The 576,716-nt window shown below is 42.9% G+C and overlaps 15 protein-coding genes, 1 long non-coding RNA gene and 3 other non-coding genes across 25 annotated transcripts in view; 7 read left to right on the top strand and 12 right to left on the bottom strand.

The window, feature by feature from the left end:
- Nucleotides 1–4,884, bottom strand: part of larp7 (La ribonucleoprotein 7, transcriptional regulator) — a 5,585-nt gene extending 701 nt beyond the window's left edge. Inside the window, exons 1-12 of the mRNA XM_041965489.1 lie at nt 4,751–4,884; nt 4,047–4,261; nt 3,838–3,938; nt 3,605–3,688; nt 3,267–3,431; nt 3,058–3,160; nt 2,592–2,900; nt 2,259–2,412; nt 1,992–2,134; nt 1,161–1,273; nt 540–699; nt 165–256 (exon numbers count right to left, since the gene is read on the bottom strand). Of these exons, the coding sequence (XP_041821423.1) occupies nt 165–256; nt 540–699; nt 1,161–1,273; nt 1,992–2,134; nt 2,259–2,412; nt 2,592–2,900; nt 3,058–3,160; nt 3,267–3,431; nt 3,605–3,688; nt 3,838–3,938; nt 4,047–4,248 (1,626 nt within the window). The 5' untranslated portion in view covers nt 4,249–4,261; nt 4,751–4,884. The remainder of the gene's footprint in view (nt 1–164; nt 257–539; nt 700–1,160; nt 1,274–1,991; nt 2,135–2,258; nt 2,413–2,591; nt 2,901–3,057; nt 3,161–3,266; nt 3,432–3,604; nt 3,689–3,837; nt 3,939–4,046; nt 4,262–4,750) is intronic.
- A 166-nt stretch (nt 4,885–5,050) lies between these two features.
- Nucleotides 5,051–9,759, bottom strand: LOC121626944 (NLR family CARD domain-containing protein 3-like). Its single transcript, XM_041965699.1, has 6 exons — nt 9,447–9,759; nt 7,463–9,185; nt 7,164–7,247; nt 6,899–6,982; nt 6,323–6,400; nt 5,051–6,230 (listed from the first exon to the last, which is right to left on the bottom strand). Exons 1-6 carry the CDS (start codon nt 9,757–9,759, stop codon nt 5,918–5,920), a joined length of 2,595 nt encoding a protein of 864 aa, XP_041821633.1. The 3' UTR covers nt 5,051–5,917.
- On the top strand, nt 5,563–5,636 carry trnai-aau. The gene has a single exon. It is a non-coding gene; the product is annotated as a tRNA-Ile (tRNA).
- A 2,550-nt stretch (nt 9,760–12,309) lies between the features above and the next one.
- LOC121626446 (ADAMTS-like protein 1) lies at nt 12,310–105,260 on the bottom strand. 3 transcript variants are annotated; one of them, XM_041964956.1, is made up of 26 exons: nt 104,984–105,260; nt 70,936–71,052; nt 42,645–42,772; nt 35,556–35,601; nt 35,014–35,250; nt 33,539–33,665; nt 33,237–33,311; nt 32,005–32,162; nt 29,254–29,365; nt 29,015–29,153; nt 28,882–28,932; nt 28,587–28,791; nt 27,482–27,629; nt 27,283–27,367; nt 23,410–23,714; nt 22,166–22,295; nt 19,318–19,528; nt 19,019–19,198; nt 18,770–18,923; nt 17,556–18,558; nt 17,291–17,418; nt 15,485–15,605; nt 15,047–15,251; nt 14,617–14,726; nt 14,258–14,478; nt 12,310–14,169 (listed from the first exon to the last, which is right to left on the bottom strand). In XM_041964956.1, exons 1-26 carry the CDS (start codon nt 105,038–105,040, stop codon nt 14,060–14,062), a joined length of 4,563 nt encoding a protein of 1,520 aa, XP_041820890.1. In that variant the 5' UTR covers nt 105,041–105,260; the 3' UTR covers nt 12,310–14,059. The 3 variants fall into 3 exon arrangements, with proteins under 3 accessions (XP_041820890.1, XP_041820891.1, XP_041820892.1); XM_041964957.1 differs by having other exon boundaries at nt 12,310–14,166; XM_041964958.1 differs by lacking the exons at nt 12,310–14,169; nt 14,258–14,478; nt 14,617–14,726; ... (7 more) ...; nt 22,166–22,295; nt 23,410–23,714 and having other exon boundaries at nt 27,279–27,367.
- Nucleotides 105,261–117,088: 11,828 nt separating this feature from the next.
- Nucleotides 117,089–120,937, top strand: plin2 (perilipin 2). The gene is made up of 8 exons (XM_041965271.1): nt 117,089–117,136; nt 117,381–117,427; nt 117,682–117,877; nt 118,238–118,320; nt 118,693–118,978; nt 119,580–119,758; nt 119,972–120,088; nt 120,215–120,937. Exons 2-8 carry the CDS (start codon nt 117,398–117,400, stop codon nt 120,665–120,667), a joined length of 1,344 nt encoding a protein of 447 aa, XP_041821205.1. The 5' UTR covers nt 117,089–117,136; nt 117,381–117,397; the 3' UTR covers nt 120,668–120,937.
- Nucleotides 120,938–121,400: 463 nt separating this feature from the next.
- Nucleotides 121,401–125,460, bottom strand: cdca9 (cell division cycle associated 9). The gene is made up of 10 exons (XM_041964487.1): nt 125,302–125,460; nt 125,071–125,202; nt 124,942–124,982; nt 124,803–124,854; nt 124,650–124,717; nt 123,728–123,789; nt 123,563–123,646; nt 123,358–123,439; nt 121,827–121,913; nt 121,401–121,670 (listed from the first exon to the last, which is right to left on the bottom strand). The coding sequence occupies exons 1-10, from the start codon at nt 125,447–125,449 to the stop codon at nt 121,632–121,634; spliced, it is 795 nt and encodes a 264-aa protein (XP_041820421.1). The 5' UTR covers nt 125,450–125,460; the 3' UTR covers nt 121,401–121,631.
- A 788-nt stretch (nt 125,461–126,248) lies between these two features.
- Nucleotides 126,249–159,046, bottom strand: dennd4c (DENN/MADD domain containing 4C). Of its 3 annotated transcripts, none has more exons than XM_041964483.1 (34): nt 158,820–159,046; nt 146,098–146,408; nt 142,564–142,816; nt 142,406–142,475; nt 141,166–141,335; nt 140,792–141,033; nt 140,618–140,684; nt 140,450–140,508; nt 139,223–139,367; nt 137,518–137,693; nt 137,269–137,369; nt 135,635–135,859; nt 134,989–135,134; nt 134,725–134,763; nt 134,254–134,384; nt 134,025–134,157; nt 133,696–133,902; nt 133,401–133,529; nt 133,143–133,290; nt 132,895–133,044; nt 132,649–132,768; nt 132,389–132,520; nt 131,178–132,268; nt 130,851–131,040; nt 130,663–130,760; nt 130,378–130,553; nt 130,133–130,291; nt 129,805–130,003; nt 129,590–129,700; nt 129,329–129,466; nt 129,124–129,241; nt 128,460–128,616; nt 128,256–128,320; nt 126,249–128,132 (listed from the first exon to the last, which is right to left on the bottom strand). In XM_041964483.1, exons 2-34 carry the CDS (start codon nt 146,394–146,396, stop codon nt 127,996–127,998), a joined length of 5,781 nt encoding a protein of 1,926 aa, XP_041820417.1. In that variant the 5' UTR covers nt 146,397–146,408; nt 158,820–159,046; the 3' UTR covers nt 126,249–127,995. The 3 variants fall into 3 exon arrangements, with proteins under 3 accessions (XP_041820417.1, XP_041820419.1, XP_041820420.1); XM_041964485.1 differs by having other exon boundaries at nt 129,811–130,003; XM_041964486.1 differs by lacking the exon at nt 134,725–134,763.
- A 1,266-nt stretch (nt 159,047–160,312) lies between these two features.
- Nucleotides 160,313–167,815, bottom strand: haus6 (HAUS augmin-like complex, subunit 6). Of its 2 annotated transcripts, none has more exons than XM_041965313.1 (16): nt 167,389–167,815; nt 167,171–167,266; nt 167,013–167,091; nt 166,078–166,207; nt 165,762–165,906; nt 164,866–164,928; nt 164,720–164,777; nt 164,331–164,504; nt 163,808–164,004; nt 163,481–163,610; nt 163,179–163,281; nt 163,018–163,081; nt 162,234–162,375; nt 162,010–162,108; nt 161,703–161,838; nt 160,313–161,471 (listed from the first exon to the last, which is right to left on the bottom strand). In XM_041965313.1, exons 1-16 carry the CDS (start codon nt 167,520–167,522, stop codon nt 160,783–160,785), a joined length of 2,439 nt encoding a protein of 812 aa, XP_041821247.1. In that variant the 5' UTR covers nt 167,523–167,815; the 3' UTR covers nt 160,313–160,782. The 2 variants fall into 2 exon arrangements, with proteins under 2 accessions (XP_041821247.1, XP_041821248.1); XM_041965314.1 differs by having other exon boundaries at nt 162,249–162,375.
- LOC121627040 lies at nt 162,780–162,910 on the bottom strand. The gene has a single exon (XR_006008000.1).
- A 1,198-nt stretch (nt 167,816–169,013) lies between the features above and the next one.
- Nucleotides 169,014–171,640, top strand: LOC121626943 (poly(A) polymerase type 3-like). Its single transcript, XM_041965698.1, has 8 exons — nt 169,014–169,180; nt 169,481–169,547; nt 169,852–169,854; nt 170,011–170,040; nt 170,149–170,199; nt 170,291–170,401; nt 170,573–170,663; nt 171,498–171,640. The coding sequence occupies exons 1-8, from the start codon at nt 169,014–169,016 to the stop codon at nt 171,638–171,640; spliced, it is 663 nt and encodes a 220-aa protein (XP_041821632.1).
- A 150-nt stretch (nt 171,641–171,790) lies between these two features.
- On the top strand, nt 171,791–175,287 carry LOC121626734. The gene is made up of 6 exons (XR_006007969.1): nt 171,791–172,014; nt 172,296–173,006; nt 173,182–173,284; nt 173,375–174,280; nt 174,390–174,479; nt 175,113–175,287. It is a non-coding gene; the product is annotated as an uncharacterized LOC121626734 (long non-coding RNA).
- An 8,303-nt stretch (nt 175,288–183,590) lies between these two features.
- On the top strand, nt 183,591–189,355 carry slc3a2a (solute carrier family 3 member 2a). Its single transcript, XM_041965085.1, has 11 exons — nt 183,591–183,712; nt 184,637–184,845; nt 184,952–185,136; nt 185,984–186,157; nt 186,324–186,418; nt 186,559–186,695; nt 187,229–187,338; nt 187,744–187,943; nt 188,038–188,115; nt 188,231–188,450; nt 188,546–189,355. Exons 2-11 carry the CDS (start codon nt 184,652–184,654, stop codon nt 188,683–188,685), a joined length of 1,533 nt encoding a protein of 510 aa, XP_041821019.1. The 5' UTR covers nt 183,591–183,712; nt 184,637–184,651; the 3' UTR covers nt 188,686–189,355.
- A 4,623-nt stretch (nt 189,356–193,978) lies between these two features.
- LOC121626945 lies at nt 193,979–212,007 on the top strand. 2 transcript variants are annotated; one of them, XM_041965701.1, is made up of 11 exons: nt 193,979–194,043; nt 204,055–205,517; nt 206,156–206,385; nt 207,710–207,918; nt 208,188–208,348; nt 208,633–208,736; nt 209,032–209,092; nt 209,736–209,824; nt 210,581–210,703; nt 211,037–211,137; nt 211,276–212,007. In XM_041965701.1, the coding sequence occupies exons 2-11, from the start codon at nt 204,083–204,085 to the stop codon at nt 211,805–211,807; spliced, it is 3,045 nt and encodes a 1,014-aa protein (XP_041821635.1). In that variant the 5' UTR covers nt 193,979–194,043; nt 204,055–204,082; the 3' UTR covers nt 211,808–212,007. The 2 variants fall into 2 exon arrangements, with proteins under 2 accessions (XP_041821635.1, XP_041821634.1); XM_041965700.1 differs by lacking the exon at nt 193,979–194,043 and adding an exon at nt 202,406–202,999.
- A 4,349-nt stretch (nt 212,008–216,356) lies between these two features.
- LOC121626256 (pyruvate carboxylase, mitochondrial-like) lies at nt 216,357–484,808 on the top strand. The gene is made up of 27 exons (XM_041964640.1): nt 216,357–216,841; nt 228,499–228,635; nt 230,970–231,063; nt 231,679–231,769; nt 233,472–233,637; nt 234,204–234,349; nt 238,277–238,394; nt 239,739–239,806; nt 241,905–241,988; nt 270,593–270,711; nt 297,851–298,013; nt 343,302–343,484; nt 427,801–427,945; nt 429,040–429,129; nt 435,132–435,353; nt 441,637–441,793; nt 445,802–446,042; nt 447,647–447,814; nt 449,057–449,138; nt 454,973–455,130; nt 456,010–456,096; nt 465,346–465,525; nt 469,677–469,851; nt 470,756–470,829; nt 480,285–480,425; nt 480,786–480,887; nt 481,943–484,808. Coding segments are annotated over exons 1-27 (3,543 nt in total). The 5' UTR covers nt 216,357–216,839; the 3' UTR covers nt 482,093–484,808.
- LOC121626257 (leucine-rich repeat and fibronectin type-III domain-containing protein 4-like) lies at nt 372,291–390,606 on the bottom strand. Its single transcript, XM_041964641.1, has 6 exons — nt 390,021–390,606; nt 389,758–389,920; nt 387,401–387,571; nt 385,962–386,123; nt 384,463–385,197; nt 372,291–373,617 (listed from the first exon to the last, which is right to left on the bottom strand). The coding sequence occupies exons 1-6, from the start codon at nt 390,604–390,606 to the stop codon at nt 372,291–372,293; spliced, it is 3,144 nt and encodes a 1,047-aa protein (XP_041820575.1).
- Nucleotides 484,809–533,963: 49,155 nt separating the features above from the next.
- LOC121626801 (transmembrane protein 151A) lies at nt 533,964–547,305 on the bottom strand. Its single transcript, XM_041965484.1, has 7 exons — nt 547,196–547,305; nt 537,272–537,610; nt 536,273–536,407; nt 535,780–535,919; nt 535,659–535,698; nt 534,308–535,193; nt 533,964–534,268 (listed from the first exon to the last, which is right to left on the bottom strand). The coding sequence occupies exons 1-7, from the start codon at nt 547,262–547,264 to the stop codon at nt 533,964–533,966; spliced, it is 1,914 nt and encodes a 637-aa protein (XP_041821418.1). The 5' UTR covers nt 547,265–547,305.
- A 900-nt stretch (nt 547,306–548,205) lies between these two features.
- On the bottom strand, nt 548,206–566,908 carry spag17 (sperm associated antigen 17). Its single transcript, XM_041965697.1, is given in 49 exon segments — nt 548,206–548,234; nt 548,329–548,499; nt 548,658–548,805; nt 548,972–549,032; nt 549,266–549,444; nt 549,971–550,149; nt 550,377–550,441; nt 550,593–550,632; nt 550,848–550,959; nt 551,084–551,177; nt 551,453–551,503; nt 551,598–551,679; nt 552,173–552,224; nt 552,464–552,577; nt 553,101–553,289; nt 553,387–553,520; nt 553,616–553,746; nt 554,043–554,182; nt 554,295–554,480; nt 554,631–555,091; nt 555,222–555,366; nt 555,584–555,738; nt 555,853–555,967; nt 556,088–556,251; nt 556,665–556,755; nt 556,794–556,999; nt 557,208–557,318; nt 557,467–557,607; nt 557,960–558,074; nt 558,203–558,463; nt 558,969–559,039; nt 559,127–559,236; nt 559,477–559,631; nt 560,114–560,230; nt 560,345–560,382; nt 560,518–560,736; nt 560,961–561,107; nt 561,334–561,442; nt 562,408–562,608; nt 562,908–563,026; nt 563,157–563,232; nt 563,904–564,050; nt 564,295–564,423; nt 564,617–564,843; nt 565,032–565,193; nt 565,360–565,492; nt 565,679–565,738; nt 565,951–566,091; nt 566,804–566,908. Coding segments are annotated over 49 exon segments (6,588 nt in total).
- On the bottom strand, nt 562,229–562,299 carry trnag-gcc. The gene has a single exon. It is a non-coding gene; the product is annotated as a tRNA-Gly (tRNA).
- A 5,563-nt stretch (nt 566,909–572,471) lies between the features above and the next one.
- LOC121626782 (DNA damage-inducible transcript 4-like protein) lies at nt 572,472–575,077 on the bottom strand. The gene is made up of 3 exons (XM_041965457.1): nt 574,938–575,077; nt 574,487–574,636; nt 572,472–573,920 (listed from the first exon to the last, which is right to left on the bottom strand). Exons 2-3 carry the CDS (start codon nt 574,575–574,577, stop codon nt 573,430–573,432), a joined length of 582 nt encoding a protein of 193 aa, XP_041821391.1. The 5' UTR covers nt 574,578–574,636; nt 574,938–575,077; the 3' UTR covers nt 572,472–573,429.
- Between the last annotated feature and the right edge of the window lie 1,639 nt (nt 575,078–576,716).

Below are 576,716 nucleotides of genomic sequence, written 5' to 3'. Positions count from 1 at the left end.
CAGCTGAAGATTATATATCCCAAACACCACATGATTTGGATTTCTCCAAATAACAGCCTTGTTTCCACACTCAATATGGAATAGCTAATAAATAATATATTGCTGCGCACTGTAACATGTATGCGTATGTATTTTTTCATTAAAAATTGAAAAGGTGAGCTCACCTTCTCAGTTCCCCGCTTCTTTTCCCTTGGACGATTCAGCTTGACTTGGCGGTCCACTAGGATCTTCTGCCAGTACCTTTGCTCATGGTCACCTTTGAAAGGCATTGAATAGAGATTTATCACGTTATATCATGGCTCAAAATTCAATCAACAGTTGGTGGCAGTGATGAAATTCTTACTACAAAAGCCTTTTGAAAAACACAGAACTCGAGACAAGCTGATGGGCGCTATCCCAATGAATTATTTCCACAATCATCAATTATGAAAACGCCAGCTCGGTCACCCGCATCCTCTCCTCAACTGGAGGCGATTAGAGGTGCACACAGGCCACGCACAAATAATTCTACCTTGAAATGAGGAACGAATGATTCACACCTGAGAGAATCTCCAGCTTCCAGCTCTGCTCCTTCTGGAGCTCTGCTCGAGCATCGCTGACGGCTTTTGCTTCCTCTGGGGTGTGAAAGCGGATGTGACCCTCGGCATCTCCCTCTAAGATGTCGACGTACGCCACTGGAGATATTTTGCACAGAGCGTCCTACACACAATAATCCACAAACAAGTGATGGACATGAAGAATATGAAATGAGATTTACTTGTTTTGTGCACAGATCACTTGGTAATTGCCAAAAGCTGGAGGTGATCATAACTTTCTTACTGGTAATTTGCCACCTTTTATCTGTGATACGGGCCCAGCTGGCCAGTGCTGCGCGTACAGTGAATGGTACAAGATACAACAGACATCTTTTCTCATCCAAATTTTGGCGTTACAAAACCTGATCAACTATTTTGCTTGGAATCCAAAGGAGAGTCAAATTCCTTCATTCTTTGAAGTTTTGCTCTTAAACCATCACAGAAACTTCAACATCAAAACAGGATTTCAGAAAATTGTGTATCCAAACAGCTCCAATTAAGGGTGATGGCACTAGGAACTAAAAACAGCACTGACTTGAGTCTTCTAGTCATTTTTCATGATTTGATAACTGAGTTCTACTGTACTTTGATGAACTTCCTCGCTGGTAGCGGCTTGTTGTCTGTAATCTTCATGATGACACCACTGGTAAACTGAGGGCCTTGGGTCGTCGCTTTCTCGCTTTTGTCTCTCTTTTCCGCTAAAGAGAGGAAAAAAAACACAAACCAACATTATTGTATTAAGCAGAACAGAACCAATCTTGGGTCCTCGGTGGAGAGGTTGGCTGACTTTAGCGTACACATCACAGAGGGCCTGGCCTGGGCTCTGTATACTGACTCAATGGTGAGACAGGAAAGGCGGAGTTTCACCTTAGACGCTTGAGGAAATTCTGGGTACCCACTCAAATACCGAGGAATTTCTACTCCTGCACCATCAAAAGCGTCCTGAGGTTCGCCTAAGCCCACTCGGATCCTAAGTGAGGTCACGACCTACCATTCTATTACAGCTGACAGGATTACATTTCACTGTGGTTGTACCAGATATGATTACACGTGACAAATAAACTTGATTGATAAAAATGCTGCTGAGTCTTAATGTCATCTTCACTGATGTCACTGCGTGGAAAATGCAACAGTTTCTGCAACAGAAACACAGCAGATGTGTGATTTTATTTTATTCCCAACAAGAAACTGAAATTTTGCTAAAATTGTACTTGGAAGCTTGAAAATGTCAGCATCCACACTTAGGTTAATATCCTATCTTGTTGTTTTCAACACAGGGGAATTAAAAAATGGGTTTGTTGTGATGTGACTGACAGTAAAAGGTAAATCACTCCTTATGGCAGTGATCTACTGCATATGCAAATCTTCTGAGGACCACTAGTGTTTTTTACTGGGATTCGTGGAAGCAAAACTCACTGTTTCCATCTTGATGATCACTTTCCGTCTCCATTAGTCTCTTGCGCTCCTTGTGATCAATCTTATTGATGCACTTCTTCAGGGATGTCATGCTGCGCTTCTGCAAGGTCAGATACTCATCCTTCAGCTCAAGCCACTCTTTCCTTAACGTGGACAAAAGAGGAAGAAAGATGGGCATCGTAGTGTTGACGTTATTTTGGTTCTGAAGGGGTTTCCCGCCATTCATTCATTCTTGGTGATGCATGATGCAAAAGGGATGCATCTTACTTTGACAGAACTCGAAGGGGGATGACTTCCTCCCCGATTTTCAGCTTCTCCTTGTGTTTCTTTTTTCTCTTCCTCTTTGCTTTTACCATTGAATCATCTTTGTTTTCTTTTCCTTCCTCAACACCTCTCTCTATTTCGCTTTGAATCAGGGGCTCTAAAAAGGGGAATAACACAGCTCACACAACAAATAACTAGTAGTTTCATGGCATCATGTGGTTTTAGCTTGTGAAAATAAAAAGCACAGAGAGAAAATGATAAGATACTAGGCTCATTACTTTTTTCCCATTTTTCTCACTTAAAGCTTATGAACCATAAGATACTGTGATCACTTACTGGTCTTTGTTACATCTTTTTCTTTCTGTACACCTTCAGTTTCACTCGTCTTTCTTAGCTTCGATGGCACTTCGCTTTCGGATCCCTCTCCCGTCTGTGACCGTCGCCTTTTTTTCTCCGACACTTTTCCCGGTGTTTTCTGAGTGGCAGCCACCTCTGGTTCAAACTCCACCGCTGCCAAGCGCTTCCTCTTCTGCTCTGACGGCTCTGCTTCCATTGCCTGCTCCGCGGCTTCTTCGGCAGGAGCCTGAGCTGTGGCACCTTCCTTCTTTTTCTTCTTCTTTCGCTTTTTCTTCTCCTCTTCTTCACCTGTGGTACATGAACATCAAGACATGGGGCTCAACACAACAAATCGTACTTTTTCTTTATATCTTGACAAGAGATTTCTCGTGAGTCAGGGATTTTATGTCTGCAGGTGGTGGAGAGAAGCAGAGATGTGAAAGAAATGCATCTGAATTCATTGTACCCAACGGTGGATTGTCGCCTGGCAGAGGAATGGGCTTCCTGCTTTTTGTCTTGGGGAAAATCCCTGGCTTCCTGGGAGCATCTTCAGGGGGGTTGTCCAACATCTGTTTCAAAGATCACAATTTTCCATGAGTTTCCTCCCTGACAAAAATAAAAAGGACTGACCAAATTAGGTTTTCAGGCAGCAAAGAAATGTTCATGAGTCATCACCTCTATAGCTTTGTGTGCTTCTTCCTCTTTCTCAAACTCTACAAAGGCAAAACCCTTGGAGTCGCCAGAGGACTTGTATCTGGGGATGCTAACGTAAACCACATTCCCGCATTTTGTGAAGACTCTCTCTATCCAGCTGTGCGTCACATCCTTGGGCAAAAGTTCCTTATTAAAAAAAAGAAAGAAATGCATTATTTTTGTGGTCCAACAATTCTTCATTCTGGCAGGAATATATATGTCACAATACCCAACAATCAATCAAATCATTGCTTTCTGCAAATGTAGTCCAGACATTTCTGTGAAAACAAAACTAAAAAAGGACATAAAACTCTTTTTACCACATAGACTGTGCGGCTGTCGACATTATTTGGGATGTCTCCAATTGGAAGCTGACGACGTACTTTATTTCCCTCTAAGTTAACCTGAAACAAAATTAGAAGACATTTGTGGTCATTGCATTCATTTGACATTCGTTTGGAGCCACGTGCAACCGCTTTGGATTTTCAACACTGTTAGAGAATGACTGTTCTGATGTAAGCAAGTTTTTACAAAAAGATAAACGTCACAGTACCTCTACTACGGACGAATTTTTCAGCGCTCTAGCAATCAGCTTGGTATCAGTTGTCAGCCTTTTCATTCGATTGAAGTCCGCCAAAACAGATATATCAACATCTACGACGAAGACCACATTCAGTACAATGTTTACGACAAAATCCACTGCTGACGTGTCAAAATTTACGTGGATGTAGTGGTGTATTGTCAGCATTGTCAGCCCCTTACATCCATCGTCTGACTCATCGATGAGTTTTCTCAGAAAGCGGTCCTTGTGGAGGTTTACATCCCCGAACCAGAACTCCACTTGCTTCTTCACATCGCCCAGCAGCTGTTTGACACGGGACCTCTTCTTTTTCTCCATCTCCTTGCTGTTACTGCTGGGTTCTGCCTTACCAGCATCACTAGCTGCCCTCTCCGTGTCGATCATCCTGTGGGTGGGACTGCAACACACACATGCACGCTTATAAAACAGCACAGCAAATAAGCGTCTTCACTGTGTCCATTCACATGAACTTTTATATAAAGACCATGTTGATGGGCACACCGTGTGTAGTGGCGTTACTGGACTATAATTTACACAAAATTAAATTCACAGTTGTTATAAGCTCTATGAAAGAAACGCAGAGTAAGATAAGCAGAATCCACAAGTAAATGGTGAACACGCCCATGAATACCCTCAACAAAGAAATAAGACTAACGCTAGCTAGCAAAACAGCGTTAGCTTCACGTACAGCGACTCAATTAAATATCAGTGCATGCTAAGCTAGCCAACTACGTCTTAGCTAGCAACACCGTTAGCAAACTGTTGGTGAAGTTAGTGTGTCAATTCGCGGGTTATGTTAGTGACATTTTAAAAATGCTGCAGGCATGCCCAAATCCGTCGACACATCAATGCATATTCAACTGATATAATCATTTACAAAACTCACCAAATGTGAGACGAGAGGACAGACTGGTTTAACAAACTGCATCCATAAAAATAACAGAAAACAGATAGCTGGCTAACTTCTTACGAACGGCTTCTGCGCGAGATGTCGCAGATTAAAATCGTCATAACAGAATCAGAGAAAGCAGTTTAAACAACTTCCGGTCACTCTGTCGAAATAAAAGCCATAACTTGCTCTATGTGCTTTTTCGTACAGTCTGTGGCTGCATGCATGAAAGGTTCAACATTTTACTGGAAACTGTGCACAAGTTACAATACATCTGTTATAGTACGTTACATATTCAACAACAGCATTCAATGCTCTTCAGAGTAGATGAATGCGAAGAGTCGATGCATTGACATTCAAAATTAAAATAATAATAAAACAGTTCAATATCATAAATATCAAAAAGGAACCTCAATTTTTATTTTAAAACATTCCAAATAGGTAATTGGAAATTGTGTAAAATGTAAATACATTTTTCATTTTGCGTAATTAAATAGTTTCACTTGTGTTTGACATATATCGTGCTATTATTTGGAAGAGGAAAAACACAACATCCGAGTGTAAGGCAACCACCCTCTTGTTTAATTAGCCCTTTCCAGTAACGTTCAGGTTAGCCAACATATTCTGAGGTGTGTTTTCTTTTTTCAACCTAATCCTTTCTCTTATTATTTTTCATGATATGTGTTGGGGTGGAAGAGAGGAACCTAATTGTAGGTTATCATAAAAGACGTCTCTTAACAGTACGCAAAGAAAATATTGTGACGCGTAACCTTGATATCAGTAGATATTGTATTATCGTGATGTCACGTGGCCGGTTAGCTCAGTTGGTTAGAGCGTGGTGCTAATAACGCCAAGGTCGCGGGTTCGATCCCCGTACGGGCCATGAGTTCCTTTTTTAAAATACTGAATGATCATGATACTGGTTGTGGACATTTTAGTAATCGCTCAGTAAACTGTAGGGTGGCTTTAATTAAGATTAACTTGACAGTAAAACATGTTCTGTTTGTTTTTGAGGAAGTAATTGTTTTTGTGCATTAAGCATGAGGAAGACTACTTCTGCATTAACCAGGCTCTAACAATACAGTGTTTTTTCCCTTTCGTCCTCCACAATCAATTTGTTTCACATGAAGCGTATAACTTGAAGATGGTGTAGATATCCGTTTGTCAGAGGTTCAAAATGCTCTCAAACTTTTTGAGCTTCTTGCACGTATCGTCCTCGGTGCAGCTCTCAATCCTGCGCTTGATGAGCTGTGATAGTTTTTTGTAGAAGGTCTTCGCCCACTGGACTTCGAAGCAGTGGACAGATATGTTGCACACTTTGTGGAGTACAGTCACTAACTTCTCATTGCTGCTGACCTCACACCTTGTGAAGACCCATGCCCCCCATGCATCCCATGAATCGTCATCTGTGAAGTTCACAGTTACACTTTCTTTAGCACACAAGGACTCTGTGTCGGTCAGGTCATTCCATATGGCTCTGCATGTAAAGAGGATCAACAGAAGCTTCAGAAAAGTTAAATTGTTGAAATATGGATTAGGATTATTTGTTGAAAAAAGTTATTCACTCACACAACTTTTTTCAGAGGATCTGGGGTCAAATCGCTGAGTGACAGCAGACCTCTGTCGGTAACATGGTTTCCCTCCAACCTGTGAAAGCACACAAGTAACAGCACTGTAAAATGTCCTGAACAGTGTTTTAAAAATTTTTGTTTACTCAGGTTTTAGTGCCCCACTTTGTGCCTATCCATCAGGATATTTCCAATCTTTATCAACAGTTTGTCTCATATTAGGCTAAGGATGCTGCACTTTTCCAACGGACTCAATACAAACATGATTATAGATAAGACTTCCATTCATTTAAGTTCTTTAATATTTTAAGTATTTAACCGTCTAGTTAGCACTAAGGTAAAAGTGTCTTAAATTTGTAGCCATTATACTGAATTGCAGTGCAGTTGACCAAATAGTAATTTTACTGAAGTGGTGATTGCAATGATGCAAAACTAACAGAACAGGATATTCAACATCATATTATCCGTGCCAACTTTTAAAGTGACCCATGATTCAGACAGATCATCTGCCTGGAAAGACTTTCATTTCCCCAAAATAATGTGGCATATTGCAATACTCCTCTCACGAGCTTCTTACCACAATTCTTGAAGCTTTCTTTTCATCCGTATGGCACTAGAAAGAGCCTTTAGCTCATTATCACCAATGTTTGACCATCCAAGTCTGAAATGGGCAACAGAAAGTTTGAAACATAGTCTGGGTCATTCTTCGTAAGATTTTATTCTCTCAAGATTGCACTCTTTACATCTGCTTAGTGCTTGCAATCTTTTTTTTAAATACAAAAATACACATTTTTATTACTGTTATTATTATCACAATCTCGTAAAATCAATAGACATCTTACCCTAGATGGACTATACATTCTGACACTTGCAGTACATCAGCAATGACCTGAACTTTGTCCATACTGAGACTGTTTTCCCCAAGCCTGAAAAATGAAACAGTGGAGTTAGTGGATAAGCCCTGTTACACATACCTGCACCTGATGGTGCTGTCACTTCACAGTTGACACTGCATGCAGAGCAGTATGGGTTACCCACATGGAAACTCCAAGGTCAGACAATGTAACCTTACAAACCAAAGATAGAATAAAGAAAACTCCATGTCATTAACAATGCAAACTGAAATTTACCTGGGACTCACCAAAGACTCTCACATCTGAGCAGCAGGGGCTGAATATCTCGAAGTGCCTCGTAGTTTACTCCCGTCCCTGTCAGATCCAGCTCTGATATTTTGCCCTTTGTAAGGTTTAGGAAGTACTTGATGGTATGGTAATCCATTTGGGAGAGTGTTTCATCACTAACGTTAACTCGTAGTGTCCTTGGTTGTACAGCAAGGGCCAAAGAGGAGTCCTGTTGCTCAAACAGGCAGTGTAAATGGTTAAGGATATGGGCCCCATTTTCACAGAGCATTGTAAGTTCACTGATGATCCTCTGACGAAAGGTTTCCACTTTTTCTTTATGGCAACACAGCCCCACCTGCCTCGACAGAAGATTAGCATTACGTTCAGAAAGGATTCCAGACAGAAAACGGTTGAAAAGGTCCAAATGTCCATAGTTGGACCCCTCTGCAGGATTTGTGGTGTGTTGAAGTGCATCAGATAAGGGGTGATCTGTCACCGCACAATAAACTGCTGCAAAGAACTCCTGAACAGTCAGGTGCGCAAAGGAGTAAACCTCCTCTATGCACCCGGGCTCTTGTGCCACTGTCTTGTCTAGAAAGGTGCTGACAAGGCTGCATCCCTCTAACGCGGCGACATCGGGGTCGCTGCTGTAGAAAAGTGTTTGATGCTCCATCAGCTTTTGGAAGGCAAGTCGACCCAGCTTGAGCACAATGTCGGACAGCTGCTGGACGGGCCCTGCTCTTTGCTCTCGAACAAATGTTTCTGCTCTTGCTTGAGTGTGAGAACGAAGCAAGGCCACCAGATACTGCACATAAATGTCTGTCATGGTCTTGGGGCTCTCCCCACAGAGGTCCTTGCTGTCTTTGAGGATGCAGCACACAATGTGGCAAAAAGCAGGTATGTAGCAGAGCGTCAGCATTAGTTCGTTCTCTGATACCACGGCGAACATTCGGTCAGCAAGGGCACAGTCTTGGAAGTAACGCGAGAAGAAGTCTTGAACTTCAGCCAAGGAGAAGCCAGCAATGAGCACAAAGCGGTCGATGCAACCCACAGGGATGTGGTTGATAGCCACGGGTCGACTTGTGAGCATGACAGAAGCGTTGGGCAGCAGTTCACCTTGCATCAGACTCCCAAAGACCTCCACCACCTCTGCATCTTCATCTGGCTCAGTCACAAATATGTCTACATCACAGCTCCTGTAGTGTCTGAACTCATCAAAGCCATCCAAGATGATCAGCAGTTTGTTGTCATTGGCTAAAATGTTGTCCAGTTCCTTAGCCAGGTGCCTGTTTTTACGCAGCACCATCTCCCGGAGGTTTGTAGGTTTGTCGATCAGATTCAGGTCTCTAAATGTCATGTGGATGATGAAGTCAAATGCAAGATTGGCCCTGTTTCCCCCAAAGTCGAACAGCATCTTCTGCACCAGGATGGTTTTTCCGATACCAGCCACCCCCGTCACCAGAACTTTCTTGACTGGACGGTTTTCATTTATGCTTGCAAAGAGTTTGGATGGTGCAATTTTCCTGTGCTCCCCTGACTTCTGCTGCAAAGATAGTCGGTTTTGTCCGAACGCCAGAACCTCGTGTCTTTTCAGCTCCAGCCCCTGGTGTCCGTCGACCAGCAAGAGATTGACGTAATGTTCAGAAAAAAGGATTTTCTCCCCATGTCGAGTGTTGTAGAAGAGCATGCTCTCACTCCGGCGCCTGAGGACATCCTTGTGTTTTTGCCTGACTTTGACGTACTCTGCAAAAGAAAATACGATTAATTAATAATTTGTCTCTTACAAGGTTCAATCTTCCTTTATTTATCATTCAACACAGGGCTGTACACTTCCTCCTTAACATCAACTGTCAAATCTAACATGATCATTTGATAGTGCTTCATGAAACCTCATGTACTGTTTATAGGAACAGCACAACGCAGTTTCCATTATTTAACTCACAGCATTAGCGTCACTCCAAATATCATCTTAAATCTTTTCTCTCCGTCATTTGAATTGCATACCTGTGGACTCAGGCTGATCTGCGTCGCCTTCCTTGGAGTGCCTCTGCGCTTGTTGATGACGTTGATGAATAACTGAGAGAAAAGTCTTAGCTGCCTCCTCGCCTTTACACTCCAGGATATCCAGCACCTTTCTTACTCTTGCCCGGGGCCCCGGCTGACACAGCACCTCCTCACGGTCATCACGAGTGAACACCTCCCGACTTACTAAGATTTCCAGCACAGATGTGATCCGCCCTTCGAGTTCATCCACGAGGGAAACTCTCAGCACCCTGATTGCTGTCAAACAAGAATGACAGGCATCCTTTTCATCCATAACTGATCTGAAATGAACAGCAGTACAAGTCAGAAAAGTCCAGTTTTGATCTGCTGTTGGTGCCTGGTCTAATCAGACTGTCTAGATTAGACAAGCAATAAAGTAGAAAGTGAACTCTCTATTATAAATATAGAAAGAAGAAGTACTTACCACTTTGATCAGATGTGGTGAGACAAAGTTGAGTCATCATAACACAACAGGTTCATGGTAGAACCTCCCATTATACTAATATTCCCCTTTTATATTTGTGCTCAAGTTTGGACGAATTGCTTAGTTTAATGGTGTGGCATAAACTGCAGCAGCTTTACTCAAGTAACTGGTGACAAATAATGCAAATGAGTCATGTTCCTGTTTAAAACTGTACTTTTACGCTTTGCTCAAGTATTTTTGTAGCCAGTTATCTGCTTTTAACGTGGCAATATTTGCCATTTAAACTTTTGTTACAGCTGCTTTCTTATCTGCTATGCATTTTGCTCCATTAACTGCAGCTGAGCTGTGATCACCAAAATCACTTCACGCATCAGTGGTCTCCTGCTGGCTGAGCTACAACACTCAGCTTGATAAAAAGGCTTTTGCTTTGGCATAATTTGGGGGGATTTTTATTGGGAGAAATATTCAGTCACTTCACTCTTACACAGTGTGGTGTCACCAGAATGACTTTGCACATCAATGGTCTCCTGTTGGTTATCCTACAACACTTGTCTTTGTATTTATTGGTCTTGCTTCATTAATTTTAACCAGAATTAGCTTTAGAATTACCTATTTGGCACTGAAGACTTCCTATTTCCTTTCCACCAGTCAGAACATTGGTTTAGGCTGTACGTTCATGAATTGACATACAGACTCAAACAGACAATACATCTTAATTTACTCCACTGCTTCTTCTGAGAAACAAGACAGTTCGGTTTAGGCTCTTTGTAGAGGTCGGTAGTTAAGAAGTGGGTCCTAAAAAATAAAAATAATTTTCTCAAATTAACTTGTGAACTTCCATTTGTTTTAAGACGAATCAGTGGAAAGATTTTTGACAGGTGTTGCTCGATTTCCGATAGACAGAAGACATTTTCCAAACGTGTTTTAGTGCAATGGAAATTAGACTGTTCTGATCTGTTGTCTCCAATTTGCATCAGTTTCTATGTTTCATTGCAATGCCTGATGGTGAATTCATTAAATAGCATGACGCAGGTGAATCAGTCTTGGCTTTCACTCAGCAGCCTACGAGCTGATCCGTTTTGTCCTCACTCAGACCGTTACCACAGTCTTCACCTTGAACAATGTCATCATCTCCTTATCCTTCAAACCATAGTATCTCAATTAACAATTATTAACAATCCACTCTCACAATCACTCTGGTGCAGGTGCCTTGTTGTGTCTACAAGGATTGTTCAGAGTTTCTCCCTTTCTGTGTTTTACATGCATTTAAATAGCACAGGGTTACACTGCTTGTGTTGACCTCTTCTTTTCATTAAAAGCTGCTTCATTTGCTGCACCTGGTGCTCAGCAATTACTGCAGCTTGCAGCTCTGGGGAAGTGTCCCATGCTGTTTGTTTCATACTGTTTGTCTTCAGGAGGAAGTTGAGGAAAAGGTTTCGACATCATTGCTAAGCAACGTCTTCCTATATTAATTTGAGATGGGTTCACTTATGTGAGACGTGACAGCCTCAACATCTCTGGGTCCAGAGTAGGTGACGGCTAATCCACGCTGTCCAGTGAAAGAGTGTGATAAGACTGACCGACTAGTGAGGCGGACATACAAGGCAGCCACACGAGAAACCATCTAAATAGCAAGCCCGAGGAGAACAGCCAATCCAGAGGACCAGAACACTGGGAGCCTCATGGACTCTGCCCTTGTCACTCATTACAAGGCTCATTGGTGCAGCTGCGTCATTCACCATAATGTCATGAAGGCTGAGAGGGAGTGAGTTACAGGTCTGTAAGTGAGAAACATTTGACATGGAAGGCTGATCTCGCAGGTGTGTCTCTCTGGCCAAATGCCTCATTTTTGCCTAAAGTGGTAAACTCTCACATGTACCAAGGGGTTGCAATCAGCGAATTACAACTTCATCTGCCTCTCCGACACAGGGAAGTACACATACTTATTCTGTGACCACTGAGGGCGATAAACTGCACACACTCTGAAGTGCTCATACTTATTTGCCTGTTTCACTGATAAGAAATTGGGACTTCCTGTGTCTAAACAAATATGGGTGGATAAAACAGGGCTGTTGGGCTTTACACATGATGCACAGCTCCCCTTCTGTATATTGGCTTACCCTACTTCATTCAGCAATGATGTTATTGTCATGTTATTGCCACAATAAGTCTTTACATTGTTAAGATTATGCTCACAGATGGGGTGCGTGTGCTATTGGAGAAGGCAAATCATATGCATATGTGACTCCACCACTAGCTGCACCAAATGAAATAGAAAATCAAAACAGATTATGAAAGGAATGTATTTGGTTTTATTCAATGATTAACCAGGCACGAGCAGAGCGCAACACATCACGTCACCAGCAGAGGGTCCCCATTGCATGCACATCAAATACCAGAAAAAAAAAAAAAATGTGGGGAAATGAATACTTTAAACCCACCACTGTAATTATTTACAAAACTATGCACAAGAACACGCATGAAAATAAATAGTTAAAAGGACAAAACAAATATCTACATAACTTAAGAGCATAAGTAATATGTTAATGATGTTTTCCTCTCATAAAATCAAATAATCACACCTTAATGAAAGGCCAAGTAGTCTCCTGCTAAGGTATGTGTTGCACTTGTTGATGAAGAATCGAGGAACCCTGGACAAAATGTTAAAAGTGCAAACATTAATGACGATCTTTAAAAAGTTCCCAACTGTTCTAACCAAGATCCAAATATGACACAGAGGTCGTATTTATATACTTTAAGTTCAATTAACACTGAAATCTGTCTAAGGAAGAAGAATTACATCAGAAGTGTCAAACGTAACTCTGCTGTTTTTCTAAAATGTCACATTAAAGCAAAAATATTCGGTGGACAGAATAAAACCGTGACGCTCACCTCTCGTTGAAACATGCTGTCACGTTTACAAGTGGTTAAAGGGACATTTTGACAAACATCTTTCCAAGAAATACCGAACTCACAAAACAAAATATATAAACAATGTAACTTTACACAAAAAAAAAAAAAAACTCTACAAGCCATGTTTTTAACAGACTTGGATGAGTTGAGTGCAAAATAAGTGTCATTTTTCTTTTTCTTTTTTTTTTTTTTCCAAAAATTGACTTGCTTCAGTCACACACCTCCGTAGTGCAACCCATGCAAGATACATCTTAATCATGTCTTACCATTTATTCAGCCAAAAATGCACTTAAACACCTGCATTCCTAATTCCTTTCCTCTTTAAATGAGTTGACCAATCACTGCAGTCAACACATGCTAAAATGACCAAAACTGACGGCACAGATCGAGTTCCCAGGTGGCTTATACCAAATGTGTACCATTTCTCAAATAATAGGCTTTATTCATGTTAGCCATTTCCCATTTATATGCAGCATTGTGCTGTCTTTCAGTTTAAAACGAGAGTTTGCACATACCTCATTAATAAAAGCTTATTTAGCATCAAAACTATTTATCAGCACTGTTTTGGAGACCATTGAAAAAAAGGCAAACACACACCTATCCAGTGGTTATTAAAAGCTCAGGGGTCTTCCTAGTATCCCTGGGTATGAAGTCAATCAATTAAAAAAGAAGTTACATGTTTGTGTATTGTAAGCTAAACTGCATGATAATATGCACCCTAATTCAGACATGAAGTGACGGTGCTACAACAGAACGTGGTGGTGCAACACTGTTGTTCCACTTGTTTGAGGAAACCCCTGAAGCTACACCAGATACCAGTTTTATTGCCAGTCACCAGGATAATGCTTCTTTATGAGTTCCCCTTTATGAAACAAGGCAGTCACCACGAGTTTCTGTGACGAACAATGGAAATGTATCTTAGTCACTTTTGCATAATTCAGGAAAGCTGCTGGCGTGAGCTTCGGGAAGTAAAACTGAAGCCTTCATCAACAGACCTGCTCCTAAAATTTTCAAATTCAAACCCACTCATGGTGTCTTTGAGGAGAGCAGATCACAGCCACTCTAGGTATGACCATCCAAACATTCCTCCACACTCAGGTATCCCATCCAAGACTGATCAGTGGAGACAGTTGTGGATGGAAGGACGGGGCATAGAGGTTTCAAGTCTCTGTTGGCCGTCTGAGCGTCCCCCCTGACCTATTCAGGCTGTCCATGGCCCTCATCGTATGTCCCAGCCTCAGGTGTTTCTGCAGGAATGACAGCAGCGACTCTTAAACTGGGGCAGCGGGCAAAGCTCCAGCTGTCGAACCTTCTCACAGTACCTTGTGCTGTCTCGACACTCCCCTGCTGGAGAACAAACAGAGGCTACAGTTTACTACACGTACCCACTTCACCACTCGTCTCCACTTTGCCAATGGCTGGAACGTTTTCTCACCTCTGCCACAGGACAGAATATTGCATCGCTGCCAGCTGTGAGGGCGAGGCCTCCACATGCAGTGATGCTCGCGTGTGGCCTTTCCAGTCCGACGGTGCGCACAGGTCACCTGGCGTGACTGGAAACCGTGCCGCCCGCAGGTGGCCGTGCACTGCGTCCACGGGCCGATGCGCCAATGGAGGGCACAGGCCTCCGTGGAGCAGTTCTTCAGGGAGATGGGCCTACAATTACAAACACAGAAAGAAAAGGATCTGAAAGATGCCAGAAATACTCATGTGAGTGGCTTCTTCACAGAAACATCAACACTGGATATCATCTGCTGATATACAGTGTGCTCACGCCATGATATCTATATTTACCTCTGGATTCCACTGCACATCTTATAGGGGACTTTGGTGGCATTGGTGCCTTGGCAGTAAACATGGCGGTGCTGTGTGGCCAGACTGGGACCCACACATTGGCCGTGACACTAAAAGAGGAGATGTCATCAAAATTCCACACAAGTTCTGCTTTTAAATATAAAATATGCCTCAAAACAAAAGCAGAAAAAAAGGTCACTTCCCTATTTACAACAAAAATGTGTCTCCTAATAGAAAAGGGGGGATTAGCAGGGTGCTTCCCCCTTCAGTGATGTGGAAAACAAATAAAACAAACAAATGCTCCACAGTGCCTGTTATTCGACAGTTGAGAAACTACCTCAAATTAACTGAAGAGTTGGCACAGAGCAAAGCAAACAGCCTTGACGCAGTCCAGGTACACTTGCTGAGATGTGTTTGTGCTCAGACTCACCAGTCCCCAGTGGGCAGTGACCCATCTGGCACAGGGCAGTTGGTTGCACAGCCTGGTGTCAGAGGGTCTCCTCCCTGCGCCAAGGCAGTGCTGGCTCCCCGCCTCTCTTGATCTGCCCTCAGGACCCTTCATGCAGCGGACAGCCCTGGTCTGCGACCCACCTCCACAACTGGTTGAGCATGGTGACCAAGGATCCACTCGCCACCTAATCCAAACACAGAGGAAAAGTGGACTATAACTCGTCGAGTTTATACGATTATCAAAAAGCTTCTGGGATTTTTTGAGCCCAAAAGTACTTGGCGCCTTAGAAAAGATGAAACATGATTGAATCCCATGGTGAAATTTGGAATGCAAGTAAAGGAGACAGCAGGATCTGGTTTTATCAAACCAAATGCTCAGAGTATCCAACTGGACAGACATGTAGTAATAGCAAGGTACCTGAAGGGGCAGGCTTGTCCGTGGCACAGCTCAGCTGACTGGCTGCTGTTGCTCCTCTCAGAGCAAACAGGGCCGTTTGCTCCCACACCATTCGTCTGGACACAGTTTCTTCCTTTGCCTCCTGAAAACACAACAAAATATGATGCTGGATACTGCAAAAATCAAAAGAAGAGAGAACTGTCTTTTTAATCTAATCTATTATTGTTGATTGAGTGAGTGAGTAAGAGTAAGAGTGTCACGGCCTGTTATGTATAAGAGTGTATTGAATAAATTCACAGGACTTCATAAGCATTCATAAGATTTCTGAAGTGCATCTGTTAGACATGACCTTCAACTGAGTCTGAATTAAAAATAGAAGAAAATCCAGATTGGACATTTTTCAGCACTCTTAAATCCTTTTATCCTGTCCGTTTAGATTAGGCGAATGGGATGCAGCCACTAAATCTTCTTTGAAACACTGCCTGGAAACTCTAATTGATGTTGTATGGGGAGTAAACGCGAAGCATCAGGAAATCCAACGTGGCTGTGCTTTGATAAAAATGCACCTAGGTTGCGACTGATCGTGCTCCGAGGAGACAACGGACAGCGCAGCTCGGAGATGACCCGAGCTGTGGCACGCTCTGGACATTCCCCGTCACTGACTCAGCCAGATGAGCCACTGGGGCATGTTGAAGCTTACTGTATATCTGTGCCTGCGGTTATGCATGTGTGTGTGTTTCTCAGCTGAAAAGAATGCTTTCCCAGAATCTCTCAGCCTGGACCACAAAAGAACAACACATATTACTTTAAGATGGACTACATGACAGTGTATTATGGCAAACTCAGCTTGACATTAGGTTCATACTCACTGTCTTATTTGTATGTTTGATTACAAAAACACTTTACAGTATCTGCTCTTTACAAAACTTCATGAGGCTACATCACAGATAAAGTAAGCCCTAGAGGCAGTGGTGCACCGATTTCTTTTTTACGTCTGGACAGAGCCAGGCTCACTGTTGCCCCCTTTTTCCAGTCATGCTGTCTCCTGGCTCTAGCTTCATAATGTACAAAGTATGAGAGCACAGCATCAATCTTCTCATCTATCTCCTGGCAAGAAAGTAAATAAGCATATTTCCCATACTATTGAACTTAAATTAGGACAATATTTAGATCAAAGCTGTTATTTCTTAACTACCTGACCCTAACTGAAAGCTCTAGTAGTAGTTGTTGTCTTATTCTGCAGCTCCAACTTGCATGAGCTGGATTGAGCTACAAACAAGAAACACATCCCAGTAACTGGAAATTACAGTATGTACATGTGCTTCACAAAAAATATGAGCCCAATCGGACAGATGGTGGCACTGTAATAAAGGCCCAAAAATGCAACTTTGGAAAGGTCACATCCCTAACACCGTAAGTCCGATTGATCAAACACCAAAATTAGAATACAACATTGCAGAAGTGAGATAAACATGTCTTTTGTAATTGGCTGATTGAAAAACATGGCCGCTGCCATCAAAACCAAAAAAGCTACGCAAGAGGAGGAGCGACTTAGCAGGTCCAATCATCACAATCTGGGTACATATCTTCAGTCCGTGTTTGGCAATAGGCCTATGAAAGCCAACCCCATAGGGGTGCCACAAGAGCTCAAGATGCCTGTGAGCAATCCTAATTAAATTCACTGGAGACAACCTGCGCTAACTCCAGAACAAATGCACATTGCATCAATGCATCAACAAGTTGGAATATTGCCATAACCACAATATGATTTTAAAAAATAATTCAAATTACAGTTATTATTGCGAACAATGTCTTTGTGGCCCGTACCTGTAATTTGCAGCCAAGATGAAAGAGATGTAGAACCCAGACGATTCCTTGCGGTGCAGGTGTACAGACCCTCATCCACCTTGCTCGGAGACTGTATCCTGAGTGAGCCGCTAGGCAACAGGCCTACTCTGCCGACACAAAGACAACACAACCACTGAATCTATAACAATTCTGTCAAAGAACAGTCAGCTACTTCTGTACAACAAAATCTGAAGTTTTGTTAATGCTTTTTGCACAAAAAGTCACATTACAGGGCAGTTCTTACCTGCTGTTGTAGTGCAACTCTTTTCCATTCTTTGTCCATGTTAGGGATGGGTCAGGGTTCCCCAGTGCCTCACACCTCAGCTCCAAACTAGCAATGGGTTTCTGCAACAAAACCGGTGCTCCCACATGAACTGTCATGTCCGACGACGGCACCGCTGTGACCTTTCTGGACCGCTGGATTATCACAGGGCTTCTTGGCCTGGATGTGTGGGCTTTGATGTTCGGTTTGTAAAGGAGGGGCCCTTGCGTGGAGGATTCTGCGCCGTCCGGGGGATGAAGAGTCGACTCATTGGTTTCGTCTTGCGCCGCGGTGAGCTCGCTGAGCAATTGTGCTATTAGTTGTTCCCCCCCTGGTCCACCAAGGCCTTCAGAGAGGTTGTGCGTGATCTCGTCTAGCCTGTGGGTATCAGCAGTGAGTACGAGCAGGCCTGAAAGCTCTGAGCTCTCATCCTCCAGGGTCGACCTGTTCTTTTCACTGGAGTGTGGTTTATCACTAATGTCCTTTTCATCTTGGAGAGAGCCTTTAAATTCAAGCAAATGCTCAACAATGCTGTCATATTGGTTGAGGGAGATGGGTAGCTCCTGATATCTCTCTCCTGTTGAGGCCACATCTGATTGACCAACCTTTTGCTGGCCATCTGCAAGGAGCCATGACTCTGGAACAGAGAGCTTCTGCTTGCTGCCAATTATCTGCAGGATAAAATGCTCTTGTGCTGGACCTGCGACACACGTGTATATCCCTGCATCAGATGCACGAGCCTGCTGAATCTTCACATATCCAAGTGATGTTATGGAGAGGTGTGAAAGGCTGACCAAGGGTTTCCCGTCCTTCATCCATTGGATTTGGCCCTTGCGGAAGTGCCGGGTTGGGCAGCGAAGGACTACAGTTGTCCAGGGCAGAAGGTAGGCATAGCCTCCCACTACCAAGTGTAGCTTTTTGCCCTTCTTCCACTGGATATACACCTTCCTCTGGGCCAGTATGGTAGGATCGGGCTTGACAGAGTCTGTGATGAAATTAACAGGACAGGTAAATTGCTAAATTATTGTTATCTGTTATCTGCTATCTGTACTTCTGTGCATTTGTAATTGTCAAGCAAAGTCCATTTACACAAGCTTATGGAATGTATTTCTTGTTAACTCAGAGACCTTTCCACTAATTTCCACTCTCTTAGCAGTATGAATTGATGAAATAGAGCCAAACAGAGGGTTTCTTACTCTCACAGAGCCTGAGGGAGCACGGCCGGATTCTGTTGGGCCGTGCCATCTGGGAGCAGTTCTCAGGGTCTACGGTCCAATGCCCCCCGTCTTTACCGTGTTTTTTGCAGACTGCCTGTAGTCTCTGAATGCCATTACCACAGGTAACTGAACACTGGACAAATGAATTATATAGTAAGATATGAAATTGCATAAAATTTAGATTTTGACCACTTCAAAAGGTAGATTGGTGCCTTGAGGAGAGCCTACCTGGGACCAGTCAGTTGTGACCCACTGAGGTGGGCACTCTTGCTTGGCACAGTGCTGCTGGTTTGCAGGGCTCTTGGAAGGGCAAAAGGTGTCAGGCAGCTCCAGGATGCTGCCATCTGCCAACCGCTGTTTGCACAGGACCTGCCTCCTTTGAATTCCACCACCGCAGCTCCGGGAGCACTATGACAAGAAAAATACAGATGTGCCAAGGGTTATATTCGCAATATGTGCTAGATGCTTCGGTCTAATAGCTGGACCAGGAATTTATGGTGGTGAACTTCCTAGGTGAGATCCTCTACCTGTCCCCAGTCACGTGTATCCCACATAGGAGGGCAGTCGAATCGGTTGCAGGCTTGGACTGGACTGGGCTTGGGGTTCTGACAGTCTTCATCTCTCAAGACCTGAGTTCGGTTGCTGTCCCGAGAGGGCCGGTGCGTGCACACCACAGTCCGGGTCATCAGACCAACCCCACAGGTAGTAGAGCATGAACTCCACTCTCCTGTTTCCCACCTGTGAATACAATGTTAATCATCAAACTACTGTATGTCATGATTTTTCAACTCTGAACCTTTGTCGTTCCTGATTGACCACCATACATCTTCTGTGTACGTTCATATAGCCCCATTATCCAATCCATAAAGGACTGCAGTCAGGAAGAGTTCAGTCAGAGTGCTCGATGTTTTCACTTGATCCCATGAGAAGACACTCTTGCAGTCTTATGAATGTGTAAATTCATGAAAGTGAAATTCATGAAAGTGAATACGCGTGAAGACGAAAAGAGTTATTCACGGGACCTGGATTTAGAGACATTTGAGAAATCCCTAGGCATTACTTCTCCACCCGCATTTTCCCAATGACCTCCATGGACCAATATCAACTCTGTTGTCCAACACGCTTTCAAACAGGGTGATCAATCCAGCATCAAAGTTTGCTTTTATTCCAATCTTGAAAGTGATGTGGCATGTGTCTAACTCGTCACGATGCCTTGAAACACATCTGAAAGCTCTGGCTTTGACCAAGATGGCAGCAACTTTACATCTTGCTTGACAGATTAGGTGATATTTCAAAACTATTCATATTTACTCAAGGGTCCAGGGACTGAGGAGAATTGGGAATGAGGCTTGTTTCTGGACCAGTACTATACCCACAAGCCAAATTCTATGGCTGTTTCCCTTCAGAGGGAACAGTATCCAAAGAGTGTAGCTTAATATGGGAGGGTGAAGAGGCCTCAGGGAGGGAGCAAAGGGCCAAAGGAAACAAGCCCAATACAGCGTTTGTTGTGCCTGAAAACAAGACTCAAGGCCTGGAAAAACAGGCAAGGGCAGGCTGCAAGCCGCTGGCTTTTCTGACAAGAGTGTGAGTGGTGGAACAGCGACTTTCTGCACGGTGTTAACTTGAAACGTGTGGCCCACCGCAAAATCCACTCACCGTTTAGCCACGGCTCAGTTATATTAAACAACATGTCATTATACTGTTTAACCATTCAGGTATTTCATGTATTCAGTGAATTTTGTGTGCGCTGTTGACGAAAATTGTTTGCAATGTAACATTTGCAAGTCCAACATTGTTCATCCACTGTATTCCAGATTGGGGCCCAATGGGTAACAGTTAGTACACACTAAAAAAATGCAACCTACAGTACTTCTAATAAGACTAACATTATAGTTGTACAGCAACTTGAAATTTAGCAGGAATCTTCATCTTCCCCAGAGGATGATTACAATGATTTTAGTTTTCTCTGGACCCTTCTTTTGGACCAGATAGCTCCAAAACTAATGGCCAAGATTTCCATGAAATTTTATTGTTCCCAAAAGATAAATCCTGACGTTTCTCCATAAGAGTTCCTTTCAACAAGAAACAGCAACCTTTAACGGGCAGATGACCATAACATTTGTTGAGCACACGCCTGCTCCCCACAGGATAAATCCCTTTAATTTTCAACACCACTTAATGAGCTTTCCTTCAGAGTCAGCCCAAGGTCGGAGTGTCAACTTCATAGGTAGGATATTGAAAGGTAATAATAATGATGTTTTGAATGAAATCTTTCAAGGACATTCATGACACCCAGAGGAGGAATCCATCTGGGCTCCCATGGGCTTTCTAACAGCATCCCCTCAGGACAGATGTTATATTGTTAACCCCTCTGGTAAGGTGGCAAATTTGTCAGAATGACGTGTGTTCATTCCAAGTGGAGCCGTGGAGGCCTCCTGCATTCCCGTGCCGACATAACCACGGGGAAAAAAAGTTGTAAGTTCTTCCAAGGACAATGTGACAACTGAGCCGAGCAGGTAGCCCACTTTACACAGCTTGTTCAAGGTCGCCGTCATGTATAAAATGTGTAATCACAGAATGGGGGTGGGGTCATTGTTGTTCCACCTTTAATCCAGCGGCAGAGGTATTCTGCATACTCATCTGTGTGTGTGATCTGGAGCTACACGTCACACGCTGGCGTGCTATCTGAAATCACACAGCGGGGCAGCATTATGCCAGCTTTGCTTGGTTGGTTGTTTGGCGACGATGAATCCTCTTCTCAGCGGTATATCTGTGTCAAAGGGGCCACTGACATCTGATCTCTATTGTGTGTGATTCTGACCAGGTTCCACAAGCTATCCCACTGGCTCATTTCCTGCTCGCAGTGATACAACCATCCATCTCTGTCATTCTGCTTCAGTATCGCTTGGACTCAAATGGCCTAAATGGTGATTTAATTGGCCCAAGAGGTTTAAACTGAGAGGGATAACTAAGTGGATTATAAGGATTTCAATCTCTTTTATACACAACCAGTGATTAGTAGAGATTAATTGATTCAACTTGTGTGATGTGTGTTTTTTGATAGTCTGAACGTTAAGCAGTTCCAGCTGTAGAACCCAGGGATGCATCGGGACTCTAGGAAATGGTACATGAATGTCCCAGCTCTATATATTACATATTTTGCTGGGTTACAGTCTTGGAAAACTAATAAAGAGCAGAGCCAGATTTCAGTCCTGTTGTTAATTAATATTTTCTGCAGCCAAACCCTTTTTTCCAACAACACATTTCCTCCAAATTTTTACTGCATCCATCAATCAAATGTAGTTCATGCACAAACCATTTTAAACAAAGTCTAAATGATAATGATGTCAGTCTGATTTGTGGGTTTTACCGTACCGAGGTGGGCAGGGCTGAGTTTTGCAGTCCTGGAGGAGTTGCGGGGGCCGACGGGAGCTCACACACAGGCTCTGGTCTGCCGCCTCCCTGGTCTGCTTGTTCAGGCAGATGACAACAGCCTCCTGCACACCTGGGATCAGACAGCAGGCGGTCACAAGGGATGTCCCAAGAAAAATTAGGTGTGCAGCGCTCATAAGTGTGTTCAACTTTTTAAAATGTTAACATAAACATACTTACTGCACAGCATCTTCTAAGAATAAATTGCAAAAAAAATGCAAACACGTGCATACAGCTACCCGGATAAGGCCCCTCACTGAAATCAAGCAGTGGTTGTATCTAATGGGGCACACATACAGCTGCCTGCTTTAACTCTATCCCGAACTGTGGATAAACTTTAAGGGTGTGATGTCAGGTCATGTTAAAAGAAACGTAACATAAATCTCTGAGTCTGCTTCTAATGTTGGGGACAATAACAGTGAAACGGGCACTTCAAACGCCACAGTGGTGTGATGGTTCACAGGAGCGCAGCCCTGAGGGTGTGTATGTGACATCTGATACCAGTCTGTAATCATCCCCGAATGGGAGTTTGTTGGGTTTGGGCGAGTGCACACACACACACACACAGACGTTGACAAAGGCCGACGCCCATGTGCAGAAATTAAGTTCCACATGCACACTCGTGCAGACATTAACGCACAGACATACAGGCTTGAATGTGGAGGTGGGGAGATTAAAGTCGGCCTCAACGACCGTTGGCAGGATGTTTAGGAAAGCTGTCTCTGTCTGGCGCAGCATTCACTGCTGCTGTGAGAGTCAGCGATGCCTTTAAGGTTAAACTCGCTATTCCATCCATGATCATCTAATATCATGTAACTCATTTCTACTTCAAAGCCCGTATTGGCATGGCTTTAGTCATCCGCTGACATAAGTTCACCGGTTACTGCTGTGATGTTTCATTTTAATGCAGCAACTGGGACAAATGCAGTGACACTGACTGACTGGGGTTCGCCTTGACGATTCACAGTACATTCAAACTAAGGAATATAATGTACGTGCTGTATTTATACAAAAAAAACCTGATTCCGTCATGGGTTTAACATTACATCCCGCTGGCTATTGGTAACAATGTCTTTGGCTGTCTTTTGACCTCTTTTTAGGCTACTCCAGCAGCATGCAAAGTTAATAAGCAAAGATAAGCTTTTTCTTTACTTCCTCACATAAGAGAGGTCAATAATGATCCATACCTCCCCCACAACTCTCTGAGCACTCCGTAAACCCCTCATACTCCCAGTCGTGCAGCTCCTCTCTCTTGGGTGACTCCTCCTCTTCCTCTCCCTCCTTCTGGCTTTCTTTCCCTTTGCCCGAAACGCCAGAGCAGGGCGTTCGGTAGCAGGGCTGACTCGTGGCAGGTTTGACCCCCTCACACTCGTCATCAGGCAGATCAGCAACCGTCTGGGAGAAGGACAGCAACACCTGGCACTTGACGGTCCGTTGCTGGATCCCGGCGCCGCATGTCCTGCTGCAGGTCTGCCAGGGACCGGGGATGAAGCTGGGGAGGAGAGCCAGCAGGATAATTAATCACACACATAAAACGAGGAACAATATGCTGTTCATTTAGTTAGTAGCATTAGGACCAGGAATTCTTGGATAAATGGCTTTCATGCGCATCCTTCCTCATCTTAAAGACTGGATCAGAGAAGGAAATACTTGTAGATTATTGGCGTTCATGTCGAGGATGGGTGACAGTTAGGGCCCAGAGACTGAACTGTCACCCCTTTGACAGCTCTGGGAGAGAGTGAAAGAAATGATACATCTGGAAATGTGTAAGACAGAAAGGCGTGTGAATCCCTCTTGATCTTGTTTTTGAAGAATGGAGGGGAAATCTGCTTCATGCTGTGTTTTCCATAATGTTTCAGTGATGCTCAGATCAGGTGATGGGGGAGATCATGTTGCCTTTGGGTGCATTAAGTGCTCATGGAATTAAGCAGCAGTGGGAGGATTCTCATTATGAAATATGCAAATATTAAGACCAAAGGGCATTTGTAGTGCACCAGACACCCTGTAATAGACCCGTATTAAATGATCTTTTCTATAAAGATGAGAGCAGCCCTCAGTCCTAATACTCTTCCTAAAAATGAACACATCTGAATATTCAACCTGGGAGGGTAAAAGGGTTTAAAAGCAGTGCATCGGCCATTAAAGCCAGTTCTGCCCCTGATCATGGCTACAAAGCGGTTAGAGGAAGCCCAAATGTTTACAACATTCATCAGCTGCCCTGTCTCGGGCTGAGCTCACCACTGCTTCTTTTGGCAGATGCACGTTAAAGGGGTTTTCAAAACACCATAACAGAGTTGTTCAGCACATGCACACGAATCGTAAACACCGGATCCTCAAGCTGAAATAACTGCACTGAATCACCACTGTGCCTGGCTGAATCAGGAGTTGTTGTATTTGCACTGGAGCTCCCCTAAACTGACTAAAAGACCATGAAATCCACAGAAGCAATCATGGAGTGATACATCTGTTGCTGATAGCTGGTTGCTCAGCATTGCTTTATAAACAGTGCTTGCATAGGTCTAGTTTTGCACTTAACAGAACAGCGATACAGAAACTACTGCTGCCCTGCAGACAGTCAGATCAGCAGCAAATGTCACTGTGTTATAAACGGGGATGTAGTTGTTTAGCTTAGAAATAAAAGGGAATGACTACATACACAGTAACTACAAATCCATTGAACTGAAACAAATGAAACAAGTCATTTGTAATTTCCTTCTCTTACATCAAATAGAGTAACTTGGCTCTGCAGCTCACTTTGTAATTACGGTCAAGTCTCTTAAAAAAATAAAATAAAAATGGTATTTTCTTTTTGCTTTTTGGATTCCTTCAATCAAAGTGGAATATGATTGGTAGAAATATTGTTTCTTAACCCATGTTTGTGAAGTTTATTCAGCCCTGTGTTTCCAGTACATCGCTGCACTCCTCCGTTTACAACACGCGTTATCAGTGTCCATGTGTCTCACACAGATACCGACCAGCATGGCAGCCTGCACCAACGTGCAGCATTCTTCCTTGTTTGAGCAGTCCGACCACAACACAAGAACACCCTGCCGTTTTATAAGATGCCTCAATAAAGAGCTCATAATTACAGCTAAGTTGGCCCTTTATGAGTGCTCGAGGACTCGTTGCCGTTTGGACAAACAAATGAATCACCGGTAGTTAGACCTTGGAACACAAGCAACAAAGTCAACACGTGAGAAATGTTTATCTTCAAGCGCAGTTAAATCACATCTGTCGGCTCAAAAGCAATCTTGATTTCATTCGTGGAACGGAAACAACATATTTTTGCAGTGTCCGCCAAAGCCCCATGTTAATCATATCAATTAAATTTCCATCAATGGGAATATTTTATTTACTCTTGGCGGTGGTAAGGTTAAAAAAAAGCACTTTTGGCCGAGCTGTGGAACATATATGGGTTCAACTTTTTGAGCAGTTGCACAGCGGTGGCTCGGGGCAGGCATAAGGCCTGGCAATAGAGGTGCAATAAGTCTAACGCAGGAATTTCCTTCTCTTTCCCCTCACATCCGTAACCTGGCCCCATATGGTAGGCAGATATTGTTGTTGGCTTGTGAATGACTGCATATTATATGCAGATATTTATGTGCTTTTGGAGGAAGGACATGCTTTTTTTTTTTTTTGCATTAGAGCAAAATCATATGTTTTGGCGTTTGGCGCCCCCCCCTCTCTCGCTCCAAAGATAAGTCAAAGTAACAGATGTTTTCAGCTGGCAAACATGGTCGCTAATACGAGTCATGCAAGACGCTGGGTATAGTCCAAATATTGTCCATCTTCAGAGGACGGCCTTTATTATTCAATTGATGTGTGGGCCGAGAACATTTGGAACATCTGACGCTTGCTGAGGTAATGCTGGTGGACAGTGACTGAGCAGACCGCTGCTTTCCAAAAAGATGTTTTTTCTTTTTCACCTTCAGCTTCCCCTTCCACCTCACATAACCTCATACAGCATATTCACTGCTTAGATCTGACAACACCCCCGTACCTAACCCCCTAACCCCTAACCCTAATTCACTGAAGCAAAACAGCATTACACATTTAACTTCAGCGAAGGCGAAAAGTGAGCATTTTGACTCCAAGTGGTTGTAAATGGCTGTTGACATGAACAGAATCACGATGCGATGGTGGCTCCATGGCAGCGCTGCGCCCTGTCTGCTTCAGTTTCACCTCCAGGTAAATCCAAAGCTCCGGGTTGTGTAAACCATTCTTGAAACCGTGTATCTGGTATCTGACTTTAGCCCTACAGAGTGATTTAAAGAATTAAATTTCCCCTGATTTTTCCGGGTAATGAAGCTTGAGAGTCATTTATAGCTTTAGCAGTTGCATCCTCCTAACTCATTTGTGGTTTAAGGCCGCGACACCTGTGATGGTTTAAACAGAACGTTGACTCCCGGCAGTAAATTGCAGGTATATGGTTTTAGCGCAGAGTGCCAGTACAAGTAGAATAATATATTTTAAAGTTTTAATTGCAGCTCCTCCTGCAATAGAAGGAAGCAGCAAAAAGAGATGTTTTTAAAGCACCAAGGTTTAATGTAATTACCCCCATTAAGGGGTAATTACATATTTTTGGGTCTAAATGACTAAAATGTACAAAAAGATTTGGAATTGGTCCAGTAGCTCGCCTCAGCCGGCAGCCAGGAAAGAGGCTGCAAAGAATGTAATCCTTGGGGGCAACGTACGTCCACTGAAAGTACTTGTTTTTGTCACTGTCAGGCTCAGGTTGTTATTTTAAGAGTCTGACAACATTGTGGATAACACGATGGATCCCTACAGTGACAGACCCTTTCAGGCATCCTGACAAAAACAGTAATTTAACCTCAGAACTTGGGAGTTGCTGGTCTACCACTGCCACTGCCTATTGTATGACTTTAAAGCACCAAGTACTGCCAGCTGAGGCCATCTACTGGACCATTTCCAAAACTGTAATTGTAATTACCAGCCATTTAGACACCAGACTGTGTAAAAATAAGTTTAAAAATACCAGAATTACACTATAAAATCCTTCTTTGTACCCATGCACGCACATGTGGGTGTATGGTACTCACGTTGGTTCCTCCGTAACGATGATCTCCTCCTCCAACTCTATGGCTTGCTTATGCCACACAGGTTTTGCCTCAACTGGGAGGGTATCTGGAGCAAATCAGCCAGCAAAGACAAGGGTTGAACATCACACATCACAAATTTATTGTCGGAATAAGTACAAGTTTGGTGAAATATGCGCAAAAACAACACAATGTAACCCACCTATGGACTTATAACAGGGCACAGTCACCAGGCACTCCTCCTTGATGTGGGGTTTGGTGGTGGGGTTACAGCCTCCAGCATGTAGTCCCCTGTGATCAATGCATAACACCACCCTGTAGCGCAGACCCTGACCACAGGTCACTGTGCACTGGTGCGAGACAGGACAGGTCAGGAGATATTGTCAATTAACTACTGATCAACTTAAGTCTTGCTTCTATAGTTGCATCCCTTTGCTTGTGCTTGACACAAAGCCTCAGCCCTTGACTCAAGGGAAGTAAAGACCTTCCAAAATCCCTGCAGCTCTCTGCACAGGGGGGAACTTTGTGCAACCTCTGCCAAAACAAGCATTTAAAGGCAAGTTCACAAGGAAGAATGTGCTAGGTAAACAGCATCCAGGTTTTTAGAGGGCCACAGATTAGGCTCCCTGTCCCTCTGCTTGTGCCTGTGTAACTGGTGAGGTTGAAAAACCCCCACGAGGAAGCTGCATGGGACATTTCTGGTTAATGTAACAGCAACTATGCCAAACTAGTAAGCTAACAAGAATGTTAGATGATCCAGATGTGTTTGGCAAAGAAAGAGTTTAAGAATCCATATCTGCTGCTGACTCTGGGGCTTCAAATAAAGGCTGTATGTTTTGAATGGTGTGTTCAGGGGCACGGGTGGTGAACGGCACTCAAATTGATGTTAGCAGCGCTACTTTGAATCACATAGCAAGTTCGTGCTTCCTGTTGTGAGATGATAAATTCCAAGGTCAGGCTGTTGCGTGTTTTTGTTTCTCCCTGAGACAATTAATCACCCTTTTTTTTACCTCGTGGGCTAGTTAGGAGCCACTGTCGTGACTCGCAGACAAAAAAGACAAATGGCTCATTTACCAATATTCGACTTGCCAAGTGGTAACAGCTACAGAACACAAAAACATCTATTTACAATCGGTTTCTCAGCATTTTTTAACTGAACTTTCTCATCATTTCTAATTTTGCGAAGCAGCACCTCACAAAAGAGCAGCTTTAACCAATTAAGGCTCAATGTGGCCTTATATTTTCTCTATACTGTGTAGAAATAATAACCAGTAAGAACAGTAAAAAGAAGAAAAGAGGGCACCTACAGGCGACCACTCCTGTGCCAGCCAGGTGGGGCAGTCGAAGGTGTTGCAGGGCTGCAGGATAGCTGTCTTGGGGGAGTAGAGACACTTCCATTCCTCAGTGGGAGTGATGGTACCCTGCATGTCCTCCTCCACACAGGACACCGAGCGACTCTGGATGCCTCCGCCGCAGGAGGTGGAGCAGGCGGTCCAGGGACTGCTCTCCCATCTGACATTGTAAAAGATTAGTCATGCACATATGGATGGAGATGGAGTCCAAATTTGTCAGTAATGTCATCCCACAGTTGCGAGTACATACCGAGGCAGAGGGTGGTAGAGGTCATATGGCATTATTTGCTTGTAGCCATCACTAAAAGGCAGAATCAATTAAGGAAATTAGGGTTTAGGATTACATAAAGTGCTGTTGGCAGAGTTGGCGCTAAGTCTCTAACCTGGCCAGGCAGGGCTCCATGTTGCACTCCTGGAGCTTGGGTTTAGGTTTGATGTTCTCTGGGTAATAATGGCAATACTGATCCACAACCACCCGGCCGCTGCGAAGGTCAAAGCACTCTGCTGATGTTAGCTGGTACCCTACAGACAAAAAAAAGTCACTCATCTCAAAATATATTAGACAAAAACTGACACTTATCTATCAACACACACTTAACGGAGCAATGCAGCTCGATCTTACCTCCACCACACGTGACGGAGCAAGGGAAGAAGTCCGTCTCCCTCCAGCGGTGGATGATGGGCTGGTAGTAGATGTACTGAACCACACTGTCTGCTCCACCGGCAAACTGCACCTACAGAAACAGTGTTCATGGTGTGACCACTATGTTTGTTTCAGTTGAAGAAACCAAGCCAAAGCAAGGATCCCGGGATCCCGGGATCCCCAGATTTATATGGCACCAGGGGCGAAGTGTAGGAGTGGTGGGTGAAAAGAGCAAAACTAGCATGAGGCAAGCTACAAGGTCCAGATATTTGTTTAAGAGTAACTAAACTCAGCTAAAGAGGACTCTAACAGGGCTCCCATGCCATGGTTGGATGCAAGGATGGATGGAAGGATTTAAACCTGTGTTGTCTGGAACAAAACACTGCGGTCTTGTAAACCTCATGCTCCTCAGTCCTCAGAAGAAGTTTTAGTGATATGATCCTTGAAATGGAAAACCACAATGCTAAAACCAATTTCCTCAATTAACATTTTGCAAGGGTTGCAGCATTATCAATGGGAGTTCCCCTTCGTCCGGTTTAGCTGCCATCTGAACCGCAGCTAAGCTAGTCTGATGCTAAGTGATTATGATATTCTTTTGCATGAGTCTTTCTGCCCTCTAGTGGCCAATGCAGTAACCCCCTAATGAATAAAAGGTGCTGTTCTTACTCCAGTCGCTTAATATATAAGATATTCATGATTTCCAATAAAAGTTACTTTGGATATGCCATCAGCCCTCCTAACTTAGCTAAATGACGTTCCTCATTAGAAAACCTGGCCACATGGGCCAGGCGAGGGAAGGAATAGGTGACAGCAGTACAAGTTAGTGGGCCACAACTACAAAATATCATTTATGTGTTAAACTGGGTTTTTAAACTGGTATTTTCTGATCATTTCCTCAGATGACCCTTTTCTGTGCTTCGCTGGAAATGTGAAAACAATAAAAACTGTTGCAGTTTTGTTTGTTCTCTTTTCAGCTCACTGTTTTCAGAGCGACGACATGAGCCTGGAGGGGAAAAGGCTGACGCGGCTGAAATTATAGTAGCTTTGCTCACTGACAGCGCCAACAAATCACTGGAATCTATTTCAAGATTTTCACACACAAACATCGGAGGAACTTGACCCCGAGTAACCTGAAATGTCAGCTCCTGCACATTCAAAGGTTCAACACAGGTTCTGGTAGCATAAGTGTGTATCACAGGTAGTGATAAATAATTCACTGGAGGAGAGAAAACTATTTCTTAGTGCTTTGCTTAGATAAGATAAAGACTACTAGACCGGTCTAAAGAAATTAAGCCACATGGAGCAAATGTGTATGTGCCTCATTGGACATTTTGTCAGGTTTCATAAATATTTCAGCAAACATTTTCCTTCTAACCTCACACCTCAACCATAGTGAAGAAATGCCCAAAGCCAGATTATACCTACAACACGTATAAATCAGACACCACTGCCACTCATTCACAATCATGTGTTTGTGGAAAGACTGTCTGGCAACTCTTTAATAGGATTTTCCATTTGTCCAAGCCCTTTCCAGCACTGCGATATGAATTGGCTGCCTGCCTCGTAACAGATTAGAAAATTATGCATTTATGGCCTCTCAGATTTCTGTCTCCTGAATTTCTATTTATTGTCCGATCCTGACTCGTGTTTATGAGGGGGGAAGTTTTCACAGGCGTTTCCCAGTCCGTGGCCTGTATAATTTTTAATGTCCACTGACTGGCCCTAGCCTGAGAATGTGTGTGTGTGTGTGTGACAAAGCAGAAAAAGATGTTTGTGTTATGTTTCAACAAGCGACATTTATACCGTGGAGCAATATTAACTGCGGCAGCCAAAGGCATGAAATTGTTTGGCATCATTAAACCAAAACGAACCACTGGATTTGGCGCTACAAATGTGTGTGATACTACTGTTATCACTGTATGACACACTGTTTCAAAAACAACTGTTGTCCCTTAGAGAGCGCAAGTGGACCAAAAAGTCTTCTGCATTTCATATTGAAGCGGCTGACACATACGCTGATATCTTTCAATCTAAACACGCGAAATCAAATCTGTTGTGAACTGTGCATGACACGGGGAGTTCAGCAGGAGTTTGTGGAAGTAAGAAATTTATCCTAGCCCAGTTTGGCTCAGCTTTGCTCAGCTGCTGAAACTACAGTTATGAGTTGAGCTGCAGATAAGACAACAAAATGTCTGATCGGTAGAGTGAAGTTAAGTAGCTAAAGTAACCACTTTGCTCCTCAGAACTTTCCAGCTCACTCTATGTAAATCAGTATTAATTGTTAAGTCGTTTTGGCCAGTTTGGGGCAGTGGACAAGTTGTATTCACATCGCCAGCCATATAAAGTTGATATTTTGAACATGTTAGTGAACAGCTGAACCACATTCGTCGAGTTTCATGCAATACTCGCTCTCCTTTTAGCTCTGTTTTGGTCTCCACCAGCGACTGAGAGAAATATCTGGTTCTTTAGCAGCTTTGGTGCTGGACATTGGGTGTATCAGAGCATTTTCACCGAAAACTGCTGACTGGAGGTGGATGCTGATGAGAGTGGTGATTGTGAACCAAAGTAGTGACGCGGCGGGCTGGAAAACCAAAACAATGCTGGAAGATGCTAACTTGAAAAGCTGCACAGAGCTGAGGGAAACTCAAGAGTTCAGTGATGACTCTTTTGTCACTTTGAAAAGCTGATTTCACATTACACATAACAAACCGAGCCGCTGTTAGCTCTTACTTTGACTGTGAAATCAGCTCCGAGCGGGCCGGTGATCCTCAAAACCTCCTTATCTGAGAGTTTCTGGAAGTCCAAGGTGGTGTTCTCCAGGTGGTGCTGGCCTGATTTATCCAAGAGCAGTTCACCTTTAACCCCCTGCAGCGTCTTACTCTCCACATCTAAAGAAGAAACGAAGCAGATAGCTGGAGCACAATAGACACATCGGGCATCAGAAAACATACCAGAACAAGGAAACAGAAGCATGGGTATGCTCACTGACGACCACAAAACTCACCATAAACAGCAAGAACTCTGTGCCTCTTTGATAAATGATAAAACCACTATATTTTTCATCATTACTGAGTCACCACACTTTAAATACCCTTTGACCCCTTGAGACAGACCATTATCAGATCCAGTTACATAAAGAACACAGGCTGGTTGCTGTGTTTGCAGGCACCGAGACTCACTTTGGCACTACAAGGAGGTTCATGCGGGTCTGCTAGCGGGCCAGCGCCGCAGTAACCTCACTTTAGCCTTGGTCTAACAGGGTCTCGTGTGATTCCAGCACGGACATTTGAACAAAAACAACAGGGGCACACAGAAACAAGCAGCAACTAGCAGCAGTCATCGTCTGCGGACAGATGGTTACAATTTAAGTGCCCTCGGCCAAGAAGGACAGGGGAAAAAATCTGATGAAAAAATCTGTCCATTCAGAAAAAGACGTTCTCTTGGCCGGGTTCAGGAAGCAATCTGTAAACTAACCATTGCGCAGAAGGAAAGGTACAGACACGGAACATTTGTTATCGATTTGATCCATTGGGAAGCTCGGTGCCAGTACTTTGACATCACTGATATTTGCTGGAAGCCTCACGCCTTCTCAGAGCCAGAGCAAAGGGGGGAGAAATAAATACCTCGTCTGGTTATTCCGCTCCCAGCTACTTTAAAAATCTGTCTTTACGAGAGAAGCCCAAAATGTAATGTATTTTGGAAGAGGAAATAAAAGGTTAATCATTTGGTTGAGATATTCATTAGAAAGGTCAAGCAAATATAACACATAAAATGAAAACATAATATTCCTTTTGCATCACGAGTCATTCAAACATAACATGACCTGCAGTAAAACCCACAGAGCACATGCAGGATCCTTGTGTTTAATGTGCAGGTATTTGGCAATAAAAAGTGCTGCCAAATATAAATATAATGTTCAACTGTTTTGGATGGAAGGGCACCCTGGACCTACCAGGACTTACACAAGTGATCCGGGCCTTTCAGGACGAGACGTACGTGGCGACTCTTATAGGGGATGACGACAACTGTGTCCTCAGCTGGATGAGGCAAAGAGACAGAGGAAAAAAGCATGAATGATGCAGGCTTTACATTGGTGATGTACAAAAATGACCCTGATGACATCACTATGACATCACCAGGGGTTATTTTTCCCACGACTCCCCACGACAAAAGTACACCAATCCTAATGTGTTCAGCTTGAGTAATGAGTTTAAACTTAATGTGTTTCAATTCAACAAAAACTGCCCAAGTACAGATTATTTACTTTTTCCTGAAGCATGCTGGGACTTGTAGTGTCCTCGCACCAGTCTGCAGGATGAGCCGTCTCCATTGCAGACACCGCAGTTGTCCTCCTTTACCGTGCTCCCCAACTCATGATCACAACCTACAATCTATAAGAGAAGAGAGACAAAGCTACACAATAAAAAACACTGAACAAGATTTCTACCCTGATTTCTGATCTTCAGCTTTAAAATAAACTCGAAAGAGTTAAACTCGAAAAGAAAAGCAGGAAAAGTCCCAGTGAAAGCACTAAATGTTGGTTAATTTAGACCTTCAAAATGTATTTAATTACATAAAATTTCTTCTTTCATGCCATGTAAATGTTATAATCAGATAATCTAAACAACCCTCTGGTTTCTTCTTTCATATTCACACCAGATCTGTTATTTGTTGAAGATAACATGAAAGATCCCCTTTGAGTTGATTATGGGTTTTTCCAAAAACACACTGCACCGCTTTCTGTTACACATTTTCTGCAACCATCCGTGGTTGATTGATGGAGCTTTTCACAATTTCTGTTGGTGAGACAAAACCGACACCACAGTGTGATTCTAAGCATGGTAAGGGAGTGCGTTAAAAATCCCCGTGTGTCTCTGCACACACGGTGCCCTGGGACGTAATTTCATCCAACCGGGAAAAAATGCATTGTAAACTATTTCCTGGACTGTCAGTCAAAAGGCCAGTCTCATCAAAACATTACCCTCATTGGGTATTCATTTGTAAAGCAGATGGCATGATATTAGCATTTTGAGGGGGTGTAGCTTCTTTTAGATTTATTCACTTTTTAGTGCTTGCATCCAAACCCAGCTATTATGACACAGATGTGAACCAGCACATATACAATTGTGTTGAAAAAAATAGATAAACCAATTAAATGCATTCTGTTTTAGAAAGTATTTCCTTTTTACAGGCTTAATTTGTTGCAGTTTTTTTCTCAGATTGGAGATTTTGAGGCAGCACTTCCTGAGCTGAGGGTTACAGTTTTGCTGTCATTAGATTATTGTTTAAAATTTGTATTCTGTCTCATACTGTGAACACTTTTTCATAAAAATCTCAATATGTCATTATCTCAAGAAGAATTCTGGAAGGAAGATATCTGCTTGAATTAGGTGTTTCTGTGTTGCATTAAAAGCTTTCAGTCTGGCAAGCTGCAGAAATACTTCATTTGTCTCATTTGTCCTTCTGTTCTCCAAGACCGCTTCCGATTCAATCCAAGCCTGGGGCTGTTCGCAACACATTGTTATGAGATTGTACTCTGGAAGATACATTTTTCAGATTTTCTTAATCATAAAAATTGATCTAAATCGCATTTTTGGTTTCTGGGAAGTTTGTCTTGGGACCCCAAAACTGTGCAAATGTCCAAACACCGAAATGATTTCCACAATAGATAAATTAAAAGAAACAAATACGAGCTCCTCAGTGGTGAAAACAATAAAGCTCTTTGATTCCTTCTCCTACCTGGCAGACTCCACTGATGCACATGTCCAAGGACTCGGTGTAACAGCGTGTCCCATCCAGCACCTTGGGGGCCAGCTCCACCACAAGGCCCGAGCCCTTGGCTTTGCACTTGAGAGCGCAGGGGTTGTCCGGGTCGTTGTACACAGGCAGCCACTCGTGGTACTGACCCTGGAATCGCACGTCGGCATGAGCTGAACACTGCTGGGCACGGAAATCACCGGCGTCGGGAGGGCAATCCTGAGGGTAAAAATGTATTCAATAAAGTTTTAAAAGTAGTACAAAGGTGGTGGTGGAGGGATTGCTGAGACTGTGTGAAAGTGGTGGACATCATATTAAATGAAAGCAGAACTAGTTCCCCCACTTCCACAACTTCTCACTTTCTCTTAAACAACAAGGACCAAGATCACTAAATTAGACTCTTAAATATTTTCACAGTTCCTCAAGTTTCTCATTCACCATTTACTACTTCAGTTTATCTCAACAAAAGCCAGTTGAAAGCTCTGCTGACATCCATTACAAAGAGATGACTTTGCTGAACTTACCACATTACTGCATGTGCGATATTTGATATTCTGCCCTTCACAGGTCCTGAAGAAGACAAAATGAACATGTTGGTGAACTTCGGGGGCGAATGGTAAAACAAACCACAATGCACAGCAATCATCTTCGCCGAGGCAGACGGTTTTTCAACCGTTGACTCTTATCATTTTTTGAATTGCTGAGCAGAGTCTGGAATCCTGCAAATGATGATGTGGCAACCCACAACCATGGGGTCTGTGGCGCGTTTGCAAAGGTTTAACAGATTTCATTTAAGATTTAATTCACGCAGTGTGACTGTGCATTAATGAAGGCGTATGGTATGTTGGTATGTAAGTGTGGGACACAATTAAGTGTAGCAAATAACATATTATGATGAAGTCATGACAGATGCCATAATTTCCATAGCAATGGTGGTAAAACAAAAAAGGCAGAGATTCTGCAGCCATGCCTGCAGCTCTTGGTGGCTGCGCTGAGCACAGCATACACAGCAGTGCTTTGAGTTGTCACCATGCTAATCTGGACACAATGACAATGCTAACACCGTGATCATTAGCAGGTATGATGTTTACCATGGCCACTCTCTCATAAAGTTATGCCAACATTTGCCAAAAGTGACTGGGATATGCCTCCATTTTCAGTGGAAGTCAAGGCTTAAACAGGAAACTTTATACCTTCACAGATGAACTGGAGGGAAAAAAGTAAAAACAATAAAATGGAAAACAGGAGTCTGTAGGTACTGAGAATAAGAACACATGATACATGTCTTAGTGATCAGTCTTTGAATAAATCCTTGCTTTAGAAACCAACAGTACTGCACATGTGGTGGTAAAGCGGACACAGTATCGCCCTCCGAGCTGTGTCTGCTGAACAGATTGGAGCAGTTTGGATCACGACTCTCCGCATGACAGTCTGCAGCGCTTTTGCCCAAATCATGGAGCAAAGCACTTATTGGAAATTAGGATTCTTTTGTGCTTTGATGCTGAGCGATGATAAACCATTGATGGTGGCTATGATAGGCCAATCATCCAAGACCCCAGCAAAAGCTAATCAAAGGATATTCTTTGGAGTTTGGAAACTTGAGAGGAATTCCTGTGTCATCGGCCCTTAGCTAATCTGGAATCATGATTGGAGGCTACATTGCAGAGTTTGGACTCACAGATGAACGAGGGCTTTAGGGTTTTTATAATATTATTCCAGAGAGCGGAGGGAGTGGATGTGAAGTGTGTGGCATGGCAAGAACATTAGACCCTGTGACGAATCCAGACAGTCCCTTATGCCAAACCAAACAGCAGGTCATGGGGCTTGAACCCAAACAAGAGACTCTCAAAGACCGAGAGTTGAGAGACAGGTAGCAAAGATCTGGATCAGTGGGACAAGCAATATATAAACTAGACATTAAAAAAGGCAAAGGGAATAAAGTGAATTTCCCTTTTCATTTCCTCTTGACTTTGGAAGCCACAACGTGGAGGCTAAGCTGAAGTAGGCTCGGGACGAGGGATTCATCATGGCGTCATCATAGGTTAGGGAAAAACGACTTGGTTGAAATATCAGAATTCCTGGAGCACAAAAGCCATAACTCACAAGACTATGATCCTTCTTTCCTGCCAAATACACACAAAGCACACAACTACAGAGAGTTTGCTCATCAATTAAGTACACACAAGACTGCATAAAGTAAAACTACCATCTGGCATGCCAATAACTTCATCCTGAGACAAGAAATGAACTAAAATCTATTGTAACCATGAAAAATTTATTGTAATAACTTCTTATAATATTGGATATGCAGTTAAATTTGTCTGGCTCATAAAGCCCATATATATGTCATCAACTCTTCTTGCTAGATTGAAAGTAATTGCAACCAGGGCTCCACAACCTTTGCCATAATATTGATACACTTGAGGCAAATGGGCACATGAGTTTGTGATGCCTTCAAAACGCTCTTGCTGTGAGCGCTGCAACTGATCAGCTTAGGAAAGTTGAGAGCAGTCAGGCCATCTAACACCAGGGACACACACAGGAGGTGGAAGCGCTGCCCAGCTCCTTTCGGCGCCTGTGTTAACCAATTGGGGTGCTCAGACAGAGCGCGCCGCGGCATGCGGCTCTGCATCTGGTTTGAGATCTGCAGCGATAGCTTCGGCGTCTGTTTCACTTTCTCCACGTGTGGTGAGCGAATCTGGCAAGAAAACGCACTGATAGTCTATTATAAATGATATAAATACATTACATACAGTTCAGGCTCTCATATAGAGCATGATATAAATGACCTGATTCTGAGAGATAATGAAACATGCATGCCATGCTTTCCAAACCTTTGGATTTTCCCTTTTCCAGCTCTTCTCCCTGCTGTTTCAATCCTCCCAATTTCTTCCTCCCGTAGGATGAAATATCACAATATTTATTAGAATCACTGCTGTTTGTGATTGTTTGTTTGTGAAGTGACAGGTGCCCCCACTGATCCAGGAACAGATACAAAGCTTTGTCACAGAACAGGAGAGGAGTAGCATCACTTGTTGCCCAGCACAGAGAGCTGGCTCCTGGTGTGAACGGCCAGGCTCCACCTTGTGAGACAACCTATCGCGGCGCTTCTTTCTCTGTGTCCCCAGTGGTTGGCTTGTTTGGCAGCACCGTTATCTTCTTTGTTTACATGACGCACTTTTGTGGAATTTTGTGGAACAGTGCTCGTGCTAACCTTTCTAACAGGACTTTTTACATGTTTGCACATAAATGTACAGTTACACAGCAGCCTCAGCGTGTGCTACAGAGGTTACTGCTACATAATCCAAGACTCCCATAGCACAGACCCCACCTCAGGTTTTAGGGGAGACCTGGCAGGATCCCTAGCTGTAGGTAGCCTATCAGTAATAGCCTTTATCCAGGCTGACTGGCCAACATGGCTTTACAGTTCGTGTTATATTGTTGTCTGTTGGTTTGGCATGCTCTTGACAGCTCTACAATTGTGTTTTTAAATTTTCATATCATCAGAGACATGTGGACTAGGCAAGTAAGTCCAACACTTTGACACTCTTACAGCAAGATGACAACTATTGGCTCAGATTGTCAAAATTTGGAATAAATCTGATTTTATCCATGAGATATATGTTTCAAAAGTAATGGCTGAATTACAGTTGATTTTTTATTACACATTCGTGTTCCCCTAAGGATGAATCCTGATGTTTTTGTGACCCCCTAACCTTCTCTGTCAAGCAGCCAGTTTCCCCTTGCACACAAGACATATAAAAACCAAGTGGGAAGATTGCAATGAAATTTACTGTGCACATTCATGCTCCCTAAAGGTTGTAGATTTTCCAGTTTGGACCCTCAGTGACCACTCCTCTGGCAGCACTCTCAAGCCAAAATGTCAACTTTGCCTTGAAGATGTCTCATAATCTCATGGACAGACTGAGAGGAAAATTTCCAGAGCACATTCATGATCCCAAGGGGATAAACATTTCTGAAATCAGTGACCCCATGACCTTTTCTGTAGCACCTCCCGAACATGGCAGAGGCACAGCTCTAGGGATGGCAAATGCAGTCAGTTGGATAGTCACTTTGGTCCACATTGAAATATGTCAACACCTTTTGGACAGACTGCCATGATTATTTTGTACAGATGTTCATGGGCCTCAGAGGATGAAGCCTACATACCTTTGTAACCCCCTGATATCATTGTTTTTTCGTGAAATGCCTTGACAACTAGTGGATGGATTGAAATTGGAACAGATGTCCGTGGTGCCCAGAGGATGAATCCTAAGGACGATCTTGATCCCCTGACTTTTCATTTAGTGTCATCAGCAGGTCAAAGTTTTCACTTCTCCTGTGAAATATCTCCACATCTGGAGGCAGCAGATGGGATGCACTGACATTCTATCTGACGGCACCATGAGGTTTTGCTGAAATATCCATTGTTGGACGATTGAAACGGCTGAATGGATTGCAGTGAGATTTGGCACAAACATTCATCCCTTGAAAATGAATTTTAATAACTTTGATGATCAAAATCTAGATCTTTGAAATGAGTTTGGATTTTACATGATTTATACTTTACTGTGGTTCATCCTGGCACAACATGGGCTCAGTGGCATGAGAATGGAGGTGTTTTTAGCACTGCACAGGCCACTCGGAGGGTGGTCCTCCATACTGTCGAGTAGGAGACATAATCAAGGTGCCAGGCCCAAGTTAATTAGAGCAAGTTAATCAGCCATTGCCTTGGAAAATTCACTTTTAACAACCATACCACTTAAAGATTTAAACACAGCTGTGGTGTGCCTTTGGTGAAATTCCAAAACGCCACAGTTATTTAATGTCACTGCCAGGAATTTCTGCAAATCAGTGACTCAGTGAATGGTGAAAATGTCCTTATCAGCAATGAGAAGTTTCTTGAGAACTCTTAACTTGCTCCTTGTCCCTGCCCAGGACAGCTCGTCTTTATTTCCCGATGGTAGAAGGTTATCAGTGGGGTACGCGCCTCTTTGGATTATTTAGTCAAGTCAAAATGAAGTTGAGACTGGCCTCTTTTTATAAGAGAAAAGACAAGAGTTTGCCAACCCTGAGCCTCATAAATAATAGAGCAGCACTTTCTCCTTCCATGACACCCAATCCATATGTCCACACCCGCTTCAAACCAGCTATGCTGTTGTTAATAATGGAGATTGTGATCAAGTGAAGTGTGTTGTGCGGGTGGGACTAATGAGGGCCAGGCAATCTGTGTTTAGTCTATACTTTGCATGTGCCCTTCAGGGAAGTTGAATAACCGTTGTTTTTTTCTGCAGTAGCAGTCAGTCGTACATGTGTGTGTGTGTGTGTGTGTGTGTGTGTGTGTGTGTGTGTTTAAAGGTCAGAGAGTTGGAGTGGTATTGGTTTGGAGGGTGTTGCAGGCCCGTTTCCAGTCTCTCCATCCAAGGAGTCACACACACACACGCACACACACAAGGGGCCTTGTGCTGTGCTTTTTAATGACGCTGTTTGATCTGCCACCCGGTTCCAGGCTACTGCTCCCCTCATTCCCACGCAACAGCCGAGTGAGGTGGGATGAGGTGGGACGGAGGGTCGTGCTGTTTGCTCAAGAACCCCATACATTGCTGCTGCCGCCAAAGGACACACGAGTTTGTAAACAAACCCCCCCTGGACTCACATGAGCGTGTAACGTCTGCACATACACACACTGCCTACACACCACACGGAGCTCAAACCCCAAACACCTCTTAACACGTCAATTGCTTTTACAGCCAGTAGCGTTCTGAGGTTTGCCTGACCAAAAAATTCTGGGCAAGCACAGAGAAATGGCTGCTGCTGATATCATGAAATGAACTCCTCAAAAAGCGATTGACCTCAATGTTTGCAATGCATTACATGGGGGGTCTGGCACTTTAAGTTTGAGGTTTTGACAGCCTTATGCTTCTTATCCTGGCTTCGCATTAGCAGCGCAGACAGATTCATGGTTATGGCACACTGGAAGCACCTTATTGTACATCTGGGTTGTGACCTCAGGGATGATGTGCTCTCTTCTGTCTCAGGACAGTTGCATTGTTTTATGATCTCACTGGCTGCTCCTGTCACTGCTGGAGCTCCCCCTGAAGCCCCCAACAGCGAAACAGAGGTGACTTTGGCAGCAAGGCACGCTGGCTACTTTAAATGGGAGAGCGATACATTTGGGGAACTGTAAAAAAGAGGAATGCAGTGAAGTCACCCTGCAGCTATTTCCCAGCCTATAAATGTGACATTTCTATGGAAAACATACCCTCTCACTCCTTCTGTCTCCTTTTTTTTCACTTGTTCCTCAAATCCATTTGTAATTGGCCACTTTGCCCAGTACACTTGGCCTCGGGTTTTAATCCTGAAGCCCACTGGGTTAGCTTGAAGCCTAACCAACCGGGTGACTTTGGCATGAGGATGAAAGGGCCGAGAGGTCCAAAGTGCAAGTTCCAGTTCATCCGGAGATTTAAGCCGAGATGATGAGCAGTGGGAATCCAACCAATGTGGGTTCATTGCTTGCAGAGCCCAAACTCCATCACAGGAAGAGTTATTAACAGTGGACATTGATTGTTGTGCTCTGATTTGTGAAGAATCATGTTGGGCCATTTCTGAAAATCAGATCCCTCATGTCACTGATGAATTTGAGATTTCGGCACATGTGGCCATCTAGACAGTTTTAGTAGGTGGATGGGCAAGTGATCTCAGTGGACCCCGCAGGGCTATTTAACAGTCACATAACAGTTATATGTCTTTTGAGCACCCTCATTACAGCCCATGGGAATGAAGCGATTGGTGAGACTTACATTAGGGACGCTGTCTGGATTTATTTGGCAGAGCGGCTGTGAGCAACAGAAAGACCCTCCCCCTTACCCCTCGTCCTTCCCTCTCTCTTGAATCTTAAAGCCATGATATGGCACTTTAATGGAAACCATTCCAAGCCCAGTCAGGACTTGGCTCTTTAAAAGAGGAGATTACCTCGGATAGTGTTTGAACACACGCTTACAAATTGTCCGTGTGATGTTTCCATTTATCTGAAGGTCAGTGAGGTTGGAACTTATTGGAAATTATACATTCAGTTCACTGTATATCCTTCCCTCCTGTGGTGTAAGCATAGTTTAAAACAGAGACCTATGACAAAGCATCCTTCTGTGAGTACTGTACTTATAAATGTCAATGTGTTTACATCTCAGGTCCTAAAAATAGAAATATTGTTTCTTAGCAATTTTGAAAAAAAGTGATTTAAGAGAATTAGAAATTTACCAGCTGAGGAGAATCACTGTTATGATTTTAGGTGAGGTGTAGGTATCACATACTGTACGTAATAAGGGTCAAGAGGACTCTAAAACAGTAATAGGAAAAAGTGATGCCCTACAGGACACGCAGTTTCAGGCCAAATCCGATCAAAGCATCACAACAGGACTTGATCGGTTTAACTCATTAAACTGGTGACTTGGGCTTCAGATTCATTAAAGTCGGAAGGCATTAACACACACACAGCATGACACAAGTGAGCTCTCTTTCCTTTTGCCCCTGGTGTTGCCCTCTAGATTGTCACACCTGTTGCATCAAGTATGCATGAGGCTTTAGGGTGAGGAGTGGCTGAGAGGTGGCCTTACTTGGAACTGAGGCATCGTCTGAGGGAGTAGGAGGCGCCTCCTCCGCAGGTACGGGAGCACTCACTCCATGAGCCCCAGGCATCCCACAGAGTGTCTCTGTCCTCTTCTGATCGGGCCGTCCGCGAGCTCTGCACAACAGAAAAGAAGGAGTTTATACATGAGTATGTGCTGTCAATGACTTGAGTAGTCCATATTTGCAACATTATCACCTTTAACATGATGAAACCATGTTATGCTCTAATCTCCCTTTCCTAACTGAGGCAACCTTTATGCATATTCCTCCGCCACATGAGTCGTGGCTTCCTGCGTTTATTCTTTTGCAGAGCACACGAAACAGCCTGAGCTGCTAGCTGAGAGCCCAAACTAAATTCCAGGAGCTGCTGAAAATGAAACAGAAGTGCATGTGACAGGATGAGAGAGACTGCACGGGGAAGTAATCAAACTCTCTCGACTTTTGCCCTTTTGCATATTTCAAATGTCTGAGTCATCGTTTAGATTATGAAATGTTAGTCCTCTCTTAAACTTTAAGCCTCACTCGTGTGCCTCTCTGCTAATTGCATCATGCTGGATTTGGCAGTAGAGATGGGGATATTACTGCAGGATCCAAAATCAATATTATACGAAGATGAATTTTGCGAGGACAATGAGCATCTCAGACGTAGAGTGACAGCCAAAACATTAAGATCCTCTTCAAGCCATATTAGACTCTTTTAACTTCTCTTTGCCTTTCAAGGCCTTTTGTACCCAGCCGGACAGGCAGAAGATGTTTATTGTAAGGCTGGCACCATCATCTGATGTGGATCATCTACGGCTCCGCATGAGTCATGTTTCTTTCTCTTGGCCCTACTCGGCAGCCGTGCTCCTCTCTACGCCCTTTGCAGAACGGACTGAATGGAGCAAGAGGAAAATAGATTGCTTTTGCTATCAAGAACAAGGACAGCATAGCCCGGTGGTGGTATTCTGCTCTGCCAGCGAGACTGAGGCCAAGAAAAAACTGCTTCTATACCTGCTGAATGGATAAAAGCCTGAGTCATGAAAAAAAAATACTCTGAGGTTGGAACTAACACTGGGACAAATCATCCACCTCCTATGGCAGCAGGAATGTGGTTTAAAGGACTAGAGGTGCAAACACATTCAATAAAATAATCTGCCACTCAGCAGAGGTTTTAAGGCCATGAAAAGGAGTAGATGGATGGAAGAGAAAATTATTATTCCCCACAATAACCTGAAAACTTAGGCAGTCTTTCAGGTGTTGATGAGCCATGAAAGAACATTTTAAGATTGCAGAAATGCAGCTTTTGTGTGCTTTGGACAGCGTCCCACCACGGAGTCCTCACACCACAACAGTGCAGTCTGTTCATGCACGTCCAGCAGAGTTTTTGACAGGGCCTTCAAAATCCCAAATCCTGCAGATTAGGAATGAAATGTGCGGCACAACAAGCCCACTTACCCTGAGCATACTGAATAAAGGAGCGACTGTAGAAACTTTATGTGTAACACCTGCTCTTTAAAAGATTTATGCCTGCTGAGCTGACAAATAGTTTACAGTGAATGTCCGGCCTTGCGTTTGAGATACACAGCCTTGAGATTTTAGAGGAAAAACACAGGATACGCCAAGTTATTTTGACCTCTTTGGCCCCTTTTCCCAACAGCATGGCATTGTGCTTCATCTACAAAAATAAATGGATCTTGCAGAGAAAAGCAGATAGAAGGTAATAATAGTGCTTTGATTGTTTTCTTTGGGTCACAGTAGCAAAAACACCCATGCTCTACGCTGCAGAGCGGGATGGTGGGTTCACATTATTAGAAGTGTGTGGGGACTGATATAAATGGCTGTCAGCGCTGATGACGCCTGAGGAACAGCAGAAAGGAACGGCAAGACCTAAATACGCAGCCAGTGGCGCTTGCAGCCAAACATATCTGCAACTGCGTTACTTTCTGCACGGGCCAACTATTTCAATGTTTGGATCCACGGTAAATAAACACAGGCTGCGCTCTGGGCAGCCTGTTAGCACACCACCTTAATTCTCCTTTGAAAAGCAATCAGTGAATTTTTCAGTCAATTACGGTTGGGAGCCATGTGTTGTGAAGCCAAGAGAGCCGGAGGCATAACAAGGCTGGTGAGGAAAGAGGAGGGGAAGTAGATGAAGGGACGGAGGGACGGAGATGAGGAGGTTGTTTGGCCGACTGTGCTGCTATTGTTCTCAACGGAGGCGGAGGAACACAAGGCTCCGCTAGTCGGACGGCCGTCCTGCTGGGATTTAGATCCAATAATCACAAGGCTCAGATATCCACTTGGAGCCTTCCTAACCCTCCATCATTACACCTCCCACCTCTCCTGCTCCGAACCCTCCAGGGTTTTATCTGCGCCTTAGCGGTACCATTCACACAGCAGAACGCATGTGCATTTAAACATATTTACACTCTGGCTCTTTTATTATGAGAAAAACAGGACAAACATACGACCACACAGGCCCCTTGGCTGTCGCCCATCCGGTGTTTTCACAGCAAGTGGAAGAGAGGAAATGAGCATATGATAAAAGACCAGTGATCTGCGTATAATATGTTATTCTGATGGACAGATTCTATTTAAGTCACCTGTCAGCAGCTGAGACTAAGGACATTTTCCTTGAAGATGGAAAACTCCTCGACAGGGGAAAGAAACCCGACGCCGGTGCCTTTTTTGCAGACTGTGTCAATATACATACGATGGCCTTTTCAGTCGGCAAGACATACGATATTTGCACATCTGCTGAATCCCTTGTCGTCTGCTCCACGCTGCACGGCACTGTACTCGCCATCATGCCGCAAGCAAGGCAGTCACCGTATTGTAACAGGGAGCCCGAACCCCAGATAAAACGGCTTGCTGACCTGCATGACAAGTCTACTGTTGTGACTTTGAACAGAAACACAGAGGATGCACGGTGACTCTGCAGCAGCAGCAGACAGGACGCGTCAGGTCACACTAACTGCCCTGTTCAGGCTGCTGTTGAAAGGTCTCCAGCATCTGAAGAGTGCGTTTCTACTGCACAAAATCACATACTCATAAAACACAAACTGCAAATGCACACACACTTTTAGACAGTAATCTATAAAGACACACACTTTCTGAATGCATCACTTATTGTAAGGGGATAAATGACTATCACCAAACAGAAAGATTTTTTTTCCAGGATGAAAACTGAGGTGGAAGAAAGTAAAGATTACAGTACCAGGATGAGAAGAGCTGTCACCAGAAGCTTGCAAGCCAAGAAATCTCGCTCCATGCCTTTTCAAAGTGTGTGAGTCAATCACTTCCGTTCTGACTGTGTGTGTGTTTGTGTGTGAGCCCGGTGTGTGATGCCCTCGTCTCTGGGTCACTCTGTGTGTCCCGTCCGCCTGCCGTCTCCTCTCTGACTCGCTCCCGTTCTTCCTCAGGAGTAACTTGGGGAAGGGGCGGGAGGGAGGGAGCAAGGGAGAAGGACTGGGAGTGTGTGTGTGTGTGTTTTTGTGTGCAATGCATGTCAATGTGGGGGGAGTAATCGGGTCTGGGGGCGTGGGGGGGTCCGAGCCCCACGAGTCCTTCAGGTCTGGCACACTGGCCAATCAATAAATGGGCCTCAGTCAAGCGTGCTAGTTCAAACAAGGAGCTGGGCCAGCTGCAACTTCACAACTTCACACGTTTGTGTGTGTGTGTGTGTGAGACAGTCAAAGAGTAGGAATAATGGCAGACAGACAACAATTGTAAACCAATTTTCTTCCCCCTTTGATTCTTTCCATTTCTTCGCCTGATATCTCAAATTTCTCTCTCTCACTGTATATTCCATTTTTTTTCCTCCCTGCCTGCCTCGCTCTCATTTTAACGTTGCTCTCACTGTTCTGCTCATTTCTTTTCAGCTCTGTACGCCGTTGCTCTGCCGGATGCCAGCAAGCTGTTTTGGAAACGTCAAAAACTCTCAGTCACACAGAGCGAGCTAATCTGCTAGCATGTTTATTGCCGGTTGACCATGTTTGGATGCGGGTTTGCCAAAATGTCGTTTTGTGAGTATATTAGGGGGAAAAGCACAGACACACAAACTGGGACATATTCGGGGGCATGTCACTTCATGTGTGTCTCCTGACTGTGTTTTGCTTTACGTTGCATGTGAGAGCCCCATGGAAATCAGTTGACATAGCTTGGTCACTGAAGCTATCATGATAGACTTCTCAGCCACGGTGATTTTTTTTTTTTTCGATTTCTTTATGAGGTAAAGGTCTACTTCAATGGAGCCTTTCATAACATCTGGCAGTTTGAGCCAGTGAACATTTGCACTGTGGAGGTGGGGAACAAGCCAGGTGTCCCCTGGAGGGACAATTCCTCTGGTTATAGAGAAAAACAAGCAGCAAGATGGACAGCTCTTGGCACAGAGGGAATATACTATACACTGAGTAACTTTCCAGTTTTAAGGTTTGCAATGGCAAGACACGAAAACAAAAGCTGAAAGAGAAAGTTGAAAAAGAAATAGAGCAGGCAGAGTTAGCGCCGAGCCAGCGGTGCCCCTTGATGTGACTTGCGAGGTAGCAGGCTATCATTCAGGCATTTCAACCGTGCCGTTCCAAAGACAATAAAAACTCTGTGCCCTTCAAATCAAGACTTCAAATCCACCTCCCAATCAAACACCAAATCAAAAACCACATAATTGCTATCAATTAAGGCTGCGAGGAATGTGCTGCACTCCAGAGCAAATAGGCAGCAACCCTAATCACAACATCGGAGCGGATGTTTCAACCCTTAACCAGCACACACACACACACACACTTTTTATTCCTGACTTATACACAGCAAACCTGTCTTGAAGTCTTAACTTGCTGCTGACAGTAAGAGACTTCGCTTGTTTAATTTGGTCGTGGGTAGTGTCTGCACATTCTGCGAATTGGGGAATTATCTCACACACGCTCAGCTATCCACTTAACACCAGCGTATTTTGCGGTGCCAGCGGGAAGGGACGAGGACGTGTGCACTTTCACAGGCCTACAAAGAAATTATACCCCCTTGCACCCTTAATCCATAACCTTCTGATATTTGCTTTCAGAAGAAATCCTTCTCATATTTGCAAATGTATGACTACAGAAAATAAACCGTGGCATCGATGATGTGCCCAGAGTTTAAAACTAAACACCCGAGGAGGAAATTAAAGTGTTTGACTGACGCTGACTTGGAGCCAGTTCTCAACCACAACATTGCTGGAGGTGTCTCCTGACAGTTCAAACAATAATCCATGAAGACGATGAGGCGAGAAAAAATTAGATATCGCATTGTGATTTCACACAAGGGCAGGCTCGGATATTAGGTTGCATGAGGGAAGCATGTGAGATTAGGGCAGCTGACTGTCCACAGACAGACGCTCATCATCATTTTAATCGGTAATGATAACACTGTAGTCCCTGAAGTCAATGCTGAGATCTGGGAACACGGTGAACCAACCGACAATGAGTGAGCTGGTGAGCCAACAATTGCGTCAGGTTATCTAAATCGCCTTATTTGCACCCCAAATAATAGTAACCCTTCATTGCACAAAAAACTCTTAACTGACCTCTAGAAACCTGCTGGACAAGGGCCACATCACATATAAGGTTAGCCAAGGTAGCATGATTATCGCTGATTGCTGACTACTTTTGGTTGTGGGGTTAACAATGTTGTTTTATAGGTTTTATTCTGAAAAGTCACAAAAGATCTAAATTTAAATAGCAACGTATGATTGAAAATTGAGCTTTGTCCTCTTCACTATCATGTTCTCCAGCACACAGGTCCACTCATTAAAGAATTTGAGGGTAAATTCAGCAATAATACAACAGTGATACAGAAATCGGAAAGTAACTTGTTCCTGAAATCCTTATGTCAAACATGATGAAGGTTATGTCTGCCTGAACATTCATTAAAGGTGTCATATTTCAGCACAGTATCACGCAGATCCGCTAGAGGATAGCGTGTCAGTGTCTTGTTTCACCTCACCTAAGCTTGAAAAGTACAATGTGTGAGTGTGCAGTACCAGCAGGGGGCGATATTGACAGGAGGGAAGGATGAATGTAGCATAAAGAGCGCAGGGAGGAGGCCGGGGTGGAGGCATGGGTCAAACACAGGACCTTCACACAGGGGACTGGTGTCATTTCCCGAGTGAGTTTTGTCTTATGTAAGTAAGTTCATTTACAAAACATAACTTCGCATGCGTAAATAATGTACTTATTTGTTCCCAAACCACGAGCCTCTTGTAAACCTAACCACGTAGTTTCGGTGCCTAAGTCTAAACAAACTACGAACGCCACCTGAAATATTTTTCTGCAAGCTTTATTTTGAAAGCTGTCACACACTTAATAATATCAGGTTGCATATTTTGGAGGGGTTAGCTTGACACAGGCCTTCACTTAATTTGTGTTTTATAATCACCATTTTACATTTGAAAACTTTTGCATTGCTTCTGTTTGTATCACAGTGATGAGGTACTGTTTTGTTGTGTGACAGCACAAGCAGACAAGCTGGAAAGGCTCCTGAAAAGCAGCCTTCTGCTATCACCCTTATCTTGCAGTTTTTCGTGGTGGCTCGAGAGTCTCCCAACAACTGTAGGTCGAGGTTCAACCAGGTCTGTCTGTGAACGGATACAACCTCCCAGTTTGCCTTGCAAATATATTCAGCTTGTTTAAAACCTGCGTCATTGATTGACTCATGTTTATTGCCCTGTCAGACCCCTTTTTAGTCGCCATCTTCCCAAGATCACAGCAATCAGCTAGGCGATAACAAAGTCGCTTTTAAAAGAGGGAGAAAGGATCATGTCATTCCTGCGCAAAAGCTAAATGAGTGAAGAGGCGTCAAAAACTCTTCCCAGGCTCACTGTTGAGATGACTTGCTGAAACAGGAATGAGCTTGCTGTCCACAGCTCTAAGTTAACACAGTCACGTTGGCTTTTTTTCATTTTTCCCGAATAATATATTTTAGTGAAGCAATATAACTGTGGTACATTTAAATACATAGTGAGTACACATCACTGTATTTAACTCCAACAAAATGAGCTGCTGATCCTTAATCTGGGACTTTGGCTCGGTGCGCTCACTTTTTGGCACCCTGATGGAAAACCAACCAATTAATATCCATGAGAGTTTGAATATTGAGGCAAAACATACCAACAATGCTTCTCTAATTACTCACTGTGGGGTAAAATTATAAGAGAAAAGCTCTCTCATGCAAAATAGTCTGACAATGTTTCTAGGTCTTGTAAAAGGGTCATCATGTAGGCTTTCCAAGCGGCAGAAGTTTAACAGATCCTTTCCTCTTCTTCTCTTTGGAGGAATAAGGGTCATATTAAAAGACTGCCACATCATGGGGCGATGACCTGAGTTAACAGGCCCCGAGTTCTCAGAAAGAGACAAATGAAGCTAAAGTTACCAGGGACTGACATTAAGTTACACTCAAGAGCCCAAACCCTCGGCTCCCACGATTAGACTTAAATGGTTCAGGCGGGATAAATGGTAGCCTCCCACCACCCCCACAAACGATGTATGTGCTCCAGTCATGATTTACACCAAAGCCATTGTTTAAAAAGCTTTCTGGGCCACAGTACAAAATGTTTTACCAGGACAGGGATTTTACGACCTGCACCTGAAAATCAACCACACTTCCCAGTTCCCCAAAACCAGAGGATTAAAATAAAGATGTAATTCTTTAACAATCAGCTAAATCCAATTCAAGCCAGATGGGAGGTGAACTGCAGAGCAGAAATTCAAAGTAAGCCGTTTTAATAATAAAAGTGCTTTAAAACACTCCCATAATATTTCCTTTATCCGTCTTTATCTTTGATCATCAGCATTACATTATTTTTCCTTTTATAAACTACTTCATCATGATTATTTGCTATTACCTAATACTTAATACAGGGGGAGGTCAATTGAATTGTTGGGTCAACAAGTGATACAAGCAATATTTGGTTTCAGTATTTGGTGGTAATCTGAAGATGACAGATTTACAGAGCCATAAACACACCTTCTGAGGATACTGTATCATGGCTGAGGCGGGAGGAAGAACGGTGCTGCATGCAAGGCCATTTTAGGGATAAATAATGTGCACAAGGGAAAGACGAACGCCAACTTGGCCTTTAACGGACCCATCTCTGCTGGCTTGTAGTCCAGCAGACCTTCTGACTGTAACTCCCCACAGCTCTGCAGAGGAAGACATTTGTTCTGCCTGCATATTGGTCCCAGAACTTTTTACAACATGAGTGAAAGTAAAATGATTTGTTTCTCAGAAAAGCAGCTGCATAATAAGGTCTTGTCAGCTTGCACAGGCCCGTAACATCAGGTGGGGCCGCGCTGAATGGCTTCACAGTGGTACTTTCAACGTTTAAAATGGTGATTTCACATCTGCTTTATAGGCAGGACAAAGGTTAACTATAGCATCAGCATATTGTAAATCAATGAAATTAATCTATAAAATCTAGACATTTTTTTTTTTTGATAAGAAGGTTTGTATGACCTCAGACCCATCTGCTTACTTTATCAAGTTTAAGACTTTACAGCCAGTAGTGCTTTGAGCTAAATGCTAAAATCAGCATGTGACCATGATAACAATTGGAATGCTAACATGCTTATGTTTTAGAGTGTCGTTTACATGTTAGCATGCTAACATGTGCTAGTTATGGCAAAACACAAAGTACAGCCAAGGCTGATGGGAATTAAAAAACAGGCCAGAGAATAAACTGTTTAACACTGACATCAGGATATTGTAAATCACTGAAATCATTAATATATAAAGGAATTACTTCTTGATAAGGAAGAAGTTAATAGCAGCAAGAACACATCTGCTCACTTGAAAAAGCAACCTAAAATATACTCAAGACACAATATTTCCTAGTAATTTACTGTGCTCTTTATAGTGACATTTTGAATAAGCCAGTAACCACAATCTGATCCCGCCTGAGCAAACCTCTAAAACGCCACATGCAGCCCACAGCGTAGAGGAGGAACAGGGCACGTAATTAAGAATCAGCAGTGACATTTACTGCTTCCTGAAACTGCGCTCCAACGTTCAAGGCACTGAGCTTTTCCCATTCGCACATCCAGGAGAGTTCACGTGTTGTAGCTGATTCTGGTGATCGCACAGGCTAACTCCATGAGTGTCCCACTGCACCAAAACGCCCTTCCTCCCTAAATGCCTCACTCCTTCACCAACCGCTGCCACTGTGGCGTTTTAAAGAGGGTACGACAGAAGGGGATGGGTATAAATTAGCAGTGTAAAGCCGCCGGAGCTGGCGAAACGGGCCCACCAAGGTGGGCTAGCAGGAAACGGGGAGCGTGGGACCCACATCCAGATCTGGGCAGACGCTAAAGCGCTGCAGTTTATTTATGGACTCCTAGCCAGCATCAAGCTTAACTGATCCCTTGTGTTTCAAAATAGAGACCATATTGCCATATCATCTGGATTTTTGACCTTCTCTGAGCAGTTTACACACATTTTCTGACACTGTACTCTATTTTCTGAAAGCTCAAACTCAAACCAATAAAACTAGGTGACTTTAGGGCGGCTATAATTAATATGTTTATATTATATAAACAGCAGAGCACATGATGAATAGAAAATCATCAGCAGTCTGCAGTTTCCCTCTGCTCTACATATCATCTTAATATCTTTCAGCTAATTGTTTTGTTTCTGTTTTCGCCTCAAAACCCTCTGTACGTTACCTGCCTCACAACAGCAGGCAGCTAACGACAAGCTAGCGAAAGAAGGACGAGCATTAGCAGCTAAAGAGCAGAATATTTCAATTCAGGAGTTGGTGAAGACCAAAACAGAGCTTAAAAAAAAGGAAGTGAACCTTGAATTTGTGGGGTGGCAGGAAGCACAACTCCAAAATAAAAGCTATGGGTTTAAAAGGCAGCTGTTTGCTAACCTGTTAGCCATAACGACTTAACACCCAAACAGCTATGAGGTGATAGCATGTCAAAACTTTAGCTTGACTCAATTTTGAAAATATAAAATCCTAAAATTTACAAACATCATATTTTCCCTTTTTTTGTAATAATTACGCATACAAAAGTGCTGTATGTTTTTAAAATAGCGACGTAGCTCATAAGTTCAGTGATAGCAGTGCTAATGATTTATACATTAGTTAGTTAGTTAAAAGTGGACATTGTACATTGGTTATCATCCCTGTACTGCAAATGATTCAGTTTTGTCCCTCAACCAGATAATGAATAATGTGTTAAAGAATAACACATCACATGTAGTAACAGTGCAGTCCAGGGATAAGGTGAAAACATCACTTCCTCTCCACAGTGGACAGCAGTGTTTGATCAACATGTCCTTACATCCTCTCTGTCCTCATCCTGTGAAACTGAACATAAGGCATCACTGCTCCATCTGGAGCTGTTCACATTCAGCACGCAGCTTGGCCTGGTCACCCCCTTTCCCCCGAAACTCCTTCCTGTCTGAGCGGCTAATTTGTTTTGGTTTCCTCGTGCATTTCATAATAAATTACTCCAAATTCACAAGCACGCTTATGAACCGCTTCGGGGGATGAGAGGTAACGTTTCTTGTTCATAAAAAGATGAAGCCCAGACAGAGAACCGCTCCCTAATAAAGGCGCTTCTATCTGATGACATAGTGGCGGCGGCAGTTTAGACATGTGGGAGTTGTAATCATTGTAATCACTAAGCATCAGTAATTACCAGCTTGCTCTGCTCTTCTGATTCTGAAAAGCAGAGGGTGCTCGTCTTAGAGAGCGTCGTTTATCGCTTGGCGTCGTGCTGCGGTTCTTTCCAGATCAAACAAACACATCAAGGGAACAACAGCAGGCATTAACGTTCACTTTTAACAGATTCAAGAACGTACTAATACATTTGAGGAGCAGGAATTCTGCTGATTTTGACAACGACTAAAACTTGTCAAAGATTAGGCCGCACTTCTGAATGGTGGGGTTAATTATTGAATAGTTCAGCCACTGCGACGGCAATCAAAGGTTGGATTATGACCAAATCTGTCCTCTTAACAGCTCTTAACAAGGTAAGACAGCTCCCTGGCTCGACTGATCATGACTTTGTGTTTTTCTTTGTTAAGAGGTTTGATAACTTAATCTGCTGCTTTAAAAGAGGACCAAGTTTGCTTTGCTCCAGGGCAGTGACTCTTGATGAGTATGAACCCTGGACAGCTGCGTTATGATGAAAAAAATATTGCAGCCACTTGCAGTAATCAACACTGTGAAACCAAAGATTTTTGGCTGCAATCGGCTCCATCAGAATGCAGAACTGTAAATATGACATCTGCGGTTATGTCAGGATCCACAGCAGGAGAAAGAGGAAAAAGGATATATGTGCAGAAACACTCAAAAACAATGGAAATGTTGCATTATCCACTTCATCTACAAACAGCTCATTTCAGTTAATATCACAAGGCCAAGAGACACAGAGCCAACATCCTGACTAATTACTGAGAGTTAAGAGAAATGCAGTTCAAAGCCGCAAAACAGGTTTTTGAACTGCAGACATGAAACAGGCTCTCTTATTAACCTCGTCCATAATTGCAAAAGGAGACACAACAGTTCAACGGCAATTTTTTCAAGCAGAGACACCAAACAGCAACCCCAAATCAGAAAGGCACCTGGTTTGTCTCAGCAACTTCTAATTCATGATGTGCGAGGGTGGTGTATTTACATTCTAAGCGAGTTGAAGCTTTTCAAGCCGCAAAAAGACGTGTCTGATCTCCTGTATGCGCTACACACAGCTAGGGTTTCAGTTTTAACCCCAAAATTGAGTCACATCAGTAACATGTGTTTTCCATCATCCAAAATGTATTGTGTGTTGTCTTTGGCTCGGAGACGATCAGAGAAAGTGATAGTAATATGATAAAGGTGGTCAACGGAGCCTTTAACCCTTGGAGCGTCCTCTGAAATCTGACATTTTTTCACTTGGTAAAATAATGATGCAATAACGAGGACAGCAAAGGGCCGTGTGTGCCTCAGTTGCTTGCTGTGACCTGTGCCTGACCTACAAATATGGAAACCATTAAAGAAAAATGGATGACACCTCGAGCGCATTGTTCCAGTCCCCTTTGAGAAACACAGGAATTCACTGAATCTTTTATACGCATGCAATTAGGTTTTCAGCGCAACACTTCTCAAGCAATTGTTCATTTCCTGATGAAGCCGCGTCTCAAGCTCACATGCTGGCTTTCGTGATTATTATTGCTCTCATATGAACTAGTCAGTTCAGAAATTTTAAAAACTAGCTTGGACCTCAGTCATTTCTACCCCTCACTGCTCACCATCCTAATCACTGTCGATATTATACTGAGCTCAAAGTGCTTCACCCTTTGCAAACTTATGAAAATGTTATGTTTGTAGATGAAGGAAAGCGAGACAGTGTCAATAGAATCGGTGCACAAACTGCAACAACACGCAGCTACTTGACAGAATGGCTTTTGTGGACGTCCGTGTGCAGATTCAAAGCAGAAAATTGTGTGTGAAGCTAAACACTTACTGTGCACAAGTTTCACTGGCCCTGATTTTGGCTGTAAAAGCAGTGCCAAAAAACTAACCAGCAATAAAATATGTGCATAAATTTTACTTCGACATGCTCAAATCTTAAAAAGTATCTTCCAAGGTTTAAAAAAGATATAAAACAACAGCCTTTGAGATTATTTGTGCAAAATTTTATTCACCCTTATTTGATTCAATATCGGAGAGTTCTTATGCAACACGCCTCTCTGTCCGTTGCTTGCCATGGTGCTGGGAGTGCTGACAGCTCTTTCATGCAGCCACACTTCAACACATCAACTGCGCTTTGTCCTGCAGCACCCACATTCAGAGAGAGGAAACAATCCATCAGCCTGCCACAGCACTGCTCTGCAATCAGGCATTCCTCGCCCATATGCTTCTGTAATCAGCTGCGAGGCGCTGAGAAGATGCAACCAAACTGCGAAAAAAGGGAGGCAGAGGGAAGGATGATGACATTTATCCACCAGAATGTGTGAGGTTGGGATATATCATGAACTGATCATCTCTAATTTGGCTGACTTAAGGAGTTGTTGTTACTACAGCATGAACGGGAGAGACAAGGAAGTGAATGAGAGACAGTGAAAGACATCCTGAACAAGAGCGGCAGAGCAGGGTGGAAAAAGAGCACATGTAGTGACTCATTTGAGCCGCTTCATCTGTACTTTCTCTCTTTAAGCCTCTCTCTTTTTCAGACTGTCACTCCATCAAGTCGTCTTTTCTCTTTCCATCCCTCTTGTATAAAACGTGCTGGATAGCGTTTCAGCCAGGCCTGTCGAAACCCATCGAGCAGATCGCAGATCTATATGGAAAAGGAGCACTCACGCGCCCGCCATCCTGCCCGTTTTCTCCCAAAACCACTGGCATATCAAATACTGAGCGCTCACTCGTAGGTCAATGAGGAAATATGGCCCACGGGACACATATTATGGTTTTTCACCAAAGCCTCAAGATAAACATGATTCAAAAAAATACCCATCCTTGCCTCCAAATTTCCCCTAAGACTCCTGCCCAACGGCGAAGAGGAGCTTTACAGCTACTCTATGCTGTGGGAAAAAAAGCAGGACAGTAGGCTGTAGTAGCAACGTAATGCCAAGTCTGAAGAAGCTCAGAGTCCAAGAAGTGTTACCACAAGATACTGGCGAGAGAAACAGCTGACATCACTGCTCTGTATGGAACCAGAGGCGAAACACGAGAGGTATCCTCGCCAACTGAAGAGGCAGACCAATGGTGCCAACTGAATGCCGTGCTGAGAGCTGTGGGGAGAAATTATGAATCTGTCGAAGAGGTATTAGCTGTAAGTAGTGGCATGGCACACTTATCAAATTACTGACACCCTCTGTGTAATATCAGACCTGTCAGTGGTGTTGAAATAATCAGTTATTTTATAATCTGTCCACCACTTTAATCTTGACCAAAATACCTCAATCACTGGTGGATCGCCATGAAATTCTATACAGACTTCATGTTTCCCTGTGGATGAATCCTACTGAGGTTTGAATCCCCTGGTTTTTAGTGAGATGCCTCGACAACAACCGCCATGAAACTTGGTACACGCATTCATGCTCACCTCAGGATGAACTGCAGTTGTTCCCCTGATTTCTAATCGAGCACCACCATGAGGTCAAAATTTGAATTGGTCATTTATGACAAACTTTGAGTTTAGCGCCAATTAGCAAAGTTAGCATGCTAAACTAACCCCTAAATTCCACCTGGCATGTAACATCAGCGTCTTTTAGCTCATTCTTGTGGTTTTCCAGCCCCCAACCTTACGGTTTTGGTTCACTCTAAAGCGGTGTTTTTGGCTGCAGCTGCTTAAAACACACTGTGCGCTACCTGCCCAGCAATAAACAGCTGAACATCATGTTACACGTGCCAGCTAAAGAGCCACAAGTTTCCCTCAGGAGCTGGTGGAGACCAAAAACAGAATTAAAAGAAAATGTGCTGGATGTCTGCTTGATGTGTAAACAGACAACTGTTTGTAACACGTTCACCATATCTATTTAAACATGATAACGTTTCAGTTTTGTGTGCACTTCTTGCTTCTGCTGCACCCAGCTGAACAAAACATCAGTCAAATCAACTGATGCAGGCGTAAAAGTAATGGTCAGTGAGCAGTTTTAGGATGTGGCCGATGTCATGGGCGGCATCTGAAATTCTTTTCCCTCGCCTTAAAGTCTGAGGGTAATGACTGCGCGGGGAAGTGTCGAATTATCTGTGATATGGAGTTACAGGATTTGTGCAATGATGATAGGTTGTCGCTCGCCATGGATGCCTGTATCAATGCAGTCTGAGGGTATTGTGGGTAATGTGTTTGTGTGCATAAGGGTGAGAGCTCGAGGGACAGAGAACAAGAAAAAGAAGAAAGAGAGGAGGAACTGTGTGTGATATATAGACTGCACATGTTTGCATGCCAAGTAATGCATCATTCCCTTAAATACACTTTGAGAAAAGCCAGTTTATATTGCGCCACTCACACCTTGGGCTTTGTGCCTTTATAGCACTGTTAAAGTGTGGAAATCTCATCAAGTTCCTCTTTCACAGTTTACAAAACAAAATCACCGCGCGCACGCTCTTGAAAACAAAACCTCCCGAGTCCTCCGCTAAGGTTATAGCATCAAGTCAAAGCTTGCCCAGGTGATGGAGAGGGAGAGGAAACATTCGGATGCTTGACTGAGGAGTAACCGCACAGGAAGAGAGCTGCAATGGATCAGCGCACCCCCATCCCGTCCCGCTCCCACATTAAAACCCCTCTACCCTGTTTTCTCGGGAGCTTTTGGGCTTACAGCTGTCCAAATATGCTACTGTAGTGAACTCCCTACCAGTGAGGTGTTATACAGGCAGCGGCTGCTCAGGCAGTAAAAGCGAACAGCAGGAGAGGAGCCATAATAATGCCCAGCCTTACTTCTTTCCATCTTGACACCTAATTGAAAACTATTTTCCAGGGGCTACATTCTCTTTCTTATTTCTGTCATTTCAAAGTAGAAGAAATGAGCAGAAAAATGCTCTGCTGCACACATCTTACAAAATATGTGCAGATACACGTTCTCACAGAGCCTCCAAATCCATTTTGAGTGACAGCACTGTCGTGAGAGAAAGAGGAAGCGATCACCAAATTCTCAGCACCTGAAATATCTTCTGCCGCAGCTCAAGAGCAGCATCTTGTGTGTGAGAGACAAAACTACAAGTGCCTTTAAAGCTCATCTCTAAAGCTCTTCAACAGGCTGGAAAGACGCATGCTTTAACCTGAAAATTAGGATTATGTCGCGTGTGCTGTTCATTCTTCATCCGCATCCAAAGTGTCAGTGAGCAAGAGATCAAGCACATCTTGAATTTGACCTGTGGCCTTTACAGAGAGGTCAGAGTCACAGGAAAGAGAGAGAGATGAGACATTTCTGAGCAGGAGGGACCAATAAGATATTCATTAGTCTTGTATTGCAGGAGTAGGGTTTCTATAAAAACTCTAGAGAAAGCACAAATCTCTGCGGTCCAATGGTCAGCTTCAATTCCATGGAGCCTCGTACAAGACCCCTGGACACACACATACAGACCCTGGGAGGTGCAAAAGAAGGACAAACACTGACGAGACTTGTCTGGAGTGCTTGGGGTGGTCTGAGCCCTCTCGAGTGTGGAAGGGGTTTACATAAACCTGTAGCTTCTGGCATCAGACACAAAATGAGAGGGCGTTAAAATAAATCCCTCTCTCCCGCCCATAGGCCAAGCTGACACCTCCATCCATCACACATATGTACACATTTTAAATCATGAGCTGATACCTCGCTTTGCTAACATCACCAAATTCTTGCAAACACCGATAAGATAGATAGGACGTACACAAAACAAGATTGGAAAAGAAAAGCAGCCAGCGGGGGCCCGTGCTCGAGCGCTGGTGTATTTGAGCGTGCCAGATGGGAGCCGCAGCCTGAGCTCATCTAGGAGTGCTTCACTCTGCGCCCTCTAATTGCTGTCTGTTGCAGCGTGCCGCCATGCAATTGAGGGCGAAACAGCGCCAGGCCTTCAAACCTCTCCCTCATCCCTCGCAACCTCCGCCCCCCAACCCCCACATACACCTCCCACCCATCGCTCCATCGTCTACGGCAGCCCAGAGAGAGATGGAGTAGAAAGGAAGCTCCTCTGCCGTGCTTCATCCCCTATCATTATCCCACTGAGGTCATTCACAAAAAACTGATTGTGAGAAATGTTGCTCATTTGCTTGCGGTTCAACCTGTAAAACCCAAGGCGCCACAAATCATAAGCTAACGGCATACGCCACATTCTTAACTTTGAGGAAAGAAAACTCTGCTTAATATCGCAGGGGTCAGTAGGAATGAGCTGAAAAAGATGTTTTCTCTTTTTTTTTCCTAATTCTGTTCCAATATTTTTTCATTTCTAAGTGAATGGAGATGAGCTCTTGCTGCTTTCGGTGCAATATTAATGATTTCTTCAGTGATCAAGTGATTGATGGCTTTATATTGTTACCACAGACATTCACATTTGGCTCCGCAGTGATGCGAAGATTAATACCATAAATCACAGACAGACTATCTTTACAGACACGTTGTAGAACAACACAATGCAGGCTTTTCATCGGGGGACAATGTAACCCGAATAGTTGTCTTTAGTCAACTAACACCCTGGCTCCCGGCCTGAGGCCTCCAGACAATGTTTTCATCACGGGACCTTTATCTTGCGCTGGGGGCCTATAAATCTGGAAGCTTCGATGCTCCACTGGGTCACCTTTCATTGTGCTTTGGGTCAGGAATTAAAATTAGAAGAAAAAAAAGCAGGGGAAAAGGGATCCAGGAAGTTTGCATGCATGTTGTGGGAGGATACACATCCCCTAAAGCACCAGATGCTGCTCCATACAGGACTGAGTAGGGTGTTTCCTTTTGTTATTTTGTTGTAAAGGGTCCATTTATGTTTCTACTTTCGACTTCTGAATAGATCTCAGATTTGTTCTATTTCCAAGTAAGTATATTGAAACAGAAAAAAAACAAAGCTCAAAGCAATAAGTTTTACTGGTTCAGCAGCTTGTCCACATTTAGTGTCCGGTGCATGCATCTGGGAAACATTTCTGGAAGCTTCTGCTGTTTCTACGCATGTTCAAATGAGAGAACGGGCCGTGCTCACAATCAAAGAGCGTTTGTAAACCTCAAGCATCAGCACTTATGGGTGAGACCAATTAAGCCACAGCCTCACTGGAGCTGTTGTTCAATGGAGAGGGCAACATGCGAGATCTGTGGAAGACCACGAGGCCATGTCATCTTTGCTTATATAAGATGTTTCTAGTGGGAAAAAATGTATAATACAGGCATATTTCTGATGAGGAGACACTGAATATAATAACACACCATGTGCATTACTCATCTGTCCTGCTAGGAATTACTGTGCTACCGTACTGGTCATCATTACACCGTTTGCCCTAAACTTTTCCTTTGGATGCTTTCTTTGGCAGAGGGCTTTGTGTATTTTGGATCTGTTACAGCAGCTGTAGTTTTGCAATCAAAGAACACAAACCCAAGCTAATTAGCAGAAAATCATATCTTTTAAAAAAATCTTTTAAAGGCCTTCATCTGCTCTTGCGGTAAAGCCAAGTCATATTTGGCTAACCTGCCAGGTTTGCAAAATAAGACGTTTAGTCAATCATCAGATAAAGAGAAAATGTAAAATGCACTGATTCGTCTCCATTAAAACTGCATCAGAAGACTTCTCCAGGCGTCTCTCACTAATCTATGTGGCATATACATACATTAGCACACATAGGATACTCCTCATGCTCCCTGGCTGCACCATTTATGACATTAATTATCAGTAATATACAATAATATGACACCTATTATTGCTAGATTTTTAACTTTGCATATACAGGCTATACTAAATATTGAAAGAGTTCATTTGCTAAAACAGACAAAATCATTACCCAACATCATCCAGAACTAAAACACCACTGTCACCAGACTTCTGCAGAAATTTGTCTCATATCCACCTTCTATCTGCTACACCGAGTTGAATAAATAAAAAGTGCATGTGTGTGTACTGTGTGTGTGAGCGTGTATGCGCAAGTGTGTGTGTGTCCTTTCAATAAGCTGCCAAAGATGCAGGGTTAAGCCCCAACCTAGGACACAGAATTCTTAAAGAATACAATTTAGAGGCAAACCTGCAGAAGATTAGAGTGTGCACGTGTGCATCTATGTGGTGCGTGTGCACCGCACAGCGACTGCATGAGACACTCAAACGAATCTTTACATACGATGTAAAGAGATGCTTAAATTATGCTCATTTGAAGTCAGAGGCTTACTTCTGTGTTGTATAAAGATTTGGTGTAAGTATTCCTTCTTGTGTTGCAAGCGCTGTTCACTTTTCAGCTTGGAAGAGTGTCAGGGTCATTATTCAATTTTGTGGTTTGTGAACAGATTACTTTCTCTCCCAGGGCTCCCTTACAGCAAAAACTGTGTGTGTGTGTGTGTGTGTGTGTGTGTGTGTGCGTGTGTGTGTGTTTGGGCCTGCTGTAGGTCTCCACACATACACTTTCATGGTCTTGATTTTCTCATGTTTACGCTCACACCAGCTTACACCAGTTTGCAGTGATGCACCAGAGCGAGACCACCATGTTCTCACTGTGAAGATCAAAACCTTCTTTCAGTGTGCTGTCAGTCCTGCGCAACCAGAGATGTCGACTTAAGCGGCGGCCTGTAAAGGACCGTAAGCTCCAACTAGCAGACAGACAAGCTCCGCTGCTTTATGAGTTTAAATTACATTTTTGGAAACAACGCTCTCGCTGTCATCCAAAACAACTTAAACTGAGCTGAAGGACCCTGTTGTTGATTATAACGCTGCAAAAGCAGTGTAAAAGTAGAATTACAGCCTTCTTCATTTTACCTTTTGAGATACTTGTGCCACAATTGGCATGTTACTTCTTGAGTTGTGGTCAAAAATGTGTTTTGTGAGGTCATAGTGACCTTTGAACTTGTTGAACTTCAATATCTTTTGCATGTTTCTGTAGGCCTGGAGCATAGTGCTCATACCATCCTGCATTCACTCCTCTCACATGCTCACCCATAATGTCTTTGCTGTCATTGTCTGAGGCTGTCAATTAAGATATCAGCTGTTCTAATCAGCTGGTCACATCTGTCCACTAGGACAGCAACACACCGCCCAGCCTTTGCAGATTCTTCAGCTTCATCATTTCAGTCAGTCAACAGAGTCATCAGCCACCAGTGTCCGGACTTTCTCTCGCTGCTGCTCAGGGCAATGCCCTCTCATTGCAGAATCTCCCTGTGGAGTCTCAGCACCAAAGACTTTCTGATAAGACTTGACTATCACATAACATCTGTCATAACAAACAGCTATCTTGACTTCATTCACTTGTCTCTCCTGATTGAAAGGGGATAAACGGCAATCACAATTTCCCGGGGCCCAAAGCAATGCTTTAAATTGCTTCTGACAAACAGTTCAGAACGTCAAGATATTTCATTTCATGTGTGACAAATAAAAGCAGAAATCATTTCTGAAAATAGTTGGTGGTTAATTTTCTGTCTATCAATTCATTGACTAGTTGTTGCAGCTCTGAAAGAAACATGTGCCATCTTTGATGTTACATCTTTGACACATCTTTTTTTCAGACATATTTTCACTTCTTTAGAAACATCATACAATTTGACTTGAGGTGTCATGAACAAGTTCCATCAAAGTGGTTCCCATTTCCAGTACTGGACTCATCAGCATTTTTGAACTATGGTGGCGTTAATGGCCCCAGAAAAAAAGCACCTGGCGGTTCATTTGCCACCCCTGCTTCCAGTAAACCTCTCAGCTGTAGATAAAGAAAGCCAAATCTACAGGAAGTAAAACAGGACATGGCTTCCCAGGTAGGAAACCTGGGAGATGTGTTATGTTTGTCCTGCCACTGCGCGGTACATGCCCAACCACTACCACACAGAGCCGTTAGCACTCACTTTAAAGACAGGGGTCCGTTTTGGGTTGCAACTTCCTCACTGCTTAACCTAAATTCTGCTCGGCATGGGTGGCAGGGATCCTTCAGCAGCAGGTTATTACTGCTGTAACTCAGGATAACGCTGTTGCTTACACTGGATATTGGCAACATACTGCAGGCTGCCTGAGCCAAGGGCCCACTATGAACGCCTCACACAGAAGCATACATTGGAGTGCTACTGAAGTTATTTAAGTTAACAACTGCCACCCTTCAGATAGTGGCTTTATTTCAAGTCAAGAACCACAAGGTGAAAAACAACTTGTCCCAGACACATTTTTATGTCAAAGCAAAACCTCTGTTGACTTTTTAGAACCAGCTGTAAAGTCCAAGAGTTTGGGTGGGGAACCATGCAGAGCAAGAACTTGTTAGGTTGAGATGTTATTGTTTGGCTGCAATATTTATTTTCTCTTATTACCCTCTTATTCAACCAGCATGAAACCACATTCATGGCAAAGGCTTTGAATGATCTCGCCCACGTGCCCATGTGCAGCACCAAAAAATCAAATAAAATAAGAGGCTTAATGGTAACAATCGCCTGCACTTGGAGGCAATTAGTGCATGCAGTGCCAAAACCCAGAGCTAAGACATCCAAAAATTCCTGGATGAAACCTTTTGGCATCAACACATCCCCATTGTACAAGGGTGTCTTTGTTTGTGCCTGTGCATGCCTGCGTGAATGCATGCCGAACGTGGAGCAGAATACAAACATCTGCAACAGGGAGTGTGACCTGAAATGTAAACAATTAGAAATCAATCACTCGCCCAGAAAATGTGTGCGTGCCTTCACACGCCGAGGAGGAGCGGAGGGTGAGGAGAGAAGCGTGTGAGGATGATGGGGGAGGAGGTGGGGGAGGCAGGGATTTACCCATTAATCAGAGACACAGTTTTGGATGCTGTGGATGTGCAAGGTGACATGCGATACTGTTGACTGTTAAAGGAGCAGAAATCGTATACACATGGATTCCCGTATTGCACAACACATGCACATGTCAGCATGCAAATACAAACAACTGAGGGATTATATGAGGGAAAGAGTCTCTGCAGATGGGAGTGTTCGTGCAACGGTAGCCAGCAACAGACACACTGCTGGCTGCGTGCATTCACACACACCCACATTTGTTATGTGGGTGCTGTGGTGAAGCCTTGTCCCTGGTGGTATTACCTCAGCAACACCGCTCCAGCACCCACAGTGCGCTGGTGTGAGACCACATCAAGCAGGGGGGAGATATTCGATGTGGCACTGTGAGGGCCAAGGCTTTACTGAACACATATGTTGATGGAACAAACACAGGGGTGAGAGAAAGATCCCGGGTCCAAAGCCACGTGGCTTCACACCACATTCACCAGCACTCAGCACTTTCTTCAAGAGCACTGGGACCAAGCCTCCAAACAGCGCTTGCATGTGCCAAACACCAGTCAGCCAGCCAAAGCGCACAAGTCAGGAAGGCAAATGTCTCCTAATTCACTGCTCGCCTGCTCAGCCCCTTTCTTTTTCGTGTTTTAAAAGCACACTGGACATGAATTCTAGCTCCGAAGGAGTGTTGTCCCGGACTGTCTCGCTAACAAATTTCATAGCCAAGGTATCTTTCAGATAGCTGGCTTTGCGAAAAACAAACACTGGCGTTCATGGCTAACTGGCTTCGCAGAAGCAGTCATTAACTTGCTGTTTGGAGCCGAGGTTTTCCAATCCAACCGCGGCACGAGCAGCTTCACATGGAGACAGTGTTTCTAATAAACAACTGAGTCAACAGCATGCAACGTGGACAGATCCAGAGAAGTCGATTTCACTAAACAAAACAAGTCTGACAGTAAATAACTGTGAGCAAAAACAATGAGTTCACAAGACGGGGATGAGACGCGTTGTGCTTTCTGTTAATGGTGGGCAGAGAAGAGTGGGAACTGTGTGAAAATGCCAGTGAATGCTCCTCTGCTCCAGTATGTCTGTAGTGTTCCTGCATGTAATGTATTGATGCGATTAAGTCAATAAAAACACCCCCAATCAATGTCTGCACAGTTTTTCACTTGCCAAGAGTTTTCAATTCTTACTATCTGTGCACTGAAGTTCAAACGGGGGAATGATGACACCACTTTTTAGTTCGATTTTGAGGAAAGGAACATCTTATGTGCTTTATGTGATATCTTGAAATAAGCTCATCCGAGCATAAGTTTTGGGTAATCTGCTTATATGTTTGCTTGTTTTCTTGAAACAACCAGCCTGGCTTATTCAAAGACAACAAAATTTGCCGACCAGCACCTCTGGAGCTCACAATATCACACATTATACATTGAAAACCCAAAGCATAAAATTGACAGTTCGCCTTTGTGTGCAGGGTTATGTGCCAGACTATTTCCCGGCCTGGAGCGGTAACTTCCTGGAATTTGCGCTGGTTGCCAGGCAACTGGTCCCAGCCAATAGGTTGGCATCAATCTTTTGATCTCACTCTCGGTGTGTGTTCAAATGTCAAATGTCTCCTATAAAAACAGACTCGATGGTGATTGTGGTGATGTTTATAATTTGTTTAGATACTTTATTTCTCACCAGCACACATTGTGTGTATTCTTGCGGCCTCATAAATGTATTGATTGCATTTCCTTCCTCATTAAACTTTTCCAGAGCTCTTTGTTTTCAGGGAATTCCAAATGGTTCACAAACATATCCTTGACTTGCTAGTGGTCCATAAACGATCCATGTTAGCAGCCATCGTCTGCCTTGCCTTTGAGGGCACGTTGCTATATTTCCAACCATGTCAAGCCCACGAACTTTCAATCTGTGATGTAGTGTCAAAATACGGGCAGGACTGTGCATCCTTGTGCACGTGCAAGAGATACTAACAGAGCTGGGACCCACTTTTTAAAACTTCGCTCAACAGCACCTCTAGTGGTCAAAAAGTCCACAGGATACACAGGCTAAAAGTAAGCCAATTTCACGACATTAAAAGCTCAGAAATCCCCTAAAGCTTTAACTTGAAGTGGTGTTAACACCAGGGGGCACAGCCCATAGAGGAAAAAAACTTGAGCCTAAACATCCTCTCTGCCTGCCAAAACTAACATGCCCATCCTTTTAATGAAGACAAATGAAGTGTTTAATTGTGCAAGACTGTTGCCCTTTCCACCTGGCGCTGCATGGAAAACACAGCTGCCAAGGCAGCATGCAGCTGAGCGATGGGCCTCTCGCTCGACGAGCCGCCGCTGCCTCGGCCACTGAGCGCTCCCCCTGCTTGCCACCCCGACTGGCCCTTGGCCCCACTCGCCCAACCTCAATTACTCCAAACCCTGACACCCTGCCAAAAGGCAGAACTGTCTGGGCATCTATTCACCCTGAAGGTTTTTTTAAAAAAGGAAAAAAAAAAAGCCCCTGACTGTTACTGCCTGAGGCGCAATTGAGCATGTAAAAACATTAAGGCCCGGATTGCTTGGGCATGTGATGAAGTGAGAGAGGCAGAGGGCAGAGAGGAAGGGACGTCTAACAAAACACCTCACAGAAAGATGAGAGGGAGGAAAGGCGAGAAAATAAAACAACAGGGCATAAAGGACATAACCGCCATTCCATGAAACATGTGAAGACAGGCAAGGTGGAAGTGTCCTCACACCGGGCCTCAAGTCACTGCTGTAAAGCAGAGCTCTAATGACTGTCATTACCAAACACTGTCACAACCCATAATATCCTGGCCACTGTTGGTATGGACAACGCAACATGTGACCAGCAGCAGCAATCAGTGCAAACCAGCTATCATTGTAGCATAAGGTGGTTTACAGAGCAAAAGAAATTACTTATATGTACTCTTTTTCATTAAAGCGATGTAAATCAATAATGTTTTCATTAAACTGATCAACTGGCATACGCTTAATGCGCAAGGTTTTGCTCATAATGACATCCAGAGAGATTCACCAGAGTTTTTATTCACCTCTCTTAGCTATTGTTTAGGTTTCCTGGCCTGCGGATTCCTCTTTCATTGAACTCGATCCCAGCAGGCAGCTCTGATAAACCCACTGAACACTACCTGCCCTGCAATGAACCAATGAACAGATAAAGTGAGCAATCAGCTGGAGAACACAGGGGAACATTTAGCTGCTAAGAGCGAGATATCCCTCTCAAGAGTCGGTGGAGACCAAACCAGGAGATAGAGGGAGACTAAATATTGCACTCAGGGTTAGGGTCATTAAGTACTTGACCACGACTATGTTGGATGTTGTGTTTTCAGCTTATTCTGCTGCCCCCTAGTGGCCAAAAATTCAGTCAACGCAGCTTCAAACATGATCTGACATTACAGTTCAGCTTTGTGTTCTGATGTAGGATTTGTTCTTATGAGAAAGTAGAGAGATGAATCTGTTTCTTTGTAAAAGACTAAAATCTTTTGACAAGTCTGAAAAGTTGTATGTATGTCATGAACACAAAAGTGTGTTTAAAGCACACATGGAAAAGCCTACGTGCAGTGGGAAACTCGACAATCACACAATAGAAGTAGAAACTGAACTGAAACATGTATACACACACACTCATCTGGTAAATGTAGGATCACCTTTCAGTAACCCACTTTAAAGCTATCTGTTGACAGGACGATCATGTTTTGGCGTCTAGGCTTCAGCCAACTAAGGAGTAAAACCTTGTGGTGCATCACCCTTTCTTTTTCTCCAAAGGCTGTTTCTTCCTCTTTTATCCCAATGCTCAACTTCATGTTCTGACAACGATAAGAAGTTTGCAGCACTTGTTCCCTTGTCCTCCCTTTCTGTTCCTCTTTCTCCATCAATCAGGCCGAGGCTGAGTAGCAGCTGCCACCTGCTCATCGCCTTCGGAACAGAAACTTCTCAAGAGACTGAGTTTCAGGCTCCACTTTAACCTTTAAAATTTCATTTTGACAGTGATAATCGCTTACAGATTGGTTATCCCCCTGCAGTTAAATAAATCTGACAATTGAGCAAAACTTAACAAAGAGTTTGTCACCATTAAAACATGTTCTGCAGGTTTTCAGTTCGTTGCTGCTCTCAAAGCTGCAGCAGATCAAACTAATGCTGGAAAAATTCATTCATGGCCAAACAATGAGTAGGCATAGTCGGAGTGAGATTTATGACCGGCTTTTCTGTTTATCTTCACAGTCTTACTCATTCAGTCATGTTACAGAGGGGGAAAAAAAGACTTTCTCAGACTAAGCAGCCAACATTTCAGCCATCAGACCCCCCGCACACATCGATTCAGGAACTTCTCAACCCAATAAACTTACTTAATATTTGTTTATGAGTGCTGACATTGTTGAAGCTCTACAGTACATGTTTGCCATCACATAATAAATATGGGTTAATTTCCAAAGGTATGTTAGGCCTTAGCTGTTTAAGACAGCTATATTCCATCGAAGTAGCTCTTGCTGAGGCTGCCAGGAAAAACACTTTCCTTCAGAGAGAACAATTCATCTGTGGTCCCCTTGAGGGATAGGGTAAAGGGTGCTGGGGAGGTCAGTCTTATTGCCCACCAACCGACCCTGGCACATACTCATGAAAGTTAAACAAGAGAAAGAGAATACACTTTGGAGCCTGAGATCCGCCTCCTGGGTTGCTTGCTAATTAAGCTGCGTTTGTCTTGGCTTGGAATCAAGCTTAATATTGAACCAAGATCCAACGTAGAACAGCACTACAGGCGCGGAGAGACCGAAATCGACCGAGTGCTGACAGGAATCACAAGTGCGGCTCCTGGGAGTCTGCAGGCTCCCCATCTGAAGACATGCTAGCATCGTGCATGCAGCAAAGGGTGGCCTTTCCATTCAGGACACCATTTTTTAACCTGTCTTGTCATACAAATGAATGTGACATCAACCTTGCACTGGCTACATCTAGTTTCTGACCCTGAACAACCCATAAAATCATCCTAGATGCCGTCAGTCTCCTTCATCTTGTCTTTATAATCATGGCATCAAGGTCAAAGTGAAGCTTTCTGAGCAGCTTAGCTTAGCTTAGCATAAAGACTGAAGGCAAACAGCCAGCTTGGCTCTTTCCAAAATTCAACCCTCCTCTGAAGCTCATTAAAGTAAATTCACTTCCTGGCAGAGAGTTATATGACAGGAACGATTCCATTATGTCATTATATTTAATATAAAGCGACAACCAGCAGTCAATTAGCCTAGCTTAGCACAAGGAAACTAAAGTAAAAAAAATCGACAAAATAGATTGTGTGAATAGCTGGACAGAGGTTGTGTTCTCCCCTGCTTCCAGTCTTTATGCTAAGCTAGGCTAACTCTCTTCTGGCTCTTCCTTCATATTTAGCATACAGACATGAGAGCAGTATCACTCTCCTCATCCAACTCTTGGGCAGAAAACAAATAAAATCTGAACTGTTCATTTGAATTTAGAGTAAAGGGGAATGAGAATCACTTTACAAGGCACCTTATTTGCACCTGTGTGTCGATGGAAAAACAATGCAACCGAGTTCATTCTAATGAAACCCATACAGAGCAACGGAGACCTGGATGGCATGAATGCAGTATGTGGGAGTGGACATATAATACAGTTTGTGTGATGTTTGGTTTGAAAATCACTCGCTGTTACAAATTCAAAAATTTCCTTGAGGTCAGTGCATCATAAATCACACTGCTGCTTGGCTGCAACACGAAATCCAAGTGCTGCAAAGATAGCTGCTTGTGGTTTCTGACTGCAGTACTGTGAGCATGTACCACTTCCTTTACATTCTTCACTTCTAACAGGAATTTAAATGGCGCTTCCATTAAGTCTGCCTTTGGGATACAACAAAGCAGTAAAAAGCAATGATAGACCACAATACTGTCAAATATAAATCACTTTAAAATACTGGGTAGGGCACAGTTAACACGAATATTATCAGTGTCCGGAATGATCTCTGCTCCCCTCTTAAAACTGAAAATGACCTCTGCCCGCCGCCGATCTGTAAGGCAATCCTGCACATGTGAATGTTCAAATAAGCCCTTGTGATCCTGTGTGATGGCAAGTTCAAGCAGATCATCTGTTTCAAAAGACACGTCAGTGTGTGCATCAGTGTTCAAAGGGCGGAGAGGGCTGCAGAATATTCTATATGTTTAGGTCAAAGGGTCATTTAGTGGAGCGTGGAAGCATGTGAAAGGTGCATAGGAGGGACTTTTCACCTTTCACCTGATGGAGGAGGTCGTAAGTGTGGGTAAGTCCATATAAACCAGAAAAAAAAAACAGAGCATAGTCTGGTCAATTACATAATGTCTTCACAGCAAATTGAAGGATTCACCTCTAGATAGCACTCCTGTTAGTGATAATACCATTAAAAAACCTTTGATCAATTTTTCCAGACTCCTCTCAAATTGCGCCAGAACAAATCGCATCACAAAGGAATGATGAGATAGGCGAGCCGCATGTCGATTTCTGTGACAACAGCAGCTCAGGCCTCCCTCCCACTCAATTAGATAAAACATCTGGGTGAGAGACCGGCTTAAGAAAACTGCTACGGCCAGGACTCATGTCTCATCAAAGGTGATGACAGAGTGGGAGTAATGTGATGCAAAAGAGCCACCCCACCCTCCAACGTGTGTGAACGAGTGTGAAGTGTGTGTGTTTCACATCAATCCAGGTCAGGCCGCCCTCCACTCCCAGTGTCCCATGATCATCACTCATGTGGATTCATGACTGAGGTGGAATATGGCTGATTTTTCACTCCACTGTGTTACATCAACACTGCAACAGATTTATTGGCTGATTTAGTGTTATCTGACATTTCCATTTATTTCTTATCTCAGTTGTGAGGGGGAAAAAAAGGTGGAGGTTTTTGAAGTTTATGTTTGAAATTAAAAGCGATGAGCGCAGTGTTTTCCGATCAGGCACTCACGGGGTCTTCTGGTTTTTGGCCGACATCATGGAGAGGCTCTTCTGGAAGGTGGTCTCGGCGAATCAGAGTGAACTCCCTGATGAACACTGCTTCGCCATCATTGGCCCATACTGCAACCTGGAAAACAGAGATCCTATCAGAGGTGTCTCGTCGCCTTTGGATTACAAACACACAAAACAGCATTGAAACAAGTGTAAACGCTTTAATTTAACGTGGCTGGATCACACTTGCGCGATGCGGTTTGTTTCAAGAAAGCAAGGAAAAGCATTGAGCCACGTTTGAAACCATGCTATATAAACCTCAGTTTGAGCCATTACATTTTCTTAATTCATATTGACATTCATGGAAATAGCTTTAAAGATACCTTCAAAGATGAGAGCAGGGCTGTCGCTTACTTTACTTAATGCATGTTTGTTTTACATGTATTTCAGTGCCTTGCAAGTATTTGACGAGCACCTGAATGAGTAATGCCGCTATGCAGACGACTTCTACTTTTCCTGCACCTTCAAAAATGTTAGAAAACATGTAAATATTTCATAAATCTGGGAATTACAATGCTGTGGGATTAAATTAGGAATAATTACACAGATCTGAATGGGCAAATTGGATGATTACATGGGAAGAGGAGTGTTTCAAACATATAAAACCAAGCCATATTTTACAGTAAACATGAGCCCAGTGATGCAACAAGCTCTTTGTTATTCATATGACCAGACCGTGCTGTTTCACCACTCTACTCTGAAGCAGTGGTGATGGTGGGAATCTCTGGAGGAATTCACAGCAGCAGAGATCTGATATCCAAAAGAGGTAGCAACCCACCTCTTCAGGGAGACAGGCAAAGGGGGGGATGGCATCTTGGATAGGGCCCATTAGCAGCACAGCAGGGCCCGCATTCTCGAGGATGCACAAATGCACAGAGCGCGGGCCCTCAGCTGCTCTCCGTGGGTCATAAACACTGTGTAATGACTCGGGTCAACTGCCTGCCTCCCGGGCCTGTGCCATGGCAGAGCGAAGCAGAGCAGGGGATGTGGGTTTGGGGTACTTGAGGTTGTTTGCATTGTAGGGGGTTGCAGATTTTAAATAGAAAAAAAAGAAAGTGCTGCTAAGCAACTGCAGCAAAACTCACACCAGCTTTGTGTGGGAAAGAGCCACAGAGTGGACTCTTAAATAAGACAAATCAAATCTGGTCTAAAGCCCCACACTCAGCACCGCTTAGCTGCAGTCACTTAGCCTGGGGAGGCATCTGGAACAACACATAAGTCAGGGCAGTAAAATGTGGGCAAAAGCCTCCATGAACGATCATAATGTACAAGCACAGTTTTGTTGGGTACGGATCTGCACATGTGGCAGCTGTTGGGCCACAATCTAACATTTTGGTTTATGTTTCTTTAAAGATGAATAAAAGACAAAATTGCACTATTTATAATCAGCCACCTGCAAAGTGGCCGTGTGTGGTGTGAAAACACATCTTATACCTGTGAGAAACCGGTAAAAAATTTAAAAAAACGTTGGAAATTGGAGTGTTTTTTCTCAAATTGACTCAACAGTTTAAAGTCTTCTAAACTACAAACCCAAGAGTATACAGTAAATTACAGGCCTGTATTAGATGCCTGAACACAACATGAGATCTCTGCTGACATGAGCAACGTTGCACTCAAGCATGTCCTCTCTGCCACTGATGCTGAAAATTAAAATGTTGCACAACTACAAGGCAGGGGTAAAGCAAACATAAGTTGAGCATATGAATATAAAGAGAAGCTTTGCTGTTGTGTGTGTGTGTGTGTCAGCTAAGATGTACTGAAAACCACTTAAGTGACCAGATGTCCTTGCTCAAGGCTAAATGGAGGCCCGGCTGAGATGAACATACAGATTGTGTCTTTCTCGGGAGATTTTTTTCCCCCGTCCGCAGAAATTATTTTCTCACACACTTTCGGTGTCTTAACACCAGACAAATCTGACAGCCATTTCCTTGTCATTTTGACGTTTGCATCCATCCTCCTTATGAGACGTGCAATACGCTGGAATCAGACTGAGCCACGGGCTAATGGTGCATGACAGCTAAACTCTCCCTCACTGGAGTCTTAAAAGGGGGATCTATCAAACTTGTTTCCCTAAGCAAACAAGCTGCCTGTCCAGTGCCAATGTCAAGCATCCTGCATACCCCCCCTAGATGAAACCATTAGGATCTGGCAGAGGAATGAATATTTTAAAGGTCCAAGTCCTGGGTTATGCTGTCATGAAAAGAAAGATGGTTGATAACACTGACAAACATCCGTTGTTTGCAAATCCTATGAAATACAGGTAATTTGCTAGATTGCATTCACTGACAGCATATTATTACAGTAATTCTTGCACAGCAGAGAAAATGCAATGATGAGGTAAATAATAAAAAATATACTGGCTTTTGGTAAAATGCAGAAAAAGTCCATGTATCCTGCATCATGCTCCAAATGCTGGCTCTTCTTTGGTCCAAACTGAAGTATCAGCAACTCATCATGAACTTTTGTTCAGACATTCAGCGTCCCCAGAGGATGAGTCCTCACGACTTTGTTGATCCCCTGACTTTTCACCTAGCATCACATTGCGGTCAACATTTTTGGTGTAGATTTTGTTTGTTTAGTGCTCCTTGGCAAACTTCAGTCTGCCACCACGCTAAACTAGGGTGTTGAACATGGTAAACTTTAACAACTAATAAATGCTGTGTGCTACACTGTTCTGTAATCTAGCTAGCTGTGAGTGCTGCCTGTTGTATAGATGGGAAACCAAAGTAAAAGAGGGAGAGTCAGCTAAGAGGGGCTTTCGGTTGCGTCTTTGACTGTGTTGAACAGTCTCGGTGAACGATGAGCCGACCGCGCCAGTCGTCTGGAAGCAGAATGAGTCACTCGAGTCCCAAAAACAAGCCCCACACTTTTTGCCAACCCCCCAACCACTTCTAAAATAAATCTGGCACACTTGTCTTATTGTATTAACAATGAAGATTATGTATAACGTTAAAAGTGTCACTTGTTGTGACAAACCCAGATAATAATTACCCAAAGCGTTTTTAGCTAAATGTTTCAGCTTTATGGCAACTTTAATGTTTTGAGTGACTTTTACCACTGTCATAAACCTCGTTTCCAGTCGCACTGAGTGATAAACCCACTGCATGCTAACAACCCAGCACAGTGCAGCACATAGCTCGAAGACTAACTAGAAGACTTGGTATTAGACTTAAATCTCCAGGTAGTGAGGAACAAAACTGGGAAACTGTCATCACAATAGCAAGAACCACTTCCTAAGATAATAATATGTTGTGTTTACAGCGTGGTGCCAAAGTGGCAACAAGTACATCAGTGAATGCAGGTTTAAACATGTGCTCAAGCTGCCTAAACATACTAACTACAGCATTAATCATGTTTTATTTGCCACGAGCAAATACTGAAGGAGAAACAAATACTTGGAGATACATTCAAAAATCAACTTAATCTCATGTTTCCTATAAAAAAAATGTTGCATGATATGATTGTTATTTTTAGCAGACATGTTGTCCGGCTATTTGAAATCCTATGAACTCCAGGTTGGCGGTGGGAGCCCACTTCAACACCACTACATGGAGTCTCTTTCCTGGATGGGATCGAACGAGTGTGTTACATTCTGTAGGAGCATGCACAAACCCAGCCAGTGTTTGAGTTTATTTGAAATGAACATGACAGGGGTTAAAAAAACACACACACGTCTGGTTTGTGGGGTCACGCGTGATTGAAAGAACCAACTCCAACAGGCATCCCGATCTCCAGAGCTACACATGCGAGGCTCCGATCCGGTGCGTGTGAGCGTGTGTGTCAATGTGACAAAGGGTAAGGGTGAAAGCAAAACAGGGAGCCGGGCCGGCGATTCATTAACCTCCGAGGCGAGTTAGATTTCAAAGAGCCCGTCTCAACCAGGGAAGGGGAGAGGAAGTGAACTCAGGGGCAAGTCGGGTCTTCAAAAGCACATAATCAACAGTAATAACACCAACCTGATATTATAATTGAGCTTTCCTATAACGTGGTGCCAGCTTCCACTGTTTGGGTGGAAACTGTGAAAAGCGAGTGACTTTTGCCATGCTACACTAGGCCAAAACCTAGACTTATGTTTCGCGCACTGCTGCCTTTGATTAATAAGATTCCGTCCAGTGTTTAGATAAGGACACCCCTTTTTCAAGACTGGCTCCTGTCTGAATGAAACCTAAGAGGAAAAGATATTTTTGCTAATCCACTTTCAAGGGGATTCATGCGAGCTTTCACTTAACACATTTTGGAGGAGGAAACATTGCGGCCTTCGTTTCCTCTCCTTCTCTGCTCATCTTTCATAAGCTTTCATAAAAGAGCGGCCTTTTTCTCGTCCGAGCCCTTTCTGCCATTTCTGTCCTCGGCCCCCACACATCCATCCGTTGGAGAACTTTTTCCGCTGACCACGAAGGAACCCTGGGATTATGACGCACTTAGCTTCATATTTGCTCATCTCGGAGCAAAGTCCGCCGCTACCTCAGGATTTCGGCGCTGATAAAGGTTGAGTCATGAAGGCTGTGACAGAGTCTTGGCTCGCCTCAGGCAACAAGACACCCTTCGTCATGAAGGAGGAAGAAAACACTGATGGTTACAATTTTCACTTCAGGCGTCCACACAGCATACCTGCAATGCAAAAGCTCGTGAGTGAGTTCTACTTCTATAACACCGAAACACCGCTTTCATCACATTCTCTGATTCCTGATAGATTGTTTAGTTATCTTAATGCTCTTCCTCAGACCTCCTTTAAAGATGTACCTTCTTCAAAATGTCTCTGCTGGAGTTCTCTCGACTAGATTTTCATGCACTGTACCTGTCTCCCAGGTGGAAAGAGATCAACCTGTCTCCACCACTGCCCTCTTCAACTCCCACCACTTCTCATCTTGAACAGCACAAGGAATGAAGCCTCGGGCGGCGGGGGTATATCTACCATTGAAAGATGAAAAATTTTCCTGGCGCTGTCATTTCATCCCTTTGCGTTCACGCTCTGTTACTCCCATGTTTTAATGTCTCGTAACGGTACGTGGCACCTTCCTAATGATGCATGAGCGCTTCTTTGACACAGCCTTTAAAGTCCTCAAGAAGCAGCACGGTACTTGTTTCATCTGATATTATTTCTGCTGAAACAGGATACTGGTGCAGAACAAAGTACAGATCAGTTAAAAGGGTAAACCGGATGGAAGACAGGGCAGGTTTAACTGATGGGATTTTTATTCATGGTTATGCAGGGCACTGATCAAATTAACAGCAAACCCTTACTACATTTTGCTCCGAACACCAAACAAGACAAAGAGTTTATAGATAAGCCAGCAGGACTGTGAGGTACATCAAGGCTCAATGCTAACATGTTCACAATAACAAAGCTAACATTTTACGACAGAAACATTTGGCAGTTAGCACAAAGCCTGGACCGACCAATCAACAGACTTTAACAGACACACTTAAACTTCAACCTCATTTTCAAGTGCAGTTGAAGTTGGTGGAGACCAAAACAGAGCCAAAACCAGATTAAATAATGAGCTTACATTCATCAGGTGCCCCGGAAAAAAATTCCAAATGACACGGAGATAATGCTGCTCATTTAGGGCTGTCAGCTCACATGCAGACAGACAGACAGACAGACAGACAGACAGACAGACAGACAGACAGACAGACAGACAGAAAGACAGAAAGAAAGAAAGAAAGAAAGAAAGAAAGAAAGACAGAAAGAGGGCACTCCCAGGAAAGGTTGTCTATCACTGGCCTAATACATGTATATAGACAGATAATCATTCACACTCGCTTTCACACCTATGAGCAATGTAGAGCTGCCAGTTCACTAAACCTGAATGTATGGGAGGAAACTGAAGAGAATACAGATACAGACAACCTGCCTCACATTGTCAAACAGATCACACAAGTCAGACAGCAGGCTAGTGAGACCAAGAACTCAAAGTGGAGAGGTGCTTTGGTGCTTTAATGTTGTAATGTAACGTGTGCAGCATACAGTATGTACCATTAATAGTTGTGGTTGGGGAAAAAAGCTAATTGCATACAACATTTAAAAAACACTGAAAAGAAAACAGGCTTTCAGGAAATTCTTATTTCCCAGACAAAGTTGTTCCTGGCTGGACTTCAGCCTGCACACTTTAACACCAATCAACACTAGCAGAATCATTGTAAAAAACTGGACTCATTCATTCTAATGGTTTATGCGTCCCTCTTTTATCTTCTTCTCTGTGGTGTGTTGATCATGTGGTGAGAAGCAGTCAGCAAGACGTCAGCACCTCCCAGACTTACTGCCTGTCATTAATATGACATGACTGTTGCTCATTCAACATCAATGATATGATCTCAAGGCTTTGTAAATATGTATGACAGCTTTTACTACTCCATATTTAATAAATATACTTTCTAAATGGTATAAGGTATGCATGAATGGTATGATTGTTAATGTAATCTCTTTTATTGACATTCATTCGTGATGATACCAGCTGATAGATGAGAGATGAAATAAGACAGACACCACTCTCATGCATTAATAATGGTGCTGGAGGCGGTTAGCGTAGCATAAACACTGGAAACAATCGGAAGCGGGTAGCCTGTCTCTTTCAGGTCAAAATATGTTGACTTTACCAACACCTCCAAAGCTCACTATTCAACATGTTTTATCTCGTTTGTTTAACCTGTACACAAACAGCAAAGTAAAACGACCATTTGTGGTTTTCATGTATTTATGCTAAGCTAACTGCCTCCTAGCTTGCACAGACATGAGAGGTGGCATCTATCAACGCATCTAACTCTTGACAAGAAAGCAAAAAAGTGCATCTTCCTATCTTTAACTGTTTATTTTATATTCTTATTCTTATATTCTGAGTAGTGCATATATATATTCAGTTAAAAAGAAGGAACAGAATAGAAAACAAATAAAAACAGCCCCCTGATTTTGAGAGGTTGAGTCCGCTAACTATGTCTCATGGTTTTCTGTATAAGGAAACAGGGTAGCTCATCTAAAGAGGTCGTCATCGATCATTTTATACCATGGTTGTCACCAGCCATTTTTCCTCAGCTATGCACTGGCTTTTGTGAGGATCCTTTTCTGACCGCAGAATATCAGCCTGCAACACAAACAGAGACCAAATACTGTAATGCTCACAGCGGCTGTGCCCTTACAATAAATCACGATTCTTCACTCCCGAGCAGACCACAGGCTGCCTGCAACTTGAGTGCTTGACCAGTCCAAGTGCGCAGCATTAGCATGTAGCACATTTCCTGCTAAGTAGACAGGTTAGTCCACCTGCTGACCATGTGTGGGGCCACAAGGGCCCATCGTGGAGTTTCTGTTTTAGCGGGGAGCTAATTCTGTGGTGGGACACCTCAATGCCGTCTTCTCCTGACTCACAATACACACAGAGGGAGCTATGAAATCCAGCGCCGAAGCCTTGTATCCCATTAGCCAGCGGGAAGACATCTCAATGCAAAAATAGCTTCACCGCTAACATTAATCTCTGCACCAGACATAGTGTGGTTTCCCTGCTCAGGTAACGACTGCTATTATATTTAATGTGGGGGTTTTTAATGAGGCCCTCAAAAGAGTTCTGACAGCTCAAAGAGCAGCATGGAGGGTTGTGACAATGCCAGTACTGGAACATACTGCAAGACCGCAAACTCAGAAGTGTTTTTTTTTCTTAATACAATACATACTGTATACCACAGCCCCTGTGCTGATGATTCTGCATGATTCTCCCTCAGTGGTCTCACTGAAATGCTTGACTGGAAAGTGAATGGGATCATTCCCCAGAGCAGGAGCAGCACGGCGAAGGTGTTGATTTGATACAGAAAATAAGCAGCCTATGAAGATCCTGTTTGGCTCCCTTTGAGCTGGTGAAAGAAAACACACAAGCAAGGCAGCTGTGCAGAAAATGTCAGTCTGATTTAGCGGTTGCAGGCCTCCTTAGGAACCTGGAGAACAGCATGTACTGTGTCAGAGTCAACCTATATAATAAATGTGTTGAAAATGTTTATTTCATTGCTGGCTACTTTAACATTGTAATGAACCCTACTGGTGCTTTAATAATTATAACATGTGTAGCATACAGTATATGCCTATTAATGCTTATGCTTGGAAATAAATGTCAATTTAATGCAATGTTGTGCATTTAAAAAAAACAAATGCTACAAAAAGGAGGTGGAGAGGAGGTGCTGATGATGCAGGGGTGAGTTGCAGGGGTCCATTACTATTCTGTCATAGCAGAACAATTCAACATGGCCACCGTTATGTCAGCTTAATAAAAGGCTCTTCAAGATGCACACACGTTACACAGGATGCCTGACTGACGCCTGTAGTAAATGGTTTACAGGCAATAAAGTATCAAATGTGTGTGTTATCAAAAGCTTTTTGAGGAGTTCTGACCCTCAGAGGACAAAAAGATTCATTCATGCAGTTTTAAAATAAGACTATTGGACTGAGAAATAACAAGCCCAATAAGAAGAGGACAGAGGACGGACGGACACTCTTAACCCTTCGGGTCATACAGTATGTACAGAAACAGCAGCAGAAAAACACTGACAGACCAACATGGGTTCCCACGGTGATGGCAGTGAGGGCAGAGTGACGGAGCAGGGAGGAAACACCAGATCCGGACACATCACATGTCCTTTCCTGAAACATGTGAGTTCTTCCTGCAGCACGTTTCTGCACAATGCACAGACATAATTAAATGCTGAACAAAAAGCTCGTCAGTGAAGCGCTGTGGCTGAGAAGATGCATGCTCGAGGTGCTTTTTTCCAAACCAAAATCATTTTTAAAGTCAGCACATTGGTGCAGATGCAGAACATGCAGTAGCTCTGTGATTATATAAAAGAACTGAAAAGCACTGACACGGATTTTGGTCCTGAGTCATCAGATTCTTTTCACTATTCCCCTGTGGTCCAGCATCATTGGGCCAAGCTCTGTCTTGTCCAATGAGTGAAAGAAAAAGAAGCAGCTGAGAGAGCTCAGCTGGACTCAACATTGACATAATAGCTGCGCTTTAAGACATCCACCCAGTTTTCATCTTCCATCACACCCACTTAAAGACAAAAAAGACACTTGTTTCTCTGTCCACTACCTCTACTCATGATGGATGGCCTTGGCCCGTCATTATAGCCGATTCCAGCATGTAACGCAGCCGGGAAGGTTATGTAAGAGTGTGAAACTCAAGCAAGCGAGGGTGGACGATCACGACCAGATCACGTTTTCACAGAGTGAGACAGAGTGGGTCTCCTGAAATCATCCATCTTCTCCTCCTCAGTCTTACTAACCTTAGGCACAAAAGGAGATTAACCGAATCCATCATTTAGTTTCCCACCAAGAGACACTTCCAAATGTTATCAATTACAATGAGGGGGCAGAGAAAAGTGGTCTCAGGAAACCGTCTTGGCAGGTATAGGAGTTTTAAAGATGAAGAAAAATTTAGCAACCTTATGTGGGGAAATATGAGCAAAATAAATGCATCAGGATTATATTAAATACAGCTACTCTGTTAGTGGCCAATTCTCTGCACTGGTGCAACAAGTAAAAACTACACACACACATTTAACATCGCAGTTTTGTGATAAATGCAATCAACATAAGAAGCTTTGGGTGTGATCCATTTATTTTGGGAGGCTTTAGGAGTCAAAGCATTTTGCACGTGAAATATATTCAAGGAGAGGAGAGCCATGCTAGCAACACGACTCTAGGGACATCAGTGTCAGTCGGTCAATCAGTCAGTCCACCGCTTTGGTTCAGAGTTACATATCTCAACAACAATCACATGGATTGCCTTGAAATTTCAGAAAGACACTCATGGTCCGCAGAGGATGAAGCCCAATGATTCAGGGGCAACCAGCTGATCAAAATCTTATCCAGCAGAATGTCTCAATAACTATTTGATGGATTGCAATGAAATTTGGTATATCAGTCATGTCCCCATTAGGATGCCCTCTAATGTCTTTGGTGATCCTTTGACTGTTCATATAGCGCCATAATCAGGTTTTTACTTACTTACATACTTTGGTTTGTGACTAAATACATGCAAAATCAATGAGTTTTCCCCAAAAAAAATCCCCAAAACAGCAAATGTACGCTATTCTCTGCTAACAGTCCACAATGGAATGCATAGATGTGAAAATTAGTTGTGCGGCACTTCACCTGCCAATGACAATGATTCATGAGTGTCTGAAAGCTCAATTCACTGCTCACTGTGTGTTTGTGTTTGTTATATATTACAGGGAGTAGAGCTGCAACTAATAGTTATTTTCATTGTCATTTCATTTTCATTCATTTTCAGATTATTTTCACAATTTCCAATTTTGTCCAACTAACAGTCCAAAAAACAAAGACCTTTCATTTATTATCATGAATACAAAAAAAAAAAACCCCAGCAAATCTTTAAATTTAAGCAGCTGGAACCTGCAAATGTTTGACATTTTTACTTGAAAAATGACTGGAACAATGAATGAATTATCCAACTAGCTGAGAATTGATTTTCCCAGAATTGACCAATCGTTGCAGCTCTTATAGTGAGCAGTGAGTGAGAGAAAAAGGGAGTGATTTCAAACACAGCCTTTGTGAGCATGTTAGCATTCTGATAAGCCTTTAGCTCAAATCATCGCTGTGCCAGTGTCACAGAGGTGCTCGCATGATGTACAGTCTTAATACAGCTCGTTCATATCCGTCCGCCTAGTATATTATATATCTGGTGTTAATACGGCCATACACACCACTTTAACTCTGAAAACATCACTGAGAACCATCCCTGCTGCAGAGTGAGAGTGAACGCTGCATACTATCACATTAACACAACGCTGGCAACAGTCCAACCATCAGACATGGACAGAGTCTGCAGCAGCTGCGTGACAGCTCTCCCTCACAGCCTTTCATTAGCCCGATCGATTGATTGGCCCATCTGCAGCCTCCCTCCAGCGGTGTTAAGTAGCCATGGCCGCGACTTCTATCAGTAATTAAGCTGTGTGTGATGGCGACTGTGTGAACACAAGACCCCCCGCCCTGACAAAGGCAGCTACAAAGATGGATGGTGTCATGGTGCGTATGAGCCATAACTAAGCAGTGGATTTCAATTCAGAGTTTCAGCCATAACCATATACTGCACACACACACAGACACAAACATCTGTCCTCCTTCATCATATCAATTCGCAGAAGGATTAAAATTGACAGCTGGGTGGCACAATTACAGCACAATGTTCCACACGTAGCAGGCCAACGAGTTCACTGTTCAGTACATGTGCGCTGCTGCACGACTGATTCAGAACAGCAGGGTAATTTCACACATAGAGGTGGCTGTCACTTGATGATTGATGACAACAGTTTATATGGGGTTTTGCAGAGGCGCCCCAGAACTTCTCTTTTAACTTTCCATTCAGGTGTTAGTTATTTCATTCATTATCAAGGTGAAATTAAACATTTTCCACTCTTTTCCATTACATTCAAAACCGATTTACCGTTTACTATTTTTCATGTTGTGGTTTAATGTGACATTCAACATTAAACTCTAGTTAATAAGGATTGTTAACATTTTTGTGACCACACTGCATATTTAGTCTAGCAACAAACATCTCATCAAGGAGTTCAAGTCATTTGATGAAGTTCATGCTGACCTGGGAGCTCAAACTTACCATTTTACTGGATCAGACTTCAAAAATAAACACAAACATTATCTCAAAGAAAATATTTCTGAAGTGAACTGTTCACTGCTGAAACACATATTGGAATTTCCTTACTAGTTACATGTATAGTGTCTAAAATATCAATAAACATACAATAAAAGTAATTCAGTAATTTGGGATCCACTGCCAATATGTCAGAAAAGTGTGTGTTTAATAATATTTCTGAATATTGACCTGAGGTGTAGTATATTTTGGATTTTGGTGAGTCTGGCTGGTTTGGGCTATTTTGGGGGGTCAAAAATCAAGTCACACTCTTGAATCTGGTCATTTCTCCAATTTTATCCATTTATTCAACACAATGTGCCATTATAAGCCCATGCAGGACTGACAGTGGCAATGTCCCAAACATGGATCCCATGAAATACATGCAAAGCCCTCCATGCCAGACCTCCCAGTAGACCAATCCAGTAATCGATGTTTTCTTTGAAATAGACAAAGAGCACGCCTGGCGAGCTGCTGGCCTGAATCACAACCACACATCACCGACGGCCAGAGAGACTCAACCTTGGTGGTGTTCAGCAAGGTACTGCAAAAGGATTCGTTCACTAGTATGTGAGATGGAGAGAAAAGCTGCAATCTGTGAAGACCCCGTTCTCATGCCACAGCGAGGGCCAACGAATTTGCTCCGCAGATTTTCCTAAACTGTTTTCGCCGAAATCAACATGCGCCACGAAAGCCCCGGTCCTGTCCAGAGCGCCGTCTGCGGTTACCTCTGAATTGCTGCTGCATTCCTGCTCCCAAATTAAGCCCCTCATTTATGGAGTTGCCTGACCATCAAACAATCTTAATTTCCATATTCTGTGGCATTCTCGAGTCCTGATCTCATCTGGCTGGCAGCGAGGCAAATCATGAAATGCTGCCCTGCCTGTAGCGTGGCATCTTTAACTACCCAGCCCTCCGCTCCATAATCCACACTCCATTCTTCAATTGTTTTTGCATTGCTAGAAGCCAGCTGCACACAGGGCACAACGTGGAAAGAATCTTGGATGTTAACCAGTAAGTTTTCTGCCTGTTACTTAGACCTAAACTTACTTTCAATTGCTTTCTCTTTACAGCGTGTGCATGATAGTGGCCACATCCCTCAACACTCAGGAGCTGCAGCCATGTGTATCTCCTATTAACTGATTAAAATCAATGTTGTTGATTCAGCTCTGAAGCTTGTTTATACATTTTAGAACGCAAATCATCAAATTATGGCCCTGAGGGATTTTCATTGAGAATTTGTCTGGTGATCACATTTTTACGAGCCAACATCCTCTGTAGTCTCAGAATGATACAAGACCACTGTATTTAGGATGATAAACCTATAATTGAGCTTATTACGTTAGGTGTTGGCTTCTCTCGTTTATGTCATACCCACTGATGATTATAAATGAATCTATTGAATGAGGATGTTTTTTTCTTACAGTGCAGCCGCTGTAAAGTATCTTGTAGGCATTTATGTATGTATGTCATATTGTGATAAATCTAAAAAAAAAACTGATCCAACACAAAGACAAGGGGCCTAGCAGACGCCCCCAGACATCCCCACTTGACTCGACATTCTTCTGCAGCCAAATGAACCACATCATCATCTTCGCTCTGACAGACGAGTTGGGGAAACCCAGCGATTTGTCTAGGGTCCTCGAAACATGACAATCACCCCGAGGAGCTAGATCAGAGGCAACAATGTATTCCCCACAGGTCTACGATGACTCAGTCAACATAATGTGACAGCTTAATGCCGGCCATCCATTGTCTTTTCAATATGTAGAGATTCCAGAGGGTGCAATTATCCCAGAAGATTGACAGACAGCAACCTTTAAAGGTGCTCTAAAAGGAGCAGAAAAAAATCTCTCAGTGAAGGTCATTCTTCTATCAAGACGATCCTAAAAAAATGCATTTCAGCATGATCAACATGCAGAAACCGAGTGTCTTGCAGCTTGGTAGTCGACGCCAATGACGGAGGATGATTGCCAAGACTTGTGACAATGAGAGCACGTCGAGAAAAATAATTCAAACATCCCTGTCATGCTTGTGTAATTGCCGGCGAGAGGGAGCGGTTTGATGAATGACGTCCCTGACATCTGGGACGCAGCCAAAGTGGCATTTGAAGGGGAAGAGGGGGGTTGCTGGGTGGGTGAGGGGGTTGAGTTGGCACATTGCATCCTCCACATTCCCTTTGTATTAAAGAGACAGATCGGAGGCGCCATTTGAACTCTTAAACACGCCATGGGAGATTTATCTGACACCATGTGTGAGTCCACTATGGGGTTCCTGTTTGTCTAACTTTATGTCCTGTATGCGCCTGTGTGTCCTCGTCTGTCTGTGCAATTATGTGAGTCCACAGTAATATTCCTATGCAGTTTTGTTTGCATTCTAATTTTGTCACGTTTTCCTCAGAATTTGCTGCTTGCATTTACACATGTGTGCAAATTCCAGGAATTTCTGTATGTTTATTGTATTTGAAGCATGGCAGGTCACTCCCATACAGTGGGAGCGACAGCGAGAGACGGCGTATCACATGTTTGTTTTTGCATTAGGGCTCCCTGCGGGCCCGGCCGACAGGCGCTCTGTTATCTCAGGAAAATCATTTAGCTCCAAAGCAACAGCGGAGCCAAAAGTAGCTTCTCCTGCTGTCCTCCACAGTCAGTTTAAATATATTACGAGGACACACCGGTTCATCGGAAATGGAAAGATTCAGTTGTCAGGGTGTTACTGTGCTGATCTCATCCACACTATTGAAGAAATTCTTTCCCAAACAAACTATTGTTAGTTAAGATAACACTTAACTTGTCCCAACAGTGGTGCAGTCAGAGTGGCGGTTTCCAAATATGTGGGGAGAATTACTCAGCATTCTTGCATTAATGGTTGTTCCTCTGTGCATCCAACTTAGTCTGTCAGTTTGGCTAATTTTAAGGGTTTGGCCTTGAATGTAGTTTTACTGCAATGTGATTTGTACATGCAAAATATGTTGCCTTCTAGTACAAGGCACACTGCAGACACTGACTATTTAATGTGGTTTGTGTGTGTTTGTTGCTGGAGTCAGATACTTGTGGTGATATTCTCTACCCAACATTTAAGGAGAAAGTTAGACTAAGAATCAAGGTTGCAGCCATTAAAATGTCAGCGCATGTCTGCAGCATGAGCAGCCTCTCGTCTTGTCAAGCTGATGGCAACGTGATAGTCCTGCCCTTTCTTTGTCTGCTGCCTTTGTTCTCCTAGAACGAGGCAGGGAGCAGGCTTTTGTCTGCAGACGCTGGTAAACAGATCAAATGAACATCAGCTACACACAGAGAGACAAAGCTGGACACAATTGATCTCCCATTTAATGACTTCGTCAGGTGAGTGGGGTTGCAGCTTCCAAGCTTGTAAGTTCAGCTTGTGAGCCATTTCGAATGGGAATCTGTGCAATCTGTGCAAATTCAGTTTATAGCACCACTTCTTAACTTCCTAGTTTTGGCCATTGTTTCTGTTGGTCATGATAACAGTGTACTCACTAAAGTAATTTCTGACATCTGTGCAACTTTGCTACAAAGTAGACCAGACAAGCCAACAGTCAGATTACTTCAAGCTGCTCTAATCAGTGTATTTATATTGACAATGCATCAATTGAGTGTGTCAAAGGACTTGCTCATGAACCCACAGATGATTATCATCCAACTTTGTGGTTCCCCTCAGCTCCTTGGAGCATTTTAGCATCTTTTGGCTCACTGTTTTGGCTTTACCGCCAATAAACTTCACACTGAGACTCAGTCTCACAGCTCTCATGAGCATCGTTTAAAGCAGCAAAAAGCTCAGACAAACCCGCTTTTAGCTACCTGCTCGCCAGTGAGCATCGTGGAGCCATGTGAGAAATGCAACTCCAGATGAACGCTGGTGTTGCTAGATGAATGCTTGCTAAAATGTAAACATTAATAGGTGATAAAATGTTAATGTTTGCAAGTGAGTGCAGCCTTAATGTTGGTAATTAAGGCTCACCTTTGTTTAAAAATGGTCTGATCGTCTGACTTCTTCTGTTTCTTGTCCTTTTTTGCAATACGTTGCTGTGTACCTGAGCTGAACATAGTTGAATACACAGTAACTGACATGATGGAGAAATCTACACAAATAAGAACAGAATTGGAACAAAGCGGAATGATCCTTTATGGGATGACCTGAAGCACCACGGGTCATTGGAGGTAACATAACTGGCCGGGAGCTTATGTTCATATGGGCTGGACCCTCCTGACAAAAAACATTTTTTTGCCCACTGTCTGTGTCGACTGGCCGACGATCGAGTGGCTCGCATCCCCTCCTTGTTGACTTTGGTGGTTCTCCTTCAAACAAAACGGATACCGACTGTCACGCCAGAGGTTTGGGGTAGAAAAATGAGCAAGAGGCTGAGAAATTAAGCTGACAAGCAGGGGAATGTTCACACGAGGGAAATATAGAAGAGAGTGAAGCCACAGTGGTGCGTTTGTCAGCCTTGTTCAGCCTGGCAGCGCAGCTCATATGTGCCGAGGAAGGTGGCTGAATATGCGCTACTGAAATGAAACGAGAAAAAAAAAATCAAGGCAAGGAAAATAATTGGATTTGGCTCAGGCTGAACGTGAGTGTGTGCTCAGCAATGTGGCTGTGTTTGCACAGCTGGAGCGCGTGCCCAGGGTCATCTCAGCAGGGAGCAGGGTTTGGCACTCCCGGGCACATCGACAGTACAAGCCTGCTGAAGAATCACTGGGCGCCTCCCTCTCCCTGTCAGGCAGCAGGCTCACAGAGGAGCCTACTGACGAAACACCATTTCAGCTCTGGGGAGGCATTCTTATCGACTGTGGGGGCAGACTGACCTGGCTCTTGTGCTGTTCTGGCATAATCAAAATACATAAAACAGACAATTTTTGGTTGCTATCATGTCACACCATGTTACTAAGCCTGTTCCATTGGGCACAAATGAACTATGAGTCTTTCTTTTGAACAATGAGTGCAGACAGAAACAGCCTTGATGATATTACTGGATTTATACCCTCCCCTAAGAGCAACTATAGTTCCAATTCTCAATAGGACGAACTTGACAGGCTAGCTGGCTAAGGCAGGTAAACTTTGCCCTATGAGATGAGGGATCCATCTCTTAAAACTTGCTGGCTGCAGCTTCAGTTTGTATAAGAAATGTAATTCTTTCAGAGCGAAGAGCAAACCCCTGATGGCATGAAACCTAAGAGCGTCCAAGTGGTTGGAAGCTGTCTCTCAGCAGCGCTAAAGCCTACACAAGCTGAGGCACAGAACCGAGGTTTATTGTCAGGAGGAAACGGTATGACATGAGTGCGCGATGCATCTGCGCAAGCTGCGCCCTCCATTCTGCAAAAATACACGGTTCTGCAGAGATAGATCATGCTCCACTTACAGTGCTAACACACGCAAAGACGGGAGGATATCACATAAATCATTTAGTTTAGCTTGTGTTACCTACAGACAGTCAGAAGTCGAAAATCTCCGGTTAAATAGTACAGTATGAATGTGCACCAGGGAGATGCAGCTACCAGGGCCTAAAAACTGAAAATCAGCGGGTCCATTGAGTTTTGGACTGCACACAATGGCAGAACAGATAACAGTATCTCTAAAATGAATGGAATAGTGTTACATCCCACCATAACAACTCATCTACTTATGGAAATATAATACCATGCTTCTTATCAAAGACATTTAGGCCACCTAAATACCTGAAAAGCTTTGTTACAGACAACCTCAGAGTTACGGGCAGAGTACTTTAAATACTAGTGACATGTGAGATGCTAAAACCCAACAGTGGCATCCTCAACTCCATTGTGATAAAGATTGTCCGGCCATGAAAGGGTTTCTTTTTTTTCTTACATTGAGAAAGTGGCTTTCAAAAGGCACACACCCCTCTTAGAAATTCCTGACAGAATTGACTTGCTCTGGCATCTTGAGTTTCAATCTGATAGCTCCAAAATTGCTTCTGCAACCAAAACCTTCAAAATGTGGTCCAGGCAGCCCTTCCATTGTTGCTGGCGTGTGTAACAGAGATGGCTTCACATTCTGCGGGTTTCACGTCGGCCACAGATATCCAGGTGACACAGACAGATCCTGAGGGTATATCTCAAGTCAGGTGAAACCAATGAAAACTTCAAGTACAGCTTTATAGCAATCTGGTACTGCTACCAAACACCCATGTGTGCTTTGGAACAAGGGCATGACCTCTACAAAAACCTTCATTGCCACAAATCAGCATACAAGCCAGCCTTTTTGTTTGCTTCCTTGTCTCGAATTTTACCTTGATTATGGTTTGGACTTTTTTCCAAATGAAAAGACAATGCACAGCTTTTCAATAATGCCAAGAAATCATGGTATCCCAATAAGTTGCATTTGGCAAAGTAAATTGATATTGATACAGGTGGCCTCTTGAGCTGAACGATAGCAGTTCCAATAACACATCCCCTTGGCAACTGAACAGGCTGCCCTTGGCCCGGGCTCTCCATTTCTGTTTCCAAGGATTAGAAAACCAACTGGACCCCTGAGATTACCCTGGTGCCCGTAAATGTGATGCCTCTAGCAGGTGGACAGGTAGTGAGAACTCTGTTAATCTTTAAGAGTTAGGTGGGCAGGAAGAAGGGAATTATGGGTCAGGGAAAGGACAGAGAAGTGAAGACATGTGCTGGGCTGGTGGGGCGTCTTGTGAGTGACGGCAGCATTATCGGCTAAAGTGATGATGGTGGGGGAATGTGTTCCATCGCTTGTCCTACTTTGCTCTTCATGTTTTATTAATTTCTGAGACTGTTACAGAACTCAGAACTACACATTGTACTATGTAAATCTAACTTGTCATCAGTGTGAATTTTGACAGGAAACTGGACCAAAAAATGCTCAATGATTAACTTTTTGTCAAGAGTTAAACAGAACAAAATTAACTTTAAACACATTAAAACTTTGATGAAATGTAATAACATTTCCTATTAAATAATGAAAACAACATGAAAACGTTTAAGATGGCTGATGCTTGTCCTGTTTGGACTTTGAGCTAGCTAGCTAGCTAATGTTAGCAGGTCTTGGAAGAACAAAACAGCCCGAACAAACCTCAAAAACATTCAAGCCAGCCCGCCATCATTTATGAAAAGGTGAGCTAACATTAATGAACCATTAAGGGCTGTGTAATGTAATGCTATAGTGCTGCTTTCAGTTGGCGGTCTTACATGTGAATGAAAATAACATGAAAATGCAAAAGAAGAATGAATTTAGATGCTTGTCCTGTTTGAGATAGCTAGTTGGGTAACATTAGTCGGTCTTGGAAGAAAGGAGGTCACAGATTTACAGACTATACACATCCATATCCCACTACGAACTAAACAAGAGACGGCAAAAAAAAAACAACCCGGACAAACCACAAAAACATTCAAGCTAACATTGCTAGCATTTATGACAGCAAGGTTTGCTAACGTTAATGAGACATTGTCAAGAGTAATGGATGTAATGCTAGCGGTACTTTCAGTTGCTGGTCTTACATGCTAATAGGCTATTGAACTTGACAAAAGTTGGAGGAAGATCTCCTCGGTTTCGCTGATGATGGCTTCTACCTGAAGCACGTTCATTTTTTGCCCACAATAAATAAGACTAATTATCCGTGAGTACTCGCGTTCTGTTTGTTTTGATCCCGGTTTTTGTTGACTAAAACTAATTAAAAAGTTTAAAAGCTAGCTTTCATTATACATTTGTTCTCCATCAAATAGCCTAACTAGCACCTTGTAAAGTTAATGTAATGTTGTATGAGGTCTTGAGCGTCTGAGCTTGGTTTTAACTGGACTCGTCTTTTGCCTTTGCGGAAAAACAACCAAAACATTCAAATTTCCCAAAGCACGACTTGAGCTTTTGGTACCTTTTTAAAACGATTTTGCAGGTTATTTTCCTTCTAAATTTTAACATCGCTCTCTCCTCTTGTCCATTTCGATCAACAGCAGAAACAGTAATAAACCATTTATGGCGTGAAAACTCATTTAAAACACATATTCAGTGGTCACATTCTCTTGGATGAGGAGCTCAATAAATCTAAGAGTTATAAAATGTTTTCCATCCGATGAAAAAGAACACATTAATAAACTGGATTGAGTTTGGCACAACAAGATGGGATATTTTCAGGTTCTGGTTTCTGAATTTTTAAACATTATTAAGTGGGAAACCTGTTATTATTTCAGGACTGCACAACTGTGTGTGCTGCTTCATATACATATACATATGCTTTATACACACTTAACTTCCGATTTTAAGGCTGTGTGTTTCATATTGTTCATTGTTTCTGTTACACTTGTTGCCTGACCCCTGGTACCAGAGTAAATGTTACTTTAAGAGGGATAGAAGATAATTACTGCCACAGAGCAGTTGACCAAGTGTTGCTGATGAAGTAAGAGAGGATGGAAGCACAAACGGCCGTGCACACAGCAGCACCATGACAACAGCTGGGTGTGCCTGCTATTAATGAGACACAAGTGGTGGATCTGCCCTGATTCTCTTGCGTCATTCAGATAGCTGGGGCATGCAAGTTCAGTGTGGCTCCGGGAGCCAAGCTGCCTTCTTGGGTACAGTAAAAGCCCTTGACTTGCACAGCTGGATCCAACAGTCTGACCGACATAACCTTTGACATATCCGACACTGATTGGCAGTCACAAGGTCCAACCCACATGGGAGTTCTGCAGTCCTGTGCATGTGTGTATGTGATTAGTGGGTTCATTTGCACTGTTAAATCTGGGAAATAACTGGCCAAGCCTCAGCAACAACCTGGATTAGTGCAGCGGAAAGAAAAGCAATCCATCCACTGCTCTGGATCATCACACATCACAAGCAGGGAAATGTCCTTCCAAAGTTATCTCAACAGTTTGAAACACTGTCAGTAACTTGCTCAATGCAGAGAGGGGGTACAATCAGATCCTATGGTAAAATTAGGTTGCAAAGTTTGTTGAAGTGCACAAAAATGAGGCGTAAAATAAGCATGAACGCTCGTCACCCTCTTTGGAATAAAAAACACACTTGAGAATGTGCTTACCTCTGTGTGTCTTTTCCTCTCACTGTGGTGGAGGAAATCATCTTGCCCTCAGTGGCTCTGATTGACAACTTCACTCTGCGCCGCACTGCAGAGGAAGTGGCAACCTAGAGGGTGGCGTCCCTGCAGGGCGTGCACGCACACCTATGGCCTATGCACATTCACGCATTGGTCATCTGTCTCCCCCTTTCTCCCTTACGCTCTCTCTGAGTTTGACCTATGAGGAGCAGGAAGCCTGGGAGCTGAAGTAGGCCAGGAAAAGGGAGAGGCTGTGGATGAACCCCTGGACCCAGGAGCAGGGCTCAGCAGGAGCTAAGTGAGTCAGCCAGTGGGCATGCAAGGCCACACTGAGAAGCTAAGCCTACACTGCTATGCGTGTACAGGAAATGAAACAGGGCTTTATGATGTAAATATATCTTTACGCTGCTCGCTGGGCTTTCTTAATAAGCACAAACAAACTGAGACATAAATCAAATATGTCAAGAAGATAAAAATACAGACAATAAAATGAAAAGATAGACGCGTAAGCTCACACTTGCATATTTACTTTCAGAGCGAACCCAAAGATAGCGGCATGTAGGAGCAAGAATCACCTAAGGGTGCACTACACCCACACATGGATGCACGGATAAAAGTTTTGAAAAAAAGCTAAAAGTTGGAGACAAGCGAGACATTTTTGGCACACATTGTTGAACATGAACCTACATCCTCAGCTGCACCTTAAGGCAGTGTGTCTGCCTTACACACCTGCACACAGCAGCAGGTCAGGTTACTTAACAGCTGGCACTACATGCAAACAGTGACTTTATACCTCGGCTAAACACTCTTTGATTAGCACTTTTACTTTTTAAATCCCTAAAATGCAACAAAGAACAGCTCCACCCGACTGCATTGCAACACTTTGGTAGCTGTCTGTCAGTATCACAGTGGTCTGTAAACCTAAATGTTTAGTTAGCATTGCCCAATTCCACATCTGTTATATAAATTAGCGGCCTGCAAGCTCAGTCTGGTTTTAAGGAAAATATTCCCCTGCAAAAATATTTGTTGTCATCATAGATTAAGCCACCGCAATTACAACCACATATTGTAATATTAACACTGGGCAACTGAGCATCTTTCAATATGAGGCGAGAGACTGGCATTTTGTTAGCTTTGGGCAAACGCAATAAATTCCAGGCCTGTTATGCAAAAAAGGCCCGTTGCCAGCTACATTTAGGTGGAACTCTTAACACACTCAGACAAAATGCTGAGCTGATTGATCGACCAACTGTCGTGAAGTTGGCTTCTGATTAACATGTTGTGCGCTATGGGAAAATGAACAAGCCAATTTTTACAGATTTATTCCAGCTGCATTATCCAGTTTGTATTATAAAGGCTTTATGTCACCTCTTCTGGACACACGGTCATATTTGTCTTCTCTCTGCAGTCTGCAGAGCCTTTGAGGCAGTTCAAGTAAAACACAACGGGACTCAAACATGAAAGTAATCCAGGTCCAATTCACAGGTCCAATGTAGTGTGATAAATGTCAGCCTAGCATGCAAAACACTGCCAGGATTATTTTCAGAATCATTCATCACGTGTCTGACTAGACCGAACAGTCACGGAGGAGATGTACTGCAGTAAATGCAGCACAAAATGACTTCCATTTGGCCATTATCAAGTTTAATAAACATGCAGGAACTGTGTGTTTGAGGGACTCAGATCAATGGGCCATAAACCGAGTTCACCACTCCCTCTTCTTCTCCTTTCACATAATGTGTGTGAAGTTCGAGATCAGATAACATCAGGACATTAGTCATCACACTCTGTGGATAGATGTTTCACTCTTAGTAAAGATGTCTACTAACCATTTGTTTCTCTCTTACAGGACATTTGTTGTGCAACTTTACTGTAAAAAATGTTTTTAAGAATGCATCTTTGACATGTGAGGGTCTGTAAGGATGGCAGTATTGCTTTAAGACTAATGAGATCCCTCTGCGGTGTAAATCAAGCTTGCATTGACATTGATGAATAACCTACACCTTCAGATAACAGGTTAACACCACTGTATGGTGGCATCAGTGCGTTTCTAACGGCGTTCACTGCTTCCGCTACCTTCTACTACGCATTTTCTGCTGTCAGTTTGATAAACCGTTATTTCAAGTTGACGGTCTGTAAAATTGCGCTTCTTCTTCAACTGCTTCTTAAATGCTCTCGCCATTTCTCCACAAAACTGAACTAAAAGCTGACCCTTTTATACGCAAACCAGGCAACTGGGGGTGTGTTTGAAGCCATTTCTAGGAAACTGTGGGGATGGTCAGAAGGCTCGTGCACGTGCACACCATGCCAGGATGATTGAGATAAAATACGTAGTATTGTGGGGTTTTGTAAATCTGGCGAAAGGCTGCCTTTGCATCCTTCCTGTTTTGTGTGTGCACAGATTCTGCATCCGAGCTTAATACATGTGATCCCCTCATGTAGCCGTGACAACTTACTGGTGAGGATTACTACCTCCAAACTGATCCAACCATCCATCAAAACTAGCTAACCCCCTCATGTCAAACTAACAGCATTACTGGGTGTAGTAAATGTACATGGATTTACTAAAATCAACATTCTTTCGCTCTGATTATCATCTGTCTTTCCCTCCATCACTTCCTCAACATGCACCCCCCCTAAAAACAGAGAAAATCTTGCGGGCTGTGCATACTTGGCACAGACTTGGTTCCCTCTGATCATGTAATGATTTGCCCGTAACGATTACTCTCTCATGCGATGATGGAGCGGTTTGTACCTGTCCCGCGCAGAGCTGCAGCCAGACGCATTCCTGCTGCGCCCTCCTGCCAATCAACGTCTCGCGCTGACACACACGCATCTCTCACCAGCACGCAAATGGCTCCCGCTCGCTCTTTTGCGCTAATGCTCACAAACAGGGCCTGCGAGTCAGTCAAAACATCCCTGTTTTCCCTCCGTGTCACTCAAAACTCGGCGAGCCCCTCACTCATTCCATCCCGCATTAACAAAACAAGTCAGCATCAGACTGAACGTCTCTCAGCTCACCTCAGGCATTATGTCACCTTGCTGCGCATTCGGACGACATGGTTTCCTGAAGTTTGAGCAACATCCACTTGCGCTGCGTGATGTTAAAACGATGCGGCGTGCACCTGGAGATTTTACTGCATGAAATATTGAGTGTGACAGATGAAGAGACAGATGTTTCCCTGCAGGTTTATCAAATGAGATTTTATTCCTTGAAGTCAGGGGTAAGAATCACTGATTTCACTGATCTTCCACTCTGGGTGAAACTTTAGAGAGAATAATCTTTACTTATAAACTACTTTAACTAAGATAGAGTAACTAAGAGGTGAAAACCTCAGACAAATTACAGCTAGGATGAAAACACAAACCACCAAATCTGCTGAAAAGCTAAATACTCCGCAGTCTTGCTTCTGTTTAGTTCTGCTCAGCCAAACATATTAAACAAAGCTGTTTCACAATGACACACTTTTATCATAAATTTTTAAGTAAGTTTTGAAGAAAATGGTTTTCATTGGTTTCAGCTTCTCAAACTTTCCTGTTTTTCTCCTTTAAAAATGTAAGCTTTGCACTTTGTGCTGTCAGCCGGACACAACACGAGGTTGTCTTGTTGGTTTCTTTTGACATTTTCCAGACAAAATAAATAATCCATGAATAAAAAATAATCAATATGATGAAAATAATTAGGCACAGGCTAATCTGAGGGGTAACGAGTTTATTAACTGGGCAGGAAAAAGTAATTTTCTGTTACTCATATTTAGCTTTTACTTTTTCTAGTGAGGTACTAAATAGTTTCACCTCTTAGAATCATTATATTGCTCTTGAGAAGGAAAGATCTCAGAGGTTTACAGGTGAAAAGAATCATTTCAAGTCAAATGATGAGGGATGGAGCTACTTTTAACTATTTTTTACACTTTTATAGTTGAATCTACACAAATGCATTGTGTGTTATAAACTGATGGTAAAATCTGAATGACTAAAGTAGCCTGTCGCTAAATCTGTCAGCTAAATGTTTTTCAGTCGCACATTTCCCTCTTTAATTTTATTTTTAACGTATCTCTCTGTTCATTGGTGCATCATATTTTGACAGCTGTCATCTGTCAGGCTTCTCTCAGATTTAGGTGCAGAGTGTGTTGAGAGACCTTGGACCCTGGTTTCACCTGCCCTGCACCGTCCTCTCAGCTCGTCCACAGGCTGTCCACCTGTCTCTCTCTCTGTCAGTCCATCTGTCTCTCAGCAGTGAGCTGACATGATCTGAACACACAGTTCAGGAGCTCTCATGCTGAGTTGAGGATCCAGTATCTGTCATAGCATCTGTGTGGCTTCACAGGCCACCTGGTCACCACAATCCCAACTATTCCAGCTATGAAGCAAATCACGCTGAGATGAGAGAAGAAACTGCACCGGTAACACAAAAGGCCTCATTTAAAAGCGCATTACGTCGCGCTGATGTGAAGGCAGAGCGGGGAAAATGAAGGATGAGTGACGTGCTCAATGTCAAATGTGCACTTTTCCAGGTCGTGGTTGCCAAATACTTTTCAAGCTACATACCTGTCATCAGGGAGACAGCAGGAGAGGAGGGGAGGGGGAGCGCTGAGAGGATTCGGACGACGCAGATTCGCGACAGATTCAAACAGGCTGGGGGCATCAGAGACTTTTTTTTTTTTTTTTTGCATGCGGTGCACACCCGCCCCCCTCCCCGTGAGCTCGCAGCGAGGCACCAGTCTCGATGACGTCATCACACAGAGGTATGCTGGGACAGAATTTCACAGTGGCGCTCCAAATGCAACACCACTGCGAGACAAAGGCCATCAGCGAGCCAAGAGACAGAAAACAACTGTGACCTGCGGGTGCATTTTTCTCATAGGGGTAATTATTTTCAGAGGTCAAACATCAATCATTGCACAACATACGGAAAACAAGACTGCGCAGGCCTTTTGAGAGCATAAAAGCTTAAATAAAGGTCATTTAAAGTTTACGGTTAAGTTCACCCTTAGTTCAGATCTGCCTTGAGAGTCAAAACACTGCCTCTTCATGCAGGAGCTTCCTGGTTTGAGTAGATAACACATGCATGTTTATAATAACGATCAAACATATTTCAGATTTTTTTTCTGCCTGCACGATGACAGATCTCCTGCCATTACCGCTTATTTTAAAGTAATTTAAAGCTCCCTTTATTTCCCATGACCTCCCACCTACAACCTGACACTCGTACAAATAACACATAAACATGCTTAAGATAACACTTTATACTTTACACACACATGCTCCAAGACCACACAGATTTCCCAGGCAGGGGCTTCCTCAAAGGGCAGACCCAAGCCCCCTCACAGGGGCCAGTAGGTTTGTTCTGCGGCCACTCTACATCTGTGCTGTGTCACTGCTCACCCGCAAGAGTGTGTGAGAAAGAAGTGCACTTCATGGAGGGCACCGTGGTCTAGCTAATCCCCGTGAGCAGCCTGGGAATGGTCCAATGGTCACACACCACACTCAGCAGTCACAAGACTACAAACACACACTCACACACACCTTTGGCGGAAACTAACAAAGCACACTTACTCAAATAATTCACTCAAGTGCAATCGTGAAGAACTTGCACTCGAGTGTTTCCATTTTCTGCTACTTCTCCTGTGGATGCTGAAGGAATAGTTCAACATTTTTAGAAAAGAAATCTGTTCACTTTCTTGCTGTCACCTCGAGGTTGCCAGCAAAGACTCCAGGAAGTCACCGCTCCCAGCCAGGAAATAGTCCCACACATAATCCCTCATAAAACCACAACTTCACGTTCTGATGCAACACGTTAATTCATCAGCTTCAGAGTGGCTGGAAGGCGTTTTTTTTTTTAACCTTTCGACAGAACCAGGCTAGCTATATCTCCCTGTTTTCAGCCTTTATGCTAAGCTAAGCTAATTGACTGCTGGCTGTAGCCATACACAGTATTCAGCAGTGGCAGTGGTAGTGATCTTACTTTGAGCTATAATTTACAGCTGAGCATGTCCATAACCGTCACAATGTCATCCAACACAAGAACTGTGAGCTTTTATCCTCCACATGCACGCACAACATGTGCATACATTGCTCCTGAGAATCCCAGGTGCATACAGTGTTTGAACTCCATATGGAGAAGGCCATAAATAGTATTAACTCTGTCCAGACTCATGATATATGTAGTGAAAAGGAAGTTCTCACTATATTAACATGTATGATTGAGATGAGAAACATTCTGTCTTCACTTTTTCTTACAGAGGCCTGATCGTGAGCTTCATCACATGGTGCAACAACAATCACCAGCAGCTCAATATCAGCAGAACCGATGAGCGTGTGGTGGACTACAGAGCTACAAGTGGCTGTTGCTGCACCACCCAAGTCTACATGGACACATTTACTGGAAGATCCACACGCTATTCACACATCTACATGCGTGATCACGTGCTCATCGATCCACTCCCGTGGGCGTGCGCATAGTAATCCTGATAGCACATCATTTGTAAAGGGCTCTCCAGTGTTTAGTCGTGGCGGCCCAGCGTTTACTCAAAGCACATGTGGCCACGGGGGGAAACAGATGTGAGAACACCAGAGAGCATCATTAGCCTCGCAAACATTCAGCGCAGCCAGCCGCAGAGACCCTGTCAGACACCACCGCTGCAGACCCTCGTTCAATCATGTTTCCACTGGATTTAGCTGTCCATCCTTGCACATAACCTGTATGGCCCTCACATGTAGCCTCACTTTTCCAGAACGAGTGAGGTCAGCGAGAGAGATAGCAACTGGTCTTGCATTTGTTTTTCATGCCTGTCAACCAGTCAGTAGATCTGGACTCACTGCATCTCCACTTTCTCAAAGAAGCTACAGTTGAATATTTATGTTTCACCTTCCAACTTTGTGCTGGTGGCTTTGCTCCGCATTACTCCTGCTTGGCCTTTTGCAATCCGCACATGCCTCATGCAGCTCTTCCACTCTCACTCCATCAATATGACTCAGTTTTTTTTTTTCCATTTCAACAGACATGTCTGTGTCTGTGTGTGTCCCCTTCTCCTCTTGCTCTCGCCTGAAACCACATCAACATCACTCCATTAATATCCCACTATTCCTTTGTATCATCTAACGTGGCACTCACCGTCTATCGTTGCCTCTCCAGGTCTATGACGGTTTTGTTATGCTTTACTGTACTTTATTTAACCCTGGTCACTGACAAAGATGTTATTCAATTTCATTTGTTTTCACCTGCTACATCTGGCGAAAGTCTTGGCTTTGACCTGAATGTCACATTATTTTTAATATTAACACATCAATTCTTATGACCTCATTTTACTGGCAAAAATGCACGTCTTTCCTTTAGTCCTCTAACTTGACACCATTGCTAAAAGGGCTAAAGCATAATCACTTTCTCTTGTCCTGTGCCTCTCTTTCTCTTCCATTCTTGACCTTTTTCCCCTCTTCCTTCTTGCTTTCCTTCCCTCTGCAGTGTCCGATCTGGCTTCTTCCTCCCTCTTGACGATCCTCCCCGTTGCTGTTTCAACACACACACCTCCTACCTGACCTCCCCTCTAATTAGGCGTCACAAGAGGGGCCCGAGCGCTCCCTCTCCCCTCTCGTTAGCACCACTCCCCGGCACTCCCGCTGCAATCCCACCCTGGGACGGATCTGGGGTCAAGGCCGGGGCAGAGCAGAACAGACAGACCTGCGGCAGACGCATGTGCTCCAGGCGAGGAAGAGGAGCTCGACTGCAAGGTTGTGGGGCTTTTCGGATTGGCTGTGGGTGAAAAATGTGCAGGCCAGATGATGCACGGAGAGGCCCCGGCTGCTGCAAATGAAGTTCGAGCCGGTGTCCAGGAACACACAACAGGATAAAACAACAACGCTCAATCAGGCTGATGGAGGGGACGCGGGCAGATGGAGCCCAAGATGTTTCATCAGAGGAACAGGATGCCAGAGGCTCGGCTTTCAAGCTCGGCAATGACAAATAAACCTCAGAAGAAGGGGCAAATACATTCACAAGGGGCTCCAGAGGAAACAGAGAGGGGACGGAGGGCGGCCACCTGCAAAATCACAATAGAGCTGACAATCTGTGATGGGCGTGGGAGCTCCAGAGGCCACCGCTGCTGAACTGGACACAAAAAGTCCTTCTGCTGTAATGTTGCCATCTGCTGGCAGATCTTTATCAGTGCGTGACAGCAGCCTGATATAAAATCAGAGTTTGTCAGTGTGTGTGGCACAATGAGACATATACGATTTCTTCTGAGCCACACAAAACCACAAAAAACTCATTATGCTTTTTGATATTGCAGTCTGAACAACGTGCCCTCTCGCACACACTCCGGCATCACACTGCAACACGACTCCAGCGAGTTATGCCATTTACTGGCACGGGCCGCGTTGGGCAGTCAGTCACAGCGTGTTATTAGAACTTGGCATGAAGTGATTGAAAGGAAAACAACACTATCAAGTTCCAGGAGATTTTGAAGGGGAAACGGCAAAAGCCATATTCTCCGTTCCACATCTTTTCAATTTTCACATGGCCTGGATTGTTAATCAACTGCTGATGTTGCTGAAGCGGTTTGACATTTTGGGAGATAGCCTATTTTGCTTTCATGCTGAGAATTCGATGAGAGGATCGATACCACTCTTGTGTCTGTATGCTCAGTGTGAAGCTGGAGCCAGGAGACAGTTAGCTTAGCATAAAGAGTAAAAGCAGAGGGAAACAGCTAGCCTGGCTCTGTCCTATGGTAGGAAAAATCTGCCTAGCAGCACCTCAAAACATTGACTAATTAACTTGTGAAATTGCATTTGTTTAATCCATACCTGTTTCCTCCTGTAGCCTTTATGCTAAGCTAACCATCCCCTAGCTTCATATTTAGCCTACAGACATGAGACTGGGATCAATTTTCTCATCTAACTCTTTGCCAGAAATCAAATAAGCATATTTCCCAAGATGTCAAAATATTAATTTCACTAACAATGAGCTTCCAAAGCTCAAGACAAAAGCGCTCAGTCAGCGCTCGTTTATCTGCTGCTTCACTCGCAGCGTCTGTCATCACTGGGATTGTCAAAAAAAAGTGGAAACAGTCATCTTTAAAATACAATACCAGAGACAAGCTCACCATCCGGAACAGCTAGCCAGGTCTAATTTTATATATTCTTCTCAGGCCATGCCACGTTTGCCTGGGGATTCTGTATTTCTACAATGGCTTCTTTGAACTGAAGGATTCAGATTCAAATACAAATTGGACATGAGTGCTAGACTTGAGCCTAGCTATTGCTTTACTGTGAATACTATTGAAACTGAACTTTCTTTGGGACTCAACATCCAATAAGAGCTGCCATGTCTTGTTCTGTTCTGCAGGACTTTTCCTTCATTGGCCCACTGAGGATGGTGTGAAGCTACTTCCTTTTGGCCCGGCTCTACAGGGATGAATGCCTGCTCTCTTGATTTCCAGTACTGGAAGAGCAGCATCCCGGTACACCTGAGTAGGACACACAGGAAATAGTGCTACTGTGCCAGGAACACTGAGAGCACTGCACGCAAAGCGAAAACATTTTGCGGGTACCTTGGAAATTTATGCAAACATGAGTCCCGGTAAATTCTGGCCTCGGATTGAGAGTAATGTTGCACACACACACACACACACACTTCAGCACTTCCACACTAAGCAAGCCTCAGTCTCACTCCACAGATTAAGCCCAGATGGGAACAATGAGATGAGTATGAAGGCTTTTGCAGCGTAACTGAAAACATTTGGTTTTGTTAACGCACTCCAAAAACTTGCTCCATCCATCCATCACTGGCCAGATGTTCTCTGAAGCCCTTTCCTTTACTCCTCAAGTGGGACCAATCCCTCTCAAAATTAAATCACTTCCCATTCCACTTGCGTCCACAACAAAGGCACTCATGAAAGCTAATTGGATGCTTTGTGGTCTTTATGATGAAGCAATCAAGCCGAGGAGCGTGTTTCGGGGAACAAGCGATGTTGTTGTTGACGGATGATCACTTGGGACCGTTTCCACGCCTTGACCCCACTTAATCCTGCCATTAGACCCCAAAGCTTCCCCATCCTGAGGACTTCAATACACCCTGCTCGCCGCATTAAGACTCTGAGAGGGACCATTTCCTTGAATAAACATCAAAATCTGCTGCTTTTGAGGCCAATTTCCTTTTGAATTCCAGCTGAGTAATTAGAAGAAAGGCATGTAGTGAAGTGAGCGTGGCGGCCATACACTGTGATGAAGTCTGGCAGCTGATCCCATCACATGTCAAAAACCATTAACCTTGTCGCTTAACAGTAGCTCTAAAAAGGAGAGCCATTTCATCCACTTCAATCGAGATATCTGTAGTCGAGTTTCATCTGAAGCAAACTTTTGAAATGTCAAAAACAGGAAAAAGAAAAGAAAATGCAAATTAGGTGCGTTTCCATCGACTGGTTTGGAGCAAATAAACAACTGTACACGAAGCGTAGTTTCTTCAGAAGCTGGCGCCATAAGCTACGTTATGCATGGCTGTAATAAACAGAGTTGAAGAAGAGGTGGTGAACCGGACACAGCACCAGCTGTTTCCCGACCACCAAAAATCCTAAAAGAAGAACAAGAAGAAACATGTTCGCTACGTCAGAACTTATTTGGAATTTCCAAACTACATCTTCAGATGAATTGATTGAATTTTGCTGTTTCCATCGACCTTTTCTAACGCAATACGTTTCATTTGAAGCAATGATATCTCTCTCTCTTTCAATGTCTCTGTAAGTAGAGATACTGACTTTATTGTGGATAAGATACAGTTTCTTATTCCTCTAGTAAGCTTAAGTGTGTAAAGTTGCTGCTGACATTTCTATACTTTCCACTTCCTACCTCAAGAGACACACTTTAATGTGACACAGCGGCATCATTATTGTGACTAGTTAACTAGTCAACTTTAACTGACTTTAGCTCAGCTAACAAGCTTTGAATGTAGACACTTTCTGCACTTTTTGTTGGGAGATTGTTTTGAAACTTTGCATGAAACAGAATCCATTTAATTAGTTAACACAGGGCCCAGGAAACAAGTGCTGATGCACATCAAACACAGATTTTACGTTTTGGAAAAAGACATTATGTACGCCTGAGTTTGGGACTGAGACTGATCCTACCCATAAGACCTAATATTACAAACTGACGAATACAAAATTAAGATTTAACACATAAGAAACATTAAACTTTTCCAACAAAAAACACAAAAGACAAAAGCAAAGAGTGGCACAGAGAGGCAAATGCCAAAAAGAACTAAAATAAAAGCATACAAAAAGGATTTGCTTTGCGTCGTCGCCTCGGCTGGTGCCAAATCATTATTTAGGGGCACTAACCTCGGTGCTCAGAGAAATGCATGAGTGTCTTTTCAGGGCACAGCCTCCTGTTCACACAACCACCTTCAAATCCCCATCCAGCAACGAGGAAAAAAACTGTTTCTGGAAGGTTCCACTTTGCTGCACAAATCAAGGGAATAGAGTGAGGGCAGCAAGACCCTCCAAGAATCACTCGAGGTATGTCATTATGTCACCCACAAAGGAAGGTCTATTCAATTTCGGGTCGGAGCCACAGGCCATTTGGCCCACACACACAAATCACACAACTTCCACCAGCCACACACAGAAACGCAGAGAGTCTGACCTAAGAGCGAGGATGAAAAGAAAAGGCCACCGCGCAGCAGAGACCCCGGGAGGCAGCACTTGTTGATCCCTGGTCTCTGAAGCAAAGCACTGGGTCACTCTGGTGTGTGTGAACCGATAAATGTCTAGTGCTGACTCATGCTGCACAGTCACTCCTTGCACAGATGGGAAGCTTGTCATAAGCACTTGAGCTAAAAAAAAAAAAACCTATTGAGTCATTATTCGGCCTCGCTCTGTGACAGAGCCACGAAACAGTCAAACCTTCGCCACTTGTTGAAGCACAGAGGATCAACGTGAGGGCGGATCGCTTCAAACGCTCCAGACGCTGAACTGAACAGCTCACACAGTCGAGTATAATCATTTCTAATGCACTTTCATCACAGACAGCTCTGTTAATGTGGGAGAATTAAACACACACCCTTCTGGAGCGCCAACAGCATGCAGTTATTTACACTCTCCAGACAATCATTAAAAAGTACTCTTATGTAAGTCGCTTCACACAGACGCTCATATGCATAGTAAGTCCATTAATGTGCCATTTCATGATTTTCTTCCCAATATTTAAACTGTAACATAATCAGGCCAGCACTGGACAGTGGCCTGGAAAGAGCTGGAAAGCCTGGAGCGCTGCTCTGTCACAGCTATTCACTGATTACAGCGTGGACTTGCTCAGCCGGGCTACATGGCAGCCAGGGTGTCTAAAGCCGAAATCACCTTGAAGTGCTATTAGCACCTGTCGTGGTCATTTAAACGCGCTGACAGTGGCATCCCGCCCCTCTGTTCGAGACCTAAAGTCTGTCTGCAGGCCAAACAACTGCTTTGTGCTCCACTTAAAGCTCAGCTCTTGCTGTGCGGCTTTTGCACAACCTGGCCTGCATGAATTATGCATGTGCATGACAGGCCGACAGGAGATAACGCGGAAAAGTATTCCAGTAGTGATTAGCGTGAGCCGAGTCTACTGATTTTAGAAGTTTGTTCAACGCACGACTGATAAGCTTTGACCTTTCAGAGGGTGACCCATGTTCTCTCTATTAAATCTGCAAGGTAAAGGCTGCAGTGCATTAATGGCACAACAGACTTGAATCACACAGCAAACTGCGTCACATATTGTCAGCACTTGAGTATATTCAAACTGTCTATCTTATAACAAGATATTTTATCATCGATACCACAGTGATCCTCAGCTCATGCACTGTGCAGCAGACTTGGACCAGCTTCAGCATCACTGGAGGAAGAAGAGCACCAACTTAAAATCTAATCCCAATGTATGTATAGAATTTAGAATGTCTATTTCAGAGTGTTTTCTGTCAAGTAATTTAGGTGCCATAATTATGTGCAAATAATTGGTAATAATAGATCCGGAATAAATCTGTAGGATCAGAGAAATCGTGTAATAAATCATACAGGCCTATAATATGTATATGACTAAAAAAGTGACTTATTCCCAAAGCACCCGGGTACAACAGTGATTTTCCTTTTAGGACAGTCAGGTTGACAGCAGTAGGTGTCTCATTTCTTTCTCATTAAGCTCAATAGAAGTAGAATTTAGTTCATTTAGGTAAAATATAACAGCTGGTTCGCGGTGCGTCAACTTCACCAACGCATCTGTCTCAAGCCGCACCGGCGCGCCTTCCTCTCCAACGGTCAATGACTGGATCAGGCGTTGGGTTTGCAGCTTACCTCCACACACACAGCGGCGAGAAGCAGCCCGGTCGTCCACAAACAGCCCCCTGTCATCTCCGACGCGGATTCAGCTCAGTGTGATGATTCAAACTTTGCGGAGACAGTCGGGATTGCCCGCTCCCCTCGTCCGTCCGTCCCGGTCCGTGCAGCCGCTCTGGGACTCCAGAGGTCCGCTGTCCTCTCCGCGCTGCGCTCCGGCGCCGCTCCACACACGCAGAAAGAGGGGGAAAGTCAGCCAAGAAGCGCCGCGGACGACATGACACTTCACGGCCGCTTCCAGATATTTTGTTCCCCCGGCGAACACGTTGCTGCTAAATTTATGTTTGCATACCAGGCGTGCGTCAGGAAAAGGGGCTCACCCACCTTACATTCTTAAAGAAACACACGCCCGCGCCGTTACGCGCTGACAGGCTGCCCGGTGCAAAGGCATGCAGAGTTCAAGCGATGCCCGGCAGATTTCTGTCAGTGTGCGTGATGATGGAGGCGTTCAAGACAGATGCTTTCACCCCAATCAAAGGCTGCACTAACTGATTTCAGTGTCAACACCTTTAGACAGAAATGAGGGAATATGACAGGTAAGTATTACTCTGCAGCCTAAATCATGTTTAACCGCTTGAAATAAACTGGCACTGGCACATCAGCAAACAGTGAAATAAACACTGAATCCACATACTGGAAAGCCTTTTTTTGTTGCTGCTGTGGATTAAATTTGCCTCCACTTTTATTGCACTTTTGAGCTCAGGTGTATGCATCCAAACTCGTTTTACAGGTAAAATAAACACATGGTCTTCTCAGGTCAGGGACAACCTGGAAAAAACACATAAAAAAACACCCAGAGTGACATCAATCCAAAAATAACAACAACGCTGGGTCAAAACTCCCCATTGGTCGCGTTTTCACTTGCTTCCAGCCTTTATGCTAAGCTAACTGCCCAGCTAATCAGCAGCCTGATTTAGCTGCTAATGAATATGACTTGGTCCCTTTGTTAAAACTGTCTGTGGTCTCTTTTCTCACACATTCAATCGACCAAAAAGATGAGCTAAACTGGATGTTGCTTTGTTCATCACTCGCAGAACTAAACTATCCTGAAGGTGAAACAATATGAGAGAGTCCAGTTCTCCTCTTTAAGCCCCCGTCCTGACGTCGTGTGGACCGCAGGAACTCAGGCTTCAGCTGGAACGGCCCATGAGCCGTCAGCTGCGCACCACTTGAGGACTTTGCCTCCTTTTCCACGGCTTTAGATTTAGTCACAAGTATGAAATGCATTAGTCTTTCAAGTTGGACGCCAGGCGCTGCCAACCGTGTGCCATTTAAGGTCAAGAGGAGTTTTATCTGAATCAAGCTCTGACTGCCTATGAACTGAGATCAACTGCATGGAATGAAGCGTTCGTTCTCTTGGCCTGTGCTGGCACATTATTGAACGCTGCTGTTGTTTCTGATTTACCTTGATGAGACCCATGTCATCCCTTCCTGACTCCAATAACAATAACAGTCGTCTCTGTTTTTGCGAGAATCATATTTTTCATGCAGTTTAATGAAGGCCTGCACTGTATCGTTGGACATGAGTGCTTCCCGCGCCTCCTGAACGTGGGCCCCAAAAAGGCTCAAGTGCCGGCCTGTCCTGATGTGTTTCACCTTTGTGAATACAGTGAGTGAACTGCACCAACAAACTGTAACAGAAAACCTGTTTTGCGGTGATTCCATCATGTTCACAAACAAACTATGTTTCTCATCGGTTCAAAAAGGGCTGAAACATTTTCCACTTCTGTCAGAGAGGAATTTTGCATTACAGTATAATTGATGGCTGGGGTCAGCGACTCCTCTTCCTTTTGATCCCATACCTTCATTACAGTAAGAGACATTAAGTTGTTTGAAGCTCGGCCCACAGCGGTGGGGCATTAGGACTCAGTTGTCGCTTTTGAAGCCGTCCAGGGCCACCTTAATAACAATGTTCCTTGAAAACGTCATCTGTCCTCAGCTAAGCTCAAAGGACTGACGGAGATGCCCTTTGAGAGCTACACAATAGCACAGGTATGTATGGTATGAGCTACCTGAACTGCTGCCTGACACGCAGGCTTGAATTCAGCTTAATCTCTATTAACACACTGAGCACAGGAATGTAAATGTTTATTTCCCCAGGAGAGGAGGAAAAATCTTTACCTGACGGCCGAGGTGGGGGTTGAAATCATTTCCTTCCCACCTCGGGGTTAAATGATCGGCCTTAATAGCTTCTTGAAATTCAAAGCCAAACCCGCTCGCGCCGTGAAAAGTCCTGTGTCTGTGAAAGAGCGAAGGCTCTGGGAGCCTCTTGTTGAACTTTGGCCACCCCCGGCGCCCTAAAAGCCCCGCGGACACCCCACGAAGCCGGAGCAAGCACCAGATAATGCTTGGAGACATGAATAGTTTACATTCACTGTGCCTGGCGGTGCATGGCTAAGCCACGTCCTCATGTTACAAATGCTGTTGCTCTCATTGATGGACATGTTCAGCGGGATCACTCGCTCAAAGCTCCCATCAGCGGAGTTGCAAAATCACTGCCCAGAGCACAAATGTATTTTTAGGGACTCCGCAGGCTTAAATAGCATCTCTCAGTTGTTTGTTCAACAGATCTTACAGGGATTTTTCTGCGTGGGGACAAATAAGAGGCCGAGGCAGACTCTAATGACAGTCTTTTAGCTGAGATCTTTTGTTTGAATGCAGTGATGGGCTGGATGCTGGATGCTCTGTGAGGCCGTTTGACGCTTCCGGGCCTTTTTTAGAGGCAGCTTTTACTCTGCATGTTTACGTGCATGAACACACAGGCATATACAAGTGCAAAAAGAGGGCCACAGTATGTACAGTACATGTGTTGGTTTCCTAGCTAAACATACTTGGAGCAGGTCAGTGCCCCCCATATGAGTAACCTAGTTGTCTCCCTTTGGCTGACACCAAACATAGCTGTTTGATCAGTGATATTTGGCCTGAGAGTCAAAGCGCTGCTTGTCACATGTGTTCAAAGCGAGGGCAGGAATTTGCCAGATACCAGTTAGAGAAAATGAACTTCATGGGACACCAGCTACCTTGTTTTTGCATGAAAGGGGCAGCTTGCAGATTTTAAAATGTTTTTTTTCTCCCAAAGCAAATAAAACCTCATGACTAAAGAAATAATTTGGAGGAAAAACACTTATTCGCTTTCTTACCAAGAATTACATGAGTGATATTGACCACTCTCATGGACACATTCATTTTCGCCCCATTTCCAGCATGATGATGGCACTGGCTGTAGTTGTGGATGTTGACAGGTAAATATTGCTTCATATCAGACAAAACTTGTTGCACATCGTTTCCATCTCATCATCATTATCATTTCAGAAAAGATTAAAAAAGTCACCACCATAATGTTGTCACAGGCCTCCATGCTGCTTTTTCCGGTGCTTTCATTGCGACAAATGTGACACAGCAGAACAAAAACACACAGTGGCAGTGGGAAAGGAGTTATTTACCCATGTTTAAAACACCCACATATACGTGCTTATTTTGGTGTAAAACTGGTATAATTAACACTTCTGCCTGGCAACCAACACCTCTGCCAGCTAACCTCACAGCATCCAGAGAAGAAACAGTCCGGCATATAACCCATATAACACTATATATATATATATATATATATATATATATATATATATATATATATATATATATATATATATATATATATATATATATATTCTAACTAGTGAGGTTCAGAGGTGGATTTTGCCAAACCATCAGTTTCTCGCTTTTTCCAGCCTTTATGCTAAGCTAAGCTAACTGGCTGCTGGCTGTATCTTAATTTTTAGGGTACAGACAGAAGATTGGCGTCCATCTTCTCATCTAACCCTCGGCAGGAAAGCAAGTAAGAAAATAAAACAAAGGGCACAACTCCTCAGGGTGTTGTTGTGGCACCTTGTTATGGCTTCCAGGCCGCTGGCATGCGGTTCACCGCCACTTAGTTGCTTTTCTCATCTGTCCCTGATTGCCTTTATGGCTCTGTGGAATTTGGCACGCTATCTGTATGTGTGTGTTTGTGTGTGTGTGTGTGTCTGCTCAGGCTTGCGACTCCAGAGGAAACGAAAGCTGTTGCCATTGCTGGGCCGCAGTGTCCCGAGAATGCCAGGCTTGCTAAGGGTACAGCAACCTGTCTGTCTGTCAGTGCAGATCCGCTTCGGCTGCAGGCGTCGAGTTCCACCAGGCATGTGGTGTCCACTGCGTGCTGTCTGAGGGCATCATGCCACAAACCACCAGGCAGAAATGTAGACAGCGGGCAAAACACTCTTCACACGGTAGCCAATGATCAGTCGGCTTGTCTGAGCACCACAAGAGTAGAATGCTTTCTTTTATTATTCAGGATTTCATGTCATCTAATGAATAGATGAAATAATAAGAGCAGCAGAAAAGGACGCTGGTATGATGAGGATGTCTGTCGTTTCAGAAAATCTTCTGCAGGGAAGTCATTGGCAGAAAAGTTGAAAGTTGTTTTTTAGGGCAACGAGGAATAAATATCACATAGGATCAGATTTATCTACAAGGATCAGGTAAATAAGTGCTCAAGCAAAGTTTTTCACTGTCTGTCCAACAGCCAGATGCTTTTTTGTATCTTTGTTTTCCTGTGAACAAAATCAAAGAGATGCTGCTGGGTGCACTTATGTCTGATTTCTTATTAATATTTAATTGTTTAATTGCATTGTATTTTGCCCATCGGCTGTTTTGCTCTCTAAATATTGGCTTCAGCCATTGAAATATTAGTCAATCACTATAAGAGATTCTGGTCTTTCAGCTTTCTGGTCCATTAGAGTTTGGTTTGTTTGCCTGAATTTAGCTGCTGCCTTCTTTATTTATGTGGAATAATAAACTGAATTACCAACATATCAGTTCAACAAGCACTATTTTTTCCATCGGCTGGGGGAACATCGGCCAGCTTTAGCTTTAGCAACAATAAGGCTAGCTGTTTTTACAGAAATTCTACATGTTTCTGTTGCAAAATATTGTTTATACAGAAAAACTGAAAAAGTAAGGTTCAGATCATAACTCCATTTTGACCAAATATGTAATATTTTGGCACCATCTCCTAATCTTTAACTTCCAGCGTTCCCTTTGAATCTCATCGGTTAGGTAATACTTTAATTAGTCCGGTTTTCCGTAAGGGGACGCCGATAAACATGTGTGCTTGATATTGTGTCAGCACATCACAATTCATATGACTCATCTCCTTCATTTCCTGGAATATGAAAAAACCTAATTGCTGCGTGGAGATGACAAGCATTGAGGGTCATGTAATACTCCATCATCGCAGGCCCAGACCTCACAGTGAATACTGCTGCTGCCAGTGTGGCTGCTTCGAATTTCAGCATCTTGTACTGCGCCGCGGCCCACTGGCTACCTACAGAGACCACCTGGGCGGAGGTCTGGTTGGGTGCATGTCTTCTGTTGACAACGCATGTGTGTGAAAGAAAGAGAGACGGAGAGGGAGAGGGAATTGACAGACAGCTTGGCCCGGCTGTCAGCTGCCACTCTGTTCCCATTACGACTTCTCTCATGTCCAAGCCCCGTTCCCCGGGCTTCTCCAAACTTCTGCACGCCTCAGGTACTGTTCTGGAGGCCAGCTGAATGTCCATCTGACAGAGAGACTGCGAAGGAAAAGCCCGGAGAGAAAGCAGAAATGAAGCGAGGGCCCATTTCCCACGTTGTTCTTGGCTCCTGTCTGCCCCCGAAGACTTAAGCGAACACTTCCAAAACAAAGAGTTTGTCTGTGTAGGTGCCCAAACAGCCAGCCCACGCATATATGCACACTTGCACAAAGACAGAGACGCACTCACGCTGGGACATAAAAAATGTTATTCTAATTCCTTCTAAGTGCCTATTTAAGCAGCTGTTTTCTGTAAACACTGGCTCGGACACTTGGTTTTAGATCATTCTCAATTATATCATAATTACTAGGACACTGTCTGGTTGTCAGCAACAGCACCCAGAAAATATAGCCGTGAATTGCTGCCCCTTTGCCAGCACAAACAGCCGGCCTGCTAATCCCGGCACGGCTCTGTGAAAACAAAACATGGCGGGGTCATGTGGGACGGTGTCCGACCCACACGAAGGATAGCCTTCTGTGGTCATTTTCTCACCTCCCGTCTGACCCATTCAAAGTATGCGCTCATTGACCGGCTTAGCAATTAAACCTGCGCCTCGCAGGCCCGCCGACGATGCGGTGCGAGACTTTTTTGTGTCCTTCCTGAGAAAATCATTACTGAAAATCATCATCATCACGGTGGAAGTGGCTGGGGGTCAGGGTGTGGTCCCACAGGAACGCGGAGAATCTCATGTTCAGAGCAAGACTGCTCACACACTGACCTTTTCTCACACTTTTAACCTTGTGTAGCTGTTAACTCATTTTCTGTCTTGATCCTCTCAGTGGGAAATGTAGACGGTTAACTTGGACGTCTCAGCTAATGAGCCGGATTCATTATTTGAGGATTACATCCGACAGGTGCACAGAGCCCTGCTTAACAAGACCCTGGCCATGTCTATTTGTCTGTATTGTAGCTATAAATCTGTGGTTACTGCCCTGCTACACACACATTGTCTGTGTTGGTCTGTTGTTTATTAAAGGCTGAAGTAATGGTTATTTCTAGAGGGAAGGCATCTTGTTAAAATGTAATTCATTTCTGCATGCACGACCTCTCCGGTTCCAGGGTTGGGTCGAAGCTGGGAAGAATAATAGTGCCAAATTTAGCAGCAGGGCTACAAAACATTTTGTGGCTATTTTGGTCCCAGATGTTGAAATTCTGGTGTAAATTCCCTCTGACAACAAGAACACCGCCAATATTTAGTCCACCCCTACTTGATCAAAATGACAGCCAGACATTTCCTCACGATGGCAGCGCGATTCATTTCATGTCCTTTTTCCATGTCGGTCCAGTAATATCTACAATAATTACACTGTATCATGTTTTTCCAGTGCTGTAGTTGCTGTTGTGCTAATGCAATAAAATGTGTAATTCTAAACAGAGCAAAAAAAAAAAGTGCATTCTTTAACCTGACTGGACACATGCAGAGATGAAAGATAATGGGTGCCTTTCAGCAAACAGCTGCAATCATGACTCTAATGTCTGCAAGAACATCACCTACATGAATGAAGATTTGCTATTTCTGTTAAGGTATTAAAATTTATCTGATTCTGACCTCAAGTTTTATACGTATATTAGTTTGTCCTATCACAGAACTTAAATGCAAACATGTAGAAACTGAACATTTTGCCGACAGCTGTTTGGCTTCACTTAAAGCAGCTGTAATCAATATTTCTATATTAACGATGGATCACATGGCTACTTACATGTGAAGGGGTCGCTCGTCGTGATGGACCCACAGATAATCATCACCAGACTCTGCAGTTCTCTGCAGAGCAATTTTCAGCTCACTGTTTGGATTTAGGCAACTGTTTGCTAAACTGGCCTTTAGCTTAAAAGATGATAAGATATGTCGCAGTTTGTTGTTTTTATAGGTTGTTTCTGCAGATAATCAGTTATTGCTGGTTTATGATGAAGGTCATTTATGATTAAATCCTGGTATTTTTCAGCCTGGATCTCACACTCATAGCTGTGTCCATCCTGACGACGGCTCTTGCTCGTGCGCACTCGCCACCTGTGCTATGGGCTGCAGATGTGGAACTGCAGACTCCCGCAAACACAACAGATACCAGGGCAAGACGTGCAAGCCCCCCAAAGCTTTCCAAATAAACTTCCATTTGTTGTATAATATCTCTGTTGAAATACAACCATGTTGTGTGAAATGCTCAGATGCTTACAGCAAGATCGGTTAGCCAGCAAGTTCGAGTGACCTGCACTAGCTAATCCAGGTGGCTAGTTCCAGACTGGAAGAAGTGTTTCAACTAATCATGAAGAGCTGAAGTTCATTTGGAAAACTTTCTCTGGACTCTGGTTCCACAGTCTCTACCACAGAGGTAGTAAGTTAACATGAGCCACAGTCAGAACGACCACAGTTATGAGCAAAACACCCAGGTTGAAAAATACCACAATTTTCCTCTAATACCGTCATCTGCTGCTTCATATATCAGGCCTGTCATTTTAGTTCTGTAATCTGCATATTTCAGACATCTTCAGAGCCTTAAGGTCTGTATCTGTAGTGTATCTGTATTAACACATAACCCCACTGCATTAATAGAATCCACAGTGCAGGTTTGATGGGCAGTCCAGCAGACCTGTGGTCGTCGCTCTGGCTGCACTGTCTGGCAGCAGACGTATTAAAGGCCGCAGCAGCGTTTGAGGGTAGAGTTAACCAAAGCATACCGCCGCACCAAAGACATGTCACTTTCTTTCTCCTCTGCTCTAAAGCCACATCTCTGCCTCTTTTCCTCGTGATCTAAAGAGCATGAAAGGACAGCCACTCTCCCGCTGTCCTTTCTCTGTCTGTCTGCGCTCTTTCTTCACGCAGCAGCCTCTGACTGTGTGTGATCCGGAGGTGTGACACTTTCCCAGTAGCCCGCAGGTATCCGTTACCCAGCCAGGAGCCTTGGCACGCCGCCCACGCCCATACCTGTCTCGGAGGGCACAATAGAGGGATGCTGTGTGGGGGTCCCTTCTCCAGACCTGCCAGCCTCTATAACCCCCCGCTGCCGCCTGCACACCAGCAGACCCCTGGGGAAACAGGAGGGCAGGGCCTCCACGGCTGAGCTGTCTTTTCATCTTGACTGCAGAGTGAGAGAAGCAGTCAAGACTTGGCTCAGATCATGACCGCCGCTGCATTCTGGACTGTGCTGTGCACATGTCTCTCTCCTCTGATTGTCTACTAATTGTCTACTGTTTCCTGTCTCCTAGATCTCATTTTATACCCTGCGTGCACGTCTGTGTTTGTCTTACATAGGATGCATGTGTCTCCATTGCTTCACTTAAACCAGTGCATTCCTGATTTGCATGATCATTGTTACCAAATACATTTTGTACCTACTTTTATATATCGACTGTATACATATTTGCATGTTGGAGTTAAATAGCAAATAAATAAATGAATTATGTAAAATGGGTATAACCAGAGTCGCCCACTTTGTTTTCCTGGAATTATTCTGGGCGCCATATTTGACATGCTCCATATTTTGTGCACGATACAACACCGATGAACGTATAAGTGGCCACAATTCGTCACTTGAAAGCTACATATTACAAGGGTAGCAGAGAAGACACAGGATGTGATGCCACATGCTTGTGATGAGTAAGCACTTTGTCTACTTTGGTGTCATCTAGTGGCCTACATCTGTAAATACTAGGAAAATATGCTCATCCAGTGTCATAAATAGGCACAGTACTGATGACTGGTTTGGCCATCAGATAACAGAGAGAAATACCATATATTGGATTTGTTTAAATTATTCAATAGAATTGCTTTATAAAGGCTTAAAGTCAGTTGTAGTTGACAGGGTCCTTGAATTTAAATAAAATGACTGCTGCTGATGGTCAATATCTTCTCAATGATGGAGAATGAGGGAAAAACTACTGCTCGAATGCAATCCAACAGCTCGGTTCAACAAATGGCCTTAAATCTGAATAAATTACGACTTTCACTTTCTGTTTTCATTTAAAGGGAGTAGCAGCATATTCATTTCCAGTTACACATCATTCAGTTACTTGGCATCGAAAACAGCCTGTGATTGCATAAAAAAAATAAAGATAAAATAAAATAAAAAATGAATTCCAGCATTTAGTCCTTCTGTTGTGAAATGATCTTTCCAGAGAGCAGAAACAATGTTTGACTCAAAGTGCAGTTAACTGTGGCCTGGGGGTTTGGACGTTTAGCTTTATCTGATAGGAGGCAAGACTCTCAGGTTCAGAGCGACAAGTCAAGTTAGGACACTGGACTAAAGTGACCCTGACTGTGTCGCACCACTCTGTATTTAGACAAGGCGGTTCATTAGCGACTAAACTGGAGTGCTTGATTTAACTGTGCTCTAAAGGTTTATGATATTAATTTTCTTTTAATAGGTTTGTGATGGTGAAATCAAACTATACTATCCTCTCCTATGTGAATTTATATATGGAGTAATCTTTTTTCCCCCATGAATTAGTTAACTCTTATTTGTAAACAGTCCATGCATCAGAATACAACCTGACCAGTGACCTGAAGCCACTGAAGGTGATATTATAACCACTACTAAACACATTTAGCATGTCTTCATTGAAACAAAAGATTTTTGCACATAGACAGCATTGTGGTCATGCTCCAACTTGGACCTTAAAACACAACATTTTCCCATTTCCAGATTTAAAAGATGTGAACCGACCATAATCCTTTAAGCTCATAATCAACCTTATTATAGATTTCATCATGTAATCCAGATGAGTCATAATTCCTGATCAACTGGTTGCACTTTGCTTGCCACCAAGTCACAGAAAGGCTGATGGAGGCAATAAAAGGAATATGACGTGGACAGTAAAATGTGAGCAGTTCAATGTCCATTACAATCTGTGTGTGGAGGAAGGCCGACAAGCTGTATATTACAGTGGATTGTCTCTTCATTAGTTATATTGTTCTTAAATAAATCAGAACTAACTTAAAATCATCTTCATGGACTTTCTTCAGGCAAAAATCTATTAAAGATTACAATCTGTGGTTTACTGCAGCCAACATTTTCATATGGGGTCTATTTGAGTTGTACAAGGGCTGATAAATGGGCCCCAAAGGGTTTGTCTACAGAATCCAGGACCCCACTGTGTTAGCCAACTGGAGGATCTGAACTAAGCCCACGTTTCCTCATATGGCTTCAAAATGTGTGGCATCAAAAAAAACACATTAACACTTCATTTACATTTTTAATAACACACACAAAAATTCTTCACAGAAATGACACATAGAAGAAATATTGAAGTGCTCTGAAATTAGGAACAGAGTCACACATGTGGCTCTGATGAGCTACTGGCAAACACAGGCCCGTTCATCTGCGGCTGAACCGCTGACGTACGCTACAAATCAGGCCATTAGATTAAGTCATGAGAAATGCATTTAGCGAGGTGTTAGGTTGGTCAGATTTCTTGCATTCATTTAAAAATATCACCTAATGGTGCTCATAAATAGCATGAGAGCAAGTATACAGCTATACTGGCTTCTTTCCACGGTGAGGAAATACTCCGACAGCAAGTTAGAATGAACTGGGCAGAGTTTTTGTGTTGGACATTTTCGACTGAACATTCATCCAGCGTGTGATCAAAACTGCAGCAGATGAGCAAACACACAGAATCCATGAACTGAGAACTTTTGAAGACATTGGTCATGAGATTAAGTGCATTGTGTGATATTTATGGTCTGTAACTGATATCCAGAACTCAATATTTGGCTCTGTTAGCACAAAATATCAAACTTAGTGGTCATGATTACCTATGATATGAAATTACCAAGGAAAAAATGTACCAAGAGTTGGCATTTTCTTTTACTTACAGCCAGTGTATGTACACACGTAATCATGTTGAGGCCTCATGTAAGACACTCAAGGTGGCCAACAAAGACAAATAATCAATCTATGAATGTTCATCATCATCATCATGTGCCGTGTACTCAAAACAAAATTGAAACAAATAAAGCAGAAATTACCTTCGGGCCCTTTTTCTAGAGGAGCTAATATATATATATTTGTACATAAGCATTGCTTTAAACCTGTATTACTATATCTCGCTTAATTGTGTTTCATTGTTGCACTGCTTTAATTGCATTAAAATAGAGAGAATGGGAAGAAAGCAGGTCAGGTCAGTGCGGCCATTTGTGCACCTCTATTGAAGATTTTACAGCTGTGGTTAATGTACATTTTTTTGTTTTTGAAATATACAGCTATGGCCGACTTGGGCAGGCCCCCTGAGGGGACGGAAAACCTTACTAACAATATTTTGACCAAAAAATGGCTTATGAAATGTTGAGAAACCAGACTGCTGTTAATGTGTCATAGCTTGTCCTCGTGACGGCTGATTTTACAGGAATTCCCCGACTTCACTTTTACCTCGTTTACCTTTGTCCTAGTAACATCACGTCACCGTGCGGCGCCACATCTCGCGATAATTACGGCGTATAAATAGAGCTGCTGTCGCTTCACTCGTAGTATCGGTCAGCCCACTTACAACTTGGAGAAGCGTGTAACTATCGGTGAGTCTTTAATTTTCTCTCTTTAAAGTTGCTTTTTGAACGTCGTGACAGCTATAGCTCAGTTGTCGCTGAAGCAAATGCAGCCTGCAGCTAATTTTAGCCTTTGTCGTGATGGAGCTGTCAGGACAGACTATTGTAATACGGAAGTAATAGACCTTTAGTTACTATAAAGTCCGACCGTTGAGTTCTTGAGGGACTGAGTTTTTTGGACAGAGTCGTCACATGTTGTGTCTTCTCTCCATAGGTTTTGATTGAGCAGACATGGCAGCAGCTGAGGTTATCTCAAATCAGGTGAGTTTGCCACAAAGACTTTGACTTATTTTGACAGCAACCCAACTTAACTGAATGTGAAAGAGGCAGTGGTGTGTGCTATTTAAAAGCCGAGAAACGACACAATGAAGTACTGTTACACATTCAGGAATAGGGAATAATGTTTTCCCCTTTAAAATTACATGTACAAAGTATGTGTAATTGTCCTTTAAGGTAAATCTGTTCTGAGTAATCTGAGTATTATAAGCCTACTACTACTTTGTATTTCCTGACAGAATGTGGTGGAGAGGGTGACCAGCCTTCCTCTGGTGAGCTCCACCTATGGCCTGGTGTCCAGCGTGTACTCCAACACCAAGGACACCCACCCTTACATCAGGACGGTGTGCGAGGTCGCAGAACAAGGAGTCAGGAGCATCAGCTCCGTGGTCTTCACCACTGCTTCACCATTCATTGACAAGCTGGAACCTCAGAGTAGGAACCTTTCAGTCTGTTTTTGATTTTTTTTTAGATAATCCATCTGTTGACGTGCCGTCAAAGTTCATAGGATGTCAAAACAAAGTCCTGTCAGCTGAAACTGTGAGGATAATTACATGCTGATCAGTTGAGTCACAGAGCTTGAAACAGGAAGTTCATGTCAGGACGTTTACTCATCCCGATCTTTCACCCAGTTTTTCTGTTTACTCATCATCACCCTGATTTGACCCACAGAAAACCTGATTTACAATTCTTGCACTTTCCTCCCTAGTATTTTCAGAGCAAATTTATGAATGACATCTTTGTTTCAGCTTGCCTTGTCTTGTCTAATTTGCTCAACTTTTTCGTTGCCTGCAGTTGCCATTGCCAACGACCTGGCCTGCAAAGGTTTGGACAAGATTGAGAAAACCTTGCCCATTCTGCACCAGCCATCTGAGCAGGTATGTTCTGGATTAGCGACCAATGGCACAGTTACTTTATCTCAAAGGTCAGAGCAGTTGTGCGTAAAAGCCAAATTACACAATGTCGTAGCAATTTTCCGACTCAAGGTACAAGGTTCAAAGCAGGGTTTTATAAGAGAACGCCTGTCGTAGTCCCTTGATGCCACTTAGAAAATGAAAATTAGATAAATGGGTGACTAAATAGTAAGCATGTCGAGGATGAATTGAGGAGTCTCAGAGCCTGAGGACAGAAACTGCTCTGTAGTCTGGCTGTACAGCAGCAGATACTTACGCATCACTTGCCAGACGACAACACTACTTTGCTGAAATCATTTAAAAATGTCTGTGTTTGTGATCTTCCCTCCTGCAAAGATTGTTTCTAGCGCCAAGGATGTGGTAACCACCGCTAAAGATGCTGTGACAGGCACAGTGTCCGGCGCCAAGGACACGGTCTCAGACACTCTGACCAGCGCCGTGGAGAAGACTCGGGGTGCGGTGCAGGACAGGGTGGAGAAGACCAGGGCTGTTGTCAGTGGGAGTGTCAGCACAGTGCTGGAGAGCAGAGTGGCCCAGCTAGTCAGCAGCGGCGTGGACACGGCCCTCAGCACCTCTGAGAGTCTGGTGGAGCAGTACCTGCCTCTGACGGAGGACGAGCTGGGTGAGTGGGGCTGACCAAAGCCAGTTAGACCATCTCTGTCTTGTGGAACACTTGCAAAATGTACTCATTACCCTGTTTTACTGGTGTGGTGAAAAGTTCAACCAAGTTTTTAAAAATGTTATATAAAAATCTATATTTTAGGCTGCTATTTTGGCTTCAAATGTTTAGAAACACAAAAAGGAAATAAGAGCGGCTAGTGAGATTAAGCTTGTTGTTTTGCAACAGGCTGTATCAAAGGTCAGTTATTAACAGGCAGCTGGAATATGTTGTTAATCATGGATTCGTTCCAGTTTCCAGGAAAACAGGACTTATCGGATTATGTTCTTCTGAGGATGAAAATTTGTATTGGCCAGTTTTTCTCCATCATTAAAGAGGTCATTGTTCAGAGTGAACTGCAACATGCAGAAGTTTATAACAAACACAGTACACTGTTGGTTTAAATGGGTCTATTTTGAGGGACAAGTACATAATCACATTCTTCCCGGCTTTTTTTTAAAGCCTCCAACTACTTTAACATGCAGAACGGATCAGACATGTTGTGCAGAACTCAGAGTAATCATATGTTGTTTGTTCATGCCCCCCTCCCCTCACTTTGTTACAGAGCTGGAGGCAAAAACTGTGAGAGGCTTTGACAAGAGGGAGCCGAGCTACTATGTCCGCCTGGGTTCCCTCTCCACCAAGCTGCGAAAGCGGGCGTACACCAGGGCCGTGGCCAGAATCCAAGATGCCAAGCAGCGAAGCAGGGAATTCATCTCTGAGCTGAACTCGACTGTTGACCTGGTGGGTCCTGCATTCATATTATGAGTTGCACTAAACAAAAGAAAAATCTCCACAGACGCTATCCTTAACATGAAATGTGGACAAAATTCAGCTGCTTACCAATAATATTAGAAACTAGCTACATTAACATTAAAATGCCGCCCTAAATTGGGTTGCAAAAAGCACATAATTTCTTTTACTGCTTGTGGACAATCACGTGAAATGTTTTTCTAGATTGAATATGGCAGAAAGAACATTGACGGGGCTAACCAGATGGTAAATGACAAGCTGAGCTCCCTGGTGGTGTGGAAGTCCAGTGGCTCAGACCAGGAGGGTGGTCACGAGGCAGAGGTAAGGAGGTGGACAACACAAATACGCAACGAGATAACATACTCAACATGTCGAGGAAAGATGCAGCCTGTCACACAATGTCGAGTTATCACAGGTTATTAATATCTGCTCATCCGCTCCACTCAGGCCATTGAGTCTCGCACCCTGGCCCTGGCTCGTTCCCTCACCCAGCAGCTCCAGACCACCTGCCTGGTCCTCGTCTCCGGCCTGCAGGGCCTCCCCAACCACATCCAGCAGGAGGCGCTCTCCGTCAGCCGCTCTGCCACACAAATCTACACCAGCTTTAGCAAGGCTAACAGGCTGGGGGACCTGTCAGACAGTGTGCTGACCAGCAGCAAAGTCCACCTGGGCAGAATGAAGGATTCCCTCGACAACGTCATGGACTATCTGGTCAACAACACGCCGCTCAACTGGCTGGTCGGTCCCTTCTACTCCCCGACAGCCCCAAAGCAGACTCGCGCATCGCCTTTTACTGCCGGCAGCGGAGGAGCTACGTCCTCCAGCTCTCCCTCCGCCCAGCCACATCAAGAGGAGTCCATGGAATTGGAGATGAAGTCACTACATTCAGAGCAGCACTAGAGATCAAGTACAGCTTTATGTTCTGACATTTAAATACTTTCTGCTTTGCAGGCAAATATTTGATTTTTTAACAATACTGAACACATTAGGATGTTAAACTCTTATATTTTATATCTTATTTCAGACATGTTTTATAAATCTTTGATTCTTGCTGTAATCACATCACCTAAAATGTGATATCTGACAATTCTGTGCCCAATTTTATAAGAGAGACATGCTGGCAAAACTTAGTCCTGTGCTTATTTCTGCATAAACTTCACTGGAATCAGATCTTTGCAGTCACTGGGTCTTTTTTCAACCATGAATCTGTTTTTGTTTCTTCAGATGAGATTCTTAACAAGTAATGACTTAATATTAATGAGGAAACTGCTTGTTTTTAAACTCATCAAAACTCAAATAAAGCTTGTTACACTTAGAGAGCAGAATTATCCACCATAAAAATCATATAATCACATGCAGTATAATGCAACTCCTACACCTCTCTGTGCTATGCCACAGTAAATTGCTCGATCTTGCACTCAGTCCCATTCTCACACATGCAGGGCTCTATTTACACATCAGTAATGCTCCCATGATAAACTGTCAATCCAAAATCTAGTATTTTGTAGTTCAGACTAGACTGTAATAACCCCGACAATAATTTAGGATGATACAAAATAAGCTTTATTACACATTTTTAAAACTCTAGCAGTCAAAACACATCTCATGAGTATTCAAATAACTAACGTCATGACATAAAAATGCTTCAAATATCATCAAATCCAAGTTCTTCAGATCACCTTCTTAAAGGAGCGTGTACTGAAAGAGTACACAGTGGTGAGGAAAAAAAGAAAAAATGAGGGGAAGTGAGGAAGGCACAGTCAATAGTGACTTTTGCTGAGGCATCCTCATGAAAAAGCGCAGAGACAAAAGGAGCAGATGGATGCAGATGGAGCTGATGGTGAAAGAGTGAGTGGATCTTTACTCATCGCTGGCAGTGCCTTGACACACACTCCATCAGACTCTGAAAACCCAAATTGTAGATAAAGATTACCAGTTGGTACAAAAGGTACTTTTCAGATGTTCGAGAATATATTTCAAAAGGGTTTTGTCAGGTCCTTTGATCTGAAAATGACATGAACATTCACAAGTTATGCGTAAAAAATTAACTTTGTTTTACCGTGAGCGTGTGTACCTGGTACCATGCCACGTCATCCAGCAGGTCGAAATTAATTTGATCCTTGTTCTCTTCAGAGAAGCTGACAGTCTAGGAAAGAACAGAACCACATGTAGAACACAAACAGTGGCAGGAAAAAGTCTGAGCAACCCAGTTAAAGAGAGTAATAGATGACCCAATTTCCAAACAGCATAAAAGTTACAGACGACACATTCTTTCATATTTCAAGCAAGATTACTTCCTTATTTCCATCTTTTACGGTTTCAAAATAACCAAAAAGGAAAAGGGCCAGAAGCAAGAGTTTGGGCGCCCTGCAGTCAGTACTTAGTAACACTCCCTTCAGCAAATATCACAGCTTGTAAACACTTTTTGTAGCCAGCTAGGAGTCTTTAGATTCTTTGTTTGGGGGATTTTCGGCCATTCTTCCAGTTCTGTGAGATTCTTGGGCTGTCTTTTGATTTATATCCGCAGATTTTCATTGATGCTTGTTTGGGGGACTACGGGGGCCGTGGCAAAACCTTCAGCTCGATCCTCTTCAGATGGTCAGTTGTGGATTCTGAGGTGTGTTTAGGATTATTATCCTGTTGTTGAAGCCGTACTCTTTTCGTCTGCGGCTTTGTACAGATGGTGTGGTGTTCACTTTCAGAATTCGCTGGTATTTAATTGAATCCATTCTTGCCTCTGCCAGTGAAATGTTCCCCATGTCACTGGCTGCAACGCGAGCCCAAAGCATGATCGATCTACCCACAGGCTGAACAGTTTGAAGGTGTTCTTTTAATGAAAATTCTGCATCCTTTTTTCTCCAAGCAGTCCTACTTTAACTTCATCAGTCAATTGGACTTGCTGCCAAAAAGCATCAGGGCTTGTTTATATGTTCCTTTGGAAACATCTGATTGTGAATTTTGTGGTGATGACGGAGGAAAGCTTTTCTTCTGCTGACTCTTCCATGAAGGTCATATTTGTGCAGGTGTCGGTGCACAGCAGAGCAGCTCCACCACTCCAGAGTCTTGGAAAACAGGGGGTTTGATTTGGCTTTCTAGTACTGCTATCTGAAAACACTTTGCTATCTTCTTATTGCCTTCTCTTGCTTTGTGGGCATCAGTTATTTGAATCTTCAGAGTGCGAGGCAGCCGCTCAGAGGAGCTGCTCAGAGGAGCTCATGGCTGCTGTTTGTTGGGACAAGGCTTCAGGAGTCACAGTATTTATAAAGCTCTGAAATCTGTATCACTTGACCTTTCCTAACAATGGTTGTGAACAAGCCGTAACACTAACAAGCTAAGAAAGAGTTCAAAATCTCTTGCGGTGCCCAAACGTTTGCATGGTGCTCCTTTTTCCCACTAAAATTGTACAAAACAAAAATAATGCATTAATCTTGCTCGAAACTTTAACTTTATGACGCTTGGAGTTCAGGCCATCTTCTACTCTTTTAAGTATTCAAAGTATCTATACTTCTAAACTTGAAATGTCGCAATGGGGGAATCTGTCTGCTTGGGACTGAAAGGTACCAGGTAACAAGGACAAAGAGTGTTAGTACCTGCCCCTGTGCTGTGGTCACAGTGACGTGTGCAGCAGAGCCTGCCATTGAGCAGTGCAGGTTACCGGTAGAGACCACAGACCTGGTACAGCACAAAATTCACAAGTCAGCTCAGTTCATTTAGAGCTGAGAAAAATAGATATTTACACATTTTACTCAAATCCAGTCTTGTCAGTTATATACAACCTCCAGACGGCAAACTGACCTGAGTTTAGATTTGGTCGGTCCAGTGTGGTCGTTGGTCTTTGCCGAGCGGCTTTGGATTCTTTTGGACGTGACGCAGGAGCCCCTGCAGGAAATGAAAGCTATGTCATGTCTCCATACTCACTGGCTAGACGAATAAAAATACTTTAATAACCTCCAGTCTTACCTGATATTTCCAGTGCTGTTACTACCAACTAATGTTCTGGTCCTTTTTGTCCCCTTTCCTCCCTTAAAAAAAATGTAGAAAAACTAGAATCACAGCCTTGCAGTTGCATGCCTCCCCCACATGTGTTTTGTGAGGTGATGGTGGTCGCCGGTTCATCCTCGAGCCAAAGCGAACATTTGTGACAAATGTGAAGAAATTCCTGGGATATTGCTTTCAGGACAGTGAGACGCACAGACAACCTGGGCACATCATGTCTCCACACGCTGAGGAGCATGAACAGGTGAACAGCACTGCAGCGACACACAGTCATGTGACTCATCTTGTAGATGCAAAACACTTGACATAGTTCAGCAAGAGAACATACAGTACAGTAACACAGTAAGCAAACCAGACCTTCATAGGAACCTACAAGCCGTTTGTGGTTTTCCATCTGCAGACCTACTCAAAGCCTGTTTGTTTTGTCAAATATTATACGTTCTGCTCAAAAAGTCAGAAATAGGGTTTTAAAGTGTACGGAAGGCCAAAATGGCTAATTCAGCAGGTGCATCCTAAAGATCTTGACATTACAAATTACCCAAACTGACACCTCTAACAGGAGAGAAAACATCCTCAATTTTCACATTTACCAGATTCTATTGGTATATATACACACATTCTTATAATATATAGCACTCTACAAATACTTCTTATGCCTACATGGCACCTAATTAATGTCTGTGCTGTTGCTAAACTTGACCTCTCTCCCTCATCTCTCAAAGGGGATCTGAATCGTTCTAAAGATAGAAAAGCGTGTGTTAGCCGCCCATTAAATTCTACTTATGTTTAATATTGGATTGAAATTTTGCACTGAACAGTTTAAAACCCACGTGAAAACCAGGTACCCCCCCTCGCGTGTGCAAACATCAGCTGCAGCACCGCTTACCTTTGAGGTCTTGGAGGAGGAGGTCTGGGGTGGGGTGGACTGACCCGCTGCGGAATCAGTTGATTTCACTTTCAAAATAAAAGCACAGAAGATGAGCTTTCATGCTCGGCCTGAACCTGTTGGTGCCGTCTCGGTTTGAGGAAGTCAACTCACCTCTTTTACTGCGCACCCTCCTGAGGGGCTGGCGCATCTCAAGCGACTCATTCTGCAAAAAAGGTGATAATTATGTTTGTTATAATAAAAATAAACGCACCTTTAGACGGCAGCGACTTAAACAACTGACGCAACTCACCTTCATGGCAATTGAGACGTCACTGGCTGAGCTTTCCTCCTCTGAATGCAGAAGACAGGTGATAGGTGAGTGTGTCCCAGAAAAACAAACGAGTTAATTTATCTTAATTCATGAATAACGGGGGCTCACCGCTCATTAAATGCCCTATGAGAGTGCTTTGAAGAGACGGGGGCATCTTCATCAGCTCCACCTTGAAGACTTTGTCCACAGTTGCTAACATGTTCTCCATTTTGGCCTCGAGCTCGTTCATGCGCTCTTGTGCTAAAAAAACAAAACAAAACAAAACAAAAACGGAGGGAATTTTCGGCGACAAAAGAGGACGTGAAACCTGACATTTTTTAGCTGCAGCTGCTTCCAAACCTTCTTTCTCAAACTGCTGGATGAAGAGAGCCAGCCTGCTCTGGCGCATCTCCCGGCCCAGCTGCTCCTTACTGTGGGCAGGCCCCGCGTTTCTCCTCCGCTTCAGCGGCATGTTGCTGTGCTGCTGCGCCGTGCTCCGCGTGCCCATCAACACACACCTGCGACCGAATCACCTTTAATTAAGGTATCCATGCGCCGGTAATCTCCTCAAGCTTCCGTTCTGGCTGATGTGGACTATTTTTCTCAAGTGGTCGAGTATGACCACTTCCTGGATGGTTAAGATACATTTCTCTGTGCCAGAAGGTGAGGTACTCCCCTTTTTTATCATCATTTTTCACCACTTATCCACTGTCAGGATGAGACTGTGTGTCATATGTTGCAGCTTTGCAGCATAGGTAGCCCTCAACAGCAGTCTGTTAGATGCAAAGTGATGCAGGGCACTGCTGTGTTTTTGTGATAAAGCTTCCACTGTAGTCCTCCATGCAGTGAAAAAGGTCCATCTCTTTGTTATAGGAGACAAAAGCTGGCCTGAGAGGACATAGAAGTGGAAAATATGAGGCTGAAGTAAAAGGAGCTCTGCTTTTCTGAAGATCTCTGAGTGTGCCAGGATATTCTGGAAAATATCAGATGAAGGTCTAGCTGATGACCCTTTACTGTCAGACCTGCAGTGGTTTTAAAAGCAAATATTGGCTGAAGAGCAGGTATAACATGTTAGACCAGTGATGGAGGATAAGATGAAGGAGATGGAGGAAGACATCATAAGCAAAGGAAAGCGTTGGGAGGATATAGACAAAATAATGACAGATCATGAGGGAATTTGCGCTGACCATAAAATCACAAAAGAGGAAGAAAGACATCAAACGCTTCTTACAAATCACATGCGAAACTGAACAATACAAATTCTCATCAAGGGGAGAGCAGGGGAACAAAAAATGGACATGTTTCATTTGCAATCAGTTCACAAACTGGTTTATTGCAGCACACTTAAGTGTAGACATTCAGTTCCTTTCCACAGGACGGTAAAGATCACTTAATCTATTGTTAAAGAACAGTCTCTTCTGTACATCCTCTGCCATAAGGAGGTCAAATTTACAAAGTCAGTAAAGGGTGAAAAAAGACAGATTAAAAGGGAAAGAGGGGGATTGTTAGTTGTAAAAATGCTAAGTTCCTACGCTGTCTGCAATCCAGATTTCAACAATACAAAAATAAATAATCGAGAATCTCTTTATGTTTCCGAGGAAAAACTACTGTATGTTGCTAATATTTTGAGGTGGTCTCATCTCATCCTCACCCTGGGTTAAGGTCAGGGTTCAATCTATACGCAGTGCAAATTCAATATTTCACAATGTTATCGCTTCTGTACATGTCACTCTCCCAAGTCTACAATAAGACCATGTATGCATTCACTTGCACTTAGCTTTTATTCTGTCTGTTTCAGCATTTAGTGGAATGTCATGTTGTAAAATGAACACAGTGTCAGCAGTACTGAAGAAGCCCTTTGCAGCATAAAGCTCTAATTGCTACCAATATCATCCAAAGCTACTGTGTAAACCATAAAAGTGACCTCGTCTGCAAAGAGTCTACCGAATTTAAAAAAAAAAAAAGCTAGGGTAAGGAATTGCCCCAGTACATGTAAGTTACAGTTCTAATTTATCTTTGCAAGAAGGCATATTAGCTGAACACAGTGTGCTACTGTTAAAAAAAACAAAGTTATTAAAAACACAAGTTGGTCACAGAGGCACTGCACCGAGCCGTCTTTCCCTGCATGAGAACATGGGTCTAGTTGTAATGTGTGGCAATCAGTAGTGTGGCATGTCTTTTCACTGCAGACTGGTGTATTTCTTTATGATCTCTCCCGCTAAAGGCCTATTTTTAATCACACGAGTGTTGACGCAGAGATCAATAATGCTTCTTTAAGACCTGTTTTGATTGCTGGGCATCTGGAATGTTGTAGAGTCAATTTTAGTGATTGGTAGTTAGTGATTGTCCTCAGTCTGTATCTCACTGACATGTGTGCTTCTAACTTGTATTTACACAGAGAGCCTGTACATTTACAATGAAACAAACTTGAATATTCATTAAGACTTGGGTCACACAAACAGTCAAGGCGGCAAGACTTGTTGCAGCCAAAAAAATAGGCAACCCTGGTTTCAGACCGCCTCCCCAAAGTAAGTACAAAAAGACAGGTGGGCTTGAGTTACTGTTTTTTTCACGGTCTCAAACAACTCAAGCTGATCCAATCTGCGGATAGTTAGGACACATTGAAGCAAAGTGGGCGAAGGCTACGAGACAGGGAACTAACTGCGTGATTACACACACAAACACACAAACACAGATATGTCTACACCATAGGGGCAGTCAATACATTCTGTACAGTGATTCATCATTCTATACACCATCTGTCAAGAAACACACTAGTCCCAAAGGATTTGCTGCAGCTTTCCAAGCAGTTTACAGAAACAGTCCCACCTGTAAGTATCTGCTTGAAAAGCCCATGAAAAGGTTGTAAAAAAAAAAAAAAAAAGCCAACACTGGGCATCTTCCAAGACAAGGAGAACAAGTAGTACCATGTTTGGGCGACTGGAGGTGTTTAAATACAAACATCTTTTTTTGCTCACACCGCAGCACACGGCCAATCCGTCTTGCCTCCTGTCACAATTGGCCAGTCAGATTTTTCATCTTTGCTGCAGGTGGTCAGATGAAGGGGGCCCCAAAGGATTTAAGGCACCACTGGACACTGGGGCTGGGCGGTCGATCAATGCAGTGCAAAGACTTGAGCTGCTCGGTGCTCAGTTGGTCGTAAGCCAGGCGGTACTCTCTGTCGAAGGCCTCTGCAGATAGACAGTAAGGGGTCATCAAAGTGATATGATACATAATAGCTGACTTCAGAAGCGAAATATATTCTGTTATGCTGTGGTGTAACTGGTTGATTTCACTTTGACCCATTTACTCACCTACGTCGATGTTCTCCCTCCCCAAGGCGACCAATGAGAGGAACAAGATCTCTCTATAGATACTCCTGAGAGGAGGACACAGAAATGAGACATAAGAGGTGTTTCCATTCACAGTGCAAGAATATAAACATTCAAATGCATTGCAGCAAAACCTTGAGCCAATAAAAAGAAGTCAAATGTCTGAGAAGGGGGACAGAGGCTGACCTTTGCCGTTTGACACCCTCTGGGCGCCGTTTGATCTCTCGGATTAACAGGTTGATTGGCCCGTAGACGTCGTTGGTCTGGATGTTGCGAACAATCGTGTTGAGGAGGGTACGAATCTCCTGGTGGTCTGTCGGAGCCAACGTCCCCTTCTTCTCCACTGGAAAACAATGAAGTCGCCATCAGAAAGACCTTAATTCTATGCTTTCTAGTTAGGAGCCTGAAGTCTGTCCCCTTCTGGCCAACAGTGACACTTTACCCAAGGAGGTAAAGTAACTACATGATGAAATTTCCATGACACACTTAACTCAATATGCAAAAAATACATCTGCACACCTGCAAAGACTAGAAAGATAAATAAAAAGTTGATATGGATCTGACTTTTCAAACAATGCCAGCCAATATAAAACCTGATTACTCTTGATTAATATATGTAAAGGATTTGAAAAGTCTTGACATTGTCTCCCCCTAGTGGTAGGGGGTAGGTAGAGGTAGGTTCTACAAATAGCAACATTAAGCCATCAGAAATAAAAATTAAAAATTCTTCACATTGTGGCAACAAGTGACTATTACTTTTTACACTTTTTAGGGATGTCAGCCACTAGAATAATGACTAATACAGGAGGAGGGACACTACAGCCTGGTGTGTGTCTGTGTGAACACTCACACAAGGTCCTCCAGAGCAGGTAGAGGGGATCTCCGTGTTCCTGGTGCAGGTTGATGTTGTCCCACAGGAGCTGGACGTATACCTGCTTACTGTCCTGGGGCAGTGACGTCAGGGGCAGCTGCAGAGACAGACGGGGAAAGGTGAAGGAACGCCATAACAAAAGAGACAGTAAGAATAACAGTGTATGTCATGTTAAGCCTCAAACCTGTACTCCTTTGTTGCAGTGTTCAGAGGTCAGGATGAGTCCAGGCAGGTGAGTGGGCAGGTCCAAGCGTCGGAAATACCACACCAGGTTCCAGAAGATGATGGGGTGTTGGCTGAGGAACTTGTGGGTGTAGATCACCTGATTGGACATGACAGAGAAGTTGGACTTTGCAAAGGGCAAACCTCTCATGACCTTGTGTGTTACACAGTAACTGTGTAACAGATGTTTCTTGTAGACTCTGAGACTATGTGAGTACTTTACCTGATCTCCCTCGTTCTCCAACAGGGTCTCCAGCTCCTTGCGAAGCACCAAGGGGCTGAGGTACGGTACGGACACAGGCTTAGGGTTTGGCCGTTTGGTCCCCATGCCATCCTGAGAAACATACAAACCAATCATTTTCATTTTACTGCAACTACAGTGGTTCCTGCCTCATTAAAGCGCAATGGGGTTGGTTTGTGACAGTACGGAGCACTGACCGACACCTCTTGCAAGCTGCAGGGCAGACTAGTGGTGGAGACACCATGTCCAGGTCTCTGGGAGTAGTCCAGGCTCTGCAGCGGGCCGCCAACGCTGTTGCTGCGCGTTAGTGACGTCCCACTACATCTCTGCTGCTTCCCTGCTGCCTGGTGCTCCAGGAGACCCAGGGGGTCTGACTGCACCGGCTCGGGAATCAGGCTAGAAATTCAACAGGCAAAGAGGACTCAACAAAAGGTAGCGCTACAAGAAAGTGGGCAAGTATTCTTGGATTCTGAGATCACAATCTCAAAGTATAACTTGTGGTGTCTGAAGTCATGTCATGTGTACCTCTTGTGTGTTCCAGGCCGATCATCTGAAGTCTCCTTCGGTTCCTCTTCGGGGAAAGAGATCAGGTCTGGTGTCTTAATGTCAACTGAGCTGCTGGCTGTTGGCTGGGCACTGGTGCTGTGGATGCTGTCTCCTGAGGCACTAGGATTCATGTAGAACCTGAAAGGGAACAATCATAGAACCGTCAACTTGCATTCTTGTTACTATTATTAAACATGTTCAATTCTCAGACAACAGATTCCTACCCGGTCATTGTGCGCAAGTCATGAAACTCCACATGCAATAATGGAAGAAAGGCTGTGCGACAGAAAGGACAGGTGGTGTTCAGGTTGGAGTCATCGGCTGTCCAGCCCGCCATTATCTGCTCATCGTACACCAGTGCTTCACAAGAGCGGCACTGGGAGCAACTGGACATCAGCACCTGAGAGGAGGGAAATATGTCCAGCCTATTAAGAAATACTCCACTGTGCATGTTGGAAGTGAAAGCAAAGCAGCAAAGGGAGTGTTTGTATATGAACAGTATGTCTGACCTCCAGTGCACAGTTCTGGTAAATGCTCGAAGAGGAAGCATGAAGTGAGGAGCCCTGCTCAGAGTCTGGACCCCTGCCAGCTCGTCCTGGAGTTGGATCTGCAGATGGAGACAAAAGCACACTTTGAAAAACCCATTTCCCAGGCCAGCTAACCTCATTAGGCCCGTCCAGGCAGAGTGAGTGCTTACGTGTCTGGTGGGTCCCTCTGCCTGTGTCACTGCTGCCACTGCTGCTGCCCAGGCTGGTGGAGCTCTGGTTGAGACCATTGGCCACCAACCCCGGGATGGCTCCTCTCTCAGGACTCTCATCTACTTCATGTGCAGCCAGCATGTGTTCGTCCAGACGCGACGGGAAGCCACCACCCTGAGCTTGTTCATCCTGGAGAGTAAAGTTAAGGGTAAAGATTGAGAGGATTGCTCTAATTAGCAGTGCTTGGTGACATTTCTAAACAGAACAGATTAGCTTACAAAAGCTAATAAAATAAGCGGAACGTTTCATCCTGTTGTGACACTCGCCTCGTCATCGGAGTAAGAGTAAGCTGATGCAACTGCCCCCCACACTTTGCTGGCCACATTTGCCGCCTGTTTCATGCTTGACTTGAGCACATCGATTTTAGGTCCTGATAAAAGAGTGTCCATCTTGATGCCTGAAATGGAGTTGATGACAGAGCCCAGCGACCCTCCCTGGGAGGACTTGACTAGCGCCGTCAGTGAGGCTGATCTAGGACCTGGACTTCCTGCAGTGCTGGTGGAGGTCTTTGTCTTCACTGCAAAGGTCTTGGAGCGAGTGACTGTGCTGGGGCTGCGCTTGGGTGTGTCGCCTGGGGAACCAGTTGGAGTTTTGACAGGAGGCACGGGGAGGCTGGACCTGCGCTCCAGTGGTGGTTTGGGCTGTGGGGCGTCAGTGGTGTCTCCCTGTGCCTGCTGGAGCTCCATGCTGGACGACTTCACACCCAGGGGGCTTCTCAGGCTCATGTACATTTCGATTTCCTCGGCCAGGTTGCGGGACACCACAGCAGGCATGGAGCGCGGCGGCTCCTGGCTGGTGACAGAGGCAGACTCTTCTGTCTCTGACACCAGGAGGGAAAGTGGGTCAGCGCCCGCCTCCACGTCCGCCCTCTCCAGGGCGGCTCCTCGCAGCCCAGAGTCCTCCTCCTGAGTCTCAGTGTGCTTCCTCTCTCGTTTCTCCATTTTTATCTCAGTCCCCTCTACCTGTACATCATCTCCCTTCTCTTCATCTGGTGCTCCTGGCCCCTCTTCTTCTGGCAGCTTCCCCAGCATCAAGCCCTGGTCATCTTCAGGCTCTTCCTCCAGGTCTTTAAAAAGTGTTTTGGACACACTACTAGGAGGTGGACTTTGGCCTGCACAGAGCGCTGCAGCCAGGATACGAGCATCTGCACCCATTTGACTGGCCATGTGGTCCACGCCTTGCTCTAGGAGCATCCCTGCGCGGGTCTCAGCGCTGAAGCTACAGCTGCGTTCAGAAAAGGATTTCTGCCGCTGCTGTTGAGGCTGGTTAGCTCCATCCCCTGCTGCCAGTGAGGCATCATCATCAGGCAGAGACACGTTATCCGTCTTGCTCTGTCTCCTGAACAGCTTCCCTGTGCCTGCAGAACGTGTACAGATAAACTGAGAGTTAATTCACAGCAATTAAACTTACATTAAATAGCTGGATTAAAAAAGAGAACAATCATGAAGCCAATTATAGGCCTCATCTTTCCCCTCACCTGTTTCCCTGCCACCATCAAAGCTCCCTGTGGATAGCTTCACAATACTGGGGACAGGCGAAGGAACATCAACAGGACTGGGCGGCTCTGCTACTGCTACTGCACTGTCCACCGAGCCGGCAATGTCACCTCCTGGTTATAAACGTACACAGTCACCAGACCAACATCAGTGTACAAGGAGGAAATGGCTTTAAATGCAGAACTAAAATCAACTGTGACTGTTTCCTAAATGCGGCATATACAATGGAGGTTCTTTTTACCATTATGCTGGGTTTTAGGAGTGTTCCTCTCTTCAGTTGCAAGGACAGCTGCATGTGAGGGCTCTGCCAGCTCCTGGTGTAACTCATCCTTGGAGCCGTAGCCTTGATCAGACTGCCTTCCTGTGGATCACAAAAATCACACAAACCACGCTGTACATATGTCTGCTGTATAATAACAAATGCTATTTCTGACCCTCAGGTTTTAAAGCTTTACACCTGCAAAACCTAACCTTCGGGGATCAGTACCTGTACTACAGTGGTTGTCTGTTGTGTCTTCCATGCTGTGGCTGTGGGCAAATAGATTGTGCTCCTCGCCATTGACCTCACTTGAGCTGTCAGCACTTCCATGACTCAAACGGTCTGCATCAGTGACTGCTGAGCCACCTATTGATGCAGCTAATGACAGAAGGAAGACAGCACTTGAGAAATAAGGAAATCGAATAAGAAGAGACAGACAGTGTCTCCCATTATCACACTGAATAGCCCATTCTCACCTGTGGTACTAAGTGTGGGTCCCTTCTCGGAGGAGGTTCGGTCTAGAGTTTGCTTGAACTGAGCCACTCCACGAACCACATTCCGAAGCTTGGTCCACATAAAGAGGCCACTCCGGTTTCTGCTGGGCCACGGGCTCTCTAAGACGGCCTGCAGAGGGAAACACTGGAGGTTCAGGACAAGTGTAGACAGTGCAGTGCTTTCAGTCCTTTGAGCTCCAGCAGAGATATGTTTTAGCAATGTAAAAGGCTATAAGTGACCTTGTTGTAGTATCCGTATGTGATGGCGTTCGGGTGTACCCCAGCTTTCTTCATCTCAACTAAGACTCGCACAGCCATCACAGGGAGACCCCACACGCCACAGAGCTGCATCACCACTCTGTAACACACCTGAAAGCCAGAGAGAGAACAAAAACAAGACGTATTCATTCATTAAAGTATCACACCATGAGACAAAGACATATAGACATGCAGAAATATAAACAGATTTAGTAAAACATATAAATATATATTAGTAGAAATGTAAAATCTCTCTTAATACATGATGTGACCATACCTCGTCCAGCACCTCCACCTCAGTGGTCCTCATCTTCAGGAGGACGTTGTACGCCTGCTGCATGGCGCGGCTTTTAGACTTGGCTAGACGCATGGCTGCTGGCAGGCAGATGAACCACAGGCTGTAGCAGTGACTAAAGAGACACCGGGCCCACAGCGGAGGGTTGGTGTAGAAACGCTTCGCCATTTTGTACGCTAGCTTGATCTCCTGTTGGATCAGGCAGACATTTAACAAGAGTGATTTACAAGTTGATGAGGACAGAGGATAAGGTGTTTTCCAGGGTATTTCTGCTACTTTTGCTGGGTGCGACTGTGGGGGTGTGTACACACCTGCTTTGTCCTCTTAGCCAGCAGTGCAGGACTGCTGGACAGACTGGCCCCCGCTGCTCTGCTGCTAAGGGCCGGCCGTAACTCCCTTGGACGGTCAAACAGCTCCATATGCAGCCTGGGGAAACTTTTATACCTGGAGGATGAGAAACAGAATTGTTGCAAGGTCACACACATGAATCTTTTTCCATTTAAAAAAGTTTGTAAAGTAAAGTAAAGTAAAACGACTTACGTGTATTTGGGGGCAGGTTCAGGTCCATCATCAGCTGGAGGTTCAGGGGGCATGACAAAGACAGTATGTTCGCTCTTCTGGGATTCGTCCAGCTCCAACAGTCTCGTGTCCTCAGATGATTCTCCTTCAACCTGCAGCAACAATCACATCCAGGGCTTCATTAATACTGACAACTATGACCCAAGTTTTACAAAAAGCACACTCTGCAGGCCATGTCCTGTCTGATAGCAAAGAGTAAACAACTGCAAACATATTACAATCCATTATGCTTTTCCAATTAAGCCGTAAAAGACACTTATTTGATTGTGGTTAGGATTTAAAGTTAGAAGAAAAGCAGGAAATGTTCATGCCCCTCAGGTGAAAACATTCACCAAAGGGAGATAAGGTTAATTTATTTACCTGTTCATGTTAGTCACAAACATATAAAAAAAGACAGGTGCAGGGAAATCCGATTGCAGTGTAAGTGATTACCTTGGTGCCCTTGTCGGTGATTTTATCAGAGGGAAAAAGCTGTAAGAAGAGGAAAGAGAGCAAAGGGAACAGAATGAATCAGAGGAAATTTTGGCTTCCTTAATTTCCCAGCGGACGAACATTATTTTGCCAGCGAAACAACATAAAACAAAGGCTCAATCAGGGAAGGGAACCTTAAGGTGGAAGAGGAAAAACAAAACAGAGTAACACCAGTGTGCGGCGTGTACACATCTGAGACCGGCCTGATGCCGGGGTGCTAACCACCTTCTCGACGCAGTCGTCAAAAAAGGCCAGGCCAGTGTCCTTGTCACTGACGAAGGTGCACTCCTCAATGAAGCGGATGAATATCTGGGTCTTGGTGAGCTGGGAGTAGAACTTCTGGTGGGCGCGGTCTCTGCTTTTGAGAAACCCTGCAGGACGGAGAGAGAGTGGTATTCCTTCTTAAATGTAACTGAAATCCATTTCCAGTCTTGTATTTACCTCAAGAAGACTAATGTGCAGCTGCTTGGACAAAAGTGTTAAAATATCCTGTGTTACAAGCCTTTTCCTTCACTCTGTATCTAAAATTGATCTGTAACAGTGAAGCTAAATGGAGGTGTGAACCAATTTCCCAGCAACAAGCGTTAGTGAAGTCTTCTTATAGCCGAGAGGAGTGATTGATTTTGAAAAAAACTCACGCTGACTGATATTTGAGATGCTCCTTGAAATAGAAATGCCAATAAAATAGTGGGTAAAGCTATCTAATTTAAGGGTGTAACTTATGCACAGGTTATAACAGTATTAGGCTGCCTATAAAAAAAACATTACTGACATGCCGATTTCTATGATTTAACACCTGACTTTTACCATGAAGTGACTTACTTTTCCTCTGGTTGCCACACATTTGAAAAGCTGTCAACTCCTTGTTTACCTTGCAGGTCATAGAGGGAGTCTGCGGCCGTGGCCTTTTCGGAGGGCGCCTGGGTGATGGGTTTGAGGTAGGAGCGGTAGCCCTTCAGGATGGAGGCCATGAAGCGAAGGAAGGCCTCCTGGATTTCCATCTCCAGCGATGTCTTCTTCTTGTGCCAGGTGAAGTCTGCTTCGATGGGGGTCATGTCCACTGCGGAGCTTTCCTGTGACATCTGACGAACTGTAACTAAAACACACAACAAATTTAGGGTAAATTTTAACTATTTAAATAAAGTCTGATGCTGTTTTTTTGTGTTACGTACTTATTTGATTCTAGAGCCCAAAAACTGTTGTAATAAAATAATTAAAATGTAGTGTATATGAAAATATATGGCTTATATGTTTCCTTTAACCTTTCATCAGTTGGTAAAATAACTAAAACTTGATTAATTTTTTACGAGCTCATTTTACAGTTTGAAACTCCTTCATCTACCTCTGCATGTGGTCCATAATGAAAACAAGAGACACACTCATGATGTTTTGAAGATAGAAGCAAGATATGAGTGAAGCTTAGCTTCGTTAGCTTAGCTTGCTAACTTTGCTCACATTGGCTTGCTAGCTAAAAGGCTTCAGCTACCATTACAAAAGTTTATGAGGCTACAGTAGTACACAATCAAGAGTATGAATGATTAACCCACACCAGCTGGTGTTGTTACGTGGCTAAAATTAGTTTCAGCTTGTAGCTACCTGAAATTAATTGAGTCAACAGTGTTTTTAGTTAAGCTAGCTAGCCACACAGTTCTCTCAATGTCTCCACTGATGCAACACACAGTAAAATATTTAAACCTACTTAATCAACTGGATGGTCAATGGACAAAAATTAAAGCTTTTACGCCTTTTGTTTCTTTTCATTCACTGAAGGTTAAAGGAGAAGTGTACAGCTAGTGTTTCAGCTAGCTTAACTTATCTTACTCTACCTGATGATGTTGTTATTCTTTATTATTTTATGTTGTGATACTTTCCATTTTAATATGCTGTTCTAAGTGTGTGTGTTTTTTTTAGTTAAACTCATTATGCTTTCTTTTTACTCTGAACGTGATTAGACTAACAACATCACCAGGGAATGACATTAGCACCTGCTACCTGCCAAACACAGGATAAAGTGGGCCGCTAAGGATATGTTAATGAATAATACTTTTTAAATGCAATTCTTTAGTTAGGAATAGTCAGGGATTATGGTTACATGATATATTTCATGTTTCTAGGTGTGAGTGAAGGCCAGTAGAAAAGCTCAGTGACTTGCTGCAGTGGCAGATGAGGAAAACTTCAGAGCCTGGATGTCAGGCAATGATTGATGCAATCAGTTATATTCACTTGTCTGATAACCTTTCATTACGTTTTGTCAGTTTCTGAGCTCCATTTAGAACTACAAGGGGCAGACAAAATAATATGAACATAAAATATGATGAAATCTTATGCAACAGCAAAACAGACTGTGATAAAGATTCAGCTCTGTAGTGATTTTTGAATTGACTGTTTGTGTTGCTGTTGTATTTAACTAGATCATATTGTTTGTCATATTTTGTCCACTCCCTGTAAATGCACATTAATCTTTTGAGAAACAGGTAATTCTCTACAGTCAGATGTTGTTTGTACCAGTGGCCAGCTGGTGGTGCAAGTTGCTCAGTGAGTTAATGAGACTCTTGCCGGGCTTCTTTGGGAGGTTCTTCCAGTTGCTGTGTCTCTTTTCGTCAGACCTGCAACACGCAATACCACAAAGTCAGTTAGCTGGAAGTAACGGGAGAGCTGCACAAAAATAATCTGCTGTTTGCTCTTGGTCTAAGTGTTGCTGCAACACGAAAATAGACAGCACAAAGCACACAGTGAAAACAAAGCACAGCTTACAGGTAGATAGTATTGGTGTCCAGATCCACACAGACAACATCTGGCGGGGGGTCGTAAAGGTCGAAGTAGCGGGAGTCCACACCCACTATGAATGGACAAGGAGCGTTGAGGACGTCCGCTAGAGAGAGCGGGCACAGGGGGATGTAGGGACACTGCCACTGGAAGGGGAAGATCATCTGAGGACAGAGGAGAGAGAAGCAGGATTACAAAAACCAGGCTGACAATAATGAGGAGTTTTACATTACCTCCAGAGAATGTCTTCACCAGACTCCAGAATTAAATTTAGGCTATTAGGACAAATGCAAGGAGTCTCACTTGCTTAAGAGGCTCTTCTTTGTGGTTACTGTAACTACAGATATTGTGACACTTCACATTAAAACAGGGATTTTTGAGGATTGTGACATCCTGTGTATTCCAAGAGACATGGTTGGTAAATTTGTTCACAGAGCTGGAAAATCAACAACCAATCACAGCAGAAAAAGAAGCCAAAGGTCCAATACATGGAGGAGCGGCAATATATTTTTAATATTAATTATAATATAATTAATGATGGTTTAAGATTGAGTGTTGACCAATGCATTGGCTTTGAGATATAACAACACAACAGTTACAATGGCAGAGTGATGAGTATAACTGTGTAAGTATAATGCCATTTATAATCTTATCAAAATGAAGATGAATATGTTACCAAACCAGCTTGCGTAACTCATTCACGTAGGGGAATGACTCGACCTGCATTTATGTTCCAGAGAATTTCAAAGTAGATACGGCAGACAATCATCTTTTTTTCTGAAGATGCTGCCACATGCAAAAATCTGAACTGCACAACATACAAGAGAACTCTGCAGCGCATATGGCACTATGGTGAATGTAATGGTGCCAACGATGTCTTTTATAAATGAAAGAACAGCGTTGTAAGTGGCACAGGTGAAATAACTGGAAGCATTACTAAGACTTGGCTGGATACGTTCACTTCACTGGCTGTTGAACATTTAAAACATGTCTCTCAAAAACCTGTTTGTCCTCTCACTGCTTGTTTTACTGTGCTTGTGCAACTGACTGTCAGTTAACACCATCAAATATAAGTAAAGCAAGTGTATGTGCCGTGTGCAAAGCTTTCAAGGCATCTGGTCAAATCAGTTCTGAAAAAATAAATTAGCCTCAAAGGAATTACATATATGTGATTTAGTATGCTCCTCAGAAGAGGTGCTGCATTTGATTCTTTTATTGTCCGTATGAGGAGGTAGGCAGGGTGGAACATTATCTCCACTCTTATTGAACTGAACTAAGGATGACTTGCCCGGGCATTACGAAACAGGCTGTGCTATTGGTCAACTCATAATTAATGCTTTTGTGTTTGCAGATGATTTGGTTATATTTTCCTTCCCGCAGATCTTGTTAATCCCAACAAGAATGATGCAATCATAATTACACGTAGAAGTATTTATACTACTTTAAGTAAGCAGTGGGGTCTTAGCCCGATCTGTCAGATGACTGAATACATGCGAGAGATGCACTGTAATCAACAGTGCTATTAATTTAATTTTCAAGGCTACACATCTAATTTCTATTTATTATTTGACTCTCATCTCTGGACCATGATCCATGATTAAGTAAGTTCAATTTACGCAGCAGATGTTCTAAAACACAATCTTGCCAGTCACACTCCTGAATATGTACGGCTTGCACGTTGGAGTGTACTCACAGCCACCACGGCCTCGGCCACTCCGGTGAGCACAGCGGGCCGGAGCGAGTGCAGCAGGATCTTGCTCTCCAGCAGGACAAAGTGCAGCAGTGTGGCGCAGTTCTCCGAGCCCAGATTCATGAGCAGAGTGCCGTAGTCTGCCCCGCTGGCAGGGGAGAGGGAGAGCACAGAGATGAGTGGGGCGACGGGCAGGGAACGGACAACGGGGAAAGAAGGAGTGTGAATAAAAGAACTGATGGAGCAAAGGGTTTATGTCCGGGTTTGTAACTAGAGACTGACGCCAGTCATGTAAGAGAGAAACAAGGTCATTCAAATCTCTAAGCAATGGCAGAAAATGAAGATCCCAAAAGGAAAAAAATAGGTTGAAAGCCATTTTAAACTTTTAACAGTTGTTTTAATTATTAGTGTTTTAATAGCAACAGTGAGATCTCTGACATAAAGTAACCCTATCATGTTACAATATAATACAATCCAACAGCTCTGCAAGTCACACTCGCTTTGTTAAACTCTCTGTTGAGAGTCTGTGGCACTCATTCAATTTCTGTCAATTTCCAAAGATGTACAGCAGTTTCTAATGTTGTTAAGGTAATATCCCATTAAGCTGTCGCCAAGTCTGCTTGATCCACTGGTTCTCTTTGCCAATGAGGCTTTTTCAAAACCTAATAAAACCTTTTAGAGGGCTATGTAACCGTTGCCCAAAATGAATTTCCTTTTTTGTGAGGCTTTGTCCAAGCCTTGTGAATCACATTCGCAAAGGCAGCAACGGCAGTGGGTCACGTTAAGTGGAATACCAATTAGCAACTTGTGTTAGTTTCAACAAAGGCCTGTCAGTCACCATGTGTGAGAGTTTTCAAGGAATTTCTCCCATCAACTGCAGAGTTATGCACTGCAGCGGTGGACAAAGTGGCGAATATTTTGATGCCAGAGGCTGTTTTCAGTGTAAGGGTTTGACCCGGAAAGAACGAACATGAATGAGTGCGTTCTGCTTTCTTTCTGGAACAATAGTGGTCGTTTTCTTTCAGCCTGCTCAGCTGTATTTATTCTGGGCAAAGCACAGAATAAATACTGAAGGACAGCTGCGTTTAGCTTGAAATACAAACAAAACTGTCAAAGTATAAAGAATAGGCTAAAATACCCTCCCCTTGTTTGAAACAGGATTTCAGCAAAGCAACTCCACATGCCACTTGTAGCGAAATTACTATGTTTAGCATTGCAAAGCCTGATTACCTGAGGGGCAAGGGTGTACACACAGGCTGGGAGAGGATCAAGGTGTCATGTGCCGAGAGCTGAAAGGAAAACATTTTCAAATGTTCATATGAAGAACAATAAAAGCTCGATGACACACAAGCTAAAGTATGTTTTGACTGACAGAGACAAAAAAACAAAACATGTCACCTGGACTAATATTCTTGGTCTCTGGGGGGAAGGAAATGACACGTTGTGCATGAAGTGTGAGATGTGCCTGTTGAGAGAAATGTACAAAATGTGGTCATGCATCTTCAAATTCTTAACATATACAGCAACTACATTCAGCCTATCGTAGTGTGGGCTTTGAGATATGATTCTTACTTCTCAATAGGCAGTGGGTGCGGGCCTGAGACGGACAGCTTGTACAGGAACATCAGGAACTTGCGGAAGGACTCAAAGAAGGGCCAGCGAGACAGCAGGCAGATGCATTTATTGGTGTTTACAGGCCGGTTGGGGATCATCTTCTTCTCCACTGTGGTGAGCACGCCCAGCTGGATCTTCTGCTTCTCGTTCAGCAGATCCACTGGGTATGGCTCATAGAACTGGATGGCTGATCCGTACACCTGCAGCCAGAGACGGACAAATTCCTGTAGTCATTTTGCAACCATGATGGAAATGTCACAAGGTCTTTTCAAAGATACAGTAAATCGGGTAACAATCTTTTTGACATCCTGCTCTTGGTTGCTGCAGCTCACCTTTTCACCAGAAGAGATGGTTAAGACAAAAGTGGAGAAGACAGGCAGAGGATCACGTGTGTTTGGTGCCCAACACTCGATCTTGGCACCCATGGGCAAACAAAACAGAGGAACAGACTCTGACAGAGGGAAAGACTCATAATCCTCTTCTGGGTAACGAAAGATGAGACCTGGAGAACAAAGCAAAAAGCAAACGATAGTCATATGCTCAAGTGTTGTTATGGTGTAGTAATGTAGGAGTGTTGAACAAAATGCATGCCAAAGCTAAACCGGCTGCAACAGTAACTCAAACATTCAGACAGGCTACAGCTCTGGCTTTATTTCTCTGCAAAGATGAAACAAAAGAGGCTCTAATGAAAGGGACATCAGTATTTTTCAGCTCTGATGCAAAGTAGTAATCAGTCAGTATACTCTAGTTTCATCTCCAGGAAATAACTGTTCTGTGTCTTTTTGTTTGGTGAGATGCCGTTTTGACAAGACACAAACATTCTGATGCGAACGCGCACACACAAACATGCAGACAATGGGCGTGGCAGGAAGTGCCGTTGTCTGCGATGAATAAACAGCCGCCTCACAGGAAAAAGGCCAGCCAAAAAGATAAAGCCAGCATGCGTGTCTGCATGTGTGTGTGTGTGTGTGTGCGCACACACTCTTTCAAATGAACACTGATTATACGAGCTTTGCACAATGAATTGTTCCAAAGGCCAAGCTGTTAAGGAAGCATTCAGTCAGTGAAAATGTCGCACAACAGTCCAGAAATGCCAGCTGCCAAAAGAAATGACTATCTGCTGCAAGATCACAGAAAAAACACTGAGGGTGTCGCTCGCTGGATTGTTTGAGACAAAGACGTAACAGAGGCTGATTCTATCAATACGTCACATCATCTAGCAGAGCTGCACAGCTGTAGAAACATTTATTATTATTCGTGCAAAACCAGTTTCTAATATGTATGGAAGCCTACTTCTGCAAAAAATAAGATTATGATAGAATTACAAAAATAAAAAACTAAACTCAAAATTATGAGAAAATCATTCCAAATTTAGAATGACCATGCTGTAATTCTGACTCACATGGACTTTGAAAATCAAAACTTACTTTTTTTTATTTCATTCTTCTTCACGAGTTTATAATAATAATGACTCTAGTATCTAATGTGCAATAATGATAAAATCAAGGTCATGGCAGACCTCTCATGACATTGCAACATGTAATACACATAAAACATCTGACCCTTACTCACCGGCTTTATAACTGATGGAATTGGACGCAGATACTGATTTCTTGTAACACAGGAACACATTGGAGCCCCACTGAAAGGTAAAAAAGACACATTACAAATTTCGTCTCTGAGGACTGATGATGCAAAAGTGTTAGCTAAGGAATAAAAATCAGACTCACCATTCCACAGTTGAGGTTCTTGTCCACCTTGCAAAAGGTATGTGGTGGCGTCTCGCCCTTGCTGGTGATGATGACGCAGATGTCCGTCACCGCCAGGGAGTTCTGAGGCTGGACGGGTGGCGCTCGGCGGAGGGTGATGAAGATGCGCTGCGAGGTGGCGGAGCTGTTGTTGACGTTGGCGCAGCGGCCGTACGGCGTGGCCTGGATGACCTCGCAGCCCTGGATCAGACGCTCCTTACCCTCATACAGCACACTGATAAACACAGCAGACAGTAGGCAAAAATGTTAGCCTGGCACTTGACCATGACACAGCACAATTTGTGGGGACAGCAGAGAGAAGTGTGGATGCAGCCAAGAGTAAGCCTGCACAGTTGACCTCAGGTGAGTGCAAAAATGAACAAAATGGTGTGAAAATTAAAGGTGGCACATAGCTGTGCGGTGCAAAGAGCTGGCACTGCAATGACTCATGCCCACACATACTACAAAGCTCTCAAAGACAATTCTGTGTCTCTGCTGAGAGTGATGTCCTGGAATCGGTTTTGCTGTCAGGCATGGATTTCATCCCTTAAACAAGCACTCCAAAACTCAGTTTACACTGCAAAAACAGAAGTGTGAATGCCACCAACACATCTGGAGTTTGAAACAGGCAGAAAGAAAGAATAACGCAAACTAGAAAAATCTAGGAACTTCTGTGTGGTGCAGAAGAAGAGCAGATGCTTTTACGACTGTCTTTCCCAAATGGTGAAGGTGTCACAACAAGCTACTGAGTCACGATGTTGACAGTACGCAAAGGCGTCCAGAGAATCCTCCAAAGCACACTTACCAAAAGGGTGAACTTTTCAGGGACAAGATCACAATTTTTAAAGAAAATATGCTTTCCTACTACTTTCTATCTCTATTTCATATTTCCATCAGCTACAGTATCTACAGTACCAAGTCATGCTTTCTAAGAGCATTGCAGACAACAGAACATTTGACAAGGTGACAAATACAAAACAACAGAGACTTTGATAAAACCACAGTTTTCACATGCATTGAACCTTTGAGGGAAATATTTATCTCTTTAGCTTCTAAATGCTCCACTATGTTCACTAGCTAGTTGCTAAATTTGTGCATGGTTTGTTGCTGGGCAGGTAGTGTGCAGCGGGTTTATCAGAGATTTTTTGCTGGAAATGACGCTGATGAGAGTGGGACTCAAGCAAAGCTGTAAAGTTTCAGGCTGCGAAACTGAAACAAGCTTAAAGACACTGCGATGCTCCATAGAGCTGAGGGGAACTGCAGAGCAAGCAAAAAATGCGTGCTGCAGTGCCGCCATATGAACATATCAATCCACATTCAGACTGATTTGGGAAAAGGTGCATTCTTGAGGGTCAATAAGCGAGAGGCTGAACTGTGGCTCTAGGGTGAGGATAACCCCTGGCTCTCCTGTTTTAGTGGGAGGGTCAGTGTGTGGTCACTGGTCAGCACCACAGACTTTCTTCTTCTCTGGTTTCCCTCTCAGGCCTCAGTGAGAAGCCCGTCTTCAACGGATGCTGTGATTCAGACATATTTACCCGCTGACTCATTCAAATCCCAGACAGCAAAGGATACTTGGATATCAAGATCTCACATCCTTTATAGCACAAAACAAACACTCTGAATGTGATCCTGTGGATTACTGCCGAAATGCTTTTTGCCTCTCCAGTCTCTGCTTCTTATCACTCCTGCTGTGAGAATATCACACAGTTAAAGTTGCAAACAGGGAAGCAATCAGTGCCCCACTGTGTTGCACTTTTTTTGCATGACTAGAGGGCTTCTATGGTAGCATGCTCCATGTCCTCCCCTTTCCATCTGGACAATGCAATGTGGGAGGCCAAAACCTGTGATTGCTGCCCTCTTGATACTAAGACAGACCCCATTTTTACACACATTTTTAATCTTGTGCCGGCTACATGGCAGCCATCACAGATATAATGGTCCTGAAACACTTCATTTATTCTGAAAGGAGTGCAGGACAAACCTAAAGAGGCCAGGAGGACGGTTGCCAGCAAATTCTCATTTAGGCAACAAAAACAGAGCCCTAATGGGCACAGTGAGTCGTGACGCCGTGGAGCCCCAGGCTGGGAATGCTGGCTTCACTGACAGCAAACACAGCAGAAGGAAGGATGAATGATTTACAGCTTTCTTGCTTTTTATCCATTTTTTCTGTGTATGAGGATCAGCAGGTGAAACGCAACTCAGGAAGTGAAGACACCGGTGCTGCAGCATGGCCAAAGAGATTAACTGACCTTCTGTGTTGCAGCTCAACCTAAACAGAACCATCAGGAAGTGAACCGTTGCTATAATGCATTTACTTGCGGCATCTTTATCAAAACACACACTCATATCAATCTATCTCACATCACGTATTAATAACAGACCACACAGTCATGAATTTTACATAAGGAGTCTCTTAATACTGTCTCTGTTTGCAGCAACACAGAAAAGAAGATTGCGCAATACGTTTTTCAGTCTCATTAAACTGCATGACTGATTCTGTGCTTCAACCAATGAAAAAAGGAAAACTATAAAGTAACTTGACAAGGACTGAGAATCCTTTAATACAAGTTTGCTTCTGTATTTTCTCAACCCCATATGTCAGCATGCCGAGCAGGATTGCGCAATTCTCTTAAAGGAAACATGACTTGACACACGATCTTGTCTTTATGCTCAGCGCACTGACAGCTGCAGGGTTTCAGGAGGGTTTTACTAAGTTCTATAGTTTAAAGCTACATTTAGCAAAAGGGTAGAGTATTAATAACACGTGAAATGAACCAAATGCATCACAGAAGAAGCGGTAGGCAGTCAGTGAGTCGCAACCTTCACCAGTTTTAATGAAAGGCCTGGCTCTGCAGGGGAATCTTTCAGAGCGAGCTGAGTGCCATCTCTTGTAACTGGAAACTCCAGTTTGTTAGTGGGGGACACAAAGAGGCATTAGACAAAGACTAAGGTGTGTGGAGAACTGAAATACTTGAGGCATTTGCATCATTGCTCTCAATAACGCATTGCTGCATTGATATTACCAGTTCATTCAGGACAAACGAGTTCAGAGATACAAAGCGCTGGCTCTGGTGAAACGGGGGTAACATTTGGCTACTCTTGTGAAGAAGTAAGAACAGAGGTAGCTTTGGGCTTACTGGACTGGATCAACTGAATCCTGTTGGAGTTCCCTCTTGTAGGATAATTGGAGGAAGTGGGAAAATTGTATCAGTGGAAAGGAGCCAAGAGGTGTGGCTGAGAGGGAGAACTCCATGACGTAACAGGGACGTGTGAATGAAGTAGTGAAAACACCTGCTTCCTTCCACCTCTGAAAATATGTTTTGTCATTTCATTAAAGTTAAACTGAATATGACACTGCGAGAGACAAAGTGCGAGAAACACCTTTCACTACAACACATAATGCAATATATTAACATAAGATCTACAAAAGGTAGGAGGCAAGTGGTGCAGTAATCCTTAAATCCATGTTGCATGCATATATGAACATACCAGATTACAAACAAACTGCTGACTTACCCAATGTCAATGAGGGGCGACTTCCCTCGACCCCTCCTGTAGCACAGAAACAGCTCAGGGCTCTTGAGGCTGCCATGATTGAGGTTGGCTGGCTGGCCGCTGTAGGTGCTGTCGATGCAAGTGAAGCCCTCAGGCACCGTTTCTCCTGCTGACTTGTTAATGACGGCCAGGTCAGTGATGGGTGCTTTGGGCCCGCCGGACTTGGTCTCCGACAGGTCCTGCTCCAGGGGCGTGGACTTGTCTGTCAGCCCGGCCACCACAAAGTAGTCGGTCACACGGTGACCCTTGTCCTCGATCATGGCTGGGCGTACCTGGAAGTCAGTAAGAAAAGAGTCACTTTGTTTGCTTCATAGCTAATAAACCCTCCTTTACCCCGCCACAGACGACATTAAAGAAGACATTCTGTTCTCTGGTTAAAACGTCTACTACTTGAGACTTGCTACAGATACTGTATTTAGCTTACAGCCCAGGAGAACACTGCATGTTAGTAAAAGCAAAGCTCTTACATATCACTTTGGGACAGTGGGATGGATTACACATGCAAGCATACACAGAATGCTAAGCAATGCTCTGGCCAAGGCAATAAAAGGATCCTTTAAGACTGCAGCGCCACAACGAAGCAAACAAACTGGGGAAACACAAAGGATAATGAAGGGACTGGATTTGTTGATGTTCACAAACACTCTTGTCATTGTATATCACCGCACTGCTCCAATTACGTTGAGAGTTAAGGCTCTGGCCGCTACAGAGAGCTAAGGGAGAGCAGCCGGGCCCGGAGGAATGCTCAGAAATGCCACTGACAGCGTAAATCAAGCACACACCAAAAAGTCTATAAAACACGCAAATATGGTCACAAATTTGACTGGAGTGACAAAAAAAAAAAAAAAGTGACACCCAGTTTAACGGTTTAAACTGCCAAGACATGTCTGTTGCAATTCTTTATGGCCTATTTGTAAGGAATGTAAGAAAGAGTTTCTTTTTCTAGTTAACGTTTGAGTCATGACACCAAATTTAGCAGTCAGCGGCTCAGTTAATGGCTACAATGCAACTAAGGTAAGGGTTGCATTGCCAAGGACATCTCTTCATCATAAAAAAAAACTAAGAAGAAGAAAGAGAAAAACGTCCATGTTGCCTTCAAAGAGCTGTTAGGACCTATACAGGAAGTTCAATTTTTCCAGTGGTGAGTCAGCTTTGGCAGGAGGGGGGAAAAAAGAAGACTCGTTGTGCAGCCACATCGAGCACAGACAGCCCTGGACTTCATTAATGCTGTCCACTGGAGTTTTTTCATTTCTCTAACCGCCACCCATCAATATGAAAACAATACGCTGAACACGTTAGAGCACGTTATTGTGAAGCCGTCTACAGCGCAGGACATCCGTTGGCTTGTGCTGTGGAAGGAGTGGCAGGAGGCAGACTGACCTGTCCGGGAGGAACATTTTTCAGCCACTGCAAGACAGCGAACAGCAGACATACTTTCCACACAAAACAAAAATCTTTTCCAGACTTTGAGCCTGCTTTGTTTGATTTCCATCAACTATACAGCATGCAGTCTTGGACAACAATGGCCTGGAAAAAATACTGAAATTAATGTGTCATTCTTTTGACCAGTGTATAAACTCTTACCTCATATAATGATAAATGTAGCACTGTTTTTCAATTCTAAGCTTGGCATTTTGCCCATGTGAACGAGCCAAAATTGATTTGTATCAACCCTTATAGTCTAGGTAGCTTTGAAGAATTCTAGCTGGATATTTGCCCAGAATATGGCTCATTTTTTCCCACAACTCCTTAAAACAATGTCGGGAAAACACGCTAATGAAAGAGGTTCACTTTATCAACACCAGGCTCGGGTAGCAGAAAAAATATGGTTTTATGTCACCATCCAAGCTGTGACTTCAACTTTCCACAAACAAAAACGGCAATAAAAGCGCATCAGTGACGGCGGGCGGGTTGGCAGTCACTCCCACAAATCTCTCAGCTGTTGACTTTATGCAGGATGGAGGAGCTCAGGTGGGGATACGGCAGGTCTCGCAGGTAAGGCAAGGCAGAAAAATATGCAGCTGGATGAGCACTCTATACTGTGTGATGATTTTTCACTTCTTAAACAGAGACCACCCCTATGAATTCATTTTCAATATTTTCCTTCCAAAGTAGGACAGTTGCTCATTCTGAGGAATGCCACTGAAACTGGCATCCTTATTTGTTCTTGTCGTAAAATCCCACATGGTTCCAGATGTGGCTTTTCACAATACAATGGATAATATCTGCCCCGTTCAGTTAAAAAAAAAGCATGCTAGTCTTGACTGGATCCAGCTCTCATTTTATTATGATGCACAAAAGCAATTGAGAGACATGGAGCTCAGACTTATTGCTCTGAGGAGATTTACTGCACTGTATCCATGGTTACATCTCACTGGTCAAAACCCTATTCAAAAGCAAAAGGCTGTCTTCAGACTATATTTGCTTTATAGAAAACCACACTGTTAAATGTGCTCTAACAAAGGCTGGCCAGTAAATGTCCTCTGGTGGTTTAACCAGTGACTGGATAGTCTTCCCGTGTTTGTGTGTGTGTGTGTGAATTAATGTTTGTTCATAGCTGAAACAAGTTCTGCTATTTCATTAGAGTATATCAAAGTCTGCATGAAATTAAGACTATTATTAGATTATTTCTCAAGTTCAAATGTGTAAGACACATACATGAGCTGAACCAGTAGCCAACAGCTGTATTTACAGTATACTGAACTCCAGTGACTGATGTTTTTGGCCACTAGGGGCCAGCAAAACAAGCTGTAAACACAACACTGACATATCACCTTTAAGTTGATATGGTGAAGTTGTTCGTAATCAGTTGCTTGTCTACACATCCATCAGACGTGTTGCTACATTAGTATTCATTTGAGGTCATGTGTCTCCACACCTGATGAACTCGAGTCCAACAGTCACTCTCCTCTTAGCTCAGATTTTGGTCCCCACCACCCCCTGCTTGAAATATCTGGCTCTTTAGCTGTTAAATGTTCCTCTGTACGTATATTCACAGCCAGTTGCTAGCATTGTCCACTGTTTGGTGCTGGACAGGTGGCGTAGAGCATTGATCCCCAACCCGTGGGCCGCAGCCCACTAGTGGGCCGTGGGTCATTTGGTACTGGGCCGCACAGAAAGAAAAAATAATTTCCATTATTTTGTTTTTTCACATGACATGATTAAAAAGTGGATTTACGTTCATTATTATTGTTATTATTATTATTAAAGAGAAAATACCAGTTTTTGCCGATCTTATCATTTTATTTTGGCTTTATCTGCTACACCTTTAGACTGGGCCATGAAAATATTGTCAGACATTAAACTGGGCCATGGTACAGAAAAGGTTGGGGACCACTGGCGTAGAGTACGCTTTTAAAGCAACAAAAACAACGCAATGAGTGCAGCAAAGCTGAACTAAAACAGTGAGACTGCAAACCAGAAAACCAAAACACTGAGCTGAAAGAGGCCTATAAAGCTCCGGAGCTGACTGGAAAAGCTGAGTCAGGTGATAATTCGCTGCGGGCTTCATATTACACATAGTTATTTGATCCACTGTTAATATAAAAATATTGATTATGGCAATTTAAAAGACTAAAAGGAATTAGGCAAGTTCACACAGGTTGCAAAGGCAAATATTCCCTCAGGCTAAAAGTGGAGACACAAGAAAGGCAATAGATGGTAGAGTTTCCTAAGGTGTCTTACTTCCATACAGTGGCTTTCTCAAGTAGTTACTACCTAGAAAAGAGTTTTAATGTAAGCAGTTTTGTCTTGAAACCTGCCATCTTTAATGTAACTGCAAGTACTGTCTGTGTAGCTATAATATATACATAAATAACATTAGATCAGGCCTTGGTGTCATTGAATACACAATACTAAATGACTTTTCAGGATAATAAAGCTAATTTTAAGCCGGATCCTCTTGTATGAGCAGGTCACAGGTCAGTAGGGAAGGATTGTGTCTGGGCACACTGCCAAGAAAAAAATCATCCAATTTAGGTATTTTTTTAATTTAACAGCTGTTTTGCAAGAGTCCACTCTGCTGAGCAACATGCACATTTTAACCTTAGTCACAAACATTTGTCTCTCCAATTCATTTCTGCTCTGAAATGCTTATGTAGGTATGAAAACATCAAGGCTGTGAGTCACACCGCTTCCCGACAGCATGGGCACAGATCGCCACAAAGTGCCGCAGCAGGAAACAAAGCAATGTTGACAGAAAAAAAAGAAAAGAAAAACAAACACTATCCTGGGCAGGCAGCAGATCGGTTAGGTCCGGCTTTGGATGCTGCTCTATGAGTGTTGAACATGCCGGTGAATCAATTTGAGCTTCACAGAGAACAGCAAACACAACATCAACCTCCCAGAATGTGATGTCGACTTCTCTCTGAAATTAAGTGAGATTGCACTTGTTTTTATGCAATTAGATGAGTCTGTTTTTAAAAAAAACGCTCAATTATTTGGAAACTCTGCACTGACCTAGAAACCAGGCTACCTGTGTATCACCAAAAGTCACACACACTGCACTGTAGCAGATGTTATCTTCCACTTGAAACAGCCACAGGCACCTGCTATTGTATAAGCCAACCACAGAAAGAAAGAAGCATTTCTGAAACGTGCATTTTACTCACTTCAGCTGCCAGTAAGATTCTGGATGCTTCATCTCATGTGGGGTTTAGTGAAGTGAACAGTGTACTGTAATAATTCTACTTCTCTTAGCAGGAATATGACATTTTGATACGTCAGGGACTTCCCATGAATACCAAAAACGTAACGCTGTCATATCGCTTCCTGTTCCAATTTAAAAATAGGGTCGTCGTTAGCAATACGACGCGACTATTTGTTCAAATCATTACCGTTACAAGTTGGATTACTTTGTCATGCTCATCTGCGCAAACACACAGAGGGAACTACAGCAGAGGCAACTGTCACTGAGAACAACATGATGCACTAAAACACGCCACTGATGTGAGGTGTGCACACAAACTGTGGACACGCTGAAAACGCTGGAGCCATTTGTGACCGTCCCCCCTGCCTGTACCACACTCCCTACCACAACCATACAAATATCTCTTTGTGACAGCCCATAATAGACAAACATGGGCGCTGCCATGGCAACCGAGCCCCAACAATGCCAGGCTGCGCGACCCTGAGCTGCGCCTAGTGTTACTCTCGCTGAGGAAATTGATCTCCGAGCCTTTCAAGGGTACATTGAATATAGCTGACACGTTCTCTGCAGTCTCATGTCAGCCACCGTCTCCGTTTTAGACTTAAAATGGCAGCGAAGGCTTGTTTTATTGTCCACTTTTACATCTGGCCAGCAAATAAAACATGGTGGTGGTCATAAACGCTGATGGTGCTGACAGGGGATTAGACTAAAAGCTTCAACGCGAAGCAGAAGTGAGCTGCAGCATTCAGGATTTTCTGCTCTTGTTCTGCACTTGTGACGGCACGCTGTGGTGGAAAACTTTCCAGCCTCAAGGCAAAAAATTGTGCAGATTCTTGGGGTCAAACGGGAAAATGATCGAGTCAAACTGGCAGACATAGTGGTCCATTAAACTTCCACTGTATTAAGTGTTGTGTTGTAACTTGAGCCCCTGCCTCTAAGGGTTGTGCTCTGCCCCTCCCTTCCCGTGTGAAAACCTGTTCCTCTGTTACTCCTGAGCCCCGATGATCGAGTGTCACACTCTTTGTCTGGGCTGCACTCACAGAGCAGGGTCACTACGAACCATGACAAAAATACTACAAAGCTTTAGAGGACAAGTGACCGGTTACTCTGAAACTGGTTTCTGGCTTCACTGTAGCTATGAACTCTTAAAGCACGGGACTTAATGTGGAGAGAGTCTCCGACAACATACACAATGAGACAACACATGTGTCCACCATTAGGGATTTTGACATGCCAACTATACCATGGTATGTAGCACAATCGATTTATCCATTCGTCACTCAAAAGAAGATTCATCTGCCTACTATTTTGATTGAGTTATGTTTTTCAAGCACAAATACCAAACATTTCATGGTTCTAGTGTCTTGTATGTGAATCATAGCTAATTGAACATTTTTGTGTTTTGAACTGATGATGGGACAAACTGGGATAAAATGATGGGCATGTTTCACGGAAAAAAATCAGTAACTTGCCTTGACTTACTTATTCTTGGTGGATTTCATTCTTAACGCCCACTTCTTGCTCAAACCTTGATCTCAAACCCAGATGTGTTTGATGCTCCTTCGGCATTTGCACATTTTACACAAATTCCAAGTTGTGTAGCTTTTCTTTTATTAAAAAAGGCAAAGAAAAAATATCACAATTCCAGAGCATTTTTACAAATGCTGCCATGCTAAATGACAACATTTGTGAGTGCCTCACTTAATCTCAAAGTAACAACATATGGCCCGACTAGGTGATCAGCCTGTCAATAAAAGAGAGTGTTAACCAAACAAAAACTGCCAACGGTTCAAACCGTTACTGTAACTGAACTTAAGAAGACAATGCAGAACAGGTTTTGCCATTCAGGCATGATAATGTCTTACTATGTACAACAGCACGACAGATGCTCCAACTGACTTATACTCATCACAGATTACTTGTCTTAAAAAGCCCCATCTAAATATTGCATATCTTAGACAAAGGTATTTAAATCATGATCTCATTGCCAAATAATGCATCATTACCGCCTGATTCATAACTATAGACTATCGTCCTGCATCCTCACAGGGACTCGACGTGGTGCAGCCGATGGCAGCAGGAATTAAGATCCGGTCTAGCAGACATTAACTTTGGCCGTTTGTAAATGAAAAATCACTTAATTTAGGCTCTCTCTTGTCAGCCATTACTACCAGCTGTGGGAAAGAAACGTACACTTGTGTGTAATATTATCTGATCTTTGTGATAAAACACAGAGGCTTGCAGGGGAGGGAGATCTTTAAAGATTAGACACAATTTTGGAAGGTGTAATGTAATACAACAAGAGTAATGAATCTCTGCCTCCAGCACAATGGCCTATTCTTTTGAAGTCAGTAACTAGTAGTGCAAAGGAATATATTAGCATTTCAGATTAGCAAAGAAAGTAGCAGGAGTATCATCTAATCACCTGAGAAAAATCTGCGGGATTAAAGGTATTTTCTGTTCGAGCCATTATGTTTGTCTACAAAAACAACCGGTGATCAAAAGTGGCTCATTCCTCAAGGCCTCTGATTTCTTGAAAGTCTTGTTCCTTGACGGTGGCACTGGTCTTAACTCGCTTGCAAACGTGCCAAAAAGGCTGCGGCCCAACAACCCCTGAGGGCTGGGGACTCTCTAGCTGCCATAAATAAAACCGGGGAGGTCCTAATCCTCGCGTCCATGTGTTCCAAACCTAATGCTTGTTCGCTTTTAGCACTTGTGGTGTTAATGGCATTCACCTGGCCAGCCGCTTCTTATTCAAGGTATCAAATTCAAAGCCAAGGGGAGTCGAAAGATGAAGAAAAAGAGGCAGACACAGAAACAGAGATTCATCTATTTAAGAAAAAAGAGTGGAACCCCTTACTCCATCCCCCCATGGTCTGCCCCACAATGATCTCATCCCTTTCACACAAAAGAGCCTGGAGGCTCGTTCCCCAGGGGTGGAAAAGCCTGCCTGCATGTGCGCGCATGTACAAGTCTGTGTGTTTGTGTGTTTGTGTGTAACGCTGGACAACAGGCAGTGCTGTGTCTGCCCCGCCACGCACATCCACTCACAGCTTGTCTGAAACAGCAGCTGAGCATGACACACACAACTGTCATGTGTTGAATCTCGGACACTGCAAATGAGAATGAAAAGCAAAGAGTGTACAGATGCAGTAATGATGCTCGGGAGCAGGGGGGCCGTTGGTTATAAATAGAAGGACGGGCTGAACCGTTACACCAACCCCTCTATTGTGGCAAGTGTACATGTATGCAAGCGCTACTTATTCGCATTCATGCAACAAGACTACTGAAGTGCACTTAAAATCATTCCCGAAAGCTCGACTATCAATTACGTAATGCAAAACTCTGCACTGAAAGGTAATTTTATGTCAGCTGCAACAGCCTCCGACATGCTACCCTTTCAGCTCCAGGGGCAGCCGCCCAGCCACGGTGTGTTTGCTTCTGCAGCCACCAGCGTCTGCCTCAAGTGCCACTCTGTAGCTCGACACTTTGGAGGATCTGAAGAACAAAGTGGCCTTCCCTGCCACCTGTCATCGCAGTGCGGCGGCGGCAGCGGCGAAGGCCAGGCTGAGCGCTGGGTGCCAATGAGGTGACAAAACCCTTATTTTACAAGGCGGTGACCACAGAAAAACCAACTCATGTGCAGAGCGGCTTTTCAGAGGAGATGAACTCAAATTCAAGGCGACTGAGTTGCTGTTTGACTGAACTGGTTGCAAAGCTGCAGCGTGTGCGCACAAATAGCTGGCTGTTAAACTTTGCTCTGCAAATCCTCACCCTGCTTATTAACCGTAACAGTTTGTTGTGATGGGACGAACAGTCGGACTGGGTGGAGTGAGCCACATCAGCCCTCAAGTTTACAATGCAAAAAATAAGCCTGGTGCCGTGTTAATAAAGGAAGAAATACACAGTATTGAACCGTTTCAATATTTGCTGTTCAGAGTTACTGAGAGGTGGAGCATTCACAGTTTATCTGCTTTTTGGCTCCAGGTAAAGCCTGTGTGATAGCCTGGCATTATCACATCCATATGCTAACAAGTCTCTCTCTCTCTGTCTCTGTCTCTCTGCACGGCCTGAGTGCAGCAAAAGCCTGATGGTGAACTCTGTTCCTCACTGGTGTTTGTTTAACGCTGGCAGCTGGTCTGTTTCAGACCGAGGCAACACGTAACATCTAATTTCACTTCGGGACTGACGACAGCCATCAACACACTTCTCAGAATAGGTATCTGACTGCCAAATCACGCTGATAACACACAGCAGATAAGGCTAGCTGTTTTCTCCACAGGCTATTTCATCTGGTTCCTTTGGGCATAGGCTGTTCTGCTTGAATTTTCCAAGCTCTAACCGTGCGTGGCATGCCTGTCATGTTCCTGAAATACTGTCCTGGTATTTGCAAGGTGTAACTTAACTCACGAAAACATGTTGACATTCTGAAAAAAGATGACTAAAGCAAAAGAATTAATAATTAAATTTGTATTGCTTAAGCAGTCCAATTTTCTGGACAAGTTCTTTTTATTTTATTACTCTATAATTACATTTAAATAATTACAAATTTTATTACCAAAGCCAAAAAGACTGCAAAGTAAATATTTCAGCTAAATAAGAAGTAGTGAATTTGTAATGATCTGCAAAATAAAAGCACTATGTTTGGTCTTCTTACAGACTGACCAAGCATTTCAGCACGATGAAAGACATCTGCTGAAGCCTTTCACAGAGGGCTCAACCCAAGCAGTCGGCTCCCCTCTAGTACTCTATCTCTGGGAATCTTTCTCAATCCCAACAGCCATGGATCCTTGTTTAATATTTTGTCAAAATAACATCAAACCAACCGGCAGCAGCCAGTGACGAGGAGCAATCAGGGCAGAGGTGGCACAGATCCTAGTAACTGATGCTGAATATTTGCACAGTTCCTCCCTGGCTGCCCTGCAGTTACAGTCCGCAAAGTGATTTAAGAGGCAGGTGTGCTCTCAAGAGAAAGGGACACACGCTTAGTGTTTGCCGAACTGTGTCAAAAACAACTCGCAAAGCCAATGGCGGCACGCGTGACAGGAAGGTTAGACGAGGACGGGGGGTCTTCATCTGGTCAGATCATTGAAATGTTTGCTGCATAAGACGACGCTCTATGACCAAAAACAACACGGCAGGTTAGACGATGAGAGGCAGCTCAGAGCAGTGAGGCTCCGCAGAAACATCACAAGACTGCCTCCCTCCTGGAGCGTGACAGCCCGGCAGACACAGAGCATTCTTTCCACTCTAAGGAGAAGGGAGAGAGGGCAAACTCATTGCACTTACTAACTAGCTGGGTCTAGACCAGCTCAGATCCGGGTCCAAAGAAAGAAGACAAGGAAAACCCTACTGGCACATCACACCATAGTACAAGGGTCAGAGGAGGAAAGAGGTTACCTGAGAGGGTTTTCTGGCCAGATTACAAGACCTCTGTTCTTGCTCTTTGGCTAGAAACAACTATCTGGAGTTAATATGTCTTAAGATGTGCAAACATGCAGCTGAACAAAATGTGCTGAAGTGTTTCGGGTAATAGCTGCAAGCCTAAGACCTTGCATTGAAAGATGTTTAAGCATCTTGTTGGTGTTTCCACCTTTACTTCAAATTGTCATTTTGCAGAAACTGCTAGGGGCCGCTTCTTCCTCTCTGCCATGACTCCTTCTTGTTGTGAGTTTCCAGCAGAGTAGAGGCATGAGTTTGAGTTTAGCAACACTCGACTGTCAGAAAAACATGCTGGCATCAATAATAGGAATTGATAAGCTCGGGGGCATGTGATTCTGATGGATCGGACAATTTAGAGGTGATTCTAAACTGGGACCGGTTCTCGATTCCCATCCCTAAGGACGACATCGCTTGCATGAGTAATAAAAAACATACAGGTAATAATTACTAAATAGTAGACAGAAAGAAAATTTACATGTGTGACAGTTAAAACATTTATGTATGGTTGAAATGCTGAAGAAGTTGCAATGTCTGCTGAAATATACGACTAGTTAAGGTCGCAATAACAATTAAATTGGAGGTGCTGAAAGGAGTTAATGTTTCAGAGGAACTTCAAGGTCTGAAGGAGCCAAAGTGGAGGTGATGACTTGACCAGGAAGCGTCAGTTGTAGTTGTATTAGTGCCAATGCCAGTTGAGCATCGGTTGAAGTGTGAACGAAGTCTCCAAATGTATTGAAATGTCAGCGTAAGTGATAAATTGACCTGGAAGTGTTGGGTGCATTGGAAGTCCTGCGGGAAATTAGTGGCAGTTCAAGTGTACACTGATAAGACACGGTCAGTTAAAGGCTCAGGTGTATGCACTGAAAGCAGTTAAAATGTAGGTGATGAATTGACAGCGGGTCGGTTAAAGTGGCCAGTTCGAGTGTATAGACTGAAAGGCGATGTCAGTTTAAGTGCTGGCTGGAATGCCAGCACTGAAAGCGGTTGGGGTCAACTGTGCATTAACAGCGGAGGGTGGGGGAGTTACAAGGGCTAAAGAAGTTTTCTGCTGTTCATAGATGAAGACCTGAGACCTGAAAGAGCTTGACATGTCAGTCAAAATACAAGCACTGAGTGAAGTGGGAGTCAAAGTGGTGAAACAAGTTAAAGATTCAGTGGAACTTCAAGCTTGAAAGGAGTTGAAATGTCAATCAAAGTTGCTCTGGGGAAACACTCCTCTCACTGTCCAGCAGAATGAATTCCTGACTTTTCTCACACTTATCAAAAGCCAATCTGACTGTTGCCTAGGCAACTGCAGAGCCCGTCCACAGCCTGTGGCTGCCCCCTTGGCCAACCCACTTCCCGTCCTTGGTCACCTGACAGAGCCTCTGGACTGCTGGTAGTGGCAAAGTGCAAGTTCAATGTACACAAAGCCACAGTGTCGCTATGACCTACTTTATGTTGCCTGCAGCAGTTAGGAGGAGGCAACATTCACTCCACTCCCCTTTTCCAGCCACTGTCAGGCCAAGCCAAGGTCAAGGAAGAGATTTTACTGCTGTGTTTCCACGTGTCAGTGGTTCAGTATGGATGCAGCTCTGCAAGAGCAATTTCCACAATTTTGTGACAACCTGGCACTCCTCTTGCCATCTCAGGTGGCGAAATACCTGCATGAAAATATTAGTTGCTTTCGCACAAGCCAAGAGGAAGTGTCATCCGCGGCTCTGCAGGGACTTGTGCCGTGGCTGTCATAACAGGAACATCACATGCATGCCATGAATCACCAAAACGGTGATGGGAAGCCAGAGCTCAGAGTACTCCGCTGCCCTTAAGGGGGTTAAGCTTGCTGCTGACTGACTGGCAAACCCTCAAGTGCTGAGGTGTAGATATGTGAGCACCTTGGTATTGCATTCAATGGCATTTGTGCGAGCTCCACACACACAAAACCAACGGAGGCATCTTGCACAACTCCACGTCCTAGGTTTAGGGTCACACAAATGCAGACATGGCATATTCAGGGAGAAAGTCCCTGGATAAAAGCAGGCCACATGTTCAAAGGGAAGTCAGGTTAACAGTTCCTTATCTTGGGAGCAGTTCAGGGTGTTTTACAGGACAGTCTTTTCCTTTTTTATATACATATGTTCCTCCTTAAAGCAGGGAATTCAGTTTGTGAGTGTGGCCGAGGGCAGACACCTGCAAGGTTAGGGAGGCTCCAGGAGAGCAGAGCCTGATGATCTGGCGTCAAGGAGGGCCGCGGAGGACAGAAGAGGAGGGCAGGGTGGGGGTGTTATATTCTCAACTGTTGCATCCGACACACAACTAGGTCAACTTTAGTGCAGGAAACGCACATCACGGCGGGCGAAACAAAGGGAAATGTCCTCCTGTGAGCAGCCTGTGCAGTGATACGTGGCCGCCTGTCTTTCCGCGGTAGGATAACACACGATAGAAAGTGCAGAAGCGGACCGCAGCAGCGCAACACCAGGAAAACGTCTCTTCAGCGGGCGACCTGGCTCTCACACAGCTGAAGTCACGTTAAAACAGTTAACTGCCATGTTTGATTCCCACCGCAAACTGTTCACTCTCAGCTATGTTCATATTCAAAAACATGAGGACTTACCAGCTGTTTACGCTGCAGCGAGAGACAATGTTGACATGTAGGCAACTTGCTGTTTTAACCCGCTCGATATATTCCGTATTTCTATTTATGCAAATCCAAACAGGTTAAACCAGGACGGTGCGCCAAAAAAAGCCACTTCGAAAGCACTCCTCTGAAACTTTGCTGGTCACTTCTTCGCCACTTCTATCTGAAGTTGTCGGCGGAGGTAGGCGCCATGTTTGTGTCTGCGCCGATAGTTTTGTTGGTGAGCTTTCTTCTAAACGTCTCTTTTCAGACTAGAACCGCCCAGAGAAGAGGAGAGGCTACAGACCCCGCTGCAACTGACACAAGTCGGCCACGGGGAGCGCTAGCAAGCTAGGCCACGGGGAGCGAGAGCAAGCTAGCCCACGGACAGTTAGCATCTTCCGGCATATCTTTTCAAAGTAAAGCACCTTTATGGCTGACAAACGTGTTGCAAATTTCAAAATAAAGTAACATTATTTAACATTATTTAAGAGCTCAAGGTTAAATAATATATACATTATTAGTAGTAGACAACACAATTATCACAATATGTTTTTTAACTATTACAGTGTATAATACCCTACATATGCATTATACATAACACTGTTTTTTCATAGATTTTGTATTAACTTTGATAAATGCATGACTATATATACAATCATATACAGTATATTACAATAGCTATTGCAACTTCAGTATGACTCTAAATGAGTCAGATTTCTACCTTCAGAAGACCTGCACATTTGTACGACTAGAGCCAATACTTCTACACATTTACAGCATATTTGTATCTTTTAGAAAATGCACAAATACAACATACAGTATATAGTCTATATGGCTAAAGCATTAAAGTGTATCTAGCATATTTTTTTGTCATGCTGTAACATACAACACCCCCCTCTGGTAATCAATAAAGGCTTATCTTAAATTTATAAGGCAGGATGGTGTGCAGTATGCAACAAGGGCAGTGCAGCAGTTACACATCAGATAGGCCGTGAGTTTAATGCTCAATAATGTGACCAATTAGTATTATCCCATTTTATTTTGGTTGAGTACGTCATATGCCCCGCATGGTAACAATTGTGTTTTTTATTGTGAAGGTGAAATGGTTCAACTTCCCGTTTTTACAACCGTCTTGACTCATTTTTTCCCTGGAGTTGCTCAGTTTCTGATGCCCCCCATCTTAAACTGGGAGAAGTTACACCAATGAAAAAAAAAAAAGCAAAGCAGCAGGTGCCTGAGAAAACCTTCATATTTTACCATTTTCTGTTTTTTCCAATAGCCCCAGACCCATTGTGTGCACTTTTTGGATGAAACAGCCTCCTTTCAACACAAGTCACAAAAATGATTACCACAGGGAGAGGGTCTATAAACACCACAAAAAGGAGCAAGCACTGTCAACATGTAACTGCTTTTTAGACATCCCACACCTTACAGCTGCACTTGAAACTGTCAGAATCAAGAATAAGAGTGTGCATTCAATTTTTATTTCCAAATGTTTAATCAAACATTCAGTAAATTCTTTCATCAGCCTGGCTGACCCTGGTTCCTATCGTATTGTGGTCATATACCGTCAAGGAAACTTAACATCCTGTAAAGATGTAATGCTAATAGTGCAATGTAAATATTAACAGTAAGAGGCAGACCAGCCTTTCACAAATACAGTGGATTCAAAACACTTTCCTGCTACCCAACATTAAGACTGGACAATGACAAATTCCACATTAATGACACTTTGAAGTTAGCAATCTTTATGTACACACAAGTTAAAATTTAATGAACCACATTTCACTATTTTATTAGCAGCATGTCTTATTTTAAATTAAAAACAAACAGGACTAATTTAGAGTGTGGCAGAAGTAGGTTATTTCATAATTACATACAAATATTGGCTACATGTGTATTAGGGCAGATAGTTCAAGGCAGTCAAGGCTGAAATGTGTTTTTCATATGAATGTAATTAACATTTCATGTCATCAAGTGGGGAAAATGTGATCAGTTTTGGGAGGCTGTACTCCTGCTTCTTTGGAGGTGAAGGTGTCTCCAGTGTGTCTAGGTCCAGTGAGAAGACCTTGTCTGTGGCTTCCACTGGCTTTACAGGCTCCATTAGCCAGTCTCTGTCCAAACCACAAACCTTGTGATCCAACAGAAGACACTCAGGTGTCTTCTCCCTGCTTTCCATGAAGGAGCCATCGCTGCACGCCTGCTGGGTCCGACCAGGATGGTGGGGGGGGATGAGGAGCTCATCATCGTCTTCACTCTTCATATCCACCGCTTCATCGTCGAGGCTCAGCAGACTGTCACAGCTGGACATTTCAGGGAGGGTTTCGTGGTCGAGGCTGAACTGGACCGCACTGCTGCCCGTGCCACTCGGGCTGTCAAGGGCCTCTGTGTTGAAGGTGTCCCACAGCAGAGTGGATTTGAGTAAGACCCCCTGCTGGCTGACAGGTGGGCTGCTTTGACTCTTGATAGTGGGGGTGATACTGCAGGAAACGCTCTGGGAGGGAGCATCGGGGCTCAGCAACACATTTGATACATAGAGCGGAGAAAGTCGCCCTACTACACTGTCATTAAACTTGACTGACTGCCCAATTTTCCCCGATTTGTCTTCCTCAAGTGCCTTTCGCCAGGAGCTCCTCACATCCTTAACTGAAGAAGAAAGGAGAAATATTGGTGAAAGTAATGGAATGCTAAACTGCCACAGCATGCCGGTTTTTCTAATCACAACAGAACCGATGCACTTATGAGGCCACATTAATCACTCTAAAACCCATCATGTCACTTTTGCTAAGCTCACCCGCTTCATGCTTTTGCCCTTGATGCATTTGAACACCTACATAAATTTAAGGCTGAGGGTAAAGACAACACCTCAGGACTTACTCAAGCTCTCTGGTGTGCGTGGCAGCTGCTTTCTAGTGGAGAAGGGATCACCATGAAGAGTACTGAGAAGGCCCTCCAGGTCCAGACCTTTGACCCTGCCTTCTGTGGGACTGGTTGTAGTTACAGCATCTGCGAACTAATACAAACATACACTTAGTGAGGACCAAATCAATAAATATCCTATCCTATTTGTGTCTCACACTTTTCTCCTTATTACAGACTTACAAAAAGGTAATACTACAAAATAATTACAAAGCTCCTGTTTGCAACCTTTGACCCTTCCATTCTCCTCCCCAATTCATTATACCTGATCAGCGAGGTTATCACATTCCATGTCTAATATCTGAGTCTTGGACTTCATGGTAGATGCCTTTGGATGAACATGGGTTGTCTTCCTCACACTGGCCTAAAAGCAAGCACAGATTTGTTAAATGTGGTGTATCAGATGAACTGGTGCACATAAATTCAAAAGGTGGAGTAAAGCAAATGCACAGGAGTTCAACGCACAACAGAGGTTAGCTGAATACTAACTAGAGGTGCTGGTACCGATGGAGCCTTAAGAGGAGGCGATGGAGGCGTGTCGAAAAGCCAGTCAAGAGAGGTATTCGCTTGTGATAATGCTTCAGTGGTGACAACGGGGCTTTCAGTCCTCTCAGCTGTTGCATGCCAAGAGCTGTTTCAAAGACAAAAGCTTGATTTGTTATTCAAAAATACATTTTTTGCACTGCATCTGTGCACAGTACAGGCTGTTCTCACCATTACATATTTCACACAATGCAGTGCAGCACAGATAGTGAAAGCACAACTGAGAGCATCTTAATGTAGCTATTAACAGCCCACTATGCAGCCTTGGCTCAGTGCTAATTCTTGAGCCAAGTTGGCACATGGCCCTGCACCTGTCTTCATTTTGATTGTTGAATGGATGGGTGCAGGGTGGGTCACTTCAAAGTCAGGCTTTTTCAGTCAGTATTTTAGTAGCTATACAAGTACACCTGTAATTCAAATCCCCAGCTGCACAGCACCACAGAGCTGCAATATTCCTTGTGACATGGAAGTTCTGCTGTACATGCAGAAGTAACATGTCTGCTCCGTATCTGTCCGTGGCGATTTCTCTCAATTCGCCGCGGTCATCAGAGAGCACTGATTCTGTAGGGAGGATTAGTGATGGACAGCGCACTGCTCAGGACTGCCCAGGTATCAGCCTCCCACCAGAAGCCAGTACACCCAACACATTTCAAATAACACATTAAGAAAATGAGTTTTGTTGACAATAAGTGTATTTTCCTAAATGAGCTGCACAAACAGATTATATTACCTCTTCAGTTTCGAAGAACTAGGCTGGATGACCTCCTGTGATTTATTCTCTGCAGGCTTCTCCTCTGAAAAATTGTAAGCAGCATGATTTGAAACAAAAACTGATGCGACAGATCCAAATAAATACACAGCCTTAAGTGTATGTAATCAGATTTCACTCACCAAGAAGCGTTGCAGGGTACTGGGAGAAAACACTACTTCTGTAACTGGCCTCAGCCGCCGGTTCAAAAGACAGAGGAGCCATTGGTGAGAGGAAGCCAAGAGCCTAAAAACAGATATGGAAGTATTTTAGATTAAGATATACAACTACAGTGAAATGGATTTTAAATTACAAAACATTTTGTACTGCATTGGGCTTATGATTGCCACTTAAATGGATAACAGACAAACTCAGTTTCTGGCACTACTGGAATAACTATACTGTGACTGTAGAAGGAAGTTGAAAAATCCCAAGGACAACTCACAGGATCTTCATTCAGAAACGACAGCAGGGGTGTGTCTTTCAGGGTGTCCATCCACTTCCTGTCCCACTCAGCCTCCAACTCTCTGATGGCACTCCTGAGTTCAGGAATTCCTTCCTTAGAAATCTTCTCTCTGGTGGAACATAAGTTTAAACACAGGTACTCAAGTTATTTAACTTTCAGTTGGAAAGCAAATTGCAATGAGGTAGTTCTTCCATGATTACAAAAATGACAATCCAAAATGAAAATCCTCCAAAGAAAAAAAAGACTGGTATCAATGGGTTGGAGAAAGTGCATCATTCTATCAAGTGAGTGTGGGTTAAAGTATACCTGGTGAGGTGAAGGTTCTGCAACACACGGGCCATCTGCTGGCATTTCTCCTGCAGGTGCTGAGGACTGAGCTGGGGTTTGGGGGCATGAGAAACCCGACAACGCTCCTCCTTCAGGAGCTGCAGCGCATGGTTCATCAGCTCCAACACACACAGGAGGTTCAGCTGGCCAGCCTCATACACATTCCCTGAACTCAACTGGAAACAATCAAAAAATGATGCGTGCTTGGACTGAAAATTGTTTGGCATCTCCTGTAGCCACTAAGTCCACATCTGCAGTACAGTTACACCTTCCTCCATCTCTTTATATAGCTTGCAGACACACTGTGACTGGATTATGACCATCATTTTCACCAAACTTAAGGCCAAATTGGATTGCACTTTCAGGACAAAAAAAATACTGCACATACAAACGTCTGATGCCTAGAATAAGGTAACAGTGAAATCACAAGTGAAAACTATAGATTCAATTAATCAAACAAACAAAAGTCTAACAGAATGAAGTGACTCATCTTCACCCTCACCTGATGTGGAAGCTGCTCAATTCTCTCCAGCAGACTCCGGGGAATTTTGAGGACTCTGTCAGTCCCGTCCAGGATGTATTGATCTACATCCCCCTTCAACACACTTCCCACTGCATGCTGCTCCTCTTGGGTTGTTGACAGCATTCCGTCAATGGCCGACCACAAGGAGCGCACCTTAGGACAACCGGGTATTTATGTGAGCTCTAAGATATCATAGTACAGAACAGCTTCTTTCCAAAACTCAGCTCAACTTTAGAAGTTCACAACACAGCCACCACCACACCCTTGAAAAAAAGGTAGATCAGCACTTTTATAATGTCTTATTAACACATGGGTGTACAAATCATGTCTTTATGTTTCAAAATAAGTTGTCGCAACATATTACGTACCTTTTTGGCCTTCTCAGCTGGAGAAGCTCCCTCCTGCGTAGAATCACTGCTGTGACGCCTGAAAGCAGACAGTCATTAGTTCTATCTGTTCAAGAACACTGAAGTCAGAAGAATTGAGAAAAAAAACATCATGGAAAAATACATACTTGATCAGTTCATCATACTTGGCACCCTCTGCTCTGATGTCCTTCACAGACTTTACCAGGAGCCTTCAAAAGAGTAAAACAAAAGGCAAAGCTATTAATGGAACTGAGCCATCATTAATGTGATTTCTTTCATCTGGGCCTTCCCTGCTGTGACAAGTCTGTATATCTGAAATAGCAACACTGATTGAGCTACCAGCTGGCCTCGTTAACACTGCGTTTTCCAATTAGTTCACATGAAACAGGTGGGGCTTGAAACAAACAGCTAGTGGAACATGTAACATCAAGACTAGTGACATAAGATTAAAAACAGAAAGGCCTCTGAAAATAATAGCTCAGTACAGTGACAGAAAATCATATTCAAAGTAAAAGACAAACAATATAACCACACAAGAACAGAGATAATACAATGATCACAATAAAAGTAAGAGGCCATAAAGCAATTATGTTAGGAAATAAAGTAATCCTCAAATACAGGGTTCAACATGTCAAGTAGTCTCTAGTGAGTGAAAAAAGCAATGATGAAACATGTCCCCTCTTGGATAATTTACATGTTATCTTAAATGGACTAATGCTATTTATTAGCATCTGGATGATTTACTTCTGAATCTAGAAAAAGAGTAAATTCAGAATCAGAATATTACTTTCATTTAAATTTGTTTTATTTACAACTGATATTGCTTTTTCTATTCCTATTGTTTTGATGTTTTGTTGTATTTACTAAATATTACAACATATTTCATTTGCATTCATGCCAGACTTGAGCACCTTCCATGCGCCACAAGGTTTACTGGAGTAGTGAAGCAGAAAGTTTTGATCTATAGCCTGTTTCTACGGATGTAAATATGAAATAACATCTAGCTGTGTCCAGCTGCCAAGATGGACTACCAAGGACTTACTGAGCTCGTCTCTGGTAATCTTGGAGAAAATGATCCTGGTCCACTGCAGCTTTCAAAAACCTGGTGTTGACCAGGGTCAGTCTCTTCACTGCCATGTCCAGGGAGGAAGCAGGCATCGCTGCAGCCTCAGGAACCCAGCTGTCATCTGACAATGACAATATTCAAGATTATCTACTAAACATTTGCATGACAACTCCATGGCAAAATAAATGAAATGAAAAATGCCTGGCCATAGCTCTATCAGTCTACACTTTCAGACTGAAGTCGGACTGTGAATACAAGTAACTGGTGCTGTAAAAAAAGATTTTAGACCTACCTGTAGTGAATGTCTTCATTTCCTGCAGCATAACATGATTAGCCAAATGGAGCATCAAGCTGATAAACTTGGGGCCTCCGGGTGAGAGGAATAAGGATGCTACCACTTTGGACCCTGCATTTGCAGTTTCCTAAACACAGTTAAAAACATACGATTGTCATTATATGGAGAGAGCATGGGACAACATGCAACATGGGGACCACACCCGGGATCATTTAGAAAACAGTGCATAGGATTTATGCGAAATGTTTACATGTGTGTGTACACACGTAAACATTCAGCATTCAGCAGCTACCACACAGATGATGCAAAAAAATTTTGTTTGTCATATTCACAGTTCTTGTGTGTACACACATGTAAAAATTTGGGGCAAATGGGCACATCACCAGCATCACAAACAAAAGAAAACGCTGCAAGTGGCAAGTTATTGCAATGAGAGCTTCAGCACTCATGGAAAAGCAAGCAGAAGTTCAAAAGCCACTGCTGGTTTGAATGTTTTTATCATGTTGACATTTGATTTTAAGAGAATTATGTTCATGGGAAGCATATTATTTATAAAACCTGGCTTCTATTCACCACCACACCATCAACATTGCCAATTTCCCAGGTCTCCAAACTGTTCCTATGCATTGGTCAGAGTTTAGTTTACAGGTCTGCATATTCTCTTGTCAAATTTGTTTTCATAAATCACAACCTTTGAGTGTATCCCTCTTTCAGGCCTTGTTTTGTGTTTATGCAGTGGTTATAAATGAGATCCGAGGAGAAGAGGAGACAAGCCAAGACATGGATGAAAGGAAAGCCAGAAGGAAAGAAGCAACAAAGGAAGAAAAGACACAATTTCCGATTTGTGAGGATGTAAGTGGGCTAAAAAAATCAGTGAAATGCACGATCTGGGCAGCTGAGGGGGATGAACAAGCGACTAAATCAAAACTTACCATTATTTCTCGCAGCCAGGCACACGTAACTTTACGGAACTCAGCATCTGCTTTGTGGTCCAACACAGGCCAACAGTACCTATGACATTTTCATTTTAACATGAATTTCGGGCACTTTTAAGTGAACGGCAATAGTTGTTGACCATATTGAACTTTACCTGTACGCCTCACTGAATCGCGTCGGGTTGAGTTTATCCAACAGGAAATGGGTTACTATGTAGAAGGCATCCTTGTTTGGTTTGTCAAACATATTCCTGTTGACCACAAAATAACTTTGAGGGTCCTTATCAATAATAAAAAGGATAAGTCGGACAAGCCTCATTAAGTTAACTATCAAATTGAATGCTAACGTTATACACAACAAATGCAAACTCACGGTCCCAGGTTGATATGTTTGACATTTATGTTGATTTTGCCGGCAACTGCGGTGTCTGGTTGAAATCCAAGTCCGAGAAGAGCAAACCAAAGATATTTCCCTTTCTTTTTCTGCAACAACGCCGGGGTCGCCATTATTCCGAGATGAAAGAAGCAGTGTGACAGTGTACGATGAAAGCCAGACTGGCCAAATATTTAAAAGCTAGCCGGCTAGCTTTAGCTGCTAGCTACAAAGTTTACGGCTAGCTAACTTAGTTAGCTTTCGAAATTCTTTTGAGTTTGTCAACATAGATTCACCAAACTGTTAATATACTGCCGTGGAACAGTTAACGTTACAAGTGTCAGAAGATTAAGTCCACTGACGAAATGTTTGAGATCATATTTATTCCAGTATTTGGTAAGAAACACGAAAACGCAACAGCAACAACGCAAACCGCCAATTTTTCCAATGACGACCCGGAAGTTGTTAAAAGTAGTTCCGGTTAGCAAATACGTCCACAATGCGCTTTCCCACTGTTTTTTCCACAGACATGTGGTTCTTTCACTGTACCTTTAATGACTAAAAGTTACATTTGACAAATGTCTTGTACCGTACATGCAAAATATAACTAGTACGCCTTTATGCGACGAATTCGTGTAGATGCAAAGGCGACAGGGCGAACTGCTGTGCCAGTATCCCACAAAGAAGTGGATAATATTACAAGCTTGTTTAAATAGCCGCGACACCGCTGGAAGACCACTGTTACCTTGCTCAGAAATATATTAAATATTGTATGTGTTAAATAAAAGTTCTTTTTCCTGCAGGGAAAGTCTACGGATAACACGGTGGATTCAGCCATATAACCTGACCGGACATTGAGCAATCACAATTTCCACATGTCACCAGTGTTTTCTTCCCTGTTACAATTTGCATTTTACTTCCTGTAATATTATACTATTATGAGGCATTCTTAACTCAACATCAAGTGTGTAATATTACACATACATTTCTACAATATCATCACAAGAAATGATAATATTAAGTATTCATAAATAAATAACATCTGGACAAAAAACATTTGGAGATATCATTTATTAAGACACAAGGAAAAACTTTCTCTGCTTCAACGCTGTGTGGTTTAATCAGATTTTACTGACACTACCTGCAAACTCATCAGGTTTTGATTAAAGTATTGTTGGATCCTGATATGGGACATTTGTGACCTCACCTTTTCCCAACTGAGCCCCACACGCTAAATGGCACTAAATAAATCCAGAAATGTCTAATGTGACAGAAACAATACTGCTCCAACTCTGGAAGACAATAGTCACTGATTGAAAAAAGCTGATAGGGGAAACGGGTTTTTAGACCCTAAAGCAAATTGTATTAGTTCAGGTGTCCAGACACTGTGAGTCTGATAATGAAGTTCTTAGAAATGCTTTGTGTGAGAGAGAGAGAGAGGTTCGGGGTTGGACAGAAGAGTTGTGTTTGGAGTTGATACAGCTGATTTCAGGTTTGTTATCACACAGGGAGGCTCAGGTCACCTCAGATTTCCACCGTTTCCTTCCTACAAAGCGGTCTTCATGAGACTGTGCCTGTATATGTGCCTTTGTGTGTCACGACTGCTGCACGACTAGTTCACTAACATGCAAACGTTCCGTTTCAGTCCACCAGTCCCAGATAGTCCCAACAGGTACAGGATCACTGGTCCGGTCAGCCGAGATCCGCCCACAGAGGCTGACTTGATCCAGTCCAGAAAACTGATCCAAAGTCTGAGGTCACATGGTGAAGATGACTTGGAGCTTCGTCACAGGTATGATACACCTTTTTCCTTTTAATTATGCTCATACTTAAATTAATACAGCTTCCAGGGGTAGGACTAAAATAAAACCTTTGATAGTGTTTTTGTGACTCAGGGTCTTGGATGTTCTGTCACTGTTGACACCTCTGACCTTTTGTTGGCTATTACTGCAAAAAGAAGAATCAGTCAAACAACAACATCCTCAGTGAATGAGTTCATGCAACAAGTGGAGCACAAGTGGAAGGAACCACAGCCTGCTTTGCTTCAGAGGAATGACACGGTTTGAAAATGCTCTTCGTGGTTTCTTTGCAGAGAGACGGTCATGGAAAGGCTTGATTCGCTCTATCACGAGTGGCTGAGGGAGACCTGCGAACGAATGGTTAGATGTCTTTTTCATCCCTGTTGTTGCTTCAGAAGTAACTCAAATATCAGAAATGAAAACATGTTACTGCAAAAAATTTTCTGCATTACTGTTTTTAAATTTTAGTATCACAGCCAACGTTGAAGGAAAGATCTTCCCGCTCGGCTCTTATCATCTGGGCGTCCAGTCAAAAGGTAAACCAGCTGTTTCTTTCCTCGGCTGGAACAGCACCTCAGGACTGTGGCAGCTCAAATTTCAGTGTGACCTCCTGACTTTAACTCGTGTGCTTCATAACATGTGATCAAACTTTGTTCATTCACAGGAGGTCAGTGTTTGTGAAAATGTGAAGTTTTCTTCAAGTCACACACAGCACAGGCTGTTTGAGTGGCGGCTGACCTCCTCTGAACAGATATGATTCACTGCATAATTCCACACTTAATTGTGGGCTTTGCTCTCATATGAATCTGTGCTGTTTTCACAGGCGATCAGGCGACAGGAGGAGGACGTACAGGTTAGCCATCGAAGTGGTTCATTATGTATCAAACTACTTTCATCATACAAGTCAAAGGACATTTTTCTCTCTAGTTAAAGTGACTGACTGTCTTGTCGTCTTTATGCTGTTCAGGAGGCGCTCGTCCCGGCCATCAGACTCTCCTTTGATGGGATTGAGGTAATTTAGCCGGAGAAAAACTCTACTGGCTGCAGTCTGTCTCAGTTAAAGCCTTGTTTGTGTCTTAATCCTGGTTTTTGTTATTTTCCAGGTTGATTTACTGTATGCTCGGGTGCCACGGTGGAACATTCATGCCAACACGGATCTCCTCAGTGATGAGTTTTTGGAGCACCTCGATGAGCGCTGCATCAGCAGTCTAGATGATAAGCATCCCATGAAAGAACCCAGCTGCTCACAAATCCTGCAGCATCAGTACCTGACAGCTGCACTCGTCAGGGATGTTTCTGTGATGTATGACAGCTCTGTGTATCTGTGCTCCACCCTTTTTGCTGTGACTTTCTATGTTAACCTGTGTGTTCTTCTGTTTTTTGTAGGCTACAGAGTTACAGTGGAGATCCTCCATCTGGTGCCTCACATCCACACCTTCAGGCTGACTCTGAGAGCCATCAAGCTGTGGGCCAAACGTGAGCGCAACACACACAACCAGTGAAGCTCAAGAGAATAACTCAAGAGACTGTGGAAGACTGCAGACTGTATGCTACTTTTAGCAAAAAATCACACAACTCAGGACTTTTAATAGATGTAAACTACAGTTAAGTGAACACGACAACTGTCACTGGTGCAAAATGATGACTTCTGTCTCAGTTCAATATTCATTGTGAGGTACTGAGTGTTCAATATGAAGGCAACAGTGAAAGAGTGATTTCAGACGCCACCATTGTTCTTTTTTCTTTCCCATGGCTCATGTGTTTCAGTGTCTCATGTTGCCGTGGATATTTTGTCTTGTCTACATTTGCCACCAGACAACCAAAACCCAGTCACTATTTTGCAGAAATAAACAGTGCACAGGTTTACTTAGTGGTGCAGCTCTGTCTGTCTCACAAAGGTGTCTAAAGAGACACTTGATGCAGAGTCATCTCATGCAATGCTGAGGCAAAATGTAACTTATGGTGTCCTAGTTGAAATGACACTGATGACTCATCCGAGGAGCTCAGGACGTCTCTTAACTGTCTTGTAGGTCTCCGGTCTGAAAGGTGGAGAGTTGCAGATTTGTGTTATTATCTAATGTGCTTCACAACATGTTTGTGACCATTTTCCTCCAATTTTAAATGTTTTTTTGAGTGAAAAGTGAAATTCAGTAGTAGTGGGAAGCAGTAATATGTGACATAAAACACTGGTAACCAGTATCATATACCCGTATGTCTATATTACTTTCATACAGAAGGCCATTGTTAACCTTGGGTGACACTGTGAACTGGAGAACTGAACGGCTGTTCTCGTCCTCTTCTTTCCTTCAGGACGTGGCATTTACTCCAACAGGATGGGCTTCCCGGGCGGAGTATCATGGGCCATACAGGTAGCCAGAATTTGCCAGGCGTACCCGACGGCTACACCGTCCACCCTGGTGATGAAGTTCTTCCAGACCTACTACATGTGGTGACTTGTCCCATCTCTGGGGTCGCTGTGAAATGAAATAAAACACACACTGAGTTGGTTTTACTGCAAGTCACTTGACACTGAGATCCACTGTCGTCAGAGTCATATCACATGTCAGGGACACTGATGTTATCTTCCACTCTGAAAATGCACCTGCATGTGAATGCTTTGTAAAAGCAGCAGACGAGGATCAGCTGATCTTAAAACGTTGTGTTTTGTGTCAGGGATTGGCCAGTCCCAGTTTGTCAGAGGATCATGGAGGACTGCCAGCTCGACTTTCACTGTCAGCTTTTGCTCAGCCCAGCATACCTGCTGCAGAACACCAGCAGCCATGTGTCTTCTCCACCTTAGTCATCATGGCGGAGGATATCCAACGGGGTATGTAGTCTCTCAGCTGATATCCTCTAAATGCTCAGAGCGCTGCCTGCAAATAACTTCACTGTAACAAAGATGACTGAACACAACCTTCCTGTTTGCTCTCTGTAAATCAGCTGTTCAGGAACAGGAAGTCCGGCTTCAGTTGCTGTGCTGTTAGCAGCTTTCAGCCAAACCATGTTCCCCTCATAGCTTCAGTACCAGCACCAGGATTCTGTTCTGTCAACAAAGTCGGGATTTAGTTTGACTCAGACTCAATCAAGCTCTCCCTTCCTCATTCACAGGCTGTGCCATCGCTGAGGAGGTCCAGCAGGAAAGAGCAGACTGGCCCAAGCTGCTCGAAAAACCAGACTTCTTCAGGAAACTACACTCACATGCACACCGCTTTGTAAAATACGGACATTTCCTCTGTTTGGAAATGTCATTTGGATATTTGAAACATTTTCCTGATAGGACTGTCACACTTTCTCCTTCTGTCTTAAAGCTTTCAGTCTTTTCCGATGATTTCGTCGTTCCTCCAACGAAGGCAAAGCTTAATGTTTCATAGTTGTTTGATTTTCTCAATGAGGATATGTAGATGGTTGTAAGAAGTAAAGCCTGTGACAGTGCTGATTCCTGTACTCCTGTGCTCTGTTTGATCAAAAACAAATTACTGACTTCACTAGTTGTGACCTCGTTCTGTCTCTTCTGTGTTGAGGCATTACATTCTGCACATAGCAAAGAAAACTGGAATAGATGGAGACATTTTTGTGGACAGTCTCATGTCATTGGCTGAGGATGCTTCTTATTACAGTCCTTGGTTCTGTATGATGGAGAAAACTGTCTTAATATTTAATTTCCTCTCCCTGAAAATTGTGTTTTGTTCTGGTCGTCAGGGTTGATCTGGTGGAATCCAAAATCAGACTCCTGGTGGAACGTGTGGAAAACAACAGGCACATTTCCCTGGTCCACGTCGACCAGCAGTCCTTCCCTGGACACCTGCAGAGCGGTGACAAGTAAGGACCCATGATTTTATGCTTCTGTTTCAATTATTGTTACTGTTTTTTGTTCTTGTGCTGTATATTTACACTCAGTTTGCAGTAAAAAGTGTTAAAACTGGCTTGTTGTTGGTGGCTAGATGTGTTTTTTTGTCTTTGTCAACTCATTGGTGTGTATTTCTGCTTCAACGAGGGAATGAGCACAGTATGGATCATCGGACTGGTCCCTCATATGCAGGAGTCTCAAAACTTTGAGAATTAACTGGCCTTCGAGCTTGTGTCCTTCACTGACACCAGTATGTGCTCTATTTCTGTTTTAGAGTCAGTAGAAATGGTAAAGTGTTGTGTGACATAATAAATCATGCTTTTATTGTGTGCTGTTGCAGTCTACGGCCTGGCAAAGCTCTCCAAGGTCTATCAGGAGGGGGTGATCGTATCAGCAGGATACGTCAGGAGGGAAACTCACAGCTGGCAGATTCCCAACAGAGAGCAGAGAAGAGTTTTCAGGCCAACACTGAAGCCCACAGCGAGGCACCAACGCTCTGCGGCTGCAGGAGCTTCTGATGCAGCAGCTGTCAGCACAGGCCGACCAACCATTCCGCGCTCTGTGATGAGAAAATAGATTAGTTTAAATGTTTCTGATGTTATTCTAATGTGTTAAATATCCAGTGTGTGTGATTTAGGGGGATCTATTGGCAGAAATATTGTCAGTAAAATGACATCGTTACACTTCTGTGTCTCTACGGATTAAACATTTTTGTCCTGATTACCTTCAGACAGAGCCTGGCTGGCTGGCTTTCTCTAGTTTCAAGTCTTTATGCTAAGCTGAGCTAACCGACTGCTGGTTGTAGCTGAATATTTATCACATATCAGTCATCTCATGCAACTCTTTGCAAAAATAAGCATATCTATTATTCCTATTTCTGTAACTTGCCAAGTGCTGCTGGTCAGATGGAAATCAAAATGTTTTGCAATAATCAAACTCCTGCTGAAATTGATCCAGTAAAGTAACGTTTTCCTTGTTCTGGACAGGAATCAGTATCTGTGACAACGGCCTCATCTGCTCCAGCTCACCCTCCACATTTTCAACAGCCACAACAACTGCAGCCTTTTCACCAAAGAAGTTTAACATCACTCAGGACACAGCTCCAGGGACAAGAGGCACCACTTGTGAAGAGTCCTCTACAGATCCCCTACGCAGTGAGAGTCCGCCTCCCAGTGCCGACTCACACAGCAGGAAGAGACCGGCTGCTCCTGAGTCTGAGCCTGCCAAGAGATTCAAAATTGAACTGGTGTGTTAAAGTATATTCTGAGGTGTTCTGTGGAGTTGACTGTTAAAGTTAAAGTGATGCAAAGATATTCTGAGACTAACCTCTGTTCTGTCCGGTCCTTCCCTCTCAGACTCTGCCCACTATCCAGCTCTTGGACGCGTCCGTCCCCACCAGGCTCGATGTTGTTCTGAAATCAAACAATCAACGTCCAGCTGCTCAGGTACAGCTCACAGTTAAGACCTGAAGCCTCTGACTTCCCTCCAGCTGCACACACACTTCCTTTCTTCCTTACCTCGTCGTGGCCTCCACATGACAGACACAAACAGTGAGTTGAGCTTCATGGAAGGCCTGTTGTGAGGTCGACTGATGGAGCCAGATGAACATCAGGTCTTCTCACCACAAGAGGGCAGTGTTGCCTTTCTGCTGGCCTCTTCCTCAGCTGTAGTGAAGGAACGGGGACACATCTCAAAGACAGTCACTTGGTCACAGCAGAACCTGCTGCAGATCAGAGTTAAAGCAGCCGCTTTACCTTCACTGATCTTTTTAGAAATGGTTCAGTCTTAATTTTGGATGCTTGTAAAGGCTAATAGTGGTGACCTGCTGGTTCACAATGTTGTGATGCCTTTGTGATGATGATCTATCATGTTGTGCTTTCAAAAATTAGTACATTTGCATGCAGAAGCCTGAAAATGCCCCATGTGATCCCTCATTCCTTCTTTAGATGGTCTGTGTGGTAGCTCTACATACCGTTTTTGTACCGTTTTATGGGTGACCTTTTGAGGGAAGGGCTGTCAAATGCTTCTCCATGAACTTGTGAGTCTCACACCTCTGTTTCCTGTTGTATCTCTTACAGAAGGCGTAACTGATGGCACGCCGCTGACCAGCTGACAAGCCTGAAGCCCTTTGTATTCTTTTTTTTCTTCTTTATTTGTGATTGTAGTTTACAAGTTTAATACATTTTGCCATTGTGATTTTTCTTCTTTACATTTTTAATTTTGGTCATTTTTTGTGCATTATATTAAATAAAATGTTCACCGTCACTGTTGTGTTGCTGTGGTGCAGTATTTGAGCTGGTCAGGGCTTGATTTGAGGAGGGATGGCAGGAGATGTCATCCTCTTTGATGAATACTTGATAAATTCACCCCCCTTTTAAATAAAGCTTCAGGAATATAAGACTTCATCCTGCAGGCTTTGAATGAGGGTTGTGAGACTTACAGGGTCACCAACGCTGGGTAATGAGAGTGAAGTTCAGCTGTTTTGCTGTGATTGAACAACACAAGGATACGTGTAATGCCACCACCATGTTGCATGTGATATTCATGGAATAATCTTAAGAGACTTCATGACAGCAAAAAAACAACCAACCACTGTATGAAGACAAAAAGCTGACAACAGCTCGTCAAGGTAAACAGCTGCTTTTTCTCCTGTTACTCTTGTGTAGAAACTTGATGACTCTCTCCCCTGCAGTCTGGACTTCTGTGAGTCTCAGCCTTGCTAATAACAAGTACCTACTGTATTGTACAAAGTAAGACAAGGTGGTGATAAGAGCTTCAAATGGAGAAAAAGTAGGAGGAGTAGGAGTCTTGTTGTGACAGGTGAGTTGATGGTATCAGCAACAAAAATCTCCTCAAATATCTTCAGCTTTACGAACAGCTCCAAAGTCACTGAACTGCAGCTGTGGTCTGCCACAAAGCTCCATTCACAGATATTTTGAACAGAAGAGTTTGTTCTGATGTTCAGATTTACATGTTCTCTTAGAGCTTGATGAGACTTTAAATTGAGTTATGTTAATGAGTGTCTTGGTTTTGATTGTGGAGAAAATCATCCAATGTGTCCATGCAGTAATGGGTTCATTGATTCCCTTTCCTCCACCTGTGGTACCGTTTCCTCTACAGTAACAGCAGCTACAGCCTCTGAGGAGCTCCACGAGCCGACCATACATTTGTGCACTGTAACAGGGCCTGGAAATCAATGCATTCAGCGTCATTTAAGTTCAGTTACTAGGCAACGTTTTTTTTAGATAAAGAGAAGATGGTACAGATGAACACAGTGAAACCCAAAGTCAATCAATACAGGAGCCAAAAAGGCTTTACTTACAGGCCTAAAGGCCTTATTTAAATGACGACTGAAATCCAAAAGATCTTATCAGAATGAGCGATAAAATTTGAGAATAAAATCCCCAAATGCCCGCAGTACATTCTGGATGTACTGTGGGAATGTTGAGTCTGGGTCTTCCAGGTTGTCTCCTCTCTGCAGTGGGCCTGCATGCTGCACCTGTGGCCCAGTGCTGCTCCAAGATCCCCTGCAGTTACCACGTGTTACCACAGGGAGGCAGAGGCGCTGCATGCTGGCAGCGGGACTCTCTGCTCCCCTTCTCACCTCTGCACAGTGTTTGGGTTCAGCCAGCGCAGCAGCTGACGGGACAAAAAAACAACAACAAAAACAACAGAGTGAATGATTCAATGACACTCTGGGTATGCTAATAAAGTTCTTAGATATATTTTGTGATTCACAACTAAAGTAGCTGTTCAGTGAGATAAATGTTTGTACTGTGTGCCTGACAGAGACAAACCTACTCACAAATGGATCAAGTTTTTTCAGGCATGTTCTTCAGCTTGAATGATAAATCATGCCTTCAAATTAAAATGTTGCTCTCGATCATCTTATCTGGCAAAGATAATACAGTGCAGTACTTTTTACAAGATGGATTTGACCAATTAAGAATCTTTCACATAGTTGACCGTTGATCGGCTGAGGGTTTTCTTTCACATTCTCTTTAGTCAAATTCAGTTTCTTCAGACTGTTTTAAGACTTCGTCAAATGAGATTTCAGACAAACAAAATGTGGAAACAATTTAGGGGTGTAACCATCCATCGATCTGGATCAATCTATCGACTCACTGATCCAATATCATGGATGGGAAGTGAAAATATTGATCCATAGCGCCTTTAATTTGCAAATTTCTCTTTGGAGATTAATAAAGTATCTATCTATCTATCTATCTATCTTAATTTGAAATTCCCATGGCACGTCTGTGTCACCATTTCCGTCCTGTCCAAATACTCAAACAGAGCGAACCTCAGGTAGAAAATGGCAAGCAGCCACAAAAAAGATGAGGAACGATGTAGTTAGAAGAAAAGATAATGAGGAAACTAGAAAATTTAAGATACATAAAACTTGTATCCATGGTGGAGTCTCTGTTACTTGTACCAAGTTAAACAAATACATACTGCTGGATGTTTTAGGGTAGGCGACTATGTGTGACAGTGTTTCCATCAACCTTGAACGCACCATCTGGAAATGTAACACTTACAGAAGATATGCAGACAATGAAGACAAGTTATGACCTTATGTCAGGTGATGAAGAGTTGTGTGGTGTTTCTTTCTGTGCTCTCCTGTGTCGCTGCAGGTGCCCTGAGTGGTTGATCGCAGCTGTTTTCAGTCACCTCATCAGGGCCTGGAGGCGAAGGCCTTGACAACACGTTTGTATGTACACACCCATACACAGAAACCAGAGTTTTGAGCAATCTGCACTTTAGCGGCCATTTTAAAATATCTTTTCAGTCACCTAAAACACTGTTTGCGTGTGAACGAGAGGCCCAAACACTGAGGAACGTATATGTGTGGTGGCCTAACAGACGTGGAGAGAGCTACAGACAGGGCTGGTGGGCCATTTGGTAGCTTCGCCTGCATGTCAGCACATGTCGGTCTGCGAGTACTTGAAATGCTCACCAATGATCTGCTGGTTATTGGCCTGCTCGAAGGTCACACCATCAGTCTTGGGGAAGTAGATGAGGGCAGCTGAGGGGTAGGCGCCTCCTCCTGCAGAGTAGTGAAGAGTATAATCCCATCAGTGTTACGGTCAGTATTAAAGGAATAAAAACAGCAAAGGGACTTAACAGTTTACTATAATTTCATTAATGGGTTTTGTTTGATGACACCTGTCTGATGTAACCAGTGTGTGTAAATCACTCTTCATATTGCTTGCTGATGAACTACACATCAATGCCTCTGTGTCAAATATGCTAAAATAAGAGAAGCACATAAAGGTGTGGACCTTTCCCGGTTTGAGACAATGCAACAAAGACAGCAACCACAGACTTTACTGTAACGCTGAGGAAGTTCCAGCTGTGCAGGCATATTGTGCAACAATCCTTTCCACCTCTCTCTCGAGCTGTTTGTCGATTCCCAGCTCTTCTCTTTGGTCAGAACCCCCTTAGCTTAGAATATGACTTTATCTAACTGACCTTTTCACACTCTCAAAAGGGCAATGAAAGCTATTCAGAAGATCCTTGAATCAGCGTTTTATATCATGCAGTCAAAACCTCCTCCAGGCCTCCAACAAGGCACAGCCTGAGCGTGAGTTTATAAGTAACAGGGTGCGGCGCAAAGGTCACTGCCTTCTGGTGATTGCCTGTTAAATTGAAGGGAAAACGTGTCACACAAATGAGGTAAATATTTAATTCAAGATAAGCTATTTGTCTGGTTTGGTCTCAGTGTTAAAAAAACTGACAAGCTCTGAGGAGAAATTCAGATCAAACAGGGTGCAGTGATGGTGTGTATTTCAGATATCATACTGTGCTTAGATGCACAGAGGCATTCGTGTGCATATGCAGGTGGATGGTGTGCATGCACAGCACACACACTCTGCTTTGACACACTAATGACAAGGAGAGAATGTGACACACAAAATAGCAGAGGATGGTTTCGATCCATCGACCTCTGGGTTATGGGCCCAGCACGCTTCCGCTGCGCCACTCTGCTCTCCAGAAAGCCTGGGAAGACGAGCGGCATTGCATCTGTAGGCGTGCGCTGTTTGAAATTCTTGTCACAGAGAGGCTGCACCTTACATAACGTCAACACGGCCATTGTTTCCTGCTGACAGAGAGGTGTGGCGGTCGGGAGAGAGAAGGGGCTGCGAGGAGGGAGCAGAGTGAAAGGGAGAGTGCAGGATTGGGAGGGGAGAGAGTGAATGAGAGAGATGGAGGTGGACTGGAAGAGAGAGAGAGACCATTACAGTGTGTCTAAATAAACTATTCTCTGATTGTGGTGAAGTTTTGAACTGCATTCAGCGTGTTTTATTCTTTTGCATAGTTTGATGTGTTTCTCTGGTGAATACACTCACGTGATGAACTGATCTGTTTGTTTTGTCCACATTCGCTCTCCATTCACGCCGGTAAAGAGTTAGAGAGGGAGGCCCTCCGCAGTGAACAGTGTGGCCTTTGTCTAAACTAGGCCACGCATTCTCATGAAAAAAGGGGGAACAAGGGCAGAAAAAAGAGAACTGGAGGAAATATAGTGCAGACGGAAAGACAAATGGAAGAGTGGAAGAGTTATTAAAAAGTACAGGTGTGTGAATTCAACCATACCCAGTGGTTTAATGCACACCTGCAACATAACAGTGCTATCAGTGGAACAGACTGTAAAGCAATAACCTCACACAATATAACAAAGTCCCTGTGAAGTACATCCAACATAACTGCATCTGTGCGCGATCCATGAACTTATGAAACTTTCCCTGTAAATTACTTTCCAAATATCAATGAGACACAGTGATCTATGGATTTCTCCTCTCCCTAACTTATATCCAGCACGCCAAACATCATAAAACATTCTGTATATGGCTCTACATTTAAGAGGAAAACGGGTTTAAAAGCCGAGCACACCAACATGTGAACACATGAATGTTTTTTCCTGCGCCTATAAGTGAAGGCAGTGTTTGCCTGGACTGCGGGGGTTCAGTCTGAGCCTGGAAACAATGAGATGAAAGCAGGAGACCTCAGCCAAACTGGTCTAAACTGGTCCAGGTCTGCTCTGCTGCTGGGCTGCTGCTTTTCTTTTTTTTTTTTTCAAGCTTGCGCCGTCTTGCAAAATAAACTCTCTCAGAGGGATCAGACGAGGATTTAAAGTGAGGCCCTGTGTGTGTGTGTGTGTGTGTGTGTGTGTATTCATGTGTGTCCCTTCAGCCCTGGTTTTGGTCAAAACTTTTTGGGATTTTAGACAGAGAAAAGGGCTATTTTCTAGTTAAGCACCCTCATGTTGTATTTACAGCTACAAATATACAGGCATACCTGCATTACACACATTTGAAGTGTTCTCTAAATTTGTGTGTTAAGCCACAAATCTTGAATATGCTTAAAGAATCTGGCCAAACTGAAGAGACAGAATCAGCCTTGAATCACACATTTAATACTTCCCTCTAACTCTCTGTCCTTGTGTGTGTGTGTGTGTTTTCACAAACAAAGCAGAACGAAGGCGTTCATTCGTACTGTGTCCTGTTAGTCAGTTCAGCTTGGTATGAACTCCACAGGACAACATACGGAGAAATACTGGAAGACAGCCTTGCTGAAGCTTAGTGCTGTGTTTCCATTAATACCAGAGGCTGTGTTCCCTTACATATTCTCCTACACCCTCAACTCATAAACATGTTTACTCAGCTTTGCCCCCTCCTCTCTTTTTCAGTTTGACCTGTCTCTTTGTCTCCTCCCTCCCCTCTTGGCCACTCCTCCTTCCTGAGCACGGCCTCTCATCTGTCTCTTCCTCTTCCCTTTCTTTTCCAAAATCCCAAATCAGCGTCTCTCCAAGCATTGTTCAGCTTTTAGTCTAGAAAAGCAGAAAAGTGGGGAGGAATGGTGAAAAACAAAGGAATTTTGTCTCTATACTGTGTTTCCTCATGTTGTTTCTGTCCACCAGACCGAGATGTGTTCACATCAGCACATCAGTCAGCAGCTCGGTTACAACCCGACTTTGCCAAACACACGTGATCAGCAGGCGGAGATAAAAACAGAAACAGATGGCATGTGTTTGGAGCTCGTCTAGAGTAGAGAGGGAGCGTGTTCTTATTTTGTTCTTGGCAACATCTAAATGGTCTTCGGCTGAAGTTTCCGATTTCGGCTGCCAGGCCCATCGTGTTTCAAAATGCTCCAAAACCTGGCACAAAAATTTAGGTTGCAGATCTTGTTAACAGGTAAAAATGTCACAGATCCGCAAATAGACACACAGCAGCCCCTGACCCGAGGCCTGCATTTAGAGAGGCGTTATTGTGGGTTTGTATTGAACTGTTTGCTCTACATTTGACAGGAAAGTAGGGAGGAGAGGAGGCCTGAGATTAGAATAAACCTGCATTCTCTCAGTTGCTGCTGAAACAATCAATAGTCGATTAGAAAATCTACTGTTTCCTGCAAGGACAGCTGCCAGCTCGGGTGTTACGAGCCTAAGAACTATATTTGTTTCCACTGGCTCATAAAATAGGCTGATAAATTGCTCTGATCATAAAAAAATGCGTGAAAATGTTTATTATTCCATACAGGACAAACAGCCTGTTACAGAACATAATTTGCATCATTATGAAACCCTTCAGGGCAAAGGTGCAGTTACACCAAAACAAAGTGGTGGAGTGAGACAGACAGGGAGGGTAAAGTTAATTTAAACACAAGATACTTCTGCTCAAGACTGTGCAGATATTGGGGTGGGGGTGGGAGGTAATATAGTGATATCAGCCCCATCATTAGCACCATCATGAATGAATCATGAAAAGCTTTTTCCTTGTCTTTGCCACTTTAATCCAATTAGTGTTCTTTGCTATGTTAGTGCATATTTACTACACTTTGAAAATTGCTCTAAGGTTGCATGCTGTCCCTCACTGGGATAAACAACAACACCCTCGCTCGACACCACCGCAGCACTTCATGTACATGACGTAGAGATTTTGTGGGTGCTTTCCAAGAAGTCTGTCATTGCTTTAACTGTATGAAGGCCAGCAGCAGCTGGGGAAGGCTTCAGAGCACGGGCATGGACAGGAGGACATTGTTTTTTAAGATAAGCTGGTCACGAAATGCTCAGGCCACGTTATTGCATAATATCATTGATCAACAACTATAATCTGGCCAACTTTTATTCTAATCACGCATGTAGAGATGAAACAGCCGTCGGTCAACAACAGCAATGTTACTGGTTGAGAAAGTTTAATGGGTTTTGGCTATAGAAAGAGACGTGGCTGTCTCTGGACCTGGTTTAGGAGACAGATCAATGTAGCACTCCAATCCAATCAATCGCTTGCTAATGCAAACCACCCAGCGCATCCACTTTTTAATCATTTGTTTATCAGCACCATCACTCAGTAACTTAGACGCAAAGCCACGCAACTGCACTTCAGCCAAGAAGGGATTTTGACTTCGCTGTATAAGCATGATCGTCAGATTGAACAGATTACTCAGTACATGCTTGTCACTTGCTAATGGAGGGGGGAATGGTGTGAACGAGGTCTGTATGGTAAAACAGAGGGAGGGAATGGGGAAGAAGCGGGTGCTTAACTTGATTACTGAAGAACAGAATGACAATCTCCACCAATCAAATGATTAAAGGCTTCAGCAGGAACCTAGATAGCATGCAATCAGTCCATCTATCAATCGGCCATCAGCATGGCTTATGCCACTGATTATATTACCTTCAGTAAGAATTTGCTTGATCAGACTGAGTTTGTTAGCTTTTGCTAAAACTTTTAAAACAATATTTCCAGCCTAGCGAGTGTTGCTCTGTCATAAGGATACTGCAGCATAACCTTGCCATATTGACTCAGAAGGGCAGCTGTCTTCCATCACCATGTCCTTTAAGCCCTATTTATACTCTGAGCAAGTGAAGACAGGTTTACTTAAACGAAAACACAAGAGCCCCAGACAAAATAACTGTCTCGTTTGCTGTACAAACTGGGTTAAAGGTTGAAATCTTGTCTAACAGCCAAATCAGGATTAGCTTTTTGGCCAAGCATGTGCACACATACAAGGAATTTTACTCCGGTTTTAAGTTGCTTGCATTGCTACACATGTGAAAAGCAATGTCTATATGCAAGTCGTGAATTGTAAATGATCCAATGATGCAAAGAAATATATATTGATTGAATATACATGAAGTGGGTGCACAATGGGCTATACAAATGTATGCATGTCTATATACGGTACGGCATGGATGATTTATACAGACACAGTGTGTATTGAACTGTGTTTTATCAATTCAAGGTAAGCAGACGTTTTACGTGTTAAACAGTATTGACCTATGGGTGATTTGACTGATCATCAGAGTAAAGGGAAGACACTGTTGTCATGCCTGGCTGTTTCTCATGCGCTCTGCAGGCCCCATGAACACAAGCATGCTCTGGACACCAACAGCTGAACTCATTCCTGCACCAATAGAACAGAACAGAAACATTTGACAGAAATGTGGTCCAAGCAACTGGTTTTATAACCTGTTGATAAATACACTGATGAGCTGGAACATGAAGTTTAATCTGTCTCTGGGAGTAGAGAGAGGGAGAGATTACTGGTCGTCCCCTTGATGGGCGGAGAAAAGGGCGACTACAAATACTGATCGAGCGCCTTTGTAAGAAGATTAGCACAGACTGAAGGATAAACGACTGACAAAGGTCGAACAAACTCGGACGGACGCAAAGTTTTACAGGTAATATAGAACTTTTTCTATCGGATTTGGATCAACATGTTGTGTTTTACAGCTTTATAAACTCGTGACTACAAAGTGAAGTACTATATCGCGCTCGAGCCACCTCGTGTTGGAGCAGATGACGTGTTGATGGCCGTCGTTTCATCATCCTCTCCAGGACAGATTACACGATGTTGAACATGTGTTAGGGTTCATTATTTGTCTTAGGTCTGTTTTTCTATACTTCACATAATGCGGCAAACGAGCTTTGCTCACATTTCAACAGTTTATGTGGAAGGAATATTGAAGCGTTCACGAACCGGGACGAACCGGTTTCGCCTAATAGACTTCCGGTAGCGTTAATAAACACGCTATTTGTCGAGCATTTCGTTGGAAAGTGGCCATAAAGCGAAACATTTCAGAGCTAAGCTGTGATAAATGCTCATTTTCATCTTCTGAAGGCAGTATTTTATTTATATATTTTATGTTAAAACGATTACCTTAATGTAGTCATTGGACCGAGGCTACCAACGGTTGTTCAAAGTTTAGCTAGTCACCTCTTAAAACATGTAAACAACACACACTGTTTCCGTTGGGACAGCTGTTGGTAGCTAATAACAGATGAACACGGAACAACTTTTCTAAAGTTATCTGCAAAGTTATCGTCGTTGTTGTTGTGGTTTTGTAAACTATTTTTCACTTCACCGAAAACAGTTAACTAGATAATGATAGGTGCTAACCTTATTCAGTATCACCCATTTAAAATCTGCTTTAGGAGTTAGCTAGCAAGCTAATATTACGAGTCTAGCTTTTAAGTGGGAGCAACAAGTGACGAACAATTCAGGTGATCAGAAAAGAACCATTTCTGCCCTGGAGAAGAGACCGATTAAATCTGTTTCTCTGTCTCCTGCTTGTGTCCACCCCACTGTCCTCCCATCTCTTCAGAAATCAGATCTAACCATGAATAGAGACACAGAGATCGACATGAAGGAGGTCATGCTCAATGAGGGCGAGCTGGGCAAGCAGCTCATCTCGGGCGACAGCCAGGCTGCAGGCGGAGAGAAAAATGGCAGCATCAAGAAGGTCGCCGAAGATGAGGTGACATTCACCGGCCTGTCCAAAGAGGAGCTGATGAAGGTTGCTGGCACACCAGGGTAAGAGCTGCTAGCCAAGTGTTACTATAAACACAGTTCTTAATGCTAGAGACCTTGTATTCGTGTGACCATCTTTGTGATTTTCCCTCTCATCCTTTCTGTTCAGATGGGTGCGAACCCGTTGGATTCTTCTCGTCCTGTTCTGGCTGGGATGGGTAGGCATGCTGGCTGGAGCCATTGTGATCATAGTCCGGGCCCCTCGCTGCAAACCCATCCCTCCGATGAACTGGTGGAACGAAGGACCTCTGTACCAGGTCTCTGACGCTGATGCTTTCTCTGATGGACTGGCAGGTAGAGTACCTCTTTTGGTGAATAGTGTTTTCAGTGTAAATATACCATGTTTTTAATCTGTTCTGTTTAATGTTAAGGCTGGTGCCCTTTTTTGCTGATGTTTTGCGTGTTCATTTTTGCTTATGGTGTCATCCTGATTACCAAAATAAAGCTGCTATTATCTTTGCCAAGTGGTCTGGTTTTGGAGTGGTAACCCACTCTTTACACGGGATGAGTCTTGTGACGAGGTCTTAGGTTTCCTTAGTTCTGCATGGCCTATTTCAGCTGGCCAGATGCCAAACTGCTGACAGGGCTGACAACGTGTGACTGTCTAAAGGACAGAAAAAGCCTACGAGTCATCTCTTTCATATCTCTCCTACTCAGATTTGAGGTTAAGGTTGAGCAATATAGTATAGGACAGTACAAGTTTTTTTTAGACTTAATCTGTGACTGACTGAGACAGTCGTGAAGGAAAGAAGGGAGGACATATTGTAGCGCTGTTCCTAAAGTGAATAACGAGGGAGCACTCGAGTTTCCAGCAGGCTTTGGCAGGAATTCCACCAACCACACGTGACTCAGTGGTGCTTTCATGTAACTCGACCTCCTTGTGCTCAGACTTCACGTGGCCAGCAGAGGGTTGTGGAGGGAGTCATTCACATGCTCCAGCCTTAAGCCAGTACTTAAAGAGCAGCATTTTTTTTTCCTTAGCTGTCTCCAAAACCATCAAAATGTCTCTCTGGCCTTCAGCTGTCTCGCCTGACCCTGCTACCTTTCACACATCAACTCTCTGTTGTCTTCCCCCCCCAGTGCGAAAATCACACTGACATGACGATTCACTCTCCCTCTCTGGCCCTCTATTTGTCTTTAGGTATTGAGGCAAAGTTGGACAACATAAACCAGTTGAAGGTGAAAGGCCTGGTTCTCGGCCCTCTTCACACCGTCCAGCCCAACCAGCCGAGCACCCTGAACTTTGAAGATATCGACCCCACCAAGGGAACAAAGAAAGCCCTCACTGATGTGCTGGAAAAGGCCCACAAGAAGGGTAGGTTGTCAACTGTAATCGTTAGAAAAGCTCAAACCAGCACCAGGGTTGAGTTTATTCTTAGTAAATATTAAGAGAGTAGTATTTAATGTTTGCTATGTTTTTTGGTATTTTGAACTGTTCAAGCCCAAATGTTGTTCACTAACATTTTATATTTTCCTCTTAGGCATTTCTGTGGTGCTTGACCTGACTCCAAACTATTTGGGAGCTGCTCCCTGGTTCAGCAGCAGTGATGTTGGTGAAGTGATAGAGAAAGTCAAGGTAGGACACGCACTGTGCTTGGTGATCATTCAGTAATGTTGAAGTGTGTGAAAGTGACACTTTGGGTCTAAGTGTAGCATTGACTGGAGCAATCCATGCCATTGAACTGTTCTTGCTGTTGTGCTTGTGTCTTCTTTCAGGCTGCAGCGGAATACTGGTTCAGCTTGGGTGTTGATGGCATCAAAATATCTGACCTCGATGTCGCCTCCAACTCTGCTGATTGGTCAATGCTGCAGGCTGTCGTCCAGAACAATGACACTGAGTCCACCAAGAAGAGGTAACTGCATCTGGCATGTTCTGACTTCCTTTGGTTCTGCATAAGAAGACAATTTGTGCAGGAAGACAGAATGTTTCATTTGCAAGACTTTTGGATAAATTTACATATAACTTGCAGATATATAGGGAAAGCAAATTTCAAAGAATCTGTAAAATGTCAGTTTACAGGTTTATGTTTCCTGAAAGGAGATTAAAAGCATTCCAGTGCTGCAGGGGACTGTAGTTACGGGTTAGGGAGAGACAGAGAAACAAGAAAGGCCTCCACTAGTTGGTGGTGGTTGAGGTCTCTCTCACGGTAAAGTGACACCTTGTGGACGAATTGAGGAATGGCACAAAAATGGCTTTTTTTAAATTCAACATTCGTGGAGTATTTCAGGATGCTGATTTCAGAATACTACACTATTCTTAAAACAGCTTATGACATAACTTTTACATTTTCTACTTCCCGCAGACAAACCATTACCAGTGGTGTACCACTTGCTCTTTCGCTCTGCAATGTGATTAACCTGACACACCTCACATTCTTTCTCTCAGGGCGCTGATGGGTGTGGTTGAAGGTTTGTCAGCTGCAAATGTGTCTCTGCTCGCTAATACAACTGGTGTAGATCTCATCCTGTCTGACCTGCTCAACAGCAAAGATGGAGGTAGGCTGGTGTTCACTGTTTGTCCTGCCATAATTGGATGTGTATTAAGTGTTGAGGTTTTTGGCTGATTTTTCTATTAGTTTTAACACCATCTCATCCTATTTTGAAAAGAGCACACCCAGTATTTTTCCTTATTCTGTGTATTTATCACACATAGTCCTCTTTATCTTACGTGTATTGCCATTCTTCCTGCACAATAATATGGCCTTTGCTGTTATTTGTGCAGTGTTTTTCAACAACAACAACAAAATTCCCCATCTTTGCATTCCCTGCTGTGTCTCCATATTTACGTTCAGTGTCAAATTCGGGAGCTAGCAATTGCACAGATGCCCATTCTTGTGTGAAAACCAACCAGTTGGTGCAAGGGGTGCATTGCAGCTGATCATTTCACTTAAATATGTGCAGGTGTGCGCATCAAGGCCATGGACACCCTTAGTTCTCAGCAGGCTAGCATGGCCTGGGGTCTCGGTGCCACCCAACAGGACCAGCTGGCTAAACAGGCGACGACTCAGGGCCTAATCCGTCTCTACCAGCTCCTGCTGTTCACCATGCCTGGAACCCCGGTGTTTACCTATGGAGACGAGATCGGCCTTCAAGCAGGACAAGTAAGCCTTAGAACGGAGCTGATGTTGAGATGTTTCTATAACCTTCCACCTGTTGCAAAGTGTAACCTCTGTCTACTTTTTGCTTCCTTATCAGGGTTCAGAATCTCCGAAAATGGTTTGGGACATAGAGAAGGAACCTGCTGAAGGAGCTGCTGTCAATGAGAGTACTGAGGTAAGAGTGTGTTCATGGTGGATGTCAGTGTAGAAAGGGGCTCCTTGAGCAAACTAGTGAGGATATGGTAACATTCGTTTGCTTTCAGTGGTTTTAATCATTCTGACATTTACAGGCTGAGCGGAAGGAGCGCGTTGATACAAGGAAGTGGTTCATATCCCTCAGCGACCTGCGAGGCAAAGAGCGCTCTCTCCTCCACGGCCAGTACTACCCTCTCTACTCTTCCGCTTCCTCCCTCTCTTTCCTCCGTGTGTGGGACCAGAGTGAGAGATACATCACTGCCGTCAACTGGGGAACCGCGTCTGAGACGCTCAAGTTCACACTGGCACCTACAGGCAAGTTGAACACACGACTATCTGGTCAGGAAGTGTCTCAAACAGTAATGTATGTTGACAGTAGCTTTTTGACACGCTGATCTTTGTTCCTGCAGAGGAAGTAGAGTTGCCAGAGACAGCCAAGGTGAAGCTGTCAACTGACGAAGACCTGAAACCAGACACCTCTGTCAGCTTGGACAAAATCACCCTCGGACCTGGACAAGCTGTGCTGCTGCAGTTCCCCTATACAGGCTAAAGGTGGCGCCAACGTATAGGAAAGCTACCTAGATGAAAACCTAGTTAATAAAACACTGAAGTCAGTCCTAATCCTGAGATATGAGATGGCAAAAAATACAGGACTTTTCTTTTCACTGCAAAAAATCTGACTTAATATCAGTTTATTTATTAAGAACATAAATGAATTGGGTTAAAAAGAAACTGAATGTTGGCCAGTACAAACTGATGATGAATTCTTTTGCTTTTTATAACAAATGTCAGTTGTCACATTTTGTTTTTTTTGTTTGTTTTTTTTTTGATTGTTTTTTGGAGCTGGGAAAAGATGCCGCAACCTCAGACACTGACTCATCAATTGAACATTTTGTTCTTTTGTGATCTTTTATTGTTGACTGTTGTCTGTACATTGTCCAAAAATCTAAAAAAAACATTCCATTCTTGTTGTTTGGGCATTCCTATTGCGGTCCTTATGTGATTTTTTTATTACAAATTTTAAGACCTTTTTTTTTAATGACAATTTTACTTCATGGCCCGTTCCATCACAGAAACACATTAATCACGTAGTTAACGATGAACATGTGTGGTGACTCTGAAGTACTTTAACAGTGCTTGTAACCAAAATTACTGCGAATGGTGTCAAGTCTGTCAAACGAACCGAATTGGAAATGAATAAACAGAAAGTTCTGTACCGACTCCTGCGTTCTCATCATGTTTTGATGTGTGTGTGTGTGTGTGTGTGTGACAACATCCTTGTACGAGTGATTTGTGTGTTTAAGCTCGCTCTTTGTGCCGGAGATATCAGATGAGACGTTCACTATTTCAGAGCGTACAGGTGTGTCTAAGTGTGTCACAGATGTTAACAGAGGAAGCACGTCTATATTTTATCAGCATCTCAGATGCTTTTTATCAGTCGATTTATACTTGACTAAAGCGTGCGCTTTACATGTACGAGTTGAACTAAATGGGTCATGCACTGCCTGCCTTGGAGTAGCTACTGTCGTTAACACATTGGGCTGTATGTCAGGTTTTCAAAATTAGAGAAAATGTGTTCATTTTGACATGCTAAACATCACTTTTACCACAGATTACAGTATGTGAGTTTATACCACTGTCTCATAGTGGTCTCTTAAACTATTCTACAGATTTTTTGACTGACAACAACTTCCTGAAAGATGAATCAGCATTGACAAATTTAGCGAGATGAATTTGAATGATACTAATACCTCCTCTCTGTAGGTACTGTATTTCCCCACATTTGCTTTTTATACATGAATAATTGAGTAAAAGGAGTGAATTCACTGGAACACCTTCTGAGAGGCACTGCATACGTGTGTTGAAAACTGGCTATTTTGTCTTTGAATAATCTCTCTAAAAAGATGATGGCAGAAGTCATCATCATAGGTCATATTGCACATATTTCTTCCCCTATTGTCAGTTTTCCCTTTATGCTCGTTGACTTGTAGTTCTTGCTTTCTAATCTTTCTTTATGTTTTTCCGCTCGCTTTGTTTGTTGTTGTGCACCAAACACCAAGGCAAATTCCTCGTATGTGAAAATAGGCTCGATTCACATCCAGCAGACCGTAGACTGAAACTAGCTGCAGGAGGAAAAACTTTACACACTGCATACTTAATGATAAAATGTTTAGCTAGAATGGCACAGAAGGAGAGCAAAAGAGAGGAAGGAATTTAAGAAGTTCACCCATTGCTTTAAAAAGAGGTCACATTACCATTTTAACCTCACATAAACTCAAGCCCAGTCTGAGATCTCTGGCAATCAATTCCTTACTGGATTGACACTACACTTGTATATTTACTCAAGTACTGTATTTAAGTACAATTTTGACATATTTGTACTTTACAGCTTTTCCTCTTATTACTTCTAGAGCACTTTGCTTCATTTCAGAGAGAACTGCTAATGTATTGCAGCAGTAGTTACAAGTAGCTGATCATTTTAGATATAAAACATACCCTCTTTTTGAGATGTTTCACAGCTTTTAATGGAGAAACCCAACAGTACATAAAGCTGGTGAAGTTAGTGCCACCCAGACCAACTGCAACAATAAAATGTGGCTCACACATGTAGGCATCAGTAATTTATAAAAAATCAGATAATGTATATGGCTATTTATCACTAAAAGCAGGCATGCTGCACAATAGGCTCTTTTAATTTTCATAGTATATTGATGTATTTATATCTGTATTTACCAAGTTTTTGAATGAGAATGTTGATGTTTTAAGTGTTTCTTTTGGTTTTCAAAATGTGCTTGAAGATATTTTGCTGTACATTTTAGTCTAACCTTTCAAGGTGTCTTGTAATCCCATGTGGGATTGGGCCAAATTTTCGACTCCACACAAAATATGGGAATTAGCAAACTAAAATTTACATAACTAACCAAACTGGCAGTCTAACTTAAAAACGTTTTTTCCATCAAATCTTATCTGAAATCTTTTAAGTTTACAAAAATGTCGAATTCGGACCAGTTTCATCGTACTCTTATGCGTAATGTAATGTCATAAAACCTGAACATTTGTCATTCAAAAACCTCTATTTAAAAGCAATGTGAAATAGTCCCTTTAACATCTGAAACTAAGGTTGATTCTAGCAGTTTCAGGGTCTTGTTACAATTCAGGGCCGCCGTGTTGCTGTGGTATCACAGGGGAGGTTTGAAGTTGATGATACCGGGAATCAGAGCCCGTCTCTGCACCTCGCCGTGCACCCCACGCCGCTGTGAAACCCAACCACCGTCTCACCCACCGCCATGCACACTCATGACTGACTCTCAGTCTGAGTCTGACACATACACACCTTTTACATCACGGTGACATGAAGATACATGACCTTTCATCGGCTTTCAAGGAGCACTGTGAAGACACAAATTATGTTTTATGCTGAAATACAGCAATGTTAGCCACGCTCACCTGTTGCTTCATAATGGAAAGCCTTCTGCTCTGAAAACCTGAAAGCTGTGACTAAAAACAAGATGAAGTATATTCAAAACTCCCTCAATATAGGCCTACAACACCAACTTAGCTATTTATATAACCCCTGAGCTTTATATGAGCATGTAATAAATGTTTAACTCTCTGTGAAAATGGCTTTGAACTGATGCCGTCTGACCGTCTATCAAAACCCTGCTTCATACAGTTTTAGACATTCACAGCATAGTGAGCTGTTGGCTAAGGTTCTGTGCCTCGTTCAAGGGTATCTCAAACTTACTTTCAAGCCTAAAACAGCAGAAAAAAAATACTTATTTACCTTGCTTTTGAACTTCTCGGCCTCTCCTCTGACTTCTGTCAACGGTTATTGCCTGTGCTTCAGAATGTAGCCGTACAATCACTGCTGTTCGGACCTAAAAAGCCAGGATTCACCTCCTGTTCTGCTTATGGCCTATAACAGCAAGGAAAATTTACAGTGAAAAACACATGCACCTCCTTCAATGCAGCGTTGGCTGAATGACTTGTCGGGCGGCCCCGACCATTAAAGACTCGGGTATGCTCTAAAGGATGAGCTCGAAGATTTTAGACGAAATTGGTGTCCCCTCACGGATGTTCTGTAGAAGTCCGAATCAGTTCCAATGATATATCTCATTTTTCATCACACAGCTCTCAGGGATTTGTCTAGAGTGGCTTTCCTGGTTTCATTAAGTGTTGTTTTGCCATCTTAAACGCTCTTCACCATGTTCAGCATGTGGTCTTGTGGGTTCAGCATGTCCTGTTTTATTTTACGGACTGAAACCTATAACTGTACCAACAGGGACAGGAGTAAAAATACGTACCTTAATCCCCCATTCCTACCACTCTCTGCGTACAGTGCACAGTTTCACCATGCTTAAATGCTAAATGTTCCCAGCTGTGTAGTAGTAAGTAAAAAAAAATAAAGAAATAATAATAATAAAAAATAATCTGTAAAGCAACTCACATCCTTGCCGAAAGTTAGACGAGTATTGAAAGCGCTCTCATCCCGTAATGTTCGTTCAATACAAGCCCACAGCCACCAGCTAGGTAGCTTAGCTTAGCATGACGACTGGAAATTGCTAGCCTGGCTCTGCCTACAGGTAGCACCTGCTACCATCAGCTCTAAGGCTCCCTAATTAACAAATCATGTCTCGTTTGTTAAATTCATACAAAACCCTTTTAACCCCACTTTTGTCCGCCTTCCTTCCATTCTTTCCTTTCCTCAAACCCTCTCTCCTTTCCTCTCTCTGTTCCTTCTCTCCTGAACGTCTAACATTACCTCTCTTGCTAACTCCTTCTCCATTAGCTAACCGTGAAGCCTGAACTCGAGGTATGTTTATCTTAAAATGTACTAAAATGTGCCTCTGCTTCTAGACAAAGAAATATTTTGTCATTTTGGGGAAATACACGTTTGCCTGCTTGCTGAGAAATAGATGAGGAGCTTAGCATGACAAAGCGATATCTTTAGCTTAGCATAAAGGCTGAAAATGGGGAAACAGCTAGTTTTTGTCCACAGGGAACAACAACATTTGCCTGCTAGAACCTCTGAGGCTCACTAACTGAGTAATTGTACAAAAAATGACATGAAAAAAAACACAAGTTATGGTTTCACAGGCGGTTTTTGGCGACCTTTGGACAGAGACAGGCTAGCTGACTCCCCATACTTCCAGTCTTTGTGCTGTGCTAAGCTAACAAGCTGCCGGCTGTAGCTGCACATTTGCCGTACTATACCACGAAAAATGGTATTGATTGTGTCATGTAACTCACGGCGAGTAAGAGAATAAGCGTCAAACTTCTTTAACTTTCCCCAAAAGCTACAGGGGCGAAAAGACAAAAATGCAAATATCTGCACCGAAGCTGAATTTACGGTGCATACATATGTGCGTGAGTGATGTGCTGTATACATTAGCTTTACAATGTGTGTGTAACATTAAGGTGTATGTGTGTGTGTGTGTGTGTGTGTGTGTGGCCCTTTAAAAACCAACAGACCAAAAGAGACCATAAGAGAAAATGAGGGATATGAGGGGTGAGAAAAAACACTGACTCACACTGAAAGTGTGTGTATGTGTGCATGTATGTGTGTGTGTGTGAGAGAGAGGCTGAAGCCACACACTAGGGTGTTTTTCTCTTGTTTCCAGCATCATTATGACACAGCTCGACACATTCACACACACACACACATACACACACACACACACACATAGTGGCATTATGACAAGGTGGATGAAAGGCTGAAAAATCAACTGAAAGATCGAGAGCGGCCGATCATCTCTGGTGAAACTAAATCTCTCTGTGTGTGTCTTGTTTGTCGTCACTCTCTCCTCCCCCTTTCTCACACACATGTCTACCTACCAGCAGACCATACACACATGCATTTCACTGCCACTGGCACATCTCTCAACGAACAGTGATGACAACTTAACAGGTAAGAACTCCTTTTTATTCTTGCTTATTTTGTTTTGGTTGAAGCACACCATGGGGGAGGTGGTTTTCAGAATGAGTTAAACCAACGTTAGCATTATTAGCTTACCCTCACACAACTAAAACACACCTTCTGGCCTGGGCCTTATTTTTTAAACTTATAGCTAAGTTAGTTAATTTTTTAATAACATAGCCAGTAAAATGTTCAACATCACTTTGGATACCAGCATGTAAATGTAGATAAACCTGGTAGCTTTTTATATTGAGGCACACATATTCACTCTTAACTAGCTGCTTATTAGCACGTATATTGTAGCATATTGGCTCTTTATTAGCCATTATAAAGTATTTATTAATTCCTTACTTTGGGGGTCAGGGTTTTAAGGGTTTGGTTATTAAGATCGTAATTCATGTACACCAGCGTCCCTGTTACTATGAATAAGCAGTAATTAGGCGGTTATTGCTATGAAACCATAAAAATGGCCTAGCAGTCGTAGAATATGTTTATGCAGAATAAGGCATTAATTAGAGCTCTATAATGCTTCATTCAGAGCCAATATGGTGCTAAAATGCACACTAATAAGTAGCTGTAACCTTAATATAAAGTGTTACCATAAATCCAGCTCAAATTCAGGGAGCTGCCCTGTTCAGGTCACGAGGGTGGAGATGCATTTTGAAATTAGAGGGTTGAGATGTGCATTGTGCACAAATCAGGAAGAGATCCACAACATTTTACGCTGTATGACTTGTGGACAGATGAAAATGTAAAAGAACGTCTGTCTGCCAAGCACTGCTGTTGAGGAGCAGGTCGAACTTACAGTCTAACTTTCATGTGATTCAAAGCCGCAGGATTGCTGAGCATGCAGATGGCGTTGTGAGCATTGTCCATGCAATCATCCATCACATGGACTGTAGGATTGAAATCTAGCAAATCGTTCACATGAAAGTATACTTTTGATTCGAAACTGTGCTCCTTTGTGAACGCCTAATAAAGTCTGATTCATAAGATATACAGATGCATATTGCAAGACTTAAATCAGGCGTCTTGCTATCGTGACAGACTGTACAATGCTGAGCCCTGAGCCTCAACATCACTTGTAGCATTTCAGTGTTGTTACCCGCAACATGTTGGTGTGTATACCAAACAAGCTCTTAAGCAGAGAGGCTCTAAACCGCATGCTTTGTTCACTGTGAACTTTGTAAAAGATTTGTAAAGATATCACGACAAGACAAAGCTGGGCCTCACTTTACCCCCGGAGTTAAACATATTGAAATTATTATTTTTAATCAGCTTTGATAAAAGTGTGAATCTACACTCAGCAGTTCATGTGTTGCACTCAAGGTTCTAATGGTCAGTTTTTGTTTGAACTACTTTCCAGACGTGTTGGCGCATGTCATGTTGAAGCTTGCATGATACCAAGTCTGTCTAAACTGAAGAAGAATGCTTTGTATTGTTGCTGCTATTTTTGACCCCCTTTGATTTTGTGACCTCCTTTGACATCTGCAGACAGAATGGGGGCAACAGACACTTTTGTGTTCCGCCCTATGAAGTCAAACTTCAGCGTCCGTGCCTGGTGAAGGCAAAACGAAAAAAACATCTGCATTCAACATTTTCGCTGCTCGGCGTGAAAATCAATGCGCGAGGAACCAGAAATTGAGTGGTGTTCTTCGCAGCGGTATTCATCTTTAAATGGCTTTCTTAGCTTTGTGCACGGGCTTCCACGCTCTGTCTGGAAGAAGGGGTGAAATGAGGAAACGGAAGAAGATTGTAATGGGTTGCAGAGCATTTTAGTTGTATCCAGAGCTGCATCATGATCAAGGAAGATTCAAAGAAATGCTCAACTGTTTATTGTCATATTAAGTGACTGGGCCCCTGAAATACAGTGCAAAGCCTGTAAGTATTCAACACACCCCAACAGGCTAAAACACGAACTAAATCAATGCATAACAGTTCACCCCCCTCGAGTAGTGCCTCAAGCAGTACAGGCGCCTCTGGCAGCACTAACAGACGTAAGTCTTTGTGGATCAACTTTAAACATCTTGACGCTGCAGTCTTTCCCCATTCTTCTTTACAAAAGTCCTCAAGCTCTGTCTGGGGGCCATGGTCCTTTTGGTCCAGCAATTTAACATCCTGCCACATATCCTGGACTGGTCTCGGAGCAGTATTTTGACTTAGCCCCTGTGTGATATTAGTATATTATTTTTCATCTTCTTTGTGCAGCTTTGGCTATGTTTCGGCAGCTTTTTGTGGCTTGCTGCAGATAAGCATGCCCACTGCATGATGCCGCTACCTCACACTCAGAGTGGGAAAGGTGTGTTTCTGCTGGTGCACAGTGTCTCAAGTTTAGTGTGATGGCCGGAAAGCTGAATTTTAGCCCCATCAGGCCATAAAACCTCTGCCCACTTGGTTTGCCTTTTTGACGAACACTAGCTCAGATGTCATATGACATTTTTTCAACAATGGTTTTTGCTTTGCCATAAAGCTGCTGCCAGCGAGGCATCCGGAAAATGGTTGTCGTTGCCCCTTCTCAACCATGGAAACCAGTAGCTCCCTCACATTGCTGTAGGGCTCTTACTGGCCTCCCTCTGTGCTTACCTTCTCATGCAGACGTTCAGTTTCTGAGGATGTGCAGTCATCGCATACTCAGGGCCTTGAAATGATTGGTAATTCTTTCTAACGTCATTGCTGATTAGCCTACAAATTCCTTTATCTTAATATTGCAGTTTTTGCAAGGAAATCGAGTGTGTGTAATCTAAAATCCCTTCACTACAAACAGAGGATCGCCATTCAAATTACTGTGCGACTGCTAATCAATCGGCTGCATCAGTGATGAATTACGTGCGCCAAAGGAAAGGATGTAAATATTTGTTAAATCTTTGTGCTTTACATTTGCACTTATCTTTCTGTAATACATAAGTTTTTTTCTTTTGATCAGTGTCAAAAATCCTAATTACATTCTGTGTAATTTTAAATCAATAAAAAATACGAAACAGTCAACTTGATAGTTACCTAATATTTTTTCCTATTTGACTTTCTCATATTTTCTATATTACTGCATTTTGTTATTATAGTTTGTCAAAGTTGAAGTTGCTGTCTAATCTAACAGCGGGAAAACTGGAGTGTAGCGTGGTCCAGTCATGCAGAGGATAACCGTAATCCATCATCCAATGGAATAATGAAATCCATCCATCCCGTTAGCAGCGTGCAGACCGAGGGTCTTTCGCCTCCTCACTGTTGATCCTATTTAATAATTGCAGTGACCACTGCCTGATCACTACCAGTTTTCAGGAGTGACTTGGCTGATCATCATATGATTAGGCCATTAACAAAACAAATCCTTCAAAGAACTAACACATTGGTCTGTTGCAGAGCCTTTGGAAGGAAGAACTATTTCACATTAAGCAAAATTTCCAGAATATTTTGGCAGTTTGTTGATTGGTTCACGGCCTTTAAAACCTGTTCATCAGGAGACTTTAGTGTCAGTTCATCTGCAGGTTTTGCGTCGCTGTCATTTAGAATTAAAATACAGTAAAATTATATTGATCCTCACGTGAAAATTGGTTATGATTATGGGATGGCCCCACTGTAAAAATACTAGTAATGATAGCATAAATTAGGACCTGTGCAACTCCCTTTTTTTGCTCTCAGAAACATGACGCTTTCAAATATCCTGGACTGTGAGAAGTGGTTTGGGTTTATGTTTAAAAATATGATTAAATAACGGCTCATCGCTGACACTGGTGTTCTTTATAAGGAGAACAAATAGACTGAAGAATCCAAAAATGGAGGGCAGTCTGGTTTAATCATGTTAATGACAGTTGAGCTGTGTTCAATTCAGCATTTATTGCAATATGGTAAATATGTCTTTACAAGCTCAAAAATACGCAGTCAGGTATTTTATTAGATATTTGTAATGCTGCGTGTCCATCATTAGGTTGAATGCTGTGATAGCTTAAAGAAAAGGAGGACCCCTCTAATGCTGAGCTGTTAATATATTCAAAAAATGTGCTGATTACTTCTTTCAGTTCACCTTTCGTTGACCTCTGTGACCTTTTATTTGAATAATTGCCAGAATTCAGACCTTTACAGCTATAATTTAGAATGGTTGGTATTTTTTGTACGAGGAAAATACAATGACGGGATCATATAAGCAGTATAATACCGTACCAGCAGTGTTACGTGTTTTGCGGCTTTGTGTGTGATCAGACTTAATCACGATTGAATTACGGACTTTAACCGAATACAGTAGGTGGACATGATCATACGGTTTCCATTAATTTGTGCATCTATACAGGTGCGATGCTGCAGGAAATTTGATGTTGGAAGCTTGATAACTTTCTGGGCTCTTGAAAAGTTGGCTTCTGGATGCATTCCCAAATTTTGGCTAATTTTAGCAAGTGCATTGATAAACGAAGGCCTATTATGTGAAATTGATGACATCACAGAAAGTCCACTGTGGGACCACATATTGTGAAACAAAAAGATTTGACCCACTGTGCTGTAGTTATTATATTCGATCATTTAATGGACACTTAGGTGGCTCCTCCTGTGGGGCAAACTGAGATGGTTTATTTTACATGAAAGCCCACTGCAGTCTTTACAAGTGTGTTTCGTTGCAGTCACATACGTGCACAGCGGGGTCTCTGAACACTTTCTGGCCTCTGATCTTGTATTACATGCAGAAGTGCTTCAAGTTGTATCAGGCCCACATTTAATCTTTCGTAAGAGCACCAAATGCATCAAAAGCAAAATGTGCTATATTTCCAACCACATTATATTTGAGTTAAAATACATCTGCAACTCCTTTTGCATATCGTGCAAACCTGCCTGGGGTCCCGACAGCAAAGCTGTGAAACTCTGGTGTGCATCTTATGTTTGCATGTGTATACAGCTGAAATATTGATCCTAAATTTCATGCGACAAGCAAAACAACATAGATCAGACGCAGAAATTAAAATTTTTCTGCACAGACGTATGTATAGAAAGGCGTTAAAGGAAAAGATGACTTTTTTTGAACAAAATTCTCTTTCACCCACTTCTTGTGCGAAGAGCACCTTGGTAGCAGTTTCACTTCTGTGTGTTCAGGATTTTTTATACACCGTCATGATTTTATTTCGCTGTCTATTACACTCCCCTGTTTGTTTGTTTCTTTGTTGTGAGCCATTAATCTAAGACCGTTATTATGTGACAGACAATAAAGTTGTTTAAAACTAGAATCTGAATGTTAGCATCAAGGTTGTTGAGGGGGATTGATGTGATTCCGCAAACACCTCGGCATAACCGTTTAACTGCTGGTGGTCGACAAGGCTATCTTCCAGCTAGCGGCCTGTTTAGCGACACAGCGATTCATGTGACTCGGTGGTTTAATTTCTCCGTCGCGCTGTTCCCGCCAGTCATCGCGTCTTCTCTCAGCATCGGAAGGCAGGCTCGGGGAAAACAAAGAGTTGAGAGAAAAAGTCCAGAAGTGCGTCTCTTTCCCCCTCCTCTGCTCCCACTGGTTTTTATGCCGAATTTGAGAGAAAACTAGAGAAGCGTTTCCCCCGTACACACTCCTCCGCACGCCCCTTCCATCCTCTCACATCCTTTCATTCACACATTTTTTTTTTATTCGGCTGTTTTCTCAAGGTTACGTGCGCATGCAAACAGGAATGTATGAATGTATGCTTACACACAGGAGACGACCATGTCGGAATCAGCGGCATAAAGAAGGCCAGACGTGCCGAGTTTTAAATAGTACCACTGTAATTTCAGTCCAAGCTACTGAAGGCTAAACTTATCACTTTATTGAAGTGCAGAATGAAGCTTTGCAAGAATCCATTTGAAGGGTTTTATCCCAGAAAATATTTTATTCTTTTCTCTTTTCATTTAGTCATGTATCAGTTTTCGGGAAGGCTTTTCTTCCCTTCAATTAAATAACGGATATCTTGAAAGGAGATCATGTTATCCTAAAATACACCTTTTGAGGAGGTTTTTTAACTCGACATGTTGAATTCAACAAAGTAATCCCTATGTGTTAATGCCCTTCAAGTGTACATTTTTCAGGAATCCGACTAATTTTGGTTGACTCTGCAGCAGCAAAGTCACACTCCTAGCTGTCAGTCAACTGCATGTTGTTTGGCTGCAGGTGTAAGGATAGAGAATTGCAGGAAATCGTCTGCCTGGTTTCTACCCACAGCAATGTAATCATGACTCATATACTGACACTGATAATATGTCTTATAATTATGTTACAGAGTGTTTTTTATTACAGCAGCTCTTTGCATTGCCAAGGAAACCTTCAGATTTAAAACTAAATCTGTTTATACATTAATTAAATGTAATGTTGTGAGATAATCTCTTCCAGCCTATAACATGATATTATACATCAATAATAGATTACCAAAGTGATCACATATGCTAATATTGAGGTTATTGTGTCAGACACGTTGTGCCTTTACCACATTATTATCCATTATGAATGTTAATGCTGAGGTTTCCAGCTATGAGATGTAGTCACACTGTATAAGTGACCTCAGCATTAACATGATCACCTACACACACACACCGACTCTCTTGAAAACACACAGGCACACACACTTATGCTCCTTTGCTCACTCTCTCTTTGTCCACTCTCTGGAATGTGACGAAGGCACTTACTATTACCAGTCAGTGATCTGTCACAGTATTGTGTTTGAAACACGGTAAAACTGATCATCCAAACGGGAATCCATCACGCTGCTTGCACACAGATGGCAAACGGCAGCAGTGTCATGTTTGTCAATCGCAAATTGCACATACATTTGTTACTGTCTCGCATGCGAATGCATGCGCTGCAAGCATGGTGTTTGTTTTGATGAGTGAGATGCGCCGAGAAGAAAATGGTCTCATGTTACAAATCTGATGAAACGGGCCGCTTGAATAGGAAGCAATCTGCTGGCAAGTTTAGCACTGACTCCACAAGGCTTTCATAGCTCCGTGAAAATTAACGTTACATTTTTATCAGAAAACTAAGCATCAGTCAACAGACTTGGAGAAAAAAGTTAAAATAATAAAAGTATGGATCAGAAACACACTGAAAGTCTGAACCTCAGTCCAAATAGATAGCAACAAATTCGATACTACATCACAAAACATGCATAATACACCCTGCAACAACAAAACAAGTACACCATATTTGCAAAAAGCTAATGTTAGACATGTCAGATTGATAACACATGTGAAAGGACAATAGGACCTGGAGCTGAATAGCGGACGATGACGCCTTGGAAAACATATGTCGTAGAAGTCACAGCGAGCTCTGGAAAGAATTTGATTGGAAGGTTAAAATGAGGTTCTCTGGGACCTCACTGACAGCTGCTCAAATGTCTATTGGACTTCTACTCTGACAGTAATGGAGTATTTTAGCAAGCTGGATGCTGCTGCAGAATTCGTGTTCAATTCTATTTAGCATCACTTATTTTGTTTAAACTGCTTGATCATTAACTGTCTTGACTGTACATGACAGGCTTTTGTGTACGTGTGTGTGTGTGTGTTGCAGAAGTTATTGAAGTTGTCCTGGGACTTGCGGACCTGTCAGCGGTTGTGTTTGAGGTTACGTGTGCGTGTGTGAGGAGGCGTTTTAAGGTTATATGACATAACGAAGGTCGAAACAGCGTATCGGCACGGTAAAGGTACCTGCTCTGTGTGCATGTGTGTGTGGTGGGTGAGTGGGTGGGTGAGTAGGTGGGGCTGCAGGGTGTTTAGAGGGTTCCCTGAACCTCATCGTTTGTCGCCGTCTTCCTTCCTGTTTCATTCTCTCTCATTTCCTGTCAGCTGACTCTGCTGGAGAATCTTGATCTGGTAAACATCTAAGCTACTGCCTCTGCACACACACACACACTCTCTTTCCCTCTCTGTCACACACGCGCAGACACACACACTTACAAAATGCACTGTGTGGAGCCAGACAAAGATGTATGCATGTACGTTCACACATACTGAAAGACACATATCTTTAACCCTTGCATTTATATGCAGTCAAAAAACTTTACTAAGGTCAAGCAAAGTATCACTTTATACACACAGCCTGTCTGATAAGTGTTTTTCAAAGATTGAATGCATTTTGTGCACATCCTTGAGTGTTGAGTAGTAAATCATCCTTAGCATGAATGCCTTGAAAAAAGGAACTACAGAAAAAGAACTACAAAAACGAGTGCAAAAAAGGGGGTGGGACATTAGAAAAGATGCACACCAAGAAGCAGGGAGGACGCACAGACTGAGGAAAGCAGAGGGATGAAAAGCCAGCAATAAGCAAGAATAAAGGCAGGACAAGAAAGAGACAGAGAAAACAAAGTCAGGCGCACGGCGAGACACAGAGAGAGATAAGGACAGGCAAAGAGACGGAAAGAGAGACAGAGAGATGGAGGAGGGGGGCAGAGAGATAAAGATAGCTGAAAGGAGGGAGATCCGTCAGCGTTGTTTCCTCAGGATGTGGTTACCACGACGACGAAAAGGCAGAGAGGCAACATCACTATCCGCTGGTCCCTTCTGACACCTGCAAGTGTGTGTGAGTGTGAAAGTCAGAGTGTGTGTGTGTTTGTGTGTGCGTATGTACGTGAGTTTCTGTGAGTAACTGACTGAGTAAATGTGTGTGAGTGTGAAAAAGACCTGTGTAACAGTGGTTGTGTGCAAGTGTCCATTTAGCTTGAGTTATGTGTGACTGATATAGTGTGTGTGTGTGTGTGTGTGTGCGCGCGCACTGTCAGGATATACAGCCGATAGATACAGAGAGAGAGAGAGAGAGAGAGAGAGAGAGAGAGAGAGAGAAAGGTTGAAAATCTGAAGGGGGAAAAGATCCGACAAACGCTCGAGACGGTGGAGAGCGAAAGAGCAAGAGAAGTCAGCGAGAACGATGAAGAAAATCCGAAGAACAACTAGGACCCGAAAACATGAACAACAGAAGAAGAACATATGTGAAAAGGAAATTAAGCACCAAGGACTGGTAAAAAAAAAAAAAACCCAACAACCTCAAAACGCAGCGTACTTGTATCTTCATCTCTTCTTCCTTCGTTCTTTCTCTTTCTGACTCACTCAGTGTCCTATTTAGAACAGAATGTGGTTTCAAGAAAGACAGAAAAGCACCGCCGATTACAGATTTACTGCAATGCAAATGTCTGCGCTTACAGAGAATTTCTAATAAGCTCCTGAAACGCTGTTTTTATAAGGGAGAAGATATTGTCAATCACAGTAAAAACAGAAAAGAAGACGGTTTTATCTAACACGTATGAGCTCGCAGTGGTTATGTTTAACGTAGCATTGCATTTCCTTGTAAAATCACCTTTTCTTTAGCGTCTCCTTCTCTTGTGGCGCCAGTTTGGCACACGTGCATCTTTCTTTGTGCGTTTCTAATCACAACTGGTCATCTCTCACCTGTTTTTCAAGGGCGAATGACGCGAAACGACATTAGCCAAGGCACAGACTGTGTTAGCATGATTAAGCATACTAAAATCTGCTAATCGGAGCCTGATTTGAAATTTTTTAAAAAGGCGCCATTACTATACATAGGCAGTCTGCATAGCCTGTATAATTAATTTTAGGTAAAGTACAGACATTAATGTGCAAACAAACCCTTTAGAGACTCATTATGAACTCTTGCTAGCCTTGTTAGCCTGCTAGCTCATTTTGATAGCATCTGTTAGCGAACCATGTGCCATTGTACTGTTCTGATAGCTGGAGAGATATGAATTTTACACCGTAGATAAAAGAAATAGGTCAAAATCTTTGATAGCTCTGGCAGCAGAAGCTACAGGCCTGTTTGTAGAGGACAGATACCTCAGCTATCAGGTTTTTACATCTGCTGGACTTGCTGGTCTTAGTCATGAGGTTACTGTAACCCACTACTGTCATCGAATCTCATTGATCATAAATGTCCAAGTCAAATTTGTGAGCCTGAATCTAAATACTACGGAGACACCATGTCTGGTAACAGCTAATAAACTAGCTAATGCTAATGTTGTGACATACTCCATACACTATGTTTCTGTCTGTCTCCTGTAGGCACACTAGCTACACCCAGCGAGCCATCATGGACAACCGGTCATCCACCCAATCCTTTCCCAACCTGCAACACCATCGTCACCGCCCATCCTTTCACCTCACCTTGCCCAGCCTTCAAAGCCCTGAACTGGGACACCCAACCTCTCAGCCTGCCCTGGACCCGCTGGAGCAATATGGAAAAAGAGGGGAAGGATCCACAACCTCCTTTACGATTTCAAGCACCTCGTCGGCGGGAAGGAGAGCGAGCGGCGGAGGTGACAGAGGTTTGCTCAACACAAGTGGTAGCAGTTTGGATGGAGATGCTAACTTGGGAGGCCATTTTGATGGAGAAAGCGGGATAGGCAGCCATTTTGCTGACAATTGGTATGAAAGTAGCAAAAAAGAGGAAGTTTGGGAAGATGGGGAGAGTTGTGAAAGCACCGCAGATGATTTTTATAATAAAGGTGATTGCTACAGTAACACAAGTGATGTTTTTTACACCATGAATTGTGGCAATGAAGAAGGAGTCAGGGGCAAACTCAGAGCAAACTTGAATAATTATGCCCTTGTTAGCCATGAAGCTAAAAGCCAAACAGTTTACAACAGGGAGGCTAACAGTAACCACGTGACTAAACAAACTGTGTCCAACAACAGAAGTGTGGCAGGGAGCTTCAGTGACAGCAGTGTAGATTATTGCAGGACCGATTCAAGAGTGAGCGATAATTATTTAGGAAGAGAAGAAGATTATGGGTCCAGCTGTGGCTCAGGTGAGGATCAGCTCCAGCCAGCAGAGGTGGAAGGACCGTGGCTCAGTGTCTCCCCCCTGAGTCAGACCGGAGAGGGCAGGTGGAGAGGAATGGCGGACGCCTACACCTTGGCCTCAGGGTACCTCCCGCAGAGATCACCTGTCGGCATCAGCAGTGGGTCGTACATTCAGAAACTGGACTCCTTCTCTGAGGCATTCCTCTCCCAGCGAAAGAGAAGGTTCCCTATGAATACTGGAGGGGATTCCTCCAGACCGATCTGGGAATTTGGAGTCGGGAGAGGAGAAGGCTCTGGATTGGTCAAGTCAAGGCACAGCTGTGCTTTTGATTCAGACTCTTACCTCCCTCCCTCCTCGTCTTCTTCACCCACTCACCCCTCTCTTGTGTCTTTGCCCTCTCCTCCCACATCATCTCACCTCATGTCTTCTGTTCTGAGTCCTCCTCCCACACCTCTACCTCCTCCGTCCCACTCACCCTCCAAAATGGACTCTCCCAGTGCACCTGGCAGCACCGGACATTCTGTGTCCCAAGGGGGAGATTCGCTTGGTGCGATCCAGTTCTTCACTTCCCGCCTTCAGACTCTCCCATCTATCCATTCATCTGGAATGGTGTGGAAGTTTCCAGTGATGGCACACGGGTCTCCACAGTTGTCAGGCGAGCCCAGCAGCATCGAGGTCAACCTGAGATCGTCTCATAGTCGTGACTACGGCAACGTCACAGGTAAGGTGCTGTCTGTGCATTTTTGTGAATGAAAGTATGATAGTAAGAGGAAGAATATAAAGTTACTGAAAGTTTGTCAAGGGTCTATCAGAGAGGAGAACAATTTGAGAGAGAAAAAAGCCACAAGATAGACTCGAGTACTTAAACATGAATGTAAGTTAGGTAAGCTTCATTTCCCCCCCTTACAAAAAAAGCCGCAGGTTAATACCCACATGTAAATTTACGGGACATGTGGGTTTTCAAAGGTGAGCATGTGAAATTTCCCATTTCCTGTATGCAAATTATATTTTCACTTTTTAACATTTTCTCGTATGAAACCATTTGTAACAGACGTGTTTGGTATTGTTTGTGCAAAATGAAATGTTCACATGTGACAAGCAGCATACAGTACATCCAGAGTTACTGTGCGTGTACTTTGCGCTCATATTTAGGTTTTCTCAAGAATTGATTCGTGTTTCCAGATAAACAGATTGTGTCAGTGTCTGGCGTAACACTTTCCTGTTGGCACAGATAACGGTGACCTTAAGTTTTGTTTTGTCTCACACTCAAAATGATCAAGCAGTTTTACAGTGCACTCCATAACATTCTGACTCTCTGTTTTCTGCCGTTCTTGTCCTCCCCACCTCTCATTTTTCCAGCCTCACACAACATCCTTCAGTCTCCAGAATCCGCATTCCTCACTTCGCTCCACCCACCCACTGCCCTCTGTCCCTCCAACACTCCATCCCTCCACCCCTCCTTCCCTCTTCCCGCACAACCATCTCATCTTTCCGGCCAACATTATGAGGCAGCAGAAAAGATAGACCCCTACGCTTTGAGCCATAAAGCAAAGAATGGGCCAGCCAATCAGAACCAATCTCCGCAACAGGTACAGTACCGCACTTCTACCACAGGAAACAATTTGAGCCAAATTAAAGAAGCAATTTGACATTTGAGGAGATATGCTTGTGTATTTCCTCTAGCAAGAACGTGATAGCTGTTGTGTTTATGCATCCACGACTGTGATTTCAGCCAAGCACAATTCTGAGGGCGTGTCAGCGCTCGCAAGCTCGTTGTGTAAATACGGAAGCTGCACTCGTTGTGCCTTTTTGTTTGTATCTGCAATCCTGGAGGCCTGAGACAAAACGAAGAATGATCCCAGAAAGCGCAAGAGGAATTCACTGCTTGCACGTTAACACTGAACATCCTGTCACACCTCTATGTCACTTTTGCATTTTTTCGGCAAATCGGTTTCAAGATGAATTTCGCCCTTGTTTTTCTTTCAAGTTTGAGTCAGTCCCGCTTCACCTGGAATCCCACAATGTCTGACAATGCGAATAGCTCATGGCCCTGTAGAAAATGAAAAACTTAAACTTTCATCACCTCGCACTGCGGTCAGTGGGTCTTTACTGCTTTTTTCTTGACCATGCTTTAGTTCTCAACTTGCTTTTCTTTTTTAGCTTTCTCTTTATTGGTCAGGAAGCACTATTCTGTTGGCTGTTTGACCCTCTGGTTGCAGGAAGTATCCAGCCCAAAACCATCTGTGTACACAAAAGTATAAGTACAGGCTTTATGAGTTTATCCAGAGGAAAATAAAAATGTAAAAACAAGACAGTGTGCTTTTGAAGCACCTCCTCATTAACATCCACTGCATTTCAGAAGCCACGGTTTCGCAGTGGGTTTGCTAGGTTTGAGCATTGTCGTCACTCTCCCATCAACAAAACCCAGGAGTAGTGAGGAGGCAACACGGCTCGAGAAGCTGTGAGGAGGCAGTGGGTGGAAACATAAATGGCTGTTTGTCAAGAAATGATGTTCCAGCTGCATTACTGCTTGTAAAACCACAGTCTTAGTCTGGGTTTTATTTTTAGACAAGTGTGTAAACGAGACAGATTTGGAGTTGGCGGAACATTAGAAACATTATTTACCTTCGACAGAGTGAGGCGAGCTGATTTTCCTGCTTCCACGCTATGCTAAATATGTCATGGGCCACCTCTGTATTAAATACACAGAAAATAAATAAAAAAAATTGCAATCACTTTAGCTCAGAATGCATTTTAGATGCCTGTGCAGTTTCCTCCAAACCACCAAAAAAATATGCTGGGTCACTGTCTTGATACATCTTTTACAACTTCAGTTGTGCCTTTGTTTTTTGTGCATTCGTCCAAAAAGGACAAGTCACACACTGTAAATCCGTTTTCCTCGTGTTCTTACAGCAACAAGCCTCCCCAGTCTACACTGGAACTCCATTTCCCAGCATCCTTCACTCCAGCAGGGGTCAAAAGAGGGGCCACTACACTCCCCGACCCCTCCTCAATCCTGTGCGCAGGGGGAGGGGGCTGTACTCCTCGCTCTCATCTCTCCATCACAGAGAGGAGGAGACAGCCTGTGGAGAAGAAGAAGAAGTTGAGGGTGGTGTGTTACCGTAAGTAAATGAGTCCATGAGTCAAGAAACAAGTGACTGTTTTTTTGTTGTAGATCCACATGTTCAAAAACATTTATTAACGTTACAAGACAAATGCATTCCATGACTGTCTATTACTGTATGTTTTTTTATGCAGATTCAAACATACATGCTGGTTAAGCAAATCTCTAATGAAAAAAATACAAAGTTTAAATGATATGCACCATCAGTGAGGGCATTCATATTTTGGTATTTTATAGGTATTACCTTTGTCCTTTCCTCCTGTCCAGGTGTATCAACGTGGGTCGTGATTTCCAGGCAGAGCTTCCTACATGCTTTGTAGGAGGCGATGGGCCGGGGGTGTGGTCACCAGAGGTGGAACTCCCTCCAGAACAGCTGCTCTGGAAACCGTGGGACGAGCTGGAGGAGACTACCAGCTTAGAAGGCCAAGGTAAATGGCATGCTGGAATAGAGCTCTCTGACACCTAATTTTTTAAATACACCAACTGCCACTGAGTTCTCACTTCTTAGTCAGCATTACAAGCAACCGATGAGTTCAAGGATCAAAGCTACGAGAGAAGATGAAACTAAAGAGCTGGAAGATGGATCAAATACTTCCGTGTACCTTTATGCTACCTATTATGCTAACTGCTGATATTGTGTGTGTGTGTGTGTGTGTGTGTGTGTGTGTGTGTGTGTGTGTGTGTGTGTGTGTGCATGTGTGCGCATGCATAGTGGAGAAGCTGTTATCCATGTGTAGTTCCAGCTGTTTACCAGGAGGGGGCAGTAACACAGAGCTGGCGCTGCACTGTCTGCACCACTGCCAGGGGAACACAATGGTAATACTGACTGTTTCCTGTATTTATTCTTCATTAACTCTTTTACTGTGCACTCAGTCCATCATTTTCATCTTTCCTCCATCCATCACGACTTACTTCCATGCATGATTAGTCACCTACTCATTCTCTTTGTCATTTCTTTCTTTCTTTTTTTCTTTCTTTCTTTCTTTCTTTCTTTCTTTCTTTCTTTCTTTCTTTTCTCCTTTTCTCATTCATATGCAGCTAATTCTCTTCAGAACCATTGCATGCCTCATCTTTCTGTTCTCTACCTCCTCCATCCCTCTCTCCTGTGCAGGCCACACTGGAGATGCTGCTGTTCTCACAGCCCTCGCCAACAGGAGACTATCACTACTCTGGTAAACTCTTGACCTTTGACCTCACTCCTCAGCTCTTGTCTTTCCTAAACCTGAAAAAGAATCATTTCTGAACTATCACCTGATGTTCAGATAACTCTTTACCTCGATTGTCGATTTTGAGGTGAATTCAAGTCAGATGGCAACAGAAATAGGAAGGGAAGTAAAACTAACATAAAAGTTTTGCAGTAATGGAAGTTTAATGTTCCCCTACAACAGTCAACAGTTGGATGCATGTCAAAATGTGACTCAGCAAAGGAGCAAACAGTCCCACTGTACATACAATAGCAGCCTTTGTAGAAGCCCAAACCTCCGGCCACCACCCCTCTCTCTTTATATCCACCGAGAAGCATTTAAAGTAGAGAGTAGACGTTGTTCTGTATAATGGTCAGGTGGGATGCCTGACAACAATTTAATAATATCTAGATGTCTAAAACCCCTTGCATGTCCCGGACCCCCCCAAAGCAGACAGTCAGAGTGGCGTCAGAGTCATCATCTCCTGCAGGACTCTGCTCATTTCACTCCAGGGGTTGTGTTATTTGGCACTGCAGCAAGTCATGCGTAGCAGGATGACCTGTTCGTATTTCTTTTCATTGTCTCTCATGCCTTCTTTTCTCCTCGCCCCCTCCCCTCTCTCTCAATGTAGGTAGTGATTCTTGGACAGACTCTGAAAAGAGTCTCTTCAGCGCAGCTCTGGGAACTTACGGAAAAGAGTTTTCACTCATACAGAAAATGGTACAGCTATTATTCATGCATTGCTTGCTATTTATGCTGCATTCCTTTGCTCTCGGTGGTTTCCTTCCCCAATCTGTGTGTGCCCTGGCGTGAAAGTGACATGTTTGCACAGTATAACTACACACACGTGTCAACTCTAACAGTTTCTGCAGCTATTTCTTTTTTTATTTTGTTTTATTATCAGATAATTAAAATAACACACAGTAGCATTTAACCATATAGCCAGGGTTAACAACTGTGCAAAACTAGTTGTATTGTGCTTATGGAAATGCAAAGAAACCAGAGTAAATCCTCATGTTTCACCAGCTTCTGCAATCCACATTAGCTAGCCCTCCCTGGCAGCCCATTAACTCCCTTTACAGTCACCTGAAGGTAACAGTCACTGTTGCATCTGTAGTCTGTAATTTGATTGACTGCACTTGCAAAGAGTCATTAAACTCCACATCTGCTGATTACCTTGATTCAATCTTATGCATCTGTGAGATTACCGCAAGTGCAGCAATAGTGTCAATGGCTGAATGTTGCAACTAGATTCACAAAATTAGCTCTCCAAAACTCACTGACTCATAAAAAGATTGGCGATGCCAGTTTAAATTGTGTTAGTGGAACTGAGTGTGTCAGCCTGATTATGTTTTCTGAAGTATGTTGGCTAATATGATATTTGGAGCAGAGCTGAGGCGGACATGGAAAAAGCCACAGGTTGATTTTTGGGTGCTGAGTATTCACTGTGTTTGTGTTTGTGTGTGCATGTTGCAGGTGAGGACTAAAACCGTGTGCCAGTGTGTTGAGTTTTTCTACCTGACCAAGAAGCTCCAGGACAAGCAGAAGAAACAGAAGGAGGAGGAGAACAGGAATGGACAGATGGAGGAGCAGAAAAGTGTAAGAAACACCTGACAGAAGCAGTCTGGGGTTCAGTGTTAAGTTCTTTGTGCCTCTTGTTGTGATGTCCCGGCTGAGCCAGAGACTCTGGCAGCCCACTGAGGCTTCTTTTAGTTAGCGTTTTAACATCAGCCTTTTTGTGTTTGTTTTCTCCCTTTCTACCTGTCACTCTTTCCCTGTTGTTGTCCTGTGGTGACTTGTCCATTCCACTGCCTCATGCATTCTGATCCCTGACAGATAAGACTAAAAACAAATACAACAAAATAATGTGCTAGGCGTCAGAAAGAATATGGAGTTTGGTGTGGAAGCTTACGATTGGTCCTGTTTTCATAGACGACGCCCACCTGTCAGCCAGTGAACAGACAGTTTGGACTGGAGGAGACGCTTCCTGTGCCCTCATTGGCTAGCTTCTTCCCCTGCAAGCTGTGTGGCAAGTAAGTACAACCAGTAATACTAGGGGGAGCTCCAACACAAACTACCTATGTTTGGCTTCAGGGCAAGCCAACAGATGGTTTCGATTTTCAAGTCTTCATTTCAGTCCCGTCTTTCTATTTCCTCTCTCCTTGCTCCAGAATGTTCTACAAAATCAAGTCCCGCAATGCTCACATGAAGATCCACCGCCAGCCCCAGGAGGACTGGACAGACAGGCGGCTGCAGCACCAGCTCCTCACTCAGCGTCTGGCTCTCAGTCGTCCCACCAACCTCATGCCCACCCCCGGCAGTAATCTGCTCCCGCTCCAGGCTCCAGCTCGGACCTTTTCCTCCTCTGGCCTCCCTGGAATGCCAAGTAACAACAGCAATGCAGACAATGTCGTCAACTCTGTAACCAATAGCAACACCATCGCTCCCAGCAATGCCAGTGTCCTAGATCCCAGCACTATGGTGACATATAGCAACATCGCTGCGTCAAACTCTCACGTAATCACTAATATTGATGGCGGAGGCTCAAATCAAAGAGAGCCCACCTCCATCTTACCTTTCCACCAATCATGGGGCTCATTTGGACATGGCCCCGACCCTGCCACCTTCTACTGCAACACAGATGGGAAAGAAGATGTAGGAGCTGGGACTGTGGGGGGAAAAGAGCCTCTCAACTGGCAGTAATGTTTAACTCTCCCAGAAGCAGTACTACCACTGAGATCTAAGACTCATCCAAACTGTTTAAGCAAACTAAATCTGAACTCAAACTTTTTTTGAAATACATTCTGAGAAAACATCATTTTTTGTAAGTTTTTGTTGTAAATTATGTAATTAAATGTGTTACATATTTAAATGTTTCTTATGCATTTGAATAAAAATTTTAACCTTAAGGTTGTTTCCTTTTATGTTTCTGACCAGGCTAGCTGTTTCCCCTTGTTTACTGTCTTTGCGCTAAGCTAAGCTAACTGTCTTCCAGACTATAGCTTCATATGTAACAGAAAGCAATATCAATCTTTTCACCTAATTTTCCGAAGAAAGCGAATAAGTGTGTTTTCCAAAATATCAAACTATTCCTTTAACTCTCATTTTCCAAAAATATCTTAAAGTCTAAAATTCAGCTTCAAATGAATCCTTCACAAACACAGACATACATGAGCAAACACAAAGACAGACACACACTCAGTTTGTTGAAAGGTTTTGATATAACACCGTAATGGGCTAATATTGACCTTGGTAGACCATCTCCTCTCTTACAGCTGTCTGGGTACTTGGGTGCCCAGAATTGACCTGTTGATGGTTAACTACAGTGTCCTGGAAGATGCCCGGAAAGAGGCATTATGAGTGTTTGTGTGGGCAGTGTGCACAGCATCTGTGTGAGGGAGCAGGTCTGCAAAAATGAAGCAAATACGCATGAAAGGATGATTTTTAACGGCAAAAAACAGAGACAAACATCTAAAAACCATCCATAAACAGCATCAGAGTTTGTCATTATTTATCTAATTCAATTTCAGTGTCTTGATTTCATGCTGCCTGCAGAGAATATGTCCTCAGATTTACCTACAATTCACCTCTACTGATTAGGTCAGTTATAAACTTACCTCTATAGTGCACTTCTCAAGGCGGTGAGTATTCTTTGGTCCCATATCTTCATGAGTGTTACTGCCACTATGACAGTGATAACAGTGTTTGTGTGGGTGTGTCTATGGTACATATAATGGGCCTTTATGTATCCTTGTTAAATAAGTGTATGAGTGCATGGATATGCGCATGACTTTGATTTAATTCATCTCTGTACAGTATATGCACAAATTTATGAGCATCATGTGTTCTGTGGTTCCTCCTCTCTGGCAAAAGATGGTGGTGCGTGGTTGGACGTTTTGTTCTCTATTTCTCTAAGTAGGGGGAAATCAGAGTAGGGGTAGTGGCAGCCAGTAGCAGTCCTGAGTATTGGTGACTTTCAGAGAGACAGAGAGCGAGAGAACAAGGACGTAGATAAAGGGGGAGAGGGAGACAGGACCAATGGGATTAGAGCAGAGGGAAATGGGGAGGGAATAAAGAGAGAAGCGGTGGCCATTCACCTATTCATGCAAAGCTCTTTGCCAGTCGACTGAGCCGCCCCCCCAACCACAACCCATCCCCACTTTCTCTCACTTGCTGCTTTTCTTTTTTTTTCTTAGGCCAGAGTGGTAAACAAAAGCAGATTTTCCAGGACTGTTGCAACAAGGGTATAGTGCTTAAGACTGCCTGACCAACAAAACCACAGCACTGTCACTCTCAGAGGACAAGTGGACAATAAATGTGTCAGAAATAACCATGAAAGCTCAAAGACGATGTTACAAACAAAAGGTCAAAAACAGTCAACATGTATATTCTGTAAAGACATCTTCATGTTTAAAACATTTCAATAGTTACATTAAAGAGTAATAACATATACTGAGTAAAATCAAATAGTATAATCAGTCGATTGTGAAAGTCAACATATTATTGACCCAGTGATTGTCTACAATCTTTTATGCCGAAAGGTTTTATCACAGCTTCTGCACAGTCTTATTCAATACATTATCTTACTCCTTCCAGAAAGACTGCATGTACTGTATGTACATGTAACATGGCAACACTATATGTCTTTATCTCACTGAGTGGTACTATGTAAAGGCTGCTCAGAATGCAAACGAGCCACCATTTAGGGAAGCAAGCTGAGACCTTGCTTTGCCCTTCTCGGACAAATGAGCGCATATGGAGACAATCGAATCTTGAGGTTTTTTTTATCACTGCTGGTACTGACACAGTTGGAGGTTGGGCTCTGTTATGTAACATGTAATACACAGGTGCACTATTATGGAAAAACTGAAACTTTAGAGTTGTATTCATTAACATTAACATTCCCTCTGCTGCTGACACTTGATATCACGAACCCTCAGTGCCAGTGTAGTGCCCTCAGTTGTCTTATTTACATACCAGGTAAGGCACTGATAAACATTTTATCATTGTGTCTTACTTCAAGATAGTGGCTTGTTTTGACCTCAGCAAACACAGTGAGATCTTTTTTCACCCAGAAACAGTCAGCAAAATGAAATTAGCACACCAAGTCATCGGTGCACACTGTGCTACTGGCCGCTCAGAGGGTGAAAGGCCGCTTGGATGATAAATATTGACTCCCACCAAACACACTCTCTGACATTTTGTGCACCCTTTTACGTACGCAAAATGACGACAGACTTGATACTGAGAGCCTGTTCTGCAGGGAAGGAGCCCCATAAAAATTCTTTTAGCTGGGCCCGAATGTGCCCCAGCTACAACACGAGGGGTGATGCAACACTTTGGCACGCTTGCGGTTGGCCCACTTGGCTTGTCTGAGATGACTGTCTCCGCTTCTAAAAGAGGTGTGTGAGAAAGTATGAGAGTGTGGGATTAATCAGAACCTTTAAAAGACTGATACATGTAGAGGGTGAGTGTACAGAGGAGGAGAGAGAGCACTTAGATTAAAGTTCAGCGAGAGAGAAGGTAATGAGAAAGAAATAGGTCTGACCAGAATCTCTCTCTCTGTGTATATATATATATGTAGTTTCTTATTGACTAAGTCCTTTGAACACATCATTGATCGTCACATAAATTTCTGCTGATGCCATAAAGCAGGCTGGTTTTGAATGTGTCCTCTCAGGAATGTCATTGACACAGACTCTGTTATCTGGAACCGATAAGAGAACACACAAGGGTTGAGAAACAATCATGTACGAGTGAACCTGGGTCACGTCGCTGTGTGTGATTATGTCTGTCTGTGTTATTGAACTTCTGTTGTTGTGTCACTACATGCAAACATGGATAAATGCAAAAAAATTAAGAATTAAAATAAAAATGAAAAAATTCCCACAAATAAAAGATGATTTTCATGAAAATTCCACAATAATGGTAATATTCTAGGGTTTGTCTCCCCTTTAAATAAGAGTAGGGTCAACGCAGGACATTTACAAGTTAGGATTAGAGTTAGAATAAGGAGTTAATGAGTAAATTGCTTTAATGCAACTCAAAAAGTGTGTATTGCGTGGCTCTTGAGATTAAAGCATAGCAGTCTATTGTCCACTTTACAAAGCAGGACTACAAAGAACCATTTTAAGAGTCTGTAATCAAATCCTGTCCTTTTCAGCAGTTTCCTGGGTTTTTTTTCTTCCTTTCATGCTGTGCACCACAACATTTACCCAGCACTCACTTTTCCTCTCTTCTACTCCCTCCAGAACAAGACTAGTCGCGAGCACATCCATGCTTTCACTCATAAGATTCATAATTTTTTGCTTTAATTTGATCCAAATGATCAAATCGGGAGGAAGGTCTCAGAAAAAACTTTTCAGTTGATACAGTGAATTTGTTAGCAAATAGTTGCCTATTTACACATCCAGCACATACAGAACAACATTAGAATTCCTTTGGACTTGTGTTTCTGGCCCCCTGACAAATTTAAGTCCAGTATTCACTACACTTTTAGCTCTGTTTTGATTTCCAGTAACTAGTGAGGAAAATATTTAGCTCTTTAGCTGCTAAGTGTGCCGCTAGTTCAGCTGCTAGTTGCTAACTGTGTCTTTCTGCCATTTGGTGCAGGTAAATGGACCAGTAAGCCAAAGCAAATGTGGCTCATTTTGCAAACATGTGTTTTATGTCTCTCCTTTTTCATGCTAAAGCAGACTTTGTCCTGACAATTTCTTTTCTCTGAAGCCATTTGGACACATGCATAGAAATTGCAGTTGTAATATTAAAATTAATGATTACACTTCATAGCTTTGGTTTCAGGGCCCTTGCACTGTACATGCCGGGACACTTGAACAGAACAGAACCATCGTTAAGTCATCATCACCTGTGCTTTTCCTATTTTGACAAGTCAAAATGCCTGCCTGTGAAAAAGGTCCAATTAAGTGTTGTGAAATAATGAGAAAGAACACTTAGTTATAGGCCTGTAAAGCTTTGCAACAATGAGGGAAACTGTCCTTCAGCGTTTCATCCTCTTCATAACACTTTTATGGCATGTATACATTACCTATATATATGTAATGTTACAATGGGGGTGACCTTTGTCTCGAGCTCTTTAAATGGTGCCGCTCGCTGCGTGCTGTCATGTCGTCTGCTGTGATTGGCTGAGAGCAGAGGGGGCGTGGCTGGTTGCGTCATGTCAAAGAGAGGGATGAAAGCTTATGGAGAGAGAGAGAGAGAGAGGGGGAGAGAGAGGGAGAGAGAGAGAGAGAGATTAACAGGGAGTAGGAGGCAGGCGCAGTAGCAGACTCCTATATCCGCCAGACGGAGACGGACGGTGCCAGCTGCTAGCTAAGTTAGCCATAGTAGACAGTTAGCAACTAGCTTCAGAGTCCTAGCGCCTTTGCTACATATGAGGGACTGAGCAAGTGTGTGCGCGGGCGTGTGTGTGTGCGTGTGTGACAGCGTGTGTCGACGCTTCAAACGCCCGCTCGGCCGTCCCGAAGTCACTCTGTGTGTACCTGTGTGTGCGCGTGCGCCCGCGTGTGTATGTACGTGTGTGTATGTGGATAAGCCCCCCTAACATCTCACTCCTCTTCCGACTAGCAGTGTGTCTGTGACTGTGCGCGTGAGGTTAGCAAGCAAAAAAACAAACGCACCCACATAAACACACTCTTGATAGTCGACTGTTTACACTCGGTGTCCGGTTACCTGACAGCGGATTCACAGCATTTACTGACACCGGCAGAGCAGCAGCATGTGAGTACTGATGGGAAACGCGTGTGTCCGAGTATGAATGAGTCTTGTGTGTTTGTGACAGTCACTGAGTGTGTTTGACTTATACCGTTTCCCCTTTCATGGTGTGTCTGAACGGCTACATGTGTGAGCCGTACTTGGCATGTGTCTTCCCGTCAACGTGGTAACAGATGTTTCGAGTGAACCAAACTCCGCATTGAAAACTTGTTTAGAAAGTAAATAGCACTTTCTGTACTTTTCAAGTACACATGGCTAATCCTTTTTCCTTATTTCTTCTCCTTCTTTTTTTTTTTAGCCGAAATGTGCACACGGAAACTTTAACTCCTCATACCAGCAGCTAGCAAAGTGACATCACAGTACTCTGAGGCTGTTGCAATGCTCACGCTAAATTAGCAGCTTCTTCAATGGAGTTTTGTAGTAGCGTGAGTTGACTTCATGACATAACGTGCAGCAGTAAATTTTATTGCCACAGGTTGCCCACTTTTTCTTCCTCATCTGTAGAATGGGTGGTGAGGTAAACTAAAAAACTGTCCTGTGGCTCCTTTACCGGATGGAGGTATTTATATGGGAATATATGGTATTTTAAAAAGTAGCAGGGGCTGCAGTCAGGACTACATTTCCCATTGAGCTTATAGTATGTTGGAAGGGAATAAATGTTTACATGTTGGAACTTGTAGATTGCATAACATGCTTGTTATCCTCTGTCTTCACCTGTGTGTGTGTGTGTGTGTGTGTGTGTGTGTGTGTGTGTGTGTGTGTGTGTGTGTGTGTGTGTTGACCTGATTTTTCTCACTGATTTTCTGTGTTGCAGAGGTTTGGTCACTGCTCTTTCACCTTTGAACCCGTACATGTGTATCGGCTGTGTCAGAATCATTTGCCTGAACAGCGTGTTCATCATCTCAAAGCAACCTTTACTCTGTTTCAAACAGAGGTACATGCGTAACAGCTGCCCCATCCCAGATCTCCGGGAAGCACAGTGGGAGCTGTGCAGCAATCAAACAGTTACCGCCACAAGTCATAAGCTAAACCTGTAGTAAATCCTCTTGCAGGGATGTCATCAGATATGCTTTTCGGCCTGTTTTTCTGTCTGAGGCCGCTTCAGGTGACTGTAGTGGCCTTGTGTGTTTGATGGACATGTGCCAGTCACTCATTCAACTTGATGTTATTACTTGTCACAATAATGCCAAGGTAATAGACTGAAAATGTTCAAGGCAACTGAGACACAGTTTTTTGACAATGACACACAGTCTACCTTGTAAATCTCTAAAGAAGACATTTGTAGTTTTACTCAAAATTAGTTATTGTAGCCCCTTTTGATTTATCATATACCCCACACACATTTAGACGTTGGACTTCATCAGTAGGCAGTACTTTTGGTGTTTCTATCATCAGTAGTTTTTTAAGTGTGCTATACTGACACTTTGGACCCTTTAGTCTGTATCTGGTAGGATGCAGGGAGGCCGGGGATGGTCGGAGGATATTATATCGCCACAAGCAAGGCTTTTTGGGTTTTTGGAGGCAAGCCTTTTAAACTTTATTTCTTGAAAGTTTCAAAGTCAGTTTGCATGCTTTTTAGGATAGATTAAGTCCTAGTCGTTGGAGGAATGCAGAGAGATCACTTTGAACTCGAGTGTTTTGCATCAAAAGTGGGAGAGTGTGTCTCTCAGTGTGTGCCACAGCAAATGTGCTGCCTCTTATGTCTGTGCTTACAAAATGCATGCGTCTGTGTAACCGTGTCTTTGTTTTCGGCTTGGGTTGTTGCACATTTGCTTTGCTTTTCAAAGTAAATACATCTTTTATCATGTCAAGACAACTTTTTTTGAATTACACAGCGCTTCAGTGTGTCTTAAAACCTATGCTAATGAAAACATACCTATTTCCTTACCTGCACAACGGACGTTTTGAAAATACAATAAATTAAAAAGACTGCAGTTGTGCATTTCAGTATGAACTGGTGCAAACTTGTCTCAGCATTTTTCAGTCCCTCATTGCTGTCAGCTAATTGGGGTCATGACCTGTTGTTAGGGTTCCCAAGAGATAAAGAATGGAAAATTAGCTTATTTGTGCTTCCTGGGAACCACCGAACTCTCTCCTTTTGTTACTGCCAGGGCATCATCCAGCAAACAGCTGTGATGTGTGTTGAAGGAGTTACAGTGCATTCTGTCAGACTGGGAGGCAAGTGAACGGAGACAGGGCTACCTGTGGTGAGAATGAGCTAGCAGTGTCCCAGACACGCTCATTCATCAAATCACCGTCTGAAGACGATGACATAAAGATTGTTTTGGTCTTCTTTATTGCACCTTTGCTGAAGTAATAAAGTAATAAGTTCCATCTTGTTATGCTTGTAGGTATAAATAAAACTTCTAACCTATTAAAGCAGCCAATTAAATGTTCAATTAAGCGGCTCCTCTACTCCACCCATCACTTAATACATTCCTTTCTCCCCCAACTTCTAGTATATTCCTTTGGTTTACGCTGGACCCTCTCCGTGTTATGTCCCAGCTTGTTGTCCCATTTGAACAGGAATTGCATCAGATTTAGGAGGTGTTCCTTCACTGGGCCTCAAAGCACTGACTCATGATATGGTTCATGAAAGACTCAACCAGCTGTGATTAGCAGGTGCTCAGTAGAATCATGACACCATGCATGCAACGCTCAGCGTCAGCATTATCTGGAATCTGCTTCTTCCCTCGAGGGTTAGTGTGGTCAAAGAGGGTCTAGTAAAGGGTATCACCATGTCCCTCGTGAAGCTTTCATGCTCTCAGCAGCCCCTCATCCACATTTGCACACAGGAATGTTTGAGTCTTTGAGCCCCTCTTGGTAATCTCTGGTTATAAAAAGAAAAGTTTTTACAAACAGGTTCTTAATCAGGTAGAATCTTAAGCAAGCATTTTGTGCAAAAAGGGACTTTTAGAGTATCTAGTAGCCAAGTTTTCCTTTTTGTAAAGGTTTAGCAGAATGCAGCCTGTAAGCCAGTTTCAGCTCCCAGTTCCCCAAGAATGTTCTTTGTGATTTTGTTCTTTTGTTCCTTTGTTCCTTTCCTTTGTCACAAGCAGACACAACATATGAAGATGTTTCTTTAGGGGAGAATCTGTAACACGTAAAAGCTCAAATTGTCCTTGATAGTCTGTGATAGACCATCAGAAGGATGACCAGTTAAATAATGTCCTGCTGTTGCACTTACACATACACCAATTATTTCAGCATTATGTAAGAAATCTGGTGATTTTCCGACATATTATATCCTAAAGGCGCAGGAGGCTGGAGCATCTTGTTGACACAGCTGGTAAAGAGGCTGACGGCGAACAGCAAGAGCAAAATGTTGCAGCTTCCTTTGGCTCTAATAATCCTGTCAATGTACCACAAATTGTACTTTATCATATACTAATGCAAGTAGTTTTATGTTTGTTGACATTTATATCTTGCTCAAGGGTCCTCTTCCAGGTCCCGTTAAAGGGCAGAGGATTTGTTATTTGCCTCTTATTTCCCCAGACTCATGATCTGCCTTTCCACAAGCTAAATTTTCTAACCTTTCTGGCACCATACGCACTTTTTAGTCTCACCACAAGCATCTGTTTTGTCTACACACAGTCAGCCTCAGTACCCTTGTTCGTGCTGTTGATGCACGTGTTGCTGTTAATAATTAGGACCTTTCTAAATCTCATCCTTAACTGTTGCTTGCTGCTCTGACACAGCTGATCTTACACGTTGCAACCTCAATCTCATTCCTGCATTAATTTATGCAGGGATGATAGTTTTGTGGTAGCCAACAGTCTGTTAGTGTTATTCTCTCAGCCTATGATTATATGGTCTTGAAGTTCTGACTTCAGGACCATGAATAGGAGCTTTAAGAAAATGATTTGAGGACACAAGCTGATCTTTGACCTCTGTCATTACCAGTAGAGCCTTCTTACTGGTTTGTGTACATTTAGATAAAGGGTAAACCTTTAATGGAACCATTCTGAAAATATGACATGCTCTGTTTGAAGAGCCATGATCTATTTGCACACACACACACACACACACACACACACACACACACACACACACACACACACACACACACACACACACACAAACACACACACAGAGTCATACGTTCTACCTATCAGGTCAGGGACGTCTGAGGTGGAAGGAGGGAGGGCGTGAGGAAGGAAGTGAGGAAGTGTGGATGAATGCTAACACTTTCCATTCTTCACTCTCCCTCCACATCAAATGACAAAGGTCTTGCTCAGGAATCATTTGGATGCTGAGAGGCTTTGTACATTGAAGAGCCAGTCTAACATGAAAGATCTGCGTGTGATTCAGCGTGAGTGAATGTTTGCGAGGCATGCAAGTATCATGATTTGTATTTTACAGATTGTGAATCAATATTTCCTGAATTGATAAAGACCTAATAGGAATTACCATCAACGCATATTTATTTGTATTACCATTAAATGCCATTCAGGGAAATTAGCATCTTGTTTATATTATCTTAACAAACAATCTATTTTACTTCACATGCTTAGCATAACGGCATGTGTGCTCATACTTACAGGCATGTATTTCCTATGTTCTGTGGAACCGAACGACTAGCTGCTGACTTCATATTGCTAACTGAGTCTGCTGATCTGCATCTGAAACACAACACAATGATGAGCTACAGCAACCTCAAAGGGTCAAAACTCAAAGTTCCTGGTGGGTTAAAAAAATGCATTGTGTGCCAGGAGAGGGCAGCACATTTATGCTATATTTATGTTTTCTGTTTTTTTTTTAAATTATTCGTATAGCTCTAGCAGGACGAGCAGGAATGCTGCATTTAAAAGTATATATTGTTTACTCATTCCATTGTACATTCATTAGATTGTGCATTTCATTTACCAATTTTATATGCAGTCAAGTCCAAGGTTGTGAAGGATGTTAATTTAAAGTCTCTCATGGCACTAGCTTGATGAGCAGGGACAGCTAAATGTTGCAGTTTCTTTCAAAAAGTATTTTAATTTCCAGTTTCATGTCCAGTATAGCAGTGATGCTGCTGAAATATAACCGACTGACTGACATGTGATGTCTTGTTGTTTTTGGAAACATGACTCATGATATACAGTCTCTAGAAGTTCATGATTCAAACTTTTCTTATGGTCTAGTGTTCAAAAGCAAACAAAAATTGCAATAAATCATAATATCGAGATCAAATTGGGAGATAAGCATGTCATCCAGGCCTCATAGATAAAGTAAGAAATTAAGAATAACTAATTGAATGTAATAATATATATCATTGGTATTCTTCGAACTATAATGATGGTGATAGTGATATGTTTTCTCTCCTAGTCGTAGTTTTAGTGATGAACTCCACCAAGGAATGTGCAATATCCCAGGAATTAAGTTGAAAGTGACAGACGAAGCTCTAGAAAGCTGGTGTGCTTCCTAACTCTTGTGGTAAATACAGTCCTGCTAAAATAGGGAAGAGACTACTTTATTTAATTTATCCTCAACTTCTCGCCTGTGTTTTGGGAAGTGTGTACTGCACCCATTACACACAGTTAATGTCACCAATTACACACCCATAGAAACAGGGATAGTCTTTAAGGTGATCTCACAGAACATCAGGGCTTGTTCAGAGAGCTCTGAGTGAATTAGGCGTATGCTGTAAAAGATGAAAGGGTAGATTATCGGCTATTGCACAAGTGCTGGCAGATAAACGTGTATGTATTTGCCCCACTGTCAATCCATCACTATCAATTAGGGCAAAGTTAATGCTAGTTATGTGTGTTTGTGTGTCACAATATCACAGGCTGTGTGCGTCAAAACAGAGCAGAACTTTGTTCTCAGAGAAGTTAATGTGTGAACCAGAAGTCACCGCAGTTCTTTGAAGCCACCAAACACACGCCGGTTGCTCTCAGTGGTCTGCAGCCTTTAACTTTGGACAGAGGGGGGTGTGAGGCGTTCATGCGGCAGTGCGTGCTTGTCATGATTTGGCTGTGTGGTTAGACAGTTTTGGTTATTCAGAAACTTTTGAGTCGTGCTTATGCTTGTTTGCGCCCCTGTGTGTTTGTGTGTGTGTGGTTTAGAGAGACGACAACAGCGAGAGAGAGAGGGAGGGAGGGAAGGTCATGGAGTACATTTGGCCTAAAACATCTACATTCCAGCTTGACTGTCAAACTATAATTTTGTTTTGTTTTTTCTTAGGGTGATAAAGTCATAAAACAAGATGACAGACATTCATCCTAGCTTGATTTAAAAAACTGAATAGAAGCTTTAAATGTAAAAAAAAAAAAAAGACATTCGGTACAGCCCTGGTGTCAAGAGATGTACATATTGATGACTGGAGAGAAGCTGGTAGCATTAAATGTGCCTCAACTACCAAAACGCAGCATCTCCTAATGCATTTTGCCCAGCTGAGTTGACACTACAAATGTTTGTCACCACTGAACCGGAGATTTCTGCCCCCTGGTTTGAGTTGTGTGAGTTGCCTGGGAAGCAGAGGGAGCTGCAGTGCTCACAACTCTCTGAGAAGATATGTCGGTATCTCGTGGTATCATGTGAAATCAGTTACTGATTGAATGGGCTGATTTGAAGCGAGGTGGATTGTTCATATAGGGAGACAAGAAGACAACCCCACTATCCAGTGTGGTTGTTTTCAGTTAAGGGCAAAGGTCACATTCCTGTGCCACAGTGATGACCTCCTGAAAGGTCTGTTAAAAAGACCAAAGGAAACTTTGGCAAAAGGTTCTAGCTTTTACATATCAGACACATGCTATTTTAGAAATATTAATGCAAAGGGTTTGTCATAATTCTGTTCCTTTTTGATAGGAATTCTAGACAGGAATCTTCAAACAGCACTCATTCATTACAAAGAGTAACATAGATGTAGAATAAGTACTTCCCGATCAGCTGACACAGAGTATTGACCTGATCTGTGATAAAACTGATCAGTGAGATCGATGCCTTTCCAAAGTCGTATAAAAAATCCCTGAAATGGGAGATATGAAGCACACAGTATGCAACAAGCTTTCCTGATTATACCAAAATGAAGCACCAGTAATGACAGCGTAGCTCACTGTGAAGCATGAAAACATTACCAACCTGAGACATTCATTCACTGTCAAGCTTTTTTAAAATGTGTCTGGCGTCAGTCTCTCTCATGTGTAATCATTACGGCTTGATCTGATGTATTGTAACACCCCGATCACATGAGTATGCTGACTTAGTTTACAAGCCTCTGGACAAAAGTGATCTCGGTGTAAGCCTCGTAATCCATCTGAAAGAGATTTGTTCGAGTTGTGGGAGGAAAAAAAAAACAAAACAAGGAAAGTTATGTGGCTGACTTGGATTTTCTGTCACTGTTGATAGAAGTAACTCTTTCCCCTGTTTTCCCCTTGAAAATACAGTGGACACAATAACAGTGACACCTACACAACAATCAGACAGAGCGACCGAAAACATAGTGATAATTGACAGGACTTGGTCTGTTGGTCAACATACACAGATGCAGCTCAGAGCTGGAAACCGATCAGATTGCCTATCGTGAGTAGAGGACATTGATCGATCAAGCTCTTGTAGTTGGGTTTGCAGTCAGGAAAGAGTGTAATAAGGTGGATATTGATGGCAGCATCACTCCTTTCTTTTACTGATGACTGTACATTGTGCCACTCCAGTGTTGTGCATGATAAAATACATTCCTGCTTCATCCGTCAGAGCCGTCTAAGTTAAACTGCATTTTCACTCACGTAACGCTTGATTTTGTTGGACGAATATTTTATTTTATGTGCTATAATGAGCAATGTTTCCATCAGTGTGAAAGCCAACATACGTGTCTATTCATCAAGTATGTTTTCTTCTTTTTTCACAAATGTCAGTGTCCACCTCTGAACTAACATTTTATTAAAGTACGAATCAAAAGGTTTATTTTCACCAGCTGTTGGTGAAGATTTTCAGAATGTGTTCAGGTTTCTGTCAGCTGTCAGGACTTCTTTAGGAGTAGGTTATAAAAATGAAGCCCCACACCCTAAATATTTATTCCTTTCTTTTCTGTTTTCTGCCTCTTGTTTAGTCCTGATAAAGAACAGCTTTATCTCTGAGGCATTCGCCAGAGGCAGAAAAAGGAGTCAAACCGGCAATATGACGCGGAGGCGCGGTACCAATACTACCCTCAAGTTGTGTTGCCACAGCTTGAGTGTCCACACCATTTCACATTCCTTTCATGCCGCAATTTGGCCTTGACTTTGCCTCATTGCGTTTTGGCAATGCGAGGCGTACTACCGGTGAGCCACTTGCCGTTGCACATTTTATTGTTGGTTCCATCCGTCAGTGCAGGGAGACAGGAAGAAAGGAAGGAAGAGGGTTGTGAGCTACACTGTTAAAGCTGTTGAATAATGGTATTGAAAAAAAAAAAGTGATATCTTGAAATGAGAGAGTGACAGATTTTGGGTGCATTTTTAGTCATGATAGTTTAAAACTTAGCACGTGGGTTGAGATTCGTTACCGTGCACTGTTTTGAGTCAGCAAGTTTCCACTGCCGGCCACAGTGTCTGGTAGATTCCATCATTAGGCTACTGGCTGGTAGTATTTTAATATAATTTTCTGTACATAAATAAATGCGCGTTGGTCTGCCTTTGTTACATACTTTGTCATATTTCTTCAAAATATCACCTTTGAGAAACTGAAAATTTGACACTCAGCAACACATTTGTTTGGCTTGATTGTACAACTCAGATTCTAAAAAAGTTGGGACACTGAGTAAAATTTCAACAAAAACAGAATGAGATCACTTCCAAACAAACTGTGTTTACCTACAGCGGTAAGTGTTGTAATAATATCCTTTGCATAATGATGTGTTTCACAGAGTGGTGAACCTCGCTCCATCCTCGCTTGTGACGCCCCAGCCTTTCGAGGATGCTCCTTTCATACCCAATCATGATACTATCACCTGTTACCAAACAACCTGTTTACCTGTGGAATGTTCCAAACAGGTGTTTTTGGAGCGTTCCACATCTTTCCCAGTCTTTTGTTGCTCCTGTCCTAACTTGTTTGAAACGTGTTGCTGCATCAGATTTGGAATAAGCTGATTTTTACAAAAATCAATTGAGTATGTATCACCTAGTTTATAATAAATATGCTTCTCTGGTAAGAAGTTGTATTGGAGAGATAAGGTTGATGCAGGACACCGATAATATTTGACCTGTTTTTGCTCGTCTGCCTGGTTCATTTGTCCTGTTCCTCTCTGGTCCGCTGTTGTCTCTTTTTCGTATTCAGGCCTCAGGAAACTGTATCTGTGTCATAGTGCGCCGCTGTTGCTTTTGTGTAGGTACCGTCTACTGTTTCAGCCTGAGCTTCCAAGTCTCAAGGCACTGAGTCAGAAAGCATTCATTCACTGAATTTTAATCCACTTCTTTATGCTAAATTCCTCATTAATTCGCTCCTTTACCAAGTCACACATAATGATATGATCACTGAAAAAAGTTGTCTCTGTATAGGAAGTCTGGAGGAGACATTTTTGAGGTTTATGTAACTAAATGAGTTTGACTTGTTTAATTTATTTGTGTAATTCATTCTAATTAGACCTAAGATCCTAATGCTTGTCCACAGTGTTGCTCTGCCTCTCACCCAGTGCATGATGGGATAGGCTGAAGACTGTCCCAGCATGCACTGAATCAAAGTAGACAATCCACTTCATCCAGGTGAACTGAGCTGTACTGTTAACTTGATCAGCCATCGTGTATGCCATTGTAATGGTTAGATTTAGTGACTGTTTGCACTGAACAGTAGACAACACAGCAGTTCATTAAATCGCCTTAAAATGAAACCCTGCAGCCACAGGTAACAAACAGGAAGTGATTCACAATTTTCTGACTGGGCCTATATTACCATGAAGGAGAAGATTTTGTCAATGTGCTCCTTGAGTCATGAAGTGTAGCAAAAGCCAAATATATTAAGTATAATTTACGATATGATTGTTTAATTCGTTATTTTGGCATTTCCAAGGAGTGCCACTTTGTCAGATGAGTCTCCACTGACTGCATCTCTGTTGTTTGACCACAGTGTGGCAGCAAAGGACTGTTGGTGAGGTGCAGCCTTGTAGTCAGACCAGAAGAAGAAGCGTCCTCTGTAGTCTCAGGCTCATTATCAAAGAGCTCCCACCAATAAAGCTGCCACTTTCCCCACTGAGTGAGACACTAGCTGAGGAGGTAGATGTCTTCAATGTACGTGTATATGTGTTCATGGATACCTTTGTGTACCTGTGCTATTTATATGTGGTTTTGTTTGTGTGTGTGTTTGGTAATAGGGTGCTTTGGTTTAGTAATTAAGTGTTTAGGGGCAGCACCATCACAGCTTGAATAACAGTGACTTTCAGATAAACTTCATCTTGTTCCTCAGTACTTAATATGAATTCAACGGCTGTCCCACTTAAACACCCTTTTTGCCGCTGCTTGTGGACAAGATTGGTTTGTCCACAAAGATGAATATCAGCAAGTTTCCTGTAATTAAATCTCTGAATGGGACTAATGAGAGCAGTTTGTATGGCGCAATCATAGTTTGCGTGATTTGTATCTGAATTTTGTGGCATAGGAAAAAGATAATTTGTGGCTTTATTGTTTAAACACAGCAGGAATTCATTGTCTTAAATTAGTCACACCTGCAGCTGATTGGCAGCTGGGGAGAAGAACAGCAGCTGATTGGCTGTCTGAACTCATACCGTCCTTTTATGGAAATCTGACGCCTCTTTCTGGGAAGATGTTTTGTGTATGATTCTGCATGAGGCTGTCAGACCTTTCTGTCCACTCTTTATCAGTTAACTGTAATTGTTACCCCCTCCCAGCATACAGTTAGTAGGTCCATATACTCAATTTGATAAACATGATTAGCTTTAACTCATTCCTAAGAGTCTTTAAACAATATGAATGTATGTTGAATTTGTAGACATGAGATCTGTGGGGATTTTCTTTAGTAAAGATGACTTCTTAATATCCCCTTTATCATCAAGTGATCTGCATATTTGCTTTTAGAAAAATTGACTACCATCTTTTCAGTGTCTTACCAAAGTCTTGTCTTTATATATTTATTTTAGGACTAAAATTATATTGTAATAGAGTGACCACTATAACAGCCCTAAGCTAGGAAGATATTTTCTCTAATAGGATAACATCTATACTCTCAGGCATCATACAAGCAAGCTGCCAACCACAGGTGGTCTTTGATTTTTCAGCAGACTGTTTGGAACCTCTTAGAAGTCAGGGTCACAGGTCTCAAATTATTCACACTTGATCCACCTTTTTCTTCTTGATCACTGGAATAAGATTCCTGCTATATATCAGTACAAAACCAATTAAAATGTTCTGAGAAAACACCAGACGTGTTGAAAGGCACGTAGAACCATCGGCAACAACTTAAAAGGGCCTGCTGTTTTGAGTAGATTTATCTCTCTTAAATGTCTTGTTTAATCAATTTCAAGCATAATCATCCTCTTATTTCCTCAAAGCATCTTTCTTCACCTGAGAAACTGAACTTAATGGACAGTTACTATATAGGTATTGTAAGAAAGCATGAGTTGTGGACAGAACTTGTGTTTGATGTAGATTTAATGACTGTTCAGATCCACATGTTGTCTCACGTTGTCACCTCTCCCCTTCGCTTATTGCTGTCAGGTGGTGTTGAGTTGAACATCTATCTTTTTCTTTTAGGATGTTGAGTTACGCTGTGGTCCGAGGCGGCCTCGGCCTGTTGGCTGTGAGGAGGGCGTGTCTTCTCTCCCGCCTTGCCCACTCTGCCCCGAAGAGCGAGTATCGACCAATCAAGAAAGTCATGGTGGCCAATAGAGGTAAGAGCCCACCCACGTCCCAGGCGTAGTAATTCACCACTGAAGAAGACACGCAATTCAGATAGCACCATTAAATCAAATACAGTTGAGTGCTGTTCATTCATAATGTAAGAAAAAAAGTTGACATTTACAATCTTCCCCAGGCAAAAGAACAGACTCTTAATATTTAATGGCCAACATTTAGTTTGCCTTAGTGCATGCTAATATTTAAGCACACATTGTCTGTGGGTGGCTGTCTAAGCTAGCTTTGTTTGTTTCAGCCCAGAAGCACCAAACTTCTTAACATACTGGAAACAGAGGTGGAAGTGCAGTCATCGTCTTCACTGTACACGAGGGATTTAAAATGCTTGATTTGGTTCAGTGTTCTCACAACTTCAGATATGGATGGATGGATGGATGGATGGATAGACGGATAGATAGAATGGAAATATAATTATAGAGAAGCCCAGTTTCCCAAACACTAAGCGGTCACCAGCATGGTTGCGACACACAGCGTAATCGTCGCTAGCGTGCACTGGTAATACAGGTAATCAGCGGACCCCGTGCTGTTAATTCTAATGCTGTCTAGAGAGGCCCTCAGTGTGCAATTAGTGTGACTCTGTCAGGTGATGTGCGACAAATTCAGCGACAAATAAATGCATTCATGCTTTTGCTCGATTTGCCTTTTAGAGCTTCCCATTCTATTCATTCCTGCAGACACATTTAAAATGCTTGATTCGGTTCAGTGTTTTGTTTTGTTTTGTTTTTTTAATTCCAATTGATCTGTGCCTTGGGTTTGGAGCACAATTTCGATTCTGGACACACGTGGTTCTCTGTAGGCCCCCTGCTGCACAGAAGTCTGTATTGAGCATAAGCATGCATACATTCATGTCTGCCCTCCCATAAAGACTCTATTTAACTGCTCTAATCCATCAACTTGATTCAAATAGATTGTGGTCTCTGCCACACATTTTCACACACACACACACACACACACATTGCAGGGCTTTCCGTCAATCTCTCTCCTCCGCATCGCCGTGGTGCGATATCAACACCGCATTAGATCACATTCATCACTGTGGGGTGCACCGGACCGTGCTCAGCCTCAGTGTGTGTGTGTGTGTGTGATGAAGAGAGAGACCGGACCATCCTATCATATCAACCCAGATTCCACTTGACCAAGCACAGCTCCACTTTGCCGTTGCTCCTCTGCTCGTTCGCTAATATTCTCCTCTCCTTTCTGCTCTCCTCTACCCCTCTTACCTCCTCTCTCCTCCCCTTGCACCCCCTGTGTTTTTCAGCACTTGTCAGATGTGATTTCCTCTGAGCCACTTGCTGTCTTCCTTTTTGCCTCATGTGACTTTGCTCCTTTTCACGCTGTCTTTTCATTCCTGATTTCATTTCCCTTTTCTTTGCACCCCCTCCACTGCTTCTCTTTTCTCGTTCTCCACTTATTTGTCACTTATGCTTAAACTTGCCAGACTGTGTTTCTGTGATACCTCAATTCTTTAAGACCCCCTTCTTGGTCATCCGTCTTATGTCCATTTTCAATTTTTTGCATTGTGCTCGTCATTTCATTCTCTACATTTCTCACGTTAAATCTGCTGCTTTTCGTCTGTCTGGCTTTTCGTACCGCCTTGTCCTCTCCTCTCTCTCCCATGTTCCCACTGTTGTTGTCCTCCAAAATTCACTTTAGTTCTTGCTTGTTTTTTTCTCTCTTTATCTTTTTTTAATGCTCCTCAAATGTTTGGACGCTGTCCGCCCCTTCAAGCAAGAACAACACATCTTGATAGTTTTCAGTGACTAAACTTTTTTCTTTTCTCCCCCAAAAAGTGTGTTGCTTGAAAAACAAGCATTTGGCTCGAGTGACAGCCAGATTAAAAGCAGGGAGTGTTTTGGTTGTCTGACGCTGAGATTTTACTGTGTTCTCAGATTTTAGCAAGAGCAGTAGACTTGTGGTAGTGTCTGGACATTTTTGCACAATGCGATGAAGTACCCCGGATAGATTTGGTTTTCACATCTTATTTATGACATTAAAAAAATCAAAGTTTATTTTATTCTCTCAGTGAAGGCATTCATCCTGAAATAGTGCCAACGCTACAAGATGCTGATAAAATCATATAAATAAAAATAAAAATAAACAGGTACAACCTCCCTCTACGTTCTATCTGCTGAACCACAGATAAAAATATGGACACATTTAAATAATAAAGAGAATAAAAGTGAAGGAGAAGAAGGGCAGCATTTAGAGAGGCAAAATGCAGTGAAGCAGAACACAGACAATATGGCTGGTAATTTGATAAAATAACCCCCTTCTTCATCATCCGCCCCTCACGTCGTCTTCTTGTCTTCCAGGTGAGATCGCTATCCGTGTGTTCAGAGCCTGCACTGAACTGGGCATTCGAACGGTGGCCGTCTACTCCGAGCAAGACACTGGACAGATGCACAGGTACTAATCTCTGCTGCATTAGAGCCAAATGGGTCCACACAGGTTTAAATAAAGAAAGCGTAACCGACAGATGTCTTAGTGAACTGCTGGGCTGCCACTGCTGGGTATCGACCATGAAATGCTCACAGTTGATTAGAGCCAACCGCAATTAAAGGAAGCTTGGGAGCATTTTTCTCCTCTCCAGCGCTTTGGGCCAGCTCTTTGTTTTGCGATTGGTATCAAGTAGGAACATAAGTATAATTGTATTGACATAACAAACATTCGGGTAATCACACTGCTTAGTTTCCATGCACAGACATCCTAATTTGCCTCACTGTGAGCGTTTTCTATTCCACTGCTTTTTTTAAATGTTTTTCACTGACTAATACATCCTGCTGTATGATTGTACTTTCACCTGATTCTCTTTATCCTAAAGGCTGTTTGGAGGACTAATCTGAGTTATTACAGTGGGCTTTAGTTGAATAATTACTGGTGCATACTCTGTACTCGGAGTTTGGGTATGCTGCCATGAATCTATAATACCTGCGAGAGCCGTTGCACACCTGTGTGTTTTGTATGCTTTGGCTGTCGACCTTCCATCCCTCTCATGTAAATCCTTTGCCCTTGTGTTCACAGGCAGAAGGCAGATGAGGCTTACCTGATTGGAAAAGGCATGCCACCTGTTGCAGCATACCTGCACATTCCTGACATCATCAAAGTAGCCAAGGTAAAGACCATGATGGTATAAAAAGTGGTATTAAGGGCTGTGGACTATGTAGGCTGTGTAGGTTTTATGCAATATTCCATTTGATCTTAAAGAATAACCCTGCTAACCGTCCTTACCTTGGAAAGGCTTGTCCCTTGTTGTAATTGATACAGCAAAATTTAATGGATTTCTTTGGCATACAATTAGGCCAACAAGTGACTGACAAATCCCTTTTATCCTCTTCTGTTCACCCTAAATCTATATTTGGAGGGAAGGAAATGGAAACAGCTTGTCTGCACCTCTTCCTTCCCCATTTCCTTCCATTTGGCCATCATTCCTTGCCTCCTCTTTTCCTCCTCGACCATTTCCCTGCTTTTTACTATCATTCTCAATCTCTCTTCCTCTCTTCCTCTTCCCTCTTCCACTTATCTCTGTGTTAGATCAGATCTGTTCTGTGTAACTTCCTTTCCCTCCCTCTCACCCTCCCTCCATCCCTCCAGGACGCGCTGCCAGTTGTTCATTATCATTTTTCTGATCAATCTCGCATGGTTTATAATTTTCTGCGTGGGCATGTGGTCAGCCAGCCAAGTCGGGAAGCCGCCGCCGTCCAACTCATTTCTCAAAATCCGTCTGCCTATCTGGGAGCCTATCCACCCCATGCCAGCAAAGTAGTGTGTGTGTGTGTTTAGTGTGTGTGTCTTTCTCACTCTTTCGCATTCAGTGTAATTTTGCTTCTTCTTCACACTGCGTATCACTCTGTTACTGGGTGACCAAAATAACCATCCGTCTCTGTCCCAGCACCTTCTGAGCGTGGCTTTTTAGCTCTGCGAAAACGTGTGTGTTGGCTTACAACTGTGAAAGTACGAGCGTATGATCTTGCTCGCATGAATGTGTGTAGCCGCGGGGTGTTGCGTTCGCCTATGTGTGTGTGAATCATCATCCACTGTCCATGCCTCTTTGCATTCGCATCTGAGTGTGTGTGTGATTTGTACCTGCTTGCGTGTGTGCACTTTATGCATTTTATGTGTGTGTGGCTCCTTGCCTCTCCTGGCCTGCCAGTAACAGCTCCCTTAACAACAGGACAGCCCATAATTATAGTCCGCCTCGGATCCAAGAGCAGATGGCACATACTGATCCAGAGATGGCTCTATCTGTCAAAGCTCTGCAGCTACTGTATCTCTCTCTCTCTCTCTCTCTCTCTCCGTGGGTGTGGGTGTGTGTGTCGGTGTGTGTGTTCCCCCTGACCCTCAAATTATGCACGCCTGTCAACTTACTCAGGCTCCTACTGATGTCCATTGACTAGATGATGATTAAGGCAATTGCAACTAAAAGACTGAGAGCAAAACATGTCATTAGCCCACAGTGGCTTTGCCGTAAGTGATACATATATCTCTGTTTTTCTCGCCAGTGTGTGGTGAAGCATGCAGGTTAGGGTGTGCAATGACTCTTTATTTCCCTCACCCATAAGTCAGCCAAGTGTTAACCGTGGCCCAGCAGTGGCTCCCTATTTAGCAGAACTCCTGTTGCTCAGCTGGACTGTGTTTCCTTTCTCTGGGTTTCGCTGGCAAATATTTTAGCACCAACTTAAAATGAAATGTGAAGTACTTTTTGAAGAGTGGGCACGCTTCTTTCTCGTAGTGGGATGCGTCTTTTAGAGGTAGCCGACGGTTACAATGCTCACTTTTTTGTTTTTAAATCGATTTAACCCTCTCTTGCCTCTCAGGACAACAATGTGGATGCCATCCACCCAGGCTACGGCTTCCTCTCTGAGCGGTCAGACTTTGCCCAGGCCTGCGCGGACGCTGGGGTGATGTTTATAGGGCCGTCCCCAGAAACGGTCCGCAAGATGGGAGACAAGGTGGAGGCTCGTTCCCTGGCCATCACTGCAGGTATGGAAGGAGATGACTGGACGTGAGGAGCAGTAGATTCAGAGGCCGTCAAGATACGAGTACCTGCTGTAATGTGTTTTTGTTCAGAGATTTTCAGTATCTGTCGTATTATTGGTGATAGTGTTTCTCCTGTTTGCTTGTTATGGTGATGACTCACTCCCCCTCCTCCCTCCACCTTTCACCCTGGCATTGCTCTGCAAGCATTTGCTTTGGCTCTTACTCTCCAAGCATTAATTTTGTCTTTACTGTGGGAGACGAGCATTTTTAGAACATTTTCCAGCCTTTAACTTGCTCCATCTGCCACTGCAAGAGACTGTGAAAGATGAAGGTCTATTGATTTGGATTTAACAGCGCCCTCCTCCTATTTTGCACCATAAAGCAGTATCTTTCTGCTGTAAAACAAAATTTGACCTTGTGAGACTCAAATGCAGTGTGAAGTTAATAGTACCTGGCAGTCTCCAGTGATTTTTTTTTTTTGTTGCCATAAAATACAGCATTCGGATTCATAAAAGTAAAACACTTCTTTCGTATGTATCCTTTTATTCAACCCCCATCCCCTGTCTCAGGTGTACCTGTGGTCCCAGGAACAGATTCCCCCATCTCCAGCCTGCAGGAGGCGCAGGTGTTTGCCCAAACATACGGCTTCCCCATAATCTTCAAAGCGGCTTACGGCGGAGGTGGTCGCGGCATGAGGGTGGTCAGAGAGTATGAGGTGAGCCCTTCAGCCGCTGCTCTACATGATCACTTCTGTGAGAGATGTAATTTAACAGCTTGCTCTAACAGCGGAAATCTTGTCCGGCAAAGAGAAAAACAAACCCAACTTGATGGCCCGCCGGCCCTCGTGACAAATTTTGGTTTTCATTTTCATTAATTTTCCGTTTGTCTGGAATGAAGGTGTACTATCTTGGAAATTACAACCCGGTCATTTATCTCTCCAGCTGCCAGTCAGTCTGTGTGTTTTGGTGTGCGTGCACTGAAACTGCCTCTGTGATTTCGGTGTGTTGTTTGATGTTGTAGCTTTCCAGGGTCCACTTCTCAAATGCAACATCTCAAGATAAAGATCACCATGAAACCTGTGCAATGCACCGTACATAATAACATCCCAACATACAAAATACATGGCCTTACATGAATAAATATTATCAGGAGGTTTGACGCTGAGAAAATAAATATTTTCCTTCAAGGAATGTCGTCAATAGCTCGATGTGCCCTGAAACTAGCCATGTATCGTGCATCCCTTTGCGGAGTTACATCTACCAATCTGTCACAACCCTCCTCATCTTCCTCCTCTCGGTCATGTTAAGGGATCCCAGATAGCAGTGATGGGCTGTCACAGTGATGACCGCACAGCACTTTGATGGAGAGAAGTGTGGACCAAAACTTGGACTTTTTGGGTCATGTTACTCTCAAGTTATCTGGTAGCATGCTCTGAAGTCTGGTAAACAATTTTGTTTTGCTGTTTGAGTAATACCCTCATCTTTAGTTTTCAGTTTTCACATCTTTTTACCCTTCTGCATATTTTTTTATGTAGTTATTTGTCTTGGTTATGGAGTGTTTCAGCTTCATGACTGGCTGTCAAAGCCTATGTGATGCATCACCTCTGCCTCTACTTCAAACAAGAGCTCAAAGGATAAAGGCACACTTAGTTTCCCTTTTTTATACGTACTTCAACTTCATAATGCAACAATAAATGCACAAAGTCTAAAAACAGACTGTATAAGTGGCCATCTTATACATAATGTACAAAATTTTATAATGTACCAGTGTGGTGCTAGTCTGCAAATACAATGCTTCTGTTTGTTTCATCTACGTTGAATATTCTCTGTGTTTAATATATAATCACGCTGCTTACAGACAGTTAAATAAGTCCAGACTCTTAAAATATAGTCATAAGGCTTTTCAGCATAGACAGCCAACAGCTGCTCACTCACTGTAAGTGGTGTTTTGGGAGACGCTTGTGAAAAATTCAGAATGGATGTTGAGTTTTAACCTCCAAGAAAAACACTCTTAACCTCAGTTGATTGTTATTGCTAAGCGAGCCAAGCAGGGCCAATAATACTATTTCACTTGCTATGGTTCAGTGGCAGCGTAATTATGATTTTTTTTGCTCTGTTTTCTTTTTTTTAATACAAAGTATTGTACATTATTAATGGTGGTATAAAACCAACAGAATTATTTAAAGTGTCCCCGGGAGTTTAATATATGAGAAGGGGTTTATTGTCCTTTTGTGGATTATTTTATCCAAAATATGTGTCTCAAAGGGAAAATGAACTCCTTCAGGCCCATAGACAGCAGGAAGTGGCACATCGTCACCCCTGTTTATGTCAATGGAGGCCTGGCAGCGGCTTTGTTTCAGAACAGTGGCGGAGGGCACTGGAGAGAGGGGGGGCTGTGGTCTCTGGCCATGTGAACGTGCACAGCTTTCCTCCCCAGTTTCTGCCTCATAAGTTTGACCATGTCAGACTTTTCTTAGCAAGCAGCTGGTTTTTGTCCAATCATACAGAAGAGGGCAGAGATCAGTGGTGAATCACAGCTGCACAGAGCATTGCCACCTCCTCATCCTTCATGGCTGGTAGCATTTACTGTTCTTTATTTCTTTGCTTTGGCTTTAAAAAAAACTTAAAGTCACATTAAATTATGTCATGTAAGTCTCCTACCCAAAATACCTCATTCATGTAAAATATTTCGATTTTTAGTATACTTCTTTATATCCTCTTTCGTCTTAACAGCTAATGCTTTTAAATTTGCAAATTGAGACGCTTTCAGTTATCAGTTTCCTTTTCACTGTTCTATTATTGGTCGGGGGTGGGGGTCCCACTGGCTGTGACATTCACCAGACCCTTCACCCAGAGAAACCCATCACATTTGATGACTATGTTCAGCGTCAGCCTTGCGGTTCCATACCCTTACTCACTGATCTACACAAGGAATAACAGTGTTGTTTTGTACTGTACTCATTGAGCCTCACAAGTCAGCAATGGAAAGTATGACCTTTTCGTAGTTGTACCCCAGTCTAATTAATTAGTTGTTGACATTTCTAGTTCTTCAGTCGAGTCATGGGGGCCTCAGCGGCTCCAGCTGATATGATGTGAGGAAATTGTAAAGAGGTTTCTCTGTACTGTTGGGACCCCAAGCAACAACGCGTAGGTTGACTTTTTATTCCATTAAGGCCAGCTCGGGGGTCATTTGTATGCCGAATCGACAGAGTGCGCCTAACTATTCTCAACATACTGTAGGACGAGATGTGTATGTTTACTGATAAGCGAGGCGGAATTAAAGCACCAGATTTTTGCTCAGAGTTCGACGTGGCGTGCCTTCCCAAACAGTGGGAGAAGAGGAGAGCAGCATGTACCAAAGCTCCAGTGGCCAAAGCTGACAGACGAGTTGAACTGATGTGGAAGGAGTACAAATGGAATTCGGCTAACTTTGAGTCTTTCAAAAGTCTTTTCTGTCATTTACAAAAATAGAGGTGCAGCAATGATTTGACAGCTCTGCTAGGTGTGTGACTTCAAATTCCTTTTCCCAGTGCTTATAATTCAGTCCGAGTTCTAAGCATTCTTGTCAGTGGCTTCTTATGTTTTTGAAAATGCCGTTTTTGTTATATGGTAGGTTTATTTCTCTGAACAGTGGTGGAATTCATTATTTCTGACCATAAACCGAGAATTGTAGACACATAGTTGAGAAGATAAGTGGGGATTGAAGTAATAAACTGAGTATTTTCATTACTGATTAATACTCTCGATTGATCATTTTGTGAATAAAATGTTAGAAACCGATGATAAACAGCAAATTTTGAGAAGTGGACATCGTGGCTTGCAAAATGACTCAAATGGTTCATCAATTACCACAATAATTGCAGATTTACTTTCTGTCGATCGATTTTATCTCCGTTTTGATCCTTACCTACGATACACCACTCAACTTTGCCAAGGACTTATGTACCGACTCTATTTGCAGTGTTTAGGTTAGCACTTTGCAAATGTGTTCAATCATAAATCCAGACAGTGGGAGAATGGAGCAGAGAAATGAGACTTTTTAAAGCTTGGTTTTCTGAGAAGCCCCTTCTGGTGATGCTGATGACGTCTGCTTCTGCAGTCAGCACCTGGCTGCTCTGCCTCTGCATCTTTTCTCAAGACTCTGAGATGACAGCTGAGGATTCGCTCCAGTATCGTCTCCTGAGACACAGGGGAAAAAAGGGGGCACGATGGGTGACTCAGTCTTTCCCCAAAAGAGGAGCCCGGATGGGGCCGGCAGCACGTCACAGACTGACAAACACAGATTGAGTCATGACCTTGAGCACGCTCGGTCCTGACCTCCCCCGGCCTCGTCTCGGGCGTCGCGAAGAATCTGGCTCCCCGAGGACGTGTTGTGTCAAAAGAGAGGATAAAAAGCACGACGAAAACTGCACCACATCACATGTGAATGACAGGCGAGGCAAAGAGAAATAAAGTACACCACAACAGGAAAGAAAAGTTACCCCGACTACAACTAGCTCAACTGGTTCAGTAAAGGACTTAGAATTATAGTCTGTGCAGCGAAACTCTTGAAAAACCACACAAATCCTTTGCTGTGACTCACTTGCTTCTCGAACAGCAGCACTAACTCAGACACGTATGGATTTTTCTTGTCTGTTTGTCAGGAACTTGAGGAGAATTACCAGCGGGCCTACTCTGAAGCCCTGACGGCTTTTGGGAACGGAGCCCTGTTTGTTGAGAAGTTTATTGAAAAGCCGAGGCACATTGAAGTACAGATTCTTGGTAAGTGCACTCTGCGACTTCCTTTGTGCTTGCCTTTAACTGTGTGTCCGTTTTTTGTTTATGTGAATTGATCAGAGTTCATTAAGTAGCATAGAGGTCCTTGAACTCCAGTTGCAGTGCAGAGGGAGGAAGAGAGACAGATGAACAATGAGACTGAAGGAGATTTATTGGCCAGCAGAGAATTCGCCAGCCATTATTTCTTATTATAGCGAATGTAACTCTGCTACCACTCAATATTATAGAACTGAAATTCAACACCGACACTTACAGGAACCATGTCTGCGCTTGTCAGTGTGTTTGCGTATTTGTGTGTGCACGTGTTCACGTGCATGTTTGTGTCAGTGCCTGTGTGATCAGGCATATGTCTGTCTCTGTGTTCCCGTGTTTACATCTGTACATGTTTCAGTATTTACCTTGGTGTGTGGGTGTGTTTGTGTGTGTGTGGTCACTGTGATGAATTGCTCTCTTTAGGGCATGCAGGGATTTTGTGATTTTTCTGGATTACCTGTTAAAAGCCATGTCTTTGCCTGCCCTCCATCTCCCCATGCTTCCCACCTTCATTTTCAGTATAATGTTTTCCAGTTGTTTATGCCTTTTCTGTCTTCCCACAGTCTTTCTTCTGCTTCTACACTTTCTCTCGCCTTTCATTCGTCCTCGCTCCTTTTCAGACCCCTAAACACTGCTGCACAATAACAGCGATCTTGCAGTCGTACTGTGTGAGATGGGTCTGATAGATTTTTGGTCGCAGTCTGTGATTGTCCCATTAATATGTGTCGATTGTGTCACCACACAATGAAGAGAAACATTGCAGACATGTCATCAACTTTGTCATATTCAAAAACGCAGTACAAATGTCAAAGTGAAGTGGTCACATGGCCAGTAGATATTAGTATATACGTACAAGAGCTGCAACTATCATCAGTCAATCGACAATTAATTGGTGACAAAATATGATTGTGAATTGTACATCTTTGGGTTTTGGACTATTGGACAAAGACATTTGACGAGATGACATTGAAATTTTATTTCATCATGTTTTATAGACTAAAGTTTAGTGCTGCCTTTGTCTATCTCATGACTGTTGCCTTGCAGGCTGTAGTCGTCCTGTTAGATTCAGCCATCTGTCTATGGGCGCTCAGATTGTCAGTGTTGACCAGTGTGTTTTGTGTCATTTCATGCTGTATACATGCTGTTCCTCATGGTGTATCTACGACCAGAGAATGTTTCTATCACTCCTCCATTACTTGAATTGAGCTGCTCCTTTTGTTCTTACCCCTGATTATCTTAGAATTTTCTTTGTTCTCCCTCACCTCCTTCTCTCCTCGCCCCTCTCTCTATCCCCAGGCGATAAATATGGTAATGTCATCCACCTCTACGAGAGAGACTGCTCCATTCAGCGGAGACACCAAAAGGTGAAGTCCTCATTTTAAAATTCACCTAACCCAGCTTAATGTTTGAATTTATTTAAGATTATCTTCATGGCATTTCTGCTGTCTTACTTGGATTAGCATGAAGTGGGTGGTGATGGTGAGTGGGCTTGAAACAAAGGTCAAGGCAGGAATCACACCTGCAGTCTGCTGAATCTACGAAACACTGTAGCGTTCTACTTCCCTTTTATGTAGGCAAACAGGCCAATTAAGCAACACATTAACAAATATAAGGTGATTATAGTCCTGATTATAGCAATGATTATTATGGTGCTGGTGGCTCTGGGTGCCAGTGTCCTGAGCAGCAGGGGGTAAGAGGATTATACACCTATAAAATATAATATTAGCCACTGCTATTGCTACTTGAATGTGAGTCTTGGCAACAAGACAGCAAAGCAGCAACTGCGAATCAACCTGGATCAACAAAGCAGTTTCTTTAAGAGTATATGGCTTCAAATTGATTCTCATTCATTAGTCAGGGCCATTCTTCCCACATGTTTTGGCTGCTATTGGAAAGAAATGAGGTATGACAGCATCAACTGATCGTCAAAAGAACCCCCCCAAAAATGTCTGAATGCCACATGAAAGAGAAAATGGAAACTGTCATCTAATCGTCACTCAGTATAACAATGCTTTCATCCGAGGAAGCTGATTAACATGTGTAATATTTCATTACATATTGTCACCTCAAAGCAGTTTCAATCGTGTGTTTTCATCACTTTCTTCCCTTTAATCAAATTATAGATTATAATCATATTAGCGGCGCTGTTCATTCCAGAGCTGCTGCTCTTTGATTCTGTGAGACTTAATCTGCTTTTGCCCTTAATCTAAGATCTTTTTGAATCTCAGAAACAAGAATAGTCGCTTGTTGAAATAGATTAGGGATGGTAGAGTGCCGTTAGGATATTTTTAGCTTTTCTCTGTGTCTTGGAAGTGCTATTCATACTTGGAGAGGGTTTTTTTTTCTTCTTAGGATGAGATTTGATAAAAATTGAAATTCTTGCGTTTTTTAATTTTTCAAAATCAGACATGGGTCACGTCGTTTTGAACCGGATTCAATTATTTCTTTTGGATGGCTTGACTTGTTTGACACGGTGGAACGAAGCAGATCTGCCTCCAACATGGCCATTCCCCGCCCACCCAGCAGCCTTTGCAAGACCAAATGAAAAGCTGAATGTGACTACACATGATTCACGCCATCTGTTTTTCTGAAGCTTAAGTGACACATATCGCATCAAACTGATGGCTACTGTAGGAATAATGAAAACACATTATGGTATTTACTAAATATTAGCAGGAAACTTAATGTAAGATTGTGGGACTTTTACTAGCTTAAGAATCAGTTATGAACTGGGAGAAAATTCAGGGATTTGGAGGCTTTATTTAAAGCTAGAGCAAAGTCGGGGAGTACATCTTTAAAGCACTAATTGACACTTTTATACGAACAGTGGCTCAAGTGACGCTTCGTAATGTGGGTCACTTATAGTGTTGAACCAACAGAGCATTATCACCTGACTCTGCAGTTCCCCGTTTGGCTGCTTTCAGCTCATTGTTTTGGATTTATGCACTTTAACTTTGCTGTTATGGTTCACTCTCACTGCTGTCATTAAACCCACACGCCAACAACAGACAGAGCAGGTGAACATAATGGATCACGTTCTGCAATGGAAAAAACATCACACTCAGAGGCCATTTTCCAAATTTTGTTTTCGGTTATGAATGTTGGAGCTCTTTAATAATGTGACGCAGGGCAGTACAGCATGTTTTTACAGAGATGAGAACACTATCCTAAAATACTGTGTATGTACATTCGGTATATACATTTTAGTACATTTCGGCTGTTGTTGGAATTTTATTGCTGTAGTATATTTTTATTTCTGGTATATTTTTTATTGCATTTATTTTTATTTGACTGCATGTTAGTTTATTTTATTCTATTATCTTTATTTTATTTCATTATCTTTCTTATTATCTTGTTTCTTCTTAAATATAAATGTTCATAGTTGTTATCCTGACATTGTCTGCTATTCTGACAGTGTTGTGGTCCCTGTGGCATTATCAATAAAATTGTGTTGTTTTGAAGGTTGTGGAGATTGCACCAGCTTTCCAACTGGACCCTCATCTGAGAGACCGACTTCACGCTGATGCCGTCAACCTCGCCAAACAGGTACGTTTGTGGGGGCTGCGTTGAAGAAATATCCAGCAACCACAAAGCTCTTCCTGATTTCTGCTGTCTCCTGCCACCCTTTTTTATGTCAGTGTCACACGGGCATTTCCCCAAGCATTTTATTACATGCTCCTGCTGCAAAATGCTCCTGAAAGAACGGAAAGAAACATCAGTGTAACGGCAAAACCCAGATGAAATCAGCAGGTTAACATTCATGTTGCTGTGGCCTGATGTTCAGGGAGCTTATTCACTAGGAAGCAGTGTTTCCTCTAAAATGTCAAGGCAGGTGTCAGCAGGTTCAATGTGCAGTGTTAGAGAGTTTTGACCAATTGCTAAAAAAGTTGTCAGGCTTGAGGAGAAGTGGCTCACTGAAACTTAGAGCTTTAGAGGCGAGGAAGCTCAAGCTTTGAGTTGTATTTAGGAAGTGTGAGCAAATTCCCAAAGCTGTTCGTTTTTCTGCTGTCTATAATTGGTCTGCAAAACAACTGGATTCTCCCCAGGAATTTTAATGTGCTTTTTACCTGTGATTCAAATGAGGAGGACATTAGTGCGTTGGCCAAACTGCGAAAATGAAAATGCAATTTGATAATGGGTGGAAATAGATGTTAGAAGGGCAGACACTAAATGCAATCCTGGAAATGAATGTTTGAATAGTTTTTGAGTACATTTCTCGAGAACAGGTTTGTGATTATCGTCACCGGTTATGCACTCTGATTAGGTGAGACATGCAAAAACATTCTCTGGAAAGTGAAAGCTCACCTAGTATTTAGCCTTTTTCACATCATTTCTGTCACAGTTGTCTGGCGTCAGTGTTGCCGAAAAGTTGGCTCAACTATGACAGCATCACTTAAAAGTCAAGCCTCATCTCTCACAGGAGATTTCAAGTAATGGCCTTTTCAGGTAATGGCCCAGTTGAGGAATGGATAGAAGTGAAGAGTAGAGTGGGAGAGGGGGATGATGATTTGCTAAAGAAATGACCTTGAGTGATACTGATGGAGAAATTGTTATATAAGAGAGAGAGAGAGCGTGATAGAAACTTTATATGAGACTCATGATGTGACCTTGCTCCTGTAGAGATTTTTTTTTTTTTTTTTATTCTGCAGTAATCAAATCACCTAGCATATCTGCTCAAAGTGACAAACCTTATCTCCTCGTATGTGTTTAACAACAGCAGTGGCGAGCTCTTGTCCGTGACTTTTCTCTGCATTTTATCATTTGAAACTGAACAGTGATGTCGCTCCTTAAACGACAATACGTGGATGACGGGTCCTGACGCACGCAGCCATTTACTATTCTTGAGAGGACCTCGATTGGCTCGGTGCAAGGACATGTTTCAGCTCCATCACACCGCTGCGACGTGCTCAGAGAGCCTTTGCTGTTATTGTTGTTGTTGGAAGATTTTCTCAGATTACCAAACCTCGAATTTTAGACTAAATCAAGCTCTATTTGCACTTTCAGTGTTTACCTCACAGCTCTGATGTAAAAACCAGGCATAATTGCCTGTATCAGTAACATTTTTCCATCCCTGCTTGTCAAGGCAGAGTGTACAATGCTAAAAGTGGTGTGACGAGTTGAACATGTTGGGTGTTTCATTTGCAATAAGGGAATAGATGGACATTTTGTTGCTTATTGCTTACTTATAGCATAAAGACTTGAAAACAGCCTGGCTCGGTCTGAGAGTAAAAGAAATGTATGTCCACCTATCAGCCCCTTAACAGCTCACTAATTAACATAGTGTATGTTTAAGTGTAAAACAACAAGCTGTGGTTGTATCTCTCATCAAGAAGGTGAATTAATGTATTTAGAAATATACATATATGTCTATTCATTAAAGCATGTAGTGCCAGATCAGGGATTTGTAGATATGAGTATCAGGATTTAAGGAACGACTTGTTAACAGTTGATGATAAAATCACAGCAACAGACAATGTCACTATTAGAACGACAGACTCAGTTCTTGCGCCGGGTAAGTCCTCACAAGTGTATAGTAATACAGATGTGTGGAGGAAGTCACATGCACAGCTTGAGGATCAAACCTGCAGCTTTTGCAGATTATCACCAGGGGTCTCACTTTCTCTCTGCCTCATCTTCCATTCATCTTGGTCCAAACACCCCTCCTCCTCCTCCTCCCTCCCTCCATCCCTGTCGCTGCATTTCCCTGCTATGTGTTGCGATTGCATTTCACATTGTGCCATTCCCCACAGTGAAGGCATCCACTTCTGAGCTTAGCCCAGCTCTCACCGCAGGTATTGAAACCTGCTCCCTAAGCAACACTGAGACTGAACTTTGGTGCTTTGCTGGGTATTTTATTTGTACATTTATTTTTAATGTGTTCTGTGGTCCTCCGTAGAATAGAAAGTGATGGAGATGGTACATATGTGCAGCACATTTGTGCTGACATTATAACACAGTTATTGTCTGTACACAAACATGCACATTAACAGATACTGCATGTGGTTGTCTCAGGTGGCCTGTTTTCCATAGTTCAGTTCCTAGGAAGACATTTGGTCTCTAGCTACTGAGACACCTGAACGCCTCCAGTCCAGTGTGCAGTGTAATTAGAGCCTTTTCATTTTCATCTGCAGCTCATTGGAGTGTAATGGCACAGTGTTCAGGACATTAAGCTGCACAAATGCAGTTTGTGCTGCTTTTACCTGCACCTACACACCAGACCACACCACGAAAAGTCTCCCACTCCTGCAACAATGCACTTAGTATGCATATCGAAAGACATTCTGTATAAATATGCACTGGATGATGTACTGTCCCCACCCTTGGTTCTGTATGCTCACACACTCTTGTTCACTCGTTTTTCTCATACTCCCGCGCACAAACCTGCTATTTCTCAGCTCTTATCTGGTCTTAATGGCGGCTCCATAGAGCTGGCGCTCTGTCCCCCTTCATCTCGCCGTCTGTCCCTATCGCCCATCTTCCATTATCAGCAGCCTCCATCTGAGTCTTTCAGAGGACTGGCGCAGTCTTTGAACTCGCTGCCGGCCGCAGTGTTTCCTGATAGAATGTCCTAGAGAAAAAAGTTGCCAGGCAACACTGACGGCTGCAGGAAGTTACTTCAGCTCGCAGTAGAAAGGGTTTGAGCTCAGAGTGGATATCAAGCCAAAGCTTGAAAAAGAAAATCAGAGATACTGTCAAACGGCCCGTTAAGCTGCCATGTGTTATCTGCTGCTCAAACAGCTGATTTTGTTTACTTGTTTTGTAAATGTTTTTTTTTCCTCTCTCTTCAGCCCTCTGTCTGGCTGCCATGTCTTTGCTTTGTTGTCTTTGTGTTTTCAGGGGCAGGACTGTGGCCGACATTTCATTTAGTCAACACAACACTCAGCCAGTCCTGATTGGCTTGTATTAACGATGCATCTCACGACAGCAGTGTGAGGTTTTCCCAATCAGTGATTGGCTCACTGATTGGGCGCTTCATTGCTTGCTCATTCGTCCATGTGCTGCATGCGATAATATCTGCTTCTTCGAATACCTCTTTGATATCTGTGTTGCTGTGCAGCAGCTGTATTGGGTGTTTTTGCATTTGCAGTGGGTATAGAAAGTTTGAATACACCAATCTGAAGTAGATGTAGCAGCGGGGGCCCCCACAGCATCAGTTTTGATGACAGGAAGTGAGGTGAAATACCTGCTTTTAGGCAAGTTATACATGCTGTCTATGGGATATGCGACACATGTGCACAAATGGGCTGTAGATTTCCCACCCAAAGCATATGCTGCACAATCCTGTGATAGACTACAACCACACCGACATAAAATAACATGCCTCAGACTCTTGAGATTAAATTTGGCAGCATTTATTACATTTACAAAGTTGCATCAACTGCCCCAAGATGGTTGTGTCAATAACATGTGAGAAGTGGTCTGTTTGTTACTGACTGGATATCCAGGCAGCTGCACAATTCATAAGGACGACACTGTTATTTGACAACAGATTAGTCTCCCTTTCTTCTTGCTGGACTGCTGGATAGCTAAAACATTTAATGTCCTTTCCTTAGGGGTGAATCCTGTGGAACTTTGTGAAAATAGTGGCGTGTCAAAGCTCCCTACAGTGTTCCCACAGGCACTTACCTACTCTTGTTTCTTTAAATATTCTTTTCTGTCAACATTGTATATTGTTTGGTTTTGTCATCAGGGATTTGTTTCACCACTCTATCCATTGCAAACCATCTCTCAGCACTGGTCGAAACATGGATAGCCTCTCCAGAGTAGCAGGAAGTTTAGATGAGCCACCTTGTCCAGTTCTTGGCTACATGTAGCCACCAGTTTTCCTATTTTTGAACTTCCTTGTTTGTTTTGAACACCATCTTTCCACTTTTCATTGCTTCTAATGCTCATTTTGTTTGCATAAAATTGAAGGGGCTACATTATAATGTAGCATTTGGGTCAGTTAGCTCATTTGGTTGTTTATTCATCCTTCTGTAGTAATTAGACATACTGTATAATGGCAGCTGATTATGCAGAAGGCCTTTTTTTGTCTAACAAATGGGTTTGCAGAAGCGCTACATCTGTTTCTGTCAATATGGTGGTATGATGGTGTTTAACGTGGTTGGTTCTTGAGGCTTCGTCTTTGTTTAGTCCCAGATTTAGTGATACAACTCACCATTTTTATACACTTAACTTTTTTTTCTGCACTGTGCTGCACTGTCTAGCCCACTCTTGGGACTTCTTCACTCTTTTTCCAGTGAGTCTTGGAGCTGTCTTTATGTTGCAGTTTGGCAGCACTCTTTCCACACCTCTATATCGTGATTTGGCAGAGCTAGCTGCTGTGAAGGAGCATCGGCAAAATAGAACACGGGAGTCTCTGATCCAAAAATGATTAAGCTTTTCGAGCTGCTATAATGAATTATGTTCTTTTAATATCAACTAATTATACAGTTTTAATCTGCTTAAAGCCACGCTGGAGCAATGGTTCTTACACACATCAGTGACAATTAGTGTTTTAGTATGCACGTAAGATCACCTTAGATGTCTGTGGGCAACCCAGCTATCAGTCTAATTAGCTAAGCATTTGTCTGAGTGTGTGTGTGAGAGAGAAGACAAGCAGGTGTGTGTTTGTGGGGGACTTTAATGTCAGCAAGGCCTCACTGTCTGACATTTTTGTTTCATGGCATATTGATCAGTTTAACCTCAAGACAAGCAGGAGGCAGAGCTACCGTCAGATAATTTGTGCTCTTGTAATTAGTAATTCAGTTCTGGTACTTGTATGGAGGAGGAGTGTCGACAATTGAGACTTTTTTGCGTTTCATGCTGTGTGTGACGTCGTCTCACCCACTCACTTCTGTTTGTGGTTTTTGGGTGGCGAGGAGAGAGGTGAACCTTTCTCTTTTTTTGTGCTCTCGTGAATCGAGCAGAGGGCAAGAGGGCAGAAAATCCTAATTTACAGGAGACTAGGATGTGAAATTTGTGTGTGAGATATTTTGAAGGGAAGCTTCATTTGTGGTTGAGTGTTTTTGAGAACAGAGGAGAAATAATTTGTTGTTTGTGTTCAGTATTTTGCTTGTGTCTGCCTGCCTGTTTTCCCACTATCCCCCGAGAGAACTGCAACTCAAAGGCACAAATATGTCGGCAACTCATCAGCACTCTCAACAAAGCGATTGTGTGCGGGTGGGATAGCGCAGTGCTGTACATGCAGGCTAACCTAAACAGTCTGTAGTTCTTGGTCCCCAGTGTTAGTGTGACTACAGGCTGTAAATGTTTCATTTTTCATGAAAAATGAAAGATCAAAATGAACAATGTGTTTGTCTCGGTACGTTTCATCTTCACTAATCTGTCTGCGGCGCTCATCCACAACCCCTCCATACTCACTGAAGACGTAAATCTTTAAAAATAGGTCAGAAACATATGGTCTGATTTTCAAAACAAGTAGTTTTTAGCAAACATCACTCAGACAGGCGTAGATTTTGACTTTGTTTGGGATTATTTCCAGCCCCAGATTCTACACATTTGGTGCTTCAGTAGACATTTACGACAGCAGGATGATAAACAGTGTGTGTGTGACGCACAGCAAGGTAATATGGAACACGTCACTCAGTGTGGCTCATTGATGTTTTAGTTGTGATAGTTTGGCTCCACAAAAACACCTTGTTAGAATAATCAAAGTGATCGTTACTTTTGGTGTCTTCATGGGAAAGACACCAGACTTCTCCTTTAATGTGCTATTGTACAGAGCCAATCTTTATAGACACACATGACATGTGGCAGGTGATGTGTAAGATGTGCCAATGTCAAAGAAGAGCTACTTATGTGATTAGTTCTAGACTGTGTGCATTTCTGATTACTACCAGGAATTATCTATTGTTTGTCCTTGCTCTGACAGGAACAGGTTAGTTTAAAGGTACTTGGATAAAACCAACTGTTCAGCACTAAAAACTTTAAATAGGTAACCAATCTTATCTAAGCTTGTTCAGATTATTACTTTGAAGTATTATGGCTAGATTTTCATATTGTATTTGTGCAGTGCTTAACTCTAACTACAGGGCATCAGATGTGAATGTACATTTATTTCCTTTTATTCCTGTTTTTATTTTCTTGTGGAACTGCATCCCTTGAGAAATCTTGTTGGAATCACATATAACAGTTTTTCAATTTAACTACAATACCATGATAATGCTAACAGAATGCATTACATGCACTTACATTACATGCACTTACTTACTTACATTCACTTATTTATGCCTTATTCTGTGCATCATACTGTACAACCACTAGGCCATTATTAGAGCCCCCCCAATGACCTTCTAGTTACTGCCTATTGATAGTAAGTAAGTTGTTCATGAATTATCATCTTTATTGAAATTAATTTGAACATCTTCACCCTGGTCCCCAGTGACTTAAAGCTACATTAGAAAGATACATAGAAAAAGCTCAGTTTTGAATAATATAAATATATAAATATATATGTGTGTGTGTGTGTGGACAAGGCATTGAATGTTAGGAGTTTCAGTGTCAATAGTATGAACATATCTGCAGCCCCTTTTAATTGAATAATAGCACTTCCTGTGTTTGACTTTTCAGCTTGTGTGTGTTTGTGACATAAAATGCTGCTTCCAAGTGTGTACGGGTCTGTGCCTCCGTCTTGTGTAGTGTTTCAGGCCTCTGTAAGCTCTGACTGTGTACACACCACCCGTCAATCCGCAGAGGGTGCTAAACGTGGAATTAGTTCTGCTGTCAATCACCACGGTGACGACGAGTGGAGAGATGACACGCTCTCGCTCAGACGAGTCATGTACCTGGTAGACTGTCTCTCTCTCTCTCTCACTCACACACACACACACACACACACAGACACAAACAGAGGGGGCTCAGAAACCCAGATTGACACTTGGTCCCAGGAGGTGGTCAGTGTACTGTAAACATTATTACTGCGTACAGATCTATAAACACCCTGCCGCCTGCCTGCATGTGTCTCTGTGTGTTTGGTCCCATTTTGACTTCAGGACTAGCAGCACTTTTCGCCCTGAAAGCATATTTTAATATTCCATCAGGAAAAACAGCATTTGGAAACTGGGTAGACGAAAAATGTTCCACTCTTTTTCCCAGTGAACTTATGCATCACTCAGTTTTCTTCCTTTTCTGATTTACTTATTTATGTTCTTCCTCTCATGTTTTTCTGTCTTCCTCTATTTATCTTGACTTCTTCTTTGGTGTCTTCATCTGCATCTTCACCCCTCTTTTTCCTTCTGTGGTTCTTTGCATTGTGTCGGTCCCCTCTTTCATATTCAGTAGTCTTTAGTATTCAAGTCTACACATTTGCTTCTTTCCTCTTTGTCTTCTTACTTATTTGTGTTCTCCATTTCCATTACAATATTTTAGTTACAATTAGGATGGTCAAATTAAAGATCTTCATCTAAGACTTAAGACAAAAACAAACTCTGATCAGTCATGATAATCCAATATCAATTCTAAAAACCTGGAACTAAAACAAAACACTAAGAGTACAATTTATCGACCTGTTGCACTGTTCGTCCTTTAAAGTGAAGCAATGTTTGCTTGTAGCCCCTTGTCACAGGTTGCTTGTCTGAGTCGCAAGACTGTTCTGTTGTCTGATAATAATAATTTGTGAAGCAAAAGCATATTTTTTTCTTGTTGTGACGTTAGCGCTAAATGCTACGTTAACACAAAAGCATTATCTTCAGTCTAAAAATAACATGTCAGCTTTGTGCGTGTGGCATAAAAAGAAGTTTCCAGGATGAATTTGGATAAGTGCTTTCATGTCATGTTCTTCTTCTCTAACCAAATTGAACTGAAATAAATTAAGTCAGATAATCAGCTCCTTTTTGTCGCTGTAATTTGCTTGTTGAATGACCAGTCATGAAAGCAGCTGTAAACACCCGGTGTCCTGAAACTCACTAATGGAAAAACACAAAGAATACAACGTGCTGATACTTTCAGATCAAAGTGGTCTAAAGGAAATAGAAACACCAGCGGCACTGTCAAAAACAACAAATAGTGAAATGTCTACGATGACCACAAGCTAACACTGAATTATTTGACTCTAATGCAAGTAATTATAAGCAACAAACTCCTGATTTCACTCCCCTTTAATTTTTTCTCGGTGTGCCTTGTGCTTCATCGTGTGCAGACAGCAAAGGCAGATTCTGCTGTGGTGCGTCTAATACATGATGCATAAAGTAGTGCAGGAGTCTTACAGTCGATGTCGGCCCCATTGGCACTTGTGATTGGGTGGGTGCTATTTTGAGCATCCCTGGCTTGTATCCTCATGCCTGAAGAATCCTCATGCCTGTGTGTACTGCATGTATTTGTAGATTCAAGCCCAGGAGTACGAGTGGTGTTGAAACGGACAGTGCTTTTCTTATTGCTGATTATGATCGTGTGTGTGTGTGTGTGGCTTTTTGGGAATAGAATATCTTGGACATAAAAAGCAGTGGTGTGAGACTGTTTAGAAAGGAGGCATAGATGGTAGGGGGTTCAAGGGGTGGAGGTCTAGATAGAGGGTGAGAAAGCAACAGACAGTAAAGCAAAGCAGGGGGAAATGGATGGAAGGAGGATAACAGTGAGGGATAAGGAAGAGGACAAACCGCCTGCTACTGAAAAGAAGAGACAGAGTATACAGAAACCAAGTGAGGTGGTCAGAGGACGCAGGGACTGAGACAAGAGGAAGTGAGGGAAAGACAAAAGAGGGGAGGTATTGATTCTTTTTGCCAGCTGGAGGGAAACTCAAGCCAACTGTGCTTTTCTGAAATTAGAGCCAAGGGAAAGGTAGAAGGAGTTGGAGGGATGGAGGAGAAAATAGTGGGAGAGAGCAGCAAGCAAGCTTTGGCACAGTTCGTATCACAATGTGCAGTAATAACACTAAAGAACAGTGAAGAGTGCATGCTTATGAATAATAAATGGTCACAGCAGTGGCTGGTCCACGAGCAGGATAACTGCTCGTTGCGTCGAGTCAAAGCATTGGAGCGAAGTGATTTTGAAATGCCGATAAAAGAAAAACGGATGCAGATAATTCATGCAGGTGAGATCAACGCAAGCAATCAAAACATCTCGCCGACAAAAAGAACGTCTAAATGGCCAAAACCCATCTGATGCCAGACAGAGACTCAAATGATATGGATAACGTTGTTTAAATTACCCACAAAATGGCAAAATTGAAAGCTAAAATGGCCCTAAAGGCAATCATGGGTCAAGTGATTGTGCTAACAAGTGAGAGAGGGTGTATGGGTGAGTGCTGCAGACTCAGGCAACAAAACAAACTAAGTGCTTTAAACAGGGAAGGTTTGTGGTCTGTACTCACTCACTTACAGTCCCTCTTCACAGCAGACATTTTGATGTATCAGGAATAGCACAGGTGTAATTAATAACTGTGATAATGGCTGCTTTTAAGCCAGCTACAGTCTCCTGATATTATGAGTGCTGGCTCGCTGGTATGGCTTACTGGGACACTTAATGAAACTGGGCCTTTGTTAATCTGAGCTATGCCTTTGCTTTACCTGAGCGATAGCTGTGCTTTTAACATTCTTGTTGACATTCGCCTGCAGAGAGGAGGAGATACTGCATGCCTGTATTGACTGCAAGGACAGTGACAGAGCAAGTGTTCGATCAGACGCTGTGTAATTCACAATTTATGAAAGGCTGCTGTTAGCCTGCAGCCACGCTAGCTCATTTTTGCTTTGTTTACAACCCTCCCTATCCCACGTGCATTCGGCGACAACACAACAGTAACTTTGGCCAAGCAAAATCTGCTCTGACCACACCTTTTAGATTGGGACAAACCCTAAATGTATTTAGCTAATTAAAAAATCCAAACAAATAGGTTGCTCAAACATGCAAAAGTGTAAGAATTCTTCATTTATTAATTTGTACAAAACTTTGCATGCGCCAAAATGCGGCACAGACTTTGGTCCAGGCTGTTGTCATCACGCCTGTAGACTACTGTAACCCTGCACCTCTTCCACAATTCAGCAGCCCTGGTGGTCTTCAGCTTCCCCTCAGTCCCCCACACACAACACTCCTCCCTGCACCGGCTACTGGTGGCTGCTTGCATCTTATTTAAGTCTCTGGCACTTGCATACCATGCTGCAAATGGCTCCATCATAGTCCAGCCATACTACTACTTATACTACTACTACCACCACTACAACTACTACTACATATTACTACTTTCTTATTACTACTCTGTCACCTCAAGGCCGGCCCAGCTACCGATTGTTTGCTGTCCTGCCTCCCCAGTGGTGGACGAGTTCCACACAAGACAGCAGCAACCCTTGTTTTGTGGACTGAAAGCTCAGGTCTTGGCCCATGGAAAGGACAAAAAAATCCGTCATTTCTAAAATGTAGCACTTGAAGCAGTTTGCTTGTTTGAGGAAGTTTATGTTCTCGCATCTTCATGGTTGAGTGCACTTTGGATAACAGTGTCAGCTGCATGAATGCAACGTAACGTATTGCTGGTGGGAGAAGTTTCGGTGAATTTGCATTTGTTTCTGCCGTTCTGTAGCTGCACTTGAACCACGGATGCTAGCCATAAACTTTAATTATGTATGCTTGCAGTCTAGATTAACTTACTTTTGTCAGATGAAGCACAAGGACCTGGTTATTTGGTATTTTACAGAATACTTGGTTTTATCTGCGACATGAACACATTCGGAGGTCTGTTATTCGAGCGCAGTGTCCCACAGTTTTTTAATTGGCTTAATTAGTGGCAGCGTCTGCCAAAAAGACATCAGTCCCTGATTGACGGGAGCACTGTGCTTCTTTTTTGGCAGAAACTTGTAAATTACACTTTTGCTTATAATGAAATCATCAGCGTTGCATCGGAGTGTTGATTCCCCGTCAGGCCTCATTTTGCCACACTGACAAGCTTTCACTCCATTACTCCTTATTTAGCATACTAATGATGTACAGAATATCTAAACAGGTGTGCTGTTGTGCACAACTGTCCTGCTTCCTGCCAACTCTGCCTTCCTGAGGACTGAAAGAAGAGATGAGGAGTACATTTTCCAAACAAATCTAACGCAGCCAGAAGAATTGTTCGCCTTAATGTGCTGCTTCGTGCAGTAAAAAACGGAATCTCTGATGAGAAGAGATCGGAGAAAGAGCATTTGCCTTTAGGGAAATCAAACTGGAGAGACAGGACAGGAAGTTTCCAGTCTTTTGACTGAATGAGCAGTACACAGGTACACTTCCTTTCTGTGCTTTTGCACACAAAGCCTGAGCACCGAGTGAATATTCTGTCGACTATAATGACTGATTTGATTGCAGCTTTTAGGTGCAAAATGAAACAGAAAATTGCAAAGCTTATGTTTCGTTGAAGAAAAGGACGGGCAGAGGCCTGTCCTCTCCCTCACCTCTTCTTTTTAACTTGTGTTCGAAAGCAAGAGCTGTTAATGAAACGGGAGTGGACACACTCAGCATGCACTAACAGACTCACTGGCATCAGCAGTTTTCCCTATTGAGTGTTGCTCCCTGATTATGCACATGGGATAATGTGTACAAGACTTCAGTCAATTTACTTTACCTTCCTCTCTCTTCACTGTCTCTTAACCCCTCTCTACGTGTTTTTGTCTGAAATTTACTCGTGCACTTGTCCTTTCTCTTATTTCTCTCCTTGGACCATCTTTCTGTCTTTCCCTTGCTTGTCTCTTCTGTTTCCCCCTTTTTTCTTGATGTCCCCTTTCTTCCCAGTTCTCTCAGTCTGACTGTCACGCTGCCTGTGACAGGTGTCTCTGCGCACACACAACCCTCATCAATGCTCCATCTTTCCCACCCGGGCATGCACTCTTTTTTCCTCTCTGTTTTGCACTGTTTAGAGTGTTTTTCCTACTGCAGAGCTGAAGCTCTGCTGCACTATTTTGGAACAAGCTATTTAAATTATAAATGAAATTCATCGTGGATTAGCAATTAATGCATTATGTTATGCCTGCAAATAATCTCTATACTGCGTCAGGCTGCATGTGTTTTTGTGACTGTTAATTAGCTGCGCTTTGAGATGACAAGTTTTTGTGTGGAACATATAGGCCGTAAAATTCATGTAAACGTGGAAAAGGATTCAAATCCTGAACTATTTCATCGACTTTCTGTGGAATCGTATTGTGATTATATTCATTCATACAAAATTTGACTTTGGCGGAACAAATTGTAATGACATACTAACAATTATTGTTAGTCTTTTCACATATATAAAGAATTTTGTGTGACATAATGCATGAGTGGAACACAGTACATTACATTATAGCATGGTGCATAAGTATATTAGTTTCAATATCAGTGTCAAATATTTTTAGTGTCCTGATGTTGATTTCAGTTGCACCATCCAGTCCTAATTAAATAACACTTAGCACCACTGAGTAAAAACCAAGCAACCAATCACAGAGCTGTAAAATGTGCATTCAGCTGATTGGTATTCAGCCACTGTGAGCAGTGTTTGAAATGACACTTTACATTATTTTGTCAACCTCCCCCCTCCCCGCGTACGTGTGTCTGTGGCCATGACAGCACTACATTTGTTGTGTGTGTGTGTGTGTGAGTGTAAAGCATATTTAAGGTCTGCATGGCTGTTTATGGGTTAAATCAGTATCCAGAAAGGTACACACACACACACACACACACACACACACACACACACACACAGGTACACACATAAAGATGTGTTCCCACATCTGCCCTCACACAAAGCATGGAAATGATTGCATATTTATGTGTTCACCTATACATTCAACAACAACAACATACATTCAGTGTAGGATGCAAATTAACACTGCATGCTGTTGGCCTACAAATACAGCTACATATGCATTACACTGACATGACTTTGTAGTAACACATTCTCACATGGAAATGAACTGACACAAGGCACACACACACATATGCACATCAAACACGCATAATTAGCAACAAACAAACACAAAATCGTCCCTTCTCCTCCAGTTTTTTTTTCCAACTTCTGTCGTCTTTCCTCCCCTTGTGTCTCCTCCTTTCTCTCTCTTTCCAGTTCCTCGCTCCCTCCGGCTGTGTCAAATGCTGCAGTGTGGGTGTCGTCGCATAAGCTACAGCCAAATCTTAGTCTGACACACACACACACACACCAAATAGTGTGCAGACACATGCACACAACTGCAGTCTTATGAAGTAAGAAAACCCATTTCTGCCCTGACTACCTTTTTGGAAGGAGTAAGAGCGAGGGAGTGAAAGAGGGAGAAACAGGGAGGGGCGAAGGAGTGATGGAGGAAGGAGTGAGGTGGGAGGCGGAGGTATGCTCGGAGTGAGGAAGCCATGGCGAGAGCATAGGAGGAAGAAAAATAGCATTTGGCCTGATTTTAAGTCCAAGTTAAGCTAACAGTGCATCTCCGCTGAGAATCGATGTAAATGCGTCTGATTCAGGAGACACACCTCTGTGCGCTGGCAAACATTAATCTTTGTTTGTGACTGCATTGCTTTTATTTGCGTAGGCGTGGATCTACCCGTCTTTGTCCAGCTGTGTGTGTTGTGCGGTGCTCTTTGATCATTAGGCAGCTGTATTCACTCCTCCTTCTCATCATTTCATAGACAACAAGCTCATTATACTTCCATTAACTGCTGACAGAGCGAAGGGTGAACGAGGGCAGAACGAGAGACAGAGGGGACCAAGCGAGGGAAATGTGGCAAAGTGGTAGAGAGGGGGGAGGCACGGCTGGCTGACTTACCCAAAAATGAGGAAGAATGCCTTTTTATATTAAGAAAGATTTGGAAGAGGGATGAGCGGAGAGTAGGAGAGGGTGAACGAGGTGAAGAGGCAGATGTGAGATCAGGGAGGAGAAAGGGGAAGCCTTAAAATGTAGCTGGGTGTGTAAGTAAGATGTGAAAAGAGGGATTTAAGAAAAGTGGGTGCAGTCGGATGGAGGGGTAATGGGAAACTTACAGAATAAGGCACTCTTGACATTTTGACTGGGAGCATGTGAGATTATTTGAATTCACCACACACTCATCACTTTATGGGATATAAAGTTTCAGCTTTTCAGCAAGTCTCAAGGCCTTCTGATTTTTCTTAGCATTTGGCAAGAATGACTGGGAATGATTGCTTTCAGGATGTAATTTACCACAAATTTGTTTGATGGATGGAGCAATCACAAACTTGGCCTCCGCATTCCTGAATGTGAGAGATGCTCGATGCAAAGATGCGATGAAATGGCATCTGTGCTTCCTTAAAGTGATGCACTTCCTGCTAAAACTGGTTGCTCCATAGTGCCATTAGTGGTCATCAACTCCCCTGGGTACCTTTTTAAAGCTAGCATTTTTAAATCTAGCTCAACAGGTTGGTTACATTGAGGTTCTGGTACTTAGTAGATAAAATATCTGGATTCGCAAAGCTCTGAGGCTGATCTTCTTTCTTCTTGTTCAACATTCAATAACGAAAAGATTCAGATTACGTAAAGGGATTTAATACTGGCTCCAGATTCAATAAGACGTTTCACATCTCAACCCGAGCAGCATTATTGGCATAAACACTGCTAAAGTTGGCTAACATTAGCCATAAAAATCTACTTGACATAACCCCAGAGTCAAAATAATTAAGATGAATCGCATTTCATTGCTTATAATTGAAAGATGAATATGTAGTTGCTTCTTTGAAATCTGCATGTTCTTGCTTTTAACGTCCGGAGTGAGGTTGCTCTTCCAGTATACCAAGCAGTGTTTGTAATTTGTCTAGCACGCACGCCTCATTCAGGGTACCTGCAGTGTAATAGAGATGCAACTTTTGTCATTAGATTACTGAAATTAATGTATATGTAACCTTAGACTGTGGGGGCAGCCACAGCGGCACTTTACCTCAGGAGAATTGGTCACACCAGCATGAAAGCAGCTCTCATTTAGAATGGAGTGGTGGCAGACAGAGCAGAGGGAAGGGGAGTGGATTGAGGGATAGCTGCTGAGGCCCGCAGACAGATGGAGGAAAGGCTTGGCCAGTAAAGTGGCAGAGAATCAATAAGACGTTCCTTTTTTAGTTGCCCTTTTCTTTGATTTGCTTACTTACTGCTTATTTACTGATTATATTAGCGTTGAGAAAAATCTGTCTGACCTTTTCGGCTTGCTGATATATGAAACAAACATGTAAGTCAGCTGTCAGTGACATTTCATAAAAGGTCGAAGTTGAAGATGAGATTTCTGTGGGAGACGGTGAGAAGAAACTTGAAGGCAAAAGGGATGGGAAACATGTTGGACATGTAAAGGTAACGTGGCTAAGGAGGTAAAGGGAAAAGGAGAGAAACTAAAACAATATGTGGCATAAGATGTGAAAGTCAACCACACACACACACACACACACACACACACACACACTCTCACAGTATAGCACTTGCCTTTATGGTGTCGTAAAATGTGACAGTTTTGGTCGCCTTGCTGACAGCGAATCAGCCCACAGAAACTTCCTCGGAAGTGTGCGCCGTCATTTTGGGATGAGTCTTCCTTCCTCTCTGTCTCTGTCGCCTCAGTACACCTGAAGTTATGGCGGCACTTTGCACTTTGATGTCTCTTTTTTCAGATTTAATTGATAGAAAACATCATATTTTATGAGCCCTCAATGCTCCGTGTCCACGCATGGACTGTAAATTCCTGTTAGTTGTCTTCGGCGGCCGTCCTGATTTAAACTCAGTCTCGTACTCCCTCTCCTCTCTCTACCCCTCTCCGTCTCTCCAGCTCCTGTGTGCGCACTTTATGGCTGCGTTGCTTCCAGACTGTACACCTCCCATTGAACTGCTGGCTGTTGGCCTTACAGCTTCCATTCAGTTCACAGGATCTCAGTCGTGTGAGAAAAATCGTTGATAAATGGTTGATGTGCCATGGCTGAGAAATCACATTGCAGCAGTTTTTAGGAGCAGAATGGCCAATTTGTCACAAATGCTTACCTGAAAGCACAGAAATAATGCAGGTGGAACACACGCATTAATTGCAAATCTCTGTCAGTCCATCTTAAATAAATTTTTATGGCCAAGTATACTTTTTGTCTGATGTGCAATGCCAGTGTTTGTTTTGATGGTCTATAGCAGCCATCTTACACGTGCACTGATTAGCTCTACGATGCACTATGTTTTTTTCCTCACACAATTCTGTGTTCAGACGTAAACAGGGAAGCTGCTGCCAATCCGTCCCTGTCAGACATGCTCCGTGCTGCATAAACTGCATCTTTTCATGTTAGTGTCGTGTCTAAATAAGCACTCCAGTCACTTAAATGTAAATGTCACATCTGCAGCCTGAGACAGTTCTGTAACACGATCAACACAGCAGCAGTCTGAATTGAAGGCTGTTGCATTAAGGTAAAGGCTGCAGCAACACAGTTAATCTGCACTAAGAGAGCTAAAGCACACGTCTTGTTTGCCTTAAGTGCAGTGTAATATATATTTCTACCTTAATTATCTCTTGTGCATAGAGAAAATAAAGCCTGTTTAATAAAAAATGCAATGAACGTGCCAAGATTCATGCCTCAGGTCAGATTAGTTTATAAAAACAGACAAGAATCCTCATATAACAATGGTAATCATCTGTCTCCCTCCCTAATTTTGCTATCTGCATGGATGAAATCACGAGTGTCCGGCAAAATTAAACGAGAGTCGCCACTTTGTGTCTAACTGTTCAATGCTTGTGCTCTGTCACACTTTAAAATGTAGGCGGCAGAATGAAATGGATGACACGCAGGGGGTGATTGTCATCGAGGCTTAAATGACAAAATGTGTTTTAAAGTCCATCAGTGATGCAGCGGAGCACACCAGGTGCTAACTATCACGTGGCTCTTTCTGTGAATCATGTCTGAATAAAGCCTCGACAAACGTTTATGTCTGCATGACAAAAAGCCACGACTGATAGATCAAACCAACACTGTTTACAGATGGTATTCTCTGTGTTTGTCTGCAGTGACATGACATGTATGTATGTAGGAGTGCAGCTTTAAACCTTTCAGCTCTGCTGCTTCTTGTGGCCCTTCCTTTCATCACTCTTGCATCACAGGTTTCAGTCATTACTCAACCCCAGGCCTGTTGCTTACGCCCTGTTAGGTCCTCTTGCTGTAAATCCACAGGTGCTTTGATTTTGCTTATAGCTCTTCTACAGTAGGCCGTTCTCTAGTTATCTGAATTTCCGCTTCCCAATCTTTTTGCTCCGTCCAGTTTTCCTTACTGTGTCACTGTTCGTTGTCTAGCCATCTGCTGCAGTCGCCATCTATGTTCCCTCGTCTCTCCCATCCTTTTTTTCTGTCCCTCTGCCCCATCCATGCATCGCTCTTCTGCCATCTGTCCATCTGTGACCTTTCAGACTCGGTCTCTCTTGACACCCTTTCTTTTTGTATTAAAAATTTCCCTCGTTTTTTATTGTTTTTTTAAAGACTTTATTTTCTGAAGTCTTGACAAATGTGAAGGGGGAGGAAGAGGAGAGTGATGAAAGTGGAGCAAAGGACAAGTACCACATACGGAGAGATGGCAGTGGGGGAAAAAAGCCTCTTTTTTGACTTGTAGCCATGAGAGGGAAAAAAGATGAAGGCAGAAAAGCAAAGGGAAGGATCAGAGAGCAGTGAACAGGGGGGGGGGTGCAGGAGAAACGAATAGCTCTCACTTCAGAAAGAAGTGGTTTATTTGTAGAATATGGCTTTTTACCTTTTTTAAGAGTAGTCTGGTATGAGTAGTACTTTATCATCAGTCATGCTAGTAGCACAACTCTAGCAATGGCAGCGGTGATAATTCAGTCAATCCGCCACTTTGGTCCAGACTGAAATATCTCAAAAGCTATCTGATGGATTACTATGAACTTTTGTTGTGCAGAGGATGAATCCTTATGACTTTGGTGATCTCCTGATTTTTTCCTAGTTGACGTTTTCACCAACTTTAATGGCAATCAAGCCAATAGTTGTTGAGGCATCTCCCAAAACAGGCATGCCTCCTCTGCATTAGTGTATGACCTCCACCTCTGCTACACTGTGTGTTAGCATGTTGACACACTTGTGTCTTCTACCTGCTAAATATAAGCATTGTCATTGTGAGAATTTTAGCTTGCTGATGCTAGCACTTAGCTCAAAGCATTGTTATGCAACCCAGCAGGGGCGTTAGCATGGCTTTACACTCTTACTCTTGAGTCTTGAGAATTGCAATATCAGACGATTCTGACTTCTTCCAATTAAACTGACCCGTGTGTCAGTCATATGCATGTTCTCTGATTTTGCCACTCTCTCTTCTTCCTTCATTAGTATGTGTGCTGTAGTTGAGACTCTTTTGACAGCTTAACCAGCGTGGAGAGGAGCGTGGATTCTGACAATTTAAATATCACACAAAGCCACATTTGCAAACACATTTTTAGAAACGCTTGGGTGTTCTGGTCCCTAACTGAGAACCTGTTAAGTGTGCATTATATAATACTAATGGCCACGCTCAGCAAGCACTTACCCATGGGGTAATTTGGCCATCAATTCTGGAGGGAGTCTTAGCCCAACTCAGTAGTCTACAAAAATTAACAACATAATTAGTAAAATTTCCAATTACACGACCCTCGTGAATAAAATATCTCTTTGGACAATAGTAACAACCATCAATTTATTGTTTCATCCCTTCTATTCAGATCTGGGAAAGCCTTTGTAGCCCTCATTCTTCTGAAGTATGTTTGTTTTCCTACTAGAAAATTTGATGACCAAACATGTTGTCCTCTTTGTGTCGAGCAAATTATTTGGCATAATGATGAGGCTGCAAGTGTCAGGAAACAGGATACGGAGGAGGAGGGAGGACGGCCTGAATCTTAATTCCAGAGGGTGAAAAAATTGAGAGTGTTGACAGGCATGATTGAAATAAGTGATGCACTTGAGGCCTGGAGAAGAGCTGGAATGAAGGGATGAATACATGAATTGGTAAATGGATGGAGGGATTCCGGTCAAGCTCCTTTCCATTACAGCTGGGATGAATATGAGTGCGTGGGTGCATATGGGAGTGTGTGTTTGGTTGTGTGTGTGGGCGCACACATGCTTCTGCTCATTATGATCATGAGTGTTGTGTCCCTATGGGTATGTATGTGATATGTGTGCATTGCCGTGTGTGTTTGTGCGTGTGTTGTTGTGTTTTCCGGTTGTGTGTACACTGTGTGCTCGGGTGGGTGAGCACCGCTGCATTGGCAGCCGCCTGCAGCAAAAGGATTAGAGAGGTGGCACCGCTGAAATGGAGCTGATCTATTTGTGAGCGTGCACGCTCGTTTGTGTTATTCTGTGGTCGCATCTGCAGTGAATCGGATGAGAGTAGTGTGCGTCGCAAGTTTGAAAGGGAATTGGATCAGATTACAGGAAATCTTGGCGCCAGATTAACTCCAATCCCCACAAGAAAGGATAGAAATTAAAGAAAGGGAAAGCAGAGAACTGCAGTTCAGAGTGCAGCAGCAGCAGTGATGTTGAGATGAGAGGATGGTAGAGAACAGTAGGATCTGGTTATGCAATAACTGCAGGGGTAATGTGACAGTGTGCCTCTAAAGTTGCTATCTTTTAGCAGCTTTTCATTTTCTGATTGGGATACCCATGTGTGTTGTACAAAAAGAAAATCTATACGCTCTGCCTCTATTTGAAGGCAGTGTCCGTGTGGTTGTTATTAAATTGAAGGCCACATTCACCATAAACTGCTGTCGTAAGGATGATAGCATGCCTGCCTTCTTCACCCTCACTATTGTGATTGTGTGCAGATGTCCCATGGGCTTTACTGAAAATTAAGATGTAGTGAACCCCACCCTTCCTCTTTACTCATTTCACCCCATGGCAATGCCAGAAGCTCAGCATTTTTTTTTCCTGGTGCTGTAAAGCAACCCAGTTCCCTGAAGGATAGGTTCAGAAGTCTTTTTCATTGTAAGTATTGTATGCTATACTGTACCTGTGCACTCAAAGGGAGCTGCCTCTGCCCATTACTGTTCCCTTTATACATGCTCCCACTTGGTGACATCATGAGAGAGCGCAATGTAAAATTGTTGTATTTTACTTGATTTTATGCATTCTATGTATCCTATTTTTACCTACCTTTTTAAATCCATCATTTCTTTTCTATGTGAAGCACTCACTTGCTGCATGTGATTTCTGTCTTTTAAAGCACTCTGAGCTGCAATTCCTGTATGAAAGGAGCTATACAAATAATGTGTATTATTATTACTATTATTAGTATTATTATTGTTGATTACAGCAATCATTCCTCCTGTCCATAGTTGTCATAAGGAGGGCTTGCTTTAGGACCAGCTTTCATAAAAGCACCCACATCCTCGTCAAAACTTTGTAGTTTCATTTATTTCAGTTCGAGGATAAAGCTGGTTTTAATTGAGATTTTTCTTTTTGCCCATAAATCAGTAATATGTTGGTCTTTCTCTGAATACTCACTGACTTCACCACCCTGACTCTGGCACTTGGCTCCAAGCCTGTTTGCTCCTGTGCAAATATATATATATATATAAAAAAACATGTTACAAATGTGTAGCTTCATTATTTTAACAGTGTTTTTCAGCAAAATTGAGTCAAAAGCAAAGGAGTGCATTTGTTTGGATTAATAAACATCTGGCACACGAGTGAGTACTTATGGCAGTAGGAAAGTGTATGTGGGATTGAGGCAAAATAAACAACTCTTCCCATTTTTCCTTATACTGAAGGAACATGGCTCACAGTGCAAAGTCTTTTTAAAAGACAAAAAATAGAGTTGAATCTCAAGGGAGAGAGTGTGTGTTTTATTTCCTGTGAGACCTGCCTCACATGGAGGCACAAATATCTCTTCAGTCCCCACAAGTGTTTTAAAACCTGTGTTCTGAATGTCACCCTGCAGTAAACTGGCAAGCTGTGCTGTGCATGCACGCACACACACGCACACACACTAATGTGACCAGACTGAAACCATTTAACAGGTCAGCACCATCGATTGTACGATTGATTTGTTTTGTTACCTCTGCAGTGTGATGTACGTCACACATGATGCTGAAGAGCGTGTACCACATTACTCTGACTGCCCCAGGACATTTCATGACCCAGCATGCACTGCTTTCTGGCTGGTGGATGTGGGGCATTGGGAGAGATGGCATGGGACCGGACTAATCGGAAGACTTTGTGTGGTGTGCAGTGAATCATCGATATTGCTGTTCCTCATAGGATTTGCATGTTTTGACAACGATCTGGCAGCAGCAGCCTTTGGGGGGGAAATCATTTTCCCTTTTTAGACAGTGTGTGAGTGTTGACCCATGGCCACTAAGAGGGTTTGTGTGTGTGCCTGGTGGTATTTTGGGGAGGATTTTACTCTTTTCAAGGCAGTGTTGTGGGCTCAGTTGAATTTTTTCTGTGGAAAAAAAAAATCTTGAAAGCTTCTCTATTCCTTCTCTCCATGACTAATCCAAGGCAGGTTTCTATGTAGTTGCTTGTTTCTGTACTATGAGTTCAAAGACAAAAAGGGATTGTTATGCTTAGCACCAAGCCTCATCTGCTAGGATTCTCTGCCTGCGTGTCCTTGCAGAAATGAAACTGCAATAGAATAAAAACATTTCTGCACTCAGGCAGACTTCATTATAAGACCTTAAATGACCCAATATTTTGCTGGCAAGGACAAAAAAAAATCCTAATAATTAGCAGTATAGAGCACACCTGTGCACACCTTAGAAACTCCACCCCTTGGGTTTTTCTGCTTAAAAGCAGTATTTTGTGACACATGAAAAGAAGGCACTTTGTGTTATGTAATGACACAAGTTGGGGGTGGTTCACAGAGTCGGCTATGGCCTGCTTTTACCTGATGTGTCTTTATTCTGCACCATCTCTCACATGCCACTCAGGCACTAGTATGCGCACATCAAGGCCTGTCCCAAATTGCTGAATCAAACATGCTGTGGCTCCAAAAGCCAAAAGCGATCACATTGGTAATGTTCCTACACTTACCAGAGTCGGTGCAACTTAAATCCCAAGCATCACTCTGCTTAGGCAAAGAAGATGAAGATTAGACAATGTGCCGTGCCAGCAGAAAACATGACTACGCACACACAAAATCCTCATGCAAACAAAAGGACAGTCAGAGCACTTCTCAAAACTGCCGTCTTAAATCTGTTCAGGGTTACAGAAGACGGTAAAGTAGCCCTCAGCAATGAACTTACTGCACGAACACTTGAAAACTCAGATGCACCCTATCCCTCTCTTTTCACACAAACTTACATGTAATAAGTAAAAAAAAAAAAGAAAGAAAACACTGATTTTGGCAGTCACAGTGTAGAGAAGGAAAAGATTTTTAAAAAAAGATATGCATGAAGGTACAAAAGAAGATAGCAAATTACAGCGGTGCCCTGTTATGACCTGCACGACATGCACCAGCAGCTACAGCCACTGTTGCTGCTGCAAGGCGAGATGCTGTTTTGTTGTCACAAAGGCTGAAATTCCTTGAGTGCTGGAAGGTCACCTCTGCAGTTTCATGCAGCCTAAAAGGCACCAGAGGTTTTGCTTTAAATATGACCACAAACATCCCATTCAACCTTACATCAGGGGCACGCTGTTGCACATTCCAGCTGAGAGGGGCTCACACCATGTAGGCCACTGGGGTAAACTGAAGCTACTGAGTCATCCCGCCTTGCAATGATTATGCCCCTGGAAATAATTATTTGACAAGTACTTGGTCATAAAGGGAAGCAGTGGTCAGCAGCGCCATTTCCGGACGAAATATATTCCAAGATAACTCTCCCCACATCATCTCCCTGCCAATACCTTCCTTTTCTGAAAGACTGTAAAGACTCATTTAATGTATGCCCAGTTCTGACCTTGCTATCAGCAACAACAGCGACTTCAAAAGAATTTGTAAGATGAAGCAGAATTTTTTATTTTTCTTGAGTCACCCATTTCCTTGTGATTGTGTTGCCGCTGCAGCCTCGCCGTGTACAGACAGGAGACATGAGTGAAATCTGCCGTGGTCTCAAGTGCAGCCACTAAAAAGTCCATCAAATTGTTTGTCCCAAGATGCTTGTACTTTATGTGTTCCCGCCGCTGTACTAACCTCCACGCTTGAAGTTCGCCTTTTAACTTCAACAAATTTTGCTGTCCTCTTTTGACATCAACAAGGTTGTTTTAGCCTCGAGGACTGCGGGCAGCTTGGTGTGCACACACTCACAGTGACAGAGGGAGAAAAGATGGCTCTTCATGCCGTCTACTGTACTCCATCTTGGTGATAAATGATTTCACCCAACGTTTTTCAACTATTGTGAACCCCTTGAGAAATGTCCTGACACAGGGAGGCGCTGTGGAGCAACAGCTGTCAAGGGTCCTCGCTGAATTTGAATTTTGACATCCTGTAACGACGTTACACACAAATGATTTCAAGCTGAAGTGCTTGGAACGAGAGCAAGGAGAGTGACAGTCCCTCCATCATTGAACTTCTCTGCTATTCTTCCCCTCGTTGATTGCTCCATCTAATCCACTCTTTTCACCCTGCGCTGTGCGTCTCTCTGCCCCCCCCTCTCCACTCCCACCGAACACTTTGATTCCTTGTCTCATTTGATCCATCCATCACCCTTCCTTAAACTCCCTTCCTCCATCTGTCTATACTCCCCCATTTTTTTTCCCACGACTCATGAATAGTCCTTAATGCATTTTGTTTCACTGTCTTGCTCTCACTGTGCTGCATCACCTGTCTGTCACTTCCTATTTAAAGCTGTGTACACCAGTGTACATTCATCAGTTTGTTTTAGGCATGATCTCACACTAACAATACTGTCGAAGCGGGGAGTTAAAGGTGTGAATGCACAGTATGCTTTTTAAATACTGTTGAAAGCGTGTGTGTTAGTATGTGGGCATGCAACACACCAGTGACCTCTCCTTGTGCTATTAGATCCCATTGACTTGTCTGTCGGACCTTATAAAACAGTGACCACTCAATCTGTTACAGTCGCTGCTACTCACTGACTGTGTGTGTGTGAGTGAGAGCGCAATATGGAGTGACACATATTGATATGTGTGAATTTTGTGTGCACTTTAAGTCTATGTGAAGTGTGTGTGCATTTGTGTCCTTGTGCGCGTGAAGGCTGGAGTGTGTCTTCTTCGTCTGTTACAGTTTATCAGTGAGGCCTTGGTGTACTAGCTACATGTATTTGTCATCACAGGCTGTACAGGAAGTACACACACACACAATGAAACATTTGGCTGCACCGAGAAGGTTAAGAAAAAGGTGACTCAGGCTGCAAATTAGCATTTTGTGTGTGAGAGCATGTGGGTGCACAGAGACAAGCAGCCTGTCTGTAAGCACATACAGTCATTGTATATATAAAGGATGTGCTATGTGTGTTTGTACGTGTGTAAAGTATGTGTGCATGTAGACATATAGTATATATATATATCTATATAGTACACATGCATATGGATTTGCATTTTGTGTGTGAGAGAGAGTGTTTTGATTTCTGAGCTCAGTCGGTTCTGTATTAATCAACAGCTGGGCAATAGGAGCTCTGCACGGGTGACACATAGTGATGCAATGACACCAATTTCAGACCAAGCATGATACCATATGGGTACTTGCTGATAATACTTAATACTACCATTACAGTTCCAACATGCTCAACACACACACACACACACACACACACATACATGTTTGTGCCTTGGAACAAGTACAGTTGCAGTGAAGCATCGGTTGATGGCTGCAGCTAAGGTTCCCTTTATTGTTTTGATGACATGGTCCTGCCTGTTTTTTTTCAAAAGCCTGTGAAGCACAGGTCACAGCAGGAATCACATCTGACGCCAAAACATCAGGGGAGCTCACTTTTCGGTTTAGCTCCTAACACAGAGCCGGAATAGAGTCCTTTCTGGAAGAGTCCACTGGTGAGCCGGAGATTGTCAGGGAGGGAGCTCAGATTCAGACTCAAATATTCCCAGAGCCCGCTTCTGCTCGATGAAGGACTGTAGCACGTAGCAGGTGCTGTTCCAGCCAATCTGTATGTCTCGCTAGAGACTAGGAATCACCCACAATATCTCCAAACTACTGATGTTGCTCCTCCTCTGCCTACTGACGGCAGGTTAATACCACAATACAGTAAAGTGGTATCGGGAATAGTTGTATTGGAGTAGTTTCATGATTACTAGTATACAAGCACAGTATCAGACTTGATAGCATTATCAGTATCAGTGTAATCTGCATTTATATGTGTATGCCTTTGTGTGTGCATGTGTCTCATACAGTGTGTGTGTGTGTTCCCATTAAGGAGTCTCTCTGGTAAAACCTGTCAAGGGCCACAGATGCTGTTATTGAGACTAATTCCTCTCAGCAGAGAAAACTCTGACTGACTGCATTTGAATATTTTTTCACCGATGTTTCACAAGGTTACAGTGAATATTAATACCTGTGTTTAATGTGGGTGTGTGTGCTGAACTCTTGATCTGTATCTAATTTACGCTTGCGGTGAGTTTTCTTCACAGCCAACTTAATTATACTAGTTATGGTCTTAATAATAGGCTGACATGATGTGAGCAGGTGTTGTTTTTCCCAGGTGAGACATTTGTGTATGTGCTTGTGTGTAATGCATGATGGGTTCTTCATTGTAGCTGCATCTCCACAACATTTCTGAACTTTTTTTGGTTGTTTTATCCTTGTGTAGTTGCCAAATTTCCAATAGCAGCAGTTTTTAGCTTCGGGCTATCTTTGTCTCTGCAACCCATCCCTCTCTTTTCCTCTGCACATTTGATTGTCTTGACAAATGTTGGAAATCAAAGCAATCCTTAAGGCACCAGGGTGGCTTACCAATTAAAGACTAAACATTTTTCTGTTTGAAGAGAGGAGTGAAGGAATTGGTTTAGGTCACTCACTTCAACCTGGTTTGTTCGCACTGTCTGATTTCCACAGTATGCTCAACAAAAGAGTTAGATTTTGTCAGATGTAGGTGGTGCTGTTGCCTCTTTGTTGGTTGTTCACATCTGTGCCTTCTGGGATAATTAGATTTGCTGTTCTGCAGCTTGTGTTTTGGACATTTGATTGCACGCAGCCGTCGAATTTTATTCAGATGTTGGGATGTTGTTTTCTTCCAGTATCTCCTTCACTCAAAATGGGCTACATTTCATAATATGGCGAAGCTTTGATTATAGGAATAATCAGCGTTGTGGCTGGATCTGATCTGAGGAACTTGAGCTGTTGTGATTGGTTAAATTGGTGAAAATCAGATTGCTTTGCTCAAATCATCTGTGTAATTTCTGAAAACCTGCCTAGTCTGAAATTATAATAATAATAATAATAATAATAAACTTTATTTATATTGCATTTATATAGCAATTACACTCTGCATGCAGCTCCCACTGGGCAAAATTAAACTGGAGCTGAGACAACCCACCGTGGGGTTTTGAGGGATGAGTGTGGAAAACGCTGGTGTTGGTCTGCTAACATGCTAATTTTCCTCACAGTTATCACGTTTTCATCTGAATGAATGCATGTTCAACTTCTAACAGAAAAAATGGCGAATAGTCCATTCAGAAGGATGCAGTCTTAGAAGTCAAAATGGACATTAAAATGTAAATGTCAATGTCCACTTACATGTGATGAACATGTGTAATCAAAACTGTCGGGGATATACTGAGATGAGATAAAACCACGTCTCAAGAATATGTGCCCGAGATTGGATTATGTTTTGTTCTTGTCTGGCAAATGGAGAGTAAGCAATAAAAGTAGCCACTGAATTGCTTTAAAAGGTATAAACAGCAGTACATTGCGTTTTAAACGGTACATTTGCACACCACAGTGCTGATTAAAATAACATTTCTATTCCAGGAAGGGAAAAACATCAGACTAAATGCAAGTCCTGCATCAAAGATGCAGTTTGTACCTTTTTTAGAAGCTTTTTGTTCATGACTTACTATCATACGCAGCAGTAACGATCCATGTGCCTCCAAAGATGTACAGTAAGCGCTTTCAGGTGCTGTGTTTGCTGTCGAGAGCTTTTTCCATCATATTTGAGTCAGCATTGCTTCCTCGTGGTCGACTGAACTGGTGGCCCCAGTGCGTTACATCTGCCACCATATTGTATACTGTACAGCTCCAATGGACGCTGGTGCGTGATGCTGTTCAGTATATTGCATCCCGATCTTGTACATTCAACCAAGACCAGGAGCTTTTCCAGTCCTGAGCGGAGTTGCAAAAACATAACCATAAAAAAGTTGATTATTCTTTAGATGCCAGTAGCAGATATTACATGAAAACAAACTAAATGCATGTTGACTGTGAACGTTTATAGATCCGTTCAGTCTAAACATTTTGCATTGGCAGTGAAAAGTTTGCAGATATGAGCGTTCACCTTCGTCTGCTCTGATACGTAGTTAGTGCAGCATTAATGCTGTCATTCTGTTCCTTCATATTATAATTTTACCGTTTCTATTTCTGTCCACACTATATAGGGTATGAGGGTTCCCAGTTCTTTTGCTACAGTACTGGAGCATCTGAAGCCCTTGAGAGCATGTTTGTGATTTTCGGCAATATAAATAAAATTGACTTGACTTGATTAAGGGGTTACGACTGTGAGATGCAGCCATAAAGCTCAGAAAAAGATGCTTAATGTACTTTTGAGTTGAGATTATTTTGTCACACAGTTTGCAGATCTGTTTAAAATAAATATTTTCTCCTTATGCTGATTTTAATAAAAGATTTCCCATTAACCAGATTTGTGCACAGTCCCCCTAACTTCAGGGTGCATAATGTCTGCAGAGTGACACATACAGTGTAGCCCTCTGTCCAGTGTTTGATGCTGGTCCTGTGTGAAAGGCCCTGTTAACATCCCTGCATCAATAACACTGAGTTCCTGTGTATTCTTTGCACCTGACACTGATTGTGATTGTGATTGCAGTGTTGTAGCTGAAAGGTAGTGGGGGAAAATGGGCTTTTATGATGATGAGCTTTCAATAAATCCCCTTTGATTAATGATCTAATTATCGCATTACAGGAAAATGATGAAAAATGCCCCTCCTCTCTCGACACAAATAAAACATGAAGCTTATTCTTTCCTCATTTTATGCAGTCATATTTTTATGGAGAGTCGACAGCAGTTTTTTTTTTGTTCTTTTGTTTTCATGGCTCATTAGGATGAGTGAGTGCTCCTTCTCAAGTGTTTACACAACTCACATTATTACTAATACTGCTAGTTCAGAGCTATAAAAATTGCTTTCCTGTCATCCTGTTTTGCTGCAGGTGGGCTACGAGAATGCCGGCACCGTGGAGTTCCTGGTGGACAAACACGGCAAACACTACTTCATTGAAGTCAACTCTCGACTCCAGGTTGAACACACGGTCACCGAAGAAATCACAGAGTAAGTAGCAGATGTGTATGTGTGCGGAGGGCTTTGGGCAGCTGGTCAGTTGGGGCGGTTGTCATTTTGCGAGTTTGTTTGTTTGGTATCATCTGTCCACAGACAGGTGTGCAGCTTCAAGGTTAGATGACTCCCACTATGGCAAAGTTGCTGCAGTAGATAAGAGGAAAGGTTGGACGCATGGAGGAGGTGTAGGCCGAGTCGAGCGGATTTTTAAAGCGTGTGAGACAAGGAGCAAGGGAAGAGAGGCGGAACAGGTGGAATCAGTGAGGAGAAAAGATGAAAGATGAGGTCAAAGAGAGAGAGAGAGGGGGTGAGAGACAATGGGAATGGAGGAGAGAGAGAGGATAATGAAAGAAAGGAATAGCATTCTGCTTCACTGATGACCTGTGAGATTTGCTCGGCTGAAGCAGCACAGATGGGTCTCAGACTAATGCACGCACAAGACAAACACAAAGAAAGCACACAGGTTGCAGTTGTACAGGCCCGTCAGTCTTTGCTCAGCACTCAGGTGTGTGCACACAGAAAACTACAATTACACTAAATCGTATTGGATCCCAGCATAATAAGATCTATTAATGAATTAAGCGGACCACAAATCAGCGCCGCTAATACAGGAAGTTGTGCGCACGGGGGAGCGTTGCACGTTGCTCTGGCAAAGAAACATGTCTGACAACTTTGTTAGCTGCTTTCTCTCGCTGTCGCGATCATTTGTCTTCTTTCATCTCTTTGGTCTTTCAGTCTCTGTCTGGTTTGTTTTTCCTCCTACACAAAGACGCCCTTTGTTCAACTTGCTATATTTGCTTTACACCAGAGTGAGAGTAAATCAGCTCCGGATGAGTGAAAATACTCATCAGTAAACATTGAACTCCTGACGATCGTCAAGTCGAACAACCAGTTTCAACAAAAAGTCAATTTTGTTTCCCCAAATTGTTAATTTGTGGACAACTGTGTCTGCTTTTCAGACGATCCTGTCAGTGAAGTTTTTTAAATATGTATGTGAGCCCTATAAATGTGGGTAATGTGACTTAATAATTATGATATGAAAGGCAAGTTGACAGCATAACATTTGGATCAATTTGGTCTTTTTATTTGTGTTTTTTCTGTATAGGCCTGTACTGTTCTCTGATTTACATGAGGATTTACACCTGCCATTCATTTGAGTTTAAAAAGTTGGGTGCTTCATGTAGACTCAGAGGTGGAAGTGGTAGCTTCAGAGTCAGTGTGCCCTGGGTTAAACTCTGTTAAAGACGGGGTTATTAGGTAAATTATTTATGAATTAAAGGCCTTTGATGCTCTTAGTGCAGCCACACAGGTCACTTTACCTTGGCTGACAGACCCTCTCACACTCTCTTGATACCTTTGATTCTCCTGTTATGGCTCACCTTTATGATTCCATAAAGGATCTATGAAGCACCTGAGCAAATACTCGGCATAGCTCTACCCAACTTTTAAGCATCCTCATTAACTGAAAACACCTGCGAGTTTAAGTTCCAGTGTGAAGCTTACTTGTCAACAAAGATACAGGTACATTCAGAGCTCCTCACAAAAACCCACTGAGGTTTAATTGTAATAAATACATGCAATTTTCAGATTTCCAACATCTGCATGGGTTTCCATCCATGTTTGCACCGGCTATCCCTGCCTGTTCGAAGCACCATTAGAGTCATGGTGTGTTACCGGCACTGAATATTTTGGACGCTGTGTTGAAATCCCATGTCCTCACGTGGAAATCCCTCCAAGTTATTAGTGTCTTTAAAGCAAACCGAAGCCCTTGCTTCCAAGATTGAACAGATAATTGTTCACACCGAGCACTGCACAACTGCGCTAACACTATGTAATCTCTTCCATTTTTTCATCTGTTCAAACTTTTCAATTGTCTTTTCAGCTTTTTTTCCAGGATGATTCTCTGCATTTGTCTTACTGTATGAAAAATTTAAATGTGCAGAGCAGTAATGTATGAAGAAGATGGGCTATTTAACTTTATCATGAATAATGTATTCCATGTGCACAGATATATCTGCAGTGTAAACTCTCCAGAATTGCCTTTCTTTTCTATTACTGCTGTTGAATGCAGTGTCATATCTAATACATTTAGAAATGAAAAAGGGCTAAAACGCAGGATAAGGGACACTGAAGAACTCAGGCAATATCATACTAATATTTTCATCCAGTTGCAGCTCACCAAGGATGTTGTGCTGCATTATTTGTGAGAACAAAGTGAGATGGGGAAAGACCTTGATTGCATGCTGCACATCAATAGTTTCTTTATATTCTGCCTTTGTGCCACTACCACCTCCGCCTACCCTCCTTTTGTTCTTTTATGTCTCTCCTCCTCCCCTTTTTGCACTTTTCTTTCAGTGAGCCAGCTTTTTACCTGCTTGCACACATGCATTGGCACACACTTGCCCTGTAACGCTGTGCTCCTATCAGCAAGACAGTAAGCTGATAGAAAGTCATCCTCACGTATTAGAGCCCCCCCCCCTTTCTGCAGTCCTGTACCAGTTTGTCATATCCTCTTTGTCCTGCAGAGAAAACCTTATATCACAGAGGAAATTTGTCATTTTGGGGAATTGGGGTCATTTGAATTGGCAGGAGTGCTGTAATTACTTGAATCTGGGCAGCGTCCGGCACATGCTGAAAGTTTCAGCTGTCACAAGCAACACTTTTCATTTGCACAGCTTTCATTTCAGGCTGAGGTTCAGCTCTAAGCAGCCACAGCTGAAGTATCTGGTGGCTGAAAGGGAGCACGGCTCTCCAACAGAAACTCCATCGGTATCCGTTTAAATTGCAGGGGACATGTACTCGTTAAAATCCGACAAGTAGAACGTTTGACTGTGAACGACAGGTTGAGGTTTTACTGTATGTGAACGCCGTGTCCATTAGTCTTTCAGCTTTTCTGTTTCACTCGACTGCGCTCCCAATCTCTGAGGTGTGCGAGCACATTCATTCTTGTTTTTGTGTGTTTGAAACCGACTGTGTTACTAATGGACTTGTCAGCGCTGTATTTGTCACACCGAGTTGGGAACCTCCCCTCTTAAACTTGCCGTTCATTCCCCAGCTCTCTTCCCCACACCATCTTTCATCACTTTGGTCTTGCCTGCCTAATTCCTTTTTCATCAATCATTCCCCTCATTCCTTATTCGATTTACTAACTTTCTCTGTTTTCAACCTGGCTGCAGTTGAGCCTTGGCTTCCTCGTCTTTTATCTTCATTCTCTCTGTCTTTGTCATTTTCCATCTCTCCTCCATTTTCCCGCAGCTCAGACGCCCAAATTCAAACAAGTTTTGTTGTGTGTAGCTCCGCTGGCTGCCATGCCGGGAAGCCCACCCTTCGTGAATGTCTGAGTGACTGGATTCAAAATGAGCCAGTCAGCCTCTCTGAAACTCCCTTAACTTGCTGTTCATTCTTCACTCCGTCGCTCTGTTTCATTCTCTTAGCCTGGCTTTATTTGTTTGAAAATCTGTCATTTGGTATTTGTTTTTTTGGCGCTCTCCCTCTCTCCCTTGCTGTGAATGTGCAGTTTTTTTTTCTTAACCTCATTGTTCTTTTCTTCTTCCTCTGCTTCTTCTTTCCTTCCCACCGCTCTGTTTTTAGCCATGACAGAGGCATTACATTGAGTCAAGTGGCTTGAAAATAACTCAGTACATTTACTCAAGTACTGTACCTGAGTACAATTTTGAGGTACTTTTGCTATTCTTGAGTATTTAAATTTCATACCACTTAACACTTCTGCTCCACTACGTCTTAAAGGTACTTTTTACTCCACTACCTTTATCTGACAGTTGGAGTTACTTGTGACTTTTCAAATTAAGAGTTTACAAGCAAAACATATGATCACTGTAACAAATATGATAATGTGTTATGGATTAAACTATCCAACAGAATATACTTCTACTTGAATTTTGCTGTTCATACTTTTGTTCTTTGACTTGAGTGGAATCTTGAATGTAGGACTACATTTAATCAAGGACTTCTCCCACCACTGCACTTTGGTCGTATATGTTGAGATTTTAGATGAAATAGCATGAATTTTGGTGCAGACGTTCACGGCTCCCATATGATGACTCTCAATGGCTTTCATGAGCTCCACCAGCAGGTTGACGATTCTGGTTCAGAGTTTAAATGTCGTGACAGCTTGAAAACTAGATTCAGATTTTATAAAATGCTACTGAACCCCGACCTTAGTCACAGGAATAACACCTGATCATTCTGCCTGTAATTGTTATTTATTAAACATAATGAGATAAAAGTAAAATACTACTACTACTACTACGACTAACTAACATTTTGAAATGGCAGTAATTTGGTGAGGGGTCCGTAATGACTTGATTAGGACTCAGGACACAAGTTTTGGAGTTTGACTTGACTCAGGACTTGTTGGTCTTGACTCTGTAAGAACTGATCACAGTGCAGGCAGAACTGAGATAACCAGAATGCTTAATTCCAGGTGTAAATGGAAAGTGCTGCGATGAGACGCCACCTGCAAATGTGCTCTTACCCTTGTTTTCCCCTCAATTAGATGCTCTCAGGAACAGTGTGTGTGTGTGTGTGTGTGTGTGTGTGTGTGTGTGTGTGTGTGTGTGTGTGTGTGTGTGTGTGTGTGTGTGTGTGTGTGTGTGTGTGTGTGTGTGTGTGTGTGTGTGTGTGTGTGTGTGTGTGTGTGTGTGTGTGTGTGTGCTTTGTATGCAGTTTGATCTAGGTGTTACTAATAGGATGCTGTCTGTAGTTAGGGTCAATGTGACACACACTGTCACACACTCAGGTATCAAAGTCCCCTCTCTCTTCTTCTCTCTCCTTAATCCATCCCGTCTTCCTTCCCACCCATCCATCTCATCCTTCATTCCTCCCTCAGGCTCTCCCCTTCATCTGTCTGTCCTCAGCTGACTCGCCGCATCCGTCTCTCCACCTCCATCCATCTCTCATCCCCCCCTTTCTCTCGCTCTCTTCCTCGCGCCATTGCCTCCTCCTCGGTCTTCCTCTTTCCCGCCGCTGTCCTTTCAGCCCTGTCAGTTTCTCCCTCTGTCATTCCCTCTCCTCCAGTCTCATTCCTCTTTCCTCCATCTCATCTTTGTCATGCTCTCCTCTCATTCACATTCATCCTCTCTTCTCTTCTCCTTGACATCTGCCCATGCATTCATCTCTCCCCTCTCTGTCCTTTACCTCACCTTTGCCTCATCCACTCCGTCTCACGCCTCATCTTTTTTGTCCCTTTATGAACTTGTCCCTCTCCGTCCTCTGTCCCTCCATCTGCCCTCTCTTATCCTGCTGTCTTGTCACTTTCTGCCTCCGGCTGTCTCTGTAGCTCCATCCTGTCATGTATTTGCACAGGTGGAAAACAAAATGAAAACAAATCTGTCGTGTATTTGCATTGATTAGTGCGTATGTTTACCATTATGATGACACCATATTTCAGATAGACCCTGATCATTACTGAATCTTTAAGGCCAATAGCATTACATTTGATTATTCTGGCAAAGACATGTAATAAGCTGTACAGGCGACTCATTTGTTCAAGAATAAACTTTTGAAAATGGCCATACTGGGTCTAATTTAGTCTAAATTAGAGGTCTTTACAAGTCACAACACAAGCTACATGTTATTGTTTCCCCGCTTCACAGCCGATCTCAAACAAGGAGCTGTGTCCCAAATCCATGCTGCATGTCAGTTGTGTGTTTATGCTGGAAGAGTGACAAAATATACTCATAACAGCCAGTATTCTTGCTATAAAACCATTTTACAGTGTGTTGTTGATGCAGTGTACAATTCAGTGCACAAAAGAACTGGAAGGAGCTTCTTCTAGCTGTAAAAATAAAGAAATCTTATAGATGTGTCGGTCATGACATGACACACAGACCTGAGACAACAGGACCTCTCACAGTTCGTTTAGACTGCATGAAAGTCTGGTCTGTGATACCAGGAGTTGAGGGGAGCCATGAAGACCTCTACTCCTTTGGCATTTTCTGGTCTGCTTGTTTTTTTCATGTCTCATTGGCCAACATTCACCGACGCTGCTGAATCTGTGATCATGATGCTGTTACAGCAGTTACAAGTCCAAGCTTACCACCTCAAACTTTACACAAAACTATCTTCACATTTATTTTCCCATGTGTCCTCCCACCTCTCTTCCTTCTCCTCTTCCCTGCCACGGTTCCTCACACTCCCTTCGCTGATGCTGTTTCTTCCTCCTCTGCTGCTCTTCTTCCTCCACCTTCCCTGGATATTGTTTTGATTGTTTGTCGCATCTCTCGCTTTTCGAGCTTGACAAGGTGGCATCTTTTTGACTGAGGAAGGCATCCTCTCACTTTTCACTTCCACTTTTTGCGTCTATCGCTTTCTGTCTCAGCGGCGGTAATGATAAAGTGTCAGCGAGGAGGCGGAATACCACAATCTATAATCAGAATGAATGGTCTCACACACACACACTCACACACACACTCATTCACAGATGCATACAAAAATACGCCCCCATAGTCAGAAATTTCGATGCCTAAAGGCATTGACCAATACCTGTACACACTTAATATAAGGAAAAACATTGCGCAGGACCATTATACGAAGACGTATTCATCTGTCTCCCAGCATTACTGAATTCCTGCACAACAGAGGCAGTTCTGTCTGATGCGTGTGTGCAACAGACAAACTGAGATACATGTAAGATATATTTTGTCTGGGAGGCATACCCTGTGCGTGTGAGATGCTTGTCTGTCTGAGAGGAATAGGCTTGAGTGTGTTTGTGAGACAGGGGGAACCGCCTCTGCATTCAACTCCAGCTCTGCCTTTGAACTTCTCCTCTCTCAAGGTTCAATTTGTCCATAATTTAGCTGTAAACGATCTTTTGTGCGTGGAGTGTGTGTTTGGCAGTGGCAGCGTGCATTCGGCTAGTGTGTGTAGTGTGCATGTTGCTGTCAACGGATATTGCCCATTTTGTTAGATTGGTGGACAGCAGTCCTTTAGATCCTAAAGTGATATAATTATACCCCCAGGCTCACGCTGTGTGTGCGTGTGTGTGTGTGCGTGTGTGTGCGTGTGTGTGCGTGTGAAAAGACGGCGAGGGATGGTGTGCCTGTTTGGACGACACCTCGCGAGGGTTTTTGCCTTTAATGTGGAGCCATCTGTGAGCGTGCACATGTGAGGGGCAAGTGTTAAGTCCAAACTTTCAGATGTGGCCCACCAGGAAATCACAACTGCTAAAACGAATCCCACCAGCTCCCAGATTATTTCCTGGACTTTCTGGTTTTCTCCAGTGTCCACACTATTTCCTCAAAAGCATGGAAACAAATCTGACAAGTCAACCATGTTAACATCTGAGAAGTGTTTTCTTTTCCCCAAAGTCTGTTTATTTTTTCAGGCAGTGCTTCCAGCCGGGCAGTGCATCGCCCCATCAAGCTCCATCAATTCAAATCCCACAAACAATTTCTAAGTTTACACCTAATCCAACACCTCAGAACAAGAACAAAATTGACCTTGAGGTGAGATTGTTTTGTCATTAGTTGAATATTGATTGTTTTATTTATTACTATTCGTTACTCCCTGTAGAAGCATACTTACAACTTTTATCTTCAATTTCTGCTACATTCTGCCAATAGAGCCCCTTAAATCATACACACTGAACCTTGAAGAACACCATCTCCAAAGAGGCTCTTCAACAAAACTCAACAAGGCAGGTTCCACTCACTAAGCTTTTCAGATCTTACGGTCTTCATCGGTGAACCACAAAATAGCGCTGAGCAGTTCAAAAATTGTGCAACAGCTTTTGGGAACAGCTGCTGCAAAGTCAGTAATTTTTGGCTGCTGTAATTAAAAAAAAAACAAAACAACAAAAAACACAACAAAGCTCTGGTGGAAAATTGTCAAAGGAATGGTGAGCAGACTCACCCTAACCCAACTACAAAAGCGAAGGCTCTCCCAGCTAACTGACCAGTCCAGTAAAATAATTTGGCTCATGAGTTTGACATCAAAACCCATGACCTCGAGCACACCAAGGCGGTCTGCCTTCAATACTGCACATGCATAATACAGCACGTTATAGAGGTTGTAGTGCGTGATTTCCTGCTGATATAGGACGTCTGGCACATGCTGAGGTTGTCGGCACCTCATATATTATATTTCAAATGAGAGTGACATGACGTGATTTGCTAACATTACCCAGTAGTGGATGTTGGCGATAGTAGACTTTGACTGATTGGCTTTTGAGGACATTTTGAATTGAAGCCATAATATTTTGTGCAGCATCTTTATTTCTTGCCGGTTGATTTCCATTCTTGGTGGGAAAGAAATGCCTCTAAAGCAGCTTTTAACCCACAGGGAAAGACTCTGCAGCTTATAGTGATATAGTGATGAATAACATGTTCCCACAGACAATCAGCATAGTATTGAAAACGAAATCTCTAAGGTCATTAAACAAACTGCATCAAATCCATCATGGAGACACGCAGGGTGACTGTGACCGGTCGATGCTCGTTTTAAAATAAAAAATCCAATAACACGCAGAAATTATCTTGACAGACTGACGGCAGGCTGAACTGTGATCTGGATTCACACCCGCAGCACAATGAAACAGTCCCGATGAGCCGATAATGAACCTGGTCCTGCTTGTGTTAAATCTGATTAAATGTCGCATTTGAATCATTTCTTTTTAAGGGCATCGCATATACAACCAGTACTGATCGTTACTGTAGTATTGTAATATTGATCGGCTACATTGAGTATCAATTTTCCCCCCATTGAAAGCCAGTGTTGTCCTGCTACAGAGGAATGACAAACATCTGCTTAGAATCTGTAATAAAAACAGTCATTATCTCAGTTTTGTTTTAGTGATGTAAAACAAATGGCCAGAATCTACCGCCCAGCGTTTAGTGTAAGGGAGGAATCAAATTTGAGCTTGATAATATCTAATGCTTCATGTTTAATGCTCTGATTTTTGCTGGTTAAGAGAAAAATTGCTATCATTACATCCCTTGGTATGAGGCCAATGAATAGCCCGCCACGTGATTTTGCCGTTGAAATATGCGTGCTTGTATGTGTGCGAGAGGAGCGGTGCTCTGGAGAGTTGCCTTCATTGCATTTAGCTCTAAATACAGCGACGAGATGAGCAGATGAAGAGGCTGCAATAAAGTGTGGTGTTTTCAGAAGCAGCGCACCACGGTTGTGCCTTCAAACAGAAAACAAAAGCATTCTCGTGCTTTTACTGCTTCTATTTTTACAGTTAGCAGACAAAAAGAGTGTTAGTGAATGTGTTTCCATGTGCATCAGAGAGCACTGAGTTAGCGTTGTGCTCGAGAGCGAGAACGCAACACCCGTTGTCTCGCTGTGTGTGTGTGCACATGCGTTGATGTTATCAGCGCTTGAGAGAAAATGTGTGCGCCGCATCTGGTTGTGTGTCTGTTTAGGCTACCTAATTAGTCTTAAATGACCACCCTCCATCTTCATCAAGCTGAGAAAGAGTGACAGTGAAGGGAGCGGGAGTGAGACAGACAGAAAGACACAGTGCCTCGCGTTAATTGACAGCGGGTCAGACAAACGAGGGGTGGAAATGGAGAGAGGCAAAAGGAACATGAGGTGAATTAAAAGAAGAGCTGGGCGACCCTGAGCTGCCGAGGGGACTAAAGCGCAGCAGCCCTGCCGGACCAAAGTTTCAGGCCTGCATTGCTTTGATATGTTTGATTCTGCATGAATACATTTCACAGTGGAACCATTTGCAGCCGTGCATTGTAATGCCTTTTCTCTATCCTTCAATTTGTCATTGAGCCTCTTTTCTTTCTGCTTGTCTTGCGATTTCCTCCCCCTTTTCATCCCATGCCGCCTTTAATTCTTTCTTTCTTTATCTCTTTCTCTCCTCCTTCCGTTCCCTCCTTGCCGAACGTTAGATACAGCAGCCAGCCTCTCCAGCTCCCTGCTCTCGGCTTTGATTTCCTTTTTGAACGTGGGAGTTGGAGGAGTTGCTGCCACATCAGCAATTATCCTCCCTCACAAGTTTTCCTAACCCTCTCACACTTGTTCATGTTTCTTGGCACTGTAAAGTATAAAAATATGTTTGAGAAAAGGTCAGCTCGCTATCATCATACACTTTACGATGAACATGCAACTAATTACAGGCTTGTTTGAAAAATGGCCACCATCCGCCTTCCTCCGCCTTGTGAGGAAATCCTCTTCATTTCATTAGTCCTGCATCCCTCTTTCATCCCTTTCTCCTCCCGACCATCCTCTCTAAACCTTTCCCCTCCAGCTCTCTCCTCCTCTGGACTTCTCCCCAGTTATATTTATTTTGCTCATGGCTTGTTGAATCTGTTATCCCACCCCCAACTCCTCTTCCTTCCCCTCCTCCTCCTCCTCTCTACACTGCCGTCCATTTCTGTCTTTCTCGATGCCACAAGGCAACACATGCAGCAGTAAGCAATCCACAGTGTCTCCTCATGTGGCCGCACACAGCGTGTCTGCATGTGTGTGTGTCTGCCCATAAAATAACCATTGACAAGGAAATAATGCTGAGCCGCATAGACGACATGCCTGGACGCTCTGTAATGAGCTAGATAATGGTTCTAATAATTGTAAGCCTGTGTGTGTGTATGTGTTTGAGTAAATTGTGTGTGAAGTAGTGATTACCTGAATCAGCCTTTATATTACAGTATGCTTTGATGTTTGTGTGAAAAATTCAGATGAATGCGTGTCTGTAAGCACTGCAGTATACAACTGAATCCAGCTTTTGATATTAAGCTATTTTGTGTAGTTTGTGTGTGAAACGGTGTACGCTCAAGCGTTCGTGCTTGTGTGTGTGTGCGTGCACTTGGAGGAGTTTTGTTTGGTTTTGTGAGCACGTCATAAAATAATTTTAAGGTGATTATAATTGTGCAGCGAAGCGTACAGTGAGTGATTGAGAAGTAAGCAGATGAATAAGAATGAGGGTGTGTGTGTGTGTGTGCGTGTGTGTGTCTGTCCTGACACCAGGGGAGGATCTAGTGTGTGTGTGTGTGTGTGTGTGTGTGTGTGTGTGTGTGTGTGTGTGTGTGTGTGTGTGTGTGTGTGTGTGTGTGTGTGTGTGAGGAGTGTGTTGAGGCTATTTATGATAATGGGAAGGATGCTTATCATGATTATAATCACAGCCGTCATTGTTTTTGGTTAAATGTAATGTTGTTTTTTTTTACATACATACCCGAACTTTACTCCCTTCTAACATTAAGGCCTTTTAATGTGACATGTTAGACATTTACTGGACTGTACAATAAGCTCCTGCATAAGGAGATGACTATAATTACTCATCGTTTATGAATGGAGATAATTGCTAGTAGCTATTTGCAGTGAAGCAACAAGGAGATGCAAGAAAGAGCAGAATGCAAAGAGCTAGAGAACAGTTTCACTGGTTTAACCTTCTGAACACTAGGCTTCTTTTGCTTGGTTTTACTTCCCTTTATTTGCAGACTATTGGCAGTCACCGCTTACTCTGTAGCTAGGTGTTTCAGAAAAAGCTCAGAAATGACATCAGTTTGCTTGTGAGTGGTGTTTTGTGTGTGCAAGTGTAGCTTTTGTCTGTGTGTATAAATGGCTCGTGGAGAGCATCTGTGTACTTTTTCAAAACTTTGGGCGCTTTGTAGAAAGCAAAGTATTGGACAAATACAAATGTTGACCTGATTGTTGTTGTGGATGAGAAGTTAAGGGTTCACAAAGTGATTAAATTCATCCTGAGGGCCACGTGAATGTTAACATATGTTGCTATATGCTTCACTGGAAAAGTGAAAACTTTGACCTGAAGGTGGCACCACTCAAAAAGTCAGGGCATCACTACAGGCAGTAAGGTCAGGAGTATCAATACTCTCGTACTTTTTTGATACATGTTTAAAACGTCACGATCTCTTTTAATCTTATGTTTGATAGAAACAAAAGTACAGAGGGTAAAAAAACAGTTCTACAATCAGATTTTAAAAACAAGGCTACACAGAGCAAAAGGGAAGAAAATCAATTAATCCGGCAACATTATTTTTAATATTATTACAGATGTGTTGGTATGTGTTCAGAGTCGTCTTCTGTGCTTTGGCGCTGTGTGTAGGTTAATAAAAAAAGAGAAAAATATTGGATTTTGTGTACCTGGGACTTTTCTTTTTGCCGTCCTATCAAAAGAGGTGGTGCTTATTTTTTTTATACTAGTATCATATATACTAGTTTAAAATTTTTGGTATTGTGACAGCATTAATAGACAGTAGGATTCATCCTCTGTGGACCATGAATTTGCCTAAAAGCTTTCATAACAAATGGTTGTCTCGGTTTTTCAGCTTGGATGTTACCGTGATACACATCAAAGATTCAGGTGTCCCTGCAAAGTGAGAGTTCTGCCATTATGTACCTGAGCAACGCACACCAGCTCCAACATATTGGCTCACATTCCTGTTGTTTTTTGATTGTTTCGTCCTTCCACCTGCGTAGATGGTAGTATAATGTTACTGAAGGTATTTCTATGGTGGTTGCCTTGCAGTATATTTCCTATATCACCACACTACCCTTGTTACGTATGATCCTGACAAGACTTCACACCCCTAAAAGAGCAACATCATTTAAACCCAAGGCTGGAATTAATGAAATCCTAATTTGCATGAATTACCATGACCTAAATGATAAATTAAACTGTAATTTCCATACGTTCCGTCCAGTAATCCCCTTTGGATTCCTACTAAGCCTTTTCTGCTGGCTTGGGGCTGCAGAGCCGAGTCATATCAAAGACTTGATGAAAACCAGAGGATTCAGCATCAAAAAGGTGGTGGATCATGGGTAAGGCCCTGGGACAGACATATGCATTTGGGGATAGCAGCAGAGGGCGGATACATCAGTCCTCTCCCAAGCTGAAAACAGAAGAAGCGTCTCCTGTATTTTTTCCCTTACATTCAAATGTCAAGTCTGCCTCCAAAGAGAAGCAGCAGCAGAAACTGCTTGGATATACCTGAAAACTCGCTGATGAAGATGTCAGCTTTATTTCTGTCTTGATTGTGCAGTCATGAGCCACAAGGGATTCATCAAGCACCGACCCACTTTGCATGACACGCTCTTCATTCGGCCCACTGAAGCCTGCAGGAAGGTGCTGGAGCGTTGTCTGGTTGAACCGACCAATCGCGGGTCATGTTTATCAACATTGTTCCGTTGTCACTCCCCACACAGCAACTAGCAGACTGGATACCAGGCGCCGCTGCTTGCATTCAAATGATTCACCCGCCTGTTAGTCAGAGAGCTGTGACTGGAATATAATGGGGTGAAATGACAGATGAAATCTCTCCCAGCAAGACGTAAAGGAAGCTTTGCCGCTTTGCTGGGCTGTCTGGCACGAAGCGAGCTTACCTATCGGTATATCACGCTGGGAACCTTGTCGAGAACATCATTTTATTTAAAAAGGCGTACACATAAATTGTTTGGTGTGCTTCTGTCTGCCTGCCTGTGTTGAGAGACTTCTCTCGCATGCAAACACAAGTACACATATACATTCATACATCAAAGATGCATCTGCAGTCTGCAGAGCTTTGGGTTTAATTAGGATGGTTTCCTGCTGCGTTCTGGTATATGGAGAGGAAGAGACCCCGTGACTCCATCCCCGCTGCACACTCGTATCATTATGTTGCATGGTTCGTTTGTCTAAAACCTGTAAGTGGAAATTCCAGCAGCGATGATGGCTGCAGATGTCGAGTATGTGTGTGTGTGCAGACACAGTTTGGTGTACGAGGAGATGCATGTGAATTTGTCAGTGTGTTCTTCTGCATGTATAGTCAGCATTGTGTGCAGGCATGTCTCTGTGAAACATCCGACCCTTTCTCTGCAAATACTGGTGCAGAATTACAGAGAAATCAGCTGTGGGAATGGAGGTCATCAGTATATTACAAGGCTGGTGGTATTCCAGATTTTGTTATTGTTAATAAATCCCATTAATGGCCATGACCAAAAATTAGGTGATCATGCTAACATTGCTTGTTTCAGTATAGTCAAAGCCTGTTTAAGTTCATCCCTCTGTGCTGCTGAGATTGTCCGAACACTTCACTGAGCCACACCATTGCACAGGATGTGTTCCTGATTAGTGTAAGCAGCAAGTCCTACAAAATCAATAGATCACCAAAGTGTTCTAATCTGATGGGTTTGGGGTTTAGCGCCACACTTTCATGTCATTTGCTTAAGAGAAAGATATTCACATTCAGAACTTAAAGAAACTTTTTTTCGTCTTTTTACTTAAGTTTGATGCCTTTGCATTTTGCAAATGCAGAATGTGTAATTGGAGATTGTTGCTGTGACTAAGGGCTCTATGAGTCCTACACTGCTACCCTGGGTCATGACAATAAGCATGATTTGTTCTTTAGAAAAAAGTAAAAAAAGGAGGTTAAATGTTAAGCCACACTCTTTTTCGTTCTCCTCTTACATTGCCCTCCTCTCTATCTGCTCTTCTTTCTATACACCTCGTCTTTCCCTTCTTCTAGTACTTAGTTTAATTTGTGAGGGCTAAAACAGTGTCATGCTAATACTGTGCACATATACTATCTGCAGCAGGCCTGAATTGAGTTATCTCTGTGCCTATTTGCTGTCTCTCTGTTTTCTCTCCCTCACGGTCTTCCTCTCTGTTAACTCGTGTCCTCATGCGTCCCTCCATATTTCTTGTTTCCTCTGCACTGCCCCCCCTCATTCTTCTCTTTCATTTTGTATTTATTGCATAGCATTTCTTTCTCTCCCAGCTGTTCTCCTCTCTCATTGTTGCCTCCATTTTATTCCGCCACAGCTCATATTTTACATTTATCACGTTATCTGTGTTGTCTGTGACTCATAGGCTTGTGTCACTCCGTCTGTGTGTATGTCTGTGTGTGTTTGTGTGTGTTTTTGATAACAGGCATGTTGTGTTTTTTCATGTCGTGTGCTGCCTGTTGGATGTCTTTCTGTGGGTGCATGTGCAGGACTGCTGATGCATTTTTAACTTACTTATGTGTGTGGATGCACAAATCTATGATTGTGTGTGTGTGTGTGGTCTTATTTATCTGGCTTTCCTCTCTTTCTCTCTCTATTTGTGACTTCCACTGTGCAATTTTCCGAGTGAGAGAACTTGGATTGCATTTTATCAGACCATATGGGTTTTTGCTTTTTTTTGGGTTTTGTGTGTACGCGTCTATTGGTGTGCATTTGCCTGTTTTGTTGAGTTGCTGTATGTATGGATCTTCTCGCAGACCTGTGCTCCATATTAACATCACCCTTCAAATTAAAATCTTGATTTGAGTGGTGCGACCTTTTAACTGAGCTGTGGTGTACCTGACTCTCAGTGCTGTGAATAATTGGCTGTTTTAAAATGAACTTCCGAATGATTGCTGCAGTTTATTTCATAACTTTGGCTTTGCTTGTTTTAGAGGCAGATGGATCCTGAGCTAACAAAACATATCAGGTTATGTTGCCTGGTTTGAACATTGCAGTTGATTAAATTACTAATAAAAGCTGAAGGTAGTCATCAGTAATGAATGAATTATGTGTTGCTTTATGTGTTCCTACTTCCTAAAGTGGTAGTAGGAATAATAAGTGCTACAAGTAGGGAATCTGCTCAAATACGGACATCTGCAATAGATGTTACTTTCCAAGATGACAAGAATAGCACATGAATGCTGAGTTTTTTCCTCCACGTTACAGTATGTATAGATAACAATGAAGCACAAGGTATAGATGCATGTTCAAGTGCTGTGTAGGTGTGTGGTCTATTCAGAGTTCATGGCAGCTTGTGGGAGTTTACTGACCCAATTCAAAGCAAAACCTGTAATTAGAGGAGCCCACTTACAAACCTGATGCCATGTTTATGGCCACTGTAGACTCTGGTCAGGTTTCCACTTTTACTGTGCACCACCTTACTGAAAGGACAATAGGTGTGGATCATTTCAAGGGTTGCAAACAGATGAGTTCAAGAGTTTGTGGTCAGGTTTCATTTCGAACGGGGCTCTGAAGCAGGAACAGCAACACAGCTGAGTCAGTATGGATCCAAGGAGACACACAGGTCAAGTGTAATTAAGCAGCATGGCGTCTTCAAGTGCTCCCCCCGCCCCCAGTACATCAATTTACACATCAGTCTTCGACCGTCTGTGGAAGAGCGCTCACTCTTAAAGGTTCCCAAGAAGCCCTTGAAACACGGTGCACTGTAAAAGTTGCAAGTTTAGACACAAATCAAATGTAAATGAGGAGTGAATCACAAACTTCTAAAATTACCAGAATCCCTTTAAAGGTCACACCTCAGGCAGTGATATCAGATCAGGTGTTTTTCTTTGATAGCAGACGGTGAAGTAAGGCAAAGCGAGGTGAATGCGGGAAAATCCTGATACAGGACATTGAATTTGATCAATTTGCCGTTTATCAGACACAATTAAAACAAGAATTGGCTCCATTTTCTTCATCCCCATGATGATTTGAATGTGTACACACATGGATATACACATGTGGCCGTGGAGTATGTTCTGTGTCCAGTTGACTGAATTGTATAATTTTTGTATTATTTAAAAGAAAACTTCATGAAGAGTAAAAAGAAGGGACGTAATGGGAACGCAGCTGTCGAGGCTTTCGCCACACTGAAGTGGCAGTGGTTCCATCTAAAGTGGGTCGGATGAACGATTAGATAGAAGCTGTCAATGGATCTCAGAAATGTAAATCAAGGCTACCCTTCCCCTAAACCGCTGTTACATAACAAAACTTCCTCTGCTCACTGCAGAAACCCAAGAACAACAGTCATCCTGCTGTTTGCTACCACAAAACAATACACGATTGCATGTCATGTATAATGCAGTGTGAAAAGCTGGAGGTTGCCCAACCTCTTAGCAATGCTCTTGTTTATTTATGGTAATTATCTGCATCATAGCGAATGTGAAATGACTTATTGATATTAAATAGTATGTGTTGTATCCATAAGTTGTAACTGAAGTAGGCCTGTATGTTGGCAGAAGAGTGCAGTGTGTAGCCTATAGCTTCATATCACATAGACATTTTAAAGGCCTGTTTTGAGTGTGTACTGACATCACTATCATTGGTAAAACTGTCTGTATTTGTACTGTATTCATTTTGTGTTCCCTCTCTGTCTGTTCTCTGTATTTCATTTCTCTCTGCCTCTCTCTCCCGCTCTCCCCCTTCTGCCTCTCCTCCTCTTATCTGCATGCACTGTCTCTCTCCTTTCGGCCTTCTCATCTTGTTCCTTGCTGCCTTCTGGACGCCGGAGTTATTTTGCATTCCTCTCCTCACTTTTCCATCTGCTTCATAACAATGAAAGCAGGAATTAATTAATAGGCTGATAGTGAGGCCTCAGAAAATAAGGAGAAAGCGAGCTGATAGAGAGAGGAAATCTAATCGGATAGGATGGTGTCTTTGTTTGTGGGTGTCTGCTGGGTTTGTGTGTGTCATCCATATTTTTCAGCCCCTCGCTGCCTCCTTGCCTTGTCCTCCTCCACTTATGTGCTCAACTCTGCCTCTCTTGATTTCTCTGTTTATCTAAAAACTGTTTTTTTTATTTTTAATTCCACCCATTTTCTACCTTAATTGGCAGTCTTAAACATCCTTTCCATCCATCTGTTCTCCTCCCCATAAAGAGTTCTTCCCTCACTGCACGTTGATAAACTGTGATTAATATTTCCCCCCTCCCTCCATCCCTTTCTCCCCCTCCCCCTCCATCTCCAGCCACGTTCTGTTTGCATTTGTGTATCGAACATGCAGCATAGTTTTCTGGCTGTCGGCTAAATTGATGTCAAAATGCCATCCTCATGCCACAATGATTCAAATTTCTTATTTCCTCCCCTCTCTCATGCAGACAACTCATCCCTCCCGTCTGTCTCTCCATTTCTCACCTCCCCTCGCCAGGCTCACGCTTCCTTTTCTTCTGTTTGCTGTCGAAAACCGTCTAATGAAATTCATACAAAACAAGATGGGAGGCTCAATGCCTTCCTCCTTGCCGTCCTCCCTGCTTTTCGCTTCCCGTCTTTGGCTTCGTCTTCGTTTGTTTTTCTTTCATATTTTCTCTCGCTCCATTTCCTTGAATTTATTGTCCTTTTCATCTGTCCTTCAGACTTTCCTCCATCGCTCTTCGTCATCTTATTTCTCTCTATGGGCCTGCTTTTCTTCCAGGTCCTGTTCCTCCATTTCTCTCTTGATTTCTGCTGTTGTCTTTGTTTGTGTGTATCCATCCTTCCTATTCCCTCGCAATCCATTGCTGCCACTTTCTTTGTCGTCCTCTTGTTTTTGTACATTTCCATTCTTGCAGGCCTCACTTGAAAGCATATTGCCTATATTTCCATTTCTTTATTTAGACAAGGTATCGCGTGTGTGTGCACGCGTGTACACATTTGGTGCAGACAAAAGTCTGCATTAGTTTTACCGAAATGAGAAATACATTTCTGCTTTGCTCTTTGCCACTTGCCCCGAAGCCTTGAAAAATGTATTTACGGTTACGGTTGTGCGAACATTAACAGATCTGAATGCTGAGGAAAAACACACACACACACCACACACACACACACGCACACACGCACACACACACACACCATGATGCAGTGCGAACTAACACTCAGCAAGCCAATGAAGTTACAAAATCAAGTGTTCACTTCAAAAGGAGTAAATGTTTTGCATTTCGAGGCCACATGTGGGAGGTTGGGAGGGAGAGGGGGAGACAATGGAAGATGAAAGGACGAGAGGCGGGAGGAGACAGGGAGGAAAGAACCGGAAAGGATAGAGAGAAGACAAGCAATGTAAAGAAAGGAGTAAAATGGAGAAAGGATGACAGTGAAATTAACGGGATGTATCAGTTATATCATACTTTTAATTTACTGGTTCTTAGTGCCCCTTCTTCTCTTGCTAACTTCCTCCCCTTAACTCACCCACCTTCCTTTCTCCCTTCCTTCCTTCCTTCCTCCCTCCACCCCTCGTTTCCCCTATTCCACTTCTTACAGCTGCCATATTAAACTTAAACATGGTTTGGCATTTTTAAAGATTGTCTTATTTGCTTTATTGGTGAGAGCTGAGTGATGAGAGGATTGATACCTCTCTAATGTCTCTCCATTCAATATGAAATTAAAGTCATCAGCAGCTTAGTTTAATGTAGCATTAAGGCTGGAAGCAGTTAGTCTGACTCTGTTAACAAAATCCGCCTACCAGCACCTCTAAGGCTCACTCATTAACAAGTTAAATCTCATTTATTTTATTTATACAATGTACAGAGCCAGGCCAGCTGTTTCTTCCTGTTGCCTGTCTTTATGCTAACTGAGGCTAATCGTCTCATGACTGTAATTATGTATTCAGTTTACACACATGAGTGATTTCAAACTTCACCAAGAAAGGTACCATTCCTTTAAACTCCTCTTTCTCCCTAATACTGCCTCCCAAGATTCCCACCTCCTCTCCTCCTGTCTCTCCTTCCTTGTTATCTCCATTTTTAATATAGCACCTTCCACCCTGAGTCATTTCTTCCTCCTCACCCCCTCCTCAATTCACCACGGTCATCCCCTCACTGCTCTTGTCCCACACTCACGCTTATCCGTCTTATCCCTCCTTCCCGCTCCCCTTCCAGCTCCTCTGCCTCCTCTCCAGCCTCCCCCTGCCTTCCACCTTCGCTTCCTCCCACCTCCTCTTTGCCTTCGTTCCTTTTGTCCTTTTGAGCGAGGCCAAATCCAATCTCTTCCACACTCCCACTTTTCCCACTCGCTCTTTCGGTTTTGGCATCCAGCTTTTTATCCTCTTCCATACTCCCACTCCCTCTGCTTCCCCTCACTTCATTTTCTGCTCTCTTGCTTAGAGTTGGGTATGTAAAGCTGTCATCTTGTCCCTTATATACTTATCTCTCAATCTTCTCCATCCGTGTGGATCTGGAGACAGGGGAAAAATATTTCCTTACCTCCCAGCCTGTTTGTCATATTGCCTTGACTATTTCTTCATCTCTGATGCCCACAACAAGCTTGATTCCTCTCCTCGCTACACTCCTGCTTCCTCTCTCTTTCCCTCCTTCTCCCCCTTTTAGTTCTGGGCACACAGCCACCCCCTTCTCCCTTGCTAACGAGCTCTGAGTGAAACGACTGAAAATGATATGCAATTAGCGCTCAGGCTTCATGGTCTCTGTGCGTGTGTGTGTGTGCGTGTGTGCGCACATGTGACAGATTGAGACGGAGTTGGTGTGCTTGCTGCTGAATGTGAATGTATGTGTGTGCTGGACTTTCAGATAGTGTGTGTGTGTGTGTGTGTGTGTGTGTGTGTGTGTGTGTGTGTGCGCGCGTCCCCAGGTTCCGCTGAGTTTCAGGCTAATGTACTTTCCATGTCCTGTGATAATGCTGGGACGTGTCCATCGAGGCGTAGTGGTGCATGTCTGTGCTCGCACATGTGTGCAAGAGGCCAATATCATGAATACTTTCCTAGATTATTCATGTATGTATACGCATTTTTATGAACATATTTGAGATTGAATGTCAAGGTGGAGGTGCACACCCCTCTGTCACAGGTCAGTACATTAAACGTCCTTCTCGCTGATCTCCTCCACCCCGACGATCTAACCTCCGGCATAACTCAGGGCGGACAAGATAATTCATTTTAATAGAATTACAGTTTAATGAAAGCCTCGTTGCACTCTTGACTCTGGAGATGACCTGCAGTAATTCTATGACGATCGTCTCTTGAAGGAGGATGTAAATTCCTGCTTTGAGATGCATAATCCACCCTTTTGTCATATGGAATCATCCTACCTCTTTGATTAGCATTCTGTATCACAAAATGGATTTCATTTTTGGTGCAGGAATCGTGCATGTGTGTTCTTTGTCCCTTGTATGTTTAGTGCGGTGAACAAGTTAGGCTAGCAGCATTACTGAATGAACTGAGCTTAGTGGCAGTCAGATAGAAGGCTCAGTTCATTTGTCAAGTCCTCGGCGTATAATTTAAACCAGCGGTCCCCAAAGACCCCATTGATTTGACCTTCGGGTGCCTGGAGGACAAAACAAGTGTGCCACAAGATTTGTTAATTTCCATTTCTTTTATGGTGCTTTTTTATGAAGCTCAGAATTACAAAGCAACATTTACATGAACTACATTTTGTTTGTTATAAGACTTACAAAAAAAAAAAGAACAATAAATATTAACCACTGTATTGATTGTTAATGCAGTTACTGCTGGGCACCGCTAACGACATGACCGCTTATTGTTTTGAGTTGTCGTGGCAACACAAAGTGTTTGTCTTTAGCATTTCCCTGGCACACAGATCTAAATAGAGCTAAAAGCAAGAGATGGTAAAAATAATGTTGTTTCACACGGTTTGTGAAAATAAATGGCACAAGTGTCGTTATACACTTGTGACGCTAGTCACAAACAAACATTTACCATGCAGCTGCTGCCTGCTAGAGAGGGAGAGCATCTCCAGATCCCACATGACTGGTACGTCTTCCTTTAAATGGCAGTAGAACATGAACCCAAATTAGGATTAGGAAGCCTTAACCTTTCCTCCGGTGCTTCAACAATAGTTGTGTCCTTATTATGACTTAACATAATCAAGCCTCAGACGCACTTAATGTTGGATGTCTTATGCTTTACCAGTAATATTTCACACTATCTAACATAACACGATGTGGATAATATGATGTTTTAGTCGACCCAGTTAATGTTGATGTCTGAACATGCTGCAGCAAAATGATCTGTCAGGTTTAAGTGTGCAAGCTTACTCAGACAAAACTTTTGCATTAGAGGATAAACAATGTGTGCATGGCATTGTGCTTTGGGTTTCTCCTCATCTTTTAAGCTACGTGAAGGGAAACCTGTTAAGTTCAATCAGAGTTTAGACTTTTGCTCGGATCATGGGAGCTGATTTGACTCGCTGTCCTTAAAGTGGTGCTTTCGTGCAGAAGTGTTAAATGAGGAGATTTCCAGCAGGGCATTTCTCCCAGACATTTTAAAAATCATTTTTTAAGGTGCCACGAGAAAATGCGTGTTAGCCATATAAGCTGAAATACGAGCTGGGGTGCAGAGGTGCGTGCATATACTTTATCCTCCAGGCTGTTCAGTTTCAGCTGTCTGCAGTGTCCGTGGTGATGTATTTTATTCCTATACGGCAAATGTGTCAGTTGGACAGGAAAGGATTTACACTGCTTATTCCAAAAAAGACTTTTCGGGTGCTGCTATCAAATCTGGCTAATACAGGATTTATGGGAATGCAGCCAGGGCAGGGCTGTAAATAATTTGGGCAAATGTGGGTTTGCAGTGTAACATGCTGGCGTGTTTGGGACCTGTGATTTCATCAGAGAGCAAATGTAAGATATTTACAAGCATATCAGAAGCCTTAAGCATGATTGTTCCATAGACAGGAGGGCCAAATGCAAAATAATGTACTTGGCTGCAAGGTGAGGGTGCTGACAGGATTTCAAAGAACAGATTCAGTGAGAAGACATATGTTCTCAGACACTTGTGGGGGTTCCCATTTTTCTTTTAGGTTGTCAGGGATCAAATATAAACTTAGCAGCTCTTCAGAGGCCCTGAGCAAGGCAGAAACACAACTGGCAAACAGTCAGGCATGCTGGGCAGGAAAAATAGACATGCAATATTGGGCTTGACATCCTGGAAGATTTATGTATTCTTTAGTGTTGTCAGAAATGAAGAATAAGTTCACACCTTTGCCACATCACAACTGCAAAGCGAGGCAACACAGTGCCCGAGTGCTGAAGGCAAAGAATGGAAGCAATATTTAGCTTGACATTTTTAGGTTATTTTGTTTTTATCAGGACAAACATTGACAAACAGTGCATCCTTAATAAACAGTGTTTTTAATGGCTAATATCTTTGCTGCCCCCCCCCCAAAAAAATGAACAAAATCAAAGCTAAGACCTATGACAAAGTTTGTTTCCATGACCTTCTTGGGCTCTTAGCATAACAGCAAAATGAGTCAGACTTTCCTCTGTGTTCCATTTGTCTTGTTATAATGTGATTATTTGCGAATTTCGGAAAATATGCACTACTAAACTTCTATCTGTTGAAACAGCAAGGGCCTAAAAGCAGGTACTGCGTTATTACATAATGTAATTTTGAGGCCTTGTACTGTAGAGGGGCCCCAAGTGAAAGTCCTGCTTTAAGAGCTTATCATTTCAGTTTATATTGTGCTTACATGCAGCATATTTCTAAATAAATTTATTTTTAATCAAATTTCTAGCAACTAAGTGACACACAGTAAACCTTGGGCTGGGCAGCGTTGCAGCTCAGGAGCAGTTCTTTGTTCCTGGGGCTGTTGGCAAGATGTAATTAAACTGCTATGTGCAGTGCTCGTGCATGGTGCTTGATGGGTACTTACATGACAGGATACTGACACAACATGGAGAGAGTCGGAAGAATTGGGGGTCAACAATATTTAACTGAATTTACAGCAGAAAACTTGACAATGAACCTGCTTTTTCTAATGTGCTGCTTAGTTTGAAATAGTTCTGTTGTTCTCTTTTTTCATAATTCACTTTATGGTAAAGAATTATATTTCTCATTTGCGCAACAGGGTACATTTATTCATCAGTTAATTACAACGAAATAAAAACTAACCTACCTGGAACCAGAACAAGCATAATGTACACACGTCTGTAAAAGATGTATATAATAAGAGCTACAATAGTTTTCATTTAAGTGTGGAAGTAAGAACTTATAAGACATAATTTTTCCTCTTTAATCAAATAAAACCGCTTCGCGCTTCCATAGTTTCTATTTATGACTGATTTCTGTTTGAGCTTTGTCCTGCACGTTAGCAGTAAACAGACCACAGAAAGATGGGAGATGCTCATTAAAGGCCTTTAAAACTACTTTCATAGAATGCAGGTCGCTCATGCCATTGATTTTTCAATTTCAGTTCAGTTTATTGCCACGGCGTGTAAATATATCTGTGTTGCTAAAGCATGTAACGGGAAAACATTGATAAAGGTGGATGATGAACAAGAAAGCTTTGGGATCTGTGATTTTAATAAGATCTGCTGATAAAAGAGCATGATTATATTTCTTTTGCACCCGTGCATCTCGTGTTTTGTACACATCCAACCTGACTTATTTATATCCGAAGCTCTTTACATACAATCTCATACATAATATATAAAACACACGTCATCATCAAGTGGGCTCATAAAGCACGGAACAGCTTGTGGAACACATTTCTAATATTTATATTGTAGGGTTTCATGTTTTGGACACACGAGAAGGAATTGTCTGTTTTTGTACAGATGTTTGAGGTCAGTTCTCTTTGATTCAGTATATACAGATGGAACCAAAGAGGATTGACCTCAAACATCTGCCCATCCTCTGTGCTCTCCAGCAGCGGGTTCGCTGTGTGTTTGTTGTCGTCTCTCATGTTGAGCATGTGCTGGAGTGCATTTTTCAACTCCTGCTTTTGCTGAAGGCATGTCATCCTCTCGCCGCGTAGTTCGGCCTCATTGTGGAACTTGTTAATGATACGGGGGACTACGATTTTGTAACTGGCTGCAGTGAGGGACAGATGTTGCTGCAGGCGCTTTAATTTTTCTCAGTCAAATTAGTATACAATGAATTTCATAAACCCTCGAGGGCCCTCATTCAATCAGTGTTGCCTTATGTTTTCAAAGTATAAGAATTAGGTGTGAAAAAAAAAAATAGGCCAACATGATTTGTCTGTCTATTTACAGTCTATGCATGGATGCCAAGTGACTCTCGACTCAAATGTTGAGTTGTTGTTGTTTGCCACTGAAATTTGTTTATTTGCAGAATATTAAAGGACTTACATTTCCATGACAGGACAGCCATTAGGCATATTTTTTCTTTGCTTTTCTTTATTCCAGCCTGAATGTACAAAAATGGACGAGTAAATGAAGGAATTCAAAAAGATGAAGTATGAGAGTAAATGTATGGTGGAAGGATTGAGCTGTAATCTAACACCAGGTTACTTTATTCTCTGACATTTAAGTCTTGGCTGGAGCATATTTCACTCAGAAGAAGCAAAACATGCAGTTTTGCCTCGAGGTGCTGCCCCCCAAGAAGGCTAGTTACTAATGTATGGTAACAGACGGGTGTCCTAATAAAGCAATTAAGTTCTGGGAATCGTTTCCATAACTACTGTTGGGCATGTCACTCATTAAGTGACTGATTCATCTCGTCCTTTCTATTATTTTTTTGAGGATTCAACTGGAGCTGTCTAAATTAAAAAAATACCAACATATTCATGTAACAAAAACATGACGTGAGCGCCTGTCCAAGTTATCAAGAGTGGATCTGCTTTTTCCACCAACACATTTCACACCAGGCTGATGCATAATTGTCCTTCTGTTTGGCCAGAGTGTGGATACCAGCTAATTGAGACATTAAGGAGACTGAAGCCAAGACGGTGTCCAAAATCTTCGCTTGTTTGCTAATGTGTGTGCCTTCTGTCTCTCATTCACTCTTCAAGGCGGAGGGGCTTCCCAGTTGCCCGAACGTGTTTACGTTTGGCAGCGGATTGGGTGCAGGGACGCAGCCATTTAAGAATTATGTGTCCTCGCCCTCTGTGTCCGTCCACTGCTGCGTTTAAAATGTCTCCAAAACACAGCCGAGATAAAATAGCATTACACATTTTGGCTGCGCGTTAGGCTGTGTGAGGTCACAAAGCTTAACCCAGCAAGTCTCATTTGAGTGTTGCATTTAAATAAAAGGCATACAGATGAGCCAAATTTGATGTTAAGCCTTACAACTCGTGGAAATAGGAGAAAATAGCTTGTATTTGTCCCTCTTATATTTTAATTATTTCTAATATTGTGTAATTACCCACTAAAATTACCATAATGGTCTCCAAAAAAGCACTTTTAGATGGTGAATAATACGTACTGTCAGTGTAAACTGTGTGTGTGTTGGTGTGACAGAACAAATGGGAAAACACATCATTTTTTATCAGCTACATCTCCTTGTTCTCATTTGGAATTTAATGAAGCAGAATAAAACCTGAAACGGTTCTCTCAGATGTCAGTTTTGTATCCAAACATTGATTTTTATCCAGCAGGTTTTGCAGTAAAAAATTTTCATCATTGTTAGTTTATTGCCTGTTAGTTATGATAATATATGTATATGAGTGATTTGTTCAGTCTTTTTTTCATTGTACTCGCTTACTGTGGGGCAGTTTTCATTAGTCACAAACCTGCAAAACATAAATAAAACAGAATGTGATCATTTGCTAATCCTTTTTGACATATATACAATTGAAAACAGTACAGAGACGATATAATTAATGTCTCACTTCATCAATTTAATTAATTTTTGTAAATATCTGCTTCTTCTGAATTTGATGCAGCAACACGTTTCAAACAAGTTGGGACAGGAGCAAAAAAAGGCTGAAAAAGTTGTGGAATGCTCCAATAACACCTGTTTGGAACATTCCACAGGTAAACAGGTTGATTGGTAACAGGTGACAGTGTCATGATTGGGTATGAAAGGCTCAGTCGTTCACATGCGAGGATGGAGCGAGGTTCACCTCTTTGTGAACACATGACTGTATAAAGGATGTTACTACATGGGCTCAGGAACACTTTGTAATCAGTTCATTTGCAAATGATTGCACTCTGTTTTTATTTGTTTTACACAGCATCCAAACTTTTATGGAACTGGAGTTGTACATTTGTTCATATAAGTATTTAATTTATGGAAGCAAACACTCGAAGATCAAAAAACACTGATCTAGTTTTTCAACTTGGTGCTCCTACGTGTCCTAGCACCTGGTTGATTGAGATTCTTCATCGCACACCTGAGCACACGTACTAATCTCTAATCAAACAAAAGTCATGTTGCTAATTTAGCAGTTGTTTTCAAATGTAATAACTGGGTTTTCCGTTTCCTGTTTGCCTCCCCAGGAGCAATCGTTTCAGCAACATCAAATTAGAACAATTTTTCTTGTTGTTTGTTTGTTTTAATCTGCTTTGTTTTGCTAGTAAGTGGTATCCACATGGGATTGTTTTCTTGTCACGCTTCACAGATTCATTTGTTCAAATGAGATGTGCTGGAAAAATCCTCACATCTGCTGCAAATCCACACCCTCCCCATTCAGAGCCGAGGCCAAGAATAGCTAGAATTGTTTGTATTGAATAAATGGCCTCACTAGTGTTTTAAAGTAAGCGGCAAAAAAAATCACAGTGACATGAAGGGGAATTTAAAGGTTATTCACCTCGTCGCCTTTCTCTCACTTGAACAGCGTGGACCTGGTGCATGCCCAGCTGCACGTGTGTGAGGGCCGCAGCCTGCCGGAACTGAACCTCAAACAAGACAAGATCAGGGTGAACGGCTGCGCCATCCAGTGCAGAGTGACGACCGAAGACCCGGCCAGAGGCTTCCAACCAGACACGGGGAGAATTGAGGTAGGGATCATTTTAAAATGACCGTAAGACTTTTGCCATACTGTGGTCAGAGAGGCCACATGTGGTTCTTCCTGCCACAACACTTACAAAGTCTGGAATAAGCATGCAAGGTGAGGTGATTTACTCTAGTAAACAGGAACAACACTGCTTTGCTCCCACTAAAAGGTGCATAGATAGAAAATGACTCATTTTCTGTATTGCAGACATGGTGTTTCAACCTTGAGTGGTAGAGCGCCTGATCCCAACGTGGCACATTAAGCTCTTTGCTTCCAAGATGAATTTACAACATAATTCTGTCTTCTGCTTATCGTGATAAATGGAGGCGGCTTTAGTTTAGTCCATATGTCATTATATTCTTGGCTTGCAGAGCAATGTGGCATCACATTAAAGTCTTCTTCTGTGCCAAATGTCAAATGTAGCCTTCATTTGACATTTAGCCTTGTGAAGGCAGCATACCATCAGCTTTTGAGAGCTTAAGTTCACATGATGTTAGGTTGTCATCAGCCACACACAGCAGCAAGCGAGAGCAACCAACAGAATGTTGGGAGAGCCGCTGTGTGAATTGTTGATTCTCAGTGCGATCTATGCTACGGGCATCTCTTTCTCATCGCAAACAGTTGTTTGATTCGCTTAATGGAGCTTTAGTTGTAATGCGAGATAACAGAATGTCCGGCTGCATATGTGTGATCACATGTGCAGACAGACACAGCTGCAGAGATTAACCAGCGTTTGAATTATAGGTCTGTCACATTGATCCGTGTGGTAGCTCTCAGCGCTGCAATTATGAAAGCACATTGCCATATGAGGTCTGCGAGTGGGACGATTTCCCTGCATGTATGTGTGTGTGTCTCTGCATGACTGAATGAGGTTGAACTCATCTTTATCTCTCTGTGAAAGGGGTGAATATATGTGCATGTAGTTGTATTTAGTTCATACTGTAAATGCTTTCATGCTTGAATACTTGTTGTGACAATGGGTATTGAGAGTGTGTGTCCATGTGCGTTTTGTGTGAGAGGACCAGTGATTGACTTTGACATTAATTTCACATGAGAGGACACAAAGGTCACTCTATGATCTTTTTCATACACTATGTAATATATAGTGCTGCATGTCCGTCCACCAGCACATATGCTGTACAGTATATCCACACGCCATACATGCCGTTTCTCATTGTGTCCCTCTTCTCTCTCTGGCTGATGAGGTCTGATCCCTGGATGCTTTTTCCTGTCAGGTCCTTTTGCCCTTCACCCTAGACTGTACACCCACCCACTCTTCTTTTCTCCCTTTTATTCCGCCTATCATCCCACTGTCCTCACCCTTTCTTTCATGTTTTCTCTCTTTGCTGATTCTCTTTTGGCTTTTATAGGCCTCAACGGTGTCACAAAGCGTGCTTTTCAAATAAATGGTACTGAAAGCTGCTTTGAATCAATAAAAATGGCAGATTAGAATTAAGAAGAAGGTTTAATGAGAATAAAACAGCCATTTATCAGAATTAAAAGAAACTGAACCGTGTGTTAAAGATAATGTTGAGAGATAACGGTGATTTTGACCTCAGCGGAGCACGTTGCTCGGAAAGCCTTGGGGGCTCTATGCTATGGCTGGGTTATGTTTGGTCTGTAGCCTAGACTCTGCTAAACGTGGGAGGATTCTGCTTGAGGGGAATAGAAGGGAAATTAATTCTTTAACAGTGCAGAGAAGCTAAAAAAACAAGTCATGTAATCTGCGGTGTGCTCTCTGTTTTCTGTCAGAAATCTGCAATCTGCAGCTGAGCAGTGCACATAAAGGGAAGCTGATCAATGTTTTCATATCATCGCCTGCATGTCAAATTTATTGCAATTGGGAAACTATAAATTTCTGGAGCCCCCTCTGGTCTTATGGCTCGTCGTAGATGCTGTGAATAAAATACTACCACTGCCGCCTGGTGACTTAACATAGTGATTTTTGACTCCTTGGATGTGACGGAGTTCGACCTGCACCGGTGGCTTTCCAATCAAACAAATCATCTGTCTCTCGGTTCAGAGGGAGGGGGAAAAATGAATGGTCGTGTTGTGCACACAGATTTATTTCAATTGCTTATGAGTCCATTAATTTATCACCCAGGGGTAGTTGTTTTAGTTTATTAACAGTTTGTGTGGCTCAGTGAATCAGATGAATTTAGCTTTCTGAGCCATATTCAGATCAGCATCATACATTTCAAATTCACACCTGGTTTGTGGAAGCAGCCCACAAAAATATAAGCTATGTAAATAACATCCCCATTATGTGGCATTCTCAGTTTCAGGGTGCATTACCTCTCACTGTGAAAATAGCTGCGTGCGCTGTTTAGTGTTCTTCTCGGTATCTTGTCTGAGAAGAGTAGCCACGGAATAGCTTGTGACCTTCTCACTTCAAGGACTTTCTGTCGCGTTTCCACCCTGTATTTTCCCTCTTCAGCTCCCCCTGCGTCGCTCCATTCTTCCCTCCCACCTAGCACTCGTCTTAAAATAATGTACATATTTTCCACATCCTCTCCCCCCCCTGCTTCAAGCACTGCTTCTCCCCCCTCTTCCCCCCATTTCCATCTCACACTCCCTTCTCTCATCCTTCTATCTTTCCGCCATCTCTCTTCCCCACCCTGCCCTTTTTTTTCTGCCTCTCATACGCCATTTAGCCAAGCAGTTGAGCTATGAAAGTTGTCAACACAGCGACCCTAACCATTACCATGCAATATGAATGAACCAAACACAATCAACACCGGAAAGCGTGGATGGAGGATTGCCACGTTTGAGGGACAGATGAATAAATTATTACCGAAGGGATGTGACAATGTCGGCAACCGAGTGACGCAGTGAAAGGTGAAGAGCCAGGAGGGCGAGAAAGTCGTCACGCTGTGGACTTCTGGTCACTTGAGGCACCCAAAGCAACTTGGATAATTAGCTTTGCTGCGTGGAGTCACCTCTGTGCCCTTTTCAGAGTCGATACAGAAGCCCCACAACAATCTTAGAGGAGCAAATGGCTGAACAGCCGAGTTTTTTGGATGCTGCAGTGGCATTAAACTTTGAACTGAAAGTCGTGCGGTGATAGCGCTGTTCAAAATGCTCTCTGCCACTCGCTCAGTGTAAAAGAGCTGCTGTGTGTCAGCAGGAGGGGGCAGGAGTCATACACTGTAGTGGAAAGGCTACTTCTTCCATAAAGGCAAAAATCTATCTGCCATCTCGCACATAGCAGTGGAGCATCAAATAAGTGAGGAAGACAGCAGAGCAGAGATGGGAAATGGGGGGTGGACAGAAAAGGAGGAGCTCAAGGCATCAAGACAAGGAGGAGAAAGTTTCTTTCACTGAGCGTGGAGAGAGCAGAATGATGGGTGTTTGTGAACAAAACAGAAGCAAAGATCCTACAGGTCAAAGCAGTAATGGGTACGCCCGTGTTTTGCATCTCTTTGACTTCATTTTCTGTTCTGGGGAGAAAATAGACAAAGGACAAAGGCACAGAAGGGCTTTCTGTCTTGTTCTCTCATCTGCTTTTAATGGAGCTTTCAGAGCAGGCGAGGAGAGAGCGAGAGAAGGCGAAGAGGATACAAGAGAGCAACGGAAGCAAATGAGGGAGGATAGACTGTGTGCACTGAGAGACGCTGAGCAGTATTAAGAACAACCGCTACTCAGCTTTTATTTAAAGGTCTGACCCGCAATAGCAGTGTTGCAGCCCGTGCTGTTGCGCTGTGCTGGCACTATGACTGGTGCTGTTCATTGCAGCGCAGGCAGTTTCCACTTATGTGACAACTAAATCTTCTTAAATCAATTCACACTCTGAGTGTGCATCTAAATTTTATAGGAATGTAACAGGCAGCAGTGTGTCTGTGATCTTCTCGCTCTGCTGCGACTGCACGTTGCTACGTGTCACTTTGATTATGAAGGTGAGACTTCTCTGTAGAGGATACAGGCTACAACATTGTATAGAATTGAGTATTATAATATATAATTTAGAGAATATTGTCGATCCAAGACGAACTGACAGAACAATTACAAATCTTTCTGCTACATCAACACCATGGACAGCGGATTAATTGATACACAGCACAGTTCGGCTACTGATGCAGTATATCAGAGCCGTAGTCGGGTCCATAGATTCTGGTTTGCACAAACCTCCGTCAGATGAAGGATCAATGAATCAGGCAGACTAGACTAACATATTCAACTGAACAATCCCCTCTGCCCCTGCACACTCTCAACTAGAGGGGGAGGGGAGCAGGTTAACAAGGGGTCTGGAATCCCCGCTAATCCCCCCTCAAATCACCTACTGATTTAAAATTATGAAATCAAAAAGAAAGCAGAGCTTGCAACTCCGCTTTCATGCTACACAGCTTAGTACACAGCTTTACAATTGTACTGCAGCTCTACTTGATAGATTATTGAATAATTGTCCATGTGATATATTTGCAGAGTTGTAAAATCCTCTTAGATATTATAAATCACTGCAGTGTTTTGGCATCTCTATGCAACCCCACTTTCTGACTTTGTATTTCCACCTGTTCCTGAACGTAGCCTGTTTCTGGTCTGAACGCCTGCTGATCTAGCGCCCCCTGAGGCTGAAAGATCTCTTTACAGTGAATAACTGATTCTCTAGGTTTGTATCAAGCTTTGCATTGAAAACACGTCACTACAAGTTTGACATTGGTTTCCATGCTGCATTTAAGATAATTATGCAAGTTATATATATTTTCAGGATTTATTTCACAAAAAAGTCATTTAAAAAGTAAACAGTCATTTACTCTAATTCATATACATTTTTAATTTATCTGTGATGATATAAATATTAATTTAGGTTAATGCAAGGTTAGTTTTTAATTGGCAGCTCTGAGTGAAGGAGCTTTGCTGCTGCCCTGGAAGCAAAACACTGGAGAAAAATTTGCATGTTGTGTTGATAATGGAATATCTCAGCTCATACGTATGTCAGGTGCTGACTATATTGTCTGCATTTCCTTTAAAAATGGCACTGTTTGCCATGCTTTGACATTCAAGTTGCTAGATGTGCTTTAACAAGTGAAACAACATGCAACAGAGCTAGCAAAATACCGTCTATAGGCAAAGAGGAAGACAGAGAGAGAAGAGGTACAGAGGTGGAAAATAATAAGACTGAGGCGCGGGCTCAGGGATGGATGGGGAGATGAGGATGAGGAGTGATGGATGTCATAGCAGGAGGATGGCGGCAGCCCTGTTGACAGAATGACAGGGAGGGATGGACTGCGTGCTTTGGGATCAAGCAAGCAGGGAGGGAAACAGAGGGGGGAGAGTATTAAAGCAGCACCTTGACATTTTGTATTTTAATCTGTTTTTTCTCCGGCAGGCTCTCTTCACATCCAACATACCCGCAAACCTTTGGCGCGTAAGCTCTGTGATCAGTGTAGCTCGGTGAGATGTGAAGCTGATTCCAGGAAGCACGAGCAGAGAAGCCTTTACTCCCGTAGTGCGATAAGTGGATGATGAGGACAATTTACTGAAGCCCCGAATCATGTTACTCCTGTAAAGTAAAGAGGGGGAAATACGGCTTTGTCGTACAGTGCAGGGGAAAACAGAAGCGCGGAGGGGGTCTGATGGATTTTTACACTGTACAGACGTAGAGGAGTGAATGTGATGCGTCGAGTGTATTTTTTTTCATATCTGATAGCATCAGAAAGAGAGCAGCGATCACACTTCTTTTGTCTGACCATCCATCTGCTGATTTATCCATCATTCTTTCACAGGTACATCCATTTATCTGTGGTTCGTCACCCCGCCGTGGCTGACCATGTCATCTATCCTCCCTCTCTTCCTCTCTCTTTCCCTTTTTCTTCCTGTGTGTCAGTCCTACCAAACCCCATGCCTTTTCCTGCTAATTCCTCATGTCTTACTACCTTATTTGCAGATGTTTCCTTCCCTCCCTCCATCCACTCGTCCATCCATTGATCTCCTCTCTCCCATCCCCTCTTCCCTCAGCCTCTTTTAACATTCCCATCATGTCTCCACAAAGACAGCGAGTAATAAGGCCAAATCCTGCTGTTCCCCTCTCCTCCCCGTGTTCCTATTATTCACCTCCTCCGTTACTCTGCACCTCATTTCACTTCTTCCTTTTCCTGTCCCACACTTTGCCTCCTGTCTTTCCTTCCTTCCCACTGTCAGTCGACTTTGAAAGAAAAAAAAAAAGCAACTCATGTAGCTCGAGAGGAATGGGAGCCCCTAGTCTGGCAGTGTTTAGAGCCTGGAGGGAGCTTCAAGACCTGACTTCTTCATCCGCTTCCCTCCGTCTTCCATTCCTTATCAGTCTAAATTTGAATATCAGAAAAGGATTTAGCTGCCATCCCATAATTCATCCCATAAATCAAATTGTCTTGTCGCCTCGATGTGCCAACCACAGTTACTCACATCTGTCTCTCTATTTCCACCGCCCCACCCCAACATGCAGCTTTCTGTTGTTTGTTTCTTTTATTGGAACACATTTGCATGCGTCACTCATGTATTAATAATACATTTTACAATGCCTGTGTGTGTGTGTGTGTGTGTGTGTGTGTGCGTGTGCGTGCGTGCGTACGCGTGCATGTGTAAGCTTGTCTGTTTCTTTGTGGGTCTGCGTGTGTGTGCGCTGTATCCTCCAAAGAACAATTTTGAGTTTGGAAATAGGTTGAGTCCTAATTAGAGGAAGTGTGTTTGTGTTGCTTCACACACCATCGTATACACCTTCATTTGCACACCATACACACCCTGCACCCCACGTCAGCCCGTCCCATTGTCAGTGTCATGATTTGTCGCCATTATCTTTCATTTTCTTCATTGACATAAACAAAGCAGGCAGTCACCTATGTAATTGGTGGTGAAAGAGCTCGGGTTGCTTTGTGCTCGTTAAGTTTGAACAAATCAAAAGTTCTGCCTTCAAATTACTTCCTCAACACTTTATTTTTTTTCCCCCCCTGAAAATGTCACATGCTGTTAATGACATCTAAACGTGAACCTTTTCAAGTGTTTTTGGTCTGATTTTTATTCTGTGCTTGACTGCAACAAATAAACCAATAAAACAGTCAAGCTTCCAAACAGATTCTGATGCTGTGCATGAGTTCAGGAGCTAAATTACTATTAAAAGTTTAATATGGAACATAGTAAAACATTCTCAACAGAGGTATGTTGAGCTTAACAGTTCCCCCATAAAAAGTGGGTATAAATGAGTGATTACATAATGCACATTTATGCACATTTTGAAGGATCTCATTAGACGTGGTTGATGGAAAAAGGAAAAATTCCCACAAAAAACTGCAAAAAAGTTTTTACCCCTGGTTTTTACCTTGTTCGAAAAAGTTGGACACACCTCTTCTGAACAAGTTGTGACGAAGCAAACCTTTAACTGGCGTGACTGTTCAGCTGATTTCGCTCTGAGAGGAGAAGAAGCTGATTCCTCTGTAAGAAAATTCCTGAAGACGTCTCTGTTTTTCTTTCTTAGATGTTCAAGGCGACTGGTTTTGTTTTTCCTCCTTCAGGGGTTATTGGCGATTGGCAAACAACCGGTTTTGTTTCCAGTTTACAAACTCTGCTTCTTATGCAGTTTTAATACAGCCATGTGTATTCTTTGCATAGCCGAGTTCTTCTGCTCCAAACCAGTTGATGGAAATGTGTCTAATTTGCATTTTGTTTTCTTTTTCTGCAACGGAGTTTGCTTCAAATTCACTTGACAATTGGAAACTTTCCATTTTATCCGTGGGTCTCAACCTAATAACCTGAACTAGAGGTGTAAAAGCACACTAAAACTTGACAAGTGAGAAATGCACAGGAAAGAGAAAAATAGGGATTTTTCGAGAAAAATCGAGCGACATGTGTTCAGACTCTGTTCACGTGCCGCCTTGTTAACGCCAGTAACATCCAGGACCCCTGACCAGTTGTTAGAACACCGTGAACACACACCTGCAGGAGGGCAAACCACCAGCACCGCAGGTACAGACACACACGCGGCCGTACAGGGTGTAATTTCCAAAGAAGCCACCTTTGACCTTGAGAAGGTCATGCGTAGAGAGCCTCCGACGTGAGCTGACTGGATGCAGAGTGTGTGTCTCTGCGAGTGTATGTTGTGCTGGTGTGTGACAGAAAGAACCTGTCGCTGTGTCCTTTTCCCAGCTGCACTTCTTCTGCCGTTTTTCCACATAATCTCTGGTCAAATCTCATCTATTTTTAAGTATGTTGCAGTGCCCCCCACCCCTCCCCACTTCCTGCTCGTTCTCTGCCACTCATCACCATGGCAATTATGGGCCCAAATTAGCCCTGTATTTTATGGAGTGACATTTCTCCCTTTCCTCCATTAGAGCACCCTACACTCAATTCTCTGCTCATGCATTAGGTGGTATTGTCCAATTACTGTCTCACTTTCTTTTCCTTCTTTCCCTTCCCCTCTCCTCTCTCTACATGTCATCCCACCATGTGTAATTTCATTCATTAAAATAGCCAGACAAAAATCTTTACTAATGATATACAACCTGCACAGAAATCACTAGTAATAATATGGAGTCAGAAACATTTTATTAACAAATATTTAAGAATTGAAAGTGCTGAGTAATGTTTCGTCTCTGGCCCCTGATTGTATTGTCTTTTTTTTCTCTCTCTTTTTAATTGCTTTGCACGTATGAGTCGATACAGTAAGGCTTGTTTTCCATCCTGTTCCTGCAGCTCATTCAGGAGAGTCTAAAGTGCTAAAACCTGAAATCTATTGCCATTCAAAGACCAAAGCTTATTGAAAATTGGGGAAACATGCTTGAGCACACTCTGTGAAATGCTCTGTCACACTCTCAATTTCCAGTTTAACTGCTCCTGGTTCCACGTGTCGTAAAGGAAATCCCAACTATTACAGCCAATCAATGCAATAGATTTCTTGGGATCATTGCTGTTACTCAGTCTGCAGTCACTCGCAATGAGATAGAACTCCTCCCTGTGATGAGAGCAGCAATCATTACCTGTTTCAATTTTTGGGAAAGATGTTAAATCATTTCTATTGGAAAATTGATCTGTTGCAGCGGGAATAGCAAATGGATACATGTCACAGAGGAATAACAGTAGAGCAAATGAGTTTCATGACAACATTTTTAAGCAGAAATTCCAGCATTTCTTTGAGAGAAACAATCATTTAGAATTTAAAGCATGAATTCAGAAATAACCTGTAGGTCCAGAATAGCAGCAGGAGCTGCCATGTCTGCGGACTGTTGCACCCGCTACGCCTGAGTTCCCACCCGGCTTAGTTTGAGAGCTCTAACTTACTGCAAACGTGTTCCACCCGGCAAGTTCCTTACAACGTCGAGTTAAGATGTAACTTGAGCAGCGTGATAACTGGTGACATTCGAAAAATGGCATGGCCTAATAATAAAAGATCCAAAGGTCATTTTTCTTGCACCGTGTCACAACGTTGTGCTGTGCAGACACGGACACTTGAATTAGACGAGAGCAAGTGTGATTTTGCACCACTGAATTACCTTTAAAAGAACTTTTTTTCTTTTCCTGTCACTTTCGTTGATGTTACTCTATCTGACGATATATTTATGCATGGTCCTGCCTTCCTGGCCTTGGTGAAAACTGTCTGTTGTAGGTGCCAGTCTACCATACTAAGTCGGAAATAGTTGAAACGTCTGCGATAACGGTTTGATTATAATGGACCACGTCAAGTTGTAGAAGAAGTAGCGATAGTGTAATTGAGTTTATTGTGGAAGCGACTTAGTTGACTTTGCAGGATCATATTGACGTCCAGCCTAAAAGGCTATGTTGACAATTGTGCGTAAAGAGAAAGGCGAAGAATTATTAAAAGCTGTGAACTGTAAACATAGCAAGCTACATACATCGCTGTAAGAGTAATTTCCTGTTTGAAGGTCATGCCTGCAGTACTTTTTCTTCCAATTTCCATATGTCCGTTTCCATTTTTCACAGGCAGGCGGACACAAATTTAGGTCCAGTGCTGAGGGGAAAAAAATGCAGCGTTCACAACCTAATGTGCATCCTAAATATCTAGATTAGACACCTTCTCTGTGCTGAGGCTTTTCCTCAGTAAATAACTGGACGTACAGTAATAGATGTCTTATTCTCCTCCATCCTGTGTCTCCCTCCACCCCGCTATGTCTTTTTCCTCCTGTTATCCCTCGCACCCTTTTCTCTGGAGCTGTTCCATCTGCCCTCATCGCTTCCTGCTGTCACTTTATCAGTTCCCTCCTGTTTTTGCATCTGTGTTTATGTTCGTGGGCAACGCTTTTATATACAGGTGTCCGCATGCATACAGGTGCGTTAGTGTGTCTGTGATTGAATGTCCCCGCTGTCGTCGAGCCTCCTCCCAGCCTCATATTCCTGTCGTTCGTGTTGTTTTTCCAGCCGATCCGCTCTCTCCTCCCTTCCTCGTAACTGTTCTCATTTATCATTCCTCCTTTGTTTTCTCTTTCTATCTGTTCTGTCGCTATCTCCCTCCCATCTCCCCTCTTCCATTTCATATTTTCCTCCGTGCTAGTTTTCCTTTCTAGTTATTATTCACTCTTTCTCTCCCTCGCCATCATTTCTCATCTCTCTCTCCCTCGTTCCCTCTCTCCTTCTGCTCTGTCACTTGATTTGTTTTTGCGGCTTCACATTTCTTTCCATGTTTTCTTTCGCCCTGTTTTTTTTTTTCCACATTGTACCTCTTGTCTATTTTTGCTCCTTCCTCTCCTCCCCGGTTTCTACCTCCCTCATTCTTCTTCCTCTCTTTCTCCTCACCCCTCTCTCTCGTGTTGCTGATTTGTTTTTGCAGGTCTCCCTTCACTTTCTGCTTTTTTTCATCACATTTTTATGCTCTTGTTCTGTCGTTTTTCCCTCTCAGCCCCCCCCCCTTCCCCTTTCCATTTATGTGTACTCTCATTGTCTCCGTCCTCTTACATCACTGCAGCCTTTCTCAGTCTCCCTCCTTCCATTGCTCTCTATGGAAATCTTCTCCTCCATTCCTCCATCGCCCCTCTAACTCATTTATTTCTAAATCAGATGTCTTCTTCCTTCTCTTTATATACACCTGGTCCCCTGTTTCCCCTTTTCCGCTCTCTCGCTCTTCTTTATATACCTGGATGCCACTTTGTCCCTTCCCTCCCCCTTTCTCTTTTCTCTTCATCTCCCTCTCTACAGTCTCTCTGTCTGCACTGTCTTCATATCTTCAGGCTTCTTGTCTGTGTTGTCTCTCACAGACGCTCTCTTTATCCTGTAATTATTTTCTTTTCTCCAGTCTCTCAGACGCTTGTTTACCAATCTCATCTTTCTGTGTGTGTGCATGTTTATGTGTGTGTGTGTGTGTGGGGTGGAGGAATACATGCCTGTGTGCGTTCACATTAGGACACATACAGGCTGTATGCTTAAATCAGCTAGTCCCCTTGTCTGCACTGTGTGTGTGTCAGTGTTAATCAGGCACCTTGTACGTTAGCGAAGGCTTTGCGAGTCAGCGTTTTATTTTGCGAACAGCGCGCAACATAACTGTGCTTAATTTGGAGCAATTCTCAGTTGTGTGTGCGGACCATTAATTGTGTTTTTTTTTTCGAGTAGGAGTGATACGAGGGAGCTGGAGGGAGCGAAGGAGGAAATATTTTTTCAGTGAGCATTCAATCCAGTATGTTCTTAAAATGAACATGCAATCATTTTCTGAGAATACCTTTCCCCTGAAAGTGTTTTCTTTATTCTTTAAAGAAGAAAAATATCCAGGGGCTCAAAATTGCAGATCTCTCAGCATCAAAAGCTGTAATTTTTTTTTTTTTTTAGGATTTTCTTTCACAATTTTCGGAAGAATAGTTCTCCCGTCACCCCATTAACACTTGAATTACATTTATAGTTCCATTTATTGGATTTTAGGACATCGGGCTCTGATCTAATTTGTGAAATGATCAGATGTAAATCATTGGAGGGATGGTTAAGTCGGCTGGAATTAGGTTAAAGATGGTCGGTTTAAAAGGCTGGTAGTACGTGCTGAAGAGCTAAGACTCGATTGAGAGAAACTGTAGTAATTATCAAACTCTAGTTTTCTCCTAAGACTTCATAACTGACATGACGTAGCCTGATATGCTTTCAGTCGAGCAGCGTGAACCAACACAGGACTGACTCTCGCTAATGATTTCATGGTAAATATTTGAGATTTTAAAAAAAGCCTCAATAAGGAGTAAGCAAGCTGGTGAGCGAGGGCCGATTATATGCTAAATTAAAGGCTACAAATACTGTAGTAGACTAGTTCTGTGAACTCCAAATGTAGTATAGCACATGTATTATCTATGGAGTATAGCATGGCCTGTCAAATCTGGCACTGTGGTGCTTTGTATCAGTAAACCAACCAAGTTGACTCGCTTAAAGTCATTTCTATTGAGGCCAATTTTGAGAATATATGTGATGTATGTGACCCTCAGCTGCCAAGGCAGCGTAGAGAAAAATCAGCCTAAGCACAACATGAGTCTGACCTCATTTTCTTAGGCAAAGTCACAACTTTTATTTTACATTAGTGACAGCAGTCGCTTGTTCCCTCTGAGAGCGTGGCTACTTGGACTGGCAGACAAGTCATTCGATGCATGTTAATGGAAAAAGAGAACGAGTGGAGAAGGCCTCCTGGATTCTTTTTTGGTGGTAGCCATTGTAAAAAGTCCCCCATGTCCTCCAGCGGCCCTGCATTAGTATGACCGGAGCCACGGCAGGCCTTTGTTCCTGAACTGTTGAAACGAGCAGGCGTATTATAATGCAGAGATGGTGTCTGTCAGCGCCCCGGCTTGCACATCAATCCTTGGTCTTTCTGATCACTGAAAAGTAAAATTACAATTAATGGAGTGTGAGACCTCATGTTGGACCAGTTAGACAGAGAAGTGGCTCTGTTTGGCCATTGTTTCCCCTCAACACAGAACTTCATTCTCAATATGTAGCTTAATTATAGAGATGGAATATATTATTAATGGATAGATTGGTGCATAGAGTATATATATATAGTGTAAGTACTGCTAATGATCATTGTACAGTGATTGGTCCTAGAGACGCTCAAGCCGTTAGTTCAACTGTGGATGCAGATTTGCCACTGTGAAGCCATTGTTCTCTCAGGATTGTACTTGTTCGACTTGAGTGTAAGCGGCTCAGTTTTTTTCTTTTGTTTTCAAATCAATCTGTTTTCACCAAAGCTCACCATGTCATCTTCCGACACGCTGACCAACCCGTCAGCTTTCCCTTCACTTCGTCTCTCTCCGCATAGTTTGTCCTCCACGCTGTTCTTGTCCATCCCTCCCGCCTCTCCTCCTCCTCCTCCCCGCACCTTCATCATTTCGCCACCCTCCATCGCTCGCACATCTCTTTTCACCCTCCCTCCCTGACCCCCACGGTTCCTCAACTCTTTCCCTGCTCATCTTTATTCCAGCTCTCATCTAGTTAATTTTACACTTTTTTGGCATCTCCTTTCATCTCATCTCTCCCTCATTTTCTTTTCTTTCTCTCCCTCTTGACATGCAGAATATGTCTAAGAGGTTTCAGCGCATGTGTCCTACATAACCGCTGTCTGGCTGTTGTGGGTGTGTGTGTGTGTGTGTGTGTGTGTGTGTGTGTGTGTGTGTGTCTCTTTGTGCCTAATGCTGTGTTTACACTTTTTTTCCCCAGTGTGTGCTCGCTGCAGTGTGCTTTTACAGGTTTAGTGATGCATCTGCATCTCTGTATGCGTGCGTGTCCTTGTTTCTGCATCTGTATGTATGTCAGTATCTGCAAGGGTATGTGTGTGTGTATGTGCGTGTGTGTCTGTGAGGGTGGTTTTATCAGCTCTTGCAGATGGCCTCAGCCTCTCATCCATCGTTCCAGTGAAATGAAGAGCCCTCTGTAGAGTGAAGGCAGAGAAGAAAGGAATGGACAGACAGATATGGGGAGAGAGAGAGAGAGAGAGGGAGAGAGAGTGAGGGGGCGATGACGCACAGGGCGAGCGAAAGAGAGAGAGAGAGGCATGGGGAGAAACAGCTAGAGGTGGAAAAAAGAAGAGGGCCATCAAAAGATGGAGAGATTGAGAGGAGTGATGGGGAGAGGGAGACCACCAGAAGGGTCTGTTTACACGAAACACTGTGGGGTGTGTTTATCTAAGAGTGTGTATCAGTGTGTGTGGTGGCCTGTACCGTGAGCAGTTTTAGACCTATCGGCATACACATGAAAGTTTTTATTATTGCGCCAGTAAACATATCAGGCTTGTCAGCTTCAAGTGACGCTGAGTGTGTGTGTGTGTTTCCCAGCAAGTGGGCATTTGGGTTTTTCTTTGCCGACGTACAGCTCGCTGTAAAGGTTTGGTCACATAGCTAGAGGCGTGCGTGCGCATTTGTGCGCGACAGTTGGCTCGCATTAAAAAGAGCGCACTTCAAATCGCCGTGGGATACGAAATGTTTACGACGCGGCACCCGCAGGAGAGACAGCAAATAGAAAGGAGACGGAGAGCGAGGGATAAACAGGGGGAGAAAAGAGCGGGGAGGGACGAGGTGAGGGAAGCCGTGGCGAGAAGCGGTGCAGCGAGCGCCTGGAAAGGTGAACGAGGGACAGAGTGTAACTCTGAAAGCTGACTTTAAACAGCCAGAATGAGAAGCAAGCAGACTCCGGGGTGGTGAGGGTGGGGGATAAGCAGCAAACAGGTGAGGAGGGGTTGCTGACAGGTCGAGCAGAGAGGATGTGGAAGGAAAGAGGGGTGACCCGGGGACCAGAGAGGTTTTTGAGAGCAGAGAGGCTGCTCAAGGTAGTAATAGAGTAAACGAGGAGAAGAAAAGGAAGTCTGTGTTAGCATTTTGTCCTTTTTGATTATTTCTCCCTGTTGGGCTGTGAAATGTCACTTCCCACAGGGCTTCTATTTTATTGGGGGGAAAAAAAGACAGCGGCATGCAGAGATGAAAGAAGGAGAACAGAAATAGAGCTGAAATACAGGCACAAAACTGAGTATATGATCAAACCAACTATTTATTTTAGGAGGAGTGCTAATGGTTTTTACATTTTATTACATACCGTGTTTTTAAGTCCATTAAGAAGGCTATTTTGAGAAGGTATTATAATTCAGTTGCCTCTTTTTAACCTTTAAGTTTTTGCATCCCTGCATCTTAAAAACCAGCGAATGCTTTTTGGGTTTTGCAAAGTGCTTTACTGATATCAGCATGAAATAAACTGGCAGAAAGTAGGAGAGATTCACTTAAAACTACTGAAATTGAGACAACACAGGAGAAAATGAAGACTTTAAAAGCTTAGCTGTTAGAGAGCTTGAGTTTAAACTGGTGAAAGTGACCTGATCCCATCTGGTCTGCAATTTCTTGTCAGACAACAACAAAGTTAAAAGTGTTTAACATAAGAAATGTAAAGCATTAAGATAAAATACGGAATAAACACAAAACAACTTAAAAAGATACATATGAATAGGATTTAAAAAGACGTATACAGAAAAGTTTTAAGCCTCAGTTTAAAATAACTGAGGGAAGCACATGTGAGGTGTCTGGGGAAGTGGCTTCAGACGCTGAGCGCTGCTCCTCTGAGCGCTGCTCCTCTGAGCGCTGCTCCTCCACATTTGGTTTTGACTCGACGGAGCCACAGTCAGTATGGTGGTCTAGTGGCAAAAACTCCACCGCCAATTCTCCTTTTGTGTTGAATTTAAAATGAGCGTGAAAGCAGCAGCTGAGGACTTCGGGGAGTTGAGTGGTACATAGAGAGTTTAAAGGTCAGTGGAAGCAAGAGCCAAGCCATGCTGCGACTTAAAAGAAATCTTAAAAGCAGACCTGAAATCATCTGGTCGTCAGAGTGCAGAAAGGATCAATGTAACACGCTCCCATTTTTAAAAGAATCTGCTAAAACACCATGGCAGCTGTTTTTTGGCTCTTTTTTGATGGACTGTGTAGAGAAAACACTCTACACCAGCTATAGTTCAAACAAGATATAAGTAAAGTAATCAATATTGCACTGCTGCTCCAATCTGCTTTATGAATGGAAAAAGTACAGCTGTTTCTACAGTGCGAAAGGATAATTTGAAATCAAGGACTGATGAGAAGTCTGGGAGCACTGGGCAATCTGGCCGAATTATTAGGAGTATATGAGCAGTATAATAAAAAGCAAACTACTATTATGCATGACAAGAAAGTCAATGAGAAGGGCAAAGGGAGGAGACAGGAAAATGAGGACTGGAGTGACAGATACAGTGGGGAAAAAGGGGGAGGAGACGGAAGAAGAATAAGCCGGGAAAAGCCACCTAATCTAATTCATTTTCGAATCCCATTTAGCTGATCCATAGACATCACCAGTGACCGGCGAAATCAGCCAGCCGTAATGACCAGAACGTGTGCAGCACTGGGGGAAACGCAGCCACTTCTCTCATGGCAGTGGATTAGAGCTGGTCCGACTGGTTCAACAGATTTTTCAGTGGACATTGCTGGGATAAAGGCAATTAAAATAAAATTAGTAGGAACATTAGCAATTAAGCGAGAATTGGATTTTGACTAAAGCTCTTATCTCGCCCGTATGCTGTACGTGAAACCAACCGTATTAAAGTGACGTGTAATTTAATAAGATATAGAGCAGATTCAGCTGTAGCTTGAGTTCCTTGTTCTGTCCTCTGCCTAGCACGCCATGTTAATGTGCAGTCAATTATCCCGCGATGTCTGAAGGCCACCTTATGTTTTTGTTTACAGGCTGCACGTGCACTTGGATCCCTCCCACACATGTAGAATAATGTCTCCTCTGCCTGGGCTTACCTGTTGCCGCCGTCTTGAAATCCATTAGCTCTTCTGCTCATTGGCTGACTGGGCAAACACAAGCTCCCGAAGCTCGGACGGCTTATTAAAAAAAATTTTTGTTGAGTTAAATAATGTTGAAATTCTCAGAGTCCGGACAGGATGCGAACTAGACGGGAGTTCACCAACAAAATGAACAGCATCTACATTTTGAATAGATAGCAGGGGTTTTCGCTCCAGCCCCGCAGCAGTACCATTTGTTTTCCATCTCCATATTATCCCCATTAGCTCCCATTCACATTCCTGTCTCTACCTTTCTGTCTGCTCTGCCTGTCTAATGTGCTCGCTTCAGGCTCACAGGTTGCAGAGTGTCCATTCTTCATCACATGAATGTGTTTCCTCTTCGCTGCTTTACTGGCATACCATGGTAGACATCCTTACTCCAGTTTTTGGTGTTTTCTCGGTCAATTCCTGATGTCATGCATGAGCTGAATGAATTTCATGACCCTCGGACTCTACCCCCCCAAAACACTTCAACACTTTAGTTTATTATTTCATAAAAATGTCCTCCTGAATTCCTGAAAAGCTGCTTGTGTTGTTATTTTTTTTAATCTCCTGGAGCTGTAATTGAATATTTAGGCCGGCTGTGTAGGTCAGTGTCCAGCGCCCTGATGTCAGGTCATGCTGAAGCCACCCTGTGCAGCGGAGCGTCATGGACAATGTACAATAATAGCTTGGCTGAACGATGACGTGTGGGTGTAATGTGGTCGACGCCGCCTGGGATGAAGCCACTAAACTGACAATATCCCAACATTCAATTATCAGCCGAGCCAAGAAATGTCACACTAAGCCTGGTGCTGTCATTTAATAACATATTTTCCACAAGAAAAAGACCGGAATACATTGCAGCAGACTAAATGTTGTACGGCTATTTGATGGTTGTTAGCGTGTTTAGAGCACATTATCTTTGTAAATAGCTTCAGGATTTCGTAGCAGGTGATGTTGTATAACTGCTAATTGATACCTGAAGTTTGCCAACAACTCTTTTTAATTAGAATCAATTCGTAAATTGAATTGTTTTCTTAAGCATTCTGTGGACCAGAAGGCTGTCTATCGATGTATATGCAGTGTGCCACCATTGAAATTGATGTCTAACCTACAGAACTGCTTTCTACACATTTTAATAGATTTATTAATTGATTAGAACTATATACTGAAAGAGTCTATAATTGCTTTGGTGGCAGATTCCATATGATAGGGCAGGCAGCAAAAATTTGTCATGAACTCTGAAAGAAAAGTTTCACCCCAGGATATAAATTTCCATCTTAAGGGCACGGTCCAACATCGAGCCAGGGCTGCACTAACAAGGTGGGTCTCCATATCACACATGTTCCCTTTCCCTGCACCTTTCCCCACTTTATAGCATTTTTAAAACTAGCTCAGCAGGGGCAGAGGACCTCAGCGGTGGCATTATACTTCAATAAAATCTTCTTTGACCTTTCATTTTTTATAATAAAGCAAAATCTCAAGACACCTGAGTTCACTCAGTGCCATGTAAGCCTGAAGCCAAAGTGAAGTCAGCTGGATGTCTCTGCGGTGCGCTGTGATAGACCTTCGCTGGTGTCGGCCGGCTTGGATGGTGGTGATACATATGACTGTGGAGAAAAGGATTTTCTTTTTCTTTTCACAAAACCAGTGTCCAGTTCAATAGAAATAGAGGTTTAGCTAGCATGTGCTGCACTTTCTATTTTAAACCCACTGGGCCTGGATGTACTGAAGCTTTTAGTCTCAGTTCTAAGCTGCATGCAGAACCTCCACTCTTACATTTCAAGACCTGCAGTGTCTTCTCTTATTTTATGTCCAAATGGCAACATTTTGTCTTATTTTTATGTCTAAATGACAGAGTCCAGACGAGGGTGACTCAGCGTTAATACAATTCATTGCTCCCTTTGGTGCCATCGGCATCATTATCCTGCTCAGGTTGGATATTCCAGCTTTTCAGAGGTGTAGGCTGAGCAGCAGGGTGGTGTGCTCAAAGGGAGAGTGAAATTATATGTAGTGTGCTTGTGTTCACTTTTTGGCAAGTAGCACATTTTAATGGTTTGTGCATGTGAGTGTTGTGTGGGCTGAGGCGTTTAGATTCCTTTGGAAAGAGAGTGATTGCGTGTGTGCATTTGATAAGACATTTAGAATAGATAGAAAAGACTGAATGTCATTAATGCGGGTCATGTAGACACCTTGCCAAGACAGCGAGTCTCTGAGAGCCACTCATAAATCTAGCAGAGAGAGTAAGGGTCAACAGAGAGCAGTAGGGAGAGGAGCCAATGAAAGGAAGTAAGAGAGGGAGAAATGGTAGACGGATGCTGGGAGACAGCGAGGACAGCTTTCCTCTTCTCCCCTTCTCTCCCCAGCGTGGCCATCTGTACAGAGTGCGATTAATCATCCCGTATCCCCAGACATGGCGAGCCGATGCTGTGACACTCAAAGCCTGTGTGTGCATGTGTGGATCTCGCACTCGCGTATGTGTTTGTGTGACTTTGTTTGGGTGTGCGTTCCTAATTCTCCAGCCAAGTATTTGCATGTGTGTGCGCATGGCGATGCTGTTCCTCCCACCATGTGTTAGCCTGCGCGTGCGTGTCCGCTCGCCCCTGTGTTTGTGTGTGTGTGCGGCAGAAAGACGGCAACAACATGGGTGCACGCGTGTTGGCATTTATGACACATTCCATTTGTTTACCGCTGTGCCGCCAGCGGTTTCGGGCAGTCCCTGTGGCAACCAGGCATCGTTGATGCTGTTAATTAGCGACATGTCCCAAACGGTCTGCTCGGCTGGAGTGGAGGAAGGGGGAGAAACAAATGGCGGTGGTGTCGGGGTGAGGATTTGGGAAGGACAGAGAGATGGAGATTCAGAGAGATGACCTTAAATCTCTTCACAATTCAACTCTTAATACTGTCCCAATTACAATTTATTTTCAGTCCATGCTTATCTGCGCCTGGCATCTAAAGCATGGTTGTGTTTGGGCAAATCAAAGCACTTTGTTAAGGTTTGGGAAAGATTGTGTTCTTGAATACATATTGGAAAAAGTCTACTTTTCAAGCATGAGATGAGACATAATGACTATCTCAATATCACTCAATAAGTGTTTTAGTAGCCTAAACGCAGCACCATCTAAGATGTTGGTTCCTGGTCTCTGTTGTCTCTTATTTGTATGTCAGACTATCCCACTGACCTTTTCCCTGTGACTTCTGTGCAGCACAAGAATGTCTCAATTCCTGGATTGCAAAAGTTGAGGGAAAAGTAAGGAAGTTGGAATGCATGAACAGAGTTTGAGGATTAATGGAATAGTTTGGAACTGCCTGGTTATTTCGCATGATGGGAATTGAAAGCAGAGAGAGGAAGGAATGAGTTGGTGACTGAGGAATGGAGGGATGAGATGGAAAAGAGGTAGGTCAGGAGAGGAGAGAGTTGGAGGAAGGGTGATGGACATTGAGTGGTGGATTGCGTGGCTGTGCATTTTTTGGAGGGATGGAGTAAGGACGTGGGGATGATGGAAGGATGGAGTCAGTTTGGCAAGGTGGAACAGAACGAATGTGTGTTAGAAGGCAGATGGATGGATAAAGGGAAGGAAACTGGAACTGATGATTACTGTTATTGTCAATATGTGTTTTTTTTATGGGTCCTTTATTCTATAATATGTCAGAAAACCTTGAAAAATGCCCGTCTTCCCTAATTTATGAAATTGCTTGTTTTGTCTGATCAGCAGTCAAAACCCAAAGATATTTCCAATTAAAGTGATTTGAAAAGAAATTAAAAGCAGCAAATCCTCACATGTAAATTGCTAGAACTGCACATCAATGCCACTCTTTACTTTGTTTTCCCGCTTGCTAGTTTCTCTCATTTGTAAAGAAGAGCCGAAGAGAAGGACGGCAGATTGGAAGGGAAAACGCAGAGAAAGGTCAAGTGAACATCAAGTGTTCAATTTCAGGTTTTGAGGCTAAATTCATTCACCAGCAACTCCCGGGCACGACAGATACCACGAGTGAGCTATCAAAGCAAGTGTGCTATTATAAAGACATAATTATTGGGGTTTTTTGGACAGTAATGATTGAGAAATAACCTATTCTTCTTCACTAGACAGTTCGAGGTCAGAGCAGAGCAGGCAGTGACTTCAGATGTAACATCCATCCATCCATTATCTATACACAAACCAGTCAAACCAGTGAGACGTCATTTTATGCTGCTTATATTTGCCTCTCTCAAGCTATGGACAGGGACGTTTAAAATGGCCGAAGCAGCTATGAGGTTAGATCATTATTGTCATTATTGTCGATTATCTTCCCTGGTAATTAAAGAGAAAGCGTCACCATGCCAGAGAAACCTTTCCCTTTACAGAAATTGGGACACCGGGGATATCTGAACGAGATGGAGAAATGTGATGGGAATAAAGGAGGGAGGTGAGAAGGGGAGAGGGAATAGTGACTTGCAAGAAGCAGAGTAAAAATGAAGATAACAATGCAGAGGGGAAAAAAATGATACCAAGAGCCAAAGGAGGCAAGTAAGGAACAAAACATTTGAGTGGAATTTTTACTGTGCAAAGCACTTGTCAAGGAGTGAGGGAAGAAGTAAGGAAGACAGGCAGAGGGGATATTTTAGGGCAGAATAGAAACCCAGAGAGGAGGGCGGGTGAAAAGTTCGTACAAATGCCACAAAGATGCCATCGGGAGCAGGAAGAAAGAACAAGAGGATGAAACAAGGCACCGAGAAGTGGCAGCAAGGACAGAAACGAAGGAAACTCACAAGGGCCGTAAAAGGTTTTCCGACGCGACGAAATAGATCAGGTCGCTGGAGTTTAGAATATTGGCCGAGGAAGGAGAGGAGAAGCGCTAACAAGGACAGGACAACTTCCATCACCTCAGTCATGAGCAGAGGATTGGTGGTGGACTGGAATATCAAACGAAAAAGAATGGGAGGAGGGAGCCACTTGAAACCGGTTGGGGAAGATGAAGGAGGGAAACGAGGATGGAGAGAGCGGGGAAAGCAGAAAACGAGGACAGCTGAGTGATCTCGGAGAGGATGGCAGGAGCGGTACCCGGAGTAATTTAGAGTGATAGAAGAGACCTGAGAATTAGGACAGAGATCGGTGCGTCCTGGCAAAGCTGCAGCGCTCCAGCTCCTCTTTGAGAAGGTTGATTACAAGCTTTGCCTAAGATTATACACATCACACGTAAACACGAGGGCAGGGATAACCCTTAATAGAGGCAATAAAAATGTCAGGATTGATGTCGTGGTTTGTCTTTCGTAGCTTAAACGGAGGGCAAAGAACAAAGCAACGCGGAGCGAGGGGCGGTGATTCAAATGTGTGGAAAGTGATAATGGGAATGGATGCAGGAGAAATTTCTTGGCAGGTAGAGCGATGCTGTGTGGAGCGTGAGGGAGACGGCGTGATGAAAGATTGCTAACAATGTCAAAACAGACACATGGCAGAGCCGTGACACCGTCTTCACCCGCTGGCAGAGACGAGGAAGAGGGGGAGAGGCCGGTAATGAGGACGATCTGGAGCTTCTGGGAGGGAATGTGAATGTTTGTCATTGTGTCGGGCTAATGCACGTGTCAACAAGCAGCCATTTTCCCCTGTTGGCACAGAGGAGTGGAGGTGGGGCTGAGGATGGGGAGAAGGGAACCGTGGGCAGACATTTTAGAGGAATCCGGGGCCTGTTTATGCTGGTGCCCCACATAATAGCACTAATATGTTTTAATCAGTCTGAGCCCCGGGGTGTCGGAGAATACATTTACTCAGTTTGGGTCCCAGTATAAGAGGAATACTAATATGTTTTAAAGATCCTGAGCCTCAGGGGGTCGAGACCGGATTGATTTTGGTCCTAACTTAATACACACATATTTCAAAGGAGACCCCAGATGTTTTTAATAAATTCAGAGCGGCTTAACACCCATTTTTAGCTAAAACACACCCCATTCACAAATTCAAAAAACGCATTCTAAGCCCTGACACAACACAAACACGCTGATCAACACTTAAATTATTCGCTGCAAGTAGTAGAGGTAGCACTTCAACCCATACATCCATTATCGTCACAGTGACAGCAGGCCAAGCAAAGCGGTCCTGCTCCTTCTGGGATATTCCGAGGCGTTCCAAGGCCAGATAAGCTATATAGTCCCTCCAGTGTGTTCTGGGTCTACCCCGGGTCTCCTACCAGTTGGACGTGCCCAGAAGGCATCGTGATCAGATGCCTGGACCATGTCAAATGGCTCCTTTCAATGCAAAGGAGCAGTGGCTGCACTTTGAGCTGCCTCCAGATGCTCCCCACTCCATCTTTAAGGGTGAACCCATTCACCCTGCGGAGGAAACTCATTTCAGCCACTTGTATTCACCATCTCCTGGCTTAGTGCCCATAGATGAAGGCTGAAACATAGATGGACTGGTCTGGCCTGGAACAACGGCTGCATGACCGCCCACATTTCTACTACTGTAGTATTTTTATTACTACCATCAGTTGCATGCTCACGCTCGTCTTTCAGTCTCCATTCTGCCCCCACTGCTGATAGCTGATTGCTGTATTTACGTGTCGGGATTGTCTCCCTTGTATCCCCGGTCACAGTATAGATTTTCCCCCAATTTTCTATGGATTAAAACGGGACCAGAATGAACAGATAGTGTAATGAAGTGGCTGTACATGTACTGAAAAGTGGATTTATTAGGTTTCCCTTCAGTCAGTAATGTAGCTGTGCAAAATAATGGTGAAATGATTATCTTGACCAGAAGCATCATAACATCCAATATTGTCTTATATTTTAATCTAGTTCTTCTTTTCATATCTTGTGGGTACTATTTAGACTGGGATACCAGGACAACACTGTTAGGTCAGTCTGATACAAGAGGCACCAGAGGAATATTCTGTGTGAGGTAGTGCACAGTTCTAGCACAAAATCCGACAAAGCAGCTAATTGGGACGCTATGGATGACGTAGAGATGTAAACAATCACAATAATAATTTTCCAACCTGGGTTTCACGCCTTCGGACAGTAGAGTTACATAACTGTGGGAATTCAGAGAGACATAAAATGAACTTTTCTCTGTTCTGCACAGCCATAACTTTCACCACGATCAATGCAACCATCTTTTTCTTAACTTAACTTCTAAACTTCAGCCCCAAAAGCACGTGTTTCTATAGCTTGTGCACTGCCTCAGACAGCCTGCGCTCTCCACTGAGCATCTGGACACCTCAAACTGTTACACCTTGGTGACAAGGTCAGTAAGTCCGCCCTGATTCAGTTTTGTCCCCATTTGACCTGTGCCAGGAGCTGCCACGGACTAACTTGACTCCATTTGAGTCTTAATAAGAGTACTAGTATATTTTTAATCAGCCTTGAACCAGGCGTTCAGACGTGTACTACTTTGGATCCCCACATGACAAACAGCAGTGTGTTTTATGAGCTCGGCCCCCTGGTTGAGAGTCAACATTCACTCAGATAGGGTGCCCGTGTAAGAGCTGTGGCATGTTGTAAAGAGGCCGGCTCCCAGGGTGTCGGAGGCTCGCTGTGTTTAGTATGGGTCCCCGCGTAACATGAGTATTATGTTTTAATGAATGTGGGCTCCAGGGCGAGAGGGACTCTATTTACTCTGTTTGGCCAGTCAGCTGATATAAAACATGCTTTTAAAATGAAAGTACAGGCGAGGACTGCGAGCTAAAAACAACAGATTTAGAATTTCAAAGCAATTCACATGGCAACAACAAACACTATAGTGGCTGGCACGAAAAGGGGAAGAGAGACACTGAGGGATGGAGAGAGGGATGGATGAATAATGGATAGGATACAGGGAGGTAGGGGTAATGAGGACAACTGTGTTGTAGGAGATTTAAGTCCACATGATTTTAGAGTTTGATAATAATACTCCTGGCATGGATGCTCTCCTTGTTTGACATAAAGACATGGAAGGAAGAATAGTTTGGACTGGGACAAAGGTCAAATAAAAGTCTAGAAGAAGTTAAGAGGAGGTAATGGTGTCAGGGCTCTCAGCATGCGGCCCATCACAATTCAGTGGTTACAGGACAGAAACTAAAAGATGAGGGGAGAAGGGGAATATAGTGAGGACACTTGTGTGTCCTGGGAGGAAACGGAGCCAAATTGATAGAGTCACATTTGAGAAATGCTCACAGAAACACCACATTTTGTGTGATCTAGATTGGATCTACTGGTGTCCTGCAGGGCTGCAGTCTAATGACTGAAGCTGGTTTTCTTGAAGGCCAAGTTCAGTTTGTTGAAAACTTTGTCTACAATTTGAAAATGAGAACACTTTTGATGATCGCTCTTTTTTTGTTTGTCCTCTCTACGGGCACATGTGAAATGTTGCTGTAACAAACAACCATTTGACTTGACTATCCGACCATTTTGTAATACAGGCAGGGCAGAGGTCTGAGCTTTGCCCTGCCTGTATTCCAGAGTAAAGTTCATGTTTGATCCAGGTCCCAGGTTGGTCTTTGATGTTAAAGTGCTCAGCAGAGATACCCCTCGCCTGTCTGAGCGTACCTGGAGGCAGTGAAACAGAGAGAGACCACACTCTGAGTTTCTTTTCTTTCTAGTTTTTCTGCTGACCACCTTGGCATATTCTCAGCTCAGAGACACTCTCTCTCCCAAGGATACTTCCCCCGAACTGAAACTTCAGTTGCTCTCTTGGACCTTGAAACACTTATTACATCTTTTGACACATAATCCTTGGTATTCATGATGTTTTCCAACATAAAAACAGCTCTGTGTCGTCAACTTTCCAACCATTATTTTGAGGATGATCAAAATTACTGTCTCAGTCTGAGGTGGAGTGGTCTCATTTGTTTTAAATAATTACCATCTATTTTTATTAAGATACTAGCTAGTAGTCCAAATAAGGAAAACAATGCCGTGAGTATCTGTCAGGCTGCTAATAAATGAGGATGTTGTCGAATGAGGGACAAGATTGTAACGGTTTTGTTTTTTTTGAACTCATGCACACGTGATAAAAAACACGGCTGACATGACAACATGCATACGGCATACATCATACAATATTCATTTGATTGAGTCAGAGCAGCAGAATGGGACAAAACAGTGAGATGAAAGAAGGGGAAATGGATCAGGGATGAAAATGGCATCGCCTTCTAACAGACGTGCACATTTGCGCTCGTGGACAGATCTGGTTGCGGTTTTGATTGGAGAAAAGAAATGAGGATGGGGAGACGACAAAATAAGAAGGCAAAGATAGCGAGAAGGATGTCTGTGATGCATGATACATTACTGCAGTGGTGGATCAAGGCTTCGGCATAATGATCAAAGTGCTTTTGTCCTTGTTAGAAAATAACACACACCCTCGTGCACAAGGACATGCCTGCACAGACAGGCGTTGCTGCAGACGCAGAAGTATCCAGGCCTTTAAACACACACACACACACACACACACACACTTATCCATCACATCATCCATATCCAGTTTCCTATTATCCCTCACAGGCTAATTCATTAGTTTCACTGATAAAAATGTAGCTCATTAATTCACCGCTCTTTGTAGTGTGTGTTGGTATTTGTGAGATTGGGGGAGACAGACGGATGGGTCATAAGCAAAATTAGACAGATTGAAAATTAATTTTAGAGCGTGTGTATGCATGCATATAATGGCGTGCACATTTGTGTACGGGCGCGTGTGTAATGTCATCCAGTTGCAAGTGGATATGCCGCTTTAGCATCTTTTGAAAGAGGACAGAGAAGAAAGAAAAGGTTTGAGATGGGTGGAGAGGGGATAGAAATATCCCAGTTTTTGAATGGAGCAGAGCGGATGGATGAAAGGGTGTTTTTATCAGAGTATGGCAATGTTATTTACAATATGTGTTGCCAGGAGGAGGAACTGTTGAAAGATTGTTTGTTTGTGTGCATTAAAGAAAAAAAATGGTGTACACTAAGAGCAGAATGGCATTCTAGAGGGTTGAGGCAGAGAGGAAGAGGCAGAGTCAAAGCTGAAAAGGACGCCAGAGTGATGGAGACACAGGAAGGTCAAGGTAGAGGTGAAATTGAGCCAAAATGGCAAAAGAGACGGCTAGAGCTCACCAAAAAGGTGGTGGATGAGAGACACAGTGAGGCAAAGAGTTAGATGAGAGAGGATTAAGAGGGATAAAGCAGTGCCTGAGGTGATGGGAGCAATGTAGAGGAAAATGGCAGACTTAAGTTTAAAAACATCACCTCGGCTCATGATAAATCTTAAATCTGGGGATAGGAAGTGTGACCTAACCTTCCCTGGGTGATCTTTCCTATCTGGGAGGTGTGTTAACTCACAGCCAGGTCACCGTCTGGCTCCCTGCGACCAGCTCACTCGACCTGATGTGGATGTTCAGTTTGGAAAGGTGTACATACACAGTTTGTGGTGTTGTGTGAAGCAAACCTCTCTCTGCCCCAGGTGAAGCTCTTGGCTGCGAACGTAGTCAGAACTGCCATTTGTTTTTTTATCACACAAGTAGCACACTATGATGGTTTGTTGCTCTCGTGTAAACACATATAGGCTGAATATAGCTTGGTTTTGCCATTAAAAACCACTTTCCTTTACATTTTCCACAACGTTCTATGCAGTGTAACAGAAGTGTGGGTTTGAGTAGTAGTCTTAAAAGTGGATATAGAGGCTTATATTTTTGCTCAAAGCCCCAGATAATTCTTGGTTGAGGCAGGATTGAAGCAGTTTCCTGCCTCTGAACTATTCGCTGTCTCCAGTTTTCCCAGTTCCTCTATCCCGTCGGGTGCGCTGAGTTAATGAAGAGGATGGCAAGCAGTTAAACAGCTTGTACAAACATTTCCCCCAGAAATCAGATGAATGTGCACAAGGCTGCACCACACCCACACCTGCCTCTCTCCTCCTTCACAGCCACTTTCTTTTTCTGTAGTCTTCTGCATCTTAAAGTCCTCTTACTTGACCTTTGCATGTCACACCTCAGCTTTTACTTTCCTTTCCAGTTTCCTCTCCTGCTCATAATTTGCATTCCTCGCTTAGCTTACTCTTTTTGCATTTTCATTAGCTCCCATGTTGCTCCCTTGTTTTTGTCTCCCTTGCTCTCATCCCATTTTTCATCAACTTTTGCTCCTGTAGTTCCCACCTCCCTGTGTTTGACTAGGCTGCAATGCACTCCACCTCTGTCTTCTTTGTCAATTCCCCTTACGTCCCTCTTTTCCCCCCTCAACTTTGCTCTATTTCTCTGTCTGTCTGTCATGTATTTTTTAATGCCTTTGAGACCTGCAAGTCTTTGCCAGTTCAGCTTGGTTTGACAATAAAACAGCTGAACTCTGTATGTGAGTGGAGGGAGGGGAGGGGTGGGGAGGAGAGGAGAGGAGGTGAAGGGGGTGTGAAGAAAGTGATAAGGTGACAGATACAGGCTCAGGCTTGAGGAGGGAATGACGAGGTCTCATTTGGGATGTGGTGTATTTGGAAAGCAAGAATGAGACAAAAGATAGGGGGTGAATTAAAACCAAGACTAGGCACCCAAAGGACATCAAAAAGTCAGAGCTGGGGAGGAAAGCGAACAGACTATCATTCAAATTACCTGGAACTGTGTCCCAATACCCAGCGGTACCCTTTTTTTGATACTTTACTGTCATCAATAACAAAAATGTAATTTCAGTTGTCAAAAATAAGTCAATACTTCTCAATTTCAACACTGTTATTTAGAACATTTTGCTATTTATTTAGAACATTTTACACAGTTCAAAAAATACACTCCCTCCCAAACCCATCCCTACAGCCTCCAGCCTGTCAGTCTGTCACCAGGGCATAGCGTGAAAATGCTATGTGTGTCTTGGAGGAAGCGAATGTATGTGTTGTTGTTGTTGTTTTTGTTGTTGTTGTCGTCACCACCTCTCAGTGCCTGCAAACTTTTTTAGTTTGACTAAATAGCACATTGGTAAGGAATTTTGAAAGCATCCAGAGTGTTGGCTACACTAGTAAAAATGCTAAGCTAACATCACCGAAGACAGTGAAGAAAGTCCGGTTATCTCCAACAACAACTGGCTAATTGCCTGGAGACGCTGATAAAGTTGTTGTTGTCCCAGTTCTGTCGTCCACGGAAGGTTCATCTTCTGCTGCAGCCGTGCTAACACGATACACCTTTCAGGTTTTTGATATATTTCGTGACCAGGTGTTTTCTTGTGCTGCTCCGGCCAGCTTTGCATTCGCATTACAAATACTGCAGCGAGTGTTGTCTGTGTCGAGTTTTGAAAAACACTTAGAACCACTTTCTGTGACTTAAAGCTGCAGGAGTGAGCTAGTCTCGCTCTCTTTTTCTCTCCTTAAGTTACTCTCTCACCCAGATGGGCTCTCAGGTACCAAAATTTGGGGCAGATGTGAATCAGTAGTACTGACTTTGACTTTGAATTTGGCTGTACCCTTAGAAGTACAGAGTTTGGAACCCAACCCTAATCCAAATTGAAACTGGCGTGTTCTCAAAGGCAATACGGCGAGTTCGCAACCAAGAAGCTGCGAAGGCTTTTTTTAAACTGTGCGTTGCGTCAGTTTCAAAGCACCAGGTCAGTACCTGTGCTTGGTGCCTTTTAGGTAGCATAGAAGCACTGATTAACAACATTAACATGTACAAAAACCTGCAGTTCTTATATGTCTGGGTCTGAGTCATGGCCTGTACATAGCTCACAGAATCGACCGAAATGATGCATGCTAAATACATTTCTTATGCAGGGAAATAAATGAAAGAGATTTAATCATTGTGACTGGTTGTGATGGATTGCTTTTTTGATCCCCATGGAGGAACTGGAGAAGATTCTTTTTTTTGAATGAATGAAAGTGGTGTCTTATTTTTGAACATCATCAAACCAGCTGGCACACATTCACCTCATATCTGAGAGGGGTAATGTCTCCATTCTTTCCTCTTGTTTGGCTTAGGGAGCAGTATACCATCCCCTTTCCTGTTTTCTGCACTGAAAATGATCTTTTCCCTCCTGTAATTACTAGCTGTAACATTTACTGCAACCACAGCTTGTGTTGCCATTTGATTAGATTTCATTTTTGGGGTTATTTGCATCTCAATTTCATCCACCATGAGTCACAACTAAAGTTGGGGAGGACAGACTTCTGCTCATAGTGAGTATACTGGCATTTATGCTAAATAGTGTTTGAGAACATGCAACATTTCCAACCAATAAGATCAGAGCCCTAAGAGCGTACATGTAACAGCTGGCACATCTATCCAGTGATGTTCAGAAAAATGTTAAAGATGCTGTTGGACATTAGTGCTCCTCATGCAGAGTAATTACAGTACAAACCCAGATTTTAGCCTGGAACGGCATAAGAACAAATTCCAAACACATTATGAATAGTGGTCACAGAGGTCAAATAATAATGAACAATCTTTTTGTTGCCAGTATAAAAGATTATGTCCAGCCGAATGCTATTTTCGCTATTATCCTGGCACATGTGCTTTAAATACAGCTGCATGAAATTTAAATAATAATAGTAATGATAGTGGAATTCATAATAAGCTAAATGGCAAATGGGTAGAAAATGAAGTAGGAAGGAAAGGGGAGGCTGGCAGAGAGAGTGGGAATAAAGATGGTGCAGCGAACGAAGGAGGGGAGACTAAGGAGCAGTGGAGGTGTAGTGACCTACTTAGTGAGAAGCGTATGCTGCGTTCGTATATACTATACAGAGAGAGAAGGAGGGAAAGATGCACACAGAGTGCATCCACCTCCCCCCCTCCCTCTCCACTCACTGCCATCAAAGAGCCAGAGAGAGAAAAATGATTGGCAGTCGGCCCTGTCGGATTGTCTGGTTGCTTTGAGAGAAGCCTGTGGTGTTGTGTTTCCATGTGTACGCACAAGAGCAGAAGTGGTGCGTGGACACCTCTGCTTGCAAAAAAAAAACCCCACACACAGCACTCAGATTGCCTTTTTCCCCCCACTCTACTTGCCATCTGGTCATAAGTATTTTTTGGTCTTCATCCACATTCCATACAGTCACTGTCTCTGCTCCTCTAGTTCCTCAGTCCCCCTCCCCAGCCGCCTCCTCCCTGCCTTTCTGATTGTATCACATTGGTATAACTTCTGCCCGCTTTGGCCGACGACAACATGAGTGTATTTCCCCCAGGCCAAAAGTGGCAGGTGTATTTTCCACTGGCCACATGTCACCTCAGCCCTGTGAGCGTTGTTCTGCTATTTACTGTGTGTGTCAGTGAATAAGACAAAGGAGATGAGAGGGTGAGCTCAGGTGACGTTGCCTCACATGTCCCATGAAAGTTGCTGATGGAACGAGTCAAATCTGCAGTTTGTTCTGCATCCATATCATGAACCAACCTCCCATCTCCAACCCCACATAATTTTTGATTGCATCCTTGATAGCGAACATTGCTCCCATATGTGGAAATGTATCATGACCCCTGGGTCGAGCTACTGCAGTAATATTGAATTTTAGATTGTAAAAAATAAATGGGAAAAGATAATGCTTTACTCTTCTCTCTTCAGTTGCTGGGAAAGTTTTAAAGTACAGCGTTCTACATGTCTCTGCATGTTAACGGTGTGTACTTTTTAAGGTAGTTTTGTTCGAGATTGATTCACAGTCAAGTCCAGTGTTACCCATGAGACTAGCTGCCTGTGCCTCCAGCTGTTGCTAGTTTTGATTAGATAGAGCATTTATCAGGCAAAAATACATTTATTTATTTCAAAATGTAAATGCACATTGCAGTTATGTAACGACAAACTATACATCGTACATCGTTTTTCTCTTTTGCCGGTTTGGTGTACAGTGACATATTAATTCATTAGAATTGTGGATGCAAAATCCTTTTCAGCCTGTAAAAACTTTTGATATTAAAATGCATGAAAGCCATGAAGCCATGAAGCAGTGTGCTGCTAACGATGTCTTGCGCAGTTTCATATGCTGCTTGACAAAGCCTGAGTAATGCCTCTCCTCATTTCCTGTTGGTTTACATAGCTTGTGTATGTTTTTTCAAGGTTCAAAATAATCTACATAATCTCTTCATATATCCACAAGGCTTATTTATAGATGATGTATATGGAGAGCAGATGAGACCCTTTAATGTTTTGTAATCACTCCTTATGTAGCACACTCATTATATAAATGCCCTCAATGCTTCACACATGAATATTGATCATGGAGGCTTGGATGTTATACAAGTGTAGGCTGTTAATTAACCGAGGGTCACTGCAGCTCTGTTCATCGTCACTTTATTTTTTCAATCACATGTACAGATTTTACATCGCTTTAAATAACCCATTGAGCTGATTCTCTTCACCCGAGCAGCTTGGTCCATGTGTTGCAGTATGCAAGATGTGGAAGCAACAGTTAATGTGAAGGGCTGGGAGGAAATGGTTATTTAAAAAAAAAAAAAGGAAAAAAGTTGTTGGAATTAAAACGACACGTCTGGGGGAAGGTGAGGAATTGGTGTAGCCTGAAGACATGTTTGGCGTCATCACAGCGAGGAAGATAGGGAGTGACTTGGCAGCGCTGATGAAAGTTGAAAGATGGTTTGAACTTTTGGGTGAGCCAGAAGGGGGAGAGAGGAGATGAGCCAGAGCAATGGCCGAGGCATCCGCCGCAGGGCAAGAAGTGCCAGGCGCGGAGAAAATTATTTTGTCAAAAATGCATTCCTTTAATACTGCACTGGCAGTGAAAAGTAAGGCACACTGGTCGAAAAGCCAAATAACTTCCCCTCTGACGTGACTCAGGGAGAAATGTTTGATCAGACACACGGGGCATTCAGAGAATAAATGTCACAGACAGTAGAGTGAAAATTTGGGGACAACATGCTTCAGCGTATGACAGATTTCCCTGCACTGGAGCACTTTGAGCCAAATTCTAACAATGCTAACATTAGCAGGTAATATTAACCATATTTGCAAGCCCCTTTCATGCATCGTTCCCAGTAAATGACTGGGACAGCCTCTCAGGCATGATGCATGATTCTGCAAAATCGCTGTGAGAATATTTGCAAGCGTGTGAGTTTAACAAGCAGAGGCAGCAGATGTTAAAAACATAACGGAAGAAGTAATTATAAAGGTGTGTGGAAATCACAGATCTTTCAAGGTACACTATTTTATGCTCTGCGGACACTTAACACCTTTCTATACCTTAAGACCTGCAATTCAACAGTTTTCCCGAGGTGATGAAACTCTGAGACTTTACCTGGATGTTGGGACTCATTACTTTATTCTCTCAAATTGTTGAGATGTCGCCAGTTGTCTTCTGAACCACGTAGGCTCAGACATCTGGATTGTGAGTGCGCTGTGCATCCATATATTCAGGGACAGCTGTGAGTGGGATTTGTTTGTATCCATCCATCCATTTCTAGATATCTTGTACATTCATAGCACAACAACGTATCTCCAATCAAACTTGAATGTGACACGACTGGAGGTCCGTCCAACAGCTTGTGTATGTTTGTGTGTGTGTGTATGTTTGTGTGTCCGCCCGTCCCACCTCCAAAGCCCCAAACAGCTTGTAGTGCTGTCACAGACATCTGGTTGCCACTGACTCTAATGGCTGCACTGATGCTTAATGCTGAATGAGAGGTACTGTAAGAGTGTGTGGGCGCGCAGACGTCTTTGCCCATGTATTTGTTCCCGTGTGTGTGGCGCTATTCGATGTGTTTGCGCCTCCATTTAGTGTGTTACACAAAACATGAGCATTGTAGGCTAACCTTTTTCAGCAGCTGGGCACTTAAGATGTTTTTTTTTCCTTTTTTAAAATTACAGAGGCGAGGGAGGGGAGAATAGGGGAGTAGATATGCAAGAAGGAAATTAGAAGGGGATGTGTAATGAGAGAATATGCGATGGGAGGAGGGTAAGAAAATGGGGTCGAGAGAGATTTGAGAGGGAAAAGAGGATTCAAAGGAAGGAGATGGCAGGTGAGGAATGGCGAGGAGACGTGAGAAAAGGACAGGAGTGGAGGGGAAATGAAAGGAGACGGAGGGAAGGAGTGGAAATGAGAGGAGAGGCGAGGAGAATATGAACGGAGAGGAAAATTAGAGAGTGTTCTGAGGAGGAGTGGAGGCAAGGCAGAATGGGCGATAATTGATAGAAAATTCACAGAGCGAGAAAAAGGGAGAAAATGAAAAGGAGGAAAAAAACGGAGAGCAGCAGAGATCCTCTATTGCTCATTAGGGTCATTATACCTCCGTCTGGAGCGTGCACACACACACACACACACACACACACACACACACACACACACACACACACACACTGAGAGGATTGAAAGGAGAAGCCAATTTAGTTGGGTATCAAAAAATGAGCCTTTTGATGAAAGGCAGCGAGGGGCTGAAAGGAGGGCTTGTGTGTGTGTGTGTGTGTGTGTGTGTGCGTGTGTGTGCGCGCGTGTGTGCGCGTGTGTGCGTGCGTGTGCGTGCGTGTGCGTGCGTGCGTGTGTGTGCAAGTGTCTTGCCCCCTTAAGATTACTAGAGTAGTTAGTACTTTGTCGTAAATAAGGTTTTGCTATGAAGGACACAAACAAGCAACAAACATATTGTGGACCTTGGCCTGTAATTGCACTGCTGGTGGCCTGACGTACCGAAAAATGTGATTATGATTAGAGGGATACAAAGAGAAAAATAAACACTCAAACTGTGAGGAAAGGCGGACGGAAAGAGTTTAAACGAAGAATGAAAGGATAAATAAAGCCAGTGATGCCCTAGGGACTCAGACACAGAGTGGGAGGAAGGAGAGTGAGGTAGATAATGGTTTTGTGAAATGAAAAAAAAAAAAAAAAAAAGCCTGTATACAGACAGGAAATGAAGGTGAAATTGAAAGGATGGGAGGAAAATTGAAATAGAAGGAGAGGGTTGGAGTGGTTGTATTTTGGATTCAGGTACTTGAGAGATGGTTGTGGACTGCCGGGGAAGCTTTTTTGATGAGCACATGTCAAGTATAGTCACAGATAATACAGAGTCAGCAAAAACCTGCAAGGTGGCGAAAACAGGCCCGACGTTGGTGAAGTGTTGCAGCATTGATGTCTATTTGATCAGCTGTGTACATCCACATTTTCTCAAGATAGAGAAAGCATTATACGTAGATGCAATGGTTGGTTGGTTTTCTTTTGCACAATAAAACCTAGGACTGGAAAAAAAAACATGCACTGCAAATTAAACCTCTGTATAAAATGGCCCAGAAACTGACTTCACGATGGTGTCCTTTCATACATTACTAAGGCAAGGCACTTCCAGTTAAGTGTCTGTTAATGGAACTGGATTGATCATGGCTCTCTTGCTCCTAGCTTTTGGGAACAGCATATGGAGGGTTGGAGAGGATAGGCAATGACTTTTAATTAAAGTGAGACTAATCTGCCTCACCGTCACCATATTGGCCACCAGTCGGAGCGGCTGAGGATATTAGTCACCAGGCTAGAGCAACCGCTAATTCACTCTGTAGGCCTCGGTAATGATTTCAAGCAAAGGTGGAACTGCATGGGTATCTGTGCATTTGTGTGTTTGGTAGCGTGAGGAGGTTTCTGTAACGATCCACTACAGGCATCGGTTCTCCTTTCAGTGTTGGCGTTCAATACAAAAGCAGATCAATGTCAGGCTCCCCCCTCGCCAATAGCCAATAGTGTCAATTGGGTGACCTTTTGGACCCTGGAATAATCCAGTTAGAAGGAACGGATGATCAACAGGAAGTACTCTAGTAGCTGAGGGAAAAAGCAGAGGCATGCATGCATAAAGTACATCCACATATAGATGCATGCACTCCAGAATCCTCAGACTTCTAGCAAGCTCACATCTCCTTTGCCTGGCACTATGAAGGTCAACATTGTCTTCCTCCTATTGGCTAGCTTCAAAGCCACGTGGGTTTAGCCAAACCAATGACAGTGCCTGGACTAAATCACTGACGCCCAGCCAGTTTATCTGAGCCTCTGAAGACAGTCGACTTTGTGGATATAAGAGGATTCTGCAGGATGCTTGTGCTTCACGAGCAGAGACGACTGCAGAATGAGTCCGTATTCAAGTTCTTTTCACACAAGCTGCCATGTAGATTTCTATTTGTAATGTGACTTTCTGAGTAATTAGAATATCCAGCAGAGGAAAACTCACTGACTGGCAATACGCATGTTGTTTGTGCAATGTGGGCTCTTCCCTCTGCGGCTGTTCAGGATGTGCCGTCCACATTAAGTCCTGCTCAAATTTATTCCATTATTGAAGGCGACTTCCGAGGTGTTGTTTTCACACACATTCATGAAAACTGAGTCAATATTCCAGTGGTTTTCAAAGCTGCACTTGTGTTTATTTGCATGTTTTGAGTAAATTTATGAGCGTAAAAAGCAGAGGTGACAGTTTTCTTCTACGACATAAGCCTGTTAGTCATTTCCATGGCTGGCTCCTTTTATCTACAGTATTCCCCTGTCCTGCATACAAACATTTCCTCCTCTTCTCTTCACTCTACCGCAAATTCCCTTAACCCACAATTTTACCTTCCTATCCCAAGTTTGAAAGGGATTTTTCAGACTAATGACAGGTTCCCCCGTCATTAGAGCCAGTTTATACCCAACGCTAATATGAGTAATGATAATGAACGTCAGTCCCGTTGAGCTCGCAGTGTTTGCACATGTTGTAAAAAACAGACCTTCTCCCAGCTGAAATGAAATAGAAGATCAATTTCCTAATTGAAATCGTGGTGAACATAGTTCCTCTGGGGGCTCGCGACAGCTTCCCTAGACCAGACTTTAATTCGGCGCACAGCAGTTACATGATGCAGACATGCATCCCGGTCAACTGAGACAGCAAGACACCCAGTTTTGAAGGACATCAGTAATTAAATTCAGAAGATGGCCAGATTTTTCCAGGGCTGCCTCTAAACCGTCACCAAATTCCTTGGGAGACAACCCACTTACGCATTTAGCCATAGAAGAAAAAAGTTGGAAGATTCTTCTGAGTCACTAAAACTAGTGACCAAGTTGTGAAGTTTGCAACAGTTTCTGTGTCAAATAACTAAGTGTTATTCAAAGTGGGGTTCAGCATTGAGGTCCTCCAACTCTGGTGTGCTTTGCTGACACCCAGAAACTTTCCTCGGAAGCAAACTGAAGTCTAATCCTGTTTGTATGGGCTGTGAGTGCGAGTTGTGTTTTCCTGGCCTCATCCTGATTATATGTGGTCATACATAAAGGAATCATGCAGAAAGTTTTCACGATGGGCTAATTCTGAAGCATTAGTTTGGAAGCTTCGGGTTTGGCTCTTCCGAAACAATTACCAGCAAACAAACTTTATTCTTTGCTTCTTCTCTTCTGTCTCGCCTCTCCTCTCACCTACAGCCGCTCCCCCTGCTTTAATTCATCCACACGGCTCGGCTTCAAACATTAACATGCCGCTTGTGTTCCTGTGTATTATTCCACCTCTTTCCTTTCATTGCTCTCTTTACCCCTCTGTGCCTCTGCCCCTCCGTCTGCTCCTCTTCCTCTCTAATTGATACAGTATCAGCTGGTGCTCAGATATTGCTGTCGCTTTCGGTCTTTGCGCTTCACACATGCAGCGTGTGGCTGCTCGCCGTTTCCTCTCCATACACTGTCTTCAAGTGCGCGTGTGCAGTGTCCTTTAACTCCACACATGAACAACATGAACAAGACCTAACAACGAAGAGGGAGAATGACACTTGGTGGCAGCAGGAGAGGAAGGTGGAGATAAATGAGGCTTGGTGGAGGACTGTGGACTAATGTGGGAAGACAGAGCAAAGTGGATAAGAGAAATTAACTTAACGGTTACTGGCTCAGGAAGTGTCTTGGAGAGTTTTCAGCGTTATTACAAAAGCAAGCTAACTGTGAAGCCTGGTCTTGGGTCCACTTAAGGAGCCAGAGGATTTGGGCCATTACCATGTGAGAGCTCCTGAAAGGGTTTAGAAAGTAACAAGGATCTTGCTCAGTCGTTGGTGAAAATTAAGGTTGTTATTACCTCCTCAGATTCTCCAAGTTTTTTTTTTTTTTTGCACTCTTATTTAGTAAGCAAGCAGCAATGCACTGAAATATTTAAAAACTCATTTTACATCTACAACATGCTGTTGAGTTTGGCGAGGCAGCGAGTCATTTGTCATCTAAACATTCACTGATGGGTCCAGTGCAAATCTGACCGGGCTGAATCGATTTTCAGTTGGATTTGGATTGTACTTTCAATTAGTTTCCAGACTTGACTCTTGCAGTGCGACCAGGCTTGAGAGATGTATTCTGGCTCTGAGAGACGATAAATTAGAACTAGCACTGTATTTTACCCACTGAGGCTGTTATTAATCGTGATGTGAATGTGGAGACATTCTGTCGCAAGAGTCCTGAATAATGTAGGTCACCCACCAACCGTTAAAATTATAGTAAAAATTGAATTAATTAAAGATTAAACAAATAATACAGTCGATGCCTTCGAACAACAAAGCAATTCAGTCAGCTTAAAGCTGCACTAATCAATATTTATCTCATAACGATAGATCAAATGACCATGTGAAGGAGAAAGGGGTGACTCGTAGTGATGAACTCTGAGAATCACCTTCCAGCTCTACAATGAACAGAGCGATTTAGCCTCTTTCAGCTTGCTGTTTTTGCTTTTATGACCAGCACAAAGTTAGCTGTTACCTGTTAATGAACACGTGGAGCATTAAGATAATTTTGGGGGTTAGTGGAGACCAAAAACAGATAAAAGTAGAGCAAATAGTAACTTAATGCTCGTCAAGTGTTCAGAAACATGACTTAGAATGAACGCTAATGTTGCTCTTCATCTGCCAGCTGTGTTAAGAAGCAATTGTTTGCTCACACATCAGGCATACCGACTTTAAAAGTGATATATCAGTGTTGTTTTTACAGCTTGAGGCCAAGAGGAAATAATTAAAAGTACATTCATCAACTTATCTAGTCTGTAGTCTGGCATCATGCAAAAAAGGCACTTTAATCATTTGCAATAAATATGTGAAAATGTGGCGGGGTTGTAGTTGAGCATTGTGTCCTGTATGTAACCTGTGCTGTGAACTCCTGTCATAATTAGTGGGAATTACCGGTAATGAACAAGGTACAGTAACCAACGATATTGAAGCAGTTTCAGGAGTGAAAGTTTCTCTTTTCGCTGAAGAGAGCCATTTCTCTTGGTCGTATATGTTTCACAATGGTGAGTGTGATATTTGTCTCCATGATAAATTGCAAGGCAGTGTGACAAATGCGCACCTTTTTTTTTTTTTTTTTTACACTGCAATTCACAGGTCTAGTTATCTCCCAGTTGATGGGTAAAACTTGTTTAGGCAAGTATCCAAAATGTGTGGACATCAGAATAACACTGTTCCACTTTTCCTAAAACAAACATTCAGATATATATATATATATATATATATATACAAATGTTCTGTTGCTTATTACGCTGGAAAGTCGACATATCTGCTCTGCCAAGTGAAATGGTTTAACTCCACTTCTCATGCTGTAGGCTTTTTTTGTCTCTCCACCATGCTCTCAGTAGGTTTTATGACTCGGACCTTTGAAACCAATCCAGAAGCCGTTCTGACGTTGTTGAAAATGCATGGGCATCAGCGGGGAAATTGGCTTGTTTATCTGAATTCCTGAAAATAAAATTGTGTTTTTAGGGATGTGAACTATTGTTTGGTTTTTAGTTTTTTTTTTTTTTATTTCTTTAAGTCCGCACCAGGCCAGGCTGAGAGGATTTGTACTGTGCCCAGAGCAGACCGACACTCTTTCATACAATGTCAGAGAAATACGCCACTGACCTATGCTGCCAAGAGAGCGGAGGAGGGTTTCTGAGTGCTGTACTTCAAGTGCTGAGAAATGCAAGGGGGTTGTAGACAGCGAGAAGGGTGACAGAAAAATAATAAGCAGGAACGCAGGAGAAAGACCGACTTACACATGGCTGTAAACATAAGCAGCGCAGGCAGTGCACTGGACCCCCATGGGGTTAGGGGGCCTGCAGAGAGAGCAGGCCCTCAAACAACATAGCAGAGGCCCTCGCACTGCTTCAGTTTGCCACCTCTGAAGTACGCCTGTGTTCAAAGAAGAGCTAAAAAAATGGAGCCATGTGCTGTATATGCCCTTAAAAAAGGGAAACCTATCGCATAACTAGTGACTTATGTGTGCGTGGGTCCGTCATGACAGCCTGCCAGAACTACCTTACACCACTGGACTTACAATAGATTTGCAATATACTGCAAGAAATGAACTGAATGTAGAATAAAAGGAGCCGGACATTAGCTTGCATACAAGCGTTTGTGTGTATTAACAGAAACTTGCAGGGAAACAAAGGGGGATGATACTGGATTATTATCAACATGATGCAAGTGAGTGTGCAGGACAGTGGGGGTCTAAATCAGTGCATGCATGTGTCAGCGAGTCCATTTCAATGCTTTCACACTTAAATTATTCGTATGTATGACTGTCCAGAGAGTGTGAGAGAAAAGGAGGCGAGACGGAGAGAGACGATGACATGAGGAGAGCGCGAGAGAAGAAAGCGGGGTTTTCTTGTTAGACAGCGCCCTGGGCTGAAAGAAGCTGACACCTTGACTTCAATTATTAACACGATACTTGGCTTTTCATTCAGTTCTGCCTGTACAGTATCTCCCTCTCTCTTCACTCCATCTGGCTACAAGATCTTTAGTGGCACTGCTTGGGTTTCAGTTGTTGTTGAGTGTGTGAGATAAAGGCACTTTCTCGCCTCTGTGGGGTGTTGCTGTGGCACCATTCATCTCGTATCTATATGCCCCGCAGCCAAAATTAATATATTCACAAAGGCACATGCACAGAAGCACAGCATTAAAGTGCATTATCCCTCATTAGCACATAGAAGACAAAAGTAAACATGGAAATGCTTCAATGCATGCTTAATGAGCAAAAATATTTTGTTTATTGGATTAATTGTTGGAAATTCTCTGGGTTTCGGTTTAACTGCAGACTTCAAGGTCATGCAGGACACTTGGTGTTGAGAGCCCACAGTTTCTGAAAGCCCTCTGGAATGGGAGTGTTATTTTTTTTTTTATTTGTTTATCCCTGCAAAACAACCTCCATCTGAGTGGCTCCAATAACTGAGGCTCCACTGCGCTAGTTTAGTCGATTCCAGTCCGACTGCATATCCCATATATGTGTTTGTGCAGTAAAGTGAAACGGCAAACATCTGTCTTGCTGCATGTTTGATTAGTCTCCTGACACGAGCAGGACAAGATTGTTTACAGTTAGGAATTCCATTCAGAACAATATTGGCCCATATTTAAGGGGCCATGTTAAAGGGCTCAGTGTGTCTGTGCACATGTGTTTATATCAGCCTGCTTCGTTGCTTTCCAACACATTTTAAAAGAATGTATATTCATGTATATGCATGTGTACTGACTATATTGTTTCTTTGCCTGGATCCAGTTCAGTGAGTCTCTGCAGTCATTCCTCAGTCTTACAGGAGAATGTGGGTGTATTTATAGAGTTCCCATCAGGCCTTTTAAGACTGATTTGATTGGATTGTATTGCACTCTATCAGACTCTTCTGACCTCTCTCTTGCATCACAGGCGAACTGCGTTACGCACAAAATTCCAGGCATTTTACCTTCAAAACTCATCAAAATTCTTCTTGTAAGTTTAGAGTGATCAGAGGGCAGCTTGAACGATCAGATCAGAAAACTGTCTTTCTCTTACGCCTGGTAAAAATGCCAACCAGGAAACAACATAGCAATCAGTGTTGTCAATAACCATCCGGCCTTGCCACAGGATAAAACCACCCTTGGTGAGTTACGAGCCCTCTGAAGTATGTTGTTTGCGCTGACAGAAGTGCTGCTATTTAAAATCATATTCTGACACGCTGGATGTACACAGTTCTGATAGATCCATAAAACAAGAACAACAACAACTGCCTGTTAGACTGTTAGCGTGTAGCATGAAATCACATAGCACACAGACGGCAACACCCTGTGGGGCTTCACAGAAATGGTCTCAAGACCACCCGTCGGGTCAGCTTTAATGAGTTTTCGCTGATTGATTGGCACTCAATCAGTGGACACATAACTGGTTGGCGTGGACATCTCTCAGATGTGTGCAACATGCTGTCAGTTCGCCCTAATGGTTTCAAAAGCTTTACTGCAAGCGCAAGGCAACAACAAAGGGTAGGATGTGAAGTGCCTTTGAGCTAGTCGCTGATCTTTCGCCTTCCCCTTTTATCACCTCAAGTTGCTGCTGTTGTTAGCCGCGACTGCGTGATCATGTGGGATGTTGCTGAAAATAGCCTCGATGCTCAGTCAACTTGTGCGGATGTTGACCGAATAAGTCAAAGCTAAGAGCAGCATCGGTTTCATTGTGAGCAATACTAAACCATCCCGGACACCCCCCGGGGATGTAGCAGTTTGATATTAAATAACAACGTGCAAAGAAAGCCCAGGCAGGCGTCAGACAACCAGTCAGTCAATGTAACACAGCAGTCAGCACTAACAGCTGCATCACTACTGTGTATATGCTTGGCCTGCAGTGTTAAGGCGTGACTGAGAACAATTTTGAAATGCGGTTTGTTCACAGCAAGGAAAGATTTAATGAATAGAGAAGAAAAGTGGATTCTCCCAGGGGCATTTGCATAGCAGGGGGTTGGCAACTGCCTTAAGACTACTGTGGAAACAAAGTGCAGCAGCGCTGGCTAAATGTGGCTCATCAGAAGCAGTTAGATGTCTTTCATGAACAAAATGCCTTTGTGGTCAATGAAGAAACGTACATACATCTTTTTTTTTTTTTACCTTCCTGTTTTATCACCTAACTTCCAGTTTTCTCATGTTGGAATCATTTACAATGATTTTTAAAAAGTTGGCACGCTGTAAAAAGAGCAGAATGCGATGATTTGCAAATCAATATTCCACCTTTATTCAGTTGTACGCGGAACAAAGACGAGATATTTAATGTTCAAACTGAAAAAATGTATTGCTTCTTGTAAATATGCACATTTTAAATTTGTTGCCTGCAACGCATTCACAAAAAAGTTGGGACAGGGGCATGTTTACCACGGTGTTGCATCACCTTTTCTTTTAACGGCACCCAGCAAGCCGAAGACACTAATTATTGAAGTTCTGAAAGTGAAATTCTTTCCCTTTCTTGCTTGATAAATGACTTCAGTTGCTCAACAGTCTCGCTCCTTATGTGCAGACATTTCTCTGAATTCGCTGAATCCTGTAATGACGTCTGAGCCCATTTCAAACTAGACGTTTTTTGAAACATGACATCAAATTCAGAATGAGTGTATATTTACATAAAGCAATGAAGTTTAGTAGTTTGATCATTAAATATCTTCGTACTGTGATCAGCTAAGGATTTGCAAATCGCTAAATTCGTCTTGTATTTACATTTTATACAATGCATGTTGTTCTCGCTGTTGCAGAAATGTGAGAAAAGTCTTCCTGCTTTATGTACTTCAGTAAAATATTAAATTTTTTGTCGATCTGTTCCGAGGAAGCCGTCATTTTCACTGCGTTATTGTCCATCATATTGTCTTGGAAGCATGCAGACAATATTTCATGATTGTGAAAGTGGTGGAAAAAGGCTTTCCTGTGAACGATTGAACAATTGTTCCCCAGCTGAAATGTATTATTCAATATTTGCTCAGGTTTTCCTCGTGAAACTTTTTGTGTGCGCACGACTTGCTAAATAACCGTATCGACACAATTCAGATCTTTTTAAAGTAAGAATAAAATATGAAACCTTCTTTTTGAATGTGCTCACTGTGTGCGGAGCAGCTTGCAGTGTTCTTACATGGACACCAGGAAGTGTGAGTGTGGACTTCAGTGACACTTGAAGTGCTGATGACCAGCCTCAAGCCTTTAGAATCAAAGGGGAGGGCCGGACTTTATGAACATCACAGCCTGGAAATTGGGGCTTTGAGCCTTGAAACGGCATATTGTACAGGTGTAGTGGCAGTGTGCGTGGGCAGCAGTACTCCTGACAATTTTCTCTGCTTCAGCATCTCATACATTTACAGCTCTCTTTCAACTCGGCCTCCATTTTATGTCGAGGAACATCAGAACTCTTCCTCGGTGAAGGATATTTCTATGAACAAGCCGTACTTTAAAATATTAAATCCAAATGGATGTATCCGAGCTGCAATTTAGCATTCTGCTTGATGTTAAGATGTATTGATGTGTAAATTGTAACAGCAATTTGACATCTGATGCTTCGCTGCTGTTGCATTGCATTTAATATGTGTGTGTGTGTGTGTGTGTGTGTGTTTGTGTGTTAGTGCCTCATGCTTTAGCATGTTTGTATTAATAACAGGGTTTTTCGGTGGCACCGGAGTATAACGTGGTTTTACATAAACCTGGTTATGGGTGTTCCGCTCACTTTGGCTGCCATAACACAAGCCATTTGTCATCGTACAACAATATTGTAGCACATTTTTTGCAAACATGCTTTATGCAGGGAATTATACCGAGTTTTGATCATTTCGAGCCATAACAGATGAACAAAATTGCTTTGAAGAATGAGCACAAAATCACTCTAGATAAAATGGTGAGTTGTAAAGAGCAAAAGGATAATGAAAAAATATTGTTGGTCATAAATGTTGGCTGCTCTGCACATTCTACATTGTCTGAAAATATTACCGGCATATCACCAGTGTGGCACAACATTGTTATAATTATAATTTCTGCTCATCTTTTTCTTCCAGCCCTCGAGGGGCTCCATATGTTGTAGTGTTGGACAGTCCTCACTCTCCTCTTCACATCTCCTCTCCTCCCTCTCTGCTCTCGTGCCAAGTGGTTTGGAACGGTCCAGCCTTTCCGCTTCTAACTCATCTCATGCTTGTTTTCTGCCCTTTCATCTCCATATTTCGCTCTTGTTGTGTGTCTGTCTGTCATGGCGTTCCAATCGCAGGTTAATTTGCGCTTACGTCGCGAGCACTTGACAGATATGATGCTTTGCAATCATGCGCCGTCCACCTTACAGTCCACTAACAAATGATGTGAGCAGTGTTGAGATGTTGGAACAAGGAAGAGATGAGCAGTCCTGCACCATTGCACTGAAATATTGAACAGGCAACAGCAAAGAAGAACATTTGACTCTGCCTCCTGCACTTTTGGGAAGTCAAAGTTTTTATCTGCCAGATTTATTTTAGTTTTCTGTTACCCTCCAGTTAGCTCAGGCAGTGTGTTGCAACCCCTTGTACCAGAATTGTCTTCTAAGTATGTCGACTAAAACTGATTGCTGAGTAAGAGCAGTTGCGCATACTTGACAAAAATGTTAGTATTTTCTGCAAAAGAGTGTCTGAAAATGCTTTTAAAAAACATAGATAAAAAAAGTCACTGGACTATGTGGGGTGATACAATAATAACCCTAATGAAAACACTAAATCTTAAATTGACAAATTGTGCAAGTTTTCTTGCCAACTGCAGCAGAATCCACCTGAATAATAGAGGAATACTGGAAACTTTCTTGATATATTTGTGCTCTGCTCTGCCTCCAGATTATATGCACTTGGTTTTGAACAATTATTCACTGCAATTTGCAGACTTTTTCTGCAGAATGTTAAGTAGGACAAAATGTATTTTGGATATGTGTTTGTTTTTGGAGCTCATCTGTGATCTTATTCTACTTAACAGTCCAGGTAAAGACAGTTTTCTGCTATATGAAGTCCTTCACTCTCCGCTCTTCTGTCCTGTTTCCTGCCAGGTCTTCCGAAGCGGTGAAGGCATGGGCATCCGTCTGGACAGCGCCTCTGCCTTCCAGGGTGCTGTCATTTCACCCCACTATGACTCCCTGCTGGTAAAAGTCATCGCCAGCGGGAAGGACCTGCAGACAGCATCTTCCAAGATGAGCCGAGCCCTGGCTGAGTTCAGAGTGCGAGGGGTCAAGGTAGGACATTTAGCCACGTGTGCTTGATGGCGCAGCTGTGTCGTGCTTTTATTAGCATTTAGCATTCACTTCGTTTCCTGTGGTGTGAGAGGACGATGACCTCTTGAGCTGATGGGAGTGGATAATGTCAAAATGCAGGCAATTGTTAGAGGCCTGAATTTTTTTTGACATAAGGAGAGCTACTTTCTGGATGGAACAGGGATGTAAATGTAATGGTTTTTACTGTATTGGTCTGCTGTGAATGGCTTTCAGAGCCTGTTTCAAACTACTCAAGCCAGCCTAGCGTGGTTAATGGTGTGATGCAGTTAAAACTGAAAGAGTGAGAGCGGAACAGCTTATTGAAGGTCTCTATGTGCTGAATTGGCTGCAGAGTACAAAAAGTTACTATGAAGTGGCGCTCCAGTGTTCTTGAACACATCTTACACGTCTGTGTGACCCTTCTGGTTGATTACATGCTCTGAATTACTTGTTATTTCTGGGTTTTCAGAATGAAAACATGCTCTGTCAGTGTCTAAAGCTGCCGGATACATCCATAGAGAAGGACAGAGGCCTAGTTTTAAGGAGATTGTGCTATTATCAGCAGGTGCAAACGGTCTTTGACAGACAGCAGACGTGTCAGAGAAAGCCAGTGGTAACAGACTGAGAAGTTGGCGGTAATTAAAAATAATGAGCTGCGTCGCTTGTTCATATGACTGAATGATTTCATGAACAGCATTATGTCTCCTCCATCTTTTAAAAGAGCTTATGTTGTTTGTTTTGTTTCTAAAATAAATTCAGGTGTTTATAATATTTGTACCCACAAAGAGACGCCGCCGCCTGGGGTCAGCACTGTTCAAAGATCAGATTGGATTCGTTGGCGTTGTGTGATTTTAGTTTGAAAATGTCTTGTAAACATGATAATGATGAGGCACACAGTGTTGAGCCAGAGTGGGGAAATGTTTGCTTTTGTCGGCCTAATGAAAGTTACAATTGTAAAAGGCTCTGCAGAAAGAATAGTAGTCTTTGTCACTCCAAGTTCCCCTTTAACAGATGGCTGACATTTTCTTTGAAGCTTGTTTATTGTTGAGTTAGACAAGAAAGAAGCGCTGAATCGACAATGATGCAGATCTTTTGTAGCTATAATTTTGAGTTCAGCTTTTTTCTACTTTTTGCACATTAGCGCCCCGCAATTAAAAAGGAATAATTTCCTATCTGGGAGAGTCTGAAGTAACACATACAGGGAGCTTGCAACATGTGTCACGCTTTGTTCAGCGCGTTGGGGTGAGACATGTGATGATCTTTAAACCAAGCTACACCTCGAAGCTGCACTTGGGCAGCCGCCATCTCGCATGTTTTTCTTTAAGACTATAAATGAATGTGCGCAGATTCATCACTATAAAATGGAGCGTTTCATTTCAAGGTGAAGTAAACCTTGTGTGAGTGTGAAGGCGAACAAGTCTTCTAAACAGCGGAATTGTTGCGAATTTCCTGTGTAGGAGTTCCGGTAAGCTGACAAACCAATTATATCAAGCAATTCACATTCTGTAGTTTTGTCATGGCGAGGTGAAGAGACACATTCCAGCTATTAAGCTTCACTGGGGCCTAATTCAAAGCTGAAATGCCATTAATGACTTTGAAAATGTTTTTCTTTGGAAATGTGTGCATCATGATTAAAGAAAGGCACTTCATGTCCTGCGTCTGTTGTGTGACACCTACAGTGTAAACAAGCTGAGAACGAATGTCAGCGCTGGTTTGTGTAAATTTATTCAGCAGTGTCTTTTTTGCCGTTCTAACCATTAACAGCCATTCTAACATTAGCGTTAACATTAGATTTGCTGTATTTCATACAGGGTTTTCTACCTGTAGTGAGAGGAAACCGCAGTAATGCAGTGTCTGTTTCTTGAATTAGCCATGATGAGGTGAAATTGCAAGTCAAATCGGTCTTCTCAACTCTAATTTCTCATTTAACTTTGAGTGCACTTAACAAACTGTCAGCGCAGATATAATAGATTAATTTTCCCTTCTGATTGAGTGCGAAACTGTCTGATACTAGCCAAGACTTGATGGGCTTGTGGGCACTGTCTTCTATCCTCGCCGCTGTGGATTATGTAAACACACTCTGGGAAGTACCTTTCCTGCAGTGGCTGCGATTGAAATCATGCTGTACGATCACGGCTGCTGTCTGTCGGCGTATAAACAGGATTTTTTTTTTCCCCTATTTGAGGACAAAACAGTCAATGAGGACAGTGTATGCCGTAAAACCACCTACTGTGAGCGACCTTGGTGCATGTGTTGATCAGACTTGAAGTGGAGTACGCTCTATTCTTCACCAGGAACCCAGTACAAAAGCTTTGTATCGCATTGACATCAGCAGAGAACAGCGCGTCGATACACAGAACATCTGATAACTGTTATGAGTGAATTAAATTGAAACCACGGCAGCTCTTTTCAAAAACCTGAAATTTTGAGTATTTCTTTCATTCTGCCACCGCTGGTTTTAAAGTTGTGTCGAGATGGCTGCACTCGTTTAATATCCCAGAGTTAAAACAAACTTGTGTCCTTGCCAAGAAGTTGTCTCGCAGACAATGACATCCCCATCAAAGCACGCACAGAGACTCTTCGTCTTCTTTGAACATTGACGTAGACTTTGTACTTCATTTTGCTCGTGTCACCGGTTAAGACACAGTAGATCATATTCCAGGTGTTTAAAGTTGTAGTTAATGTAGACTGCAGGATTATCTGGGTGTGGTGTCGTTGCAAGGAATCTTTCAGCCTCATTCCTCTTTGATGGCCAAATCACCATCTGAGAGCTGGTAAACAAATATTTATCCATCCACCTCCCTTGCCTTCTGCTGTTTTATCATTGTGCATGAAATCAGCCATTGCCAGCTTGGAAAACACTCATTATGTATGATAATACATATCGAGAGCTCAGGTTTTCTGTCTCACCAGTTAGTTAACTTCACCCACCTGGCATCACAAGTCTAAGTCTGTCACTGATGAGCTTTTAACACTGAAAACCAGATTGATTTTGGTTCCTGAGAACCCGGTTTGTGTTCTATAAAATGTAACTTGTGCACATATTGTCCATTTTTGGAGATATTTGGTTTTCTGCCACTCTAAAAAAAAAAAAAAAAAGTTTTTGCTGAAGTAAATAGTTTGAGATGTGAGTTTGGCACCCTGTGTCATTCACTGACTCATTCCTCAATTCCCAGACTGTTTTTTTCCTAGAAGCGAATTGATTTAATTTAGCTCATATTTTGTGTATAAATTAGCATACATATCTGGCTAAATTAAGGCTTGAGGACTCCAGTGCGTTTCACTTCTCTTGGCCTGTGAGAATGTACTCGTGTGGCAAAGGTTACCCGTGAAGATGCTGTTTACTATGAGGATTGTGCTTCAGCATTTATGCGTTTTCTGTGTTGTCCATGTGTTTGTGAGCTGGTGCCTTGGAGAGCGCCGCTTTGTTGGAATGTCACCAGCACGAAGCCCGAGCATTGGCAACAAATCCAAGGCCTATTAATGCTTTGGTCTGCGCACAGAGATATGATGCTCAAGGCTGACATCCTCATAACTCCAAGCTTGTTTTATTTTTTTTTCTTGTTTAATGTGGCTACAGTAAATCTGAGATGGCGTACACTACGGCCCTTAGTGGCTCTGATAGTCGTGGTGTCCCTCAGCAGGTTAAGTATAATATAACCTTTTAAATTCAAACCAGAATGCACCAACCAAAGCTTGAGTTACTTGTTTGGCACTCGACAACATGCTGCTCCCCTCAGTTGTGTGGAATTATGTTTGGCATTTCAGAAAGCTCTGTTTATCTCCTGCCTCTGTGTGTGTGTGTGTGTGTGTGTGTGTGTGTGTGTGTGTGTGTGTGTGTGTGTGTGTGTGTGTGTGTGTGAGCATTTTTGTGCATGCGTGCACGTTTGCGAGTGTGTTGTCCGCAAAGGATGAGCCATGTGTGTTAAATGTTAAAATGTCACGCATTCCTGCCGCCAAAAGAGAGAGGAGGGGGGGTGGTGATGGGCAGGAAGGCGACGAGACATGATGCAGGAGGGTAAAGATAGATGGAGGAGCAGAGGGACAAACGACGAAAGGCCAATCAAGATGGAGAAAGTGTGACAGACAACGACAAGTAAGGTGGTGCAGCCCATAGAGGCCACTCACCTGCGGCTGTTGGGTTTGTGGCTATAATTCACTCTGCTGGTTAAATTTAGGAGTGTTGTGGTTTGGTGAAGTCAGCCAGAGACTGTATTTTCCAACATTAGCTTGATTAACCAGCCAGCTGGAGCCGGCAACGTTTCAGCCAAACAAAATTGCCAGCTAGTGCTCGCACTGTTGTCTACCTGGGTCTGATAGGACCCGTCATTAAAGCAAAATTGAAGCGTTTTTCTTTTTTTGTGGTAAATGTGCCACAGGGGGAAAGGTGCCAGTTCTGAATGGAGCACAGGAGTACCTTGTCTCTTCTCTGGATTATGCACATACTAAATTGCACAAGTGCACCATGTCAGTGTACAGGAGCATCTGTCCTGTGCAAATTGCTCATCACACAGGCTCATGGTTTGTCATGTGAAACCAACCAATGGCTGAATAACTGATGAGCTGAGGAGCAAGCACATACTCCCCTGCTGCCGAACATCAGATGATGGCCACTGTGCTGCTGATCCCTGGGCTCCCACAGAGGGGTTGCTTATGAACAGACACATGCAAAGACGGCAAATAAGACAACGCGACAAACTTTCAGAAATGGCGGCAGGTCATACCTCGATGTGCCTCCTCATGGCACCAACAGGCTCCATATTCTGACCAGTTTGATGGAGACTTCAAACTGAGACATTTGGATGTGAGAGTGTAGGTGTGTGTGAGACACTCTATCACAGTTTGTTGCTTTAGAAGTCATTTTTGCGACACCAGGGGCTTCGCTTTAGGCAGTGCGGTTTCATCGCAGCTCATCTTTACACCCCATCTGAGAGAGTTTGAGGTGACCTGAGGTCGTTGCACCCACCTCTCTCTGTGTGGTGTGTGTGTGTGTGTGTGTGTGTGTGTGTGTGTGTGTGTGTGTGTGTGTGTGTGTGTGTGTGTGTGTGTGTGGTGGTTGGTGATGATACCGATCTAGAGAGGCTCTTTGAAGAGCCATGCCATGTTTCGCTTCGTTAAAGCCTACCAGATCACAGGCAGGCTCCCATCTTAAAATCCTGGCGTACTTATCCTTATGTTACTTCTCTTCATTTCAATGAAAGAGTAACATCTTTATTTTTTTTAAGTTGCCACTTCTGTCTTCATGATCACAAGCGCAGATGGATTTGGTCCAGGTTCCAGTGGCTTGAGCTAATCCTAATTGAGGAACGTGTCCGTTTCACTCCTTCCTGCTTGATAGATCAAATCTGCAATTTAAAAATCATTTCTCACTCCTTTGAGCTTTTATTTTTTGTGCTCCCGTTTTTTGCTCTATTCAGTTCATGTTTGGCAAATGTTTTGAATTAGTGCTGCATGAATAATATGTACATCGCTGGAATTCATAATATAAAAAACTGAGTGTGCTGCACTCCCTTGTAGATAAGAAGTCTTGACGACTGTGAATTTATATCGCTGCTCTGTGTTCATTATGACACTCAGCAGATTCTGTTTTTCCTCATTTCGTGGCAGTTAAGATCATGCAGCACTGACACAGTTAAGTCTGCGATATGAGGACACCAGTAATCCATCCTGAGCTTGAGTATTTGTTGCCACACACTCCCTCTGTTTACCTCGTCCCCCAGTGTTCCTGGCTGTTTGTTAACCTGGGTCAGGGTGGACCTGTATACACGCCTGTCGAACCAAGCGCTCCATATCCCAGTGCCTCTGCTGTCATGTCTACCTCTTTTATCATGCACTAGCTCTTTTCGTTTCCGTCTCTACCTGCCAGACAGGTAAGTTTTTTTTTCTTCCGCTTCTCTTCCGTCATCCTCCACCTCTTCACCAGTGTGACCTCTGTCTCCCTTCATGATCAGAGTTGTCTTCTAGTTCTCTCATGTGTATCTCTTGTTTTCAGATCCCTGAGCCTCCGGTTAACGGTTCACTGACTTGGTTACATGTGTTTTTCCGTGGTCTGCCTCTTTTGTTTTTCCTGATCTCCATTTTTTATACCTGCAGTCCCCACATCAGCCCTTTTTGTAGCTGTTATTTATATTAATTCATCCAATCAATAGTTATTGTTTAATCCAAACACTGAAGACTGCTTAATTTACATGCAAATCAAGCCAAAACATAAATCACCCACATTTTTTAAAGACACAAATTAATCAGTGATTTATACATACTTGATGAATGAATCACAGCTTTTCTCATTTGTCTCTAATTGGCTTCCAGTAAACGTTCGAGAAGCTCAGTAAATGTTGTGTGCGCATGAGGTCAATTGTGCAGAGTGCTAAGAATCTAACTAATTCATCCCATAGCAAAAGGTCACCGCGTGACAAATGGCGTTTCCTGACAAGTCTGTTATCGTAGAGCACTGATTCATTTCCAACTGGACTCAACATCATCTTTAAATTAATCTAGAGCACTGGAGAAACTAGTTTATGTTCATTTATTCAGCCATCTTTTCTTTCTGATCTGGAGTCAACCTCCTATGACCTTTGCATCACTTTACAAGGCCAAGGCAGAAAGGAGCGCTGATCCAGGATCATTCACTCAGCATTCGCAAAGAGGAGAGTCGAGTCCATCTCATCTCTGATCAGTGAGAGAATAAGAGGTTTAGACACACTGTGACAGCACACATACACACACTCTTTCTCACACAAAATGGCCCACTAATATGTGTCTCTGGGGGCTGGGTTATCTATCTCTTTTTCATTTCACACCTCTAAACAACCACTTTGCACGCTACTTAATCACACCAACAGTCTTGCAATTATGTGTGTGTGTGTGTGTGTGTGTGTGTGTGTGTGTGTGTGTGTGTGTGCGCGTGTGTGTGCGCGTGTGTGTGTGCGTGTGTGTGTGTACCCTTGCATGCACGCTTTTGTGTGCTTGCTGAAGTACAAGTCCTGGAAAAGCCCGATTTCAGGAAATTGAATAAAAGATCAAGAATGTGCAAATCTAATTAGCAATAGCAAGAGCGGATAATTCAGAAAAGATTTGGGTGACTGATGGAGGGATGAACGGAGGACTGGAAGGAGAGCCAATGGTGACACGAGGGTGAAAGGCAGAAAACAATAGCAGGGAAAGGGTGTATAGTAGGAAAATCAAGTAAAGATATGAGAGCAGTTGGGTAGAGAGAAGTCAACACTGATGGTAAATGGAAAGGACAGGAAGAAAAACACAGAAATGACAGGCAGACTTGTTTACCGCTTGTTTAGTGGTGTGAGCAGAGAGGAAAGCTGACTTCTACAAACTCCGAGGAGACCAACAAAGGTTGATGTCAATCGGCTAAATTTAAGGCCTTAAAGGCATTAAAATTTCAGATAGATGCAGGAGAAGTCTGAGCTTTTTATCCTGCACTGACGGGTTTATTTACTGCGCGGCTACTCTCATATTAAGACAGAACAGATGCACTGCAGTGCAAAATGCCAAAAAGCATCTTTCATGATCAATTTTAATAAGCAGTTTCCTGCCCCTTAACAATTAATGGCCTGTTTTTTTCCACCGCGCTGCAGCTTTACTTCTAACAGCTGTAAACACCTGGAAAGAAATGTAGTCTTTTGTGTCAGCTGAAAGGTGTCCTTGTTTATATGTCTCTCTGCACAGTTCAAGGGTGAGCAAAGTAAAAGGAACACCTAATAATACAACCCAGCTGAGTACATTAACATCACAAACTACAGCTTCCCAAACCTTATCAGAGCCCACATTGTATTGCATTGCCTTAAGACTGTATAGGTGTTAGCATTATGTGTCCCACCCCCTAGCTGAATGGACATTTGAGTTCTCATCACTCTTTGATGCGCTTGTACAGGATTTTTTTTTGGACGTACATGTGGAAAAAGTGTCTAAACTTCAAATCTCTGGGCGGGTGTTTCCAATTGTGTCGTTCAACTGACACCTCAGAGCCGGCATGCTGGGAGATGTGCTCGAATTTCAATTGGAACGGTGAAGTTAATCAGCTTAGCTTCTAACTTTAGCATACGGGCAGTATGATCAGGATGCTTTCGGGGCTGAAAAAAAGAATACATCTCGAAGATAAATGTACTGATTTCCTTGCAAAAACTTGTTTCAATTTCAGTTCAACCTTAAAATTGCAGGAATGTGGTGCTCTTAAAAGATGTGAAAATAAGAGTGAGTTTGACAGCGTCAGGCAGAAAAAGTTCTGGGAGGTGAAATAGAACAAAAAGCGTCCACAGGCGGTGAGGCAGGAAAAATGGTGGAGTTGTTAAGATGACAGAGAGCATTGAGCCTGGTCATACACAGCCACTGAGCACTAATCTATTCACTTCAACACATACAAACAATGCATAATCGCTCAAGAATAACAGCTGTTTTATGGGGAAAACAGTCTCACACATGCAAGTATTTTCACGCAAACGTGACTTACAGACTAAAACTGCCACTCCGGCTTAAGAGTCTGCTATCACGTCGCAAACACACACACTCGCTAAAAGGACGTGTCAACACAAGCACAATGTCTTACGGCTAATGAAATGACAGACACGAGACAGATGTGTTTATAGCCAGGATCAGCATAGCACTGCCGTATGTGCACACACACACACACACAAGCACACACACAGCAAGTTGGAGCTGGATAGTGTCAGCTGGGACTTTGAAGCTGTAATCAGGATTAAACGGCTGGAAATCGGCTGTGACGAAGCGCAGGGGGAGAGGAGGAGGACTGGTTTGGAGGCGGAGAGGGCAGAAGGAAGGAAGGGGGAATGGAGAAAAGACGTAGGTGGGATGATGCTGGAGAAGAAAAGTGAACGAGAATGAAGACAAATGCACAAAGTTGGAGAGGAAGTTTCTTCACCTCTGTCTCATCCTCTCCAGACTGTAAACAAGATCATATTATCAACAAGTGTCACCCAAACAATTACAAGTGTTATGGCTGTTTCCTTTGGCAGTTTATTTGGTGTAAATACAGGAAAGGTATTCATTTCCTGTTCTGTGTGGTGTTTTTGCCATCCCTACATCCAGCATGCCATAATTGACGCAAAAATTCAAAACCTTTATGCTTTTTTTTCACATTTGATTTAGGCTTTCTGGCATTTCCTTTCTGTTTTTCTCATTCTCACTTCGCAGTCGGCCAAAATTTAACAACCGCAGGGGATTCTGTAAATGTCCAAACTCAGAATTCACACCAAAGCAGGAAGATGTGAAGTCAGAGAAAAGGAAACAGAAATGCAGAGATAAGATACAGGAATATTGCTAGGAAATGACATTTCCCTTTTTTGACAGCTGGTTCAGTGTGGTTTTTCTCCATATTGAAAGAAGAAATCTGGGGTAGTGTGTATGTATAGAGGCACACAAGGGAATGACACATCGCCAACTTCAAAGCAGGAGACCTGGTGTTTTCACAGCAGCTTCCTCTTTGGCTGATTGGTTCCACTTCTTTCCTTCACTGTTCCCTCTGTCTCTCCTGCTTTCTCTCTCTCTGCCGAGGTTATTATAGGTGACTAAAACAGAAGAAAGAAGAAAAACGAACTGAGACAGTATGTGTATTTACATAACTAACTAAAACATACAGGAAATGCCTTTAGGTTCAGTCGATTCAGTCACATTTGTCAACACAACATTGGAGCATATGTTTGAGGCTGGGGTGACTGAGTCGTCTTCACAAAGTGTTGTTCGTATTGTAATACCTATTCTGAACTACTGCCACATACCTGCTAAATAATAATGAAAAAAGACCTAAAACTAATGCTGAAACTAATCAAAACTACATTAAAATGAATAAAAGACTGTCTTATTTGTAATAAAAGTAATCTTTCTCATGTGCTCCTCATCCTCGTTTCTTCCCTCATTACTTCCTCTTTCCCTCCCCTCTTCTTCTTTTCCATCAGTGTGTGGTCTTGTCTGCCGTAGCAACACAGCTTCAGTGCTGCCGTGTGCATGTAAAAAAAAAACAAAAAAACAATGACACGCGCTCTCTAGCCCCCCCGCTGGCGGTCTGGACGTCAGTGTGAATCTTAATTTGTGACCAGAGCTGGAAACACAGAAGGCAGGAGAGGTGGTGTAGAGAAGGTGACGACCTTGCTGAAGGTGTGAAATCTGATTAGTTGAGTGAGTAATGCGCTTTCCAACTAGACGGGCTATCTGTCACGGCGTCGAAGGTCAGGATCGACTGCAGGTCACCTCCTTTACGTCGGCAGCAATGTGCGATTGTGTGTGCTCTCTTTATTTGAAATGGAATAACGAAAAAAAAGTGCTCTTAGCTGCAGATGATGTAGGCGGGGAATGAAGAAGCACTCTGGCCGTTTCCAATATCACACCTTCAGTGGCCGGGAAAGCAGTCGTGGCGGCGTAAGGAAATTTCAACAAAATTCAGAAGTGTAGGTGTGTGCAGCAAGTACAAATGAAAACCAAAGAGAGCAATAGAAGGCTTGGATTGAGATCCGGCGGCAGAGCGCTCACAGCCCGTGTAGAAATGAAATGCAATCAACATATGGACAGAACATGTTATTTCTGTCAGTAATATTCTCTGCCGTGTTGCCTGGAAGCACAGTTCGGTTGAAAGTTATCACATTCGCGAATTGGAGGAGAGTTAATGACGAGTGAACTTTCAGGAAAGGTGTTGTCCGCGGGCTCCGCCAGAAGAACCGTTTCCTGTTAGAAAGTTTTTGACACAAAGGGCAGGATGCATGTTAATGGTGCATCAGTTAATTAGACCTACGGCGTGCTGTCAGTCACTCTCAGAGCCTAGGGGCAGCCGAAACTGTTGATTACCTGTTTCCGAAAGCACAGCAGGATGTGTTTGTTGAAAAAAAGTGGAAAAATACCACGGTTAAATATGGCTTTGAGTATGAGATGTGGTGCGTAGTCATGAATATTGAGATTCAGCAGCAGTGGTGCGCATACAAATGCAGACGTACTTCCACACACGCACACAGGAGTAGAGTCCAGGGGGAAGTGGGAGTTTTCAATTAAGGGTCGGTACACACACTGATTAATTGATGTGTTCTAATACTATCACACACGCGCGCACACATACACACACAAACTCAGGAAGGTTTTAGGGCTTAATCATCTGTTGCGCACCCACAAACACACACAAACCTTAAAGCAATCTGCCAACAAGACAATTAACACACACTCAGACAGGCTCTGTCTCATATAAAAGGTTAAATCAAAACACAGAATGATGCATTTTTGCACCGTGTTGGAATAAACAGTTGATATTCATGTTCTTTTTGGACATTGATGTCCTCTCATCCTTGTGTTTTAGGTCACTCTGCGTTCATTGAAAATAAACAAATGTTTGCGATCGCTCTCCAAGGGTTAGATATTAGCTGTTTAGTCCCTCTGTGCTGAGTTTTTAGACAACGGGGAAGCCTTGAGTAGAATAGAAATGTGAAAATGTGACCCAACATGACAAGCAGTTTCCTCAGACACATCCACCAGCTTGTTAGTCATTTAGCCCACAGTGTAAACACAAGTTTCTCCTGAGCAGCCCAATCTGAGCTGCGGTGGCCATGCATCTGTCTTGCAGTCCTTGTCCCAGGGGCCTCTGTTCTTTTCTCAGGCATTTTCAAGTCTAATTGAACGGGCATAATGGAATGCAGAGCTCGATTTCTCTCGACCGGCTGGCCGCCTGATTATTCCAGTCACACTCTCAAAGTAAATGAAATGCTTTCCAAACAGTTCATCTTGAGGGCAGCGTTAAATGCAGCACCAGTTTATTGTTACATGCAGTAAAATGTGATGACTGCACCTGTGAATGCATCTGTTTTTTTTTTTGTTTTTTTTTAAATGTGGCGCAAACCTCGGAGGCAAATCCGATCCGTCAGAGCTGCCAATTTCGCTCATTAAAAGCAGAGCGGTTTTCTTTTTTTTATGTAGCAGCAATACTGGAGCTGAAGGTCTTTATTTCACACTAAAAATGCCATTATGCCTCCTTATGAGTTCTGGTTATTTGACAGCTGGGTTTGCTTGTTTCCATTGCAACATCTGGCAACCCAGTAGCACTGACAGTTTTAATGTTAACGTTTCTTTTTTTTTTTTCCCAAGACTGAGCCTGAGGTATACCTGCTCTCACTGTGCTCTCCCTAATAAAAAATTCCATTACAAGCCTGCACTCTCTAGTGTCTGAAAGTGTCTGTTTTGCTCGTAAGGCTAAATGATGTATGCTTTGCTAACTGTGCAGCACGGTTCATCGGTGCATTCTCTAAAGTGTCTCACTTTCCTCTTCAAACACATCCTTCTCTCTTCTACTTGGTCTTTGTGTTGTTCTTCCTTCCCCTCCTGAAGGCGCTTAAGTGCCAAGCTCAGTGCCACAGTGCAATTACCCTCCTTCCAAATGTGTATTCATGACCATGTATGCACATATTTTGGTGGAATTACCGAGCAGGCCCGCACCTTGCACATAAACCGTTTTGACGGGAAAAGAGGAAAGTAAAGTTGAGGTACACTTGATTGTATTTTGAGCCAAAGCAGTGTGTAATGTTCTTGTTGGCTGTAAAAGTGGCCTTGCCCTTAACATCCCTCCAGTTGAGACATTTACAAAGGCCTTGTTGAGGCCCTGCAGAGCCAGAGGGCCGGCGAGGGTGACATGTTTACAGCTGTCTTGGACAAAGCCTTTCAGAGTGGCATTTCATCACAAAGTCTAGACTACTAGTAGATCGATATGGAGGGGAGAGAGGAGAAAGAAAAAAGCCAGACTAAATATCTAAAGCCCTGCTAGCGGCCCCTTGAGGCTGCATTACTCATTGAGCTTACAGTCTAAAAAGTGTTAGACGAGACCAACAAAATGCTGATGAATTTGCTGTTTTAAGAGCAAATTCGTGCTGGATATGCAAAAATTGACTTGACCAAGGTGGCGCTACAGGCGCTACCTCACAGGACTGTGTGCTCAGCAAATGTCATGACAGTGCATCAACAAATTCCTTGACAACCCTGTCATTAGATGTTCTTACAAAGCAGACGGTTTAATTTCAGCATTTCAAGTGGAGAGTCAGGCCTGACGTTGCAGGGAAACGATAAGGGGGGTAGCTTCCTCGAGCTAAAATCAACATCTACAGTAATGTATTCTACAGTATATTTGCTGTGGTTTTTTTGTTGCCTGCTGTGCAAATGTGCTGTTTTGAGTAGAGGAAGTGAGTACCAGTCTGCTTTTCACACAGCAGCCCCTTGATCAAAGAACTTATTTGCTGAAAAGTTAGTGGATTCCTCCAAGGCTCCAGGAAGCGGCTATGTTAAAGGAAATGTGACACTGTAGCGCAGAGTTTTGGCATGGGGATTATTTACAATTATGAATTTCAAGGTTTTTTTATGCGCCGGAAGCCCGTGGGCCACAATGAATCAGCACAAAAAGGCAAAAAGTGGAATGACTTTGCCACTGGTTAGAAAGGCAGAGTCGTTCCCCATCCTCAGTTATAAGCTGAAAACTCATTCCTGCAAGAAGTGCCTCAAATCACCTTCTCTCAATGGAACACATTCTCTCTCCACATCTTCCACCTCAGCTCACTCTAATTTGCTTTTAACTTTTTCTTCTTCTTTTTTTTGAGTCTCCCTTCCACCTCAATTTAAAAAAAAATCTTTTTTCTAGTAATGTCTGCGATCGAGGAACTGAAGCTTATTCTACCGCTGCCTTCCCTCTAAGTGGCTCTGGATAAGAGCATCAGGTAAACACCTAAAATGCGAAAATGGAAAATGTTCCCGAAAATGGTGTGAGGTACCAGTTTTTGAATATATATATTTTTTTTTTTGGCACAACCTGTCACATAACTGTCTGTAAAATCATCCTTGCGGGGATAATTGGATGAGTACTTTGCTCTCCTGTCAGCAGACTGAAAAATCTCATTTAAATGGACCGATGATCTAATTAAATCGCAGTCAGTGCGGTGACGGTGCTGGACGTTTGGCTGTATATTTTGGCCCAGCAGTAGATTCAGATGTGTGGCAGTTTAGGAAACAAATACACACTGTGCCTGATATGTTCATCAGGAATCAACTGTTCTGCCTGAATAACCAAAGATTTCTTTGCCAGCCACTTCAGAAAGATTCTCATCTGTTGATTAGGTTTGCCACCGGCTGATTAATATTTGAACAAATCAAACAAGGCATTTCCACCCAGATGAACTGATAAAAGCTGCGAGCTGAACGCCGCTCTGGTGTTCCAGACAAACCAGACACCACACAAACACAAAGCGTAAACCACAGGCTCATTCTGTGCGTCGCCTCAGTGGCAATTTGAGTGACAGATTTCTGTTTTTCATGAAAACTCAGACAATGTCTGAAGAGTTACTAGATGAGTTTTGGTTCATGTTTGAACTTATTTACTTCTGGAAAGCAGGCTAATCGTTTGAGCTACTTGGATAGCATTTAAAAAAAAATGAAATCCATCAGTTAGTAATGAGGGAGAACAAAGCAGAACAAAATGGAGAAATGAGGGAATAAAGCAACAACATGAGTAAAAAGAAAGGAAAACAAGGGAAAGAGTGCTATTAAGTGGGTTGGCCACCGATTTAAAAGTGCTGCATGAGCAGGATGGATGGAGAGAAAGAGAAATTACTCTGGGAGATTGCCTTGTGTTTTGGCTGCTTTAATGACTGTTTGAGAACAAAAGTCTCTTTTCTAATTCTAATGAGTTTAATTATGGCTTGCCCTCAGCCAGGTGTTTGGATCAGCTAATGTCTGGATTCATTAATTGTCAATTAAAACAGAATCAGGTGCAGGCTCCCATTCACAGTCACCTCTCACTACAAATGTTAGGAAAAAGCAGAATAACTGTTTGTTGTGTGCAGCCTTTTGATGACAGCCTGCCCCCCTCCAAAAAAAAAAAAAAAAAAAAGATAAGCCCGGGTGGTAAAGTTCTGATAGGAAATGAAGATGGATTTACGATATGCCTCTCCAAAGGCAAAATGGCATTTTGTTATCTGTGTTTTTGTGTGATAAGATAGGATTGGCAGTTTGCATTTCTTTCTGTAATGTGGCTCCGACTATTGAAGAAATTGCAGCGAGGGAGGGGCTGAGTGAGAGACAGCAGGAGAGAAAGGCGGCATAAACAGTGTTCAGATCGATAGCAAAGTGAGGGAGGATTGTTAAGAGACTCCAGACTTTTCATTCTCCAAGATTTAAGTAATAAGGTGTGTGTTTCCAGGTCTTTGTGGCCCCGCGTGTGCGGGGAAAGTGTGAGTTCCTTTTGAGAGAACAAAGGGATTTGTCCCATTTTAAGTCGACGATGGATTTGAGCTTAATGCTCAGCGCTGCTGAGAAAACAAACGCTTCGCAACTCAGGAGAGCAACACGGGAGATGGTGGGAGTGGCGACAGCGAGGATGAGGAGGGGAGACGAGCCTTAACTGCAACCTCTGCTATGTTTCATCTACTTTTTTCTTCCTCGCCCGCCTTTTTATCCAAACCTCTTTGCCGCCTTAGCATCTGCATTTCTCTCTTCTGCATCTCTCATCTGCAGAAGCAGAAAACCCTTTTCATGTAGGAGTCGTATAGAATAACAAAGTACTGCCAGACTACAATTGGGACCACTTATTGATCTTATCTTATCGATGAAGCTATGTAGTTCTTGAGCCAGACAACTTAATATTACTTGCATCAATTACTGTGCTGCACACAGAGAACCATGCCACTATATTATAAATGTTATGACATTCAGCTCATGTCATTATACACAATTAATCCTTGAATATCACCACCGCACCGTTATGCAACCGTTACATCCTGGTAACTTCCATTTACTGCCATTCAAATCCACTAAATTTGACATTTCTCAGCAAACATCGGACTTTTCCTGCAAAGATGTCCACATGTAGGATGATAACAGGTGAGAAAGTACTTAACAGACCATATCCTCGCTTTGGTCATTGCTCAAGGGTCCAGCTTTTCCTTAAGCTCCCACTCTCACAGAAGTGTCTGATTATGGCAAAGCCACATTTTTATTATTAGTGCTAATGTAATATTTTATATAATATGGATTGTAATATGATACATTTTCTGCAAATTCAATTGGGAAACATTCATTACTAAAATAACTAAAAGAAAATTAGCACTGATAATAGTAGCAAGCTCAAATATTTAGAGATCTTGAATCTTATGTCATTGAAATTGGTTGAAATTTATTTATAAATTTGAAATTGGTTGATTTAATTCCCAGCTTTACAGTTTGAGAGATTCCCTGTTCCTCTTCTCTGTGTTTGGCATTCGTTTTGAAGTGGCCACATAGCAATAATTTCAGCCCGTATTCCTGCACTGACACAGTAATGTGCCTGACAGTCAGGAAGTGCCCAGGAGAAAGACTCGGAGACAGACCACACGGACAAAGCAGCAAGTGTGGCCTGTAAAGTTTCAGAAGAGGCAAGATATTATGGACACGCTCAAAGTTCCTCAGTACAAATTTTCTCTTTTTGTTCGTTCCTTTGAGGCTCTTTAAGGGGAAAATTATGTTCAGTCAGGACTTCTAAGACTACAATGAGCGTCCCAGCATAGTGGTGGACTGTGTAATGAAATTGGTCAAGCGGTGATATTTGGGTGGTGTGCAGCACTGTGTTGGCGATACTGTTTTTCTTTTCTCCAGGTATTATTTATTCTTGTTTTGTTCTTTTAATGCTTCTTTCAGTTTCAGTTGAATCTCAGCATTATTCTTTTCCTTGGTTGCTCTTCATTCTTGTTGTTCAACATACAAATTTGGAAAGATTTTTTGTCTGTATTTGTGTTTTCTGGTGTTTCTTAATTCCTCTGTTTTATGGCTGATTTCTTTTGTGAAGCTCTTTGTGACGTTCTGCTCCTGAGGTGTGCTGAGGGGCTATTTAAAGTTACTGACTTGTTTGCTTACTTTACCCACTTCGTTTTGCCTGTGATTTTAATTTCCATAGATCCGTGTTGATGCGTGCGTGGGTGTCCAGCCAGGTTGACTTGTTTGACCTTCATCACGCATGTCGCACCTCTCAATTTGTGTCTATAGTTTCATGTATGTGTGTGCGCTTGTATATGTCTCTTACTTGTGCAGCATATCCCCCACTGAGCCTTTGAGTGGCCATTTGTGTAGCTGGAAGGTTCAGTAATAATCAGTAGGACGCTATAATGTGAGCGTTCAGGTCCAGCAGGGGCAGACTCGGGGTACGCAGAGGGGACGGGGTCAGCGGGTTTGTGGGCGTATAGCAGCGCTTGCAAGGTGAAGCGTGTGTGGACTTTCTAGCCGTCCTTTGTTGTATGCAACACCCTGCAGGTGTTTAATGACCCGCAGTTCACTGCAGTTTGTGGATTGCACTATTAATTATGAGACAAGCAGTAAACCCGCAAGCGAGTGACATGAGTTGTATCTCGCTGTTTTTACTTTTCGGCAAGGCGCTCCAGCTTCACTGACAAATGCAGCTTGACTGGAGTGTGTGTAGGTGGCAAAGGAAGCGTTGCTGCCTTTTTATGACGATGGAGAGTAATCGAGGTGGGATTAATCTTGAAGTTTTCAGTTGTTGCACCTCAGGTAGCACAAACACTGCGTTGTTCAAGGGTTTGATTCCCTCTGGTGTCGCCCATTTGAAATCTGAGTCTTTGAGATGTTTTGGGTAAATATTCACCAACTGTCTGGTGCTTAAGTTAAAAATAAAACCGCTAACAAGAGAAGTCTTTGCTCTTCTCAAAGTGCGAGCTTCTTTCACCAGAGGTGACGCACCGTGGTGTCGATTGGAGGAAACTGTGACATCTGTGACATCTGAAGCGATGATACACAATACGACACTGATTAAACTTCACCTTTATTGAACCGTGCGTACATTTTAGAGACTAATCAGTTATTGTTCATTTAGGTGACTGACCTAAACTCTGGGTGCTTGCAATTAAATATTTGGGTCCATATCACATGCAAGTCTGTTGATACTGAGAATGCAGAAGAGCACTCCATAATGACTTTGATTCATTATTTCTTTGCTCAGTGACTTGCGCCAAGTCATCATTGACAAATTGTTGTTAGCGTCTGCTGCCATTTGCTCCAAAATAAAACCAGTGATCTGAAAATTGTTTTTGAATGCCTTTGATGCGTTCAACTAGTGATCAATGCCATGATCAATCAGGAGGAGGAAGTGCAGCATCAAACTGTTTTGTTTTTCTTTCCCTTTTTTTTTGTTGTCTTTTCATTTTCACCGTCTGCAGTTGCAGAAGCTTAAGCCAATATTTGGTATATGTTTTTCTTCAATGACAGCAGGAGACCTCATAATTTTTTTACTGTGTGAAGGACAAACGGAAAAAGTTCCAAGTTGCTGAGTAATTTTCCTCCCATAGCAAACTGTTTCGTTGCAGCAAGTGGTGTATTTCTTTGAAAAGAGTGCTATGAGAGGTGCTGAGCAACGTGCCAAGGTCTGACATCTCTGTATGCAGCTCAACTCTGAATTTTTCATGGAAATAATACGTCTTCTCCACTATCTTTGCGCTGATGCCGGCAAGCAATGGGACATTGTTAAAGCTTGACTGTTCCCCTTGTAGTCTCAATGCTGCGGATGTTTGACAGCACTTTGATCTTAAACAACCACAAGCTAAGCTTCGGCTTAAGATGCAACAGATGACAATAAGCAACCCACATAGCTGCAGATATTGTATATACAGCCCTCAGCTGGAGAGATGTGAATGACAGCCTATTGTGTCAGCCGATAAGACCCCAAAAGATATTTTTGCTTTTTTTTTCTTTTGAAGGAGAGGGTTATGACAAAAATGCATTTGCTTTTTATGACAAGTTTTCCCCAAACATCTGCAAAGTTGCTTCACTGCAGAGTGTCTATTTGTATAGTTTGTTTTCCAGAGTACAACACGGACGTCTTGCACTATTAATTAAATCAATTACACCTTCTACCTGCAGATTCAAATAACAGTTGGACTTTATTTCAGATCTAATTAGTTTTTTGTTTTTGCTTTGCACCACAGAATAATATACCTTATGGGATTTTTCTTACATTTGGCTAAAACAGTCATGTACTGTACACATGCACAAAACCTAATTGTCTCTTCCCAGCCCCTGTGTCTCTTTCTGACTCTACTTTCTTCCAAGAAAAGCACAGCACATTTAGTATCACGGAGGAAAACAATAAACCAAGGTCCGAATTATCCACTAGCAGACAAGCACTGAATATTTCATAGCAATAATGCCCCACAGTATTTGGCCTTTAGGCGTTTTTAGAAAAAGAGCGAGTACATGTCTAACTTGATGGCGCTGTCAACTGAGAAGCTAAAGGACCTCCTCTCAGCAATTAGTCCTAGTTGTAGCTATTGTCTTGTGACTGGGTGGGCCGCAGTTGCAATCCTAAACTGTGAGTTGTGTGTTGTTACATTTGCAGCTGAATTATAAAGTAAGACAGTCATTTGTAGCTCTGCAAGGAGAGAAGTATTGTAGCATTGAGAGATTTGTTGAAACATTTGTATGGCTGTTAGTAGAACTAATTGGGCGTAGGTATTTGGGAAATTTACATACAACTCTCCCAGGTTTTTAGCGATGGTAAATAGTGTTCGTTCAGCGATGGGAGTGGATTTGTGGGGTAGTAGCCTCCCTAATTGAGCACCCACAAAAGGCGAATGTAAGCTACTTGTATAGAGTTCTATTTATTAGCAGAGCTTATTGTGAGCATGCATGTTTGTAGAAGTAATTTAACAAGCAATGTTAAATGGATAAGAGTTTTTATGGAAATCGTATTAGAGACAAACACAAGAAATGCTGAGAGTCAAAAAATTCCATCATTTATTTACACTTTCTCCTTTTCGTTCGCCTCTCTCACTCCTTATTCTTGCGTCTCCTGTTGCTTGCTCTCTAGAAAATAGCCAGAAAGCCTGAAAGATGACACCCCGCTGTATCTGTCTATGTCTTTCACACACCATGCACACACACACGCCAAGATCTCCATACTGTCACCCTCTCAGAAAAGAAGCCCGGGAACGTCACAAGATGAGAGGAGTTGGTAAATTTCACTCCCTCCTTCTGATCAGGAGTCTGAAGGGAGCCTGCAGGGACGACGAGTTGGAGGAGTAGGTGGTAGCATCGCCACATGGAGGAAAAGAGAGTGAGGAGTGGTAAATGATGAAAAGAGGGCAGGAAGTTCCCGTTTCATTCCTTGTTCCAGGGGAAAAGTGAAGAAATGATGGGCAGTGGGTGGGATGCTCGCAGAGGTAATGATGAGCAGGAGGGGCCCTGCGGTGAAGTAAGAAAAAGGAGGGAAAAGGCGAAATCACATCTAGGACAAAATATAAGGAAGGAAGAGATGTCAGGAATAAAATAAGTCAGGCGAAGCAAAACGGGAAGCTTACTGCAAGGGAACGGGGAGAATAAAAGAAACATGAGGGGTGAGCGGAGAAGACGCTGTGGAGAAGGAGGGGATGAAACCCGCTCAAGTTTTTTCACAGAACCTGTCAGCGAAGCGATGCGCTCCCCCAGCTGCAGCAGGAGACACGAGTTAAACGAGGGAAGTTGGCAGAGGTGAGAGAGATTGAGGGAGTGAGAGGAAACTGCTGCAAACAATCATCGGACCATCGAGTACTGAAAGAGCAAAATGGGAAATAGGACGGAAATCGGATCATCCGCGATATGGACCGGCGACCGAGAGAGGGCCAAAGTATCACAGGATGAGGAGGCCTGACGGGATGCAAGAGCCCGAGACCGGAATTGAAGGCAGATTACAGAAAAAAAAGGATCATTAAAATCATACAAAAAAAGAAAAAACGCTGGATTTAGTTTATGAATATTTTGCTTGTTTTACACTAATGAAATGTTATTCTTAAATTGGACTCACATTCAAGGAAATTTGTCATTATCAACTGTTCTGAATGAGAACTGGCTGTGGCAAAAAGTGATGATGATGATGGCAACAATAAAAGCAGCAACCGGCCCAGAGAAAAGCTCCAGTGTGGACGTTCAAAAGAACTGGTTTGATTCTGACACATCCGCCGGCTGTCAGGCGTAGATGTCTCGCATTAAGAGCTCTTTAAATCCATAATTGCAGACGCTGCCGTTCAGTATTGACCTACCAGCAGTGGATTACATCTTACAACATTCAGCAGTCCAGGAATCAAGGTTACGATGTCGCAGTGTGCCGAAAACTACCCCTAAATTAAAGCGGGCACCATTTAATATGAAGCACTTTGTGTGGCCTGTATTTGTATTTTTTATGACTTTGTTTAGCTCATTGTTCAGCCAGCACAAACTGGATTTACTTACGTTACATGATTTAACGAGGCCCAAAGCTTCGTCACCACCTAATCCACTCTAGCAAATACAAGCCATATACTTTTAATATCAGACCACTTCACAACTCCCACTGAGCCTGTCCATTCAGCTGTGTGAAAAGCAGATCACCGCTCAGCTCGGTTGGTTAAACGCTTACTGACACTGCCGTGGTCAGGTGTGCCGATACTTGTGCAGCTCAGTAGCTGGGTTAGAACTAATACGGCTGGAGGGGCACTGTTCCTGCTGGGAGAAAAAAAAAAAAGAAGGACGAACTGGATAAAAGCATCCAGCAAAAGTCATGTGACTCAGTGATGGGACAGACATGTTGGTAGCTAGTTAACACACCTCTGTGTTTTCTCTCATGACAGATGTTTAAGGATTAGAGTATTAGAGAAGATAAGGTGAGAGAAAGGAAAAGAAGTCAACGTCAAAAGGTACTTTCTCAGCAGCTGAATGAGGAGTGGACTGAATAGGGAGACAACAGGAAAACATGTGTGACAACCGAGAGCTGAGGTTAAGGAGAGAGCTGCCGAATGAAAGATATCTTATTGTTTTTTGGCAAGTTGAAAAAGTAAGATTTTTGCATTGAAATAAATCTGAACTAATCTTGGAGAAAATTGAAGCATCGCCTCACGCTCACCACTGCATGCATGCGCTCGTGCACACAGTCAAGCCAAATAACTGCAGCCAGGAAAGGAACGAAAAAGAATAAAATGGAGAGGGACAAGGACAGAGGTGCAAAGATGAAATGCCAAAATATATTTGGGTGAAATGGTAAAGGTGGAGAGAGAGGAATATTAAAATGTGTGAGGTGGCAGGTGAGGGCGGTGCTGATATGGCAGGCAAAAGTGATCGTGAGAGATGTAGAGAAAAAGGGAAACGAGGGAGGGAATGAATCGAGGCTTAAGAGAGGAAGGTTAATGTTCTTTGAGGGGGGATGGCACAGAGAGGCAAAGAGTATTTTCTTATAGTCTGGAGAGCAGAACGAAATTAGCGAAAGACAGCTAGAGAGAAGTGGCAAAACGATGAGCGATGTGAGCAAAGACGTGCGAGAGAGCAGGTAGGTCAGAGAGAAGTGGAGATTAGGAGCGAGCGCGGTGAACAAAGAACTGAATGAGGAGGCAGCGGAGGTGAAGGAGAGAGCAAATTAGATAGAGGGCTAAATTAAAGATTGTGGAGAGACAGTGAGAGGAAAGAGAGGAAGCCATGCATGAAGGTAAAGCCTTGCAGGAGGCTCAGCGGCTTCTATCATTTTATTCTCCAGTTTGAACAGTGTTTCTCCTGCTTTGTCCTCCATCTGAGCCTCCTCCGTCATCTCTCTTTCTCTGCCATCTCTCGCCATATCTGTCTCTTTTTAAAGGTGCTCTGTGTTGCATGTCATCACAGAAGCTCCTGCCTTGAGTAATTAAACGCACTGTAACTGAGACGGTTGGCGTCTGTGACCGTTAGCACCCTAATTTGAGGGTATCAGTTTTGCACAAATTGCACGCTTGCTTCCTGTCTGGTATCCGTCTGCAGTTCTGGTAATCTAAAAAAAAAAAAAAAAAATGTAGATAAAGAAAAGAAGCTGGTTCTTTGTATCAGGTATTTAGATAATGCCAATTATTATTTTCCTCCCTTCTGCTGCAGTACTCCAGCTCTCTTCCTCACTTCCTCCAATCGATCTCTCCCCTTGCTCCTCTATATCCAATCAATCTTTTTATCTCTCGTCTGCTATCTCTCGACTTCTCTCTCCTCAACTTTCAGTCCTCTTTCCTGACTCTCTGTCTCATCCTCTCCACGCTGTGCGGAGTTGTTGGGGAGTTGCATTAAATACTGCCGCAGTAAGTTCAAGAGTTGGCAGCATCTGACGAAGCGCTGTATGTCTTGACATTCGCTGCTCTGAACCATGCGGGTAAAAGGTTCTGAATGCTTTGAATTACTACATGAATGTCCTCAGACAATCCCTTTCAATTCCAGGTAATATCTCCTAGATTGACATAATGCATGCTATGAACTTTATGTAGTCATCAACCTTCACCATTAGCTCTCCTGACAATCTGTCGTCATCATTCAAGCCTCATCTCCCCCGAGCCTTGTTAGCCATAATTGTAAGCAGAAAAAACTGATGAAATAGTCGACAGACACAGTGATTAGTGTCTGGGCGGTCATGGATTCTATACATTTAATGTTCAAGATAGGTGTTTAATTTGAAGTGTCCTGTCAAAATGGCACTACATTGCCATCATCATTTTGAATATTCAACAATAGAGGTGCATGATTGCTCAGTAGCTCATACGGAGAGGAAGGAGGGGGCACAGCTCCACAGAACAGTGTAGTTTAGCAGGCAAAATCTAAAGTTTCCTGCCATGTTCATGAATTTCAAAGTGACAGAATGAAATGGTTCAGATGTGTGACGCACTCGTGCAGACGACGTGTCCAGATGGTCAAAGAAGCATCATTTATTATCAGTCTGCTCAGATCTGAACTTGATACTCAAAACTTACATTGATGCTGAGGGAAATTTATCTTCACTAATGCTGATTTTTTTGCCTCTCAGATGAGACAATTCTTCAGTTTTAAATATGATTCGTCGCTGTAAAACTAACAATAGCTCTCTCACTCTGTCACACATCATCTTCACTCAATCTTGCTGACAATTTCAGTTAAAGCGACTAACCGGATGTGAAGCGCCATGTGACTCCTACAGCTGCTTGACCTTCAGAGAGGCTACAATCACTGGAAATGTTATATGTTGGTGACTTTTATTTGATTTAGGTGTGTTAATGCCAATCATCCGCTTGTCTTGTCTTAAAAGACAACATACAAGTATGAATGAGCTCCATGTGCTTGTGGAATGTTGAAACTGCATCCTCTTCGTCACACACTGCGGGGTGTGTGTGTGTGTGTATGCCTGTTAATCGCTAACTGGTTATTTCTTTGACAACATTCCCACAGTCCCTCTTCTCATTGTGTCCCTGTAAGTTACAACGTCTGCACTTATTAAATCAGTTTTGTGCCTCGGCCCACTTAAAGAAAGTTGAGTCATGTTTTAAAGGAACGCCTGGATTATCTCTTAGAGCCGAGGTCTGTTCAGCTCTTCCTTTTTTTTTTTTTTTTTTTGTCTGCTGCACTGCTTGAAGGACTTTATCAAAACAGTTCAACTCATGATTTCAGACGTTATAGTTGCCATGGAGCTGGTGAGACTGATCTCTGCTCTGTTTCTGTCATGGCGCAGCTCAGCGTGCTGCAGAACTGGTCCGACTGGTTTCAAGTGCAGGAGGCGCTGAGGCCTGATGCATCCTGAGTCAGCAGTTACTCAGCATACTGCAGGGAAATGCATCATACCTTGATCATAACTGCAAATGTCAGAGGAAGTTTGGCTACAGGCGGGCATGGTCTTTCAAGACACACACATGCACACACACACACCGCATGAGCATGAGCATGCAGAAACACCCAAACACCACTGCCACAAGGTTGTCTTCTCGCACATGCACATTTGTGTATGTGTGTGTTCAACGTGTGGACGTGTGTGCCTGCACATTACTCAGCATTTTTTTTTAATTAGTCAAATTGGGCCAGGCTTTTGCCTTTGGCAAAGAAAGCAGAGGGGAGGGGTGGTGTTTTGCGCTGTGTTGTTCTTGCCCGTCACACATAGGCGCACACACACACACACACACACACACACACACACACACACACATTGACTCTATTTCTCAAAGGTGACTGTGGCAAAGACTCAGTGCTGCTTTTAATGTGGCCACTTATGAGTTTAAAATCAAATTGCCCTCTAACCTGGTGTCCAGACACACACACACACACACACACACACACACACACACACACACATACACACACACACCTTCTCTCCCTCTTCTTTATTTTCTCTGATGTCAGTATTGATGGGATCAGTTAGTCTCCCACTCAGGTAGTCTCTGGTGTCTGAAGCTCAAGAGGGAGGAGAACATGTTAACCCTTTTCACACCACAACACACCACACTCACTCACACACACACACGCTCCATCTTGGGCATTTGGCAGCATCTGCAAAGGGCTTGATGGGAAATTAAAACATGTAAGAAGAGAGGTGAATGAGCGGTGTAAAAATAACCTTTTTTTTCTTTTTTCCACCTCTTTCCATCTGTCTGCCGTTCTGTGTCTCTGTTCACAGATGTGAGGCTTTATTTTCCATAAGCACTGCTTTTCAAAATCTAATTAGTCTATACTGTGGAAGCGTAATCCAACTCAGACTGAACCCAGACGCTCTGCAGCGCTGTGCGGCATCACTGTTTTGGTTGCTGGCTCTCACATGCCTTCCTGTGGAGGTACTCTGGGTGCATCCACTGGGATGAGAACCAGACACAAAGCCTGAACATGCTGGTGGGATTACATTTCCCATCCAGCCTGGGAATCCCTCTGGATCCCCCAGTAAGAGCTAGATGATGTGGGTGGGGAGAAGGAGGCCTTGGCTGCACCGCATCTCACCTGCTGCCACCGTGACCTGGATAAAGAACATGGATAATTGAATGGACGTTTGTTATGTTTATGTCCTCTGCTCCTCAAGTTTTCATTAGCTACGTTCAGTTGCTCATTGCTGCCAGCTCACGTCTTGGCTTTTCTGCTAAATTAGTGTTGAAGTGGGTTGCAGGTTGCAGTGAAAGGGTCTTGTAATGCTTCACAATGGACTGTCTGAATCCAGCAGATATGGCTGATAACAACAAAGCGTCAGAATCATGATCCATTAGTCTGACAGCTCTTAGTTCTTCTCTGTGTTTATCACTTCAGCTCTTTTCCATTTCGTGTGTCACATCAAATCTGCTCTGTCGAGTCTTTTGTTTACTCGTATCTTTTTGTCTTTTTTAAATGCGTTTCCATCTGCTCCTGGAACTATTGATCCACCTCAGTTTTTCTCACCCCATCTTCCCTCCGTCTTCTCTGCTCTTTTTAATTACCTCAAGAAGAGTTGCTTCACCCTTGTTTTCTAATCAACTCGACTGACTGACAAGTAAACAACTTTATTTTGCCGAACAAGCTTCTTTGACTCACCAGTTTGCCTTGAGCTCATTTTCATCAAGACTGAGTCATCTTCACATTTCCCTCCAAACTCAAGCTATACCAAAGAGCTAGCTTGTTTTTTTTTCATCTGTATCCATCTTATTCCCCAAATTACTAATATTTCTTATTTAAATAGGACTTAATTGTCTAAAACCCTTGTTATTGCCCCTGGTGGTGTACAGAACAGACAAGTATTGTGATTCTGTGGGTACTTTTCACACATTATGTGCTTTTATGCAGAACAGATGTCGTGCACATCTGCAAACACACGTGCACACAGACATGACACACAACTCACTCCCTTGTGTTAATGAGTTTGTCTCTGTTCATACATGTAATTTTTATTATTTATATCAAGTCCAGAGAACAATACTGACTTTGGCAAAATAAAATAAAAACAGAAAGGAAACAACAGTAATTGTGAAAATTCATTAATGTAATTGGCTCTGTTTTATAGGCATCTGTTTGTGTGTGTTTGTCTTTGGGGTGTGTGTGCTTGCCAGTTTGTGTGTGTTTTTTTTGTGCTGTGTGTGCTTTTTCAGTACTGTTTTGAACGTTATTTTTCTGCCTAGTTATTATCAACTTTTTTTTTGTTCTAATCAGGAAGATTCTTTGTCTAAAACAAAAAACCACACATTTTATATTTTGTATTTGATCCTAGCGTCATTCCCCAGAAAACTTTGAAAAACAGAAACACATGGTGCGACAAGTAACATCATTTTATATATATATATATATATACTATATATATGTACTTTCAAGTTTTCTCTTTTCATTTTTTTTTCTCTTTGATAGAGATTTTTAAGAGTCTCTGTGGTCTGTGCCAGTGGATCAGTCGTTTTACAAAGTCTTCCAGTGAAGAGTTTATATCATCAGTGGCTCCCATAGTGGCTCTGTCATTTTTTGTAACTGCTTCCTTTCTGAAAACATTCACTGTTCGGATTGAAACTGAATCCATGTGGCACGAAGTCTGAAGTCACAAAAAATCAATTTGAAATTTTGATTCCTGCTTGTCGGTTGTCGCTTTCTGACCATGGAAATAGTGATTTTATTCTGCTTTTAATGAAAATGTCTTGAAACTTTTCACTCTCGCGTCACTTTGGGTGGACTTTAAGACCGCCGCTAATCTGGAATTTTTAGATTTATTCTGTTTACAGCATGTCCAGAAAGCGTGAAACCTGAAACACAGAGTCTGGCTGTCTGAATTGCCCCTCATCACAAACATTCATGTGCACACACAAACACACACACAGGCTCACATACACACATCCTGTCCCTGATCCGTCACTGCATGCACACTTATGCACCCATTAGCATTATTCATTTGTTTGGTCCATTATCATCCGACATCCAATACAATCTTTCAGAAACGCGCACGCGCACGTGTTCCTTCATAAACCTCTGTCTCCTCCATTTTGTAATCCATATCGACTCCATTGTAATCCCAATGTCTGTCTTTTAATAATGTCTGCGCTCCGCTCGCTCTTTCCAGCTCGTATCGATTGATCATGTCCAATGCACCCGGCTCTGTATTTATGCTCCCATAATCCGCAGGCAGGCCAAGCCAAAATCATTGTCCAGCCTCAGAGGGCACATAAAAGTCACATTCACTGTGTTTTGGAGAGGAGTTTCAAAATGGCCGTCAGCGTTGGAGTCAAAGAGCAGGATAACAAAGCAGGAGTATGTCATCCAAATCTTCGCTTCTGTGGTGTTTTTGTGAGGGAAGTATCAGCGGTTGTGTTTGTTTTTGATCCAGTGTAAACCCTTGTGTTGTCGTGGGGGCTCAGGCCCTGGAGAGTTGAAGTGTGAGCAAGAGTCTGGTTCTATCAGTGTACCGGCTTTACTGAGATCCACGCTGAGCTCACGCCATCTCGTTTTGTGCTATATATCCTTTGTTCTGTTGCTCTATTGATGTTCTCCTGTTTGATTAAGTCTCTCCCTCTGTGACTATATATATCACTCACTTTGTTCGCACAACTGTCACTCTCTTTGTCTTGATTTTTCTGAGTTTTGTTTTTGTGTTCCTACTTTCTTTTCTATCTTGTATCAGTCACTTTTTACTGGTGCAGCTTGAGCTCAGCCTTGAGTATTTAAAGACCACTTTAAAACTGTCACCCGTTATGTTCCTCCCACTCTGCCGCTTCTCGTCTTGCTTCCTTCTCCCGACTTATTTTTCCAACCTCATTCTGCAGGTCAGCAGTAAAGAGCCTCTTAAAAATCTTCACCTCACTTCCAGGTACGCACCCCCCTACCCCCCCACCCCCCCTTCTCCATTTTTCTTGACTTCTCCCAGGGCAAGGAGCTCCACAAGTGAGACTCAAGTCAATTTTACTCCACTCCTTTCCTCTGAACTCACAACCTTCCCTCTCCTCATCTGCAATCACTTCATCTTCCCTTTCCTGCATCCTCGATTTCTCCCCTGGCCCCGCCTCTTTGTGCTGCTCAAATCAACATCCCATTCAAACTGTCCCCTCACAGAACCCTTTATCCCTCTTTTTTATTCCGCTCCGCTTCCTCCTACACAACACTTTCCTCCAATTCTTCAGCACTCTTCCCTTTTTCCTTCCCCCTGTCTTTTACACTGCTTGCTTTCCCAGTAGCGATCCCAGCGTTAGAGTTGGAGTTGGTGGTGTTGTAAGCGTGGATGTACCCCCGCTGGAACTCGCAGCGTGCCCCAAAGCCTCCGGCGTTTTCCGCCTCGTCGCTGGTCGTCGAGGAAGTTGTGCTCGTCGTCGAGGCACACTGCACCAGCATCCCATGAAGCGACTGGCTCCGCCTCGTCCAGATGACACTCAGCCGCTTGGCGTAGCTGACGGCGCCGTAGCGCTTGGCAACAGTCGCGGCAGCATCAGTCGCTAGGGCAACAGAGGAGCCCATGTCCAGCGAGTGACGCCGTTTGCTAACGGTCCCACAAGCAGGACTTAGAGGGGATACAGGCCTCTGATAAGCCTGCGAGGAGTTCCATTTGTCCCTGCCTCGAGCAGTGATCCTCCAGTCCAACAGCTCTGAGTCTCTCAGCGGTGCAGCCAGAGAGAAACTGGCACGATTGGTCAGTTCTCGCTCCAGGCGGGGTTTTGGGTGGTCCCTGGAGTGTGACTGACGGGGCAGGGTGGATGGAGGGGAAGGGGAGTAGTAGAGGGGAGTTCTGTCACTGTCAAGGCTGTATGGCGGCGCCTTCTCTAGCTTCCTTTGCCTCACCACCAATGCCATCTCACTTCCTGCCCCTGTCGTCGTGGAAACCACTCCCCCAGCCGAAAGAAACTGCTCCAGGTTGACTTTCGGCTTTGGCCTGGGCTTTGGGGGGAGTTTTGGAGGCAGAGAGGAAGCAGAATCAGCCGCCTCCTTCTCCTTTTCCTTCTCCTTGTCCTTCTCCTTCTCCCCTCCTCTCTTGGAAGGCAGACCGTTGGGCAGGACCACCATCATCATGTCCCCGGAACCATTCGATTGGTAGCACCCGCTACTGTTCCCCCCTTTGTCCCCGCTCCCCACACCGCCACTCAGACAGCAGGCCCCGCCTCCTGCCTCAGTGTTGCTGTTGTGGCATATTATGTGGTCGCCATGATTGCAAACACGGTGGCGAACCATGAGCGCCACAGTGAACACGAGCAGGGTGACGACGACAACACCGCCGACCAATATGGTGAGCGTCCCGCCCAGGAAGTGGGCTTGGAGAGAGCGGCATGCTGGGTAAACATCCTTGGTGGAGAACGTGGCGCATCCCAGGACCTTTGTTGCTGCTAGTGATGTGATTGTGTCATCAAAAATGGCCAGCACACACAGGTTATAGTCCACACCGGAAACCAAGTTCTTCAACAGGAAGCGGTCACTGGTCGATGGAAGGATCCTAAAGAGGACAAAAGGAAGAAAAAATGAGAGGTCAGTTAGACAGACAAGCACGCTGCGTGCAGGATGTGCAGCGAAATGTAAAATATCTGCAGTGCATTGAAGCCTCGCCTGAATATTCTGACTATTGTGGAAGTACGAATGAGAATGGGTTGAATATTGGAAAAGAAGCAGAGGAAAGGAGGGGAGAAAGGATGGCTGGAAGAAGTGCAGGAGTGGATACTGCAGTAGGGGGAGCGAGGGGAAAATGAGGCTATTGATGGAGAGCGCGCTCAGGGAACATGAAAAGAGAACTCTGTCTGCTCATTTGGAGTGCAGGGGTGTGTGTGTGTGTGTGTGTGTGTGTGTGTGTGTGTGTGTGTGTGTGTGTGTGTGTGTGTGTGTGTGTGTGTGTGTGTGTGTGTGTGTGCGTGTGCGTGCGTGCTCGTACTTGAATCCCAGTGAGAAGCAAACGTCGAGCCATTTTGTGGGACCTCACATTTAAAAAAAGAGGCCATTTTAGGTTTAACGGTCAGGCAGGGCGAGGATTACAGTAAAGCCGGGACATTTTGTGGCGTTGATTGGAGTTGATAGGAAACGAATGTGTCCATGCGTTTGGCACCACGAGTGGGGGTGTGTTTTGTTGTATTTTGACTGCAAATGTGTGCGTCTGTAATGGGTGAGTGCTTGCGTGGGATAATAAAGAGAGAAGTGCTTTGAATGTGTCCTCATTTTAAGTGTTGGAACAGTCGTCAGAGCTAACAAACAGAGGCGAGGTGAACCGAAGAGACGCAGAGAGGGGGGGGGGGGCAATGAAGAGAGGTGGTGATGAGAATGGAGGGGAATAGGCTTTATGTAAGTTATGCAAGCGCTCGTCTCAGCCCGTGTTAATGTTTGTATTTCTGACATAGTGGAATAAAAATCTGTGTGTTTTTCTGTCAGTGGCTTTGTGCATGTGACACACTAAGTTAAAGTGTGTGTGGGAGACTGTAGCACAGCTCAAGTGTCTGTCGCTGATGGGTATGACTTTGCCCTCTGCTGTCCAACCCTGTTGTGTGGGCAAGTGTTGGGTTGTGTATTTTTGTGCTCCCACCATGAATATTTTGTCAGTGATTTCTTTTTTTTTCCCTTGCCTGCATTCTGTTTCTACAAGCCCCTCTTTTTCTCTCCCTTTTCGCACTACATCAAAGGGCTTATTTGTATCGTCTGTTGCTAACCGTTCCATCTCCCTTCTGACTTGAGCTACATCCTATAAATGCCTTCTAGTGTGACTCAGGCACCGGGGGAGCCACTGCAGGAGGCCACTAACCTTAGTCTGTATTAAAATGTGTTCAGAATGACGAGACCAAGGACGGCAACACTTCAGCCTACTTGTTTTCCTTCTTCTAGTTTTGAATGGAGTGTAACTTAGCTGCTGTTGCTTAAGCTTAAGTTTTTACAAATTAAATCAGCCTGATCACCGGATTTCTCCACTGATGGAGACATTATGTGACAAGCTGTCTTGAATAATGCTAAATTACAAAAGAAGGGGTGTCCTGAAGGTAAGCCTGGGGGCATACCCGTGGATTTGGCCCACTGCTATGTAGAAATATTGATCACCGCCTCGTCAAGGTTTTCAAGTGAACAAAATTGAAATTTTCTGAACAAACGCTCAGAATATCAACTATTCCACAGGTTATTCAGGATTAAAAGTGTATTTTGCAAAGAACAGCGTGTTGCAAACTGAGATAGGCCACCTTAGCGAATCTCCTGGAGTGATATGAATAGCAAGCGCTGGCACAAAAAATACCTCCGAACTCCTAAACTCCAGCAGAAGCACAGTATGATTTGATCAGCAATCACAAAGCACTGTTTGACTTTTCAAATCTGAATCTAACCTGAACAGACACATGGGGCGCCGTCATTAAAATCAGCTTCATCCACTGGTCATTAGGTCGCTATGGATTGCTTTCCAACACTGTCACAAATCCACCAATTAACTCATTCTTAGCACCGGTGTGACTCTGGGACCAGGTGTGTGTTACTAGGCGAAAGACTCATTATTTGGCTCATCAGTGCAGCACTTCTGGTAAATACATCTCTTCATGGATTATCCACACGTTAAGCATATTTTCATGACCATTCAGCTTGCCCAGGATGTCATTTTTTATAGCAATCACTGACATGTTGGTCACAGCAGATTCCAAACGTTAATCATTCAAACAGTCAAAGACGAGGGTTTACTGAAGCTCCAGGAAATGCTGGCATCCATTCTCACCCTCTAAATAGTCGAATGAGTTTGAACGCCTCCTTCGACTGATGTCAAAGAACTTTAATTGTTCAAGGTGTCCTGCAGCTCTGTGAAGTGATGAACACTGCGAGGCCTGCAGCCTCAGAGCAACTAAAATGACTTTAATTGTGAAAGAAAGCAGCAAATGTAAGGTTTTGAGTGAGTGTGTTTTAATATTCTGACAGTAAAGAGTAAGGCAATGTAAAACGTGGACCGGGCAATGAGCCACACCAGGAGATGTGAATCGCCCCTGTAAAGTCCACTAGTAAAGACAAGGGGGCGTGTTCGATCACATTTCCTGCATGAAATATGCAAGAAGCATAACGCCACTGATGCCTCTGTTTCTGAATCAAAAGCCTTGGTCATATTATAGGCTTATAAAACTCCCTGAGAAATATTACAGTGGGGTCGGCTCATCCAGGGCCTGTCTGCGTATAATTGATGGCAGAGTCGGAGAGATTTGACCATCACTGTGGGGAGTCGTATACTCTGCTCAGGGACCGGCTCTCTGTAACAAAGGTTATATTTAAATGGGTTTTCTCTTACTTTGATTCACTGCCATGTTGACATGAACTGGTTTCTTATGTCCTTTCCCCCTCTGCTTCCCATGTCGCTCGGCGCCTCAGTTTGATTAATATCGCCCGTATACTGTCGCATGCTTTGTTGGATTCAGTGCTGAGTAAGAGCCTGTATCAGCTTATAAGTCTTATACAAGCAATGTTTGCGCTGATTCCTTTTCTACTTCCTGATGTATGGTTGCATTGTGAATTATACTGCACCAAATAAATGTGTGTATATATGCGGATTAACATAAAACAACCGAATGCTTTCTGTATTTGCCTATGTACGATAAACTGGGACACAGCATCAAGCGATTCAGTGCCATTGTGTGACCGTGACTCACCACATACTGTGCACACACCTTGAGTGAATCCTTGAATCATTTTTCTAATCCTACCATTCAACACCCTTTCCTTTATTCGCTCTATCCTCCATCCTTCCCTCTAGTCTTCTTTTCAGCTCTTTTTGCATCTCGCCTCCCTCGGTCTATCCTGCTTATTCTTTTTCCATCTGTCCTTTATGAACAGATTTCTTTCTTTTTCGGTGATCAGTCCTTCACTCTTATCTCTCCGTATCCTTTGCCCTTTTCATCGCTTTGAAATCATCCATCCTTTCTTTCCCTGTGCTGAAATCTGCAGCAGCGCACACCTTTCTTTTTTTTTTTTTGTTCCCTGCCCAACCTTTTCTACCATTTGACTTACGTTTTTAGTTATGTTCGTTCCCTCAGCACATCTCCTGCTTTGTCTCTCTCCGTCTCTTTGGCCACCTCTGTATTTCCCCAGCCAATCGGATGTGCTCGCTGCAAATCCTTCTGCAATTCTCACCGGGCTCTACCTGACCTCCTAGCCTCTCTCCTTTTCACAGTCACTGTGCTATGTCTCTATTAGCCACAGCTATAACCGTGTGCCATTATTTAGCATCCAAGGTCACTCCTCCTCTCCTCTTCCCTCTCCTCTCCAGCTGCCTCTGCTCCTCCTCTCTCCCCTTGTCCGTGCCACCTCTCCATTTGCCCTCATCTTATATTTCTCCCTATCTCCTGCACCCCACCACCTCCCCCTCCCTTATGAGATCATGAATCACTTCTCTACTTGTTTTTGCCATGCAGGCAGTGAAAGAAATAGGAAAGTAAACTCGCTGAAATATACATGGATGACCCGGACGCGTTCACAAATGCATGCATCTTTGATACGCTGAAACGCCATGCAATATGCATTATTAACCATATTTACACGCCTGTTGTCATATGCACTTGCAAACGTGCAGCTCTGTGGTGCCCGAACACACCATGGACACATGAAATGATATTCACCTGAATCCTCAGTGCTCCTGAGACAATGTATGTTAATGAATATAAAGTGCAGCACACATAACTGGGCTGATTGGACTGGTTATGACGAAGAGGCAGGAGCGTTGCTCTCGTTACTATCCCTGTATCTGCAGACACACTGGCATTGTGCTCTGTTACCCAACATGCCGTGTGTGTGTGTGTGTGTGTCTGTGTGTCTGTGTCTGTGTGTGTGTGCTTCTAATTATGGTTAAACCCTGCAAAGGCGCGCACATACACACAGATGCAGGGAGAAAGTGAAAGAGACAAGGGAGTGCTTTGTTCAAGCTGGTGACACAGAAACGAGTAATTATCAGTACCCGAGAGAGGGGGGGGGGGGTAAAAGAGTGATAGAATCCTGTCTTCCCCTTCTCTCATTGCCTCATTTCTTCCTTTTTTTTCTTTCTATCTGCATTGCCAAGTCTGGTGGTCTGACACCAGACAAGATTGGACACAGAGAGCAGGAGAGACAGAGAGAAAAAGCAAGACGAGGAGGAACAACAAAGCAATTATCTCCTCTTCTGGCTGACATCTATACTGCCCTCGTTTCCTTTTTTTCCCCCCCATGTCATGTTTTTTGTTCTTACCCTTTCCTCCATTTTTGGTCTTGATTCGTTGGGCTGTTTACTGTCTTGTTGGCTGTCTCCCTCAATTTTGTCTGATCTCTTCCTCTGTTTTCCTTGATCTGTCTCTCTGTCACTCTTTTTTTTCTTTTTTACCCCTCCCCTCTGGATTTTGTTTCATCCCTCCTTCTGTCTTTTCGCTTTCCTTAATCTATCCTTCTCACTCGGCTCTCCCTCATTTGGCCTGATTTTCCTGCGCTGCCTGATTCACTTGTTTTCTCTCTCATTTCCGCTCCTTTTTATGTGACCTCCTTCTTCTCCCCAATCCCCCTGTATTTGTCTTTCGCCATTATTTCTCCATCATTTCTCTTCATCTTATTTGAACCACATGATGAAGGCTAGTGTGAAGCTCACTGCCCGTCCCTCTCAACCTCCCTCACTCACTCTCCTCCTTCGTCTGACCCACACTATTACATACGTTGACAAATGGTTTGAGTGCTGACCCTTCCTCCCTTCCTCTGCCTCCGATGCGAGTTGACACATGTATGGACACAGCGGTTTAACACTTAATTACATCTGCCTCTGGGGTGCAAGTCTCAATCCCACTTTTGCCCCTGTCTCTCTTCCTTCCCTCCATCCTTCTGGTCATCTAAGTTCTTTCTCCCGTCCTCCCTCCTTCTCCATCTTCGTCTCTCCTCTCCTTACATCCTTATCTATGCCTGTGTCAGCAGATGCACTTATCGTGTTTCTTGTATGATTTCTTGTCGTGGCTCACGGGGGACTAAAATAGGATGCTAATACTAGTTTCCCCAGCATTTTCCTAATGTGCAATAAGAAGAGCTGTATGCAATATGACAGAAACTGAAAGCATGTGGATGTCTGATTTCTCCAGGGGAACGAAATAGGTTTTATAGTACTCCACATAGTTTGGTCCTGCCAAGCAAATAGCCTCTGTAAATATATTTATATACCAGCTCAGTGCTCCTTGTCAAACATGAGTCTGTATAATTAGCGGCAGCGTTTCCGTGTATCGTCATATTTCTAATTTTCAGGTTCTATTATAGTTTTTTCCTTTCTCTCTGCTTCTGTGGCTCATTACCCATGTGTTCATCTGTCTGTGTCTCAGCGTGCACCTTTCCCGTGGCTGTCAAACTCTCGCCCTGTCCTTTTTAACTGTACGTCCCTTTTCCGAGACTCTCCTTTCATTATTCTCATTATTTCTTAAGCGCTGCATGATTTTCCCTCCAACTTCCTCCCCCCGACTGTCCCTGTGATCATTTCTGTTCCCATTAAACTCTGTGTCAGACTTGGCAGGAAGGTTGAGCCTGTTGTGACTGGGGTGAAATTCTGACGATTGTCAAAGCCCTCACGCTCCTGCCTGCACACTTAGAAGATTTCCGAATCTAATAAGAAACTTTTGCCTCAGACATTTGCAAGTGTCACACAAATGCCCCCACTGGCATACCTTATGTGCCAGTGAAGTGCTGAAAACTTCAATCACAACAGATTTTTTTTAAAAGGTCCATATTCACTTAAAAACCCATCAGCAGCACAGTACAAAGCAACAGGCAGCTTCTTCTACTTCATGCACAGAGGTGATAACTCAACTCAAAGGCTGTATTTCATGGTGTTGTCTACCCTTTTGTATCCACATAAGGTGGACAAAATAACAAGAACACCTTACAATACAATTCAGCACCATAACTACCACAGAATTAACATGTGTCTGACACAACCTCAACACATACTGCACATCACGTGCTTCACAGGGCTTTTGGACTGAGGTGTATGTTCTGTAGTGGTTGACAGCTGAACTCTTAAGCTTTCCTTCAAAGGAGAAATTCTGTACGAAACCAGAAATCTTGCCGGAGAGAATTTTTAACAGATGGTACAACAGAGGTCGCTTTCCAAATGCTGCCTCATTAGCATGGAGGGACATTCGTTCTCCTGTTCTTTGTCCTTCAGGTAGCCTGTGCTCATGTGTGGGCGAGGAAGACATACTTATTTGGTTATTGCTGATATTCACCCAGCAACCTTTGTTACTTTGGTTATTCTATTGCCAAGCTTGTCACTCTGGAGGATCGAGGGCATTTTCCCCCGATCAGATCAAAGTGTGGTACTGTAACATTGTGGCAGAGCTCCAGGAGGGAGGCTCGGCGTTGACGGTGTCAGGGGAGCCGAGGGTGACGGGGTGAGTGGCGCCCAGCGGATGACAAGTGGATGACATCCCACCTGGCACTGTCACAGAAGCCATCAGAACGAGACACGCCATGCTAAAACAGAGGCTGGTGTTGTCTAGTGTACGACTGACCTTTAAAGATGATTAAATCCGGCAGCCACACAGTGTCTACACTCTTCTCTAATCTATATATATAAGGCATATACCTCTGTCTTGCTATGTAGTTCAAGCTGGAGACCAGATACTTGTTTTTTTCCCCCTCTTTCCTTGCTTTCCTTTCTTAAATCCTGTGTTTTCCTCTCTGTCTCTCTCCCTCAATTCAGCGGGGTTGGTGTATGTTTTTTTTTTTTTTTTTTTATTCCACCTGCCAAAGCACACACACAGCGGTAACAACAACAACAAAATGTGAACGGAAATCCCTGATAGGAAGCATGAAATCTCACTCGTCCATTCTCTCCTTTTGAATTCGTAAGCCAGCCTCCCTTTGGCTGACTCGGCTCTTCACAGTCTTGCTAGCTGGTGTGATATTGCGGTTGGCACTGGCACATTGATAGCATGATAGGGATCTATACTGGCTGCATTGTGGTATGCTTCCTTTCAAATGCTGCACCCTTCCATTTCCTCTTTATCTGTCCTCCGAGACAGATTTCCCTGCTTCCTCCCTCAAAGCCGTCAGACTTCTTGTCTCCTCTTTCAACCTTCTTCTCTTTTCCAATTCGTTTTCCGAGTTTATATCTCAATTTTGAGTTTAAAGGCCTATTCACACGGGACTACTGTTACCTGGAGACCTTTGTTGTTTTGTAATAATTGATAAACATCTGTGATCTTAATCTTGTGTGCCATGACCGTAATTTGGAAAGTAAAAAATCTGCCACAGATTACGACCATATTTCACCAGACAGAGGTCTTGTGATAATATGGTCGTGCAAATTGCCAATAGGCATCAGTTACCGTCTTGCAGTGACGCCGCGCCTTTTTTCTGCCTCTTTCCTGGTCGAACATTCTGAAAGTTTTCCCCGCATTCTGGTTAAAATCCAGGAGGCTCATCAGTAAATGTCAGTAAATTCGAATAAAACACAGACTTTGCTTATCCCACACACCATCTCTATATCTCCTTTGAGACCGTTATCCCCTCCCTCTGTTTTGTTGGCAGTGTGATTTGTTTAGAGTTTAGTCAAACTTCAGATCGCTGAATATCCAGCATCTCTCCTGTGGCGCCCGTTGCCTCGGCTCAGGCTTCCTCACTTATCTCTCCTCTTTTTTGCTTCTGTGTGAGTCTCTTTCTGTCTTTCAGCGTTTTCTTGTCTCAAGCAGCACAGCTGAGCCTTCACCTCTGCTGGCGCCGCCGTTCCATTATGTCTTTAAAGTTTGTTCCCTCAAGAGAAGGACATTTTACCTGTGTCGCCCTTTGGTTCGCAGGAGCTAAATTCAGCCAGTGCATCTGGGATTTGAGGTAACGTTATTAAAAGCTGCACAATTTAATGCAATCCAATACAACAAGCCTGTAAGAAATACTACCCTTATCGAGCTAAATGGTCATTTTTTGTTGCAGATCAGTCCCTGTTTGTCTTTTTGAATGTGCATGCTTTGCTTTCTAGAGATAAAACACCTTTACTCGGTATCATTAAGCAGCAAGCCGGCTCCCCTTTTATTCGAGTATTTTCCATAGAGGAATTAAGGCAGCTGATCAGCGAGGGAGCTAAGATCTCATTCAGTTCCCTCAATTCAATCATGTAATTAGTTCTCCATGTGTAATTGCCACAAATGTGTCATGGGACTGTGCAGAATCTGCACTCGTCTGTTTTTCCGTGGCGTTTCAATGGGACACCTCTTCGTGTCTGTCCTTTCATCCGCCCAACCCTCTCTCAAGCAGTGGAGGGCTTTGCTTTGCTGCAGGCCTCTCACCACACCGTCGTCTCCATTTCTTCTTCCTCCTCCCTTGCGACATTGTTCCTTTTTGTTTGTTTGTTTTCTTTGTAAAGGAGTCCTTCCCATCTCTGTCTTTCATTCCAAATTTCCGTGGGCTTCTTTCTCCCCTCACTCTTTCTAAAACTTCTACGCTCTTTCTTCCCTTACCCAGGTGGTTTTCTGTTGTGTACACACATTTTCTTCATTTTTCTGTTTCACTGGTGGATTTAAATGCCTCCCCTCCCTCTCTCCACCCCTGCTTCCTTGCTTTTTCCTTGAGGACCATTTGGGCCCACCTCTCTCTTCTCTCCCCCTTTATTGTCTGTCATTCTCTCTCCTTTCACCCATCCTTCTTTCATCTCAATTTCTCCCAAGGTGATTTGGGTAGAGCCCATCAACTATCTTCCCCTGCTCCCTCAGTCCCTTTTGAAATCTCTGAGGCGCCATTCCTATCTTAAAATTCACCTGTTCCTCCCTTCTGGCTCTATCCATCACTCAAACTATTAGCTTCTCCTCCCCCTCTGTCTTTTTTCCATTCACCCTTGGCTGCCATCTTCCTCACCTTCCCTCAATACCGTCTGATTATACCTGCACAGTTTTTCATATTTCCAATCATCTTCCCACCTGTCCCCTTCCTGTCATATGGTTAGCTCCCATCACACCTTCCCAATACCACTTCCAGCGCAATACCACCTTATATAAGGCATTCAATCCCTGCATTAGTGCAGAGTGAAATCAAAAACAAACAAAAATAATGCCTCGGTTGCAGTCCCTCTCCAACCTCGCTTCACCTTCCACCTCCTTCCATCTTGCTGTCACTGTCTCAGCCCGTTTTGCTGGAGCAAACAACCGCACACATAAATGTTTCAACAGTCTCTGATTATAGATACTGTGGCAGTAAACTTGAATGCACACGGGCATAATCCATGCGCAGTGCAATAACATTGCACACTGCCATCTTTTGAAAAAGACTCCTATCGTGCATCCACTCAAGTCAAAATTATATTTTCTCTTGGTGTTAGAGACGTCGGTTTTTGAGGCTCTAATTGTGTTAGCACGCAAAGTGTAAAAACCTGTGATACTCAATTTTTCATGTAAAACTTGTAAAACTTTGACTCTTTGCTTCGATTTATTCCTCCTTGTAATCTTCCTGGCTCTCTTTGGCTGTTTTGGGTGTCTACAGTAGTACCTCTCTTTCTCTTTGCTAGGCCCACAGGTACTGGCTACAAACTGGCTCGCAGCAATGCAAAGGCTCACCTCATGTTTTTTTTTTTAACTTCAAAAAGTTGCAAAAACTTGTACGGCAGGGTGTGGTTTCTTAAATAATTTGTGATAACAAGAACAGCCCTTAACCTCAAATCCATTCTTTATAAATGTTTGATTACTTTTCTTCCACCGAGTAAACATGGACAGTGAAGTGTGAGGACTCCCATCTTAAATGCTGAACGGCACGGCTTCCTGGTTTAAATGTGACTTCAAATTAAAAATGACATGTCCCAGCAAGACCTCGTGTTGCTTTGTCAGACGTGCACATGTTGCTGCAGACATGCGTTCACAGTCAGACGCTGTTTACCTGCCTCTTGACGTTTTCATGTTCCAAGGCACTCTGTCACACATTTCTGAAAGCCCCTCTCCCTGAAAATCCCCCTTTTTTCCCCTCAACATTCATCCTCTTGTCCTCCCATTCTGCTCTCATCCATATGCACTGACTATCCACCTGTTGGGTTTTAGTGTCATACAGTGATGGAGATGAATTATTTACTACCTTCGCCCCTCTATCCCTTCATCTGTCTTCCCATTCATCCTTCCCTTGAGCTATCCAACCGTCCATGTACAAGGTGAACAGTTGCACTACTGAAGTGTCATGCTGTAATGGATAAATATTTAAGCAGTTTTGCATGATATCCAGCGTTTGAGGGAGGAAAATGCTGACAGTCAAAAAATGATTTGTGGTTGCAAGTAGAGGAGAAGAAGCTCTTAGCAAGCGAAGCTACTCGGAAAGTCACATTTCACATTGGCTCGTATTGTTTGTGTGGTGAGTGTTACATAGACGTTCAACTGACCTGTAGATGAGGGTCTCATCGGCGGTGCAGTTGTACTGTATCTGATACATCCAGACAACGTAAGCCGTAGACAAACGCCCCAAATCCCATCGGACCTGAGCTGAAGTCGACGTAACCCCGTGTACTCCAACCATCCTTCCTTCCTCGTCGTCCCCCTCGTCGTCCTCCATGCTCCCTCCATCGGCCCTCTCCCCTTCGGAGACCCTGCTGCTGTCGCCCTCATCGTCCACGCCTGCGCCTCTTCTCCCATCCTCCGCCTCTCCTCCACGTCCCGCGCCGTTGTTAATCCCCCCGTTTTTCCCCGTGCTGATATCCGAAGAGCCCGGATCGGTCCGTAAAATCCCATTGGTCACGTTCCTGATGTTTTTGGTGTTTACGTTGTTATTTCCTGTGTTTCCACCTGCTCCTCCCCGGTGAGGCAGGGGGATTATTTTCAGGTCCACAGTGGCAGTTGCCTCTCCCGCTGCGTTTATCGCGATACATGTGTATGCCCCGTCATCCCGGGCAACTGTTACTAAGATATCCAAGGTCCCGTTGCTGAAGGAGCTGGTCCTGGATGAATTCGCAATGATGCGGTCATCTGGAGAAACCCAGTGGATTACTGGCTCAGGGTCGCCGATGGCACGGCATTTTAGCGTGGCTCGCTGGCCCTCCAGCACCCACAGCTTGTGAGTGTGACGGGTGATCAGAGGTGGTTCACAAGTAAACTCCTCCTCAGGAATCGACCAGAAATATCTGAGAGAAAAATGGAGAGAAGGATGAAGATAAAGAGAGAGAGAGTGAGGGAGAGCAGAATCACCTTTTTGGCAAAGTAGAGGATTTTGTTTTGTTTTATCCCCCCGAGGTGGGTTTAGCAGATCAATGTAGTCCATTAACCTAAAGATCTATGTGCTCTTGTCTATCAATTTAATAGTAAAGTTCAGTAACGCACAACCGTCTGAACAATTTCCCATGCTGCTCTGCAGAAAACAAGACTAAGTGAAGAGTAATTAATGATGACAGTGCTGACAGATAACGACAACAGATGCTCATTTTCCTCACCCCTTTGTTTCACACCATTCTTTTGGCTTCAGGGTTACACTGGCAAATTCTAGCATAGAGCTGCCGGGAGGGGAAGGTGTGAGGTATCAGAATAATGACTAGAGCAATATCACATTGTTTCAAAACTCAGTCCTTAAGGCCTCCCTGCCCTGCGGGTTTTTGCTCCAGTTCTATTCTTGCATACTCGATGATCCAATTAAGGTGTCACAGAATGTGAGGCCTGGAATTGGATGTGTGCTAAAACAGGGCCAGAGCAAAAACTTGTAGGACAGATTGGCCTTGAGACGGGGTTGGGAAACACTGATGTGTGATACTCAGTTCGGCCCAACCTGTAATGATGCTTGTGCTTCCCTTGACATTGAAGAAGGCTTCGCTGATTAAAAGGATTAGGATAAACAGTCGGTTCTAAGACTGAGTACATGACAGAAATAATCCATTGTTCAACTGATGATGTTTACCTTCCAGCCAGGTGAGCAGGTGTGGCGCACGTCTCCATGTCGTCTCCACGGATAAGCCGCCGTAACCATAGCAGTTCGCAATTGCAGTGCAGCGGGTTCCCGCCAAAATTCAAGCTTATGACAGCATTGTAGGGGGTGGGGCTTATTGCACCTGTCTGTGACCTGAAGATGACAGCAGAAAAGGTCTTAACTTCATTCTCACAAGTCTGTAAGCCACAGTGGAGTTCAAGGTTATTTAAATCGTACATTCTTGATTATTTAACTTGTGATTTGATGGAAATCAATCCACTTTAAACTAACCCTATAAAGGATATATTACAATTACCCATTCCACCTCACAATTCTAAATGTGAACATGTTCATCAACAGGTTTGAGCTCTGAAGTCTAAAAAGCAGAACAATCATCGACATTTTTGTCATCCTAGACTCTGTAATTCTTTTTCCTTACTCTCTTTGTCACTCAAATTTAGTTTTTCATTGCTATGTAATTGTTAAAGATTCAAAGGAGGAGTTTAAAGGAACAAATATCATTTTGCTGTAAGGTGAGGTTCTGCATGAGCAAGTTAACTCAAGCTTGCCGCTCAAAATGTGAGAAGCCATTAAAATATTCTACAACAGGCAAACCAACCCAGGAGCAATACTTAGCAGTAGCGCTGTTCTAAGCATCTTGCCGCTGTCCTGTGCAAATTAAAATTGGAATAATTTGTAAATATCAAGGAAGAAAACGTGACTCCGTTATCCTCCCTTCCTAAAGAGGTTTCCTGAAGACCATGAAGACTGCATGAATGAAATTCATGACTGTCATACCATAACACATTTTCTTTTTGTTCACTGAGCAGTTTGTAAGTCAGAGACCGTACACCCCCCAGCAGTTTGGTTTTAATCCCAGTTGTACTGAATACAAGTTCACAGATGCTGTGTCGCAGGTGGATTCTGTGAAATAGTTAGTTTGCTGCAGCTTAGTTGGCACCTCAACACTAAGTGTGATTTTCTTAACCTCCCTCACGACGTGCCATCACATTTCCCAAAGTAGAAAATGTATATGACGAAGTGGGTGTTAGAGACCTGTAAGGCCCTTATTTATTCAGTGCAGCCTCTAGCTCCTTTGGCTTCCTCTGCCATGCATAGTGTGAAACAAGCCACTGCTTCCTCTCTGTTTGATAGGAGAACAAAAAAGGGAAATCAAATGATAACATATGGTTTGGTTTCCTCATATCTTCCAGTCTGTGTATTATTAAGAGTGGATAGATTTAAAGTATTGTGTACATTCTGTACCAGTGGATAAATGGATAGTGTATGTAGTGATACCAACATTGTCTTCCTGTGTTTCAGTGCCAGAGTGCTCCTGTTAAAAAACACTTTGACAGTGTTGTCTGCCACAGAAAATTTCCACTAAGCCACTTCTTCGAGAAACATGAAAGGCGAAGCTTAAGCGCTACCTTGCAAAGAGGGGATCAGGAGGCAGGGTTCGGAGCCTGTTGGAGGTCATATCCAGCCTGGCAAGCTTATACAGCTCTCCAAAGACTCCTTCCGCTATGTGGTCAATGAGGTTATGGTCCAGGTTGAGAGTGTGCAGACTGGCCATGTTCTGAATGGACTCCCATGGTACCCTGTAGTAATAAAATGGAAGAACATTTAGAGATTAACTTAAAATTCATTGAATTAATAGACTTTGTGCCAAGATTCATCTTTTATCCCTAAGAGTGGAAAATGAGAGAATATCTCTTGAAACTAGTGTGAGCTGTGATGACATATTCGCCACTCTGATGGCGAGTTTCCCTTGTGGGTACACTGACATCGTATCGGGAGGAGGTAGAGCGGTCGTCCTCTAATCTCAAGGTTTGGTGTCGCGGTCCCTGGCTCCTGCAGGCTGCATGTCACAGTGTCCTTGGGCAAGAAACTGAACCCCACCCATAGCTGTGCCGTTGGTGAATGAATGTATGTGTGAATGGGTCGAGAAGGCTAGAATAGCCCTGTTTACATGCAGTCCATTTATCATGCATCAGAAATTAACCCGACCAAAGGATGAGTCTGCTGCTACTTGATCAAAGTTTGCCGCCTATGTTCCGAACAGTTTCCTATATTACTCTGCAGAAATCAGGACTAATTAATGATAATAGCAATGACAGACAACAACAGATGCTCATTTTCCTCCTCAATCCGTCTCTTTTTGTGGGTTTCACCAGTCCCATCTGTGACCCGTTGCTGTTGTCATTTAGTATTCCCTTTGTGCAAACATGCACTTTAGAGCTGTTTATAGACTGATTATTGAGTCAAAACTGACGACTGAGAACCAGCAAGTGGTAATGAATTTATTTTTGGAGTCATACCTACACTCGTGACTTCATCTTGCCTTTTTGATGAATTCAGTACATGTTGTTCCTTTTTCTTAAGCACAATGTATGTTTTGAGTATACATTTGCTCACTCTGTGCTGAGCCCGCTGCTACCACCCAATATCACACATTAGTGAGTTGAATTCAATGCTCATTAGTTAGGGAAAATATATTGCTTTGTGATTAAATTAATGGAGTTAGTTATTTTAATAGCTTAGCGAGGAGAGGAGAGGAGAGGAGAGGAGAAGTTGCTAAATTATTGACAGCTATGACAAACAGCAGATGGTCATCTTGGTCTGTACAGTAAAATGTGTCCAGTCGATAGGCATGTGTGGGAAAAGAAGCACCATGCATGCTGGTTTATTAAATTCAAATCAAGTTACCACAACATTAAATCGTGTTTGTGCTTTAGATTAGGATATTGTAGGACAAGGATGCCTGTGGTCACAAACCATATGAGATCAGTTCAGGTTCCAGAGTTGCTCTGTAAAACTCCCCGAGCAATGTTTGAACAAATCTAAGCTGCAGGAGATGCCAGGTGTCCCTCAGTTTCCTTTCCAATTAAATTACACAGGTTGGCCTCCCCGCCAGGATAATGTCCTCCCTCTTCCTAGAAAAAAGTTCTCATATGACATGATCCGTCTCCGGTTTTGAGCATTTATAACCTTGATAAGAGCGAATCTGTGATGCAGGCTCACTTTGAATCTGAGTCTGAAGCGACTCCTGTCAGTAACCTGCGAAAAGGGCAAACAGCAGTTGCTAATAGATGCATCATTAAAACTCTTTACACTTTTCTTATGGCTTGGTGGAGGTTGGAGAAAGGCCAGAGAGCTCCTGTAGAGGAGACAGATGAAACCCCTTAATCAGAACTGACAGCCAAAAGCTGCTGAATTCATCAACGCAATGGGACACTATAAAGAGCAGAATAAAGGATTGATAGAGAACATCATCGTTGTTCTGACTTTTTAGTCCAGAGGAAAAGATAGTGATGCTGGAAAAATCTCCACTGTCCTGGACATAGATGAGTGAAATACTACACGGTGCCCCAAAGGCTGAGCCATATAGAATAGATATAGCAATGCACACTCAGAGACGGTGCCGTGAGCTCAGGCGTAGACTCATCATATCTTAACAAAATCGAAGTCACAGAAAATAAGGACCTCATCAAAATTGATTCACTTTCAATTTCCTGAGCCTTTTAGTCCTCTTCCCAGCCTCAGCAGTTTGAGCCGGTTTCTCCTCGTTGTGTTTGCTGACTCTTGCGTGATCGTGCAAGGCCTTTCCACCGTGCCTTGAAATTTCGGGAGCTGAGCTGTGCGTCTGCGGCGTACACTTGAGACCGAGACCTGAGCACAGGAAACTCTAGAGTAGCACAGTGTGTTTCTGCTTAACAAAGCAGAACAGAGTAGATTGTATGAATGCATGATGCGTGGGTGATCACAACAGAGACAAAAAGCTTACCTCCTGAGGTTGTTGTAGGACATGTCGAGGTCTTCCAGTGTGAGCAAGAAGTCGTCAAAGGCCTGGACAGAGACTTTGACCAGCTGGTTGTTGTTGACGATCAGGTGTTGCAGATTGACCAAACCTGCGAGGTCCCTGGGTCCAAGTGTTGTCAAGCGGTTACCTAGACACAACCAAATATGTGTATGTATATATAATATCATAGTAATTTTAAGTCAGTAGGATTGTAGTTGTCTTAAAATAGCATGACTGTGTTGGCTCACCGTCCAGATGCAGCGAGCGCAAACTCTCCAAGTCAGCGAAGGCCATCGGTCGGATCAGGTGGATGGTATTCCTCGACAGAGTCAAATCGACCAGTCCGGTCATGTTGACAAAGTCATTCCCGCCCACTTCCGTGATGAAGTTGTCAGCCAGTCGCAGCTCAACGGTGCGCCGGTCAACGTGCGGGGGGACAAACAGGAGGCCCTTGTCTGCACAGAGCGTGCTCAGCGACTCCGAAAGGTTTCGACACACGCAGTGGAAGGGACAGGCTGAGACCACGCCCCACGTCTCCCCTGCTCCAATCAGAGAAGGCAGCAGGCAGCATGTGACCAGAGTCAGCCAGTGAAACGCTGGGAAAGCGACAGAGTCGGGAAGGGTCCTTTTGGTAGCCCTGGGGCAGGCGCAGTGGATGAGGTGGGATGAGGAGGGCAAAGGTGGGACGAGGAGAGGACGGAGGAGCGAAAGAGAGAGAATGGATGGATGGAAGAGGGAGGGGAAGGTGGAGCGTTCCGCCCTTTGCTCGGGGTGGAGGTGTGTGTGGGGCAGGTGTTTTTGTCTGCGGGGATTGAGGGGTGGGGGGACAGGCATGGTAGAACGCCTGTCGATCCACAGACCTGGAGGGAGACAAAGAGGGAGAACGGGGAGAAAAAAGAGCAAAATGGGTTTTAGACTCTTTCCGTGGTCAGACGTTGTTTTGTAAGCGATGTTTGAAGCATGTTTTTCTGTCTGGTTTCCTGTCTTCCACCTACTCTGACTAGACAGAGCTGGGACGAGAGCCGGCTCTGCACACGTACATACTTGTGTGGGCCAAGGCCTCCTCTTAAATGAGTACCACTCTGCACTAATGCCCACTTGGTGCTTCATAGCATGAAAAATCCATATTGAGAAATTGTTAACGCTCCTGCTACAAACACCTTCTTGCTGTATCTCCTATATATACACTTGCAAACACACACAATCCCGTGTACCCACCACTTGAGCTTATTGCCTAGCAACAACATCCCAAAAGACTGAATACAGCCGGTCCCCATAGTAACAGTTACCTAGAAACCTGTAAGAGCGGATTAAGCAAGTGTTATATCATCGGACCCTTTCTTAAGACTGTGGGTCAGTCAATCAAATTGGGTCACCAGCCTTGATTCCACAGCAAGACAAAAGTCGAGCACAATGTAGGTCTCTGTAGGCTCAGCGAAGGCTACGAGGGTCTCATTGTAGTCTCAGTCGTGCAGAAAGTCTCCCAACAAACACACGCTTCATGCACTAATGCCCCTAAATACAGCTATGTGATAATAAGGTATAGCGATGAGTCACTGCCCCTGATTGGCATGCATAATAGTTGTCATAGCAACTGTAACCTAGATACTAAGAGAGTGACAGGGAGTGTTGATAACAGCCGCGGTGACGAGGGAGAGGAGACGGAGAGGATGAGACAGTGAGTCAGAGGCCGACAGACAGAGAAACTAACATCATCGGAGGAAGACGGGTGGATTTTTATGTGGAGCAATATGCGGACCTGCGCAGTGGAGTAGAGCCTTGAGCGTGGTGATTATATAGTGATATATATTGTATGCAACCTAATACTTTGAGTAACGGCCAGACATAACCGTATATCATGCTGACTTTACGCAAAATGGTTGACGCAAATTGCTGGCTCAATATTTTCCATTAGGTGCTAGCTTTGCTCTTTCTGCATGAAACCAGAAGAGGGTTTACCATTTAGCTGGGATATTGAGGCAGTGTCGATATCAAAGCACGAGGGTTTCCAGAAGCATTTTGCCTTTCTCCTCCCCATTACATGGATTTCTTTGGTCTGCCTCCAAAATGTGAGCTCTATTAGATATATTACAGAGGCTACACTGTCCCATTTTTGAAAGTCTGCATCAAATAGCTGAAGAAACGCAGTGCAGACTCGGGCTCCTAAATGTTCTCACTGTTAAAGCAAAGAGAAGGAAGCAGCATCCCACTTCAATGATGGGAATAGATTACATTTGGATTACTTAAGGCTCCATTGAAATGGTATCATTACTTCCTTAATGTCAGTCATTTCCTTTTCAAAGAGGATGTTTGAGAAGGACATTAATCCAATGGGCAATTCGTTAAGGAGAGAAATGCACTTATTTGATTGGACAGGCAGAGCGACAAGTTTGTGCCCGTTCAGTGTACCTTGAAAAGGCCACAAGTGTTAGAAAGCAGTTCTTTTCTAGACTATTTTTGCTACTTAGCTCTAAATACTCGAGCAGCTCTTGGTTGCTCTGAAATGCAAAACCTTCTTCAAACCAAACTTAGAAATAAAACTCCAACACACACTGCAGTTCAGCAATGGTACCATGGATAGTTATTTCCTTATGTCTGGTGTCATCAATTTCAAAAAAATGAAAAAGGAAAAAAAAAAGGCTTGCAGCAGGATGGGTAAGGGGGTGTGCAGTGGGAGGAGTAGGAGGGGGCAAAGTCACGAATGCCTGCAGTGACAGCCAGTCCCCAGGACAGTCGACTTCCAGCATCGACTGCTCCTGAGCTCCCGTGGAGGCGTGCATACTCAAATGAGAAAATTCTCAGGCAAAAGTGAAACGCCGCTTCGAAATGTGTGCACTCCACGTCAGGCGTTGCTGTACAACGAGCACGCCACTTCAGCCTTGGCTCGAGCAGCTTAGCCCCACGCTTTGCTAATGCTCGCTCCTCAGACAGTTTACTTTACCGGCGGCACGCTGAATGTCAATAGGCTCAGTGCTCTCCCGGTGTGAGGTCTGTGTCTCTCCACTCCTTCATTTGACCTTTATCTTTCCTTCGCCCCCTCTTTATTTCTCTTTTCCCCCCTCCTTTACTCTATCGCTGCCCCACTCTTTCTCACTCGTGCTTCCTCACTCTCGTAATAACTCTGCGCCTCCTCTTATTTTCTCTCACTTTAATTTTCACCTCGCTCTCACGAAAGCCATCCCATCCTGCTCCTTATGTCATATGCACTCCCACACCTTCGCCCTCCCCCCTCACCGCTCTCCTACCTACCTACCTCTCCTCTTCTTCTCTGACTCTATTATTAGGGATTGCTCTTTGTTTCCTTGCCATCCATCCTCTACCACTTATCTCTCACTGCAGTGCTCCTCCTTGTGTTTCCTTTCTTTTACTATCCTGTCTCTCCATCTTTGCTCACCTCACATCTTATAACCCTTTCCGCCTCTGGCTGCTCTGTAAATTTCTGCATTTTCTTTCTTTGTGCCTCATTCCCTCTCTTTCTTTTTCCTCTGTCTTGTCTGCCCTTGAGGCAACCTGAATACGACAATGTTATCAGTCACAGGTCTACCTCTCCCCTCTTTCTTCCCCTCCTCTGCCTGTGTCTTTTTGTCTTGTCTCTCTATCACTTGCTGACTCTGCTGCCCTCCACATCTCCTTGCCTGTCCTGCTCCTACTTTCAGTCACAAACTATGCACACACACACACCCTTAGATCCTACGTGCCGCACCCTCCCCACTTTGTTCTCTCCGCTGCCGTTTTCTGAGACGTGCGCCTCCTTTCCTCCCTCGGCTCCTTCATTTATCCAACTTTCTCACCCATCATCTGCTTTATCTTTATCTTTTTTTCACCTGTTTTCCTCCCTCCTCCTCATCACTCCTCCTCCTACCACTTTCTACCTCCCTGAAATCGTTCTCCCTGCACCCCTGCATCTCCCTCTCCCTGTCATCCCTATTAGGAAGCAGATCTCATTTGCAACAAGAGCAGTGCAGTATTGAAGCTCCAGACACACACACACACACACACACACACACACACACACACACACACACACACACACACACACACACACACACAGAGTTGAGTGTAACTGATCCGTCTGCTTGGTGATCGATCTGACCCAGAGAGATGGATAACACCCTGTCCCATTCGTTTACACTCCTCCTCTTGCTCGTTCCTTCTCCCTCAGCCTCTTCCTCTGCGCCCTCTTCCTATCCCGTCCCTTGTCTTCTCTGCTTAAAGGTTGGTAATCATACCAGTAATTGATTTTTACAGGTATGTAGAGTATTCATTAGGGGGGTCACTTTGTATAGTGAGGCGTGGTGTTTGTACATTCACTCGTTTGGACACGGTGTGTACTCGCTTGCCGCTTGTGGCAAAATAAAATGTGAATCAGTGTGTGTTTCAGCTCCCTTTTTTTTTAATGCAGATTTATTCAACAGGATGTGACACCAGCGTCTACAGCCAGAGGTACCACAACATAAGATATTTTAAAAATCTGGTTCCATCAGTCTTTATCAATCATTTTCAAAAAGACAACTTCTCCAACTCAGCCAAGCCAGACTTTTTTCTCCAATTTAAAGGTGCCGGTCACAGTAATGCTTTTAAACTTATCATTTGATGTGTTGGTTATTTTCAACTTGAAATTGACCTTCACAAGTCTAGACAGATAGGTGTAGATATTCAGTTCAACATGACATAAAACTTGGAAATCCTCACACAGATTAGTCAGTTAGTCAACTAACTGATGAAGCAGTAGTGGATACAACATATCAGATTACCTAGAATGGAACAACTGCCTCCATACTCGATCACAAGTCACTATTGCAATTTTCTCAAGCAGTTATTGATCAGCACTATACATGATGACATTTCTGTCTATTAGGTGTTATATGTAGGTCTTTTATTCAGGTTTTGCCTTGCATCGTCTTTTTTCCTTATCTTCACCAGCCTTTTTGTCTCTTTCTTGCACAACTGCAGCAATTGAATTTGCCCTCTTGGGATCAATAAAGTCTTATCTTATACATTGCGGTGTTGCAGCACACAGGGGCAGTACAGTATGTGTGCCTCTCTGCATGTGTGTGCACAGTCACTACCATCAGCCAGTCTCTGCACTTAATGTATATGGTTGAAGCTGTAGACTCCACCATGCTCATCCAGTGTGTGTGTGTTCTTGTGTGGGAATTAATGTGACATTTCTTTGCACTTAGCAAGCCTTCACTTGCTCTTAAGAGTTTGCTGCTGAATTTGCAATAAGAAGGGAGCAGAGAGATGTGAGTGTGCACGCACACTAATTCTCTCGCTCTCTCGCTCCTGCACTCGCACCAAAGCAGCAAGCATCGCAGTACAGCAATAAGGCCAGAAGCTCCTTTGCATCCAGCCCGCTTGATGCTTTTTGGAAAGGAAAGAATAAAGGGAGTCAGTCAGTGAAAGATAGATGATAGAGAGACAAATCACAGAGGAGGAGATGACAGAAAGATAAGAAAGGAGATCAGACACAGAGCAGATGAAATTTTAAGAAAAATCTGTTTGTGTGTGTGAAAAATGCATCACATGAAAGCACATGTGCACTTGGCTAGTTGTTTGTGTTTTAAGTTTGTGTGTGCGCTCTGAGGGATGTGTCCCACATGGGCGTCTGCCGCCGCTTAGGTTTGCCTTGTTCTGTGCTTTTTTTATTCTGCTCCCTCTATTTTGGGAAACCTCTCGCTACACTACCTTGCGTGAACCCTCAACCTTCCAGAGAGCAAGAAGCAGGCGGTTGGAGAGAGCAGAAAAGGCTGCATGAAGTGAGCGAGAACATGAGCTAAAAGCGTCTGTGGAAGGAACTACTCAGTAACCCCAGTGTTGGAGCACGACTCAGAGCTGCAAGGCTGAACCTGACCTCGCCCTAACTTCCAAAAGTTTCTGTTTAAACACCCACCACGGCCCCAGGAGGGTGCAGGTTCTTTCGGTGAGGCCAAACCCAGCTAAATATGATGATGCTAATAGCTTCAGAACAGTGTTTTTGCGGTGATACTTTTGAACCCAACCCAAACCCATGCAATTAAGAGAAAGCTTCAGGCATGACTTAAAAAGCTGTAATGTGTCAGTTTTGAAGGCTTAATTCCCTTTTTGCTCTCAGTCTTTAATTCTCTGTGGACTATTATAAATGTTGGGCCCTCTTACGTGCTAACCGCAGTTAATAGCGTTAATAAACTCCACACGTGTGTGTGTTTGCATGAATATTTTAAAATCTGCATATTGGCGTATGTGTTCGTGCATCCACTCTGGAATGCACAAATGCCATTAGCCTATAATCGACTTAAATCGACTTAGGGAATGTCGCAGTGTTTACAAACAAGGGGATTTGTATTAGCTCTCAAAAGCCACTTATCACAAGCGCAGTAATCCATAGATCAGATTGGAGCGTGAATAGGTACCGCAAGGCTTCACTCAAAACCACCGAGAGGTTAATGTTTGATCGCTAGGTGTGGAAAGCTGAAGGTAGACATGAATGAACATCTTCAAAGTGACGTCATTCAGCTACCAAACTACATATTCCCGATGTGCACCTTGACGCTGTTTGATCTGAAAATGCACACAAGCTCTGCTGGCACAAATGCAATAATCAAATATGGAGGCAGCCTTTCATGCACACACTCACTCACACTGGAATGATTTCCACCACGCTAAGATTTCCTTGCATGCACTCTTACTCATAATCCAGGCCCTTGATATTAGGTGAGAGCGCTTGCATACAGAAACAACCGCGAGCATACCAAAACAGTCTTCCCACACAATCATAATTATAGGGAGGCCGACACACACACACACTCTCTCTCTCTCTCTAGGCAAGGAACAAAAGAACGCCCACAGAGCCTCTTCGTGCGGCAGTCGTGTGTACTGTAAGCCCACTCATCCTTTTGATACTATCACTCCTCTGTCATTCCTCTGTCATATTCTGTCCGCTTTAGTCATCCAGAATGTATAGAAAGCGCAGGGAAGAGGGGTATCAGTGTTGGATATGGAAACGGACAACAAATGAGGGCCGCTGAGCGAGGCTAACTGCATGAAATACAGTGAGGGGGAGCGACAAAAAAAGAGAAGAAAATGGGAGACGAGTTCACAAGATGGTGGAAGGAGGGGTTTGAGAGTGGAGGAAAATTGAAACGCGGCAGTGTGAAGAGCTGAGAGCGAGTGGGAAAGAAGGGCGGAGAGAGCAGGAGTTTGAGGAGTATGGAGGAAAAGAGGGACGAAGAGTCGGTGTGTATGAATGCGTGTCGTTAAGCGGATGGGCAGAGAAATATGTAGAGGCGATAAACGGGTGAAGGCCGCCATCCATCACTGTCAAAGAGAGGGATGAGGGAGGGAAGAGTGGATTTGATTAGGGAAAGGGAGAGCCATGTTAAAAATGAGTTTGTAAGGCGTCACCGTAGTGATGGCAGCAGACGAAGGAAGACAGCAGTGAGAGAGGAAGCATGGATGAGGGATGGGAGCGAAAGGTGATGAGGTAACGAGTGAGAGGAGGAGGGGAGAGGTGACCGGTCAAGAGACTGACAGTTACGCTGTAAAGGACTAGCTTGGGATGTATTACCCCAGGTTGAAACTTTATCGCTACAATTTGGCCCTCACAATGATCTAAAATGTCTTATTGAGACACTAAACTGTGATCAGAGGTCAGAAATGAAAAGGAAGAGTTAGTGGAGGAGGTATTTCTCACTGACCAATAAGATACCGGAGTTCCAGCACAGTTACAAAAATGTGTGACAGCTTTACGAGAACTGTGCCTAAATAAACTGCAACCTAGAATTTGTGAAATGTTGAATTAAATCCAGAGCCAGCTGGTCAAAGAATAAGGAAACAAGACTAACAGTCTGACCAAGTTTCTGTCTTGCCACTGATATCAATATTTAGGAGATTAGAAAATTAATGATATGTTAATATATATGATATATCTTGTAAGAGATCCCTGAGATTTGTGAAGAATTGTGACACTAGTGTGGCATGTCTGCACTGCTATTTCCTTTTAGCCTCTGCCAACGTATACATCAACATGTATCTGTAATAAGCTGATATCTGCTGATCAGCGCAGCCACTTAATTGGTCTAGCTCTGTTTTGATCAATACCATTAAGTATATTTTATTTTTACTCAGATCTCCTAGCCAGTCAACCAGGTTTGTTTTTGCACCACAAAGGTAGAAAATCAAAAGTTAGATTCCTCCATATTGAAGAGTCCTGGCCAACATCCAGCGCTGACAAGGATGTGAACAGGAAATCCCAGCTTTCAGACACAGGTAGCCGGCAATCCTAGTCTTTTTGTGGAGTGTGTGCCTCTCAAAAGAGAAGAAAAAATGTGCAAATGTCAGTCATTAAGTGCTTGATGTGTACCTTTTCAGTCTGTACAGTCATCTCTCTTGTCTAGCTGTATAGACAGGGGGTACTGATGGAAAAAGCTCACAGAACCCCTGAGGTAAATGGTAGGAGTGAAAAGAGAGAAATGGGAAATCAAGAGAAAAGAACTGAAGTGTATTCTCTTTAAAATAAAAGGACTGCAGTCTTCTCACAGCGGGGCTCCAAAATATTACAGTTCTTCTGAAATACTCCACTCAACTAATTCCTCCCAAACCTCCATGTTGTGTTTGAGAGAGGAAAGAAAGCAGCTTGTGTGTGTGTGTGTGTGTGTGTGTTGACAGCAAGTGTCTGCATCGGCATGTGTATACGCATCTGTATGCACGACCCTCTCTGACTAAATCCTGTTGGAATCCATCCTATTTGGAAGATTTGATAATTGTTTCTATTCCTGGAACATTGCACAGTCAGACCTTTAAAATGTTTTTGTTTGGGTTGTGTTTTGTTGTTTTTTTTTTCACACCTTTGGAAAACTTCCACCTCTGCATCGGTTTAGGAATTTAAACGCTTATATAAAGACCTTGTTTTTGTCTCACTGATGCACATTTCACAGCTCTTGCATGAAGACCATAAAGACTCCAGTTCTGATGATTTTCTCCAGCAGTCTGAAAATCAAGCATTTGCTCCTGATGCCCAGAAAATTGACTTTTGGAGACACGAGCATTTCATCAGAGCTGAGTGAAATTGTAGCAGAGTGCTTTTGACTGCTGCACCTTATTTTAAGTAAGAAGTTCTTAAAAGTATCTCTAATCTTTTGACATGGCAACACTTCAGAGAAAGCAAGCCACTTTGCTGTTTGGCATAAAAACATAATGATAATATTGGTGGAGGCTTTGAAGTTTGGCTTTGTAAAGGCTCCCACACTCTGCATCTACTTCGCGCAGATAAGCCACCCGGTCTTTAATGAACTTAGAAAGCTTTGTTAAAAACTTAAGGTTAAAAAGTCAAAAAAAGTTGAGAAACCAATATTAGCTGGGATTCTTTTGAAGTACGCCTGTTCTGCGAGGCCAGACCTCCTCTCTCTGATGTGTCGACTGCAAGAAGTGCTTGATTTTGTGAAAAACCAGGAGTTAACCGCTGCTCTGATGTACCACAGGCTGTGACTTGGTGCGTGGTGAAGACTTGCACAGTGGTGGACAAGAAAATCCCAAGCAATGAACAAAAGCATAAAGCAGGCCTTGCTCTTGCTCTGTGCATGGCGATTTTGTGCCCTCTGGGTACCCCACTCTGATTTGTCGAAATCATTTGGTGACTTGCAAGTGTTGAGTGCCGTCCAGCCAATCATCCATATTCTTGCTAATAGTGTCCGTTGCATTTGTGGCCAAGTGAGTAATTGCCACCAAATAAAGGCTCAGCTGGATTTCCCTTGTTTTTGCACATTACCAGGTGTCTTATACTAAAATGGGAACAAAAAATAAGATAGAAACCATATGCAGCTCATGTGACCAGCAGTACAAAAGGCTAAAACCTGGTCTAACTAAACTAATAAACTAGTTTTTCCACCTTTTGAGACGTGCTCCAGCAACTCTACAAGCAAACAGCTCTGGAAGTTTTCTGGAGAAGTTCTGCAACAGCGTTGTTACATCTGTGGCGGCCAATCTCCCACTCCATGCTGAGGTTTTGTAATTTTGTTTCCTCCCATTGGAAAGCCCGCACGACTGCACAGCTTGGGGATTAAATTTTCCGGGAGGTAAATTGAATTGGCAAACAACGGAGGTGACAATGATTTTCTTTGGCACTTCATTGGCACAGATCGTGCCAGGGAGCATGATCCCCTATCAAGCTCTCATTTGAATTTAGAATTTTTTGTTAAAGAAGTACACCAGCACACACTTTTCCCCCCACTGTAATGCTCCAGCGTCACTCTGACCGCAAAGTAGGATCTCAGCATTCTAAAGTCCTTTTGTAAACTACAGCTGTAGTTTCATTCTATACATCGATAGCACTCTTACAGACGGATACAGTTGAGCAGCCAAAATGACGGAAACAGCTGAGCAAATCAGGGACATAAAGTGCTGAAAATGGCCCTGGCAGCTCTGTTACGCTGCTACACCAGGATGCCTTTCTACTTGGAGAGGAGTCATTTTTCATTGGTGGATAGCTGTCATATTGGTGCCAGAGAGGCAGCTCAATACTGTTCTGTTTTGATGCTCCCTTACTCCAGATGGCAATAGCACAGTAGTATCTGATTAAATTGCTCAGTAACATAGTTAAAGATGGGGGCCAATAAAAGCCTATAATTAATAGCTGACAGTCTTTGTTTTTGCCACATGCTCCTCTTTTGATACAGATTCCATATTGTGTTGAATGTGGTGGGGAAATGAATCCTGGCATCTGAATGAACTGGCATCCTCTATACACACGCTTTTCTTTTTAAAGCGGCTATCATCAGTATTTTTATAATAACATGTATCAAATGACAGTGCGACAGTGGAAAAGGGGTCGCTTGTAGTGATGAGCCTACAGAGAGTATTCTCCTGAATCTGCAGCTCCCCTCGGCTTCACAGAGCTTCATAGCGAGTTTCAGCTCGCCGCTTGACGGCTCCAAAAACCCACCGCGCTACCTGCTCAGCACCGAGCAGCAGACAGACACACTCAACAACTAGATGGTGAACATAGTGGAGCATTTAGCAGCTAAGGAGCTTTAGACTTCCCTCATGAGTTGGTAGAGGCCACAAACAGTGTTTAAAAAACTGCTGGATGTAAGCAGCTGTTTTTAAACAAGGTTACCTTATCGACTCCAAAGGTGATGATATGTCAGTGTTATGTTGACAACTGGTCCACAACATCTTTATTGTAGGTTTAAGGTTGCCCCTTTATTAATTGGCCGTAGCTGTCATGATACATCCTTTGAAATGAGTGACAAGTAAATTAAACTTCATGTGTCGTTCATAAAAAATCTGTTAAATTTCACATGCTTTCGTTGAACTTATGCTATACTTTATGTAGCAGTCTGCAGGTTATTACAGGTGCATGTTGACTACTCCATGTAAGCTGCTCCCGACTCCATTCACGGCGGTCCTACCTGTAAGAGTTTGGAGTGTTTCCCACTGTTGCCATCAGCCTTTTTCAAACTGCGCCTGATTGGAAAATGAATGCTGCTTAAATTTTCGTTATTACGTTCCTGTCCCGTTAAATGTGATTGTGCCATAGCCCGCGTTTTGGGCCCAATTCCAAACACCTGGAGCATGAAGCAGTTAATATATTTGAGTCCCTTCTCACTAGACATTCTTGCAGTTTGGAGCTTTGGGATTGGTGTGAAGCGTAGGTGGTGGTGTGCGTTGGTGCTCGCAGTCATAGACGGGTCACCCAAGAGAAAGTCTTCAACTGTAAACTACTTCAGTAACTAATCCAAATTTTCTCCACACACACACACACACACACACACACACACACAAACTCAGAAACCTGCAGACATACAAATACTTAAACACAGTTCTGCTGACACCCACAAATGTGCCTTCGCATGACACACACTATCACAAGTGTTGCAAAATAACTGACCTGCCACTCACCCTGAACATAATGCGCTTGCAGTTTTTCTCCTTCCCTCTCCTCCTCCGTTCATCCCTGCTGTTTCTCTCATCCCTCCTTCATCTTCCTCTCTCTGTCTTTTCTCCCTCACTCGTTTTCTCCCTACATAAAGATAATGTCTCTCTCTCTCCTTGCAGGCTCTCAGTTCCAGCCTGCAGCCTTTCCTACAACCCTGCCATGTTTTCAGTGGGTGATTTGTGTGTGCACCTGTGTATGTTTACACAACTGAGGCTAATCAACAAAAAATTACAAATCCGCCACAAACACCAGCCGATGAGCCACGCGCAAACACGCCACTTCTGAGCTGTCAACATCTCGCGGCGCCAATTATATGGACCCTGATTGGCTAACAAGACAGGATGCAGCCCGACTAAAAGTGTTTGTGTGCTTGTATGTATGTGCGAGTGGCAGTTTGATGATTCAGCAGGGTTCCCAGCTTTCTAAGGGGAAATCCTTAGCATGAGAGCAAATTACCCAATCAGCACTCTGCAACCAGCACAGTGTGTCAGTGACATGCCAGCCAGGCCTCTGAATCACACTGATGGATGTATTGATTAATGTTTCACACACACATGCAAACTCCATCTTCAGTCATGCTTTTTTTTTCTTTTCCTCTGTTGATGTCCTTTTGTTGCCTGTACTGCTCTTGCGTTCATCCGTCATCTCACCCTCCCCCTTTCTGAAACGGGGGGGGGCTAGGAATAAGATGTGTGGCGCAGGATGCAATGTGGCGTGGCGATCGAAGGAATTTTCAATGAATATTTGGTTGAGGCCTGATCACAGAGGCTACTCTCAGCCACAATGAATCACAAACTGAACTGTAACTCACCACAAAGAGCTTTTCTTTTTTCCCCTGATGTGAGACACTAATAAAGGCGAAACAACACTGTGCTGCAATGAGCCTGCAGGGGAAACTGGTTTCCCTTGAGTTTGTTGATTACTGCGTCTCGTATTCTAATGCTTAGCAGTGCTGATACAGGCAGGAACGCTCTGTGCCTCGCTGTCAGACTTAGTCTATATGTGCTGCGACTAAGTACAAGCCGGTTTTCTTCTGACAGTCATCACCCACGCTGTATCCCGCACCGTGATTCACTCGAGCATCTACAACCGACTGCATCTGTCGAGCATCGTTGTAATGCAGACAAACACCTGTGAGTTTGCAGGCGTACAGTAGTGATGGTTTGGCTGGTATATTATGCAGCTGTCGGGGAGGTGTTGCCAGCATGTGTAGCAGAGATGTAAGCTGATGGATCTAATGTTTAGACGTCTTGAAAATCACTGTTGAAGGTTTGCTATCACACAGCTGCCTAAAAGAAGCCCGAACCACTGTCAAACCCCAGTTTCTGTTATTGGTTTTCATCTCTTTAAACCCCTAAAATCAATAGATCATAGATGACAGTTAGTGGCCTCGACAGATTACCTGACCCATTGCATTTGTGTGTTTTGGTGTTTTATAACGCTGTTGCAATTAGCCAGATAGTTGCTGCTTTTCTCAGTTTTATGTAATTATGAGCGAATATCTTTGGGTTTAGGACTGTGCATCAAGCAGACATATTCATCTGAAGACGTCATCTTGCTCTCCGGTCATTTTTCATGATGTTCAGTCTTTATTGACTTAACATTGAAGCAGTTAATCAGAACAAATCCACAGATCAATTAATAATGAAGCTAATTAGTAGCTGCAGCTCTAGTGTGATAAATGCCACCTATCTGCCGCCCTGCAAAGATTAAAATAAAGCCCTCACATCAGACTTGCAAAGCCGAACAGGTTCTTGCTTGAATGGGACATGTGGCTGTTGGTGAGCACGTTTCTGAAGTTTTGTGTGTGTGTGTGTGTAAATCCATTCCTCCTTTTCCCTCTCCATCTCCAGAGGGGTTTTTCACAAAGCAGGATTAGCAAGTTGGCCAGATAGCTTTAAAAAGTACTTTTGTTAGCAGTTCTCAGTCCGCAACGCTGAATCATATTTCTAAACCTAATATTCAAATTGAGCCTCGTGGATTCGTATCAGTATCACCAAGAGAGCGGAATAATCTTTTCTGGATAGGTGGGTAGCTTCCTAATCCTGACTTGTGAGATTCCCTGCCAGCGACCTCACGGGTCCTTAAATCTGTATCAGGTCTCGGTACTTCTTACACCTGCAGATACATCGACATCGATCCTCCTCTCATCCCTCTTTTCTTCTCACTCTCCCATCCTCTAGCCCCCTCCCCAGTCCCCTCACACACACACACCCTCATTCACAAGTGGGTCTCCCCCCTCTCCCCAAACCCACCCCTCCGTCTGTCTCCAGCGGTTGCCGTGGTTACAGTTTGTTCTGCTCATCAGGCGCCCGCTGTGCCTAAACAGACTGTCAACAGTTTAATTACTCATCCTCTCATCCCTCTATCTTTCCTTACGTCTGCACTATGCTTCTGCTTATTGCTTCCACCTCTGACTGGGGAGTCTCTTAGTCACTCCTCCCTGTGACACACTCTTTTAGTCTCCTTTCATTATTTTCTTCCCACATTCACTCCCTTCCTTTTACTTCTCATCCGTCTGTTTTGTCATCAGGTCCTCCCTGCCCTTCTTTCCTACTATGTTTGACTGCTAACAGTCTAATTGCTCATCCTTTTAACTTTCAATCATATCAGTTTTATTCCTCCATCTCTCTATCCTCTCGTCCCTCCTCCTCAGTGTGCCAGTGCTTTATTAGTGTAGTTTTTCTTTTCAGACATTGTTATTCCTCTATTCCCTTATCCCCACTCCCTCTTATCATCCACCTCTCAAGTGTCATCACTCGCCTTTTCATTCTTCATTACTCAGTCTCTCTCCATCCTCAGAGTGATCCTCCCTATCTTAAACAGTCAGTCTTGTAATTACTCCTCTTCATCACTCTATCGTTCTATACCTCTCTGTCCATCATCTGCCCATTCGGCTCCTTAGCTGTCGACAGCGGCCCGATGTCTCATCCTTTTGATGTTCCCTCTCTTCTCGAACAGCGCAGCCTTTCACTTCTCCCGCTGCGCCATTTGTCATTCATTCGTCCATCCACTCATCCATCATGTGCCACATTCCTGACATTCACCGTGTCTCCCTTGTTTCAGGGTTTCAAATCTTCCACTTCTCGCCTTGATTGAAATAAAGCTGGTTATATCGGAAAGGTGTGTGACATCCTTCATCTATCATTCATCATCACCTTTGATGTCTTTTCATGTGTCTTCTTCTGCTTCATGCAATTATCCTTATTGCCTGGAGCTATTGTACTTTCAGTTGGTCACTATGTTTTGAACACTTCATCAGTCAGTCTGTCTCATCTCCTTTCTGTTGGCTTTCTAATTCCTTAACTGGCTGCTCTCTAAGCCCCTACAAGAATAGCTATTGGCCAATCGCAGCGTAGCATCCGTAGTAAGAGCTAATAGAATGAAAAGAGTTTGGATGGTGGTTTCTTCTCTTGACCTCTCAAAAAGTAAAGGTGTAAAGAAGGGATTAAACAGTGTGATTGTCTGCTCTACTCTAAACTGCAGTGGTTAGTATGTCAGACTAACTAGCTTACAGTAGTCACCTGAATTACTTCCAAAGCCAGCAGCTTTACATCATGTATGGGGGGGCCTGTCCTGGATGCCACTATATCAGCATTCAGGGGGACATTAGTGGCAGTCCAGTAACCCCAGCCCAACTAATCACCTGAGATAGCAGATAACACCTTGGTTGGCCTCTTGTAACATTAAAAATAAAAAGTGTTTGAAAATACAACTTAACAGCTAGTGCTACTATATGCAGTCATCAAGTGCCTATTTAACCCTGTAAGGCCCACTTTTGCAAAAATCTGTTTAAGCTATACTAACAAAAAATTGGGGATTTTTTTTAAAGACCATTTTACATACACAACCTGCAAACCTTGGGGGTATTTGTGCCTGCCTGAGGGTTAGGATCCCTCTACAGGATTCCCGTTTTAAAACAAATCCGCAGGAACCAGCTCAGGGATCTAGCATTAGCTTAATTAGTTAGCTAACCACAGCGGATAAAATCTGCCAGTGACGGTTACTTCAGACTACACAATCAGTCGTTGGATAGAAACGAGAACTTTGAAATGTAAAGCTTTTGTCTGAAATCAAGGGCCCACCAACAATTAAGAATGTTGATGGTGAATTTGTCCCCATTGTCGCTGTGGACTGCATATGTGGCGTTTGAGAATGCGAAGCTTGCCAGGCATAGCAACAGTAACTAAGGGAGGGGCGTGGCTTAGCGAACAGTCAGCTAATTGATCTGCTTTTTTTTTTTTTTTTTTTTTTTTTTTTAAACTCTCTCTTCAATGAGTGGTCCAATGCCTGCCATTTTTTCCCCACTATTCCTTCATCCACTTCCCAGTCTGCTCAGTTTGGCACGGCTCCTACTTTGAACAGTGAGCACCCCATCTGTTCATGCATATCTCTTACTGTAGCCTCAGAATGACAGACACCCTCAGCAACAGCGAGCCACACACAGCATTAACGAGATAATTCAGAAAATGTTCCTGCTATCCCGCCTTTATTTCACTCTTTGAACTGTGTGGCGCTCACCTGCTCTGCGTTCTTATGACTTTGTCTTGCAGGCGAGCGAAGCCAATTGTATAATTATGATTTGGTTAATGGATGGTAAAAGGCCTCTTTGTTACACTTAAAAAAGATTCAGTCATGATCTTTTCAGAATAAGCATCGCCCCCTGTTCAAAGCAAGAGTCAAACCGCTCTAAACGATCAACACAGCCAGTAATGAACCCTGTCTCCGTTATTCAGAAAAGCTTATTGTTCATAAAAATAGTTTCACGTGTGCTTTTTAGTCTCTTTTGTTTCCAGGCTAATTAATGTTCCTCTGAGGTAGAATTTCACTTCTCCCAAAACTTGTCTTATAATCGGCACGTCCATTATGGAAAAGCCCCATGCTACAACATATTCCCCTTGTAGTTATATCTCTAAATAGCTCATTACGGGTGTTAGTGATCTTTTACAGACTTTTTGGGGTCATGTAAGACTAATTGTAGCCACTGGTATAACAGTAGAAGGCTACATAATGATGGCCATCTGTCATTTCTTTTTATTTCTTCCTCATCTATCTCTCTATTTTTATCTCTCCACAGTAAATCACCATTAATTTATCACTCTAGCCTCAATGTGCCTCTTTCTAACATTTTTTTTATTATCGTGTCACTGATAATTCTAGACTTAATAAAATTGTCTTGTTTATCTCACTCATCATTTAATCAATCAATCCCCCAGTCACTTGTTTTCTTCTGTTTTTTCTGCTCCTAAACCACTTTATGTCTCAATCTTTTTCCCATTGTTTCATCCTCTGCTTCTCTTCATCCCTCCATTTCTCTGTCTGCCTCTATGTCTGCCTCTTCTTTTATCTCTCTCTCTCTTTCTCTCTGCCGCCATTGGCCCTTCATTATTTCACCCTTTCTCTCCCGATCTGCTTCTTCCTTTTTCTTCCATGCATCTGTCTCTGTCCATTCTTGTCACTTGACGCAGTCGATCATTGCCTCTCACTCTTCTGACTGCAATCCTGACCTCTCTTAACCCTCGGTGCCCATCACTATGTCGCGTGTCACCCCTCCTTCCCCATCTCCCCTCTCCATCTCCCTGCATCTATTGCACTTTCCCTCTCCTCCCGTCTCCATTTCTTTCTCATCGCCCTCTGATCCTCCATATATCCACTCAGTCAGTCTGATCTCCTGTGTCAGTGTGCCAAATCTGTGTGTGTGTGTGTGTGTGTGTGCACACTCAGACACAGCTTACGTAAAAAGCCTCAAACGAAGGGAGGCCGCTGCAGCCGCCGCAACCACACAAACGCTGTCAGGCCTGCATCCACACATCCATGCATCCTTACCATGACACACACACACGCACGACACGCCAGGTGAGATTACATAAAGGCGAGGTGATGAAAGCCAAGCTGAGACGCACCTAGTGAGTAATCTGATACAGGACATCTGGCAGACACTCACACACAGAAGCACGAGAGAAAGCAGGATTCTCAGTGTGGTCGGGGTTTGTAGAGCAAAAAAAAAAGGGGGGGACCTGGAGGTGTAGAAGGATTAAAATAGAAGGATAAGAAAAGAAAAACATACAATCATCGGTGCCATGTGGGGGGATTTGAATGTGTGTGTTCTCCTCTGCGTGTACTCTTGACTTTTCCCTCCTATGTTGTTGTTGTTATGAATGCACATCTGTTCGTTATTTATAGGCCAGAGTGTGTGTGTGAGGGAAAGCTGAGTTCCCCATCACAGTGAGGGCTGGTGTTTATGTGCTCAGTGATTCAGCACAAGAGAGCTAACCATGCAAACATGAATCTACCTTTACTGGGCCAGTATATGCCAACAACTCTATGTGTGTGTGTGTGTGTGTTTGAAACTGCATGGACGTTACCTTTTCCGTCTGTGCGGCTCTATAATCCGAATCAGCTCCACATGTTATCCAGGTTTATATGTGCGTGTGGGTGTGTGTGTGTGAGTGTTTAGCACAGATCTCGCCCCAGGTATTTCTCCTTGTGTTGGGCCAGCAGGGGGTGGCGGGGGGGTGATGGTGGTGATGGTGGGGGGGGGGTTGTGTGATTGTGTTGAAACCTGTCCTACTCCCCTTCACACTCGCACGCCCCCACACACATCAAAAGGAGGCGGATGTAGGTCAGTGTAAGAAAAACCAGAGAGTTGCAGAAATTCCAATCCCACAATATCCTCTTAGGCTTCTATAGATGAAGAAAACCTGGAAAATCCAGAATTACTCGCTCAATCCTGGCGCGGTATTCCGAAATAGAGACCTCAGTTTGAGAAGAAATCCACGAATCCACTTCACTTGAAATCCTATTTAGGGCGTTTTGATATGATTTCCTCATGGCTGTGTTCAACTTCTCTCTATATCTGGAGCAGTTCAGTCGACAGAGAATAAGAATCCTGGAGTTGCCGGCGATCCTCACCTCTCCTCTCTCCTCCTTCCGCTCCTTCTCTCGCTCCCTCTCTCCTTTTTTTTCCCTCCCCCCTCACTCATACAGCCCCTCTCTTCTTATTTATTCATCTGGCTTACTCTCCTATTGCTTCATTCTCTCACACGTTTAGTTTTCCCCCCACTCCTCTTCCTCTCATCCCTCACCTCCTGGTGTGATTTCCAGGGCGTGTCACAGGGCCTCTCTACACTCTACACAGTGCGTCCCGTGTTTGCTCTCCCACATTGAGTCAGTTGTTCATTGATGACCTTGGCAGGAGGTGCAGAAAAGGAGGTTTGGGAGTGCGCTGGAGCGACGGTGGGATGGCTAGAAACCTGAAAAAAGAGGAGAAACATGGAGAGAATGAACTGTGTGCACTGCACATGTTCCCTTAATGCCTCCTTCACTCTCCCTGTGTGTATGTGTTCACATAAATAACATCGGATTGAGTCCATTATCACTGATTTTTGTCTCATCCTTCCTTTTCTCCTCCACCTGACCTCCCCTTCCCCTCACATATCCCCATCCATCCCTGTTTCCACGACGTCCACTGTCTATCACTCACTCTTCCCTTATGGCCTCTCTAAATCCCCCTCCCCTTCTTGCCATCCCTGATATTTTTTTTCCTCCCCCTCCCTGTCTCACCTGTCTGTCAAAGAGAATCGATAGTTCTGAGACCCTCTTAACGCCTCTCAGCAGGCTGCATTGGTTTGTTCTTGCTCGCACACATACTCTCAGGAGCACGGACGCACGCAGCACACACGCGGCCATGCAGCACATTCATGCATGCTTCAGCACACACCACCACCACCACCACCACCACCACCACGCACATATCCACGAAGTAGTCATGCAGTGATACTCTCCTGCAAGCACACGCAGCCTCTGCACGCCTCTCGCTCTCTCTCCAGCCACACACACACACACGCACAGTCTAATGAAACAACTAGGCTATTGATCAGCGCCATGAATGTCAGACAGTTCAAAAGTCCCCCCACCCCACCCACTCTCCGACCTGTCAATCAAACTCCAAAAGCCGACACCTTTAAGAAGACAATCTCATTATCTTGCTCCAAAGCTGTGCACTCACTCTGTGTGTGCTTCTTTGTGAGTGTTCGGTGGAGTGTGTATATGTACATCCATCGGTGCTGCAGCGCACATATATGCAGCCTTTTTTTTTTCCCTCCTGAATTCAGTTGAAAATTGATTCATTTTGTTCTTTCCGTTCCCGTCCACCTGCTTCTCCTCCTCCGGTGTTCACTTTGCTACTTCAAAATCACAATGCAGCTACTTGATGTCCTCATCCTCTGGTTCTTTCATCCTTATCTAACGTGTCCTTTCCCCTTTTTTGCCCTCCGCTAGATAAAAAGGTGGAATTACTAACCTTGTTTTCCGGATCATTCCCCCGCAACCCCTGGAAACCGCCACATCTCCCTGTCTCCGCCGCTCTCTCTCTCTGTCTCAGCTCTGTGGAAAAACACCCATCTCTCTCTCTCTCTCTCTCTCTCTCTCTCTCCTCTCTATCTCTGCCTACCCCCCCCTCTCTCTCTCCTCCCGCTGGTCGTCCCCTCACTCGGTCTCGACAGCTGCAGCGCTCTGTCTGCCTCCTCTGTCGCTCTTCCGTCAGGCTGTAGGCTGATTGAATTTTAAGTCATGTTAATCCCACAGAACAGGTACTGAATGAAGGAGGGGACACGGCAAAAAAAGAAGGGAGAGAGAGAGAGAGAATAACAGAATGCAGGGAGTAAGCTGGCATGTATTTTTAGAAATCTCCTCTTTCCTTCAGGAAGGTTTTCTCCAGTTTTTCTTTTTCCTTTACTTGTCCTGCCTCCACTCAGTCACTCCTCTTCATTTATCCATTCGTCTGCATCTTTATCCAGCATTTTCCTTGCTTTTTTTTTTTTTTTTGCTTACTTGTGTCCTTATCTGGTGGAGAAGAGTGTGTGATTCCTGACGAGGAGCAGAAAAGAGGACTGATCTGTCTCCGGCAGCGTCAACCGTCGGACTGAGAGAGAAAGGGAGCGGGTGTGCAAGAGAGGGAGGCATGAAGATGGGGAGGGTGGTCGAGGGGTGGAGGAGAAGAGGGCTGGAATCATGTAGGGGCTGGAAGAGGGACTGCGAGGAGAATTGGAGGGAGAGAGGAAGTGTGGATGAGAAAATCGAAGAGGTGAGAGGGAGGAGGAGTACAATAATGGAGGGCAGACATGGAAAGTAACTAAAGAGACGGACTCAAGTACTCCACTTCAGGACAGATTTGAGGTGCAGATAAAGATTTTACAAACGTACGTTCAGCTCATGAAATATTGACACGTTAATATAAATTTGCTTGCAACAGTATATAAAGCAGTTAAAGGAGCTCCACCTTGACCAGCTCAAAATTAAAATGCAGCTAATGCTGTGCGTAACAGAATAAAGCTGTTAATATTCTATATGTTTCTTATCGTCAACTATTCCCATATAATGAGACCAAATCCAACAATGACCTTCTCCTGAGAAGTACCTTCGTAGCAAAAGCTAATATAATCTATTCCCCTGCGCCATATTTCCAGTGTTGGAGAGGTGTAGGGAAATGGAGCTGGAAGATCTGGCATACACTTGCTTAATTATACAGTGAGCATACTGGCGCCTTAATGCCAACCTTAGTCTTCAATGCATCAATTATAAAAATCTATAAGTGCATATACAGTAATGCTTTAACCTCTGCAAGAGGCCGTTCTGCACATTGAGATGTTTTACTTTTCAAGTTTTTAATCCCGACTTTTACTCGTAGCCGAGTATTTTGCCACTGTGTTGGTACTTCTTAATAAAGTATGTGAGCACCACTGATGGCGGGTCGGGTTGGGGAGGAGAAGGAAGGAGAGACGGAGGAAGAGGAGGGGATAAGAGTCGACCGGTATGACAGGGAGAAGCGAAGCTCTTCCTGCCTCGAGCAACTCTGGGTCAGACCGGGATGAGAGGGGGAGCAAAGCAGGATGATTAAGAGTGAGCACATGAGTGGCGTCGTGTGAGCAGAGAGAGGTGGGGAAGAGAGAGGAGGCCGAGGATCTCTGGGGGCGTAAGGGAGATAAGTGAGGAAGAGAGGGGTTAGTGGGGGATAGAAGCGAGGAGTGGATGGAGTGATAGCATGGCGATAGGAACAAGTGTAGCTGATACGACTTCAAACGGTGGTCGAGCGCTTGATTTCCCCGCCGCGCCGATAGCTGCTGGAAATAGCCGTTTAATGGACAGCGTGTGTGTGTGTGTGTGTGTCCCACTACTCAAGCAGAACCTATAATGCCAGAGATATTGGATGTTGGATTTAAGTTGTTTCCAATATTTACATTCCTGCAGGTCCGTTTTATCAACACCATCACACACTGCAGATGAACCATCAGAAAGATGGTCAAAATAAAAAAGAGGGCAGGGACGGAGATTTGGTTGTGGTACGGGTGAATTGCTTTTTCATGTTTCCCAATTTCCACCCAGGAGTCCATTTTTGTCCCTCATTCACTTTTCCATCTTGTAAATATTTCTCAAATCTGTGCCGCTCCTCCCTGCTCATCTCTGCCTTTCAAGCATTGCCTCTCATCCCGCTTCCACGCAACTCCATTTTTCTTTCTTGAATTTATTTTTATCCCTTGCCTTATCCCTCTTTACTGTCACTCCATTTTTTTTCCTCCTCCTGCTGTGGGCCAGTGTATTTTTAAACTAGTAAGCCAGACCTCCCTCAAAGCAAGGTCCAGCAAGGAGAAGTTTGATATATCATTTCGCCCAATCGTATCTCATTTACAGCGCACAGCTTTATGGCTCGTTGATTCACAATTAATCAAACCTCTAGTGGTTTGGCACCCAGTCCCCTCGTCAGGCGGAGTGACCTTGCTGAATGAAATAAACTAACATGACCTACTGCTGGGTGATGGATGGAGTGAGTTCACCAGTCAGGAGAAAATCTCATTATTGACTGGCTTGTTAGTTTATATATATGATGTTACATGTATGATTCATGGAACTTATACCTGTGGATATATTTTCATTTCTCATCAGTTAAATTTCAAGCAGCCATAAATATTTGGGGCAAAGGTCAAAGGTGCTCTGTCCTGAGAGCATTTCCTGTGACCACGGACGAGTCGTGTTCAAGCGAAGCACACAAGGGAACTTCTTTTTCTCCCGAGGACTGAGCGCTAAGAGAGATTGGCAGGATCTTTTTTAGTTCATTCTGAGTAATGCTGCGCTTAATCAGAAAGAGGGCAGACCTGTTCTGGTGCGGTCAGGCCACATTAGTCCTCAAAGTGAAAACAGTTGCAGGGGAGTTGGCCTACTGACCCTGGGCTGAACAAATCCATCAAGGTTTTTTTTTTTTTTTCATTACAAATTGGTTCACTGGTGAAGTCGCCCGGGGGTGTCAACAAACTGGAAACATCTCGATGTTAAGTATTTATGTAGCTCAATCAGTTGCATGCAAGCACTTTAGCAGATATTTGCTTGTGATTAATGGTAAATGGACAACAGAAGCCAGCGTTCTCTCACATCCATACGCTGTTGGCAGAGGCTACTGTGCAAGGTGCAGGGACCAGGGACCGAACCGCCGCCCTTCTAATTGGTGGATGACCGCTTCACCTCCTGGCTGTAGCTCAGGGATGGGTTAACTGAATGCTAAGCTTTGAATTGAGTTTACGTCAGACATGTTTAAAGTAGTCATGACCTGAAGTATTTGCACATTGATGCTTTTTTGCTCTTTACTCCAGCACACTTGAATTGAAATGAAAACAGTGACCATGAGGTTTGAGTGCTGACTTTCAAGAGAGGAATGGGCAGGAAAGATGTGAGCCATATACTGTTGATGTCAACCTTTAAAACTAAGATTCAGCGATTTAAAGATACTCCTTGGAGCTTTTGACCTCTAGTAGCGCAATGGAGTGGTTGCCTGTTTTGTTTGACTCGTGCACACCGAGGCAAACGTGCACGTCCGTGCTGGTGATGCGAGACACAGGCCTGTTTATGGTTTCACACGATTCCGCTGATGCCGGTGGCGGTAATGTGTCAAGAAATGCAGCAAAGGCAAAGTAGAAGAAGACAGCTAGCATGTTAACATGCAAGACGCATGATGCAGGATTTATGCATGAATTTGTTACAGGAAGCTGCGTTTGAAATGTGCTTGAATGCGGCAGATATTTAAAGACGGGAAGAAAAGCTGCTGCAGCTTTTCTGAATGCTGCCAATCATGGGCTCTGGCTAGCAACAAGCAGAAAACAGACAGGCATGACATAAAAAGTTTGTATCTTAAACCATAGGATGGAAACTGACAGCAGAAGTGTGTTGTGTGTGTGTGAGAGAGAAAGAGGCACTTTTACTTGACATTTTAGATTTTGAGGAATTCAACCTTTGCGTTGAATTAAACAAGCAGCCTAAATGAACCACCTCACCTCCCCTTAATGTTTATCTGTCATTCGACTGGTTTGTCAGTGTGTGAGGGCAAATGTTGTGTGTGTGTGTGTGTGTGTGTGTGTGTGTGTGTGTGTGTGTGTGTGTGTGTGTGTGCGTGCGTGCGTGCGTGCGTGCGTGCGTGCGTGCGTGCGTGCGTGCGTGCGTGCGTGCGTGCGTGCGTGCGTGCGTGCGTGCGTGTATACATAAATGAGTCACAGTTGGTTTGTGAGACACACTGGCTAAATATAGGCAATGCTGAAACACACAAAAACAAATGCACTCAGCGAGCGCCTGTGCACACAAACACGTCACACATAATCACCAGTGTGTCAAATGCTTCCATTCACACACACCCACACGCACGCACACACACGAACTTCACACATGGGCACACAGGGAGGATGCATTTCACACAATCTATTTGCAACCAACACATAACATACACACGCACGCCGAGCGATTTTTGAGCATTCGCCACACACACACACCCAGAGAATGGAATGATCGCATGATCGCACGCACAAACACGCCATAATGTCACACAAATCACGACATGCGCACCAGCACACCCAGCAGCTGGACACACACCTCTCACATGGCAAATGAAACACGCACAGCGGCGATGTCAGGGGTAAATGGCGTGGAGGTTTAGATCGAAGGGCAGATCTCCCGCTATTTGTCTCAATCTGGGGATAATGAGAGACAAGGGCAGACACACACAGTCACACGCCACACACACACACACAGTCACACAACTCTGCCTTCTAATTTTGCTCTTGCAGCCGTTTGCATGTCATTGTGCTTTATTTATTTCCTCTGCATTAGTAATAGTGTTTCCAAATGATTTCCCAGTTTCTGCTGGCAGACCGTTCGACCAGCCATGGGCAGCAGTCAATGAAGTACAAGAAAAACATGCTAGGCCTCATTTGTCTATATTTAAGTATAAAACCTTGACAAATACGCACAGACGTAAGGACACGGGCAGAAATGACTTCAGGGAGATGCTGGTTTGAGGAAAAAAAAAAACAAAGTGCAATCCAAATGTTTCCAAAAGTGAGTTGCTTTAATACATTAACGTGCTGCCGGAGTTCAGAGTGGAAAATAACAGACAGTGGATGAGAGGCAAGAAATAACACTCTTTATGTGCGGGGGGGCTGCAGAAATGTGTCCATACAGAAATGTAATGAGCTGCTAGAAAAAGGCTGTTAAATGTTGAATTACAAAGTTAGGAGGTGCAAGTGGAAAGATTGCAAATGAGATCTTGTTTGTTGCTTGTTTCCCCTGGAAAAAGCTGCGGTTTCTTGGCATTAGTTCAGTTAGAAATGCAGTGGTGTGTGTCTGTGTGTGTCGCAGAAAGAAAGAGCACACTGGCAAATGTACACGCATATAATTATCAGATTATAGTTTGTATTGAGTGAAGAACTAGCCAAATGAAAACTATTTTATGGCTTGCATATTAAGCTGTTCTATTAATTTAATTAGTTTCTGTGTTTCGAGGCAGGGTTTTTGTTTTGTTTTTTTATTTTTGAGCCTTGTGGCTATCTTTGTTTGAACACTGCAGTAAAACACTGCTTTTCAACATGGAAGAACGTGTTCTAAGATGTTTTCCCCAAAGAAAGATGTGCCACGCTGTAAATTGCTCTTGAAGCACAGAAAGTTTGTTTGTCGCCTGGAGAGCGCTCGTCAGAACAATGCAGTGGAAGAGCAGACTCAAGTGTCTCACCGTCTTTGCCGTGTGTCATGTTGTGAAATGCTATTAAAACTCCAACAGAGAGTCAAAGCAGGATTAAGGTGTTTACATGATTGAAATGCCCTTAAATAAAGCAGCTAAAATTGCTGAGATTAAGCTTATTCTGACTATGAGCATAATTGCAGTAACAGAATCAGAGTATGTTGTTTACATGGACTCCACCTCGGTCACACTACCACCGTAATCATATTATATGATTATTGAGTGTGCGAGTAAACATAGCTAATAGACCTTTCTCACAGTGGGACATTTTGACTTGTTAAATGCAGGTGTAACTAATAACATTAATACCTGGCTGCGTTCAGTTTTGCCAGCGCCAGAGTCCCGGTGCTGCTCACGCTGGCTCACCGGCAGAACTAAATGGAACGTAGCCCATGTCTCACCTGCGCTCTCCCTGCTGTTGAGGCTCATAAAGGTCTGTAACTTCAGGAGGTTCTGCTGCCAGAGAGCCATTTCAGCACCACGGTCAGCGCACATGAGCTGTATATACACTGCCTCATGATGCGAACACACACACACACACACTCAGTGGCAGGAGGAGGCGCGGGAGCCCTGATCAAACAGCATTAAAAAACCAAATGTGAAAACCTATAAATACTGCTACAAAATCACAGGCAGCCATGATAAGGCTATAAAAATATTCAGATAAATAATGCATGATGTTGTGTGCTGAGAAAATCTAGACAGTTATAGCACATTCCGTAAATAAGAGGCGGCTATTAGTCATTTGGTGTTCTGGGCTCCCCTGGTCCCTGAAAATAGAGACTATGGGTGTTTAGGATTAAAGGCATCATGCTGAGCCATAGATGGAAGGGAAGGATTAAAACACGGTCCTATTGGTTGAGTCAACATTTCTATTTTGGTTAGCGTTTTAAATAGGAGTCTGGCAGCCTTTGCTCTGTATTTATTAGTGCAGATACATGGATGAATCACCTTTTCACGACAGACAGTAGTCATCGATACAGAGAGCACACTAGATGAGATGCATTACTTTGACAAGACTTTAGGCCATTATCATGATGGTAAATGGAAACTGGTTGAATTGAATTATTCACTAACACCTCACCGAATGCAATGAGGGAGAGACGCGGCTTTGCTTTGATCTCTTAATAAACAACATGTGACTCACTGAAACCTTTTTGCGTGCCCTTTTGGTCACCTGAAGTAACCCTAAGGCAATAATGACATACATGGTAGGTGTTTGTTTTAATGCAATCAAAAAATAAGAACAGGACATATTTTACCTATCAGAGCCATATTTGCTTTGTAACTACTTATCAAGAATATATTCTTCTTGATTTGTTGTTGGATTGCTGTCATCATGCTATCCAACCAGGGCTCTCACTGATAAAACAGCGCAAGATCCATATTTAAAGTGCACATGTGCAAAAATAAAACTGCATGTATGCTCACCTGCAGACAGTGTTCCCTTTATAAATCACAGTCCACCTGGAACTGTGCACATGTGGCTCAGCCTCATATCCTGCCGACATTCAACCATAACTTGTCAACGCAAAGCACCACATGAATGGGGAGAAAAAAAAAAAGAACTGCAAGGGCAGACCTGAGCTCACGCCACTGGAAACACAAATAGCTTTTATACTGTGGGAAGTGTGTGTGGCAGCTGCCGCTGTGTCTCCAGCGTGCTGTGTGCCTGACGGCACAGTCGCATTCACTGTACCAATGTTACTGTCAAAAGCTATATATAACAACGAGAATCGTCCTCGGTGATATGGATAGTATCAGCAGATGTGATTAAAAGCCATTGATGCTCCGCTCTGCAGTTCAATTCTATCTGCCGTAGTAGGGATTTATACTATCAATGATGGTCATTTCATCAGGTAGTTACCAAACCGTCCGGCCCTGCGTTGATTTAAGGTCGAGTTGGTTTATATCTTTTCAAATTAAGATGTGCTTGTGGAGTACTTACGGCTCTCTCTAAGCGGGAGTACACATAGCACTGCTGGTTTGAATGCTTGTGGTAATGTCGATCTATAATTAATGTGATATTAAGTGGAATTAAAATGATACAATCTGGCTTCAACTCACCACCTCGCCATCTGCGTCGCCACTTTCACACGGGTCAGTGTTTACATACAGCTCCGCACATTCTCCCCTCAAATTTGTTTTTATTAGATCTCAAGTTTTGCGTGGGAAGTGGCGTCCGCCTCTCTCGGGCCCCGTTATATGCGTACGCAACGGTCGTGTGTTTTCACGAGCGCCGCAACCTGCTGTAATGTTTGAAAACGTTTGCTACCGAGAGACACTTCGAGAACATTTTGTAACATTTTCGGCAGAAACATGACATGAATACGTATCCTTGAGGGAGTGATTCAACATATTTTTGAGTGCGTATTACTCAAAAATTAGAGCTGTTCCGTGTGCAGCAACAGTATTTCTGGAATTGAAGGTCACTGGCAAAACTATGCTTCCCTCTTTTTTGCTGCATTTCATGCTGTTTGTCTTCCCAGCTCCTTTCTAGTCTGTTATGCTGCTTCCTTTATGTGTACTGCACCTTTAGGCTTTGCATACTAGTCTGCTGGTGTTTTTAGACCTCAGTCGACTTCTATTTTTGTTTCACTGTTCCTCTACCTGACTATTTGAGCTGTACAAACCGTGGCCTCCCACATAAAACCAGAAAGCCACCGCATGTTGCTCTTTACAAAAATAGCGTAGCTCCTGATCTCTTCAAAATGTGACTCAGGAACCAAAATGAGTCACCGGTATTGTTGGGAAGCAAACCAGGTAGAAGTAGTTTGATGTCATCAGTAAGTATCAGATAATGAATGGTGATAGTAGATACCAGAAGTGAAATTATAGATTTTAAGCTGAAATGTTGAGTTTTGTGTATCTTTTAACAGTAGTGGATCATGATTTTGGATGATAATTAAAGGCAAAGTTAAACTGACAGTTGGTACATAGTTTGTTTAAATATAATCAAGCGATCATGACGGTTAAAGGAAGCATTTTTTTGCAGGTAATTGGTAATGAGCTGCATTTCTGTGTTATGTAACCCTGGGTCGCCACACACTGTGAGGCCACAGTGAGCTTCATGCTTCATACCTGAGGTAAAAACATTTCCAAAAAGCTTTAATCTATCCCAGCATGCTGTGAGTCTCTTCATTATAAATAAGCCAGTGTCTCTTGTGGGTGAGTTAGCATTTGTGGTGCATCGTGCATGAAACCTACTGCCGAGCTGATAGAGGAGATATTAAACTACACATCAACCCTAAAACACAAACTCAGATCTCACTTTTGACAGGTCAACAAGTATCAGCTGACATGAGTTACAGTCGACCAAAAGGACTGCTATTAGAACTCGCTACCATCAAAACCCACCGCCTGAAGCTTATCTGGTGACAGTAATCTGAAAGCGTGGACCAAAGTGATTCAGCATGAAATTCATCACGCTGCCTGAACAGTGCTCTTTTCTGTAATCTGTTCAGCTGAGCTGTTTTTGTTGTAAAACATCAGTTTATACTATAATTTTAGACCAAATAGGTTCCAGTTCTGCTTCTGGTGCATGTCCATGTGATAGGGGGTAGTGATAGGGCTTATTGAGCTGGGATCTCAGAGTGAAACTATGAATTTCTAATGTTTTCTCCAGGCTCTAAAAGGTTCAAGATTCCCCTGCTGCTTTATGCTATTTCAAAGCTCTCTGGAGGAAACCTGGTTCAGTGGTTTTTATTTTATTGTTACGAGGGGGAAGTTGTTGATTTTCACAAATATCAACTCAGCGATTGAAGATATGTTGCTCTGCAATGAAAAGATATTTTATGTTTTACCTCATTAACTTCATTGTTTTTTGTAAATATCTGCTTATTGTGAATTTGATGCAGCAACATGTTCAAAACAAGTCGGGACACGAGCAACTAAAGACTGGGAAAGTTGTGGAACGCTCCAAAAACACCTGTTTGGATCATTCCACAGGTAAACAGGTTGATTGGTAACAGGTGATAGGATCATGATTGGGTATGAAAGGAGCATCCTGGAAAGGCTCAGTCGTTCACGAGCAAGGATGGAGCGAGGTTCACCACTCACCGCCAACACAACACATGACGTTTTTGGAGTCGGGGTAACAGATAGAAGACGTTTTTATAATAAGAAAACTAGGAAATAAGCAGCCAAAATTTGAGTTCAGGTGCTGGATACAAGGCCTTAATGCACTACAGGATCACATATGGTCTCAGTGTCATACCAGAAACATGGATTTCTTTTTTTTCTTTTTGCAACATCCTCTTTCTGAGATGATCATTCGCAAATTCAAGGACAATTGGACAAAGACTAAACACCTGCTAACTGAGTCTGAGACGACACCCAGTGGGTTTGGAGTACACCACGAGTCATTTAATGCGTCACAGGCCTACTGCTTAAGGATTCCCAAAATACCACTAAGTGGCTATCTCTTTTAATAAGCTTCTGTCTCAGGGTCCTGAAAGAGCCTAAGAAGGCCTTTGCTTTGCTAACTCTGCACCCCTTTTGTTGATGGCAGATGAGTCACACTGTTAAAACAAAACACATCACATATTCGTTATGGCACTTTTCCCAGAAATACAGAAAGAACCTGTAAATCATCTGCGATTGACATGTAAAGTGGTTATAAGCTCTACCTACATTTCAGAGCACTCTGGGAAAAACTGTCAGTCCCTTTCACTTAAAACACAACATACGTCGTAGCTGCAGAGCATTTACTTTTTAGGCTGCTGTTCGTGGAGGAACTGACAAACCAGCCACGGATTTAGCAGTAAACGTGTTCTCTATAAGGTATTGAACATCGGGGCAATTTGGCAAGTTTAGAGAAAAGCCTTTGCTCTTTGGAAACTGACTCCAAGCATTATTTACTGTTCATGCTTCAGATGTGAAAGGTTTGCTCTGCTATTGAACACTGTAGTTATGCTGGAGATATCCTGACAACAATGCAGCAGCTGTTGCATTTCCCCACGGACATCCTTTGTCTAGGATGTCGGGCAAGTTCAGCACCATGGACAGGGGTCCTGGTGAACTCAGGAGAGGCTACTGAGCCACATTAACAACGTCCTCCCATGACTGAGTTTCAAAGTCTGTGTCTGACATGCCTCAAAGCTTAAAGATTACCTTTCCTTCCTGCTCTTGTTGCTTTCCGTAGCTGTTTGAAGTGTTCCAGGAATGAATAAGGGATCAAAGCTGCACTATACATGCACGCAAAACTGCCTCTGTCCATTCATTTATTCATATTTTGTCAGACCTCTTCATCCCTTATGAGCTTATTTACAGTTGAAATATTTCTGGGTACAGCGCCGCTGATGAACTGGGAGGTGCAAATTGCTCTGGCGTGGAGCAGTGATAGGAGTTATTACTGGAAAGATCACCAATCAGATTTTTTATTTCACTGAGGGGAAAAAAGCCCCGTGGCAAATGTCAAACACTGATTCCAGATTTAATTTTTAGGCGCAGCCATGAAATGGTCATGCAGAAATCTGTTATCTTTGTAATGGGGAGCTGTGAGACAGGAGTGTGTGAGAGAGACGAAGTATTCAGACCGCTGTTGCTTTTCCTTCGGCAGTAAAAACATATTCAGTGTATTTCATGGCTGTAAAGGCCACTGAAATTGGATGAAGATGGTTGTCATGATGAATAGTCATGGGTTACTTTAATCAAATGGAAATAAGGGGGAAATTAAAGGGCAGAGAATTAAGACCTGACCTTGGAGTTGAAGAAGGAGAAATGGAAAAGAAGCACAGCGTGGGCTCGCCAGCGCTGCGGCTTGACCCGCTCCTTCTCCCTTTAGACGCGTTAACAGATGCACATTAAGCGACCACACGCAGATGTAAAGGCATAAGTGGAATCAAACGCACACAGCGACTGGCCTGCTGATAATCTAAACAAGCCATCAGTGGCCTGTCGCAAAGCCATCGACGGCCGACCGAGACCAAAACATCTCAGCCCCGTGACGCCGAGTCCCTTTGTGTGTGTGCGCGCATCAACATTTGCTTTGCTGTGTTTGTCTGTGTGTGTCGCGTTTCAAGCCTCAGGTTACTGAGAGTCTTCTGTTGTAAATATTTGCTCGAGATTGTACACGTTTGCTTGCTGCTGCCTTTGAATTGTTGTAAGAGACAAAGGTGTGTGTGTGTGTGTGTGTGTGTGTGTGTGTGTGTGTGTGTGTGTGTGTGTGTGTGTGTGTGTGTGTGTGTGTGTTGGATATTTCTTGTCTGCTTGAGTAAATTTGGTCCCCTGCATGTCCTCGTGTGTGTGCATTCATTCCTCTGGGTGTGTGTGTGTGTGTTGATCTTGTTTATGTGTCCGGGCCAGTGGTTAAGGCGTGACGGATGGGGATAGGGGAGACAGAGGAGGAGAGGAGAGAAAAGACGAATGACCTGACAGCTCCCCTATTCAACTCCTAATCACTGAGGGAGCGTGGAGGCTGTGTGTGACAGAGAGAGGCAGTGTTTGTGTTGGGGGGGGGGACGGAGATCAGGTGTGTGTGTGTTGTGCATTTTTGTGCAATGCTGTGCAGTGGTTGAAATTTCTCAAACTCAAAATCTGCACCACTACTGTGTCCGTTTTGTGTGAAGCAACTCTAGAAATGAATTGAACTGACACAACAGTCTGTTTTCCTGAAGGCGATAGTGTTTCAGGCATTTTGCAAGTGCTGATCACCAGGAAATGCTAAGCAGCACGATCTGTTTAGGCTGAAGTGCTGTCAGTCCAGATGCTTTTTGAAGAGGTGAGCATCAGGACTTGAAACCTAATGTGAGCTCACACGTGGAGGGAGTGCAGGAGTAAAGTGGCGTCCTGAGTTTCAGTCACTGCAGGCACTTGTTCCTGTTCCACCTGTTCCTATCACCTGCAGGAGCTCCACGCTTTGTTTTCTCTGGTGGGAGGTCACTCGTTTGTGCTGGCTCTCTAGTTAACTTTGTTTTGTCTACGTTGACCTGAGTCAATCCTAGTTCCAGATACTTTATCATATTTACATGAACAACACATGGTTTGATGGATTTCAGTCTGCGATTGTGGCTGCTTGGAGCTTTGGAAAGACGGGTCTTTTTCATGTTGCATCTCGCCTACCCTGAGTCAGGGCTTAGCATCTGTATGGTGGACATCTTACCACAGCAGACATTACTCTGCCATTTCATTTGTGAGATGCTCTTTAGCATTTTTAGCTTTTGCGCCCCATTCTTCAGCTGCCTTGCAAGGTAAGATGACCTGTGATCACACAGACAAAAAAAGTTGTATTCAGATTATGGCATTAATGCCAGCAGGCATAATAGAAATTAATGGATGATGATTAACAGCTCTGTAATCCACAACAGTCAGCAGGTAGCCTACACATGGCAGCTTTTCCTTTACTGTTGTACAGCCGTCTGAAGGCATCTGCTCCATGTACAGTGATGTTGGCCACTGTCAAGCCACAAATACACGTGTGCAACCACCACCAATGACTGTTGTAACATAACTACAGAAGCCTCCATGCTAACAGTCTTCAGTTCTTCTTCTACCGTACATTGACATAGTGCTGTGGCCTCCACTGAACTCTGACATAATGCAGGCTAGTGTTTGACCCAGGCCCTGGCCCCGACCTTGACCGGAGTCTCCACGTTTTCACTTCCAGTCAGCCCAAAGGTTTCTAGTGTCAACTTGCAGTAAAAAAGCAAAAAAAAAAAAGAAGCATAATATGAAATTGAGGGTGTGTGGGAAGATGGTAAGTCTAAAGTGATGGAGGTCACACTTGCAGGAGCACAGGGGATTACACAACAGAAAGTGTTGGAGTCCAGATTAGTGTCGGTAAAGGTGCTGACTTGACTTCAGGCTTGAATATAACTGAGGTTTATTATAGTGGTCTCGAAGCAAAGGCAAAAGTGGAGGATATGTGTGCCTCTTACAAACATGACAGGTATAAATCACATGTTACAGGCCGGATTTGACCTGTTCTGTTAAACCCAGCTTCACTCTATAATTGGTTTTCAGCCAGGTGTAAACACAGTCCCTTCTGTCTTTACATCACTTGAGAGAGATTATGCTGATGTGCCACGCTGTCCACACGCAGAGCAGCTTCCAAACACGACTCAGTGTTTCATTTGCCCGCTGCTTTAGAGTTATAGCACTTCATGTACTCGCAGCAAGCAGTCTGGACAGTAACGCCTGTTTGTTTGTTTTCTTGCCATCACCCCACCTACTCGCCTGATTTGCAGAGTGAAAAATGACATCCAGTCCCAGTGTAGACAGATTGTAGACAACGAGAATACATAAAATAGCAGGTGATATATTTTTTTCCCCCTCCAAGACATCCAGACTGCATTTTACCGTCAGGTGTAAATTCTGTCCGCGTTAACAACATTTGGATGTCGGACGACAACTTCAGCACTCCCTTCAGAAGCAAACAATTGCAAGAAATAATCTTAGCATTTCAGCACATTGCTAATGAGTTTTTTGTCTTACAGTCTAACTAAAATGGAGAACTTTTCGCCTCCTGAAACCAGCAGATGCCCTGCAACCAGAGTTTTGAGGTGGTGCCATGTTAAGCTGACTTGTTTGCAGTCGAGCCCAGGATATCAATACTTACCTCGCTATGTTGCTTTGGCAATCACCAGTAAAGCTGAAGAGCGGTAACGAGTCACTCTAAGCAGAGGAGCAGTAAAGCTTGTGCTGGGGGAATAAAAATGAGGATAGTCAGAACCCCAAAAAAGGTGCATGTTGATTTCTTTTGCACCAAAATGAGACTTCTGATACTGAGCCTTGTGTGCCTGAATTAAATCGCTCCTATCATAGAGAGCGTGGGCGTATGCAAACGAGAGCCTGCGAGAGCATTAATTCACATTTAGACGTGTTTACTTTCCCACTAAAACTAATACAGTACTCAAAGGTGTGTGTGTGTGTGTCTGTGTGTGTGCACGCTTGTGTTCGCAATCTGAAAAGCATTTGGGAGCGGGAGCCACTATCATCACTGGCAAGAAAGTGTGTGTGTTTTGCATGCCGCGTGCATAGCTCCGAGAGCTGTAGCCAAGCGGTTGTTACGGGGCATCCAAATCAGGGAAGGGCCTGTGTTGAGTGTGTGTGCGAGATATCACAGAGAGCAGGATGAAGACTGAGAGAAAAATGCATAAGAGATACTGAGCGGTGGAAAGGGAGAGACCAAAGTGTGTGTGGGCCTTTTTTAGAGTGTGTTTTTCACATCATTAGGGGAAAGCCAGGAGAAAGCGTAAAGGGATCGTGTGTGAGTTAGTGTGCGTGGTAGCCACAGGCATACAGAGCAGCCTGATAATGAGCACATTGATCTGGTACAGCAGAGAGGAAAAAGGACAAACCTCCATGTATTAATGGTGTCTGTATTCCCTCTTCATTATTTTGGGGTCTTTTATTAATAGCAGCTGTTTGTGTTTCTCCCATTCCGTGTCTGCCTGTCCACTTTTTTTTTTATTTATACCTATTGATTGCTTTTCACCCCTTATGCTCACTTATTAAGTTTGTTTACACTGGTAAATTATAGATGAAGATGACATCAAACGTAGAAAAATGAGGGAAAATTCCAAACTTGTGCAGGTGAAATGTCAAAATGCCCCAGGGCCCGATAGAAAAACCCTCTCCCCTGCAAAGAAGCAAATAATAAATAAAAATCAGAACTTTTTCCTCTTTTATTTTCACTTTTTTCGCTTTTTTTGTTGCACATTTTTACGCTTCTTTTCACCCTTTGACCTCGTCCTTCTGGGAGTTCAAATGGAGAAAAATATATGTTGTCAGTAGCCCTCACCCTTTTTCCAAAAAACTCAGGTGCACCCAAAACATCATACCAACATAAAAAAAATATTTCAGCATTTTGGGAAAAACATGCATTTCTTTTATTGTAGGGAGGTAAATGAGAAGGTTGATGCCCCTCACATCAGTACAGCAAATGTGATGCTAACCTACTGCATGTTAGCTTAGCATCAAGTCTGGAAATTGGGAAAGGGCTAGCCTGGCTCAGTCTAAAGGTAGTAAAATTCCTTTACCAGCACTTCACTCTTTCCCCCCTTGTTTCCACTCTTTATGCTAAGCTAATAATTGGCTACTAGTGATAGCGTCATTTGAGAGTGATATCAATCCTCTCATTTAACTCACAGCAAGCAAACTTTTCAAACCTAAGCAGCTTGCTTGCTGTCTTAAGAGCTTTCATCCTGATTTTATAGAAATGGACAGTACGATAACATCCAGATTTCATACGACTGACGGGGGCATGTATACTGAGTTATGTTGTCAGATACTATAAATGGAAGGAAATAAGATGTCCACAGTTTTCTGAAGCCATGCAGCAGTAGCCCAAGGCCTGGCGGAGCAGCACAGCTATATGAACGCCTCGGCTCTGCTCCTCCTCTCCGGCGCTCCTTCTTGTAGCAGGAGGCCGAGAACACACTGTCATTTTCTCTGTGTGTGCAGAATATGAAATCGCCTCTCCTCGCTGGGAATGTGAATGCCTGCTCTTTGTCTCTCTTTTCTATATATTTATGGTGCTTTATTAGTTCTGTACATTGACAAAGCAGAGGTCTCTTCTTCTGCTGTAACTCCCTCTCTCTGGGATGTCACTGTTGCCTCCTCTTCTGTGTTTCTTTAATCTCTCTACTTTTACTAAAAAAAAAAAAAAAACAGATGTAAATGACTCTTCCTCTCCCTCTGTTTCAATTATTACTGTACACATCTCCTTCTGGCTCTACCGGCATGACCAACATGCTCGTTATTCGCCCGAGCACATTGATCTACACCTCTCTCTCTCAGTGCTGGTAATGAGGTATGTGTCTGTGTGCTTTGTTTATTACCTCAACTCCCTTCTCCCAATTACGGGAATCCTGAGTGATCGCGTCGCAGCAATTACTTCAAGTCACTCTGGGCTCGACTGTCGCCGAAACGGCCAAATTGTAGTGGTAAATTCAGTCCGTCTTTGGGTTATGTTTTGTGTGTGCGGACATGCATTTTGTGTGCGTGTCTGACAGATCTATTTATGGACTAGCAGATAGCACATGTCTGGACTTCGGGGGGCTGCTTTAGAGTCTATTTCCAGGAGTTCTTTGGTTCTGAGCTCTGCTTATGTGCATCTGTGTGCATTTATAAATAAAAGGGATAGTTGGACGCTGGGTCATGAGTGGCAGCTGTTTTCTTCCTTTTAAATGGCACTTAAGACTTTGGGTCATATGCAAAGCCACTTTTAGCAAACTTTTCACACAGTTTACATTCCATCACTTTTTAGCCTCCCTTGGGGACATTAAACAGCACTAAACACATCTAAAGCCTCTCAGAGAATATATTAACATATCCTCCGTTCACTCAGTCCCTCCAAAACACTCCCTCGCTCCCAATTTCTGCTTTCCTTTCTGCTAATCTCTCTCTTCCCTCCTTTTTTTTTTGTGGCCCATCTCCCTCCCCTCCCTCCCTCTCTCCGCCTCTCACACCAGCCAGCCCACATTGTTAAGACGGAGCTGACGAGAGTGAAAAGAAATCAACAACAAATCAAGTCATGAAATTAACTGAAACAATTACATCTCTCTCCTCTCTCTCATTCGCTCTCCCTGTCTTTGTTTACTTAGAGAGCTTAATTGGCGTGATAATACTTTTGCGGCAAACAAACAGCAGCAAAATAGAAATGGAACGTAATTACTTTCAACAGTTGACTTTCTCCCTCTGCCCTGTGTGTGTGCGTGTGTGCATGTTCGTCTGTGTGTGTTGGTCTCTGCTGCTCTCTTTGCTGAGATTGTGCAGTGTTTAGCGTACTCTGTCATTTGAATGCGGTTTTCGTGATGCCACTATTTGTGTGTTTACTAATGTGTAGCTGAGCTTTGTGTGCACGTCCCCAAATGTCTGTTTAACGGCGAGATCTTAAGCGAGACGTTTACTTCAAAAGGAGTGCTTTCTTTTCTTCCAAGTGATTATTAATTCGCAGAAAAGGACTTGAGCTGAGTGATCTTCTTCACTTTCTTGTTTTTCTATACTTTGTGTGTGTGTGTGGTTATATTTATCTCAGTTTGAGGTGTTTTGTGCGAAATGTTCATTAAAGATGGCAGCTTATTAAAAGTCTCCTCTCCACCTGTCTCTCCATCTCTAGACCAACATCCCGTTCCTCCAGAATGTCCTGTCCAACCACCAGTTCCTCCACTCCACTGTGGACACCCAGTTCATCGACGAGAACCAGGAGCTTTTCAACCTCAAGCCCACGCAGAACCGAGCCCAGAAGCTCCTGCACTACCTGGGTCAGTGTACAAATTACAACTCAACTAAATGATTCAGCGTTTGAGTCGGTTCAAAGATTTGTAGTCACTCTGTAATGAATATTTTCTCAGATAATTGGCCACATAGCTGTGACATTGCAGTGGTGTTTCTGACTATCTTATATTTCATAGTAAATTCATTATGTAGTTGATTTGAACTGGTTTGGTTTGGTTTTATATACAGTCAGCAGTGATTCTAAGGTTAAAAGCTCAACAACCACCTCTCTGCTGTCATTGTATGGTCGTTTATGTGGCTTTCAGTCTTTCAGTGAGCTTTTAATCAGGAAGTAATCTAATAAATGTAAAACAGTAACTGTATATAACAGCTGAGCTGACCATGGTGATCCCAGTGAGAGTCCTCTGATGCAAAAAACTGATTATGAACTTCTGTCTTTGGTGGCTAACAGAGACTGTAAAGCATATAATGAATCCAATAACTTTACACCAGAAATATTACAGTTCAGAGATAATAACCTGAGACGGAAAAGGTGTTGAGGCGGTTTGCATATGACTCAGAATTCAAACCAGTTCTATATAACCTGAGGTTCAAACAATGGATGGAAAAAGGTGTCGCTGCTCTACAGTATATACCATACTCAGAGACCTCAAGGTGAAATATGGTCTTAAGGATTTCTTTAGATGCTTACAATTAAGGGACTAAGGGACCTAAGAGGTGAGGATTGGTCTACGCGGCTTACACATAGAAATGAATGGTATAATAAGACGTACTGTGGTTACACAGTATAACCAGTGTAGACTATCTCAGCCTTCTACCAAGCCTGGGGGGAAAGCAGAGGAAGCTCAACGCTATATTAAATATTAAATATTGAAATTGTAGTGTGTGACAACAATGATTCACTTCACTCAGCTCACTTTGAGGATTTTTTGGTGCATGTGTTGAACACCTCAAACTCACAAATGTAGAACACAAATAAAAATATGACTATAATCCCCACCAGCCTCAGGGCTGCTGTTTTATAACCGCAATGATTTTTTTTTCTTGATCTTCATTGTCTTTAAAGATCATTGGTTATATGTGTGGGACTTATATTTTCTATTTTTACACTCACATCCAGGTCATGTGATGGTAAACGGACCAACCACACCCATTCCGGTCAAGGCTAAGCCTTCGTCCACAGACCCCGTCATCCCTCCTGGCACCATGGGTAAGTCAACTGAAGGCAATTCAGCCAGTTCAGCTCACCCTCTCTCACTCTTTATTCAGCTAACCCAGGCACAGCTCCTAAGTCTCTGCACCAAAACATGCAGTTTGTTCAACTGGCAATGAAATAATTAGACTTGTCCTTTCACAGTGTAGTTGTGTGTAGTGTAGATAATGATAATTGGTAATTGAATACTATGTTAAACCTATGAAAAGAAGTGTTGCCATGAAAAAATGTCACGGACCTTTACCATATCAACACCTCATCATCCTTATTACATTTATTACATTTGGACTAATTTAGCAAGGCACTGCCAGAGCAAAGGCGAGGCATTTCATTTCCCCTGGGGCACCCATGCTAAAAATGTAAACACTTGTGGATCCGTAGGGCACTTTGGATAAAAGCACCCACCGAATGACAAATGGGCTGTCGAACAGTCTGATAGCTGCAGGCGGAAAGGCCTTCCTAAATGGCTCAGTTTAGCACTCGGGGAGGGAAAGGGGCTTTGGCCCAGAGTGCTCTGCTGAGCTGTGAGTACAGCGCTGAGAGGGTGCAGTTCGTTGTTTGCGAAGCCAGAAGTTCTTTGCCTCTCACCCTGCTCTGCACCAGCACCCCTGCAGTCTCACAGGAAAGGCCAACGGCCAAGCTGGGCTCTTTGATGAGCTTGTTGAGCCACTCAGTGTCTCTGGTGTCGAGCTCTGTGGGTTTCTTTTTCCCTACTCTACTGTAGTGTCAAATACTTAGATGTGCTCGGTTTTACTATTAAATACGTTGTTAAAAATGAGCAAAAAATATCTAGAAAAATCATCTTATCTGACTTGATGTCACAGCCTGTCTTGCCATTTTGCAATGATGCACTTTTTGTCCTCTCCCGCTTCCCTCCCAGGTTATTATTTTTGTTAGGTGCAAAAAAAACGGCATGAATTTATGCAGCTGCTCCTTTTGACAGCAACAAAATAGTCAGATGTATCAATCTGACATGTTTATCAGCACCCCGTACTGCCTCGGCACATACCCCGGCGTGCCCGGTAAACAAGAATTTATAACAAAATAATGTGAATAATATGAATCATAATCAGGCATAACTAATCAAATCTGACATCTAAAAACCATGCACAGTGGAACGGAACGGAGTAGAATAGGAGCGAATAATCTGCGGTGTTTGTGTCTGCATGTGAGTGAGCGTTTCTCCGTGCTTACCCCCCACTTGTCTACTTATGCAAATCTTGTGTTGAAAGCTATCATTGCCTGTGCCTCTTTCCAGAAGGAAAGCAAAAACACACACATCTACACTTCCTGTACACAAACTGCCGCAGACATGTGCTGTAGGGAACATGTACACTATAGCCCCCCCCCCCCCCCCCCCCCCCCCCCACTTACCTAGTGTAAGCAGCTGATGAGGTAGTAGTATGCCACACAGGCACGCACAGAGGCATACCTAAAGCCTAGTAATGAGATTTGTAATGTGCTTATATCCTTTCTTTCATTCAACGGTGGGATTGAGAGAAGAGAGGGATTAGGCCTGTATTATCACACTCTGTGGAGGGAGAAAGGGGTTATGAAAGGAGGAGAGGGACGGCTGCGGCAGTTTATAATCCCTATATGTAGAGAAAATGCTCAGGTGGACATAGCGGCAGGCGGGATATGTATGGACAAACTGATGAAGATAAATGTGGGGATAAGAGATGACGAGGAAGGACTGTCATTGTGTGCCTCCCACCGAAAAGAGAAGAGCAAAGATCAGAATGGCATTGTCAAATCTCAAAACATCACATCTACAGACACCGAGAAGGAAGAATTAGAAGAAAAGACTGTACTCTTGGAGTTCCCTCCCCTATGAGGAGATAAGGGAGGAAAAGTCCTCCTGAAAGACGGGCCGAGGATGTCCTGACAGAGACTGTTAAGTGCTCAAAGGCCATTATTTTCTAATTAGGATTTGTAGTCTAAAACATTCCCTCTGAAGGCTGATTGCTGGTGGTTCATCGATGGTGTAGAAGTACACCTTGTTCCAATTATTATCTGGATTTATTTAATGGAGGACATCTAGAGGTTAATCACCAGATGCCTCTGAGCTAGCTCTAGGAAGGATGACTAATAAAGATGACAGACTACTTTCCTCCTCCCCGTTGTGCGCTGCATTTCCATTCTTAGGACTGGAGTAGAAGGATAGTTTGCAATACAGAAATGGACTTAATAATTTTCTGCTTCTATTCTTTCTCTCTCTGCCTGTTTCTAGTTTCCGATGCTTTCATGAGCCGTCTTCAAACAGAAAGGGCTGCTGGCTGTGCCTCTTTTTATTTATTTATTTTACTTTTGTTTAGGTCCAAAACTCATTTTCAGGTAGCTTTTAAAAGGAGTCATGAAGAGTCTTAAATTTGGCTTTCTGAAACCTGAAGATACTTTTAATTTTCTTTGGGTGTGCGGACTGCGAAGTAACTTTTTTTGTCTTCTTTGTTCTTCTTTGTTCTTTAAAAGCATCGCCGTTGTTTGTTTCATACAACTTTGTGGAGGAAAACAAATTCTGTTCTTTAACAGCACTGCCAGTCAAAGCTTTTTCCACAGGCAGGTTTTTTTAGCAGTTATGGCAAATAGCAAGCAATAAATACATGCAAAGTTAATGTAAATACTTTGTTGCAGTGTGAGAAAGGAATAACTTATGTGAATTCAGAATAACTCAACTTTTGATGTAGGAATGGCGCCTGTAGCAGACAACAGGCTGTTCATTTGTCGTACATCTCATGCTAACACGTCTACCTGCTTTTAACATGTGTATGCTTAACGTATTGGCTGCTCCACCTGTCTTTAATAAAGCACTAATTAGCAGTCTCACTAGGGTCTGCCAATCAAAAGGGTCCTAAACACAAAGATGCAAAACATTTAGCAGCCTTCTCATGAGGCACATATCAGCTGAGTACATCAACAAGGCGAGCTGTTATGACTGAGTTTGTCTCCGTACACGTATTGCAAATAAAGAAAATCCCTCTGAGCACCGCAGCTCGCGCTATCAAGTCATATTAGCTGTTGTGGAGCTGGAGGAGAACAGTGTTAAGACCAGACAGGTGACGGATGTCAAGGGGAGGTAAGACGTGACACCAGCCTGGGAGAAAGGCGAGTGAAGTGAATGCGAAAGAAGCTGTGGGGTGGGCGTGAAGCGTTTTCAATGCAAAGGAAAGTAAGCGTGTGCGTGTGTGTTAATGCGCAAGTGGGTCAACTGTCAAGCATAGCAGCCGTTTGGGGCTCGTATCTCTTTACTGCTTTTTGTGTCGGCTCTGAGCGATACGACACGCACACAAATCCACTCAAACGCTGGCTACCTTCCTCCAGGAGACCGTCACATGCACAGGCCATTGTTCAGTCACAGTAGTCCCAGTGCAGATGCCCTCATTTCCTCTCTATTGTGTTGAGCCGTATGTGTCAAAGACGGCACAAGTGGTAAAAAAACATAGAGAGCAAGTTTGTAAGGCGGCGCGAGTGTGAGAAATGGAAGGAGGGCTTTGAGCATAAATCACTCCTCTGTGTGCGCAGGTGTGTGTGCTGCGTTCCCCAGGCGGTCATATTATACACAGATCTTGATAAGTTCAAAGTGTCTGTATCTATTTGCTACAGCAGTGTGATTTCACACAGCTCATCTAGCCTGTGTGTGTGTGTGTGTGTGTGTGTGTGTGTATGTATATGTGTGGCGTTCATGCTGGCCCGGCTTGGAGACAATTACAGCGGAGATCATTTGTTTTCAGGGATGAAGTACAACAATAAAAGGTTAAGAGCGAGGAGAGAGCGAGAGGAAGTGAGATGAAGAGGCAGAGAGAGAGGGACAGCGGGTTGGAGGACAACTAAGCAGGCAGATAGTACCTCATTAACTAGTCTAATTGATTGATGATTGTACAGACTGCAGCAAAAATAGATCCCAGTTCCACTTGCAATATTTTAATGCCTCTGGTTGTGCTTGTGTTTAATTGCCATGCCTGGAGAGGAAAGAGAGGAGGATTAGAAGGTTGGTTACAGCAGCGCCCACAGAGCGAGCTCTCTGCCATGTGTGACTTGTTTGTTTTGAGGACTATCGTATTTAGCTGTCACACACTGGAAATGCCAGTATCCGTCTTGGGAATTCCTTTGTTTTTATTCCTCCTTGTGGAGGCTTTTAGCGGTGACGGTATGTTTTGATACTGTGTGTGACATTACAGTCTTGTAAGCTAACCAGAACACTCATCTAATGCCGACGTGACCGACAGTCTTCATCCTGGCCTCCTCGGGGAATGGACCCCGCAGGGTTTCTGAAACACTCTTAATGGATGTTGTGTCACGTGATTTACCTGTTTCTAGTTCATCTGTCAGCTTGCCTTACTCTCTTGTCTTATTTTTAGCCTCCAAGGATGGCAATGTCAGTGCAAAACATTGGTCCCGACTGAAATATCTCAACAGCTCTTGTGATTGTCATGACATTATGTAGAGACGCTCATGGTCTCTAGAGGATGAATCTGTATTACTTTGCGGATATCCTGACGTTTGCTTTTAGCTTCATAAGGAGGATCAGATTTGTGGTTTTGGGTGAAACGTCTCAATTGAGTGAATTCAGTACATGCAGTACATTCAAGCTTCCTTTAGGCGAATTGTTAAATCTTTGGTGATCTCCTGATTTTTCATGCAGAACCATCATCTAATCAAACTTTTAGTCATGCAATACTTTAGTTTATGACCAAAACCCTGCAATACTGATGCCATTCTCATCTCTCATCTCATGGTGTGTAGTGCTAATTAGCAACTGTTAGCATGCTAATGGACTAAACAAAGATGGTGAACATGGTAAACATTATACCAGCTAAACATCAACATTATTTGCATTGCGATTGTGATCCATGTTAGCTTGCTGACAGCCTTACAGCCTTACAGGGCCACGACCATGGCTGTACACTCTCACTGTCATCTTGTTTTTGTACTCCTCGGGCTGCTGGGTATGCAGACATGGTTGTTGGACAGCTTTAAGACAAAGATTTATATGGAAATACATAAAAAATATGGCCATGTCAAAGAACATAGATTAAAAATGCTATATATATATATAACTTCAATGTAATCCATCTGGAGCTGCCTCCACACTTTTGAAAATAGAATATAAATATACACCATACTCAGATTTGCGACAGCATGACAGCTCTCTGATTGCTGGTGTTGTGAGAATTTTGGGACCTAAAAACGGGTCACAGGCCAGATAAGGCTGAGAAATTAGAGATGCATGAAAAGTGCAACCCGGTTCGCTTTCAGGTGGCAGCCATTCAGTACCAAGCTCTGTGACTCGGATCTCTTGTTTCACGAAACAGTTGCTGCTTACTTTTTATAGAAAACCATTGCCACATGAATCACTGTCAGCAGGAGAAATCCATTTTCACTAATCAGTGGGTGGTGTGAGTCTAATAAGCCGGCTGCTGAGCTTCATCCTGTGTTCCTTTATAGTTCATCTACTTGAGCTGAGGGTGATTGGAGCAGCAATGAGAGGAGACGGCGTCCACCTCATTAGCAGAAGTTATGACAAGCGCCAAACTTGTTAACAGCACAACTGGAGAGAGAACACCGTGTAAATAAAAATCAGTTCACCTGCTTGCCTGGTGTCTTGTTAAATTGGTGTAAATCATTCATCTTGCCAGACAGTTTAACAGCGTCTAAAGCTGATGGCTTAAGATTGGATAGTTAAAGGGCTGCTCACATATCTTGTCCACTTAATCCAAAAACAATATGGACGCACCGTTTCAGCACATAGCTGCAAGTGCTGCTCTGTGTTTTAATTAAAAGTTAGAGTTAAGTTTTTGTATTATTACGTTCTTCTTTCTGTGAATGTCCAGACTATCATTAAGTATCAGCACAGTCTGTTCGGTTTCCTCCAGCATCTGATATTGATTTCTCACAAACTGCTATATCACACACACAACCACAAACCTATTTCACTTTTGCTTCCCCTCCGTATCACTCTCCACATTAACTTTCTTATCTTTCTCTCCCTGCTGCACCATTAGACGACCCACCGGTAGGTTTCCGTGACGTGTTGCTGCGCGACGGTCCTGAGGGATTCGCTAAGGCTGTCCGGGCCCACCAGGGTCTGTTGCTAATGGACACCACCTTCAGGGATGCCCACCAGTCGCTCCTGGCAACCAGGGTTCGGACTCACGACCTGAAGAAGATCTCGCCATTCGTCAGCCACAACTTCAACAACCTTTTCAGCCTGGAGAACTGGGGAGGTGAGTTTCTGTGTGTTGAATGCATGTCTCGTGAAATACTGTGAAACAGTCCCACACGCCTCTGCATAAAAGCACAAATTATTATTTTGGCGTCTCAGTTTTTGTTCAACATATGAGTTAAAATGTGGGAATTAATTGGCTCGCCTTAGCGTTATTTTTTAGCATGCAGACATGAGTGTTATCAATCTTAGATTCGTACAAGAGACTAAAGCAACACCACCATTTAACACCCAGAGGACTCGAGGCAATACCTATAACATGTTTTCATCCAAACCGTCATGTAAGGATGGTGTGAACTCCTCTCCTCTGATGGCTATCATGTTAATTAAATTCTTTGTGTATGTGCTCCACCATTTTAATTTGTCTGAACAGCCATGCCTGTGTCTCCATTCATTTCCAGTCTTGCTGTAGATCCGTCCCATGTTTCATTGATGACAGAGATTGTACCGCTTTGTTTTTCTTGTTTGAGCTGTGAAAACCATGTACCACTGACAACATATCTCGTGCCTCCATCTCCTCTCCAACAAGTCGGTCTTCTAGAAGTGCCCTCAATAGACAGTGATTGCACCTTTCGCCTGCTCTTGAATGAATAGAGAAAATCATGTTATTGAAACTTCTTGGGGCATGAACAGTCAAACAGTGTCCCTGTATAATATGCAATTACTCTGAAAATGGCCAGAGAATGAAAATACGTGCCTGGTGTTTGAACAGTTGGCAACAAGGCCAATTATCAACACTTCTTGATAATGGTCCTATTTGAAGTGTGATTGTTATGAACTGGTTTCATTGAGTAATTTCATTTTTCCCTTTTGAACACTCTCGAACACTGAGGACACACACGTTTGTGGAAGAGATATGCCCAGTGAACCTCTCGAGGTTGAAACGTTTAATTTAACGCTCAATTATAGTGAACTACTCGGAGCGATTGTGCTTATATTACTCGGAGTGCTTTGAGTAGATCAGAAGAACAAACATAAGAACTAAACAACAAAAGCTTGCAGTAGAAAGGGTTTCTGTTTCTGTGGCTGTGCTCATCGTTAGACGAACAAAGTGAGAAAAAAATAAAAGCACAGCAGAGAGACTTTCCAGTGAAACCTCTTCGGAGCTGTAAACCCTTTCTGAGATTAAATTCCTCTCGGTAGCCGATCACGGGGCACCAGTTAGGTGAGAGCAGTATATTTCATTACCGTGGGAGAGCACTTTGAGCACATCTACCATTAAGCAACTGTCTATTCGTCTCATGTTTGAACAGATAAAAAGGTTATAGCAAAAATAAATCATCGAGGAGATATTTTCGATAGAAAGGGCTTAAACAGTTTCCGACTGCCATCTCCCAGCAAATCGTGATGTTATTATGAGACTGACCAGAGAAAGAGGACATGAATTCAGCTTAGCCATGTTTGAGCAGTTACATTAAAAGTAAATCTTTGAAGAGAGACTGTGAAAACTTGCCGTGAACTCAATCCGTCACTCTGGAGGAAATTGTTGAATAGGTGCCAGGGAAGCCCGTCGTCCCTGTGTGTCTCATTATACTGAGCCAGTTCTGAAAGTGGAAAGTGTTTGGATTAAGGGACATAAATGCCTTTTTAACATTTCATTGTCTTGTATTTGAAATGTTGTTTACCGTCATTTCTAATCACGCACAACACAACCTCGCTGATGGATTTACCTCTGAGGATCCTGCCACTCTGCCGCAGCGTCTCACCGGTTCATACGCAGTCCGATGGGCCGACCGTTTAGGTGTTCAAAAACTGTGATAAATCTCCTTTTAGGGGACGGGACGCTTACAGCTCAGCGGACCCGTCTATATGTTGTACTGATGAAAGAGCACAAAGTGAGCTTATTCTCTTGGCCTCATCTCTGAGAGAAGCAGGAAACTGTCCAAACAGTCGATAAAACCTGATGGAAAGCATGCTTTGAGACCTGCCTATGGTTGGACATTGAAGACGCCCATTTACTGAGAGCTTCCTGTTTTCTGAACTGGTTTTTGAAAACCTGAACCATTGCCCCATTGAGCTGTTGAAAAGCCAGAGAGAAGCAGCAGCAGTATGTGTTATGCTTTAATATGAATGATTATAACCATACATGTTATAAGGTCTGGGCTAAAACGGTGATAAATGTCCTTTGAAACGTTTTATAGTAATAATAATAACACTTTGTTTTTAATGGTGTAATGTGTCAGATATTATATAGTTAGCGGGTCCTCTGCTGATATGCTTCCCCTTATTTATATATATACATCGTACCTTTAAGAATTCAACCAGCTCTTCTCAGTACAACGTATAATTATTGTGAGCCGACACCTTGCTTAACAATCTAAATTTGGGCAACTGCTGCAGCAAAGGCTCTGTCCAGACACTGCAGAATGATGTGGTCTCTGAACTGAATCCAGTTGTGATAAAATGGCAAGTGGAAATTGAACACATCTTGCTTTGTGTCTTCCTTCTAAATTCCCTCATAAAGCGCTGTTTGAAGTGCAGTGGGAGTCGAGTTTTAAAATCTTCTGTCAATGAAAGCTCATGAAGTTTAAACAGTCATCTGTCTTCATAAAAAAAAGTCAAACAGTGAATTTATGCTCGTCTCTCTCTCATTTATACAGCGAGAGCATGGGTACATCATTGAAATCGAATGTAAAACAGGCGTCGGAGAAGTTGAGAGAACGAGTCCTGACGTAATGATTCTGTAATGGGATGATGTTACGAGCCGAGAAACGCAAGATTGTCTGTCTTAGTTAAGAAAAGTTGTGAAGAGCGTGTGCATCATTGAAGAGAAATTTAATATGCCAGTGGATCCTCTTGAGGCATGAGCAGTTCCTACATGATATGATTACGAGTCAGAGAAAACACAGTAGTGCTTTCTCATAATTATTTAAACTGTTAAAGGCAGAACAAATTCTAGAGAGAGCGATGCCCCTGAAAGCTTCCTGCGACTTTACTAGTTACCTTAAAATGATGTGCTTCCTGTGCATATTCATATATTGATGTTTATATATGTATTTAATTTATAAGTAAGTAGTACAACAAAGTATTTAGAGAACACAATGTTGAATCTGCCAACAAGACTTCTGACACACACCCAGAGCTCAAATTAAACTGACGGGATAATTTTCATTTCACCATCAAAAGTACTTTCAAAAGCCCCCAAAAATCTTTATTTACAAAACATACACCTTTTCTCAGCCCACCCCCATATTAAATAGACTAGAATCATGTATAACACAACCTCCTCAGCATCCCCCCACCCTGCAGACGCTGCAGTGTCTCACTGGGTCTGTACACAGCCCAGAAACTGGGATAAATCTCCTTTTAGCTCTTAAACAGTGATTTCAATCTCTCTCTTCCCCTTTCATTGTTTCTGTAAAGCACTTTGTAACATCTGTCTTGAAGTTTGAAAGAAAGGTCAAAATCAGAGCAGCAGGATATCTGGACGATCAGTTTCCACAACACTGACTCCAAAAAAGCTGGTACACAGTGTGAAACATAAATAAAACAGAATGTGATGATTTGTTAATCCTTTTTGACATTTACTCAATTGAAAACAGCACAAAGACAAGATATTTAATGTCTCACCTCATCAACTTAATTGATTTTTGTAAATATCTGTTTATTCTGAATTTGATGCAGCAACACATTTCAAACAAGTTGGGACAGGAGCAACAAAAGCTCCAAAAACACCTGTTTGGATCATTCCACAGGTAAACAGGTTGATTGGTAACAGGTGATAGGATCATGATGGGGTATGAAGGGAGCATCCTGGAAAGGCTCAGCTGATCACATGCAAGGATGGAGCGAGGTTCACCTCTTTGTGAAGACATGATTCTATGAAGGAGGTTAATACCTGGGTTTAGGAAAGTTTGCAAAACTGTATTCGCTAAAGAAAGTTGGTTTTGCAATTGATTGCACTCTGCTTTTATTTACATCTCACACAGCATCCCAGCCTTTTTGGAATAGGGGTTGTGGTGTGGATCAAGCTGAATCCTACACTTAAAATAATGCAGGATAATAACAAATGAGTAGTACTCCTCTTGAAGAGTTCAGTTCCTGTGTGCAAGCATTGGTTCACCTCTTTAATAAGAGAATATTGTAAATCTCTGAATAAAATGTTAATATCAGTTTGTTTCCCATCCCCACTATTAAACATCCTTCATTCACTCAGCCTTTAATACCCAAAGTTCTCAGGCCCACAAGTTGGCAGCCATGCTCTCGCCTGGTATTGATTTAGGTTGTGAAACACAAATTAGACTACCATGCTGCAGTAAAAAGTTCAGCTCTAGCGCACACTGTCCCACAGTGACGGCTTGTAACCATACCTTTAAACAGTTCCTCATAAATCACTAAATGACCACAGGAGGAATAACTACCGTGCCTCTCTTGATAGGAGGTCCCGATACAATGCACTTCTATTGAGGAGTGATCAGAGATGGAGAATATTACACTCGGCTGTGCTCGAATCACTTAGAAGCAAAATAAATCACCGAAGGGAGACGACCATGTGAGCATTGAACGGCTGTTACCCTGACACATTGTCCCTTTGCAGGAATCTTTTTTTTTTTACACAGACAGATCTTAGATAGGGAATATTGCTTTCACATGTTTCAGCTGCTTAGAGGCAGAATGAATCATTGAAGAGATTAAGCCCTTTGAGGATTAAGTCCCTTCCTGATACAGCGTTCCTCACTACACCACGGAAGATACAGTAATATGAACTGGGTCACATAATGTATCTATATGGTTCCCCATATCTGCTTCAAAATGGCAAATTTATCAGATGGTAAAGCGGCAGATTCTTAATTACTGTACGTGCTCATTTCGGTGTGTGCACTTTCTCTTGCCCCGCAGTCATATAATCGGTGCTTTAGCGTACTTGTGCATGTCTGAAGGAGCCGTTTCTCGCTAAAGGCAGCGGACACACAAGCACAAAGGCACATCGACCAATCCAGAGCAATAAAGTGGAATCACAGATGACATAAAAATTGATCTGGCAGGATAAACTGTCCGATGCATCAGGGCCATAATTGCACACTTAAGCAAAAAATGCTGATCACTGCCTGTGTGTGTGTGTGTGTGTGTGTGTGTGTGTGTAGCTCAGCAACTTAAATTAGAGGTATTAGTCATTTTTATCATCATGGGCTTTCCTTTATTGGCTAAAGAGCATGAGATAGAAGTTTATTTTCCACAACTTTATTCTGCCTCAGGAGGTCATTTGGATGGAGTAAAGAGTTTGCCAATATGAGACCATACGAACTGTTTAATTATTGAGTTTTGTATAAAATTGATGTTACAGGTCCATATATTCCCACAACAGCTATTCCAGGAGACAATCTGTACTGAAATCATTTCTTTAAACATTACGAGGCGTTGGATACTCTGCTGGCAATCGTGGGCGTTACGTAACGCGCTCGTTACCATCCTCTGATTTATTTCAGCTCATCTCCATGACAGACTGGAGGCTGCCTTTCTTCCCAAAAAGTGAAAGGCTCAGTGGTGCCGCGCCGAAATGTTCTGATATGCGGGCCCAGCTGTCAGTCTTCATTCCCGTTATCAAATTATTAGAGTAAATTCCGCAGTCCCAGATGAGTTTCTCGCTCGGCATCCTGTTTTGATAACTCATGTGCTATAAAACATTAATACTAATGTGTTCAGCATCAGATAGGATTGCTTGGAGTCACTTCCGCTCCAAACCAGCGGTTAAAGAGATGCCGACGTAGGCTAAAATCAAAAATTGGGGATAAAAAATGGATAAAGATGAGGGTTTTTCCCAGGGCATTCCTACTCCTCCAAGAGTGGGAACAAGCAGTTGCGCTTTGTATTCTCTCCATGTCCAAAGTGTGAGAGCTCAGAAAATGAAATTTAATGATGGCAGTGTTGGATCAGCAGAAAACCACTGGAGGCTTCAATATTTCTGGCTGATATGATAAACGGGTATGAGATTCGCTAATCTACTCCCCCCAGAAAGGGAAATGAGAGATTGCTATCTCTCTTTTTCGCCTCTTCCACTGAAACATTTCTTAGATTTTAAAGTGACTTTAGAATGAAATGATGGAAGTGTTGAATGAACAATGAATGTGCAAGTATCATCAGATATTTTATTTGAGCATCCATTAGTGTGTATTGTGTGTGTGTGTGTGTGTGTGTGTTTGTGGGTAATGGAATAAGTTTGAAATATTAGTTTTTGAGTCTAACATTGAGATCAAAGTCAGGATGACAGATGAGACTTGTGATGACAGCTGAAATAAACTGCCACCCGTGTGCGTGTGCGTGCGTGCGTGCGCGTGTGTGTGTAGGTGCTACCTTTGATGTGGCCATGCGCTTCCTGTCTGAGTGTCCATGGAAGAGACTTCAGGAGCTGAGAGCTTTGATCCCAAACGTCCCTTTCCAGATGCTGCTGAGAGGGGCCAACGCCGTGGGCTACACCAACTACCCTGACAATGCTGTCTTTAAGTGAGTCACACACACACACACACACACTTTGTCCTTCACACGTTCTATCATTTCATTCACTTATTAAACAATCAAATGTGTAGGAGCTAACAGTGTACAGACAGACTCTTTCTATGAATATGCACACATTCTTGTGTACTGGCCTCCAAATCCATACAATGTCTTCTATTATGCTTCAGAAACATGCTGGCACACACTGATCCGCCGTAAATCTCGGTCTATAACACACTAACATATCGTGTCGTGCATTGTGTAATGTATGCATTGAATAGTCCAGACCAGCAGAGCCGTCACAACACTGGCAACTATATCATTTTTTCTATTGAATTGTTGACAAGCAATCAGTTTGAATAATATTTTCTTAAAGCCTCCTCCGATACTATGGCACATTATGTAGAAACGTCCCCCGACTGGGTTGTTTCCATGGGAACAACATGTGTGACCATCTGTAGTGCATAATATTTGTAGGCATAGTAAGCGTAGCATAGCTCATATGATGCCAAAGCTGCTCCTGTTATAAGACACCTCTTATTGGGCATCAAGTATCATTAAGTCAAATGTGGTTTCTCATTACAGCTGTTGTCTGATAAGATAAGATATAACTAAGTGGTTTCTCAGTGGAAAGTGTTTGAATTGCACATGGTAGGATATGTATAAATAAAATACAGTGTTTTGTAGTATTGCACAGTAGAAATAATGTATGAACACAGTGAAAGCAAAATGTAATATTGCAGAGGATATTTGCACAGATGTAATGGATATTAGCAAATTAGCAAAACATGAATAACGCAGTAAAGGTACAGCTGTCATTTTAATGAAGAGATTCATGTTGTTTATATATATATCTATAAAGTCCTGGTCCCTGAATCCTTCCCACAGGATTAGTCTCATGTCAATTATATCTGCTGAATAGTTTCTGTTCTGTTTTCTGTGGATTTGTGCATTATGATTTGTAACATGATAACATAATGGCTGCTGCTGTCGTCTGCTGTGAGCTGGGCCCCATGTGGGATACTTGAATCAATCAATCCGTATGCTCACCCTTGTAAATGAAATGCAATGATTTTTTTTCTCCCCCTTTCTATTTCTTAGAAAAAAACATCTCTCTCACGTCACATTGTCTCATGTGAGCCTCTGGAGTCTTTCAGATAATGATTTTTTAGACTTGACGTTTATTTATTCCTATTTTGTTTGAACGTGATTATGCATTAGAGATAAAACAACTACATATCAATAATGCACATGCCTACCTACATAAAAGCGGTCACTGTCAATCATTCATTCACACCTGTACATGAACCACAATGGTTTGTTTGTGGGCTTCACCCTTTCTTTCTTACATTCAAACATTAATACAAACAGCATAAACTCGCTGTTTCCAAAGCTTTCAACCACATCTTGTGGCCTTCCTCATCAGATGATTCTATATTTAGAAAAAGGCAGTTGGCACTACTTTTTGTTAAAGGATAACTTTCGTTTTTTCCAACCTGGACCTTATTTGTAGCATTAAATACGCCCATTTACTCACCCAGACAACTTTGGTGGCATTTGGAGTCGTTTTGAAGAAATTAGCCCCAGAAGAGCGGCGCATATATCCGTATAATGCGAGTACTCGGGCCATCCATGCGTAGCCTCTATAAACGCATAATCTGCGGCGAAACTCGTTCATATTCCAATATTTTGTTATGATATGCTGGTGCTATTCCCCTCTGAGCCCGTGGTGGCATGTTATCAACATCCAGGGTCTCTAGACAACTACCTCTGATGCAGATGATGTCATTACCGAACGCCAGGCGCTGCGAGCAGCCAGCCACAACACGGCTGACTCTGCAGCGGCCGGCTATGAATACGCAATAACCAACCATAGCTGTGCCAAACTACAGCTAAACTAGCTGACCGCCAGCTCAGAGGGGAATAGCGCCAGCATATCATAACTAAATATTGGAATATGAACGAGTTTCACCACAGATTATGCGTTATATAGAGGCTACGCATGGATGCCCCGAGTACTCGCATTATACGGATATACGCGCCGCTCCTCTGGGGCTAATTTCTTCAAAACGACTCCAAATGCCACCAAAGTTGTAAAAAACGAAAGTTATCCTTTAACATACACGATGGTCAGGATACCTTTTTAACAGGATAAGCAGCACGTGAGCGCTAATCATTTCTTGCTGAAGAAGTAGAAGTTGCCCAGTTGAGAGCCTGAGCTGCTTTGAGCTCAGTTGTCTTGTTTTTATATGTTTATTTTGAACATGATTAATGAATAGCAAATGGTAAAATTACCTGTGAATATCACACCTGCATCCTCCACACTGCTCTCTGTTTATATGCAGCTTGACACCATCAGACACAGCTGCTCTCTCTCTACATATATTTAAATGGATACGCTGTCCGGTAGCTTCCCACAAACCACACAACTGACACACACATTTAGTCAGGTCAATTTGGTTGATGTTTTCCTGTTGCCTCCTGCCACGCTCAGTGAGTTACACACATTTCACACGCACACACACACGCCTCATTGATACAGATGCACCCGGTAATGCATTTAGGGCCATAAATACTCCTGTGCCTACACACATGCATACACATGCCTCAAACACTTTTCCAAATGAATTCACAAACTGCCTCGATGATGTGAGATGACTCACGCGTACACAAGCGCACACACCTGCATGCGGTTGCACACACACACACTGTAATTCCTCTCACCTCACATAAATTAGTAGTGGCTTATGACTAATGCAGCTGTCCCCTCCTCCCTGCTTCCCATTGAATCACACACATGCAGACCTCCCCCATCCTCCCTGTTTTTACTCCCCCTCTCCTCCCCTCTCTCTCCTATCGTACAGTCATTACTTATCCCCCACTCATCTGACTCCATTCATCTCTCTACACTACTTTTAACTCCCTCTTTCTCTCCGACCGCTCCTCTCCACCCCTCTCACTCTCAGTTTTCCATGGGGGGGGAGTGCCACTGAAAATTTGCACACGATTGTGATTAATGGCTTTGATCTGTTCGCCCGGCTCTCCCTCCCTCGTCCATTCACTCAGTCACTGTCTCACCCCTCGACGCTTTCAGCCTTTCTGCCTAAACGTCTTCATTAGCTAAATCAAATCAACGGGTGATTTCATTTCATTTCATTTACTTGACTTACTTACTTGCGCGTGTCACAGGGTCACAGTACAGTACACTCTGCAGCAAGAGGGATCTCAAACAGCTGCTGGACTGAAGAGGTCAAATATAACTCTACTTGTCTCTTTCTACAGGAGTGTTTGACAGAAAAAAACACCAATTTCTGATTCGCATGAATAATGATTACATCAGCTCTGAGTCAGACATGTGGGACAGTACAGTGTTTTTGATTCGGTGCCAAACAACGTCCACTAGACGGCACTTGTATGCATTGTAGAGCTAAATAAATACTGGACACGCAGACGTTGGACTGGTAATCCTCTCATGGCACAACATTAAGTGAGTCTGTTTATTTGCCAAAACAGAAGCTCTCAGTGTGTGTAAATATTGCATTCAGTAACACAGCTACAGTAAGCACTCACCCCAGTTATGAAAAACCTGATTAAGATACCGGGGCCAAGGCAATAATAGGAGGGATTTACCACTAGCAGCTTGGATAATGAGGCGAGTATACATTTCTCTCAGTTATTGTGGGCTCCCGCAGGCTGTGTAAGTTCACTTTTCATGGAAATAGTGAGAATATTGTATTTAGGCAGGTACAGTGATATTTATGAGTGGCGATATGGAGGTGGATATAAACAGCTTATCCCAGCCCGGATGTGCGCTATTATCTGGGAAACACTGTGCATGAAGACAAACTCATTATATGTGAGAGAGTGATGGTGTGATCACATTGCAGCATGCAGGAAGTCTTGACAGTCTAACCTATTTCTGTCTCTGCTTTGAGTGTGGATTTTTGAAAAACTATGCACCCGGCCGCATGAGCTGTTGGCTAACATTGTCTTCCTCCCCCTCCGCCCCTCCCCCAGGTTCTGCGAGGTGGCCAAGGAGAATGGCATGGACATCTTCCGCGTGTTCGACTCCCTCAACTACTTGCCAAACATGCTGCTAGGAATGGAGGCTGCCGGAGCAGCAGGCGGCGTAGTGGAGGCTGCCATCTCCTACACGGGCGACGTCTCTGACCCGATGAGGCAGAAATACTCCCTTGACTACTATCTGAAACTGGCAGACGAGCTTGTCAAAGCTGGGACCCACATCCTATGCATCAAGGTGAGGGTATAAAAATAGAAGCCAGCGCTTAAAGTGTTTTCTTTGAGAGTTGTTTACCGCTACTTGGAGTCCTACAAGAAGCCGACTCTGTGATAATCTAAAGATTCTGGCTCCTCTTGTTTGCTTCTGTGTGGAAGTCCCTGCCCATCTGCCACCAGAATAACATAAAACCAGCTGGAAAGAATCTTTAAAAGTACTTTTGTGCTCAAGCTTGTGTTTACACTCTATTACACATGAATGCACACGCTTGCATGTATGTCTTCATAATCAGGGCCTGCACTAACATGGCTGTGAGCACTTAAAGCAGCATTTGGATGCAGACTTTCTTGTATTTGGTTGAAACACTTTTGGCAAGTGAAACACAATTACTATAATTTATTCATGTAAGCAATCTGCAGTGTGTGAGTTTGTCTCAGTTCTATTACACTGCTTTAAATATGACGACCTCTGCTGCAACAGCTCACACTACTGCACGTTCTGATGTTCACCTGAACACAGAAGCAGATAAATAAAATCTTTTTTCCAATGTATCATCATGAAGCAAAACCCTTTCACAAGCAAAACACACATGCATTTTGATAAGCATTTTAATTACTAAACTCTCACTGTTGTTGGATTTTTCCCACTCGCTCCCATTGAAACAACATGTATACTTGAGCCTCTTATCTAAATGAATAGACTGATAATGCTCACATTGAATTAATTTCTTTATTCGAGCATGACAGAATATTTTCAAACGTGAAATGATAAACTCCCGCTCTACCGCGGTGTGAACCATCACGCGCAGCGGTGGCAATCTCATAAAAGGCTTGCGCGGCTAATGAGGTTAACTATCAAAAGAGGAAATGAGCATGCATTATAACTTCATGGAGTGCAATGATCACCAAAGGGAGCGCAACTAAGCTCTGTTTGTGAATTTCGGTTAATATCAATTACGATTACGATCATCGTCATGAGTGTCTGTGCAAAACCTCAACTTTTGTCATTAATTTGTTGCTCTAAGTGATTATTTTCCGGTACATTTTATACACTCATCTTGAATTAGCTACACACATTTCTCCAAGTTAAGTCTCCGAGTTCTTCTAAATGGCTTGAATTAAACCTGAAGGTGGCGGTTTTAGCTTCAGATTAATGCTCTTTATCAGCAGAGACACACTGATCACTTGGAGAGCTTCAGTAGTCAATAGTCCCATCCAGCTCCTGATCACTTAAAGGATTTTAGTGTTTTCGTCAACATGTTCTTTCTGCTTCTTTCTTGGCTGTTTGTACTCGTCCGATTCCACCAAATTATCAGCACTTTGTGGTTCGTTCCAGCTTTCGTGAGCAGCCTCGGGCGAGTGCTGTGTGCACACTCTCACTAATGAGAGCTAAAACAGGTGGTTGAAATCAATCTTATCTTGTCCAGGACTCCATATCCAAAATGTAAATGTGTTACAGAAAGCCACTTAAAACAGGATTAAGGTGTTTTAGAAACATTAAATAAGGTAAAATAGAAAGTACTTGGTAGCGTGTAGTATGTTGCGATATTACGCTTAATGGAATCAGTAGCTAATATGTACTTAATGAGTTGGGCACTTCTTCTCCTCCATCTCTCTGTGTACCAGGATATGGCCGGCCTGCTGAAGCCAGAGGCCAGTAAGCTTCTAATCAGCGCTCTGAGAGACCGTTTTCCGGACATACCCATCCATGTGCACACGCACGACACGGCCGGAGCCGGCGTAGCCGCCATGCTGGCCTGCGCCGAGGCCGGAGCGGACGTGGTGGATGTGGCCGTGAGTATTCATGTTTGTTCTACACATCCCTGACGTTGCCTACAGAAAAGGTTGCTTTGGAAGTCCTGTTAAAAGTGCATTTTCTTTTTTAGACATGTAACCAGTACCAACTACTGTACATATTCAACTGAAATAATGATTCGGCCCACCCACGAGTTATCCGAACATGAACAAACATTCATTTTCTACCAGTTGCTGCAGTATGGTGAAATGCCACTGAAACAAAGCCGAAACAATTGTTGAAGCCAGGAGCATTTCCCTTATTGTGTTCACTGACGCATGCTGCCAGCATGGGCAGCTTCATTAAAACAGTTGGCCGGTATTTGCAGTTTTTGCCCGTTCTGCTGTTCAGTTCCTTGAAACGCTTAATGAAAGAAACAACCGACTGTCCACCATGGATCAGACACACCCACTAAAAACATTTGTTTGTATCCTTTCCCTTGGTTTACTTGGTTAAACTGAGTTTCTTCGCTCTGCCAAGTAATAAATCATTTATGCACAGTAACACACAAGCTGAAGAGACAAGAGAGGACAGCCAAGACCTAAAGGCTTTTGGAGGTAAAACTCTGTTTCCTTTTTTGTTGGGAAACTGCTGTTTTTCTCATTAATCATTTTATTAAACTTAAACGTGATGTTAAATCTTCACAACGCTACATACACTGGACCCTGTGCACCATGGAGCACTGAGAAACTGCTCTTGGTATGGGTTGGATGGTCTGCCTCCTCCACCTGTAGACTTACAATTGGCATATTCTTATTTATGAGGCTTTTATTGGTCTGTGTCTGTCTTACCGACAAATCTACAACCTTCAACAAGGTTTTTTTTCACTAACTATTAGTTACTATTCTGACTGTACCTAAAGTCTGACTGAACTGGTAAAACGGGCATTGAAGCACGGTGTTGCAAGATTACCTGGATCTTAGGGAGCTCGTCTCACTGGATGCATTCAAAGTGATTCTAAATGACTTGGAAGAAAAGACATCTGGCTGCAGATGTTCTGACTGTTGATGAATGTTTTTTGATGCTCTCTGATTCTATAATTTGTTCACTGTTAATCTCAATGAGACTTCACTCCTGGTGAAATAAAGGTTGAATTAAAAAAAAAACAAACATTATTATTACAGCACACCTTTGGCTCCATGTATGTAAAATTGATCCAGCAAGATCTGCATCCACATAATACATTTTACAGAGATTAAGGTTTTTTCGTCACGGTATTCATACTGATTGTCGCTCTCTAGGTCGACTCTATGGCCGGGATGACCTCTCAGCCCAGCATGGGAGCCATCGTGGCCTGCTCCAAGGGGACCAAGCTTGACACCGGTAAGTGACAAGCACAACAGCTTGTCAGCATCAACAGCGGCACCAGACAACATACTTTCAGAAGTACTAAAAGGTCTCTATGCTCTGTTCAGACGGCAGGCAAACCCGATCTATAAGACGGACTGTCTGCACTGTTATTTGCAAGTGATCAGATTGGATTTGTGTATCCAGACATGGCCAACCTATCTGCATGGGTTGCTGTGGTAACGACGTAGGCATCAGTAACTACGGATGCTGGTGACCCAGCTTTCCAATGCTGAAGCATGAAAAATCAATCTACAAATCAATAAATGACAGAGTGAACCACTAATTACGGCCCTAAGTCAGAGAGGCCGACACATTCTGCTCAGCGATAGCACACACAGCCAACTACGAAAGGAAGCTGGTGTCACAGACTGACACAAGGGAAGTGAGAAGGAGGGAGTCCACAAAAGATTTCTAGTGAAAACAATCAGCATTTATTAGAACTGAAGTTAACAGCAGTGCATGCATGTGTGGCCTGTGTGCAAACCAAAAGCAGAGCCGCTCCTCTACGCTCTGGACCACCACTGCTTTATTCCATCTTGTCACGGGTCAACCAATAAGTGGAGGGATAGATTTATAATGCAGTCGTTCCCCTTTGGGTTTGCTGTTGTCCAGTGTGTTCAGTGTAATTTTCATGGCGCTCTGAAAAGGCTGGAGCCCATCCCGCCTCTGATAAGAGTGACTTCTGCCTCCCACAGCGACGGGCGCAGAGTGTAGAATATATTAAAGCAGCCGGTTGAAAAGCTGCTGTTAAACAAAGGAACATGAAGCAGGCTAAAGGAATTAAAACTGATGAGAAGTTTGCTGCTTAGTTATGTAGAGAAATACAATTGGGAAAACCGACTGGGCTCTACTAACTAGATGTGATAGCTCATTTTCATTACTCAGAACCAGCAAAAGCTCGTCTAATTTTATTTATATTATATTCACACAACACAGCTAATGAACTGGCTGCTGCTGTGGAGCTGGACACTATTTACACTCTCAGCTGTTTGTTTTTAATGGACAATTTGTCCTCCTTGTACTCTGCTGCGATCACGTGGGTACAGACGGTTTCCTGCCTCCTCAGCTCAGATTTTGATAATTATATGGTCTTTAGAGGAATCCCCTCATTAATGACTCAATTACTGGTTGTGTTCCATTGTAAAGCTTTGGTTTGGAAATCATGGAGGCTACGTGCAAGCACTGTTTTGCATATATCATATAGAGCATGTTTAAAATCAGTTGTGTATCTTGGATTAAAATCCCACTTTAGAACATTTAAACTGTTTGAAAAGTGACTGACCACCAGCTTCATTGCACTCCCTCTGGTCAGAGGTCAGGTTGGAAGTGTTTTAGAGTACACTTCTACATCACTGCAGCGAGTCGAGAAGTTAAACCGCTCGTCCTCAAAAGCAGGATTTTCAGCCGGTGTTGAGCTGCTTTTTTAAATAAGCCAATACTTCTTGCATTTCTGGGTCAGTTCAGTTGTGTTTTGCGCCACCTAATTTCCATGAATGAGGGGCCAAACAGACACGTTGTCACATTAATATTTGCAGTGCAGGTGTAGCTGTGTTGCAAAGCAGAGGTTGGCAGTAAACATCCGGTCTTGGAGCCGTTCGTCCCTCAGGGCATCCTTCAAAGCTAATGGGTTTCTTTTCTAGGCTCATTGTTTCTGCTGCAACATTTAACAGTCATGGAGGGAGAAATCTGTCGCAGAGGAGGAAGCAAATTCTGTAATAGTCCATAGCGCAACACAGCAACAGAGCCATTAAGCCATGCTGTGTCTTGAGTGTGATGTGTGACTTATGCTTTGAAAGCACTTCACTGCCGCTCTCTCTGTCCACACATGGAGCCCCCAGCTGAATGCAGCAGGTCGACCTCCGCCCTCTGGACCCGGCTAATATCGCTCTGGGCAATGTAGCAAATTATAGCATCAAAGTTTGATAATGTGCCATGTTTGCAGAGGAAATCTCCCATCATTTAGACACAGTCCAGTTTAGTGACAGAGTATCAATTAGTGAGCATACAGTACCCAGAAAAAAAAACAAGAGAGGAGAGAAAGACAAGGTCGTTACTCAAGAGCGAGAGGTTTTCAAGTGTGTCAGTTTATTCATGGAATTTCAATTTGCTTCACTTGAGACTGTGATTGGGATGCAGGATGTCTCCCACACGCTCACAAACACACACTCTCACACACTCACACACGTGTGTGCATACTCTATCCCGAGTTGACCCTGCTGCATGCATTATGCAGACAAACTCCTTCTCACTTCCAACTTCTTTTATACCTGTCACCTTGTGCTCGTCTGTTCTTCTTCATCTCTGCCTCTCCCCTCTTCCGTCTCCGTTTGCCTCTCTCTCACCACGTTTGCAATCAAGTGCAGCACTGCCTTGGATACTTCCATACCTTCCTGACCTCAGTCTGTTTACCGCTTCCCCTCACTCCCTCCCCTCTTTCTCCCATCTCTGTTACAAAGCAGTAATCAGTGCTGTGCAGTGCTCTCTGCCTCCTCTATCTCCCTCCCTCCCTCCCTCGGCTCTCGTGCTTCTTCCTATCACCCCCGCTTCTTTCACATTGCCTCTTCATCCTCCTCCTCTTCCCTCCCTCTCACTTAGTGACAAAGCAATTAACAGCACTCTACATGCCTACTTCACTCCCTCAGACTCCCTCTCTCTCTGCTCCTCCCTCACTATCTCCCATAGTATCTTTGTCCTGTTGCAATGGTCGAAAGCAGCCGTCCTCTGCTCGATTAGTTTGTCTTCAAGCTGTCGGTGTGGTTACTCAGTCAGCCACAGCGTGCACGCTCACATCCACGCATTTTAAAAGTCCGACATATTCACAAACACTGATGCAAATGAACGACGACACAAACTAAAGAGGCCTCGTGTTAATTTGACGCAGCCCTTTCTCGTGCATCGCGGAGGGATTTAATTAATTAAAGGGCCATGGTAATGGCGTTGTAGCCGACGTAGCAGTCATCAAACACACAGAAAAATGTACACACACCACACAAAGCGTAGATGTACTGTATGGCGGCAACTGCTGGCCCCGACATAGAGGCAGGTGAGCTCACACATTTAGCTTCTTGTTCGGCTCCTTTTCTTTATCCACCCGCCTTCTTCTTCTCTCCCCGAATCTTCTCGTGTCTCATCTGTCTTCATCTCTGCGATGGGTTCACTCCCATCGTCTCATCAGCCACAAACTGTGTGTGTGTGTGTGTTTGTGTATGTATGTGTGGCTGTCTTTCCACAACTGTGTGTATCTGAATCGGTGTGGCAGCCATCAAATATGTGTGTGTGAGTGTGTGTCTCTGTTTGTCTGCTGCTAATGAGTTGCATCTTCATGGCACTTTGTCACTGCCAAGCAGCCATCTAAATGACTGATGTATGTACGTACATGTGCTTTGTGTGCCTGTATGTCTGTGGAATGATGCAGCGGTGCAGTGATTGATTTTGGGAGTGTAATCAGCGGTCCAGAAAAAAACTGCTGTATTTACCTCCAGCGTGATTTAGCAAACATCAGCATCCACATTTGAAGCTGTTCTCCATATTTATAGGATGCACAGAATAAACCTTTCAATCCATGAGGCCACGTACAGTCATCACAATAGCAGCAAATTCTGCAGATAAAACACAATCTGGTTAGTGTCCCTCCTCACCAGAGCCTTTTTCTGAAGTTAGCTGATTTAACTTTCTACTTTCATAAGATTTTCCAGCTCACACAGGTGTGGTTTTTGGCTAATTAGACTTCTCCTCTGGAAACTTTGGGCTTGTTAAAAGACGTTTGTGTCTGGCAGATGCTGTAGCTCAGCTGGCTCCCCACCAAGAGGTCTGGGTTCCAAATCCAACTCAAAAATCCAGAAAATTGGTTGATAAGATCAGCGGCAGAAGAGGTGCTCAGATCCTTTTCCTTAGTAAATAGTAGCAATACAGCAGAATGTTACCAGCATATTATCAGCACAATGTACTTAGAAGCACAGTTCTCACTTCAGTTAAGTCGAGGGTGGCACCTGGGAAGCTGGAGACAGTGGCTAGTTAGCTTAGCATAAATGATAATGGCTGATGGTACATCCTTTTTATACCAGTTTGAAAATTCACAGAGATTTACAATTTCATCAATTTTGCAATTGACTGAAAGAATGTATCTGCAAATGTGTTTGCAATTAAAGCTAAATCATAACCTAAAACTCAGTGACAATTTATTTTACAGTGCGTTTTCCTCATCAGGCCAAAACGTGTGATGTTTGCAGCACAGCTACAGTCGTGTTAAATGGTTTTGGTGCATGTTGCTGTCAATCAGACAGTAAGAATCCATCACAAAGGCACAGGGTTGGGGGTTTTTACACCCAGTATAGCAGAGCAGAGTGCGATGTATCCACAGTTCAGTATGTAGCAGAGCTGTTTGTGTTGTCAGCTGCAAGAACTCAGTTACTGGTGCTGCTGCTGATTTGGTAGGAACTTGCAAATATCTGTTTTGCCATGAGTACGTGAATTGAAGGGTGAGGTGAGGTGTTGTTGGGAATTTGACCTGTTTGGGAGCTGACATCTGAATCGACAGAGGCTGCTGTCACGATGAACATGCCATCACTGTAAATTGAGGCTGTAATTTCACAATGGAAGCATAAATTAAAGCCATCAAAATGGTGTTCTCAAACAGAGGAGGAAATGGACCTAATTACTGACTGGCTTGGCAGGTACCTGAATTTGAGGAGCAACCACATGCACATTAATTTCACATTAATTTCACAGTAGCTCTATTTCCTCGCCAAGATCACAGTGGAAGCACGCAAACACTTTTTGGAATAGGTGCTCGTTTTGAGTCATAAAAATTCAAGCCCGTCGCTCAGCGGTTGTGGATGTAACAAGCTAAGTTTGTCTCTTTAAAATAGCCGATTCTTGTCATCATTAGCCAAAAGCTCCATGTGCTGCCATTTCTATCATGGCATTAAAGCAGATTTTTCTTTTCAAAGCAAATCAGCTTTAGCACACCTTAACTGGCTGCAGCATGATGTCAAGAACATGAGCAACAGATGTGTTTTTTTAAGGATCACAAAATATCACAGGGCTTTAACGAGCGGCTCTAATGCGACAACGGCAAGATGTAAATGCAGAGTGGATTTTCAAGCGCACTCGCAGGCTAATAAAACACTTAACCTACACTGCAGTTTAGGCTCGATCAAGCTTTTCTGGCCTGTAACTGGTTTCAAGTCCCAAAATGTTCTTGACTTAATGCAATTTTTAAGAGTTGTCAAAAAGTGAGCTCCTGGCAGATTTATATATACAGTAGAAATGTCTCTGCCGACATGTTGGCTTCTCCTGCTGACTGATTGGAGAAAGAGGACCCTGGTACAGTGAAGCTTAAAAACCAGCATACTGTGCAGCGGTTGGAGGCGCGTCCATACGGACCTGATGGATAGGAAACTACTGTAAACACTCAGCACACTGTCAAAACTGTGACAACTTTCACACCATGTTTAGATTTTTATCGTACTTCAGGTAACTCGCGGCTTTCCACATAAACTTCCACAGCAACTCCACCATTTTTATAGCGAACGTCACATCGCCTCCCTCTTTTGAATAAAGAAATGATCAGAAAGATACAGATTGATGCTCTACACTGAATTGACAATTAGTCATTTTTATACACACATTAATCTCGGTCATTACTGTGTATAATTACAATAAGCTCGTTAAAAAGTCAACCTAATCATAAAGCTTTTTTTATCTCCCCATATGCCATGCTTTACATTCATATTCTGAAAACGCTTTTGGTACATTGTTGTGTTAAGACTACTGATCTGACATGTTTCTGCTCTGCTCTTTTGCAGGCATTGCTCTGGAGAAGGTCTTCGACTACAGTGAATACTGGGAAGTAGCCAGAGGCCTCTATGCGCCATTCGACTGCACGGCCACCATGAAATCTGGCAACGCTGACGTCTATGAGAACGAGATACCCGGAGGACAGTACACCAACCTTCACTTCCAGGTACAGTGAGCTATTCTGGTGGTTTTGTGGAAGTGACTGGTTGGTAAAGCTGTTATTAGAGGTGGTCGGTGCATCTGAAAGGATGGAGACACAGGATTAGCTCAGTGTAACACTGCATTTATATTGTTGCGTGTCTCTTCGCATCAATGCACCTATAAATTGTTGTCGCACTTGTTTGACTTTAATTGGCAGTTTCATTTATGGACTTCTGACACAAAAATTTGTTAGATTCCAATTTTTCAGATGTGTATATTTAAGTTTTAAAATCAAAAGACAGACTTCTGACGTACTTCTGACAGCATGTAAAAGACTCTTATTTTAGAAATACACTTTTTGTTTTACGTGTGTGTGTGTGTGTGTGTGTGTTCAAAGCTACACCAGATGCAAGAAATGTAACTGAAGAAGTCATCAAAGGCACTGTTTTACTTAAATTGCTGCTTTTTAATGCTGATATGGTACATTTAGTACAACCATGAGTCTGTAGCGTCTACTCTCTCCGTGCAGTCACACTCTGAAAAGTGTCACAGAATATTTGAGTCAATCCACAGCGTTGGGCAGCCACTGGTAATAATATGTGGCTGCACATCTCAGAGCTCAGCTGTGACCTGTTTATATTAGCGAGTGTTAAACAAATGAACTTTGTGCTGAATTACAGCTTACAGTGGGATATCATACTGCCCTGCCTGACCTTTGCTTGATGAGCATCTTCCCCATAAATTTAAAAGCTGTGGGTGTCACTACACAAATTATAGCCTTAAATCAGAGGTTGACACAGAATTGCCCAAAATGCCTTGACTTTTTCCTCAAAATGAGTAATAAAAAGATTATTTTTATTCTTCTCATTCATGCTGTTATTTGTTTGACTGTGTTTCATTGCAGGCTCACAGTATGGGACTGGGTAATAAGTTCAAGGAGGTGAAGAAGGCCTATGCTGAAGCCAACAAACTACTAGGAGACCTCATTAAGGTGAGATGTGAAGATGAAGCATCACAGCTGCCTCTGCTCATGTTCAGGGAGTACCCATGCTGCACATTTGCTGCTTGCATAAGATGACGCGAGTCAGATTTGCAGATCTTAGCGGTGATATTCCTCCATTAGCATGTCTCACACTGTTTCTGCCAAGCTGCCCCTCTTTCTCTGCTTGGCTGAACCAAACAATACCACATTAAGTTCGGTACTTCCACTGGTCCGTGCTGCCTGGATTCACTTTCAGCTTCACAGCTTTCTCAGCCTCTCTGGGTAACTTTTTTTTTTACTTACAAGGTACTTTTAAAGGTCCAGTGTGCAAAATGTAGGGGGATCTATTGGCAGAAATAGAACATAATATTCATGTTTACAGTAAGAACTGTTGTGTTTTGTTTTGAGCTCTTTCTATCTACAGAGGAAGCAGGTTGCACCATGTTTCTACCATGTTTCTACGGTCGCCCAGAGCAGACAAACAAAAGGCTGGCTCCAGAGAGCGCCTGTCACGTTCAAAGGCGTAATCAGTTGGTTGCAATCTGCAGCCTCACCACTAGATGTCATTAAAGCCTACATACTGGTCCTTTAACTTAAACTTTCATTTCTTCAGGGTCGTTTTATTCAACACTGATGCAGAGCTTTCTGCTTTGTATTGCCTGACTATGTTAATCTGGGTAGAAACCCCAGTGAAGTAAGTTTGGGTTTCCTGAAGGGCACATTAATCGTAGTCATGGAGAGGCAGCTCTTTGCCAGTGCTGCCCTCAACAATTTCATTCTCAGCCTAAATCCACCTCCATCCTGCCTTTTTGTTTTTCATTATCTTCCATTAATTCCTTTGTTTCTCTTGCTTCATTATTTACCACCACAGCTCAGTAATAGATTCATCCCTCTTTCACCGCGTTCACACTCGCTCTGTAATTATTTTGTTCTTGTTGGTATTCTCTTTATCAAGCCGCCCTGTCGCTTTTCTCTTTCACATTTCTCTTTCTCATTCCGTTGCTGCCTTACACACATTGATTCCCCCGCCATCTTTCTTATTTTGCCCTCTCTTGTCGTAGATATGCTCCCATGGATACCCCATTACTTTACCGCCTCTCTTTCTCTTTTTTCTTAATTCTCTTTTTGTGTCTCTCCCGATTTTCCTTCTCGGGTCTCCTCTCCCTTATTTCCTCCCCCCGTCTCTGTTTTCCTCATCAATTCCTCTCCCCCGACCTCCCCTATCCTCTCACCACACTCTCTATCAATTCAATTAAGACTCGGCGGGCTTCACTGCGCAAGCCAATGTTTGCTTAATGTGCCTGCGGGTCCTGCTATGCCCTCTGTTGTATCCTGTTAGCTTGACAGTGGCCGCGTCTCTCACACTGTTGGCTTGTCGATAAGGGAGAGGGGGTGTGCTAGTCAGATATAGATATAAAGTAGACACACCACACACTGCACTGACAGTAAGCAGAGCAACAAAGGTATATACATCGACCATGCTCTCCCACACACGCACTGCAAACACCTTATCTTTAAAGCTCAGATCTGTGGGTGAAGGATTGTGCCTGTCAGACGACTTAATTTCCACTTTACACCAAATGTAGAAGAAAAAATTAAGGATATTTACAGGCCTGTTTCTATCAAGTACACTGCCCCTCCCCCCCGTGAAAAAGACAAACAACTCTAATTATGAGTTAAAGAAAAAACATTTAATCATCATCAAAGCATTTGCATTAAAGTGATTTGCATTAACATGATTGCGTACATTTCTAAGCTTATTAATTCTCATTACTTGTCTTTTTAGGGGTGCCATGTCCTCAATTGTAAAATCAAGATATTATATTACAGGACGTCTCTGAACTGACAGAACTGCTTGATTAGAAATGAAAGAAAAGCCTGGGCTCATTGGTTCCCACTTAATTCCAAACGGCATCAAAAGCTACTCGGGAGACTGCGCGACTTGTCAAAATGTATTTCATAAAATGTTCATAAGGCCAACTGTTTTATAGCTTAATATTAATTCCAGATGTGTAGTGAGTTATACTCATTACATTCTTTGCTGAGGACCCAGCGCAGATTCGCCAGATCTGCCAAAATCCATGGGCTTGATTCACAATTATAAAGGACCTCTGTTCAGCAGGGTATGAAAATATCCACAGCATTAATGCTGATTTGATGAGTCTGCTGAGAAAGTTTGAGGTCAGAAAATGGTCCTGGTGCACCTCTCGTCTACCACGCAGCCGTGACGTTTGCATGTCCAGTACCCGGGAACACGATTAATGACAATGGATGTTTGCTACCGGAAAGAAAGGTCAGAAAAAATGGAAAACTATGTTGAAAGAACTGCTTACTGAGGACGTCTATTAATCTGAGAGCGGCCCCTTTGGGAATTCAGTGAAGCACAGGTCAGGTGCTGCTGTATGTGCACACAGGCCTGTTAAATGTATGTGAATCACACACGAGATTGAAATGAGGAGTTTCAGAATAGAAGAGGACACAGGTATTGTCAGGATGATGCCTTCTAGTGTTTGGTGCTTTGAATAGACTTATTTTACGTCCAATACACACACAGAGGGCCAAGATGACTGCAGCTCTACAAAGCTTCTTCATTTTGTGAGGTATTTTAAAATTTCAGTGGAAGCTACTTTTGTACAACTTGTGTTTTATATAATTAAACACTGGCTAACTTATTTGCATTTTCAATATTTGATTGCATTATTAGTCTTATGCAGTATTTTTCCTCACCAGTGATCTCTATTTAAAATGGATGAGTGTGGTGAGATGCTGTGCTGCTCACTGAAAGAGGGGAATGCTAAATTGGAAGAAGAAAAACATTGAAAAGTCTGTCTGGTGAAGGAACCTTGAACACAGCTGCTGAGTGGCGAGATACCACAGGAGAGACTGGGACAGGAATGTTTTTTAGATTTCATACACATGCTCTGTAAGATGTCTCAACTAATGCTCGTCTGCCAAACCCTGATACAAACTCTTTAGCAGAAGACAGTAGCAATGGTCCTGAAGCTCCTTATTAGTTTTGCTTGAGGGAATATTTGCAGAAGGAACTGAAAAACCTGACTAAACATACATGAACCTGATGCCTGCAGGCACTGCTTTAATTTTCTCTGACAATTTAGCATACAGTAAACCTTTCTGTTGTGGTGTGTGTGTTTTATTATGAAGTTTAAAAAAAGTCATTTTGCGAATAAAGAGAGTAGAGAAAAAAAGTCATATTTCTACTGCTGCAAACAATGACTATTTTCATTATCAGTTAGTCTATTTTCCTCCTAATCTTTACAAAATGTCAGCAAAAAATGCTTCCATCAAGTTCCTAAAGCCTGTGGTGATATCTTTAAAGAAAGAGTTCGACATTTCAGGAAATGTGCTTCTTTGCTTTCCTGCTGAGCGTAAGATGAGTTGATACCACTCTCTAATGCCTGACACAGTCGGGCACATAACTTCCTGTAAAACCTCATTACTTAGTGAGCTTAGTGCTGGTAGCTGGATCTTGTTACCTTATGAGAGCGCTAGGCTAGCTGTTTCCAGCCTTTTTATGCCAGGATAAGCTAACCGGCTGCTCTCTGCAGCTTCGTGTTGCACACACACAGATATGAGAGCGGTATTTAGCCTCTCATCTAACTCTTGGCAAATATGCGCATTTCCAAAATGCTGCACTATTCCTTTAAATGTCTGGTTTTATCTGACCTACAGTCCAAAAATTCATAGAAGACTAAAGCAAAAATATTCACATTTGAGGTGCTGCAAACTTTTTTGCTGAAAAATCCCCTAAACAGTTAATCCATTTTTAATCCATCCAATTTTCTGTTGATGGTCTAATTGGTTCCAGCTCTACTTGTGTCATCATCAGACTAATCTAATCTTCAGGAGGCAGTTCAGTTCTGAAAACTTTTCTCTCTCGCTCAGCTGCATCTGTCGCAACATGAGCTGGTCACTTTATGTATTTGTGTGTGCGTTCTCCTTTACCCCTACTCACTCTGTCACTTTCCTTTTGCAATTACAGGCACGTATTCACTCACCTCCCCACTCTAAACACACACACACACACACACTCAGTGTCTCTCACTTGGAGGCGGAGCACCTCGTTGTATTGCCTGTGGGGCTGCAGATGTCTACCGCTCTTGTCTGTTTGCCTCCGTCTCCCCTCCCCTCAGTTCATTTGTCCATCCCTTTCTTCCTCGCTCTCTCCTGCTCTTTCCGTCACTCTCTTCATCATCCTGTCCGCCGTCACTCCCTGCTCTCCCTCTCCACTTTCAGCTCGTCTCATCTCCTCCTTCATCGCTCCCTCCCACCTCCCCTCATTTCGATTAGACTTCCTTCATGTATCCCTAATCTTTCTATCGCTTCTCCACTCCTCCTCTCCAAGTCTCTCGTTATCGCTCCTCTCTCCTGTCTTCTCCTCTCCTGACAGGTACCATTCTTCACTCTGCTCCTGGCTCTGCTGGCTAGCATTACAGAGTGAGTGTGTGTGTGTGTGTGTGTGTCCCTCGTATTTGCCTTCTCTCTCTCACACACGCACACACACACAGTGTTCTGGACGATATAATCCTTTGCCCAACAGGGGAGTTCAGGTTTGGATAGAGTCACAGTTCAAAACAAACTCGAGCAAAGTACACAGACACATGACACACACACAGAATCACTGCCATGCTTACACACACACACACACACACACACACACACACACACACACACCACAGTGCCAGATTTCTGCTGCCAGGGGTGTGGAATCATGCAGGACCACTTAGTGAGAGCCGAGCATCAGCCAAAGTGAGAAAGACGGACAGACGGCAGAAACAGAGTGAGAGTGAGACAGGGAAGAGGACTACAGAGGTGTAGTATGAGTAGAAGCAGCCGGTCAAAGTGCAGAGCTGGAGGTGGATGAGGGTGGAGCGGGTCTTGTGTGTCAAGTATGATAATATGAGCCTGCATGAGGAACTACACGAGGTTACAGATGAGTTTGAGCGATGTCGAGAGAGATGGAAAAATCAGAGTGCTGCTGCATGCTGAGGGGAAAAAGCAACATTAGTGAAAACAGAAAATATTATGTGTTTCTGTCCAGTTATTCATGAATTATGTCAGATTGGTGAAGCAGAGTTGAAATGAGAAATGTTTTGATAATTTGCTCAGTATAATAAGACCAGGTAGTTAATGTCAGATACTCAGAAGTGGCTTTGGATTTTCTACAGGATTGTAAAAAATCTGTCCAGTCTGTATGATTAGAAATGATGTCACTGTAAAACTCGGCTCTCAAAAATAAGAAAAAAAGCAATAAAGTGAGAAAATGTTGCTTAAAATAAGAAAATATCTGCCAACAGAACAGGACAATTTCACTTAGCACATTTAAAACAAGTAAGAAGCCACAGTTACCTTAAAAGCAAGGATGGAGCGAGGTTCACCACTTTGTGAACACGTGATGTGTAGAGGAGATTACCTCGTGGGCTCAGGAACACACACAACTCTATTTGGTGAACGCAGTTTGTTTGCAAATGGTTGAATTGTGAGTTTATTTATATTTTACAGTGTCCAAACTTTTTTTTGAAGCTGGGTTGTATGGGAGACAGCATAAAAAGTCCTTCTGAAACCTTTATTCTGCCAATTATTACATTCATTTCATCATGGCCACTAAAGAAACAAAACAAAAAAACTAATTTTGAACCTCAACTGAACAGCCCCACAAGGCTGTTACTGTGTCTGGACTATTCTTGTGCAATCAGTTATAAAATGTGGTCAACATTAACAAAGACTTGAATGTAAAATAGCAACTTTCATTTTCTAGTGGATTGGGCTTTGTTCAGGGTGCAGATTACTTACATCAGTCCAACTGATGAAGACACGGCGAAGGAAAATGAAGATTTTCTCTCCACAAATTACAAGAATTGTTGTTGTAAAGAGAAAAGGCAACTGCACGGAACATTTCAAAAGCTAAACTTCCCCTTCAAAATGTGATTATATCCTCAACTGTGTGTTCTGTATATAAAAGACGTCTTATCAGTTAAAGTGAGAGGCAGCAGTGAAGAGTCTGAGCTTCACACAGGAACCCAGGATGTGATTTACCTCACGTCTCCCACATCATACATACATAGCTCACACACTGCTGGAAATAAGATGTTCTCCTCCTGCGTGTGAGAGACGGCTGGAGGTGTGTGCTTCATCAACAGAGATAGATCGATAATGAGAGTAACACTCTTGATGTTACTGCGGATCAAAAAAAAAAAATTTGGCAGAGGGACGGAGGAAAAGAGTGATGGACACAGCAGGCGGGTGATTCACGAGGAAAGAGTAAAGACTTTTAGTGTGAAGACGGAAGATGGTAGTTAAGCGAGTTAGAGAGGGATGGAGTAAGAAGGATAGTTCATGAAGACGGATAATAAAGAGCTGGAGAAAAAAAGAGAGAAATGGACTCTGGAGACAGACTGAGCCAACAATGGGGAAAGAAGGAGAGGATTCGGGCTGAAGGTAGACGAGGAGCAGCACAGTCATCTTGTGTTTTAGATAGTAACTCAGCAGTGAGCTTTTGTTCCACAACTATAGCAAGTTAATGGCCTCTCTGGGGGTTTCAACAGCCCATTCAAATCTCTTAAGCTCCTCTGTAAACAGTCGTTCTCTTAAAGCAATGTATCATTATTGCCTCTATTCACAAACCCAATCACAATGAGCTTTAGGTGTTGCGGCGGGGAAGTGCTGAAGGGAAGTGCGCGCTTGTCTCAATCAGCAGGAAGTGCTCCTTCCTTGTATCTTGCTGGGAACGCGATGATTTGCTCGCGAGGCTCCTTTGACAATTTGCAAAGTGGTCGGGACTTTAACAGGCACCCTGGGCTGCTTTTAAAAGATGTAGCTTGTCACTGGGAGATTAAATATACAGCCAGAAAAGCCAGAGCATGAGCCCCTGATCCGTCTCATCAGGGTCCAAATAGAGCTGCACAGTGGGAGGAGCGATTTCAGGTGTGTCCTGGTCGCACAAGTTCATTTCATTTTCTCCACAGAGCTGGTTACAACATCATTAAATTACAAACTAGTCCAAAAACAAACAGAAGCAACTCAAACAACTTTCACAATCAGATCTTTAGACGTTCATTGTCTTATAATCTGACGTTCCATCTCACCAGCCAACGCATCAAAAGTAAACAGCCGCTTCTTTTTCTTACATTGCCAGCTTTTTTGGAGCATTTCGATGAAAACTGATATTCGTGAATCATCACAGTAAATGCAATGCAAATAAAAAAATGTGACTCTTTCAAATCACACGATCTGCTTTCCTCCCTAATATTTTCAGAATCTGCCGACTTCAGCAGCCAGAGGAGCATTTCCAGCTCTTAACAGAAAGGTCCAAGGTCTTTGGCTGCTGAATAAAGAAGACAAAACAAATGATTTAGTTTGATATTAATGAATGCCCTTCATGATGGCTTTGACGAGATCATTCTAAAGCGTTTTTCTTTAAACTTGAATAAAATCTGATCTTTTGATAAAGATAACATTACAGCACAAACACATGGCCCAAGGCCTCAGAACTGAATGTATTACTCTGGTGAAGTAAAGTAAAATGAACTGAACTGACTACATATCAATAACAGAAGGCCTGGGTTATCAAATGGTTGAAAAGACTTACACGGCAGAGGCAATAATATGCTATATGAAGAGAAAATACTTTAGTACACAGTTTATCCTACAGTGGAGGATTCTGTCCATTAACACAGATGTTTTACACAGATGGCATTTCTATCTCCAACAGGTTAGACTGAGGAAGTTGGTCGTCCTGTCATCTCTGGAGACCAAAGGCACTTACACAAACACAAGTTGCTCAAAAACTAAAGTGATCTCAGGGGCCTCACAAGCACTCGAGCCCCAGGAGGGTTACGGTAATCCCAGAGCGGCGTTTGTGCAGACATACACGTGTATCCTCACGCTGGGTAATTTGGCATCACATCTCTTAGAAATGGGTGTCATGTTCTTTGTTGGAGAGTTCTTTAGGGAATTGATCTATAGTGGCTCACTCATTCCCTTTTTTTCTCTCTCTGCCATCTGATATCAGCAGAATGCACTAATTGCCATGAAAATAGGCATCTTGTAGAGTGCGGGCCCACTCTTTGTTCTCCCTCATCCTTCGGCCGTCCACGCTTACGTTTATAGCTCCTTCAAACTTCGGGTCAGACTCAAAGCCGGGACACGGGCCCTCTGCTGGTTTGAATTTTGAATCTGAGTTTGGATCCTGAGAGACTGAATGTCTCTGTTGTCTGTTCCCTCTAATCAGCCTTTGACCCTCGCTCTCACTTTGTAATAAAATATGCAGAGCGGAGTACAAACAGGAAAGTCACCCAAAGTCGGTCTTCAGGTTTTTTATTGCTGTTGGTTCACATGACTTGACCCCTCTCGCTCTTTACTGGTCTAAATACCAGATGGAGGTGAACAGGAAGCCTTAAAACTGTTTCCATTCATTGTGACAGAAGAGTATTACGTGCAATTGATATTTGCATCAGTGTCGTGTTTGCAGTCAAAAAAGACTCCACTTATCACCATTATGCTAATAGAGACTGCTATCACCATAATGAAATGCCATTATAAATAATGAAAAAGTGAATACATGTGATTTTAATGAATGTCTTCTCTCTGGGTTTTCATGTTCAGTCTGTTTTCACAGAGAAAGGCTGTGTAGTTCAGTTTATGGCTGCCGGATCAAATGATTAAAGAGACTGTATAGATGTAAACATCTTTTCATTTCTCATCTGGCTCTCCTGGCCCTGTCTTCTCTCTGGGTCACTCAGTACTTAATCTTCATAGACAGCGTCTTCATTAAAACAATGACTCTGTCACCACTTTTCTCCTTTGGTGAAATCATTGTGGACGTGCTGACAGGGAACCACACAGCAGGACTTTACAGAGAAGAATGGTGCAGGGTGTCAGACGGCTGCTGCAACTTCTACCTTCTGGGCTAAAACTAAAAGCAAGATTGCCTCCTGGAAAACTGTAATATCATCCTGAATAGATTCTCCGCGAGAGTTTTTCTGATGTTTTTCAGATTAAAGGGCCAGTGGTCACACACCAAAAGAAATAATAGCACCTCTCCTCAGCCTAAGCAAAACAGAGATATTATCTGCGCATTGAAGCTGCAGACTATAGAGGCTGTGGTGAAATACAAATACCTGACTAATGCTGGCTCTTCTCCTCATCCTCCTCTTCCTTTTTCCTCCTAAATGAAATAGGGGATTTAACATATAGGCAGTAACACAAGAGTTTGGTACTCACACTGCCTTTGTCTCTCAGGTGACTCCATCCTCTAAGATCGTGGGTGACCTGGCCCAGTTCATGGTGCAGAACAACTTGACCAGGGCAGAAGTAGAGGAGAGGGCGGACGAGCTGTCCTTCCCCCTGTCTGTGGTGGAGTTCCTGCAGGGATACATCGGGATACCACATGGAGGATTCCCTGAGCCCTTCAGATCTAAGGTACAGTAGTTTGTCCTGTACACACACACACACACACACATCATTTTTTTCCTCCTGTAGTCATGTGGATTTCTGATCACTCAGTTTTCACTCAATTTAAATTTTAAATGCCATTTGGAACCACTTAAAATTAGTCAGGCACCAACGTCTGCTGAGGCAAAAGCAGTAATTTAAACCACAAAAACAACTCCGACAAAACGTTTCATCACTGTCTTCTTCACTTTGTTTTTATGTAACCAACACCTACTCCAAACACATGCAGGAGAGCCCATTTCAAGGCACGTGTATGCACAAGTGCACGCACAAACACACACGCTCTCTCACATGCTTGGTTACTTCTGACAGTTGCAAATGGTGAAGAAAACCATGCTATTGCTCTGTCCTCACATCTCCTCTCCGTTTCTTAGCCTCTGTCTGCTTCTCTTGTCTCCTCTCTGCAAGGGAGAGACTCTCATGCGCATCAGGGGCCGACGGCTCCAGGTCTCGTCGGAGAGTCGCATGAACACACACATGAATAAAGGCAAACTTGTCACTTTCTCCCCAAATCCTGCGGATATATTGGCGCACTTGGCATTTTCACCGCTAACATCCACAGCTGTTGAGCGTTTCATTATGTATTATCAGTGAGCTCGCTGATGCCTAAAATGTGAATTATGTGGTGTGAGACCCTGTCTGCACTTAAGCCACCATGTGTGGCTGAGAATTAAACAGTTATGTGCAGTCATGCAGCTACAGAGCATTTGTAAGTAATTTTGGAGAGCCTGACACACCAGGTCTAGAAAATAATTACAACATAATTAGTCATCTATTTACTTCCCCCCGTTTTTTTAAGAAACCGCACAATTCAGCTAATGGTCATTTTTTCCTGCTCAGTCAAGTTCATCTATATTTTTAGCTTTTTGCCCACTTAGTTTATTAGCTTCTTCGTGTATTCAGTCGTCTTTCCTCCTCTTTGTTTACCTCCTGTCACCCTGTCACCGTTATCATCAGCACTGGCATACAGTTGAGAGATTATTTTATCAAATATTTGTCATTTAGCTTCCCAGGCAGTCATTTTTCAGTTTTGACACACACTGCGCAACCCTGTGTCTGCTACCTCTCTATTAGTGTCTCTCAATCTGTCTCAAGTTTCCCAAGAAATGTGGCACAGGAGTTGGTCCTATTAACCAAACTGCTTCTGTATGCATTCAGATCTTTAGGCTTCCAATTTTCCTCTTATTTCCAGTCATCACTGGAATACTTAATGCTGAGAGAGGCAGCCATGCCTCTGCAGCATACACACACGCAAAACTTTCCATTTTTGAACTTTTTTCCTCTGCTACCTTTTGTGTATTGTGAAGGGGAATATTTGCTTTCCAACTCTTCGCTGTTATCAAATGTATTTTCCGTAAGGTCCAGCCTGCTCGAACTATTCATTAAGCATATAAAAAACAGGCCAGAGCCGTAGTCTGCATTACAGTGTTCTAAGGAAATTCTTAACACACGTGGAACTGCTGCCAACTTTTCATCTCAGCCAGAAAGGTCAGAGTTTTCCTTTGAAATCTCCCGTCTGCCTACAATCCACCCTTGATATTTCATGCACAAACACCAAGAGGCTTTTTCTCGCACCGCTTACTGAAGAACCCATCTCTCCATCCCCCCGATTCAGTTAAATTCAGAGTTCAGCTTGGGTACAAATCACTTCTGCTCTCCTTTCGCAACGTTTCCATTCATGTGCCTGTTGTGTGTGCCTGTGTTTACATGCAAGTCACTCACTGAATATCTTGGAGTACTTTTCGAGGATAAATCGAAATAATTGGTGTCAAACTTATGTAAGTTTGATGAAAGGCGAGAAAGTAAATTATTTTCCTGAAACAGAGCAATGTTGGTTGTCATCATTTACTGCTACTTCACTGCATCAGTTCCACTTCTTGGAGGCTTTGTGTGTGCATGTAGCTTTGGTGTTATTAGCTCATTAGTTTGTTGCTGTAAATTTTCTTGCACAAATTTGCATGCAAACATCGACATATACGCCCTATTACAGTGCTGCATGCAAGGCAGTGAGATATCGTCATCCCTATGTGCTGTAGCTGAAGGTTATTTTTGCATGCATTGCAGCATGGAAGAAGTAATGTTTGTTTAATGGAGCCTTGGTGGCATTAATTAGTTGGTAAGCATTATATCACACACTCTCACATGCATTCATCTCAGTCCCACAGACAGTCCCAAATGTAAACAAGTTGTTTGCATGCACGGGGAAAACTTTCCAAGGCACAAAGTGGTAATTGAGGCGTTTCCTCATCTTAGTTCTGTCACGCACAGTTCATTTGCAGCAGCGTGGGCGGACAGAGTGAATGGACAAGGGAGAAGAGAGCCAGGAAGACAGGAGGGCAACAGAAAGAAAGAGGGAGATGGTACGAGGATGAGGAGGGAGAGAATAAGAAGGCCACTGGAAAGAAAGTGAATTCAAAAATAGGAACAAATGCAGAACATCCTTTAGCACCGCAGTGAAAAAAAAGGGAAGAGCAAAAATCACTGACAATAAAAAAAGAAAGGGAGAGTGGGAGTGTGCGTTGCTGAGTGGATTTAAGACAAACGAGGAGAAAGAGCAAATAACCTTGAAGGAAAAGTTTGTCTTTCCTTCATTTGTTAATGCAGACACACACAGTCACTATCTGTCTGTGTCTCACACTTAAACAATCAGGCAGTTTAGGTGTAAGACATCCTCAGAGGATACAATGTTAATGAGCAGGGACTCCAATGAGCCTGCCGTCTTCTGAAGTGTCTTTCTCTCGCACACACAAATGACTCAGCTATCTTTGAACTGTTAGCTCTGTGACTAACAGCATTGCACCGGGCCCTTTTGTCTGGAGATTTCCGCAAGGCACACACGTGCACTGACATACATAAAGACCGGTGAAGATATGAAACACACACCGGCTAGAAGACAGTAGCACACGCACGCACACACACACATTCACAAACATACCAATGGATATGCACACACACAGGAGACAAACCGATCAATTGAAAGTTTCACGTGATGCACGGCATGCTATGCTGAAAGTGGAAATGAGTGAAAACCACATAAAGATTATCAATACAACACAGCGTGTTCAGGTCGGCAATGTTTATTTTAACCTGTGGAAAGCTAAGATAAATAAAGGCACACACACACACACACACACACACACAGACATAGATACAAAAAGCTTTTGCTATGAGCTCTTTCTCTTTGTATTTTTCCAACAAAAAAAAAAAAAACCAATTTCTGTAGCAGACTAAATAGGCTAATAGTATGGAGATTCTTCTCCCTGTGCGCCTGTGTGCGTCTGTGATCTGAGGAAATCTGTGAAGAGAAAAACAAAACAGCGGCCTTTAGGCGAAACGCCTGTCTCTTGACATAATCTCTTCTCCAGACATTATTAGTAGCGTCAAATCGATTGTCTCTACAAGTTGTGTCAGATACCAACAACTGTGTGGGCAGATAAAATGTCTCATCATTAGTTTCATAGCAGCCTCCACTTTTCACAACTATCCTCTTTCTTTCCATCTTCCTTCCCATCAGTCTTTCTCCTCTATTATTTCTAAGAAGGAGCGAGGATGATGTGTCACACATGCGGCAGCGCTGCAGTCATCTGTGATAGGCTGATGGTTCTTCACTGGAGAGATGAATTGAGTGAGGGTGGGAGAGACGGAGGCAACTGAAGTGGATATGGCTGCGGATATTAACACAACAGTGGTGCCTCTTTTTATGCAAATTAAAAACATAACTTGCATCAAGTTTTAGATTCTCTGATTCTGGTTTCTCACCTCGTCCTCCTTCGTTCCTCAAAACAGCTCGCCATGTATCTCAGCCTCCTCGCTCTGTCAAACCTGAAGTTGCTCAGTCACTTTGGTGCTTTGTCAGGGTGCAGCTTTCATCCAGACGTACTTGTCAAGTACAATGTGAAGGTTTTACCTGCGCTTTATGCTTCAGCCTCCCGTGGGGATGTAAGGGGTGGGAAAACATTCAGAAAGACTAAACATGTGCGACTTTGAATAAAAACTTTAATCTGTTTGTTTCCCCTTTCTCTCCACTGTTGTGCATCCTCGCACCTTTTATCTCCTCCTCCCTCTTTTCCTCTCCTCCTCACTTCCTCTTCCTCCTCTCTTTGTACCTCCCATCCCAGGTGCTGAAGTCCCTGTCCCGTATCGAGGGTCGTCCTGGTGCCTCGCTGCCGCCCATGGACTTCAAGGCCCTGGAGGAGGGGCTCCGAGCTGCGCACGGCGATGACATCACCCCTGAGGATGTGATGTCAGCAGCCATGTACCCCAAGGTGTTCCAGGAGTTCAAGGAATTTACTGGTGAGAGGGCGAACGTGATACTCGCTTTAGATAATTATAATCGATCGAGAACGGGAATCAACAAAATGTACTACATTTTTTAATTATGTGCATTTGATCGCACTGGATCTGTTACATTGGATAAGTCATGGCATTTGGTCTTGTTCTCACACACTTTCTCATTCTCATTTGTATTATTACTGGAGCTTGAAATTAGCAGCCAACCTTAAGTCAGGAACACTCATTATAAAGTTCAACCAATTGTTGTATTTGGCACTTCAGTCTCACATGTTGGAAAACAATCACATGCTTCAGATTTGGCGGAGGGGAGAGCAGTTGAACCCCAAAGCGGCAATCACCTTTCATTCAGACAGTGAATTTACATAATACACAACTAAGAATCCAGCAGGGAGGGGTGCTAGCGGGAGAAATCAACATAACCGTAACATTTTTTTTTTAGCAGGCATGAGTACAGCAGCGTGTAGCAGGAGGCAGCAGAAGACTGCAGTGTTGGAAGTTTAATAGGAAGCCTTCTAGACGAGTCAACATTTTCAAACTGGACATTCAGCTGCTTGGATTAACACAAGCTTAACTGCTGTGATGAGTGAGGACGTGATCGTGAGGCGCTTTAGTTAGTGTGCAGTCGTTCCTTCGCTACTCCGACTTACACCTGTGAACCTGATCTTAATCCTCTGTCGTTTTAGTCCATTTCTGATATCAAATACAGGCCCTAAACTGGCCCGGTTTTTAAACTGGCATCCCCTGATTTCCCCAGGTCTTAAAATATCTGTGAAGTTGTGTGAATCTTGCAGGCGCTTTCCAAATACCCAGATTATGCATGAAAGTTAAAGATCAGACAATCACACATTGTCGATTCTGGTTCTTTGTGACCGTGAAGGATTAAAATCTGTGTCTCTTTTCCCAGCTAACTTTGGTCCAGTGGACTGTCTCAGCACCAGGCTGTTCCTGGACGGACCAAAGATCGCCGAGGAGTTTGAGGTACGCACCTTCAGACTACAGAGCGACTACAGAAACCCCAGGCCCTTGATTGAAAGACGTGGGTCTCTAGCAGACAGAAAGGGTCTAATGAAAAGCTGTTGCATTATGGGAGGTGCAGGGACTACAAATCAGGATATGTTGTTCTTTGCAGAAGATATTTTGACCGTTTCTTTTTTGTAAGTCCTTTCATTTTCTGGAAGTCTCTTTTTGCTTGAGAAAGACAGTTCAGGCATCTATTGCAGGATCTCTGCACTATCACAGCACCTTTTTAATTATGCTACAAATAAAGATAAATAATGTAAACATGGAACTGAACAATAGGTGATGAGTGCAGTTCACAGAAATGGTGCAATAACTGGTGTGTTATCATTCAATAATTCTCACTAATAGTATGATAATACATTTAATGTTAAATAGCATGTATTTCATTATCCATTTAGCTCCTTAATGAATTCTGCTGTAATAACAGTGCCATAAAGAACAGACATTATCAGCAGGAAATGACTTTTCCATAGCTGCAGATGGCTGAGGTGTGATGCAGTTTTCTGCAGAGTCACCGTGCAGTGCTGATAACACAGTGGGGAGGACACAGATATTAACACTTTATCAAGGGAACAACAAACAGCTTTTCTGATCCCTCCAGCCATCCGATTGGCCTCCCCCGCACAAAAATAACAACTTCATTTTGTCCTATGATATTTGAGAGCGGGCCAGTGAAAGGCACCATGGGCCAATATCTCAAACCAAAATATGATTGTTAGAGATTTCTAAAGCTTGTACCGTCCGTTTATTCTCCAACAGGGAGGCAGCTGAACTTCCAATGTCCAACAGAGGAATAAAACAAATGAGATGAATTGCTTTGCATTCAAACAAATTAGTGGGGCACGGGAGTGTAACAATCTCTTGGCGAGAGTGTATACTAATAAGCTGTCACTCGCAACCGCAAAGCCACGAAATCTGAAACTGAAACCGTCCCGGGGAATATCGACGTCTAAGTAGCAAACAGTTTCCTGTCAGCTCCGAAATGTTGCATAAGCACAATCAGCAGGCTGGAAATTGGCTTCAACGTTCTAGAATAAACAGTCAGCAGAAATATTTCAAGATGTCTGCTGTGCCAATCGAAAGTTTCTCTCCGAGCAGGAGACGGCAGGTTTGAAGATGCTGTTTTTATCCAGAGAGTGCCGCGCAAACAGAGAATATTTCAGGAGAATGACAGCGGTAGCCGCTTTGATGAGCCAAACTCAAACTGAAGCGATTGTACAAGAGATCGCCAGATTGAAGAGAGAAATCCAAAGAGGCCGTTGAAACTACTGACGCTAACCTTTGCGACAGATGTCAAAAATCCAACGTCGGATCAAAGCGAAATTTTGCTTTGCCGCTGAAGGAGATGTTGGAAGAGTCTGTCACTCAACATGTTGTTGTGTCAAGAAATGTTTCTTGGTAAGATATTCCAAACTTTATATCGCTTTTTTAAAGGATGTAGCAGACTCCACCTTTTTAGCATTTAAATTAGGTTAAAGTTTTCTTTCTAATTACATACAATTACTTGGAGAACCATTTGGCTGTTTAATACTAGATTGTGAAGAAATGACATAATGTTGGAGAAACAGCACTCCATTATATTTTAGTTTTATTTTCTACTGATCTAATGTGCTGTTAGAGTGCCGATGGCGTACTGGGAAAAACGTTCTTTTAAACTGGCACATTTACACAGCAGGACACTGTATGTGTGAGCAGATGGCAGCAGTATGAAGCAGTCAAACAGGAGGTGAGAAAGGTCAGAGATACGATGGCGGTGACGTTTTTTTTTTTTTTTTTTTGAATGAAACAGGTGGTAGCGTGCATGCTTGTGCTGCAGGATGTGAGAGTGAGTGATGAGAAATGGTGATGGGAGTGATCTTGTAGAAGTTTGTCAAGGAGGATTTAGTTTTTTAGTCTCGGTATGTAAAATAGAAAAATGTTGCATAATGCAGGCTGAGTAGCAGGTACTGGTGCTGACATTCTGCATTGTTAATGAATTGTGGTTCCTGGACTGTTTCATTGGAAATTCAAAAACTGACGTAAGCTTGCAGGAAAATGGGTCATGACTTTGAGTTGTCATTTTGTTGTAAACATACGGAAATGTGACTCCAGTAGAATGCTGCCTGTCAGGTCAGGCAGTGCAGGAGTACAGGATTTTAAAGGAAAGTTTCTTGTAGAGAATCCCTATGCTCAGTTTCATCAGCAGCTCTTATTCCCTTAAACCTGCTACTCTCTCAATAGGAAACCTGCTCAATTCTAAAGGCAATGAATTCCCCTGAAATTGATTTCCCACCTTTGGAAAGTCTTGTGTTCATTGAGTCTGTCGTACATAAAGGACTTGGAACTGTTTTCCTTTGTTACGAGGACAAAACCCTTCAGTGTTCATACTGAAGTGCCGCCTGTGGACATCACTGATGGTGTTTTAGTTAGTTTCCCCTGACCATACCAACATTTCTTGACAAAACTTCAAAAACGTGAGCTTTTTAAAACCTCACGGACCAAATTTATTATTTTCCAAGGTGTTTTAAAATCCACTTTTTGACAGCTTTTTGCATTCTGTGAAGTCCTGTATTGAAAGAAAACTATGTAAGGCTGCTACAGCGACAACTCATCATTCTTTAATCCCCTCTTCAATATTTTGTTTTCATAGCTTAAATGAAATGCGTTTTTTTCAAGTGCACTTTTGTGCATTGATGAAATTAATATTTGCACGACAACATGAAAGGGGATCTTCGTTCCCTTCAGCCACCGGGTACCTTTCACCATTTTCACAAGGCTCCTCGTCTACACTCATCATGCATCTTTCATACTCCTCTTTCCAGCAGCAATAGTTCCAATTATAATCCCAGTAAAACACTAACACGCGTCTTTCATTATAAAGCATCTTTTCCTTGGAAAGCCCCGTCCTTTCAATATCTTCTAGTGAGTCTCTCATTATGAGTAACACACACACACACACACAGATTTAACTGACAGTGATTCAGAAAGGCCAAAGGCAACCATGTTTAATCACTGCTTCATTTTGCAGTAATGGTTCCAGGCCGGTGTTAATTGATTTTTCTATATTATGAGGGACACTGGGAGCTACCACTGCTCTGCTGCTGTATTATTATCAAATAATCAGGAGCAGCATTGATCGTGTTGATCTGATATTGATCCTAAAAACGGGCAGCCCCCGCCCCCCCCGCTTTCTTGTCAATCACCCCATGGTGTGTATTATTTGATGCATTTGTTAGAAGAGACCGACAGCTTTTTGAGTGTGTTAATTTGGTTTGAAGCCACAGTTTGGTGTGTGCTGTGCCGTTCCTTTCAAATTCCTCCAGCACACTAAATGGTTGGCTTGAATAAAATGTTCATGATTTGTAGGACAAACAATATTCATCAACAAAAATGACAAGACACTTTTAAAAGCTACAGTTGTAGAGCAGGAGAGATAGACAGCTTCCATGGCACTGAAATTGATTTTCTAACTGCTCCTCCTTTAAAGTGAGAAACCTTGTATTTAGCCTGTCTCAGCCTTCAGTGACGCACTTTGCTTTTTTTCTCTGGAAGTGGAAAACTTGTCATTCAAACAATTTCCCAAATGCAAAGCAGTTTTTTTTTCTACCCTCACTGCTGTTTATCTAATCTCCAATCCATCAGAACTGTTTTCAGACACTCGGATTTGCGCTCAACATCAGTCATTGCCAGAAACAAACTCTCACCCACTGTTGCCATGACGATGGGTACTCCCTCCAGATCAGGTCCAATTAGCAGTACCAGGCAAGAGATGGAACGAAAAATGTTTAAAAAATAAATAAATAAAAGTGACCTGTCACCTGCAGCGAGATGTTTGTCGGTCTTGTACTGTGCAGAATTCCTCAAGGGCCAAAAGAAGCTCCTGTAATGGGAATAATTGATCTCACTGTTCCACTGCCACTCCACTATGTGGCACATATATATATTCCACTGTGTTTTGTCTAAGAGGACTGCATTTACAAACAGTATTTATTTACAATCAATTTCAAATCATTCAGTTTTATGATGTTCAGTAAGAACACACCACTGGATGCACATTGCTTCAGTGTCGTCAGATGTGACATTTCCTTTGTCTGTGGTCATCTCTTGGAATATATTAGTAATCTGGCAATCAAGCACCTTTCACAGAAGAACTGAAAATGTTCAAACATAGACCTCACTGGCGAGAATGGAAGCTGAGGTGTGTGTGTGACATGATGTGATGCCCGTGTGAGTGTTAAATATGTTCGAGACAGGTTGGCTGTAGGCCAAGTTGAATGGCAGCTGCTGCAACCTTTTGAGATCTGAATCAGATTCAACCAATTGTTAAATGTACAGACAGGTCGTGTGGGGTGTTGTGGACTGTCAGTCTGTCTCAGGACTATCAGAAGTAGTAATCGTTAGGTGCTCATGAGAAGCACATTTATTTTTGTGCTCATGCATGCTGACTTTTGCAACGCTGATTGCTTTGTAGAATTACAGTCAGCACTGTTAAGGCAGAGAGGAGCCCCGGGGAAAGTAAACAGCATCGTGCTATAAGGTAATTTGCTGAGTTTTAAACTTGGGGTGGTATCACGCACTACAGTGTGCACAACCCCCCACCCCCCTCCCATAGAAAACTCAGGTGCGCCTTTTTTAATGTTGAATGTGTGAGTCAAGCCTTAGATGCATAGAAAATATCATGTAACAGGGTTTTGTAGAATATATTTTTCGCCACAAAACCACGAAGACAAAGCAGTTCTACAACATTTAGCCTAAAAGATTTTTTTCTGTTAAATTATCTGCAGTAGAAAATGTTCAGAGAACAGCTGAGCTGATGAGCCTTTGTTGGTGTTTTTGGTAAATCAACAGTGACACCAGCAAAAGACGGCAAGTGGCCATTACTGATGACTCTTTGAATACTTAAGCAAGGACACTATTACCTTTATATTTTGAACAAAAGCTGTTTATGAGCGTTGACAGCTAGTGTGTGAAGCATGCGGCGGAAATCTTGATCATAACAGATTTCAAGCACCAAATCTTTTTGAGCGCTGAGCTAGACATAAAGCCCCTGAGTAGCTGATGCTGGGGGAAGTAGATATAAAGGCTTTCACAGTAATCATTTGGTATTGTTTAGCACTTCAGTTCGAGCCTGTTGTAAATCCAGCACAAGAGCCTTATCGGCAAAGAGTGAACAGTGACTGTTTTTTGGGTTTTTTTAAGTAACATTATTTTTTAGTGTTTTGTAAATATTCAGAGTTGTACATCATTGCTGCTTTTTTCATTTAATTGAATAAGTAGAGGACTGATAAGCTGGACAAAGCCCACTTAGGCACGTGTCTCTGGAATTGCTTTTGAAAGACCAAATTACCACTTTGTGAAATAGCATCTGAAGGCATTTATATACACACCTACACACGGGTGACAGCAACAAGAGGAGAAAAAACACTGACCTATCTGGCATGTGCTGATGACTCAGAATGGTATTAATCATGTTTGACGGAAATATAAACGCAGATTTTCACATACATGGACCCAGTCATACACACCCCGTCAGCGCTAACGTGCACAGACACCAACACACACTCACACCAAGCGCAGTAATATCATTCCTCTGCCACATGCAACACAAGTCATTAATACAGTCATATCAAAGACATGATGTGAAGCATAGTGCGAAACTTGTTTGAGTCAGAGAGCGCCGTGCTTCAGGCTGCTCCCTAAATAAATGCAAGCAGCATGTGAGGGCCGTATGGATGAGAACACTGCACATACATCTCTGTGATATGAACCATGCATAGTGCAAAAGGGGTGCTATCACAAGTATGGTAATCGGAACCCAAAACTGAGCAGCTTTGGTTCAATTTTATCAACTTCAAATCCATTTATGTAGTTTGTTTTGGGGCGTGGAGGTCATGTTTAATGTTACCCAAAATCATGTCTTTAATTTGACTTGATGCTTTATATATAGACAGAGACAAGGGTCGTGTCAACAGGCGATTGGCTCGTATCTCGTCAGTTGGAGGGATGATCAATGACTGGATTCTACTACTCTGAAATTGAGGCAGTTTTAACCAACTTACTCTCAGAACTATGATATTATAAAAGTAATCTCTGCATTTAGATTTGTTCCTAATGTTCCTAGTGGAGCGTCTTATTGGCTGCTGAGCCCCGTTAATCAGCACGTTCACCGTCTCTTTTCCAAGGATCTGAAACACTGCACCTCCGTTCTCCATATGTCTGCTCACCAAACTCTGCACTCTGTGATTTTAATTGTGATGTTAAATAATGTCAAATGCAACATGATGCTGTGATATTGTTGCACAGAGCAAAGACTCACACAAATATTTTGAATAAATGTTGACTCTCTCTTATAATGTTTCTTGACATAAATTTAAGTGTGTTGCTTACAGGCAAAGGTTTGATTGTTGCAAAGCTCCATCAGACGCTTAGATATTTATTATATGCATGTCCTTCACTGGCACACAGCTTGCACAAAGGCTGTGTAAGATCTTTAGGCTCACTTCTTGCACCTGAGTAAAAGCCATATCTCCACATACGTGATGACCAGCAACCTTGACCAGCCACGATTGTTTAACGCAAATGCCGTCTCTAATTCATTTCGAGTACTTGCCACAAATAATGCATTTCAGTTATGTTACGTGTGCTGTCGACACAGCTTGAGGAAAATAAGTATAAAACCCTAGAAAAACATTTAATTGACAGCGGTGTTCCAAAGTCGTGATTTGATTCATGTATTACAACGCACAGTCAACACAATGCACTCAAGTTGTCATTTCAGCTCTGCATGAAACCAGCATACGTACACACGGTTACATTTTAAGACAAAATCATCTTCAAAAGCGACTCTTCAAAGAGACGTGTACTGTATTTTTCATGGGGAGATGTAGTGTTGAAGCCACGCATTTGTAAAAAGGGAAGGAAGTTTTGTTTTTTGCAAAGAGCTGCCAAGAGCCCAACAAAACAGCACAAGCTGAAGAGAAGTTCAGTGTAAGAGTTCAGTGGAGAGAGAAACACAGATGAAGATTGAGCAGCAGAGAGAAAGGAAAAGCATGCAAAGAAAGGTTTTGTTACCAGATATGGAGTGAAGGAAACAAAGAGTCAGAGCACCCACAGAAGGAGAAAGCAGAATGAAAATTGAGATCAATACATACCTGCAGCAGTGTGTATTTCTGTCTTTGCAAGGAGACTTAGTTTGGAATATCAATGGAGGCTCGGCAGCCAAGATGGCAATGTGAGAAACAAAATGGATATGTGTGTGTGTGTGTGTGTGTGTGTGTGGGGGGTGGGGGGGGTGGGGGGGGGGGGGGGGGGGGGGGGGCTTTTCTGGATATACAGAAAAGAGCCACAGACGGATAAAAGAGAAGCTAAAAGAGGCAGATGAGGGAAATTAATAACGGCAGGAGAGACGGAGTGGCCCCAGAAATAGGCAGCAAATAACAGCATGAAACGTAAAGCCGTGACACATGGGAGGACTGACAAAAAGAGAGATTGAAAGTCAGACAGAGGAAGTTGGACAAATGGAAAGCGGAAAAAAATGAGTTTCCGACCGGTGAGATGAGAGATTTGAGAAGAGGCGTGAGATAAATGAAGAAGTACAGTGGCCGGTGTCGAGGGGGAAGACGAGCAAGACAGAACGCAGCAGTGACCAGAATTGATGTGAGAGGGGAGGAGTGTCTGGTGTTGATGCACAGAGAGAGAGAGTGATGTCTTAAAACAACACTTTTACAGGTGGCAGGTAAAGTCGCAGAGTTTAGTTGTACTAAAGGCTTGGAAAATGTTTTTATATCCTCCAGAGTGCTGTCTTATCTCTTCCCCTCTCCCTGTCTGTCTCTTCATCACTCAGATTGTCATTCTGTCTATAGCACTTCTCTCTCCATTTGATGCCAGAATTGATATGTCTGGTGAAAAGCCTGTCTGGTGCAAACACACAGAGACCCAGCGTAGACCCCTATCACGTGTTTGTGTTGTTTTTCCCTCCTCTGAGGTAGTAGCTTAGTGCCTACACAGATACAGTCATGTGTTTATCACAAGACTGTACAAGGTGAAGCAGAACTCCTGTGTTTTTATCTCTTCCATCAAAATGTGTTTTTAAAGTGTCAGATCAGCATTTAGCTGAGCTGTGCAGATCCCCAGCTCATGTCGGCTCGTGTTTGGTCAAAATATGAGGGTGTTGTCACCTCGGAGCTTTCTGTTGTGGTTCAAACTAACTCTGGTGCGTGTGTCTGTGGAGCTTTGAGTTTGTTTAGGCTGGGGTGAAAGCTGTCAAACAAATTCTTGTGCAGACTTAACCTGAGACCACCAGGAAAAGAGGGTCTCAATCCACTTGCAAGCATCCTCTGGTGTGTGTTTTTCTCAGATCTATCAGAAAGTAAAAAGGAGTCAATAGAGTTATGTTGTGTAAAAAGTGAGAGAAACACAGCAAGGTACCTAATCAGTTATCAGTGTTTCAGGGCCAATATATAAATAATGTGAGCCCTCCCACCAGGCCTTTTTCATGGAAGGCATTTTGACACTGTAAAAAAGCACAGGTGTAAATAAATCAGTGACGGCTGAATTTCCATTTGGCTGCTTCAGTTTTAGGATCCTGGTGTTGTGCATGCTGGCCTATGGTGCTTCATGTCAGTTATCGCAATTCTCAGTTTCCGACTACTAAACAGCATCCAAGTCATAAATACAACTGGGAAACAATAGGTTCCAAATTAGATATGTCAGAAGACAGAAGTACCTGAAAACCAACAAATATGGGCGCCTCACATGAGCCAGCTGCTGCTGTTCACTGTAATTAAACCCAAATTTAATGATGTTCTGATGTGACATGAAAGCAGCATCACTGTCACAGCCTACTGGGACACTTCCTGCACCTGTGCTTTTCCTACTCTGACAAGTCTCAATGTCTGCCGTGGAGCTCCACATGTTCCAGACATTACAGGCCCATTAGATACATTTAATTTGCAGAGTTAAGCACAAATGGCCAGCTGATAAGAGCACACAGTAACTCATTTCATGTAGTGCAACAACAAGATGCACATAAGTGTAAAATACTGAATTATTTATTTATTATTACTTATTATTACACAGTCTAATTGCAGTGAGGCTACAGGAGTCCCCTTTCATGAATTTGTGCATGTTTCTCTGCCATCCACCAAGTGCATGCTGGGAAACATTCCAGCCCAGCCTGAGGGTAAAAAGAAATAAGAAAAGGAAACATTGCACTTGTCTCACTCCACTAACTACACTTTTTAATTTCGCCAGGCTCTGCAGTCTCTTTTTATTGCTTTAGCTGGACTTGTGAGCTTGGCAGCCATGTATTAATTTCAATTTTGTAGCGTAATTTAATTTCTGTCCCTTCCTCCTTCACACTCTTCCATTTTCTCTCTTCTGTCCTCCCCACTTGATTCAATCCTCCCCTCCTCCCTGCCTTTGTTTCATCTCAGGTGGAGCTGGAGAGAGGGAAGACCCTCCACATCAAGGCGCTGGCACTGGGTGACCTGAACAAGGCCGGCCAGAGAGAGGTCTTCTTTGAACTGAACGGACAGCTGAGATCTGTGCTGGTTAAAGACACTGTTGCCATGAAGGTACGCAGAAGCGTCGGAGGGAGGCATAGGTTGGTAGGTGGATGAAAGATAGATGGGGATGGTCTGAGAGAGAGATACAGGTCTGCGGGTAAGCGATAAATAGATGGATAAAGGGAAAAGCTGATGTTGGAACCGAAAAAAAGGTTTTCTGACAGTCAACTTGGCAACCGCGGCTTAATTTATTCACAGAAACAAATGACTGCGAGGGGTAGATGGAGGCTCAGCAGGGAGGAATGTTTTGATGGGTGGTTGAATGTGGATAGAATATGGATGTATCGTTGGCTGGATGAGTGGATAAATGGAGGCAGGCATGTGTGGATGACTAGGATGCATGAAATCACTCTTTGTTCCTCCACCCAGGAAATGAAGTTCCATCCCAAAGCTCAGAAGTCCATCAAGGGTCAGGTGGGAGCACCCATGCCTGGAAAGGTCCTGGAGGTCAAAGTGGAAGTCGGCTCTAAGGTTAGTTTATTTTTTCCTCAACATTTCCCTTTCTAGCAGATTTGATCAACTTGGGTTAAAGGGTCAGTTCACTTATTTAAAAAAGTTGATATTTTCTCACTTAATTCCAGCAAGTATCTAGCCCTGCAGCTAGTTTTGGTTTTAGAAAATCGTGTTCATTCTTTGATCAGAGCTCCTCGTTTAAATCACAATTGTGCTACTTTTGTAATTGTAAAGTTATTGTACACTTACTATGACACATTTGGCTTCTTTTGGTAAATAGAAACAAAACTCTCTTCAGAAAAATCTGCCTGTATTTCTGCAAGTAAAGTATTAAGACAGGTCTCATTTTTAAATCGGTACAGAAACTCTCAGGTATCACATCTGCAGGATAATACAAAGATTTGCTACACTGCGCTGTCTACTTGAGATTTCTGCCTCTATACCAGTGCAGTGGAGGTGTGAGCAGTATTGGAAATTTTGGAAACAATACCCAGTATTGTGTCTGAGATTCAGTGCAGATACAAGAATGATCCTTTTTTGTGCTACCTTGCTTTGAGGAATATAAATGAAATCAGTTTTTATTCAACAAAAAAAGACAAAAATGTTAGATCAGAAATTGTCTGACAATAAGTAGTTTATGAATCCGACTAGACGCTCAATGCCAACTTCCAGTACTTGACAGCTTTCAGCACTCAATGCTATGAACACAGTTGGGTCAATGCTACGTAACATTGAAGTCCAATAACCAGCTCTAAGAAGGTGAATTGAATTAGTGTTTGTGGTGCTCACAGTACTGAAAAATTACATTTGAAAAAGTTCAACACCTGAGCAGTAGCTATGTTGTTGGTAATTTGGGTGAACCGTCCTGTCAAATTAAACCTCATATTCACAGTAAGTGTAGTTACTCTGATATTTCCATTTATTGTTTCTAAAGTCTCCACAAAACCAGCCGTTATGTGCAGGGCTTGGAGTCTATTTTCCTGGTTAACCTTCAGCTCGAGTGCTTGTTCAGTGGTCTGTACATGGGACTCGTGTTTTTAATGCTCTGTGAACTGTCTTCATAATCATGAAAGGTGGAGAAGGGTCAGCCGCTGTGTGTCCTCTCGGCCATGAAGATGGAGACAGTGGTCAACTCCCCGATGGCTGGGACCGTTAAGGCAGTCCATGTCACGACCGATGCCTCCCTGGAGGGAGATGACCTGATACTGGAAATCGAGGAGTAGAGTGAGAGTGGGAGGGAGGGGAGGGGGGGAGTTGTAGACAGGAGTTTGACAATCTGATTCTGTAAAATAGTGAGGTGGAGGAACAGAGAGGATTAAAAAGAAGGAAGAGGAAAACAGGAATCCGTTTTCATAAAGACAACTCATCTAGTAGTAGTACAGCAGGACGTCTTGCCCCCCAATATGTACATATTCTATTTGGTTAACATATCCAGACACCTGATGGGTGGAAAGAGTAGATAATAAAGTGATTAAATAGGAATTCCTTATTGAATTGTACCACGAATCAAGCGTATTTCTTGAGCGTATCTCTGAGGTGATTAGGTCAAAAAAACTTGTATATCTCACTACATCTATTAATGTCCTGTCAACTTGTGGAAAATAACATTTTAGACTGACATTATTTATTTGAATTGTGATACATTCCATTACTTAAATGCTAGTCTTAAATGTGATTAACTAACATTAATAGGGTCGTAACAGCTACTTGAAATTAAATGCCACAATTTCCATTTCTATGCTGTTGATGTTGCCTAATATATTCAAAGTGAGTAGGTGAAACTTAATATTGATGACTACTTCATGTTTTTCTTTTAAATCAGCAGGGTTCAGGCAAAGAAAGATAGGTTTGAGGATGTATTACCAAATCATTTTTTCATACGGAAACAAAATTTTCATCTTTTAGCATGCTCGCCTTTGCAAGACATTAATAATCTCTGACATTTGTCACAGTGCATTCTCAGAATGTGTAATCACTGGTAGCCTCTTTTTTTTGTCGGTGAAAATTTCAAAATTGTTTTTTGGAAAATGCAGCACACTGAGGCTGAAGGAAAGAAAATCACGGTGTTTTGTCCAATGTGTTTTTAATCTAAACATATTTTCACAGTGTAAGAAGCACAAAAAAGCAAGTGGCACAATTTTAGGTTGACAGGGAAAAGTATATTCTGTTACTGTATCATTAATAGTGGTTGGTTTACATTTTTAGAGATCTCTATTGGTGTTGAAAATGTTGTCCCATTCACACCTCTCTTTAAAATCCCAAAGCAGAAGCTCGCTGCAGTGACATTTTTGAAATGAAGCTGTAGGCTATGTTGGAAACACCGAAAGGGGATTAGAGATGTGATTTTTACCTCTGTTATAGTTGGTTTAAATGCAGCTTTCTTAATCCAAAGCCAGCTGTAGGGTGGCCCACTAAAACCAATTCAGCTGTATCATTTTAGTGGCGTAAAGTGTTATGGTGGCTTTTAGGCCCTTTTAGTGTCTCTGGTTTAATAGTGTGATGATGGAAAAGTTGTCAGAGGAGCAGTTCCACCGTGTCTTCAGAACCAGGCAGACATTATGGTGAATGGTCTTCTGTCTGCATGGGGATTTTAATGCTAGGTGTAAATGGGATTACATGGTGGTGTAATGGAGGCATGTAGTGTTATTTTCTGAAGCTCTGCTGATTAATTTATGAATTAATTCTGTCAAATGATGTGAAATTAGCCGGACTAATAAGAGACTCTGGAGATTCCCAGTAGCAGCACTTGGCTTTATATTTCTAATGCGTGTGTTTGCATAAATGAGTCTAAATGTGTGTATGTGTGTGCCAGCAAATTTAAAGACAAAGTCTACCAGTCTCCATGACGTTGCATCTCCAGAGCTGAAAACATATTCTAAAAGGAAATGAAATATTCATACGCACACACACCCATGCAAAATATTCACACTAACACTCCCAGCTCTCGAGTGCTGCCTGGATCAAAAGAAAACAAAACCAGATACACTGGGCAGTGGTGTGGCTACATCTCCACAGTAACACTGTGTCTAAAACATTAAACAGCAATGCAGCATTGACCCCACTCACTTTCTGATGATGTAGTTAAATACTGAATTAAACTCACTCAAGGTTCAACTTTGTTTTAACTGTTTTCCACGACTGTAGGCCTTTTGACCATGTGACGATTTTGAATTGAATGTTGAGGTATCCTGACCAGTGAAAGTAGATAGAGAACAAGCAGAGAAAAAAAATAAATTACTTTTCAATTACAGTGGGAAAGGAAGTGTCACAGTCTCCTTGTAATACAGTGAAGCATGTAGTGTTTGTGACAGTGAGCCAGAAAAGACACTACAACAGCTTACTCTCTCAAAAGGTCCGTGCACTTTGATAGAATACATCGATCGAAACACAAAATTAAAGTCTCAGTTTGTACTCGACTGGGTTGTTTCCAGCATTTTTGCTCCATTACCTCTGAGAACGAGTCCCCTTTCGAACTATGCATCAATACTGAGCAGCGATGCCGTGGCTAATTAGAACGCTGACATTCGCACTGCCATGCCTCACTGTACCTGTCCTGACTTTATCAATCTGCTTTTGAAATTGGTTAAAAGACATGGAGATGAAGGCGTATTTTTGACAAGCTGTTTGCACAATAAATGTAAAGTTCCCCCCCTTCTCTCCTTATTCGCTTTCCTTGGTAATCTGCTTTCCCTGCCTCATCTATCCATCATGTTTTCCTCTCCATCCCCCACTTCCTTCTCCCAAAAGTGTATATTTGCACATGTAAGATGATGGCATAGACTCATGCAATGATGTTAACTGTATCGCTGTGTTTCTCTGTGTCTCAGCCAGCAGTAATTCTAACAGTTGTGTTTATGACAATGTTCTACTGTGCAGTGTCTGCAGGGAAAAAAAAAAATAAATCAGAAAAAAAGTGCTCACAGCTGAAAAATGTTATTTCAGACAGTGGAATATAACGTTGACCTATTCTTGGGCTTATACAGGAGGTGACCTGTCGCAGGGTATGAAAATATGGTCTGTGACATCTATTTTTGCTTTCTGTTGCTTTCCAATGTGTGTTTTTATGAAACCATCCAAGCTGTTTATTTACTGCCTCAGTTTAGCTGGCACAACTGCCTGCAGATCCAAAATGTCTCTTGGAATTTGCATAAAAAATGTCGACTAGTTGTCAAGTTTTCTTTCATTGTCTTATTTCTAAATATTCCTACTTTGAAATTTCAGTTTAATCATTTTAATATTCTCAAGTAGTTTACATTTGCTTGTTTAAGGAAACACTGAGCTAGAGTGCACAAAAAGGGAAACAAACATCAAGTAAATGCGATAGCTGTTCTTGTTCTATCTATACTTACAAATAAAGATAACTATGAATCTGCATTGTGTTGGTGTGTATTACATAATATACAAAGTGTGGCAAGCAACACTGCAGCACTGTGAGAACATGGGCACAAAGACTCGACTGAAGGCCAGCTTTGGTTAATGGTTTTCAGGAGCAAATATCATCACATCCCTGCATGGTCCTGTCTGTCAAGGTCTCACTACAAAGCAGCCTGATCAGCTCAATGCCGGCCAGAGTAAAATATATATTTCATTTCTGAAAGCATCAGCCTGTCAAATAGCCGCTCTTTCAGCATTGTGTCCAACTACTAATTAGATTAACAATAAATGTTCAAGTGAAAAGACTGTTTCATAAGCCAAAACCCTGCAAGATCAATGCAAGTAATTCAATTAGACTGTACAATTCTATCACATTTATTACCATAATGCGACAGGGATATGCTGGATTGTTGTAGCCAGTCAGTCTTTGGGTGATTTTACAGAAGCGTGCTTTTTCTATTTTCTCAATCCATCCTCTCTGCACATCAGATTCGACTTTGCATCTGGATGTGTGGAAGGATTTTCTTTGTCTGATGCCTTCTTAAACAAGTTAATTCCTGTTGGGCTTGACGCAGAGCTACCCTGACATCCTGCTGTCTTTAAACAGGTTCTTCAGATCTGATTAACCACACTAAATCTATCAAGGCTGTTGCTCAGCTGGCAGTATTGATCAGCCAAACACTGTTTGGTGATTGATGAGTTGATTGGTCATGCTGGCAGTAGGCGCTAGTTGACATTCTCAAACCCATGTATGGATTTAGTGAAGCCGAGTACCACCAATAACAACACACCACTAAGCCTTGCACTTTGTAAACTGGGTTAACTAGAAGTGTCCAGAGAGGAAGGGTTGCTATGGTTCCAGGATAAAAGAGTAGCTTGATACTTAATTGCCATCAGAATAAATCAAAGGGGCAATCTTGTTGCAGGGTGGATGTTATGACCCACTTGTCAGCTGACTTGAGTGACAGCTTTGATTAATAACAACATAATCAAATTTGCATATGTGAATAGAGAAGTGGAAGATAACAGTCTGCCTGCTATGACCTTGATTGGTTTGTTGATGCCACGGAAAACAAAACTATGATGGTAACATCTGTCACCAATTCATAATTTTACTGAAGAAACTAGAGGATTTAAGTCGAGTGGAAACTGCAGTTATTAAGACTATTTCCACAAATCACCCACCTGACATTTTCTTCAGTTTATGTGCTTTTAATCAGAATACTAAATGTCAGACTTTTCACATGAAGACAGCAAATGTCACACAGTCCTCTGTTCTGACATAGATAAAACTGATAAAACTGATTGTATGAAAAACAGTCTTTGTTCAACTTATTGTTTTTACTCAAAAGTCTAGTGACACATTCAATTCAAGCACACATCTATGAATTCCTTTCTGTGGGTTTCACATGCCGTCACGTTGTGTGAAAGAAGCGAACAATCAATTATGCATTTCACACAAATTTAAAACAACAAAAGAGTCTTGAGTTCTCTCTTAATGAGGCCTCTGGTGGCCTCCTTGTGGTCAAAGCAATAATTTGTGTTCCAGTTGAATATTTATGCTGTAATAATGATCACATACTAATCTACAAAGACAGATTAGTCTGTTCTAGTGTGCAATGGAGAAATACAGCGTGTCATACTGAGAGAAAATCAGACTGCTGTGAACGTTTAATTCCATCACTTGGTGTGTGGGATGAAACTTCAAAGTAAGTGACACTTACAACAGACACTGGAATTGCTTCCAAACAAGGCTAAGACATCTTCTAGCTGCTTTGTCCACTCGATGGGCATCAGTAATCACCTTTTGTTGTACATAAACGGGTGCATAGCATCTTAACGAGGGCGCCTGCTCTTGTTAAAGGTAGCCTGTGGAGTTTTCATTGGAAACAGTTTCATTTATTCCAACATTTCTCACACATTGTGTGTCCATAAACCTTACAAACAGGTCGAATCCATCGCACCCACAAACTATTTCCACTTTTTATTCATCTGTCGATTATTTTTTTTTTTTTGGATGAGATTAGTTATTTCAGATTAAATTTTTTCTTATTTAAAATGTATTTGATTAAAAAAAAACTACAGCCCAAAGTGATGTGTTCAACTGTTTTTTTCAACTAACACCCAAAGTTCTCAATTTAGAGTTGACTGATTATTTTAATTAACGATTATGTGGAGACAAATTATCCATTTGGTTTATATGTCAGAAAATGGTGGCAAATGATAAATGAAAATTTCCTGGACACCAGATTGATGTTTCTAAATTACTCATTTTATCCAACCAACAGTCCGAAAACCTAAATATATTTAGTACAATATCACAACAGACAAAGAAAATTAACACATTTCATCAACTGACAAACTGGTGGTCTGGCTTGAAAAATGGCCAATGACTAAAAACCAACATCCTTTTTAGTTTTCTTTTGTTTTGTCAATGAATTAATCGATTCATTGCTTGCTGTCTACAATTTCAAACTGAGTTTAGGAAAAAGCAGTAGCATTTACAATTGCTTGATAAATGACTTAAATGTTTTATCACTTATCAGAGTTGTTGATTACTTACTGATGATCAACTACTTAACTGATCTCTTAACAGAGATCTGGATACCGCCTGAAACATTCACCAAGACTTCTTTGTAATGGGCCTTTCCTCTTTCACTGGAACACTGCTGCATTCTGCAGCACATCACCTTGTCTTTAATCACATGACAAGGCTGTAAATGGCCACTTCCTCAAACATTCCTCTACTGCACTACTGGTGGCAACATGCTGTATCTGACAGCCAATCAAGTTTTGATGTAAATTACTCCTGTCATATCAGTGCTAAAGCTACAGTGTGAGGTTCAGATTACTGAGCTAAAGCAAAAGTAATCATTCAGTCAGCTACTCGGAGGAAAGCTGCACTGTTTTGTGTCAACATTTGGCCACTGCCAGATAAAGCTCTGATTCCTCTGTAGCTTTTGCTTCTTTCAGCTGATGCTGTGCTTCAAAATGGGTCAAGGAGCTGCTTTGATGGGGTCTCAACATCGCAAGAGGAGCAAACGTTTTCATTTCCCTGGGTCTTGAGGTCGCAGACTAAATTTCTCATTTGGATGGAAACTGAAGCTGTTTAATAACGCCTGCTTCTAATCTATAAATGAGTTCAAATCCCCTTTGTGGCTTTCTCTTAGCTCATCCCATTGTCAGCTTTGCCACTGTCCAAATGAACAGCAAACACCCACTGGGGAGAGCTGTGAAGTCTTGGCAACTCTGCGTGTCAAACACCTACCGAAGAAGCTCTGTGAAATATTGGCCGAGCTGTGCACCAGCAGCTGGCTGAGGAGCCAACTCTCTAACCCGTGCATGAGTCTCTTACATGGGCCACAGGGGTCCGCTGCTCTGTTGAGGTGCAACTTTCTCCTCTAATCCCTTTGCTGCTGTTCGATAATCCCTTCACTGCTTGCTTTGCTGCTTTCTTTGCTGTAATCCTCCTGCCTGAATAAAAAGAGAATAGGACGGGAGGACGGGCTACATAGTGTCTCAGACAGACGGGATGGATGGCTGTGTCAGTCTCTAAGCTTCCCGTCAATCAGCACAACCAGGATCTGATCCATCCATCCAGACCCAAATGCTGCACATTTGCTGCTTTTTGTAGATTCTTCATGAAAAAAACGATTAAGATATCAAACTGAATGATTCAAAAAGCTGAAAATAAGCCAAGTACTTAAAATGGATGCTAAAAATGCACAGAGGAAATGCGATAGTCAGATGTTTAGAAAGTGTAGATAACTGATTATCATGGTGTAAAAGCAGGAAACGCTACAATATCAAAAACACCCAGTGAAACAGCAGCAGATATCAAACACGCATCATTTTCAAATGAGGGATTCTGAGCAGTCGCCTGGCAGGTGTGGTCCACTGCCATCTCCATTCCTTTTCCATTACTCCCTGTTCAAAGATTGCTTGTGGGGACAATTTTCCACCTGTCTGAGAATCAGCAGCCAGGGGCTTGTGGGGCAGTAAAACCTTCCAACCTCCGTGTCCACACAGAAACGTCCCTGACAGCGCGTCTCATGTAATGCCGACATTTGGCTCTGCTCAATTTCTTGATGTGATGATCTCATAACTCACAAGGGCGCATGCCGCCGAGCATTTGGGATGCAGAGCGTGTTCCAGTTATGAAGCCATTTAAATGACAAGAAGCAAGAAACAGGAAACTCTGCCTGTACTTCCCTCCTCCTCCAGACTCAGCTTCATCATTAAACTATTAGCAGCACAGCAGCGCATCGCAGAGCCACGGGCAACCTTACGAGTGATGAGTTAACAATTCGTGCATCAATTAAGTGGACAGATCAATGCTGTGTGCTGACCATACTGACAAATTCAATTTCCAATGAATGTGTCAAAAGATGGCCGGTAGCTAGCCAGGACATGGCTCACTTCCTATCACCCCTCCAGAGTCAGAGTCAATCTCTGTCAAGCCCTTTTGATGCTACAGCTAGTGGTGCCCGGTGTGTGTGTGTGTGTGTGTGTGTTGGTGTGCAAAAGAAGACTGGGAAGGAAGTGAGAAATAATGAGTGTTTATACTGCATGTGTATTAGTGATGATGAGACATCTCATTAAGTATTAAAACTGCTTCACAGAACTGGTTTGGCCCCGAGTGTCAGAAAGGGCACAAATGCGCGCACAAATTCACGGCCGATGCACTCCGTGTTTTAACACACCGAGGCTTCAAAGTGTGTGTTGAAGTGCGCATGTGCGCGTCTACAAGTGTGACCTCTCTTTGCCACCGTGAGCTTAAAGCGTTCCAGCTAGAATCAAAGCACTGCAGCAAATATAAGAGGGACACTGAAGAACAGAAACAGAGACGCACGCGCGCACACACACACACACACACACAGTGAGACGGGGAGGATTCAATGCGACAGAGGCAGAGCGAGCTCACACAGGAGAGGGGAAGAGAGCGGCTCAGCGACTGCGACACACAGCCCAGACAGGAATTAAGGAATTAGAAGGCAAAGACAGGGGGAGGATCAAAGAAGGGGAGTGAAATCACTTGTTTTTTATTCACGTGCGTCAGAGACACGGTGCCAATCATCAGATGTCTTTTTGTGTATCTACATTCTCCAGCCTGCTGTCACAATGTCGCCCTGTTGCTGTGGTAACAGGCGTGTTCGGGGCAAAACAGCACATTGTTCCAAAAGAACAAACAGTCCACAGCTGACCCATTCTCATCTCCTTCTTACGCATAAACACGTCGATGCACCTTCTGTCTGACAGAGGGAAACAGGAACATAATCCAGGGTTGAAAGGCACTTTTGTTTTTGTGATTACTTCAGTTGTCCAAGCACAGACGTCTTTGTACGAGCTGAAACTAGTGATGCAGAGTAGCTTTGACTCACACCTGGAAATCAAGGCTAAGCATGTGAGAAGTCACACTTGTGCTGGCAGCCTGAGAGCTCAGATCAGACTTAAGGCCAGGGGTTGACAGCTGGAAACGCCGTCCCACTGTCTTCACTAAACTTTTCACAGCCAAAACATTCGAGTATGAAATGTTTTTCCATACCAGACCATAAACTTGGTGCTCACTCTGTACACAACGGTGAGTTTTGCATGCTCAACATCAGCTCCCTCTACCTCCGCAGCCTCATCCTGTGCTAGCATTTAGCTAATACACCGTCATGTCTTAAGTCTCAAAAGACAATATTAAAATGATCAAACCACACGAACAGAACTATAATTAGAAATGAGTTGTGAGTTCAGTCAGCTATAGTAATAGTGTAGTGCAGTTCAGACCTCTCCTGCCACTGCATGCTCTCCATAAATCACCAACACCTGTCACAGTTCTTAAGCTGGCAAGACGAAACAACTATTTAAATAGGAAATTATTTGGCAACCAATTTTTCAAATAATAAACAGACTAATAAGTAATGAAAAGAACTGTTAGCAACCGCCCTTGTTGTAATGCAGTTTGTTGTTTGCTAACCAAGAAAGAAAACAGAAAAATGCAGCCATTTCTGTTTCTTTTCAAAAACAGGCCATTTACAAATGTAACTAATAATTATTTCAAATTAAATAATGCAATTATAATTCCTATAATTGGACTTGTTACTCATTTCTTTCATCTTGTTTCAAACTCAGCTTGTTTAAATAGAATATATATACAAGGAGAAAATAATCATATATGAATAAGTATCATTTATTGTCCAGTATATAATTCAATTTTTCATGTGGTCATTATATATAAACAATTTATTCATACGTCATTCACTCATACACAATGTGAGGTACAAATTCATACTGACACATTTTGGAGCTGTCAGTATAAAATAATTTCAATCTATTTTTGGTGGAGTAGATGTCTTATTTTCATGGATGACTGTCCTCCCACTTACAGCATGAAATGTTCACATTCAGCTCAAATTGTGTTTCTCATCAGAACATTTTTCAGCTGTGAAAAATATCAGCAGCAAATGTCTGGTTTTCCTGTCAGTTGCTCACAATCACAGCACAAGGCCTTCTTTTCTGCATTGCCCTTTTCACGCAGACAAGCAGGAGCTTCAGTACAGCAGAATACAAGGCAGCCGAGCAGAGGTATGACATGAGTGCTGCAACTTTTTTGTTAGACTGGAAAAACTCTTCAGCTATCACCATACTATTCATCCACAGCTGGAGAGAAGAACTGTTGTGTGAGAGCTGTCAGAAGTCATCCCAGGAAATCAACAACTCAAGGAGAAGCAGGTGAGACTGAAGTGGATCCAGAAAAAAAAATGTAAATTAGAAAACTTCACCACAAAATAACTCCTAGAAGGCATAATTATCATCACAATCTGCCGATATATAACACTTCAATGACAGAACTCTCCATGAAGACAGACACATGATCAAAAGGTCACTCATTTTTTGGTTCCTTATATCTCCCTTACAAAGGGCTGGAGATGAAGGCAGTCACTGTACTTTCTCCACTTTAACTGGATATTTCATCTGAATGGCAGCCTGGCTGGCCCCGACTTGGCCCATTATGATTGCATTACATCTGCTACATTTAATGGAAGCGGGGTATTATAATTGGGTAGCTTTATCGGTAGTGTTGACTTGCAGTCATAGAAGCAGACTGTCATAAACAATGCTTCATGCTGTACCTGTGGTAGGTAAATCTGTGTCATGATGAATTTTCACATATAGCTTGATATCAATAAATGAAGACATTATTTGGGAAAAAAGTTGAAAAAAGTTTAAGCTACTTTGCGGCAGTATCAAAGGGAAACAGGCAGAATATTGTGTAAGTATGTCTTTGTGTCTTTGTTAATGTACCACAGTTCCTTTGTATTTTATAGGATTTTCATTAAATCCTACACTGAAGAAATTTGTCTGCATTTTTACCTCAAGCTAGTGCATTTACTGTCTTAATACTTGATGACGTAACCACACATTACAGTATGCACAAATCTATCAAGCTATCAAACAATAGCAATAAATGAAACATACTTACGAATTCCTCTTAGATTTATAACCCCAATTCTGACTTGACAACTTTGACATTCTGTCATACACCACCTTCTAGGAATCTAATTTAACATCTCTTGTTCAGTATAATATTGTTATTCAACCTGATGCTGTGTTTTTGAGTCATTCTGACATCATTGCATTAATTTTCTCTTCATTATCTTGAAAGCTACAGTATATTGCTGTATGACACTTCTCTTAAAACTGGAAAAGAAAACAAATGTTTCATTTTCCCTGGCACTGGCTCCTTAGCAGCTACAACATGCCTACAGTGCAGGGAGAGACACATTCACTAAAATTTGTAAATGCAGCCTATATCTCAGCCGAATACAAAGATAATCTTTCTGACTGGGAACTAACAATTTTACAGATGATGAAAATGATTTGGAGTTTTGATAATGTGTGTATATTAGCTGACCAAAATGTAACGCACCTACGAACTACGGTGGATCTGGCAAGACTAAATAAGAAACCTATCTCATAGAACCGTGCTTTAAAGAGAGCTAGGACAAAGGGAACTGCTGTTCTCCAGCATCAGCTGCTTATACAAGTTGTTCCACACACAGTACATTGATCAGACAGAGGGGCTCTGCCCTAAGATGTCAGGGAGCAGCCTGGCTTGGAGGGAGTTAGAGGGTACCATGTACCTTCAGAATAATCTGTAAAATCAGTTCTAACACTAACAACCAGTGTGGGGAGGCCAAATCTGATACCAGACACAAAATGTGCAGCTGCACATCGAACAAGTACATCACTTTGAGTAAGACAAGAGCATGCAAGTGGTAACTTTTTTTTTAATCTTTGGACAGCATGGCTGCACAACCCTTTAAACCTGAAAGTCTAAACTTCCAGAGTTGGAACAACAGAGAAAATGCCCATGGCCTCGGAGAGAAAAACCCTTTTTAGACAGTTTGGCTGTTGACTCAATGTCAAAGAATAAAATAAGACATTAACCAGGCAGTGTCAGTAGATTTAACCCACTTCTTCTCGCATAATATGAAAAAAGTTATTTCCATTCCCGGACACTCTTCCTTAAGAACATGATGATGACAACTGATTTGGAGTCTGTGGAGCATGAAACGAGTGCCCCCACTAATGAAGGGAATACACACAATGTCTGATATCATCTTTTTTGAACAGAATTTAATTTATTGAGAAAACTTTAAAATAGAAATAGGTTGTTATTTGTTTCAGGTGCAGTGATGCCAAGATTATCTGAACCAAATCCACTGAATTTGGTTGAAGAACAACAGAGGCAGTGAAAGAAAAGTTTTTCTCTGACTAACTTCAGGTGCAGACTTGGAGAACCAAGTTGAGCGATGACATGATTGAATAAGAAGTGAAAGACGTTTTTATACTGTGCAGCACCTAAAGGTGATGGTCTAAGTCGTACAACCCTGCATCTCCAAATCTTTGCAACTGACAGATTTTCCCTGCTGTTTCTTCAGTCAAACAGCTCTATCACTCTATCTTCTATTACAGAGTGCAAAACTCTTCCATCTCCCTGTGTAATCATATCTATTACCATCATATCTACCATCTCTGTACAACACATTATCCTCATTATTTTGTCTCTACTCCTTTCTCACATTCAAATTTAACAGTCATGTTTTCAGGACATTCTGACCCTTCTGCTCTTTGCTATTAGTGTCTCCAATATTGGTAATCTTAGACCTTTTTCTACTGTTGCACTTTCTGAATTCCCAGAAGTGTAAAACATTGAAAACATGTGGTCATTAGTCTTGTAGTGTATATTGTGTGAAACCAAAGAAACGCCTCCTTGACATAACATAGGTACAGCCGTCTTTCATAAAATAGCTTTGGGTATTGTCACTAAATGTGCAGAGTCAAATTGGATCATTTTATTTGCCAGCTGAATGTGAAGAAACCAAGAGATCAGGGTCAGCTTTCCTACAGTAGCTCGAGATAACTTGGGGGGCCAAATACCAACAAATGCCAATCCCTTCTGCTTCCACTTAACTAATTGTACACACACACACACACACACACACACACTGTGGGCTCACATGTTCAATTACTGGCTACAGCACATGTATGGTGTAGGCTGGTATTAAAGACCGCTGTTAAGATAACCTCATGACCCAGCAGATAAAGCTGTAGGGTGTAGTTCATGTAACTGTCTGATATTACTCCCACTCTGAGACAAAAGATCTCATTCGAGCCAAAATTCAAATGACTAGCTGACTACATTAAAACTCTATAATGCAATATTTTTGATTATTAACAATGAATAAAATGGCTCAGTGAATCCCTTGTGTCTGAACCCACTGAGAATAACTGGAGCTGTATGCAGCTTTTCAGCAGATGAAGCATTGTTATATTTCTGGCTGACACATACACCATATGGTTGAGCTCTCGCCAACCCTAAAGATAAGATCATTAGCAGCCATTTCCAGCACAAAATGTAAAACAATGTACACTACAGCTTGAAACAGCAAAGACATAAACTGTAAACCAGTGGCTTGTGGAGAAAGGCAAGCGCCAAACAGGCTATAAAGACTGTCTACAGAGTGATTTTTTTGGACTTACACCCACTGTTGTTTTTTAGTTTATTTTGGACTCTCTTTTGCCACCAATTGCAGTCAGAAATTGCTTAATACAGACAAATAATTCAGATGTTAACAAGTTACTGCAAGGGACATTTTTTCATGTCTGTAAAGTTAACAAGTCTTCCAAATTAAACAACAAAATGCATAGTTTAGAGTTTCCCTTCAGACACACAGAGAAGTGCTGCCAGATGCTGTTGTTTTTTTTTTAGGAAGACAACCTCAGAGGTAAAAGACAGCTCAACCTGTACGTTACAAAAAACAACGATAATGATTATGAAACAATTATAATGTAAAGTTCATCTGCTTCAAACTGCATATACATTTTTATTGTACATCATGACCTCTGTGTGTGTGTGTTCTTATTTTTTGTGCCACTGTCCCGCTGTATATGACCTCCTCTTGCCACACTCCTACTCGAAAACATCTCTGTGTTTACACAATGACAACACATTGAGCCATTCATTCAGCCATATCTCAGCGAGTAAAGACAACCGCTTTTTTTCCCCCGGGCTCATGCATAAGAATTAAGGGGAAATAAGGATAAAAATACCCATTTTTAACAATGATTCCATCATAGTGAGACAACTACTGACACTTGAAGCACATTTTATGCAGTGAAAACACTCAAGGTCTCAACAGTGCTGATTAAACCCTGAAGTGCTTTCTGCTCTTGAAAAGATTTGAAAGGTATATCTTCTCAATAATGTCCTGCTATGTAAAATGCAATAGTGTTTGCAGTACAATATTCAGATCTGCACTCCAATCTCTTATTCAACCATTTTATATTTTATATGCCAAATGAAATTAGAAGTTTCTGTGCTTTGTATTGATGCAACAACAGCCGATAAAAGTTTTAAGCTTTTAAAGTTGCATGTAATGTTCCATGTCAAAATTCTGAAGTAATTTGCTAAGACCAGAAGTAAGAGCATTTATATATTTTTGTTGAATATTTTGGACTAAACTAACTTGGATTAAAATGACTATGACACAAAACTAGGGCAGACAAGCTAGCTCTGACCACTGACTGCTGGACAGCTCTCACAGATGACAGGCAGTTGTGATGTAGTTTTCACAACATCACCACTGGCTGAGAGCAGGGTTTTCATTATCGGGTAATTGCAGTTTATTACTGGGAAAATCCCAGTCTCTCAGGTTATAATGTGTCATGAAAATAATTCCCAAATCAGATATGAAAATTTCCCAGTTCTGCACATTGTTTCCCCTGCTGCTTCTCTGAATCCTGTCACCACCACAGAAACACTAAGTAACTGCTAAAGCATGATAAGGTTGTCTGGTATTCACTGATGTCTAATGTGTGTTTGTATTGATAACTGATGGTGGCTGATCAGGCTAATTATCAGCTAATTGTACTCAGTTTCTAACGGCAGTATGGAGTAAATGGTTGCCCTCTGTTTGCACACGTATTTTTGTACTTTCCCTAACATGATGTGCTTGATGGTCTTATTAATGACTCCTTACGAAACTTTAAAGCTCAGGTTTCTCATTGGTTTTTTTTAGCTTCCCTTTTATAAGTAACATTTACTCACTCAGGAACAGCTAATATTTCTCTGTATATTTCCTCTTTCTGTCAGCTGCTGTGTGTCTGCAGTGTATGTAGGGCCAAGTAGAGACTAGTCTCGCCTTGACAAGTTTCTCATCAGTGTGTTAAATGTTTAACATCGAATGAAGTGATTTAAGTCATTTTTGTGACTGCTCAAATGCTAATAGTTGCATAGGAGTTGAAACTTGTTCATGTTAATCATGTTCAACCTTAGCCCATTTATAGACTTAATTGTAATAATTGATATGAGTTGTTCACATTTAAAAAAAATCAATCAGAATTATACAGAAAAGTCAAACATTCAGGTTACAGTTTTAGCAAACTCGCTGATGATTTTCAATACACTGACTGCTAATTGTTGAATGTATTCTGCTTTGTCTTCATACGTAATTAGCACTTATTGTCATTGCGCCGTTAGTTTTGGGCTTGGTGCCTTACATTTTGCCACAATAAGTTGCTTGTTGATTGCCAAAGTGGCCTTGCCCTAAAAATTACTTAATTCCAGGCCTGTTTCTGTAAATGGACACTGGTGGCTTTGTCAAGAGCAATGTAGTGGCTGTTTCTGGTTAAACAAAAATGATTTAGCACTTTCACAAAAAGGTTCATTCCTTTAGGAATCCTTTCCACAACGTTGTCAGACAATGAGCCAGTCAGTGGCAAAAACAAACATTTCAAAAGGACGCACGTTGACGGTGCGCAGAGAGGGACTACATTGCAGCCCATTTCGAGGCTAACAGCTGCAGCACTCTCGCTTAATACTGGACCAGTTTCAAAAATACAGTAGTTGTCCCCATTATTCACTTACACACAAAACATGGTAAAATAGGGTCCTTAAATTCAGATAATATGTGAGCATGCTCCGCAGTGCAGAATTAACTGGTTAATTACTAGTTAAAAGCTGTCCGAATAGCAAAAGCAAAATTAACCGAAACTGACTTCCCTAATCAGGTTGTCATGTTCTCTGAAGCCAGAAAATGAGCCTCTTCTTAAAAAATGAGGCCTGTATACAAGCTAACCATTTTACATAACTCTTTTCGTTATTCAATTTATGAGATACACATTCAGCGTGATATACAAAGCATTAAAAGAACTCCCTAGCCGTCTAACCTCCGCCCGTGGGAAGAGTGACAGGTATTGTTTATCGGAAATGATCAGCCAATCAAAACATTTATTCAAGATGTCTCTCTGGGTTCATGGACTACTCTTGAACAAGGGACTTGTCTTAATAGCTCATGAAATTCAGACATAGAGAATCCATCTTTGAAATGTACCTACTGTCAAAACAAGACAATTTCAGTGCAAGAGGCCACAAACCTTAAAGCAGACTGAGTCATAAAAACCCAGCATGTATTACCACTGAAGACATATGTCTACAAGAGTAAAGGCTGAATTCAAAAGCATTTACACAGCTACACTCGAGCCGGCTAGCTCAGTCTAATGCTTCGGGGAAATAACTGCTCTGAAACACACCAGAAAGTTTTCTCAAAAACTCAACACGGACTGAGACAATGAAGATGGCAGTGCTTTAATGCCACATCTCGGAGTTCCTCAATATTTACAGACCTTTCACATTTTAGATAAGAATTCTGTGGTAAGTCCATTCATTATTTTGCTGTTGAATCAAGCGAGCCCGTGGCAAACAGCATCAATATTGTGTAGTCATGTTCATATTTGATTGTACCTCAAGCAGTCTGGCACTTACCCAAAACAAAACATACCCTGCTGATGTCTAGCGAATTATTGAAGGGTTCTTTCTGTCTCATGAGCACTGAGTATTTTCTCTTCCTCTCTGGAATTGACTAAAGTCTGTCATCACTGCTAAAACCAGAAACCCTTCACATCAGCAGGCATAGTGTAGTTTTCATAATATTTCTTCCATTCTGGAAATATTTGTATCAGATAGGTTAACAAAAATGGATTCTCCAAAAGGAAAAAATATTTTTTTAATGAAATGATCTTGAATAATGATCTTGTTCACATATATTATCTCTACATCACTACTGAAATTTGATGTTCTTTAACCTTTGTTCATCTTTCTATCCACCCCATTTCCCTTTTCTTCCCTCTGTTAGTCTTTTTTTTTTAAATATATCTGGGGATCATGTGTGTGCTCTCCACTCCTTTTGCCGAACCACAGCGGAGAGAGTGTGAGAGCCGGCAGCTTCATGAAAGTGGAGAAATGAGCCGAGGCTGGGCGAGGGAAGCGTGAGAGGGACAAAGAGGAGGAAAGACTGCAATGTGAAGAGTGGGGAGTGAGGGATGAAGTGCGTGATTGATGAGCAGAGGCAAGGGGAGAGGTGATGAGGCCATCTTGTGTGTATGTGTGTGGGCAAGGGTGGGGGGCAGTGAGGAGAAAGATTACAAACTGGATAGAGAGACCGGAGGCGAGCCAGAGGGCTCCCCCGGTGGTGACGCTTTGTCCTGTATCTGTTACCATGTCTCACCACACACACGCACACAGAGTGATATTTTTCCTAAAATGCCTTTTCATGGCCAGCTGTTCTTTGATAACTAGCAAGGCCAGTGCTAGAACACTGCACCCACGCCTCGACCTACCAGCCCATACACAGTCTCACACACACGCACACACACACTTTTTCTCTCCACTGTCCTGAAATGCCTTCCTATAGCCAGATGTCCAATCACATATAACAACCAAGGACATTAAAAGCACAAAAAGGAAACAAAGAGAGGTGTATGTGTGTGTACATGTGCACATATGCGTGTGTGTGTTTGTGTGTGTGTTCTGTATGTATGTGTGTGTTTGAGAGAGAAAGGATTCCAAAAAATAATTTAAGGAAATGGGTTGTTACAGGATAATAAACATTATTCATGAATGCAATAAAGCCAGTACTGTGCACTTTATGCCAAAGACATAATTCTGCAATGACAATGTTTTATTTTATTTTCATTTTAACTCGTGGCTAACATGCAGTTTTTCACACCTGCCATATAATATTAACAGAGGCAGGCATAAAGCAGTGCAGCTATAAATGTCAACTTTTCAGCACAATATGTTCATTTGACTGAAACTACAAATAAGAAGGCATTGTGCTGCAGAATTTGTTGTTTTCAAATATTTGGTGCTGGGACTCTCAGAATTTTCTTGCCTGGCAGAAGTGATTCGTCCGGCAGTTTAGGCTTATCTAACAAAAATCTCAACTCAGAAACGTGCAGCCTGCCTTGGGAATATTTAAACAACAACACAGCTTCATTTTCACTGGATTTACTTGGGGACTGGGACTAATCTTCTCCTGACTTCGAAAACTTCTTCCTGCCACTGTTGAGGTTTGCCCACCAGAAATGCCACACGAGAGGGGTTATCCTGTTGGTTTCCCCCCACGCCAGGGAAGTTCAGCGTAGCACAGATAAGTGCTATCGATGTTGAATTACACCCAGCTGGAAGTCAAACATAACACAAGTCCCATGTCAACCACAGAGCGAGAAGCAGAATGGCGGGTAGGATGAGATAAACCTCCTGACATCCATCTTAGAACCATGCAACAGCCATATTTGATGTATCTCAATGAAGGCAATCCACTGATGCAGAATACATCCAGTTAGAATGAAGGCGGCCATGAAACCCCAGTCAACCACTGGGGTGGAAGTGACACTAAAGCTACTATTAAAGCCCCAGTCTGGGATTTTTTCTTGACATGGGTACTTAAATGTTTTAAGCCCATGACCCAGATTCTTTAACTGGTGACCTGGAAAGTCTCCTTCCCTACAGTGGGTCTCATTCATTAAACCATCCTGCTGCTGTTGGCCAGTTATCATTTTTCTAAGTGGTTACTAATCACTGTTAGAAAAGCAAGAGATGTAGCATACATAGATTCATTTTTTGCAGACAGGTTCTATCAGTCTGTGTCAGTATTGATTACAATTTATTTCAGGAAGGAAAATGTCTTATCTAGACAGCCTCAAATGCCATGCTTTGACTCAAGGTTGTACTATAGATTGGGTAAGTGATTATACCATAGAAACCATTTATTTCTGCCTGTCATCTTATTAAAAAAAAAAAAAAGAATGAGAACATCTTTCACCACATGCTGTAATCCTTTGCATCAGGTCCTGTTTGAACAGCTTGTCCCTGATGTGCATGTCTATTGGCAGCCAGGTGCATTGAAATGAGTTGAATGCATAAAACAGAAAATGAGCATGACAACATAAACATGAGCATACACAGGGTAGGCATGAACACTGAGCTATACACTGACTGTATAAAAGATTGGGGATGCTTGTTATGACGTAAACGACTGAGGTGATTCTGTCATCGATTTCTCTTATTCCTTTATTTGAGGTACTGTGAAGGAGGAGATATAGATAAAGGAAAACAAAACAGGTAATACAGGGACTTTTTTTCTTTCAGACTTATCTCATACAATGCTATGTGGAAAGGGTTCAATAGCATCTTTATGGAATCTGAATCAAGTCAAATCATTTTTTCTTATGCAAATTGTTTTGAATCCCCCATTGAATCAAATTAGGTTTATTTTTCAACATTTGCAAGCAAAATAGCTACAATTATGAATAACTTAAACTTAAAAATATTCAATTTAGATCTTTAAATCCTTTTTTGGCAGAGAAGTTAGAGACACTGCAGTTTTTAGTGACAGCCTAATTAATTTTGAAACGTGAAAATGAGATGTGCAGCTGACACACTGAAATAACAGATTTGCTTACTTAACTTTTACATTTCATTTTTCATGAACTACTTCATCCAAATACTGGATGTCCCAGTATGGAATTATTCAGATGATAGGCTTCAAATACTGATGATATGCATGATAGGCATACAATTTTAACTAGAAGATTAGATTAGATTAGAGTCACCACACTGCTGTTTTGTTAAACTTGGAAAACAGGGTTACCTGTAGTTGTGGATTAAAGTTTCTTTTCTCTTACAAATGATCGTTGGGTATATAGAACCAGAAACCAGAAAACAACTAAATTTACATTTTAGCCTTTAAGGAATCAACGGTTGTTTTCTAGTGAATTACACCAGTGATATTCACCTGCAAAAGTGACGTCTACCTAAAACAAATGTTTTCTCGATTGCACTTTGTTAATAAAAAGGAGGAAGGATATATACACATCACACACTACAGAAAAGAGCTGTTAAGTGCATGCATGAATTAGCACTAATCTTCAAACTGAACTCCCCTCACTGGCAACTGAGAGCACCGTTCTTAGCTAAGCCGTGATAAAAGTTACTTCCTTATTAAAGACGGATTAATTGCCACTGAAAGAATCATGATGAGATAACTCTTTCACAAAGAGGGTGGCTACAGCCCTATTCACCTTACAAACAGTGCCCGTATAGACCTAGTTTAGACAGTAAGGTCGTCAAAAGTATGAAAACTTTTTCAAAAAAATGTTTCAATACTACAAATTCGGTAGTATAAAAGGCGTAACAAAAAAACCCAAGAACAGATTAACAATCAGCTTTTCAACCAAAGGCTGCATAGATCAACAGGGAAGAAAATCAGCTGGTCCTCAACCTTAATCATTACTATTAACATTATTGCTAATGTGTTGGTACTTGTTGAGCACTGTGTGCAGGTTATTAATAAAAAAAAAAAAAGAAATGATCCGGTTTTGTGTGGCTAGGTCATTGTCAGTGCATTTGAACAGAGATGCCCATCTTAAAAAAGTGAACAAACTGCATTGTCAGTGGCTATGAACCTCTGAACCTCCAAACAACACAACACCAAATCCACAGAATTATTTGTATCTGGTGACTGAAGGCCATATGACTCACATCCTTTTCATACTTCAAATCAAACTACTAAATGAGTCCTCGCAACCTGTATTCATTATATTTCTGCTGTCATTTTTTCAGGTTTTTTGCTTTAATTTTTTACCTGCCTGTATGTTGCACATTTAGTACAGCCTCCCCCTCATGTTTATCTTCCTGTTGGTCCTGGCATTTTCCAATCTGAGCCTTAAGGGGAGTCACTCTAACCCTTCATAAATGAGATGCAGCGGGGCGATTTAAGGCAGTCTAAGCTCTCCTGACAGCCTGCAAGTTACAGTTGTCATCCAGCTGAGGTACTTTGACACCTGTAATCTCGGTTGCTACGGTTTTCAGCCAATTTCGGTTGGCAGGGCTCATACTGCCCAGCCAAGCAAGAAGGAAAAAAGTGACAACTGACTTGACCACTGAGTTGTATAAAAGTGGTATCATCAACTTAATACACACCCTGAAGGAGTTTCACCTCGTCAAAGAAAAACACATCTGTCTGTCAGTTTAAGACAACATTACTTGCATCACCTATTAGTGATTTTATAGTGATTCTTTTCAGATTTGTTAGGTTGTATAAGCTAAACTATTTGCATACATGCAGTTTAACAACTAATTGTTAATTTGTAGCATATTTCACACAAAGATAAGATTGACATTTACATAATTGACATTTACATAATTACAGAAAACAGTGTGTCTGTCTTACGCTAGGAACAGATAGTGTCCTAAAAACAGTGTGTCTGTCTTACGCTAGGAACAGATAGTGTCCAACGCCCTTGCGTATTTTGCCTGCTGTGTGAGGGCTGCTTTAGCTTGTGGTTAGCCAGAGGCCTGTGTCATAAGTTTAGACTCAGCAGCGCATGCAGTGTGTATCGTTTGTCGATGCACTAGCCAGGCAGTGAAGTGCACTTAATGCTGTTAAGTTGAGCCCAGCAGTGCGTGTCCTGCATTATGCTGAATGTCTAACACAGTGGAGGAGGAGCTCCAAGTCTAATGTGACCAGGAAATTATAAAGTCAAAACAACACTCTTTTGTCTGTTTTAATTTCTGTGTGTGTACTTCCAATGATCTATTCTCTTCCTCTACAAGTAACCATGGTAGTGTGTGGTTGCTTGCGTGCCTAATCATATATGTTATTCCTGGCATTTTATCTCTGCATGTGTATGTGCATGCTCATATGTGCATGAGGCATTAATAAACACTGTAATGAAAGGGGACTGTTATCTGTTGCCGTGGTAATGAAGCAGTGGGGCGTTGTTGCCATAAACACCGACAGAGATGGAATATAACTGTGTTAGTGCATCATCTTGGAAACACAAACAGCAGACAGGGATGTGTTTGGATTGAGGCACAGATGGATGGACAGACAGATAGAGAGAAGGAAAGAAAAAAAGAGAAGTGCATGATGCAAAAGACAGATACAAGAGACAAGTGGACAGATGCAGTGCGGAACACCTTTGCATGTCAAAACAGAGGTCTGTGTGTGTGTGAGAGAGACAGAGAGAGAAAGACTGATGGATGGTCTTGTCTATACAGCCAGAGGTGTACAAGGAGAAGGGGAGAGCGGAATCTGTGTGTTTCGAGGGGGACATGGACGGGGTGATGTGATCGATTTGACTGGGCCCATGTCCCCCGAAGAGAGCAAGATTCAGATAGATGGATAGAAACAGAGATGCAGCAGAGGAAGGGTCGCCTTGACAGACAGATAGATCAAGAGGGAGGATTGCAGAGAGGCAACAGACAGATAGAGTGAGACGATAAGCAGCAGTAGGAGAGACAGCAAGATTAATGCAGAGGTAGATGGCGAAATAATTTGAGTGAGTGAGGAGAGGTCGGGCTGGGTCGATGAAGAGAGATACACGCAGAGCTCCTCGGTTCACCGTTTGCGCAGATGATTTTCTTATGACCTTGAAGCAGTGTGGTTTAAATGTAGTTATGAGTGAGTCTCTCACAAACCCAGAAACAATTTAAAGAGTCTGTTGTTGACGATGTGATGATGTGCTGAACTGTCAGTGTGCTGGCAGGGAAAGACAGAGGGTCACATTTCATGGTTCAGATGTGTTTGCACTACAGAGGAGGAGAGATCATTTGGTGTAAACACTCAAAGGAAAAGGGCAGAGAAGAATAGTTTCAGTCTTTCTGTCAGATTTCTCCTTCAGACATGCACCACAACATAATGCATCTTTGTTGTTGACTTCCAGTCTCTCCAGTTTTTGTCAGTATTTTATTTTTTTTTCCAATTCATGCCAGTGTCATACTTTTCTTCTTGAGTTTTGGTCTTTTGTTATCAGCTTGTCTTTCTCTCTCTCTCTCTCTTCCACGTGCACTTCTTTTACAGCTGTAATTTTCTCATTATCTCCTATATATATATATATATATATATATATGGCACTTTTTCATTTACACATTCATCATTGTGAGATAAATGTCTAATCAGGTGCTGAAGCAATCAATTATTTAATGGATTAGTCACTAAACAGAATTCAACGATTCTGACAATTCATTAATCATGCAAGTAATTTATTAAGGAAATTGCCAAACATTCACCATTTCCAGCTTTTTAATTAGCTAGATTTTCTGCTTTTTCTTTGTTTCATTCCATATCATTGTAAATTAAATGTCAGAACTGTTGTTTGGACAAAAGAAACAATTTGAATATGCCATCTTGGCCTCTGGGAACTTGTGATGTTCATTTCTCGTTATCTACGAGTTAATCAATAATGAGAACAATTTCTAGTTACAGCCCTTACTGCTCCTAAGACAAACATTATAAAAAGACAAATTACCTGTCATGACCCAAACTTTGACTTTGTATTCAAATAAGGCTTGGTGTTCACAGTTACTTCAGCACAATCAGATGTCCTGGCAACAGCAACTAATGGCCAGAGAAATTACATCTTAAAGTACTTCTGCTTTAACAGACAAGGTGATGGGATAGGTAATGCAAGTCTGACAGTTACAGAAAGAATGGGGTTAATGGGAAATGAGGTTTTATTTTTTAAGAAATTCACACCACGTACATACTGCATGTCTCCTAAGACGGTTATCCTAAATACCAGTGTGCCTGTGTAGGAGTTAAAACACAATACACAGCTACTCTATGAAATATTCAACATTTATCTTCACAAGCTGTGCAACACAAGCTAACATGGCACTGATCAGACAGAATCCAAGGCAGCCCTTCTGAGAAATAAAGTCTAGAGATGAATTTTCAAAATGTGTAAGAATAAATTCTCAATATGTTTTCAGCTGCCGGGTCATATCAAAATGAACTAGTGGGCTTAAGTCCAACAAATAAAACATGGAGTAAGGCCATTCCACTCCCATCAGCTCACTGGCATGTGTAATACTGTGTAGCGAGCTGCAGGGCATGTGTGTCAGCGCGTGTTAGTGAGTGTGTGCACAGCTTCTGCGGTGCTGTGAGTGAATGTGTGTGTGTGTAACTGAGTGAGAGAGTAGCTGTGTGTATGTTAATTTGTGTGCATGTCTGTGGATTTCGCTGTTGCTCATGTGTGTTGTGTCTGCTGCGTGGCGTCTCTCAGCGATGCCATAACGTGATTGTTACTTATGTTTTCTGTTTATGTGTATTTGTAGTAGCTGTGTGTTTGTCATGCTTGTGTGTGGCATGTTTGCTTTGGCTCACTTGTCGTGTGTGTTTGTGTGTGTGTGGCACCTCTGTCACTGCTGTACTGTAGGGCTGTCAATGAATAGTCTAAATTCAAAACATATATTCGAATTGTAAAACAAAAATACATACATTCAATTTCGCATCCGCAGTGGATGTACTGAATGCACTGCATGACGGACAGGAGTAACCAGAGTTTTTGTCCAAAAAGTACTATTTTGGGTTTTTGTTTTACAAGATATTTAAATCTTTCTCACCATAATGTCTGATGAAAATGATCGCAGAGTGAAAATATTCCGGCTCTACACGCTGTCTCACCCGCTGCTTCTCTAATGGTCTCGCTCCTCTACCAGTTTGGTGAATTATTAGTTTATTTTAACCAAACTGGAGTTGGTGGTGATTGTTGGAACAGTGAAAGACGAACCAAGAACATTTTAGAGAGGTTTATTTTGTTATTTGTCACATTTAGTGATTTTATAGTGATAAAATGACTGTTTATGTGACTGGAGTTTGGCAGCTTTGGTGGGTGATACAACAGCTGCTTCTGATTAAACAAAGTAGATCTTACTCTTTAACAAAATGGTATCTCTGTAGGGATCCTTTTCGCAATGTTGTCAGACACTTATTAACAATCTGAGCCTGTCAGTGGCAAAAACAAACACTTAAGTGTTCTCACTATAAACTGGAAAAACTTCAAAAATTATCATCTCCATTAGACACTTGGACACAAAAACATGGGAAAAATTCCACATAAAGAACAGTGTGTGTGTGTGTGTGTGTGTGTGTGTGTGTGTGTGTGTGTGTGTGTACGTCATAGTGACATTACTCATTTTAAACAATTTATCTCATTTATTTATCTAAAACTTTTAAAACTGGCATTCAGCCATGTGGCTTCATACAAGCCTCCTCTAGCACTATGAACAGCCTGATGCGCACGCACGCACGCACGCACACACACACACACACGCACACACGCACACAGATTATTTCTTTACACACTTATCAGGTGCCAGACTTCTCCCACTCTGCCTCTCCTCACTCCTCTCAGCTTGATGGGCATGACAAGCAAAAGATAACATGAATCAACAGTAAAAATCACTATAAGCTCACACTTTTCTGACTTAACTCCAACTGGATGCCTGACTCAACCACTCAGAAGGCCAAATGGATCAAATGACAGATGAATAAAGACAAAATCTTGAGGGAGTCATTTACTTGAAGTGGGCAAAGAGACAGTAAATAGAAAAGAAAAAGAAGTGTTATCTGTGGGCATGTCCTCACTTCACATGCACCTGTCAAATGGCACTGTTTAGTTTAGTCTATTTTCCATGTTTGCTTTCAGCTCAATCACTCACACGCTGGTTGAAACCAGATATTAAAATTATTTGGTTATTGTGCCGTTTTAAAGACCTTTCTTAAAGTTCATCTTTTTTACTCCAAAGTCTAAATATAGAATAATGTAATGCTTGTTTTTATTTTTGAAGCCACATTTGATAATTATTAATTCCTTATTATTGGAAGTGTTCGTATGGAGAACAAAAATGTGATTAAACTGTGATTCACTACATGAAATCATTCAACCAATTAATTAAATAAAACTGGTTAATTGACATCACTAATGACACACAGATGGAAATTCTGTATCTTAACAAGCTTGTGTAAACCTTGTTTAGGATCATTACTCTAGTCTGACTAATGACAGACATGCTTTTTTCAATCAAGCTGAGGAGGATAACAGTAATCAGTTCATCTTAAGTTGGAATGTACTCAGATTTTTCCAATTCTTGCAGTTAATTATACAACTCTACAAATATATCTGATAACAGTCCAAACAGTAACTGCAACTGTTAACACAAACACAAATGCAGAGACATAATACTCAGCTTTCCTGCATGTTTCTAATAGGAAAAAACAGGTGGATGCAATTGTCTGAATCATGGACCATATCCCACAGTATCCTGGCACACATTAAGCATTTGTGAAATGTATTTCTTTAACTGACAATAAACGCCTGCAAGAATTTGCTGTTTCAAACCTCGAATAACTGATTTCTTTTTCTTCTTTTTGGTTTTGGCCACTCAGAGGGCAGTTGAAATAAGTTGTGAAACCAACACACAAGTCCAACATGCATTCTGTTTTAGCTCTGTTTTGGTCTCTACTAATCAGTGTTAGGAGTTTACAAAGTAACACATGACAAAGTGTTAATATAATTTCACTACTTTGGGCAGTAACTACAAATGTAACAACTGAATTTTTCTCATTAAAAAACAATTACAAATACTGAAATTCAAATGGGCCTGTAGTAATTTTTGTCTTATCTGAAAATAGTGGACAACTGCAGAGGATATCAGACAATCGCAGCCTAATCCCCAGATTTTCCAGTTTATGATCCAAGGTCATTACAGTAGCACAAGGCAGCCAATTTGAGTTTATTTTTCTAATGTAAATTAAAGACACTTGGGTTCATCAAACATAATTAATTATTAACTACTGTAGCAAAGCTCAGTTAACACATACAAGCAGTATCAAGACAATACAAATGGAATTTACAGGCAGGAAGTCATTGCTGCCCTCTGGCGGTTGGGAGTGTTAATAACTCTGATCACGACAGTGATAAGGAGTACAATGATAGATACAGTACAATTTGACAGTTGTCTTGTCCCACACTGTGCCACAGTAATACTATACAGCTATGTGTGCATTCATAATATTTTGAGAGAAGTAACTAGTCCACTGTAACTAATTACTGATTTTCTGTAACTTGCACAACAGTCCTACGAACACCTGAGGGAAATATTTGAAATATCTGTTCATCATCTAACTGTGTTTGTCTGCTGTTTGGTCCTGAGCAGGTCATGTGCAGTGGTTTTTAGAGCTTTTTTTTACTGAAAACAGCTGCCTGCTGTGGCCAAAAATGACTCTATGTGAGTGGTGAGAGGAAGCCAAAACAGTAAAGTTGCAGGCCAGACAGCTGACCAATGAGCTGAAACGTGCTATAAAGCTCCACAAAGCCAAAAGGGGAGCAACAGATTGAGATGATAATTTGTCGTCAGTTCATCGCTACAAGTGACCCCTTTCATACTGCTATATTGTTTTCATATAGTCATTTGATACATTGTGTAAAATTTTAAACCACTTTAAAAAGAGCATCCTTTAAATTAATATTCCATCTCCAGCCATGGCCATGCAGACACTGTGATCACTCATCCTCTGAAATGCACAACTACACAGTCATTCAGCACCTGACAAGCCATTACACCATCACATGGCAACACTTATTGCTTATTTCATACCATTTCAACAATTTAGGAGATCCATTTTGAAAAGTTATTATTGAAACATGTAAGACAGCATGAGTGGGAGTTGGCTTTAGAATAATGAGCTCAATTATTGCTTCTGTCTCCTTTACTTTTACGGAGAAAAAGCAGTATCTTTCCTGGAATGTGCTGACATTATTCATGTCTCCCCATTAATCTGCTTCGCTAGCCTTCACTGCCTCTACAAGGGTTAGACTGATGGGATTTAGAAGAGAGAGAAGAGATAATGATTTGTGCCAATATTCATTTTTTATTTAGTCAATGTCTCTGCTCAAAAATCCAAAATGACCACACTGATTCAGCGTTTCCCCCAGAAGTTTATTGTTGTCAGGGTGGATCCAGACAATCAAGACACTAAACTTTTTCACCAAAACTGAGAATAAATCTTTATTTATTTTAATTATCAAAAACTTCACAAGGTATTGAGGACCACCTTAATGCACCATTTATGTACTTCCTTTCCACAGCATCAACTCTCTGTTATGTGTATATCTGGACAAGGGATCAGGAATTTTGGCTGCACCACTGGCCATGTGAACACACCTTTTCACTCATGACAGCTGGAACGGTGTGTCTACAGAGGAAGTGTCTCTTGTGCATCTGACTGAATAGGTAAACTTCTGTTTTAATCAATCCAGCTGTCTACACAGGCTGCATAACAGCTTGCATGTAAACTAGGGCTGGGCAATATGTCCTACAATTTTTATTGCAGTATTTTTTTTGTTTCCTTGTATTTTTTACAGTGTTACAAAAACATATGAGCATAGAAACTCCACTGAAAGCATGATTCTACCTATTTGCTCTCTATTGGCAATGCAACGTAACATCTTAAAATGATCAAAAAAACAGATCCATTATTGGCTGCAAATGGAAATGAAAGTGAGGAGTAGGCCTACATCCACATGGAAGGAGTAGGCTGACCCATAATGTAGGTTAATCAGTAAATGCAATGGGATTCAATCTCAGAGTTAGACAAGGGGTGGGACTAGGCAACTAACAGCATTTATTTGGCAGAACACCCAAAGCATTTTCTGTATGTAAGTACAACAGTCAGTGTATCGCAGGGCATGTCTATGAAGTACATTTACATACAGCAGCAACAGACACACATACCAACAAGGCACACAGCACAAGGGGTTGTCCTTGCATTGCATTATGAAGTGTGGAGCTAACTTTAGCTCTGGCTATGTGAGACATACAAATAGCAATGTGAAAAAAACAGTTACCCACACTAAAGCTACTACTGTGGTTATTGAATTGGCTTCAAATGACGCTTAACGTCCACAGAGTTTCTCTTCATTGACAAAGTTTCTCTTGATTGAGTTTTCCTGTTGTTGTTGTTGTTGTTGTTGTTGTTGTTGTTGTTGTTGTTGTTGTTGTTGTTGTTGTTGTTGTTGTTGTTGTTGTTGTTGTTGTTGTTGTTGTTGTTGTTGTTGTTGTTGTTGTTGTTGTTGTTGTTGTTGTGGGGGCATTTCCATCAAGATTATCCAGAGTCAGCGTAATGGCAAGTAAGAAGTAGTTAGCGGATGTAAGTCCAGCTCTCTACCTGCATGTTATGTCCACAGTAAAGCATATTATTTTTAATATGCTAAAACTTTAATGACGGTATTGCAAAATCCATGTCATGGCAGAATGTGACACTGGTGACAAAACTGGTAGACTGTCCAACTGCCCAAAGCGTATTGTCACTCTTCTAGTTTCTACCGTTTTCAGCATGCAACTACACTGACTGTGTGATGGGCTCTGAGCACTGCCAAAACACAGGTGACTTACATTTAAATACTGTCCCTGAATGCATGCTGTGCACTGCTGGAGGATTGAAGCTGCTGTTCTGCTAACATGCTACTCACGCTATGGCTCCTGTGTAGACATGGTGTAACAGTAAGGTGAAGTAATTTCCTCCCCTTCATTGTTACACTATGTTGCACCATCATGATTAAATATTGCTGCAAGGTCAATTATTCATTAAGGGCTTTTGTTATTTTTTCTCTTGTGCTGCACTTCAATTTCACAAAGTAAAGTTAATCTCAAAGATATCAGCAGCAAAGATTGCAAAAAGTCAAAAAAAGATGAAGCATTTATCTCTGAAGCTGCATGGTGTAACTTGAAGCACAGAAGCATATTGTATATGTGTATATGTGACTGGGTGCAGCACTGAAAAATCCTCTTTTGTGTGCATTTTATTATATTGCAACTTATGCAGATGCTACCTATAGTACTCAAGGATATTTTGTCTAACAGCATGTTAGTTTCTTGTTCACTGTATGTGTTTAAAATCTTTTCAAACTTATTTTACCTAATTATTATTATGAATGTATGATAAAAGGGGTTTAATCTCAACTGTATCAGCAGTGCAGCTCATCAAAAGGAAAGGAAACAGCTGAACTATCAGCACTGGCCTTTGAAGCTGCATGGTGTAACCGAAAGTACAAAAGGGGTGTCTGCTGGATTTAACATTAAAAAGACATGCATGTTGCACTCCAGTGCTGATGTCTCCACTTGAACCCATAGACTGCCATGTCAGGAAACATAAAAAAAAATAAATAACAGCACCGTAGGAGGAATTATTTCCATTTGACAAATTTTTTTCTAGGTCACTTACAGCTGTGATACGTTAATCTTTTCTGAATCAGTGAGGCCTCGAGTTTGAGCCTGGGGCTCTAGGAGCTCTGTCTGCTTAGGGAGGGCTTATACTCCCTCTCCTCACCTTTGTTTTATGAGGTCAAGGAGAGGAGAAGAGTAGAAACTTGTTAAATGGGAGTGATGTAAAAAAAACAACACATACAGTATGTTTCTTAAATTTAATTGATGAAAATGGCATGTCCCTAACTCCCTCTCCCTCTCACTTTTACATCTCTTCACCTTCTCATAGCCTACTTTGAAAACCAGCCTTCTCATAACCCTCTTCTCTTTGCACACCCTTTCACATCCCTTTCTTTCAGCTTAAAAGTCTCTCTCTCTCTCTCTCTTGCTCTCTCTCTGTCTCTCTCCCCCTCAGGTGCAGATGTAGCTCGTTTAGTTAATTACTGTCATTTCCGCTTGGTTAGTGCTCACAGAGCTCATGGAAACACATCGTAACACACAAGCACATACTAACACACATAGAGTAAATGCCCGACTTAAAATACATGTGCCGCTTAAGCATACTCTGTATTTATACTCACACATAATGAAATGCACATTTAAAGCCTTAACCAACTATAACGATCATATATAATGCTGCCTAGTGCCATTTGATGGAGAATGCACGTACAACACATGCACATGCACCCACGTACAGACATTTCTCCTTTATTTACCTTTTTTCATCTTGGCAAAGAAAGGAGGGTAGAAGAAGAAAAGTAGTATTGAAAAAAAAGCAACTATTAGCAGGAGATGCTTGGGTGAAGGTTGAATTTTTGAGAGCCATGGATAATGAAATGAAAAGTTACAAAAACAGATCAGCACAAAAGAGAACTGAACAAGGTCAAGGGGAAGACATTGCAAACAGTGGAACTGTGTCTATACAGTATTTCATCAAAATGCCATTATAGCTGCAATCTATAGCATACAACAGTGACTGTCTCACCCATTTGCTGTCCTACCTCACATCTCTCATTCTTAACACCAGGCTGTTAAGCTTTCTAGACAAGAGAGTTAAAATACACCAGTTTATTTTAGCTCCTAAAAATCATTGTCACATATTTCTAACAAGAGCATTGATGTGGAAAAAAGTAATTTAAGCAACCACTCTTTGTAGGGTACTTTGAGAGAAAATAACACCCTAAATTGTGCAAGCAATGTAGGATGTTACATTTCCCTTGTTAACTTCAGATTTTTTGGATAAAAAGTATGAAGAGTCTGCACGTCCACACTTCCACTCAGTATGTGTAGTTCTCCACAGGGCATACACAAGGTGTTTTCAATTGCAAATACAGAGTGCGTGGGAGGGTCGGCATTGTTGAGGAATGAAAATGGGGAGAGAAGGAGGTGAAGCTGCAGCAAACAGGTAGAGCAGGAAATGAGACAGGACATAAGAGGTAGGTGAGGAGCAGGAATGAGAGAGGGCAAAAATGTGTGCCTGCTAGATAATATCAAGGCATGTACAGTTTATACATTGATTCAAATCCAAAGCATCTACACCAAGTTTCCTCTTCACTCCTCACTCACAAATATACAAATAGAATGTCAGCAAAAGAGAAAATCTAATGTATAAGAGACAAGGATTACACACACTGTGCATTTTTGTACTCTCTAGCTATGGTGAACACTTTGTAATCCTCTGAATAGCTAAGGTGACACATGGACTGTCTCGCTCTCTCACATTCTGCTTTCTGTTTGTCATTCTGTCTCTTCACATCATCCATCTCTTTGTCTCCCTGTTCACCCCTCTGTGGATTTTAATCACTTTCCATTCATCTTTTTTCTTTCCTGCGACGTTCTGTAACAGCAGGTGTTACTTAACAAAAGAACACAACAAGCACCTTGAGCTCTAGCAGTGTCCTACTGAAAGAGATTTACAGGGGTGATCCATTTAAATGCATTTTCACATGATGGTAACTTATCAAATATTAAAGAGGGAGGGACGACAAATGGAGACATTTGACATTAAGCAACAAAGCAATATCTGTTTCCAAGACTACATTTGCATGTATTATTTTTCCCCATCCCAGAAGAGAGTCTTGCGTAAAGGAGAGGTTCTCCAGAATCCAATAAAACAGTCAAAACAGATTTGCAAACTCAGAACATTTACATTCATTTTAGATAAGGCAAAAAAGCATAAAAGCCATGTAAATATGCGCCGGAACAGCATGTGATCGGCGGTATCAGCAAATGTAAATATGATGCATTTGCACCCATATTGCAACTGCATAATACAGAAAAGCATCTAAAGTTAGCTTTCCAGTACTCTGACCTCAAAAACACTGTCAATAATGTCTGATGTCTGCTAGGCGTAGCTGAGAATGATGCAATTGTGTCGAGTGGGGAAGACAGAATTTATAATCATTCATCTGCTCTGAAAAGTAACTTCATATGAAATACACAGACGTAGGACTCCAAGGATGCATTGATGCTGTTTGGTACTGCACTCTGCTGTTGTGTTTGTATTGCTTTTCCTCTGAGGATCAAGCAGACAGTTTGATATTCATTCCCTGCTACAGAGGATTTCTAAACCTTCCAAAAGCATCAGAGGTTTGAGTCAGACTGGATCAAATACTTTCCCAAGGCGATGACTTCAAATTTGTTAGCCATCATTACCACCAGCCACCTGAATATATAATCAAATTCATTAATACAGGAGGCTTAGCTGGACTGTAGCAGCTGTCAAACCATGTGCTGGCAACAACACCCTGATGGAGAATAAGCTGTTTGTCTGCTTTTTGAGGCTTTCTGTCATTGTTAACCTACATTTCTACTCATGCAATGCATCTACTTTTAGCAAATCAAACTAAATCTTCTATTCTCAAGAAACAATAAGACAGTTCAAAAATATAATATCAAACTACAGCTTCTTTAATACGAGAATGTGCTTGCTCATATTCATTTCTCATTGCTTTTAATTAATAATTTTGTTTTTTTTACTGTTCGACTCTTTGAAGACATAATTTGGGGCTCTGGCTCTGGTTTTCATTATTTTTGACATTTTAAAAAGTGTGTGATATGTATAATTTCTCCAATTTAACTAGCAATCTTGTTCTTGTTTACTTGTTTGCTCACCATCTTGGTTTTAATATGATTGGACAGTTGCATGAATTAAACAGAGAACAGACCTAATCTGTTTCAATCAAATCAGGATCTTGAAGATTAAGAAAATGAAAATTTACATGCAAAGAGCACCAGAGCTCTGAAAAATATGATAATCATTACTTGTAGCTGACTCATTTTCAGCTGTGCTTGAATACGCTGCATTCTGTCCTAGTGAAATGCCAACAAACAGTCATCAGTTACAAATTTCTGATAAATCACCAAAGACGAAATAGGATTGAAGAGGGCTTCTGTCCAATTCAATATCTACAGCTGAATTTAAAGATCAAGATTGCTTTATGTCATGTTGCTTCTTAAAAATAAAAAAGAAACAATATGGTGCTTTCGTCTGTACCATCACTTGGTTAAAGCATGAAGACTGATGCATTCTGTGTGAATTACTAAGTGTCAAACTCATCACATGAACATCAGGCAGGAAGAGTGCAAATGGAGGGTACGTACAAGTTTTCATATTCAGGTTTGGTCAAAGCATAATAGACCTAGCTGAATTTACTTTTTCCAGCTGGCCCTCCAGCTTCTTCTAGCTGGAAGCAACTGCAGATACCCTTAAGAGAAACTGAAGAAAACTGCTTGTGTACAATTGGTTGTTAGTGTACCCTAAACATGCAGAAAAGGATAGATGGATGTGTTGTTAGTATTTACATATATATTCACATTTGGAGTTAAAGTGTTAAGTTGTCTGACCTGTCACTTCATGACAGAGAAAAATCTATATATTCTGTTTTGCTTGACCTTATCTTCATATTGCATGTTTCTACTGACGCTTTATTGCCTCAATCTTGAAAATGTCATTCCCCTTCACTTGCACACTTAAGTGATGTAACGCCTGCTGGTGCACTGTACAGTAAAGCTGTTGAATCACCTGACTCACAATGACACTTGCAAAAAATGACGCAGTCATGCTTCTTCTTACATACTATCATTGCTTTGTGCAATTTACATACATGTATTAAATATTGTCAATATATTTTGCGCAATTTTCGCTGTGAGTTAACAAATGCAGACAACAAGACATTGCATGGCAGCAAAACTGGGATATTTTTTTTTTAATCTCTGACCTTTCAGCAGTCATATATGCATTCATGGAACCACAGAAAAGCATGCCAACTAGGGCATTATTGTAAAATGCTGTGTACACAATCCCTAACATTGCCAAGAAAGCCCAGCAGACTCCAGCGAGGCACCTTAAGCAAGATAAACCCAGGGTCACCTTAAAAGTACTTCAGATAATTTGCTTGAATCCCCTTCAGCCCTCCTTCTTTCTGATCCCACAGCTGTGCCCGATCAGAGTGTCTTTCATATTGAGTTCCCACAGCATGGCATTACCTTGCCATCACATTTCTCCCAGCTGAAAGACCATATTGAAAGTAAACGCTGGCTCTATCCTTGAGAAAATGAAAAAGTCTGTTTGGGAGGTGGAAGGGACTCAGCTTCTTCCTCTGGGGGAAAACAGCTTCTATAAAAGTGATGGCCATTCCAGAGTTGTTTTATGTACTAAGTGTTGCCAGTCCCAATGCCTGGAAATTTCTAGAAGAAAGTGAATAAACCCCAACATAATTGAGCAACAAACAGCACTGCAAATGCTGCAATGAGAAAGGAGTGTTTAATCTGCCCAATTTCCAATTAGGCATTCACTCTGAATAAAATCAATACTTTGCAGCACCCCTTGCTGCCTTGCTTAAAGATGTCTTATTTGTCAAACAGTAAGGGAGAAGCCTTATGCTTGTTTGTTTTCTATACAGTATCTTCAAATGGTTGGACAGAAGCTATTCAAACTGGCCGACCTCTATAATTAAACAAAAAAGAAAATCTGAAATCTTCCATACAAAAGCACCGGAGGTAGATTCACCAACTATGAGGTAAAGCTCCAGATTGGGAAAAATGATTTGTAATCTAGAACATTAAGCATTTATAAAGATCTGATCTGCATCAGAGGGTCATGAAAAGTCCATTCTTGGATTTCAAATCAACCAGTACAGAGCAGGAAAGAACCCACACTGACTATACCGAGGAATCAATATAACCATGTACCAGTATCACTGAAGCCCCAGCAGGCCTCACAGTGTTGACCTCGGAGCAGCAGGCACCTGCTAAAAATGTTCATCAAAAGCAGCAAAAAAACTAGTGCAGTGCATGCGTAACATTTCAGAAATTTATTTATATGACTAAATAAATGAATACATGTGCTGGACCTGCTCCTAAATACACTCAATAGTCAGTGGTTGGTTATGGACATTGCAGCTGCTAAAATATTGATACACTGTAAACGGATGAGCAGTACAACTCTGTCTCTCGATGACTGGGCAAATGCACTCTTGAAAGAAAGCTTAATAAGTAAGAGTGATTTACAGCGGCATATGGACTGTGGATGAACAGAACAAAATAGGGCCATCTCTTTTTTTAGCTGCCATTTCTTCTGGGCTGAATGACTTTGACTTGTCCCATGCAAAACATGCTAGTTATCTGTCTACTCACCCGTTCCCAAACAGTCACAAGTATGTATGCTAACCAGGCAGTATGTCAGATTTACAGTCCCTGTAGCTCTCCAGCCTTGTTTCTGTCTTGCCTCCATGCCTTACTTTTGATGACCCTTTACCTCTTTTCTGACTGCCACCTGCCTTTGTCCTTTGGCTGCATTTGCTGGATCTGTCTGCCATTCAGTTGCCACCTAACCCTGATTACAGACACAGTAAAGACTGTTTTACCGTTAATTGCCTTGTCTGTTGAGTCTGCTTCTCAGTCCAATTGCCTCTGCCTACTGTAATTCTACAAGTTTTACACCCAAACAGGGATGAACACTGACATCTTGATGGGCAGTTGTTTAAAAAAGGGCACTATTGCTTATATATAATCACTCCTGATGTATCCTAAGAGACACAGATATTATTGTTTAATGCACACACAAACAAAACGGAAAAGGTGTGCTTTCATGCTGTAATTGTAAAAGTGACCAGTAGATACCTTGTATAAGCAAATGAACACAAATTATTTGTACGTCATTTAGTCTGTTGAAAAGACACTACCTGCACACACAGTGGAGTTCACTTACAGCGCACTAGCTTGACCATATTAACCATATAATTACAGCCTTACCATGTAGCGTACTATAATTAACTGATTAATGATAACCAATTAACAACAAAGCGCTCATGCAGAACAAGATTCAAGTAAACATGCTGATCATCACAGCTGAGTGCACTGCTGATATTATAACAACAAACAATTTAGATCATGTTCATTCGCGCCCATAAACAGAAAGGTGTAGAGCAGGCATGTCAAACTGATTCCATAAAGGGCCGTGTGGCTGCAGGTTTTCATTGCAACCAAGGAGGAGCACACCAGGCCAACCAATCAACACCAAGGGATCACTTAGTTATCAGCTGAAGACTGAGATCAGCTGATTAATTGATTCCAGCCTGGTGTGCTCCTCCGTGGTTGGAACGAAAACCTGCAGCCACACGGCCCTTTATGGAATCAGTTTGACATGCCTGGTGTAGAGGGAAAAGGTCTTCCTCAACTGAACCAGCTGTCTGTATGCTGACCTCATCGCTCCCTGCAAGAATAAACCAAGCACAGCACTGCAAAGACTGGAGACTGACGATAATAACCCCTCCCCCCAAGGGAAACTGAGACCAGATCCTGCAGGCAGATGCTCAGATACTCCACCCAGTACCTACAGGTACCGGGTGGAGTTTATGAGTTTATGAAATTTAGAAAGTTTATGAAATTTAATAAGCCACGGAAATTTTTCAGGTGAGCAGCGCAGCAGCATGTATGATATAGAAAAGAGTAAGAGGAGCACTGAGGACTTAAATATTCTCGCCTACAGGGTGCACTGGATTTACTGGATATATATGTTGCATCATAAATGAGTTGCAGTGCACATAAGTAGCCTGCCTGACCTAGGTCAAGGTAGGTCATGGAGAAAATATTCAGAATTTATAACTAATTTTGTTACTCGTGCACACTCTGAACTCATTCCTTCTCTCAAGGACATGAGTGTAGCACAGCAGAGATTGAGAGGTGGCAATAATGCCAACTCCAGTAATCCATTCAACTGATACTGTATGAAGCAAAAGGCATAGATTGATATATCAGATATGCACCAGATATTAATTGACTTAAACATACTCAATGTGATAAATTCATATCTTGTGGCATAAAATTTCACTAAAAATAGATGACCATCCACGCATTGGATAAGATCTTAGTTAATAAGTGGGAATAATCATTTAGGATCAGCACCACAGCATCACAAAACTTAATTACCAAATAAATGTAATTATACTCCATTACAGGGGTTAAATTACAGTTAATCATCAGAACGTTGGTGATTACACAGGGGTTATGTCCAAATATATTATTTTCCGTTGAAAGCTGTTATGTAGAATATTGCATTCAATCTGTTGCTTTGCATCTTTTCGCCGTGCAGAATTGCTTTTTTCTAGCATATTTTCAGACAACATATGTATGTATGTTTTAGGATTATGCCAGATCTATTGCCCAGTTAAAAACATTAGTAAGAAAGCAAATCTAAAAGTTATTAAATGTAATACGTTACATTACTATATTTAACAGGGTAACTTCTAATCTGCAATCTGTTAGATTCCAAAAGTAACCTTCCCAACCCTGAGGATCAGCATAAACCATGTGCTACAACCAGAACTACAGCAGATGTAATATAAACAGCTGTCACATAAACACATGGCTTAATTGAACTGAAATATTTTGTAATGTTTGGCTGAATATGAATGCTGCGCTAGACATGTTGTTACTCATAAAGTCAACATCCTGACATTAAATGAAGCCAAAGCAAACCACCCAACCAGTAATATTACACATAAATATACGAAAATACATGTCAACACTGCGTAAATCAACAGCTTCAACAGCACCACCAAAATGGCAAACAAAAATTAGCTTAGCCACCTCAGGCATTCATCTCACAGTTACCAGCGACGAAAATAAAGTTACAACACATTAGCAGTGGCTAGAGAAGAGTGCTCCAAAAAAAGAAACAAACACAACCTCAAAACAGAGCCAAAACATCCACTCATGATGAGCATGTTAGCAAAAGCAGTCCTTACCTTGTTGAGGCGTCGCAGTAGCTCTTCAACGGCACCCCCGAGCACCGTTTGGGACAGAAAAACTCCGCCGAAGTGCGAAATTGTGGTCCAGAAGTGGTTAACACAAACACGGTCACGGGGCACCTAACATGGTAATTTCTTCCACAAAGCCAGAGCCGTCTTAAAAATCTAAAACAGTTCTAGCTTGGTAACGTTAGCTAGCATCTAAAATGCGATATGACAGCAGCGCCGCAAAGGCGCAGCTGGCACGAGCGAAGAGGTGAACGTGATTAAAACGTCACATTCACGTTCCGAACCGCCCAATCTCAGAGCAGAGAGTGTGTCCTCTGTGTGTGCCTAAACAGCACCTATACACTGCTCTTTATTTTCCACTTAACTGCCACAAAACTCTGTTAAGTGCACTGAAAATTAGAGTTTAATAAAGCCAAGTAGCCCTGCGTTTTTGAATTTATTTATCTATTAAACTAAATTGGGATTAAAAATAAAAATAAAGCACTCGATATTCTGAATCGTTAAATCAAGTTCAGCTCAGTTGTGCTTACCTATATCCAGCATTAATTCTTTGACAGCGTTGTACTGGGGTTTAATAATAATAATAATAATAATAATACATTTTATTTGGAAGCGCCTTTCAAAGCACTCAAGGACACTTTACAGAGCGGGTAAAACACAAATAACACAGGATAAGCACAATAAAAAAAACACAAATACACAGGATAAATACAAGCACGATAAATAAAACCCAACGAGTAAAATCAAGCAAAAAATAAAATTAATTTTAATTAAAGATTAATTTGTCTGTCAACCTCCTCAGAGCCTCTGCGGTTTATTGAGCAACTCTTAATTATACTAACTTCAAAGGCTATTTTGAGTACAATTGTGTTCATTTCAATAAAATTGCTGTCGCATCTCCAGACTGTCAAGAGGAAGACAAAAATGCATTGATAGAAAATACTCATTTCATCATTCATTGATGGGTGGCAGGCCCCAGCCTCAGGATCTGCAGCTCAGTTTACCACACAAGAGCAAAATTGACGCTAACAAAGTAAACCTAGAGATAGGTTTAGAGACTGGTTCGCAGGCAGTGGCTTCAATTCCCTGGCATACTTTAGTTTGGGGTTTCGGTTCCTCTTGTGTGTGTGAGAGCCCATCTGCCTGTCTGCATGCCTGTCTAATTGTGTGAAAAGGAAGACATCCAGCCTCCCTTCCCGTTGTTCTGAGCCTGCTCTGCTCTTTCATAGTCTACCTGTGTGCAGTAATGAGGTTCACGCGGTAACACTGAGAATTTAACCAGAAAATGTCTCTGCTTTCATCTGTGTGTCTGCCTGTCTGTGAAGGAGGCGGTGGAGCTTTGGAGTAGCCAGTTACAGGTACGGAGAACAAAAAAGCATTTCTGCCCTGGGCTTTGGTTTAGTACTTAGTCATACTGACTTGCGTGCATCTAAATGTGTGTGCGTGTGTCTGTGTTTCTCAGTGTTGTGTAATGGAAGCAGTGGGTGCAATGCAAAGCTAACACTTTGGAAAGACAAAACCAGACAGGGCAAGTTGGCAAGGTAAGTGTGCACACACACACACTTTCAGAGAAGAACGCACACATCGGCGGATACACACATGGACACAAATACATCACATGCAGAAATATAATGAGACAGGCTTGCAAAGTTTTGAGAGAGAGAAACAGAGACAGCAAGAACAAGGGAGGGAAATGGGGGGGGGGCAGACAGCCTGCATAGTACACACTCCTGCAGAATAGCACAAAAGAAAGGGAGGGGGAAAGATGCACTCAGAGGGGAGGAGTGTGTGTATGTGTGTGTGTGTGTGAGAGATGGAGAGCGAATGACAGAGAGAGAGAGAAATGAGAGAGCTAGGTTCAGTGGGGAGTTGAGGACCACATACTCGCACGGCTAAAAGAGCCAGCCCACGCAAGCAGGAGAGCAAACAGAGAAGAGGAATCAGGATGCAAGAGTGAAAGAGGCAAAAGACGCCAAAGAGTGGGAGGGGTGAGGAACGAGACCACATGTTCACACCATGTCTATGCTGCATACGGACACGGGAGGAAGAGGAAGGGAAGGGGATGGGGAGGAAACGAAGAGGAAGCAGGTGAGGTAACACCGGCAAGACGAAGATCATATGGAGAGGGGAAAGGGAGGGTGACGTGTAAGAAAGGGAAGTGGGAGATGGAAGTGAGGTGAGAAAGACAGGATATCAGCTGCAGGAGTGAAAAGGGGGGAGAGAGAGAGAGAGAGAAAAGGAGGCAGGGACAGAGGGGGGAGTGCAGAGCTGCTGCAAGGGAGACAGACTGCATACTCATAACACATTATGGCTATTATTAGACGGAGAGGAGAGGTAGACCGGGGGGGCCTGCGGGAGTAACAGAGAGAGGAGGAGGGAGAGGGAGAGGAGAGAATAGGGGGTGAGGGAGGAGGAGGGTAGTACCACCACCAAGCATAAGGATGAAAACAAACGCATGAATGCCTGCATGGATACAAATATTCGATGGAGTGATACAACGGAGGGTTGGAAAGGAAAGAAAGGGAAGAAAGGAGAGAGGGTGAGGAGAGGAAAAGGAAGGAAAAAGGAAAGAGGAAGGAAAGGAGAGGACAGGAAAGGAAAGGAAAGGAAAGGAAAGGAAAGAAGAAGGAAAGGGAAAAGAAAGGGAAAAGAAGGTAAAGAAACTTCTGGAGGAAGACGGGGATGGCAGTGAGGAGAGCAAGACAGGTGAGGTCGGGGGGCGTTCAAGGAAAACTCGTAAACAAACCAGAGGAGCAAACTGTAGCAACAGACAGAGAGAAAAGGGAGGGAGAGATCAGTGTGTGTTATTTTGGGGTGAGCCAAAACATGGTCAGTTATGTCACTTCGGATTTGTTATGTATTCCTCACTTTTTCACTCCCTCACTCCTCAGTCCTTCCCTCCTTCCTTCCACCTCATCCTTCGCTCCACTGACTTCAGCCCCACTCAGCAAGAGGCTCCACAGCAGGCTGCTGCTGCCGCCGCCGCCGCCAGTCTTTGTGTGTGTGTGTGTGTGTGTGTGTGTGATGCTAAAAGTACGATTCTCCTTCCAACCCCTTTTTTCCTCTCCATTGCTCCTCCTCGTCTCACTCTTTTCCAGAATTGGCTGCTGTTGTGTGGCTCCGGACTAATCTTACTGCTACCTTGTGAGATGCTTTGAATGCTGTTTGTGCTGAGGAAGATGTGAAAAAGTAAGACGTTAAGAAAGCAGGGGAAATGTACTGCGCAACAGAATGTGTCCGAAAATCAGTTGGACAGCAGCATTTTCAACATGGTGTTGAATTCAGGAGCCATTTGTGTCCATTACTTACTTCCACCAAAGTTGAAAGTCCCCCTCTGGAAACTGAAGAACATTTCCCTGTGGTTAACATTCACCAAAGAGAGATTTAATGCAATTAATTCCTATTTTCATGAAAAGCCCTTTACCCTCTAAGGCACTGCACTATAACTCACAGACACATATCCTGATCCCCCCTGCTAAATTCTATAAATGACTTTATTCACAGAGGATACAGTAGGTGAGATTTTGACACACACACATATACTGTTATGGATCCAGGCCTGTAAGATGAGGCTTAATTTTACCAATTATAAGTGAGCTTTATTCATATAAACTTTTCCAAATGTCTGCTAATCCGTTTTGTCTTTTGGGTATTTCTGAGAAATCAGGAGCTGCAGCCTTGATGTGGAGCTCCGGTGGTTTTCTTGCCTTTGATTTGAAGGGCTTTTCTTTAAGGCTGTGGAACTACTGCGCCACCAAGTGGTCAGAGGAGTCCAAGCTGTTAAAAAAATGGCCAACATGCAAAGGCTATTCTAGAAGTTGAATGCTGTACAGTTGCTTATCAAGATTAGAAATTATTTAAATGCTAATTACAGTGTAAATGTATACCCACAGATACTCTGTGTGATTTAAAATTTCACAAGAGCGAGCAGGCTGCTGCAAATTACCAGCAGACCATCCATTTCCTCACTAATATTCTATCTATTCCACATCCAGCCCCCTCCAGGAGCCTTTGCCTCTGCCTGCTTCCAACAGTAAACAGGTTTCCTCTGTTTGCCCCCCCTCCAACCATTCCTCTCAGTCCAGGAGAAGATTGCTGGGCAAACAGCCGCAGGTGCAGCCAGGAGCTCAGCGAGGCAGAGACAACAAAGCCAGATCTGCGGAGGAACATCAAGCATCAGGAAGACTGTCAACACCGGCAGGTGATAGCAGTGAAAGGACGGGAAGCAGACGTCTGCAAACAGACACAGACATCAGTGCCAGCACAGCTAGAGAACAGAGTGGGGGCTGTTTATGTCGCTGCCATGTTGGGTTGCAGGAAGGCAGTTCTGCCACTGTTGGAACCAGTCAGGGAGCCTGCTGTGGTGGTGGTGGTGGTAATCTGATCAAATCAATTCCCTTTTACTTATTTAGCAGTTGACTCCAGTGTCAGCACCAACAACCGTCATAATGAAGCACTTTGTAGTATAAAACTACTCAAAAATCCCCTCCAGATATGCCGTAAGACATAGAAAATGACTACTTGAATACTAATTTATCGGATATTTGGCATTAATCTGATCCGCAACAAAAAAAATCAATAAACTGCTTACAGATTCTTAAAAGCACAGCTACTCCTCCTTCCTCTTTGAAAAATCCAGAAAGTCTGAATTTTTAAAACGTTTAAATGCTGAAGGCACTGAAGTGAAAAGGCCACTCTCAGCGTACGTGACGTGGAAGTTTCAAGTTTCCACATCACACTTATGTGAGCTGCATTTTGGAGCACAGCTGACTTCCAAACCAGCTCTGAGGTCACACAATGCGGTTTGTACATAGGCACTTTAAAGTAGGACGCTTTGCTCCTTTTTAGACCTCTAGTGTCCACACATATGTTATCCTGCACAGTGAAGGTCCAAATAAGAACATTTCTGAATGGTGGAGGAATTTAAATTGATCTCATATCCTGAACATCTGGCCTAAGAAAGAAGCAGTCGACGCTCTGCTGTCCTCTAGTGTTTAGCCTGCTAGCCTGCACTGTGAGATCAGATGCAACCACTAGTTTCACTGCAAGTCCCACATAACAGCAAACAACAAACGCCCATCTTCAATAAACATGACACAGAGCGGCTTTAATCTCTGATTATTTATGTGCAAAGTAGAAACAGTCAGGTGTAGTTTGCAGACAGTCCCATGGGATGAGCAAAATCTAGTGAAACGTTGTACCTCCTGACTCTACACCACTGGGTCGACAGAAGCTTTTGTTGGAAGTACTTTGTTGTCAGTGCCTATAGACGGCAAATCAGATGACAAATGCATGAGAAGGCGAGCTCGGATCTACAGTGCAGAGATAAACAGACACTTTAAATGCAGCAGACTGGTGCTTTGAACTCCTCACCCTCCTGAGTTACTGTTCTCAGTGGTGTGAGCGGTTCCACGACCATGATAAAGAGGACAAACAAATACAGAGAAGCTTGTGTCGGAAAGACACAATCCACGTCAAATCAGCTTAATGTGACCAAAGTGCTCCCTAAACACACGTAGACAAAGCCCATCCAAAAGAAAGCGACATGCCATTGCACAAACATGAATAATAAATATCATAGCCTGTCATACTCAGCCTGTAAATGCCACAAGTATTGTTATAACCTTTATAAATATTGTATGTGCATTAGACCAACCTGAGATTGATGCTTGACAATGTGTGAGACACCCAACACAAGGACACACTGATCGCACACGACTGGCACAAATATAACAACCTTTAAGATGATCTGTTATGCAGCAGAAGAACTTACTGAGAAAGGTTGACCAAGGGCTGTGATAATAATCATAATAATAACGATAAACTCTACTTGTATAGCACCTTTCCCCAAGAAATGCAGCTCTCAGTTTATAGCAAGAAATGACATGCATCAAGTGCTTCAAATAATAAAGACACAGCTATAGCATGAGACTTGAGCTACCCATCAACAGGATTGCACACTACTGGGCACCAGTAACGTGGCCCTCACGATATTTTGTGCTGGCTAATAAAACATGAAAAATGAACTACAGTGGTTTTCTTTAAGGTGTGCCCCAGTGATTTAGTATTGTACCACCTTAAAGCTGCAGGACATGACACAAGATTGGTCAACATCAATGCTCCAGAGGTTCACGTATCCTGACTTTTGGTGGCTACTAAATCCTGGATCCCACACTTCCCATAATGCAACTCCATCATGTCCTTTGTTGTTGCTATATGAGATATTAAAGTGAAGATGTCAATGTTGGATAAAAATTACAAGGTGTAATTCAAGAAACGTAAATTACTATAGGAATAATTTAAAGCCACGCTAGAAATTGGATGCAAGTATTTGAAGATCACTGAAAGCAGCTAAACTAAACCTGAAATGATACTGAGTGAACTAGTAATTAACTTTATTTTGTATGCACATAAAATTGTAAAAAAAATAAATAAGTAAATAAATTACCCACGTTTTTCATCATCATGTGAATTTTTTTAAGTCTCTAAGACCTAGCTGAGGTGGCATCAATATGGTCTTCTTTTTTCTTTGTCTTTTTTAAATCTTTGGAGGGCTCCCTCCAGAAGAAGATAGTTTTCATGGTCTGAGTTGCTCTCCACGTGATGAGAAAATGATTAAAAATGGCGGAGTGCCCCTTTAAGGCAGAATCTGCAGTGCGTCTAACAGCACGCTTGCATTATCTTGCGCTCCAGCTGTCAAAAACACATCACCAGTGAGTGCATACAACAGAACTGCAGGTAATAGAATTACACAATACTTCTGTAATTTAGCGCTTTCGTGCACGTCCTGTTTTCTAAAAATATCAGCAAACATAAACTGCTTTGACAAGCTGCTGTGAGAAGAGCTGGAGAACAGACAAGCAAGCAAACATCTATTTTTAGATTATAAACATCTGAATTACACAGAAATACATTTATTTTCAATAATATCTTTAGAATTTTAAAGATATCATCGGGTTAAAAATCCCACAAGACCAAACCCTGGTATCCCAAGCAGATTGACTTTATTTGTATCTTCCATGATAGTTAATTGTCATCATCATCGTCAGGATCGCATCAGTTAACAGTGTTATTGCCACCAGCTCCGTTACCCTCACCGTCATCATCCACCCAAATGAAATAATTACATTATCTTAAGCAGGCCAGTGACAACAGCTTTAATCTGGTGTGATATTGACAATCTCATTATCAGTTACATATTAATTAGCTTAAATACTGAGGACATTTTGCTTGACGGTGCTTGAACAGAAAGCCCATTCCTGGCTTTACACATCACTGTGTAAGACAATAATGCATTGTATGTGACATTATTGTTTTATACTCCATAGAGGCTGCATGTACATAACAACTACATTGTGGTAACAATTCATTTGTTCGACAGCTCACAAGTAATCCAGCAGCATTAAATATTTAGCAAGATAGAAAATGAGTACCCTGAAATGTGACATGATCATCTCTTCTCAGGCTGGGTGTAAGACAGCGGGGGACTCTTGCTGCATTGACAAGCTAAGTTTTACATGAATATAGCTTTTTATAGCTTTATTGTCCAATGATGATACTCAACCAACAATCAGGTGACACAGCACACGTTTGAGCAAGGTGTTACTGCGTCTCCAACACTAATCGTGATCACATTTTAACTATAGTCTGACCCTGATCACAAAATGAGCCTTGACCCAGGTGGTGACGTGCTGTCGCTTCAAGGATTTGTGACAACACACAGCTGCTCATTATTCCAGTGCAAAAAACAACGGGCGTGACACTGTATCACACGGATACAAGGCTCAGTACAGGTTCAGCACAAACTGCTTATTAAAAGAGCAGCGAAACCCCGTCTGTGGACACGAACAGACTGCTGTTTTTAGCTCTGAGGGAGACAAATTCACATTAAAGTGTCTGAGGTCAGAGGTCAAAAGAATACCCTGAATTCTGCTTTTGGTCAGTGGAAACTGCAATTTGAGTCCAATATCAGTAGTGCTACAATAACTGCATGTGAAACATAGTCAATGCATCACAAAAATCCTTTGGTTACCTGATAGTTTGTAGTATCCACATTAGACTAACCAAGTGTCCGGAAACGGAAACTGAAAATGCGGCTGGAATTCAAGTGATTTCAAGTCAAACCAATTTAAACATGTTTTTTTTTTTCCTTGTTTTTTGTTTTTACAGGTTTTGGTATGACTACTCGACTCACCCCATGACCACAAGAGAAACAGTAACAGTATTGACAACAATGCATCGGTCATAATCGCTAGAGCGTTTCATAAGATAGTCGAGTGATGATGTTGATAACAAGGTGGAAAACAAGAGCAGGATGCGGTGCTGAAACTGGATGCGGGCTAAGTTTGGGCACAAGAGAACATTTAGAGTGGTCTTAAATGTTGATCACGAACCAAACGTTTTGTTTGTAGTTTTGTGTCAGATGGAACAACACAGCCAGACAATGATTGATGCTGTGGAAACGGAGGCTCAGTCACAAACTGCCTTTATCTAACAGTGCTGTCAGTTCAATGACTGAAGCTCCCATAGCTTGTGGTTATAAGTTCAGAAAGCAACATATACAAGTCTGGCCACAAAGCAGGGATATGGGCAATATTGCTTCGCAACACATTCAGTCACAGTAAAAGTCAAACAATATGATCAGTGGAGAAGATAAATGCACAATCACATAGGGCTGCGCTGCTCTCGGAAGGTTTAAGCCTCAGGGGTTTGTCGCACCTGTAACCAGTGATGTCACAGCAGGTGCTTTTTAATGAGCTGCCAAGACCTAGTCTGACATCACTGACCGGGCTGTGTGCACATGAGAAACCTGCTTCAGTCTCAGCCCACAGAGAGCAGGATGGCAGCTGTTTTCAACTGCGTTCATTAAACTGATGGTTTACCCTCCAAATACAATACCACATACATATAAGGCTTTGCTGCCACCTAGTGGACAAAAACCCAGCTTGCCAGGTTTAACCAAACATCCCACAACATTTTAGACACATTCTGAGTGGATTTACACATGAGTAGAAACGAAACAACCTACATTTTTAACCACATTAGTGCATTTTGCCAATAAAGATCACTTGATTTATTACTTTTGCTCTGGAGTAAATCCACCCTTTTGTCACCTAAATGTTTGGTCCACCTGTGCAGATCGTACTGTCGCACGTTGTGTGGACTTGGTGCAGACACCTGTATCAGCTGCTAATGTCTATGTGCATGCATTTAAGCACAGGCATTTTCTTTTTTGCTTTGGCATGTTAATGGATCTTTATGTGAGAAAGGGAGCTCGTGTTGACACAGGAACGCAGCATTAACTGAAATCCTGAGCAAAAAAGTTGGCAACGTCGGACACAAAGGCAACATAGCAGGACAGTTCCACGCTTGCAGCGTGGGTGTGTGTTTGCACATGTTTGTGTTCAGACTCTGCATGTGTGGGGCTATTATGGGTATTGGACTGATGTCACTCTAGTCTAAAATAAGCTGTTATAATGGCTGCTTTACTGCTGTGGCTAAACATGCAAGCACGCATGAGTGTGTGTGTGTGTTTGTGTAAGACATCATGGGCACAAAGTTCTCTTGGCACACCTGAAGCGGCTGAGGACACACTTTTGACACACTCTGAGATAATAAAACACCGTATAAATATCCGATCACAACAAATATGAGTGAAATACACTTGTCATATTAATAAATATAAATAAACAAACAAGACTTGCAAGCAAGTATAGCTGGGTCCAAGCACCCTACGTAATTCAGAGGGTTGTCTGTTTTACAGAAAAAAAATAAAATAAATAAATAAATAAAAAACTTAGACATGAGAACTGTCCAAAGCATACAAAGGCGTTTGGATTTTAGACAGCAGTTAACCTGAAATAATGTCTACTCAAGTATGCAGATGATATAAAAGTAGCAAATTACAGACTGAAATGACTGAACTGAACTGGCAAAGTATTTAGCTAGAAACGCAGATTTCACACTGGCGCTCACTACTTGTGAATTCACGAGGCTACCTGAACAAAAGACTGACTGAGCAGAACCCTCCGAGCCATACTGTTACAATTCAACAAAACAACAAATCGAGTGATTAAAAGTTAGTGAGAGCGACATCTTGCATTTAAATCAAATTAACACAGAAGTGTGGTCAGTGCTTTTTTTTAGTGCTTCTTTTCTTAAGGGACATTAATGGAGACAACTTTATCCACAAGTCAAAAGACCGAGATAATGATAAATAGTTGTAAAAATAATTGTCTTTAATCTCACACTTCCACTCTTGCTTGTTTCCCGCGGCTGTTAAAGCGAGTCTGTGTCATTTTTCCAGTTCTCCAGTCATACACAAACACTCGTCCTTGTTGCTGTTTATTTCCTCTGTCGGTTTTCTTCCCTTAATTGCTTCTTCCATTAGTTTCCTTGTGCCCAGTTCAGCTTGATGTCCCCCAAAGCTACCGAAGATCCGTGAGCCAGAATCAGTGTGTGTGAATGTGTGTCCAAACCAGGTCAGCACTCATGCTCTACTTTATCGTTCCATAACGTTTCATTGAAAGAACGTTCCCTGCTGTCTCGGCTGAATCCGGGCTGGATGCTCGTTGTTACAGTATCTGTGTGCCTGTGTGAATGGCCGCCGTCGTGTCCACGATCTCCATCATTTATGAGGTGTATGAAGGATCATTTTTTTTCCCTGTTTTCAGGAAGCTCCTCAGGTTAAGAGATTTCTGTCGTTCTTTCAGTGTGCTTTTCAGTATCGTGTTTGAAGTAAGCAGATAGAGAGCGAGGGAGACCCTCCCAATCACAAAGTGGCCGACGCGACCTTTGGAGGGCACTGTGCGGGGAAGGTCGAGAAATGTTCATCTAACTACTCTAACTGCTTCTTGCTACGGTAGCAGGTTTGGTGTGCTTCGTATAAAATATATGCATCAAAGCACTGGTGGCTGTGTTGTCTGTGCGAATCGCCTCTCCCTGGACTGATTTCCCACGAAAACATACTAACTCGGAAAGTAGGACGAGTCGATCCCAACGGATTCTTGACCGTGCCCTTGTCTACATGTGTCAAAAAGATCTAAATTTGTGTTGGTTGACCATGAATCACTGCTTTTTGGCAATGGCAGACATATTTGCTACATCGCTATTAGTAGCTCCTGCACAATAGCTGTTATTAAGTCACATGCATCTCTATGCCGGCGAACTTTTACACATTTTGTAGTGAGGCGATGTTTCAGAGAGCACTGGTACTTATTTGCAGGTGATTCTTCAAGAGGAGGAGGTAGCAGCGTAGCACAGTCGGGCCAAACGCATTGTATCACAGGGCTCATCGTTGTGATCATATTGTTGGTTTTATTTTAATATTGTAAATTCTCATCAGCAATTTTGTCGGCTGCAGTAAAAATACGAAGCAATCAAAAGTCCGATTTCTTCTGTGTTTTTTTTTTCATCATGAGAATACCAGCTGAGTTTGAGAGCTCAAGATTTGCTTCCCATGCAGTCCAATATTGTGGACATATATGAGATAAAGAGGTGATTTTTCATGCCTAAACACATACAGTAGTGTGATATATAATATACTGATACTGGAGGAAGGTTTACTGGTTACTGTAATTTTTTCCCATCATATTGTGCGAGCTCTTTGGGCACAAATGTTTAAAACTAGAGCACAACTACACAGACATGACTGGTGGAAATTAGCCATGTTTTACTCTTACTGTGTGCTAAAACCACATCCTGTGTTAGCAACCTTTCAATATATTTAAAGCTCAATTTTGTCCTCGGCTCCACTGCACATCAGGTAAACTCACTGATCAAAGAGCCCACATGATTTGTTCAAGTCTCATTCTGTGTCTGTGGAAATGTACAGACATAAAAGAGCGAGAGGTCATCAAAAACTTTGTGTAAGTGGGAAATATCTGGTTTATAAAATCTGATCCTAGAGGAGAAACCATCGCCTGGAGGAGATGTGATACGCCGAGTGAGCTGAGATGAAATCTGATCTAAGCGTTTCCAGGAGCAGAGAGGGGTGCATCACATAACCACCACTCTAAAAAGAGGAAAGGGAGGAGCAGGGGAGAGAAGGTGGCGGAGGAGAACAGGAGGCGAGGCTAATGATGGATGAAGTGACTCTATTTTGGCACAACACGTGCTGACGGCAAACAAAAGATGCGCCCGACTCGACATGTTTGACAGATGTGTTGCTCAGAATCACACCTCTGCACTTGTAACTTCTCGGTGCAGGGGGGGGAGGAGAACAGAGGAGGTGACAAAATGGAGTGCAGACAGGAGCATGAGAGAAGAGGAGCAGGGCAGAGCTGAGAGCAATGGCTCCTCTGCTTATGGAGTTTTTTTTCTATCGAGCTCCATCTCAGTAATGGATAGAGTGGCGGGGAAGCTAATGGTGAAACCATGAGTAAGACGGCATGGAGAGGCAGGGAGGAAATCAATGGTTCTCCTCTTTTATTGTACTGTTTTGGTTGCTAGCTAGATGCTGTGTGAAGTTGGAAAATAATTCTTAAAAGACCTGAGAAAGACTGAATTTATTTTAGGGACATGTTTGAAAAAATAACTTGGGCAACTGTTTGAATGTTAGATTTCCACATGAGATTCAAGGTCAGGATTGCTGCGCAGAGGACGTTACCTCCTTCATCTTTTTTTTCTCCTCCTCCAGTTGATCTTTATGTTAATCCTGTTTTGTCTCCTGCATGAATTCTGTCAGTATTGTGGCCATTTTGTACTCTATTTCTTTTCTTTGTCTGTTGTTGCTGTGCTGCACGCCAGTACTTGCCCCTTTTTCCACATTTTACCTTTGTTAACCATTGCTTCGCTCCCTCTACTTCTCTCTGTTGCGTTTCGTAATCCTTTGTGATGCCCACTGCTCCCTCCCTCATCTGAAATATTTGAAATTCTTCCTTCTTTGTGCATTTCATTCTTGAAATGAGCCATATTTTTAGTCCGCCTCTGTGTATTTTGATTTTGAGCAAAACCGAAGCTTCAAGCATCCCTTTGAAAAGATACCCTCCACCACTCAGCCGGTCTCTCCACTGCTCTCCAACCTGCTATTTTTAGACTCTTCCCACTCCTGCTCTTGCATAGATGTATCTGGAAGTAGACGATCCAAACTTTTCAATCTTCTTCCCCAGTATCCCATCTGCCCCCTCTCTCTCACAGTCTCTGTGTAGAGAAGTCTACAATTGATACCATTTTCTTGCCTTTACTTAAACCCTCAGACTCGTATTACCTTCCTGCTGCTCTCCCGATCAGCTCTCATTTCTTCTGGACCAGTGTGTTTCCTGCCTCTTTACAGTATACATTTTCTTTTCCCTTTTGGTTCTATCCTCTCCATCGCTACAGCTCCCGTCTCCCTCTTTGCTTGGTATTTCTGTCTGTCACACAGCTGTTCTCACCTCCGAGGCTTTGTTCTGGCTGAATCCTTTCTTGCCGTCAACCAGCTCGTTTGTGTCAACCTCATTCTGCTCTCATTTCATATCTCATTTCCCCTCATACAGTCTTCTCTGATCCACTCTTTGCTTTCTGTTCAGTGGCTTCTTTCATCTCCCTCGGCCTCTGCCCATACTTTCCCGCTCTGTGTTATTTTTCTGGCCGTCACATGTCGTCTCCAGCATGGCAGCTCTCCTCGCCGTGTATAATGAGGACGGGAAAGAAGAACGCGTCCTGGTAGGATGGAGGACGATCCCTCCCTCCCCCGTCGCCCTCCCTCCCCTCGCCTCCCCCTCCGCTGTCCGGCTCCGCTTCTTCGTCCCTCTCTCTGCCTCCTCTTCCCCTGTCTTCCCTTCTTCTCACCTCATCCTCCTGCTCCTCTTCCTCGTCGTCATCCCCTTCTCCTTCTAGCACTCCTCTGGTCTCCTCGTTGTCTTGTCTCGAGCCTAACCCTAGGAATCCTCCTCCACCTCCACCTCCACCACCTCCACCACCACCTCCTCCTCCACTTCCTCCTCCATCTTCCCTACTCCCTCCCAGCCCCCCTCCCATGCTTCTTGAGTGAAACAGGCTGTTCTGGCGCCCTCCTCCAAGTCTCCCTAGAGAGAATCCGCTCCGGCTGAGCACCAGCCTTCCTCCTATACCCCCGCCTCCCGGCCCTGCTGCCCTGATCCCTGCCACGGTAGCGTTCAGGAGGGCTGTGGTTCCCATCGGGGCCCTTAGCCTGGAGGGAAGACTGGAACTCGACGTGGTCCTCCTGCATCGGGGGCAGCTCTGGAGGAGGTAAGCCGAATTGAACACCACAGGCAGAGCCAGGGGGGGCGGGTTGGTCCCCTGGTTGGGGGTGGTGCATGGAGGCCCAGAGATGGGCGTAGAGGCGGTGGGGTTGGACCCCCCACTTGTGTCCATGTCCATTAGGAGGGCTTCAGAGTAGCTTGGCACCATCTGTTGGTTACAGCGGATGTGCCACTCCAATTCTGTCATATCCACCGTGTTGACCCGAGAGATTGCTCTGTAACTTGTCCCATTTAGACCGATTCCAATCCCAATTCCTCCCGGGTGGATTCCATTCTCAGTCCCTCCTTCAACCCCATCCCCTCTTCCACCCGGCCCTCCTCCACCACCACCTCCGCCACTATCCTCGTCCTCCCCGAACAGCTTCTCCACATGGTAGTGGACATATGCTGTGCGATATTCTGACACAACCCTCAGTGGCCAGGACAGGAGGAAAGCAGACGCCAGCCAGAACACCCTGTGCCTAGAAAACCACGGCTGATGCGCAGGATCTGGGAACGCCAGGATGTGTTCACGGAAATCCACGTTCTTCAGGTGCATTCCCTCCCTGGCCTCCATGTAGTCGTCAAGCCCCTCATTCTCCCCGAAGAAGCGCGCTCGCTTGGAGTAACACAAAGAGAACAGAGCACTTTAGCTATGCAAGGACTGACATCAAAACAACAGACAGAGCGTTATTTCCGAATCTGATCTTTAATGACCTACATTAGTCTGAGGGGTCACAGTTTAAAAAGTGCCATTCACAACAAGCGCATCCAGTGTGTTTTATCTCCCCCCAGTGTGGAAGCCAGACCTGGACAGAAGCTGTCTGCATTACATGTCTTTTACATTGATCATCAGCTCAGATTTAGGTAGATCTATTGGCAGAAATATATTATTCATAATTATGTTTTCATTTGTGTATAATCATCTGGAAGTAAAAACTCTTGTGTTTTCAAAGCTTGACAGGTGTAGCAACAATTTTATTGATACAGTAAAACAACCAACTGATCACTTTGAACGAATAAAAACAGGAACGGGAACAGAATTAATTAAATAAAATATGTTGGGTTTTTTTCCACATCTTACCTGGGTGAGGTAGGCAGCTTCAGCTCGTGCACTTGAGAAGCTAAAAATGAGCAGAAAAATGAGTTAACACTCGTGTTCTCTTCCCCACCACCTCTTCTGAACAGCTGTGACGGCGTCTCACCTGAAACACTTGGTGAAACGGAGGCGAACAGCAGGGTGCAGCTGCAGGTCCAGCAGCTCTTTTGATACGTCTTTGACACCATAGCGGGCGTAGTCAAACTCTGAACTGGAAGCATGAGTGTTCACCCGCTCATGGTAGACCTGAGGAGGGAAGGAGCAGGGCACAGATGGAGGGACAGAGTTTAATGGAGGGGAAATGGGAGGAGGAGGAAGGAGAACAGGTGGAAAGTTTGAGAAAGGAATAATGAAGAAGACTTTTAACCTTCATATATGTTTCAGAATCAATAAAGCATGGTTACTAAATAGAATGATATTTTTCTTACTGCACACAGCTGTTTGCACACAGCCCCGCAATATTTCACTATAGGAGAAATTAAGATTTGCATAGCAGTTATTTTAAAAGTTTACAAAATTATAACTTAAGCTTTGTTGTGTAGCTATTAACAATATAAAAAGAAGGTGTTAGTGTGTGTGTTAGGAGGCGTTTCCCTCACCTGCGTGGTCGTATATGCATCTCCGTTGCGGTATCTGGTCACCTGTCTGGTCCTCCTCACGTAATGATAGCTGATGGCCTTCCACCAAATGCAGGGCGTGGCCTGCTGAAGTCTCTGCACACGCTCGTACACTTCCTGTGTCAACGAAAGAAGGAATAATCAAATCCATTAATTGAGTCACATTTGAGATTTCCTTCGTGACAAGCCTGTTGAAAATGAGGAAGATGAACAATCTAAAATAAAAAGATGCAGCATTGTCTGAGAAGTTTTTGCAGAGGCAGGACAAGCAGAAACATACAATTAAGTTCCTATTGTTTGCATACAGCAGAGTTAAGTCTGCTGAAAGTCAGGCCCTGCCACTGTTTGTTTATGATGTTATAATTAGTATTTTAAAACTCTATTCAGAGCAGTCTTAATCATAGCGTATGTGGCCCTGACAGCACAGACTAGCATAAAATCTATTTTTATGCTAGTTTTTGGCAGTAGCTGATAGCCAAGAAGAACAGGGAGGACTTTTTTTTAACAGCAGTGTGCTCCTGGAACTCCTGATAAAAAGATGCCTGATGCCCCCAGGTCAGCGCATTTCCATGTGAGTGGGCAAATATTCTTCTCCCTCACTCGAACAGGAAATTGAGAGTAAAACACCACTTTCTCCCTGTGAAGTAAAATTTCTGACTAAAGTGCATGAATATTATTACTGTTAAGGGTTCTAATTATCCTGCATTTCTCCTGAACAGCAACAATCTGTGCAGACACTTAATACAGCATCAATTTATGTATTAAACCACTTTATTTTAGACATTTAGCTGACAATATCGTGCTGAACGAGTTCCAAACAGATTCTGCTGTGTAGTCCAAGGTCATAGATCTATTTCTGGACTCCTACTGCAGCAGTAGACTCCACAGTCTGTAAGGTGTTGTGTTCGGGTGATTTTTCAAGCTATTAGATTCCCCTTCCTCAATACTAAATTCAATGCCAACGCTGGTTTTCATACGTACCTGGAATTCTGCGTGAGCCAACATTGCCGTCTTGGAGAAGCAGTGCCAGCACTCCACCAAGTAAACCACATACAACATAGCCAGGAAGGCCAGGGGGATGTAGACGTAGCCGCTAGAGCACGGACTCTCCAAGTGCAGGATGTCATTATAGTAGGCTGCCGAGGTGGCGTCGTCGTCAGCACCAATGGGAATGGAGGAGGAGCCGAGAACGGGTACGCGACAGAGAGCGCACCAGGCGAGCGTGGCAAAGCAGCCGTACATGAGGAGGGTCAGGAGGAGGCACTTCCAATGGGACTCCCGACACAGAGAGGAGGCCAGAGACTGTTGGACTGGCCGTTGCTGTGGAGACAGAGAGAAAGGCGATGAGATGCTGACAACATATTGAAGAAGTACAATTAAAATATTTTAACAGAGAGCCTGCCGTACAAACTGGGGGACGTAGAGTTTCATGACGTGACTACCAGTCAGGGAGCGTCTAACAAATGAAGCTACTGAGTTGCATTATGGGAATTGTAGGACCCAGTGCTTGACCCATACTATTTAAAGCCAGGGTATCTTGGTGTCTGCTACACCCGTTCTGATACTGAGATACTGATACTGTACATTTGATGGATAATCATAAAGTTTGCAGCGACCTTCACTGTCTCAAAAGCCTTGGCAGTCCCTAGACGTTTCATCCAGCCACTGGGTTTCAACTCAAAGGTACTGGATGGATTGCCATGACAATGCCACTTTTCATCTAGCGCCATCATCAGGCCAAAATTTGTCCAAGACTTGTGACCATGATGATAATGATGATATGACTATGATCCTCAGCTGTACTTTGTTTTTAATGCATACTAGCAAATGCTAGCATGCCAACATGCTAAACTAAGATGTAAACATCAGTATGTTAGCACCGAGCATGTTTACATGCTGATGTTAGCATTTAGCTCAAAGCATCGCTGTGCCTCAGGACGATGGTGTTCCCAACATTATGGATGTAGAGTGCTCTTTTAGTACATTTTGAAGGCTAACCAGTTTGCCTATTTGAACGATTTATTTGAATTTTACCTTTCTTAACATTAACATCCATTCCTGAGGCTTTGACATGTATGACAACTGTTAACACTAAACATACAACATTAGACAGAAATTTGGGGACAGCAGTCTGAGCTGAGCCAGTACTTTTTGACAAGATGATAATGAATAATACAACATGCTGCACAATGTTAATGTTTAATGTCTGACAGGTGAAAATGATTGCAGGTGAGGTGGTGATAGAACATGTTTGTCGAGGAAGCAATGCAGATTTTATCTACCTGGTGACCCCCCCCAGTGAGTTTTTAATAATCATAATCTTCCTGTTTGGTAAACAGCCTCGCATTTCAGAGCAAGCGTGTAAGCCGAGGTCTTGACCAAAGGAACGCATTACACCCCCCCTTACCCATCATAGTATAAGTGCTGCATATTAGACACACACACACACACACACACATACACACAGTTTATGCCTCTCTCTAAGTGCACACAGCCTCATTTGCACTGTTAAGACATCATATTACAGTGTACTCAAACACACACACAAACACATGCATTAGATACACAGACATAGTTGGTCTAATGTGCCCCTCTTCTCTCTCGTCATCTCCGTCTATCCACGCACACGCCGGCATGCACATTCTCAAAAATTGTAATGCAGCCAGCGGAGAGTATGTGAATAATTTAGATGAGAACGATGCTTCTAGACCGTTCCCCCAGCTAACTGACTCCACTCAAACATCGGCAGCGTATATCACGGCTCCTTCGATCTGTGTGTGTGAATGAGGGATAGAGAGAGAGGGGTTGTGCCGGATGAAAAAAGCTTGTGTATGTTGTAGAGACATACAGAGAGAGGAGGGAGATGCGGTTCATACATCTCATGTGCGTTTACTGGCGTCTACACGTGTGCACTCTCTGTGTTGTTATCCTCTGCTTCTTGCTGAATGCGACAAGGCAGCAACAAAGCAGATGACAAAAAAAAAAAAAGATTGGATGACACCAGTGTCCTCTCCTTCCCTGAGCCAAGTCTGCCTGTCCTGTCAGCACACCTCCCCCTCCCTCTCTCATTATCTCTCACTCCTTCAATGCAGCCACAATGTGCTATCCGCTAGCATATTTGGCCAGCTGCAACACACACACAGCCTCTCTCTCTCTCTCTTTTTTTTACTACTTTACGTCAAGGGCAAGTAGTGAAAGGCAGAGTGAAGGGCACACACACTCCACCGGTCCAACATCTCACTGCCAAAGCTCTAAAAAACATCGAACTGCATACTTAGGGATCCAAAAATAGGTGAGATACTTTAAAAAGACATGAAAATTATCATTGGTGCCAATTCAATATCATCCTGTTTGCTTTCCATCTGCCTTTTCTCTCCACATCCTCCTTCCTTTCCTTATGTAATCTTTTTTTCCTCCTTCCCCGAATCTTCCCTCCCACCTCCTCCAAAGCATTTACTCTCCCATCCCAACCGAAGTCTCTCCTCCCCTTCGTCCTCACCCGCACGGCTCCTCTCTGTTACATCCTCTCTGAAAGTCTGTCTCTAAGTGGATTGATTGGGCTAAAAGTGTAGCGAGGGAGAGAGGGGATGAGGAGCGTGAGAGAGACGGAGAAGCGGTCATGAACTTTTCATGAATGCAAGTATGAAAGGGAGCAAAATGGGGGGAGAATAAAGAGAAGGCAGCAGCGACAGACTGCACCTCTCTCCAGGGAAGTCCACTGCCAAAATCCATCCTCCTCGTTCTCCTCCTGCCCTCCCTCTCTGTCTATCTCATTTTGTCTTCCCGGCTCCAATTCTCTCCCGTCCCTTTCTTCTTACCTTGTGCAGAGAAATGTGGGCTAAAAAACAGAGAATATTCTAGCAATAAAAAAATACCCGCACGGGTCTCGGCTCGCATTTTCATCAAGTCTGCAGCCGGGGTGCGCCCAGTTAGAGGAAAATCAGCCCCAAGACAGGAGTCAAATTATTTCTGTATGCGCTTATGCCAATCATTGTTTGTCAGCATGAGCAGCTCTCACAGGTAAAGACCAGACCTGCTAAAATGTTGTGTCACTGCGAGGCAGAGCCTAGAGATGCTTTTTACACAATCGACCGGGTTTTGCAAGGCTTTTGCAACTACATGAGTTTGGTTTAGAAGCGGTGCTCATTAACTAGTGGGTTTTTACAGAGACAAGCACACAAAGTACCATCCTGTGTAAATGTTTCTGATGCCGGGTACTCGAAAATGTAATTGCTCTGTCCATCCTCAGCTCTAAATAGTGCTGGCAGTTTATTGTAATGGGACTTTGCGAGACATAATGAGACTGAGGGGCAATTTTGATTATCACATAGCATAGTAACTAATAGAGGGTGACATTCCACATCCAGTAACAATGCACACATACAGAGTAAAGAAATGGTGTATTATACAGCAGTCTGAGCTGCTTTTGGTTCTAAATAAAAGACTAAATATTCTGGAGCAGAAGCAGCTAAGAAAAAAGAAAAGCTTAAACCGACACCTCCTTTGCTCACGTAATTGTTATTCTTATGCACTGGTTTACATTTTTTCATCCTGATATGAATTCTGATCCTGCCGATACCAAGAACTGACCTGATAGCAGTGTCACTCTGTGGATCGCTGTTGCACTAAAAACAGGCTTTTTTTAATAGCTGCATTGACAAATAAACTGTATTAGGGTGGGCCGATATACCAGCCACCATCAGCCATACAACTGTCACACTTTGCAATGGTGTGTGTTCAGCGCCCACTCCACACACTAGTGACACACTCGTAGATTTTCAGCCTCTCTCTGCCGTTGCTGGTCTCTTTATGCTACTGTGTTAGCTCTCTGAATAAGAGTCTGTCACTGAGCAGCGGCTCTCACTTGTTCTCTGGAGGCACAAAAATTGCCTCTAAAAAAACAGCACTCCGCCAATCACTCCACCCAACCCTCTACTGTACTGTGGATTGGTCATGTCATGGTCAATACCCAAACTGCTTAATAAAATCTGTATTGGCGCCAGTAGCGATCCGCCAATTCGGATCTGAGCATCCTTTATTCTCTAATTGTGTAAGATGTGTGAGATAGTAAACTATGACTGGACACACTTCAACAGGGAACCACTATTGAGGTTTGTGTGTTCACATTATTAGAAAAGGGTCTTGTTCAGGTCACCAGGTGCCAGTCAAGCTTTGATCTGGTCACAATGCCTCTTTAAGGAGTGACCACAGTGTAATGCAGGGGAACTGGGCCCAAAATAAGTAGTTTCTGGTCAACACAACACCTCCTGGTACAAAACTGCTGCAGATTTTTTCAGTTTCAGGTGCCTCTGCTGAGCGTTGGCTCTTGCATCAGGCTGTAACGGATCAAAGGCAAAGCTCACTCTCCCTGAAATCATTATGAAAAGACATCTACACAGCCTAGTCTGAAAGGGCGTCAGCTTTCACTATTTTCATGCTGAAAGTGTGGACTGCCTTCCTTTCATGCTCTTTTAAAGAGGGCTGATGCAGGGTGGTCCATACATAAGTTCTTCATTAAAAGGTAAAGTGAGTAGGATTTAGTGACATCTAGCCATGACGGAGTGGATTGCAACCAAATGAAGACACCTCGCCTCACCCTCCCCCATGGTGGCCGGTAAAAATGTGAAAAACGTGAAATTAGCTCTCTATAGCCAGTGTTTGGTTTGTCCATTATGGGCTACTGTAGACTCTGTGGAAGAGGGCCAGCTCCCTCTGTAGATACAGAGAACTAAGGGTAAGGTAAGGAAAACACAAGGATTCTTATTGTCAGGTGATTGTACATTCTGCCAATAGACCCCCTTAAATCTTACACACTGGACCTGTAATGTTTAATTAATAAATGAATTAAAGTGAAAAGAGCTTTCGACCAGCCCGAGCATTTGCAAGTGGTAAAACTGTTCCCAGAGACAACTGGATCGCTTTGTTTCCTCGGAGCCCCGCAACCACCAAAAACAAAGGACACACTACATTTTTTTCCGAATTTCCCTGAAGAAACGATCAAAACCACTTTGGAAATAAGAGGGAAGGAAGAAGCACGTTCACTGAAGAGGTAAAGTGAAAGTGTCCTAATTCTATATGGAGTACTAACGGAGTGTAAGTATTGCTTCACACAAGAGGTTGGTGTCAGGGTGGAGGTGGAACTAGACGGAAACATTAGGAGAAAACGCGTGACTTCATTCATTCATTTAGTCTATAATGGAGACATGAAAGCAGATAGAAACGGGGCCAGCCAGCCAGTCTACATTTTCCCAGGAGATCGTACCCAGTCGCAGACAAAGCTGCATTATGAAAGTGAGGCTTACAGAGAACCAATCTAAACACCGATGGTGTCATTACTCTGCAGCCACTTCACTGTACAATCAACATCTTCTTCATAATCATACATTAAAGCATAAAACCGGTCCATTGCCAGTTTAATAACTTAAATCCAGCACTCCGACATGAAACATCTAACAAAATTCTGCTGTGCTAAAAATACTGACTCTTTGACACATTGTCTCTATATTCTATATATATTCCTGAGCATCCACAGTCACTGGAGACAGCCGCCTGAAGAAGAGCCCGCAAACCTTGACCACAGGTGGCTTTTCTTTTTTGGACATGCATCAGACAACCTCGCTTTCACAGAGGCATTTCAGAGGCGTGCTTGGATTTTGAAGATCCCGTGCATACTGTACTGTCGTTATTTTCCTGCCTTTACTGCAACTGCAACTGATAGGGCTCTTTCATTAATAGCATTTGCTTCAGCCAGTAAATGTCTCTGAATTCAATCACTGGTCCATAATCTGGCCTTGTGTCGCATTTTGCTGTAATATGGTGCTGCATGCAATTCTGCCACATATTTAGTTACTGGCTCTTTGTATTGATGTGTGCGCAGGTCAAACTGGAGTCTTAGGTTTTCACTCACTAAATGCATTACTCTCCAATAGTAGAGCTAGCTAAGGCTACATGCTGTCAACAGTGCTGCCTATGTCAGGCAATTTGAAAGTGGCAGTGTTAACTTTAAGGTTCAGGCATGCAAATATTTCCAAAAGGCAAGTTTCAGACTCTCAAGATGATCTACCATAAGCTGATCAGGACTTTCAGTATTTTATCATCCCTCACACCTTCCCTATCAACACAGCTGACAAATTAAATTAGGAAATTCTACATCTGTGCACTGGGCAGAGAAGTGTTATTTACAAACCCCGCCTTGCATTGAAGAGTGGAGTAGAAAATGAGCAATGCTCTCCCTCTGTGTCTCTGCTCATACTGATTCAGCTGGTTAGGTGTGACTGGAGCAGCTATAATTAGCAGTTCTAGCATGTGGGTGGCAAATGAAGTGAAGACAGGAAAGAAGTGCTGTTGAAGCCTGCAGTACACTGTTAAAAAACGATGTGTCATTTCAACACAGCCGGAGAGAGTTTAGGATGTCAGGTTTCTACCTTTGCTGCAGCAACAAAGACATAATTAGCGCTCCGTGTGTTAGGAAATAAAATGTGTCACCGTGCGCTCACTGTGCTAAAAATATTACTCCTGTGTTACACATTTGAAATTTGTTTTAGAGTTCACTGGAGACCAATTATCCACAAACAACAATTACCTGCAGGCAAGGTGTAGGTGTGTATGATCAGTATTTTCCAGTCATTGTTTTGCCAATAAATGACAAAAAAAACTCTCAATGTTAATTTCATTTTGGTGTCTCCTATCAAAAAAAGGCAGCAAAACAGCAAGAAAAACATCAACCGCGTGTTAACAGCTAATTAAAGTGTGAGAAAACAAACCTTAGCTTGTCCTGATGCTAAATATTACTGTTAAAGTGTCCATTTCACACTGCAGCAAATGTGCAAGCTGCTCCCTTATTAGCAGCAGGTGGGAATGAAGTTTAAATTGAATGTAACCAACAATTAACTCAGAGCACCTGCACAGCAGAGTGACATTTATTGCAATTAAACATGTACTTGGAATAACTTATTTACATTATTTTGCTGTGTGTATTAGAGTCAGCGGGGGAACAGATTAACAACAGGCCTGCTTAGCTTTGAATATTATTTGGACGTATTCTCCGTGGGAAACCAGTGTTTTACACAAGACACCTGCTGTTGTGTAATGTTCTACGTCTCGCATCACCTTCTCTCATTGATTTGCATGATTATTCATGTCATGAAGCACAAATTCTCGATGAGTAAACCTAATGGCTGTTCTACACATTGTCGGCCTCCTTCACGGTGGCAGCCGGGCTGATGTTATCGTTTGTTATTGCAGCCTGCCTCCACGCTGCATTTGATTCTCCATTAACAGCGTCAATGTGTTCACCTGTGTGTGCATGCATGCCATCACCTTAGGTTTGCACCACGCGGTAGGAAATGACTGTCTTGATCTCTCACGACTCTTGGGGAAACTGCAGGATTCCTGTTGCAGATGTCTGTGTGACCGAGCGGCAGGGATTTTATTTGATCGTTTGCAGCTATGATATTTGTCACATTGCATTTTGCTCTAATGTTGTACAGGAGATAGGTGCATATATTTTGTGGTACCCCAGGGTAGACAAAGGGCTGTCTATGCTTTTGACTATTACCAGCATCTTTAAAGGATAAGTTTGGTATATACATTTTTTTTCTTATTGCAAGCCCAAACATAGCCCATTTCTTCCTACTGAAGATGTAAATTTTGTCGAATGGCTGACAAATGAGTTAAATGAGCAGTTTCTTCACAACAGAAGGCTCTTTTTTCGCTACAGGCGTAATATTTCCATCAGAACAAGGGTTGGATGTATAAAGTTTCTTCCTCCTGAAATTAGGACCTTTGATGGAAACACATTAGAATCATTGTTGCGTAAGAAACAGATTTCATGGAGGTTCGTATGAATCACAGATGCGATTTTAATATTAATCACGTGGCTCTGTTTCATTTGTGATCATGCTAGCGTGAGCGTACATGCATTCCCATGTGGGACAGAGAGTGAATAAAGTTAAGTGAGGTAATGTTCGAGAGGAGAGAGGATGATGAAGCTGTATACTCCACAGCGGGCAAATCTAAAACAGGAAGCAGACCAAGAGGGGAAGATGAGAGAGAGTAATGGAGGCAGAGAACAGATGAACGTAGAACTCATTGCATTACATTGCACCGTCGACACTGCAGGCATGGATAGAGACAGAGGACAGAGGCAGAATAAAGTGAAAGCCATCATTTAGCCTAACAGGCTTAGTTACTCTACATATTATGTGTCTAGAGCTTTAAATTACCATGAGCCTACTGCCAACTGCTTTATTCTGTCAGTTTTATTGGCCACTTCTCGGTAAGGCCGGTCTTATATTTTATAAAAAGCAGTTGGACAATAAAGATATAAAACTCCTTCAATCGCTTACAGCCAGTGAATGAAAAAGTGAGTTTCATGCCTTGAAGCCACTCAGGGAAGATATTTAAAGCTCATTAGAGCCAAAACGACCAGTCGATTAATCAATTAATCGACCATTCAGTCGGCGGAGAACTCACGGCTGCCTGTGATTCTCTCCTGTCAGATGTTCAAATGTGAGGATCTACTGTTTTTTGTGGGAAATTGTGATGCCCTTTTTCTGACATTTCAGAGACAAGAAATAAATTAAAAAATAACAATAATAGTCTGATTAATTGACAATTAAAATAATAGTTAGTTGCAGCCCTAAAGCTAGAGAATGTGAAAGTGTGACACCAGCCCATTGCCACTGGTGCTCACATCACAACACACACTACATTTCCTCTCAAACTAATAAAGTCAACCCCACTGGTATAGAAACCGGTAATTTCCTCCTGAGCAGCACATCCCCTTGCTTATACACCATTACACTTCATGCATACACAACTCTGCTCGTCCTCAAAAGGTGGGAACAGTGGTGAGAGCACACCATGGCCCACATCCTTCCTCATCCATGGATATTTTTTTCCTGGCAACTGACTTACGTAATGTTTTGTCATGCATTTCTCTCTGAGTTTTTTTTTTTAATAATGATGATGTGTTTGAATAAATGATGCCATTATCTAAGTACTGAGGTCATGGCAGATGAGGTGGTGAACCGCTCAGGAGGAGATTTCCATGTTAAAGACATGTGTGACAGTGTGGTGGGATGCACAGGGAGTCATGGATTCACCCTGGATGTGTAAACATGAGCCTTTGAACAAGATGCCATTTCCCAGAATGGGTACTTTGATTGTAATGGTTCAGGAAGCTGGGGAGGACTTCAGAGGAGGTATAGTTACTGGTTAATGTACTGCAGGAGTTTGACAAACATGCTGCTGAATGGTTATATCCTCTTATTATAAATGGTAAATCCTTGTGATGTGGAAGCATTCTGCTTGGGAGTGTTATTCTGTCCCCCCATTCACATTTTGTGTCATAGTAGTTTTGGCTGAGAGGTGTGTTTGGCCAAACTGTGATGTCACTTCAGAGGTGTCAGCTGCTAAATGGACACACTCCACGGCTGAAAAAGACTAAACCAGCTCCCCCAGGAGCAACACATCACACTGCGTTACCAGACGGATGGCATCAACGCTGTGGCTTCATTTCTAGACGGGCATTTAGTCCCCCCCTCCCTCTCTGTTCACCGAAACCACAGCCTCAGCTCCCCTCTTGTTGGAGCCAAGGTCCCGTTCCGTGTCCTTGCTCTTGCGAAAGCCGTGAAGGACTTGAGGAGGAAAACGTGACTCCTCCGCGTCAACAACGGCAAAGACGTGTTTTGTCAATGAAAGGAGCCCACGCAGTCCACAGCGCGTGATAGAGAAATGACGGCTTGTTTGGGGACGACCAGTAATGACACAGAAACACAAGGTGCTTCTTGTAGGGGCAAAATATGCGCAACTTTACGCTAACTGGGCTCCTTCTACCTACGCATAAACACCCGCGTGCTCACTACGGGAGACAGAATAAACATGAGAAATGTCCTTCTTTACCTGCTCTCGTCCTGACCCTTCCTCCAAAATGGGCTCTTCTGCGGTGGTCGTCTCCTCCTCCGTCTGCATTTTCCCTCTTGCCACTCCTTCCTTCCTTAGAACCGGGCACAGGCGGCTCCCACCCCGGTAACGTCCGAAGGCAGGGACCTCCCCGGCGGAGCAGCGAGCTCGGTCACCCCATCCGCCGCAAGTCGGTATCCAATTTCACGATGGCGGGGCCTGCGGCAAATAAGCATCATCTACTCCGGATGTCGGTACCCCCCTGCCTCCTTCCCGTGTCCCTCTCCCGCTCAGTGTCTCCCCTCTACCCGCTCCATCCTTCGCCTCTCCGGTCAAAGCAAAATGTGACTGAGCATCCAAAGTCAAAGCCCGTCGCCCCCCCCTGTCGAAGCGTTTTCGCTGCTTCTCGCTCTCGTGACACTCAGCTGCGAGTGTGCGTATGTGCACGTGTGCGCGCGTGAGCGACGGCGCAGAAGAGCCAACCGGAGCCGAGGATTTCACAAGACGCAGATGCACAGATAAACGGAGACGCTCGTGGGCTCAGCGCGCGTGTCGGGTTTGTGCGGGAAACGTGGCGGATAAATACAAGGGGCTGAAATGCCGAAATGAGCGCGAGGATGACTGTCATCCATCAACTTTGTTTTGCCGCGGTTGCACCTTGCAAAACCTTGGGTCCCCGTTGACGTCATACACCAACATCCCCACCCCCATCTATTCACCTGGGCACACGCACAGGCGCGAGGCTGTCCTGTAGAGCTAGACACGCGCACACACTCAGAGGCACGTACAAGAGTGCTGCCAAATTAGCCAAATGAAAATGGGGTCGCATGGTGCACCTGAAACAACTATTTCCAGTGTTGTTAAAGATTTTATTGGGAATAGAGGAAAATACAGAAATCCATTCAAATACTTGATTTTGTGGAATAAAATACAGGAATGTGGTAGGATGGTGATGGTTGGAGACCTGAATGATGTGTAATCTGATTGGAGACTGCTGATTCGAGTACTCCTCACAGACTAGTGGTACGATCAGGGTGTCCTGAAATTTACAAACAAAAACTGGCTCAGAGATCTTGATTGCTTTCTCTTCACATGTGAAATTTCTGCTTATTTAATTGGTACAAAATACTGACCATGCTTGCTTAAGGACTGGTCTGCAGGGTACTGGGTTGTTTGTGTGGCTGTATGGCCCCCCCAGCCACCTGGTAGGCTGGAAGACAGCTGACGGACTCTGGAGGCTTTCTTCTTGCATGTACTTTTGTGGTCCTTGAGCCAAATATCATATAACCTCTGAGGAAGGATGGGTGAAGTTATTTAAGGACCAACAACACTGTACGTATGTGCCCTTGAAACTGAAAAGTACACTGAAATCTGATTTCATAAAGTATTTGCATTTCAATATTTATTGAGGACAATGCAAACAGGCTAAAAACAAGCTAATTTGCTGGTGTTCAAAGGATATTAGCAGTGACAGGGAGGTAGAGGATGTCCGTCTCAGTGTGGATGATAACATCCTGGGAGATGTGCTTCTTTGGCTCTACCTGTCCTGCTTGGACTGCACTCATGGCAAACAACTGAACCTGCAGTTCGACATGCAGACCTGCAGCCACCTAGACAGACAGACAGGGGGGAGATGATAACCTTTGCTCACTTAAAATATATATCTTTATGAATATCACTTATACTGAACATGTATGAACCCAATATAACTCGTAAAAAAGGCTAATTCAGATAGTCACATTAACATTTAATTGTTATATCCAGCTGAAAACTTACAGGTCCAGGATTGTAGATGACCCGGAGGCCTGTCGCAGGAGGAGGCTGTTTCACATGGAATCTTGCAGAGAGACAGATCGAAACAAACCACAATTAGCTACAGGTCAAAGTTTTCCCTTTGGACTTGAAGGTGACCCACAAATCGCATGCACCTATCCACAGCACTCATTTCTTTCTGACATACTATAGGCCATTTGAAACCAGTTGAAAGGCTAGTTTTTGCTGATTTTGAAGCCTACATTCACCAGTGCATCTATTTATCCATGCTTCCATCTATTCATTTGGTTATCTTACCTGCAGGTGTCGACACCTACATTCTTCATCCTCACAGTAATGGCCGAGGAGGTGCCCTCCTGCAGTGTACCAAAGTCAACACTGGAGGGGAGGAGCTGGAATCCCCTCACTACGACATTTGGATCGGTCAGAGAAATAGTTCGACACTTCCTCCTCACCGGCTCTTCCACCGACAGGAACTTGCATAGGGGACACACACAGAGTGATGTGTGAATACATGCGTGAACAGTATGTGACAGAGTGATAGAGAGAGGCATGTGTACAGGGTATGGATCAGGGACCTGTACTTTTAAAAAATGGCATGATTACCAAGGTCAAGGTGGGTGACATCACTCATCATGGGCAACGCAGCAGAAACAAAGTGCAGTCACTGAATGCTCAAAACATGTTCTACAGTGGCACATCACCACCTCTAGATGTCCCTTTAGGATACTTTCTGTTTTATTGACAAAACACACCTTTGGTGCATACAGTGGATTAAAAGAGGCTGAAATTTCTATGGTAAGAATATTACTGGCTGGTAAAAATATGAGCCGTTGTTTGCTGAAGGATTGAAGACAGTATTAACATAGATATTTAAACAAATCAGAATTAAACCAATCCAACACATTTACTCAAACACAGGTGACATGGATTTCCACATCAATCTTTTTGCATGCTGTGACATACTAGAGAATAACTGTTGTCATGTGAATGTTTGCGTACCTGTCGATTTGGTACACTGCAGGGTTTAGAGCTGAGGATCGAGGCTGGTAGTCTGACTTTAGTCCTCCTGGGCTTTCCAGTCACATCTACCTGGACTGACTTACATTGCCCAGATGAACCCCTCAGACCGCTTTCACCTGGCAAGGACGCACACACACACGCACAGAAAGACATATATCCTGTCATGCAATTGCAAATGCTCAATCCATCTAACCTGCATAATATCAAGCCTGGAAATGATCTGGAAATCCGTCACTGTGAAACATATCCTGATTTATTACATATGTCCCTAATCTGAAAATAGCGGTTTGAGGTTAGGTCTGGCCTGCACTGGCATTTGACACATTATAAGTAAGGTCCTTGATTGGTTTTATTATAAAAGAACAGAGGAACAGGGGGGACAAACCAGCAGTCTGAGGTGTGGGGTTGGTGGGTCTTTTTTGAAGCCTCCCATCACTTCCTGCTGCATGACTGAGAGCAAAACAAGAGGAGAGGTCATGTTGCAACAGCGAACAAACATAATTTAGACAAGCAATTTTTGAAATAATATAACAGTTATATATAGATGTTTTGTCATTCACTACAACAAATTTAAAATTAGACACAGGAAAAAACAGTTTACCTTGCAGATTGAGAGGGTGTTGGGTTTAAGGGTCGTGGAGCTGCAGAACACATTTTTGGTACATTATACAGTACGCATGTTATGAATGTACAGTTAATGGTTGTTGTGCACCTCTACAGCTGCTGTAACACAAAATGTTTTTTTTTTCAGTTGAATTAAGCTGCAGTTTCTCTATACAGATTCCCAACAGGACAACCTTTAAAATGAGTTTCATCTCAGTAGCTCCTAGTAAATACTGACAGTATAATAACTTACTGTTGTCTTGTGGGGCATCTTTCAGGAAGGCCTCAGCACTGTCTGACTTGGGGATCGGAGGGAGATCCATAGATAGACTCCTCATGTCTGGTGTTTGGAGTCGTAGCAGGTTCTGGAAAACATGCAACAGTGATGCGTCTCTTAATGCACGTTGTGTATTTTTCTACGTAAACTCAGAAATCTACCTCAAAAACACATTTAAATAGATTCAATGTTGAAGTGATCACGTACAGTACCTGGTATAATGACATATTTTCTGGGTGGAAAAAAGGAACAACGTTCTTCTTCCTCAGAGCGTCTCTATATGCCTGCTCCTCATATATCTCCTGTCTGAAATACACATGCATGCAGAGAAACCACTACATTTGGCTACTAGTTCAAATACTTGCAAAATTTCATCCAATATCTATCCTGCACCATTATTTTAGTCGTACTGAAATAGAGGCTGCAGTTTTGTTCCAAGTCATTTCCGTCAAAGGATGGACAAAGCAGCAGGCGTACAGAAAATGATGGGCTAAAAGCCATCTCAACAATTAACACACATCGATCTGACAGGCAAATGTATGGTGTGATTACTGACTATAACTCAGCAGACACATATATACCTGTGCTGTGCAAGTCTTTCAGTCCATTTTGACTCTCTTCCACTGGTAAAACTGGGTAGAAGAGGGGGTAAAACAAATTTAAATGCAAGGTTGTGTCACTGAAGAGACTGTGACATTGTCCATTAATGGATGTAATCTCTCCAACCTGTCACTCGTTACTGTGGCTGTGTCTTGTGAAACATCCAAATGGGCATCAACTCCTTGGCTATACAGATTGACTATGTCCACTGTGGATACACATAGAAGAATTAGAAGATGAGTACACGTGTCATGACCTCCTGACCTAAACTAAATTACACGTACCACTTAACTTTAACTAAATATTTAACTTGAAACCTCACAAACCTCTGTCATCTTCACCTCAATCTTCTCAATCTTACAGAATTTAAACATTTCATTAAATGTTAATTGAGTATCTAATAGATAGTTTTCAAATGACATTTTCGTCCTGTGACAACAACCTCATCCAGCTCATCGTTTCTTGGTTTTGCTGATCAGTTTTCACTCATTATCAGAGCCTATTTAATTCGCGACCTGTGTCATGCAATTAGTGACCTGAAATATTCCCATTAACTGATTCAAATTAAATTTGACACATTTAAAAATGTTAAAAATGAAACTAGTTAAAAGTGAATAAAAGACGCCAGTGAATTGAAAATGTAACTCCTATTTCAGAGGATTCGTAAGACAATACATTGTTCTAACAACTGTAAGAGTCACCTGAAGTCCTCTTGTCAAAGGTATGACTTGCACCCTCTTCTTCTGCAAAGGACTATAAAATACATATAAAATAAAATGACAGACATAATACATAAAATATACACAATACATAGATTGTAATAATTTACATTCATATTGCATAACAATGTTGTATTAGTATAATTTGTAGAATCTTATCTTAGATCTTTATCTCAGTATGCAGTGGGGAAGCAAAGATCCTCATGATAACATCTTTCTTCCTGTACAATTTTGTGTGTGTGTGTGTGTGTGTGTGTGTGTGTGTGTGCTGACCAGGACCAGGTTGAGCAGCTCACTGGCATGAACATTCTCCTCCTCAGAGCGAGGGTCTTTAACTTTCATCTCCTGTGACCGCTGCTCCCTCTCCATCAAACTCTCTATGTATTCCTGCAGTCAAAGCCACAATTTTCCAGAAGTCAGCTATTTTCTGCAGTTAGTGTTGTCATGATTGAGGCAGACAACTCAACACAGCATCGGCCTTTCAAAGCAGAGGTAACGCGGCAAGGTGTTTTGATGCCTCACTTCACCAAGCCAGAAATCACATGACCAACCTAAACGAGGTCTTGTGACGTCACACTAATGAAAGCAGTAAAACCACTCCTCTTTCAACAGTTTCATCACAGCCTCAAATCTTAATCCATCCATACAAATGCAATACCAAAAGGTTTGGCCAGCAGATGTCACCATTTTTGACTGTATGGAAAGCTTTGAAACGGTGAGCTAATGTCAACACAATTGCTTCATAGTGATTCAGCGCTTCCGAAAGCTTTGTTATCCCCATGTACAGTATAACAGCTCTATGAGACTAAAAACCAATAACACATAATAGCACCACTGTATCTTTTTACCTACTTATATTTACAAAGCTATGACTATTGGACATATGACCACAGACATGGGTTCGTCTTACCTTCAGTCGTGTGTCCACAGTATTTTTGAGTGGTGTGGTGAATGGTCGGTGCTGGTACAGTTCCCTCATCTCAAGGACTTTGGGGCAGCTCCTGACAGGCTGACGCTGTGTTGCGCAACCGCCAGACGTCTCTCTCAGAGTCAAACCACGTCCCATGTTGGTACCTAATGGAGGACCTGGGCTCTTCTTCTGGAATACAGAGAGACAGAGGGAGGACAAATGTCAGTGTTTGGGCCTCAGTGTGTTGTTTGCCTGTGTGCACATGAACAATATGTGTCACCTTTACCTCTGTTCCAGGGAAGTCATGCCAGCTGCGGTTTCTGAGGTTGGGAGGGGTGATGTCAGGGTTCTGTTTCCCAAGCAGCCACTGGGACCACACGCTCCGGTGGCTGGGCTTTAGGATGGTAATGCCGAACTCATCTGAAACAGCCACAAACAAAAACAGTGACAAAATTGCATTTTATGATTGTATTTTACGATATGTTTCATGATTTTTAAGATATTGAACAGCGCACCTTGAGTGTCTGGCAGTGGTTCCTTCAGCAGTGCTACGGTAGGGTCAGAGTATGCCTTGTAGAGCAGTTCCTCTATAGTTTTAGAGCTCAGTAGTTCAGTACCTGAGCCATCCTCGTGTACCAGAAACAGCCTGGAACATAAGATGTGTTTTCTGTGACGTTGCCATCCACAACAGCAGTACAATGTTAATGTTTAAATACTGTCTCACTGCTAAAGATTTTTTGTATTTGTGCAAAAAATATTGAAAAAAATAAAGCTAAAAAATAAGTCTTTTAACTATAACAACAATAACAGCAATTTGTTACAATAATAATTTTAGAATAGTAATAAATAGAGTCATTTCCCATAGCTGATTATCTGTAAACTGTTATACAGAGAAAAGGCTTTAATGAAGCATAACATGACATATACATATAGATATCCCACCTGGGACAATGTTCTCTGTGTTTTGCATTAATCCTGGCCATTTCTCTGTCCTCTTCCTCCTCTGGCTCCTCTTCATCCTGTTTCAGTGTGCTTGGAGCAGGACTTAAGTTCAACACTGATAACTGCCCATCTTCCATCACCTGCAATACACACACACACATACATGTTTTATCATAACGTCTTGTGTCTTTGAGACATTTGATCACTTGCGTGATGACACTGACCCATCTTCTTAAAGTCCTTGTAACTGACCTGGAAGTGGTTCCCATCGGGGTCTGTGATGTCACAGGCCACTTCGTCTGTGTGACTCATGGTGTAGCTTCCTGGTTGGTTTGCGGGAGTGCCACCCTTTGGGCTCGGGGTTAAAAGTGGGTCAGATGAGTACACACACTTGCCATCACTGTGGATCTGCAGGAGCCCCACACTGGATGGGAACACCTTGGATGCAAAAGCACACACAAACACACATGTAGGTAATTAAACAAAACTTAAGCCAACAAACTCATTTGAAACATGCTATAATCACATAAAAACCTTACACACACTGAAATAACTTAAAACATGTTATATTTGGTGTTAACCACCCACCTGATAGGCTCCTTGGTTGTTCCCAGTGATGACAGCTCCGTCGGCTAAAAAGACATGAGCCGTGTGCTGTTCTGGGTACATCACCACTGTGGCACAGCCCTCCTTCTCCACCAACACCACCCGCTCTTTGGTAGACACACTCTCCTTGTCACTCTCATATGAACTCCTCTTGCTATTCTCAGCCACAAACACACTCTCCTCACCATTTTTATACACGCTACTTTCTTTTTTATCATATGCATGCTCATACTCATTCAACTTTGCACAAGTGTATCCAGCAGCCTCCTCTTTGCACACTTTCCCTGCCCAGTCACTGCTTATCTCTTCTCCATTGTCATAAATATCCTGGATGTGCACATTGTCATTAATGCTGTCTGCACAGCGTGTGACACACACACACTCAGTGCAGCCGCATGTACATCCAGAAGTTGATTCAGGGGTCACACTCTCAGGCTGCTCCCCTGGAAGGTTGACAGACACAGAGACTCAGATCAGATAAAAAAGCCAACTTAATTTCAATATTAAGTGCATGTTTGTGAGCGTTCCTATGCTCGTTTTACTACAGTGTGTATTCACTGTATGCTAGGTCACCTGTGTGCAGCGGTATGTTTTGCACTGTGTTTGATGGTCTGTCTTGGTACAGAGTGGTAATCCTGGTTCCGTCTGCATGTTCAATACTTAGAGATCTGTCTGGGTTCTGGACAGAAACCACCAGATCCTCCCGGCTCAGCATCACCTGACACAACACATGTCAAGCTAAAAAGGTTACTCCCAGCAATAAACGATCTCATTTTTATATGCAACATTAAGTTTGAGATGCTCAGACAATGAAAAAATATTGAAATTTTAACATCACAGTGTCATCGTCTAATGGTGAAACCTTGAAAAAAAAGACACTATAGTGGAGACAACTGGTGACCCGTGTACCATCAGGAGTAATACAGCACTCTTACCTCATTGGTGATGGGGTCTGTAGCCTTGAAGGCGAGAAGAGGCGTGGTGGGTATGTGCTTGTGTTTGGTCCCCACAGTGTAGATGCGCGCTCCACAAGGAGTTGTAGTTAACCAACACCCTCTCTGAGCATCAGCCTCCTTGTCTGAACTCTGTTCTGTAACGACACACACAAAACATGCAAGTCTTCATTGTCTTCCCAGCAGAGGGCCCATGTTCATTAGAAAGCTGAGGAAAGACCGTTTTGCAGTCCATGGTGCTGCACTCTAACCTTTCTTGTTGTCCTCAGTTTCTTGAGAGGTGTTTTCCCTCTCAACTTCAGAGTCAGGAACCCACACTGGACCAGAATCCTGACTGAAACTGACTGAACCATCTGCAAACAGAACCTGCAGAACACATGTGATCTCTGAGAAAGAAGTCTTGAAGTTTCAGCTCTGCCTGCACAACAAATCAGTGGCTTGTCCGGAATGCCTCTATAGAACAATGTGTGTGTACAGTATGTTCACCTCTGTGGACCCGTCTCTCATGTATCGGATCACAGCTCCCTGGCTGGTGACAATGCGGGAGAGTTCTTTGGAGAGGGAAGGGTCCTGAAGCTGCCCCACAACTCCCATACCATGTAGAGGAAAGCCCTGTTTAACCAACATACCCTGCTCTTCTGAGGACACTCCTGGAAAACATATGCAAATGATGTCCTAAACATTTGATCGATATATGTGTAGAGTCATAAATGTGAATACAACTGTTATGGAAGATCATGTTCAAAGAGGGCATATTTGTTAAGACAAAATTCTTCCTGTCTGCAGCTTGAATCTTGTGTAGACATGAAACAAAGTGGCAGATGTTCTTCTGGCAAAGTGTGTGAACAGCTAAATGTACAGATATGTGTCAAAGGGCCAATGTGACAGTTTATGAGTGGGGTTGCTCTGCTGGTGAATTATATGGTATGCCATATTCAAGGGACACCATCTCATGACTGGAGCTCCTCCACGCAGTTTTGTGAAACTATACTTGTGAGGACAAATGCACCTGTGTATGAGTGTGTATATATACCGTACATTCCCAAGAAAATGCATCACTGACCTTGTGTATCCTCTCGCAGAAACTGCAGCAGTAGGCCATTGGGAACAGACAGACTGAGGCTGTTGAACGGCTGGCCGTCACACACCTTAGACTAAACACAATCACACAATCATTTATCTGTGTGTGTACTGTTTATACACATATATTCTTCTGTGCATCTATGTGCATATGTGGAACCTGGGACTCTGGAGGTCTGGTGTGGACGGATGGGCTGTGTGTCTTGGAGGGAACTGATTCAAGGTCTGTCCCCATGGAGCGGTGGGTGGAGGAGGAGAGAGGGATAGGGACAAAGGTGGAGGTCCCTGGGGCCCCTCCTTCTGTTTCCTGGGGACTTACTAGAACATCACCAGACAGAAACCCAGTTAAAAGTGACAGAAATTTTAACCTTGTTTACTCCTACCATAATAATAAGAATATTTGAAGCACTGAGAATATTGACCACCCTACATTCATATTGAACCTGTTTTCAGTAAAGATTGAGAGTTAAATCCAAATACAAAACTTCACAAAGGCTGAAAATTGTATGCGTTTTAAGAGTAACACCTATGTATTCTCCCGTGGGACCATAGAAACTGTATGAGAGGTGTATTCCACTGTCTAACACTGCTGAGAGGGAGCCCTGCTTCACTCTTTTCATCACCACAGGCTCTGACACTGAAAAAGACAAACACACACAGAAACACTCACAGGTTACCTGTTTGTTCAACAGTATTATCGACTACATTACATCAAGGTTTTGTGAGGATGAAATGATAAAATTCTGGACTCTGCTTAACGTCTGTATTACGATCAGCATCTCTACCTTTGTAATCTTCTTTTTTGTCATTGGTTTTTTTGGCTTGGGGCTGAGAGGGAGGTTTTGCTGGATCAACAACAACTTGGTTGATGTGTGTGTAGAAATGATGCCCATCCTTCCTCACAGCCACTTTCACCAGGCTGGAGCCTGGAGTGAAAAGAGCACAAAATGTACCAATGCATGTGGAAAATCACCCAAACTACCTGCCGCCATCATTAGGTAACACTGAGGAATGGCTGAGACGCAATTTTCTTTCTTATGAACAACCTCCCTTAAAAACCGGCTTTCCCAAATATGCAGGGCAGCAAGTAAATGCTAGGTTATGTTTGTTTACCACAGCAGAACACTTTCCCATAGACACGCTGCTTAAGGCGAGGTGTTTGCTGGATGTTTCCTGAATTAGAACAGGCTTGATTTTGTCTGGATGTAAGCACTTTTGTTGTGCTTTAGTACATGCAGATCTGGGGCATTTTCCACAACCTCAACTTTGTCTTGATACCTTCAACATAGCTGACATTCTCCACAGTGATATGTCCTCCATCTGAAGGGAAAAGGTACTGGAGGCGACCTGACACATGGATCAACTTTCCATTCATGCTGTAGCCTGTGAAACCCTACACATTGCACACACACACACACAAAGATTTGTTACTTGTAAGCAGACAGAGGTTATCATCTACTGTCTATGTTCTGCTGTTTATGTTCCAATGCAAACATAAACATTTTGTATGTGTGCCCTCACATTGAAGGGTTCTTCTGTGTGAGGTAGTTCTCTGTTTTCTGCCACAGGGGGCGCTGTGGCAGTAATGGAGTCCCGTGTGGGAGTCTTGGCTGAGCTGCTCGCTGTCTCTGCTCTGCTCTTCTTGCCAGACAAAGGTTTGCTTTTCTTGTTATCTGTCGACTTAGCCTCCTCCTGCTGCTGCTTGCCTTTCGCTGTATTCTCTTTCTTTGATTTCTTGGCCATCTCCTCCTCCTTTAGTCGCTCCTGCTCCAACTTCCAGGCCTGTAACATCATGCACGCAAACACACCGAAGTCTTTGCTGTAGGTTTATAATAAAGAAGTGCAGGGAACTATAAAGTATTGACTATGTATGAAAAACTAGAGGAGCTTAACATTTAATACTTAAAACTAGGGATGCAATGGTTGGAATAAAAAAATAGAATTTAATCTATACTTATTAATGATTAAAAGGAATCTACAAAATGGCACTAATATCCAGTGCTTTTATCTTTTTTGATAATATAATGATTGCAAACATTTCCTGTGAAAAATATTCTGACATTATTGTACTTTATCTGCCAAATATGCAAACACTGTTCTGTTGCTTACTGTATTGGATGCTTTTGAAATGTAAGCAAACAAAATCAGCAGGTATGAAGGGATTAGGTTTATTTCAGATATCTGAGTAGATTTCTGGAAAGAGTCCAAACAGTTAATGCAATACTGCTGAGAGGTCAGAACAGAGCTGGCTGTGAGAGTGGATGTTCATGCATTAGCTGGTACTGACTTTAAGGGAGTCTTTTCTGATGACTGGCTCCAGAGTGTCCTCCTCCTCTGCAGAATCTGTAGTCTTTTCATCTAATCCAATAACAAAATAAATATTGTATTTGTATGGTGGTAAGCATAGTTTCATTGCCAGAGCTTTATGTCAACAAGCTGCAGTACCTTTTGGTGACTCAGCTGGGCTGAGATTTCTGAGCTGCAATGCCTCTCTCTTTAATTCCTCCTCCTTTGTCCAACCTGAAATACTATCTGCAACATGCTCCAGGTACTTCCTGTGAAAAACATAATCGTTTTAAAGTCCATGTAAAACTCCACATATACACTATTTATTAGTAAGTTTATGTAGACTACAGACATTGCTGCTGAGAAGGTTCATACTGTATAATATAAATATAAATAAATATAAAACACGATGGTGTTTATGGGATATTTATTCTTTTGCTTTCTAACATATATTACTATTCACATCCTGTGAGAAGAAAATACCTGAGAATGAGAATTTGGACTCTGACCTGAATTTGACATCAGTGTGAAGGGTTACATCCCAGAACTCCTTACACTGGTGATAAGGGCTCATTGGATTGTGACAGAAAATGTACAGGATGTTGTCATGACTTCCTCTGAAAGTGTCCAAACAGCGGTATTCTTCTGAGGCTAACTGGAGTACCTACAGAAACATAAAAAAAAACAACATTATACAAATTGAACTGCAAAAACCTAAAATTGAGGGGTTTCCCTCCAGAAATCCATGTTTTTAGCTGAAAGAAGACATGCGTATTGCGAATTTAAAATTAGCTTCAAAACTGTCTTTTTCCATAACTCCAGATATAATCCAGATATCCAGATATAAACATGTTGCTGTAGTGTTCTATTATTTGTTCCTGCACTTAAGTCAACTCCTGCTGCTTCACATTAAAAGCCTCCTTGCAAAGAGAACTTTAACGTGAAGTAACTACGGCATGTCTAATCTGATAGCTATGGTTGTGGTTTAACATACATTACATTAGGTTAGATTAGGTTTTACTATAATTAACATATTTACTATTACTCATTAACAACTGAAATGAGGCAGGAAATACCCAGCAGGTACAACTGTTCCCTCATGCTGACACAGAAAACCCCTGTGAAAGACAAGATAAGACGGGTCACCTGTGGGAAGATAGAGGCATTGTGGTGTTCAGAATGGTGCCAGTCAAACAGAGATCTCAGCCTACAGCTCTGAATGTCAGATAATTGCAGCTGGCTACACACTCTCCCACTGCTCTGCTGGAGAAAACATGTCACATTATTGGGAGGAAAATCTGAAGAAATGTGCGTTATTTTATCACAGCGTACAAAAAAATGTGACAAGATACAATAGTTACAGCACAGAAACAATACCTCTGTCTTTCCAGGATCTTCAGTGAGAAATGTCGGACCTATTTATAAAATAAATAATGAGATATGGCACTGACATGCATATATACAGTTGGGAGTTGTACCTCGTAATATTCTGTATGTAAGTCAATGTCACAACATCACACTAAATTAATTAATTCAAAGTAGTGACAGACCTTTGGTTCGTAGGTTATTAAGCTGCTGTTTAGCATAGGATAGTGGGTTGTCCCAGGGGATTATTGTAGGTGTCTGCTGGTGTTGCTGTGATGGTTCCACTGTTCTCAGTGGTCCAGGAGCATTCAGTAGTACACCTTTTTGGTCCAGCCTGGTCAGTGGCATACTCTCAAACACACTCTGATGAAACAAACGCTCCACCTCCAGCCATGACACAACATCTGTGAGATACCATAACATCAAAATGTCATTTTGAAGCAAATCAATCAAGAGCTTTTTCTCAAGGCACATAGACTGAACAACTTATCACTTTAAGTGATTCTCTATTTCGATCAATACAGTCAAAGTTGTCGGAAACTCTGACGAGGAGCTACAAGTTAGCAAAGACCAGCCATGTATACAGTGAGTTAAGGTGGGTTCCTCTGACAGGTAACTTGTTTCTGACCATCTGTGCAGTAGTGTTGTAGCTGCTGTTTGATTGCCATCCAGCAGGAGATGCTGTTTCTCTGCTGAGCTCCAGAGTGGATCAGCTCCCACACTGGAGACAGCTTCATCATGGACAACTCCACCTCTGCTGGCTCAAAACCCTGAGCTGCCTAAGAGGGACACACACACATACAAACACACACACTCTATGAACACATGATGATACAAAGATAACAATATAGGACACATGCACCCGTGTTTGAGTGTTTATATACAGGCTAGAAGCAAGAGCCGAACATCAAGTCTACAGTCTACTCGTCTCTCTTATTCAAATTCCACTTGGACAATATAAAACATTCAATTATACACAAGTGTAAACATAAAAAATCTACTTGCACTGATATCCCTCAGGCGCAGTGCCCTCTCACTATGGTGTCTGATAACCAGAGGCTGCTCAGACTTCTTGTGAATCTCCTCTGCTCCAAACGTCTTCACTTGACTCTAACATGGAACACAAGAGAGAATAAAACAGAGACAAGTGGGTAAATAATCTCATTCTGTGAGGAGTTTTTTCTGAACACTGTGGAGTCACAGGGGAAGCTCTCAATGAGTTTTACAACTTTAATGAAAAAGGGCAAAATTCACACACACCATACCTGGTTTGGAGACCTGAAACAAGTGGAAGAAAGGATAATAGGATAATAATATACAGAGGAGCCGGTGTTCCACATAAACTGATGGTCAGTTTACCTAAATCCAAACTGTTCTTTTTAATTTTTGTAGCACTTTACTGCACAGTATGCCTGTTTGCATGTATGATAACTAGTTTGATCATAGCACCATCTGCTGGACTCACATTGTATGCATTAGCGGCTCAGCTGTGCTCCATAGTAAATGCATGTTTCAGTTTGTCATGGGTCTTATATAGAGTAACTTCAATACATTTGCTTTTGTTAAGTAACCCTATCTTGTAAACTATTAAACTAACTAGTAAACACTGTATTGTTATACAAAAACAACCAAAGAAAGAGGAGACCGATTTCCTCTCACATGCTTTCTCTTTGCTCAAGAAAGCAAGTATGTCACCCTCCCCCCGCCACGGCACATCCCCACCCCCTGTGTGTGCTACAGCCACAGCTCTCAACATGACACCAGGGCTGGTGGGGATTGGCTATGGTGCTCTAAACGCCTGTGACTGGCCCTGCCCACAGAAATACAAACCAATTAGCGGTTATCTGAGCTCTACAGACCCCTTCTGCTGAAAAGAAGAGGAAAAAAAGAACTTGCTGCATTGGCCGGGAATCGAACCCGGGCCTCCCGCGTGGCAGGCGAGAATTCTACCACTGAACCACCAATGCTGCACACGTATCTTAACACGCTATCTGGCTTTTTGTGATTTACATTAAATTCAATGCAAGCCTGTGTATTTTTCAAGATATGTGTGTGTTGGTGTATGGCCCCGATACCTTCATGTCCTCTTCATTTTGTGCTATAGTCAGCAAGCTACTTAACAAGTGGCTTCTCTCCTCTTCTGTATGCATCAGAGGCAGGAAACTTTGGAGCATGAAGCTGACCAGTTGATTGTCTAATGCGAGACCAGTGTGAGGTTTGGACTCATCAGCCACATGGGACGGGGTGGGTGAAGACTGATCAGCTGAAATCACAACCTAAACACACAAATGCAGAAATGGGAAAAGAGGAGGGCTATACTGCACTGGCTTATCAGTAAAAATGAACTAAATCACAAAGTGCAAACACTACAAATTTCTAGTATTTGCCCTCATCCAAGGTTTTTAGCTTTCATTAAATTACAAAACATACTGTATATATCAAGCTTACAAAAACATGTATCTGCTGACTATATTTCCCACAAACTATTGATGTCACACATTGATAATGAGGGACCAATTTCAAACCGTCTTAATCTTCCTCACATGCTACACATACACAACATGCACACACAGACCTGTTCCAGCATAGAGTGCAAGATTAGAGGCACCGAGCAGGCTTCAGGGGGGACCAAGTCAAGTAGGTTGCGATAGTAACGCATGTCCACATCTGTAGAGAGGGGAGGCTGCTCGGTCTCTGTCCAAACAGAGGAAAGGACAGAGAGGAAAGAATGCTGACATCCAAGTCTGAGTTTTAATTCAAACACACACATAAGGATATGCTACGAAAACAAGAGAGGGGGGATTATTACAGAGAAAGGCTTTACCTTGGTCTGGATGGCTTTCCTCACACACCAACTTCTTCTTGGAGCGTGGAGTCATGGGGAGAGGGCTCGGCACAACCTGGACATGGAAACGTGATAAACACACACACAAGTAATACGTTTTAATTCATTCAGACTAATCATCCAATATCTAAACATGTATCTAAACATTCCTGTTTCAGTCATTTGAAAAATGTCCATGTGTACAGCAGAGGTACTGCAGCAAATATTGGTGGACATTTCAGCAGCAAAACTGAAAACTGTAGTTATAAACTTGACAGGATAGAGGAGACTCCAGAAGAAACAGAATTAGACTTTCGTTATTGTCAAAGAAAATGAAGTGAGAAAGATTGCATCAGAGACAAGAGAGGCATCGGCCTCCTACAACAATGAATACAGAGTTTGGCTCCCTCTGAAAACACACAGCAGAGTGGCGCAGCGGAAGCGTGCTGGGCCCATAACCCAGAGGTCGATGGATCGAAACCATCCTCTGCTAGGAATGGCTTTTTTTTTTTTTTTTTAAGTAACTGAATATCTTTGATTTTGGTATACAGTTTTCAAAAGAAAGCTGTATACCAAAAATCCCTGGGAAACTTGCCCTTTTTCTGCTGTTTCATGAACAAAACTATTAGCCTATTGAATAAGGAAATACATAGCAGATTAATCAGTGATGAAAATAATGGTTAGTTGAAACCATATTGTGTTGTTATACTGACTGACGAGCAAGGATGTGTGGATGTGAATGTGTACCTCTGTAGGCTGTGGATCCAACCCAACAACAGTGGGTATGCTGATGAGTTTGATGTTGTCTAGGTAGTGCTGATGTTGCCTGCGCCAGTCCAGACAGTCATAGATGAGACTGGCCACACCCTCGAAGATTTTGCTTCCCATCTCATGCTGGACACACAGTACAGCCACGCACAGATTAGGGTTCAAACTCAAAATCTAGTCACAAGCAACATGAAACTGATTGAGTTGCAAATATAAGAAGGAAGAAAGAAAGAGAAGGAGCTTGAGAATGATTAAACAGGGAACAGCAAGGAGTGAGACAAAATGTACAGCAGAAAAAAAAAACAGAAAAACAACCTATGCAAGAAATCGATCTATGAAACACATACTGTATCTGTCAGAGACAACTCACATCAGCCTCAGGGTGCTGAGACAAGAGGACAGTGTAGCTGAGCTGAGCCACATCATGGAGCTTGGTTTCCTGTGGCCCACTGTCCAAAACTGGTCTCAGTCCTGACCAGAACAGATCCAACTTCCTGGCCTGTGCGGCCAGCTCTACATTAGCAAGATCCTCTGAAACACACAGGGGAAAAGATTATGTAATGTAGATAAAAACAATAAATAAATAGAATAAATAAGGGCATACTGAATGAATGAATTCATGTAAACGCTATTATGTAGTTTTGATGAGCCTTAAACCTTAAATCTGTAAATTAGTTATGCATGGTGAATACTAAAGGCTCTTTACCTGCATCTAAAACTGGAGATGTTCTCAGGCTCTGCTCATTGCCCTCACAGGAGTGTTGTTCCTGCTGCCCCTCAGAAGTTTGTCTGTGCTCTGAACACAATTTGATCACATTGGATACATGTACACCTATGGCATCAAGTGCCCCAATCAGGTGGGGCTGGCAGAAGCCTAGGACCAGGATGTAGTGTTGAGGACCATCCTCTGGTTCATCATCTATTCCCAGACACAAAAAACACAGAATGAATAAGTCCATTACCATGACTACTTCTCTCTCCTGTATTCAAACACATACACACTACCATTCTTTATACACACTGCAGAAGAGGTGGCAGGCAAAGGCATCTTGTACATTTACAGTATTTTCTCAAACTTACATAACTGGTTTTAATTTGAGATTTTACCTATGAACTTTGGTGGTTCAACATCATCCCTGCGCTTGAGCTTGGTCTTCTTCTCTTTGGAAGGTCCCACAGGTGAGGTTGGACCCTTCCCCTTTTTGTCAGAGACCTTGGGCCCTCCTTTGTCCTTGCTGGCAGGGGGATGGCCAGCCTTTGCCCTCTCCTCTTCAGCCTTACGTGAACAAAAATGACACAAAATTGGCCAATAACCCAAAAAATGTCATGACTGTAGTAATACTACAACTGGAGCCTTAGTGAAAATCCATTGCAGTTCAACACTGTTACCAAATTATCATAATCGACACATAGAATCACATATATGTAAAAACACTTGCCTGCTCGGCTTCCCTCCTCCGCTGATCACTGGCTTTGATCTGTAGCAGCTGGAATTTCAGTATTTTTGCCATCAGGTCACAGGGAATCTCCTCTCCTGCATCCAGCAGTGCCTTAGCAGGCTCTGTAACCTACACAAGACACAAACACAGGGAACAAAGACACACATGCACACACACAAAGAATAAAGCACATAGACACACAGGGTTTCTTTTAGACAACCAGAGGACACTAGTGCACTGACATACAACATATCAGAAACACTAATTCTCTATTGCAATGAAGCGATTCACTCATGTGAAACATGCCAAGCCTACCTCATAGAATGAAGGGATGTCATCAGTTTTTTTCACTTTGGGATTCCCCAATTCATTGATCTGTAATAAAGTTGGACACGAAAGTTTGACAAAATACAACTAAACTATGCCAAGCTCCGTTTATATCACATGAATTAATAAAATGCACTTGCTTTGTTTAGTAACAGTTAAAGCAGTTACCTTGAAAATACATCATAAAACAATAAGTGCTCTACAAAACACAGGACAGGCTATTTAAAAAAAAGGACAAAGGACTTAGACCAAACTTATACTTTTGCAAGGGTGTTGTCCCAGGTCAACAAGCTGAAAAGTTTGCGTAAAGGTTGCAGTACGGCCAAGGACAAAGCCTGGATCAGTTCTTCATCTTCTGGACTTGCCCCAACCACCATGGACACAAAGGCCTGCCATGACTCCTGGAAAAGGCACGAGAATACTATGATAATACGCACTAATACATGAGACGCACATTATCCAGGTCAACGACCTCATGTTAATATTTCACATCACATTCTCCGCATTTCCTTTGTAGTTAATTGTCAGGTGGATTTACGCGGACTAACAATAATACTTCGGGAACGCCGTACTACTGAAAAAAAGCTTAACATTACTCACAGAAACACTCTCTAAATGTTGCAGTCCAACGCCACAATAAAACGTAGTAACTTTTACTACAGATAAGTGCGTTAAGATCAATTATTTATAATACAACTTCCAGTATGAACGTCTCCCCTTCAAAATAAAAGGTTGAACGTTACAATCATTTTACTTATCTAATTACGGTGATAAATGCCACCGGAAGTATGTTTGTCTACTCTACACAATGCTTACCAAATTGTCCAGTGAATTTCTTCACGTTAATAAAAGTGGCTCCATGAACAATTTGGAAGATAGCACCCCATTTTAAATCTTACCTTTCTACTTCCTGTAATGAAAAGTAAAAATCTCAAGCGCGCGCATGTAACATTTTAACACTGTAGCTAGCTAAACTGGCAAACGGTAAAAGTTGGCTAACTGCCGTGTTTAGCCAGCTAGTGAGAACTCTGCGAGTTAAACTTTGTGTGATAAAAAAGAAGTGAACACAAGAATTAAGTTCAACTAAATAAAGCTGTCGGTGAGATAACAAACCTCTTCAAACTGTGCTCTGATGAGACCAGCCTCCCAATTCTTGTTGACAACTCCAGCAGCGTTGGGCTTTTTGGCTGAGCCTTTTTTAGCTGGCCTTGGTGGCATTTCCACTCAGTGACGATTATCTGCGCTAAGAGACCGTAATAATCTTAAAAACTGTCCGGGCAAATATCTACTACGCTTAAAACTGCAAGTAAATCGTAAATTCACCCGCCAGCGTCGTCTGGTGCTTGCGTTGCCACTGGCAACCGCAGGGACAGCAGCGCTAAATTTGCCAGAGTGATAAATTACTTCCTGTAAACTTTCAAAACAAAAGTATGAAGGTGCACACATTTCAGTTTAAACATATTCGACAAAAGCAATAAAGATTACGAAAACCAAAAAGTAAAACACATAAAAATTACCTGTTATAATATACCGAATATTTCTCGTACAGAATATCCCTTACCAACCTAGAAGTAATGTGGAAAGAATTTTCTATGGTTAACTGTAAGGTCAAATGCTGTTCAATTGTTGTAATTCCTTTCCGCCACTAGATGGCAGTGGAATCTCTGGGCTATGAGGGTCCACAGCTCCAGGATCAAAGCATTAATCACCAACTAATGGTAACCGCGTACACAATTTTTCATTATTTCACATAAACTGTACTAACTGACTATCATTATAATAATAAACAGAGCCGCAATGCAAATAATCAATAAATTGTAACATTCTGGCATCCAAAAATCAGCCAAAGATTCAAACATACACATACATGCACAAAATCCCCTTTAAAAGCTTAATGACTGTAGTTATGATCAGTAATTCTACTCGGTCCTGTCACTGAATGACTATGACTGACGTTATGAAAGACAGCTGGTTTGATTTCAGAGCCAGAATCAGTAAAAAAAAAAAAAAAAAAAGACCCATAGCATTAGTGTCATGTCAGCTGTGTAATGAATGATGAAACCATTGTTCCCCCCGGGTGAGCCAAGAAACAAGAGAGAGGTTAAATTACAGCAACACCATTAAGCAGAGTCTTTAATTCTACTTTGATATACTGTATGAATCTTGAGTGTTATATGAATCTATTTTGGGTCATAATAATGCAGAACATATGAAACAGGAGATTTAACCTTGGCCTGGTTTATTTAAATAAAGGGAGATTTTGAATTGTAATTAGGTGAATACTGATGTGGAATGAATACAGAGACACTGTATTAAATAAATGATAATGAAGGGTGAAGCGTGAAAGAGGTTGTGGCCACTTCACCACTCCTACACACTCTCAGGCATCAATAAAATGAGCCACAGCATATCTTGATAATGATCATTTGTATTTCTTCTAATAGGTCTGCAATCACATTTCGGGTCTTGAAATAGAAATGAATATTCACAGCTGCTGTTACAAGAAAAGTGGTGGAGCAAGCATTGCAAATTGTTCATTTATATAAATAACGCAAAACATGTCTGTTCTATTTGTGCCCTGCTTATGTTCAATTTGATTGAACGAGAAAAACGAGGTCAGTGATTCTAAAACATTTCCTGTTTTACTTTCTGAGTTTCTTAGCAACCTAGATGAAATTTCAAGTGAAAAAATGATCAGCGAGATTGCCATTAACCATTCCCAAGGGTCAAAGTGGCTGCTTACTTCTTGTTTTCCTGAGGGATTTGTCTTGGCACATACACTCCAGTCTTTATACAGTAAATTCCCTTTGCATGATAGAAGCTTATTTGGACTGCGCAGAGCTGTACAGTCTCAATGAGGTCTTTTTGAACCAGAAAAGATGCATTATTTAAATATTAATGACTCAATACAGTACATACACTGGGCCTCTGTTAACAGTGACTGACTGGGACTGAATTCATGGAATGCTTTTTACTGCATTCATCAGTTCTCATTGTAAAGAATTTCATGCCCCACATCTCTGCACCAAAGTCATGGTGTGGCACAGATTTCCAATCAATCCCATTGTTTTATTAATGCAAGGGGCCATTGTCATGAAGGTGATTTCACCCAGGCAACAACCTACTTCCAGCAGCTCCCCATAAAAGGTCGCAAGTGAGACAACGCCCACTTGTCAGATGCCAGAGAAATCCACGCTTGAAGCCAGCAGTGCATTAGTTATGGAGGAGTTGTCAGCTCCCAGCCTTCCAGAGGCAGCGTCCTACGAAGGTCACACACCAGCCAGATAAACAGTGTTGTGACACTTAAATAACACTCTATCCAAGCTGCTGCGAATAGCATGGCAACATCTCAAAATATCCATATTTTTTTAGGAATACACTTCTGTCAAACATGTGCATCATGTGCCTGTTAGGGCTATTTTGTTTCATTGAACAGGAGTCGTAATGGCTTATTTAAGAACTTCATCCACTTGCTACTTAGTTACTCAAAATGATGTGTCTTACATAAGTTAATAATAAATACCCAAGCCACTAAAATTAATGATAAAGCTGGACGCCAAGTTCTTGCTGGGAAGGCACTGCCTGTACTTTACACTATGTTAGACACAGGGAAGGAACCTGCGACCTCATGCAGCAATCAATTTAAAATCATGTGCTCACATATGCTGTATTTAGATGACGGGCAGCCAGCCAAATATCACAGGGCATAAAACACCATTTGAAGTGCTGAAATAACGGTCAAGGGCAAGAAGCTGTACATTTGAAGTCATGTCCTTATTAATTCCTGTGTAAAACCTTTGCAGTTCATGATTCCTGCTCTTGATTTCTGACCCTGATTTTCTTGGTCTTGTACTGGACTGTATGATATTGAAAGGATATTTCTGGCCCTGCATATATGTAAACAAAAAAAAAGTCACATTTAACACTGCTTGTGTTCCTGTGTTGGATTACATTCACTACTTGGTGACTACAGTGATGATAGTCCTGTCACACTGCTCTCAGTGCTCAGGTGTTTCAGGGCTACTTGGCAATGCGACGTAGATTTAAAACTCCACTCACCGACACTGCATGCTGCCAGCTCCAATGGCAGCAGGACGTGAGTGACAGATTTGAATTTCAATACCCAGCAATCATGTGATGTAACATCAGTAAAGAGCAAAGAGCAAACTCATGTTTACCAACCAGATCATTTGAAGAGTCCAGCTTTTACCTGACAGAACATGACATCGGGGTAAATGAAGTAAGTCGTGGTATGGTTGAGGTCATAACATGGCCTTTCATATGACACCTTCATCAGGCATGTTTTTTTGTATCTGTTTTCTGGTGTGAAAACTTTGTGCTATCTGCTACCACATGTAAGTAGTAAAGGAGTAAACAAGGATCTATTTCAATATCTATTTATATTCATTGTACTTTTTTACTATAAACATACTATAGCAGATATTTAACGGTAAGTACACAAAGGACTGGCTGGGAATATCTTTTAAATTCACAAAAAGAAATGATGATAATGCAAAGAAAAACATGCTGTTTACATAGATTACATACAAACAGTCAGGAGACAGGGAAACATATCTGGACCATAAACCCGCCCCAGTCCCAGTGTCACTTGCATGCACCCTTCAGCCACGTTCCTCAGATTTCCATTTTCTCAGAAAGAGGTTGTTCTGTGAGTCAGGAGGAAACATGGAATCACGCCCAGATCAGAATCGGGAACAAACAGGCCTATCCAGTGAATCGGACACCCCGTGGGGATGGGGAGAGGACTCGAAGGTGGTAAACATCTGTAGGCGTATGTGCTGTGTGTGTGTGTGTGGGGGGGGCATCAGTCTGATCGGTGTGATGGACTCTGCAGCTGTGGCAGGGAAGGACCTGTTCCACAACATGGCACTGTCACCGAAAACCTGCGCGGCCTGAGGTGAATCATGTCGACACTGAGAATCTCAAGTGCCACCAATGGATTCATGAGCTTCAGTGAATACGCTGCCAAGCCGGTACAGTGCAGCTCAGATTCTTTTGGTTGCAGCAGTGTGAAAACTGGCCTTCAGTACTTTTCCATGAGGCCCGAGCTTAGAATAATTATGCTGGTGTGTCCCTCGGTGGGAGCATTTGCTGCCTCTGCATTCATTTGGTGGTACAGCTTAAACCGAGGATCTAATGTACTGTAAATGTCACATTTTGAGTAGTTGTTAATGAAGATCCTCATTATCCTGAGTAGGTTGATAAAATCCAACAGCTGACAGAAGGCTTAACCTACTTAGCTGCATATTTAGTTTATGAAGTGCAAGACTGGCCTAAACAATCAAGAGCTGGTTTTTAAAGGAATAGTTTTGGAAAATTGAGCTATTGGCTTTCTTATCAAGAGGTAGATGCCAGCAGTCAGTTATCTTAGCAGGGGAGGGGAGAAACAGCTAGAAGAAAAAGTCAAAAACCCTCCTGCCTGCACCACTAAACATCACTGATTAACATATACCTTGTTTGTTTAATAAAAAAAACTTGCAAAAAGGCAAGTCAAGGAGGGTTATGTGCCAGACTATTTCTTGGCTAAGAGCTTGGCTCCTGACTTCCTGGAGCTGGCTGCCTCACCGTGATGGTAAGACTCCTGGAAGCCACTGGTCCCGCTGCTTTCTACATTTCCTTTTTTTGTATGCATTGCCACCAAGCTAAGCTACTTCAGCAACAAAGCAAAGTTCTTCCCAAAATGTCAAAATCTTCCTTTATGCACGGACAGTCTTGCCATAAATACTAAACACTACTTTCTGTGACAAATATGATTTAACATTTGGGTATCATTTCACTTGAAATAGGCTGTAGACAGAATAATCATATAGGAAATGCTCTTCTTTTCCAGTATAAATTATTAACTCTACAGGTTAATGTTAATAATAAAAGTTAGGTGTTCTATACAACATATGTTTTTCATATTCATAACAGCAGAGTAGTATATTTACCAGTGAATCTGTTTTATCATTTTGTGGGATCAACACTGTAAACCTGTCTTGCTGACCCACTGCAGCACGGCAGGGGAGACATGTGACATTGGGTAAATGATCACTGGTGCTTTGTCCCGCCACAATCACAATGATGCATCTTGCACAAGCTCATGTGCTTCTGCCATTAGTCTACTATCACCACGTCACCCTGTTCACTTGTTGGTGTGTGCGTATGACAGTGTAACTGGTAAAACACAATCAACACAAAGTACTACACTATTAGGTCAACAGCTTGCTTAATTTTAGCCTCAGACCATGCATTTACAAAGGTGAGAGGCTGAATTGGAGAAAAGGTCAAGAACACAAATGTCATTACTACAAATGTCCCATGCGAGTGCCACAATCTTAAGTTCATCTGAATCTCATTTGTATAGCTCACAAGCAGAGGCCCACAGAATCACTATGGAGATGCCTCCATTAAAGACAGTGAGAGAAATGTCACACAAACTCTGCATTGTAGCACAACAAGCAGCTGATGTGCTTATATAAACAGCTGCAGCAGTGCATGTGCACAACTTATGTGCGATCTTCACCAGATAATGTTTCTTAGCAGACCAGCAGGAGCAGCAGTGTAAGGAGACTGATGGCTGGACATGTTCAAGTGATTACAAAAGTTTTAGCTTCCATGAATTAGCTAAGCCAAACATGCAACATGGCAGTAAAAAGCCTGCATTGTCCTACTGCTGCCTGCCCACTCGAGGCTACAGAATATGCACAGTAATGTTCTGTGATTGCTGCACAAACAGTTATTCGGACTGTGAACAAACTACACTGAATCAAACATAAAACAAGGTTTACATTTTTTATTGTCTAATAGACAAGACGTAATTTCCTTCAACAGGAAGTTCAAATGGCATTTTTAAAAAAAACTGCAGGGAATTAATCAAAAATCACAAATTACTAGCTGGATCTCCAGTAATTCCTTTGCACATCCCCATTTATAAATTACTTAAAAACAAATAAGCTTTTATATTTGGTTGAACCATCCTTTTAATGATCTATAAAGGCTCTGCATTCAAAAGGCGTGTCTCGGGGAGGGGGTATAAAAATAAAAATGCAATAAAACATTTACACTGAACATACACATAGCTGTGATCTAAGTGAAAAGAAGTACATTTCTATGACATTTAAGGCATCCACATTGCCCTAGTGTGAGAAGCCCACACCATGACAGCAGCATCTTCACAGGACATTCAGTCTTAAAAACATCTGCAGCCCTAAATACAGCATTACACAACTAGCTACATGGCCCCCAAAGACTACATTTCAGTCTCCTATTCAAGCCTAGGTGTGTTTACTGCTGCTGAACACATTCAGTGTATCTGGAAACGTGCCGATGCATCAACAAAGTGGCTAGTGTCTTTAACAAAAGTGTACCCACAGTATGTCCCTCACAAACATGGTTTTACATTCATCTGCAAAATGTACAATTTAAAATTGTGTCTGAGCAACAAATGCTCTGATTAGGAAAAAAAAGAAGACCCAAACACCCAGAATATTACAATTTGGCTGATAAAAAAATGCACTTTGAGATACACTGAAGCCAAACCCAGAACTATCAGGCTCACTTATGCATAAGCTTTTAACTTTACATCCCAAGTTCCAATTGAACCAAGTTGAACTGACAAACTATATTGTACAAAAACACTGTAGAAAATGTGACACCACTGGAGTGCCATTTATATTTGGGCAGAAGTGCGTTTACCCACAGGAAACCCAAGATCCCACTCTAACCCCTCCTATAGCTCAGCACTCCTCTACCACGGTACCAGCCGAGGAGGAGTACAGTTTTTTCTTGACAAGCCGGAAACCTGGACTCAGTTTAAGTACGTGCCTGAAAGTCGGGGCAAAGCAGGTTCCCATAAAGAGGAAGTCTCGTAGGCTGGGCCAGGCGGTGCCATCCTGCTTGAACACGAGAGTCAGCTCAAATGTGGGCACCACGGTGGCATCGTAAACTATGCGCTCCAGCCGCTTGCAGCCCTTGTCCAGCTCCAGGTGGATGTAGAGGACGCAGCCGCGCAGGCCGCAGGGCTCGCAAGACGCCAGCCGCAGGACTTCGCGAGCTATTCTCCGTGTGAGCTTCTCTGGTACCAGCACAGAGGAGCAGTGCAGCGTCGTCTTCTTGGCTCGTGACAGGCAGTTTTCAAACATCTTGGCCAGCTGCTGACAGGTTCTGTCCTCGGTGACATCTACATTCCTCTGGGGCTCAGCAAAGCAGTGATCCCAGAAATCCAGCTCTGGGAAAACAATGCAAAATCTTACTACAAATTCTAATCTAAAATCTACAAATGATTTAAATAAACATTAAAATTGATGTTTCAAGACACAGACATGCACAAATCACACCTCATTTTGTTGTTCTTTAGTTTTGACCAGCCTTTAACTACAAATGTATGCAGTGGTTGAGGGAACTGATCTGCTTTTGCACCCTCTGGCTGCAGTGTGCACACTCACATATGAGGAAAAAATACAATAAACATCACAGAGAGACTGCTAAACTGTCCAAAACCTTAAGAGAGGACTCACACCAATCACAATATAAGTTTTGCATTACAATATTTCAGCTTTCGAAGGAAAAAAATATCCTCTTATTTTTCTGTTATAGGCAGGCTGCTGTTGTGCAGACAGGCTGAAGGGATGACTTCATCCTCTGTTGACTTCCCTCTCCCCGCCCCCCCCCTCCCCTCCACTGCTGCAGCCATGCACCACACAGGGATAAACAAGCACACAACTGGAAGTATCCAGCAACCAGCAGGTTATCCACCTATATAGACAAACACACAGAAAAAGCCAGCACGCCTACCTTTCTCAATGCAAGCCTGGTCATACCTCCGGTCACCCAATTCTGAGATACACTCGCTGCTTTTGGTCTTTAATGTGCTTGTGGCAACCATGGTGACAGTCTTGATTTCACCGGGAGTGGGCTGTTTTCCCGTGGTTTTAGCAAAGCTGCCTGAAAAAAACGACGCCAGAAGGCGAAGAAGAACAAAAGGAAGAAGAAGAAGAAGAAGAAGAGTCAGTGCAACAGTCGTACCGGATTTTAGCTTAATAAGAGACAGGTGGCTCATTAGGGTAGCTACAATATCGTAGGATGTAAACGCTTTAAATTGTCAAAAAAAGCGTTAGCCATTAGCAAGCAACCCTTCACTTATCCGACCCCCGCAGAACTGAAGTTTAGCGTCAGCTGCACTACTTCACCGTTAGCTGTTCATTTCTAGCTAACAGCCACTTGTTTTGAATATGAAATTACTCACCTTAAATATTATTTAGTGCAAAATTATTCAGTTAAACGGTTCCTCATGAATAAATTCATACGCGCACGCCGTTTTTCTCTCACACTGACACACACACAGACACACAAACACACTGCAGCAGGCAAAAACTTCTGAGGATTATTTATACATTCCTCCTACTCAGCTGACTCGAGGGTTGGACCAATCAGACGACACCTCGCGACGTAAAACCGCAGCTCTTCCCTGATTGGCTGCAAAATGGCGTCTAAATTAAATAATTGACCAATGCTTTGGGGGGAATATTAGTGTTGCTACATGGACGAAATAAGATGATGGCTGTAGCCTGTGAGGGGAAGTTTGGTACTCGCTTTGAAGCAGGGATGCTGGGGGTTAATCCACCTGTTTTTATTCGCATACAGCGGTTCATCCACCTGTTGACGAAACTAAACAAAGAATGGCAAACATGCGGATCAAATCAGGCTTACCCAACCTTTTAAAGTGAAATACAGAATGACAAATCCTTTACAAAATGATTTTTTTTTTATCTTGAATCACATTGGTCATGTCATGAAAAGACATATTTTCTGTCAGTAACATTCACATTAGTCATAAAACAGTGCAAAAGATGCTATGCATGGAAAGAATATGCAGCATTCAGCAACTACTGCATATCCCATGATGCTCTGATAGTGTGCCAGTTTATATGCTATATTATATTCTAATGTAAAGGAAAGACTTTTCTTTTCCTTTTTAAGACAATATGTTTTTAAATTTTTTTTGTTGTAGATATGAAACCGTCTTTAGAAAAGCACTGAAGGTCATTTTTCACACCTACACCTTTCATCAAGGACACTTCACATTTTAAAACTGAGGCACAGGCAGCATTTTCAGCCAAATTGACGCATTAATTCATGGCACTGCTCATGAAATAAGAGGCAGAAGCATGAATGTGGAGTTTCTTGGCTTGACCTCAAGGGGTCTGCAGCAAAATGGAGCATTATTAGTGGTTGCCATGTGAAAGATTACCCACAAATAGAAGCTCAGAGAATGAATGAGTGGCTTTCACCTCTGACAGGCATGTAATTATATGCAAAATAGGCAAAACATTCTCCCAGATGGATGTCTAAAACAAACCAAAACAGACATCTGTGGACCATTCCCATCTTATCCTGTGGTTCTTTACATAACAAGGGACGAAGCCCTTGCTTTATGAGGTTTAATGAGCCAAAATGTCTCATCTCACTGTATTTGCATGTGTATAAATGGGTTCATTTGGCAGGTAAAACACCAAGCACAGTTGTTCAGCTCATCAGCAGTTTATCCCTCATCATACACTGTCGCATCAGAAATTTTCCCCAGTAACTGGATCTGCCGTTCTTACCCCCAGCAGCTCTTCTGGCTAAAGGGTAATGAAATACAGTGGACGAGAGGGAGAGAGAGTGCTTTCCTCCAGTCACATGGGGGGAACTAGATATGCCTCAGAAAAAAAGTCACATGTTTTAGTTAGTGTTACCTTTGTGGAAGCAGGCATATATTGTAGAAATGCTAGACAGGCAAGGTCTTTGTTTAAGTTATATGCAAATGACTTTAATTTGAGAAAGGGATCAGATTAAGGCCACAGTTCAGAAATGCATAGCGTCAGCTGTGATTATGACAGTACTTTTAATGAGGTTTGAACATACAGGGTCACTATGTTGCTGAGAAAGCTATCATCCAAACCTAACAGCCCACATTTTACACTGCATCATAAAAACTTAACAAGCAGGGACACTCGTGAAGGGTTTAAAATAGCATCTATGC

This window comes from Chelmon rostratus, chromosome 23, assembly GCF_017976325.1.
Source record: "Chelmon rostratus isolate fCheRos1 chromosome 23, fCheRos1.pri, whole genome shotgun sequence".
Classification (NCBI taxonomy): Eukaryota; Metazoa; Chordata; class Actinopteri; order Chaetodontiformes; family Chaetodontidae; genus Chelmon; species Chelmon rostratus.
This window is presented reverse-complemented; position numbering and strand designations above follow the sequence as displayed.

Excerpts from the sequence above, each read along its gene's own strand:
- LOC121626945 (XM_041965700.1), top strand. The coding sequence starts at position 202,947 with ATGAACAACAGAAGAAGAACATATGTGAAAAGGAAATTAAGCACCAAG. Across the intron at positions 207,919-208,187 it reads GTTGAGGGTGGTGTGTTACC|GTGTATCAACGTGGGTCGTG; the intron begins GTAAGTAAATGA and ends CCTCCTGTCCAG. Across the intron at positions 210,704-211,036 it reads AGATGGAGGAGCAGAAAAGT|ACGACGCCCACCTGTCAGCC; the intron begins GTAAGAAACACC and ends CTGTTTTCATAG.
- LOC121626257 (XM_041964641.1), bottom strand. The coding sequence starts at position 390,606 with ATGCCTGTCCCCCCACCCCTCAATCCCCGCAGACAAAAACACCTGCCC. Across the intron at positions 385,198-385,961 it reads CCTGCTCACCTGGCTGGAAG|ATATTTCTGGTCGATTCCTG; the intron begins GTAAACATCATC and ends TTTTTCTCTCAG. Across the intron at positions 373,618-384,462 it reads GATGAGACCCTCATCTACAG|GATCCTTCCATCGACCAGTG; the intron begins GTCAGTTGAACG and ends TGTCCTCTTTAG.
- LOC121626944 (XM_041965699.1), bottom strand. The coding sequence starts at position 9,759 with ATGGATGAAAAGGATGCCTGTCATTCTTGTTTGACAGCAATCAGGGTG. Across the intron at positions 9,186-9,446 it reads AGATCAGCCTGAGTCCACAG|AGTACGTCAAAGTCAGGCAA; the intron begins GTATGCAATTCA and ends TTTCTTTTGCAG. Across the intron at positions 6,231-6,322 it reads GATCCTCTGAAAAAAGTTGT|AGCCATATGGAATGACCTGA; the intron begins GTGAGTGAATAA and ends CTTTACATGCAG.
- LOC121626782 (XM_041965457.1), bottom strand. The coding sequence starts at position 574,577 with ATGGTTGCCACAAGCACATTAAAGACCAAAAGCAGCGAGTGTATCTCA. Across the intron at positions 573,921-574,486 it reads CCAGGCTTGCATTGAGAAAG|AGCTGGATTTCTGGGATCAC; the intron begins GTAGGCGTGCTG and ends TTGTTTTCCCAG.
- plin2 (XM_041965271.1), top strand. The coding sequence starts at position 117,398 with ATGGCAGCAGCTGAGGTTATCTCAAATCAG. Across the intron at positions 117,878-118,237 it reads TGACAAGCTGGAACCTCAGA|TTGCCATTGCCAACGACCTG; the intron begins GTAGGAACCTTT and ends CGTTGCCTGCAG. Across the intron at positions 120,089-120,214 it reads AGGGTGGTCACGAGGCAGAG|GCCATTGAGTCTCGCACCCT; the intron begins GTAAGGAGGTGG and ends CGCTCCACTCAG.
- LOC121626801 (XM_041965484.1), bottom strand. The coding sequence starts at position 547,264 with ATGCAGACGGAGGAGGAGACGACCACCGCAGAAGAGCCCATTTTGGAG. Across the intron at positions 536,408-537,271 it reads TGGCTCACGCAGAATTCCAG|GAAGTGTACGAGCGTGTGCA; the intron begins GTACGTATGAAA and ends TCGTTGACACAG. Across the intron at positions 535,699-535,779 it reads CGTTTCACCAAGTGTTTCAG|CTTCTCAAGTGCACGAGCTG; the intron begins GTGAGACGCCGT and ends GCTCATTTTTAG.
- slc3a2a (XM_041965085.1), top strand. The coding sequence starts at position 184,652 with ATGAATAGAGACACAGAGATCGACATGAAGGAGGTCATGCTCAATGAG. Across the intron at positions 188,116-188,230 it reads CTGTCAATGAGAGTACTGAG|GCTGAGCGGAAGGAGCGCGT; the intron begins GTAAGAGTGTGT and ends TGACATTTACAG. Across the intron at positions 188,451-188,545 it reads GTTCACACTGGCACCTACAG|AGGAAGTAGAGTTGCCAGAG; the intron begins GCAAGTTGAACA and ends TTGTTCCTGCAG.
- LOC121626256 (XM_041964640.1), top strand. Across the intron at positions 465,526-469,676 it reads CTGAGCCCTTCAGATCTAAG|GTGCTGAAGTCCCTGTCCCG; the intron begins GTACAGTAGTTT and ends CTCCCATCCCAG. Across the intron at positions 480,888-481,942 it reads AAGTGGAAGTCGGCTCTAAG|GTGGAGAAGGGTCAGCCGCT; the intron begins GTTAGTTTATTT and ends TAATCATGAAAG.
- dennd4c (XM_041964483.1), bottom strand. The coding sequence starts at position 146,396 with ATGATCGAGGACAAGGGTCACCGTGTGACCGACTACTTTGTGGTGGCC. Across the intron at positions 133,045-133,142 it reads ACCCACACTTAGTACCACAG|CTGCATCAATAGGTGGCTCA; the intron begins GTGAGAATGGGC and ends TTCTGTCATTAG. Across the intron at positions 129,467-129,589 it reads TGGAGAACGAGGGAGATCAG|GTGATCTACACCCACAAGTT; the intron begins GTAAAGTACTCA and ends ATGTCCAATCAG.
- LOC121626943 (XM_041965698.1), top strand. The coding sequence starts at position 169,014 with ATGCAAACGTTCCGTTTCAGTCCACCAGTCCCAGATAGTCCCAACAGG. Across the intron at positions 169,181-169,480 it reads GACTTGGAGCTTCGTCACAG|AGAGACGGTCATGGAAAGGC; the intron begins GTATGATACACC and ends GTTTCTTTGCAG. Across the intron at positions 170,200-170,290 it reads TCTCCTTTGATGGGATTGAG|GTTGATTTACTGTATGCTCG; the intron begins GTAATTTAGCCG and ends GTTATTTTCCAG.
- haus6 (XM_041965313.1), bottom strand. The coding sequence starts at position 167,522 with ATGGCGACCCCGGCGTTGTTGCAGAAAAAGAAAGGGAAATATCTTTGG. Across the intron at positions 164,505-164,719 it reads CAGCTGAGAAGGCCAAAAAG|GTGCGCTCCTTGTGGTCGGC; the intron begins GTACGTAATATG and ends GGTTGTCCTAAG. Across the intron at positions 161,839-162,009 it reads GTGATAACCTCGCTGATCAG|TTCGCAGATGCTGTAACTAC; the intron begins GTATAATGAATT and ends TGTTTGTATTAG.
- cdca9 (XM_041964487.1), bottom strand. The coding sequence starts at position 125,449 with ATGGGCACGCGGAGCACGGCGCAGCAGCACAGCAACATGCCGCTGAAG. Across the intron at positions 125,203-125,301 it reads CCAGCAGTTTGAGAAAGAAG|CACAAGAGCGCATGAACGAG; the intron begins GTTTGGAAGCAG and ends TTGTTTTTTTAG. Across the intron at positions 123,440-123,562 it reads CCGACCAAATCTAAACTCAG|GTCTGTGGTCTCTACCGGTA; the intron begins GTCAGTTTGCCG and ends GTGCTGTACCAG.
- LOC121626446 (XM_041964956.1), bottom strand. The coding sequence starts at position 105,040 with ATGACAGGGGGCTGTTTGTGGACGACCGGGCTGCTTCTCGCCGCTGTG. Across the intron at positions 19,529-22,165 it reads ACTCAGCCCTGCCCACCTCG|GTGGGAAACAGGAGAGTGGA; the intron begins GTACGGTAAAAC and ends TTGTATTCACAG. Across the intron at positions 18,924-19,018 it reads TCACAACTGACTGGTCCCAG|TGTTCAGTTACCTGTGGTAA; the intron begins GTAGGCTCTCCT and ends TCATTTGTCCAG.